This window comes from Pan troglodytes, chromosome 5, assembly GCF_028858775.2.
Source record: "Pan troglodytes isolate AG18354 chromosome 5, NHGRI_mPanTro3-v2.0_pri, whole genome shotgun sequence".
Taxonomy (NCBI): domain Eukaryota; kingdom Metazoa; phylum Chordata; class Mammalia; order Primates; family Hominidae; genus Pan; species Pan troglodytes.
The window spans coordinates 22811785-23354763 of NC_072403.2; the positions used below are offsets into that span (position 1 = coordinate 22811785).

Below are 542979 nucleotides of genomic sequence, written 5' to 3' on the forward strand. Positions count from 1 at the left end.
ACATAGGGAGCAGATAGATACGTTAACACAGACAAATGGATCTTGCCACCCTGGCATGCTCTGTATTCTTTTCCTCCTGCCCTGATTTCTATAATTTGTTTGACTGCAGAAAACTGCAACATCTTCTGGGTCTCCCCATTGATCTACTTGTACCTATCTGATATATTTTTGAGGTAGAGTTCATAATGCTACCAATTTTTTTTATTTGAATCTGTCTCAAAATCATAGTGTATAGACGTTCATTTGCTCCTGCTTATAATTACAGACTAAAAGATATTATTCAAGCCTCTAAGGAGTTGGACGTTTGCAGCCACTCAGACAATTTATAACTGTCAGTCTAAAGTAAGATGGTGAGTTCTTCATTAGTCTGGAGTCAGATCCCAAAGTGGAGGGTGGGCCCAAGTGGTTAGGACTATTTTAGCTTACCAAGATACCTGGGCATTATTGTAATTATTTTGGGAGGAAAACATCCCTTTACTATATTTATGTCTTTAAAAGAAAACACTTTTGGCTGGGCATGGTGGCTCATGCCTGTAATCCCAGCACTTTGAAAGACCGAGGCAGGAGGATCATCTGAAGTCGGGAGTTTGAGACCAGCCTGACCAACATGGGGAAACCTCGTCTCTACTAAAAATACAAAATTAGCCGGGTGTGGGGGCAGATGCCTGTAATCCCAGCTATTTGGGAGGTTGAGGCAGGAGAATCACTTGAACCCGGGAGGCGGAGGTTGCAGTGAGCCAAGATCACGCCATTGCACTCCAGCCTAGGCAACAAGAGTGAAGTTCCATCTCAAAAAAAAAAAAAAAAAAAAAAAGAATTTGCTGAATCATTTATTGGGTTTTACCAAATATTCTTATTTAAAAAAACACTACTTATATATTCTTAAATGATTTCTTGAGTTGGTCAATGCATAGCCACATATAATAGATTAATATAAAGGCATGAATATGTAAAGAGGACAAACTAATCACTCCCAGGCATAAGTCATTTCAAAGAATCAAAGTTGCTAGTTGTGATAATGAGAAGAGTGTCTTTGACTTGAAAACCCTTATAAGTAGGATGCCGTGCTCTTTATGAGTTTTGAGTTTCCCAAAGACCTTTGAGGCTCATGTTGAGTTAGGAGAATGAGGAAGGAATTTTTCTGGACAGAGCTTCCTTCTCACTTTAGTTGAGTATTATTATGAGCTGTCGGAGTGGTAAATAACCTTATAAGGATAAATCTAAATCTGAATTCCTGGGACTTTTGCTGCAATTATTTTATGGTGGCATTAGGAATGCTCAGCAGGCTCTTGTCTAATCTGCCACCTATGAAATAACATTGGTAATCATGTAGTAAAGAAGGGAATTCTGAAAACCTCGTGGAACAAAGAAAATGGTAGTGTTTAGTCTAAACCAGAGCAGCAAGTTGAACTTCCCTTGTTTATCTTCTTCATTCTGTCTCACAATCTCTTCTTTCCCTCCCATCAATCCTCACTCGACAGTTAGGTTCCAGGTCATTTTCCAATTCACTCAAATAGATGCCTCTGATGACCCCGTATCACACTGTCTAGCTGCTCAAATCTCTGAGAATATCTTCTTGTTACTATAAACTACAGATTGTGGGAGATATAAAAATTAGTTAGGCACAGTTCTCATCTATTTAGGAAGACTATCCCTGTGTAAAAATAGAGCCAATGAGACAATCAGACAGTGCAATGCCAGACAATGGTGAATGCCTGGCACTTAGTACACACAATAGGAGCTACATAACTTCAGAAAACAAGTCCCTTTGGATTCAGGCAATCAGGGAAGGTTTCTCAAAGGTGAGAAGTGAAATGAACAATCCCTGGTGCCCATAGTTCTTATGAAACTATACCTGAGTGGCTTCCATATAAGTCTTATTCAAATGTGGCTGTTTAGTTGCAAAATGACTCAACCCAACTGCCACATGCTTAGTTTATTTGTGGCTACTCAACATTCTTTGTTATTTCTCTGTGCCCAAGCACACTTAAATGGACTTGTTTTTATAGTGTTGTGCTATAATTGTAGTTGGATTCAAGATTGGACGCCAGATATAGGTGAGGCAAGGCAAGGTTAACATGGAAGCAGTTTATCTGAAAACAGTTGAGCTGTCAGGAGCACTGCAAAGTCAGAAATCAAGACAAGGGCAAGAGGATAAAACTCAGCAAATAAACTGGAACTGGCTCAAAGTATCAGCACTCACATAGACATGGGCATATGGATATTTCAAAACTGAAGGTACCTTCCACAGATTGTCTTATGGACTTTATGCTAGAATAGAATCAAGGGAAGAACTGGATGGGTAAGGCTCTGTAATAGGGAGTAAGTTAACCACCTAGAAGAGGAAGTAATTAGGTTGTGGTATAGTAAAATATATGGGGCAAAACACAGACTAATCTTTATACTCAAAATTCTTTTTGGGGTATCAAATAGTTTACTTAGCTCAATTAGTAAGTAAACATAGTTTACTTAGCTCAATTTCAGATAATAGAGCATGAAAATATATAATTGATTATGTTGAAACATTGGTTGTGGGGGAAAGTGGTCATACTGGTCCTGAAATATGCTAATTGGAGCTCTCTTAGAGTGCTGAAGTTTGATCTCATCCACACCTAGGAACATCAAAAGACTCCTTGAACTTCCAGGTCAATTTTTCACGTGCCTCTAATGGTAGCACTCATCTTTTCAATGTAGACAAACCTTATGATTTTCAATGAAAGTGCTCATGTAAGACCTTTAAAAACCAAGACCTGTGTGTTCTTCATGAAAATGTAAGAGTCCCTGACATTTAGGGTAACAGAAGGAGTTGCTCTGATATTCATTGCTAAATTTACAAGATTTGGCTGAAACTCCAAACGTCTGTCCTATCACGGTGGAGTATTAGTCAGTCTTTAAAACCTTTAGCTTACTGTACTCTGGTGTGTGAGTGTGTTAAATGCCATGAACTATGTGACTGGTGGGCAGATAAATTGCCCAGATTCAAGCAATTTTTCAAGGCAACTATTGACTACATGGAGTCATTTAGCTTAATCTAGGCATTCAAATCATTTGGGAGAAGAGGAGAATAACAGACGTGAACCATAGTGTCCAGGAGAGTTAGAACAGTCTTTTAAAGATTGTCAAGTGTAGCAGTCTAAAGTAATTTGGTGAGTAAGTATGTTTTTCCACTAATTCTGAGAGATGGCAACGTATTACCAGGAGAAAGTTTCCCAGATAAAATAATTTGTGGACACTGTGTTAAGCAAAGCCAAACAAGTTCCCTTGTGGTTCTTAGAAATTTTAATATGCTAGTATGCATTAGGAATAAACAGGGCCATCAACTTATCTCGCTAAGACTTTTAAAAACTTTCATGGATATAGTATTCTGAGAAATGCCAAAATATTTTCTCTTCAGAATGAAAGCAAGACCCAGAGTGGTTAAGGGCTTTGCCTAAAGTTACAAGCTACCTATGCACAAGGAGCGCTAAAATGATTTACTTGAGTGAGGGATCACCATGGTGGTATAACACTGTGTGAAAAATAGACAAAGGAAAGAATGGCGACCATTTCTGAAACAATTAACGCTACAGATTTGAGGTTTTGAGTTGCATTGGACAAGGAGGCAAGGGAATGGCAGGAAGTAGCCTTACATCAACCAGACTAGATCATACATATGTGTGACCTATTGGCCCTACAGAGCACTTGAGTAAGGCCACAGCCCCTAGCCACCAGAGAAACTCACCATCAGCCATCTTCATTTGACTATCATTTGCACAGACTAGATGGATTTCCAGAGGAATGTGTGGAGACCAATTAAAAGATGGCATTAATTTTTATAATGAGCATTTGCATTAGCTTATAAATCTGAGAAATACATAAGATGCTGCATATTAGTAATACATTTTTGTTGCTTTTAAATTTGCACTCAAATATTTTCCAACCATGTCTAGAAAAACACTATTAGAAAGGGGCTTCACTCTCCATTAATGATTTTAAGAGTAAAATTTTATAGTAGGATTCATGACCCACGGATCCCTAGGTGTTACATAAATAATACAAGAAACTGCAAAATGATCTTATGTAAAGTCACTCCACAAAATGCATGTTTAATTAGCACCTACTAATAAAACAGATGCATATGAAATTATTTAGAGTGACATGTACTATTCTGAACAATACAGTCTCAGCTCAGGTTGCCAAGGGCATGCAACATAACCTGTTTTTAATTGAGCAATTTATCACCAAAGAAAATAAGAGACAGCTTGTGTTTTATAGTTTCTGTAGTACATAATTATCCAACAATAAATGCAAAAATAAATTACAAAAAAAAAACAAACTTTAAACAAGAAAAAATTTAAAGGCACAGATTTTTTTTTTGTGGGGGGATTTAATAATCTAAGAGTTTTATGTGAAAACCAAAAAGTGGATTGACACCATGCTGGTTATTTTAAAAGCAAAATTGTAGTGTTTTCCTTTTAACTTGACCACATTATTTTCAATATGTTGTAAGAACTACCTTTGAAGAATAGCCCAGAGCAGTTTTAAAGGCATGACTCTCAAATTTAGAATCTATTTTGATTTTGTACAAATGCAAAACAGAAGATTTATTTTAGTTGAAATAGGTTGCTTTTCACCACACATACACACACATACACACACACACTCACACACTCATAGAGTCAAAGAAAAAACTGGCAAATAATATGATGAAAACAGTAAAGAAGAACAGGGGTGCCCTTAGGTTTCAGTATTCAGAACTATCCTGGGAACTTCTCAGTGAGGGATTGTTTAATCACTTTTTGACAACAACTCTAACATTTATGATTAAATGAATGTCAAAGGCAGTCTTGAAAGGCAAAAGAAGGAAAGGAAGAAAGAAAGAGAAAAAGAAAGAAAGAGAGAAAGAGAAGGAAAGAAAGAAAGGAAAAGAAAGAGAAAGAGAGGGAGGGAGGGAGGGAGGGAGGAAGGGAGGAAGGAAGGAAGGAAGGAAGGAAAGAAGGAAGGAAGGAAGGAAGGAAAGAAGGAAGGAAGGAAGGAAACCAACACCAGAGCATCGCTGCTTGAGAGATAATTATGGAAAGGTCAAAGGGCAGTCCTCCTACTTGCCATGACACCATCCTTGGCCACGGCAGTGACTAGATAGAGTTTATTGTGCATATCTGACTCTCATATCTTTTTTATCTCAGGACCAGCTGTGTCACCTCATTCTCACCCAGGAACTGTCTCTCCCTCTTGCCCCATCCCCCTGTCCTGTCAACCTAACTCTTGTCCTTTAAAGTCACTGCTGAGTTGCCTGGGGCCTGAGTCCTAACAGCATCGGGCGGGGATCTGAAGTGACCTTATCACTGGGCTAAAATATGAGGAAAATTCTGAATCTCACTCTAACTTATAAGAACTGTGGATTCAGAGGTCATGAATTTCATTTCTTTCTCCATGCAAAATTCGGGAAATATTTTAGATGCCTACTGTATTCAAGGTGCTGAGCTAGGTACTATCAGGTGAAACAGGTCTCTTATCAAAGAGGTGACAAGGAAGCGTCATAAGAGGAGTTTTTAATAGGATGAAGATCAGGAAAAAGCTAGGATTAGAACTGAACAGATGTGTGATTCCCTTCCTTGAGAGCCAGCCTATACCTCTGAAGTTAAACAAGTGCATAGAATCCTGGCCTAATTGGAGAAGAGCTGTTCTCCATCGATCCAAGTTTTTGGATACTATTAAGTATCTCCAAATAGTTTTTGGTGCTATACCTTGCAATGGTTGCTGTGCGCTCACATCGTATGCAATGGAAATTATTTAGCCTATCCTACAGCAGAATAAAGTGCCATACATAGAGAATCGAAAGTTTTGTCTATAATAACATGAATCTATTTTAACAGAAAAAAACCTCACCATTTTACAAAATATAGTGATAAATTGTTTGAAAAATATTTTTGAAATGTAAATATTAGCCTTGTATGGTCTTTGGCTTGAAAGTTTGGATTCGTATACACTTGGTTCTCCAAAAGTAATACATGCCCATGAATGTTCCTTAGGGGAGTAATTCCAGCACTGGCTTAAGCCTTTACATATTGAGTTCTATATAAACTTTATATACTGCCTTCATTTTCTTTTGGCTTCATTTTTCTCACTTATTTTACCTGTTTTCTTTTTCCTCTTCTTGTATTACAAGTCTCTATATAAGTTGCTTTAAATCCTTTCTGTAACTAGATAGGGTATTAATTCATAAATAAAATATCAGCTCTACATCTTCTGTCTAAGACACAAGATGTCCTCATGTTGACATGCCAGGCCCAGGTCAGAGGCAAAATAATCCCCTTCAATCCCATGGTTACTATTAAGAAAGTTCACTCACTGGGCACTAGTAAGGCCCTGTGCGTTTATAATAGCTTAGCAACTACTTTCTGTTAAGGACCAATGCCTTTTGTGGCCCTAAAAAGCAGGGTACACATTTTTGCTCTTGAAGACATGATCAACATGTTCTATTGGAAGGGTGTTTCAGATATAACTTTTGCATGTGAATAAGAAAAAAATTCAGGGCTGCCAGCTCTTTAGACTCCTTGAACATCAGAGGCCGAGAAAACAACATTTTCAAACCTTTTATGTATCAACAGAATAAAATATTTTGAAGACACACTAGTCACATATGGTTATCCCAGAATATCACAATTCATGAATATGGGTGTTATTGTTTTTTTGTTCTGCAAGAAAGCTTCACACACTCTTTCACAGATATGCCAAGTATAGCTTGATTCATAATAGATTCATAATAGACGCTGAAAGATGAACATGTGAACCGCCTGCAAAGTAGTTAACCATGTTTTATTTGTTGTTGACAAAGCTAGCAGCATTTTCTTTGCCTTGGAGTGGGAATCAGGAAATTTAACTATTGGTCTGAAAAGCAAATGAGAATGTGAAACTGAACGTAGCCATGTGATGAGGTGACTTCACTATTCTTTACCTCAGTAAGCCTTCAAAAATAAATAAACCTTTTTTTCTTTAACAATTTCTCCCTACTGGAATGTGAATGGTAAAAGAGAAATCATCTGCAAAATCCTTTATTGTGCTTTGAGGGAAGGTATTATAATAAAATACATATTACTATTGCAAAGCCAATTATTCCCTATATATTTTCTTTTGCAATACAGAAAACCCAAGAAATAGGAAAACCTGAGTTCCAGTCCCCACTTTACCATTGAGTAGTACTCAAGTCCAAGGTCAACTGAAGATACTAATTGACCCTGGACTTGAGTCTGATTATCTAGTTCATTCAGTCCACCAACATTTAGAGGTATGTTCAAGACACCATTCCAGATAGAGAATATATACAATAAAGCCCTTGTTCTCTTGGAATGCACAGTCATGGATGATAAGGAGAGAGGACAGACACTAAAAAACATAGAATGGTAAAACCAAGTATTATGGAAGTTTAGAAATTTGAACTAAGCCATTTTGTAAGGTCTCTCTGAGCTTTGTGATTCTACAGAAACCTTGTCCTGACTAGGAAGACGATTTTACTTTTTCTGATGAGGAGATGTCTTCAGAAATAATCTGCTAATGAATAGATGATCCTGTTAGGAATGGGGCATGACACTTTACAAACTATATGATAGAACTGGTAGGAGTTTAATAGGAGAAGAGCTAGCCTTGGGTCTCCAAGGGAAGGCAGAGAGGAGGGCTGGAAATTGTGGAAATTGTGGCTCACCATCAAGGGGAGTGATTGGGGTAAGGAGTCCAGGATGGCAAAGCATCCTAATGAGTGACGAGCGCAGTGTGAAGAATTCAGAGCAAGAGATGCAGACAAACAGGGCAGAGCAGACAAGCAGCTGACATGGATGAAGGGCATCAGATGGAAATAGGCTTGCAGCCCCCAAGAGGGGGTTCATGGCCATGGCTATTGTTCCTGGGTAAGGAAGAAGCAAACAGCTACAGTCCTGGGGCAAGTATAGTACTAGGCAGTTTCCCACAACAGGAAATTAGGAGCTAGGAACAGTGGAGAAACCAGTTATAAAAACAGCAACAAATGCAAGATGAGAGTGGAAGCAAAGGTCATGTGATGCTAAACACCAGACTGTTTACCAGAAGACTTAAGTCTTGCCACACAAGCAAGGACTGTTCTTGGGAAGTGAAGACAGGGCAGAGTCTGGGTTTGGGGGTGGTCAAGATGGGAAGTAGGGCTGTGGGAAGAAGAGGAATTCAGAGGTGTGGAATCAGGCAAAGGACACTGTTCATAATCTAGGCTTCCTCGGGTATAATGAAGCCTCTCTTCGTAGATGGATCTTCCTAAATGATCCATTTGCTAATAAAGCATATATTCTTCTTATGTAACTGTAGTGGCTTCTGAGATTGTCCCATCAACATTCACACCATCCCTTTGCCATTGTTCAACATATTGATCTCCACCTCCAGGGATGAACCCTAATTGGTCTAAGCTGATCATGGTAACCCCATGCTGCTGACCAGTGATTGACACAGGAACCCAGAGTTAAGCCAGTCAATGCACAGCATTCACTTGGACAGGGCCATTTGTCGGAATAGTTTCATGATGCAATTCAGCCAAAAGATACAAGGGAAGTTTTTTAAGGGTTTCAGGTATGTTTCCTTGCCCTCAACGGAGAGGCACAAGGAGAGATGCTCTTCCTTTCATGTGGGCCTCATAGGGTGCTGATGTGTGGCCTTGTAGTAACATATTGTGGCATTTCTCTGGCAGCTTGAGAATAAAGAACAAGGAAGAGGGCAGGGCCATGGGATCATAAGGAGAAGTCATATGTAATACCTGACCTACCTCTAGACCTTTATTTATGCAAGGCAATACAATTCTTTATTGTCTAAATCAGTTGATTTGGATTTTCTCTCGCTTGCAGCCAAAAGCATCTTATCTGATATAACACCTTAACTATTGCCAAGTTTAACACTTAGGGGCCATTGCATCATTAGCAAGCTAGTCTACAAATCACATCTGATCATAGACAATTCTAAAAGCTAGAATCAACTTATTAAGAGAGAGTCAATTTAATAATATTGAGCCTGCTTCAATCTTTAGGCTCTGTGGCATAAAGCAATAGGCCAGACTTGGCTTCCTGCCCTGGTTCTGCCACTCACGACTTGCCTATCCATGGAAAGTCCACCTTGCTTTCTTGAGGATTGAGTTATATCATCCATACAGCTCTATAATTTTCTTCAGCTCTGTAATTTCAATAAACAACTCAATCAAATTCAACAGTCCTGGAGAAAGAACTTATGTGTCAGGCATGATTATAGGCATTAGAAATAGAACATGGAGACATGGTTCCTGATGTTATGGAGCTTAACATCTTCAATAATTCTACCATGTCCAGTGCAACTAAACTAACTGATAGGTTAAAGAAATGGGGACTAAGCAAGAAGGGTGGTCTTCATGCTTCTCTATGAGACTTGACTAAAATGATCAGGATTTTTTGGTCTGAACAGATGAAGTCAAGGAGAAATATGGTTTATGTGGAGAAAGTAAACATGGACCATTGTTTATCTTTCTTTCCCTAAGAACCATTCTTGAAGCTCAAAATAGGAAAGTTTAGGACAAACAGCAAAGAGTTTTCGCATTTTCCTCTATTCGAGAATTTGAGGGGTAGAGTACTTTTGTGAGGGCTTTGTAATTTGCCCCAGCTTAAAATTACAGCTTCTGACTCTTTGCTTATGAGTTTCCTGAGGGGAAATTCTTGACCTCTCTGCTTTGCACCTTCTCTGAAGAAGATAGCAAGAAAACTGTGGTTACTGACCTCCCTTCCCACATTTTTAAAGGCTTCAGAGTGTAGGGAGGTCTCTGAGCAGCAAAGCATCCTTAACCTGCTTCTAGGGGGGCTCCCAGGGTCTGTGGGTGCTCCCGATCTTTGCCCACAGCAGTGACCAACATGAAGGACTTTCCACAGTTTGTGTCTCCTATGAGTGATAGTTCTCACCAGGGTGCTATGCAGGGCCAGCTTCCAGTTGGAGAGCCCCCTGTGATTTTTCTCTTGAGTTCCTTACAGTTTTTTCTCTGCATCAAAGGTTGCTGTGGGACAAAGCCAAATGTGATAGGAAAAAACACAAACTTGGGGATTAAATAGATTTGAGTTTGAATTTGTTACACATTATGTGACCTTGGGCAAATTATCTGCACTCTGAGCCTCAATTTCCACACCTGCAAATTGGGGATAATGCCTCATACTGTTGTGAGCACTAACCTGACAGCATATGCAAAATATCCAGAAAGTGCCTGGTATTAAGAAAATGGTTAAGAAATGCTTCTTCACTTCTTCCTTCACAGAATCCCTCACCACCTGGTCAGCTGGAAATCGCTGACCTTGTAGAGTGCCAATGTGGGGCCCTGTAATATTGTGGCATCTGTGTCACTGACCACTATCTTGCTCACAGCAAGGTCCCCAGTGAGCACTCCTTTTTTTTTTTTTTTTTTTTTTTGAGACGGAGTCTCGCTCTGTCGCCCAGGCTGGAGTGCAGTCGTGCTATCTCGGCTCACTGCAAGCTTCGTCTCCCGGGTTCACGCCTTTCTCCCACTTCAGCCTCCCGAGTAGCTGGGACTACAGGCACCCGCCACCACGCCTGGCTAATTTTTTTGTATTTTTAGTAGAAACAGGGTTTCACCGTGTTAGCCAGGATGGTCTCAATCTCCTGACCTCATGATCCGCCGGCCTCGGCCTCCCAAAGTGCTGGGATTACAGGCGTGAGCCACCGCGCCCGGCCCCCAGTGAGCGCTCTTGAAGCTAAGCTCATGTCACCCACCTCTTTTAAGACATAGGTCTTCTGGAGAACCCATTAAAGCTTCCTGAAAGCTGCATTTGAAAAGTGAACCTGGGTATCATCTTGTAGTTTTCCATTGCTTTCTTCATCCTCTGCCCTTTTCTTCTTTTTTTCCTTCTTATCCTAGTGTATTAAAGAACCCTTTTCTTTCTTTGTTTTGCCTAAAATGATGGCAACAGCTTCTTTCACAAAGGAAAGATACAGGATAAAATATGAGTGTTAAAGATTTAGTTGGATTCATTAAAGACAAAACCATAATAGGTTTCTAAGAGAACCTACAGCTTCCTACAGAATGTTTTTGAGGCACATCCTCAAGCTTTGAGGTCGAAAGTGTAGAGCACTCTTTTTTCACAATCCCTTTAATTCAATCGGAAATAACATTGACTATTATTTTGTGACAATATGACAAAGCTGATGTTTTCTTGTACTGATTTTTACTCTTGCATTCATCAGAAATACATTACATAACTACAGTGTGTTAGAATCTTCACTTTCTGCTACAAAGACATAAAGATAAATCAGAAATGAATACTATTGTTAAGGAGTTTCAAAGCAATTTGTTTAAAAATAAAGCAGGCTTTCTCGGAACACTGAGATTTGGTCAAGCACTTTGGCAACTTGATATTGGACTGATAATTATGTTATTTAGCTCACCAGAAGTCTACAACCTGTAGGAACTTCTGTCTTTCCACATTTAAAGTGGGAACAAAATAGAGAATTGTTGAGTAGTGGATCTCAGGATAAAATTGATTTTATTGAGAAATAAAAAGCACTTTTTCTGTTATTTAATGATATAAAAGAACATTATCCTCAGCACTTGTGGCTGCATGGGGCATAGAGGAAACCCATAGTGTTTCCCAGCAAAGAAAAATTCTTACACTTGGGGTTGAGAGTTGACAGGTTGGCAGACCTTAAGGTAAAAATACAGGAAGGATTTAATCTTTTGATTTAATAATCAAAAGAAAAAAGAAAATACTAAATTTATCAGTGGGAAGACATCTTTCTAGTAGATTAAGAATATTGTGACGGCCGGGCACGGTGGCTCACGCCTGTAATCCTAGCACTTTGGGAGGCCGAGGTAGGCGGATCACGAGGTCAGGAGATCGAGACCATCCTGGCTAACATGGCGAAACCCCATCTCTACTAAAAATACAAAAAATTAGCTGGGTGTGGTGGCAGGTGCCTGATGTCTCAGCTACTTTGGAGGCTGAGGCAGGAGAATCGCTTGAACCTGGGAGGCAGAGGTTGCAGTAATCCGAGATCCTGCCACCGCACTCCAGCCTGGGTGACAGAGCGAGACTCCATCTCAAAAAAAAAAAAAAAAAAAAAAAATTGAATGTTGGCACTCAATTAGATGCAAAAGCCCCAAAAATGGGCAGGAATTATCCATGCTATTCATATGTGAGACTCCTGACTTTACGGTTAGGAAAAGAGATTGAGAGGAAATGAGAAAAGCCTTTAGAGGATTGAGAGTTGGTTTCACTCTTTCCACATGGAGGAAAACTGTTCTCCCCCTATTATCTATTAAATATTTAATCATCAGTAGAGCACGGACACCAACCAATTAGAGTATTATTTCCTCCCAATGCCTATGTGCCCTGACTACAGCTCTTTCCATTTCCTTTTTCTTAATGTGTTTCCTCTTCTTTGCTCTTTTAATCCTCTTCCTCTTTCTCCTCCTCTTTCTTTCATCAAAAATGAATGATGGTCTGGGAGCAGTGGCTCACGCCTGTAATCCCAGCACTTTGGGAGGTGGAAGCAGGCAGATCGCTTGAGCCCAGGAGTTTGAGCCCAGCCTGGGCAATGTGGTGAAACCCCGTCTCTACAAGAAATACAAAAAGTAGCTGGGCATGGTGGCTTAAGCCTGTAGTCCCAGCTCCAGGACGCTGAGGTAGGAGGATCGCTTGAGCCAAGGAGGTTGAGACTGCAGTGAGCCATGATTGTACCACTGCACTCCAGCCTGGGCGAGACTCTACCTCTTAAAAAGAAGAAAAAAAAAATGATGGTGCCTCTATAGGGCCAAGACAGAGGGAAAAAAATTTTCAGCCCCATTTTCCCTACCTCAAATTATTTTTATGATATACAGTCCTACTACTAGCCATAGGGATTTTGTTTCCTTAATGGATTGACAATACAGCAAAAATATTGATTGAATAATTTTTTTGCAATGAAAATGGCAATTTGCTAGAGCAACAGAAAAACAAAATCATGTTTTAGCTGGAAAAAAAAAATATCCAAAGCCAAAATTATCTTGTGGTCTGTCACAGCCAGAAATGTCAATAGAGGTAAGAGCAACTAGTCATCTCCCAATCGGCAGTGCTGAAGGCAAGAAGGAGAAAATAAACATGGGAGTAGGATGAAGGAAATGAATGAGACCCGCAAGAAACTGGAGCAAAGAGAGCTAAGAGCCACTGTGAACAACCTCTGTCAACCTTTTCAGATGCGCTGCCTTCATCTCTTACCTACTCATTGATCATAAGGAAATAAACCACAACACCTTTATAAATTGTTGCTTAACCACCAACGGCCATAAACAGTGGCATAATGTTAAATTCTGTCCTCCTCCATCTCCATGTCTTTCCCGACAGCCTTCTAAAAATGCTCAGTCAAGATTGGGTTGAAAGATGGGTGATTGGAAATCCACTCTCATACTGTCTCATCCAAACTTGTGGTAGATAACCTCAACCCCTACATGTGACTATCTGGAATCTGCAGGAATGGATGCCCTGGGAACAAGCCTCTAAAGTTTGAGAGCATAGGCGTACTCATGCTCTTGGGGGCTAACGATGGTCTTTGGGAGATATTAGTACCTGAAGCCATGGAATAAACTTGATGGTGCTTGTCTTGTTGATTTTACTCAAAGATTTGGTAGAGAGAATTATTTTTTATTTTAATGCAAACATGGAGTGTGTGTGTGTGTGTGTGTGTGTGAGATAAAAAAATAGCTGCAACGATTTTAAAGATAAAACAAGGAACTTCTAAAAATTTTATGCCTGCCTCTGCCTGCTTCAAGCTCTGACCTCAGAACTTAAGAGGTATTCTTTCACTCTCCTTTGCCACTAGGGAATAATTCAGAAGAAATATGTAAACACTGCTTCATTAAGAACATAATTTGCTTTTCCCCACTATACCAGCGCTCTGTTGTACCTTCCAGCACCCACCCTACCCCAAAATTAATAGGTGGTGAGTCATTGCTGAGTTGTTTTAATTTGGGGGACCAGCAGGCTTGGTGTCTTTTCCAGGATGAATGGGGGAGAGGGAAATGAGATAAGGGAGGGAAGTCTGCCTCTGAGAGCTGAGAATAAAAACTCACATCATTCGAGTGAATAAAATTACATCTTCACTTCTCTGGGAAAAACTTCAGAGGTAGGGGATGGCATTTTCCAATTCTAGGGAATGAAATTAGCTCCTCAAGTTTAAAACTTCCTAGAAACCACTGCAGTGAGTTGAAGATGGGGTTGGGGGAGTGATAGGGAGACTTTTATTCCCCTGACTTATCTATTCTTTGTTTTGGTTCCTAACTGGGTCATTGTATTGGCAGGGGGCCTTCAGCTTCAAACTATGTCTTTTCACAGTTTCCAGTCATTTTCATTGAAGGGGAAACCTTCCTCTTTAATGAAGGCTCTCAACCACCTGTTATCTGGAAGAAATCTTAGTTAAAAATGGGTCATCCTTAGAAGGAATCTGAAGGAGGGGTGGGTGGGAGGAGCGAAGGACCTCCTGAAAGGAGGTCAAATCACGCTGGAAAAAATCAAAATTGCAGTGTTTGTGGAGATGAGCTGTCTCTTAGCATCCTTCTTTGCTCCCTATCACAAGTATCATCATGCTAGAGCCAGCCATTGTCACATGGGGACCTGCAACGCCACCATTTATTTCATCAATTTATACCAGAAACATTTATTAACCACTTGTATATGTTGACATGCATGCTAGAGATTCAAAGATGGATGGCTTGATTTTTCAGAAAGCTCATCATCCATAAATAGGTGATTATAGCCAGGCGCGGTGGCTCACACCTGTAGTCCCAGCACTCTTGGAGGCCAAGGCAGGCAGATCACCTGAGGTCAGGAGTTCAAGACCAGCCTGGCCAATATGGTGAAACCCCATCTCTACTAAAAATACAAAAATTAGCTGGGCATGGTGGCACACATCTGTAATCCTAGCTACTCAGGAGGCTGAGGCATGAAAATCACTTGAACACAGGAGGTGAAGGTTGCAGTGAGCCGAGGTTGCACCACTACACTCCAACTTGGGTGGCAGAGTGAGACTCCATCTCATAAATAAAAATAAAAAAATAGATAATTATAAAATGATGAAAAGGTAATAATAGAATTAGCCTCAGGTTATTATGAGAGCTCCAATAGTGGTCACCATGCTGAACTGTCAGAGATCATGAAAGCTTGAGATGGTGGCTAGGAATGATCTGGCCCCTGTCTACTTCTTCAGCCTTACCTAATTCCACTCTCCACTATGCTGTGGCTGCACAGACTGCTTCTTTTGTTCTTCTCACATGCCATATCCTTTCCTGGTGTAGAGCCTTTACTGCTACTGTCCCCTCTGCCAGGAGTACTCCTGTTCGTGGCTTGGCTGCCTCCCTCATTCTTTATTTGCATTCAGTGCTGTTTTCTGGGAGAGGCCTCTCCCAACCACCCTAGCTAAAGCACCCTATGTTAATTAGGGTAGGTTAAGCTATGGTGCACAATGCCTTAAGGACAATGAGGTTCATTTGTCACTCGGAATAGCCATGGTGGGTGTTCCTGGTTGGCAAGTGACTCTCTTGATGCAAGGATTCAAGGCCCCCTCCTGTGGTCCTGCCTTCTCCTTGGGCTTTCTTGTTGCTGACATCTCACATGCCCATGTATATAAAAGTTTGATCTAGAAATGGTGTATATCACTTCTGCCAACATTCCATTGGGATGAAGATGCAAAAAGAGGCTAGGAAATGTAGTCTAGCAATGTGCTGAGGAAAAGGGCAAGGAGACATTTGTGCATTGTGTGAATTCCCTCATACAGCCCATTAATCCACACAACATCCTCCACTTACCGTCTTTACGGCACTTATTACACACCTGCCATCACCTTGTTTACTGATGTACACTATTGTTAGGTTGGCTCCCTCCACCACAGTCAGTTCTGTGCAGACAGGGATCTCGCCTGCTTAGTTCATACCGTATCCCTTCTCTTAGCAGAGTATTTGATGCCCAGCACAGTCAGCAAAAAATTGCCTACTGAATTAGCAAATGGATGAATGAGCAAAATCTTAAAGATCAACAAGACTTTGGGAGGACAATGTGGGCAGATCACGAGGTCAAGAGATTGAGGCCATTCTGGCCAACATGGTGAAACCCCACCTCTACTAAAAATACAAACATTAGCCGGGTGTGGTGGTGCATGCCTGTAGTCCCAGCTACTCAGGAGGCTGAGGCAGGAGAATTGCTTGAACTCGGGAGGCGGAGATTGCAGTGAACTGAGATCGCGCCACTGCACTCCAGCTTTGCGACACAGGAAGACTCTGTCTCAAAAATAAATAAATAAATAAATACATAAATAAGAGAAGAAAGTGGGAGAAATGCTTCTGAGTGTGTGTGTGTGTGTGTGTGTGTGTAGAAGGGTCTTCCAGGCAGAGGGGACAGTTTTAGCAATGACATGGAGGTAGGAAATAGCACAATGTGTGCAGAGAATTACCAGCACTGGATAATAATATATGAGTCAAGGAACAGCTGCAGATAGTGCCAGAGATCTAGGGAGGAAAATATCTTTTGCTTTTCCATTCTTCAAAGACTTTTAATACTGAACATTAGTTTTATAATTTTCATTGTTCATGAGCCTCAAGAGGTTTCTTTTTTCTGCAATATGCTCCAAAGGCCTTCCATGGTTTCATCCAACTGTATTCCTCCAACACGATTTCTAACTGTTCTTCCATCTTCCTATATTCCCCATGTGAATTTCCATCGCCTTTTCTCCGTTACTCCCCTAGTGCTATTCTCTCACCTGGTATACCATCCTTCTTTTCCCCAAGGGGTTACTTGTGTTCTAGTTAAACTTTATATTTTCTTTAATCACTGCAGCCTGCAGTTATCTCTCCTTTCTCTGAATTTCTTTTATTTAGTATTTAATTAGCTATAAAGTATCTAGTAAGTCTCTCCTATGTTATAGTTTAATTACGTGTGTGGTAGTCTTGTCTCACTGCCACTATATATATATTTTAGAGAGAGAGTCTTCCCCTGTTGCTCAGGTTGGGTGTGATCACGGCTCACTGCAGCCCTGAACTCCTGGGCTCAAGCGATCCTCCCACCTGAGCCTCCTCAGTAGCTGGGACTACAGGCACACCACCACACCTGGCTAATTTTAAAAATTTTTTGTAGACAAGGAGTCTCACTCACTATGTTACCCAGGTTGGTCTCAAACTACTGGCTGCAAACAATCCTCCCACCTTGGCCTCTCAAAATGCTGGGATTACAGGCGTGAGCCATTGTGTCTGACCATCACTGATGATGTTTTTATGTCCTGGGATACAGGGACTATGTCTTAGACTTCTGATCTGACATCATCCATTAATTTAACAAAATGTACTGTGCATCTCACAGCCCCGGACCAGAGATATAATACATTCTGTCATCCACAGTGTTTCCAACAGTGACAAATAATGGAGATGCAAAGTTGCATAAGACCAAGTCCTTATTCTTGAGACACACACAGCCTTATGGCAGAGACAGGTAATTGCAGGGCCAGGAGTAGGGATCGATTTCCTTCTAATCAACATTTAGGGAGTATGTCCCAGTTGTAGAAAGGATCCAGTGGACCATGTTGTCACCTGTCACTGCTGTCAGTCTCTCCTCTAATCCCTTGGGTAGAAAAACAGCTGTTACAAATTCTAGCTAATGACTCCATTCACATTGCCAGAGTGTTGTTTTAAAGCTTTCAAAGGAAACTAAAATTTCAGTTAGTTCAAGGAAAAGGGCATTACTACCAAATGTTACATCTGTTGGTTTATGATCAGGAAGATAAACCCCGCAGTTCACTTGGGTTTTATTGGAGCCACAGGAAACAAGCGTTGGCTATCAGTAAGCATTAACCCCTGGCTGGGGGGAGATGATGACCTAAGGACCGTTTCTGGTCCTGCTGAATTTTTAGAGGCAGCCTATGCTCTGAAAGGAGCTAAAATGGGCAGTGGTGGCACTCTATTTTTTCCTTTTCCCAGCCTCATTTTCCAATGCTGTTATCAGGGACAGTTTTGACATATTATGCTTTCTAAAGGGGAGAGGGAGAAGCTCAGGTCTGTAGCAGGATGAGAACGTCTGCTTTCCTCAATAAAGTCATCTTATATTCCTTATTCAGTGTCACCCTGGGCATCCAACATTTCTTTTGTACTGTTAGTCTATATAAATGCCCCTCTCTTCTGACTTTATATTCTCTCCTTGAAGGAAAATGCAGCTGGACAATCACAGTGAACTATGGGGCAAGAAGAACACACACATATCTGAATCTAGTGCATTTATCTATTCAGTTATTTGCAAGAGTGAGAAACAGGAGGAGGATGGGTGAGTGAACTCCGCCTTCATATTTTTTAGAAATTCCTGTCTCCTGTACTGGACCTTTGACAAACAAAAATATCTCTATCCTTTCACACTTTTACCTCTTGACCTTACCCAATCCATTTTCCAGTGGGCTCACAGGGATGGCTAGAGGGAGAAGGGAGAAATTCAGTGGTCTAGATAATTCCTGAGTTGGATATTTAGAGCTAAAATTGTCAGCCAGCTGTCTTGGCATTTCTTGTGTACCCTCTTCCTTTTATCATCCCCCATTCACCCATCTTGTCTATGCCCCATGATTCCAATGTTATTGGCTTAGTGCCAATCCAAGGCTGAGGTCTCTCCGCCTGTAACCTCAGGCCCTTCATTCCACACGTTTAGCAAGGACAGCTGGTGCTCACTAAGTAATCCAGGAGCTCCCACATATTCCCAGGCCCCTTTGGAGTAGATTGGGGCCACACGACTAGTTCTGACCAATAGTGTCTTAGTCTCTTCGGAATGCTGTAACAAAATACCTCAGAGTGGATGATTTATAAGCAATAGAAATGTATTGTTCACAGTTTCAGAGGCTGGGAAGTTCAAGATCAAGTTATCAGGAGATTCATTGTCTGGTGAGAACTCATTCTTTGGGAATGGCACCTTCTTTTTTTTTTTTTTTGAGATGGAGTCTCCCTTTGTCACCCAGGCTGGAGTGCAGTGGCACAATCTCGGCTCACTGCAAGCTCTGCCTCCCGGGTTCATGCCATTCTCCTGCCTCAGCCTCCCGAGTAGCTGAGACTACAGGCGCCCACCACCATGCCCAGATAATTTTTTTTTTTTTTGTATTTTTAGTAGAGATGGGGTTTCACTGTGTTAGCCAGGATGGTCTTGATCTCCTGACATCGTGATCCGCCCACCTCAGCCTCCCAGAGTGCTGGGATTACAGGCATGAGCCATCTTGCCCAGCCGTGAATGGCACCTTCTATGTGTGCCCACATGGTTGAAAGACACACAAGATCCCATGGGTCTCTGTATAAGAGCACTATTCCCACTTATGAAGGTGGAGCCCTCATGACATAATCAGCTCCCAAAGCCCCTACCTTTAATATTATCACACTGGGGACTAAGTTGCCACATGTGAATTTTGAGAGGAAATAAACATTGAGACCCCAGCAAATGGCCTGGGAACAGAAATGGTAGGTGAAACTTCTGGAATAAGGCCACTAGGAGCCTGATGTCTCTTTTATTCCTCTCTTTCACTGGAGGACACATACTCCAGATGTTGTAGCATCAAGAGGAAATTACATCAGATTTTACATAAGCAAGAAATAAACCTTTATTATATTCAGTCTCTGATATATGGGTATTTGTCTGTTGCTGCAGTTAGCTTTAATTATTTGAACAAACCTCATAGCTCAAAGCAGCATTCCCAGACCTTATGTCTTTCATAGCTTATTTTAAAATACTGTTTTTTGGAAGCACATTTAAAGGACTTTAAAAGCTTAAAACCAGTATCAATAATTACTACACAGCTACAGCAGCAGCAAAATTATGCCATATAGCATTTACAAAAGCATCCATAATCATTGGACTTTCCTTTGAATGCCCTTCACCATAGCTCTTGTTTGAAAAGGGCTATCTTCTATCTGTTCAGGTTGTCATATAGATGTATGGGAAATGTTTTGTGTAATTCAGTAAACATGCAATTTTTAAAAATTGCAGCCATTTCTGCAAGGCTCTATGCTATGTTGCATGAACTGCTCAGCTCAATATTTCTCCCATATGCATTGCTACAATGGCATATTTTTTGGTTAAAGCACACTTTAGTGATAAATAAAGATCAAACATGTGGCAATGTTTGTGGTGTATTCATATGCCACTAACCTGTAGTGTGAAGTTCATGTGCATCACATCAGTACCTTATTCCAATTGTTCCCGAACGTTTGAGTCTCACAACTGTCATGCTCAGACCATGCCTGTCTCTGAAATCTTAATTTCCATTGCTACTACTTTCCCTCACATCTTTGCTCGTGTTGTCTTCTCTGGCATTAACACCCTCCTTCTTTTGTCCTTTTACATTTCCTATTCTCTCTCTCTTTCTTTCCAAGAGGCCAATTTCTACCTATATTTTAGGATCCAGCTCAAGCATCACCTCCTCCACAAAGCTTTTTCTAACCCCCTCATCAGCTCCCAGAGCATCCTGTGCTTATTTCTAGCACAGCAAGTGTCCAAGTACAATTCAATGGGTTTAGTATATTTATGAATATATGCAACCATCACCATAGTCACTTTCAGACCATTTTTATCGCCTCAGAAAGAAACCCCTACATTTAGCCATCATTCCCCTTGTACTCCCACTCCTTCCCGCTAACTAATTAGTAATTAGTAGAATTACTAATCTACCTCCTATCTCTAGAGATTTGCTGCACGTTCCATGTAAATGAAATCATGTAATATTATGAATGGCTTCTTTCACTTAACATAATGTTTTCAAGGTTCATCCGTGTTGTAGCATCTATTAACATTTCATTCCTTTTTATTGCTGAATAATATCTAATTGTATGGATATACCAGTTTGTTTATCCATTCAGAGTTTTTACTTTTTGGCTATTATGTATAATGCTGCCATGCATATTTATGTGCAAGTTTTTGTGCTTACATGTTTTCAGTTCTCTTGGATGTATCAAAGAGGAGTTTCTGGTCCATATAGTAACTCTATGTTTGACCATTTGAAGAACAATTACCCTGTTTTCCAAAGTGCCTGGACCGTCAGTAGTGTATGAGAGTTCAGTTTCTCCACAGCCTTTTTACTCCTTTTTACTATCTGACTAATGATTCTAGACATCTTAACGAGTGTGAAGGGTATCTCATTGTGGCTTTGATTTGCCTTTTTCTGATGACTAATGATGTTGAGCATTTTTCATGAGCTTATTGGCCATTTGTACACCTTCTCTGGAGAAATGTTTATCCAGATACTTTGAACATTTTTAAATTGAGTTGTCTTTTCATTATTGAGTTGTGAGAGTTCTTTAAAAAATTCTGTATATCTCTCATGAGATATATGATTTATAAATATTTTCTCTCATTCTGCGTGTTGTCTTTTTCCTTTTTCTTGATGGTGTCCCACTAAACACACAAAAAATGCATTTTTATGAAATAATATTTATCTTTGTATTTTTCTTTTTTAACCTTTATTTTAGGTTTGGGGGTATATGTGAAGGTTTGTTACATAGGTGAACGCATGTCTTGGGGGCTTTGTTGTACAGATTATCTCATCACCCAAGTATTAAGCCGAGTACCTAATAGTTATCCTTTCTGCTCTTCTCCCTCCTCCCATGTTTCACCATCTAGTAGACCCATGTCTGTTGTTCCCTTCTTTGTGTTCATGTGTTCTTATCATTTAGCTCCCACTTATAAGTGAGAGCATGTGGTATTTGGTTTTCTGTTCCTGCATTAGTTTGCTTAGGATAATGGCCTCCAGCTCCACCTATGTTCCTGCAAAAGACATGATTTCATTCTTTTTTATGGCTGCATAGTATTCCACGATGTATATGCACCACATTTTCTTTATCCAATCTGTCATTGATGGGCATTTAGGTTGATTCCATGTCTTTGCTATTGTGAATAGTGCTACAGTTAACATTTATGTGCATGTATCTTTATGATAGAATGATTTACATTCTTCTGAGCATATACTCAGTAATGGGATTGCTGGGTCAAATGGTAGTTCTGCTTTCAGCTCTTTGAGAAATTGCCATATTGCTTTCCACAATAGTTGAACTAATTTACACCCCCACCAACAGTGTATAAATGTTCCTTTTCTCTGCAACTCTGCCAGCATCTGTTATTTTTTGACTTTTTAGTAATAGTTATTCTGACTGGTGTGAGATGGTATCTCATTGTAGTTTTGATTTTCACTTCTTTAATGATCAGTGATATTGAACTTTTTCATATGCTTGTTGGCTGCATGTATGTCTTCTTTTGAAAAGTATTGGTTCATGTCCTTTGCCGACTTTTTAATAGGGTTGTCTGTTTTTCTCTTGTAATTTTTTTTAAGTTTCTTGTAGATGCTAGATAAACTTTTGTCAGATACATAGTTTACAATTTTTTCCTCCCATTCTATAGGTTGTCTGTTTACTCTGTTGATAGTCTCCTTTGCTGTGCAGAAGCTCTTAAGTTCAATTAGATTCCATTTGTCAATTTTTGCTTTTGTTCGGATTGTTTTCGGTGTCTTTCTCATGAAATCTTTGCCCATTCCTGTGTCCAGGATGGTATTGACTAAGTTGTCTTCCAGGGTTTTTATAGTTTTTGGTTTTACATTTAAGTCTTTAATCCATCTCAAGTTGATTTTTGTATATGGTGTAAAGAAGGGGTCCAGCTCCAATCTTCTGCATATGGCTAGCTTGTTGTCCCAGCACCATTTATTGAAAAGGGAGTCCTTTCCCCATTGCTTTTTTTTTGTTAGCTTTGTCGAAGATCAGACAGTCGTAGGTGTGAAGCCTTATTTCTGGGCTCTCTATTCTGTTTCATTGGTCTATTTGCTTGTTTTTGTACCAGTACTATGCCGTTTTGGTTACTGTAGCCCTGTAGTATAGTTTGAAGTTGGGTAACGTGATGCCTCCAGCTTTTTGCTTAGGATTGCCTTGGCTATTTTTGCTCTTTTTTTGGCTCCACATGAATTTTACAATAGTCTTTTCTAGTTCTGTGAAGAATGTCATTGGTAGTTTGATAGGAATAGCATTGAATCTGTGAATTGCTTTGGGCAATATGTAGCCCTTTTGATGATACTGAGTCTTCCTGTCCATGATCATGGGATGTTTTCCATTTATTTGTGTCTTCTCTGATTTCCTTCCACAGTGTTTTGTAATTCTCACTGTAAAGATCTTTCACCTCCCTGGTTAGATGTATTCCTAGGTATTTTATTCTTTTTGTGGCAATTATGAATGAGATTGCCTTCCTAATTTGGCTCTTGACTTGGCTGTTGTTGGTGTATAGGAAAGCTAGTGATTTTTGTACACTGATTTTGTATCCTGAAACTTTGCTGAAGTTGTCTACCAGCTGAAGGAGCCTTTGGGCCAAGGATATGGGGTACTTTTCTTTTGTTGCTTGTACCATTGGTGTCATATGTAAGAATCCACGATTCCAATCTAAGAATTCAAAGTCATGAAGATGTACTACTGTGTTTTCTTCTAAGAGTTTTACTATATTAGTTCTTAAAATTAGGTTTTATATCTATTTTGAACTAAATTTTATATATAGTGTGAGGTAGGGATCTGACTTCATTCTTTTCTATATGGATATTCTGTTGTCCCACTAGCAATTGTCAAAAAATGATTTTTTTCCTTATTGAAGTTTCTTGGTACTCCTGTTGAAAATCAATTGACCAAAAGCATGAGAGTTTAATTCTATGCTCTCAATTCTATGATTCATGTGATAGACATACAATCCATATGTCTATTCTTTTGCCAGTACCACTTTGTCTTGATTACTGTTGCTTTGTAGTAAGTTTTGAAATCAGGGACTGTGAGTTTTCCAATTTTGTTCTTCTTTTTCAAGACTGTTTTGGCTATTCCTGGTCACTTGCAATTCCATATGTATTTTAGAATCAGCTTGTCAATTTTTACAAAGAAGCCAGCTGGGATTCTGATAGAGATTGCATTAAATATGTAGCTCAATTTTGGGAGCATTGCCATCTTAAAAATATTACATCTTCCTATCCATGAACACGTGGTATTTTTTATTTATTTAGATCTTCTTTAATTCCTTTCAACAATGTTTCATAATTTTTAGCATATAAGTTTTGTGCTTCTTTTGTCAAAAATTTTCTTAAGTAGTTTATTTTTATACAATTATAAATGGAATCGTTTTCTTAATTTTATTTTCAGGTTGCTCATTGCAAGTGTGTAGAAATACAGTTGATTTTTGTATATTTATTTTGTATCCAGAAAACTAGCTGAATTTATTAGTTCTTATAGTGTTTCAGTGTATTACAGAACATATTCTATGTCAAGATCATGTCATCTGTGAATAGAGATAATTTTAATTTTTCCTTTCCAATTTGGATGAATTTTATTTCTTTTTCTTGCTTAATTGACCTAGCTAGAATTTCTAGTACAATGTTGATTGGAAGTGGCAAGACTGAACATTCTTAATTTGGTTCTGATTTTAGGGGGAAAGCATCCAGTCTTTCACCATTAAATATAATGTCAGCTATGGGTTTTTCATAAGTGCCCTCTATCAGGTTAAGAAAGTTTCCCTCCATTTATATTTGTGTTTTTCAAGCTATCATTTTTAGTTTAATTCCACTGTGGTATGAGAACATACATTGGATGATTTCTATTATTTTAAATTTGTTAAGATATGTTTTATGGCCCTGAATGTGGTCTATCTTGGAGAATGTTCTATGTAAACTTGAGAAGAATGTGTATTGTGTTCTTGTTGGAGGAAGTGGTCTATAGATGTCAATTATATTCAATTAATTCACTGTGGTGATGTGTTCAACTGTGTCCTTACTAATTTTCTGCCTGATGGATCTGTCCATTTCTGATAGATGGGTTTTGAAGTCTCCAACTCTGCTGGTGGATTCAAATACTTCTCCTTGCAATTCTATCAGTTTTTGTTCCATGTGTTTTGCCTCTCTGTTGCTAGGTGCATACACATTAAGAATTTTTATGTTGGCTGGGCACGGTGGCTCACGTCTGTAATCCCAGCACTTTGGGAGGCCAAGGCAGGCAGATCATGAGGTCAGGAGATCGAGACCATCCTGGCTAACATGGTGAAACCCTGTCTTTACGAAGAATATGAAAAGTTAGCCAGATGTGGTGGCGGGCGCCTGTAGTCCCAGCTACTCAGGAGGCTGAGGCAGGAGAATGGCGTGAACCCGGGAGGCGGAGCTTGCAGTGAGCCAAGATCACGCCACTGCATTCCAGCCTGGATGACAGAGGACAGAGCGAGACTCTGTCTCAAAAAAAAAAAAGAATTGTTATGTGTTCTGGAGAAATTGGCCGCTTTTTTATTACATAATGCTCCTCTGTGTTCCTCATAATTTTCCTTACTTTGATCTGTCTGAAATTAGTATATTATACTTTAGCTTTCTTATAATTAATGTTAGTATAATTTTCTGTATCCTTTTACTTTTCATCTGTATGTGTCTTTGTATTTAAGGTGGATTTCTTGCAGGCAACATATAGTTGGGTCTTGTTTTTTGCTCTAATCTGACAACTTCTGTTTTCTAAAGGGTGCATTTAGACCATTGATGTTTAAAGTGATTATTGAAATAGTTAGATTAATATCTGCCATATTTGTTACAGTTTTCTATTTGTTCCCCTTTTTCCTTTTCCTAGTTTCATCTTCACTCTTTTTCTGCCTTTGTAGTTGAGCATTTTATATAATTCTACTTTTTCTCATTTCTTAGCATATATATTATACTTCTTTTTTTACTTTTTAAAGTGAGTATCCAAGAGTTTCCAATATACATTTACAACTAATCAAATTCCACTTTTGAGTAACATTATGCTGATTCACACGTAGAGCATACCTCATAATAAGAAAACATTCCCAATTCCTCCCTCCCATTTCTTGTGTCATTTCTGTCATTCATTTCACTTATACATAAGCTATAACCATCAAATACATTGCTGCTAATATTATTTTGCACAAACTGTCATCTGTTAGATCAATTAAAAATAAGCAAAATAAAAGCTTCTATTTTATCTTCACTTATTTCTTTTCCAGAGCTCTTCTTTTCTTTATGTAGATCCAAATCTCTAACTTATACCGTTTTCCTTCTCTCTGAAGGACTTTTTTTTTTTTTTTTAACATTTCTTTCAAGGCAGTTCTACTGGCAACACATTCCCTCAAATTTGTTTGTCTGAGAGTCTTTTTTTCTCCTTTACTTGTGAAGGATCATTTTGCAGGATACATATTTCTAGGTTTGTGGATTTTTTTTTCTCTCGATACTTTAAATATTTCACTCCACTCTCTTCTTGCTTGCATAATTTCTGAGGCTCCATAAGATTTAATTCTCATCTTTGCTATACTGTAGGTAGGGTGTCCCTACCCTCCCCTGGGCATCTTTCAAGATTCTTTTTTTCTCTTTGATTCTCTGAAGTTTAAAAACAACATGCCTAGACGCAGTATTTTGGGCATTTGTCCTGAGCATTATGGATCTGCAGTTTGGCATCTGACATTAACTTGGGGAAAATTATCAGTCATGATTGCTTCAATTATTTCTTCTGTTCCTTTTTCTCTTTGTTTTCCTTCTGATAGTTCCATTATGTTACACCTTTGGTAGTTGTATCACAGTTCTTGAATATTCTGTTCTTTTCTTTAATCAGTCTTTTTTCTTTTTGCTTTTCAGTTTTGGAAGTTTTTACCAACATATCCTCAAGATCAGAGAGTCTTTCTTCAGGTGTTCCAAATCTAATAAAACATCTACCTTCATTTCTGTTTCAGTATTTTTGACCTCTAGCATTAAAAAAAAAATTCTTTCTTAGAATTTCCATCTCTCTACTTATAGTACTCATCAGTTCTTACATGTTGCCTACTTTTTCCATAAGAGGCTTTAGCAATATTAATCATAGTTGTTATTAATTCCCAGTCTGATAATTCCAACATCCCTTCCATATCTGACTCTGGTTCTAATGCTTGCTCTGTCTCATAAACCAAGTTTTTTGCCTTTTAGTATGTCTTGTAATTTTTGTTCCAAGTTGAACATGATGTATGGGCTAAAAGGAACCTTCGTAAATAGGCCTTCAATGATGTGGTGGTAAGTTGTAGGGGCTGAGGGAATAGGAAGTGTTCTAGAGTCCTGTGATTTAGTCTCAGACCTTTGATGAACCTATGCTGGTGGGCTGTGAATTTCACAAGTGCTTTTCAGTTTCCTCCACCCCTCCTTCTTCTGACATGGGACAAGATGTCAACAGTGGGTATTTCCTTTCCCCCACATGGATAGTTTGAGAGGGCTGGAGTTCAGTTTCCCCTTCCCCCAGGTCTTTTGGGTTCTAACAAAATCCTAGCAGATTAGACTCTGGTAAAATAGTTTCTCTTGATGGCAGGTCTTGTTAAGAACAGAATTCTCTGATGTATTTCAAAATGATGGTTTTATCCTCCCCTTATAAGGGGATTTTTCTCCAATATTCACTGTGAGAACCTGGGAGAGCTCCTGAGGGTAAAACTCACAAAAGTGTCAGGGCTACCTTATGACAAGGCTCCCCAGAGGAGTTGTGATTTTTTGTTTGTTTGTTTGTTTGTTTTGAGATGGAGTTTCACTCTTGTTGCCCATGCCAGAGTGCAATGGTGCAATCTCAGCTCACTGCAACCTCCACCTCCCAAGTTCAAGCGATTCTCCTGCCTCAGCCTCCCGAGTAGCTGGGATTACAGGCATGCGCCACCACAACCAGTTAATTTTATATTCTTAGTAGAGATGGGGCTTCCCCGTGTTGGTCAGGCTGGTCTTGAACTGCCAACCTCAGGTGATCCGCTCGCCTTGGCCTCCCAAAGTGCTGGGATTATAGGTGTGAGCCACCGTGCCCAGACTTTTTTGTTTTTTAACTATCAGACTTGTCCACACTGAGCCTCTAGCAATTGTTTGGGTTTTCCTACCCCATTACTGGCTTCTGTGGAGGTTTCTGATTGTGAGTTTCTGCTCCAGTAAGTTTGGATTCCCTGCATCCACTTGTCTTTCTCTCCAGTTTTGAGGACAGTAGTTTTCCCTGGGACCTCACTGCTCTGACAGATCTAAGAAGAGTTGTTGATTTTTTTCAGTTTGTTCAGCTTTTTACTTGTTTATAACAGAGTGATGACTTTAAAGCTCCTTTCATGCTGGGCCAGAAATCAGAAGTCCTGATGAGTGTTTTTTATGGTCAAAAAGTGTTGAATTTTGTCAAATTTTTTTCTGAAATGGTTGAGATAATCATGTAGTTTGGTTTTGTTATTTTTTTAGTATGGTACATTACATTAATTGATTTTTTGGATGTGAAAACAAACCTTTCACTCCTGGGATAAATTCTTCTTTGTGGTTGTGTATAACTCTTTTTATATGTTACTGTGTTTGTTTTGCTAGTGTTTGGTTGAGGATTTTTTAGTCCGTAGTCATAAGAAATACTGGTCTGTAGTTTTTTTTCTTTTTTCATTGTGATGTCTTTGTCTGGCTTCAGTATCAGGGTAATATTGCCCTCATAGAACGAGTTGGGAAGTGTTCCTTCCTCTTACTTTTTGGAGGTGTTAATAAAAAATTGGTATTAATTCTTCTTTAAATATTCATAGAATGCACCAGTGAAGACATCTGGGTCTGGACTTTTCTTTGTGGATATTGTTTTGATTACAAATTCAGATCACTTTTTATGTTTTAAGTCTATTCAGATTATCTATTTCTTCTTGAGTCAGTTTTGATAGTGTATTTCTAGGAATTTGTCCATTTTATCTAAATTATAAAATGTATTGTGGTACAATTTGTTTATAGTAATCCTTTCTCATCTTTTTTTTTATTTTTCGTAATGATGGTGGTAATGCCCACTCTTTCTATTCAGATTCTGTCTTCTCTCATTCTTTTTTGATCAGTCTAACTACATACTTGTCAATTCTGTTTGTGCTGTCAAATATCCAGATTTTGCTTCATTGATTTTCTCTATAGTTTTTATGTTCCTGTTTCATCAGTTTCTGCTCTATTTGCTCTTATTTTCTCCCTTCTGCTTGCTTTAGGTTTTGTTTGTTCTTTTCTTCTTTTTCTACTTTCTTAAGGTGGAAGGTTAGGTTACTGACTTGAGATATTTCTTTATTTTTAATATAGGCATGTACCACTGCCAGCATTGCTTTAGCACTGCAATGCTGGCAGTGGTACATGCCTATATTAAAGTGATATATGTCTACATTAAAATGGTATATGCCTAAGTTTTGGTATGTTGTGTCTTCATTTTCATTTGTCTAAAGGTATTTTTCTTTTTTATAGGAGAAAAGGCCTACACATTTATTTAAAATGTACACAAGGCAGCCTTCAGAGTAAGGACCAAACCCCTAATGAGGTACAGAAGCTTATATACCATCTTGAGGTTATAGAAATGACACAGTCTCAGAGCATGGGCAAAAACAGATTATGTTGGTAAATCTGGTTTTATTGGCAAGACAAGTTATAAGAGGGACAAAGGAAGAGGCTTGGCTAGCATAGGGGGTCTTGTTACGTGGATGAAGCCTCAGAGGCAGTAGCCCTTAGAGACAATAGATGGTAAATGTTTCTTTTCAGACTTTTAAAGATGTCAGACTCTCAATCTCTCCTAGATTCTGGAAAGGCCTGGAAAGGGAAGACCTGGATGCATTAATGGAGATTCTCTACAGAAGCAAATTTCTCCTCAAAAGCCAGCTTTGCTGGGCTATTTCAATGGGCTAGCCCTGTGGCAACTATTTAAAAATCTGTCAAAAAATAAATTTTGAGGTAAAATATTTTGATTTTCTTCAGTCCTCACTTTGAAACTTGAAAAAAGTTTCATATATTAAAAGCCAGCCTGTTAGCTTTGGAGAGATTTGGCTTAGAGGTTATTAGATAGAGACAGACAAAGAAGTGGAAAGACAAATTGGGATAGACAGAAAAGAACACGTTAAAATATATCATCCTGTATCTTCTTTAGTCAGTCTCTTAGCCCTGAGAAGAGAGCAGTTCAATTAAACAGCTATGTCTCACTCCAGGATGTAGCATTGCCGATGGGCTAGGACTCTATAAATGATGCAAGAAAACACATCTCCTATAGGGATTCTCTAATTTACCTTTTGATTTCTTCTTTCACCTTTAGGTCATTTAGGAATGTGTTTTTGATTTTCCATATATCTGGGAATGTTCAGTTTGCCTTCTGTTATTGAATTCTAGTTTCATTCCATTGCAGTTGAAGTAGATACGTTGTATATTTCAAGATTTTTAAATTGTTGAGACTTATGTAAATCAAAACTAAAATTCTAACCCCCATACAACTAAATGGACCCCTCTTCCAGGGCAAGGGCATTCCAAAGTTACCCTGAAAAATTAGTTTAGGTCATGATGGAAAGAAGGAGTCAAACATGACTTGTTATGTCCTCTGCTTGTTGGAATGCAGGCACAGCTGACCAGCATTAACGTTAAAACAGACTGACAAAACAAACTCTCTATAGCAATGAGATACCAACATGACAGATAGCAGGCCCTAAAAGAAATCAAAGTATTTTACCCCAAAATATGTTTCTGAGACATATTTTGAAGTGGCCTTGCAAAGCTGTCTCTTGTGGGGAAAATCTACATCCTATAGAGAATCTCCCTCCCTTTCTGGGTCTTTTTCCTGATCCAAGAGAGAATTAACTAACTAAGAGTCTGGCATCTTCTTAAGTCTGGTAAGAAACATTTACAGTCTTTTCTCTCTGAATCCTGCTTCCTGGAGGCCTCATTTGCATAATAAGAACCTTGGTCTCTGTCAGGCCTCTGAGCCCAAGCTAAGCCATCATATCCCCTGTGACCTGCACGTACACATCCAGATGGCCAGTTCCTGCCTTAACTGATGACATTCCACCACAAAAGAAGTGAAAATGGCCTGTTTCTGCCTTAACTGATGACACTGTCTTGTGAAATTCCTTCTCCTGGCTCATCCTGGCTCAAAAGCTCCCCTACTGAGTACCTTGTGACCCCCACTCCTGCCCACCACAGAACAACTCCCCTTTTTCCTTTACCTACCCAAATCCTATGAAACGGCCCCACCCCTATCTCCCTTCGCTGACTCTTTACGGACTCAGCCCGCCTGCACCCAAGTGAAATAAGCAGCCATGTTGCTCACACAAAGCCTGTTTGGTGGTCTCTTCACATGGACGTGCATGAAATTTGGTGCCGTGACTCGGATCAGGGGACCTCCCTTGGGAGATCAATCCCCTGTCCTCCTGTTCTTTGCTCCATGAGAAAGATCCACCTACAACCTCAGGTCCTCAGACCGACCAGCCCAAGGAACGAACATCTCACCAATTTTAAATCGGGTAAGCGGCCTCTTCTTACTCTCTTCTCCAACCTCTCTCACTGTCCCTCAATCACTTTCTCCTTTCCACTCTTCAATCTCTCCCTTCTCTTAATTTCAATTCCTTTCATTTTCTGGTAGAGACAAAGGAGACACATTTTATCCATGGACCGAAAACTCTGGCGCCGGTCACGGACTAGGGAAGGCAGACTTCCCTTGGTGTTTAATCATTGCAGGGACACCTCTCTTGTTATTCACCCAGGTTTCAGAGGTGTCAGAACATGCAGGGATGCCTGCCTTTGTCCTTCACCCTTAGCGGCAAGTCCCGCTTTTCTGGGAAAGGGGCAAGTACCCCAACCCCTTCTCTCCATGTCTCTACCCCTTCTCCACCTTTCTGGGGGACAAGAAACCCCCAACCCCTTCTCCTTCACCCTGAGCGGCAAGTCCCACTTTTCTAGAGGAGGGGCAAGTACCCTGACCTCGTATCTCTGTGCCCCTATCCCTTATTTCCATGCCCAGACCTCTTATATCTCTGCGCCCCAATCCCTTATTTCCGTGCCCCAACCGCTTATATCTCTGTGCCCCGATCCCTTATTTCCATGCCCCAACCCCTTCTCTGCTTTTCTGGAGGGCAAGAACCCCCCACCCCTTCTCCGTGTCTCTACTCTTTTCTCTGGGCTTGCCTCCTTCACTATGGGCAAGCTCCCACCTTCCATTCCTCCTTCTTCTCCCTTAGCCTGTGTTCTTAAGAACTTAAAACCTCTTCAACTCTCACCTGACCTAAAATCTAAGCATCTTATTTTCTTCTGCAATGCTGCTTCACCCCAATACAAACTCGACAGTAGTTCCAAATAGCCGGAAAACGGCACTTTCAATTTTTCCATCCTACAAGATCTAAATAATTCTTGACGTAAAATGGGCAAATGGTCTGAGCTGCCTGACGTCCAGGCATTCTTTTACACATTGGTCCCCCTCTAGTCTCTGTTCCCAATGCAACTCATCCCAAATCTTCCTTCTTTCCCTCCCACCTGTCCCCTCAGTCCCAACCCCAAGTGTCGCTGAGTCTTTCTAATCTTCCTTTTCTACAGACCAATCTGACCTCTCCCCTCCTCCCCAGGCTGCTCCTCGCCAGGCTGAGCTAGGTCCCAATTCTTCCTCAGCCTCCGCTTCTCCACCCTATAATCCTTTTATCACCTCCCCTCCTCACACCCGGTCCGGCTTACAGTTTCGTTCCGTGACTAGCCCTCCCCACCTGCCCAGCAATTTACTCTTAAAAAGGTGGCTGGAGCTAAAGGCATAGTCAAGGTTAATGTTCCTTTATCTTTATCCCAAATCAGATAGCGTTTAGGCTCTTTTTCATCAAATATAAAGATCCAGCCCAGTTCATGACTCGTTTGGCAGCAACCCTGAGACACTTTACAGCCCTAGACCCTAAAAGGTCAAAAGGCCATCTTATTCTCAATATTCATTTTATTACCCAATCTGCTCCCAACATTAAATAAAACTCCAAAAATTAAATTCCAGCCCTCAAACCCCACAACAGGATTTAATTAACCTCGCCTTCAAGGTGTACAATAATAGAAAAAAGTTGCAATTCCTTGCCTCCACTGTGAGACAAACCGCAGCCACATCTCCAGCACACAAGAACTTCCAAACGCCTGAACCGCCGTGGCCAGGTGTTCCTCCAGAACCTCCTCCCCCAGGAGCTTGCTACAAGTGCCAGAAATCTGGCCACCAGGCCAAGGAATGCCCGTAGCCCGGGATTCCTCCTAAGCCGAGTCCCATCTGTGCGGGACCCCACTGGAAATCGGACAGTCCGACTCACCTGGCAGCCACTCCCAGAGCCCCTGGAACTCTTGCCCAAGGCTGACTCCTTCCCAGATCTTCTTGGCTTAGCGGCTGAAGACTGATGCTGCCTGATCGCCTCGGAAGCCCCCTAGACCATCAGAGACGCCGAGCTTCGGGTAACTCTCACAGTGGAGGGTAAGTCTGTCCCCTTCTTAATCAATACGGAGGCTACCCACTCCACATTACCTTCTTTTCAAGGGCCTGTTTCCCTTGCCTCCATAACTGTTGTGGGTATTTACGGCCAGGCTTCTAAACCTCTTAAAACTCCCCAACTCTAGTGCCAACTTAGACAATACTCTTTTAACCACTCCTTTTAGTTATCCCCACCTGCCCAGTTCCCTTATTAGGCCGAGACACTTTAACTAAATTATCTGCTTCCCTGACTATTCCTGGATTACAGCTGCATCTCATTGCCGCCCTTCTTCCCAATCCAAAGCCTCCTTTGCGTCCTCCTCTTCTATCCCCCCACCTTAACCCACAAGTATAAGATATCTCTACTCCCTCCTTGGTGACCAATCATACACCTCTTACCTTCTCATTAAAACCTAATCACCCTTACCCTGCTCAATGCCAATATCCCATCCCACAACATGCTTTGAAAGGATTAAAGCCTGTTATCACTTGCCTGCTACAGCATGGCCTTTTAAAGCCTATAAAGTCTCCTTATCATTCCTCCATTTTACCTGTCCTAAAACCAGACAAGCCTTACAAGTTAGTTCAGGATCTATGCCTTATCAACCAAATTGTTTTGCCTATCCACCCCATGGTGCCAAACCCATATACTCTCCTATCCTCAATACCTCCCTCCACAGTCCATTATTCTGTTCTGGATCTCAAACATGCTTTCTTTACTATCTTTGCACCCATCATCCCAGCCTCTCTTCGCTTTCACTTGGACTGACCCTGACACCCATTAGGCTCAGCAAATTACCTGGGCTGTACTGTTGCAAAGCTTCACAGACAGCCCCCATTACTTCAGTCAAGCCCAAATTTCATCCTCATCTGTTCCCTATCTTGGCATAATTCTCATAAAAACACACATGCTTTCCCCGTTGATCGTGTCCGATTAATGTCCCAAACCTCAATCCTTTACAAAACAACAACTCCTTTCCTTCCTAGGCGTGGTTAGTGCGGTCAGAATTCTTACACAAGAGCCAGGACCGCACCCTGTAGCCTTTCTGTGCAAACAACTTGACCTTACTGTTTTAGCCTAGCCATCATGTCTCTGTGCAGTGGCTGCTGCTGCCCTAATACTTTTAGAGGCCCTCAAAATCACAAACTATGCTCAACTTACTCTCTGCATTTCTCATAACTTCCAAAATCTATTTTCTTCCTCATACCTGATGCATATACTTTCTGCTCCCCGGCTCCTTCAGCTGCACTCCCTCTTTGTTAAGTCCCACAATTACCATTGCTCCTGGCCCAGACTTCAATCCGGCCTGCCACATTATTCCTGATACCACACCTGACCCCCATGACCGTATCTCTCTGATCCACCTGACAGTCACCCCATTTCCCCATATTTCCTTCTTTCCTGTTCCTCACCATGATCACGCTTGATTTAATGATGGCAGTTCCACCAGGCCTAATCGCCACACACCAGCAAAGGCAGGCTATGCTATAGTACAAGCCACTAGCCCGACTCTTAGAACCTCTCATTTCCTTTCCATTGTGGAAATCTATCCTCAAGGAAATAACTTCTCAGTGTTCCATCTGCTATTCTACTACTCCACAGGGATTATTCAGGCCCCCTCCCTTCCCTACACATCAAGCTCGAGGATTTGCCCCCATCCAGGCCTGGCAAATTAGCGTTACTCAACATGCCCGGAGTCAGATAACTAAAATACCTCTTAGTCTAGGTAGATACTTGCACTGGATAGGTAGAGGCCTTTCCTACAGGGTCTGAGAAGGCCACCGCAGTCATTTCGTCCCTGCTGTCTGACATAATTCCTCAGTTTAGCCTTCCCAACTCTATACAGTCTGATAACGGACCAGCCTTTATTAGTCAAATCAGCCAAGCAGTTTTTCAGGCTTTTAGTATTTAGTTAAACCTTTATATCCCTTACGGTCCTCCGTCTTCAGGAAAAGTAGAAGGGACTAAAGGTCTTTTAAAAACACACCTCACCAAGCTCAGCCACCAACTTAAAAAGGACTGGTCAATACTTTTACCACTTTCGCTTCTCAGAATTCAGGCCTGTCATTGGAATGCTACAAGGTACAGCCCATTTGAGCTCCTGTATAGATGCTCCTTTTTATTAGGCCCCAGTCTCATTCCAGACACCAGACCAATTTAGACTCTGCCCCCAGAAAAACTTGTCATCCCTACTATCTTCTGTCTAGTCATACTCCTATTCACCGTTCTCAACTACTCATACATGCCCTGCTCTTGTTTACACTGCCGGTTTACACTGTTTCTCCAAGCCATCACAGCTGATATCTCCTGGTGCTATCCCCAAACCGCCACTCTTAACTCTTGAAGTAAATAAATAATCTTTGCTGGCAGGACTATGCTGAATCTCCTTAGGAACTCTCTAATTAGATGTCCTGGGTCCTCCCAATTCTTAGACCTTTTATACCTGTTTTTCTCCTTCTCTTATTCCATTTAGTTTTTCAATTCATACAAAACTGTATCCAGGCCATCACCAATAATTCTAAATTACAAATGTTCCTTCTAACAACCCCACAATATCACCCCTTACCACAAAATCTTCCTTCAGCTTAATCTCTCCCACTCTAGGTTCCCACACCACCCCCAATCCCGCTCAAAGCAGCCCTGAGAAACATCGCCCATTATCTCCCCATACCATCCCCCAAAATTTTCACTGTCCCAACACTTTACCACTATTTCATTTTGTTTTTCTTATTAATACAAGAAGACAGGAATGTCAGGCCTCTGCGCCCAAGCTAAGCCATCATATCCCCTGTGACCTGCACGTACACATCCAGATGGCCTGTTCCTGCCTTAACTGATGACACTGTCTTGTGAAATTCCTTCTCCTGGCTCATCCTGGCTCAAAAGCTCCCCCACTGAGTACCTTGTGACCCCCACTCCTGCCCACCACAGAACAACCCCCCTTTTTCCTTTACCTACCCAAATCCTATAAAACGGCCCCACCCCTATCTCCCTTCGCTGACTCTCTTTTCGGACTCAGCCCGCCTGCACCCAGGTGAAATAAACAGCCATGTTGCTCACACAAAGCCTGTTTGGTGGTCTCTTCACACAGACGCACATGAAAGTCTCCACAACCCCTTATCTTAACCCAGACACCCCCTTCTGTTGATTCCAGGTCTTTAGAGAAACTCTTTCAACCAATTGACAATCTGAAAATCTTTTGAATCTACCTGCGACCTGGAAGCCTCACTTTTAGTTGTCCTGTCTTTCTGGACTGAATCAATGTACATCTTACACATATTGATTGATGCCTTATTTCTCCTCAAAATGTATAAATCCAACCCGTAGCTGACCACCTTGGGCACATGCTCTCAGGATCTCGTGGGGCTGTGTCATAGCCCATTGGTTACTCATATTTGGCTCAAAATAAATCTCTTCAAATATCTTACAATGTTTGATTCTTTTTGTTGACACTTGTTTTGTAACCTAAGATATGGTCTATACTGTGGAATGTTCTATATGCACTTGAGATAAATGTGTATTCTGCTGTTCTTGTGTGGAGGACTCTTACTAAGTCTGTTAGGTCTAGTTGGTTATGGTGTTGTTCAAGTGTTTTATCTCCTTATTGATCTTCTCTGTAGTTTTATTCATTATTGAAAGTGGAGTATTGATGTTTCCACCTATTACTGTAGAATTGTATATTTCTCCCTTTAATTCTCTATTTGCTTGATATATATTGGAGCTCTGGTATGAGGTACAAATATGTTTATAATTATGACATTTTCATGATGGATTGACCCGTTTACCAATGTATAATATTCTTTTGTCTCCTGCAACATATCTGACTTAAAGTCTATTTTGTCTGACATTAGTATAGCCAGCTCAGCTCTCTTTTGGTTATTATTTACGTAGAATATCTTTTTATAGCCCCTACTCTCAATCTGTTTGTATCTTTGGATTTAAAGTGTATTTCCCATAAATTGCATGTAGCAAATCTGGTAATTTTCATTCAGTTTAATAATCTCTGCCTTTGAATTGAATTGTTTACTTCATTCCCATTAGATATTATCTTTCCTTTTACTTTTTATTTTCTATATTTTGCATATCTTTTTTGTTTCTCTATTCCTCTTTTACTGCTTTCTTTTGTATTGAGTATTTTCTAATGTAACATTTTAATTCTCTAATGATTGTTTTCACTATACTTTTTGAGTTATTTCCTTGGGGTTGCTCTAGGGCTTACATATACATCTTAACTTATCAGAATCAGCTTCAGATTTATACTAACTTAATTCCAGTGAGATATAGAAATATCATTCTTACATAGCTCTATTCCCTTTCCCCACTTTTTATGGTATTATTATTAAACATATTACATCTATAAATGTTATAAGCCAAGCAATACATTGTTATAATGATTACTTTATATAATTTTATGTCTTTTAAAGAAACTAAGCTAATAAAAGACAGCAATTATATAGTTATAGCTTTTTTAATATCAGCCCTCTTATTTATCATTTCTGATTCTCTTCATTTGTTCTTGTGGAGTCAAGCTACCATCTGGAGTCATTTCCTTAGCCCAGTACAGCTTTGCTCCCACCCACATTCTTGTTGCTGTTATTGGCAAAGATATTACATTTCTATATGTTTTGAGACCAACAATACATTATATGCACATTGTGTTACACAATTGCTTTTAAAATCAGTAGAGAGAAGAAAGGAGAAGAAATTTGCATTTATAGTCTTTTTATAGTTACATAATTACCTTTACCAGTGTTCTGTTTTTTTGTGTGGATTCATATTACTATCTGGGGTCACTTGCTTTCGGCCTGAAGAAATTTCTTTAGTGTTTTTTCCTTTAGTATTAAATAAATACTATAATTCCTTTAGTAGTCTCAGCATTTGTTTATCTGGGAATTTATTCCACGTTCATTTTTGAAAGAGAGCTTTGCTGGATATAGGATACTTGGTTGATTATATTTTTCTTTGGGCACTTTGAATATATTATGTCCCTACCTTCTGGTCTCCATTGTTTCTGATAAGAAGTCAGCTATTAATCTTATTGGAGTTCTCTTGTGAATGACAAGTCATTTTTCTCTTGCTGCTTTCAAGATTTTCTCCTTGTCTTTGGCTTTCAGAAGTTTTACTATAATGTGTCGCTGTGTAGTTCCATTTGAATTTATTCTATTTAGTTCATCAAGCTTCCTGGGTGTATAAATTAATATTTTTCAATAAATTGGGGGTATTTAAGGCCATTATTTCTTCAGATTTTTTCTTCTCTTTCTTCCCCCAACCATAGTCTTATTATATGTATGCTGGTGTACTTCATGGTATCCCACCTTTCCTGAAGGTTCTGTTCATTTTTCTTCAATTTTTCCCTCTCTGTGCTATCACTCTATCTTCAAGTTTGCGAATTCCTCCTTTTGAGAGTTCAAATCTACTATTGAGCCCCCCTAGTGAATTTTTCATCTCAGTATAGTTGACACTTGAATGACATATGTGAACTTTTAAAAATAAATATTTTGGAAATTTTTTTGGAAATGTATGACAATTTCAAAAAACTCACAAATGAATCATATAGCCTAGAAATATAAAACAAAATCTTTTAAGTTAGGTATGTCATGAATGCATAAAATATATATAGATGTCATTCTATTTTATCATTTAGTACCATAAAATATACACAAATCTGTTATAAAAAATTAAAATTTATCAAAACTTACACACACAAACACTTACAGACTGTACACGATGCCATTCACAGTCAAGAGAAATGTAAACAAATGTAAAGGGGCAGTATTAAATCCCAACTGCATAAAATTAACTGTGGTATGTACTTTACTACTGTAATAATTTCATAGCCACCTCCTGTTTCTATTACATGAGCTCAAGTGTTGTGAGAATATGCTGAAAACAACATGTGATACTAATCATCTTCCTGTGAGCAGTTCTTCTCTCTAATAAATTGCATGTTGCAGTAAAAAATGATCTCTCAAGATTCTTATGTATTTTTCACTGTGCTTAGTGTAATATGTAAACCTTGAATAACACCATGGGACCCATGCAAAGTCATGCCAGAAATGTTCCCAAGAAGCAGAGAAAAGTCATGACATTCCTAGAAAAAATTGAATTGTTTAATATATACCATAGATTGAGGTCTGCAACTGTGATTGCCTGCCATTTCAAGATAAATAAATCTAGCATGAACATTGTAGAAAAAGAAAAGGAAGGCCGGGCTAGGTGGCTCATGCTTGTAATCCCAGCACTTTGGGAGGCCAAGGCAGGTGGATCACCTGAGGTCAGGAGTTCGAGACTATCCTGGCCAACATGGTGAAACCCCATCTCTACTAAAAATACAAAAATTGGCCTGGTGACCTATAATTCCAGCTACTTGGGAGGCTGAGGCAGGAGAATGCTTGAACTGGTAGGCAGAGGTTGCAGTGATCCGAGATTGCACCACTGCACTCCAGGCTTGGTGACAGAGTGAGAGTTTGTCTCAAAAAAAAAAAAGAAAAGAAAAGGAAATTCATGAAGCCATCATTGCAGCTATACCAGCAGGTGTGAAGACCTTGCACTTTTTGCAAAATACCTTTTTACGTCATATAGAAAATGCAGCTTTTATGCGGGTGTAGAATTGCTAAAGGAAAGGCATACTTATAACCTCTCATATGATGTGAGAAAAAGCAAAGTCATTATATGACAACCGAAAGCAAAAAGATGTTGAAGGATCTAATGCTGGAGAATTTAATGCCAGCAAAGGATGGTTTGATAATTTTAGAGAAAAGTTTGGCTTTAAAAATGTCAAGATAACAGGAGAAGTATTTTCTGCCAACCCAGAGACAGCAGTGAGTTCCCAGATGCCACTAAGAAAATCGTTGATAAGAAAAGATATCTGCTAAAAAGGTTTTTAATGCAGATGAAAATGCCCTATTCTAGAAAAAAGAAAATGCCCCCAATGGCATTTATTAGTAAGAAAGAGAAGTGAGCATCAGGATTTAAGGCAGGAAGGGATGGGCTAACTCTACTCTTTTGTGCAAATGCAGTTGGGTTTATGATCAGGACTCTTTTGGGGGAGTCAAAAGTTATATGCAAATTTAATGTAAATTTCATGAATTTGCTTTTTTAAAAAATATCTTGAAATGGCAACCAACCACAGCTGCAGACCTCAATCTATGGTACATATTAAACAATTCAACTTTCAATAAATGTTACATGTAATATTTTTGCTGTGTGGGGTGTTGGTGCCCCAAACCTGCATCGTTCAAGGGTCAACTGTATGGTACTTGTCAACTCCATGATTTACATTTTATTTGTAATTCCAATCTCTTTATTAATATTGTATATTTTATATGACATTATCATTATGCCTTCCATTACTTCTTTAATTATGGTTCCCTTTTATTGTTTGACAAATTTGTAATGGCTACTTTGAAGTCATTGTTATACCAATATTTTGTTGTTTTTATAGGCAGTTTATATTACCTGCTTATTTTTCCAGTGCATGGTTCATACTTTCTCTTTGTATGTTTCATAATTTTTTGTTGGGAACTGGGCATTTTAGATAATATATTATAGCAACTCTGAATACAGTCCTTCCACCGCCCAGGCTTTTTATTGCTTATTTGTTTGGTTGCCACTGCACAATTTTAGTGAATTCTGTTCTCCTTACTCCTCTGTGTTAAGTCTCTGATGTTCTTCAGAAGGTACAGCATTGGGTAGGCTTGCAGTCACTCTGGGATGACAATGGTTTTGGCAGAGTGGCACAGCTCTCTTTAGCTATCTCTTTCACTGACTGCACCCAGATGTTGAGCTCCATGAATGTCCAGCAGATTTCTAGGGCTCCTGCTGGTTATCTCTTTCCCTGGCTGTTTTCTCCAGCAAGATAGCTGACCTACAGGTTAGCATATATCTCCAATGAACCCGCCAATGTCTTCTCAGCTGTTTGGGTTTTTTTTTTTTAATTTTTTTTTGTTGTTGTTTTTTAACCACAAGTCCATTGTTTTTGAGAGTGCGCTTAGGTTTGAACTTCTGTACACTTTCTTGTGAATGAAGTAAGTTCTTTTAGGAAGAGACTTGGGGCTCTCTGCTTTATAGTCTGCCTCTCTACTTGGGCAAAATTTCTGGACTGTAGATCTGGGGCTGGAAGTGGGGACAATGGTGTGTTTCTCTCTGAGTGACACCTCACTTTTGGAACTGAATGTTTGATGGAAAGGAGAGGGGCTAGTAGCCTCAAGTGTTTTCAGCTTACTTCCCCTGGCATAGATCCATCACCTTGAGAGATGATACAACAGCAATCAGGGCCTTTGTATAATCAGCAGCACTGCACCCAATACAAAACCATCCCACAAGCGCAGGCTGAATGGAGGAAGGGAGCCTCTATCTCTTGGCTGCACTCACCCAGATTTTAGCCTCAGCAACAGATAGCTGAGGACAAGATGAGAAGTGCTGACATCCTCTGACTGGGAGCTGTCTGGAGAAGGAGCCGTGTGCTCTTAGCTGTCTGGAGTGTAGTTTCCATTTCACTAAGCTTGGAGAGGAGAAGGAGGGAGTGATATTGGTTCAGATACCACAGATTCTCACTGTTCTTACCCAGTTTTAGTAGGTTCTCCTAAATGCTTCTTGATTTGCTGTATTCCCTTAGAACAGTTTCTAGAGACTTTAAATGGTTATTTTGGTTTTGGTTTTAAAAATAATTTTGCTGGGCATGGTGGCTCACCCCTATAATCCCAACAATTTGACAGGCCATGGAGGGAGGATTGTTTGAGGCCAGAGTTCAAGATTACCTTGGGAAACATAGCACAACACCATCTCTACAAAAAAATAAAAAATAAAAAATTAGCCAGGTGTGCCGGTGCATGCCATATTCTTGGGGCTGAGGCAGAAGGATCACTTGAGCCCAGGAGTTTGAGGCTGCAGTGAGCTATGATTGTGCCACCGAACTCTAGCTTGGGTGATCCCATCTCTAAAAGAAAAAAATATATATTTTTAAACCAGTTTCACTGGCTAGCAGGTTTGTGAAGCTCCTCATGCCATCCTGCTAGAAGTCAAACCCACCTTAATTGTTTTGGTGTTCCCAGCTCCTAGCCCCAAAATTTGGCACACAATAGGTGCTCATAATGCAGATCAAGCAAATGAATAAGTGACTGGATGGATGGGTAGATAAGTGATGGTTATCAGGGATGGTTGATTTTATGTATCAACTAGTCTGTGCCATGGGGTTCTCAGACCTTTGGTCAACCATTCTGGGTGTGTCTGTGAGGGTGTTCCTGGATGAGATTAAAATTTGAATCAGTAGACAGAGTACAGCAAATCGCCCTCCTTAATGTGGGTGGGTCTCATCCAATCAGTTGAAGACCTGAATAGAACAAAAAGGCTGACCCTTCTGAGAGTAAGAGGGAGCTCTTCCTGTCCAACTACCTTGAAATCAGGACATCATTTTTTTTTCCATGTTTGTACTTGAGCTGAAACATTGGGTTTTCCTAGGTGTTAAGCCCGCCAGCCTTCAGACTAAAACCGCACCATTGCCTCTCCTTGGTCTCCAGCTGTCTGACTGCAGATCTTGGTATTTATTAGCCTCCATAATTGCATAAGCCAATTCCCTGTAATCCATTTCTTCATAGACAGATAGATATGTATGTATGTACGTATGTATATGTATATATAATTTCTTTTTATATATATGTATATATCTATCCTATCGTTTCTGTTTCTCTGGACAACCCTGATTAATACAAGAAGGAACATATCAAGAATTAACATATGGAATTTCATGACATGGTCCTATTTGGTAATCATAGTACTAAAAGTAGTGTCCTTATCATATGCATTGTATCCTGTGCATCAGACATTTCTCCTTTGGATCATTAAGTTGAGGTATGTAAACATTTTCTATTTCCTTTTTTAAAAGTACCCCCTTTCAAAACAAGTATTCCTTGATTATCCAAATGAAATCAGTGATAATCATATCCACTATTCTTTAAGTATTACCTTCAAATTGTGTGCAATTTTAAAAATACAAATAGCATAGATGAAACACATATTAAGTTTTGTTTCCAGAACTGACTTCTTGAGAGTTAAAGCAGTTTTGTTTTAAAAATAATCGTCCCAAAATCTTTGGAGAAATCACAAGAAAATGGCAGTTGAGATAGTGGCATTTTTATATTATGCGCTTCAGTAAATGAAAGTCTCAGCTGAATAATTTCTAATCTGCATTAGCATGCTTGCCTCCCTCCCCCGCCGCACCTCTCTCTCTCTATTTTGTATTACATTCACACAAACCCTATTATCTGATCCTACAGAGATCTTGTTTAGAGTACACAAAACTTCCCCGGAGGGTTTTCCATTTAAAGCAAAAAAGCAGATCAACAGCACTCTGGTGCAATGCTCTAGAAAGATATAAGCCTACAATTGATTTTCATTGTGGAAGATATATAGCATTTATCTGCTCACCAGCTTCAGTTCAAACTCGGCAGCAAGGCTAAGCCAAGGACTGGGAGCTGGCTTCTGAGAACATCAGGGAAACAACAGCCTTTGCTCGACCATCTATTTTTTGCCCAGTTTTAACACTGAAGGGCTTAGGAAGAGAAATGACAACATTTTCAACATGAAGCTTATTCAATGTTTCTGTGTTGCTACAATTAAGCATTTCAGAAGCATATGTGCTGCCTTTCAGTTCAAACCCAGTCGTCCGCTCTGACAGGTCACAGACAAAAACCAGGATAATGACATTCTATCTTGATCACAGGATCCAGACAGACCAGTCTGCTGTGGATCAAAAAAGAAAACAACAACCCAAGTGCTGATTTAATTTCCTTCTCCTCAAATATTGAGTTCATATTGAAATTGAGCATACCAAGTGTGAATCTTGCTAAGAATAGCACCTCTTAGTGGTGTATGAAATCTGCAAGAGTTTCTCCAGGTAATTGCAAAGTCCTAATATAGTATGACCTATGTTCATTATTTTTTCAACAAGTTCAGATCCTACCTAGGACATTATCCTATCCATCTAGACAAAATGAAAAGGACAATTGAGGAGATTATCTAGATAATTGATATGGTTTGGCTCTGTGTCCCCACCCAAATCTCACCTTGAATTGTAATAATTCCCACATGGCAAGGGCAGGACCAGGTGGAGGTAATTAGATCATGGGGGTGGCTTCCCCCATGCTGTTATTGTGTTAATGAGTGAGTCTCACGAGATCCGATGCCTTTATAAGCATCTGGCATTTTCCCTGCTTGCACTCATTCTCTCTCCTGCCACCCTATGAAGAGGTGCCTTCTGCCATGAGTCCTCCCCAGCCATGTGGAACTGTGAGTCAATTAAACCTCTTTTCTTTATAAATTACCCAGTCTTGGGTATTTCTTAATATCAGCATGTGAACAGACTAATACAATAATTTAGAAATTTTAGGAAAAAGTGGCTTTCAAGTATCAGGAAAATTGAGAGGAGAATGATACAAATCATTTTGACTAGCACACATGCTCAACTTATTTGAGCGTATTCTTCATTCTTCCTTGTCTTTCAGAGCTGTTACCATTTGAGGTTCTCAATGAGCCAGTTTGCAGAGTTCCATTCAAGATACTCAAGATATAGTGAGTCAGGCAACTTTCCCCTGGAGTCATGGGTTGAAAAAGTATTAGGCTTTTCTCAAGCATGGAGGTCTAATTCCTTCCCATTGCTTAGATTTGGCCCCATTTGGTAACTTTCCTGAAGATATAGAAGCTTGGATGTCAATCAAATATGCACCTTCAATTTCTGGCTAACTCTTCTAGCGTGAATGCCAATCTGTTCTCTCAAACAGTGCTGTGCAAAGTGAAAACCTTGAAGCAACCTGTGGTAGGCTGAATCATGGCCCCAAAGATGTCCACATCCTAAATCCCAGAAACTGTGAATATGTTAACTTACATGGGAAAAGAAACTCTGCATAGGTGATTCAGTTAAGAATCTTGAGATGAGGTGATTATTTTGCATAATCCAGGTGGGTCCAATGCAATCCCAGAGGTCCTTATAAAAGGCAGGTGAGAGTCAGAGTCAGAGAACAAGATATAATAATTAAAGCAGAGGTTGGAGTGATGTGGGGCTGTGAATCAAGAAATCAGCTGCTGGGATAGGTAGGGAAACAGATTCTCCCCTAGAGCCTCCAGAAGGAACGCAGCTCTACTGAACCATTTTTAGGCCTCTGACCTCCACAACTGTAAGAAGATTAATTTGTGTTGTTTTAAGGCACTGAATGGGGGTGATTTATTACGACAGCAATAGGAAACTAATATACTCTACTCCATTTTAGCCCTACAGTTTCTATACAAGCCTAATAAGTAGTCCTCCCTTGCTGTCTTTCCCTTAATTCTTCAGAGCAGAGTTCTTAAACAGGGTTTGAGTGGCAATCAACCTTCTAAAATTATATTTACAATTTTGTGTCACATGCATTTTTCTGGAAAGGAGTCCATAGATTTCATCAGACTGGCAAAGTGATCTGTGATCTTAAAATCGAAAATGTTAGTCTTGATTGGACATTCCTAACTTCACATCTTTGTCCCCAGCAGACTGTGAGTGGCATAAAAGTGTGAGAAAGTGAATGTTTCAAATATTTTTATTCCTTCATTACTGGTCCTTCCTTCACTCCTAAAAATGAGGCTGCACAGGGCTTACCTCTAACCTGGTGCTCCCGCATGTCCTTGAGGTACTGCTCTTAATTTTTATACATGCAAAAATCTATTCCTCATGTGGAGTCGTAGTTACCAGTGACTTCACTGAGCATGAGGCCGGGTAACTCCACTGCAGCCATCACTGCTGTGCTAGGCATGGTGGCATTGGTGATGGTGGTGGAGTGGACAGGGGTGTCAGCATGAACCTAGCATCCCTCTATCATTGCACATGAGTCTGGGTTTATGTCCTGGCCATTATATGGAGTCTAAGGGCATCTCTGTGATGTGTAGACTTTTTCCACACTTATAAGGATGGGGGCAGAAGAAAGCAGAAGAAAGACTTCTCTTCTCCAGTCCTCAAATGATGCATAACTAGCATCCTCTCGTAGTTTCAAGGAGGAGAAAAAAGGCAGACTGAAATAGAGACAAGGTATCATTTGAAATCGATTCTATTCGCTGTCAGTGTAAAGCAAAGCAGAGATTAAGCATCTACTCTTCATTGTGTAACAGTTATGACTTTGGCTATGATAAGTGCAACTCTATTTTAGTACGTTTCTTTGGTGCCTACATATACAATAAAGGCTCTACTCACTTCACAGCTGTTACACCTTTAAATGGGTGACATGTGAAAAAAATGCTGTCTTGTTTGTGTCAGACAGCCATTTCCCTCTAAAATACTTCTTGTTATTCCATATTTAATAAGTGCCCACTGAGTGCTGGGCAGTGTCCAAGACACAGCCACAGTCCCCGCCCACACACATGCATGTGCCAAAGCAATTTGGCAATCGGTGCTGTGATGTGCTTCTCTGACCATCGTGGATGGCTTTCTTCTGATACAAAGAGTGTCAACAGCAACCCAGCTGTAGATTTCTTCCAAGAAAGCTATAAAAGAAATTGAATGCATTTTGTTTGCTTAGTGAATTATAAAAGAAACCATAACAATGACTTGACAGTACATATAAAGACATTATAATTGCCAAGTACTTTCACAGCAGCTCTGTGTCATTGACTCTTACATTTTTTTTTTGAGGTATTCAAGGCAGATATTACTATCTCCCTTATCCTCTGAGAGGTGAAGGGACTTTCCAAGAATAAGAAGTAAATGGCAGAGCCAGGAGGAGAATCCCACTATTCTGATATTTCCTCCCACCCCCTAACCCTCAAGATATCACAAAGTCTCTCATTAGCTAGGAAGTTTCCAAGTATAAATTGTGAAATCTTGTATTTTAATCTTACTTTCTTTCATATGGGTAACAGATCCTAGGGAATAGTCCTTTAAATTGTCTTTTCCATCTATAAAAAGTTTACTCTACAAAATCTTTATGTATAGATCAGTCACTATTTACCAAAGTTTTGGAATACATAAACCAACTAGGAAAAGCTTAGTTAAATAGAATTAAAATTATTTTGGGCTGTGATTATCTGAAAAATGGCACCATTTCCTAAAAATAGTGTTTTGCCTTTAGGCATTAATTTGATTTAAACATTTAGAATCACCTTTAATTATACACACACACATACAGAGAGAGAGAGAGGGAGAGAGAGAGAGAGAGTGTGTGTGTGTGTGTGTGTGTGTGTGTATAATCACCAAGTTCCCTAGAGTTCCACAGAACATGAATAAACATATGGACTGTTCTCTTACACCTACTCCACAAGTCTGAGTATTGAGGATTTATATAGTTAGAGACTATGTGGTGTAAATATGTATAAATTTATATTGTGTTAATTTATGGCATGCGGTACAGAAGGCTGTTTGCAAGTTGCAGTGTACTTCTTCCCACGTTTATGCTGAAATATCATTTCTGGGTTCCTTCCCCATGTTTTCCTTTGTCTCCCCACAGATGTTTGGGCAGCTTGTTTTCAGGGGAGTGAATACATCTTGGAAGTATGCTTGCGGAATGCAATTCAGGTGAAGAATGCACTATCTCTATTGGGATTTGGCTGAAGGATATTCCCCCTTCGCCTTATGTCCTGCCCGCTTCTGTTATGAAGACAATTGCTCCAGGGTAGCCACACTCTTGGGGGCTGCCATTTCCTGGCCTGGGTGTCCTCAAGGTCCATAGAGCGGTTCTAAGTAGATGAGTGGCATTTCATTATTTGTAAAAGGAAAAAGAAAAAAACAAAACCCTACACATCAAAATTCCTTTATGGCTGTTTGCCAAAGAAGCTGAGTTTTTACTAGAGGGGCTCCGAGAGAGTCCACCTCTAGTTATTTGTGGCTCTGTTGAAGGGGAAAGAGCGGTCATGGATGAATGAAGTTCACAGAGTGCTTACAAACCACAGCTTATTTAACCTGCTCTTTCACCGGTGTAAATTGTTAAAAAGTACTCATATGACTTATTTGACTTAATCAATCTTCTTTCCTGGTCCTCCCATGGGGAGGTGTGCTAATGGGTAACGGAGATTGAGAAGGAGGCAGTGGGCAGGAAGAGGAAGGAAAACAGAGCCCCAAACTGAGTCGACAGCCCCTGAATGAATAAAAATCTGGCAGCGGATGGAGAGGGGTTTGACTCATCCATGAATGCTCTAGCACGAGGCTACTGCTTTCACAGACGCTGTCTGTTTCTCCAAATTTAGGGGAAATTAGTGAGGAAACTATTTTTAGATTGTTTACTTCTCCTCTGCCCTTACAATGGCGCTGCTTATGAAATTTGAGGACAGACCTATTGAGAGACTAATGGAGTCATCTGCCATAGAGATTAGACAAGGATTTATGGATCAAAAGAATTGCTCTGCAGGTTTCTTTTAAGCACTATGAATTCACCAGCCCTTGCAATGACCCAACAATGGCAAACTAACATTTGTGCAGTCCTTTAATATTTTAACACTTAAAAAATATGTACATGTATATATATATGTATGTGTATATATATACATACTTTGCCACATCAACTCTTTGCAACTGTCTGGTAAGGTTCAAACTTTTCAGCAGAGAAAGAAAGGAAATTATAAGTGAGTGTCCTAAGGTCACATACTTGGAAAATGTCATTGGTGTAATTCAAACCCTAATCATCTTTCCAACATAAAGGTGCTGAGTGGTTGCACTTGAGCATTGTGAGTTGGGTGAAAAACCAAGTCTAAAACATTTACTGAAATCTAAGTTTTGCCAGCTTATCTGGTACTCTTGCCTTTTTCTCCATTGTCTTGCACTTCTCTGGACTTTATTATTCAACTTTGGCCACACCCAGTGAAAATGCAGGTATACACGTTCAGTTGGGAAAGAATTTTCACACCAGGGAGTCATACAAAAATGACAAAAACGTGTTTGGGTGGATTTTGGTCCAAGAGTTGTTTAAATGCCGGAGTAGAGTTTGAAATTTCAGTAGTGAGAAGCCATAGAAAGATTATAGAAATAATGAACACCTTCTAAGAATTTATAATTTACAAAACTCTTCGCCTACAATTTTTTAGTGAGTTCTCCTAACCATCCTTTAAGGAAGAAGTAGTATTTTGATCCCAATGTTACTTTTCAGGAAGTTGCGGCTTGGAGAAGGTGTGATTTTACTAGATTGGGTAGCCAGTCAATGATAAAACTCAATCTGTAAGCCAAGTAGTAAGTAGTGCTTTCAAAGCTTTGATCAGGGAACGGCTTACAGAATGTAGAATGTATTCAAAGGAGGGGAAACATTTAGAAGCTATTGCAGAAACCCATGGTGTGGAATTTTTTAAGTTAGAAATCTGAATGCAAACATCAGCTCTCAGGGCCATGATGCGGATTGTTGTTCTTCTCAGTGTGATGGAAGCAAAGTGATGGTCTCTGGATCTAAAAACAGGTTAAACGCAGGCATGTGTCTTTCTCTTCATCTGACAGATAGATGAGTAATTGATTTCATTTACCAAACAGGCTGAGCACAACGTAAAATCATGCTACTCATCTAAACTGAAAAAATTCTCTATTTTCCAGAATAGTCTCAGAGCACCATGTGTGAGAGAACACGACAGAATAGAAACTGATTATGCAAAATGTGCGAGAGAGAACTGCAGCTCTTGGTGACATGTGGCAGCCTCATTGGGAAGGGAGTGCTGTGTAACTCTGGGTGCTGTCTCTGATGGCCACGTGTCACAAGCTGAATGGCAAAAGGGGGGTTAAAAACTGAGTTTGTGAATTGTTGCATGTAGTCCTCTGAGACATTCACGTGCCATGCACACATGCAAGGAGGTATCCTGAGAGGCCACTCTCAGCAGCAACACTCACCCACACAGAGGTAAGAGGGGAATGCCAGGATTTTTGTCTGTGTTTTTTTTTTTTTTTTTTTTTTTTTTTTTGGTGCTTTGTCCCAGAGTCCTTACTCTGGGCTGTGTAGACCCCTCTAAAGATATGACTACTCTATGAGAACCCCTCCCACCCAATGCGAAGATTGCAAAAGCTCTTAGGAGGATGGAAATGGTTACATGGTTGGATAGAGGGGCAGCAGGAACATGAGAGGCATAGAAGATTTTTTTTTCTTTTTTTTTCTTTTGAGACAGAGAATTCCAGACACAGCAGAGAATCAAAATGGTGTTTGGAAGATTACAAGCCTAGCAAACCTTTTGTGCTCAGGAGCTATCCAGAGTACTAGGCTGCCTCTACCTCCGGTTCACCTGAGCTGAGGCCAGAGTCTTCTGCTCGGTATCTGACATCAAGTCTCTGGCTTGGGCTTGGCTTCAGCTCTAATTCATACCAGCTTCCTTCCCTCTTCTGTGTTCTACTGGACTCCACTATTCTCAGAACCAACCATTTGCAAGCCGTGGGAAAGCCTGGTTTTGATAACCAGCTGCACCCAATGCCACCTTCACTGTGGTTTTAATAAGAGATAGCTTGTTTCCCTGGATGTTTCCCAGCCATAGTGGACACACACACACACACACACACACAGACGCGCGCGCGCATGCACACACACACACATCATTAGATTTTGCAGACATGAGGTTTATATTTTTAGATAGATTTTTGCATAAGCACATTTGAATTTATGTACAATATGTCAGACCTTGCTTTACAGTGACCTGATTTTAAAAAGTTTTTTCTACAGATTTCTCTGTATGTGCATATATACAGAAGCTTGTAGCAATCAGTATACAAAATAATGTCATCAGGGAGGGGTTGAGCAATGTAGAAAGAACTGAGTGCATTGATGTCTAATGCCTATTCTGGCTATGGGCAAATGTACAATGAGAAAATGATGTCAGTTCTAGAACAGGCTGGTGACTTGAGCATAAGCATCTGATTCCCTGCATCTTAATCTTGATGTAAATGAGCAATTAAATGTCTAAAGAGAGTGTCTCAGATTGGAGAGACTCCCACTGGCCAGATCTGGGAAATTCTGAACTAAAATAATTAAGTACAGTAATGACTTTTAAACCATTGGGGAAAAAAAAGTAGGAAATCATGCATCCATGCCGATAACAAATAGATAAATAAATAATTCAGGGAGAAGAGAGGGCTCTTGTTTACAGTTGAGTGCTAGAGACCAACTGGTAAAAACTGTAAAATCATCATCTTGCAAGCATCATGGTAAAGACTGAAATAGGCGAGAAATGTGGTTAAATGCTAAATCACATAGGAGATTTCGAAGAGCAGGATATTTACACATATTAAAGTGTGTATGTGTGTGAGAGAGAGACACACAGAGAGAGAGAGATGGAGAGAGGAAAAGAAAAAGAAAGAAGGAAGGAAAGAAAGAGAAAGAAAGAAAGAATAAAGAAAGAAAGAAAAGGAGGAGGAGAGGAAGGAAGGAAAGAAGGGGAAGGTTTTTGAAATGCAGATATTTTTCCCTGAAATGTTGGTTGGCAGCGATGGAAACTAAGATGGACGTAATGAGCCTCAAAGAAAAATTGAGTTGGCCTCACACAATTTCTCGATAATCTTCAAATACAGTAGATAATGGAAACAACGTCTAAAAAGTTTTGAGAGGATGTCGATTCATGAATTTCACAACAAGCCCAGTGATTGTTCTGAGAAAGACAAAGAAAAATATTGTAAACTAAGCAATGACTGTGAAAACGTAAAATTTATGTATTCTTTTTGACAACTATTCTAGCTAACCAAGTGATTAACCAAAGTAACGTTCAAGAACATAGAAACTCTGGTACAAAAGTACTAAAAGCGAGTCTTAAAACTATTTAAACCAGAGTTATTCTAAATAATATTTATTGTATGATTGAAGAGATAGAATGCAAAATATCATTTATTTTAACATTTCCTAATGTTAAATGTTCAACATAAAATAATGATGATCATATTAATAATAATTTAAACTATGAAATTACATATAAAATTCCATATTAACGGCCGAGTGCAGTGGCTCACGCCTGCAATCCCAGCACTTTGGGAGGCCGAAGCAGGCGTATCATCTGAGATCAGGAGTTCAAGACGGGCCTGACCAACATGGTGAAACCCCATCTCTACTAAAAATACAAAATTAGCCAGGTGTGGTGCCGCATGCCTGTAATCTCAGCTACTCAGGAGGCTGAGGCAGGAGAATCAGTTGAACCCAGGGGGCGGGGGTTGCAGTGAGCTGAGATCGTGCCACTACACTCCAGCCTGAGCGACAGAACAAAACTCTTGTCTCAAAAAAAAAAAAAAAATTCCATATTAACTAACAAAAATTGGGGTTGCAGGGGAAAAGGGATGAGAAAGCATAAGTGTGTTAATTTTGATATTTTACACAGTGGGCACTATGTGAATCAGAAAACTGACATGAAACTGATCATTCATGCCCAAGGTATAACTGAGGAGAGTTTAATGAAGGTTTATCATAACCCTTGTAGGAGGTTATGCGGGACCAGCAAGAGATGGCGAAACACTTGGGGATAGTATGAGCAGGTAGCTGTTACCAACTTCTAGGTCTGCAGAGGTAAGGAAAAGAAAAATAGATAATTATAGAAGCGCTTCCTGCCAGGAGCTGCAGCCTTCAAGAGAAGCACACAGCTGTGCCAATCCATGGCCCTATAGGAAGGGCACCAGGGAAGTAGATAGAGTGGGCTCTTTCCTCCCACACTTCCATCTCCTGCCAGAGCCTCATGGGCTGAACCCAACTGAGACCCAGAGGAAGAGGAAACCCAGCTGAAGCCCATAGAAGACAGTCTCTGAGCCATCAAGCAGAGTGGAGAAAGCTGGAAAATAAACCTCAGGAGGAACCAGAGAATATTTAGGGCAGATGACAGTTGTACTTTTATTTACTAATATTTACATAAAAGGTGCAAAAATGTAAATATCAGCACCACATTTTTCCAATAGTTTTCTATAAGACAATTGTTTCACTAAAGGTTTGTTGGGAAAGGGATTCTGTGTTCAAATAAATTTGGCCTGTTGTGTATTTTCTGCTGTTGTAGCCTAAAATTCATTAACATATTAAAAAGTATAAGAACTACAGTGAGAAGGCTGTTTAACTTTAATTTATCCTGAATTTCCCAAACATATTTAATGGCACAATTTCTTTGTTGTGAGTAACAGCTCTTAATACCCCCATGAAACTTTGGGAAATAATATATGAACTGATTTGAGACTATGATACATACTTTACAAATCACAACTGATGAAAAATTTATAATAAAAAGATTTTAAGGTAGTAATAGCAAGGAGCCCTACAGGAACAGAAAGCTTAATATTAGTAACAGATGTAAGGTGAGGATATCAATTTTGCCAATATATAAAGGACAAAACTCCCTCACAGAAATACAAAGATTCTAAAAATAAAAAAAAGAAAATCCAGAAGAATTATTGTCTTCTATAAGTACATTTAAAACTAAAGAAGGTTAAAAGTAAAAGTTTGGAAATCACATGTAAGGAAGTCTTACTTTGAAATATACAAATGTACTTTTCCTTTGAATTTGCCTCCTGGCTGGGCATAGAGAGGGCAAGGGGAGGATGAAAATATTATGGCTGAAATGCAAGAAGAAAGAGTTGGCTGGGCGCAGTGGCTCATGCCTGTAATCCCAGCACTTTGGGAGGCCAAGGTGGGTGGATTGCTTGAGCTTAGGTGTTCAAGACCAGCCTGGACAACATAGTGAAACCCTGTCTCTACCAAAAATACAAAAAAATTAGCAGGGCATGGTGGCGTACACCTGTGGCCCCAGCTATTTGGGAGGCAGAGGTGGGAGGATGGCTTGATCCCGGAGGTGGAGGCTGCAGTGAGCAAGATCATGCCACTGTACTCCAGCCTGGATGACAGAGGGGGACTCCCATCTTTAAAAAAAAAAAGAGTTAATATTCAATTTCTGAGATGTGAATCTAGAAAGCCAAGCTATAGAGGAAAAATGATTACAATTTTTTAAAAATCCCTCTTCTACATAATAAGAGGTGGACCTGGTGGATCAGTTTTCTTTATGCTTTGGTCCTATAGAAGAAGCACATGACAAAGAAGAGGTGAAAAACCCAAATCCCGTCTCTTTCAGCTCCCCCAGAATAGTGAGAAAATAAGGGAGCCAGAGTAGGAGAAATGGGCAGTCAGATATATTTCCTGATCCCCAGGCTCAGCTTTCAGTTTGAGAAGGGATGTTAGGCAGGTTAAGGAAAATGCTGATTGCAGATCACCTGGACCCACTTCCCTTTCAAAAAGTGGCAAAGGTGACCATTCACTGTTCCCACAAGCTGAAGGTGACACATGAAACTAAATTCAGTGACGTCATATGGTTAGGCAGATAAAGGATCTTCGTTTAGTCCCACGGGGTTGCTCAAGTTGTGGACAGAATAAAGAATTTCTAGTGTGCCTTGCAGAGAGATGTCAAAGGTAGCTAAGAGTGCTGTCTGAAGAGCTTGCCTGTATGGGTTTTTGTGCAGTGGCCCTATACGTGAAGGTTGTGGGGAAGATGGGTCAATCTGGAGGAAGAATGAGTGAGTCTTAGCCAGAACACAGGGTTTCCCTGGGCCACTGACCACTGAGATAAAGCCTGGTCATCAAGAAGAGATAGCCATTGCTCCATAGACCACATTGCTTCAGCTCTAGGAAAATAGCCAGGAATGGGACTATTGAGTCTCTGTTCACTAGTTCTGGCTGGTGGCCAGTAAGAATACATAGGTCACTTGGTTCATACTTAATCATTCCTCTGCAACCACAAGGATGGGGAAGACACACCATTGCCCCCCAAATCAGATATCATCTTGGAGACAAGTTGGAGGAACTTAGTCACTAACTGTCCAAGTTTGTCTGGGACTTAGTGGTTTTCTGGTGTGCAGGACTTGTAATGTGAAAACTGGAAAACTTTTAGGAAAACCAGTATAAATTGGTCACCCTAGGAGGATGGCAGAACTTTGAAATACTTGATGTTATTTTCTCATCTAAGCAGAAATTGTGCTACTTACAGAGACAATTTAAACTGATGCATTGGAATGATTCATCCAAATTGGGATAAAATTTATTCCCTGATCCTCCCTCTCTTCCACAGCTCTTCAGCACTGTGAGATCAGAGCAATTACAGACCAATTTTATTACACATCTGAATGTAATGAGATATATCATGCAAAAGAAAAACCATCACCACAACAAAAAAAACCTAAATAAACAGCACAACACAAAATATAGTAGAACTTCTGCTTCTGCTTCTGCTTATGAAGGAATAACTGCTCTAGAATTAAGCAACTGTTTTCAGACATTAGACAACAGAGGGTGCAGGACTGTGATCTCTAGAGCAGAAAAATAAATCAGCATGTCCTATGATTCCTGCAGTTTCTCACCTGGAGGCAGTTTCCTGGCCATAGCACAGGGAGGGGAAACCCAAACATAAGCCAGCAGTCGTGTTGAGTTAAGAAAGACAGAGACCGACATTCAGGAAGCATAAGGCAGCTAAAATGAATGGTACAAATACTGATGGAGAAGGAGAGAGAGAAAGAGAAAGAGAGATAGGTGTGCAGAAAGATACCCTTGATTTTTTGGCAGAAAAAAAATTTTGGAAAAGAACTTCCAGAATGGAGGCTGAAAAAATTCCCAAGCTCACGTGAGACTGGAAATAGATCACATCGCCACCAGTCAAAGAGGAGAGAGTTTGTAATAAATGGGTATTGGGTATAAAATTCAGAAAGGGCTCTCCCTAGTAGTGGGGCTAAATTAGTCATAGACAAACTGTTTTTCTGGCCTTGTCCTAGCAAAGGTTAAAAGCAAAGCTTTGATAGGATCAAACTGATTTGAAGTTACATAACTGCATTCCAGAATAAAGTCCCATGCTAAATGAATACAGTATAATCCAGCATCCAATAATGTGAAGTTCACAATGTCTAGTATTCAATAAAAATATTAACAGGTATGAAAAGTTGCAGGAAAATATAGAACTTGTAACAAAAGAAACAATCAATAGAAAGAAAACATTTCAGAAATAACAGAGATGCTGAAACTAGCAGACAAAGACCTTAAAGCAGCTATTATAAATATGGTCAATGGTAGCCAGGCGCAGTGGCTCATGCCTGTAATCTCAGCACTTTGGGAGGCCGAGGTGGGTGGATCGCTTGAGCCAAGGAGTTCAAGACCAGCCTGAGCATTGTGACAAAACCCTGTCTCTACAAAAAATACAACAATTAGCTGGGCGTGGTGGCATGCGCCTGTAGTCCCGGCTACTCAGGAAGCTGAGGTGAGAGGACTGCTTGAGCCCAGGAAGTTGAGGCTACAGTGAGCCATGATTGTGCCACTACAATCCAGCCTGGGTGACAAAGTGAGACTCTGTCTCAAAAGAAAGAGAAAACCCCAAAACAAACAACAACAACAACAAACTATGGTCAAGGATATTAACATAATGAGAAAAGAAATGAAAGATTTAAAAAATAAAAAACTAAATTGAACCTCTAGACATGGAAAACACTATACCTGAAATGAAAATTACAGCAAACAGGATCAACAGCAGATTGGACATTGCAATGAACTGGAAAACGTAGCAATATAAATGCCTCAAAATAAAACAAATTATTTTTAAAGCCTGAAAAAAATAGAGTGTCTTGGCTCATTTTTGTTGCTATAATAGAATACCTGCGACTGGGTAATTTATAACAAAAAGAAGTTTAGTTGGCTCACAGTTCTGGAGGCTGAGAAATTCAAGGGCATGTAGGCAGCTTCTGGTGAGGGCTTCACACTATGACATAACATGACGGAAGAGCAGAAGGGCAAGCAAGCACATGCACAAGAGCTCACTAGAGCAATCTGAGCTTGCTTTTACAAAAACCTGTTCTCTTAGAACTAACTCACTCCTGCAAGAACTAACTCACCCTTTTTTGTTTTGAGACGGAGTCTCACTCTGTTGCCCAGACTGGAGTACAGTGGCCTGATCTTGGCTCATTGCAACCTCCGCCTCCCGGATTCAAGCAATTCTCCTGCCCCAGCCTCCTGAGTAGGTGGGATTACAGGCACCTGCCATGACACCCAGCTAATTTTTTGTATTTTTAGTAGTGACGGGGTTTCACCATGTTGGCCAGGCTGGTCTTGAACTCCCGACCTCAAGGCATCCACCCACCTCAGCCTCCTAAAGAGCTGGGATTATAGGCATGAGCCACCACACTGGCCAAGCCACCCTTTCAGTAACCACACTGATCCATTCATAAGGAACGGGTCTGCTCTCATGACTCAATCACCTCTTAAAGGCTCCACTTTGTAATAGTGTTACATTGACAATTAAGTTTTCAACACATAAGCTTTTCAGGAACACATTCAAACCGTAGCACAGAGTACTAGTAACCTGTAGGAAAATATCAAGAATTTTGACATACATGTAATTGGAGTCCCAGAGGAGAAGAAAGAAGGAAAAGCAGAATATTTAAGGAATGTTGGGTAAATCTTTTGAAACTTGATGACAGACATAAACTCATAGATCCTAGAAGCTCAGTGAACCCAACAAGAAATATAAAACCACACCAGGGCACATTATAAACAACTTGTTTAAAACCAGTTATGAAAAGAAAATAATAAAGGCAACCAGAGGAATAAAAACACATTATGTGCAGAAGCAGCAAGATAAGGATGACATCAGCCTTCTTGTTGAAAATAATGCAAGGTAAATGATAGTGAGGCAATATCTTGAAAGTATGGAAAGAAAAATCTGTTGGCCTAGAATTCTGCACTGTGCAAAATATCTTTCAAAAATGAAGACGAAATAAAGGCTTTTTCACAAAAACAACAGCTAAGAGACCTCATTGCCAAAAAAGCTACACTATAGAATTTTAAAGAAAGTTATTTAGGCAGAAGAAAAATAATATTAGATGTAAATTTGGATCTACATGCAAAAACAAAGGAATGAAAAGTGCCGGAAATGAAAAATATGTGGGTAAGTACAAAAGACAAGGTTTTATTATTTTAAAGTCTCTCTAAAAGATAATTGCTTAAAGCAAAATTAATAAAAAATACATATTGGGGCATAACATATGGAAATCAAATGTATGATAACTGTAGTATAAAGGACAGGAGGGTAGAAACGAAAGTGTACCATTGTGAGTACTAGTGCGAGGCTCTTAAATTATACTTAAAGTGGTATATTATTTGAAGATAGACTATGGTAAGTTAAAAATGTATCTTATAAATCTTGGAGTAAGCACTAAAAAATAAAACAAAGGAGAATAGCAATAGTGGAGATTGAGTGGAATCCTGAAAAATACTCACATCAAAAGAAGGCAGGAAAAAGAAAAAAGTAACCAAAACATATGAGACAAAGAGAAAATAAGCAGCAAAATGTAGCTTTAAACCCAATAAAATAAAAAATTACATTAAACTTAAATGACCTAAACATTCCAATTAAAAGGCAGAGATTGTCAGACTAGATGAAAAAGTGAGACACAAATACAGTATATAGATAAGAAATTCATTTAAATATAAAGAAGGGTATTATTTCAGTTACTTAGTAATAAATGCAGTGAGTGGGCTTGACTTTACAGTTAGACTCCATTATTGTCATCATTGTCCTCAAGGAGGTAGTCCTCTGCAACCAAATAGAAATTAATTTTAGTTAATTAATTTTAGTTGGCTACAAACAACTAACTCAGCCAACTCGTGCCAACACAAAAAAAGACACTTTGTCTTTTTTGGAAAGACACAAAGGTACTTCATGAAACTGTGACTCCCCCTGAGAAATAGAACTAGGAGCTGTAATGTCAGGAGTGTCTCTCAGTTTCTTTATGGCCCCTTAGTCCCCACCCCTCCCAAAGTGCTTGGATTATAGGCTGCACCCGGCCTGTATATAGGATTTTATTGTACAAATACACTGTAGTTCTTCGGTTCTACTTTTGACAGACAGATGAGTTGCTTTCAGTTTGGGACACTGCGAACCCTGGGGTTATGAATGGTATTGCACATATATCCTAAAGCACAGGTTTCACGAATTTTTCAAGGGTGTTAAATCTAGAAGTGACTTGCTTGGCCACAGAAAGTATCTTTAATTTTACTAGATACTGCCAAACTGCTTTCCAAAGTGGTTCTACCAAAGTGGTTTACTGGATATTGGCAAACTATTTCCCATCAATATTTCAGGAGATTTACTGTACTAGTAACTCCATATCATCACTAGTACTTAGTCTTGTCAGACTTGTTAAGTTTTGCCAATCCGGTGGATGTGTAGAAGCCTGTGGGCTGAATTTGCATTCCATTATTTTCTAATGAGGTTGAGCACCTTTTCATTGTTTTTCAGCATGTATGTTTCCTCTTTTGTAGAGTGCCTTTTCAAGAGCTCTCTTTCTTTTGGGGCTTTGTAGTGTACCTTTTCAATGTCTCTCTTTCTACTGGAGTTTGTGTCTTTCTTATTGATTTGATGAAATATCCTAGAAACAAGTTATTTATCCAGTATTGCAAATACCTCTTATTCTCTGGCTTTTCTCTTCCCTTTCTTCCTTTTTTTTTTTTTTTTTTTTTTGAGACAGAGTCTCACTCTGTCGCCCAGGCTGGAGCGCAGTGGCACGATCTCGGCTCACTGCAACTTCTGCCTCCCAGGTTCATGCCATTCTCCTGCCTCAGCCTCCCGAGTAGCTGGAACTACAGGCACCCACCACCACACCCAGCTAAATTTTTCTATTTTAGTAGAGACAGAGTTTCAGCATGTTAGCCAGGATGGTCTCCATCTCCTGACCTCATGATCCACCCACCTCGGCCTCCCAAAGTGCTGGGATTACAGGCATGAGCCACTGCGTCTGGCCTCTGTTCCCTTTCTTTATAGAGTTTTTTAATGAACAGTTCTTCATTTAAATATGGATAAGTTTATCAGTTTTTTCCTTTATTAATTCTACTTCATGTATCTGGTTTAAAATATTTTTCTTTTTATTTTATTCTATTCAATTTTTATAAAAAAGAGTCAAGGTATTGCTGTGTTGCCTAGGCTGGTCTCAAACTCTGGGACTCAAGTGACCCTCCTGCCTCAGCCTCCTGAGTGGCTGGTACTACACCCACATGCCACCAAGCCTGGGCAATATTTTTTTCTATATATTCTAAAATATTATCCTAGCCTATCCTGTGTATATTTTCCAATCTATACTGCCATCTTAAAAGATTATACTTTTGGCCAGGTGCGGTGGCTCACGCCTGTAATCCCAGCACTTTGGGAGGCCTAGGTGGGTGGATCATTTGAGGTCAGGAGTTTGAGATCAGCCTGACCAATATGGTGAAAACCCATCTCTAATAAAATACAAAAAATTAGCCGGGCCTGGTGGCGCATGCCTGTAGTTATAGCTACTCCAGAGGCTGAGACAGGAGAATCGCTTGAACCTGAGAGGCGGATGTTGCGGTGAGCCGAGATCACACCACTGTGCTCCAGCCTGGGCAATAGAGCAAGACTCTGTGTCAAAAAAAAAAAAAAAAAAAAGGAGATTATACTTTTGCTTATTTTTAGATCTATAATTCTTTTTGTGTTGATTTTTGTGTAAGAATGTGAGATATGGGTCCAATTCTGTGCAATTAGCATTATTTGTAAAGGGCAATATTTGTAAAGGGATTCAAGACTCTCCTTTCTCACTATTCTCCAGTGTCATTTCTGACATCAGTCAAGTGTCTATATGTGTGGAATCTGTCTCCCGGCTCTCTCTTTTGTTCCACTAGTCTTGCATCGATACCATTTAAATAACACAGCTTCTTAAGTTTAGATATTTTGTAGAGAAAAGAAAGACTCTCATCTTTTTCTTCTCCAGGAGAGTTTTGTTATTCTTGGCCTTTGTTATGTTCCCATAAAAGTTATTTTACTTTTTTGTCCAATATCACACACAAAAACACGTGGGGAGCAAGTGGTCTTTAGAGTTTAATTGGAATTGTATAGCTTTATAGATCAATATGAAGAAAAATGACATTTTTATAATATATAGTTTTCTTACCCATGTACATCATTGTAATATTTCAATTTAACTCTTATTTTTAAAATGTTTTAAAATTTTCTCTGCAGAGTTGTTTTGTTAAATATATTCCTAAGTAACAGATATCCCTGATGATGATATAAACGTTATATATTCATTAATTTTATTACCTGTTTGTTGCTTTTATAGAGAAATACAGTTGCTTTTTCAATTTTGATTTTATATCCTTCAGTATTTCTAAGCTCACTTATTGATTCCAATAATTCATCTAAAGATTCTTTTGAATATTCATACACATTAATATAAAATTAATTATATCATCTGTGAAAAATAATAATTTGCTTATCCCATTCCTATCCTTATAGCATTTGCTTTTCCTTACTGATTGGCAGGACCTCCAGTACAACACTGAATAGCCTTGGTAACAGTGGTCACCTTTGCTTGCTTAATGCCTCTTCCATACTTTAACATTCTACTTTTTTATATCTTTATGTTTTATATTTCTCTTATAATGATTATATCCTTGACTTTGACTTTTTTCCTGTCTGACAATTTCTTAATCTTTTAATTGAAGCATTTAGTCCATTTACTTTTTTTTTTTTTTTTTTTTTTGAGACAGAGTCTTTCTCTGTCACCCTGGCTGGAGGGCAGTGGTGAGAGCTCGGCTCACTGCAACCTCCACTTCCCAGGTTCAAGCGATTCTCCTGCCTTAGCCTCCCAAGTAGCTGGGATTACAGGCATCCGCCACAGTGCTCAGCTAATCTTTGTGTATTTTTAGTAGAGACAAATTTTCACCATGTTGTTCAGGCTAGTTTTGACCTCCTGGCCTCGAGTGATCTGCCTGCCTCGGCCTTCCAAAGTGTTAGGATTACAGGCATGAGCCACCGTGTCCGACCCCATTTACATTTAATGTAATTACTCATGTACTTCGGTTTGAGTTTAATTCACCATTTTATTATGTTCTTTCTACTTGTGTCACCTGTTTTGTTTTCTTTTTTCTTATTTACTTGATTAATTTTATTTTCTGCATTATTTTATTTTCCTCCCAACTATCACTTTCTGTTATTTTAATATTTCCCTAGAAATTACAGTAAGGACCACAATATTCCAAAATCAAATGTTAAATTAGTACATTTCACTTCTTTCTAAAAAGTACAAGAATCTTAGAACACTTCAGTTTCATTTGTTTATCCCCAGCATATACGCTATTGTTGCTGTGTGTATTAATTACATATTTATATGTGTGGGTGAAACTTTCACAAAATAAAGTTCATGGCCATTTCTTCCAGCTCAGCAACTGCCTTCAAAGCTAAAGTATCTTTGAGTATTACACTTATTTTCTATATTTCTGGGGTTTTGCCTTCTTCTGTATTTGGTCTGAAATTTTCTCATTCTGTTTTTAGGTGTTTAAATCTTTTCTGAATGAATAACTAACATTCCATTAGGAGACAATCAAATTAGTCTAAGTGAAAGATTATAAGACCTTGAACAAAAGTAGTGACAATGTGGATGCAATGACAAGGAAATATTTAAGAAAAACTAATGAAGGACTGGTTTTAGTTCCTGAGTTCCTGTGAAAGATGCAAGACAAATGTTCCTTCTATAATCATCTATATCTCAAATACTTCCAAAACTTTAATGCCAGGAAAAATTTCTTTCCATTCTAATTTGTGTGTTTTTCTCCCCTCAGGTTAAAAGGTAAATAATTCTCACTCTCTGTAGGTAGCTAGGGGCACAATTTAATGCTCAATCATAGCACTGACTTAGCTTCTGTGTCTTACTTAGCCACTTTGTATTTCAGAATGGCTTTTAATTGCTTTATGCATGTTTAAGTAATGTTTTATGTATTTTTAACATTTAAACTTTCTTAATCATTTTTGAAAATAAGAAAAATAATAAATTTGGGGGTAGATTGGTTAATAAAATTAAGGTAGTTTCAAATATTTCTCTTATTAAGAGATGTAATTTTATGACTCATTCAAGCAAAATAAATATTATATAAATATAGTTACATGAATTTGGGGGAATCATTATATAATTTTTAATTTAATTTTAATTTTATCCTCAGCTCCACTGCTCTCCACCTCTGAGTTCTAGTCACCTGAGGAGATAATCACATTCAATCCTTTTAACATTCTTTTTTATATTTACAATAACATTTAAAAATAAGTGGTTTATGTGTTTGTCTGTTTTCACGCTGCTGATAAAGACATACCCGAGACTGGGTATTTTACAAAAGAAAGAGGTTTGATGGACTTATAGTTCCACGTGGCTGGGGAAGCCTCACAATCATGACACAAGGCAAGGAGGAGCAAGTGAAGTCTTACAGCAGGCAAAGAGAGAACTTTTGCAGCGAAACTCCCGTTTTTTAAAACCATCAGATCTCGTGAGACTTGCTATCAAGAGAACAGCACAGGAATGACTTGCTTCCATGATTCAATTACCTCCCACCGGGTTCCTCCCATGACACGGGGGAATCGTGGGAGTTACAGTTCAAGATGAGATTTGGCTGGGGACACAGCCAAACCATATCAGTTGATATTACTATTCATAATTTAAAATTTAACTACTAGTTATTTTTTTCTTTTATGGAGATAAAAATTTAACCCTCTTACACCCTGTCCCTTATATACACATACACATAATACTTCCAATTTCTTCAACTTCCCAATATTATTATAATTATGATTATAATTATGTTAAAATTGTTCAACCTAAGGCACAAAAGGTGATATAAGTATATTTACTCTTTTTGAACGACTTTTTGTTTTTTCTAGAATTTATAGTTGCCCTGTTGTTTTCATGCACTTTTTTTATATACCATGTTTTCTTCCCCTAAGCACTTCTGTAAAGATGTAAAATAAATCACTTTCTCATGAGCAAAACACAGGGAACTGAATCTACTCTGTATTTTTCTCATCAGTATCTCTCCTAGAATCCATAACCTCCTGATTTAATCTGAATCTGAATGCAGCTTTCATCCTGAGCCTTCTCTTCATCATAACACTGGAAAATCTCTGATCCTGTTGCCTGGATTTATTGCCCTTCTCTTTATTGCTTTATTCTCTTGCTTAAATGGAATGCATCCTCCTATAGCTTCATGAGAAAGAATATGTGAAAAGTTGATTTTTGAGAACTTGTGTGTTTTCTAATGTCTTTTCTTTTGACACTTGATTAATAATAGCTTTATTATGTAGAATTCTAGGTTGGACTAATTTTTCCTGATAATTTTCAAAGTATCATTGTGTTGTTTTATAGCTTCCAATTTCGCTATTCAAAAAAACAGCTCCATATGATTACTGATTATTGGTGTTTGATCTTCTCTTTTCTCCAACAGCCTTTATGGTTTATTTCTCATTTTAGGTTCTGAAATTTTACAATTATATTTTATTTAATGTTAGTTTTTTCTTCATTCATTTTAGCCATCAATGGAACCTTTCAATCTGCAAATGAATGATCTTCAGTTTTCGACATTTTTCTTGTATAACTTATGCGATAATATCACCCCTTTAATTTTTCTATTTTTCTATTTTACTAGAATTTTATTAATCCATTTAGGCCCCCTAATTTTCTTTTCTTTCATATTTTTCATATTTTTGTGCTTTTATTGTACTTTCTGAGAGATTTCCTCAAATTTACCTTGCATGTTATTATTTTCAAAAAAATCTTATTGATTCAATGCCCACAAACATTTGTGGAGTATTTATTATATTGAAGTTACTATATTTAAGGCTGGTTGTGGGGAGAAAAACAAGTATAAAAAGTCCCTCAATTCAAAAAACTTATAATCTACTAATTTATAAGCAAATACCTATAAAATAAAAGCTATGGTAATTCGAGTTAACAAATCTGAAAGTAAAGAAGGAAGAACTGTCGTAACTATTATTCTCATTTCTCAACCAGAAGTGCAACTAGTGAGAATATTAGCAAGTTAATTTAAAAAAATATTACTAGTGGTGGGGCACAGTGGTTCACGCCTGTAATCCCAGCACTTTGGGAGCAGGAGGCAGGAGGATCCCTTGAGCCCGGGAGTTTGAGACCAGCCTTGGCAACATAGGGAGACCCCATTTTCTACAAAAAATAAAAATAAAAAATTAGACTGGTGTGGTGATACATGCCTGTGGTCCTAGCTATTCAGAAGGCTGAGGTGGGAGGATCGCTTGAGCCCAGGAGGTGGAGGCTATAGTGAGCCATGATCATGCCACTGCACTCCAGCCTGGGCAACAAATCGAGACCCTGTCAAAACACACACACACACACACACACACACCAAATTACTAGTGATTATATTAAGAAAGCAGATGAGTTTTCTATTCAGCTTGACACTACTGAAGATAAAACTTTGATTGACATTATAGTTCAGTAATTCTAATGTATGTCTCAGAGCCCATGCTAGACATAATTAGCATAAGGTTAAATTCTGGAGAAAATACATCCCATCCCATTACAGAATATTTTGAGATCAAATAATAGTGCTTTTAAAAAAGTGTAGGATATTCAACTACTGGCACACTCTACATGAAGAAATCACTCAATTGGTTTTTGTACTGGTTAAAAAAAGAGTCATCTAACCAAGGTCACATATGGGATTATTCACAAGTCTTAAATCTCGTAATAGAATGGATAATGGGGACGCAAGAAGGGATATTTCACAGTTTTGACTCAAAATGTCTGAGCAGCATTTATAATAGAGCAACATAAAAGAATTGCTATTTGACACAAACAGCGGGAGACTCTGATCCACTTTTCTCAGTATTATGGAAGCAAGACAGGGTTGGTTCTAGAAAAGGAAGTTGAAAGACAAAGCTGTTTTGCTGTGAGAAAACCCACTCAAGTAAATAGTGGCTTTTTGTGCCTCAGGGTCTAGAAGGAAATGCTAACTGAAATTGTTGGGTGGATGGGGACAATGTTTTGTCTGCAGATATGAAAGATGCTCCTCTGCGGGATATGCTGGCATTTGACATTGCTAAAGAAAGCTTAACTGTTCTGTGACTACTGTTCTTAACTGGAATCCTTCCATTTCAAGGACCTCTCATCACTGGGCCCCAGTCTTGGGAGTACCTTTGAGAAAGTGGTACGCACATAGCTTTGTTGAGTTTTTGTGGTCACAATCTATAACGTTGTGTCTGTGTCATAGCAAACCCAAGTTTTGTGAAGGGATAAACCTGCACTAGGGCTGTGGACAGCAAAATGAAGCATGTTTCTGCATGTCTAAAATAAGTGGATTAGGCAACTCATTTCATTGATTTAACTGAATCAGACCTCTGTAAAACGGATCCAAACAGCTATGTGGCAATTGGCTGGTTGCAGGCCATAAAAATTGAGTGGTTCATGAGTGGTTTGTATGTTTAATGGATTTCTTTCTTCAAAACATTATTTTTGTATCTTAAAAGCTTAACACAGTGTTTGGCACAGCACAGGTGCTCCATAAACATTTGTTAAATGAGTTAGCTCTAAGAAGTCAGACTAAGCAATTTAGTTCCACTCTTACTACCTGCTGTGCTAAAACTCTCCTTGGCTGATTACATATGACACTTACAAAACCTTTGTTGTTTTTTATATTGCATTTCATCAGTTCCTATTAGGTTTAAGGAAAAGAGGTGGAAATAGTTTTTCAGCAAATATTTATGGAATATCTACCATGTTCAATGCACTGTAGAATTCTGAGACCATCTTTGCCCTACAATAGCTTACATCCTCAAAGAGGAGATAAGAGATATACACACAAGCACAGTCTCAGAATTACAGATCTCTAATTAATAAATTTATTCACATGCAATTGGTATGCTCCAAATATTATATATGGGGTACAAATCCCCTTTTGCTTAATGCTTAATATTGTTTAATGTTGAGACTAAAATGACTCTAGGCCATCCCTGGCTATGAGTAACAGGTTTTATTTTTCAGAGTTCGCTTTGCTAAGTATTTCTAGAAAAGTTCTGGGGGTTGCTGTGGCAGTTTATTTTCATTTGTCCTTTCTTGAGTATATTCTCCTCTTCTATCTGCCAGCTCTGAGCCCCAGGACGTTGACCTCTGCTGGCTGCACTCTTACACCGCTCACGTTCCATGATCCACGGGCTTCTGGTTGGGTTGGGCCAGTAGGAGGCAGTGGCAGGAGATGGGAGAGGGGAGTGTAGAGAGAAAGAATGGAGTTTTCACCCCTCTTCCTCCCTGCCTTGGAGCTGTTCTGAGAGCAGCTGCGTATCTCTCAGCTATAGGTCCTGTCTGGAGACCCACCGCTCAGCTCACTGGAGGCTATGGTAGCATCATTCATCCCTTGCCCCTCGTGACGGTTAATGCTATGTGTCAACTCGACTGGGCCACCTAGTGCCTAGATAATTGGTCAAACATTTTTCTGGATGTGTCTGTGAAGATGTTTCTGGATGAGATTAACATTTGAATTGGTAGACTAAGTAAAGCAGATTGCCCTCCTCAATGTGGGTGGGCTTCATCCAGTCAATTGATGTCACAATAGACAAAAAGATTGAGTAAGAAGGAATTCCTCCCATCTGGGTGCTTGCATTGGGACACCAATCTTCTGCCTCTGGACTCAGACTTGAACTGGAACTTACATCTTCATTCTCCTGGGTCTCCAGCTTGCTAACTACAGATTTTGGGATTTCTCAACCTCCATACTCATGTTAACCAATTCCTTATGATAAATCTCATTCTATAGATGAAGAGGTAGGTAGGTAGGTAGATAGACAGACAGACTGACAGACAGATAGATAGATAGACAGACAGACAGATAGATATAGCTTCCCACTGCTTTCAGCCTCTGGGTGCCTCAACATTCCTTGTTTGTTCTCTGGCTGCATTCTCATCATTGTAAATAGTCCTTCAAAAAAGTTTCTCAAAATCACAGTTGAATGTACCATCTGTTTTCTGCTGGGAGACTCATACAGTTGCTCATGAACATCAGTGAAAATTCACGATGCCAGCTAGGAGGGTACAGGAATTCAGACACCCTGAGCTCAGAGGCACATTAAGGCCCACTTCCAAAACTGCTGGCCTCCAGACACTCCCACCCGCATCTCTAGGTTTTTTCAACAAGGCCCCATCTCCCTCACCTGAGTGAAGGTTTGATGTTGCCTAGAAAATAAATAATTTGGACAGTTCATTTACTATAACAGAATTCCCCAATCTGGAGGTGCTGGAGAATGAAACTGATATGTAAAGATTTGGTTTGACAGTCACGCATCACTTAATGACAGGGATGCATTCCGAGAAATGTGTTGTTAGATGATTTTGTCATTGTGCAAACATCATAGACCTAGATGGTACACAGACCTAGATGGTAGAGCCTACTACATACATAAGCTAGATGGTAGAGCCCATCACTCCCATGCTACAAACTTAGACAGCATATTACTGAACTGAATACTGTAGGCAATTGGAACACAATAGTAAGTATTTGAGTATCTACACATACCTAAACAGAGAAACAGTACACTAAAATACAGTATAAAAGATTAAACAATGGTACACCTGTAAAGGGCACTTACTATGAATGGAGCTTGCAAGACTGGAAGTTGCTCTGGGTGAGTCAGTGAGTGAGTGGTGAGTGAATGGGAAGGCCTGGGACGTCACTGTACACTACGGTAGACTTTATAAATGCTGTACACTTTGGCTACACTAAATTTAGAAAAAATTTTCTTTTTTCAGTAATAAATTAGCCATAGCTTACTATAACATTTTTATGTTATACACTTTTTAATGTTTTTAACTTTTTGACTCTCTTGTAATAACACTTAGCTTAAAACACACATGTTATATAGCTGTACAAAAATGTTTTCTTTATGTCCTTATTCTATACGTTTTTTTCTATTAAAAAATTTTTAAACATACATGTGCATGTGTCTTTGTAGTAGAATGATTTATAATCCTTTGGGTATACACCCAGTAATGGGATTGCTGGGTCAAATGGTATTTCTAGTTCTAGATCCTTGAGGAATCACCACACTGTCTTCCACAGTGGTTGAACTAATTGACACTCCCACCAACAGTGTAAAAGTGTTCCTGTTTCTCCACATCCTCTCCAGAATCTGTTGTTTCCTGACTTTTTAATGATCGCCATTCTAACTGGCATGAGATGGTATCTCTTTGTGGTTTTGATTTGCATTTCTCTGATGACCGGTGATAATGAGCTTTTTTGTGTGTGTTTGTTGGCTGCATAAATATCTTCTTTTGAAAAGTGTCTGTTCATATCCTTCACCCACTTTTTGATGGGGTATGTTTATTGCAGCACTATTCACAATAGCAAAGACTTGGAACCAATTCAAATGCCCATCAATGTTAGACTTTGGATAAAGAAAATGTGGCACATATACATCATGGAATACTATGCAGCCATTAAAAAGAATGAGTTCATGTCCTTTGCAGGGACATGGATAAAGCTGGAAACCATCATTCTCAGCAAACTAACACAGGAACAGAAAACCAAACACCGCATGTTCTCACTCATAAGTGGGAGTTGCACAATGAGAACATATGGCCACACGGAGGGGAACATCACACACCGGGGCCTGTTGGGGGGTGGGGGGCAAGGGGAGGGATAGCATTAGGAGAAATACCTAATGTAGATGACAGGTTGATGGGTGTAGGAAACCACCATGGCACATGTATACCTATGTAATAAACCTGCATGTTCTGCACATTTATCCCAGAACTTGAAGTATAATTTAAAAAAATAAAAAATATAAAATAAAAAAGATTTTTAATTTGTTTTTTACTTTTTAAACTTTTGTTAAAAACTAAGACACAAACACGCGTATTACCCTGGGCTTACACAGGTTCAGGATCATCAATATCACTGTCTTCCACCTTCACATCTTGTTGCACTGGAAGGTCTTCAGGGGCACAAACAGGCATGGAGCTGTCATCTCCTATGATAACAATGCCTTCTTCTGGAATCCCTCCTGAAGGACCTGCCTGAGGCTATTTTACCCAACTTTTTTTTAAATATAAGTAGGAGGATTACAGTCTAAAATAATTATTAAAAATATAGTAAATACATAAACTAGTGATTGTTATTATCAAGTATTACATACTTGATAATCATGTGTTATACTTTTATACAGTGGGCAACACAGTAGGTTTTTTAAACCAGCATCACCACAAACACGCAATGCAGGAGGCAGAAGCTGCAGTGAGCCGAGATCACGCCATTGCATTCCAGCTTGGGCAACAAGAGTGAAATTCCGTCTCAAAAAAATAAATAAATAAAATAAAAACAGAAGAAGAACACAAATGCTTCTTTGAGTAGCTAGCTGACTCAGCCCCAGGAAATGTGGGTACAGGGAATATAATCCCAAATAGAATTCTTTTGTGACTTAGCATGAGACAAGAGGCAGGAATTAAATCTGAAACAAAGAATATAAGGTATCTTCAGACTTCATCCCTTTGGTGTGGACAAGTTTTGATGTTAGTGTTGTTCTCTCTCATTTGAGTAGGAAGCCCAGATGTTCCTCCTCCCAAGGTGTAGAAGATCTGTATTGGAAATACTAGTTGTTCTCTTACCATTACCACACTTCCTCAGAGAACTATCCACTCCTCTCTCCTCTTTCTGATAAAGTCTGATGATGCAGACTCCACTGAGTGGTAATGGGCACCCTGTCTTGCTCCTTCTACTCCTGGTCACAGTTGAATACGACAAGTTTAGACACTAGCCCAAGCTAAGACAATCAGATACTCTGTCCCTGAAATGAGGAATTAGGATTCAACAATATTTAGTTTGTCTCATTTCAGTGCTTAAACTTTCGGGTGAGTTAAAGCTAAAGCTGGCCATCTATATTTCAACTTATGTCGCAGATACTCAGAAAGTTAATCTGGGGGAGAGGGTAGGAGGCCGAGGCAGGTGGATCACCTGAGGTCAGGAGTTTGAGACCAGCCTGGCCAACATGGCGAAAACTTGTCTCTACTAAAAATACAAAAAAATTAGTGTGGCGTGATGGTGGGCGCCTGTAGTTCCAGCTACTCAGGAGGCTGAGGCGGGAGAATTGCTTGAACCTGGGAGGCGAGGTTGAGGTGAGCCGAGATCGCACCACTGCACTCTGGCATTGGAGACACAGTGAGACTCCGCCACAAACAAACAAACAAACAAGCAAACAAAATCCTATATACAAATGAAAAGGAACAAATTGAGGCTACACAGAGGATTATGTGTCAACCTTAAAATCACAATGTTGAATGACAGAAATACAATACAAAGGAATTAGATACTATTATTTCATTTTAAAAGTTCTAAAATAAACAAAAGTAAATCATATTATTTAGAGATGCACAGACAGAGGATAAAATTGCAAAGAAAAGCCAGCAACTGATGCCTTAAAATTAGGATAATTGCTACTTCTGGGGTGAGAGAGGGAATATGACCACAAAGAGGCATGTGGTGGCCTTCTGGGTTATGACAATGTTCTTTTTCTTTTCTTTTCTTTTTTTTTTTTTTGAGATGGAGTCTTGCTCTGTCACCCAGGCTGGAGTGCAGTGGCACAATCTTGGCTCACTACAAGCTCCATCTCCTGGGTTCACGCCATTCTCCTGTCTCAGCCTCCCGAGTAGCTAGGACTACAGGGGTCTGCCACCACGCCCGGCTAATTTTTTGTATTTTCATTAGAGACGGGGTTTCACCGTGTTAGCCAGGATGTTCTTGATCTCCTGACCTTGTGATCCGCCTGCCTCGGCCTCCCAAAGTGCTGGGATTACAGGCGTGAGCCACCGCCCCCGGCTGACAATGTTCTTTTTCTTGACCTGGTTGATAGTTTGATTAGTGTTCTCTTTAAAATTGGTCATTACACTCTACAGTTATGAATGGCACATAAATACGCTTACTGTATTCATATTCTATCTCTCAATTTTTTAAAAGCTCTTGCCATTCCCAAAACAGGGTACATTTCCCTTGCCTGGATTCTTTTCTTCATGTAAGCTGTTAAATATCTATTTGGAAAGAAAGAAAGAAGAAAGAGAGAAAGAAAGAAAGAAAAGTAAGAAAGAAAGAAAGAAAGTTAGTTTACATTTGCTTTTTATTGCTGGGTGTCTCCACTTGGCCTCTTATGGCCCAATGCAGAAAGAAACATGCTGTAATAACATATTCTTTTTGAATTTTAATTTCTTTAGACTTAGGGGGTACAAGTGGTTTTGTTACATGGATATATCGTGTAGTGTTGAAAGCTAAGCTTTTAGTGTACCCATCACTGAAATAGTGAGCATTGTATCCAATAGGTTATTTTTCAACACTCAGTGTTCTCCCACCTTCCAACTTTTTTGAGTTTCCAATGTCTGTTATTCCACTCCGTATGTCCAGGTGTAGCTATTTTTCAGTTCTCACTTACAAGTGAGAATATACAGTATTTGATTTTTTGTTTCTGAGTTGTTTCACTTAGGGTAATGGCCTCCAGGTCCATCCATGTTGCTGCAAAAGGCATGACTTTACTCTTTTTCATGGTTGAGTAGTATCCCATGGTGTGTGTGTGTATATATATATGTGTGTGTGTGTGTGTGTGTGTATATCACATGTATATATCACATTTTCTTTATCTGATCATCCATCCAGTAATGTATTTTAATGATTATTAAGATTACTATTGACCAGGGCTTAAATCTCACTGCATACAATGAATAAATCTCAAAATAACAGTGGTTTGAATAATTTAGAAGTTTATTTCTCACAAGAAAGAAGTTCAGAGAGAGGCAATTGAGGGCTGTAGGGTGGTTCCATACATCTGTGAAGGTCATAGGCTCTTTCTAGCTTTCTGCACCTCTACCTCCGATTTTCAGATGTGATCATCAGACACAGAATTGCAAATGATGCCAAAATAAACTACAAATAAATATGCATTTACCACCATTATAATACGTGTTAGTACAAGACCTTCTGTGGGGGATCATAGACAGTGTCCAGATATGTTGTGTTTGAAATATTTATACACAGAGGGAAAGATTTTAACCTAGGTCGCTAAAGTAATGTGTAGTTAGCATGTCTTGTAGTTTCTCCTTCAGATATCAGATGTTTTTAGTAAGCTTTTGCCAACGGCTGGATCGGAGGCAGGCCTGAAATCTCTGAGGAGTGCCTGAAGAGTCTATGTTTTGTGTTGTTGATTAAAAAGAGAGCCATATGCTTTCAATAACAGGTGTGCAGGTGGCAAAGCCTACATTCTGTTGTGCAAATTTAGTATCCTGACTTGTATACTAGCCCAGATGGGGGCTATCCTATTTGTGCACGGCAGGGTAGGTTTAAGGGGGAACTAATGTCTTTCAATCCAGTTTAAAATATCCATTTCAAGAACAGAGAAAAACAGACATAGCAGGGTATCTGTGCAAAGCCAAATTTTACTGAAAAAAAGAGCTTTGAATTAATTCAAGCAGTTGAAGAAGAATTTGGTGGAAAACCTTGCCCAAAGGGTGAATGAGAGTTCTGGACTAGAAAAGTGCAGGTGAATCAATTTGGCTGTTTCAACCATAAAATAATCTAAACAGAGCCTGGATAGAAAAAGGATTCTTAGAAAGGTGGACCCACATGAATAAGCTGCAAAATATATTCTTTTTTTTTTTTTTTTTTTTTTTTAAGATGGACCGTTGCTCTGTCACCCAGGCTGGAGTGCAGTGGTGCAATCTCGGCTCACTACAACCTCTACCTCATGGGTTCAAGCAATCCTCCTGCCTCAGCCTCCCAAGTAGCTGAAACTACAGGCACGTACCACCACACCCAGCTAATTTTTGTGTTTTTAGTAGAGACAGTTTTCACTATATTACCCAGGCTGATCTCAAACTCCTGACCTCAAGTGATCCGCTCTCCTCAGCCTCCCAAAGGGCTGGGATTACAGGCATGAGCCACTGTGCCTGGCCTATATTCTGAGATTCTGAATATGTCAACTTGAGGCTAAAATTTTTCTGTTTTAATTTTGGAGACCATCTATGGTGAATATAGTTTTTGTTTAATTAACGCACATTAGCTAGATAGCAAATTTCACTCACACTATAGTTGAATGTGTGGTATAAACTCCATTCTTTTTGTTTTGTTTTGTTTTCTGATTTTTCCCCACACCTCCTCGCATTAATTTTGGCCTGGTTGGAAAAGGTAGAAGAAACAGGATTTTCTCTCTAGTTTGAAAATCTCTGTGAACTAGGTCTTTCAAGCTTGGCCATTGATAGGCTAAAGGGCAAGAAAACATTAGGAGACTCTTCTCTCAAGATAATAGCTTGGATTGCTTGGTTTATACTTGGCTGCATAATCCCTTTGAGTGTCAGAAGCTGAATATTAGTTCAGTATTACTTTTTTAAGTTCTTTTATAATATATTATACTATTTCTTTATGGAGGCAAAGTGAAGGTTTATTTGGTAAGGCAAATGAAGAAATGGCATTGAACTTCTATAAAAACATAACCACCCTTTCTGCAAATCTGTCAGAAGGCTACATTCACCTACATGATTGCAGCAGTTCTGTTGATGTTTGCACAATCTTGTATGTCTAGGAGACTGTAAGTCTCCCAAGAGCAGCAATCATGTTTGTTGCTTCCCACTGTACACTAAGCTCCTAGGATACTACTTAAAAGACTCAGTAACCAACTGTAAATATTTTTGAATGAAAAAATAAACCATGAAAAATCTGGAATCTACACCCAGATGGAACAGATTAATCCAGCAATGACTCATACTCATTTAAGTCCAAGAAACTTTGTCTTTCATAATGTTAAGAAGAAAGCTGATGTAGACCATTACAAGGAAGAATAGTAAACCAATGAATATTTAATTTGGGGCAGATGCATAATGTTCCAGTTTAAATGTGGGGTGGATTGCAATTTGAACTACATCTGAGGAGAAAATTAGGGCAAATAATTTGGCAAAAATTGGAAGCCATCAATAAAATGATATAGAACTTAATAAACACACACACACATACAACTAGGGAAATCAGAATAAGATCAGTAGATCATATCAGTTTTGCTATCAGTTTTGCCAGTGTTACCATTGGGGGAAACTGGACAAAGTGTACAAGGAATCTCTATATTATTTCTTACAACTGCATGAGAATCTACAATCATCTCAATAAAATTCCAATAAAAGCAAAAAACAGATAAATAAATAAATATATTATATATAAAAATATAGACAAAATATAGAGATTCCTTGTATACTTTTCCCAATGTGATGTCCGCAATTTGATGACCCTGCAGTTTTGATGAGTACCGTCACAATTATTATGTGTATATATAGTCACAATTATATATACATAATTATATATATATGGAAGAAAATTTCTGCAAACTATGCAGCTGACAAAGGTCTAATATCCAGCATCTATAAGAAGCAAACACATTTACAAGAAAAAAAAACAACCCCATTAAAAAGTGGGCAAAGGACATGAACAATCACTTTTCAAAAGAAGACGTATATGTGGCCAACAATCATATGAAAAAAAGTTCAGTATCACTGATCATTAGAGAAATGCAAATCAAAAACACAATGAGATATCATTTCACACTGGTCAGAATGGCTATTATTAAAAAGTTAAAAAATAACACATGTTGGCAAGGTTGTGGAGAAAAAGGAAAGCTTATATACTGTTGTGGGAGTGTAAATTGGTTTAACCATTGTGGAAGACAGTGTGTCAACTCCTCAAAGTCCTAGAGACAGAAATCCCATTTGACCCAGCAATCCCATTACTGTGTATATGCTCAAAGGAAGATAAATCATTCTATTATAAGGACACATGCATGTGTCAGTTCATTGCAGCACTATTCACAATAGCAAAGGCATGGAATCAATCTAAATATCCATCAATGATAGACTGGATAAAGAAAATGTGGTACATATACACCATGGAATACTATGCAGCCGTAAAAAAGAACAAGATCATGTCCTTTGCAGGGACATGTATGGAGTTGGAGGCCATTATCCTTAGCAAACTAATGCAAGAACAGAAAACCAAATACCACATGTTCTCACTTATAAGTGGGAGCTGAATGATGAGAACACATGTTCACATAGAGGGGAACAACACACACTGGTGCCTTTTGGAGGGAGGAGGATAGGAGGAAGGAGAGGGTCAGGAAGAATAACTAATGGGTACTAGGCTTAATACCTGGGTGATGAAATAATCTGTACAACAAAACCCCATGACACAAGTTTACCTATGTAACAAACCTGCACATGTACCCCTGAACTTAAAAGTGTTTTTAAAAAAGAAAATCTGACACTTCTATTACCCTTGTTGCAGAAGCCACACCAGACGCATCTTCACCTCTCCAGTTACTGTTGGCCCTGACAATTAAACTTTATGCTTACTCTTGAGATCTATATCACACAGTTTTATGAAAGTGTGTTTTTTTCTTTTTAACCTTGCCAATATTTTATTTTTACTTTTTCTTATTAAAAGTTTTTATTAAAATAAAATATAGGATGGTCTGCTTATCCAAAGAGGACAGTTAAGATGGATTTCAGTTTATTTACAATTTTTGGTTAGGTCGATTGAGGTTGATATCTTGAAAGCATACTTTAAATCTTTTGATCATCTCTTGTTATATTATTAGCTTTCTTATCTCATAATCCTCCATATGTAGTTTTATGTGTGATCAGATTCATTCATTTTTAGAATATCATTTTGTTGCAATAAGAATGTTAATTATAACATGAAACATTTTTTGATCTGATTGCATAACAAAATCAATGTTTTCATTTGTCCATGTTATGTTTTAAGGTTGCCCTTATGTGTATTTAACTTTTATACATTGTCAGCAATGTTATAGCTGTAATTTTATTTTATTTTCTTATTTCATTGTATATATTTATTGCATACATTGTGATGTTCTGATATATGTATACATTTGTGGAATGATTAACTCATAGCTATAATTTTAAATTCTACATTTTTACTTAGCATTATACCATGAATATTTTTCCATTTTTATTTCACACATTCATTCATTCATCTTTTATTCACTCAATTAACATTTTAAAGTTATTAGTAAGTGCTTGAGGGTAGGTTTAAGGGGGGAACTAGTGTCTTTCAACCCAGTTTAAAATATCCATTTTAAGTCTGGGCATGGTGGCTCACACCTGTAATTCTAGCCCTTTGGGAGGCCAAAGTAGGCGGCTCACTGGAGCCCAAGAGTTCAAGACCAGCCTGGACAACATGGTGGAACCCTCTTTCTGCAAAAAGAAATGCAAAAATTAGCCAGGCATGGTGGTGTGCGCCAGTAGTCCTAGCTACTTGGGAGGCTGAGGTGGGAGGATCACCTGAGCCCAGGAGGCGGAGGTTGCAGTGAGCTGAGATTGTGCCACTGCTCTCCTATCTAACCTGGGTGACAGAGGAAGATCCTGCCTCAAAAAAAAAAAAAAAGAAAAGAAAAAGAATCCATTTCAAGAATGGAGAAAAACTAAAAGTGAAGATTACTTAGTAGTCAGTAATATTGCTCCTTGGCTAGAGATGTAAGCAAAGTTTATAATAAACTCACTCAAAATACCATTGACAAGTCATCCCGATACTCATTTAGTCCTTATTGATTCATGCAGACACCCATGGTAAAATGACGGATAGGAATACATCTTCCTGTTCTTATTTTTTTGTGGATGAAATCTTAACAGAACCATTGCCAAACCTGTCATTCAATGTTCCTCCAAGTGTTCAGTAAGCTAACATATGCTGAAAACTGTCAAAGTGATTCCAAACATTAAGGGAATCTGCGTGCCTCTTAGTAGTAGGATTTATATGCGCCGATGGACCAGGCTGGTCCCATCAGGAAGCTGGGCAAGAATTAGGAGGAGCACATTCTTGCTATCTGAATGAAAGATATCTTGTTCACTGATATTCCAAAAGCTGACCCTCTAATGACAGTAAAAATCAACCCAGCCAGAGCCTTTGCTTCCACTAGAATTCCCCTACCCTGAAGCTAGAGAAGAATATAAAGAAGAATCAAAAATTAGGATAAGGAAGAATTTTCTGAAATATTGAGCATTCTGTAAATGGGCGATGTTAAAGTACAGAAGAACATCATGCAGTCAGAATGTTTGTATTTGCTCTCTCCCTTTGCCTCATTTAAGGAAAAGATGAGTTGTCACCAGAAGACACATTCTTAGACACTCCCAGTGTCAGAAAGAAAAGCAATGTTTCTCTTTGAGGACATGGCCTTAAACGACTCTATCGTTGCTGACCTGAAGCTGGTCAAGTCTATGTTATCAGGGCCAAGCACAGCGGTGATGGGGAGGATTTGGGTCCTATCAGTCCATCTGAGAAGGAAGAGGCTTGCAAGGCAGGTGAATCAGATGAGGAACAGGCTACTGTTCTGTGACTGCTGAGAAAGAGATTGGCTGAGAGTTGGGGTTAAGCTTCCTGGGGAGAGATGAGCAGATGTGCAATTTGCTGCAGAGTTCTGATGAAAATGCTTTCACACAAGATTCCACCTCATGAGCAGAATCTCGGTGAAAGCCTTGACCCTTTTATTCAGTTCTCTTTCCAGCTGTGTGATAGCCTTTTCCTCCTTCTCAAGAAGACACACAGAAGACTTTAACCTCTTTCCTACCTGGCTCCTTGGCTCAGATTTCTTGGGAATGAGCCTAGCCTTATTTGGATGTGAATTCTGCAGTCCCCTGAGGGGTGCAGAATTCTGTTCAGGTTCTGGTTGTGAAAAGAAGTTATATGTCTTTTGTAAAGAGGGGCATTCCTGAGAAGCCTTGTCTACTCTGCAAGATGCTATGGGGCTGACCACATTCCTAGGCAATTTTTCGATGCTTTACATGGTGAAAGAAGCAAGTAGGGAAGTTAGTATACAAGACTTTTGAAGCCTGGGCTTTGGAAAAAAGGATTCAATTGACTCGGATTTTTGTTTCAAAGTCCGGCAATTGTTAAAGGGATTCTAATAGCTTTGTGAACTACTCTCTTGTTTCTCTGAGACTGAAGACCACAGATTTGTTTCTAAAATAAAATCCATGGAATGCTCATATTCATGAGTGCTTTCTGAGTGGGAATTCTCATGTATTTCTTTCTCAATCCATGACATGGGCTTACTGGGAAATATGAATGATGCCAAAAAACTATCTATCTATCTATCTATCTATATATATATATATATATAGATAGATAGATAGATAGATATACTCTCATATGCATTTTGAGTTTCAGTGTATATTTTCTTCAGGTAAGGGCTGAGACGCCTAAGTTATAAAAGCAATATTTTGCCAAGAGCTCATCTGAGCGACCTTTGCAGCTGGGCACTTGTTCTCCTTGTGGAATTTTTTTGGTGTATAATTTTTCTTGCCAGGAGCTGTGAGTTTAGATGTAGCAGTATTAACCTTCCCTAGGGGACTATCTTTATGATCAAGGGGATCTTTTAGATCTGTTATGAAAGACCTGACTATCTGGAGCTGCCACAACAACCAAACAAGTCCTGTATTCACTAACACAGCGTAAGCAAGTTCTGTTGGATTTAAAATAAATACTCAATCAAACAAACAAACAACCTATAAAGGACAGGTTTAAGCTGAAAGTGGAAGTCTTGGGCCAAGGTGTCCAGTGGAGATCTCTGATGAAACTGGTGCTTTAGCTAATAAACCTGATTAAAAGCTATAATGTAATAAACCTCAAGGTAAAGGTAAGTTACAGCCTGGAGTGAGGTAGAGGCATGGGCAGCTGATCCGGCTAATCTCTCTGTCAGGGCCAGCTACATTAAAAATTTGGATCATGCAAATAGGCATTTTTTTCCTTCTCATTGAAATCCTCATTCCCTTCCCCTCTACTCCACAGGAGCATGAAGTGGTTTATTTTGACTTTCTTTATAGACTCAAGGTTTTGAAGTGAACATTTATTGATCTTACTTCCAACAAAATGTCTTTCATTTTTGTTAAACAATATACCTAAAATCTGTGATGTCTCAAGTAATAAATTTGTACTTTATATGTTTACAATATGCTAAACATGCAGTTAAGAGTGAGACCAACTTCTCAAGCTCCATTAGAGGCTTCATGAATTGCTTGAATTAAACTAGAAGCCAAATTCAGACATTAAAACAAAACAAACCCTCAGAAAATTCACATCTAGGATTCTCAAATCTTCACGAGGCTGAAATGGTTATTTGTCATATTTTTTTCTGATTATAAGAGCATTATGTCTTTATTGTAAATAATTTAGAAATGTGGAAAAGGATGAAAAAGAAAGTAAAATTCAATCCGAATCCATTTACAATCACACCAAACAGGATAAAATACTTAGGAATAAATTTAACAAAAGAAGTATAAGATGTATGTACCGAAAGCTATAAAACATTGTGAAATAAATTAATGGAGATCTAACTAAATTAAAAAGACACCCCCTGTTCATGGGAAATAGTAATACCCCCCCATGTTGATTTACAGATTCAGTGTAATCTGTGACAGAATACAAGCTGCCTTTTGGGGGCCAGAAACTAGAAATTCAAGAGACCTAGAATAGCCAAAGCCATCTTGAAAAAGAAAGAAGTTAAAGAGCTCACATTTTCTAGTTTCAAGACTTGCTACAAAGCTACAATAATCAAGACAGTGAAGTGCTGGTATAAGGCTGGACCTATAGATCAATGGAATAGAATTGAGAGTACAGAATTATAAACCCTTACATTTATGTTCAACTAATTTTCAACAAGGCTCCCAAGACCATTCAATGGAGAAAGAACAGTCTTTTTAACTATGGGGCTTAGATGACCAAAGAGCCACATGAAAAGAATACAATGGGACCTCTGATGCAAATAATGTGCAAAAATTAACTCAAAATGGATCACAGACCTAATTATAAGAGCTAAAACTCTAAAGCTGCTTGAAGAAAACATAGGTCATAAATCTTCATGACCTTCGTTAGGCAATAGATTCTTAGATATGACACTCAAACCACAAGCAACAAAAGAAATACAACTGGACTTAATAAAAATTAAAAAGGTTTGCATGTCAAAGGACACTATCAAGAAAGTGAAGAGACAACTCACAAAATAGAAGAAAGTACTTGCAAATCGTATACCTGATAAGAGATGTGAATCTAGAATATATAAAGAACACTTACAACTCTATAATAAAAAGACAAATTACCTAACTGAAAAATAGGCAAAGGATCTGAATAGACATTTGTCCTAAGAAGATATACAAATGGCTAATAAACATATGAAAAAGAGCTCATTAGTTATCAGGGAAATGTAAATCAAAACCACAATGAGATGCCACTTCATATCCACTAGGATGACTAAAGTCAAAATGACAATAACAGATGTTGGAAAGGATATGGAGAAATTGGAATCCTAATACACTACTGGTAGGATTGTAAAATAGTGTAGTGACTTGCGAACACAGTTAGGCAGTTCCTTAAACTCCTTAAACTTAACATAGTTCATTAAACTTAACATAGAGTTATTATATGATTCAGCAATTCCACTCCTGGGTATACCCAAGAAAATGGAAAGCATATGTCCACGTAAAAACTTGTACATGAATGTTCATAGCAGCATTATTTATAATGGTCCAAAAGTGGAATAGCAAAAATATCTGTCAACTGATGAATAGACAAATAAAATGTGGTGTATCAGGTAATCAGATGTTATTTTACAACAGAAAAGACCGAAATTCTGCAACGTAGACAAATAAAATGTGGTGTATCAGGTAATCAGATGTTATTTTACAACAGAAAAGACCGAAATTCTGCAACGTAGATTAACCTTGAAAACATTATGCTACCAGAAAGAAGCCAGTCACAAAAGGTCATATGTTGTATGATTTTATCTATGTGAAATGCCAGAATAGGCAAATTATAAAGATGGAAAGTAGATTAGTGATTGCTGGGGGCTAGGTTTAGGAAGGAATGGGGAATTTCTGATAAGGGATACAGAGTTTGTTTTGGGTTGATGAAAATTAGATATTGTTGATGGTGTGCAACTCTGTAAATTCACTAAAAACACTGAATTTTATCCTTAAAAAGGTGAATTTTCTGGTATGTGCATTTTTTCCACAAGGGAAAAAGCACATAACTTTTAATATTTACATGCATTGGAGTCAAAGAAAAGTTGGTTAGAATTGAAGAGGTCAGATGCAGGGGCTTATGTACTCTAAAATAAGGGAAAGGGCCTGGACTTAAGGGAGGCCATTGTTTGAGATGATCAAACCAGAATGGTGTTTCTGGAGTGAGGTGCCATATAATCTGTCTTTAAAATGCGCCAGTTTTCCAAAAAACAGGAGATTCACAGCAACCAATCAGAAAGCAGTGCCTAGGCCAGCATAAGGAACTCCCTTCTGTGTTATTGCTATAAGGAAATTAACTTTGCAATGATTCTAGAAAAAGGCAATTATATGTGTATACTAAATTTTTTATAATTTTGTTCATTTTCATCAGGCTTCAATTGTTCAGGAAGTATGAAACATATAGGTGAATGGAAAATAGGAACCATTTTATGAAAGTATTTATGCATGCTTATGTTGGTGTTGACTGTGTATTCAAGGACAACGGTAGCCCTTCCCTCACTGGTATAAGGCAGACTACTTCCTCAAAGGGCAAGCCATACCTTACTTTTAAGCAGATAAAACCTAAAACAGGGTAGATAACTTTTTCTGTATCTGTTGAGTCTCAATTGCCTGTAGCCCAAAATAATCCTTATGTCAATGCGGCATAATTTGGGGGTGGGCCAACCCCAAGCAAGCTTAGATAGGCTATGGAAACAATGTACCTTAAACAAATAGACAACAGTTTTACTAACATCACACAAGTTTGATGATTATTATAAATATACTCTGAAAACGTATTGCCAGTATCAGCATTGGCTACAAGGTTGCTTTCCTCAAGCAGTGATGATATGTGAATTATATCACAAAAAAGCTGTTATTTAAAAAGACAAATGAGTTAATTGTCACTTTGAAGTAAAGGTGCTACTTGTAAAACAAACCAACAAACCGCAACTCAATCTTATACCATATTACGTAGCGCTAACTGTCCTTAACAATACATACATCCAGAACTTTTTCATACACACACACACACACAGATATCATTTCCACAAAATTGTGATCAAACTGCATTCCGAGCCTTTTCTTCAGAGGAGAGCATAGCCTTTCCCCCAGGGATATCAAATACTGTTTCTGGAGAAAGCACAGTTTCTCCAGAAGGTGAGAAGTGTACCACTGGGGATACTCAGGACTATTTTAACTAACACTTAAACATGTTTAATTTTGATAGTTATCTACTTATGTTAATGTGTATTGAAAAAATAGAGTTAGCACCTCAAATTCATGGTGGCATAGATATATCATCACTTAAGACAAAGATAATGTGGGATTCCATAGTTTAAAAACCAAGTCCATTTAAATACAAATATTAAGCACATGATAGTAGAGCTGGACATAGGCAGGGCAAAAACCCTGAAGTGGTACTGAAATAACTACAGTTTGAAAAACACTGTTACGAAATGCATTCTTGAATCACGGCAAAGGATTTTGTTTCATGGTTACACCATCGCTCCATCTCTACTGATGGGCTACTGGGTTGTTCATGGTTCAGAATTGTCCCTCTGGTGAGTCTCTCCATAGCCCAGGTGGAGCCCTCCTGGTCATGGCTGGCCAGGGGTGGTCACTGAAGATGAGGAAGTAGCCAGCTAAAGCTTTTCTAGTGATCCTCTAAGGGATCACTTACATAAGTTCAGAAAGTACATTTACCTGACGGAAGTACTCGAGGATATTTAAAAGCTACCTATTCTCACAGTGATGCAAGAGACAAGAGACCAGGAGCCATCGTGGGTTAAACCACTTCCTTTCCCCTCTGTTCTCCTCGTCCCCATGCTCTGCTCTCTCCAGGATTCATAACACACGGATCCTGGAACAGAGACAAGGAGGACTTGGGGCTCTTCCCACAGGACACCTCTTGCCCTCCTGGCAACCACTTCCTTGCATCTCCTGCCCATGCTCTTCCAAACACACAGGCTCAGAACAGCAAACCCACTAGGAAAAACCAGCTCTGAGAAGGACAAAATGCCTGATCTGTGTTTGAAACGCAACACCATGTATTTAGAAATAACCTGTTTTCAGGAAATTCAGAACAATCTTCTTAAAGTTATGCTGGAGCTAGCCAATTTCTCTTTTAGGGTCACTTGTTTGTATTAATAGAAATCCATCTGCATAAAGTGACAGTCTACGTTCCTGTTCCCCCGTCTGTCACCAGATGGAGACTTGGTCAATGTGGGATGCTGTCTTTCACGCAGATGCCAGCATATATAAAAAGACAAGTTATTGGTGGAAATTATAAGAGATGGAGATTAGGACCATTCTAAAACAGACTTGGATCTCTGCTTTTGACACAGGAAATGTTGTTTACGCCATTTCAGTGGGATTGCCTAAAATATACCAGTTCCACGCGAAAGATAATTACTTACACTACTTACTAACAGATAATGCATTCTTCTGAGTACGTTTAAAAAAAATAAAAAGGAAATTCTTTCAGTTAACACTGATTTATCCTTTTCACTCACCTTTCCTTGACTATGGAGCCTTTTTAAAAAGTGAGCAGGAGAGGTCAGGTCCTTCCAGGAGCATGTTGACTGGAATGCAGCTCTTCCCTTTTTTCTCTCCACTCCCAACCCGGGGCTCTCGGCTCTGCTAAGTCAAACAACTACTGACACCCATGGACAGCTGCATACAAATGGGGCTTGAAGCTCGGGTTAGAGCCCTGGCGGAGAAAGCAAAGAGTATGGTGTACAGATTTCTTCAACATGACCTAGAAGAGCACTTGGAAAACAGCATTAGCCCCACAGGCTGAGGACCTAAAAGTGGCTGATATTGGGAAGACTGTGGAATGTCCTTCCTGTTACATTTTTATATCATAGCCAGAAGTCACCCTGAAGTTTGTTTCCTGCATGATCCTGCCCTACAACCAGACCAATCCTGGGCACCTGAGCACAGGCCAATGTGCAGCCCCTCTGTTTACCCAGGCCATTGCCTGGCAGCTGCAGGAGTTTCCTAGGTCATTTTCCAAACTCTTCCACTCTACAGAATTATAGCTCTCTTGTCTAGAGCCCTTATTACCCCCTCTGGAATCTTGACAGCTCCGCATTTCCTCTATCCCAAATCATGGCTGGCGTGCAGGGTTGGTTAGGATTACCTTTGTCCATAGAAGCCCGATTACACCAGCTTAGCCAAGCAGAAGGCCATTTTTCTCATATAACAGGAGCTCCAGAGAGAGCATCTGTTTATGACTTCGGAAGATGCCTTAGGAGTTCATCAAGAACCGAGGCTTTTCCTAGTTTCTTGTTCTGCCATCTCATTGTGTGATTTTCATCTTTATGGTTACAAGATGACTTTTCCACTCCCAGGCCTCAAATCTATTTCCAGGCAGGTTAAAATACAAAGGGCAATGGGCACAGGCTGGCTAATGCTGTCCCTTTTTATTTCATCAAGAAATAATAATTTTTAGAAAGTGTCACCCAAAAAAACCTTTGCTTTTACCCTGGTGACCAATAGTAGGTAACATGGCCACCTCTAACATCGAGAGTCTAAGGAAGTGTTTTTACCTGGGCACTTTGTAGCCCCAAACAAAATTTGGATTCTGTTACAGGGAAGAAGGGAAAATAGATATTGGGTAATGCTGCAACTAGCTGAGGAGCATGTCGGACTCCTTGAAACGACGATGCTCCCATATGCTTGACTTCCTGTGTCATTCCACCTGGCAGCTCCTAGGCGCACTGCTCTTTAGGACTTTCTTGATATTTTGGGTAGCTGGAATACTTCATCCATCTTAACGCTACTGTTGACCTATCTGCTGTAACCCTCAGCAGTCAACCCCATAGCTAGTGAAGTTCTGTGACATTTACTTTTTTTTCCCCAAACAGCTCATTTCAGTCTCATCAAAGTTCATATCTTATGGCCAGGACTGTATGAGTTATGACAATATGGGATCTCAAACAGGGTGGAAAGCAATGAGGATTGCAAGAATTAAGGAAAGAGTTTAATTCATCAAGGTGAGGCAGACACACTGGGAATTAGAATATGAGTGTCAAGTAAAAGTCCCTATCTCTCCTTAGCCCTCCGCTCTAACCCCAGAGGCAATTTGTTTGTTTGTTTCTGGTATATCTTGCCAGAAACTTTCCAACCCTACACAAAATATATGGTAGAATTTTTATAAGTGTGACACAAATGAGAGTATACTAAACATCTGTTCAGTAACTTGATATTTTTCAGTACATAGAGATATACCTGATTCTGCTTTGTGTTACATTATATAAATGTATCAACATTTCTTAAACTATTCCCCTACTGAGGGGCATTTAACTAGTTTTCAGCTGTTTATCATTACACATAATGCTGCAGGGAACTGCTTTCTACAATAGACTTTAATCAACTATGTGAGTGTATGTGTTGGACGATTCCCCACAAATGAAATAGAAATTCATATTTATTGAAAAGAATGAAATTGGAATTATCCCAGAAAATCTTGGTTGCATAGGCAAAATAATTTAAACTATTTTATGTGGAATTTTCTGGGACTTTTAATAAAAAATTGTAAGATTTCTTAGTATTACACTTATGCAAACTACAGTGTGTAACTGGCATGGAGATGTGAATAATTCAAAAGAGAAAACAAAACAATTTTGCCTTAAAATAGCAGAATTCTAGACGAAGTGTTGTAGATTTTCTTTCTATGTTTTCTACACTGGAGGATGCCATCCTATTAGGATATTTGGGGGAAAATATTATTTTAATATTAAAAGAAACCTATATATATAATGGTATATAACTTGAAATTTACATACATTTTTAGATAAACAGGAGCTTTTGAAGAAATTTTATTCTTGCTATCGACTGGTCTGTGACCCTGATCTCTTATACATTTATCTCTGCAATTTGTGGTATGTCTGTGTCAAGTTTTCACTGGATGAACACAGAAATTTTTCCTTCCACTCCACGTTTGTAAGAATGTGTGTCTGTGTGTGTGCACAGGCAGATGCAAAAGAACACTACAAAGGCAATTATATTGAAGTGCCAAACAGAGGGCTTGTGGAATTGGTAATGTTAACTCTTGTTAGAGTAATGTATTGCTCTGGGTTGAAGTTAATAAATGTTAAAGTCTAGGATAATACAATTAGATGTAAGCTTCTGAAGTTGTGGTTTGCTTGCCTCTGACTGATCTTAGGTCAACACAGAGACTAGACTGTAGGATTTTGAAAATATATATATATTTTTAAAGAATTTAAAAGAAATGATGAACAAAACTTTCTGTCCATATCAAAAGGACTTTCATGATGTCTCCAAGCATTTGTTGAAACCAGAAATACAGCATTTCATAGGATATTTCCTAAAGCTTTAAATTTTTCTGTCATGCTCAAGGCCTGAGGAATTATAGCGATTTCTTTTACCTGTCCTGGTGTTATGTAAAAAGTAAGCCCTTTGCCTTGTTTGTCTTTGTTCCGTGTCTCTTTTTATAAAGATGAATGATGACCTTGTGACTTTTGAACATCAGTGATGGGTTATTTCAGGACTTTTTCCCCCAGTAGAGCTGCCTTCTTTTTTTTTTAACCTTTTATCTATTTTGGAGTTAAGCATTGGCAGCATCACCCTAGCCCTCTTACTTTGGGAATGACTAAGAAAAAAAAATCAACTTCTTAAAAGGATTATCTTTTTCATTCTTGTTTTTCTTTTATACTTAAACCTCTTCATACTTCCCCCAGCTTTTTGTTTCTATTTGCATCGAAAATATGTTTGACTTGGTGGCCAGTTGACATGCATTCCATTTCTGTTTCCAGAGTCATAGGCATCGTCAACATCATTTTCACAAATGGGGACACTGAGGCACCGAAAGCAATGAGGGGTTTTGCAGTGTCCTCAACGTGGTTTTTGACAGAAATGAAATCAGATGCATAGCTTTTATTTCCAACTATGCTCTTCCCCTTGTTTCATAACTGGCTCCTTCTGAAGTCTCTGGTCCTTCAAGTGATGGGTAACCAGCTGGTGACGCAGAAGTGGCTGTTGTATTCAGCCACTGACACACAGGAAGAGCTAGCTGAACGCAGAGGTGACCTTCACAACAGCTCCCTATTCTTGGGGGAGGAGATGACCAGCCTCTTCAGTGATGCTAGCCAACCATCCAGCCTCGCTCAACCAGACTCTGTTCTTCTGTTCTTTCATTACATCTAGACCTTGTAGTACTGAATTAAAGGAAGCATGAGCCTCAGATGGAGAGTTGGGAAGACCTGGATTTTAGTCCAGTTCAATTAGCATAAGATTTGGGGCACCCTCTTAACCTCTCAGTTTTCTACTTTGTAAAATAAGAGCTTGATCTTTTATTTTTAAGTTCTCTTCCAGGCCTGTCGAGAGAATACAATGTCTGCCTGTATTCTCTGATTCTTATGAGCATAGGAAAGGCCAAAGAATTATGAAAAAAATAATTCTAAGAAATATCAATGTTCTTTTTGTCTTCTAATTTTTGTATCATTTGCTAATTATAGTAAAGACAATTGTTTTACCAGGTTATTTTTTTTAAAAAATACGTAAGCAATTCATACTACACTTAATGATGGGTAGTGTTCTAATTGGATTAGAAGGAAAAAAGCTATCCTTCATTTGGTTCATTAAAAATACTTAGCAATGAGTACGTTTAAGTTACAGTGATAGACCCCATTGGTAACACAAAGATGAGTAACATACAACCTCTATCCTCAGAAAATATAGAGTATACAGGTGTATGGCCAACTCTAACAAGAAGTGTGAAACGAGTACAATGAGTTAATCTGAAAACTCAGAGACAGAGAAATTGCTTTCAGTAGGAAGATCTGGGAAGGCTTTATGGAGAAGTTCAGCTCCTGCTACGTAGCTGGTATCCAATAAGTTTTTGTTGCAGGTTAAATGGGGCTGCACGTGAACCAGGTCATCCAGGACTAGTAGGAATTAGTCCGCTTGAGTTGAGACAGTTGGAGATGAAGGCAGAGAGAATTGTGTGGACAAAGGTGAGGCATTTTGGACATGTACAGAAAAGAGTCAATGGCTAGCCAAATCTGACAGCCCCAGGGGACCTCTCTCATTCAGCTGTGGCCATTTGACCTCTGCTTCCAGCTTCATGACAGTCACTTGGACCCTGTATGTAGTGTGTGTGTGTGTGTGTGTGTGTGTGTGTGTGTGTGTGTGTGCGCGCGCGCGCGCGTGTGTCTCGGATCTGACATTCAGGTTAAGCCTTGATTGTTAACCAGGTCTTTTCTTGTTTCTGAGCCTCACTGCAGTTCTAATCTCTAGATTTCTGTGCCATTTTCTGGACCAGAGCCCGCATTTAGTAACCAGCCTGCACTCTAATTTCTCTCAGATATAAAAGTCCTGCCTCATTCTTGGTCTTTCATCACTTTAAAGACATCGATTCACTGTCTTCTAACTGCTGAGGCTTCTGCTGACACATTCACAGCAGAATCATTGTTCCCCTGTATGTAATGTGTCATCTTTTTCTAGCAGCTTTCAAGATGTTTTTGTTTTAATCTTTGGTTTTCAGCAGTTTGATTATGGTGTGTCTGGTGTGGTTTTGTGTTTATTGTTTATCATCTTTGGGATTCATGGAGCCGCTTTAGTCTACAAATTTATGTCCTTCTCCAATAGTGGAAGTTTTTGATGCCAATCTGTTTTATTTTCTTTCTGAAATTCCAATGACATATATATTAGGCCTTTTGATATTGTTGCATGGGTCGTTAAGGTTCTATTTTTACTTTTTTTTCCCCTTTTTTTTTTTTTTTTTTTTTTTTTGAGACAGAGTCTCGCTCTGTTGCCTAGGCTGGAGTACAGTGGCATGATCCTGGCTCACTGCAACCTCTACCTTCCAGGTTCAAGTGATTCTCCTGCCTCAGCCTCCTGAGTAGTTGGGATTACAGGCATGCGCCACCACGCCCGGCTAATTTTTGTATTTTTAGTAGAGACGGAGTTTCACCATGTTGGCCAGGCTGGTCTCGAACTCCTGACCTCAGGTGATCTGCCCAACTCAGCTTCCCAAAGTGTTGGGATTACAGGCATGAGCCACCATGCCCAGCCTCTCTGTTCTCTAGACTGGATAATTTTTTATTGATCTATCTTCAAGTTCATAGACTTTTCTTTCTGTCACTTCTACTCTGTTGTCGAACTTACCCAATGACTTTTAAAGTTTCAGATATTGTATTTTTCAGTTTTGCAATTTTCAATTGGTTTATTTTATAGTTTCTATTTCTCTACAGAGAATGTCTTTTTTTTTTAAGTATTTTCACCTTAGCCTCATGGATCGTAGTTAAAATAGCTGTTTTCAAATCTCTCCTTCAGAATTTCAACCCCTGGGACATCTCAGTGTGTCATATGTTGCTTCTTTTCCTTTGAGAATTGGTCACAGTTTTTCAGTTCAGTGTATGTTTCTGCAATTTTGGATTGTACCTTGGACATTTTGTATATTATGTCTGTGCTATTTTATTAAACAAATGGAAAATGTTGACTTTTTATTTGTTTGATATCAGGCAACCTGGTCAGATTCAGACTGAAAGTTCTGTTTTGCTTCCTGTGGTGGTTCTAATCTCAGGTTAGCTTTTAAAGCCTTTGGTATGCTGCTTTGAGTGTGTCCCATGCACATGCCACTTAGAAATTAATCTGTGATGTGGGCTGCATTTTAATATCAGTGCAACTCTCACAGCCTCTGCTGTGCTGGTTTGTGTCTGATCCATGCATGCAACTTGTGTGGGTTCATAAACAGGATTATGGGATCCCCTTCACTAACTCTCTCCTCTCCACACTTCTGGCCCCTTTTCCCAGATCTTTCATCCAGAATGTTGGGACTATCATCTAAGTTTTAGCACTCAGCCCAGCTGATCCTTCCCAGCTCTGTGTCTGGGGCTGCCCTCAGGGAAAAGACATGAGAAAAGGATAAAAACGCACTTGAGAAATTCATTCTTTTGCAGGTCACCTCTCCAAGTTTCAACCTCCTTCCCCAATCTGCCTGCTTTGGCTTAATTTTCAGGGTCCCTGGGGAGCTGGTTTCTGTATTTTGCCCAGAGTTTTTAGTTATAATCAGTGGGAGAGGTCAACTGTGGCGGACTTGCCCTGTTATGCCAGAAACAAAGCCTAAGTTCACGTGGAAAGTACATTTTCAAGGAGCTTGGAAAGGAAAAGGAAGAAGAGAGCAGGATGCGGTGTGGCTAAGGAGGCAAGGTGGAGACAAAGATGTCTTAGAAAGAGCTGGCGGTCTTGCTTGAAGGCCAGGAGCAGAGACCCAGAGGAGAAGTTAAATAATAACCATCTGCCTCAGTCAGAGAGGAAATGATGCGGGAGAGGACTCTGAAAATTAGGTCAAATCAGGCAAATTGTGGAGGGAAGTTGAAACATGGAGTAGTGACCTGCAAGGGAATGAATTTCCCAGGTGTCTTTTTTTCTTTCTTTCTTTCTTCATGGCTTTGCCCTGCAGGTGGCTTTAAGCACAGAGCTGGGAAAGTGAGTCCAAGACGCAGGCTGCTACAACTCAGATAATAACCATCTTTCTGACCTGAAGAACTAGGTAAAGGGGCACTTGGGGGCCAGAGAGTATGGAATGGAGAAAGCTATGGAAGGAGATCCCATAATTTTGTTTGTGAATTCACACAGGTGCATGCATGGATCACATTGCAGACTCAAGAAGGAAGAGATGGGATTCAGGACATGGTGGGTGTGGCTTAGAGGAGAGGAGGGATACTTTCTTCTCTGAGATGGAGGGAGGGAGGTGAAAATGAGGTTAATCCCCAGAGCTTTGGGGGTGAACAGAAAGGAAGCTGAGTTAGCTGATCTCTAACATCCTACTAAGATCACTCGCCAAGAGTAAGAGGGGCTGGGTTGGGGTCCAGGACTTACGAAGACATCTTTAGCTAATCAAATCCTTGTGAAGTTTAAATGGGCTTCAATCCAGTTGCAGTGCTAGTATCGTTTCATCTGTGACTGAGGCAGGTTATCCTATGTACCTTTTAAACCAGCACCATTCCGCCAGGAGCTAAACGTCAGTGCAGAACTCATCAGAAGAGAACTAGGTCTAAACTTGAGTAACATGTGCATTGCATTGTCCCTCCATTTCCAGAGTTGAAAATGGCTTTGGGGAAAAAAATCATACAATTATAATATGTGGACCACAGAAGAAAGAAGAAAAGTTAGCAATGTTCTGGGAATGGTGCCCAGCTCTTTTATGACTCTGAGTAGTAAAGTTACAGCTTGCCACATGCAAACTTGTTGGCAGAATGCAAACTGAAGCAATGCTCAGTCAAGGCCTCTCACTCATCTATTTCATTTGTTGCCAGCATCACCATTATTAATGAAGAGCGACTGAGCCTCTTGGCAGGTTTGAGTTAGTTCTGATGTAATTGTCCATTATCTCTCTTGTAATCACTTCCATGCAGTTCAAATTCCTCCCCTCTATTTCCTGAAATCTGACTCCCAGCACTTCAGTTCTGGGTGCACCAAAATGCCAAGTCACTTCAGATCGGATTTCTTCTGACTCTCTGAGTACTCCACTCTGTGCCTCTCCCACTTGCTGAGAAAAATCACTTAGAGAGTCAATGGTGATTCCATTTCTATTAACCAAGGTGCAGTCTCAACATTTTCCTCCAGGCAAAGGTACAAATGGCACATTTTTTCCACGTGTGGTTTGCGTGTGTGTGTGTGTGTGTGTGTGTGTGTGTGTAAGTGCTCTAAGACTGTTTTTTATTAAAACAAAGCAAGAGCTACTTCCTGTGAGAATTGATGTTTTGTTGTTCAAGGATGGGTTTTGTGTTTCTATGTTAAAATCCCTTGGCCTGGAGTCAGGATTGGGGGTGGTGGTAACTGACTAAAGATTCACCCCAGAGTGTCAGCTATAGTGATCTCAACTGAAGATGAGGATAAGGAAAACAGAATAATTTATTAGAGGATGGAAATGACTTGGAGATCAACTACCAACCACAAACTACTGAGTTGATTCGTTTAAAATTAACGTACTGAGCGATGATCTCCTCTTGACTTTAGTGAGGTTTTAATAGACATTCTAGTCACCCAGGTAATCTTGATTTTTTAAAAAGTGAATTCCAGTGTCGTATGATCATAGGACACTATTCTCATTCATGAGTTTTTGTTTCATAAGTAAGAATCTCATGGATGGGTTTATGAGCTCAAGAAGGAAGCTAAGCTGTAGACTCCTAGATATTTAAGGCTGAAAAAAGTAGGTTGAAATCCTCTTGTCCAACTCTTTTATTTTATAACCACAAATGGAAACACAAGAGATGTTAAGCAACTTGCCAAAGGTCATACAGCTGGTTACTGATACAGCTGCAACTCAGATGCATATGCGTTTGCTCCCTGTGTATGTGCTTTCCATCCAATGTACCTTCAAGATTCACACTTGTCTTGCTGCCTTTGCTTTTCCTCTTTCAGTTGAAGGGTTGGAGGCAGTGGGACATGGGAAGAAAGAGAATATTCACAGAGAGAAAGTCCTCTGAAAAGCAGTCGATTTCTCTGAAGGAAATGGCTCAAAGATGTTGATGCGAACTTGTTGTAAGATTTCCATTCACTGAAGAGGAAGTCTGTGATCCTCACTCCCAAGAGGGATCCAGGGATCTAGAGACTCCTAAGACCCTCCAATATTTAGCGATGATGTCAGACCAGTGATTTTCTTGAGCTCACAGCACAAACTGTTATTAATGTTTCCTGCCCATGCACCTCCTCCCACAATGTGCCAACACACACAGTTCATCATCATCTGATGATGGACATGCTGCAGATTGAAAGTTCAGATTCTGTAGGTGTCCTTAGACTTGGTTAGCATGAGAATGTCCCCTTGAAAACAATCTCCAAATGAATGAAAAATGCTGGTGACTTCCAGGCAAGTTAGAAAATGAGTTCATTTAGGTTTTCAATGACCATCCTCTCTTGCTCAAATACATTCATTCTCATCCACATGGGCTAGTCTCATGAAGACAGAACCAGGTCAAAATAGTCTCTCAGGGGCTATTTAGGACGTAACACTACACAGTGTTGTTAGAATGGTTAGAATCAGACATTTTCCAAGTCAGGGTTAGGGAAGACAGAGAGTCCAGGTGATATCAGAAATTCAGTCTCGGGGCCTGGCATGATGGAAATTAAACTGGCCTGACCCAAATCACTCATAACCACCAAACAGCTGGCATGAGTTAAAAAAAAAAATCCTGATTCAGGCCTCCAGGAATAATTGTTTGGAAATCTCTGAGCACTGGTTCTCATTTCCCAAATTCCTCTTCTTCCTTCTTCTATTGAAGGAACCAGACATAGGCCATCTGGGCAAGAGATTCCAAGAAAAAAGGTAACTCAGTCCTGCTAAACAAAGACCCAAGACTCATTCATACAGAGGCAACAGCCTAGAACATGCTTCTTGTCTTTGCTGGGAATGCCCTTCTTCCCATCCATAGATATACCAGTGGCGGCTCTTAGACTTCATTTTTTAACCAAATTAGACAATCAATTTGTGGAAGGAAAAGGAGGGTTTAAAAAGGAGCCTCAAGGCCCAATCCCAGTGGGAACAAAACCACAGCTATTTGTAGAGACCGAAGAATGTGCTTTTAATCTCTTATGTCTAAGGATTTCATTCTCCAAAATAATCTCTATAGTCATCCCAGTTTAAAATTCTGTTTTTATTACCCTGTCAGGTCTGTACATTGTAGTCACTGCAGCTCCTTTTACTTGGACTTGGACACAGCTTACATCTGGCACCTCATACTCAACATGTGGTCCATGGACCATGATCAACAGAAGTTTGTAAGAAAGGTGAATCTCAGACCCTGCCCCAGACCTACTGAATTAGGATCTGCATTTTAGCAAGATCCCCCAGGTGACTGGTGTAGGAATTTGAGTTTTAGAAGTGCCACTCAACTGGACTCTCAGAAAACCAGCTATGAACCTGAAAATTTTCATCAATCTTATTGTGTTTTGCGGTCTACATAAGTTAAAAAAAAAAACTAAAAAAATCTGCTTGTTGTTTCTGATATGCACACATATAACAAACAATGTGTGTATGTATAAATATGTGTGTATATATATAAAATACATAAATATAATTCCATTTTTGTATGGAGATCCATCCTCTCAGTAAGGAGCTAAATATGATTAGCTCTGTAATGAATTTCTCATATCTTCCAGTAACTAATCTGGACCACACCCACACAGCACCCATGCCAGTCACTGGTTAAATGGTGATAAGCAAAACATCCACATTTTCTGCCTTCCTGGAATTTACAGTAAGTCCACTAAGAAGTTTTCCCAATATCTGGAAAATAGAGACCATATATTTTACATCGTTATGTCTTCCAAAGGGTCTAGAGCTAGAATGGTGCAGTAAATGTTCAATAAACTTTTCTCAAGTTAAAATGATAATACCAGAATGCCTGGAAATTACCTGACTAATATTTTGCAATTGTTCAAGCTGTTTGGACGACACCCATCAGGAAGCTGAGAAAAATATGGTTAGCTTTTAATTTATTCTGTTTCTTCTCACATTATTAAAGTCTAAACAATTTGTTAGGTTTTGTTTGTAACAAGTAACTTTCTAAATGTAATGTATCCATGTTTTCAATACACGTAAATAATAGTTGGCTATATATGTTGCCTAAGCCTGTGTCTACATGGCAGGAGAAAATAAAGCAAGATGTTCAGCTGGAACTTGTTCTACTTTTTTTTTTTTCCATATTGGTTTCTGCTTTTGTTTCAAGATGTGTGTGTCTGAGAGATTTCCAGACCACAGCTTTTGATTGAGTGACAGTGAGTCAGGTTCCCACCTGTTTTATCTGTAATACTTTCTTTGAAAGTTAAATAGAATGATGGAAAGATAATTTGGCTCCATTACAGAGTGATTTGAAAACAACAGAAAAAAAAATTAGCTGGAAAATAGAAGCATAGGAAAAAATCACAGAGCTGGAAGAAACCTTAGATAAAGTCTAATCATGTTGGAAGAAGAGTAGGGTGAATGGGGACAGTCCCTCCCCCTCACTTTATAGATGAAGGAAAGGAGGTTCAGAAAGGAGAAATGACTTGCCTAAGGTCAATCAAGTTTTAGGGAAACAAATAGAAGTGATTTTTGAAAGATGTCTTCAGTTTTATATAAAAAATTCTCTAATGAATGTACTAGTGGGCTTTTATTTTTATAACCCAGATATATGGAAAAACTTACAAGGTAGGTGATATTTGCCTATGATAGTCCAAGCTTTTTTTTCTATTTCCAGTTTTACTCTGATGCCTTTTCTCCAACTCCACCTTGTTGATTTTCTTATTATATTTGAAATGAGTTTCTTGCAGACATCATATAGTTGGGTCACAGTTTTTGTTTTTTAAGCTAACAATCTCTGTCTTCTAATTGGCATGTTTAGACCATTTGCATTTAAGATAACTATTGATGTACTTGGAATTAGGTCCACATTTTATTATTTGTTTTCTGTTTTATTCCTCTGTTTTCCTCCTTCTGCTTCCCCTTCTCTGCCTTCTTTGGGATTATTTAAACGTGTTTTAGCATTCCATTGTGATTTTTTTATTGTAAGTTTGGCTATATCTCTTTGTATAGTTTTTTTGGTGATTGTTCTAGAGAATGCAATAAACATACATAGATCTTTTTACAGTTGACTAGAGATCAATATTTTATCACTTTAGGTGGAATGGAGAAATCTTATCACTATTAAGAATCCTTTGCCAGCCCAGCCAGGGTGGGATCATGCCTGTAGTCCCAGCACTTTGGGAGGCTGAGGCGAGTGGATCACTTGAGGTCAGAAGTTCAAGACCAGCCTGGCTAACATGGTGAAACCCTGTCTCTACTAAAAATATAAAAATTAGCTGAGCATGGTGGCAGACACCTGTAATCCCAGCCACTTGGGAGGCTGAGGCAGGAGAATTGCTTGCACCTGGGAGGCAGAGGTTACAGTGAGCTGAGATCATGCCACTTCTCTCCACCCTGGGTGACAGAGTAAGACTCTGTCTTGGAAAAAAAAAAAAAAAAAAAAGATCCTTTACCCTCTCCCATTAATGTTGTAGCTATCTAAAGCATTGTATGTATATATTTTGAAAACCTAATCCGATATGTTATAATTTTTTATTTCAATCATCCAATATATTTTAAAGAACTAAAGAGAAAAGTAGTCTACTATGTCTACCTGCATATCTAACATTTCTGTACTTATTTCATCATTCCTGATATTCTAAATTTCCTTCTAGTATCACTTACCTTCTGTCTGTTTGGAAGAAATGTTTAGAAGTTCTTCTCGAAGAGGTCTGCTGGTTAAGAATTCTCTTAGTTTTCCTTCTTCTGAGAATATCTTTATTTCTCCTTCATTTGTCATGCATATTTTCCTGAATATAGAGTTGTGGGTTAATATTCCTTTGCTTTCAGCACTTAAAAAATGTTATGCCACTTCTTTCTGGCTTCATAGTTTTTCATGAGAAATTTATAGTGACTTTTAAAATGTCATACCACTTTGTTCTGTCTTCATGGTTTCTTATGACAGATCTACAGTCAGCTGAAACATTGCTCCCCATAAGTCATGTGCTATTTTTTTCTTTGGCTGTTTTTAATACTTTGTCTTTAGTTTTCAGCAGTTTGATTATTATGTATCTGGGCTTGGGTTTTTTGTGGGTGGGGGAGTTGTTTATTTGTTTTTTTTTTCTGTTTGGAGTTTCCTTAGCTTCTGGAATATGCAAGTTTATGTCTTTCACAAAACTTAAACTTTTCAGCCATTTATTTTCTAACATTTTTTGGAAAATGCACTTCATTTTCTCTTCTCTTTCCGAGACTCCACTGATATAAACGTTACACATTTTGTGATTATCACACAGGTCCCTGAGACTCTATTCATGTTTTTTTGTTTGTTTGTTTGTTTGTTTGTTTCAGTATTCTTTTCTCTCAGTTGCTCAGGTTGGATAATTTCTATTGATCTATCTTCAGTTTACTAACTCTTGCCTTTGACATTTCTATTATATTGAGCTCATCTAATGAGTTTTTATTTCTGTTATTCTACTTTTTGGCTCTAACATTTTTATGTCATTCTTTATAATTTCAATTTTTATGAGACTTTCTATCTTTCCACTCATTTCAAAAATATTTACTCTTACTTCTTGGAGCGTGTCTATAATAGCTGTTGTAAAGTCTTTGTCAGATAATTTCAACATCTATATCATCTCAGCATTGGCATTTGTTAACTGCCTTTTCCATGCAATTTGAGATTTTACTGGTTCTTCATTTGCTGAGTAATTTTTTATTTTATCATGGACATTTTGGATTATGTTTTAAGATGCTGGGTCTTATTCAAATCTATGAAGAATTTTGAAGTTTTTGTTTTACTGGATGAACAGCATGTTTGGATTGACGCCACAAGTTTCAAACAGCCTTCTGTAGTTTCAATGTCTATTCCATTTTCAAAGCTTTGTAGTGGTATTCAGATCAGACCCAGGTTTGCACCATCCAGTGGCCATTCTGAGACCTGGCCAATAATCTGTCCTATAGTTCAATTCTCAAAGTTTATAGGATGCTGGTTGAGGTCAACCTGTATTTGTACAGGTCATAAGACTAGGAGTTCAGAAATACTTTTATGAGTTTACTTTCCTGAACTTTTCCCTCTCTGGTATCTCCGTGATACATTCCAATTCTCTGAGATTCCTTTTTTTAATCCTCTGGTAGAAAGCTGGACTTTATTTGCCCATTCTGCCATGTAATTCCTGCATATCCCATATCCAGAACCAAGCGGTGGGAGGATAGAGAGAGACAACAGCAGGGGCTCTCCCTCACCCTCTTGAAATTCTAGTTCCATCCATCTGAGAGGAAGGTCCATTCCTTCAGAGTTTCATATGTGTATAGGCCACTGGGACCTGGGGAGCAAGAGAATAGGAAAATAAAGAAATAAAAACACTGTCTCTATATGTTGAGACCCCTTCTCTTCTTGTGCTTGAACTAGAGGATTTTTCTGAAGCACTTTCTGTCTATACCAATGGCCACGTCTGGGTTTCCGGATGCCTGAGACCAGGCCAAACAATAACAATTACAACAAAACAAAGGTAAATTCATTGATGGTTTAGTGGTACTTAGAATTCTGGTCTTACCCAATCCACATACTTTTTACTTTTCAGAGCCCTCAAATAACTGCTCCATGCATTCTGTTCAAGTGTTTAACTTCATTGAGTGGGTGAAATATGTTTTTCCATCTTACTGGAAATCAGAACTTTGAAAGCTTTAAAAATTCAAAACAAAACAGATATTTAGGTCTCAGCCCCAGCGATACTAATTCAATTTGTACAGGATGGTATTAGGACAAAAGTTTGGGGTTTTTTGTTGTTGTTGTTTTGTTTTTTAAGATCATCCTTTTGATTTGAATATACACCAAAGTTTAGAATCTCTGTCATAAACAAAGATACCTTCAGGCAGATATTCATTTTAAAATCTATTGCTACCCTTTATTGCTATCTTGCCAGATACTCTGCTAAATATTTTAAGGGTATTTAACTTAATAGATAATGGTTAAGGGTTTATGCTCTGAGATGAGCTGTACCTGGTTTTGCATTCCTACTAGACCACCCATTGGTTGTGTGTTCTTCAATAATTTGCTTAATCGCCAAGCCTTAGTTTTGTATCTGGGAAATGGAGTAATAATAAAACCTACATTAAGGGGTTGTTAGAAGTATTAAGTGAGTTAATGAAAGCATACAGTATAGTGCCTGGAATATAGTAAATATTCAATAAACATTATCAAGTATTACCACTGACGTTGTATAGGTGAGAAATTTGAAGCTCAGATAGGTTAGGTGAATTGACCAAAACTGCTTCATAGAGCTTGTTAAGTTACATCAACCAGACCCTGAAATATATAATATTACCCTCTGTAATTGGACAGTTGGAAACATCTGAGAAGATCTTTTAAGACTGAAATTGTTCAGATATAGTTTTGACTTTATGAAAAAGAAGTCTGTACAATTCATCTTAAATGTTCATGAGTAACAATTAAAAAGGCAGCTTCTTCTAGGAAGCCCGAGTGATGATAATATGTGGGCAGAGTCACCAGTGGAGAGTATTTGTTCTAGAAACCTTCAGTGACTTATTTCCATATATGCGTATGCTTAAGGTTTTGCATGATAATAGAGAATAAGAAAATCTTGTGATTTCCTGGCCACGTAGAGTCCAGAAACAATGTTTTGTTTTTGTTTTTGTTTTTTTTTTAAGCTCTTGGACAGGATACATATAAGCTTAAGACTGTGTACTGGAGCATCCATTAAATGGTTGCTAGACATATAATCTACGCAAATGTATAGTATACATTATGATACAATATTTGTAATTCATGCATAGGGTTTTATTATCTAGGGAATTTTAAATTAACAAGGAACGCCTCCCAGGTTTTCTAAATTAAAGGCTTCACACGATATTTTAACTTATTTGCTTCCCAAAATGAACATTTAATTTTAATTTTCCTTTCTAGTTTTTTCTTTCTCATAATTATTTAAAAAAGAAAAACATGTTTCTTCTAGGCAGAAGAGGTCCCGGTACTCTCCTAGAAGAAGTTCTATCATTGTAATAGGATTCCTTCTTTGAGAATGAAGAATGGTGTCCGACTCTTATATTTCATCTGCCAATGTATTAATAGGAGTAGCTCTTAGGAGATCTTTATACCATCATGTAACATTATCCACGTCAGAAACACAACATCTAGCATAAATTTAATGCACCTTTTAAAACCACAATGTTGAAATATTCACAAGCTGTAAATGTGTTCTTGGTCTGTATGTGTAGGTGGAGGGAGGCAAAGTTGTGGTAATAAAGTGGGAAGGCCCAGGAAGAACAGCTAACTGTATAGGGGTGAAATGACGCTGTTGATACTCAGGTGGTAAATGTCAGTATTTTTCCAAATTCAACTTTGACGTTCAGAACAATTATGTCACATGTTCATGGGGAAATAACGATTTCCTTACATTGTAATTTATCTTCTTTGACCTTCAAACGGCATTTTTCACTGTCTTTGTCAGATGTCCCTTTTAACTCTCAATCTTGAGGACTAAGTTTTGGCAAACAAGGATCTCACATTATCAACTTCATTTTAGTGAAGTCATATATTACAAGGAGTTGTTGGCAGCATGGCCTAATAAATACCTCCCTCTTGTGTAGAAACTAGCACAAGTACACATCACAATACTTGAATAGGGGATCTTAGATATGATACATGACATAGTTGTAATGAGCCAAAGGTTTTCTTGGAAAAGACTGAGTGCTTATGAAGCAAGACAGAGAATCCTTCACTCTGAATTGCACCCAGCCACGTGTACAGTGCACATGAAGTATAAGTGGCTTTTAAAGCGTAGCACCTCTGCTAACAAAGGCTCTTTGAACTGAGGATAGGATAGGATGTGTGGGTTTGTATAAGCATCAGAGTGTTTTAGAAAAAACACAAACATGACAAGTTGGGTGGGGATTTTCATTTTCTAGTAGTATAACATAATAGTCTAGAAGCAGTTGTGTCTGGAAAAGAAAAAACAAACAGATGTGCACAGCTGATTCCAACCATACCCATCGTGGATTTCCTACCGTGTGGCATTTCTCCTGCCAGTTCTTCTCTTTTTAGAAGACAATATGGAGGAGGTGGAAACAGTTGGATTTAACGAGATTCAGTGTTGGGCCTGCCGTTTACCGGCATTGATGGGATACATCTCTTCCCTGAGTCTCAGTTTCTTCATCTGTGAAACGGCAGAAAAACAGTAACGACTCACTAAGTCATTATGACTATTAAGAGAGGTGGCATTTAAAAATAACTTTGAAAACAATAAAGCTTTAAATATATGCTGATAATAACAATGGTAATAATAATAAACATTCATAATGCTAAACATTTACTGAACACTTACAATATATCAGAAACTGCACTGAACATTTTTCATGCATCATCTCACTTGGTCCTCACAGCAACCTAAAGAAACAGGTACCAAACGTGATGCTTATCACCAAGTAAGGACTCAATAAGTCTTTTTTTAGAGGATCTCTATTTTTCAGATGAGAAAACTGAGGTTCTCCAGGCTCGAGGATTCATTCATTCTTTCTTTCCTTCATTCATTTACTGTCCAAATACTTGCGTTTAATTTTCCAACTAAAGACTTCAAGCCCCTTGAAGGGAGAACACATCTCTCTCCAGATCACCAGAACCCCTGGACTGAATGAATGAATTTAGATCAGTAGTTCTCAACCAGGGGTGATTTTGCCACCCAGGGTACATTTGGAAATGTCCAAAAGCATTTTTGCTTGTCATTTTTGCTTGGCCTCTACTGGGTTGAGGCCAGGGTGCTGCTCAGCATCCTACAATGCACAGGACATCTCCTCACACACACACACAAAATGTCAATATGACAAAATGTCAACAATGTTGAGGTTATGAAATCTTGATTTAGATATATGAACAAAATAGGAAAATAAATTAATTCACTTGCTGAACCGTCTTCCAGAACATAACGCGTCATGCAAGCTCTCTCCAGTCATGAGAAGGTGCAAGCTCTCACCTGCCTCTGGTTTGGACCCTCAACATCATCCCTTCATGACCCTCATTCTTCTTTTTTGTGCTTGAGGAGACTTCTCCCAGCAGAGATTAGATGATTGTGCTTAGCTAACTGCCATGATATGACAACTCAATAGAAAATCTGATAGAAATCCAGACCAGCTTTTCTCCAAAGAAAATCGACTCCCCCACCTACCTCTGCAAAAGATATTCTGCTAAAACAATCTCTTAGAATAGATCTGGTCAGTCAAAATGAGAAGAGGGGCTGATTCCAGCAAATTTAATATATGATTTGTTCCTGATTCTTTCAAACTTTCTATCTTTATATTTTCTTTTACTCATTTTCTGACCTATTAATTTATCTTTCTAAATTATTCATATTTTTGTAAGGTATTCTTAATCATTTCTAGCATAAGGCAGGGAATAAACACATGCATCAAATAGCAAAGAGAGGCATACCATTTAAAATTGCTCCAACATTTTCCTTTTCTTCATTGGTGTTTCTTGAGCAGGGCTAGGATTTTTTTTTTCCTGTTAAGAATCACTAACTTAGCATAGAAAACTACAAGTAAATAAAAAAGCAACCAATAACCAAGTTTTTTTTCTTGGGGAGGGGTGGTGTTGAGTGAGCAGTGGCAAGATGGGGAGGATAGGAAAAGAGACCAGGGTGGAAGATATACAAGATATTTGATTCACTTTAAAATTCTGAGTAAAAAATACGCAACATTGATTAATAAATACAAAAATATAAACATGCTTCAGGTATATGCTATGCGAGGAAATGAGATAGTGCATAAGAAAAAGAGGTTGGGTAGGAGAAAGAGAAAGAAGAGGGGAAATACAAAAAGAGGGAAGGAGATGGGCGAAAGGGGAGGCAAGAGAGTGAAGTGGGGTAGAAAGGGAAGCAGGGAGGGAGGACCCGGGTGAGGGGATGGGAGAGGATATAAAGAGAAGAGAGGCCTGAGGATAGATAAAGGCCAACCTCTCCTGCCCACCCAATTACCATTCCCTGCAACACCCTCCCCCTTGTCTTGCCTCCTCAAAGCTTCACTCCTTTCTCATTTCTCCATTAGATAAAAATTCTGCAGAATGTCTGTCTGTACAGATTTTATGGTAGGACTTGAGAAATACAAAATGAGAATAATCATTTTTCAACTCAATGTTTTATTAAATTTTTATTGCCTTCAGGAAGGGCAAAGGCTTTATTCTTTAATTATTTGCTAAGCAGTTCCCTCTCTTCCCACCCTCTCTCCAAAACTGCCAGCAAACCTCTTTCCTTTCACAGAATGAACCAGGACAAAACAGGCCCTGTCCACCTATTACTATTACTTACTTTCTCCAAAATAAATAAACAAAACACATACACACCAGAATTCATCTAAGGTGAAGTCAGAAACATTTGTTCAGGTATAAACAAAAAAAATTTAATTCCATTTTCTGTGCAACATTGTAATTGATTTTCTGCAATTTTCAATTCTGTGGGTAGAAAATGGTTGGCAATTTTACACCCCCCATCTTCATGCACATGTACTAAATCCCATAATTAGTGTTGGCTGAGCTGATCGACACTTGAAATAATAGGTGCATTTTTTTAGACATGAAGGATGGTGCTTGGAGGTTAGTTATCCTCTGTAAAAATTCCTGGCAAATTAATTACTCTGCTGTTGCACTGTTGAACATTAAATATTTGATCTCCCATAATTTCAACATTAAAGGCCTTTTCTAGTTTGTTGTGTTTACATCACCAAATCAAAATGTCTTTGACTAAGCAAAGACATATTTAGCTCTTTCAAGATTCTGATAAACACCTCTAAAAATAAAACACAAATTTATCCTTGTACTGAGTATACAGTTGGCAAAACAATTTTGTTAAAGGATGTTACAGAAATCAGGCGATTCTTCCAGGGAAAAGAATGGTACATGTATCTTATAATCATGGTATGGGAAATCTTGAAGTACTTTGAAAGAATCATTCATTTTCTTGTAAAGGAAATGATTCTTCTTTCCCTAGTTCCTACTCCTTCCTGGTAACTTAAGAAGAATAAACAGTATCACCTAAAATCGTGGAAAAATTTTACAAGCCATAATTATTACATGATTTGCAACTGCAGTTACTACTCAGAAAGCCATTCCTATATGTGACTCTGTCTCTAAAACTGTGTCACTGTGTCATAGACTTGTAGATGGTCCAAGACTATTGCAAAAAGGTTACCCAGCTCCTCAATACTGGATCCAGACTCCATTAGCTGCTGCTTTATTTTCCCATTAGATTTCAATTATAAATCAATGTTTCAGAGAGGACTCTTCTCTCCCAAAGAATTGTCCACTTCTGATTGTTGGGATATTGAAATGTCATTACTAGTAATGTATTCACACACTCCATAAGTGTTTACTGAATACTTTTTGGATACATAAGAAAAGAAATCACAATCCCTTCCCCAAAATGTTTGCAGATTTGGTGTTGGAAGAAAGACAATTGAAGACAATTACAGATTTTAAAAGTCCACTAGTGGGCTGTATGATTTCAACTTGACGTTACGGAAAAGGCAAAGTTATCGTGACAGTGTAAAACATCGGTGGTTGCTAGGGGTCAGGAGAGAGGGAAGGATGAATGGGCAGAGCACAGAGATTTTTAGGGCAGGGAAAGTGCTCTGTATGATATTATCATGGTGGATACTTGTCATTATATACTTATACATCCAAACCTGTAGAATGTATGATAGCAAGAGCGAACCCTAATGTAAACTGCCAATGCTGCGTGAAAATGATGTGCCAATGTAGGTTCATGGATGGTAATATAGGTACCATTCTAGTAGGGATGTTAATTACAGGGGAGGCTGTGGATGGGCCATTTTCCCTTCCTTACTCCTGACATCTTCCTTATTGTCTCAGCATGTACGGTCCTTCATATGCTTTAAAAGGCAATTCCAGTCTCACGTCATTCATTAAAAATTATCTAACTACTCCAGCTCCAGCCCGATTGACTCTCTTAAAAAAAAAAAAATTACTCCAGACACATATTATTTACATAACTAATCTGAGCCCTTAGCCATTGTTAGGTACAGTGAATTGGCTTAGTTAATCTTTATTTCACCCTTTCTGTAGCAGAATTTCTCAACCTCAGCGCCATTGACACTTTGGTCCAGATAATCTTTTATTGTGGGGGCTGTCTTGTGTGTTGTAGGATGTTTAGCAGCATTCCTGGCCTCCACTCGCCAGATGCCAGTAGCACAGACCCCGAGGTGTGTTAGCAAAATCATCCCCAGTTCAAAACCGCTTCTAGGGTACTTCACTGAAACTTGGAGGCTAGAAAGCTGAGAACTATATGTCTCAGGTCCTGTTGCAGCCTTGATCCTGGCCAGGAACTAGGTTCTGAGAATTAGCTGAAGTTGTGCTGGATTTTTAAGGTTAAACTGAAGTGGAGATTATCTTCCTTTACTCTTGGCTGTTCTCAAGTGGCAAAAATGGAGTTGTAGAGATACAAAATATTTCTGCAGCAATATTCCACGTCCCTTCTCCTGAGTGCTGAGGGCGAGTTGTGTGTATGTGAATGGGGAGTCGAGGGGTGGGAGGGTGGTGAGGCATGAGTGGTCTCGGTGTTCCAGGGCCCATTCTATAATCTGATGAGTGCCCCAAGGCAATTTCCATGGCCACACAGTGTTGGCAGCTTCCTGATGTCTGAAGAGCAGCTGTCAGAATGAGCTCTTGAACTTGACCAATCTGGTGGTGGCTTCAGAGGTACTAGTTTCCCTTGCAGTCAGTTCTGTCATGTTCTAGGAGGTGGTCTCCAAGGGTCCGTGGAGAGCAGACTCTTCAGCCCTTCCACAATTTTTTCTGCACCTAGTTTACTAAAGCAATCTTTCCCCAAACTAAACAGTATGGTTTCTCTTTCCTGCACCGAACTCATGTAATGCCTTACTTGGATTATTTGACTCTTAGTAATTTCCTTTCTTTCTGTGTGGTTGAATTCCAGACAGGAAGGAATCATATTTATTTATCTTATCTGCCCCCCATAATTTCTATCCAGTGTTATACTCACAGTGTGAAATCAGGAAAGCAGTTTGATTAGTGTGTATTTGGCACTGAGTAAAAACTTTCCTGATGAATAAAAAGCTTAAAAGAAGGGATAAAAAACAAAATAGAGACAATCCTCTTCTCTGGTTCTCCCTCATCTTCAGTGTGGGTCTGCACATCTGAGCTAGGAGTAAGAAATTGACTCTAGTGGAAGGTCTTGTGAGACTTCCTTATCAGCGAGCTCAATCATACTCCCCATCCCAGGTAAATGGCTACGTAATGTATCCAGAACACCTTCTTGCTGAAATAATCTCAGTCGGGCATTTGGCTCTAGATCCCTATTTGCTGATGACCCTCAGGTTTGCATGTTCAGACCCAGCCCCTCTCTGAACTTCAAATTTGTATAGACAAGTGCCTATGTGATATTTCCATTTGGGTGTCTAATATTCATATTAAATGTATCATGTGCAAAACCAAACCCTCCTTTCCCTAGCCCAGTCTACTTCTTTCATTTTCTTTGCTTCTTAGTAAATGCCACCACCACCCACTCATGTATAAAACCTGCAAAATAACCATTAATTTCTTCCTTTCCTTCAACCTCCACTGTTAGACTATCAGCAATTCTGTGTTTTAACTTGAAAGTTGATCTAAAATCCATCCGCTTCACTCTATCACCTCCATGTCCAGCTTGGTTCAAGCCATTATCATCTCTCATTTCCTAGATGGTTTCACTGTTTCCAGTCTTTCTCCCACATTTTAAAACATAAATTGGATCACGACTCTGCTCTGCATAGATCAAGACCAATAGCTTCTCATCAGGATAAGATCTATACACCTTACCCCAGTGAACAAGGCCCTACGTGATGTGGCCACTGCCTCGTTCTCCAAACTCATGCTATACCATTCTCCTTTTGCTATGGTTGGAATATTTTGTCCCCTCCAAATTCATGTGTTGGAAGCTTAATTCCCAGTACAACAGGGTTAGGAGGTGGGACCTAATGGGAGATGTTGAGGTCATGAGGATTCTGCCCTCACAAATGGATTAATGCCATTATAAAAAAGAGTTTACGGGTTTGCTCTCTTCTGCTCGTCAGCCACATGAAGAACAGTGTTCCTCCTCCCTGAAGGATTCAGTGTTTAAGGAACCATCTTGGAAGCAGAGACATGCTCTCACCAGACACCAAACCTGCTGGTGCCTTCATCTTGGACTTTCCAGCTTTCAGAACTATAAGAAATAAATTTTAGTTCTTTATAAATTATCCAGTCTGTTGAATTCTGTTACAGCAGAATACTACAGGACAAAGACGCCCCTTTTTCGTTATACTCTGTCCCTAGGCCTTCTTTCTGTCCTTGAATTGCCCAAGTTCATTCTCACCCCAGGGTCCCTTCCACTTTCTGTACCTGTGCACTGGCTGTCTGTCTGCATGTCTAGTTCTTGTCATCTTCCAGATCTTAGCTCACATGTCATTTTCCAGACATGTTTTGCTTGATCATCCCATCTTAAGTAAGATTAACAGTGTGGCCCTCCAAGTCACCCTGTTAATTTCCTTTATTGCATCCAACACTATCTGAACTACCTCATCTGCTTCCCTGCTCCTTTTTTGCCTGTGCCCACATACCAGAATGTAACCCTCATTAGGGCAGGACTGAGGATTTGCCTCGCTGCTACATGGCAGCACCTGAAACAATGCTTGGCACGTAACAGGCTCTCAGGAAATATTTGTTGAATTAATGAATCGTTGAATATGTTCTCACCCAAGTTTTTTAGACTTGTTTTAAAGAGTGGGAGGATAAAGTGAAATAAGTAGCTCTAAGACAATTATCAACTTCACTCTATAGGAAAGGAGAGAGCCTTGCTGAACTGAAAGTGACATTGTCGTTGCTTAGGTATGAAATTGACACTATTTCTGAAAAAGTTCTTTGGTGTTCTTTATTTCAGACACAGCCAGGCCTGGAAAATAGGGGATTCACTGTGTGTTTTGTGCAGAATGGATAACAAAATTAATAATAACATTAGTGATAACAGCTTATATTTACGTAAGTGTTTGCTGTGCATTGGGTACTGTTCTAAGCATTTTAATCCTGATAGTAACCCTGTGCTTAGGTACTGTTATTAGTCTCCTTTTAACAGATGTGTAAACTGAGGCTCGGAGAGTTTAAGCCATGGCTAGTCAATGTCAGAACTCTGATTCTCACTTTGGGAGTCCGGCTCCCCAGACGCTGTGCTGCCTCTACTAATAAATACATCTTTTTGATCATGGTGCAAGTGACGGGTGAAATCGATGGGCAAATTCGACTTTCCTTTAAGGTTTGCCAGTAGGTCTGAATGCTCCTTAGAGACCGTCTTGAAACATGTTAGCCAGCCCAGAAAGCCTGTGCTTGGGGCTTTGGAGTCCAGGGCTTCCAGGCAGAGCTCTATGCTACCTTCCTTCCCAGTCTCTGGACACCTATTTGAATCTCTCTGACTGACACATTTCCTTGCTAAACCTTTACAATCACTCAGACTCAACCAGTGTCGGCATTCTGGTCTGCCATGCCAACGTGACACCATGCTGGGTACTTGGGCATGCGTGGTTGGTATTACCTTAGGTACCTACATTTTTTGCTCTCCCACCTTCCTGTGGCATCTATCCCATTTTTGGAATTAGTGTGCTCCCTTCATGTTGCTGCTTTGGATTCATCAAATCTCTGAAATAACACCTGGCCACTACCTCTACTTTAAGGCTGGCTCATTCGAGAAGGCCTGTTTTAAAAGGTCAGTGTTGTTATTAGTGGAGAACAGCAGTAGCAAAAGCAGAACAGAGTCGGAGTATCAGTGCTCTGGTCAGAAACTCCCTGGGGATCGGAGCAGAAGAAAGTGCATGGAACCCTTTCTTGGCACATTGCTGGACCACGGACTTGATGCAATAATCTGTAAAAGCACACCCATAATACACGCAGTAGTCACAGATTTCTTCTCCCTCCTGCTGGAATACTGAGTTGGGAAAATCTTCCGAGCCTGAGCTGGCATGTTGCTAGCGAGGCAGAGATTTCAGGTGAGAAGTAAATGTGCAGAGCGGATGCAGTGACCTTTCTTATTTGCAGTGTTTTCATTCTGCAGCTTGCACGGCAGGGACCCTGACATCAGAGGCTCTGATGGCCCGAGGCTGTGTTGGAGAGGAAATAAATTAGCCTGCCCTACTTCCAGAGGCTCGAGTAATCTACGTGCAGCACGGAACCTGGGCAGGGCAAGATGTGTGTGGATGAGCGACCTCTCGTGGCTGGTAGTGGGAGCTGCATCGCCTGTTCCGACCGGCTGGAGGAAAGTAGAGGGGACCCTGGGGCACACCATGGTCTGTGTACCCAGTCCGGTCCTGGGTGTTAGGGAGGATTCAAAGGAATTACACACAGGCAAATCTAAGGAGCTTATCCTCTGACCTGGGGAAATAAAAGGAACATACGGTTTCTCTATTGACTTGAGGTCATAAGAGTTTCCTAGAAGGGAGAGACCCACACGGATCAGAGTAATCCAGGAAGCTGAGCCTAGAAGGATGATTGGACTTCAGATAAAAAGAGGGAGGGCATTCTGGGATAGGAGAAGAGCACAAACAAATCAGGCAGGAAGAAAAACCTTGATGACATAGAACAAAGATTTTGAATGAAAAAAAAAATGTTGAATAGTTTGGGGTTTATAGATACAACTGAAAACCAAGCGATGTGGTAGGGAAACCAGGAATAGAAGGTCCTGCCCTCATAAGCCTTCGTAAAAGACCTCCTCAGGTCTCCGCTGCAGAAAAATAGCCTCACCACGCAGCCTGGGCTGCTCTTTCTGCCCCAGCGTTTGGTGCGTTGTGGACCTATCATGACAAAATCAGGGGTTGCAAACTCAAATGCCACTGGGGCCTAACAGTTAACGTGAATGCATAAAACAGACTGGGTGGAGGATTCTGGCATTTCCGAGATGTCGACTTCAATTTTAAATTTTTCGGTGACATTTAGACAGCCTAGAGTCATGACTAGGATTGGAAGTAGTGGAGGCTGTAACAAAAATAGGAGGGCTTGGGCCTCTTTACAATAGGCAGCAATGACTCAGCTCTGGCCGGTGCTACCGTCAGGGATATTGCCAAGTATTCCAGGTATTCAGTAGAAGCATATACATTATGTAAAATGTAATGGAAAATCTCCGCATGTTTAAATGTTGGATCGACTTTTTTTTTTTTTTTTTTTTCTTTTTTGAGACAGAGTTTCGCTCCTGTTGCCCAGGCTGGAGTGCAATGGCAACCTCCGCCTCCCAGTTCAAGCAATTCTCCTGCCTCAGCCTTCCAAGTAGCTGGGATTACAGGCGCCCATCACCACATCTGGCTAATTTTTGTATTTTTAGTAGATACGGGGTTTCACCAAGTTGGCCAGGCTGGTCTTGAACTCCTGACCTCAGGTGATCTGCCCACCTCGGCCTCCCAAAGTGCTGGAATTACAGGCATAAGCCACCGCGCCCGGCCTGGATCAACTTTTGAAAACATAGTATGGATCAGAAAAACCATTTGGCCTGCAAATTGTCACTTTATAAATGGGGATTTGGATTAATCAGGTTTATTCTGGAAAAGAAAATTTTAAAACACTGAATTAAGTAGATTCTTATGTTTGGGGGAGAGCTATGGACGCTGGTGGCTGCTTTCATTTCTTTTTGGTGAGAGCCGAAAGTGTTTTTTCTCTGATGGGTTCCTTGAAAAGGGCTCGGGCTGAGGTCAGGAGCCTTTTGCTCCTGTTGTCTCTCTGCCTCTTGTTAGCAAGTTGGGGTAACTTTTCCGAGTTTCTGTTTACTCATCAGTGAAATTGGCAATCTAATTCCAGGTCCTTTTAGCTCAAACATTCTGACTCCTAAGGCACCATCTAGATCTAAAATGCCACAATTCTTATTCCGAGCTGGAAGCACATGTGCTTTCCAGCTGACCTCACCTTACCTTATGCTCAGAGAGAGTTGCATTTTGTGTGCTAGCCTCCTGTGATCCTTCAAGAAAGGCAGTGTAATGTAGCAAAGTCATCGTCAACTTTGGCCACACATTGGAATAAACTGGAGAGTTCTGCAACAAACCCAATGTCAGGCCCCATTCTGAACCACCCAGACAAAGGGAAGTGGCCTCTGGGGATGGGCCCCAGGCATGGAGCTGTTTTCATGACTCCCTCAGTGAGTGTCATGGGCAGCCAGGATTGTGAATCAATGGTGTGGGCAGAAGTAGGCATTTGACCGGGTCTCTGGAATCTGAAAAAGCTGAGCAGCAGCAATGCACATTGGAATCTGAGGCAAAAGGGAAAATGTGGCCTCCTATACACACTTATCAAAACATCCACCCCTATTCTGAACAAAATGGAAAAAGTTAATAAAATCTCTACAATCAGAAATCAATGACTATATATAAAGCCTGTGTTGCCCAATCTGTTCATGCACTATTGTCAACACTCATCAACCTGGCTGGGTACTCCATAGCCATGTGATGCCATGGAGCCGTGGACTCATCAGACAGGCTGATTCCCATTGCACAATAATACAGCGTCATAAATCAAGCCAAGGACAGCAGCCTGTCGTCTTTACTTAAAATGATGAAAGTTTGCTCATTATGGGTATTCTTGCATTCATCTTAATTTTTTCAAATACTGAATTCAGATATTATTTATCTTGATTACTAAATGTTTTGCTGCTCTCTTCAATTTTACACCCACATTGAGTAACTCACTCATCCCACCCTAATCCTGGGTTCAAATGCTGTCTCTGCCTGGGTAAGTTACTTAGCCAGTCTAAGCCTCCACTTACTCTTGCATAAGAGGCAATCTTAACCTCTTTTATAGAGTTGTGAAGATTAAATGAGGTAATGTAGTAAAGAGCTTAGCACCAACTGGGAGCTCTCGAATACACTAATATGTGTTGGCTAATGTTACATACAAAGATTATGTAATACTATGGTTATCATGGGTCTGATTTGTCTGTTTATTCCAAGACAGCTGGCTCACCTGGGGTTTCCCAGTTCTCTGTGGTTATAGAATTGGGGGTGTCTCAACATCATAAACTGTCTCCAGCCAGTGCCATCTAGATTAGTGGCATTCAAGCTCTTCCACACAAACCCCCAAATCCAAAAACAACCAGTTATTATTCATAGCCAAACCATGACTATATAAATTGACTAAAAGGCATAATTATTGTAATCTATTCTATATATTTGGCTCTGTGCAAATTTAATTTTAAAAGAAACGTAATCAATTTGAAGAAAAAGTTACATATACTTAAAATGTTTGAAGACTACACTTCTGGATCGTGTTTTCAAAGTTTAATGTCCCGAAGATTCAGCTGGTGGCCTTGTTACATGTAGATTCTGATTCAGTAGGTGGGTGGTGAGGCCTGAGCCTCTGCTTTTGGAGCAAGCTCTCAAGTAGGACTGGCTACATAATTTGTGGAGCCCAGTGCAAAATACAGGACTCCTTGTTCAAAAATCATTAACAATTCCAAGATGGCGATGACAAAGCACTAAAGCAAGTGGTTAGTGGTTTAGTGGTTTCTCAAATCAACAGGAAAAATACAGAAACGCCAATAGAAATTGGACAAAAAATATAAACTATAATTTTATGAAAACACAGAGCTGGGCAAAGTAGCTCACACCTGTAATCCCAGCACTTTAGGAGGCCAAGACAGGCAGATCGCTTGAGCCCCAGAGTTCAAGACCAGGCTGGGCAACAGTCTCAAACAGTTCCTGAGCTCAAAGCCCTACACCTCTGCTCAGGTCATGTGCCAGGAAGCCAGTGCTGCTCTCAGGCAATGCTGATGTTGCTGGTTCAAGGCATACTTTGAGTAGCGAGAGTCAAAACATCATTGTCCAAGAGAACTTTTTGTGATCACGGAAATATGTTCTATCTGTGCTGTTCAGTACAGTAGCCACTTAACCACATGGGGCTATTGAGCACTTGAAATGAAGCTGGTGTGACTGCAACGAACGTTTTATTGAATTTTAATTAAATTTAAATGGCCCCATGTATCTGGTGGCTGCTGTAGCAGACAGCACTATTTGGACGTCAACTTTGTCCAGCAGGATAGCTTCTTACTTTAGCAAATTGTCAGTTTCCAAATTGACTACAGAGCATTACAGTCAAGGGGGGTCAGACCAGATCCTTTTCTTTATGTTTTAATACATCTATTTAAACTTAAAAAAAAAATCTGACAGGTAGTAAATGCTACTCCAAATAGTCTCATGGAAAAGACATGGCCCAAGCTGGCAGATAATAATTTTTCACATGTACTAAAATATATATATATATATATATATATATATTTCTAATTTACTGTAGAAAATATTGGCAATTCATATGTTAAAAGTTTCTTGTCTCCTCTCATAAGAAATGATTGACAGCCTTTAAGTGCTGTCTGTGTCTCTTAAAACAAAAGTGACTGACATTCTTCAAGCAGACACACTTTTCTGCAGCCTTGGATGTGACTTTCTCTCCCTAATGTGAAGGTGGTTTTCAAGCATCCTTGCTGCTTCTTAGGCTTTTAACCCTCTGTGGTCAGACGCCTTGTGGCTGGTAGTTAGAATGAGCCTGTACAGGGAGGCAAGACCCGCCTGAGTGCCACCAGGCCTGCTATGATGAAACAAAGAGGTACTTCAATTCTGAAGGATTTTTTTTTTTTTAATTTGGGCTGAGTGAAATCTCCAAATTACTAATCTCCAGAGGGGTTTTCTGATTTCCAAACTTTGTTCAGGACTTTAAACTTTCTTTTTGAAACAGGATTAGTGTGGCACTCAGTGAGAGAGATAAAGGGAAGAGGGAGGGAGAAAGGGGGAGAAGAAAGAAAGAAAGAAGAAAAGAAACAGAGAAAGAAAGAAGAAGAAGAAGAAAGAAAGAAAAGAGAGGGGGGAGGGAGAGAGAGAAAGAAAAAGAAAGAAAGAAAAGAGAGGGAGGGAGAGAGAGAGAAAGAAAAGAAAGAAAAGAAAGGGAGGGAGAGAGAAAGAAAGAAAAGAAAAAGAAAGAAAGAAAGGAAAGAAAGAGGGGAAGGAAGGAAGGAAAGAAAGAAAAAAAAGAAAGAAAGAAAAAGAAGGAAGGAGAAAGAAAGGGAGGGAAGGAAGGAGGGAGAGGAAGGAAGGAAGGAAGGGTAGATGGAAGAGAGGGGAAGGTAGATGGAATAGAGGGAAGAGAGAGAGTAGGAGGAGCAGGAAGAGAGAAAGAGGGAGGAGGAGAGAGACAAAGGGAGAAAAAAACAGAGAGAGAAGAGAGAAAAACATCTGACTTCTTGAGTCAAAGAAGATGCTATCAGAAGGCTGGGCAACCAGGAAGGAGGGAAGGAGTGTGAGAAGGGGCTCGTTTAAGAATAACAGCCTAAAACCAAAGTTCTACCCAGCAAGAATGTGTAAGTACCAAGGAAAACAGCCCTTGGTTTCTGTGACAGTTTTTTCTCTGGATCTGTAGTTAGTTCGTGGCTCTTGACATCAAAGCGTAAAACACAGGAAGGATTAAACATTCTCCAAGTGCTCACTGCTTAGCAGCCCCGAGATACAATACTTAGACATCTAACACTTGGACACAGACCCAGGAATCTATGAGAAGTTAGGAGTGACAGGACAGTGGGGGAAAGGAGGTGTTATTCAAAAGTGTTAGGTCAACTGGCCAAACATTTGGAGAAAATAAATATTGCTAAATACTTACACTTTACAACAAAATAAATCCCAGATGGATGAAATATTTGTGTGTTAAAAATAAACAAAAACCCAAACTATGAAAGTGTTGGTAAAAAAGTGGAGTTTCTGGGACAGGAGCATTGTAGGCACTTAATTTCACCAAGCACTGCCAGATTGCTCTCCCGAATGTCTGCCACCCTTCCATTTCAAGTGCAAGAAGGGGTCTGTGCCCCCAAATCCACACCAACATCTGAGATTGTCTAGTTTCTGGTTTCTGCATTCTAATAAGCTCATTAGTGTTTTAAAATGCATTTCTCTGATTACAAGTGAATTTGAACATCTCTTTATACACTTGTTAATTTTGGGAAGTTTCTATTTCATTTTATTTTATTTTATTTTATTTTATTTTATTTTGAGATAGAGTCTCACGCTGTCACTCAGGCTGGAGTGCAGTGGCATAATCTCGGTTGACTGCAAACTCTGCCTCCTGGGCTCAAGCCATCCTCCCACCTCAGCCTCCCAAGTAGCTGAAACTACAGGTGCGAGCCATCACACTGGGCTAATTTTTGTATTTCTTGTAGAGACAGAGTTTCACCATGTTTCCCAGGCTGGTCTCGAACTCTTGGGCTCAAATGATCTGCCCTCCTCGGCCTCCGAAAGTATTGGGATTACAGGCATGAGCCACTTCGCCCAGCCCTGCATTTTTGTAAAATGCCAGTTTATATTTTTTTGCCAAATTTCTATTAGAGTTTCTGTATTTTTCCGGTTGATGTAAGAAAGTTCCTTGTATGTTCTAGATATCGGTCTCTTGTTAGTTTAGGGTCTGCAAAGATCATTTTACTCTTTGTCATCCACTAACTTTGTCTATGTTCATCTTGGTCGAAGTCCTTCATGTTGGTGCAGTGAGTTTCCTCTCACACAGGTCCCTAAGCAAATGCAGTGTTTGTTGTTTACAGTGGTGGAAGATGGAGGTGAGCAGCGCGTCCATTCCTGGGAGGGCTATTGGGTGAAATGTGGGGCATGCATACTACCGAAGGCCAAGCAGAAGTTAGTAGCAATGGACCTGAGGCACACTAACATCAAGGAGGGACCCTAAAAATGTAGTCCTGAGCAAAACATGTAAGACACAGAATAAGATATACAACGCAGTATCACTTATGCCACTTAAAATGTGTGAGCATTATACAATACATATTTAGCAAAAACAAATGCATACAAAAAAGATACATATTTAACACATTGGACTGGTTGTATGGGGGAACTGGAATAGGAAACATGGATAAAAGGGATTTTAAAAAGTAAAGAGGGACCTAGGAAGATTAACTACCGATAATGTCTCAGGAAATGAGGAATATAATTAACTGCACCAACTGCACCTGTGGACCTTACAATTCGACTACAGAAGAAAATATAGGTAAATATTTATATTGTGTTGGTATAAGAAAAGACTTTCTAAGAGCAACACTTATGACAAAAGCTATAAAGGAATAGGATGATACAGCTGTCATATTGTGATATAATAAGAAATATATAGGCTAGGCGCAGTGGGTCACACCTGTAATCCCAGCACTTTGGGAGGCTAAGGCTGGTGGATCGCCTGAGGTCAGGAATTCGAGACCAGCCTGGCCAACATGGTGAAACCCTGTCTCTACTAAAAATACAAAAATTAGCTATGCGTGGTGGTGGGCACCTGTAATCCCAGCTACTCAAGAGGCTGAGGCAGGAGAATCCCTGAAACCCAGGAGGCGGAGGTTGCAGTGAGCCGAGGTCACACCACTGCCCTCCAGCCTGGGAGACAGAGAGAGACTCTGTCAAAGAAAGACAAGAAAGACAGAAAGAAAGACAGAAGGAAAGAAGGAAGGAAGGAAGGAAGGAAGGAAGGAAGGAAGGAAGGAAGGAAGGAAGGAAAAGAAAGAGAAAGAAAGATAAAAATAAAAAATATATTTCTGAAAGTTTATAAAACTAAGTATCATAGAAATTTAAATAATTGAATTTTTCAGGGGTGTGTTTTGCAAGATTTTAGCAAATAGACTTCTGAAGTTATTAAAACTCACAGCTGTGCTGAGCTTCTTGAAACACTTTGCGGATAAGGTTGCCTCTGACTTCAGTTTCACTATAGCTACTCGGCACATGTGTAGGTGGTAGCCTCCCCATTTTCTCTCCTAACCTTCTGCCCTTTTAACTGGTGATCTATATGTGAGGATGGCTGCTAATGTGAACTCATTTCCTGCTCCCCAAAGCCATGTGATTTCCATGAAGTTGCAAGCTAGATATAGTTGCATCAAAGCAAAGGTATAGGGAGAGGGTTTTAAAAAAGTAGGGGCACTGGGGTCACTCGGCCTGGACAACAAGAAACTCAGCAAAGGACAACTGTCTTCAAATACCTGAGGGGCTCAAGAAGCAGAGATGCCATGAGGAAATGCTTTCTACTCATGAAAGCTCTCCATCAAAGAACTGGGCTCCTTTGAGAAGCAGTGAGTTCCCCGTCCCTGGAAATGTTTCCCCTGTAGAGGAGATCCTCTGCTGGGTTGAACCAGATCACTGCCAAGGTCTGATGATGCACTTGCATTTGGGGATTGACTAAGCACACAGCTGCATTATCAAATTGCTTCCTCAAAGGATGAGAAGAAGACCACAAGGGGAATCGGTATCTGAGGAGGAGGCTTTGCTGCACGTGCCTGGTAGCCGGTGGAGAGCAAGATTGCAATGTGAGCTTAATTTCCTTAACGTCCTGCTTCTCAGATTCAACATCAGCTTCAGCCAGACTGCTCTACCCACTGTCTTCCAGTCCCAAAGCAGGCTGACCTCTCCACCTTCTAAACTGCCTTCCTCTCTACCTTTCCCACCCTAACCATTTTCCCACACCTCTCTTCCTCCATGGAGTCATCTCTTATAACTTCATCCTCCATCCTCTCCTGTGGCGCTTAGCGGGGGTCTATTTCAACATCATTGATAGAGCTCACCTTAGTCTACACACTTGCCCATTTACCACAGAGCAGCAAAACATAAAAGTTAAGACACTGGCCTTTGGAGTCAGACCAAAGTTAGAATGCAGGTCCTACCAATAACTACTTATTAGAATTTCCTTACCACCCCTCAACGTTGGTTTCCTCATTTGTCAACTGAGCAAGATGATGCAATTTCCTGCCTATTTCACCAGGCACTAAGTGCATCATATGGATAATCTCTCCTAATCCCTTCACAACCTAAGAGGTAGGTACTCTTTACTATTTTCATTTGATGGACTCAGAGAATTACTGTCAGGCAGATACAATGCCTTACCCAATGCCTGGCGCACTCTCAGCACCATACAAATGCCACCTCTTTTTGTTATAAGGCAGGCTGTGGGAGCAGGCGCTATTCTAGCAATGATAGCCCTAACTCCACTCCTTTCTCCTCATTGACCATGACAACCTATGGGGATGTGATACCGAAGTTGAGAATAGCCAGTCTGCACACTAATTTGGCATTTATTACATTCGATCTTGGACTTACCACGTCACTCACTTGTCTACATGTCTTATCTCTTGAGGACAAGAACTTTCAGTGACACATCTGGACGCTTCCCCCAAAGAACTATGAGCATCCCAAGCTCACACAGTCATGGTGAATGGGGGAGGTGAATCCCAGCTGGGTGGTGCCTCCAAGTCAGGCTCAGGAAGGGAGCTTCCCAGGTGCCAGACAGATGCTTTCGGAAGAAATGACAAGCTGTGGGTGGAGGCTCAGATAACGGAGAGCTCTGGGTCTTCACACTTCCAAGCTTACCTTGGCAACAGCTCTTTTCCCTGTTCTCTTTTGAAAGGGAATTATGTGACTGCTGGCACTAGGCAATTATCATTCATGAACATTTTTTTTCTCGTGTCATGTCAGGAAAAGACACACACAAACCTTGCCTGTGAACAGTACATTCAGGAATTACAGGCATGAGCCAATCTAGTTTTAAAAATGATGTTGCCATCTAAATTCTATTAACTCTACAATGCAATCTCCCTTAGACCAAAATATTGCAATTTCCTTCTCTTTTTACTTTCTTTTTCTCCAATTTAATTTGATTTTTGCTCTCTTTAGAGGATACACAGTAATCAGGTTAAGCCATCCTCTTTTCAGTATTGCCGTTAGAGTTCCTTCTCTTTCTATTTCAGTCCATTCTCTACTTCTTCCTTAATCCACTTTCTGCCCAGTGAATATCCCAAGAAGAACTGGACAGAGATAAATCATTTTGCCTTGGAAACTTATCAGGCTGAAAAAAAAAATAAACAAGCTGCTGCCCTTCGAAAGTCGGAAAATCACGTTAGCCTAAGGTACCAAGTCTGTTTATTTTCCTTTATCTAAGGGATAGATTTCATTATGAAAGCTGGGCCTGACTGAATGGCCAAAGAAGTCCTTAACACTAAGGAAGTGCCAGAAATAATAAATGAATGTGTTTGCTATTGAAATGGTCCAATCTGGATTTCAGAAGGGATTATATATATATATATTTTTTGAGGGTGGCAATCATAGAGGTTTTAAATAATAAATCTGCAACTTCAGCTCTTTTTGAGGGCATACAAAAATAGCTTGCCAACTCCAGAAAGCCCAGAGAGTAATTGATTTAACAAGACTGAAGCAGTATTGCTTTTTAGGCAGTTTAAGCTACAAACAATTTCTTCTTAACACCTTTCCAATGTTTGGGATAATAACATTCATCGAATTAGATGAAAATATACACATCTTTTAAAATATCCAGGCTTTGTTCTTTCTCTTTCTATATCTGAGAAAATGAAGAATAGAATGAAGAAACTAGAATGGAGTAAGTGACGAGACTAAGTGGTTTTGTTTCTTTCTTGTGCGTTTTGTTTACATGTTGACTTGGAAGAAAGGGCTCTCTGCCTACAAGATCTAGTTAAGTGCCTTTTTATTCTTTGGGGAAGGGAAATGAAGAATAACAATATGATAACATTTTCATCCTGGCAAGGCTGGAATGGTTACCCCATCCAAGGTTAGTGCAGTGAAGGAGAACATCCTGGACTGGGATCATTCAAAGAAGCATCCCCAGCGATTGGGAAGCTTCACGGAAACTCCATAACAAAAACTCAGGCACCCTGACTTGTTCACGAGTTCCCATATCCCGGTCAGCCTTGCTACCACCCTCACTCCAGCTTCCTACACTGGTGTCCCAGCCCACTGGGATTCTGCCACCCTGCAGCAAGATGGCTTTGAACTGGGATAACCTTCAAAAACGTCTTCCTGGTTACATGCCCACCAGGTTTTGGACATCCTTGGTTAGAGCCCCGCCAATGTGGCTTGGAAAATTCTCCATCCAGGAAGACTGGACACAAATCAACAGGCAATTCCTGCCATCCAAAGGGAGAATCTATGTTCTTCCAAAGAAGACTATGAGCCATTTAATCTGCAGGGGCAAGAAGGAATATATAAAGGCCTTTTGGTACAATTCTTGTTCTTTTTGTCAAACTTATCACTGACGGTATGATGATATAAATCAACAGAAACCAACATGAATCTATCTCATCTATCTATATCTATCTATCTTCTAATCTGTTTCTAATCTATCTATCTATATCTAATCTATCTTCTAATCTGTTTATCGTAATGTAAATGTAGATCCAATTAATATTTTTGCTAATATTTCTATCATATTTACATGATGTAGCTTGACACAATAATGTCGTGACATTTAATCTCCCTTTTTTAAATGGACAAAATTAAAAGCAATTCAGCCCTAGGCGATGCAGCAGGCAACAGTGTATTATCAAATATTGTCAGTGACTCTATGTGGGCTGTGGAGAAGGCTCCAGAGTATGAAAATTGAGTGGAAGAGTAGGCTTGTACACTTTGTGAAGCACACATGAACACAATTAGAATTTGCCTCAAACTTTGCAGTCAATTTACCTTGAATTGATGTCAAACAGGGAAAATTTCAGCCTGAGGACACGTTCTAAAGGAACTGATCAGTATAGGAGAACAGAGGAAACAGAGCGAACTGGAATGGGCGTGTTAATAGGAACTCTGTCTCAGTCATGCCTGTAGTGTTAATGTGAATACGACAGTGGAATGAGTATCATTGAAGCAGATAATTCCTCTTGTTCCTATTACCCCACCATTCAACCTGCCAACCTGTCATTATTTTAAAGTAGAATTTTTTTCCTCCTTTCTGTTTTTAGCATTTATATCTGAGCACTGAGGTGCTACAATAATGTACCTGTAAAATGTACTGGGAGGGAGCCATATCAGGCCAAAGTCCACAGCCACAAAGAACACTTGAGGATCTTCAGTATAACTAGAGGCACTGCAAAAATATACCTCAAAACAACGTGGTTACGGTGGATGATCTTTATTTATCAAGTGCCTAGCTTATCATGATTGACTGTCTTTATTTGATAAGTATCCGTCTACTCAGCTGCTCAAATGGAAATGATTCTGTCACCAGAGTTATGTGAAACCAATAAAAGTCATTCAAAGGGTCCTTAATGAATCTTCTCTCCATTATCCCTCTCTACAATGTCCAGGAAGGGCCCAGGCCAGGATACCATCTGCTATTTCATCAAATGGGTGAAAGGAAGGGTCTGGGGTTAAATGACATGATATGGTGCTTTAGTAGCCATGCCATGCCGTGGGGCCAGTACTGAGCCTCTATCTCTTTAGATCCTGAAGTAATTGGAAGCAGAATGTACAGGAGCACACTGAGGTCATCTCATCCCTGCTTCCTTTTTTAAGGGAAGAAGTCATGTAGGGTGGGAAGATCCAGTTTGGAAAAGAAAACAAAAGTCAAAATGATAGGGCTGTGGGATTCTACCTGGGGTTCTCATCAACTTTATATCCTTTCTAGGGGACTGTTTCTGGGGTGTGGGTAGATGGCTTTCATCCTGGCTTTCAATGGATTCTAGTCCCATCCAATTCAATCTAATCTCTCAACACATACACCCCTACATGCCTTTGATGCCAGATGGGGAAGAAAGGGCAAAGTAATGGAGGAGAGAGTTGAAGCCAAGAGTTAGGCAAAGGGGAGACTAACAGGATAGCAAAGGAAGCAGATGGGGCAGGAGATCTGGAAAAGTGACTGAGAAATGGTGGTGGTAGGTGAAGCATGGACATGCAATGCACAAAGTCTCATCAAAGCTGTCTTATCTGCCCAGTGTGCGGTCTCACACCACCCCAAGTTTTGTTTTTCTATCTCAGTGGAATTTTGTGCATATGTACTGGGGCCGGGAGGAGTGGAAGGTGGGTTTGGAGTGGTGGGAAGGGAAATATGATGAGAGGAAAGGAATAAGAAGAAAAGAACTGCTAATAATACCCTTGATTCTCCTCTCTTGGCTTCACCTCCATGTTTATCCAGAATGATGTGTGATTACAAGAGCAAGTACTGCAGATTCAGCAGCCGGGGCATGAAAATTGAAATTACTCACCTTTGAAGAAGGACCCATTTGTGATCGGATAAATGGAATGGCTGTGTTCATTCATCAGAGGCTGCTATGCATTGAATTTCCAACTGGTTAACTTCTAAATAACAGGACTTGCTATAATGAAGGCTGAGGGTACTTGAGTTTGGTTCTTATATCATAAAAAAGCATCAGGATTTTCACTTATATTAAACTTGGTGGGGAGCTCTTGATATAAAGAAATAGCAAATTGTGATCTGTGGTTCTTCATCTGTGTGGGAAAATATCTGAGAAATCTATGGCAGGATATGAAAAAGACTATGGTGCAAAAAGAAAGAAAAGTCATAGAGATAAAATTTGTCAACATCTATCCAAGCACTGCCTCAGGGAGAAGATGCTCTCTGGGTGATAGGAAGTATGTCCCCATCTAAGAGGGGGAATGTATACAACTATCAGACTCTATGCCATTAAAAATTCCAATCCAATTCTGATGCCATGCTTAGCAATCCCCCTGCAATGATCTGGCTTCCCAGAGAACTTGCTTAAAAGGGAGAGAAGAGACTTCTCAGGCCAGTGCAAATGTCTGGGCTAGCCAAAGTTTCACTTCCTATTGTCAATTTATACACTTGCACTTTATATATTTGTTTTAATATTCTAATTGCAATTCTCTTGTATTTAACTGAGTCAAAAAATGACATCCGAACAAAGCTCTCCTTCTTCAGAGCCATGAGGAGTAGTCATGATCAAGATCAGCAGTTGTTTCCAAATGTGTAACTCCCTTAATTAATGGAAGCTGATGTCTACAAAAATATCAAATTGTATAAGATGAATCAATTTTGAAGGGATCTTAAGTTAGTCTTCTTACTGGGTTGACTCAGTTGGTTATGTATTGACTTTGAATTTAAATACCACATACTTTACTTTCCATTGCTAAGTTCATCTTGCTCTTTACCCTGCATTTATGCCAATGGCAGAAAACACATGACCTTGTCATCCCTTCTAGCTGAAAGACATCTCTAGGAGAGTTGCCCAGGCTTTCAAGATGTCTCCCCATTTCATTGGTAAGGACATTCTCTGGGTCTTCCCAGTATCTGCAAGGAATAGCTTGACCCACCCATTCTTTTAGGTGCCATGCTGTCACCAGTGCTAATAACTCTGGCTCTGGCAAATGCCTCTAGAATTGAGTTCCCACACTCTATGTCCTCCTTGTCCCATCCCCAGGCTTCCAAATCTCTGAGCTTATCTAGAACTCCCAAGCAGCCTCTAAGGCTTAGCTGTCAGCCCCTGAGCTGTTGGCCTCTTACTCTCCCTAGCATGTTGGTTGCAGAGCCATGCCACTCAATTCAGCTTTTCTTCAGATACATGATCAGAATAATCTTTTTAAAACTCAGATTTTTTTTCATCATCCCTTCTCCCAGAGGATTCAATGACTCACCATTGCTTTTAAGATGAAGCTTCTTACTGAAGCCAATGTGCCCAGGTTGCCCTTGCCCTGTTCCCACTCTCATCTGGCCCCACATTCTCTCCAACCTCTGCCCCAGCCTCACCAGCCCTCCTCTATCTGCATTACTCACCATGCTCCTGCTTGCCACAGGGACTTTGCACATGCTGCTCCCTCCAACTTGAATGCTCTTTCTTCCCTCCTCCCTAGTTAACTCCTATTTGCCCTTCAAATCTCAGTTCGACCTCAATGTAGTCAATAGATGGATGAGCTGTTAAGGTATGTGGACGCCACCTTTTCTATGCCAAGGCTTTGAAACTGTAGTTTGCAGCTGATTTCTTGTTCCCTAGTGAAGCAGGGGTGGTGGATCAAAAGTCTGCCCTTGACTTTCTCCTTGCCTTAGACCCTAGGACTCTGTCAACCACAGCGTGAAAACCACTGCTTTAGGTGATAAAGAATCATTTAAAGCAGAGGAGGGCAAGATGACATCTATGCTTTGGGCAGCTGGCTATTGAAGCAGTCCATCATTGCTGTAGGGAGATCATGCATCTCTCATGTACCACTTCAGATCTTTTCAGTCTCCAGTCTCTTGCTGCAGCTGCTGTCATGGCAGATAGCACTACACGGGCTCTGGCAGACTCAATAAAGGTGCATACTGATGGTTGTCTGCTTCTCCCCAGGGCCAAGTGCCTCTCACTTCCCACCATGGGGTTTCCCTGTTGATATCAAGGCATGGGACATCACAGGATCCTCCCCAGCACTCACAAATGCTCAATCTGTATGTTCAGAAACTTATTACATCACAGGCTTAAGTTCTCCCTTTCTCCCCACCGTAGAAGGATGGTTCTGAGAAGGAACTTCTGTGGCTTTTCAGAAGATTGTTTTCCAGGCTCAAGCAATCGGTCACACTTAGCAATAGCCAATGCAGTAACACACCCTTGTATTGATTCTTCCTCCCTCCGTATCTCTCTCCTTGTCTGCCCCTATGTCTCTCTTTGTGTGTGCCCCCTAATAAAGTAGCAGCCTCTGCCTCTGGCTAAGATAGAGAGACAGGAAAACCAAGGCACAGGGGTTTCCAGCAGGTCCCGGTCAGCAGAAGCCCATTCTTAAGTTTGGATGACTGGCAGCTTTGCCAATAATTCATGAGAGAGATGATCTAGGCCTAGTCACAAAGAGTAGCTACGAGAATAGAAAGAAGAGATAGATCAGAGAGAGATCTGGGGAGAAGAAAAGGTAGAACATAATGACCGATGGGATTTGATCTAGGATGAGTCCCAGGTTTCTAGTTGGTGCACCTGCGTAGGAAGATAGAAGTTCAGTTTTGCAAATGTTGTGCTAAAGCTGCCCATCAGATAATTAAAGAGAGGTGTCCAAGAAGTGGCTGGAGTTATGGATCTGGAGCTTAGGAGAGAGGTCTGAGCTGACCATGAAGGTGTGAGACTCATGGGGGTGCTTGGAGTCAAGGAGAGGGTGAACTGAATCACCCAGAGAAAGTACACAGAATAAGAAGAGGGCTAAGGAAGGAGTGGGGTGGATGAAAAAAGAACAGCTATGGAAGAGGAAGGACAAGTCTGAGACATGTGAGCATATGAGCCAACTGGTGTCCAGCCCAATCACCTGAGAAAATGATCACTGGTACATTTCTACATGAGAAAACAGAAGATTGGAGAAACACAGTCAAAAGAACTTTTGTTTATATGAAACTGACATAGTAGCTCCCAACTTGTCCTAATAGATAGGTAATAGTCAACATAACATGGTCACTAACTCTAAATAACTTCTAAACTTTGAAACTGAAAAGACTGAACCATATGATCTCGGCAGAAGTCATGGTATTTAAGGGAAAAATTCCACACTTAAGAGAGGGGAAAATGTCAACTTACTTGCAAATTGATGAGTGCTTCAGTTTTAGTAACTCTTCAGTTTTAGTAACTCTCAAATAAAGATTCTTTGGCTGTATCCATACTCTAGGTCCAAATGTTCATTTGGGGAATTGGAGAGGGATAAGTTCTCAATCTCTTTCTTAGATTTATATCTATATTCAAACATATAAAATAAACTTTTAAAACCTAACAAACAAAAAAACTTGTAGTTGTGGAATTTTTAATGATCATTTACAAAAGGGGCTCATATAGAACTTTTGAAAAAAACTCATTTTAATTGTGTATTCAGGGGCAAATTCAAAATAAAATTTACCCTTGAACAACACAGGGGTTAGGGGCACTGATGCTGTGTGCAATCAAAAATTCATGTGTAACTTTTGACTCCCCAAATCTTAATTACTAATAGCCTACTGTTGACTGGAAGCCTTACAGATAACAACATCAGTTAATACACATTTTGTATGTTATACATATTTCTACTGGTATATATATAACATATATATATATGTTATATATATATACTTATTCTTATAATAAAGTGAGCTGGAGAAAAGAAAATGTTAAGAAAATAATATAGAAGATAAACTATATTTACTATTCATTAAGTGGAAGTGGATCATCATAAAGGTCTTCATCCTCACTGTCTATACATTGAGTAGGCTGAGGAGGAGGAGGAGGAGGAAGAGGAGGGATTGATCTTGCTGTCTCAGCGTGGCAAAGGCAAAAGAAAATCCGTGTATAAGTGGACCTGCACAATTCACACCCATGCTGTCCAAGGGTCAACAGTATTATAAGGCTGGGAGTGGTAGCTCACACCTGTAATCCCAGCATTTGGGAGGCGAAGCCAGGTGGATAGGTTGAGCCCAGGAGTTTGAGACCAGCCTGGGCAACATGGGGAAACCCTGTCTCTACAAAAAATACAAAAATTAGTTCGGCATGGTGGCTTACAAACAGTTCTTGAACTCATAGTAACAGGCTTAACCATTACTAGCAGCCAAACGGCTATTTAAACATACCAAGATTTCTTAGTTAATTTTCTTTTTTTTGAAATGGAGTCTTTCTCTGTTGCCCAGGCTGGAGTGCAGTGGCACAATCTCAGCTCACTGCAACCTCTGCCTCCCGGGTTCAAGTGATTCTCCTGCTTCAGCCTCCCAAGTAGCTCAGATCACAGGCACCCGCCACCATTCCTGGCTAATTTTTTTATATTTTTAGTAGAGATGGGGTTTCACCATGTTAGCCAGGCTGGTCTCGAACTCCTGACCTCATGATCTGCCCGCCTCGGCCTCCCAAAGTGCTGGGATTACAGGCATGAGCCACCACGCCTGGCCTCCTAGTTAATCTTAACCAACAGGATAACCTGTGTTACATCAGATATTGAAAAATATATGTTTTTTTAAAAAATGAAATTTCAAGCTTAATTTGCTTGCATGGTATATGTTTGGCCATATTTTTCTCTCTGGCTCATTCTATAGTCACAAAGGCTGTTGCACAGTGACTGCATGGTGCTTGGAATAAATGAGATGCATTATACAGCTTTTGATTTTCTAAGGCGGCTGGCTAAGTTACAACAACTTCGTGTATCTGGGGGCTTTTGACATAGGTCCAATTAAAACAAAAACTTCTAACAAACCCTGGAGAAGGTTCCATTCAGCAGGATGAGCTAACCCCCAAAACAGTCACTTCTGGCAACTTATCCTGCTTAGGTTGCAGCTGTCGATTTGGTAAGCAGTCTGGTCTGTTGGTTGGCAAAGTGCTGTGAAAGCAGATGTGAAACTCCAGGACACACACACATACACATGCTATGCACACACACAAGGTTACAATCACTGAACTCAAATAAGAGACTCATCTTTTTACAAATTGAAAATGAGTAAGACTGCTTGTCTCAGTGTCTATTATCCCAATCCAAATGGCATGCAGACATCAATTGGAGCATTTGTTAGCTATTCAACTTCCAAGACTAATTCAAAAATTACAATAAAGAATAGAAATTTTAGGCCAGACATGGTGGCTCACACCTATAATCCCAACACTTTGGGAGGCCAGGGTGAGAGGATCACATGAACCCGGGAGTTCAAGACCAACCTGGGCAACATAATGAGACCCCGTCCCTACAAAAAAAAATTTTTTTTTAATTATCCTGGTATGGTGGCAGGCACCTGTAGTCCCAGCTACTCAGGAGGCTGAGGAAGAAGAATCACTTGAACCCAGGAAGTCAAGACTTCAGTGAGCCATGATCACACCACTGCATTCCGGAGCCTGGTGAATAGGATCAAAAAAAACCAAAAAAAGTAGTAAATCACAGAGTACCCAAAAGGAAAATGCATTCTTAAGGTCTGGTTTCTTAGCAGTAACCTTCCATTCCAGCCCCCTTGCTTACCATATAAAGGCTTAAAGAGACAATGTGACCCTGCCTACCCTGCCAATGCAACTCTAACCAGAGGGCACGCTTCACACCTTCCATAGTATAGCAGGGCTCCAGTAATCTCCAGAACAGGATCCTTGTTAACAGGGCAATGAAATTCACACACTTAAACCAAAGGGCCTTATTTCTCTACGCAGACAGCGGTATATTTGATGCAATTTTGAAATATGCATGTCAGGTCAATTCTCATTCTTCTATTTTTTAGTCCTTACTTTTTAAAATGCAAGCTTTAATAACTTAGTAAGAAATCTTTTACTGGAAAAATAGCTTTTCTTTTTCATGAAACTAAGTCTATACAAGGGAAGAGGACATGAGTGTTAGTTTAGCTATGTGGGAAATGTCCTTCCAATAACCCCTCCCCAAGAACTCCTTTGTATCTACCCCATAATGACACAAATGCTACTTGCATTGCTCTAAGAGATGTTGCTGCTGAGATTCTCACAGTTAGCAATGGAGGCTCCTGATCTGGTTGCATAGACAACAAGGAAATAAGTGACTTCAGGGCCTTGGAAATAAGTTATTGGGTCTATTGAGCCCAAGGATACAATGTTTCTGGGTCTCAATTCTTTCATCTCTAAAATTATTTCCCACTTATTCTACGTATAACTCTCTTTATTCTCATTTATTCTACACACCATTGCCAGATTGATTTTCCTAACATTACCTCTGATCTCAGCTTTGCTCTGTTCAGCGGCCAGTCTTTACCCTTAGCCTGACATAGAAACATTTCATCCACAACTGAGACCTGCTGGTATAAAATGTCAGCCAATTGTTTAGCAATTTTCCTCTCAAATCCCCCTACTTATACTCTGCCCTTTAGCCAAAGTGGACTGTTTCTGTTCTCAGTGTATTTTTACACTGTTCTTTCCCCAATCTCAGTCTTGTAACTCTTTCAAGTCTCGTATAACCCATTTCAACTTTTGCCTCTTTAATCAAACATTTTTCGGGTCCTCCAAGGATGTATGTGGTCCTCCCTCTTTAAATAGGTACCAAACTTTTTACTTCTCTTAACAAGGTCTGTATTACTCCTAGAAGTGTGTGTACTTATTTCAATCCCATCTTCTAGTTAACGGTAAGCTCCTCAAGGGCAGGCAACATGTCTTAACCTTATATTTGTGCCTATAGCCCAACCTCTACAGCACAGCATCTTCCCCAAAAAGGATATCTGTGGGAATAAACTGAATCTATATGTTTTCCATTTATTCATAAACAAGCGAAGGAGTGACAGATATTAGATAGGGCTATGCAAGTGAAGTATTGAATAAGAAGGACCATGGAGAACTGTTGTCTTTGTTCTCTTTAGAGAAGAAAGAATATCTTTCATCCAGTCCTTGTGCTAACCTGTTACTATCCCACACCATACCAGTGAGGTCAAGAAACAACAAAAGAGAAAAAAGGGACTTCAAATTTCAACACCATGTCACCTACAGAGTGAAGGGACTTCACTTGTCCCCAGCAGCATCCTTAGAGAGTTAGTGAATAGTGGGAGAAATGCAGAGAGAGGAGTTTGGAAGGGGTGGGGTGGCTCCTAATCAAGAAAGTGGGGGCTGGGCAGGGGCTGGTAGCATGGGAATGAGAAGAGAAAAGAAAAAATGGGCCACACCAAAACACTGAATTGGGGAGGAAAGACCTTCCTGTGTGCAGCTGAGGGCTGCTGGAAACCTACGACACAGCTCTGCTCTTCTTATAACTTAACCTCTGTCCTCGTCTCCTTTTCCATGAGATTCCATGGAGGCAATGGTAGTCAAAGCACTTGAAGATTCTTGAATTAAAAGGCACTATGTAAAGACAAAGCATTATTATTATTATTATTAATTAAAGGAACTTGTCATAGACAGAAACAGACACCGCAATGCATAATTTTTTTAAAAAATGAATATCATGCTGTCAAATTGGATACTGACTGGCTGTTAGATAATTTGGCAACCATAGCGGAGCAAATGTTCAGGAGAGGTGAGTATTTTTCCACTATTCCAGAAGGCTGGAAGCATAAACAGCAACAATTTTTGCATCAATCTTTCAGTCATGTCCATCAAATTAGGCTTTCAAGTTTAATGCTGAATAAAATACCCTAAACACAGCAGAGAGCAAGCCCAGACAGAACATCTTGAAAGTGGTAAAGCTGAAAGAGAGAGCGTGCACATTCCACGTGAATGTTTCAGCAGTGTCAGAAAATGCAGCACATTAAAAAAAATCAGTCAGTGGATGTCTTCAGTGCATTCCCTTTTCATAGTCCAAAGGGAATTCACGTTTTAACTGTGGGATGCACTGTCATAGCTGCTTAGGCAGAGTGGTTAGTATCAGAAGGGGGAAGAGCAGTTAGCCAAACACCCTGTGCTCTACGATAAACTGGGGCACTCCAAGAGCAGGGAAAACTTACACAATAGGTGCGTGCATCACGTAGCCCAGCTCTTCATGCCAACCATCAGCACAAGGCAACCTCAGCTGTGTTTGTCTGGATTTAGGACCAAGGGCATAGGTCGGGGGAGTGGAGGGTGGCGTGTAGCCACAAACTTGCCCACAAGCAAAGGGATTAGCTAATAATAGTTGTGTTTATACCAGGGAGGATTGAAGCCACAGCAGAAGGGAAACTAAAGACATTAAATTTTAGTGGAGCTAATTTTGGAAGAATGGGGAAAGTGCTGAGGGAAATGAAACAGGATAAAGCTGTTGAGGAGAAAGCCACGGAGGAAATAGAAAGTGTTCGGAGATAAATTAATGCATGACCAAAATCACTACAAGCTACCCAGTCATAAATATTCCAGCAGGGGGAAAGAAGGCCAAGGTGGATTAAAAGTGAGAATCAATGCTAAAAGAAACAGAAGTGCTGTATAATATGAATTTGTGGAAGTAGAAGAAATCAAGGATTGGCTAAAATACAGTGACTGAATGAAAGTCAAATGTAGAGAGGTAAATCTTTTGTTGGACAAACCCCACTGTTTACTTCTCTGTACATTTTGCTTCAAGTTCCCTTCCTGCCATCCTATAAATACTCTTATTTGTATTTTTCTGTCTGGCATCCACTTCAACTCTCTTGATTCACATCATGTTTACTCCCATATGTTCTTGACTGAAGGTAGGGAGTTGTTGTATTTGAAGATGGGTTGGGGGGAACCTACCCCAGAGAAAATACTAAGGCCTTAAGCAATGGCTACCCTGCCTGTTTTTTTGTTTTTTGTTTTTGTTTTTGTTTTTGTTTTTTTTGAGACAGAGTCTCACTCTATCACCCAGGCTAGAGTGCAGTGGCGCGATCTCGGCTCACTGCAACCTCTGCCTCCCAGGTTCACGCCATTCTCCTGCCTCAGCCTCCCGAGTAGCTGGGACTACAAGCGCCCACCACCACACCCGGCTAATTTTTTGTATTTTTGGTAGACAGGAGGTTTCACTGTATTAGCCAGGATGGTCTTGATCTCCTGACCTCGTGATCTGCCTGCCTCGGCCTCCCAAAGTGCTGGGATTACAGGCGTGAGCCACCGTGCCCAGCCTACCCTGCCTGTTAATAATGCCCCCTCAGCATCAGAGCAAGAGCTGAGAGAAAGGTTTGGTAGTTGAGCTGTAGACAATAGACAAGGTCTTGTTATGGAGAATAGAGAGTCACTGAGGAGGGCACATGGGAGTTTGTCTACCTTCCTCTTCCCTTAGGGACACTCCTCGCAGTTCAACACGGAAAAGTCACGTCTATCTGTGTGGTTTTGCACAGGGGTGAGGAAGGCACAAGAGACCTACAGCTTTAAGCCTTAACTTCCTCATAAGTAGGTCAAGTAGAAGTCTGCAAATTAAAAATGGAAATCAGGAAGGTACAAAAATTATACCTCGTGGATAAATTACCAGCAAATGACTCCAACTCAGCATGGCCAAAAAGGAAAACATAGTAAAAGGAAACTTCTGATCTGTAGCAATGAAATATACTTATCAACAAGCGCTCATACTCTATCATCCAAAATAACTTGAGTTTTAATATGTCATTTTAATAGAGTTTTGGGGTCTCAGTTTGGTGGATAGCTTTCTTTTGGTATGAAGATTCTAGAAAATGTTCTAGGTACTAGTAGTTACTACTTCCAGGCAAACCCTTAAGACCGCCGTCTAGAGGCTCTGTGGGGAGTGGCCACAGGTTGGGAATCCCCAGTGTGCTCCACCATCTTTGTGTGAGCTACACTTGGAGGAGCGTAGACATGGCTGGACCTTCCACATCTTTCTTTCACAATAGAGAGAGTGATTTCTTCACTGAGAAATCTGGTGCCTCAGAGTACCAGAAAACAGAGTAGGGCTTGGAGCCAGCTTGAAGACTAAGGACAGCAGGCTGATTCTCAGATTCTGGGGAAGGCTCAGGGAGAACAGACTATGCTTGACTAAACTGATATCCTAGCTCATAGTATGTCAATAACAGGAAATTAGAAGATGACTGTACTGGGTTGAATTGTGTTCCTTTCCTAAAATGGATGTCCATCTAGAACCTCAGAACATGACCTTATTTGGAAAGAAGTTTGTGGCAGATGTAATTAAGATGAGGTCATAAATTCAATGACTGGTGTCCTTATAAGAAGGCCACGTGATCACATCTCTGAGTAGCCACTGCACTCCAGCCTGGGCAACATAGAAAGACCCTGTCTCCAAGGAAAAATAAAGAAGGCCACATGAAAGCATGGTTATGGACCACCACACTCAGAAGAAAGGCAACTATGTGATGACAGAGGGGAAATTGAAATGATGGCTCGGCACAGTGGCTCACACCTGTAATCCCAGCATTTTGGGTGGCCAAGGCAGGCAGATTGCTTGAGCTCAGGAGTTTAAGATCAGCCTGGGCAACATAATGAAACCCCATCTCCATCAAAAAAAAAAAAACAGAAAAAACACATGAAATTAGCCAAGCATGGTGGCATGCACTTGTAGTCCCAGCTACTCGGGAGGCTGAGATAGGAAGATGACTTGAGCCTGGAAAGCAGGGGTTGCACTGAGCCATGATGGTGCCACTGCACTCCAGCCTGGGTCAGACCCTGTCTCAAAAAACAAAGAAAGAAATTGAAACGATGCAGCTACAAGCCAAGGAATGCCAGCAACCAGCAAAGGCTAGAAAGAGGCAAGGAAGGATTTTCCCTAGAGCTTTTAGAGGAGGTATGGCCCTGCTGATTGACACCTTGATTTTGAACAGCTAGCTTCCAGAACTGTAAGAGAATAAGTGCCTATTGTTTTAAGCCAACCAGTTTCTAGTACTTTGTTACGACAGTCTTAGGAATCTAATACATGGGCTATGACAGGCAGATATTCTGATAATAACCATGAAATGGAATGAGGGAACAGTCAGAATAACTACGAAAAGCTCTTCCAAGGACAATAAAAGCACCACTTCCCAGAGCTTTTTGCCACAGAGTAAACAACTCAATGTAACCCCTACAAACAGTTGGTGGTAAAGGGAAAAGTCAGTGGACATTTAAAGTTTTGAGTCTGCAAACAATTTTGATGAGCATGAAAATCATGTTTTAAGGGCCAGGTGTGGTGGCTCACACCTGTAAGCCCAGCACTTTGGGAGGCCAACGCGGGCAGATCATGAGGTCAAGAGACCGAGACCATCCTGGCCAACGTGGTGAAACCCCGTCTCTACTGAAAATACAAAAATTAGCTGGGCCTGGTGTTGTGTGCCTGTAATCCCAGCTACTCGGAAGGCTGAGGCAGGAGAATCGCTGGAATCCAGAAGGCAGAGTTTGCAGTAAGCCTAGATCAGGCCACTGCACTCCAGCCTGGTGACACAGCAAGACTCCGTCTCAAAAAAAAAAAAAAGAAAAGAATGTTTTAATCCCCACTGGCCAGATATACTGCAAAGGGAATGGCAGGCAGGGACAGCAAAGAAAGTGTCTTTTGTTTCCAAGGGGCAGTGTTTTTTTGCAGCCCTCTGCTGGAAGCTATTCCTTCCCATCCAAAAGCACAGGGAGGAAATAAATGGCTCCTCCTAGCAGATTTTGAGTAGAGACCCAAGAGACCAACTGATTCCTGGAACCAGTACAGGAGGGTATTCTGACACTCAGAATAAGCCACAGAATTCCAGCTGGGAAGATGTGTGGGGGTGGGGCAATTGCCTCTAAGGTGTTCTTCTACATGTTCATGACCAATTCCTTCTTCTATTTCTCAACATGTGGTTACAACTCTTCATGACTTTCCTTGAGGTCCCCAGCCTTCTCCTCTGCCCTCATGTTTCTTGGCTTTGTACATCCTTGCGTTTCACTTCACAGAGAAAATGCAGTCCTTCTACCAGGGAGTACCTCCACCTCCTGCCCTGATATGGTTTGGCTCTGTGTTCCCACCCAAATCTCATCTTGAACTGTACTCTCATAATTCCTATGTGTTGTGGGAGGCACCTGGTGGGAGATAATTGAATCATGGGAGCGGTTTCCCCCATGCTGTTCTCATGGTAGTGAACAAGTCTCACGAGATCTGATGGTTTTATCAGGGGTTTCCACTTTTACATCTTCCTCCTTCTCTCTTTGCCTGCTGCCATCCATGTAAGATGTGACTTGCTCCTCCTTGCCTTCTGCCATGATTGTGAGGCTTCCCCAGCCACGTGGAACTGTAAGTCCAATTAAACCTCTTTCTTTTGTAAATTGCCCAGTCTCAGGTATGTCTTTCTTAGCAATGTGAAAATGGACTAATACATGCCGCCTTTACTGCAAGTATTACACATCTTCCTCTTCTGTCTTGGAGTAATAGGTGCCCCCAACATGTATAAAGCCAAATTCTCCACCTGTACTCTGTATCTTCTAATCTTCTCAGGGGCCTACTCTATCAATTACCTCCTCTTTCATGTCCTCAGCCTTTTCTTATTTCCTTCAGTATAAAATATATTAAATCCTTCTCATGTTAGAAAACCTCTCCCTGGCATGATAGCTCCCATTGCCTTTGGCAACCACTCTCTTCTATTCCTTTGCTTCTTAAAGATTCTTACAAGAACATCCTGCTTTCAGCAGGATGGTTTCCCGAACATCCTGCTTCAATCTAGTTTTTTATCCTGTCACTACAATGAAACCATCCTCACCAACATGGTTATCAAATTAAACAAATATTTCCTAGTTCTTATCTTCATTGATAGCTCTGTGGTATTCGGTATTGCCCACAACCCCATCTCCTTGAAATTCTATTCTTTTTTTTTTTTAACTTAAAGAACATTGGAAACTCTCTGCCCAAAGAATATCATTCACATGCACACCTAAATACATCCTGATGACTCTCAAATATATACCTAAGGCTCTGGTCTTTCTTCTTCATTCACATCCCAAAGGCCCTCCTAATTCAACAGGTTCAAAGTTAAACTCATCTGTCAGCTCTATTGTTCTCCTCCTCAGTTCCTTCCATTCCTTACTAATAATTCAGCTAAGGTTTCTTGAAGCGCCAAGTGTGCAGGTGCTTGGTCCTGAGCTTGCAGAGAGAAATAAAATCTCAGAGACCAGCAGGGGAGAAAGACAGGCAAATATCGAAGTCAAAGTTCAACAGTAGAAGCAAAACTAGAAGTAGTGGTATCATGGAAGAGAAAATGATTATTTGAATCAGGACAGGAGTGACATTAGGTCAGAGTGCCAGGGAATGCTCCCAAAGATAGAAGAGATTATCTCTCCCCTCAAAGAGCTGCTGGCTTGTCCCAGTCAATGCCCACCACCACCAATCCATGACACTAGTCTGAATCTCGGGAGTTTTCTTAGAGTCAGCTTCCACATTGGATCAATTCCTATCAGTTCTACATGTAAAAATCTCTTAAAATTTTTATCTTGGACAATTCTATTTATCTCCTAATTGGCTTAAGTCCCATTTCACCCCCAATTCTACCTGCATGAGAGCAAGGAGTCCATCCACTTTTTTTATGCCTGTATTCGATGACTAGATCAATTTCTGCACTCAGTGGGTGCTCAGTAAATAGGTATTAAATGCAAGAATGCTTCAGAGTGATATTCCCATCACTAAAACCTAGACCTGATCATACCACATTACTCTTTATGAATCTTCAGGGCTCCTCAGTGCCTGAAGGAAAAATTAAAACTCGGCTTGGCAAACAAAGCCCTTTACGATCTGGTCTCTGCAGATTTTTATCAGCCTCGTTTTCACCGGTTCTTCTGTTCACCTTCCTTTTAGCCGCACAAAACTACCCACTGACATGTCAGCCAGGGTATCACACCCTTTCAAGCTTCTGTGCCTTTGATTTTACTGCTCCCTCTTCTGAAATACATTTACCTTTCTGGTCCTTAAGATAGACTTCTATTCATCTTTTAAGATGCAGTTCAGGCATCCTTTTATTTTTGCCATTCATTCTGTCTGACCAAATAAGCCCATGACTTGTCCTTGATCCTCTGTGTTAGAGCCTCAAGATGTTTATCACTAATTGTCTCTTTGATATATTTACATATCCTCTTCCCCAATAAAACTATGAGCTCCTTGAAGACAGGAACTGGGAGTCAGAACAATAAAATCGACCTAATTAACACGCAATGGTGTCACTCTTGGGTCAGAGAGAAAACCAGCAATAGAAACAGATGCAGGCCGATGTAAAATGTGCCTTCTACCATACACATGTTGTTGTCTCCCTGGGTGAAGTTATATTATGTTTGTATAAGAAAGCAGTCAAGTGTGTAATATAGTTAGAAAAATTTTGATCAAAATGGCTTGGATTTTTAAAAATATTTGGGAGCTGACAGAAGATAAGCTTTAATTATCTAAAGACTCGTTGGTATGGAACACCTCATTCCTTTCCAAAGCTAGATATGGATATGTACAAACATTGCAAAACATGCAGAACACTTTCAGAGCAAATGCAAGATGACAAACTCCACTGCTATGAGCTGCACTGTGGATCCCCAAAGGAAAAACTAGAAAGACCATGGATAAAAGCCACAAAACCAAGGAGACTACAAAACATTTAGCAGGAGAAGGGAAGGGGAGGTGGCATTATGGAGGGGACAGATTTCTACAGGTCTAAAAGAGAACTTTCTTCTTTTAGACATAAAGGAAGACTGCTGCTTAGAAAGTGTTTTCAGAATCATGATACTTAGCATGCCTTTGACTCTTATAAATTGCAAAGGATGATTATGAATATTAACTAATTGATCAACCTACAGAGCACTCTTTAGAATTCTATAGAACTGGACCCCAATTAAAAAGGGGCAAACATGCCTAGAGAAGTCCCATGAAATCTTGGGGTTGGGTCTGAATTCTCAGGAGCAATGAGGTCTGCCCTTGCAGATGTAAATTGCTCAGGTCTTAGCCTTGGGCCAGTATCTTCCCAGTTCTGGAACCTTTTTGAGATGAGTTTAGTTGGTAAAGGATGGATATTTTTCATTTCAATAGTTGATTATTTATTTTAATATGCATTTAAACAATTATAAATAAAGCATCTTATTCATGACTTTCTATGCTTAACATGAGTAAAAATTTAAAAAGTAAGCCTATTCAAGGAAAAATAGTAATGGTGCTGACAGTTGCCTAGGGAAAAGGCCACCCTGGTTATATATCAATATATTGACATGTCAATAACTGAAGTTTTGAGAAAAGCTGAGAGCAATGCTCACTCTTATTTTCTCAAATGTATGCCTGTCTGTTTAATCCTCATGTCTACAACTAAATGATTTTAAATTTGTGCAGTTTTTATTTCTGATGTGGAGTTAAAGGAAAACAGATAGAAAAGCGGGATGAGATGAGGACACAGGAAGCAAGGAAGGAAAGTTCTAAAACCATGCAAGCTCTGAAAACTGGTTAAAGAAAACTAGCAGAAACAAGTGTTTTGAATGCAGTGTACACAACAGTCTGCATGAAGATGCAGCTCTATTTTATTTAGAATTTGGCTCTCTTGAGTGGCCTGGGGAGACAGGCATCTCATTTTCTGGAGGGGCCTGGAGAAACAGCAGTCACTCGGCATTCTTCTTGCCAACATCTCGCACAAATAGCACACAGCAGTGGCTCATTCTAACAACAGACAACACTACCGAGCACTCAGAGCCCTGTTCTCTCAGCAGAGACAAGGTTCCCGGAGGCAGTGACAAAAAAAAAGGATTTTTTTTGGAACTTCCCTTCTTATTTCCTTTCTTCAAATTACCTCTTCTAATTGCATACATGGAGTTTACAGAAATTTAACAGGAGAAACCAGGATGGGAAATATATGAGAAGAAGTGACATAAAGGCATGTCGTGTCAAATCTGCAGAAGATTGCTGAAGCAGGAACCAGTAATAGATCTGCCAGAATACAGATCTATGACATCGCATTTCAGCCACTAAAGGATGCTGTGTGGTCTTTTCTAGAAGGATCCAACCACCGGCCCTTGGACATCTCTCAGCCTCATCTCTGCCCATTCCAGCTAAAGTGGTTCATTCTCGCAGTCTAGCTGGTATCTTATTTTTCATGACTTAGTCCAACCTCACTTCTTTCATAAGACTTCCCTGGTTCCCATGGTCTGAGTCAGATGCAATGCTCTGGGCTCCCATAGTGCCTTCCTCTTTCTTTCCTTCCTACCTTCCTTCTTACTTCCTTTATTAGATCCTTCAGCAAATATTTATTGAGCACCTACTATGTTTTGATGACTGTTTTAGGTGCTAGAGCTATGATAACAGGCCCCCTCTTCTCATGGAGAATCCATGGAGAGGGGTCAGGTTGGGGAATAAAACACAGCCCCCTCAAAAGCATCCCAAATTATAAACAATGTAATTTTATAATAAAAGTTCTATAATGGCAATAAAGAGAGTTATGTGTCATGATCTAAAGAGGGTCATTTAGTTTAGGTGGGGTAGACAGAGAAGGCCTCTCTGAAAAGATCATTTTAAGCTGAGATCATGATGATACAAAGGAGTCATAAATGAAAAGATCTGGAAGGTTAGCAGCAACAGCATATGCAAAGGTTCTAAGATAAGGAAGAGCTCTCAGGTGTTTCAGGAACAGAAACAAGACCAGTGGGGCTCAAGTGGAGTGGGTCAGGAGGTAAGCAGGGGCCAGGTCCCATGGGGCTTTTTCGACCATGGTAGAGCACAAGGATTTTATTCTAAGAGAAACCACCTACATAAGTGATGAGATGGGAAGAACTTATTAAATTTACTTAGGGAGCCATTTTGAAACTCTCTTGTTTACCAAACATGCTGAGTCCACAGGTCTGGGGAGACCAGGTAGATACATTTGTGTCCCACTGACCAACACGCTCTGTAGACACATCGAACTTGACATGTTCAAAACCAAACTTATTACCTTCCTTTCACTCACCCTTCATTCCCCCAACCCCAGCCCAAGTGGCTTCTGCTGTATCCTATTATTAGCATCCCACAGTCATCCAAGTGGGAATTCAGAGTCATCCTTGATGCCTCCTCCACCTTCCAACTAAATTCAATCAGACTAAGTCCTGTCAGTTTTACCATCAAAATCTCTCTTGAAATGGTCCCTTCTCTCCTTCCTCACTGCCAACTGCATTCATCCAGTCTCCCATCATCTCTCCCCTGATATTCGTGATAGTCTCCCAAACTTGCTCCTGGTCTTCATGTTCAAGAGATTGTCCACATTGCAGCCAGTGTTCTCTTTCAAAAACAGGGAATGCGATCACCGTGGTAGGCCTCTGTCTAGGGGGAAGTACACTGACACTTTCTTTCTAGATATTGCTGACCTTCTTGCCTGTTTGATATCAGGGATACCTCCATGTGCTTACAGGATAAATCTCAAGTCCTTATTATGGGTTTTCAGGACTTTTTGTGTCTGACTCAACTTATGTGCCTGATGCCTCCCTAACATCCTACATCCTACGATCACTTCTTGCTTCTAGAATACTCCCTGCCTTTTCCTGTCTCTCTGTCTTCACCCAAACTCTTTCCTCTGCCCAGAATTCTCTTCTCCCTGAGCAAACTTCACTTGCGTTTTAAGTTCCAGCTGAAATGATTCCTCCCATAGAAGTGTAGGTGGTCCATTATCAGTGCCTCTGCATATAGCACTTAGCACTTTATATTTTTAGGGCTTCTCATCTTGGTTATAAATCTTTGTATCCCCATGAGCTTATCAAGAGCAGAGATTAGGTCATGCTTATCTCTTTATTTCTAGCACTTGATACCGTATCTGGAACAAAATGCATGGAACATATTTGTTGAAAGGATAAACCAATGAATTACTTTTTCTCCCTCTGCCCCATTTGCCATATATTTTGATATCCAAGCCCACCTTTGCAAGTAAACAACAACAACAACAAAACACAAATAATATGCAAAATGTCAAGCCATTTCTGTTCAATGTCCGCTATGGATACTTCCTCAGTCACAGCTTTAAATAATGTGAGGTGATGCTAAACTGGAATTATCTTGGCACGGTAAATGCATCTGAGATTTAACTGAGTTTAGGCCCAAAGATTTCATTTTTCAAGGAGTTTGCCAAAATGGCTAAAACAGAAACAAGCAGACACTGCTTTAAATATGGGTTGCTTCCTCTTTGTTCGAGGAGTTACTGGCCCACTTTAAAATGGGTGAAAGCTCCCCAGAGGAAGAAAGCAATGATCATTCCTTTTTGTTTAACTACAGGTAGAACAGCTACGTGGAGACCCCGAAGCATTTGAACTCTTTGTCCTGGCACTTTTATTCAGGTTTACCTAATGTAGTGCTCTGCTAAGAACGTGCTAATGAAAAAGTGGCATTATTAATGTTTGGCTGTGCTTAGAAATCCAGGCAAGAAGGTCAGCAATATCTGGAAAGAAGATGTCAGTACATTCCCCTTAGGCATGGGTTTACCCACTGTAATCACAAAACAGAACACGGAAAGCAAAGGCTGAGCTGGAAGACTTGATGCATAATGACATTGAAATACAACCAAACCCTACAGAGACAGGGGGTGCCGTTGCACAGAAAAGATCCCTGTGAAGATCTCAAGATCACTTCAATTGTTCAGCTGTGTCCATCTTTGTCTGGACAATAGAAAGGCAGCTTCACCGAGCTGTGCTCTCGTAACTTCTGGATGACTCCAATCCCACACTTGCAGGTTTCCATTTTCTCAGCTATAAAATAGTGGAATTCAAGTCTAGGAGAGTATGCCTCTGAGTTTAGAGGAGCCAAAGATTGCTGACAAGGGGGTGTGTTCCATGTCATGGAAGGCTGCACAGAAGCTATAGGCTTTGAGCAGTACCTGGAAGAATGCACAGGACTTCAAGAGAGGAGTTAAGAGAGGAACAGTGTCAATGTGAAGAGGGCAGAAGATTGTTCTGAGTTCAGTGAGTAAACCTATTTGGAGAAGAGCTAAGTCCTACCATATCTGTTATTTAAATCTTTTATCTGCTAATATTAATCAACATTCTTCTATAGTGCCTTGTACTAGGAGCCTGGGGTGGCAAAAAAAAAAAGAGACATAGTTTATATACCCGAAGGAACTCATAGTCTATGGAGGAGACAGACTTGTGAACAAGTTCAGAGCAGTGTGATTGATGCTACAATAAGAGGTGTAATCAAATGCCTTGGAAGCACATAGAGAGGACAGCCTGACTGCCCAGAAGAATCACAGAAAGTTTTATGGAGGTAGTGACAATTGAAGAGGTCTTGAAGATGAGCTGGAGCTCACTAAGTGAGGCAGAAAGAGAGCTCCAGCTAAGAGCCCCTTGTCATTGCTCAACACAAGCCTTCAGGTACTTAACAGTCTCCTCAATGCTTCTCATATTTGCCAGACTCATTTTCAGCCCACTCATACTGCTCATTGCCCATCGTGTTTGCCAAGCCTGGGATGCCCATTCCAAAATGCCCAGGTCCATCACCTCTCTGAAGCTTGCCATGTGATCTCTTCAACTTTGTTAGCTAGAGAAACGATATGCACGCTGATACACCTGAGTTGTCCAGAGATGAGGCAAAACAGGGTATAGCAGTGTGAGGGCTCATACAACCCATGCAAACGAACTGCTCATTCAGGCCCATCTACTCCTGTTCCCAAAAACATTCCAGGAAAATGCAATGCCAAGTTAACAAATGTCTGCCACTATTCCAGCCCACAGTGTTCTCTCCGTGTTTGGAAATTCTAAAACACCCTTAGTTTGTACTGCCAACTTAGCATACATAAATGTATCCTTTTAAAAATAAATGCATTATTTTTATTGTTTCTTTTGTGTTAGTTATATCTCACTAACTAGACAATAGTTAGTTGGACAGTTAGTTGTATCTCACTAGACAATAATCTCCTTCATGATGGCAACCAAGTCTAACATTCTTCTATAAGTAACATGACGCTATGCCCCCAGGCACCAGTGGCAACCCCAGTTACAACCAGTTATGTGTCCTACTTAGAAGCTTCCCACTAACCAGCCCTGTACTCGAAATATTCATCTACTCAGTTGTAGGCACACTGAAAATATTTGATTAATTGATTTGCTCCAAATGTTCACGAATCCCCTCGTCCTAAAGACAGAATGTCCCAGAGCATTTCCTCATCTGTAACAGCTGCTCAAAAGTGTTCATTGCATCTAATACTATTAATTTTACACGAATGACTTCTAAAGCTACATCTCTATCCCAGACATGTCACGTGAGCTTCAAGACTCCCATTGTCCTCTAATCCCAGGCACTTAATATGTCCAGAATTTATCCTCGCCACTCTGGATCACCCAGATACCTGCTCATTCTCCCTCATTTCCTATCTCAGTGATTGGCATCCATTCTGTTGATCAAGCCAAAACCCTGTGAGATATCTTCCACTTCTAAGTAGAAGGACCTACGATGACTCTGCTTCTTACTTTCTCGTATTACTTCCTTCCTTGATGATCACTCACTCAAAATCCTGTCGATTTCATCCTTTAAATAGCTCTTGAACACGGCTGCTCTATTTCAGATTGCCATCGTCTCCTGTTTAGATTATGGTGAGGGCTTCCAAACACATTTTCCTGTTCACAATCTTTCCAGTTTCTGGTCTATTTTCCACTGAACAGAGGGCTCTTTCTAAAACATACACATAATCATCTCACCCTTAGGCTTAAAAACTCTTTAGCGGGCTCACTTTTTTTCTTGGATAAAGTCCAAACTCCTCAATATGGTTCCCATTTACTTCTTTGACATCATTTCTCATTACCTTTATCTCTTTTTACTCTGGGGATTTATGCTACAGCCAGATTAAATACTCCAGGTTCACTGTGAATGTCTACTCTCATCTCCCAGCCTCTGCACATCCTCTGCCCCTTGCCTGAAACCCTTCCCTTGCCCCCCCATCTTTCATAAGGTGAACTCTTTTTATCCTTCAGCACTCCTCCAATCTTACTCTGAAGGATTACACCCAGCCCCCAACCAGCAACTGGAATGACCTAGCTAAAACGCATATCTAACCACGTCACTTCTTTGATCAAACGATTCAGTGCTTTCTGATCTCCTACAGCATAAAATCCAAGCTCCTTACTACATTGCTGCAGATGTTGACGTCTCACTGTTCTGTCTTTGTGCTTCATGTTTCATGTGCCTAAATGCCCCTCCATTTTTCAGGAGGGTGCTGGATTTGATCTTGGCCTTAACACTTAGTAGCTGGGAATTCGTATCTGTTTATTCTCAGTACAATGCGGATATTCTATCTAAATATTGCATCTATCTTAGACTTATTGTGATGGTATGAATTAGTATTTTATGCATTGCACATAATGAGCTTTCAATGAGTACTGTTCATGATCTTCATTATCTTTATTGTTGTTGATGTTCTAGGGATTGTCTCCTTCAAGACATTTTTCAACCCCAAGATTTCATTCATTCATTCAATAATATGTATACAGCCCCTGCCATGTTCCAGACACTCTGCTAGGCACTTGGGGATAAAGATTAATAAGGTAATCTTTGCTTTCAAGAATATTATAATGTAGTCCTCCTCTTCTGATACTAGTGGTAATCATATCACTTTACCATGGTGTACCAAAATCGTCTATTTATATCACTTGCTCCATGAGTTTGTGTCATCCTCAGAGTCAGAAATGGATTTATTCACTTTTAGTCTCCCAATGCCTAGTATACTTCCTGGCACATGGTACGTTTTCAATTACTGTTTGTTGAACTGAACAAATACCACACTTCATCATTCTAGTCTTACTCAACTCTTGGCAAATATTCTGCAGGCAAGTCTCAAATTCATAAAAACTAGTTTATACCAGTTCCAAAATTTACTTTCTTGTTTCTGCTGTGCTGAAGAAAATAAAAATGTTACTGCACTATTTGTCTATTATTTCTGATTAATTTAGAAGTCTGCAGACTTTAGAGACAAAATATGCTATATAGCACCTTTTAAACTATGGATGGAAGTAAAACAAGATTTATTTTGGCTAGGTTTTCTTAGCAAGCTCCATAAAGTAATCATTGTGTACTTTTCTGGAAGCACCAATAACAGTCCTGCACCATGGACAAATTTCAGCAAAGATCACAGAAACCTTGAGCCACGCATCCATCCACCCTTCTCACCCTCCCTTCTTTTCTTCCTTCATCCATCCATCCAACCAGCCAGCCAGCCAGCCAGCCAACCATTCATCCATCCATCCATCCACCCATCCATCCATCCATCTGTCCATCCATCCATCTGTTCATCCATCCATCCATTCATCCAACCATCTATCCATCTGTCCATCAGTCCAACCATTCATCCATCCTTCTGTCCATCTACTCACCTAGACAACTATTCATTCATCAACTAACTTCAACTAAGCATAAACTCTATGGCCAGAATGCTGTCTGGGCACTGAAGTCTTATGGATTTCAAGTATTTCTTATAGAATTTTCAGCATTTCAGTAGGAGTAGTGGAGAAGATGACATGGATGTCTGTTTTCTTCTTAACACATTTGTTATTGGCATTTTTGTTTGATCACAAACACTTTTATCTGAGTTTATATTAAATATGACATATTTGAGGAAAGTTACCTTTTTAAGAAAGAATTTTTTTTTTTTTTGAGACAGAGTCTTTCTCTGTCTCCCAGGCTGGGGTGCAGTGGCGTGATCTCGGCTCACTGCAAACTCCGCCTCCCGGGTTCAAGTGATTCTCCTGCCTCAGCCTCCAAAGTAGCTGGCATTACAGGCACATGCCACCATACCCAGCTAATTTTTTTTTTAGTAGAGACGGGGTTTCACCATGTTGGCCAGGATGGTCTCGATCTCTTGACCTCGTGATCCGCCCACCTCGGTCTCTCAAAGTGCTAGGATTACAGACATGAGCCACGATTTTTTAAGTTGCTTTGAGAAAGCAAACGTGAGTGAACAGATAAAAGTTCTGAGAACTTAATGGAGCTAGAACCTTGGGACCTAATGAACAAATCAAGAGAAATGATGATGTGGTTCTAAGCTAAACAATGAATTCCCCATTGCTTACTTAGCAAGTTGTAATTATTACCAGTGCCACATGTGCTTATAACATTAACAAATCCAACCCCCTAGATCAAATCTGATTGACCTCAAATGGCAAAGAATAGCCATCATAGTAAAACAGAAAATGTTTACCATTAACTTTTGCTGTGTTTGCACACTTTTCAGAAGCAACACATCAAGAATCACTTCCTTCTGAGAAAATTCCATAAGAACAATTCTACCACCATAGTCCATGGTGTTCAGCTCTCTCAAAGTCTGATCATCTCTTTTGAATTTTTTTTTTAAAAAAGGGTCCCCGCCTAGATATGTCATTTCCTGCATAGTTATAGAGCTCCATCTGCTGAACAAGGCATGGACCAGCACACCCTAAAGTCCCCAAATCTCAAGGGCAATAAAAAGATTGGATCAAATCTGTGATGACAAGGAAATGATCACACACTTAGTCTTGCAAGAGCTTCTTTACAAAAGCCCCAAGCAAGTCAGCCTTCATCTGAGATAGGTTAACATCAACAAGCAAAGGTTGTATTGTTGTCTTGCACAGTCTATTTCTATGGGGAGTATTAGCAATTTGAAGGAATTTAGGGCAATTCCCACACTTACCTATCTTCTTTCTGCTGCACATGGGGATCTTCAGCCCCCAATCCTATATCAAATCAATACAAATATATTTAACTGTGAATTTCTGATGAAATCCTCCCGGAGCTCATTTTCCTTCTCTACTCCATTGCAACATTTTCCAGGTGTTTCCCTTGAGAATGGACCATCAGCACTTCACAGAGTACACTGCCCACCTGCTCTTCCAAAAGCTGCAACCCACAGGCTCAGCAGCAATATCTGATGTAATTATTACATGTGTCTCATCTTGAAATCTGCAGAGGCTGGCAAACAGGACCACCTCAGTGGAGGACCTTAGGGAGACCTTCCACCAAAGAACAGCCTTCAAGTCTTCTGGTCTCACTCATTGACTGAAAGATCTGAATTCCTCATTATTAATTATTCACTATTTCCTAGGAGTCCCTAAGGCTTTCTAGTTATCTGAAGAATGAAAATATTAGAGACATAATATGCTGAGAAAGGAAAAAGAATGAACGAAAACACTGTCTTTTCATTTCTTATCTATGGATTTTACTTCCTCACCCTGAGTTCTACTCTGCGACTTAATTATTGTAGAATAATCTAATGGAATCATCAGCTCAATAGTTGGATGCCTCATGTCCTTTCACCTAGAAGCAGTTATCTGCCTGAAGGTAGTCATCAACAAGGAGACAGACTCCTGGGCAGAGACCCAGTGGGGAACCTCTGAGAGACTGTGCAAATCAGGCCAGCTTTTCCAAGTGCTGAAATGAACCTGCAGCAGCCTTGCAGGCAAAGGTATATTTTAGGACAGCAGCACTGCATATTTAAAAGTTAAATCCCCTGTTACACATTAGTGTTTCTCTCTGTTTCTCAGAGACAGGCAGACACAATCTGTTTCTCATTGTGTCTGATTGTCTCTGTGTGTCTTTTTCTGTTCTCTCTCTCTCTCTCTAGTTCTGTTTATCTCTTTGGGGTTCTCTCTCTCTCTGTCTCTATCCATCTACTTCTCCACTTCCCTCTTACTCTCCATAGTGTAGCCCTTTTATTAAAACAATAAAATTCTATTGCCAAATAACTGCTACTAATTGGGTCACCTGAGCCAGTGTGCCCTACCCCATTCTTAGGTTGTTCTTCTTGTACTACAGAGACCTGAGCGAATACAGGTTTTAAGGGAGGAAGAAATTGATGTTTTTGTATCCTCAAGATTTAGATGCTCAAAAATGGTCTAGCTGTCTGCCAAAAGAAACGTGGAGAAGAAGTATGCCTCTGGGGATATGGAATGCCAGGTCTTCTAACCAAGCCAAGTCAATAATCAGTAAACTGATAATGTCACAAGAAGTGATGTGAAGCTGAACCCCAGGTCACAGGCTCTCAGAAGTCAGATTCAGGCTATTCTGATAATTTTAGAAAATAGATAGTATTCAATCCATGTTATAGGGATGTTTTGAACCAGTCTTCTGGTTCAAACATGAAAACAGCTAAAGGCAACTTCTTGCATCTATCCTTCCCCCACGATCCTATCCAACAGCCACATCAACATCTGGTGGACATTGTAATCAGCCTTCATAATTGGGAGGAGGAAAGTGGAATGTTAGTGTGAAAGAGCAGGAAAGATGATCAGAAATGATTCGCGGGGTGGGGGGCAATTGACAATTGGAGGGAAGTTTTTCTTTTCATGTCTTTTTCAACTAAGAATAAATATATCCTAAGTTGGGAAATGAGCCACTAAAATAAGCAAAAATTAATTGAATTTACTAATTTCTAAATAATAGGTCCAAAGAGAGAGTGTTTTTTACCTATGAAATTGGCAAAGATTCTAAACTGAGAATGCCAAGTGCTGACAAAGGTATAGTGGAAAAGGCAATCTTAGGGCACTCATAAAATGGAAGCTTGGTACAACAGTTTTGGAAACAGTCTGATGGAACATTTGAGCTCCTGGAAGTTTTTCATTTCCATTGACACAGTAATACAACTTCAGAGTAGAAGACTAAAAATACGTTCTGAAATAGATAAAATATTAATGCACACGGATGTTCATCATAGCATGATTCATTATTGAATAAAGAAAGATAAAGTGGAAACAACTTGAATATCCACCAATAGGGAGATAAAGAAAAAAATCATTTGTGGAGAACTTTAGATATAGAGAAATGCTTATATATGATGTTAGGAGAAAAAAGCAATATACAAAATGGTCTAAACTATGATAATATGAGTAAGAAAAATTGAATGTGGAATTGTAAGCAATTTTTTCCTTCTGATTTTGTCATGCTTTAAAAATAAAGCAAGGATTTTTGAAAGCCTTACAAAATCTCAACAATATGCAAATATTGCTTTAATAATCAGGAAAAATGGCATTCTTTTGGCTGTAATCTGAGAGTGAAAGCCTTTCCAATACTTTGATTGAGACCTCAGAATTTAAACTCTTCTCACCAGTGCACAATGCTTGATTAGCTAAAATGTTCATTTATAGCATTAAAATTATCCTCTTAGTTCACCATAGTGCATTCTACTTTCATCCTCAGAAAACTGTGCACTTGAAGGCAGAAATTCACTCATATAAACCTTCCAACTAGACTCACCAATCAATTCTCTGAAGCACAGCTCTCTGAGAAAAGAGACTGTATAAATGTTTCCTTCTGAGATTCTTTGACTCTGATAACTTTCTATAATTATCCTTTATTGAATTAAATTACCACAGCCCTGATTACCCACCCACACATAGGATTTTCAAAAACCTTCTGGAGCAGTTTCCCAAATCCTCCAGGGTTTTCTGCAGTTGCAAAATCAGAGAGTTTAGCTAAACTGGATATTGCATGAAAATACACTGTTACAAGTTGGCTTACAAAAGTTCTCTGGGAAGATTTTACTAACTATATTTTGGTGAATAAATGGAACTGGGAAAGTGTTGCAATCATTTTCTGGGATGTCTGTATCTGGGAAAGGATACTCTTGCTAGAAACCTCCACTGGGGCCCTTGAGCTGGCCTCAGGGTGTCATGGGATGGTCATCATACCTATTTCCAGATAAATTTATCATGTTCTCACAGAACCTGTTGGTCTGATAACTCAACATTGTCTTAACTTTGTGTATCCTGGATGCCTGTATTTGTCAGATATATGTACTAGAAATATCTTCTCCTAGTCTGTGGCTTGCTGATTCATTTTCTTAACAGTGACTTTTAACCATTTTTCTGAAGTCCAATTTATTATTATTTTTTCTGTTAGTTTTAGTGTTTCTTTGTGCTTTCTAAGAAATATATCCCTGTCCCAAGGTCACAACGATACTCTTCTATGTTTTCTTCTAGAATCCTTATGGTTTTAGCTTTTAAATATAGTCTACGATCTATCTCAAGTTAACTTTTGTGAGGTAGAAGGTGTGGTTTAAGTTGATTTTACCCCATGCATTTGTTCAATTGTTTCAGAACTATTTTGTTGAAAAAAAAAAAAAAAGCAAACTTCACTTTCCCTATTGAATTCTCCTGACATACTTGTTGAAAATAATTTCAACATAAATGTATGGGTTTATGAGTGAACTCTATTGTATTCCACTGATCTGTTTGTACATCCTTACACCAATATCACACTGTCTTGATTACAGAACTTAATAATGAGCCTTTAAATTATGTACTTGGTTCCAGCTTGGTTCTTTTATTTTTTCCTCTGAGACAATTTTGACTACCCAAGGCCCTTTACATTCCCAGATAAATTTTAGAATAAGCTCTTCAGTTTCCTTCTTTTTTTTTTGAGACAGAGTCTCGCACTGTCACCCAGACTGGAGTGCAGTGGTGCGATCTCGGCTCACTGCAAGCTCCACCTCCCAGGTTCACCATTCTCCTCCCTCAGCCTCCTGAGTAGCTGGGACTACAGGCACCCGCCACTACGCCCAGCTAATTTTTTGTATTTTTAGTAGAGATGGGATTTCACCATGTTAGCCAGGATGGTCTTGATCTCTTGACCTCGTGATCTGCCTGCCTTGGCCTCCCCAAGTGCTGGGATTAAAGGGTGAGCCACCGCATCCAGTCAAGCATTTAAGTTTCTACAAAATGTCTTAGGATTTTGACAGACTGTATTAAATCCACAGATAAGCTTGAGGATAACTGACCTCTTAAGACTATTGAATCTTATTTATGAACATGGTATATATTTTGATTTCTTTAATTTCTCTTATAAATGTTCTGTAGTTTTCAGGGTGGAGATCTTGTCTTTCACTGACTTTACCCCTTAATATTTTACAGTTTTAGAAATCTGTTTCAAATTACTTTAAAACATTTTTCATTCTTCTAGTGTTTGCTGTTATTAGGTTGGTGCAAAAGTAATTGCATTTTTTTCTGTTAAAAGTAATGGCAAGAATTGCAATTCCTTTTGCAGCAACCTAATATTTTATGTATATGCAGTTAATTCCTGCATATTGATCATGGACCCTGTTATGTCCGGAATTGGTTCCTTCCGGTTGGTTCTTGGTCTCGCTGACTTCAAGAATGAAGCCGTGGACCCTCCTGATGAGTGTTACAGTTCTTAAAGATGGTATGGCCGGAGTTTGTTCCTTCAGATGTTCAGATGTTCCAGCGCTTCTTCCTTCTGACGGGTTCATGGTCTCGCTGACTTCAGGAGTGAAGTGGCAGACCTTCGCAGTGAGTGTTACAGCTCTTAAAAGTCACGTGTCCGAACCCCATCTCTACTAAAAATAGAAAAAATTAGCCAGGCATGGTGGCAGGTGCCCATAGTCCCAGCCACTCGGGAAGCTGAGACAGGAGAATGGCCTGAACCCGGAATGTGGAGCTTGCAGTGAGCCAAGAGCGTGGCACTGCACTCCAGCCTGGGCAACATGAGTGAGACTCCACCTCAAAAAAAAAAAAATTGGCATGTCCGGGGTTCTTTGTTCTTCCCAGTGGGTTCATGGTCTTGCTGACTTGAGGAATGAAGCTGCAGACACTCAGGGTGAGCGTTACAGCTCATAAAGGTAGTGCAGACCCAAAAACAGAGCAGCAGCAAAATTTATTGTAAAGAGCAAAAGAAAAAAGCTTCCACTACATGGAAGGGCACCTGACTGGGTTCCTGCTGCTGGCTCAGGTGGCCAGCCTTTATTCCTTTATTTGGCCCCACCCACATCCTGCTGATTGGTCCATTTTACAGAGTGCTGATTGGTCCGTTTTTACAGAGTGTTGATTGGTGCATTTACAATCCTTTAGCTAGACACAGAGTGCTGATTGGTGCATGTACGATCTTTTAGCTAGACATAAAAGTTCTCCTAGTCCCCACCTGACCCAGAAGCTCAGCTGGCTTCAACTCTCACTGTGACCTTGCTAAATTTACTTATTCTAGTACAGATTATATCCAATTTACAATGATTTGACTTATGATTTTGTGACTTTACAATAGTGCTAAAGCAATATACATTCAGTAGAAATTGTATTTCAAGTACCTATACATCCATTCTATTTTTCATTTTCAGTATAGCATTAAATAAAGTACATGAAGTACTCAACACTTTCTTATAAATAGGCTTTGCGTTAGATGGTTTTGCTCAACTCTAGGTTAATAAGTATTCTTGGCACATTTAAGGTAGGCTAGGCTAAGCTATAATGTTTGGTTGGTTAGATGTATTAAATGCATTTTTGACTGACGGTATTTTCAATTTATGATGGGTTTATCAGGATGTAACCCCACCATAAGTCAAGAAACATCTATAGTTGTTTTGTAAAATTTTTAAGGCATTTTCTTTATAAACCATCATGTTATCTGCAAGTAAAGATCATTTGATTCTTTATTCCCAATATGTGTATCATTTTTTCTTATAGTTTTATTAACATAAAGTTGTACTTATATTTATCTAAAATTTTTGATAAAGACGTTATTCACTACTAATAGTTAGGAAAATGATGGAGACTATGTCTTTGCTTGAGCCACATATCAGACAGTCACATGTCACGCGTAGATAGGAAGATATTCTGAGAAGAAAGTGGGCTTCCTGAATGCAGATTTGAGAGCAGAAACCACTCTCATTTTCTCAAGATGATGATGAAAGGCAGTTTATCTCAGCCCACATAAAGCATTTACAGATTATATTACCAGTTTTGACTAAATAAGTCTTTGAATTTTGACCAGTATTTTAAAAGGTTTTCTGTAAGGAAACCAAAGACTGAATATAAAGCACCAAGAACCAACTTCTTCCACTCCTAAAACTAGCTCTTTGAGAGACACTTTATGAAATAAAAACAATGCTGGTTTAACCAGATCTTATGATAAGTCACCTGGAGAGGTTGACTAAGAAGGAAAGCAGCACAAGCAACCCAGAGCCTAAGCGAATATCAATTACTATAGGCTGAATGGAAGAAATGAAACACTATGGGCATGTGACCCAGAACTCAGTTGACATCAGGGAAAAGGACGGGCGGAGAGTGTTACAGCAGCTTATTATCAACCCCATAGCATGTTTTTAAAGAAGATGAGAGAATGGTAATATTCTAGAAGTGACAACGAAAGACCCCAAATAGCCAAAGAAATCCTGAGCAAAAAGAACAAAGCTGGAGGCATCACACAACCTGACTTCAAAATATACCACAAAGTTATAGTAATCAAAACAGCATGGTATTGGTATAAAAACATACACATCAACCAGTGGAACAGAACAGAGAACCCAGAAACAAATTCAGTATTTACAGCCAACTGATTTTTGACAAAAATGCCAAGAACATACTCTGGGGAAAGTACATCCTCTTCAATAAAGAGTGCTGGAAAAACTGGATATCTATATGCAGAAGAATGAAGCTAGACCCCTGTATCTCACCCTATACAAAAATAATTTCAAAATGGATTAACAACTTAAATGTAAGACCCAAAACTATAATATTACTAGAAAAAATATAGGAGAAGCACTTCAAGACATTGGCCTAGGCAAAGATTTTATGGCTAAAACTTCCAAAGCACAGGCAACGCAACCAAAAATAGATAAATGGGATTATATTAAACTAAAATCTTTTGCACAGCAAAGGAAACAATCAACAGAGTAAAGAGACAAACTGTAGAATGATAAAAAATATTTGCAAACTATTCACCTGACACATGACTAGTATCCAGAATATACAAGAAACTCAGACAACTTAACAGAAAAAAAATCCCATTAAGAAGTAGGTAAAGGATCTGAACAGACATTTATCAAGAGAAAACATACAAATGGCCAACAGGTATAGGAAAAATGCTTAACATTACTAACCATCAGTGAAATGCACATCAAAGCCACAATGAGATATCACCTCAGCCAAATTAAGAATGGCTGTTATCAAAATGACAAAAAAATAACAAATGCTGGCAAGGATAAGGAGAAAAGGGAACTCATACACTGTTGTTATAAATGTAAATTAGTACAGTTATTATGGAAAAACAAAATGAAAGTTTCTCAAAAAAACTGAAAATAGAACTACCATAGATTCCAGCAATCCCACTGCTGGATATTTATTTAAAGGGAAGAAAATCAGTATATCAAAAGGATACCTGCATCCCCCATGTTTATTACAGCAGTATTTAAAGTAGCCAAGATATGAAATCAACTTAAGTGTCCATCAGTGGGTGAATGGATACAAAAATATGGTATAATACACAATGGGATACCATTCAGCCATAAAAACAGAATGAAACCCTGTATTTGCAGCAACATGGATAGAACTGGAGGTCATTATGTTAAGTGAAATAAACCAGGTACAGAAAGACAAATATCACATCTTCTCACTCACATGTGAGAGCTAATTTAAAAAGTGGATCTCGTGGAGGTAGAGAATAGAACAAGAGTTACCAGAGGCTGAAAAGGGTGTGGGGAAGTGGTGGAGGTTGGGGGGATGAAGAGAGTTTGGTTAACAGATACAAACATACAGGTAGATAGAAAGAATAAGTTCTAGTGTTCAATAGCACAGTAGGTTGACTATAGTTAATAATTTATTGTATATTTCAAAATAGCTAGAAAAGAAGATTTGAAATGTTCCCAACAGGCCGGGTGCAGTGGCTCATGCCTGTAATCCCAGCACTTTGGGATGCTGAAGCGGGTGGATCACCTGAGGTCAGAAGTTCAAGACCAGCCTGGCCAACATGGTGAAACCCCGTCTCTACTAAAAATACAAAAATTAGCCTGGCGTGGTGGCGGGTGCCTGTAATCTCAGTTACTCAGGAGGCTGAGGCAGGAGAATCACTTGAACCCGAGAGGCGCAGGTTGCAGTGAGCTGAGATCATGCCATTGCACTCCAGCCTGGGTGACAGAGAGAGACTCCATCTCAAAAAAAAAAAAAAAAAGAAAGAAAAAAGAAAAAGAAGAAAAAGAAATATTCCCAACACAAAGAAATGATAAATGTTTGAGGTGATGGATATGCTAATTACTCTACCTTGATTACTACACATTGTATGTAACAAAATATCACATGTAACCCATAAGTATGTACAAATGTCATAACATATACATATATGTTATGTTGTACATATGATATACATACATATATCAATACAAGAACAATTAGAAAGCAAAATCAAGAATGTTAGATATTTTCATATTACATCTTAACAGAAAGAATTCTTTGAAATGATACTGTCTCATTCTTTTAACACATAATATATTCAAAATTACTAGACCAATTAAAAAACACCTCATAGTTAACTTCATTTTATTTTCTGGCTATTTCAGGCAAAAGAAAGGTTTTATTTAACTTAGCTACATAATTTACTCATGAATCAAATTATTTTGGATATTTAATAGTTGGGAAAAGTATAATCTGAAATTTGTTTAGCTTAGAAATGCCCATTGATTTTTTCAAATTCTAATAGCATTTAGAAATATTCGTTCCTTCCACTTTAAATTATACACCCCACCCCTGCCCTCTGACTCTTGCCTTCTGTTTTCAGCCATACTTCTGGAAAAATCCGTCTCCCCTCACTGATCCCATTTTCTTTCTTTTTTAAAAAAACTTTTATTTTAGGTTGGGGGGGTACATGTAAAGGTTTGTTACATAGGTGAACTCATGTCATGGGAGTTTGTTGTACAGTTTATTTCATCATCCAGGTACTAAATCTAGTACCTAATAGTTATCTTTTCTGCTCCTCTCCCTCCTCCCACTCTCCACCCTCAAGTAGACGCCAGTGTCTGCTGTTCCCTTCTTTGTGTTCATGCGTTCTCGTCATTTAGCTCCCGCTTATAAGTGAGAACATGAGGTATTTGGTTTTCTGTTCCTGCATTAATTTGCTAAGGATAATGGCCTCCAGCTCCATCCATGTTCCCACAGAACCATGATCTTCTTCATTTTTATGGCTGTATAGTATTTCATGGTATATATATGTACCACATTTTCTTTATCCGATTTGTCATTGATGGACATTTAGGTTGATTTCATGTCTCTGCTCTTGTGAAGTGTTGCAATCAATGTTCGCATGCATGTGTCTTTATGGTAGAATGATTTATATTCCTCTGGGTATAGACCCAGTAATAGGTTTGCTGGGTGGAATTTAGTTCTGCTTTTAGCTCCTTGAGGAATCGCCATGCTGCTTATATTGCTTTCCACAACGGTTGCACTAATTTACATTCCCACCAAAAGTGTTTAAGTCTTCCCTTTTCTCCACAACTTCACCAGCATCTGTTTTGTTTGTTTGTTTTTGTTTTGTTTTGAGATGGAGTCTCGTTCTGTTGCCCAGGCTGGAGTGCAGTGAGGCAGTCTTGGCTCACTGCAATGCCTGCCTCCCGGATTCAAGCGATTCTCCTGACTCAGCCTCCCGAGTAACTGCGACTACAGGCATGTGCCATTATGCCTGGCTAATTTTTGTATTTTCAGTAGAGACGGGTTTTCACCACGCTGGCCAGGCTGGTCTCCAACTCCTGACCTCAAGTGATCTGGCCACCTCAGCCTCCCAAAGTGCTGGGATTACAAGGCATGAGCCATCACACCTCACCAGCATCTGTTATTTTTTTACTTTTTAGTAATAGCCATTCTGACTGGTGTGAGATGGTATCTTATTGCGATTTGCATTTCTCTAATGATCAATGATCTCATTTTCTTAAATCCCCTTCAGTTTGTAAACCACTGTGATTTGATTTCTGCCCCACTAAGGTTCTGAAACTGCTTAATAACCTTGCTGGTACATAATATTCTTTCCTTCCTGACTTCTCCACAGCTCTTGTTGTTGTTTACCATACCCATTTAAACGACACAAACACACACACAACACACACACACACACACACATTTTTCCTTACGGTCTGCAACATGCCACTCTCCTGGTTCTCTGCCTACAGTTCCATTTTAGGTTCCCTGGCAGACTTGTTTCCCTCTCTATCTTTAAAATACCAATATTCTTCAAGGTCCTGACTTGGTCCCCTTATATGCCCTCATTTTCAAAATATTTCCCTAAATATTCTCAATCTTGCTCGTAGCTGTAATTATCAGCTTTACCCCGATGAATCCCAAGTCTCTATTTTCAGCCCAAACTTCATTTCTGAGCCCCAGATCTGATATCCAACTGCCTATTTAACTTCTCCACTTGAGTGTCCAGATTCAACACGCCTCAAGCTGGACTCACTCTCTTGGCTCCCCTCCTCCACCCCACCTGCTCATCTTCCCATGTTCCTTGTCTCACATAAATAAGAAGTTCAGTCATTCTCAAGGAATCGCCGGGAAATCATCCTTGACCCCTCTTCTTTCTCCATGTCCCACATTCAACCAGCCACTAAGCTTTGCCCACTGGACTTCCTAAATGTCTCACAAAAGCATCCAGTCCCTTCCAAACCCGCTCTATTATCCCAGTGCAAGCCACGCTCATTTCTCACTTCAAGTATGCATCTGTGTTCTTGCTGCTCTCCGTACCCTGAGTCTTTTCTCTCCTTGTTCTCCACACTGCTACCAAACTGATATTCTAACTTGAAAATCTGATCCTGACACCTCTCTGCTCAAGACCATTAGGTGGCTCTGTACCGCTCTCGCAGCGAAGACCAGCTCTCTTAGCATTCCTTACAAGGCCCTGTGGGATCTGATTGGAGACGGTGCCTCTGGCCCCTTTGCATCCTGAACTTCCCCTGTCATAACAGTAAGCGCCTGATAATATCTCCAAACATCAGCCTTTGTGCTTTGCTTTTCCCAGCATCCTTGTGCTTGCGTGACTTTTCCGTTGTCAGAGGCATCTACTTTGCCTGGAGGAGAAGGAGGATTGTTAAAGCAGGAATTTAAAAAGCAGGAAACAGTCAATGTTCAGTGTTTCTTTTTTAAAAACTTCTAAACAGGATTTTGAATATCTGAAGATATGTCCTGAGGGAATCAGAGAACAGAGTTTAGACCGTAAAAATAACAGAAGAAAGAGGATGAAAGAAAATGAAGCCTCCCCTCCCTACCCTGCCTGTAAGTGGAGATTGGGTGGAGGAGCAGGAACGTGATGGGCGAGGGAAGTGCATGGCCTTAGAGGAGGTGGGAGTGGGAATGAGAGGCCAACCTAGCAGGACAAACACACAGCAGTGGGGCAAGCATCAGAATCGCTAACTGTATGGTGAACAACACCAGGATTCATGTTAAAGCCCAACCAATGCCTGCTAACCATTCATTGCCGTTCTAGGGCATACCACACAGTACCCCAAAAGGGTGCATCTTCTCCTTGACAGTTTCCATTATAATACGTAAATTGTTGCTTTCTCATTGAAATGTGTGGGTTGCTGCTCCCTTCCATTTATCAAGCGCTTGGAATACTCCTAAGTTTTTCCTCCAACAGAAGGTGATGGGACCCTGACACCCAGGAATGAAATGGTGGAATGGAAGGGACAGTGCCCAGCACTAAGACTGGGGTGTAACTGGATGGCAGTGAGAACCATTCCTATCACACGCTTATTGCACAGTGTGCTAATAATTTCCTTGCTTTTCCTATCTCCCACGAGACTGTAAGCTTATAAGGGCGGAAATCATATTGATTTTGGTCAATATTATGCCCAGTGCCCACTGCAGTGCCTGGCACATTGTGAGTGCTCAGTAGACACTGATTGGTTAAATCAACAATTTAATGAAGAATGAGTGGTTTTAAAGACATTGATTTTAAAAGACATGGATTTCCTTTAAGTAGAGAGAATATCAAGATGGTGATGGCTTTTTATCCTAAGTATCTAAGGCCTAACACTTTTAAAAAATTAAGCAAAGGGACTGCACTTTAATAATTTTTAAGTAATTTTAGACTTTTCTGCTCTGTTGTTAAGACTTTCCAGCCTTTGAGGCCTATTTATAGTCTCCTGTTATTCATCATTCGGAATGCCATATATATTTGGTATTTAAAATGATAAAGGCATTTGGAATGACATCTAGCGAGTTAGAATAAGCACTCACACCAGCATGAGCAAATTCCTTTCCTTCTATTGGCAAGAAATAGTTGGCCATACAGGAAATTATTATGTGACACTGTTTCCCTTTGTACTTATGGTACAAACGGAAAGGTGAATGATGACCCTCCGAAGATGTCCATGTCCCAGTCCCCAGAACCTGTGAATGTTACCTTATATCACAAAAGGTACTTTGTGAGTGTGATTAACTTAAAGATCTTGAGATTTTGGGTTCTCCAAGGGCGTAATGAAATCACAAGAGTTCCTCTAAGAGGGCACAGGAGGATCAGAGTCAGAAAAGGAAATGCGAGGATGGAAACAGAGATTTGAAGATGTCATGTTGGTGGCTTAGAAGATGGAGGAAGATGCTTTGGGAGGCCAAGGCAGGCAGATCGTTCAAGCTCAAGAGTTTGAGACCAGCCTGGGCAACATAGTGAAACTCTGTCTCCACCAAAAATACAAAAACTTAGCTGGTTGCGGTGCCACGCACCTATAATCTCAGCTACTTGGGAGTCTGAGGTGGGAGAATTGCTTGAACCCCGAAGGCAGAGATTGCAGTGAGCTGAGATGGTTCCACTCCGCACTCCAACCCAGGCAACAGTGTGACACCCTATCTCAAAAAAAAAAAAAAAAAAAAAAAAAGGCCGTGAAGTGCAGGAAGCTGCTATAAGCCAGCAAAGTAAAGCAAGCAGATTCTCCAGAAGGAACACAACCCTGATGACACCTTTTCATACTTTTTCTTTAATGTCAAAGCTTAAAAAAAAATTGTCAAAAATTGAACATATTTAAGGTGTACAACATAATTATTTGACATACATATGCATTGTGTAAAGATTGCCACAATCAAATGAAGTAACGTATCACCATTCATGCTGTACATCAAACCCTCAGAACTTCACACTTTTTATTTTTTTTTTTGAGACGGAGTCTCACTCTGTTGCCCAGGCTGGAGTGCAGTGGCAATCTCAGCTCACTGCAACCTCCACCTCCCAGCCTCAAGCAATTCACCTGCCTCTAAAGTAGTTGAGACTACAGGCACATACCACTCCACCCAGCTAATTTTTGTATTTTCATTTGACACACGGTTTCACCATATTGACCATGCTGGTCTCAAACTCCTGACCTCATAATCTGCCTGCCATAGTCTCCCACTACACTGCAACTACAGGCATCACAACATCTTTTTTTTCCTTCTGGACAGTCTGGCGCCGTAGCCCGGACTGGAATGCAGTGGCACGATATCTGCTCACTGCAGGTCTGTCCAGAATTGGTGGGCTCTTGGTCTCACTGACTTCAATAATGAAGCCACAGACCCTCATCACGTGTTAAAGGTGGCATGTCCAGAGTTTGTTCCTTCTGTTGTTTGGATGGGTTTAGTTTTCTCCTTCAGACCTTTGTGATAAATGATACAACTCTCAAGGCAGCATGTCTGGAGTTACTCATTACTCCCAGTGAGTTTGTGGTCTCACAGGCCTTGGGAATAAAACTACACATTTTTAAAGTGACAGTTACAGCTCATAAGTGCACTACAGACCCAATCAATCACCCACAGCAAGATTTATTGCACACGCTGAAAAAAAAACACATATCCCTCACAGAACAACACTATCCAGTGAGGTTGTGGCTGCTGACTCCAGCAGCCAGCTTTTATTCCCTTATCCTGCCCCACCCACATCCTGCTGATTGGTCCATTTTACAGAGAGCTGACTGGCTCATTTTACAGCAAGCCGATTGGCCCATTTTACAGAGAGCTGATTGGTCTGTTTTGACATGGTACTGATTGGTGCGTTTACAAACCTTGAGCTAGACACAGAGTGCTGATTGGTGCATTTACAATCCTCCAGCTAGACATAAAAGTTCTCCAAGTCCCCGCTCAACTCAGGAGCCCAGCTGACTTCCCCCAGTGGATCGTTTTGGGGCTGCAGGTGGAACTACCTGCCAGTCCTATACTGTGGCCTAGTGGCGAGGGGCAGGGAGCATCTGTGGGGGAGCCCAAGGCAGGGGGTGTAGGCCTCGGGCATGGCGGGCTATGGGTTGTGAGCCCTGCCCTGTTGGGAGGTGGCTGACACCCGGGAAGGCCTGGCGTGGGCGGGCTGGCAGTGGTGGGGAACTTCTCTGCCCCTCCCAGTGCCGGGCCTGTCGAGGCCCCACCCACCCAGAACTTGCTGGCCCTCGAGCACCACGTGCAGTGCCGGTTCTCGCCTGCGCCTCTCCCTCCAGGCCTCTCCATTCCCGCCCGCCCCTGTTCCTCCACACATTTCTGCAAATAGAGGGAGCCTGGTCTGGTCTTGGCCAATGCAGAGAGTGGTTCCCACGGTGCAGCGGCGGGTTGAAGGGCTCCTCAAGAGCGGCCAGAGTGGGCACTGAAGCTGAGGAGGCGCTGAGAGGGAGGGATGCCTGCACACTGTTACCTCTCACAAGCTCCGCCTCCCGGGTTCAGGCCATTCTCTTGCCTCGGCCTCCGGAGTAGCTGGGACTACAGGCGCCTGCCCCCATGCCTGGCTAATTTCTTGTATTTATAGTAGAGACAGGGTTTCACCGTGTTAGCCAGGATGTTCTCGGTCTCCAGACCTCGTGAATCGCCCGCTTTGTCCTCCCAAGGTGCTGGGATTAGAGGTGTGAGCCACCCTGCCAGGCCCAGAACTTCATCTTACAACTGAGAGTTTGTACTCTTTACCAACATCTTCTCGTTTTCCCCACCCCCAAGCCCCTGGTAACCACCATTTTACTTTCTACTTCTAAAAGTTCAGCTGTTTTTAGATTCTTCTTATAAGTGAGGTGATGCAGTATTTATCTTTCTGTGTCTGGCTTATTTCATTTAATGTAATGTCTTCCAGGCTTATCTATGTTGTCGCAAATAACAGGATTCCCCTCTTTTTTCTTTATCCATTCATCTACTTTTTTTTTCTTCTTTTAGAGACAGGGTCTTGCTCTGTCACTGAGACTAGAGTGCAGTGGCACGGTCATAGCTCACTGCAACCTTGAACTCCTAGTTTCAAGCAATCCTCCTGCCTCAGTCTCATAAGTAGCTAAGACTACAAGCACATACCACCACACCCAGCTAATTTTTAAGTTTTTAGTAGAGGCTGGGTGCAGTGGCTCACACTTGCAATTCCAGCACTTTTGGAGGCCGAGGCAGGAGGATTACTTGAACCCAGGAGTTTGAAACCAGCCTGGGCAACATGGCAAGACCTAGTGCTACAAAGGTTTTTTAAAAACTAGCAGAACATGATGGCTCACGCTTGTAGTACAAGGTATTCAGGAGGCTAAGGCGGTAGGATTGCTTGAGCCCAGGAGTTTGAGACCAAACTAGGTGACAGAGTGAGACACTGACTCAAAAAGAAAAAAAAAAATCAGTGTTGTGTCTGTCAGGCCTCTGAGCCCAAGCCAAGCCATCACATCCCCTGTGACTTGCACGTATACACCCAGATGGCCTGAAGTAACTGAAGAATCACAAAAGAAGTGAATATGCCCTACCCCACGTTAACTGATGACATTCCACCACAAAAGAAGTGTAAATGGCCGGTCCTTGCCTTAAGTGATGACATTACCTTGTGAAAGTCCTTTCCCTGGCTCATCCTGGCTCAGAAAGCACCCCCACTGAGCACCTTGCGACCCCCACTCCTGTCCACCAGAGAACAAACCCTCTTTGACTGTAATTTTCCTTTACCTTCCCCAAATCCTATAAAATGGCCCCACCATTATCTCCCTTCCCTGACTCTCTTTTTGGACTCAGCCCGCCTGCACCCAGGTGAAATAAACAGCTTTATTGCTCACACAAAGCCTGTTTGGTGGTCTCTTCACACGGACGCGCATGAAATTTGGTGCCGTGACTCGGATCGGGGGACCTCCCTTGGGAGATCAATCCCCTGTCCTCCTGCTCTTTGCTCCGTGAGAAAGATCCACCTACAACCTCAGGTCCTCAGACCGACCAGCCCGAGAAACATCTCACCAATTTCAAATCCGGTAAGCGGCCTCTTTTTACTCTCTTCTCCAACCTCCCTCACTATCCCTCAACCTCTTTCTCCTTTCAATCTTGGTGCCACACTTCAATCTCTCCTTTCTCTTAATTTCAATTCCTTTCATTTTCTGGTAGAGACGAAAGAGACATGTTTTATCTGTGAACCCAAAACTCCGGCGCCGGTCACGGACTGGGAAGGCAGCCTTCCCTTGGTGTTTAATCATTGCAGGGACACCGCTGATTATACACTCACGTTTCAAGGGTCTCAGACCACGCAGGGACGCCTGCCTTGGTCCTTCACCCTTAGCGGCAAGTCCCGCTTTCCTAGGGGGCAAGAACCCCCCAATCGCTTATTTCCGCACCCCAACCTCTTATCTCTGTGCTCCAATCCCTTATTTCCACACCCTGACCTCTTATCTCTGTGCCCCAATCCCTTATTTCCATGACCCAACCCCTTCTCTGCTTTTCTGGAGGGCAAGAACCCCCCCACCCCTTCTCCGTGTCTCTACTCTTCTCTCTGGGCTTGCCTCCTGCACTATGGGTAAGCTTCCACCTTCCATTCCTCCTTCTTCTCCCTTAGCCTGTGTTCTCAAAAACTTAAAACCTCTTCAACTCACACCTGACCTAAAACCTAAATGCCTTATTTTCTTCTGCAGTGCCGCTTGACCCCAGTACAAACTCGACAGTAGTTCCAAATAGTCAGAAAATGGCACTTTGAATTTTTCCATCCTGCAAAATCTAAATAATTCTTGTCGTAAAATAGGCAAACGGTCTGAGGTGCCTGATGTCCAGGCATTCTTTTACACATCAGTCCCTTCCTAGTCTCTGTGCCCAGTGCAACTCGTCCCAAATCTTCCTTCTTTCCCTCCCGCCTGTCCCTTCAGTACTAACACCAAGCGTCGCTGAGTCTTTCTAATCTTCCTTTCCTACAGACCCATCTGATCTCTCCCTTCCTCCCCAGGTTGTTCCTCGCCAGGCCGAGCTAGGTCCCAATTCTTCCTCAGCCTCTGCTCCTCCACCCTATAATCTTTTTATCACCTCCCTTCCTCACACCTGGTCCGGCTTACAGTTTCGTTCCGTGACTAGCCCTCCCCCACCTGCCCAGCAATTCACTCTTAAAAAGGTGGCTGGAGCTAAAGGCATAGTCAAGGTTAATGTTCCTTTTTCTTTATCCCAAATCAGATAGCGTTTAGGCTCTTTTTCATCAAATATAAAAATCCAGCCCAGTTCATGACTCGTTTGGCAGCAACCCTGAGACACTTTACAGCCCTAGACCCTAAAAGGTCAAAAGGCCGTCTTATTCTCAATATTCATTTTATTACCCAATCTGCTCCCGACATTAAATAAAACTCCAAAAATTGGAATCTGGCCCTGAAACCCCACAACAGGACTTAATTAACCTCACCTTCAAGGTGTACAATAACAGAAAAAAGTTGCAATTCCTTGCCTCCACTGTGAGACAAACCCCAGCCACATCTCCAGCACACAAGAACTTCCAAACGCCTGAACCGCAGCAGCCAGGCGTTCCTCCAGAACCTCCTCCCCCAGGAGCTTGCTACACGTGCCGGAAATCTGGCCACTGGGCCAAGGAATGCCCGCAGCCCGGGATTCCTCCTAAGCCGTGTCCCATCTGTGTGGGACCCCACTGAAAATCGGACTGTTCAACTCACCTGGCAGCCACTTCCAGAGCCCCTGGAACTCTGGCCCAAGGCTCTCTGACTCCTTCCCAGATCTTCTCGGCTTAGCGGCTGAAGACTGACACTGCCCGATTGCCTCGGAAGCCCCCTAGACCATCACGGACGCCGAGTTTCGGGTAACTCTCACAGTGGAGGGTAAGTCTGTCCCCTTCTTAATCAATACGGAGGCTACCCACTCCACATTACCTTCTTTTCAAGGGCCTGTTTCCCTTGCCTCCATAACTGTTGTGGGTATTTACGGCCAGGCTTCTAAACCTCTTAAAACTCCCCAACTCTAGTGCCAACTTAGACAATACTCTTTTAAGCACTCCTTTTAGTTATCCCCACCTGCCCAGTTCCCTTATTAGGCCGAGACACTTTAAATTATCTGCTTCACTGACTATTCCTGGATTACAGCTGCATCTCATTGCTGCCCTTCTTCCCAATCCAAAGCCTCCTTTGCGTCCTCCTCTTCTATCCCCCCACCTTAACCCACAAGTATAAGATACCTCTACTCCCTCCTTGGCGACCGATCATGCACCCCTTACCATCTCATTAAAACCTAATCACCCTTACCCCACTCAATGCCAATATCCCATCCCGCAGCACGCTTTAAAAAGATTAAAGCCTGTTATCACTCGCCTGCTACAGCATGGCCTTTTAAAGCCTATAAACTCTCCTTACAATTCCCCCATTTTACCTGTCCTAAAACCAGACAAGCTTTACAAGTTAGTTCAGGATCTGCGCCTTATCAACCAAATTGTTTTGCCTATCCACCCCGTGGTGCCAAACCCATATACTCTCCTATCCTCAATACCTGCCTCTACAACCCATTATTCTGTTCTAGATCTCAAACATGCTTTCTTTACTATTCCTTTGCACCCTTAATCCCAGCCTCTCTTCGCTTTCACTTGGACTGACCCTGACACCCATCAAGCTCAGCAAATTACCTGGGCTGTACTGCCGCAAAGCTTCACAGACAGCCCCCATTACTTCAGTCAAGCCCAAATTTCTTCCTCATCTGTTGCCTATCTCGGCATAATTCTCATAAAAACACACGTGCTCTCCCTGCCAATCGTGTCCGACTGATCTCTCAAACCCAAGCACCTTCTGCAAAACAACTCCTTTCCTTCCTAGGCATGGTTAGCGTGGTCAGAATTCTTACACAAGAGCCAGGACCACACCCTGTAGCCTTTCTGTCCAAACAACTTGACCTTACTGTTTTAGCCTAGCCCTCATGTCTGCGTGCAGCGGCTGCCCCTGCTTTAATACTTTTAGAGGCCCTCAAAATCACAAACTATGCTCAACTCACTCTCTACAGTTCTCATAACTTCCAAAATCTATTTTCTTCCTCATACCTGACGCATTTACTTTCTGCTTCCCGGCTCCTTCAGCTGTACTCACTCTTTGGTGAGTCTCCCACAATTACCGTTGTTCCTGGCCCAGACTTCAATCTGGCCTCCCACATTATTCTTGATACCACACCTGACCCCCATGACTGTCTCTCTCTCATCCACCTGACATTCACCCCATTTCCCCATATTTCCTTCTTTCCTGTTCCTCACCCTGATCACGCTTGATTTATCGATGGCAGTTCCACCAGGCCTAATCGCCACACACCAGCAAAGGCAGGCTATGCTATAGTACAAGCCACTAGCCCGCCTCTCAGAACCTCTCATTTCCTTTCCATCGTGGAAATCTATCCTCAAGAAAATAACTTCTCAGTGTTCCATCTGCTATTCTACTATTCCTCAGGGATTATTCAGGCCCCCTCCCTTCCCTACACATCAAGCTCGAGGATTTGCCCCCACCCAGGACTGGCAAATTAGCTTTACTCAACATGTCCCGAGTCAGGAAGCTAAAATCTTAATCTCTCCCACTCTAGGTTCCCATGCCGCCCCTAATCCTGCTTGAAGCAGCCCTGAGAAACATCGTCCATTCTCTCTCCATACCACCCCCCAAAAATTTTCACCGCCCCAACACTTCAACACTATTTTGTTTTATTTTTCTTATTAATATAAGAAGGCAGGAATGTCAGGCCTCTGAGCCCAAGCCAAGCCATCGCATCCCCTGTGACTTGCACTTATATGCCCAGATGGCCTGAAGTAACTGAAGAATCACAAAAGAAGTGAATATGCCCTGCCCCACCTTAACTGATGACATTCCACCACAAAAGAAGTGTAAATGGCCGGTCCTTGCCTTAAGTGATCACATTACCTTGTGAAAGTCCTTTCCCTGGCTCATCCTGGCTCAAAAAGCACCCCCACTGAGCACCTTGCGACCCCCACTCCTGCCCGCCAGAGAACAAACCCTCTTTGACTGTAATTTTCCTTTACCTTCCCCAAATCCTATAAAATGGCCCCACCCTTATTTCCCTTCGCTGACTCTCTTTTTGGACTCAGCCCGCCTGCACCCAGGTGAAATAAACAGCTTTATTGCTCACACAAAGCCTGTTTGGTGGTCTCTTCACACGGACACGCATGAAAGTGTCTATATACTAACACTGAGCTATCTAAAAGAAAACCCCAAAGCATAAAAAAAAAAAAAATCCCATTTGTAATATTATCAAAAAGGATAAAATACTTAGGAATAAATTTAACCAAGAAGATGAAATTTCTGTATACTGAAAACTACAAAACATTGGGGAAAGAAATTGAAGAAGACACAAATAAATGGAAAGATTTCTCATTTTCATGGTTTGGAAGAATTAAGAGTCATGCACCACATAACAGCACTTTGGTGTTGGCCCACATATCTGGTGATCTATAAGACCCTAATGGAACTGAAAAATTCCTATTGACTGGTGACATCATAGCCACTGTTACAGCAAAGTGCAACACATTACTCACGTGTTTGTGGTGATGCTCGTGTAAACAAACCTGCATTGCCAATCATATGAGTATAGGACATAAAGGCCAGGTGCAGTGGCTCATGCCTGTAATTCCAGCACTTAGGGAGGCTGAGGCGGGCGGACCACGAGGTCAAGAGATCGAGACCATCCTGCCCAATACGGTGAAACCCCTGTCTCTACTAAAAATTCAAAAACTAGCTGGGTGTGGTGGCATGCACCAGTAGTCCCAGCTACTCGGGAGGCTGAGGCAGGAGAATCGCTTGAACCCGGGAGACAAAGGCTGTAGTGAGCCGAGATTGTGCCACTGCACTCTAGCCTGGCAACGGAGCAAGACTCTGTCTCAAAAAAAAAAGTATAGCACATAAAATAATGTGCAGTGTGCAATACTTGATGATTATAATAAACAACTATGTGACCAGTTTATGTATTTCCTATACTATAAGTTTTACTGTTATTTTAGAGTGTACTCTTTCTACTTATTTTTAAAAAGTTAACTATAAAACAGCCTCAGGCAGGTCCTTCAGGAGGGATTCCAGAAGAAGGCATTGTTATCATAGGAGATGACAGCTCCATGCCTGTTTGTGCCCGTGAAGACCTCCCAGTGGGACAAGATGTGGAGGTGGAAGACAATAATATTGATGATCCTGACCTGTGTAAAGGTAGGCAAATATGCGTGTTTATGTCTGAGTTTTTAGCAAAAAAGTTTAAAAAGTAAAAAATATATAAAAATTTTAAAAATAGAAGAAAGGTTACAGAATAAGGATATAAGGAAAGAAACTATTTTTGTATAGCTTTAAAATGTGTTTGTGTTTTAAGCTAAGTGTTATTGCAAAACAGTCAAAAAGTTTTAAAAAATTTTAAAGTTTATAAAGTAAAAAAGTTACAGTAAGCTAAGGTTAATTTTTTATTAAAGAAAAAATATTTTTTACAACTCTAGCGCAGCCTATGTGTGCAGTGTTTATACAGTCTATAGTAGTGTACAGTGATGTCCTAAGCCCTCACATTCACCCATCACTCACTCACTGACTCACTCAGAGCAACTTGAGTCCTGCAAGCGCCATTCATGGTAAGTGCCTTATACAGGTGGACCATTTTTTATCTTTTATACAGTGTTTTTACTTTTTCTATGTTTAGATATGTTCAGATGCACAAATACTTACCAGGTGTTACGGTTACCTACAGTATTAAGTACAGTAACATGCTGTACCAGTTTGTAGCCTAGGAGCAACAGGCTATCCCACATAGCCTAGGTGTGTAGTAGCCTATCCCATCTAGGTTTGTGTAAGTACACTCTATGATTTCACACAATTATGAAGTCGCCTAATAATGAACTTCTCAGAACATATTCCTGTCCTTAAGTGACACATGACTGCATTGTTAAGATGACCCCATTACCCAAAGTGATCTACAGAGTCAATGTCATCCCTACTAAAATTCCAATGTCATTTTTACAGTAATAGAACACAAATCCTAACGTTCATATGGATTTTAGTACTTCTGATCTTCAGAATTGTAAGATAATAATCTGTATTGTTTTAAGACTAGGAAATTAATACTATTCTGTAGACTTTATCAGTGGCATTAGACATACTCACCTACTTAACAGAGTGCTAGCTGGGAAAAGGTGTCTGTAAAGAACTTTATGAGGTGATGCTCAACTGGGACAGAAAGAGAATTCTATAAACAGATCGGGTGATGTTAGGGAACTTAAATTATTCATTTATGTATGAATTGCCTTATGAATATTTATAAGCATATGTCTGAATATTATAAACATATCCAGATTTCATATATATAATATACACACACACACATACACACACACATCTCACACAAATACACACATACACACCATCTTGAGAGAGGTGTAAACAGAAGAGTATGATATAAGAGTACTTAATCCATTTTAAAATTACACATGCCTTACGCAGACTTTCCCCATATAGTACTTGAAAAATTAAAGTGTTGCAAGGGTTAGTTTGGGAGAGGGGGAGATGGAGTTCTTGGGAGGTAAACCAATTAATAATTAGAATTATTTAAGTGAAATAATACAAAACATGCACCAGTGTTTCATGGTGGAGTAGTTATTGACTTTATTGATTTTCTCTAAGAATATGAAAAATCTTAAACACGTTGTGGATATATCTGATCTTTGAGCAAAACTGAAAATGTTTTAACTTCTGCTTTAGTATCATTAGGGTCAAAGCCAAGTGTATAAATAGATGCCTTGAGTTATGGTGCCAACTTGTAAACCTAAATTCCACCCCAATTACAATGTTTTGAGGAGCACAAATCACTGAGATTCTCCTAGCCAGAATAACACCCTTTACTCTCATCATGATGACCGAAGTTCAATTAGGAGCCATTTATTTCTGTAAGACCTCTAGTCTTCATCTTCTCTCAAAATGTCAACACCCACAGGCTGGGTAGCTTTCAAGGGGGTTCTCACCAACTACTATAACAGGAGTAACCACTGAAGAATCCTTTTTAGGGCAGTAGGTGGTGAGAAGGGAGGGTAATATTAAAAGGAAGCAGAGGACACCAGAATCTGCTGAACACTGGCCATAGCCACAGTCTAAGAACTCTATTGTGGCCGTGCGCGGTGGCTCACACCTGTAATCCCAGCATTCTGGGGGGCCGAGGTGGGCAGATCACGAGGTCAGGAGATCGAGACGATCCTGGATAACATGGTGAAACCCTGTCTCTACTAAAAGTACAAAAAATTAGCCGGGTGTGGTGGCAGGCACCTGTAGTCCCAGCTACTTAGGGGGCTGAGGCAGGAGAACGGCGTGAACCCGGGAGGCAGTGCTGCAGTGAGCCGAGATTGCGCCACTGCACTCCAGCCTGGGCGACAGAGTGAGACTCTGTCTCAAAAAAAAAAAAAAGAACTCTATTGTTACCAAACTTTGCTGCAAGCAAAATTGTGAAATAATTACTGCTAGTTGCATTAAATGCATTATTTCACCTTATCCCTACAACAGACCCACTTAAAAAGTGCTAATGAGATTCCAAATTTACAGGTGCATAAAATGAGGCATAGAGCTAGAAGTTGAAGAGTCAGTACTAGGTGCCAGGTCCATGGGCCTCATTACTCTGCCTGTATTTATCCTATGAAGATTATCTTGGGCACCGGCCTCTTCCTTCACTGTGCCCTGACTTTCCATCTCAGATGCTCTGTGCTCTCCTGTCACCCTGTTGCTTGCACCCTCTCACTTAAGAGTCTCCATTATGATGGGTTCCAGACCCCTCCCTGAACTCCCTTCCACAGTGGCAAAGCTGGGGTTGGTTTAACTCCAGGTGGGTTGCAGATGGAACTGAGACTCCACAGGGCTAACATGCACTTAGCAGGAAGTCCAAAGAAGGAGAAAGGTAGCACCATGCTGATTTAGTGCTATGCAACAAGCCAAGGCCATACCTGGAATTATTTGGCAGCCATTGAAGGCCTCCCCTGCTCAGGGTACTGTGGTAGGTGCTGGGCAATTGCAGCCAGAGCTGGGAAAGTCTGGGACTGTGCAGTGGGGACACAGCCACATGATGCAAGACTTTAAGGTAAGAGAAATAGAGCACAGAAGAGCCTGTTGTTCTAGGATCCAAAATAGTGATTCTGTCTTAGAATTGGAGTACAAGAAACAAAGCAAGAGCTTAATTACTAGAATAGGACTTAAGGTGAGAGTTGGCCAAGCAGCAACCTTGACCTCAAACTACTCAGCTGTGTTTGAATTTCTGCCGGATTAGTAGGGCTCAGCCCGCAGCGGATGCTCCTGTAGCCCAAACCATTGTTTTTCAAACTACAGGTCATGACCTGTCCAGTGATCATGGAATTGGTTTCATGGGTGGCAGTTAGCACTCTTTAAAATAAATAAAATAGACTAGAAAAGAAAATAACAAAGTGCATTGCATGTCGTAAGGATTTCAGCGTTAGGTACACGTGTCTTATGTTGTGATGTAAAATTTATTTCTTAATGTTACTGTCAAAAAAAGCTTGAAAACTCCTGGTTTGAAACTCATGGATATAGGGCAGAAAGCCAGGTTAGTCATTATGTTTAAAATATTTTCTGCTTTTCCCAGATGACTGTGAGCTAATGTAATGAACCAATCCAGGCTGCGGTGTGGCTAGATATGAATGAATTAAGGTGTACAGCTTCTCTCATGGAGATTTTCCACATATAGCCCTGCTTGAGAAACAGAATTGTGGAATAAAGATGGAATACTTCAAGATTTTATCTTTTCTAGAGCAGTTTTAGGTTTGCAGCGAAAATGAGAAGATACAGAGATATCCTATATGCCCTCTACTCCCCTACATGCACAGCCTCCCCTATTATCAACACCCCCCACCAGACTCACAGCTATGAACCTACATTGACACATCAGGATCACACAAAGTGCAGAGTTTACATTAGGGTTCACTCCTTTTTTTTGAGACAGAGTTTCCCTCTTGTTGCTCAAGCTGGAGTGGCTGGAGTGCAATGGTACAATCTCGGCTCACTGCAACCTCCACCTACCGGCTTTAAGTGATTCTTCTGTCTCAGCCTCCCAAGTAGCTGGGATTATAGGCGCCTGCCTCCATGCTTGGCTAATTTTTTTGTATTTTTAGTAGAGACGAGGTTTCACCATTTTGGCCAGGCTGATCTCGAACTCCTGACTTCAGGCGATCCGCCGGCCTCAGCCTCCCAAAGTGCCGGGATTACAAGCATGAGTCACCCGCACCCAGCCAGGGTTCACTCTTGATGTTGCACCTTCTGGGGGTTTGGTCAAATGCATAATGACATGCATCCACCATTATAGTATCATACAGAGTAGTTTCACTGCCCTCAAAACATCCTCTGTGCTCTACCTGTTCATCCCTCCCTCTCCCAAACACCTGGCAACAACTGATATTTTTATAGTCTCCATAGTTTTGTGTTTTCCAGAATGTCATACAGTTGGAATCACACTGCATGCAGACTTTTCAGATTGGCTTCTTTCATTTAGTAATATGCATTTAAGTTTCCTCTATGTCTTTTCATAGCTTGATCACTCGTATCTTTTCAGTGCTGAATGAATTCCATTGTCTGGATGTACCACAGCTTATTTACCCATTCACCTACTGAAGGACATCTTGATTTCGTCCAAGTTTCAGCAATTATGAGTACAGCTGCTATAAATATCCATGTGAGGTTTTTGTGTAGACATAGCTGTCAACTTCTGTGGGTAAATATGAAGAAGTGAGATTGCTGGATTGCATGGTATGAGTATGATTAGTTTTGTAAGAAACCACCAAACTGTCTTCCAAAGTGGCTACACCATTTTATATTACCACCAACAGTAAGTGAGAATTCCTGTTGTTCCATGTCCTCACCAACATGTGGTGTTGTCAGTGTTCTGGATTTTGGCCATTCTAACAGGTGTGTAGTGGTATTTTACTGTTGTTTTAATTTGATTTCCTGAGGCATATGATGTGGAGCATCTTTTCATATGCTTATGTACCTTATGTGTATCTTCTTTGGTGTCGTGTCTGTTAAGGTCTTTGGACCCTTTTAAAATCAGGCTGTTTTCTTATTGTTGAGTTTGATTTCTTTGTATGTTTTCGATAATGGTCCTTTACCATATATGTCTTTTGCAAATATTTTCTCCCTGCCTGTGGCCTTGTCTTTTCATTCTCTTAATAGTGGCTTTCACAGAGCAGAAATTTTTAATTTTAATGAAGTTCAGCTTATCAATTGTTTCTTTCATGAATTGTACCTTTGGTATATTAAATAAAAGTTACCACCAAATGCAAGACTATTCAGATTTTCCACTACGTTATCTTCTAGGAGTTTTATAGTTTTGTGTTTTATGTTTAGGGCTGTGATCCATTTTGAGTAATTCTTGTGAAGTGTGTAAGATCTGTGCCTAGATTTTTTTCCAGTTGTTCCAACACCATTTATTAAAAAGAATATCTTTTCTCCATTGTATTCCCTTTGCTCCTTTGTCAAAGATCAGTTGACTATGTTTACATGGCTCTATTTCTAGGCTCTCTATCCTATTCATTGATCTATTTGTCTATTATTTTGCCAGTACCACATTGTCTTAATTATTATAGCTTTATTGTAACAGTTGAAGTCAGGTAGCCTCAGTCCTCCAACTTTGTTGTTCTTCAATATTGTGTTGGTTAATTTGAGTCAATTGCCTCTTTGTATAAACTTCAGCATTCATTTGTCAATAGCTACAAAGTAATTGGCTGGGATTTTGAATTGAATTCTATTGAATCTATAGATCAAATTGAGAAGAATGGACATTCTGACAATATTGAGTCTTCCTATTGATGAATATGTAATATCTTTCCATTCATTTAGTTCTTTTTTAATTTCTTTCATCCAAGTTTTATCATTTTTCTCATACTTTTATACATATTTTGACTTATACCTAAGTATTTCATTTTGGGGGATGCTAATGTAAATAGTATTGTATTTTTAATTTCAAATTCCATGTGTTCACTGTTGGCATATAGGAAAGTGATATGGTTGGATGTTTTGTCCCCTCCAAATCTCATGTTGAAATGTGACCTCCAGTGTTGGAAGTGAGCCTAGTGGGAGGTGTTTGAGTGATGGGGATGGATCCTCACGAACAGCTTGGTGCTGTCCTTGCTGTAATGAGTGAGTTCTCGCTCTACGAATTCACACGAGATCTGGTTGTTTAAGAGAGCCTGGCACCTCCCTCTTCTTGCTTCCTCTCTCAACATATGATATGCTGCCTCCCCTGTTTGCCTTCTGCAATGATTGAAAGCTTCCTGAGGCCTCATCAAGAGCAGATGCCAGCACATGCTTCTCCTACAGCCTGTAGGACCATGAGCCAAATAAACCTCTTCTTTATAAATTACCCAGCCTCAGGTATTTCTTTATAGCAATACAAATGAACTAACACAGAAAACTGGTACTGAGGAGAGGGGTGTTGCTGTAAAGATACCTGAAAATGTAGAAGCATCTTTGGAACTGGGTAATGGGCAGAGGTTGAAAGAGTTTGAAGGGATCAGAAAAAGATAGGAAGATACAGGAAAGTTTGGAACTTCTTGGAGACGTATCAAGTGGCTATGGCCAAAATGCTGATGGAAATTTGGACAGTGAGGGCCAAGTTGACAAGGTCTCAGATGGAAATGAGGAATTTATTGGGAACTAGAGCAAAGGTCATCCTTGATACACCTTAGCAAAGAATTTGGCTGCACTGTGTTCATGTCCTAGGGATTTGTAGAAGTTTGAACTTAAGAGTAATGGCCTAGGGTATCTGGCAGAAGAAATTTTTAAACAGCAAAGCATTCAAGATGTGGCATGGCTGCTTTTAACAGCCTATAATCAGATACAGGAGTAAAGAAATGACTTAAAGTTGGAACTTATAATTGAAAGGGAAGCAGAGAGTAAAAGTTTGGAAAATTTGCAGCCTGGTCATGTGGTAAAGAAGGAAATAGTGTTTTTAGGAGAGAAATACAAGCTGGCTGTAGAGTAATCATTTGCTAGTGAGATTTGCATGACTGAAAGGGAGCCAGATGCTAATAGCCAAGACAGTAAGAAAAATGCCTCAAAGGCATTTCAGAAGTCTTTGAGGCTGCCCCTCTCATCATAGGCCCAGAGGCCTAGAGGAAAGAAAGGCTTGGGGGGCCAGACCCAGGGGCCTGCTGCCCTGCACCACCTTGGGACAATGTTTCTTGCATCCTGGCCACCCAGTTTCCAGCCAGAACTCAAAGGGCACCAGGTGCATCTCAAACTGCTGCTCCGGGGGGCACAAGCCATAAGCCTTGCTGGCTTCCATGTGTTGTTAAGTCTTCAGGTGCACAGAATGCAATAATGAAGGAGGCTTGTCAGCTTCTCCATAGATTTCAGAAGATGTATCAGAAAGCCTGGGTGCCCAGCAGAAGGCTGCCGCAGGGGTGGAACACTCGCTGACTCTACTAGGGCAGTGCCAAGGGGAAATAACGGAGTTGAAGGCCCCACATACAGTCCCCACCAGCACAATGCCTCATGGATCTGTGGAAAAGGGCCTGCCACCCTCCAGACTCCAGAATGGTAGAGCTATCAGCAGCTTACACATTGAGCCTGGCAAAGCTGCAGACACTCAACTCCAACACCTGAGAGAAGCCATGGGGGCTACACTCTGCGAAGCCACAGGGGCAGGCAGCTGCCCAAGGCCTTGAGATCCCACTCCTTTAATCAGTGTGCCCAGGATGCAAGACATGGAGTCAAAGGAGATTATTTTGGAGTTTTAAGGTTTAATGACTGCCATGCTGGGTTTCAGACTTGTGTGGAGCCCATTGCCCCTTTTTTTTTTTTTTTTGGCTGATTATCCCCTTTTGGTCTGGGAATTTTTACCCATTGTCTGTACCAGCACTGCGTCTTGGAAGCAAATAGCTTGTTTTTTTATCTTACAGGCTCATAGGTAGGTGGAACCTACCTTGGGTCTCAGACAAGACTTTGGACTTTCGATTGAGTTGATGCTGAGTTTGAATGAGTTAGGACTTTGGGGGACTATTGGGAAGGGATGATTGTATTTACAATGAGAGAAGAACATGAGATTTGGGGGGCCATGTGCTGAATGATATGGTTTGCATGTTTTTTCCCCTTCAAATCTCATGTTGAAATGTGACCTCCAATGTTGGAGGTGAGCCTAGTGGAAAGCGTTTGGTTTAGGGGGTGGATTGCTCATGAATGCCTTGGTTCTGTCCTTGTGGTAATGAGTGAGTTCTCACTCTGTGAATTCACAGGAAATCTGGTTGTTTAAAAGAGCCTGAAACCTCCCCTGCCTCACACCCTCTCTCATTGTGTGACACATACTGGCTCCCCCTTTTGCCATCTACCATGATTGGAAGCTTTCTGAGGCTTCACCAGGAGCAGGTGCCAGCACCATGCTTCTCATACAGCCTGCAGAACCATGAGCCAAAATAAGCCTCCTTTCTTTATAAATTACCCAGCCTCAGGTATTCCTTTATAGCAATGCAAATGGACTAATTTAGAAAGTGACTGATTTTCGTATACTAACCTGGTATCCTGCAATCTTGCTATATTTGTGTATTAGTTCCAGAAGTTTTCTGTTGATTCGTTTGCATTTTCTATGTAGACAGTCATGTCATCTATAGAAAAAGTTTTATTTCTTCTTCCCAATCAGTACACCTTTTATTTCCTTTTTGGTCTTATTGTATTGCTAGAACTTCCAGTATAATGTTGAAAAGGAATGGTGAGTGGGGACATCCTTGCCTTATTCTTGATCTTAGTGAGAAAGCTTCTCGTTTCTCACCGTCAAGAATAGTGTTGGCTATGGATTTTCTGTAGATAATCTTTATCAAATTGAGGAAGTTCACCTCTATTCCTAGTAAGATTGAACACTTTTAAAACTAAATGAGCTCTCAGTTGTTTCAATACTTTCAGGGTTATTTACATGTTAACAAAGGTATCACATTGATCGGTAGTCTGTGAGTCATTGTACTATTTTGCCTTCAGTAGGCAGTAAACTAGAGCTAGTTTTGGGGACTTTGCTCTGGCCAGCATGGCAGTGCTGTTTCATGGCTAAGTCGTGAGCTTTTCACCTCTTGGTTTATCTCAGTAGCTAATGCCAGTGAATCCAAACTCTGGATCCTGAAACCTTTCTTTGTCTTCAATTCCATATCTTCAATTAATCAGTAGACATTGTCACTTCAGATCTCTTTCCCCATCCAATCCTATCCAAAAATTTTGTCTTCTTTCCCCAAACAAGCAAGCATCTCCTCTCTCTTCTGTCTTTATTAATGACACTAACATCCTTTCAATAATCCACATTTTAAAGTTTGGGATCATATTTACTTCTCCTCTTTTATTCATTCCCTTGATACATGTACATATACTCTCAAGATAGAATAAATATTTGTTGAGGTATGGTCTTCTTTGTCTTAGGTTTCCCATTTCTAATTTCTACCTCATATCAGTACCAGAGAAAGCTTTTCTAAAGCCATCTCTATCATGCTATTTCTCCTCTGCAAATAAGTGACTCTCATTTCCTGCTACATTTCCTGCCAGAATGCATTTCCTTGCATTGTTTTCTGGCTTTTTCCATTCTTCACCTCAAACTCCTTCTCTCTGCCTCCCAGATTTAAACTTATTTCCAGTTATTTATTTAACAAACACTTAAGTTGCACTTCCTCTGCTGCAGGAACTGTTCTAAATGCTTTAAAAAATCTTAAATCTTTAACCCACATTAAAAACTCTGTGAAACAGTATTATTACCCACCACGTTACACGTGAGATACCTGAGGCACAAATTGGTCTATTAACCTCAGAATGTCTAGAGTCCTAGAGTTCATCTCACTATTTTCCAGGTATTTTGTATGCCAGGGACTGAATGTTTTGTCCCTCCAAAATTCACATATTGAAATCCTAATCCCCAATGTGATGGTCTTAGGAAGCGGGACCTTTGGTAGGTAATTAGGTCTTTATACATGGAATTAGTGCCCTTTTAAAAGCTCTGGAGAGCTCACCCGCCCTTTCCACTATGTGATGACACAATGAGAAGGCAGAAATCTATGAACCAGGAAGTGGGCCCTCACCAGTCACCGAATCTGCAATGCCTTGATGTTGGACTTCTCAGTCCCTAGAACTGTGAAAAATAAATTTCTGTTGTTTGTAAGCCACACAGTTTATGGTTTTCTGATACAGCAGCCTGACTGGTCTAAGACAGACAGAAAGGGACATAGTTATTCTACCTGCAATGTTGTTTCCCTCACCTGAAATGCCACCCCATCTACCTGGTAGTTATAAAGATCCTCATCTTTCTTTCTTTCTTTTCTTTTCTTTTTTTTTTTTTTTTTTTTTTTTTTTTGAGATTGAGCCCCACTCTGTCACCCAGGCTGGAGTGCAGTGGCACAATCTCTGCTCGCTACAACCTCCGACTCCCAGGTTCAAGCAATTCTCCTGCCTCAGCCTCCCGAGTAGCTGGGACTACAGGAACTCGCCACCACGCCCAGCTAATTTTTTAATATTTTTAGTAGAGACAGGGTTTTGCCATGTTGACCAGGCTGGTCTCAAACTCCTGACCTCAGGTGATCCACCCGCCTCGGCCTCCCAAAGTGCTGAGATTATAGGCATGTGCCATCGTGCCCAGCCCTACCCATCTTTCAAAGCCCAATTTTTGGCATTCACCCATCTCCTTGGTGACTTATCTTTCTTAAAAACTCCAGGTCTCTTATTATTTATCTCCACTTATTCCTATAGTCTTCTACACGTAAGTTGCCACTTTATCATATAGCTATATTATGTCTCCCTTACATTTCATTCATGTGCAATTGTCTTGTCTTGGAAGCAAAGACCATAGCATATAAGTGTTTTCTATTCCTCCCTTTTGCTTCTTTCCTTCTTTGCCCTCTTTATCCTTCCTCCCACCCATCCAATCCTTAAAAATATTGAGTACATAAAAATATTACAGAAATAATGAATTGACATTAGCAGTCATCATTTTATAGGGAGAAAGGGGAAGCCTAGTGCATTGGTTTGGATCCTCTGAGAAGCAGATAACAAGACAGAATTAGCCATGCAAGAGATTTATTGGGGTAAATGTCTGTGATGGAAAAAGAGGAGAGAGTCCATAGAAGTGGGGACGGTATTTAGAACACAATGCTGGAAGACTCTTGTAAAAAAGAGGAGGAAGGGTGGGGCAGGGAGAATCTCAGACTGCAGCAGAGTTCCAAGAAAGTCCCCGTCCAGTGACTGTGGAGTCCTCAAGCTAATGTCAGAAAGAGGAGACTGGCCCTTCTCAGGAAAATGTTGCATCGGGACCCTGCAGAGCCAGAAAAATCACTGGCTGTAGCAGCTTGGGGGAAATGTGGCCTGGGCATGAACACAGAGATAGACTTGGAGTACAGCAGTCATGGCCATCGGTGATATATACTCATGACAGCAGAAGATCTGAGCAGCACATTTTTGTGACCATCCCTTCTGGAACGTTGGAAAGAATGCTAATTCTGAATCCAAAATCTTAACTTTGGATCCCTTACTGACTCTGCACCTTCACTTAAATTCTTACCTACATCTCTTCATTTGTAAATGGAAATGACCAATAGCCTACTGGGTATGATGACTAATTTTGTGTGTCACCTTGACTGGGCTAAGGGATGTCCAGAGAGCTGGTAAAACATTATTTCTGGGTTGTTTGTGATGATGCTTCCAGAAGAGATTAGCACTTGAATCAATAGACTGAGTAAAGATCACTCACTAAGTGATGATGGCTGTGGGCAGCATCCTCCAATCCACGGAGGGCTCACACAGAATGGAAAGGTGGAGGAAGGACAAATACTCTCTCCTGCAGCCTGGACATCCATCTCCTCGTGCCCTCAAACATCAGAGCTCCTATTATAGTTCTTGGGCCTGCAGACTCAACAGGCAGTTACACCATTGGCTACCCCAGTTCGCAGGCCTTCGGATTCAGATGGAATTACACCACCAGTTTTCCTGGTTCTACAGCTTACAGCCAGCAGATCATAGGACTTCTCAGTCTCCATAATCTCATGAGCCAATTACTATAATAAATCGCCCCTTATATCCATCTACTACATATACATCCTGTTGGTTCCACTTCTCTGAAGAACCCTGACTAATGCACTGGGCTATCCTGAGAACCACACGTTGACAAGAATATATAGTGTTCTGTTTATATTGCATATTATGTCATCAGGTCTATCTGATTATAGTAGCACCTAATGTTTGTGAAACATCACACAGGTCACAGCAAGCCTTTGTTCCAGCCAATGAGCCTGTGAAGAAGGCAAGACAACCATTTCTTTCCACATCCACTGCCCTGTTGGCTCTCTGGTAAACAGAAAGGTTCTAGGAGGGGACACTGAAATGCTCAGTAGAGGTGGGATCAAGCCCCAGAGCCTGCTTGCCAGGTAGGATCTGGTTATAACTATGATAATTAAGGAATCAAATTTCCTGAGAAAAAAATGTACATAAAGAATCAGGTAGTCCCTATTGATCTAGGTAGCCTGGAGAGCTGGTCCAGTGGGCAGGCTGGCCAGATGCAGAGTCCAACAGGTAAGAAACAATACCACCTGCAAACCTGAGACTCAGGAAGTGAGTTCTGATCTGGGACACCCACAACAGTGCCGACTCCCCCACCCTTTCTGGTGTGCAGGTGGAAGGAGGGTGCATAGGTGTGAGTGGCAGATCTGGGGAGAAGGGGAAGCTGCCAGTACAATTTGCTTTTGCCTATGTAGGAGCAGAGGGCTCTGCCTTCAGGGCCAGCCAGCTACTGTGGGTCTTTACAGCAAGCACTGGCTGAATAAACCTACCTTCCCTTATGGGCCTTGACCCTCGACACAAATGCCAAGTTAGTAGCCTCAGAATTGTCTTTTCTCTTCAGAGAGAAGCGTGGAAAAGATAAAGCCAGAGGCAAGGAAAACGTCTCACTCTTCTCTGGCATGCCAGGTTCAAAGAATGCCAGTAGCACCCATCATCCCACCCCATGAAGCACAGCAGCAGCCCCGAATTGGGGAAGAGCATCATGACTAATGTGCTAGAGGTTGCACTTGCACAGATGATAGAATTTATAAAAGAAATTCAACATGGGTTCTGTTATGGGTTGAATTGTGTCCTCTCAAAACAGATATGCTGAAGTCCTAACCCCCAGAACCTCCAAATGTGACTTTGTTTGGAAAAGGTCACATTCTGATGACCTTTATAGAGGTTATCAAGTTAGAATGAGGTCATTAAGACAGGCCTAATCCAACATGACCGGTGTCCTTTTAAAAAGAGGAAATTTGGACACAGACACATCCACACACGGAGACCTCCAAGTGGAGATGAAGGCAGATAGTGGGGTGATGCTTCTGCAAGCCAAGGAACGCTGAAGACTGAAGGCAAACCACCAGAAGCCAGGGGCGAAGCCTGGGACAGATTTTCTCTCCCAGTCCTCAGAAGGAACAAGCCCAGATGATACTTCATCTCAGACTTGCAGCCTGCAGAACTGTGAGAGATCCATTTCTGCTGTTTAGCCCTCATCTGTGGCACTTTATTACAGCAGTCCCTTCCCCACAGACACTAGTACTAGTCCTAGGAAAGTTCACTCAAGCTGGCAGTGGTTCAGGAGGAGAATGAAAAGGATACTGAGGCCACTCGTTTGCTTCTACTTGAGGACAAGCGGGTGCCTCTCTTCCCGCTTCTTTCTCCTTACTGCTGCTGCCACCCTCGCAGCCCCCAGGCTTGTCCTAGAGGGCTCTGGAGGTACACGCGAGGCCGGCGAGTTGTCATGGCAGGGAAGTTGTGGGGAGGGTGGAAATGGCGATTTCCATTCCTTTTTTCCTATTTCATGTCCTGCCTGGAACATGAAACAAAACAAAACAAAACAGGACCAAATGCCTTTGGTCAAAACACCTCTGCGTCCAAATAGCCTCTGAGGCAAGGCAGCTTCTGAGGCAAGGCGGGGCATTGCCGCACAGAGGCTTGGAGCCTTTGAGGAACAAAGAGGGCTTCAGAGCGCGCTGGCACTCCTTGGCTCACCCATTGATTTTCATTTGCACAGACGCAGGCCCTCTTTTTGTAATCAGAGGGGGGAAAGCAGATCTGTGGAAGGCAAATCTACCATCGGCTGCCTAAAAATAGACCCGCCGCCTCACCACCGTGCAAAACAGGCACCGGCCCGCTGCTGTGCGCTGGTTGCAGCATGAATTCGCTGGGCAGGGATTTGCAGTATAGACGCAGAGTTGTTCTGGCCTCTGATGCTGCGCCCGGGCCTTAAATGGAATGGCGGTCTGTGATAACTTTTGACAAGAGCTGGCAAGCTGAGCCTTTCTTTGAAATGCACTGGGGGGCTCTTGCACAAGAGCCAGGGCTTTCCAACAGGTGTGAGCTAGGGGGTAGGCCCCACAGATTATTAGGAGGGAAAGTTGCCCATGGTAAATTACCAACTGGGGGAGGTCAGAGTCAAAATCTCCATAGCAGAATTATTACTAATTGTGAAGCGCCAAGATCGTAAGAGAAGAAACCATTCTGACGTGTCATTTTTCCCAGGCCAAGACATCTCTGTTAAACAAAAGAGACTCATATTTGAAGTGATGAAAAAGCCATGAAACATAATTTGAAAATTATGTCATGCCCAGCTTTGCCTTCCCTCAAGGCAAATAAAAGCCTCGGAATAAAAACGTTTCTATTTATTTTCAAATATTTGCATGGGTTGCCCCTTTAATCATCCATTCCCTCTAATATTAGTCACAAGCAGTTTAAATGGAAGCTGTTAGCATGAATGAACACTCCTTAATGGCTGGATCACTGGAGGAAGTGAGCTGTAAAGCCCAAACAGTCAGATGAAGAAAAGCAATTAATAAAATTTGCCTTTATCTCAAAGAAACTAGGATGTTTTAAATGCAATTATGTTTTGAAGGAAACAAATATGATGGTTGATTATCACGGAAAATAGACTGAATCCTGCCCACTCGTAAATTCACAAACTCACTTCAAGTGGAAAACCCAAGTCTGCATCCTCGAGGAATTGTACAAATGTGCATCATGAGACAAGATCTGGCCCAATGCCTAGAAGCTGGTGAGGTCACCAAACTCATTACTCAGAAAATCAGCTGTGAGCCAAGCCCTCATTCCATTGCATTTCACATAGAATGGAGATTCCTCCGTCTTTCCCATGCTCCCACCTCCCATCATTAGAAGAAAAATGGGATTCCCAGGTATTTAACTTTAGGAATCTTACAGAGATCCAACATGGACGCTTTCACGCCACATCCTGATTTTAGCTGTGGCTCTTCTTGCTCTGTCTGGAGGCATCTCAGCAGTTAATGGGAGTGATTCACATGATCCTACTCCAATTCCTGCTATTTTAGGATACTTAGCTTTTCTTAGCCATGGATTTCTTCTGTCTAAATCTGCCCGACTGAATTGGAAGCTGCCCAGAATCTTCTTCTTTGGAAATTACATTTGTGCATCTAGGGTATATTTGTCGTTCCGCCCACGCTCCAGCCACTTTTTGAGAAGTGCAGAGCGAGTCATGTGACAGCCATCAGTGTATTTGCACCCTTTTTTGTTTAAAAACATAATCTGCATTACAAATTGCACCAATTCCTGTATGTAGTAAGTCATCATTCAATAAAAAGCACAAATGTATGCCTGTCACATTCAACATAATAAACTGCAAGTAAATACATCTTTTCTTAGTCCAAATCAGTCAGTAAATGATGTCTTTATTTTCTCTGTTATGCACCAAGTTTGCAATCAGCTTTATTCTTGATTCTCTCAGGCCAAGCCTACACAGCATTAACTGCAGTGGAAGATTGTGCTTTTATCAGAAGCAGCTGAACACCTGAGGACAGGAACATGGCTGAAGCAATTCATTTCTCCAATTCACTTTGTTCTACTTTATCATCATCATTCCAGTATTATCATCATGTTCATCAGATTCTCCATCTAAAAAAGATTTATCACAGTGTCTGCATCTGCAGGCGATACTATAATATAGATAAAACCATTGCTCCCTGCCTGCTCCAGATGAGTTTGCAAAGAGGTATGGTATAGAAGAAACACTTTGTGCTTTGAAGCAAGACAAAACTGAGTTAAAATGGCAATCTCAGCCTGGGCAACATAGTGAGACCCCCATCTCTGCAAAAAATACAAAAATTAGCTGAGCATGGTGGTGCACCTATAGTCCCAGCTACTCGGTAGGCTAAGGCAGGAGAATCGTCTGAACTTGGGAAATTGAGGCTACAGTGAGCCATGATCATGTCACTGCACTCCAGCCTGGGTGACAGAGTGAGACCCTGTCTCAAAAAAATAAAAAATAAAATTGCAGTCTTATTACTTACATTAGATATTTGATTCTGGTAATATTATTCAACCCCTGAGAGCCTTCATTTCCTTATCTATATGATGACAAGAATAGTTACCTTACAAGTTAGATGTGATAACTTCAAATTACATGGCTGTTGTGCTCGCTACACAGTGCCTTTCTGATTAAGCATTGACTAGAACAGGGGCATGTTCTTATGAAAAAAGGCAAGCTGGCCAGGCTTTATTTACTATGGATGTGTTATTAATAACAGTGATTATAATAATGGCTACCATGATCTCTTTTTATTCTATAACAAGAGGGTAAGGTCAAATATGGAACAATTTGAGCTTTAATAAAGATAATAATTGCAAGGGGGAAAGAATCAAGCATTTATCCTGACTTGCCTGTAAGAACTATTCCACTGAGTAACCAAATAGTTGCTGGAGAAACATGTCATCCCTTTGTATAGATGAAGAAACTGATAAGATAGTAAACCAGAATTTTCTCTTTTAAATTTGGATCCCTTTTTCACAAAGATCATGACCACCCCATTTGCCCTCTTTCTGTCCCTGAAACGATTCAGGTTCTTTCTGCCTTAGCATCCTTGGACTAGCTGACTGCACTGCCTGGAAAATTCTACCCTCAGATCTTTGCATGTTCAACAACTTCCCATTACTTCGGTTTCAACTCAAATGTCCCCTGCTCAGAGAGGTCTTCCTTGATCACCCTATTTAAAGCAACCTCTTCAACCCAGACACAGCCTCTTAGCACCCAGCACTTTCTACTTTTTTGCTGGCCTGTTGTCTGTCCTTCAAGCAGTGCAGAAGTTCATGTGATATAATCATTAAGAATGTGGACTCAAGAATCAGATGATCCGTATTTACCTTTTAGTTTTACCACTTATTGACAGTGTGACCTTGGAAAGTGACTTAATCCTTCTTTCTGTGCCTCGGTTTTCTCGTCTATAAAATGGAGATGATAATATTTTCACTTGCAGCATAAAACTTCTGGGAGGATTATGTGAATAACACACAGATCATGTAAATCAACATCTGACAGAGTAAGCACTCAGTAAGTGTTAATTAAGCTTCCACAGTTACAAAGCACACGGCGCTCTGTGACGCCATCTCAACTTTAGTGTGTTTATTGTCTGCCTCCACTGCTATGAAGGCATACAGCCTGCCTGTCTTGTTCAACACTCTATCTCCAGCATGTAGAATGGCACATAGCAGGGACTCAGTAACTATGTTTAGTTAATGAATGAAAGAACATCTGGTGTGTGCATAGCGGAGACTAATGAGCAAGGTACGGAGGGGAAGAGTTGAGGGCAGAGTTGCTGTATATTAAGGTAAGATTGTTTCTGGGAACTTTCTGCTTCTGTTTGGCTGTATATTATGAATTTATTTTCTCAGTGCCTTGCAAAGCCCTCTGTTCTTCTCTGATTTTGACCATTCTCTCAAGCAGAGATATCTAACCAGCACCTCCACATGCACTCATGACCTATGGGTATAACTTCTTAAACTGTTAGGACTCAGGAAGAAAAAGTAGAAGGAATGCAGATTTTATGCCTACTTAAGAAAGGCGGGCAGTGGGCCAACTCTGTAAAACTCAGCATCACTGTAAAAATAGAGCAATATCCAGAAAGTGAGCAAAAAGAAGGGGACTTTGACAAAAGCCGCTTCTGCCACACACCCTCACATGCAGACACTCACACTGCAAACAGAGACACTGTCACCTCCAACACACACACAACCTTGATTGTGCTGTGCTGTTCTATAGGAATCTGTATGTCCACGAGCCATAAAGCACAGGCTCACAGAGGCTGTCCCATTCTACTACACACCCAGTGCGTGCAGTTCACCAAGTGATCACGGCACCTTGTCTCCGTCTCTTTACCTGGGCAAACATCCATGGCACCTGTCACCACTCCTCATCCAGTTTCAGTGCCCATCGCCCTCCTGATTGAGTTTCTCAATGCATTCTTGTTTGGTAATGACTAGGATGACATGTGTCCCTCTTTGTCCAGGATGGCCCTAATTTACATACTTAAGTAATATACCTCAAGTAATCACCAATGACATTTTCAAAAGTGTCCCATCTTGGATACTAAATTATATGCCCACCTAGGTTTTGGTTTTGGTTTTGTTTTAGAGACAGGGTCTTGCTCTGTCACCTAGGCTGGAGTGCAGTGGTGCAATCACAGTTCACTGTATCGTCAAACTCCTGGGTTCAAGTGATCCTCCCACCTCAGCCTCCCAAGTAGCTGGGACTACAGGTGCATGCCACCATGCTGGGCTAACTTTTTAAATTTTTGTAGAGACAGATTCTCACTATGTTGCCCAGGCTGGTCTTAAACTCCTGGTCTCAAGTGATCCTCCTGCTCTAGCCTTCCAAAATGCTGGGATTATAGGCAGGAGCCACTGTGTCCACCATGGCCTGATAGTTATACTCGGCTTCAACTGTGAGACTCAGAAGAGAATGCAGAAATCCCAATGGGAGTCCATTTTGTGAGCCCCAAAAGATCATCAGAGAGCAATCCACTGGATCTTCTGAATCCAATAGTAAGCTAAGAAGCTTTCACTGATCCATTTCTAAAAAGAATGCAGGAAGTAGGAGGATATCAAGGTGCCAAGATTATGGTGGAAAGTTGAAATGCAGGTGAGCTATAATAAAATGGAGTGGATGAAAAAAAAAGGTGGAGTCTTACTTCCTTTAGCTTCTTTATGCTAAATACATAAGTAGGTGTATTTCACCATTTAGAATAGAGCAACCCTAAGAAACTGCCTGTAAAACAAATTTCTGTTTATCATAGCCAATGTGCCTGTTGCACTTCTATTTAAAATATATTGCTCAGTGTTTTTATATTCTGGAACAAATGGACTTAAAAGCCTCATGAAATTTTCCTTACATGTGACTGGGGTGATGTAGGTTGTTTGAGGTGCAGTGATGCTGCGTTAGTTCTTCCCCAGAGTGCACATCTTCGACATACCATATCCCCTTCCTGAAGAGCAGTCTAAAGGTCTCCAAGGCCCCCTCATGTGTGTTCTCATCTCCTGAATAAAATTCTAAATCTTTTATGCAGGAAACAAGCTTTGTATTTTTCTGACTTTTCATTCAACTTTTCATACAAATACATAAATACCTTCTTGATGTAAAATATTCAAATAGTACTTTTCTTATATAACTCAAAAGATCTTGCACATACTTGGCATAACATAGGTGTTTAGGAAAACCTACATTTAATAAATAATATGTAGTCATTTAGCGTATTTGAAAATGCTGCTGGTAATGTGCCATTAGAAGGTTTTTCCACTATGAAATAGATCACACACACAAAGGAGTGTACAAAATGTATGCTAGTGTGTAAAGTCTACTAATAATATGAATGCCCCAATACTTGTCATCCAGCTTAAGAGACAGAGTGTTACCAGTATCTTAGAACTTCTCTGAATTCCCCATCCAGATGTCTCCTTTTTCCTCCCTCTTCAAATTTCATGTTAATCATTTCTGCACTTTTCTTACATTGCTAGACAGTGCAAATTGTTTTCCAAAGTGGTTGTACCAGTTGACATTCACACCAGCAGTAGATGAAAGTTCCTGATGTTGTATAGATATCATTGTCAATACTTGGTATTGTCTTTTCGATTTTTGACAGTCCCTTTAGTGTGCAGTGGCATCTCAATTTCATTCTAATTTGGATTTTCTGGATACTAATCCTGTGTCACTCATCATTTGAGAAAATAATTTCTCCTAATTTATGGACTCTTTTCAGTTGTTTTATGATAGAGTTTGATAAAACAGATGTCCTTAATTTCCATTTACATATTTTTCCTTTTAGACTTTGTGCTTTTTGAAGCTTAAGAAATGCTTTCCTACCTGGAAGTCATAATGATATTCTGTTATATTAAATGTTTATAATTTTCATCTTTTACATTTAAGTTGCTAACCTTACTGGAAATTATATTTGCGTATGGTATGAGGCAGTGAGATTGTTAAAATCTGGATAATCAATTTTTCTAGCACAAGTAATTAAATAATCCATCCTTTCCCTCAACTCTTAAATGTCTGCTCTGTGTTACTGAAGTTGCCACATACGCATGGGTGTGCTTCTCAACTCTCTCTTCTATTCTGTTGCTCAATTAGGTCATGTATCTTCCTAAACTAAAACCACATGTTAATCATCTTAACTTTGTGATAATATTTGATATCTGGGAATGCAATCCCCCATGCTGTTATAGTCATTGTTACTGTTTTTCTTCTTTAGTTTGACACATTCTATGTAAAACCATACTGAAGTTTTTGTTGATTCTTTATTTACTCAATATCTACATAGCTTTTAATTGTTAGATAAACTGTAGATACAGAAAAGCCACTGAAATGTACAGCCTAAGGAATAAGTATTAGGTGAAGAAAAACAGAGCTTTGCTAGCCACCCTAAAAGTTTCCTCCACGTTCCGCAATCCAAACACAACTTCTTCACCTCACCAAAAGCAACCACTATCCTGAATTTTATAGTACGCTCTTTTTTATTTTTTTATCTTTTTAAATTTTTGTAGAGATGGGAGTCTCAGTATGTTGCCCAGGCTGGTCTCAAACTCCTGGGCTCAAATGGATCTTCTTGCCTCAGCCTCCCAAAGTGCTGTAATTATTGGCGTGAGCCACTGCGTCCAGCCATAGTCACTTTCTTGAAGTTCTTTATAATCTAAGCATAGTATTGCCTGTTTTTAACATTTATATACTGTAAAAATAGCTCTTTTGGTTGTACAGTTCAATGAGTTTTAACACATGCACAAATTCATGAAATCACCACCACAATCAGGATACAGAACAGTTCTATCGCCCCTGAAAATTCCCTCATACTACCCTTTTGTAGTCAAACCTTCCCCCACCCTTACCCCGGTCAATTACTGGTAGTCTTTTTCCAGAATGTAATATAAATGAGACAGTGCAGCACATGGCCCTGATCCTGGCTTCTCTTAGTCAGCGTAATGCATTTGAGATTCATCCACATAGTTGGTATCATTTTATCACTGAGTAATATTCCACTGTGTAGATACACCATAGTTTTGTAACTGCATTCATCCGTTGAATGACATTTGGATTGCTTCCTGGTTTGGGTGACTATGAAGAATGCTTCTATAAATATGTGTGTACAGGTTTCTGTGTGAACATGAATTTTTATGTATCTAGGTTAAATACCTAGATTGCCGGATCATACGTTAAGGGTGTATTTTACTTTATAACTGTCAAACTGTTTCCCAGAATGACTGCACCATTCCACAGTCCCACCAGCAGTGTATGAAAGTTCGAGTTGCTTTGTTTCCTCACCATCACTTGGGATTGTAAGTTTTATATACTTATTTTTGTTTTAGCCATTCTAATAGATGCATAGTGGTAGTTCATTGTGCTTTTAATTTGCATTTCCCCACTGAGTAATGGTGTTGAGCATTTTTTCATGTACTTATTTGACAACCTTCTATCTTACTTGGACAGCGTCTATTCAGATTCCATTTTTATTTGTATTATTTTATTATTTTATTTATTTATTTATTTATTTATTTTGAGATGGAGTCTCACTCTGTCACCCAGGCTGGAGTGCAGTGGCGCGATCTCGGCTCACTGCAAGCTCCGCCTCCCGGGTTCACGCCATTCTCCTGCCTCAGCCTCCCAAGTAGCTGGGACTACAGGCACCCGCCACCACACCTGGCTAATTTTTTGTATTTTTAGTTGACACAGGGTTTCACCGTGTTAGCTAGGATGGTCTCGATCTCCTGACCTCGTGATCCCCCCACCTCACCCTCCCAAAGTGCTGAGATTACAGGCATGAGCCACCACGCCCAGCCCAGATTCCATTTTTAAATTGTTCATTGAGTTTTGAGAGTTATTTACACATTCTAGGTAACAGTCCTTTGATGCATATGAGATTTGCAAATATTTTATCCCTGTCTGTCACTTGTTTTTTCATTCTCTTACCATTGTCCTCCAGAGAGCAAAATTTTTTAGTTTTTAAGTCTACTTTATCATTTTTTCTTTTATGGATCGCGTTTTTGGTGACACGATCCCAAAAACTGCCCAATCCAAGACCACAAAGATTTTCTCTTGTTTTCTTCTAAAATTTTTGTAATTAAAAATAAAGTTAGGCTTAAGTATAAAGTCTATTTTAAGTAAAATCTTTTATAAGGTATAAGGTATATAGATGACCAATTGTTCCAAGACCATTTGTTAAAACAACTCTCCTGTCTCCATTTAGTCTTTACACCTTTATCAAAAATAAGTTGACCATGTTTGTGTGGCTCTATTTCTGGATTGTATTTTCTATTCCATTGAGCTATGTGTCTATCCTTATGCAAAAATCACTGTCTAGATTACCAATAAGTCATAAAATCCAGTAATGGGAGTCCTCTGGCTGTTCTTTCACAAAATTGCTTTGGCTATGGTAGTTCCTTTAATATTCACTAAATTTTACAATCAGTTTGTGTATTTCCACAAAATTCTGCTGGGATTATTTTATTGGAATCATTTTGAATCTATAGATCAATTTGACAAGTATTGGCATCTTAACTATATTTAGTGTTCCAATGCATTAACAAAGCATGTTTCTCAATTTTTGGGGTCTACTTTGACTTCTAGCATCAACATTTTGTACTTTTTTTTTTTTTTTTGAAATGGAGTCTCTCTCTGTCACCCAGGCTGGAGTGCAGTGGCGCCATCTCAGCTCACTGCAACCTCCGCCTCCCAGGTTCAAGCAATACCCTGCTTCAGCCTCCTGAGTAGCTGGGATTGCAGGTGCCCACCACCACACCTGGCTAATTTTTGTATTTTTAGTAGAGACAGGATTTCACCATGTTGGCCAGGCTGGTCTTGAACTCCTGACCTCGTGATTCACCCACCTCGGCCTCCCAAAGTGCTGGGATTACAGGCGTGAGCCACCACGCCCGGCCAACCTTTTGTACTTTTTAGCATATAGATCCTACATGTCTTTTGTTATATTTATACCTAAATATTTAGCTTTTGAAGCTATTGTAGATGGTACTTTAAAAAAAATACTGTTTCCAATTGTTCATTGCTAATATGTAGAAGTAAGACTGATTTTTGTATGATCACCTGGCATACTGCAACCTTACTAATTTCACCTGTTGGTTCTAGGAACTTCTAAATAACAGTATTTTCTATATAGTTATCTATTATATATATATCTATATAATATCTATCTATATATCTATATAATATCTATCTATATATATCTATGTAATCCTGTTGTCTCTGAATAGAGACTGTATTATTTCTTCCTCTCTAATATGTATGAGCCTTATTTTTCTTGCCTAATTGCATGAGCAACAACTTCCAGCATGATGTGAAATAGAAACAGTGAAAATTGACATCTTTGTCCTGCTCCTGATCTTCAGACTGAATGGCAACATTCAGTGTTTTACCATTAAGTCTGATATTAGTTGTAGGCTGTTAGTTGAGGTCCTTTATCAGATTAAAGAATTTCCCGGCCAGGCACTGTGGCTCATGCCTATAATCCTAGCACTTTGGGAGGATGAGGCAGGTGGATCACCTGAGGTCAGGAGTTCAAGACCAGCCTGGCCAACCTGGCGAAACCACGTCTCTACTAAAAATACAAAAATTAGCTGGGCATGGTGGCGCGCACCTGTAGTCCCAGCTACTCGGGAGGCTGAGGCAGGAGAATCACTTGAACCTGGGGGGCGGAGGTTGCAGTGAGCTGAGATTGCGCCATTGCACCCCAGCCTGGGTAAGAAGAGCAAAACTCTGTCTAAAAACAAAACAAAACAAAAACAAACAAACAAAAAAAAAACCCCTACTATTTCTAGTTTGCTGAGTGTTTGTATCATTAAGGTGTTTTGGATTTTCTCAAATGCTTGTTTTGCCTCTATTGAGATGATACTCTGTTTTTTGTTCTTTAGTCTTTTAATATGGTGGACCTCATTGATTTTCAAATGTTGGACCACCCTTGCATTCTGAGATAAAATCCATGTGGATGTGGCATATTATTCTTTTTTCACATTGATGAATTTGATATGCTAATATTCTATTGAGAATGTTGGCATCTTTACATGGGAGATATTGTTCTGTAGTTTTCTTTTGTTGTGCTGACATTGTCTCATTATAGTATCAGGGTAATGCTGGTCTCCTAAAATGAATTGGAAAGTGCTCCCTCTTCTGTTTTCTGTTTCCAATCAGATATATCTGGGAGTGGACTTGAGATTTCATGCAGAGATTTATGGGATTCTTTTCTCAGGCTCCCTCCTCTGTGATTTCTCTATGTCCTCCAGCTCTCAGAGTCCCCTTTTCCCGGTCTCTTAGTTAGAAATACAGGATTTTATTCTCCCCATTCTGTTATACACTTCCCATGGCATGGTTCATTTCCAGGGTGAAGCGGCAAGAGAAAAGAAGCAAAAGGCTCTCCCCACCCTTTCAGATAACAGGGATCCTTTTCCTCGTTTCTTTCCTCAGAGAGGATTTTTCTCTCTCTGAGGGATTTAGTTGCCTGTTCACCACTGCTGCCACCAACAGGGCTGCAGTAATACATCGTCAGGACTGGGCATTGCCCCATGGGAGGGGCAGGAGAGGGAGAAAACAGGGGATTTCCCATACTCTCTTTGTCCTGAAGTGCCCCATCCCTTCCTTATCTTCTGCTTAGAAAAACAGGGATTTTTCTGGAGATTTTTCTGCCCGTGTTTGTTATGCAGTTCCAGGATTCAGGCTACCCAGAGACTAATCAGGGAAATACAGAAAGAAAAAATAGGAAAGTTGTATGCCATTCACCAGTTTTCAGTTTTTTAATTCTCTTCCCAATCTACCTGCTATTGTTTATTTTCAGAGTCCTCAGACAGTTGCTTTGTTTATTCTGTCCCTGGGTTTTTAGTTGTGATTAGTGGGACAGAGAGTGTGTGCTTCCTTCACCAACTGAAAACAGAAGTCTGGTCTTTCTCATTTAAACCAAATTCGACATGTGCATTAGATCTCTTTTAATCTACATGTTTCCCTCCATCCTTTCCCCCCTTACAATATATTTGTTAAAGAAGCTGGGCCATTTGAGTTGTAGTATATTTCTCATACTCTAGATTTCATGGATTAAAACTCAGGTTTGATCTCTTTTGCAAGAGTATAGGTGATTATGTGTTCTTCCACTGGGAAGCAAATGATGTTTTGTTGTCTATTTTTCTATAATCTGCAGTCACTATGCTAGATCTCTAGAATCCATTAATTCATTAGCAGGTGCAAAATGACAATGTTAACTTCCATAACTTCTTCTTTACTTATTCATTGGAGTACATTTTAAAAGAGAAACGTTTCTCCACCTACTATTTGGTTACTCAGTGGAATAGTTCTTATGGGCAAGTCAGGATAAATGCTTGTTTCTTTCCCCCCTTCCAATTATTATCTTTATTAAAGCTCATATTGTTCCATATTTGACCAGGGAGCATCTTCAAGCTGGCTCCTGAATCCTTTTGATGTGACTCCAGTCATCTTTGATAACCTCCCTGCTCTCTGATATGACAAGATGTTCCAGGCTCATTTTGTGCATTTCCTACTCCAGACCTGGAATCAACCATTTCTCCAAGAAGCCTTGATATCCTTCAGTGGAAAATCTAGTAGTGTTTCAATACCATCACCTAGGTACTAGGATGCTTGTTGCTACTGGATTAGTCATTGTTTTTAAGGCATTTTTAGTGGATAGAGCTAGAAAAATTATATGTGAGATAAAATAATAATTTTGTATTGACTTTATATTTAAATACAGGGTTACAAATGTTTCACTTACACTTTTCTATATTACAACTGTATTTTCTTTCTTCCACACCAAGAATCCTGACTCTAAAGGATACTGGGGATGATACAATTAGAATATACCATCACTATTTGTTCAAACCACATAGTATACAGAAAAGCAAGCTAATGCTACCACTACCAGTATACATACTAAAAGCGTTTTTTTTTTTAATTTTCACATGTTCTCCCCATTTTTAATTGTTGTCCAGTGTCTATTTGTCAGAACATATATCCATTACATACTGTACTCTCTTTCTTTTGAGCCTCATTAAGTCTTAGTTCTAAAAGTAACAATACACTTAATGTTCACCAGCTCATCTCATGTCATTACATCTCTAGTTATTTTGGTTGTCTGAGATCATTCTGAGTAGATTACTCAGAAGGACCTCAGGTGAACAAAATTCCCTGAGTTTTTGCATCTTTAGTAGTCTGTTCTGGTTATGCTTGGAAGTCAGTTTTGCTGGATATAAAATCCTTGCCTCACATTTTTTTTTCTTTGAATATATAGTACACATTATATTTTTATCTGTTGTTGTTTGAAAGTCTAATGGTAGTATAATTTATTCCCCTGTCTAAATTGCATATCCTTTTTGGTTAGATCCCCCCAAAGTATTTTTCCTATTTTTTAAGGTACAGCAATTTTACTAGAATATATCTTAGTGCTGGTCATTCTACTTTGACATTCTGAGATATGCAGTGTGACTTTTCAATACATAATTTCAAATATTATTTTATTTCAAAATAGTTATCTTGAATTATATGACTTTGAGAGGGGTAATAAAACAATAAAATTTTGAGGGGATTAATAAAATAATACATCCTTTGAGAGGATTAATAAAATAAACAAGATAATAAAGTAAATAAATATAATTCAGATAACTATTCAAAATAGTTATCTGAATTATATTGAGAGGATTAATACATAATAAATCAACATAATAAATTTTATTAATAATATTAATAAAATAAATTATATGATTTGAATAAAATAAATTATATGATTTGGAGAGGATTAATAAAATAAATAAATTCACATTGCCTTTTATATATTAATATTCAATTAACATTAGCTATAATTTAAATATCAAAATTCGGAATTCTCTTCCACCACCCAGGACAGATGAAGGAATATTTGTAGCTTCAGATTTCTAAGACCCTGAATGCACTATTTGATGGCGAGAGGAACAGTGGTCAGGAGCTAGTTATGTTCACCATAGGCTGTTAGGCACTAACGCCTCCCATATGGCACTAGGTAGGAAGCAAGACTGTAAAGATGTGCTGGCTTTGATTCTTGAATTTTGGAGCCAGAAATTCCCTGTAACTCAGCCCTAGTCCTGGAGCACACTTAGAAACCTGGAACTAAGTAGAGTCTTCATGGGTAAAATGTGTTGCCTCATTACCTGACATAGGACTGGCCCTATTTAGATATAGCTGGAAATTGGAATTGATTTAAGAAGTGCTGAAAGTTTTATCTGCCTTATTATATCTCTCACCAAACTGATCCAGTGTCTGAAATCTCCTCTGTAACGTTGCCAAGGACAGCTCAAGTAGCAGATGCATAGCTGGGATTTGAACAGGAATCTTTCTAACTCTAAAGACAAAATTCTCAGCATTCTATTCTCCTTAGTTACTTCCACATAGTTTTAGGCACACATTAGAACTGTGTGCATGAAAACAGGGTATGTTTTCCCAGCCTGCCTTGGAGAAAAGCCATCCATTTGTTCCAAGCACTTTGCTTTCGGTTCCCCATTGCCAATCTTAATAGTCAGCTCTAGCGGTGCTTGACTTTGCAACAACATGTACTTTATTAACTCGAGTTATATTAGAGCTGTAGGAACTGATCCCATAGATGCCAGCAAGATCTTGCCTGTGTTACCACTTCTGCCCTTCATCTTGCTAACCTGCTGCTTTGCTCCAGCACAGAGCCCTCTTGACTGCTTTCCCTGCCAGCATGGCTGGGTGGCAGAGGTTGCTGCCCGGCGTTTCATGGGCAGGCAGCATTGTAACGAGGGACATTCCAGTGTTTACTTAGAAAAAGGGTGGAGACATTTTTCTGTAGAGGTTCACTGATCATGGGAAAAAGATGTCCAGAGGCAACATAAGTAAAAAACATATATATATCAAATATAAGTCTCAGCCACTTTGCATATGAAAAACTGTTAACAGGAAAACAAATTAGAAGAAAACAATTTAAAAATTATTGTGTCATATTGTGGCTGTGTTTAAAAGGGAGATTTGGCGACAAGTAGAAAGAAGAAAGGAAATACTGTTGAAAAAAAAAATTCTGAGGGATGGAGTAAAACCCAAAGGTTTAAAGAGAGCAATTGAATATATATACATATACACACACTTATATACGCATATAGGTATATATGTACATATATGTATACCTATTCAAATGGATACATATATTCAATTGTGTCTATTCAATACATATACTGTCTTCAAATATATATTCCATTGAATACAATATTTAATATGTGTGTATATCCATTCATTGATATTTATAAGTTACACACACACGCACACGAGAAAGGGAGAGAGAATCAGTCAAAGGAGACAAACACACTTCTCTGGCCCCACTTTGTTTTTTCTGTTGCTACCCTCTCTTTCTCCTGCAGCCATCCACCGATGTTCTGCCTTCCTCCTGTAGCTTCATTTTGGCCCAATTCCTGAGCCAGTTGTGAAAGGAAAGTAGAATAGCCACAGCCTCATTGCTACCAATGTGATGGGTCTTGGAGTCAAATCTCAGGACCCACATATGGGTTCCAACTGGCCAGGCTTATTTGCTTGGCAACCCAAGGGGCTCAACAAATCTTAACAAATGACTTCCCAGAAAACCTGGAAGCTGGACAGGTAGGCAGGTGGGTGAGGGTGAGGGGGTGAGGAGGGAGTGGCGGATCACAACAAGTCCTGTATCTCCATGACATGCCTAGACTGAGGCTCATCTTCACCCATTTATTGTTGGGGCTGTTATTTTACTATGACCAGAGCACCTTCTTCTTGGTGGGGGTTGAGTTTATTCCTACAAGAATCACCCTGGGAAGAGATAATGATGGGACAGGAAAAGAGGACTCAGAGGCAGGCCTCAAATTGGTTATGAGGGAATATCTCCTCCTCTGTCTGAGACTTGGAGCTGTTCAGGCCCAAGCTCTGATATCTGGAGCACTTTGGAGCTCTTCTTTTGGGGGCCCAGCAAGGCACCCGGAGGATGGCACAGGAATTAGGCTGTGTCAGTAAATTTCTCTCCGAGTTATGTTTCTTGTCCATCACTTCAGAACTCCAGGAAAACTCTCACCAAGAAATGGGCTGGTGTCTGCCCTGTAGTGGGGAATTAAGAGAACGAATGTATTCCAAGTTGGTGACAGGGTAGACAGGGAGAGCAATGCCCTCTCCCTGGAGGCCACAGGGGTATCAATAGCAGTGGTATTGACAGCAGCAGAAGAGAGCTGGGTGCAGAAGGATAAACGTCCTCCCAGGCGTTGTAGGGGTCAGCAGCAGTATCCTGTGACAACAGGACAGCGGTGGGAGGGTAAGGCCTGAGGGACCTGCACCAACCCCAGAAATTGCATGGACATCTTGAAAGGGATGATTTCGAAAACAAAACTTATGATATCAACAGCATTGGGTTAGCATAACACCAACTGCTGTTTATTGTGTAAAAAATGCTTTCCATAAATCATCCCATTTAATCATCCCCAGAACCTTAGAAGAAAGTTAATATCTCTAGTGCTATTTTGCAAAAGAGGAGCCTTAACTGAAGCTCAGAGACAGTAAATAGCTAATAAATGACCCCTGGGGCTTTGAATCCAGATCTGTGCCTCCAAAACCAGTGCGCTTTGCACCACATCAAACTACCTCGCCCTGCTACCTCATTAATCAGAAGCTTAGGAAATCATGTGAGAACACTGACAACATTGCATTATGTAAATGAAAAGCTGCAGAGAGAATGGGCTGGGCTCAGCCTCCATTCCACACTCGGCGGCTTTTAAAGAAGTTGCCAACGGTCAGTTTTATGTTTTCATTGTGCTTGGGTAACTATAGGCATAAATGAAAATATAGTCTCTTGCTGTTTGTTTCATGCATAGGATTAAATTGAAGCGGAAGATTGGATTTGGCTCCAAGTCCAAAGTTTTCCCAAGCTGGTACAAAATTACTTCTTCTATTAATTCCATTTTTTTGGACACCTGGCTTCCATGTAACATGAGCAACTTTTCTACATTGCTCTATTTTGTTCTCTCACTTGCTTATCTTCTGAATCATTATCACAGCTCTTCCATAGCTCATGCTCAAAGTAAATATCAGTGATTGAAAGAAATTAACATGCCACAGAGGCTTCCTTCAGCAACAAAAGAAATGTAACAGTCACGTTGCAGTACAAGTAAGCCTCTAATTCAGATACATAATGTTTAAACAGCCTTTAGAGATGGACCTTGTAAACCTTTTCTTGGAGAAGAAAACATAACACAAAAATATAGGTTTTAAAGTAGGTTCACATCAGACTCAATATATACCACTATTTTCTCATACATGAACCCTTTCATTTCACATTTCTTTCTGAGCCATTTGCGTCACTTTGATTTGCAATTATTTCATGAGAAACTAGCAGAGAGATATACCTGTTTATCATACTTATATTTGCAGCAGTGTAAGAATATTTAACTACATTAAAACTATGACAATATTTTACACACAGTAAGCAGCTTTAGAAAAAGAAGAAAGCATTCCATTGGCCTAGATTGCAACCTTGTTCTCTGCACGTGATACAGAATATAATCTGGCATTCATCTCTAGACAGTAAGTTTTCCAAGGTTTCAATCCCACGGTGTTTGTGTGGCTATAACTCTCAGACATTTTGCTCTCCCATTTTGTGATTCTATCACACTTGAATGGGAGAAAAATTACATCACACTATAACCATCCAGGTCCCTATTATTAGGACATTTACTAGTGTTTTGCCTGGACATTATGAGGAATGATAGAAATACCTTTTCCTTGTAAGAGGTCCATACTTGGCGAAGGTGGTTTAGATATAGACTAACACAAAAATGGCCTTGATGCAACAAGGGCAAATTTTAAAAGTGTATTAAACTGGCATATAGAAGTTTTCCACTTAAAATTATATTGCCATGATAAAATACTCCCAGATTACAGTTTTCATTGGTTGGTTGCTTTATATTTTCTCTGTCCAGGAAACAATTATGGACATCTGACCATTGCTATTTGTCCAATATGGTAACCCATATATTATTAATAAAAATCCTTCCAGTGACTACTCTAATGGCTTGAGGGTAGGGATGAAGCAAGCATTTTGGAGCTTTCTTAGAGCACCATTAAGATATCACCAAAACTTCATTCTAACTCCAGCTGTCACTTCTAATATTTTAACCCATGATGTATGAATTTTTAAATATAGATGCTACTATTTTTATGTAAGCGGCTAGGAATTTTTCCATGTTCACAAATAATGCAAGACTGAATGAAAGGGCCTGATATTAGTCTGAAAATGGAAAAGTGTTGATGGAGGCAGTCTCAGTAATTCTGTCCCCTGGTCACATTCTCCAGAGGGGAGCATGAAGAAGCTTAGAAATAAGGAAGACTTTTTTTTTTTTTATCCAATTTATCAAGACCAGGACATAGTGACTTACGTTGCACGCTCTTTCGTGATAACAGTAGCACCTCCACTTACTATGTACATACTCCATACCAGACACTGTTATAGGTAGAGGCTGTACATATGTTTGCCCTTTACAATGACCCCCATTGTTATCTGCAACTTACAAGAGAAAACTGAAGCGAGACACATTATGGACCAAATGTAAAGGGGCAGCTATGTCAGGCTTCAAACTCAGGCAAGCCTGGCTCGAGGGCCTCTCCTTTCACCAGGATAAGATTCCGCCTCTGATCTCATGTGATGATAACACACACCTGGCATCACGAGGTCCTCATCTGCTTTAGAGATGGCTGAATGGAGCTAGGTAGATTTCAGTCATACCCATACCACAGTTAACTTAGGCCCTCATCTGGGGATAAATCTGGAGTAATTGCAACTCTCTGTACTCCCCTGGCTTTAATTTGGATTATCAACATTTTCAAACCTCCTAAATAAAGTGATTAGAATGGAAATGTTGTCATGCGAGATATAGTTGGCAAATTCCCTTATAGTTGGGTGATATTGTTATATAGTAAGAAATACATGTTTGGTCTCTGCCCCTGGCTCCTCTGCCTCTGGCACGCAGCCCCTAAAACTCTTGAAATCTCTGGGGTTCTCAGAGTGTCTTCTGTAGGCTACTGAGATGACTGATAGCTGGGGGCTCTTAGGGTAGCTTCCAGATGGGGGCTGGTCACCAGAAAGACCAAGGCAGGATAAGTTTGGGACTTTCAACCCTATCCCCCAACCTACAGGGAGGGGAGACGGGCTGAAGCTTGACTTGATCACCAGTGGCCAACGATGTAATCAGTCATACATTACATGTAATTAGTAATGAAGCCTCCATAACAACCCAAAAGGACAGAGTCTGGAGAGCTTCTGCGTTGCTGAAGATATGCAGGTTCCTGGAGGGTGGTGCACTGGGAAAGTGCGTGGAAGCTCTGTGCCCCTTCCCATATGCCTGACCCTACACATTTGTTCCATCTGGCTGCTCATCCATAGCCTTTATAATATCTTTTGTAATAAATGCACAAATGCAAATAAAGTGTTTCTCTGAGTTCTAGCAAACTAATCAAACTCTGGGAACCCCAAATTATAGCTGGCTGTTCAGAAGCACAGTTTGCAACCTGGGGTTTGTTACTAGTATCTGAAGTGGGGGCAGTCTTCTGGGACTGAGCCCTTAACCCGTGGGATCTGATCCTATCTCCAGGCAGACAATGTCGGAATTGGATTGTGGGACAATCAGCTGGTGTTCATGGAAAATTGGTTGGAGTAGGGAAAAATCCCCACACACATTCTCGTGATCAGAGGTCTGAAGTACTCTGTGTGTTGATTATGTAAGAGTAGGAAAAATACTTTGGTTTCTTCTGTCTCTAACAGTAGTTGCCATTTGTTAAGAAATTAGCAGGATTAGGATTGAAGAGGCCAACACTTGGAATACTTGGTTGAGAAGAGATTTCAGATGACTGTCTGCCATTGTCCACCCCTTTGACTAACCAACCTTTTAATATATTCATATACAGTCATGCACCACCACATAGCCATGTTTCTAATCAATGCTGGACCACATATATGACAGTGGTCCCATAAGATTATAATGGAGCTGACAAAATCCTATCACCTGGTGACATTGTAGCCATCATAAGATCTTAGCACAGTGTGTTTGTGGTGATTCTGGTGAACTCAAACCTACTTACTGTGCTACCAGTCATATAAAAGTAAGGCACATACAATTATGTACAGCACATAATGCTTGAAAAGGATAATGAACGACTATGTTACTGGCTTACGTGTTTACGATATTATACCTTTTATCATTATTTTAGAGTATACTCCTATTTACTAAAAAAAATAAAAGTTAACTGTAAAATAGGTATTCTGGAAGAAGGTGTTGTTATCATAGATGACAGCTTCAGGTGTTCTTGCCCCTGAAGAGCTTCCAGTGGGACAACATGTCTCCACATGATATTAATGTGATGTCAATATCACAGTGATATTGATGATCCTGACCCTGTATAGGCCTAGGCAATGTGTGTGTGTCTTCATCTTTAACAAAAAAGTTGTAAAAGTAACAAATATATTCAACATTTTTAAAATAGAAGAAAAGCTTATAGACTAAGGATATAAAGAAAGAAAATATTTTTGTACAGCTATACAGTGTGTTTATTTATTTATTTATTTATTTTTGAGACAAGGTCTCTCACTCCATTGGCCAGGCTAGAGTGCAGTGGCATGATCATGGCTCACTGCCTCTTGGACCTTCTGGGCTCAAGTAATCCTCCCACCTCAGTCTCCCAGGTAGTTGGGGCCACAGGAGTGCACCACCATATCCAGCCAATTTTTTAATTTTTTGTAGAGACAGGGTCTCCTTATGCTACCCAGGCTGGTCTTGAACTTCTGGGCTCAAGTGATCTTCCCACCTTGGACTCCCAAAGTTCTGGGATTACAAGTGTGAGCCACTGTGCTTGGTCAATGTGTTTGTGTTTTAAGCTAAGTGTTATTACAAAAGAGTCAACAGGTTTTTTTAAATTTAGATGTTTATAAAGTTAAAAAAAGTTAACAGTAAGCTAAGGTTAATTTGTTATTGAAGAAAAAATTTTAAATAAATATAGTGCAGCTTAAGTGTACAGTGTTTATGGAGTCTAAGGTGGTAAAGCGATGTCCTAGGCCTTTACATTCACTCACCACCCACTCACTCACTGACTCACCCAGAGCAACTTCCAGTCCTGCAAGCTCCATTCATGGTAAGTGCCCCATACAAGTGTACCATTTTTTTATCCTTTTTTTTTTTTTTTGGACCAAGTCTCACTCTGTCACCCAAGCTAGAGTGCAGTGGTGCAATCTCGGCTCACTACAACCTCCCCCTCCTGAGTTCAAGCGATTCTCCTGCTTCAGCCTCTCAAGTAGCTGGATTACAGGCACCCATCACCACACCCAGCTAATTTTTGTATTTTAGTAGAGATTAGTTTTTGCCGTGTTGGCCAAGCCGGTCTTGAACTCTTGACCTCAAGTGATCCACCAGCCTCGGCCTCCCAAAGTGTGGGATTACAGGCATGAGCCACCGCACTTGGCCCCATTTTTTATCTTTTATACCATGTTTTTACTGTACCTTTTCTGTTTAGATATGTTTATATGCAGAAATACAATTGTGTTCCAGTTGCCGACAGTATTCAGTACAGTCACATGCCGTACAGGTTAGTAGCATGAGAGCAATAGGCTGTACCATCTAGCCTACGTGTGCAGTAGCTATGCCTCTAGGTTTGTGTAAGTACACACTGATTTTCATGCAATGACAAAATCACCTCATGATGCATCTCTCAGAACTTATCCCTGTCGTTAAGCATGACTGTAGTACACATTCATCCCATCTCCATGAGGATGACCCCAAAGTCTCATCAAATTATAGCAACAGCTATAATTTGCTCTGTTTCTGTAGTAAATGGAAACCTTAGTTCTGTAGAAAATGGAAAAATGGAAAGCTCAGTTTCTGTAGTAAATGGAAAGCTCAGTTTCTGTAGTAAATGGAAACCTTACTTCTGTCCATCCCAATACAATAAAGAGGGATGAGTTGGGGCAGCCATGACATTCCCTTAGAAAGCAGAGCTTTAGGGAAGAAGAGAGAGATGGCTTAGTAAGTTCACATGATTTTAGCAGAGCAAAGAGAGAGATAAGAAAGAGGAGAGAGGGCGGACGAAAGATGAGAGTTGGAGCAGAATGTGCTGAGAGGGCCATTTAGGAGCCAGAGAGGTCTTCAGGAGGAGCCTGGCATTACTTGACTCATTGTAGGCAAAATTGGAGAAGAGGGGTCATTTCTGTTTCTGAAAATGTACTCTGATATCTCAACTCAGCAGAGTGACCGCTTATTCTGAGTTTTATGTTCTTGGACCTTTTCTCCCTGTGCAAACAAGAATGTCCTTTACTTTAAATCCTAAGTCCCTATGAAAGTGTAGGGACTTTCCAGACACTGTGGGCTCTCTGTCCAACCTCCCTTATTAGCAAACCCTTATTTTTGTTTGGGTGCTCAGCCTTCCTCTTTGGGACTCAGGAGTAAATCTTGATTAGCCTCAGACAATCATGGTGGTCCCATTCCTCTTGACAGTAGCAGGTTAAGGTGTGCATGTTGCTCAGTTCTGGCTAAATGAGACATGGGAAGACATCTACTGAGGGGGGCTTCTGGGAAAATCTTTCCTTTCGTAGGAAGAAGCAATCCCTCTTCTTCTGCTCCATTTTGTAGTGTCTGAAAATAGCACCTTGAACAGAAGCAACCATCTTTTGACCATGAGGAGGCTAGCCAGGGACAAGGTAGAGGCTAGCCAAGGGTCAACCTGTGAGGAAGACAGCAGAAAGGAAGAAAGAATCTGGGCTTAAGACATAATTTAGCCACTGAACTGACCACACCTGGATCTGGGCCCTATCCAGTAACTTCTTTTTATGGGAAAGAATGCATCTCATCATGTTTAAGCCCTTTTGAGTGGGTTTCCTGTTCAACGGTACCTAGGATTTGTTTTTTGGTTTTTTTTTTCGTTTTTGTTGTTGTTGTTGAGACGGAGTTTCACTCTTTTTGCCCAGGCTGGAGTGCAATGGCGCGATCTCGGCTCACTGCAACCTCTGCCTCCTGGGTTCAAGCTATTCTCCTGCCTCAGCCTCCCGAGTAGCTGGGATCACAGGCATGTGCCACCCGCCCAGCTTATTTTGTATTTTTAGTAGAGAAAGTGTTTCTCCATGTTGGTCAGGGTGGTCTCAAACTCCCGACCTCTGGTGATCTGCCCACATCAGCCTCCCAAAGTGCTGGGATTACAGGTATGAACCACTGCGCCCGACCAGTACCTGGGATTTGTTTTAATCGGATATGGTAAGACATGCAGACATGGAAATGACTATCATGAAGGAAAAAGTCTTAACTGTAGTCACAGTCCTCTAGAAAGACGAGGCAGAGCATGCCATGTGGGGCCACATGGTAAACACTTAGGCATGATGAGTTGTCAGAGAGTGGGAGGGACTGAAGGTGGCAGGCTTTGCTGTGGTTTTCATGGGAAGGAATGAGCCAGGCAAGGTAAGCAGGCTAAGCAGGTTTAGGATTTGCTAGTTTGAATAATTTCAGCAAACCCAAGGCATAAGAGCAGACCCTAGTCATGTGTTACCAGGCCCTGGAGTGATTAGGGCAGGGTGCTAGTGGCCCAGAGTGTAAGAGCCCACTAAAAGGAGGAGGTTGCAAATATGGGCTCTGGAGTGGTTGGTTTGTATATCAAAAGCACACTCAAAGACAGGTGATTTACTATCTCTAGCTATTAACTAACCCTGGAAAGGGCAATTTCTTCAGGGTCAGTAAGTCCCCGGATGTCAGAGCATCAAGAATACAGGAAATAAAATAGCATAGTTAATTGTTATTTCAGCTGACACAGTTGTTTTCAAAAGTTTTTGAGTTTTAAAATGAACGTGAAACCATTAGGAAAAATATGTGTTGCCAAAACCTTGTCTCTACAAAAAATATAAAAATTAGCCAGGTGTGTACCTGTAGTCCCAGCTACTCAGGAGGCTGAGGTGGGAGGACTGCTTGGGCCCAGGAGGTGGAGGCTGCAGTGAGCCATGATGGCACCACTGCACTCCACCCTGGGCAACAGAGCAAGACCCTGTCTCAAAAAAACAAAAAACAAAAAATGAGATTTATTGTAGTATCTCAGGAATACTCAAGAAAATAGAAGAGATTATTTTGTTTTGCTCAAAGTTATCTGTTAATACTTCCTCAAATGATTCCATATAGACAGCTATACATTCTATCTCAGCTAAAAGGTCTAAAAAATCAAAAGAAAACCAAATTTCCAGTGGTTTAACTAAATATCATATTATGTTCTTATACATCAAATACTCCAGAGGTAAGAGCTCAAGGTTTGTACAGCAGCTCCACAATGATATCAGGGTATTCACAGCCCTATTTTTCTTCTTGGTCATCCCTAAAATGTGACTTTTAGCCTCATTCTTGTTGCTTCATGGTCACAGAAGGCTGCCTCCTCACCTGATAGTGTTTGCATTCCAGGCCACAAGAGGTGAAAGTTGCCTGGAACACATCCAGCAACTTCTACTTATAACTCGTTTGCCAGAACTGTTTCATATGGCTACCTGTCACTCCAAGGGAGGCTGGAGAATGTATATTTTTAGCTGGACCTGCCATTTCAAACACTTAGAATTCTGATATTAGTAATGAAGGAGGCAACGGATATTGGATAGGCAACAATTGCTGTCTGCCATGGTTCTCCCTATTGGCTACCCAATGTTTTTGTTTTTTTTGTTCGTTTGTTTTTGTTTTTGTTTTTTTGAGACGGAGTCTTGCTCTTTTGCCCAGGCTGGAGTGCAGTGGCGCAATCTCAGCTCACTGTAAGCTCCGCCTCCCAGTTTCACGCCATTCTCCTGCCTCAGCCTCCGGAGTAGCTGGGATTACAGGCACCCGCCACCACGCCCAGCTAATTTTTTGTATTTTTTTTTAATAGAGATGGGGTTTCTCCGTGTTAGCCAGGATCGTCTCGATCTCCTGACCTCGTGATCTGCCCACCTCGGCCTCCTAAAGTTCTGGGATTACAGGTGTGAGCCACCGCGCCCAGCCTGGCTACCCAATGTTTTTATAAATTCCTAGAACACATTCATCCCCACCCCATGAAGATTATTCCAAAGTCTCAAATTAGAGCAACACACTCAAAGTCTGGTTTCTGTAGTAAATCAACACCTTCCTCTGTCCCATCCCAGTGCAGAATACATAGTGGCCTAATCTTTCATGTATTCAAACTAAGACCCTTGTCTGATGAATATTAACAAGGTGTTGCCTTCTTTTAGGCAAAACCCACATTCCTATATTTCCTGGTGCGTAAAGGAAAGCAGATTTTCACCACAGTGCTTTCTTTTCAAACTTTCAAAAACTTCCTTGGAAATAGAGCAGTTAGTCCGATGCTTTTCTTCTTCTAAGTCAACCAAAAAATAAAACGTTTCCAATGAAGAATGAGTTCTATGGGGAATTTAGAGGGGAAGAATCTCATGCAAAGAATCTCATGCTCTCTATAAGTAGTTTTGGTTAATAAAGTAATGAGTAGTTATAATTTTCCAGCAATTATAAATAGAGTGGGTTATTTGGAACTCCAGAAAGAACTCTGCTCCATAGACTAACTTAATAAAACCTATATATATATACATATATAGATTTGTGTATAACATTATATTTATATATTTTATATTATATATAATTTATAATATAAATATATAGACTTATTTTTATATACACACACACATATGAGAACACTAGGTATTGTGTAGGTAAGATCATTACAAATATGATGAGCACAGATTGGATTTGTTATTCAAAAATAGGATTTTACATGTAATTATAACGGTTGATAAAACATTACTAGTATTCTAAAATCATGTTTTTCCCCAGTGTCAAGTTTAACTCCTCATTCCCTAGTACTTGTCTCAGCTGCTTTAGGACACAGAGTCAAATGATAATAATCATAAAAACAATAATAGAACCTAACACTTATTAAACACTTAAGATAGGTTAGGCAATGTTCAAAGCCTTTACGTGTATTCACTAATTTAATCCTAATAACAATCCCAAGAGGGTGGGGTGCTATTTTTACTTTTTGCTGAGTCATAGACAAGTCTTAATAAACTTAATTGGGCTCAAAAAACTTGGCAAACTTAACAGGGCTCAGTGCTCCCACGTGAAAGATCTGCTTTTTGGGAAGGAGATGAGTCAAAGGAAGCTGTAGAAGTTGAAGAGGTTTGCAGATAGGTAGGAACAGGCAGAATAATTATGACTGATGGAGAAGATCCACATGTCCCCTCCATGCCCCAGGCCTTCAGTTTGTTACTTCTAATGTACATATCCCAGTGGTAAATATCAATAACACTTTTCATTTTATTTTATTTTATTTTTTTGAGACGGAGTCTTGCTCTGTCGCCCAGGCTGGAATACAGTGGCACAGTCTTGGCTCACTGCAACCTCCTCCTCCTGGGTTCAAGAAATTCTCCTGCTCCAGCACCCCCAGTAGCTGGAATTTCTGGCACACACCACCATGCCCGGCTAATTTTTGTATTTTTAGTAGAGACAGGGTTTTGCCATGTTGACCAGGCTGGTCTCAAACTCCTGACCTCAGGTGATAGGCCCACCTCAGCCTCCCAAAGTGCTGGGATTACAGGCATGAGCCACTGCACCCGGCCTCAATAATACTTTTTAAACACAAGCTAGAAGCTACGAAAATTTGAGTTGATACCTTGATTAAATAACAAGGTAGAGATTCACTGTGAGATGTGTAAAAGATGACATGGCTCTTCTTGCCTCTTCCAGGTGGTTTCTTATGAGAAAATGAGTTTACATTCAGGAATAAAAAGGATTTATTAGAAAGCATTTGGGGACTGTTAGGGATTACACTTGCAAATAAGATGCTTCTATTTAGAAATATTGAGAATTCATATTCATCTAATACCCAGGTACCTCTGGAAGTGGATTACATATAAGCATTTATATTTGCATAATAATATTTATAGAAATAATTTCTACTCTATGCCTTGTTCTTCAGAGGAGAAGTAAATATCTGAAAGGAGAGAAAAACTAAACCCAAAGACAATAGAAAGAATTCAACTGACCTAAAATGTTTATACACTAGCCCATGCATTGTACAGTGCTGAAAATGACATAGTAGGAACTGAAAAGGTACTACCTTTGCACACTAATGAATCACCAAAACTTGGCTATTAATAAGAGGGTGTTAAAAGATCACACGTTCTCCCTTATTTGTGGGAGCTAAAATTTAAAACAATTGAACTCATAGAGATAGAGAGTAGAAAGAAGGTTACTAGGGGTTGGGAAGGGTAGTGGGGTGGGGGAGAGAGGTGGGGATGGTTAACAGATACAAAAAAAGTTGTTAGAATGAATAAGACCTATTATTTGCTAGCACAACAGAATGACTATAGTAAAAAATATCATTTAATTGCACATTTAAAAATAACAGAGTATATCAGATTGTTTGAAATAAAAAGGATTAAATGCTTAAAGGGATGGACACCCCATTTACCCTGACGTGATTATTATACATCGCATGCCTGTATCAAAATAACTCATATATTAATCTCTCAAATATCTCATAATATCTCAAAATAACCCACAAATATATACAGCTACTATGTACCCACAAAAATTAATAATAAAAACAAAAGAGAAATGTAAAAGTAAATAAAATAAAGGGGTACCAAATCTGGGAAAATATATTGGCAGGAATTTCCAGGTCCCACGTGAAGGAAGAGATGGGAAAAGAGAGTCTCAAAATGACAACATGAAGTCTGAAAAAAATTTTGGACAGAGAACTAAGATTGCCCAGAGGACAGAGGAGCATGTGGCTGTGTGATCCTAATGCTCCTACACTCAGGCTGTGGCTATGAATGAGGTCATAGTACTAGAAATAATTCAGACTTTATAGTTTATCTCCACTATTTGGCTAATCCAGCTCTCCACCTCCCACGCTTACTCCCGGGAGTCCCCTGGGTACCACACATTTGCCCACGAAGAACCCCTCATATGTGCCCAGCCCCACCCTCCTCGCTGATGTCCATGGTCCACGTTGCCTCCTGGGGCTGGCATGCCATTTCTGCCACTACAGGTGCCCTCTGGATGGGGATGCAGATTTCATGACCAGGGCACTGATGTCTTATAGATAACTTTTATAGATAGCTTTTAACTATTACAGTTCAAAATACTGACTGTTCCAGGGCTGTGCCACATTATTCACAAAAATGGGAGGCTGGCAACTGGGTGATACTCTGACTTTCTGGCAACAAAGCAGATCTACCCATCTCTCAGGGTCTCTTGTAAAAACAGTTCTAATCAGCTTCTACCTGTAGCCCCTCCTGCCCCCCCCACCCCCGACCCCGACCCTGCCAACACTCTAAGACCTAATTTTTAGGGCCACCCTCTATCTTTGAGAAGCAAATAAAGGTGTAGTTAGAAGTCCCCTCAGTTCTTTGCCATCCCCTCCTCTCCCTCTTCAAGCTGTCTCCATCAGTAGTTGAAAATCTATCCGATTCCCAGTGCAATAATCCCATCTCCTCAGCTATCACTATCTCACAGCCCAAGGACGATAACCAGGGATATCTCATTACAGCACCCTTGCCACTGCACCAACAACATCCTCATTACTACTGAGTAATTTCAGGGCTATTACAAAATAAAGTGAAAATAATGTCTAAACTTGTCTGCTGGGTGTTATGCCAAGTTTGGGATCTCTGTCAAGCCAACACCCTCTATTCATAAAAGTGTTTTCACTGGAAATGCATGGGCTGGCCTTCAGTTGTGTTTGTGGTATTTAAACTTACAGCTCCTGACCATGTCTGATTGGACAAGGGGTGAAAACATGAGTTTAAAGAAATCAATCCACAGGCTAACCATATCAGTTGGGATCCTGGCAAGAAATAGAAGGCATTTACAAACTTGGATAATGAGAAGAGTTTAATAATGTGTAGGCAGACATCAAGAAAACCAGTAAATTTGTACAGTAATCTCAGGCTAGCAAGGGCTAGGAGCTGTTACCACCCCTTGATCTAAAGTGTAAGAGGAGGAAGAAGTTGTTTGAACTCCAAGAGAGTAGTTTCATAGAAAGGGCTACCTGACAGAAAGAACTACTTTTGGTGGAGTGAGGTGGCCAACTCGTGGCAGGCCACCAGAGAATGAGCTTAGAGAATATATAATGCAACCTCATTCTTCTCCACCCTCTCATCCCTTACCAGTGCCTCTCATTGGCTAGGCCCAACCAAAGGACAGAGTGCAAAGAAGCCACCAGCATAGCCCATACAGGCCAGTCTGGTGAAGCACAGAGCAGGATGGAGCGTGGCCTGGGGAAGGAAAGTGGATCTGGAGGGATAAACTGTAATGTCCATCAGAGCCTACTTCTTCCACCATTCAGCCTTCATGCTTGAGCTTTCTCCAGTGAAAAATTCCTCTCTCCAACAGGACAGATGCACAAAATTCCATCAGCAATTCTGTTATGTGAGATATATAATATGATAAAGTTATTTAACAGCAGTGATCTTCAAAGAAGGTAGCAGAAGAAAATGAGAAAGTAATTAGCATAAAATGTAGCTGCTACAGTCCTTGTTTCAATAACTGGTCATGAGGCCCAAGTTGTTATTCATAGTTTCCTTACTCCATGTACATTCTATGTTTCTCTTACTCTTTACCAACATGTCATCCGGTTGGAGTTCTTTACATTGTGAGGTGATCCCAACCGTCATTACTATAGGATCTGAGTCGGTGGTGGTCCTGTCTATACTGGGTTGCTCCGATTTTCCATTGACCAAGACTGAAGTACTAAAAGGCTCTCCAATATATCTACTGGGTTCCGGACATAGTGTTTCTTGCCCACACTGCATAGCAGCAACCCAGTTTCCCTTTAGGAAATCAATACTGGTGATTCTAGAAAGTACAGTGACCCCTAGCTGTCAGTTCTCTGGCATGTGAAGCCCTGAATGATCAGTAAGTAATTTCAGCACCCAATCTAATGGAAACACTACTTTGTTCCCTGGTGGAAGCATTCTTCCATTGGCTAATAATAAGATCTCCAAACCCACTGAGACTAAGATTATAGAGGTGAGTTGCTAAAAGAATGTATCACCATCAGACCTACGCTATAAGAAATATTAGAGGAAGTACCTAGGGAAGAAGAAAAATAATACTAGATGGAAATATGGATCTACACAAAGGAATGTGGAACACCAGAAATGGCAAGTATATGCATTAAATATAAGAGTTTTTAAACATATTTAAACTCTTAAAAAGCTATTTTTAGGCCAGGCTTGGGGGTTCATACCTGTGATCCCAACACTTTGGGAGTCTAAGGCTGCCAGATCACTTGAGGCCAGGAGTTTGAGACCAGCCTGGCCAACATGGCAAAACCTCATCTCTATCAAAAATACAAAAATTAGCTTGACGTTGTGGCACATGCCTGTAATCCCAGCTACTCAGGTCGCTGAAACATGAGAATCACTTGAACCCAAAAGGCAGAGGTTGCAGTGAGCCGAGATTATACACTGCGCTCTGGCCTGGATAACAGAGCAAGGCTTTGTCTCAAAAAAAGAAAAGGCATTTTTTAAGCAAAAATAATAATGTTATATGAAATGCATGACAATAATACTACAAAGGCCAGAGGCAAGAAATTGAAGTAACTGCAGTAAGGTTACTATGGATGGAGTGATACAATATTGCTTGAATGTAGACTGTGATAATTTTAAAATGTAAAACATAAGTCTTAAAACAACCACTAAAACACAAACACAAAATGTTATACCTATTAAGCAACAAAGGAGCTAAACTAAAATAATAAAGGAAGGCTGAAAAAATCCAAAAGAAAACAGAAAATGGAGATAAAAGGATAAAATAGAATAATTTTTAAAACATACAATAAACCCAAAAGAAGGCAGAAAATGAGGAACAGAACAGATTGGGACAAAAATAAAGCAATTAGAAATTTGATATGGTCCATCCATAATAATCATATTAAATATAAATGGTCTAAACACCCCATTTAAAAGGCAAAAATGTTCAGTTTGTATTGAAAAGCAAGACCACCATGTCTATCTTAACATCATGTGAAAGGAGAATTCGGAGTAAAGAATATTATTGGGGATAAAGAGGGTCATTTCATAATGATAGAGGTCAATTAATCAAGAAGATATAACATTTATGCAAATAACAACAGAATTTCAAAATACATGATGCAAAAGTTTGATAGAATTCCAAGGAGAAAGAGAAAAATCCACAATTACAATTAGAGATATCAACCACTGTCAGTAATTAACAGAAAAAGTAGACAGAAAGTCAGCAAGGACAGAGAAGACTTGAACAACACTATCAGCCAACTTGGCCCAACTAGCATTTATGGAACATGCCTCTTCATAATAGCCAAATATACTCTATTTTAAAGAGCACATGGAATATTTACCAAGATGGACCATATTCTGGGTCATAAAACAAGTCACAATAAATTTAAAAGTATTCAAATCACCCAAAGTATATTTTATGGCAATGAAATTAAATTAGAAATAAATAACAAGAAGATATCTGGAAAAACCCCAAATACTTAGAAACTAAATCACACACTTTTAAATAACCAAATAACTCATGGGTCAGAGAGGAAATCAAAAGGAAAATCAGGAAGTATTTTGAACTTCTGCTTATTATAAAACAGAGTTAGCAAAATGAAAAGCAAGCTACAAAATGAATGTTGATAAGACATATATCTGATAAAGGACTGCAATCCAGAACATAAAAATAATTCCTTTAAATCAATAATAAAAGGACAAACAACCCAATTAAAAATAGGCGAGAGACTTCAATGAGGAACTAACCAAAGGAGTTATCTGTATGACTAATAAACACATGAAAAGTTGTTGTACATCATTAAGCATCAGCAAAAAGCAAGCTAAAACTAAGCAAAATGCCACCAAATACCCAATAGAATGGCTAAAAGTAAAAAAGACTAACAATATGAAGTGTTAGCAGGAGATGGAGTAACTGGAACTATTATACATTAATGATAGATGTGTATAATGGCATGCCCATTTGAATAAATGGTCAGAATTTTTTAATAAAGTTAACATGACCTAGCAATATGTACATACCCAAAATAAATGAGTAGTCACCGTCAAAAGTCTTATACAAGAATGTTCATAGTCACTTCATTCATATAGCCCAAATCTGAAAAGAACCCAAATGTTCATGTACAGGTGAATGAATAAACAAATTCTGGATATTCTCCTGAGGGAAAAAAAAAAGGCAAAACTACTGGTGCATGCAACAACATGCATAAGCCTTAGAAACATTATGTTCGGTCATTAAAGACAGATCCAAATGAGCCAAATTGCATAATATCGTTTATATAGAACTCAGAATAGGAAAAACTAATTTAAGTGGATGAAAGTCAGAAGAATTATTTGGTGGAGGGTGGCTTGTTAACTGGAAAGGAGCATGCATGAGGAAACTTACTGGGGTGATGAAAATATTTTATATCTTGATCTGGGAGTAGTTATATTGATGTAAATATATGTAAAAATTCATCAAGCTGTACATTTAAGATTAGTGCATTGTATTTTACATAAATTATGCATCAATTTTAAAAGAACTATAACATATGAACAGATTGCTGGGGCCCTCCCAGGATCTTGGAAGAGACTTGTGCAAGATGATCAATTCCAAAATCGAGTTCAAGGTAAAGTGGTAAGATTAAAACTAAACTAATAAACAAATTCACCAAGGTTTTGGGATACAACATCAATATATAAAAGTCAATTCTATCACTATACAATAACAATGAACAATTTGAAAATAAAATTAAGAAAATAATTTCATGTACAGTTGCATCAAAAAGAATAAAATACTTCAGAATTCATTTAACAAAAGAAGCGCAAGACTTTTATGCTGAAAACTACAAAAACATTGTTGAAAGAAATTAAAGACCTAAATAAATAGAAAAAAGACCTACATTCATGGATAAGAATAATTAATATTGCTAGGGTGGAAATGCTTCTCAAATTAATCTATGGAATCAAGATAATCCCTATCAAAATCCCACTTGATTTCTTTGCAGAAATTGACAAGCTGATTCTAAAATTCCTCTGGAATTGCAAGGCACTGAAAATAGCCAAAAACAATCTTGAAAAAGAAAAAGTTAACGGACTCACATTTTCCAATTTCAAAACTGTAGCTTATTGCAAAGCTACAGTAATCGAGAGAGTCTTGTACTGGCATAATAATAGATGTATAGATCAATAGAATAGAATTGAGAGTCCAGAAACAAACCCTTAATCAGCTGATTTTAGATAGGGGTCCTAAGATCTTTTTCAGTGGACAAAGAATAGTCCCTTTAACAAATGGTGCTAGGGCAATTGGATATCCACATACAAAAAATCAAGTTGGACCTTTTTCTCATACTGTACACAAAAATGAACTACAAACGGGCCACAGACCTAAGTGAAAGAGCTAAAAACCATAAAATTCTTAAAAGAAAATGAGAAACAAATCTTCATGACCTTGGGATAGGGAACATTAGCTTAGATATAATACCAAAAGCATAAGCAACAAGAGAAAAATAGATGAATGACATCATCAAAATTAAAAACTTTTGTACCTCAGAAAACACCATCAAGAAGTGAGAAAACTCACAGAATGGGAGAAAATAATTCCACATCAGTTATCTGATATGGGATGCATATCTGGAATATATTAAAAACACGTACAACTCAATAATAAAAAGACAAATAACCCAATTTAAAAATAGGCAGCAAAGAATCTGAGTAGACATTTCTCCAAAGAAGATAGACAAAAATTTGACAATCACAGGAAAAATACTCAACATTATTAGTATTAGGGAAATATGAAAATACATTAAAACCATTGAATTGTGCACTTTGAACCAATGGATTTTGTGATATCTTAATTTCATCTCAATAAAGGTTTTGAAAAAACCCTTAGAAATAATTCCTGAAATATTTATGGATAAAGCAACATGCTGTCAGGAATCTGCCATAAAATAATCTGGAAGCAATGAGAAAAGAGTAGGTTATAAGTGAAATAAGGTGGGACATGAATTAATCATTATTCTTGAAGCTAGATGATAGATACACCATAGTTATACTATTTCCTCAATTTTCAGATATGCTTGAAATTTCCCATAATAAGAAGTTAAAAATATATACTTAGGAAATCCCAAGGTGTACACAAAAACTTCTGCATGAATGTCCATAGCAGCATTCTTCATAATATCCAAAAAATGGAAACAACCCAAATGTCCATCAACTAATGAAGATAAATAAAATGTGGCATATGCATGTAATGAAATATTATCTGTCCATAAAAAGGAATGAAATTCTAGTAAATCCTACCACATGGATGAACCTTGAAAATATTATAAGTGAAAGAAGTCAGACACAAAAAGCCATATCTTGTATGATTCCATTTATATAAAGTGTCCAGAAGAGGCAAATCCATAGAGATAGAAAGCAGATTAGTGGTTGCTTAGGGATTGGTGGAAATGTTCATGTGTTTACCATTCACTCATTAAATAATTGATGATTAAGACAATGAGTTCCTGAACAATGTTGAGGAACTGCACCTCCTCTGATAAATCCTGGTAGGCTTCCTGGAGGAGTTAGGGGACAAATAATAGACTCTGCTACAACACTGATGCTGGAAATCCTTAAAAAGGTGGGGACATTGTGTTGATGAACAACCCTGGGAGGCCTCTAGGAGGAGGAAGACTAGAATTGCTTGAGATTGTAGGAATCATAGGTTGGCTACAAAGGCAAGTTGATGCCAAGTCAAGGAATTTCCTAGCAAGGTTACCAACCAAGGGCAGAGCATCCTAAGAAAGTGGGCATAGGGCATGTGGAGGCAATTATAATTCCTCCTTTTGACACAAATGTGGACTAATATCATTTATGACACAAACATCACCAACAATCAATCATGAGTCTTGGATGAACATTCCATTTGTTCTAGCACTATGCTACTTTGGCGAGGGAGCAGATGGAGTCATCAGATACAGAGGAAAGAGCTGCCAATGACCAGAGGAAAAGTGAATAATCATAACTGACATTTACCAAGCACTTGGTATGTCCCAGGCACTGCACTGAGGACTAGAAATGTTTTAATTCCTTTAATCCTCACAATGACCCTATGAGGGACATATTACTACTTTTTATACATGAAGCAAATGAGCTTAAAGGGGATAAATGACTTGGCCAAAGGCATGTAGCAGTGGAGCCATGATCTGCAACCAGTGTCCAACACCTGAAATTTTATTTTTAATCCCTACACTCTATGGTCTCAGGGCAACATCAAGAGCAGAGGTGATTAAATATAGAGATCACCTGTTCTAAAAATGCTAATTTCATATGGGAAGGGAAAGTTGAAGTGAAGGTCAACGAGGCAAAATGAGTTACGCAAAAGGGATGTGAAACATAAATGTAAGGTGGGCTTCAGTTCATTATGACCATGGTGGGAAAGGACATTTGGAACTGAATCTGCGCTCTACATTGCAAAACAAGCATATGCCGTCAGATGAAGTAAAACCAAAGTGCAATCTACCACGAATCACTGTAATTGGCCAAATAGAGTATATTCCATATGAATAAATTATTTATGAATCATTAGTGTGAATGAGTAGGTAATGGTGCATGCTGCTGGACCAGTCAGGAGTCAGAAAATAAAGTATAATCATCATTGCTTACATTCATATCCAATTCCAACTGCGTTGAAGCTCATTAGACTAACACTATAGTTTCAAATATAACAGTGCAAGCTTTTCGGAAGATTTAGCTCTAACTTTTATGGAGCCAGAGTGAACTAGGGCAATAAAGCATTCTTTAGCATGGAACACTAAACATTTCTTGGGAGGGAAAACAGATTTCTATTGGCCACAGATTGGCAATGATTATCAGGACAAAGACTCATCAAAGGACAGGTCTGCCCAGTTTGGAAGGAACAGTATTATCGTGGTGGGCTCACTATAAACTCCCATGCTAAAATTTACCAGGGCCCAGAGCTGTTGAAGCTGCATGTGCTTCGTTGATATTGCACCCCAGGAAAAGTCTCCCAACTACTTTTGAGAGTGCCACAGACTGCTGAATTTTCTTCCACTCGTTACCTTCCATATCCCTAAGACCTGTCTCTCAGAGCTCAACATCAGGTGTTTTAGAAGAGGAATGGAAATAACTGTGCAAGATATAGTTCCAAGCCTTAGTAAGTGTTCAATATCCTTGCTGAAATATAACTAATATGCATGAAACAGAGAACCAGAATATCAAGAATATAATTATATAAAGTACATAATTGAGTGATGAATGTGTTATAGGTTTTAGAAAAAGGAGAAATTAATGTGGACTACCATGATTAATGAAGATTTGACAAGAAAGACTGGACCTAGAAGGATTTAAACAAGTGAAGGCAAAAGTGCATGTACCAGGTCTTATATATTTTAGTGCTTCATGTTTTCCCATTTGAAAAATAATGGAGGTTCCACTTACTGTGTCTCACAGCTGTACGTTAGCTAATGGGGGATAATGATCAAGATCCTTGAGATGAAGAGGCTGGGATGCAGAGATATCTGAATAAGAGGATTTATCTTGTCACCCAAATAGAAAAGGCAGCAAAAGTGGGGGAATAGGCATCAAAACTCAATCAATTGCTTCCTTTAATGTAGCCTGGATTTGCCCAATGGCAAAATATCAAATGTGTACTGTATGATGTTTTTCTAGCATTTTCCTGGCCAGAACTTATGTGGTTCCCCTCTCACATAATTCTTATTCTTTGGCAAACCTTGAAATCTTCAACAAGATCAAGAAATTAAATAGTGCTTCCTATGTGCCAGAGACTATTTCAAGAGCTTTAGAAACATATTAATATACTTAATCCTCTCTTTAAAAATTCTATATAATAAGTGCTATTATTATCATTTTACCAATTTTTACTGGTAAGGAAACTGAAGAAAAAGAAGCAGTGATATGGACTGAATGTTTCTGTCCCCCTGTCCTGCCCCCAATGTATATGCTGAAGCCCTAATCTCTTTTTTAAAAAAAATTATTTCCCTAGGTTTTTGGGGAACAGGTGGTGTTTGGATACATGAGTAAGTTCTTTAGTGGGGATTTGTGAGTTTTTGGTGCACTCATAACCGAAGCAGTATACACTGCACCCAATTTGTAGTCCTTTATCCCTCACCCCCTCCCAACAATTTTCCCCTGATTCCCCAAAGTCCATTATGTCATTCTTATGCCTTTGCATTCTCACAGCTTAGCTCCCACTTATGAATGAGAACATACGATGTTTGGTTTTCCATTCCTGAGTTACTTCACTTAGAAATAACTCTCAGTCTCCAATCTCATCTAGGTTACTGCAAATGCCATTAATTCTTCCCTTTTTATGGCAGAGTAGTATTCCATTGATATGTTTTGGCTGTGTCCCCAACCAAATCTTGTCTTGAACTGTACTCCCATAATTCCCATGTGTTGTGGGAGGGACTCAGTGGGAGATAATTTGAATCACGGGGGCAGTTTCTCCCATACTGTTCTTGTGATAGTGAATAAGTCTCATGAGATCTGATGGTTTTATCAGGGGTTTCTGCTTTTGCATCTTTCTCACTTTTTCTTGCCACCACTATGTAAGAAGTGCCTTTTGCATCCCGCCATGATTCTGAGGCCTCCCCAGTCATGTGGAAGTGTAAGTCCAACTAAACCTCTTTTTCTTCCTAGTCTCAGATATGTCTTTATCAGCAGCATGAAAATGGGCTAATACAGTAAATTGATACCAGGAGCAGGGTGCTATTGAAAAGATACCTGAAAATGTGGAAGTGACTTTGGAACTGGGTAACAGGCAGAGGTTGAAACAGTTTGGAGGGCTCAGAAGAAGACAGGAAAATGTGGGGAAGTTTGGAACTTCCTAGAGACTTGTTGAATGGCTTTTGCCAAAAGCCTGATAGTGATATGGACAATAAGGTCCAGGCTGAGGTGGTCTCAGATGGAGATGAGGAACTTGTTGGGAACTGGAGCAAAGACGACTCTTGTTATGTTTTAGCAAAGAGACTGGCAGCATTTTTCCCCTGCCCTGGAGACTTGTGGAGCTTTGAACTTGAGAGAGATGATTTACGGTATCTGGCAGAAGAAATTTCTAAGCAGCAAGGCATTCAAGAGGTGAGTTGGATACTGTTAAAGGTATTCAATGTCATAACAGAAGCAGAGCATAAAAGTTCAGAAATTTTGCAGCCTGACAATGTGATTGAAAAGAAAATCCCATTTTCTTAGGAGAAATTCAAGCCAGTTGCAGAAATTTGCATAAGTAACAAGGAGCCAAATGTTAATCCCCAAGACAATGGGGGAAAATGTCTCCAGGACATGTCAGAGGTCTTCACAGCAGCCCATTCAGTCACAGGCCCAGAGGCCTAGGAGAAAATGGTTTTGTGGGCTGGGCCCAGGGTCCCTGTGCTGTGTGCAGCCTAAGGACTTGGTGCCTTGCATCCCAATTGCTCCAGCCTTGGCTGAAAGGGGCCGATGCAGAGCTTTGGCCGTGGCTTCAGAGGGTGCAAGCCCTAAACCTTGGCAGCTCCCACATGTTGAGCCTGTGAGTGCACAGAAGTCGAGAACTGGAGTTTGGGAACCTCCACATAGATTTCAGAAAATGTATGGAAACACCTGGATGTCCAGGCAGAAGTTTGCTACAGGGGTGGGGCACTCATGGAGAACCTCTGCTAGGGCAGTGCAGAAGGGAAGTGTGGGTTGGAGCCCACACACAGAGTTCATGCTGGAGCACTGGCCAGTGGAGCTGTGAGAAGAGGGCCACCATCATCCAGACCCCAGAATGGTATCTCCACCGACAGCTTGCACCATTCACCTGGAGAAGCTGCAGACATTCAATGTCAGCCTGTGAAAGCAGCTGGGAGGGAGGTTGTACTTTGCAAAGCCACAGGGGTGGAGCTGCCTAAGACCATGGGAACCCATCTCTTGTATCAGCGTGACCTAGATGTGAGACCTGGAGTAAAAGGAGATCATTTTGGAGCTTTAAAATTTGACTGCCCCACTGGATTTTGGACTTGCATGGGCCTTGTAACCCCTTTGTTTTGGCAAATTTCTCCCATTTGGAATGGCTGTATTTACCAAATACCTGTACTCCCGTTGTATCTAGGAAGTAACTAGCTTGCTTTTGATTTTACAGGCTCATAGTCAGAAAGGACTTGGCTTGTCTCAGATGAGACTTTGGACTGTGGACTTTTGGGTTAATGCTGAAATTGGTTGAGACTTTGGGGGACTATTGGGAAGGCATGATTGGTTTTGAAATGTGAGGACATGAGATTTGGAGGTCAGGGGTTGAATGATATGGTTTGGCTGTATCTCCACCCAAATGTTATCTTGAACTGTACTCCCGTAATTCCCAAGTGTTGTGGGAGGGACCCAGTGGGAGATAATTTGAATCATGGGGGCAGTTTCCGCCATACTGTTCTTATGGTAGTGAATAAGCCTCATGAGATCTGATGGTTTTATCAGAGATTTCTGCTTTTGCATCTTCCTCATTTTCTCTTGCTGTCACCACATAAGAAGTGCCTTTTGCCTCCCACCATGATTCTGAGGCCTCCCCAGCCATGTGGAACTGTAAGTCCAATTAAACCTCTTTTTCTTTCCAGTCTCAGGTATTCTTTATCAGCAGTGTGAAAACAGACTAATATATCCATCATGTGTCACAGTTTCTTTATCCACTCCTTGATTGATGGGCATTTGGGTTGGTTCCACATTTTTGCAATTGTGAATTGTGCTGCTATAAACTTGAGTGTGCAAGTATCTTTTTCATGTAATGACTTATTTTCCTCTGGGTAGATACCCAGGAGTGGGATTTCTGGATCAAATGGTAGACATACTTTTAGTTTTTAAAGGAATCTCCACACTATTTTCCACAGCGGTTGTACTAGTTTACATTCCCACCAGCAGTAGAGAACTGTTCCCTGTTCACCATATCTATGCCAACATCTATTATTTTTTTATTATGGCCATTCTTGCAGGAATAAGGTGGTATTGCATTGTGGTTTTGATTTGCATTTCCTTGATCATTAGTGATGTTGAGCATTTTTTTTATGTTTCTTGGCCATTTGTATATCTTCTTTTGAGATTTGTCTATTCACATCCTTAGCCCACTTTTTGATGGTATTGTTTGCTTTTTTTCTTGTGGATTTGTCTAAGTTCATTGTAGATCCTGGATATTAGTCCTTTGTCAGATGTATAGATTGTGAAGATTTTCTCCCACTCTGTAGGTTGTCTGTTTACTCCGCTGACTTTTCCTTTTGCCATGCAAAAGCTCTTCAGTTTAATTAAGTCCCAGCTATTTGTCTTTGTTATTGTTGCATTTGCTTTTGGGTTCTTGGTCATGAAATCCTTGCCTAAGCCAATGTCTAGAAGGGTTTTTCCGATGTTATATTTCAGAATTTTTACAGTTTCAGGTCTTACGTTTAAGTCCTTAATCCATCTTGAGTTGATTTTTGTAAAAGGTGAGAGATGAGGATCCAGTTTCATTCTCTTACATGTGGCTTGCCAATGATCCCAGCACCATTTGTTGAATAGGGTGTCCTTCCCCCATTTTATATTTTTGTTTGCTTTGTCAAAGATCAGTTGGCTGTAAGTATTTGGGTTTATTTCTGGGTTCTCTATTCTGTTCCATTAGTCTATGTCCCATTTTTATATCAGTACCATGCTGTTTCAGTGACTATGGCCTTATAGTATAGTTTGAAATCAGGTAATATGATGCTTCCAGATTTGTTCTTTTTGCTTAGTCTTGCTTTGGCTATGTGGGCTCTTTTTTGGTTCCATGTGAATTTTAGGATTGTTTCTTCTAGTTCTGAGAATGATGATGATATTTTGATGAGAATTGCATTAAATTTGTAGATTGCTTTTGGCAGTATGGTCATTTTCACAATATTGATTCTACAAATCCATCAGCATGGGATGTGTTTCCATTTGTTTGTGTCATCTATGATTTCTTTCAGCAGTGTTTTGTAGTTTTTTCCTTGCAGAGGTCTTTCACCTCTTTGGTTAGGTATATTCCTAAGTATTTTATATATTTTTGCAGCTATTATAAAAGGGGTTGAGTTCTTGATTTGATTCTCAATCTGGTCACTGTTGGTGTATAGGAGAGCTACTGATTTGTGTACGTTAATTTTTTATTTGGAAACTTTGCTGAATTGTTTTATCAGTTCTAGGAGTTTTTTGGAGGAGTCTTTGGGGTTTTTTATGTATACTATCATATCATCAGCAAACAGCAACAGTTTGACTTCCTCTTTACCAATTTGGATGCCCTTTATTTCTTTCTCTTGTCTGATTGCTCTGGCTAGGACTTCCAGTACTATGTTGAAAAGAAGTGGTGAGAGTAGGAGAGTGGGCATCTTGTCTTGTTCCAGTTCTCAGAGGGAATGCTTTCAACTTTTCTCCATTTAATATTATGCTGGCTGTGGGTTTGTCATAGATGGCTTTTATTACATTGAAGTATATCCCTTTTATGCCAATTTTGCTGAGAGTTTTAATCATAAAGGGACGCTGGATTTTGTCAAATGCATTTGGACCTATTGAGATGATCATGTGATTTTTTTTAATTTCGTTTATGTGGTGTATCACATTTATTGACTTGCATAAGTTAAACCTTCCCTGCATCCCTGGTATGAAATCCACTTGATAATGGCAGATTATCTTTTTGATGATATGTTGTTGGATTTAGTTAGCTAGTATTTTGTTAAGGATTTTTGCATCTATGTTCATCTGGGATATTGGTCTGTAGGTCTGTAGTTTTATTTTTTGGTTATGTCCTTTCCTGGGTTTGGTATTAGGGTGATATTGGAAGCCCTAAACTCAAATGTGATGATATTTGGAGGTGGGGCCTTTGGGAAATGATTAGGTCATGAAGATGGAGGCCCTCATGCATCTGATTAGTGCCTTTATAAGAAGAGACACAAGATTCTGGGAAGATGGCCAAATAGGAACAGCTTCAGTCTACAGCTCCCACTGAGACCAATGCAAAAGATGGGTGATTTCTGCATTTCCAACTGAGACCAGGAGACTCCCTTGGGTGCCTACACCACCAGGGCCCTGGGTTTCAAGCACAAAACTGGGCAGCCACTTGAGCAGACACTGAGCAAGCTGCAGGAGTTTTTGGGTTTGTTCGTTTGTTTGTTTTCCCACACTCCAGTGGTGCCTGGAACCCCAGAGAGACAGAACTGTTCACTCTCCTGAAAGGGGGCTGAAGCCAGGGAGCCAAGTGGTCTTGCTCAATGGGTCCCACCCCCACAGAGCCCAGCAAGCTAAGATCTACTGGCTGGAAATTCTTGCTGCCAGCACAGAATCTGAAGTTGACTTGGGACACTTGAGTTTGGTGGGATGGGCATCTGCCATTACTGAGGCTTGAGTAGGTGGTTTTCCCTTCACAGTGTAAACAAAGCCACTGGGAAGGTCAGACTGGGTGTGGAACCTACTGCAACGCAGCAAAGCCACTGTAGCCAGACTGCCTCTCTAGATTCCTCCTCTGAAAGAAAGGCAGCAGCCCCAGTCAGGGGCTTATAGATAAAACTCCCAACTCCCTGGGACAGAGCACCTGGGAGAAGGGGTGACTGTGGGTGCAGCTTCAGCAGACTTAAACATTCCTGCCTGCCAGCTCTGAAGAGAGCAGCAGATCTTTCAGCACAGCGCTTGAGCTCTGCTAAGAGGCAGACTGTCTCCTCAAGTGGGTCCCTGACCCCTGTGCCTCCTGACTGGGAGACACCCCAGCAGGGGTCAACAGACACCTCATACAGCAGACCTCCAGCTGGCATCTATCTGGCAGGTGCCCCTCTGGGACAAAGCTTCCAGAGGAAGGAGCAGGCAGCAATCTTTGCTGTTCTGCAGCCTCTGCTGCTGATACCCAGGCAAACAGAGTCTGGAATGGACCTCCAGCAAACTCCAGCAGACCTGCAGAAGAGGGGCCTGACTGTTAGAAGTAAAACTAATGAATAGAAAGCAATAACATCAACATCAACAAAAAGGACGTCCACACAAAAACCCAGTCCAAAGGTCCTCAGCATCAAAGATCAAAGGTAGATAAATCCATGAAGATGAGGAAAAATCAGCACAAAAATGCTGAAAATTCCAAAAGCCAGAATGCCTCTTCTCCTCCAAAGGATCACAACTTCTCACCAGCAAGGGAACAAAACTGGATGGAGAATGAGTTTGACAAATTGACAGAAGTAGGCTTCAGAAGGTAGGTAATAACAAACTCCTCTGAGCTAAAGAAGCATGTTCTAAGTCAACGCAAGGAAGCTAAGAACCTTGATAAAAGGTTACAGAAACTGCTAACTAGAATAACCAGTTTAGAGAAGAACATAAATGACCTGATGGAACTGAAAAACACAGCATGAGAACTTCGTGAAGCATATACAAGTATCAATAGCCAAATCGATCAAGCAGAAGAAAGGATATCAGAGATTGAAGATCAACTTAATGAAATAAAGCACGAAGACAGGATTAGAGAAAAAAGAATGAAAAGGAATGAACAAAGCCTCCAAGAAATATGGGACTATGTGAAAAGACCAAACCTATGATTGATTGGTGTACCTGAAAGTGACAGGAAGAATGGAACCAAGTTGGAAAACACACTTCAGGATATTATCCAGGAGAACTTCCCCAATCTAGCAAGGCAGGCCAACACTCAGATTCAGGAAACACAGAGAATACCACAAAGATACTCCTCGAGAAGAGCAACTCCAAGACACATAATTTTCAGATTCACCAAAGTTGAAATGAAGGAAAAAATGTTAAGGGCAGCCAGAGAGAAAGGTCGGGTTACCCACAAAGGGGAGCCCATCAGATTAACAGCGGATCTCTCTGAAGAAACCCAACAAGCCAGAAGAGAGTGGGGGCCAATATTCAACATTCCTAAAGAAAAGAATTTTCAACCCAGAATTTCATTTCCAGCCAAACTAAGCTTCATAAGCAAAGGAGAAATAAAATCCTTTACAGACAAGCAAATGCTGAGGGATTTTGTCACCACCAGGCCAGCCTTCCAAGAGCTCCTGAAGGAAGTACTAAATATGGAAAGGAAAAACTGCTACCAGCCACTGCAAAAACATACCAAAATATAAAGACCAATGACACTACAAAGAAACTACATCAACTAATGTGCAAAATAACCAGCTAGCATCATGATGATAGGATCAAATTTACACATAACAATATTAACCTTAAATGTAAATGGGCTAAATGCCCCCAATTAAAAGGCACAGACTGGCAAATTGGATAAAGAGTCAAGACCCATCAGTGTGCTGTATTCAGGAGAACCATCTCACATGCAAAGATGCACATAGGCTCAAAATAAAGGGATGGAGGAATATTTATCAAGCAAATGGAAAGCAAAAAAAAGTAGGAGTTGAAATCCTAGTTTCTGGTAAAATAGACTTTAAATCAACAAAGATCAAAAAAGACAAAGAAGGGCATTACATAATGGTAAAGGGATCCATGCAACAAGAAGAGCTAACTATCCTAAATACACATGCACCCAATATAGGAGCAGCCAGATTCATAAATCAAGCTCTTCAAGACCTACAAAGAGACTAGACTCCCACACAATAATAGTGGGAGACTTTAACACCCCACTGTCAATATTAGACAGATCAATGAGACAGAAAATTAAAAAGGATATTCAGGACTTGAACTCAGCTCTGGACCAAGTGGACCTAATAGACATCTACAGAACTCTTCACCCCAAATCAACAGAATATACATTCTTCACAGCACCACATAGCACTTATTCTAAAATTGACCATAATTCGAAATAAAACACTCCTCAGCAAATGTAAAGGAATGGAAATCATAACAGTCTCTCAGACCACAGTGCAATTAAATTAGAACTCAGAATTAAGAAACTCACTCAAGCTGGGTGTGACAGCTCATGCCTGGAATCCTAGAACTTTGGGAGGCTGAGGCAGGTGGATCACGAGGTCAAGAGATCAAGACCATCCTGGCCAGTATGGTGAAACCCTGTCTCTACTAAAAATACAAAAAAAAAAATTAGCTGGGCATGGTGGCACATGCCTGTAGTCACAGCTACTTGGACTTACAGGAGAATTGCTTGAACCTAGGAGGCTGAGGTTGCAGTGAGTCATGATCATGCCATTGCTCTCCAGCCTGGAGACAGAGTGAGATTCCATCTAAAAAAAAAAAGAAAAAAGAAAAAAAAAAAAGAGAAACTCACTCAAAACCGCACAACTACATGGAACCCGAACAACCTGCTCCTGAATGGGTAAATAACAAAATTAAGGTAGAAATAAGTAAGTTCTTTGAAACCAATGTGAATAAAGACACAATGTACCAGAATCTCTGGGACACAGCTAAAGCAGTGTTTAGAGGGAAATTTATAGCACTAAATGCCCACAGGAGAAAGTGGGAAATATCTAAAATCGACACCTTAACATTACAATTAAAAGAACTAGAGAAGCAAGAGCAAACAAATTCAAAAGCTAGCAGAAGACAAGAAATAACTAAGGTCAGAACAGAACTGAAGGAGACAGAGACGCAAAAAACCCTTCAAAAAAAATCAGTGAATCCAGGAGCTGGTTTTTTGAAAAGATTAACAAAACAGATAGTCCACTAGCCAGACTAATAAAGAAAAGAGAGAAGAACCAAATAGACACAATAAAAAAATGATAAAGGGGATATCACCACTGATCCCACAGAAATACAAACTACCATCAGAGAATATTATAAACACCTCTACACAAATAAACCAGAAAATTTAGAAGAAATGAATAAATTCCTGGACACATATGCTTTCCCAAGACTGAACCAGGAAGTAGTTGAATCCCTGAATAGACCAGTAACAAGTTCTGAAATTGAGGCAGTAATTAATAGCTTACCAATCAAAAAAAGCCAGGTCCAGATGGATTCACAGCCGAATTCTACCAGAGGTACAAAGAGGAGCTGGTACCATTCCTTCTGAAACTATTCCAATAAATAAAAAAAGAGGGATTCCTCCCTAACTCATTTTATGGGGCCAGCATCATCCTGATACCAAAACCTGGCAGAGACACAACAAAAAAAGAAAATTTCAGGCCAATATCCCTGATGAACATTAATGTGAAAATCCTCAATAAAATACTGGCAAACCAAATCCAGCAGCACATAAAAAAGCTTATCCACCACAATCAAGTTGGCTTCATCCCTGGGATGCAAGGCTGGTTCAACATACGCAAATTAATAAACGTAATCCATCACATAAACAGAACCAATGACAAAAACCACATGATTATCTCAATAGATGCAGAAAAGGCCTTCAATAAAATTCAACACCCCTTCATGCTAAAAGCACTCAATAAACTAGGTATTGATGGAACGTATCTCAAAATCATACGAGTTATTTATGACAAACCCACAGCCAATATCATACTGAATGGGCAAAAGGTGGAAGCATTCCCTTTGAAAACCGGCACAAGACAAGGATGTTCTCTCTCACCACTCCTATTGCACGTAGTACTGGAAGTTCTGGCCAGGGCAATCAGGCAAGAGAAAGAAATAAAGGGTATTCAAACAGGAAGAGAGGAAGTCAAATTGCCTCTGTTTGCAGAAGACATGATTGTATATTTAGAAAACCCCATTGTCTTAGCCCAAAAACTCCTTAAGCTGATAAGCAACTTCAGCAAACTCTCAGGATACAAAATCAATATGCAAAAATCACAAGCATTCCTATACACCAATAATAGACAAACAGCCAAATCATGAGTGAACTCCCATTCACAATTGCTACCAAGAGAATAGAATATCTAGGAATACAACTTACAAGGGATGTGACGGACCTCTTCAAGGAGAACTACAAACCACTGCTCAAGGAAGTAAGAGAAGACACAAACAAATGGAAAAACATTCCATGCTCATGAATAGGAAGAATCAATATAATGAAAATAGCCATACTGCCCAAAGTAATTTATAGATTCAATGCTATTCCCATCAAGCTACCATTGACTTTCTTCGCAGAATTAGAAAAAACTACTTTAAATTACATATGGAACCAAAAAAGAGCCCATATAGCTGAGACAATCCTAAGCAAAAGAAACAAAGCTGGAGGCATCATGCTACCTGACTTCAAACTATATTACAAGGATAGAGTAACCAAAACAGCATGGTACTGGTACAAAAACAGATATATAGACCAATGGAAAAGAACAGAGGCCTCAGAAATAACACCACACATCTACAACCATCTGATCTTTGACAAACCTAACAAAAACAAGCAATGGGGAAAGGATTCCCTATTTAATAAATGATGTTGGGAAAACTGGCTAGACATATGCAGAAAACTGAAACTGAACCCCTTCCTTACACCTTATACAAAAATTAACTCAAGATGGATTAAAGACTTAAACGTAAGACCTAAAACCATAAAAACCCTAGAAGAAAACCTAGGCAATACCATTCAGGAAATAGGCATGGCCAAAGACTTCATGACTAAAACACCAAAAGCAATTGCAACAAAAGCCAAAATTGACAAATGGGATCTAATTAAACTAAAGAGCTTCTGCACAGCAAAAGAGACTATCATCAGAGTGAACAGGCAACCTACAGAATGGGAGAAAATTTTTGCAATCTATCCAGCTGACAAAAGTCTAATATCCTGAATCTACAAGGAACTTAAACAAATTTACAAGCAAAAAACAAACAACCCCATCAAAAAGTGGGTGAAGGATATGAAGAGACACTTCTCAAAAGAAGACATTTATGCAACCAACAAACATACGAAAAAAAGCTCATCATCACTGGTCATTAGAGAAATGCAGATCAGAACCACAATGAGATACCATTTCATGCCAGTTAGAATGGTGATCATTAAAAAGTCAGGAAACAACAGATGCTAGAGAGGATGTAGAGAAATAGGAACACTTTTACACTGTTGGTGGGAGTGTAAATTAGTTCAACCATTGTGGAAGACAGTGTGGCGATTCCTCAAGGATCTAGAACCAGAAATACCATTTGACCCAGCAATCCCAGTACTGGGTATATACCCAAAGGATTATAAATCATTCTACTATAAAGACACATGCACACGTTATGTTTATTGCAGTACTATTCACAATAGCAAAGACTTGGAACCAACCCAAATGCTCATTAGTGGTAGACTGGATAAAGAAAATGTGGCACATATACACCATGGAAAACTATGCAGCCATAAAAAATAATGAGTTCATGTCCTTTGCAGCGACATGGATGAGGCTGGAAACCATCATTCTCAGCAAACTAACACAAGAACAGAAAACCAAACACCGCATGTTCTCCCTCATAAGGGGGAGTTGAACAACAAGAACATGTGGACACAGGGAGGGGAACGTCACACACTGGGGCCTGTTGAGGGGTGGGGGGGCAAGGGGAGGGATAGCATTAGGAGAAATACCTAATGTAGATGACGGGTTGATGGGTGCAGCAAACCACCATGGCACATGCATACCTATGTAACAAACCTGCATGTTCTGCACATGTATCCCAGAACTTAAAGTATAACTTAAAAAAAAAGAAGAAGAAGAGACACAAGACAGATGATCTCTCTCTGCCATGTGAGGATACATTGACAGGACAGCTGTCCACAAGCCAGAAAGAGATCTCTCACCAGGAACTAAATCAACTGGCACCTTGATATTGGACTTCCAGACGCCAGAACTGTGGTAAATAAATATCTATTGTTCAAGCCACCCACTTAGGTAGCAGCTAAGTTCAAGCCACTTAGATAGCAACTCTATCTAAGACAATTAGCTTATCCAAGGTATCACAGCTAGTGAATGGAAGTAGTAGATTTAAATAAAGACAGTCTAACTGGAGACCTTACACTTAACCTCCAAGCTATAATACAATCCCCCAGTGCACCACTGGGATACTGTGCAACTGCTTGGCATCGCCAATCAAAGGAAGAGACAGCAAAAGTCTCTCCCAGATAGAAATGTTGCAAAAGGTGCTGTGCAGGAGGTGTCCACAGACGACAATTTCACTGGAATACCAGCAAGGGTAAGGAAGCCACCTTGACTATCTAGAGACCCCAACAGTGATTCCAGAGCCTGCTGTGGAGGCCATGGCTGGAGAGAGTTGAACAACAGAAGAAAGGATAACAATGGTGTGAGGAGAGATGAGGAAGTGGAGCAGCAAGGATGGATGCAAAGTGGGGTAACAGTGTAGGAAGGGTTGCAATGCAGGGCCTTGGAGATTCTGGACTCATTTCTTTTCATTGAAATAAAATTTCCTGGCAACAAATTATCCCAGTTTCTAAGGTCTTTTGTCTATGCTGAAATGCAATGAACCACAATGAGGGTGTTCTCAAAATTGGTAAGGTACCAGCACAAGCTGGGAAATCTTTTGCTTACTTAAATTTTCATGATGAGGTTGACCAGGGTGTGTTTGTAAATCCTTGGCACATCCACAAAGGCATGTCCTGAGTCCTCCTCTTCCAGACACTGTTGACTCCACTGGCAGATATTAATATTGAAACATGTTTGGGTGGAGGCTCTGGGAAAACAGATGAAGAACAGCCCCTGCCCTCAAGGGGTTCACAGTCTAGGGAACAATCAGACACTTACATGATCAATGGCAATACAGTGACCCTGAAAATAGGACAAAAGGTGCCAAAAAAAAAAAAAAAAAAAAGCACTGACAGGAAAAGCCTGACTATTCAAGAAAGTTTCAGGGAGAAAGTGTCATGGCTGACTTTTGCAAGACAAATAAGAGTCGGCCAGTTGGAGAAGGATAAAGGATGGACGTTGGCGACAGAGGAGACGGCTGGATGAAGATGGGGATGCATAAAAGAGCATGCTGAATTCAAGCACTTATAAAGTGAAGATAGATCCTATTCTGAAGATCCTGTTTATTGCTCATTTTCTTTTATTCGCACTTAGGGATAGTTAGTAACAGATCAGTGGTAGGTGATGCGGAGAAGAGTAAATTGGTAACATTCTGCGCATATTCCCTGCATTATAAAATACTCCCCTTCAGTTGAAAAATACAATGTAAAACTCTGGATCTATCTATAACTGTCTCCCAAATTGCTTTTTGTCTTCTGAGTCACTGCAGGGGTTTCGTGCACCTCCTTTGTACCCATGAAATCCAACCCCTTCCTAGGATGGCAATAGCACCAGCTCCAAGTCTCTTATTTCCTGTCAATGGCAAATTCCTCCCTAATCTGATTACTACTTTGTTATTAGACTCTATTTTCATATTACCCTTTTTAGCATATAGATGGAATTTTTAGTTTTTTCTAAATGCTTCAGATAATCTTTATCCCTTTAAACACCCTTTAAATGCTTTTTCAATGAATGTTACTCATTACCATGAGATTCGTTCCCCTCTGGTTCTTTTCAAAGGGCAGAGCATTGAGGAGATAACAGATTTTGACAAGTTATTAAAGAAGGGTTAAGTCCACAGATTTCATTGTATTTTCTCGCACAGAGTCTGGAGTAATATTTTATATTTATTTTGTTACATGGGGCCTTATCGTATAATCCCCCCACCTGCCACCACCACCAAAGGAACCTACTATGTGGGAGTTCCTGTGACAATATGTGGCTTGCGAGTTGCCTGAAAGAGATCAGAGAGTATCTTAGAAACAAAGTAGAATTTGTCTCTCTCTGATCACGATAACCAGAAATGGAAAAGAACACTGAACCAAAAATAGTAGCACCATTTACTCTGACAGAATAGGAAACTAGCAGCTTCTGCTTGTGAGTTTTAGGATCTCGAGCAAGCAACACCTCTGTGACTCCTTTTACTCATCTGTCAAACAGAAAGGATGATATAGATGCAAATGTATTTCCCTAAACAGAATCCAGAATTAGTACAATTTTCAGTCCAATTTGTACAGCTCTGCATTTTACCAAAAGAAAGGACTAAAATAGTGGAGTAGTCCACCAGCCAAATGGTGAGCAGAGATTGCCACGGGCTTTAATAAAATTCTATTTATAGTCAGAATTCCGGAGCCATATTCACCATTGTCTGTTAGATAAAATAAATACCTGATTATTGTATAAACCATTTACAGTGTAGCTTTAATAGAACATTCTAACACAGAAATGAGCAATCTTTAAGAGTTAGATGTTATGTGGGAAGGTAGAAAAATCACATGCTTTGGAGTCCAAAAATGTGGTTCCTATTCTCTGCTTGGTTTCTTTGTGAGTCTCACACCCACCATAGCCTAAGTCATTAGTTCCCAAACTTTGTCACATGGGTATCCCTCTCTGCAAAAAGGAGCAAACAGGTTGCTTGCCCAGGAATTTGGGGGAGATCCTGGAACCACCTCTTGTCATCAGAACATCCCCCATTGAAAATATTCTGATTTACTGTAAAAATCTATTTGACCTTTGTGGTCGAATCCCTTTTATATGTATTCTTGGTTTCTAAATAAAAATGTTTAAAATTCATTATTGTCATCTAAAATTTTTAAAAGTTGTTCAGAGCTGTCCCTCATGTAGCCTCCATTTCCTCACCTCCCTTCACTTTTAAAATTATTTCTGGCCAAGCACAGTGGCTCACGCCTGTAATCCCAGCACTTTGGGAGGCTGAGGAGGAGGATCACTTGAGGCTGAGTTCAAGACCAGCCTGGGCAACAGAGTAAGACCCCATCTCTACAAAAACATTAACAATTAGCCGAGTGTGGTGGTACATACCAATATTCCCAGCTACAAGGAAGTCTGAGGCAGGATAACTTGAGCCCAGGAGTTTCAGTCTGCAGTGAGCTGTGATGGTACCACTGCACTCCAGTCTGGGCAACAGTGAGACCCTGCCTCAAACAATCAAAATATATATATACACACATATATATATATACATATATATACACACATTTGTATTTTAAAAATCCATGTATATATTTTTTAAAATTCAAATATTACTACAAAGTATTTATTGAAAATATAGTCCCCTTACTTACTCTCTAAGTCCAAGTCTGCTGACCAAGGGCAAATACTTTCCATTTTTTTAGCTTTTTCTTTGGATATTTATGGTCATATTTTAAAATAATATTCTTGGACTCTATGGAACTGAACACACAGCATGTAATCTTCTGCACATTGAATTTTTTGTTCAATGTTATATATGTAAGAGGCAGCCATGTGGTTCATTTACTTTAATTACATGTTGTGTTGTTGTGTAACATTTGGTTCAATAATTATACCATAATTTACATATCAATTCTCAAGATTGGTCACTTGAACTCTTTCTACGTTTTTGCCATTCTAAGCAATTTACTATGAACATTCTTATACATGTCTCCAAGGAATACAGGCAAGATTTTCTTTCCATCCTGAGATGTAGAATAGCAGGATCACCAATATACATATTATCAACTTGTGTGTTTCACTTTCTTAATAAAACAGAAATTCTTTCTTTAAAATTTTATTTTTAAATTTTTAATTACTATGGGTACATAATAGTTGTATATATTTATGGGGTACATGTGATATTTTGATCAGGCGTACGACATGTAAGGATCAAATCGAAGTAATTGGGGTATCTGTCTCCTCAAACATTTTTCATTTCTTTGTGTTAGGAATATTCCAATTTTACTCTTTTAGTTATTTTTAAATATAGAGAAGTTATTATTATTATTATTTTGAGACAGGGTCTCACTCTATCATCCAGGCTGGAGTGCAGTAGCATGATCTCAGCTCACTGCAACCACCACCTCCTGGGCTCAAGTGATCCTCCTGCCTCAGTCTCCCAAGTAGCTGGGACTACAGGTGCATGCCACTATGCCCAGGTAATTTTTGCAGTTTTTGTAGAGATGAGGTTTCCCCAGGTGGGCCAGGCTGGTCTCGAACTCCTGACCTCAAGTGATCTGCCCACCTCGGCCTCCCAAAGTGCTGAGATTACACACGAGTCACCACACCCAGCCAAATTATTGTTAACTATAGTCACCCTATTGTGCTACTGAATAGAAACCAAAATTCTTAATATAAAAGTAGGCAAATTCATCAGTCTTAGCTTTATGATTTGTCCTTTTCTTATGTATTCAGAAGTTGTTTCTTACTCTAAAATCATGAAAACATTCTTCCATTTATTTGTAAATAAGTCCTGAATCCACCTGTGATTTATTTTTGAGTACTGTGTGCCTATTTCCTCTTCGAACCCTCTCATCTGGCTCCCACTTCCACCACATAACTGAAAGTGCTCTTGGGAAGGTAACCAATGGCTTCTACATTGCTTTATTCAATTCTCCTTTCCAGGCCTTATCTTAGATAATCACTCAGCAACTTTTGACACAGACGACGACTCCTCCTTTGTGAAAGATCTGTTCTTGGCTTCCATGAAACCACATTCTCCTAGTTTTTCTTTTACACATCAGGCAGCTCCTTCACCTTTGCATGTCTCCGTTCCCTTCTTGACCTCCCAGGTTCAAGCAGTTCTCCTGCCTCAGTCTCCCGAGTAGCTGGCCCTCTCTTCTTCTCTTTCTATGGTGTTTTTCCAGGCAATCTCGTCCATTCTAAGGGCTTTGTGCTGATGATCCTTAACATTGAATCTCTAGCCTACACCTTCCTCCTGAGCTCCAGGCTTATAACCCCTATGGATGTCTCTTGGCATCCAAAATTATTATGCCTAAAACTGAACCCTTGATCTGCCTTTCCCAATTCCATAAATGTCACCCACATCCACCCTGACATATACCAAATATCTGCTGAGGTCTTCCTTGACATCTCCCTCAACATCCAGCACAATAGCGAGTCTTACTGAGTCTCACTAAAAGGCATCTGAAATCTGTACACCTCTCTCTATGCTCACTACCAAGCATTCATTATCACCCAATGACTCCTAATCATTCCCCCTGCTTTAACTCTTGTTGCCTCCAATTTTTTTCCCAGATGAAAGCCAGAATGATCTCACAAAAATATAATTGGATCCATGTCAATCATCCATATAAAACCCTTCAAAACTTATTATTGCAGTTAGGATAAAAATCCCAAATCCTTTATGTGGGCTAGAGGATACCTTACATCAAATGACACCAGCCTCTTTATATATAATCCAGTATACCTTAAGGTCAACTTACAACACTCTTTCCCATTTGTTTTTTTGTTTGTTTGTGTCTCTCTTCCCTCAAGCTTCAGGTTAAGTGTCCTCCCCTCTGTTATATGATCTCGTAGTAACTTGACTTTCCTTTATATCATCTAATATGATTTGTGATTAGATGTTTGTCTGAAAATTAACTTATTTTCTGTATCCCCACTAGATCCTGACTTCCTGAGGGCAAGAACCATGTCTGCATTATTATTATTATTTCTCCCATACACCCTGGGCCTAGCACAGTGCCTACTCATGTTGGGAACCCAATAAGCCCTGTTAAACACCGAGGGCACATGGAGAAGGCAATGCCCCTCTCTTCACTGAGAAGACTCATAATCTCGCAGAGTTCCTAGCAGCTGAGACTCAGAGTCTTGGGGCTGCATTCCTGTTTTCAGGAAGATGATGCTGGGGAATTCACTCCTCATGACTTCATCTTCCTTTTTTTTTTTTCTGAGACAGAGTCTTGCTTTGTCACCCAGGCTGGAGTGCAGTGGCGAGATGTCAGTTCACTGCAGCCTCTGCCTTCTGGGTTCAAGCCATTCTCCTGCCTCAGCCTCCCAAGTAGCTGGGATTACAGGCACGCACCACCACACCCTGCTAATTTTTGTGTTTTTGTAGAGACGGGGTTTCACCGTGTTGGCCAGGGTAGTCTTGAACTCCTGACCTTAGGTGATCCACCCGCCTCAGCCTCCCAATTAAAGTGCTGGGATTACAGGAGTGAGCCACCGCCCCCTGCCTGGGCTTCATCTTCCTTATCCGGAAGCTTCCCCTTTCCCTGCTCCTGTTTACATCCCCTGCCCCATAATTCCCACTACACTCCCTTTTGGGGCTAGGATTTCTTTCTAAGGGAGCAGACAGCAGAAGCGGATAAATTTTCCCCACAGAAGACTGCCTGACTGTACAGGCTGTGTACACTGATTATTATTGTTACTTTAAATCGGAAATGTAATTAGTGTATTAGTACTTAATTGTATAGTAGTCTATTAGTAGCACAAAATCCATTCACCTAAGATTATTCTTCTAGGTGATTTGGACACAATAAAGTCAAGCTTATTACTATTTCATCATCGCTGTGGTATTATTGCCCCCTGGTGGCTATGCTAATTACTTAGCCCTGACCGACTGGGAGCTATTGCTCTTCAAACAGCAGCCGGGATGTTCCCGGAGGATTGTGGTACTTGCTTCTCTCCAAACAAACCTAGAGACAATCCGGGTGCGGTGGCTCACGCCTGTAATCCCAACACTTTGGAAGGCCAAGGTGGGCGAATCACTTGAGGTCAGGAGTTCGAGACCAACCTGGCCAACATGGTGAAACCCTGTCTCCACTCAAAATGCAACAATTAGCCGGGGCACACACCTGTAATCCTGGTTACTTAGGAGCCTGAGGCAAGGGAATCGCTTGAACCGGGAGGGGGAGATTGCAGTGAGCCAAGATCATGCCACTGTACTCCAACCTGGGTGACAGAGTGAGGCTCTATTTCAAGAAGAAGAAGAAAAAAACCAAAAACTAGAGACAAAAAGGGCATGAGAGCATTTTTTTTAATGAAAGTCTCTATGTCAACCCCACCCACACCTTTGTCTTTAGGGTGACCCACTCCAACCCTTTACTCCCCTTCCCCTAGACTTTTCTGTCTCTTCTTAGGCATCATTCAGTCTGGCAAACAGCTAGAGTCATGAAGCCATGTTGTCTCCAAGAGCAACAGTTGGCGACCCCCAGTTTAGAGAACACCTGTAGTTCAACCTGATAGGCAGCATTTCCATGGCCTTAGGCTTTCAGGCAGCAAAAAAGTTTCAAATATATAAAATCATAGAAGCACTGCCAGTCATCAGCCAGGTGAAGTTACCTATGATAATTACTGTGCACTCTTAGGAAGTGTCACCTGAGCACTTTGGTTTCATGTTTCCAAATGCATACTCACTCTTCAAATCAGAAACTTACCCACAAGACACAATTCAGCCACTCACAATTGTACAGCCTGGTTCTAGCCTTTAAGATGAAATAGGAGAAGATGGATATGGGGAATTTTGTGTCTAATCGATAGAAAACGCTTTGGCCAAGTTGAAAATATATATATATAGCAGTTTTTGCTATATGTTCTTTCCAACAGAGAGAAGCATTTCCTAAAAGCCAGAGGTAGTTGCTTTTATCCATAATGAAAGCAATTCAGTTAAATGGTCATTCACAAAGCAGAACTTGGCGTGGAACCCAGGGTTCCTTGCTGCCTGCATTCCCATTTTTTTCTCTCTAGCACTGAATTAAGAATCAGACAGCAACTGGCTCTGATTCTTGATCCCTTCGTTACTAGCTGTGTAAGGCAAGTTATTCAAGGATTTCTGAGCCTCGGGATCTTCCCTTTATATCCATAAAATGGGTATAATAATACCTACCTTATATGTTTGTTGTAAAGAACTTATGCCAGGCACACATTAACCATTCAAGAGGCAGTAGCTGTCATCATTACCATAATTATTCTTACAGTTATTCAAGACCTTATGATTGATCTCAAGGAAGAAATTAACAAAAAGCCAGTCAAAGCTCATTGTTTGCATTGGAGAACAATATTTAGTTACTTAGAAGACATTGTGAGTAACAACTGACAAATGATATCCTTCCCCTGCCCTCCTTTTCTGTCTCTCTGTGGCAGGTGGAATTCTCAAATGGACCCTAAAATTCCAGGCCCCTGGTATACGGCCCTGAATAATCCCTTTTCTTTGGATGTGGGTAGAGCCTGTGATTATGATGGAATGTCACACTCATGAACAGGTTACACTGTATGGTAAAGGGGAAGGCATTCTGCAGATATAATTAGGGTTTCACATCGGTTGATTTTTGAGTTCATTGAAGGAGATATTATCCTGGGTGGGCCTGACCAAATCAGGTGAGCCCTTAATTTTTATTTTATTTATTTATTTATTTATTTATTTATTTATTTAGAGACAGAGTCTAGCTCTGTTGCCCAAGCTAGAGTGCAGTGGTGTGATCTCGGCTCACTGCAGCCTCCACCCTCTGGGTTCAAACAATTATCTTGCCTCAGCCTCCCCAGCCTCCTGTAGTAGCTGGGACTACAGGCACGCACCACCACGCCCAGCTAATTTTTTGTATTTTAGTAGAGACAGAGTTTCACCATCTTGCCCAGGCTGGTCTCAAACTCCTGAGCTCAGGCAGTCTGCCCGCCTCAGCCTTCCAAAGTGCTAAGATTACAGGTGTGAGCCACTGCACCCGGCCTGAGCCCTTTAAAGGAGGCTCTAGAGGTTGGAGACAGGAGAAGCAGAGCTCTCTCTTGCTGGCCTTGAAGAAGCAAGTTGCTGTGAGTTCCACAGCTGCAAGGAAATGAATTCTGCCCATAATCACATGAGCTTGGAAAAGGATCTCAAGTCCCAGATGAGACCCCAGCCAACACCTTGATTGCAGCTCATGAGGCCCTGAGCAGAAGACCCAACGAAGTCATGCCTGGACTCCTGACCATGAAACTGTGAGAAAATAAATATGTGTGGTTTTAAGCCACTGAATTTGTGGAAATTTGTTATGCAGGTATAGAAAACGAATACACTCCAATACCTCGAAAAATATTAACATGGTATTCACTGGTGTTTAATTTCACAAAGAACTAGGAAAAGAGCCCAGATGTCAAGACTCTTATCCCAGTATTTGATTGCTTCTTTGACTTGTGGGTTATTTATAGAATATTTTTAGTTTCCAAATAGTTGGGAGCTTATCCAGAGATCACGTTACTGGTTTTTACATTATACTTCCAGTATGTTTCCATTTCTCCCTTCCTGGCCTCTGTTCTGTCATCATCATCACATATTGTACATTCACATATGTCATGAACTCCACACTGTATTGTTATTATTGTTCTTTAAACAATGAATTCTCTTTAAAGAAAACTAAGAAATAAGAAAAACTCATATTTACACATGTAGTTACCATTTCCAGTGTTTTTCATTCCTTTGTATAAATCCATAGTTCCATTTGGTATCATTTTCCTTCCACTTGAAGGACTTAACATTTCTTATATATGGGTCTGCTGGTGATGAGTTCTTTCAGTTTTTGTATGCCTAAAAACGTATTCATTTAGCCTTTGTTTTGAAGAGATATCTTCACAGGGTATAAAAGTATAGGTTGCCACATTTTTCTTTCAATATTTTACAATGCTTAGTACTTTAAAGTACCTTGGCACATAGCATGTTTTATTTCTCTGTCTGCTTTTAAGATTTTTCTTTTTATCACTGGTTTTGAGAAATTTGATAAAGATGTACCTTGATATAGTTTTTTTTTTTAATGTTTCTTGTGCCAAGGGTTCCTTGGGTATCTTGGATTTGTGATTTTATCATTTTCATCAAATTTGGAATTTGATGCCCATTATTTTTTCAAAATTTTTTCTGTTCCCACCTCCTGCCCCTGCCCCCACCTTATCTTCTCTCCTTTGGGGACTCCAATTACATGTATATTCAGTTGTGTGACGTTTTTCTTCAGTTCATTTTCACTGTGTTCATTTTTGTTCTTAGTCTTTTTTCTCTGTATGTTTGATTTCGGATAGTTTCTCTTGCTATGCCTTCAAGTTCATTAATCTTTTCTTACGCAAAGTCTAACTGATCATTAATTCTACTCAGTGTATTTATTTAAATACATTGTATTTAATATTTCCTGTAGCTCTTTGAACATATGGAATACAGTAATAATAAGTTTTAATGCCCTCATCTGCTAATTTGAACATCAGCTCTGGGTCGATTTTGATCAGTTTATTTTTCTCCTAATTGTGGGTCACATTTTCCTGCTTCTTTGCATGCCTGCTAAGTTTTAGATGTCCGACATTATCAGTTTTACCTTATGGGTGCCACATAGTTTTGTGTTCCTATAAATATTCCTGAACGTTGTTTTGAGAGGCAGTTCCATTAGTTCAGTCCTTGCTTTTGCAATGTGTTAGGTGGGACCATAGCAATGTTTAGTGTAGGGCTAATTTTTCCCCACTAGCAAGGCCAAACCTGTCTGAGTACTCTAATCTATGCCTCGTGAGTTTTCTGGTCTGGTTGGTAAGAACAAGCACTGTGAGAGCTCTGAGTATTATAGCCTCTAGGCCTTTCTGTAGTTATTTCCCCAACCTCAGGCAGCTTTCTCATATGCATGTATTGACCAGTCCTCTATGGAATATTCAAGGGGATCCTCTGCAGCTCTCCGGAATTCTCCCTCTATCTCCTATCAGCTACTTTGCCGTGCAAACTCTAGCCACTTTTTCCTTCCTTGATTCTCAGCTCCTTCTCCTCAATTCAGGCAATCCACAGGGCTCCGCTGGGGTTTCCTCTCCCTGCACTACCATCTATAAACGTCTTCAAGGTAGTTAGCTGGGATTAATCATAGGGCTCACCCTCTCAGCTTTCCATCTCTCAAGGATCACTGTCCTTCATCGCCTGATGTCCAATGTCTTGACAACCATTGTTTTATATATTTTGGATTTTTTATTAATTTTTTTTCCTTGAGAGGGTAAATCTAGTGTTTGTTACTCTATCTTGACTGGAAGCAGAAGTCTATCTGAACCATGTTGCATCAGAAGAAAGGGCAGAAGGTGAGAGTCATCATTCTATTGAATTTCTAGAACTGTCTAGATATATGATAATCATACAATTGAGATAGTTTTTCTGTTTTACTCCCGGTTTTTTTTTACATAATAGACTGAGAAAAGGGAACAGGTCAGATGCATCTATTTTTCTCTTGCAGGAATTTATAAATATTTTTAAACTTGTTTTCCTAACAGAATGAGAAATAAAAGAATTCTAAAATTATTGGTGAATTTAACTCAAAGCAAGCCAAAAGTCTAAGAAGATAACAAGCTGAATTTTTCCCTCTAGTGGTTTGAGGTGATACCACATCTGCTCTGAACCATTGAAAGTACAATCTTACTACATTATGTAGAATCCTTTGAAATTAAGATTCTCCCTGCTAGGCGAACATCCTTGCTAAGATCACTGCAAATATCTATCACTGTTGTCCGTTCTGCATTTATCTGGTAAATATTCAGTCTAATTAATAGTCAGTTGGGATTAACTCTAAAGGGGAACAAGAATAAACTCAGCAGGAAAGTTTTAGGCCCTCCCATTATGGAGAACTCTTCAATTACTCCTTTTAAGTTTTCAGAGACTGCGCTAAAAAGGACTGATGATGCTGTTAGCTATAAAACCTGTCAGGGGAGAAGAATGTTCCCTGCTGCAGTGTTTGCTGAAGTTACATCAATGTCTGAGCAACATCACCATCACTAAGAACACCACCTGGTTGTAAAGTAAACTATATTTGGAAAAAAAAAAAAAATGAAGGCATTTTGTCATGCAATACGGTATCATCCTCTGCTGAGTGCCAGAGAAATTCTACAAATGGAATAAGAACTAGCAGGATCTGGCAGGGCGCAGTAGCTCAGGCCTGTAATCCCAGCACTTTGGGAGGCCAGGGCGGGTGGATCATGAGGTCAGGAGATCGAGACCATCCTGGCTAACATGGTGAAACCCCATCTCTACTAAAAATACAAAAAAAATTAGCCAGGCGTGGTGGCAGGTGCCTGTAGTCCCAGCTACTTGGGAGGCTGAGGCAGGAGAATGGCGTGAACCCGGAAGGCGGAGCTTGCAGTGAGCCGCCATCGCGCCACTGCACTCCAGCCTGGGCGACAGAGCGAGACTCCATCTCAAAAAAAAAAAAAGAAAGAACTAGCAGGAACTGTGCAGGCGTGGTAGACTTAGGGGCAACAGGAGCAACCCATATCCTAGGCTTGTACCTCGATAAATTATCCCCTTTTTGACTCTGTTGTACCTCAAACAAGCAGTATATTAACACGTGACCTCCTCAAGAACAAAAACTAGATGGTACTATTTAATACTTCTTTTGGGGTCCCACCCAGTCCTAACAGCAATGATGCTGACATTGGCTACCTCTCTGACCTTGTCCCTACATCTCCCAAACCCCCATGCAGCCACACTGGCCTTTATGCAGTCCCTCATATGTGCCAAATATGCTTCTACCACAGGGCGCTTTCACTTGCTGTTCCCTCTGCTTGGAGCATTCCACTCACTTCCATCTGTAACAGTCATTTCTTCTCTGCTTTTCCTGACGCTCCAGCCTAAAATCACACCACCCCTCCAGTACTTTCCATCCTTTTCCAAACTTTATTTTCTGCCCAGCCCTTTTTACCACCTCACATGACATATATTCACTTATGTGTTTATTCTGTTGACCCTTAAACAACAAGGCACTTGAAGGCAGGGGTTTTATTTTGATCTTCCTGTCTCCCCAGCACCTGAGACAGCAGCTAGTGCACAGTAGGGGCTCAATAAATACTTGCTGAATGAATAAATAAGCAAGCATGTAGAACAAATTGTGAGCTAAACACATGTGTGTGCATCATAGGAAACTGGCTTGGTTAGATGGAAGTAGCAAATGATGGTTGGTTATAAAGTTAAAATTTAACACAGCACGCGATTGGAGACACTATTGGAGTTTGTTTGAATGGGGTCAGCTGAGATGCGGAGTAGCAATCTAGGAAGGCAATGAAGAAGGATTCATGGGAAAATTGAGGCTGGTTGAGTCTGAGACACTCCCTCAAGAAAGGCTTAGTAAGAAGATCCCAATCATGAATCCTGCAAAACATTTCTCAGCAGGCTGATGTACAGTTGTCCCTCGATCTCCCCAGGTTCCGGGACCCTGCAGACACCAAAATCTATCGATGCTCAAGTCCCTTATATAAACTGACATATCATTTGCATACAAACTACACACATCCTCCCATATGCCTTAAATCCTCTCTAGATTATTTACAATACCTAATACAGTGTAAATGCTATATAAGTACTTGTTATACTGTATTGTTTTTAATTAGCATTATTTTTTATTGTTGTATTCTTATTTTATAAATTTTTAACCTGTGGTGGCTGAATCTGTGGATGCGGAATCTGCAGACACCAGGTACCCAGATACCGAGGGCCAACTGTGTACCCTGTGGAGTGTGAAACAGCATAACCTTTTTTTGACCGACACTCTTACTTAATATTAGCACCTGGAAGTGTGGTGGCAAGGTAGGTAACCACATTTAAAAACTGACCTGAACAGTAGCTGCACAGGACCATTTACAAAATGAGCTAGAGCTTTCCACTGGCACGTTCCCCTTCCAAGATGGCACCGACTTTGTTATTTTATTTTTTTAAAAATAAATGACATTTTCATATTCGCAGTGCATCAGTCTCACCGGGGCTCCTCTACTCCCTTAATGGTTGTCATTACGAGTATTCCATCTGCCGACTCACAGCTGAAAGGTGGGCCAACAGGAGGGCCCAGCTGAGCACTTAATAGGTGCATAATACACGTTTCAGAAATTAAAAGTGGCAGAGCCACTTCTGCAAGCAATGACGCTGGTGCCACCTGGTGTGAGGATGAAGCCCCTTCAGGCAGAGGAAGGTTGAAGAATGGAATTTCTCTTTACCAGTGGAGGCTGGTCCCCAGCACACTCATCTGTTTGGGAAAGGTGTCCCAAACCTTTCTCAATCTCTCTCTCTCTCTCTCTCTCTCTCTCTCTCTCTCTCCCCGCCTCCCCCTGCCCCTTCCTTGCTTCCCCACCCCACTCCCACCCTACTAGGCTTGTACCTGAGTTTCACAGTCCTTGCAGAGAGAATTGGTGGCAGCCTCCCTGTGAGATTGTCCTGGTGAGACTCAGCAGACTTTCTAGGGGAGAAGAGCTGTGATTTTCCTCCATGTAATTTTGACTATCAGGCCCTCACTGCAGCTTGTTCTGAAAAAGAATAGAGAACAGGCAGCTCTCTGTAGCTGCTATAATTGCAGAGCCAAATGAGAGAAGACAGAGGGAAGGAGGGTGTGAGCAAAAGAAGCGAGAATCATGGGACTTATGCAAACCCCATCCGTGCTCAGGAGGGAGCTTCCCTAGAGGAACAGCGGGGACAGCCACTGCAACGACGGTAATGCTTGAGTCTAGTTGGTGATATATGCCACACAGTACTGGCACACTTTTCTGATTTTCTTTTTTTTGTTACTTTTTATTTTTATTTTGAGACAAGGTCTTACTCTGTCACCCAGACTGGAGTACAGGCTACAGTGCAGTGGTGCGATCTCAGCTCACTACAGTCTCAACCTCCCAGGGTCAGGTGATTCTCCCACCTCAGCTGACCAGGTGGCTGGGACTATATGCCACCACGCCCAGCCAATTTTTTGTATTTTTTGTAGAGACAGAGTTTCGCCATGTTGCCCAGGCTGGTCTCGAACTCCTGGGCTCAGTTAATCTGCCTCAGCCTCCCAAAGCGCTATGATGGCAGGCATGAGCCACCACACCCAGCCCTGATTTTCCTAAAGCTTTGTGGCTTGATATATCAGTTGAATTATGTTGGTCTAAAAATGAGATGTAGTCAAACTCATGGTTTAAAAAAAAAATCCTGTTTAAAACCAGATTATTTGGCCAGGCGAGGTGGCTCACTCCTGTAATCCCAGCACTTTGGGAGGCCGAGGCGGGCGGATCACAAGGTCAGGAGATCAAGACCATCCTGGCTAACAAGGTAAAACCCCGTCTCTACTAAAAAATACAAAAAATTAGCTGGGCATGGTGGTGGGCGCCTGTAGTCCCAGCTACTCAGGAGGCTGAGGCAGGAGAATGGCGTGAACCCAGAAGGCAGAGCTTGCAGTGAGCCGAGATTGCGCCACTGCACTCCAGCCTAGGTGAGAGCGAGACTCTGTCTCAAAAAACAAAAAAAAGAAAAACCAGATTATTTGATAAAAAACTTTTTCTTCACTTGCAGTAAAGCTAATTTGATAAATTTGTGAATTTCAGCCAGAATTTATAATTTTATCTCCTTTACAATAAAAAATACATCTACCCTAAATGACAAATTTGTAGATCATCTCAATTGCCATATATTGCATAACTATTGTGCAGGAATATTGTGAAGGAAGCACTTTTCAGGCCTTTTTTTTCTAATTTAATTTTCCCAATAACCCTAGAAAGAAGCTAGGTATTATTACTAGCTTCTTCTTTCTTTTTTCTTTTTTTTTTTTTTTTTGATACAGAGTCTCACTCTGTTGCCCAGGCTGGAGGGCAGTGGCACAATCTCGGCTCACTGCAGCCTCTGCCTCCCAGGTTCAAGCAATTCTCCTGCCTCAGCCTCCCAAGCAGCTGGGACTACAGACACGCGCCACCATGCCCAGCTGATTTTTTGTATTTAGAGTAGAGACGGGGTTTCACCGTGTTGGCCAGAGTGGTCTCGAACTCCTGATCTCAGGTGATCTGCCCGCCTCAGCCTCCCAAAGTGCTGGAATTATAGCCATGAGCCACTGCACCTGGCCTACTATCTCCTTTCTTAAAGAAGAGTAAACTAGGACTTAGGAAGGTGAAATAACGTCCCAAGGTCAAAGGTGAAACCTGGTCAGTCTCCCTCGGACGCCCAAGTTCTTCTCTTCTCTGCTCTGCTCTCTGCAATGTGTCAGTCATCCCTGCGCATGTGAATAACCTGAGGTACTTGTTGAAAACACAGATTCCGAGGCACCAGTCCTGCAGGTTCCAATCCGGCACCCTTGTTCTTGTTGCTGGGAATATGCATTGATGACAAGCAGCAGAGGCTATTCTAAAACAGATGCTGTAGTGCCTCGCTTTGAGAACCAGAGCTCCAGGAACTATTAAACATCCAGTACCTCCTAGTCCAGCCCCCAGAGATTAAATGCCTTCCTCAAGGCTGCTCCATAACAGAACAGGGCTGGGATCAGAAGGGACCCAGCCGGCCCAGCATTCTTTCCACCACATTCCAGTGGAGAAAAAATTCAAGTTTCTGAGAGAGCTTTGTTCTTCCCCTCATTTTTTCAGTTCTTCAAGCAGCCAAACTCCCCTGGAGCGTCAAACAATATGTTCAAGGCCAGCACGGAAAAATGACACCACTAATTCGAAAAGTCTCAGTGCTTTTTGCCCACGTACTGCCAAAATTGGAAGCAGTGAAAATCATTTAAATATTACTTTTCTTTAATTGTGAGAATATCAGTGTGTGAAAATTGCCATGTGTAACCTTAAGAGTTGTTACAGCTTTCTAAAAAGCAAGCTTGCCTTTTCCAACTGCCATTCAGCAAGTATTGTTTCTCATTTTACACATCCCCATTAAATTCTCAGCACAGTATTAGACCTATACAATATCTAAATGCAGTTCAGAACTGCTTCTTAACATAGATGTAAATGGAAGTCTTATAATTCTATGAGATTATTATAGCTAAATTTACTGTTACACTGCCGTTCTCTGAGTTATTACCCTGAGATTGGTGTTTTACTCTCTGTATTTACCCAGTTTGTGTTGAATGAGCAAACATCAAGATTATTGGCTTAATGCCAAGGTTCAACAAACAATTGTTCCCCTGTTTGTGGGCTTATTTATTTATTTCTGGTTGTTCTCTGCAAGAATCTGTCAAACCAACTCTCTTAAAGGGATACCTAAAATATGCCTGGACTCTATTTTGGGGCAACACCATTCATTCATTACTGGTGTTATTGCAAGTATTGGCAAATGAATTGCAAAAATCTTGATTATGCAAATGTGTTGTCGTGTGTGTGTGTTTTTAATGGCAATATTCTGATTCAAATTTCCTTTAGTAATCGCAGTTTTCTTTATCACACAACTGTTCACAGACAGATTTGTGAGCTTCCTAAATGTGCTTGTTACAGTAACTGAGGCTACCTGCCCCAGCAGATTCAGAGCCAGAAACTTCAGAGACCCCTTATAACTGAGCAACACAATGTATATGAGGGATGAGGGGTGACTGTTTTCAAGTAATGGAATGTTTGGGTTGAAATGTCTGGCAAAGGGATGTGAAGAACCAGAACAACATGGGATTTTAAAATTAGATCTTACACCAGGTGCGGTGGCTCATGCCTATAAGCCCAGCACTTTGGGAGGCCAAGGCAGGATCACCTGAGGTCAGGAGTTCGAGACCAGCCTGGTCAACATGGTGAAATCCTGTCTCTACTAAAATACAAAAATTAGCTGGGTGTGGTGGCGGGCGCCTGTGATCCCAGCTACTTGGGAGGCTGAGGCAGGATAATCACTTGGACAAAGGAGGCGGAGGTTGCAGTGAGCCGAGATAGTGCCACTGCACTCCAGCCTGGGCAACAAGAGCAAAACTCCATCTCAAAAAAAATTTTTAATTTAATTTAAAAATAAAATTTGATCTTGAATTCAAGATGACACTCAAAATGCCACCTGTTTCCTACAAGCTGGTGCCCTCTTGTGTTTTTCCAGAAGCCACGGTGCTCCCTGCAGTACATCTCAGATGCAACACAGTGAAGTGTCGTTCCCGCCCTATAGCCCCCCTGTTGAACAGAGTGCTGCAGCGAAGCATGGGAGGGCCTATCAGCTGAATGAAGCCACTTAACATGTTTTAAAGGCCTGGGAATTCTGTTATTTAATGAGATACATTCCCTTGTGTGGCATTTATACCCTCGGAGTTTTTTGCCCTTCTGAAAGTAGCACAAACTCTGGCTGCTCGGGTTCCTTGTAGTGATTTAATAAGTTTGTGGGAGTTACTTTATCATTTTAAATCTGGGATCAGCAAACATGTTCCATAAGAGGCTGGATAATAAAGATTTTAGGCTTTGCAGACCATATGATCTCTGCCATAACTACTCAACTCTGCCAGAAAAGCAGCTGTTGGTGATAATATGTAAACAAATGGGAATGTCTGTGTTCCAATAAAACTTTATTTACAAACACTGACATTTGAATTTCATATAATTTTCACAAATCACTAAATCGTACTCTCCTTCATTTTTTTTTCAGCCACTTAAAACACAAAATTCATTCTTAGCTCATGTGTCCTATAAAGACAGAGTGGGCAAGATTTGGTCGGTGGGTTTTCTAGTCTTTGCTTTAGACTAATAGTAGGCTGTTAAAGTAGAAATGCCAACATTAGCCACTAGCTGCCCTCATTTACCTAATCCTCAACAAGCACTCAAAATATTAGCTATTATTGTAATAATTAGTCCATTGAGACATGTTTGGGAATGAAAATCAGTACATAATTTTTCTATTTATGGAAAGATGCCAGTAAACTCAGTAAATGTGGTACTGGGATTAGAAGTGATTTCTCCATGTGACTTTCTACTTCTTAGAAAAGCTTAGAGCTGGAATTGATATCAGAAAGCTTCCACCATGGAATCTGAAGCCTCTGGGCTGCCTATGACTCACCCTGCCCTAATACCTTGCCCTAATACGCTATTGCTGAGAGTGCTGCAGGGAGACAAGGCTGCTCTCTGGTTTATCCTGCATCCCATGTGGGTTAAGTTTCTACCTGAAGAGAGAGAAAACCAACTCCTAGGTTGGGTGATGGCAGGCGAGGATTTTCTTTTCTCCTTCACCCTGATCCACTAAATACAAAGATCCTTTCTCTACCAGGGAAGAGAAATAAGCAGCTGGTGTAACATCAGGGCTCCTGGTTGTAATTTTATGCATAATGATCTTCCTAGACTGAAAATTCCTTCATAAAATGAGGCCAGTGTTTCTTTTCTTCTATACTTGATTGTCTAATGGACTTTGTCTTGATTCTTCTCCTTCATTTTCCTCCTCACTTCTTTCTCCTGTCTTCCATTTTTCTTTTCTATTTTCTGTTTTTGCAGTAATGATTTAATATTCAGAGGTGTTCTACACCCTTGCTACTCAAAGTCTGGTTGTATTTATTACCTATGGTTTTTTTTTTAACATAGCTAGTTAAATTGTAAGTTTATATAATTTTAATAACAGCTGTATTTAACAACTGGGGCCAAATTTCCTGTTAATCAGCTCTCATCAGCCAGTAAAAACTGGCCCTAACAGACCCCCAGAAAAAGGGCATTTTCACAACTTTGGATATGTTAACTTAAAAAACACACAGTATCTAGAAATGTGGAAAGGAGAGAAAACTTCATTTCTTATAAAGGGTTACAGCCTGCAAGGTGGCCATCCTTCAGGCTGAGAAGCTTGCCTCGTGCAAAGACCAGAGACAGGGGCTTCAAAGGAGTAGGGGTTGGGGTAACAGCTTTATCCTGAACCGGCTGGCTAAACATACATATTCAACAGGTTGTAGGAGGAGCTATGAATATTCATAAAGGTAGTTCGGATGCATATGTATTAAACAAACATGCATGTTAACATATCACCCCATGTTCACTTTGGGGTGATTTAACATTTGAATGTATTACAAGTAAGTCCTATATATCAAAAGGTCTTTTGAGGACATGAAGCATGCAAGTGCATAACCTCTGTCAACTGGCCAGAAACAGTCCATGGTCGCTGGTCTTCTTATCAGGAGAAAGTTACTGAAATTGATCTCTTGTCCAATCAAAGCTGTAGTTAGGGCTGGTGTCGCAGGAGGTCAGTTAGAGCCTGTGAGCTGGATAAGCTGTAATTGTTTCAATATTGCTTATTTCCGGCCAGTGCTTGTTTAGCTGCTAAAGAGAAAGAAAAACTTCACAGCAAGATTAGAACATAGTTTCTTCTTTAAATGTAGAGGTGTATGACTTAACCATTGCCTTAGGTCCTATTTATAATTTGGTATGTTACTGCCACGAAAGTTCTGTCAATCTTCTTTTTTTTTTTTTTTTTTTTTTTGAGATGGAGTCTCGCTCTGTCACCCAGGCTGGAGTGCAATGGTGCCATCTCGGTTCACTGCACTCTCCACCTTCCGGGTTCAAGCAATTCTCCCTGCCTCAGCCTCCCAAGTATCTGGGATTACAGACACCCGCCACCACACCCGCTAATTTTTGTAATTTTAGTAGAGACGGTGATTCGCCAGGTTGGCCAGGTTGGTCTTGAACTCCTGACCTAAGGTGATCCACCTGCCTTGGCCTCCCAAAGGGCTGGGATTACAGGCGTGAGCCACCGCCTGTTCTGCCAATCTTCTGGTCTCTATTTTAACATTAATGCTGATCAGTTGTTGTGTCTAAACCAAGGCGGTATAAAAAAAAAAAAAAAAGGCATGTCTGTCCTCTCATTCCGTCATAACCAGGAACTTGGTTTTTAAGTTGTTCTGGGGTCCCCTTGGCTCAGAAGGGGTCTGTTCAGTCTATGGTGGGCTTAGGATTTTATTTTAGTTTACACACTGTAGTCCTAGGATGCTGCAGACAACACCTGCACAACACACTTGGGTACCACCTACTCCTTCTCAGCAAATCTCTGTTCACAGAGAGCCTTAAAAGAAAAAAAAAAAAGTTGTGTGCAGTGTCTTACCCTTACAGTTATACAAACATCCATTCAACTTGCTCAAGAACATTTTATTGGTGTTCTTTGTGTTGGAATATTCTAATCGAGAATTTCCCCCAGTTTCCAGTTGGGGCATTACATGTGTCTTATGACACCCATGAGTTAATACTATCAGAGCTGTTGCCCCAACACCATTTTAGCTTTGTTTCAACTCTTCATTCAATAAATCTTCAATGTTTCTTGCTCCATAATTATAATACTTTGAGTTGAGTTTCATTTCCTCGTCTTTCCTCTTCCTCAATTTTAGTAGAAGGAAAATTGACAGCAATATCCAATAACAGTGAAATGAGTTTAAATGCTGTAAGTAATCAGCTTCCTGTCACAGAGCTGAGCATTAGTTTCCTTGGAAGGACCCAGGATTTTTACACCTCTAAGAATCCTCAGTTGTACTTTCCTGGTATTGTGGAGACAGAGAGAAACTGAGTCAGGCCACCTAGTTCCTCATCCTACCTTCATTAACTAGCTTCCCGTTGACCTTGGGAAAGTCACTCAACTTCTGTAAAACTAAAAAAAAGAGTTGATAGGAGACCTCTAAGATTCCTTTTAGTTCCTGTTTTAATTCTTTAAAAAAATAAAATAAAAATTAAGATTAAAAGAAAATATCCGGAAAAGACAAACTTGTTCCTCATTGGAGCAGTCTTCCTGGTCTGCCTTTTTGGACGGATAACACCTTCTTGATTTAATTCTCTGCTAGAAAAATGCATAGCCATGCTCTTTCCATACAGCCTAACAGCTCGTAAAATGCACCTGCCATTAAAATGATTTGCGTGACCCATTTGGCGGCTGCTGAGCTGTTTATGGTCCTAAGTATCTGCTTTTCTTCATCGTGTGGGTTTCTGTTCGTGCGACCGTCTTTCTGAGGTCGCTTTGTGCCACTGCCTTCCGGTGCTGTCGGGACCGCCTCCACTCCGTCCTCCGGCCCTCAACAGCCCTCTCTGCGACCGGACACCTGCCTCGCATTCCACACGATCACCTTCACTACAGACAGTGTCTAAAAACAAGGATGTAGTCCAGGCACCAGGGGTAGGGGCGTGTCACACACACCGTGTCTTACAAAGAGGAAAAATAAGAGGTTCCCGCAAGATGCTTGCGACTCTGGTACTTTTCAAAGCAATGCAGCCAGGCAGCGGGCTTTCCCCCGGCCCCTCGCTCTGGATAGGGCTGCCATTTGCATCCTAGCTGTGATTTAGACGCCTCCAACCTTCTAGTTTTCAGTTACCAGAGTCCTATCTCCGCCCAGATCCCAGGTCTGCATGACGTAATTTATTGTGGCAACCATTCCTGGCGACTGCCCAGAAACTCAGTGCGTCCTGCCCGGGGTTTAAGCGCGGGAAGTGGGAGAGGCGGGTGGCGCCCGAGCGCAGTGGCAGGGGCGCAGGGCGCAGGAGCGCGGGACCACCGGCGCCGGAGCGCGGCAGGGAGCGCTCGCGGGGGCGCACAGCAGCCAAGCCCGCGGAGGAGGAGCGCGCGCGCGCAGCATGGGCTGTGGACCTTCCCAACCTGCTGAAGACCGGAGACGTGTACGCGCGCCCAAGAAGGGCTGGAAAGAGGAATTCAAGGTAATAAACAAACAAACAAACAAACAAACAGACATAAAGCCTTTTGCCTGGGAGGTCTCGCGATTCCCACGCTTGGGGACGACAAGAGTTGGCTGGAGCAGGGTCGGTCGAGGCTAGTTAACAGGTGGGAGCAACTTTATTCTGCCGGTGTTTAACTGCTGTCTTAACCGGGACTAGACAGATGGATGGATAAATATCAAAATATATCTATCTATATCGATAGAGAGTATAGATACAGATATATGGCTATAGGATCAATTTTGAGAGCCTTTGGTGTTTAAAGAGATTGCGAAGGTGGTCACACCCCAGGGCAGAGGCAAGGAATAACCGGATGAGCAGCATGTTCTGCACAGAGCTAGTGTTGGCCGTGATTCTCGAGGGAAGGTTAGAGTCCGTAGGAACTGCCATATATTATTGGCTTCTGAAAAATAGGCCCTTTGGTCGTTTCTTAAAGCTGGGAGAGATCTCAGAACCTATCTGGCTGCGTCCTTTCGATTCATAGATGAGAATCATGAGGCCCAGAGAGATAGGCGACTTGTCCGAGGCTGCACAGCTAATTTGGGGGCACAGCGAAGGTAGAATTTAGTTTTCAAGAGTTTCGTTCCAATACTCTTTTCCCTAATTCCTCAAAGTTGCATGCACTGTAATTCTTCTAGAGACATTATGGGGAATTTTTTCCAGAGCGAGACCTAGAGGGATGAGTTGGCTGAGCAGAAATGAGGTCCATGATGTCTTTGCATCCTTACCACCCTCCAGATTCCACAGACAGCGCTAGCAACCCTCAAGGGTCCACCTAAGAGGGGTTACACCGAAAGATAAGGCTACCATATAATTTATCATCAAAATTATGCTTTTAAGAGTGAAAGGAAACCCTATTAATACATTTTCCCAAAGACCCTGGCTGAAGCACAGCAAACTGGGACTTATGGCTACCTTTCCGAAGGGTCATTTTTGGAGCTACTGTTCAAAGAGCACACACTTGGTCTCAGCAGGCACTGTGCAAGACACTATTAAGTGCCAGCTGCAGCACCTACTTCATGTGGGGCACATCTGTTGGGCTCTTGGAGTACATTTTGAAACAACCAAACCAGAATCTAGTGAAGGCTGACTCCACATTTAGTACCTGGTGCCCTGGGGGAAGCCTGTGCCCAAATGGCCACCCATCTTAACACTGTTTTCTGCTTTCCATCCTGAAACTGCCACCGTCTCTGTATAGGGACCCATTACTTTTTTTGTTTGTTTTTTTTTTGAGACGGAGTCTTGCTCTGTCACCCAGGCTGGAGTGCAATGGCACGATCTCAGCTCACTGCAACCTCCATCCCCCGGGTTCAAGCAATTCTCCTGCCTCAGCCTCCTGAGTAGCTGGGATGACAGGCGTGCGCCACCACGCCCAGCTAATTTTTGTATTTTTATTAGAGACAGAGTTTCTTCATGTTGGTCAGGCTGGTCTCGAACTCCAGACCTCGTGATCCACCCGCCCCAGCCTCCCAAAGTGCTGGGATTACAGGTGTAACTCACCGCACCCTGCTATGACCCATTACCTTTTATGGGGTATTTCTGCCTCTCCTGCCAGGATCCTAACAAGTTTCTCCTCCACACTGCCACCTATCTTGCCAAGGGAAAAATTTCTCTTCGTGTGCAAAACCCTTTAGTTTATAATCTATCCTGTCCCTCTAATGTCATCCTCTTCTCTTGTCTTCTGCCAGTGCCTGTCACTCATGGGCTCTTGGGTCTGCTAAACCAAATGACTCTCAGGGCTCAGTTCTTCCAGGCTTCTCACACTTCCATGCCTTTACCTGTGCCATTCCCTCTTCCTGAGATGCCCTCCCTGGGACCCTCTCCTATTGGCCTGGTGAACTCATGATCACTTTGGACTAATACGTAGAAATACTTTTTTCTCCCATTTTTTAAAAATACATTAATGTCACTTAAAAGTGCTAATCCATTGTTCTTGTCCCCCTTTTCATACAAAAATCTTTATTTTTTATTTATTTTGCTGGCCTGATTACATATAAGACTTCAACAGAAAGAAATGGGTTTCTTTTCTCGCCGTTATCATTTGTTCCATCTCATGGTTACTGCTAAAAGTAATTTCGTTGCACAGCATAGGAGGGGATACTAAAAACCAATCCTCTCCAAGCGTCAAATACAAGATGTCTTCTGGGCCAAGGCATTCCAAGGCCCAGGAGGGTTCCTGGGTTTCTGCCTACATTTCTTGGGTAAGATAATTATCACTTCTCGCTTGGATTTTTGTACAAGTCTCCTAATTGCTCTCCCTGGATCCTTTTTCTACTTCCTGCTACACCTGACCTCCTCCTCTAATCATCCACATGACCTCCAGAAGGATCTTTCTCAAATAAAATCTGATTATCTCAGTCCTCTTTTGAAAAGAAGTCACCAACCCATTAAGTAGGACACATAAACCCATGGTCAAGAGTATGACAAGCTAGGTTTGATTTCTAGATTTATTATTTATTTGTTGTGTGGCCTTTTTCAAGTTATTTAACCTCCCTGTGCCCCAGTTTTCTTATTTGTAAAATGAGGGCAGTAATAATACACATAGTGGGGCCTCTCTATCTGTGGGTTCCACATTCAGGGATACAAGAAGCATGGCTGGAAAATATTCTTTTTTAAAAAAAACTGTACTGAACATGTACAGACTTTTTTTTGTTATTGTGCCTTAAACATACAGTACAACAACTATTTACATAGCATTAACATTGTTTTAGGTATTTATGAATAATCTACAGATGTTTAAAGTATACAGAAGGATGTGCATAGATTATTTGCAAATACTACACCATTTTCTATAAAGGACTTGAACATCCATGGGTTTTGGTATCCGAGGGAGGTCCTGGAACCAATCCCCCACTAATGCTGGGGATGACTGTACTTATTTTGTAGAGTTGTTGTGAGGGTTAAATAAACTCAGTATAGGTCAAGTGCTCATACCAATGCCTGACGCAGAATAAGTGCATGATGTAAATTATTTCAATTATTATTATAAGATAAAATCCTGGCCGGGTGTGGTGGCTCCTGCCTGTAATCCCAGCACTTTGGGAGGCCGAAGGGGCGGATCACCTGAGGTCAGGGGTTCAAGACCAACCTGACCAACATGGAGAAACCCTGTCTCTACTAAAAATAAAAAATTAGCCGGGCGTGATGGCACATGCCTGTAATCCCACCTATTTGGGGGGCTGAGGCAGGAGAATAGCTTGAACCTGGGAGGCGGAGATTGCGGGGTGAGCTGAGATCATGCCACTGCACTCCAGGCTGGGCAACAAGAACAAAACCCTGTCTCAAAAAATAAAATAAAATACCTGTAATCCCAGCACTTTGGGAGGCTGAGGCGGGCAGATCACAAGGTCAGGAGTTCGAGACCATCCTGGCTAACACAGGGAAACCCCGTATCTACTAAAAATAGAAAAATTAGCCGGGCGTGATGTCGGGCTTCTGTAGTCCCAGCTACTCCGGAGGCTGAGGCAGGAGAATGGCATGAACCTGGGAGGCGGAACTTGCAGTGAGCCAAGATGGCGCCACTGCACTCCAGCCTGGGCGAAAGAGCCAGACTCTGTCTCAAAAATAAAATAAAGATAAAATCCTAAATCCTTACTTAGCATGCTGTCCTGGCCCATCGTGGAGCTGACCTCTGCTAACTCCTCCAGTCTTGTCTCTCCCCACACTCACAGCGTAGACAAACCTTAGGACTTGTTCCCCAGGCCCATTCTGTCCCTAGCTCCATGCCTTTGCACCTACTGTTTCCTCTCCTTCCAGACTTTTCCTTCTCCCTCTCCTGGGTCACATGATAAATGTGTACCCATTTTACAAGACACTCGAGGTCACTCCTCCTGAAGCTCTTCATGACCTCCCACCCCCAACCTCTGCCACCATGCTGGCAGGGTTGATCTTATACCTTCTACTATCATATTTCAAAGCATTTTATTATATGTGTTTGTTTCTATATTTGCCTTTCATCCTGTGCGGTTACCTCCTTGAGGACAGGCACTGTTTTTTAATCTTTGTATCGCCAATTCTTACTACACTGCCTGATACTGATCAGGCACTAGCGAATCTTTCTTGAGCAAATGCATGTCCCTCCTGGTTCCAAGATTCCTTAATGTCTTCTTGTCTTCTAGTAGCATAACTAGACTAATGACAGTCTGCAAGGAGGAAATTCAATTTTAAAATAACCTGAAAATAGACTGAGAGTCGACTCATGCATATACCTTCTTTCCTAGCCCCAAGCACTTGACTTTGGAAATCTGATCTGGGAAAGGTATGATTATTACTAATTAAACATGCTATAGCTATTGGAATAATAATAATTTCTTTCATAGCTTTCATAAATGCATAAGGCTTAGGGTTCAGCAGTTCAGCAGGATCTTTAAAATGAAATGAACGTGTTTGCTTGCATGAAATATTTACGTTTCTTAGTAACATGGCTTTAAAATATTCTAAATCAAATTTCTTGAGACCTATATACAGACTTTCCCTTCACTTTTACTTTAGTCTATAGTGGTGAGAAGATACAGTAATAAAATAATGCATAATAAGAAAAGCATGGAAAACTTCTTAGTTGCAGAAATGTTATTCTTCTATAAGAATAACTCAAAATTCCTTGCCTGTTATAAAAGAGGAGAGGCTGGATTGGAATAGATGGTCTCCAAGGACCCTGCACAATTTTTTCCTAATACCTGATAAGAAAATTCTAGTTGATTGTCAGTAAAGGGGAGTAAATTACTTCTTAAAAATCAAATTTTGAAGAAATTCTTCTTATATGTCTATAGACAAATATATTCACAAAATATATCTGCTAATAATTTGACTTAAGAAGGTTTTAACTCCAGGATGCCTTGACAAATTATTCCCTTCAAGCTGTTTGGTAAATATGTTTCCCAAAAGCTATAGAACAAATGTAGTATATCCATACCAAAAAACAAATAAACAAAAACACACAACAAACAAACAAACAACACCTGTCCGTAGTTAAAAGCAATACCTTATTTGGAATGCTAATGATTTCTGTGCATAGCTGTTAGCTTATAATTCACAACTTTTAAATTCTACCTAAAATTGATTAAAAAATTTATCCCCAAGACACTGAGGTATAAAAACGTTCATAAAATGTAGAAACACACTGAATCTGTACCCCTCAAGGAAAAAATAGAACATTCTACTCACCATCCCATCCCCTCCCCAAGTATCATTATCTATATAATAATGCAGGTATACTTCTTTTCTTCTTCTTCCTTCTTCCTTCTTTCTTCTTTCCTCTTTCTTCTTCTTCTGAGACAGGGTCTCACTCTGTCACCCAAGTTGAAGTGCAGTGGTACAATCACGGCTTTCTGCAGCCTCAACCTCCCCTGGCTCAAGAGATCCTCTCACCTCAGCCTGCTGAGTAGCTGGGAATACAAGTATGAGTCACCATGCCCGGCTAATTTTTGATATTTTGTAGAGATGAGTTTGGCCATGTTGCCAAGGCTTAATGTAGGTATACTTCCTACTGGTGTGAAAATATAAATTCTTCATGTATATGTAGAATAAGAACACTGCTATATCCCTGAGAGGCATAGATCTAATTAACTTATAAATATGTCTGGTCTTTAAACTATGTCTGTTCTCAAGTCTACACTCATTATGAAATTGGGTTAAAATTTCCAGAATGTGTTACACATGGGTAAGATATTTGAAAGACATTCTGAGTTTTCAAAAGGAAGAACCTTAAATTTCTGCTCTGGTTTATGTTGTTTCATGATAAAAGACTGTGTTTTGTCTGCTACGATTTAGATTTTGGTCACCAGCAGAGCTCAAAGGCAGACTGTCTCTAAGTAAGAACAGATGGGTAGAGATCCTTGCTAAGGCCTGGATTCCAAATCCAAGTAGTTATAGTAGCTTTGATAACACAATTGTGAGGTCACTGAGGTTGTGGTATTTAAATCTATGCCAAGTTGTAATGTACAGAAAGTCTTTGTGAAAAGCCATCGTTTAGACTGAAAATATTCAAATTCGCTCTCAATTCCAACGTGGGCATTTTGCTATTGTTGTTGTTGTTACTATCGTTAAATCATTAAATTTTTCCATTTGGAAAAAGCCCAAGAGTCTTTCAAGAGTCTCCACTTGGAAATGTTAAATGACGCAACTGGACCCTGTTTGTAACTCAGTGCTTCTCTAGGATCAAAAAATGATGGATCTGCAAACCAAAATAAACTTGTGAAAATACTTGTCTTACCGTCACTGTAGATATTGGCTTTTAGTAGTTTGTTTGGAAAGAAGGAAAACGGTGTTCAACATGACTTACGTGATGTGCATCTTTACCTTTAGCATGAACTGTGAGCATCAGATAGGGTCTCCTTCCTGTTCTTTTTCTTTTTCTTTTTTTTTTTTTTTTTTTTTTGAGATGGAGATGGAGTCTTGCTGTGGCCGACTGGAGTGCAGTAGTGTAATCTCGGCTCACTGCAACCTCCACCTCTCGATTTCAAGTGATTCTCCTGCCTCAGCTTCCTGAGTAGCTGGGATTACAGGTGCCTACAGCCACCCCCAGCTAATTTTTGTATTTTTATTGGAGATGGGGTTTTGCCATGTTGGCCAGGCTAATCTCGAATTCCTGACCTCAGGTGATCTGCCTGCCTTGGCCTCCCAATTTCCTTTTCTTTTGTTATATGTTTTATATACATATAAAACACACACACATATATAACATATGCATATGTTATATGCATATAACATATTACATATGTTACGTGTGTTACATATGTTGCATATGCATATAACATATTACATATGTTACATGTAATATGTTGTATGTAAAGACTCCTTTCTTGGTTCTGCTTACTCTACAGGGACAAGATGGGCAGTAACTGTGTCCATGAAGAAGGACAGATGGACGGAGACAGAGAAAAGCACATCGTTGCTTTTAGGCTTTCTCTTTGTGCCAATTCCCATTTCATATCCACTGAGTTTTTGATTACTTTCTTGTTTGTTTGGTTGGTTTTTCATTATTTCCCATGTAGCCCTGAGACACAGAACTAATTAACCCTCAACACGATGAACTGATATTGGTTTAGCTGGAGTTACCATTTTGCATAAACACAGTGATAAGGAGCTATGTAACTCCCACTACAAGCATGCAAGAATCCCTAACTGAATTATGAAAACCTGATCGTGACAGACACCACCATAACCTAGCCATTGTGATCTCTACTTAGCCTCTGAGGAACTTCAAACGTTAGAGTAATTCCAGAAAGTGGTTAACACATGCTTGTATATATTTTTTAAATTTGTATGACTTTTACTGTGAAAGTACCAAGAGTTTCATGACAAGGCCTTATTTTTAATTCATTTTTCTTAAAGAAAATGTTTCCTGCCTAGAGTCATAATTTTAGAGCCAGAGGACCTCCCGTCTTCAGACTGAAGCTCTGAGAGGTTGCTTCTCACAGTACACTTTCTAATATTTCTGGACCCACTTCTTTCCCCCATTCTTGCTGCCACCATCTTTGCTCATGTTTAATCACTTCTCACCTTGACAACTGCAATAATTGCAACTGATCACCATGTTCTGTTCCTTCCGTCCACTCCTGTCACTTGCAGGAACCCAAAAGTGATTTTTCTAGAAAACCCTCCTGATGATTTTCATTTATTTCCATGGATAAAAATCCTACACAGGATTCCTGTTGCATTCAAAATAGAATCAATCTCCTTTGCTTGTCACAAAATACTTCCCTTTTTCACTTCAGTGCCTTCCACTGTCTACCCCAATCTGTTTCTGCTACACTGGAAGAATTCATGTTCCTGGACACACAATATGATTCCATTTCCCTGTCTTGTGTATGCTTTTCCACCTGCCTAGAATGTCCTTTTCTCCTTGTCCACTGGAAGCTCATTTATCAAGAACCAATTCAGGCATTTTTTTCTTCTTTCATACCTTTTGCTCCCTCCAACAAGATACAAACTTTTATCACAGTACAGCAAGGCTTTGCTGCAGAGAGTGGGAGGTTAGGCATGGCGTCACGTGCCTGTAGTCCTAGCTACTGGAGAGACCAAGGCAGGAGGATTGCTTGAATCCATGCACTTTGACTGTGCCTGTGAATAGCCCCTGCTCCCCAGCCTGGGCAACATATGGAGACCCTGTCTCTAAAAAAAACAGTAGCAAGTGGAGGGCAGACTCCTGAGGCCCTTCAAAGACTCGGCAGGAAAGAAAAGTGCCCCTTGGGCCAAAAAGTCAAATCAATAGACATTAAATGAGTCCAGTCGCGGTGGCGCACGTCTGTAATCCCAACACTTTGGGAGGCCGAGGTGGGCAGATCACGAGGTCAAGAATTCGAGACCAGCCTGGCCAACATGGTGAAACCCTGTCTCTACTAAAAATACAAAAATTAGCCGGGCGTGGTGGTGCGCTCCTGTAACCCCAGCTACTCAGAAGGCTGAGGCAGGAAAATCACTTGAACCCGAGAGGCAGAGGTTGCAGTGAGCCGAGATCGCACCACTGCACTCGAGCCTGGGTGACAGAGCAAGACTCTGTCTCAAAAAATAAAAAATAGACATTAAAAGAATCCTGGGAAGACATTACCGAGTGGAAGATGCACGTGTTCTTTGTGTTCTTATCTCTTCTGGAGACACTGAGGAGACTTCCTGTGGCATGTGTGTCTTAGATGGAGAAGACCTTGATAGCATCCATTGAAATGAGAAGTGGGAAACTTGCAATGAAAGAGGGCCAGCACCTGGAGAGAGAAGACATGGTAGTCAGGGGAGATACGATAAAAGTTTTTCTGAACACATTAGCATTTAAAATTTACTTACTCTAAAAATAAATGACAGTTCTTTAAATTGAATTAATTCAGCTTTGTGAAAAACTCATTACATTGTTCTTGTTTTGCTGTGGAACTGTGAAAAATTTAACACGGACCAGCATTTTGTCATCAGTGGTTTACTAAATCACCTAGAGGCCATTTTTATGCTTTGTTTTGACCTATTTACAAGCAATGGAACTGTGGTTTGAAGAAACAGACTCCCTTGAAAGGAGAAGGTGGGATTATAAATTAGTGCAGTATTTATCGAGGGCCTTCTGGAAACACATATTAATATAAAATGTGCATATCCTTAGACCCAGCATATCCACATCCAGGAATGTATTCTCATGGAATGATTGGATGGGTTCACGGGTTCACAGTGATGTATATTCACAGATATTATTCCAACACAGTTTATAATATTGAAAAGTTAGAAACACCTACATGTCCTTCAGTAGGACTTGGTTAAATACATTGTGGCATAGTTACATAATGAGCTCCAATGCCATCATCAGATAAGTAGCTACTCCTTATCACTAAATAGAGCGAGGTAGACCTATGTATGCTGACATAGGTAAATGTTTCTTATATATTGTTAAGCAGGTTACAGAAATATAATATAATTTAGTATGTAATTCTTTTTATTATTTTTAAAACAGCTTTATTAAAATATAATTCACATGATTCACCTACTGTCTTAGTCTGTTTGTGCTGCTACAACAGAATACCATGGAAGGGGTAAATTATAAAATACAGAAATTTCTTTCTCATAGGAAGTCCAAGATCAAGGCAATGGAAGGTTTGATTATCTGGTGAGGGCTGCCCTTCTGTGTCCTCACATGGCAGAAAAGCAGAGCAAGTTAGCTGAAGCTGTGTGAAGCTTCTGTTTATAAACACCTTAATCCCATTAATGAGGGAGTATCCCGCATGGCCTAATCAACTCTCAAAGGTCCTACCTGTTAATATTATCACATTGGTAACACCTGAATTTGAAAGGGACACATTCAAATCATAGCATCCATTTAAAATGTACAATTGACAGCCATTACCACAATGTAATTTTAGAACAATTTTGCCCTCCTCAAAGAAATGGCTACCCATTAATAGTCAATCCTCGTTCCCCCACCCTAAGCAATCAATAAATCTATCTTCTGTTTCTATAAATTTGCCTATTCTCAATATGAATGGCCTTTGTGATTGGCTTTTTTCACTTAGCATAATATTTCCAAGTATCATCTATGTTGCAACGTATGTCAGTGTTTAATTTATTTTTCTTGCCAAATAATATTCCTTTGGATGACTGTACCACATTTTATTTATACATTCATCATCTGATGGACACTTGGATTATTTCCACTTTTGGGGTATTATAAATAATAATTGTGAATATTTGTATGCAGTTTTTTTGCAAGAACAGATGTTTTTATTTTGCTCGGGTACATACTTAGGGGTGAAATTTCTGGGCCAGGCACGATGGCTCACGCCTGTAATCCCAGCACTTTGAGAGGCCGAGGCGGGTGGATCACAAGGTCAGGAGATTGAGACCATCCTGGCTAACACGGTGAAACCCCGTCTCTACTAAAAATACAAAAAATTAGCCAGGCATGGTGGCAGGCGCCTGTAGTCCCAGCTACTCGGGAGGCTGAGGCAGGAGAATGGCATGAACCCGGGAGGCAGAGCTTGCAGTGAGCCGAGATTGCGCCACTGTACTCCAGCCTGGGCGACAGAGGGAGACTCCGTCTCAAAAAAAAAAAAAGAGAAAAAGAAATTTCTGCGTCACATGGTTAACTCTATGTTTAATTTTTGAAGAGCTTTCGAAGTGTTTTCTAAAGTGCTGCACCATTTCACATTTGCCCAGCAATATATGAGGGTTCCAATTTCTCCACATCCTCACCAACACTTGTTATTGTGTGTCGTTTTCATTATAGTTATCGTAGGGGATATGAAGTGGTATCTCGCTGTAGTTTTGATTTGCATTCCCCTACTGATTAATAATATTGAACATCTTCTTGTGTGCTTATTGGCCAGTTCCAATTTACTTTTAAAGGTTATGTGAGCAAACACATCTGGGCAATGATATACTAAAATGTTAGTAGTGCTTCTGTCTAGAAGATATTATTTCTTATTTTCTACTGTGTTTCTCTATCAATCAAGGTTCTACCAGAGGGAAAGAACCAGTAGGATAGACAGATAGATAGATAGGTAGATAGGTAAATTGTAAGGAATTGGCTGATACAGTCATGAAGGCTGGCTAGGAAAATCAAAATCCATAGGATAGGGCAGGCAGTCGAAAAGAACAGACTGGAGTTGAAGCTGCAGTTCACAGGCAAATCTCCTCTTCCTCAGGAAGACCTCAGTTCTACTCTTGAAGCCTTTCAATTGACTGGATGAGACCTACCCAGATTATCAAGGGTAATCTCCTTTACTTAAAGTCAATTCATTATTTATATTAACCATATCTACAAACTACATTTACAGTAACACCAAGATTTGTGTTTGACAGAATAACTGGCTACTATAGCCTAGCCCAGTTGACACATAAAACTGACTATTGCAATTCTCTTTTATATTATGTAATTATTTTTTACAATAAGTCTGCATCACTTTTTTTTTTTTTTTTTTGAGATGGGGTTTCGCCACCTTGCCCAGGCTGGTCTCGAACTCCTGGGCTCCAGAGATCCTCCCTCCCCAGCCTCCCAAAGTGCTGGGGCTACAGGCATGAGCCACCACATCCAGCCTGTATTACTTTTTTAATCAGCAAAAACAATATAGCTTCATTGTTATAAATTGTTTGAATACCATAGTACCTCTACTCTCACACTCAGTGCTGAACTTGTCTATCTTGGTATCCTCCAGAATGCTCAGCGTAGTAGCTTTTACCTGGTAGATGCCTATTAGATGCTATATTAGTTTTCTACTGCTGCTATAGCCAATTCACACAAATTTAGTGGCTTCAAACAGTAGTCACCAACCTTTTTGGCACCAGGGACCAGTTTTGTGGAAGACAGTTTTTCCATGGACTAGGGTTGTGGGGATGGTTTCAGGATGACTCTACAGCATTACATCTATTGTGTACTTTATTTCTATTATTATTACATTGTAATATATAATGAAATAATTATACAACTCATCATAATGTAGAATCAGTGGGAGCCTTGAGCTTGTCTTCCTGCAACTAGACAGTCCTATCTGGGGGTGATGGAAAACAGTGACAGATTATCAGGCATTAGATTCTCTTTTTTGTTTGTTTGTTTTGAGACGGAGTTTCACTCTTGTGGCCCAAGCTGAAGTGCAGTGGCATGATCTCGGCTCACTGCAACCTCTGCCCCCTGGGTTCAAGCGATTCTCCTGCCTCAGCCTCCCGAGTAGCTCAGATTACAGGCACCCGCCACCATGCCTGGCTAATTTTTTGTATTTTTAGTAGAGATGGGGTTTCACCATGTTGGGCAGGCTGGTCTCGAACTCCTGACCTCAGGTGATCCGCCCGCCTCAGCCTCCCAAAGTGCTGGGATTACAGGCATGAGCCACTGCGCCCAGCCACATTAGATTCTTACAAGGAGTACGCAACCTAGATCCCTCGCATGTGCAGTTCACAATAGGTTTTGTGCTCCTATGAGAATCTAATGTCACTGCTGATCTGACAGGAGGCAGCGCTCTGGGGGTAATGTGAGTGATGAGGAGCAGCTGTAAATAAAGATGAAGCTTCGCTGGCTAGCCCGCTCCTCACCTCCCGCTCTGCAGCCCAGTTCCTAACAGGCCACGGACCAGTACTGGTATGTGGCCCAGGGGGTTGGGGACCCCAATCTATGGCTTTCTGGGTACTATACAGCCCACCACAGATACTAGCTGGCTAAATATTCACAAAGCAGACCCTGCAACATTGTTTTTATTTACCAAGAAATCTTGACTCTAACAAAACTGTTCCCTTTTCACAGGCTGATGTTGGTGTGCCTCATACTGGGGAAAACTGCAGCCCCCAGATGGAAGCTGCTCTGACCAAGAATACTGTGGACATTGCAGAAGGCCTGGAACAAGTCCAGGTGGGAAGCTTACCTGGAACCATTTCAGAAAATTCTCCATCTCCTAGTGAAAGAAACAGACGAGTAAATTCAGGTAACCTCCCTCTGCCCCCATTCATGTAGATCTTCACAAAATACTGTTTCTCTAAATACGTTTACGAGGTTTATTTGGTGGTCCTTTTATCATTGCTTTCTGGGCCATGAAGTACATTAAATGGCAGTGTTTTTGTCTCTGAAACATTAGAATTTAGCCTTAGGCCTTCATTATGTGAGTAAATAATGCTAAGCATTAATCTTCTTGTCAATGAAGTAATTAGGACCATCTTTAAAAAAAAAAAAAAAAAAAAAAGAACTAAGAGGCATTATTGGGAGTTAAGGCCAGACTTTAGGAATGGGACTTGCACAGTTCAAAGGAATTTAAACTCCCACGATGATAACATCTTTCCAAGGATAAGTTCTACATTTACAAAAATAAATAAAACCTACAATAAACTGTTTTCCCTGTCTTTTCCCATCCAAAGTATCAGCAAATATACAACAAAAGAATCTTTCAGAAATGTGAAAGAGGTAGTTATGATTTACTTGTGCTATTTAGAAACTATTTGTGGGTTTTCCTATGGTGTGTTTTCCCTTGACTTGAGTTACCGCCTGGTGTCCATTTAAGTCATCTTATTTATATTCGGTCAGCCTTTGAAACATATTGAACTTCACAGCCCTCAAGGAAAAGTACTCTTTTTATTTCAGGGGGGAAGACTTTTGCTCCCCATCACTGTTATTTCTTCTCTAAGTACAAGTTGGGATTGGAAAACAGATGGGTTCATACATGTGATTCTATTTCTTGAACTTTCCTGGCACACTCAGGTTATCACAGATTTTCTATTCGCCCTCCCCTTGCTGTTCTGATGTAGTCAGCGTGACCTCAGAGAATGACTAGGAGGTTGAGGAATGCAGCACAGGAACGGACTCTCCCTCCCTTCTATGTGTTAGGTTGACAAATACATTTTTTTTCTTTCCAATAATTTTGTTGATGCAACTTCCCTCTAGACAGCAACATGAATGCTAAATATCAGTGTTGGTCACAGACTGCAGAGTGTCAGGCAGACAGGGACCTGGTGACCCAGAACAGTCAGTGCTGCCAGCTGTGTGTACAATGTTAAAGGTGGTATGAAGAGGGTGACAGGTAAGCAGAAGGGTGTTGAGAGAGAACAGCTAGGGAGGAAGTCAGCCACCAAAGCAGATGTTTCTAAAATGCAGCGTCAAGGAGTCCTCAGGAAGCATCTTACCACAGAGTGAGTAGGACCTAGTACCCTGAACTTTCTATTTGTCCTCTGCCCAGTTTTCTCTCTATGTCTCAGCCCTTGGCATCCTCCTTTTTGTGTCTCTGCTCTTCAAATCTGCAGAGTATACTTCTTTTTTTTTTGAGACAGAGTTTTGCTCTGTCACCCAGGCTGGAGTGCAATGGTGCAATCTCTGCTCACTGCAACCTCCGCCTCCCAGGTTCAAGCAGTACTCCTGCCTCAGCCTTCTGAGTAGCTGGGATTACAGGCATGCGCCACCATGCCCAGCTAATTTTTGTATTTTTAGTAGAGACGGGGTTTCACCATGTTGGCCAGGCCGGTCTCGAACTCCTGACCTCAAGTGATCCACCCGCCTCAGCCTCCCAAAGTGTTGAGATTACAGGCATGAGTCACTGCACCTGCAGAGTATATTTCTTAAGACTATCAAGTTTCACACTAACATTCCCCAAGTGTTTCCTTGTTTAAAAAACTTTTTATTTTGTATAATTTCAGAGTCAAGAAAAGGTGCAAAAAACAAAGAACACCTATATTCTTTCACTCAGATTCCCCAAATGTTAACCTTCTGCCACATTGCATTATCATATCCCCCCTTATGCAAGTAGATTTTTTTCTGTTAATAAGTTACAGACATAATGCCACTTCGCTTTCACATACTCCAGTGTGTATTTCCTAAAAACAAGGATACTCTTTGCATAATCACTATACAAGGATCAAAACTGGGAAATTACCTTTTTATTGTTTGTTTTTTTTGAGACGGAGTTTTTCTCTTGTTGCCCAGGCTGGAGTGCAATGATGCCATCTCGGCTCACTGCAACCTCTGCCTCCTGGGTTCAAGCAATTCTCCTGCCTCAGCCTCCTGAGTAGCTGGGATTACAGGCGCCCGCCACCATGCCTGGCTAATTTTTGTATTTTTAGCAGAGACGGGGTTTCATCATATTGGTCAGTCTGGCCTCGAACTCCTGACTTCAGGTGCTCCTCCCACCTTGGCCTCTCAAAGTGCTGGGATCACAGGTGTGAGCCACCACGCCCAGCCAGGAAATTACCTCTGATGTAGTACTATTATCTCACCTATAGATCATATTCAAATTTTATCAATTGTCTCACAACTGTTCTTTATAAATGAATTTCTGATTCAGGATCTGTCTAATCCAGGATCACATGTTTAATTTAGTCATCTATGGTCTTTAGTCTTCTTTAATCTGAACAACTCCTCAGCTTTTCTTAGTCTTTTATGACCTTGATGTATTTGGAAAGTATAAAACATTTGTTTTGCAGAACGTTTATCAATCTGGGTTTGTTTGAGCTTTCCTCCTGATTGGATTTGGGTTACGCATTTTTTTTCTTTTTTTTTTTTTTGGAGACAGAGTCTTGTTCTGTCACCCAAGCTGGAGTGCAGTGGTGCAGTCTCAGCTCACTGCAACCTCCGCCTCCCGGATTCAAGCAAGCAATTATGTCTGCCTCAGCCTCTCGACTAGCTGGGATTACAGGTGCCTGCCACCACACTTGGCTTTTTTTTTTTTTTTTTAGTAGAGACGGAGTTTCACCATGTTGGCCAGGCTGGTCTTGAACTCCTGACCTCAGGTGATCCACCTGCCTTGGCCTCCCAAAGTGCTGGGATTATAGGCATGAGCCAGGGTTACACAATTTTAGCAAGAATACCAAAAATTATATTGTGTCTTTCTTAATACATCGAATTAGGAGGTACATTATATCTATATTCAACTCATTATGTTTATGGGGTTTTTGCTATGCAAAAGTTTATTTTTAATCTAGTAAGATTTATAAATGTTTAAAATTCAGTTTGGATTTTGAGTCACAGTTAGAAAGCCTTTCCCTACACCAAGGTTAAAGATAAATTTACCCGTGTTTTCTTGTATAATTTCACTTTTTACACTTATGCTTATGAAGAGTTTCCAATGACATCAGAAAATGCTAACATAAATGTTAGCTAGATAGGTAATGAAACTGTATGTTCAGTATGATGTCGAACTTATAAAAATAAAATTTTGTATATTAACAATGGTAATCTCTGGGTGGTGAAAGCATGGGCATTTTTTAAATCTTTTACTAGTTTCTGTATTTTCTAAATTTACTACAGTAACTATCACTTTTATAATCAAAAAGAAGCACAACATGGTTTTTAAACAATCCCCAATATTCTCCAATGTCCCAAGAAAACATGAAAATTAGTTGAAATGACTGACATATTCCAGGAATCTCTGTATAAGTTAGCTGCTGTAAATATCAAGCCAAACACTTTAGAGAACTCCAAAAAGAATGGATCGGAATGGTTACAATAATTTTATTATGTTAGCGACAGATGTCAAACATGACATTCCTTTTAGAAACATCCTGGGAGAGAAATGAACCACTGACAGTGGAACCGCTTACATGACCTATTTGGGAGGAGAACAGTGGGACAGTTGAGAGCATGAGTGTTGGAGCCAAGCAGACTTGGATGTAGCCCTGGATAACACACATGCTACCTGTGTCATCTTGAGTAAGTTAATTAGCTTCTCTCACATCAGTGTTTATTTCTAAAATAGGGATAATAATAGCATTCTCAGAGTTGATGTTTGCATTTGACGTCATACAGCGTATCAAGTACTCAGTATAGTGCAGGTGCCTAAGTGCTTAGTAAATGATCATTATTATTATTTTGACCCTTCCAGACAAGGCCACCTTCTAACCAAAAAATCACTCCAATTCCTTGAAGGGGATTCACCTCTGACCTTTTCATTGAAATCTTCTCCATTGTTTCAAGTTTCTAGTTGACCTCCCTGTACGACATGTTTTACTACCCCATGCCAAAATCTGTACAGAACACTTTAAAATGAGAAGTGGCTCTATTACGAACACTTGCAAGAGTAGAAAAAACAGCACTGGACAGATACTAAGATAGGAGGAAAACTGTTGGAGTTACTTGCAGTGGCCAATCCTATAAATCTCTTATACTGGAGAGGTTAATATGCTGAAGTGAGAGGCATCTGATTAGAGTGTGTGTGTGCGTCTGTGTGTATGTTTTCTATGTTCCCAGCACAAATTCATGAAAGGTCTCACTGCTAACCATTGAGATTGGAAATTTTCACCAGGCAAGGTGGCTCATGCCTGTAATCCCAGCACTTTGGGAGGCCGAGATGGGCAGATCACCTGAGGTCAGGAGTTCGAGACCAGCCTGTCCAACATGGTGAAATCCCATCTCTACTAAAAATACAAAAATTAGGCATGGTGGCACACACCTGTAATCCCAGCTACTTGGGTGGCTGAGGCAGGAGAATCACTTGAACCTGGGAGGAGGAGGTTGCAGTGAGCTGAGATCTCGCCATTGCACTCCAGCCCGAGTGACAAGAGTGAAACCTCATCTCAAAAAAAAAAAAAGAAAAGAAAATTTTATGGGAAGATGCCATCCATTAAATGGAATGGACTTGGTTACTATCAGGACTTCCTGATGATGTCAGCATAGAAGATAGCTCATTTCTCAGGACTTCCCATTGCGCTGTTACTGACAGGAAAAGCAAAACTGTCTTTGGCCCAACAGGCCAGCGCCGTTTATTTTATAATGTGATGGCATAAACTCGGCTGCTTATTTGTGTATTTATATAATTGGATGATTTGTAATGGGGGAGCCTCTCTCACTAGTGCAGCTTATAAAGACTCCCCCATAAACTGTTTCAGTGCTCATTTTTAGAATCATGAATAAAAATTTAGCTGATATCACTCTAACTGCAATTCTGATTTGGTTCAAAGACTCTTTTCAAAAAGGCGTACTTTTACTTATGTAGACTTAGCAGATGGTGTAATTATAAACTTAGGGTTGCAGAACTAGAAGTCTCTTGGCAACATCACGCTGTTTATCCTTTGTATACAAAGCATGGAAACCAAACCACAACTCAAAGAATCACCAAGAGTATCTGATTCTTAGCTGTGGTTTAGCTTCATAATTAGTCGAGCAAACCAACGTTGTCGTACCCAAGTGTATAAGTGTTGTTACAATAAAAAGGCAGTCCACAGCAGCACACAGAAAGGCTTTTTGTTATCTTAATATGTGATCTGCTAAGTAAACAGTATATTATGTTGATGTGTATCCTCTGTAAGAACATGAAGAATTTGAACTTCAAAGGATCACAAAGACTTATAATAGAAATATATTAAGTGTTGAAACTAAGATCTAATTAAGTAGCATGGTTTAGAAGGCATCCATTTAGCATTTGATTGAAAAAATCTTCATTCTTAAATTTTGCTTTCTTTTTTCTTTTCTTCTTTTTTGGAAGACCTAGTGACCAATGGATTAATCAATAAACCCCAATCCCTAGAGAGTCGAGAGCGACAGAAGTCATCAGATATCCTGGAGGAACTAATTGTTCAAGGAATTATACAAAGCCACAGCAAAGTATTTAGAAATGGAGAATCATATGATGTCACGGCAAGTAATTTTGTAATTAACATTAGCTTATAGTTAAAATTAGCAATAGAATATGATTGATCATGAGTCATTATTTCCAGCATATGCAAGTTACAATACAGATAACAGCATTTATTTAAGTCAGATTTTTCTCCCTTAAATTCCCCCCGCACCTCTGCACACCATCTCATATGGTTTGGTTCTGTGCTCCCACCCAAATCTCACCTTGAATTGTAATCCTCAGGTGTCAAGGGCAGGACCAGGTGGAGGTAATTGAATCATGGAGGTGGTTTCCCCTATGCTGTTCGCGTGATAGTGAGTGAGTCTCACAAAATCTGATGGTTTTATAAGTGTCTGGCATTTTCCCTGCTTGCACTCATTCTCTCTCCTACCACCTTGTGAAGAGGTGCCTTCCACCATGATTGTAAGTTTCCTGAGGCCTTCCCAGCCATGTAGAACTCTGAATCAATTAAACCTCTTTTCTTTATAAATTACCCAGTCTCAGGTATTTCCTTATAGAAATGTGAGAACAGACTAATACACCACCCTTCTTTGTGGACTCAGAAATTGCTCCAATTATTAATGATTAATTGATCCAGTAAAACACGTATTGGGTTTCACTAAATTTGAGAAACAATAGGCCCCACTGAATAACATACTTTCATTCTTTCAACAATTTTTCTTGAGCACTACCTATGTAATAGGCATTGTACAGGGCATTAGAAATGTAAAACTGAATCTGATTTATTCAGTAAGAAAATAGGCCTGACAAGTGTTTGAGGTGATGGATATGCTAATTACCCTGACTTGATCATTACGCATGTATCAAAACATCATACTGCCCTATAAATATATACAATTGTGTCCATTAAAAATAAAGTAAAACTTTAAAAAAGAAAATAAATAGGCCTAAATGCCAAAGCTAAAACAAATATGGCTATACATTTATCCATATGCACACCCCAAAATCAATCATGAGGAATTAAATAGAATTCCAGAAATTGCTGTACTATTATTTTTCTTTGTTAATTTATCCTGATTAATCTGTCATAGTTTTTCTTCAGCATGAATAATATTTTTACTCTGATTTTAACTAGCTTGGCTAAAGTCTAGAGTTCTAAATTTTTTTTTATTTTTATTTTTTTGAGATGGAGTCTTGCTTTGTCACCCAGGCTAGAGTGCAGTGGCACGATCTTGGCTCACTGCAACCTCTGCCTCCTGGGTTCAAGTGATTCTCCTGCCTCAGCCTCCTAGGCAGCTGGGGTTACAGGTGCCCACCATCACGTCCGGCTAATTTTTGTATTTTTAGTAGAGACAGGATTTCACCATCTTGACCAGGATGGTGTTGAACTCCTGACCTCGTGATCCACCTGCCTCAGCCTCCCAAAGTGTTGGGATTACAGGTGTGAGCCACTGCATCTGACCGAGTTCTAAATTTTTAAATAAATTCTGTATAAACCTGTGAAGAAGATAGCAGACTTAGGTGTTGCTGTTATTTTGTTTTGTTTTCTTGTTTGTTTGGGTTTTTTTTTTAAGCCAATGCTCCCAAGCACTACCAGTAGTCCTTGAAGTACAGGGAGAAGAGAGAAAGTGAAAAAAAAGAAATAACAATGAAAAGAAGCCAGAGAATAAATGAATGAAAAAGAAAAGAAAGAAAAGGAAACGGTGGAAATAGAGACCAGAAATTACCCCAAAGGCTACTTAATGGTTGTCTATCCCTGTGTTGTAGGGAAAACAGTCCATTCGGAATTAAAAACTCATTATTTAAATCAAATTTGCCACCTAGACTGAGTCACTTAATGTTTGAATAAAGTTAATTTCCTTCTTTGTGTATGGGGAATGTTGAGAACTCATGAATAAAAGCCAAAGTGGCATTTTCTTTTGAAAAAGGAAAATAAATCCTGCAGAAAGTATTTGGGGGAAAGGAAAGGAGATTGCCAAACCTTGTGAATAACATTATCAGGCTGCCAATAATAAGAGGATGTTGGGGGGCGGGGGGAGGATGGAAAGGAAGGTAAAAATGGATTATATAATGGAAAAGATAATGCCAACATAATGACAATTTACATTTGCACAACGCTATCATGATACAAGGCATTTTGGAGTGCCTTATCTTATTTGAAAGTGCTAGAAGAAGGATGGGTTTTTAATATCAAAGGGGAGAGGAAAGATTTTTTTTCTAGCTGTAGGTGAGTCTGTAGGGGTCAGGAAAAAAGAAGGCATGTCAAAAGAAAAAGGAAAGCAAGTCTGAGAGGAGGCAGATAGATTGTGGAAACATTCAGTAGCTAAGCAATGTCTTCTTAAGGGAAATGCTATAGACACTTCGATGTCTACAGACATACGCCAGTAGGAATCACATTAAAACATTCTCCGCGATTCAATTGCCAGAGATGAATGATTTCTGACTTAGACTTTGCAATGGAGCCTGCAAGGTTAATTAATATAAACTACCTTGTGAAAGAGATGCACCTTTAAAAAAATAATAACTGTGGGCTGGACTTTTAATAACATCATTAAGTGAACCAAAGATGAAGACTATTTTTCATACTATGTAGGCATATAGAATGGTTGTTGGGAACGTTCTCAAAAGGATTTAAATGTGACAGCCTTCAGGAATAGCACAATTTTGTTTTTTTGGCTTTGGTATTAGGCCAAGATATCCCAACATAAGCCAGGCTTGCAACAGACCAGGCAGCAACACACAGCTCTCTTGTTTCATTGCCTAATCCAGTGGTCCTTAACCCGCCGGTACATTGGAGTCACCTGGGGATATTTCAAACATCCCAGTGCCTAGGTACCACTTCCGACCACACAGCCTGGGCGTGTGGCCCTGCTTTCACACTTCTGAAAGCTCCCAGGTGATTCCCATGGGCAGCCCAGGTTGAGAACTACTGCCGTGAAGTTTCACCAAAACTCTACACAATGCTCTCAAATCCATTACCAAAGCTGGGAAGGGTTAAAGCTTTTGAAATCATTCTTGATTCCCTATTCATTGTGAAACAGAATTCTGAAATATTCCTGAAAATATACCATTTCAGGAATAGGAACTAAGATTATACTCAGGAAGCCTAAGGAAATAAAAGAGATGCAGTTTCTGTGTCACGGATAAAACTTCTTTCAATTCAGAGGTAGCTGAGAACATATGTGTGTCAGACACCAGGTGTCTTGCATATTTTGGGAAGAGTTATGAGGCCAATGTAAAAAGATGAGAATGAATATTGAAGGACTGAGAGGGGAACCATATTAAGAATGGAAATATTATTAGATAATATTAATAATTAATAATATTAATACTTTGAATATCTAATATTTAATAAGTTTTTTCAAACCCAGACTGATCAAACTGGCTAAAAACAAAACAAGAAGTCAAGGGAAACAAAAAAGGGATAGTCAAAAAAAGATATTATTATGTCAGCAGTTACTACAATGTGGTAAATCTTAACAGACATGTAAATATTATTTCTTCACTGCTCTAGGGAATAACATTCTTTTAAATAAAATATTATGGGAAAAATAGAATAAATGTGAAAATACTTGGAGTCTCATGCTCTACCAGCAGAACTAGCCAAGCAGCCAAAGAGAATAGTTTAAAAATAAGACTTCTTATGTGGGCCAATAGTATATTTACATACAAGGGCATTTCAGACTTAGATCTGGATGCTTCTTAGCCAGGTCATTATCTTTCATTGAGTTATTTAGAGTGAAATTGAATAAAGGACGTTGAAAATTGAGGGTTCACCTTCATGAAGGTCCCTCATGAAGGTCCCTCTTCCGAATCAGGGGCATCCCCCATAAGCCAGTCTCTCCCTAGAGGTAAGGGGAGGATCTGTGTCCATCACAGAGGCCCCTTTGTCTTTTTTCTTAATTTTCATCATAATCTTGCTGGTGAATACCACAGTAATTCCATAGTACTCTCTGGATAACCAGCTTTCGAGATGTTTATGCGAGAATATTTTATGTTTACTTAAGAGTTAAAATCAGTCTGGGCAAGATGGCTTATGCCTGTAATCCCAGCACTTTGGGAGACCACAAGACAGGCAGATGGCTTGAGCCCAGGAGTTTGAGATCACCCTGGGCAACATGGTAAAACCCCATCTCTACCAAAAAAAAAAAAAAAAAAAAATTAGCTGGGCATGGTGGTGTGCACCTGTAGTTCCAGCTACTTAGGAGGCTGAGGTTGGAGGATCACTTGAGCGTGGAAGTTCGAGGCTGCAATAAGCCTTGATTATACCACTGCACTCCAGCCTGGGTGAAACAGCGAGACCCTGTCAAACAAAAAACCCAATTAAAAAAAAAAAGTTAAATGTGCTAGGCATGGTGGCTCACATTTGTAATCCTAGGGCTTTACGAGGCTCAGCTGGGAGCATCCCTTGAGGCCAGGTGTTCAAGACCAGCCTGGGCAACATGGTAAGATGCCATTTCTACAAAAAAAAAAAAAATTAAGAGTTAAAATGATATGTAAGAAATATAAGATTAAGAAGCTAAGTATCAGATTGTTGAGTGAATCTTTCAGTGTATTTTTAAACATTCTAATTAGACTTAACTGACTATATTGTAAACAAACATTGGTTTTATGTACACATGTCAATATGTATATGGATAGGTATAGACCTCTTTAGAGAGATGTGATTGGCTCTCATTTATCCACATAGGTATTATCGAGGTCGTCTTTTATCCCAAATTCATTTCTCCCCGCCACTTAGCACATCCTGGGTCTCCCTACCTGAGGCTCTGTGAATTCACTATTGACCTCTGTGTCTGGTCAAAGTTTATTCCCTTCTCTGTGTGACTTCTATACTTGGGAACCTGAAGTGTACTTGGAGAGTTTGTTCACATTGCATAAGAGTCTCTAACATTATTTGTTGAACCTCATGGAGAATTTTTTAAGGAGGAGGAAGTTGACTGAGTTAGGACTCAATAACGCCAGCTAATGATCAGAGTGACCTTCCCCAGGAGGTCTAACAGTGATAAAACAAGAATGAAGGGCTGTTTTGCAGGATTGGCCTATTCTATCCACAAGACTCCTTTAAGGAAACAAAATGAAGACAGGTTCATCCGTAGGTCAATAGTTAATTAAGAAAGCTCTGAGGAATACACAGTGTATGTAAGAAGTAAAATATACAAGTTAGTAGCTAGAAACAGGACTCTAATCTAATTGCAGCATTTTGAACTTGGCAGTCCTCTGAAAGTATTCTGTAAGAAAATGATTGAACTGGTAACTTCTGTAGGTTGATTTTGTTGTTGTCAATGTGTTGTTGTTTCCACTGGTAACACCTCTCTAAGCATAAGGTGATCATTGTTTTATATATATATATATATATATATATATATATATATATATATTTTTTTTTTTTTTTTTTTTTTTTTTTTTAAAGAGACAGGGTCTGACTACATTGCCCAGGCTGGTCTTGAATTCCTGAACTCAAGTGATCCGCCTGCCTCGGCCTCCCAAAGTGCTGGGATTACAGCGTGAGCCAATGTGCCCAGCTCATTGTTAACATTTTTAAGTGCCAACATTTGATAAATTCTGACTTCATAAAATTCAGTTGTAAAGAATATAGATATCTTTCTACAGGTTTTTTATTTTTTTACTTAAAATGTGGAACTCAAGAAAGAACATGGCTTGCACAGGTAGGATTAACTTCCTCTGTGGGGAGGATCATTTTAGGATTAAGCCACGGGAAGAGGTGACCAAAACAGAAAAATCCAAGTTCTCTCAGAACTACTGATCTCGGAATTTTAGTCAAGGTTCAGGCTCCTATGTATAGCCTAATCTGGCATTTCTTTAGTGGATCTTGGATTACTACTTAATTTTCTTTTAGCCTTCTACGCATGAACATCCCTAAAAAATCATTTTCTTGCTAATTTCACAGTATCTCTAGTTGAGCCACCATAGCAAGTATTTCCCTCTTTTCAGCGGGTGGTCTTTGCCAGCAGGAAACTTAGGAGCCAATTGTCATAAAAATAATACAAAATGATGATGGGAGAGGGAACTTCCTTTGACAAACATTCCACGGTTTTCAAGCAGTGAAAAACTTTTCACCCCATAAACCGTCTGATGGTTCTAAAGGAGCCAAAACGTCAATACATGTTTTTTCTTTAGGAGACTTCCTGAGAATCATAGATTTTAAAGCTGAAAGGAAGCTTCACAGACCTCTTCCCCCTTGCTGCTTCACAGTTGAGAAAATTGAGTCCAAAGAGAAGAGCTGCCTGGATCTCCACTATGTGCTGGGCATTCCTGCCGCCCCAGAGTTGAAGCTCATGCCTGCTGCCTGATGATCCCCCCAGCTGTAGGCTCTCCTTCCTCCCCTCTGTGCTTTCGCCCCTTTCTGCTTTGTCCTGGTTATGAGTTTGTGTTCTGCCTTTGGAAGAAGTCACTGCTTTGACTGAATGAAAAGTAGCTATCATTTGCAGAGTGGCTACTTTATCCTTTTCTTTCTTTTTTAAAACCAATCCCAAAATATATGTTATCAAACTTATTTTACAAATGAGGAAACCATAGCTTGCAGAGTTTAAGGAATCATAGAGAGTCAATGCACACGCTGGGCGTGGAGGCTCACGCCTGTACTCCCAGCACTTTGGGAGGCTGAGGCAGGTGGAACACCTGAGGTCAGGAGTTCAAGACCAGCCTGGCCAACATGGTGAAACCCCGTCTCTACTAAAAATACAAAAATTAGCTGGGTGTGGTGGCACACACCTGTAATCCCAGCTACTTGGGAGGCTGAGGCAGGAGAATCGCTTGAACCCGGGAGGCGGAGGTTGCAGTGAGCCGAGATCGTGTCAATGCACTCCAGCCTGGGTGACAGGGCAAGACTAGGTCTCAAAAACAAAAACAAAAACAAAAAAAATCGTCATTCCATAGCCCAGCCAGGATTCAAACCCAGGGCTGACTAAGTCTCGGTCTGGTGCCTTGTTTTACTCTGCTAAACTGCCTCTCTTTGATTTATTTTCTTGGTACCTATAGCATTATAGTCTGGAGAAACAGTCTTTTAGAAATTACAATGAATATTAATAGCTCCTTTGTCTTTAAAAAAAAGTCTTTAGAGAAATTATCTGGAACAATATTCAGTTCATTTTGTAATGCAGCCTTGGAGTTAACTACCCCCACCCAGTTGTAATAAATCTATATTTATATAGAAAGATGTCCATATTAAGTTAATTGAAGAAAGTTAATTGCAGAGCAATATATATAGTATAACTCCATTTAGGTTTTGTTTAACATTACAGATATCCTTAACATATATATGTGCGTATATATATATATGTGCAGAGTAGATATCTGGGAAGACACACACTAAACTCTTTACAAAGGTTCATGCTAAGGACTGGGATTGGGGGCCAGGTGGTTAAATAGAGGATAAGGAGATGATTTATGTATCAGTTATATTTTTTATAATCAATCTATATTATCTTAAAACTAATTTTTAAAACAAAAACACCTTAAAACTTTCTTCATAAATACTTTATGACAATTTTACTTATTTTGGAACTAGAAATTATAATTAGAAAGTCATCATTATTGCTTTGAACTGTTGAAAGGGTAGTTGATCATATGAAGTGGGATTTTTCCCCCGCTGTCATGAAAATGTTTGTCAAGTTCCTCCAGCAAAGCCCAGCACAGAGTTGTTGTTCAGTAATCGTTAATTATCTCTTTCTACCACAAAACCAGAAGCAATGAGAACTAATCTCTATCCCAGATGAAAGTAACTTGTAGCTTGTGGAATATTATAAAATCATCAGGTTTTATCAATCAGGTGAACGCTTCACCTTAAACTACAAATTCACCCCCATTCTCCACTGCTTTTCATCTTATATTCATTCTCAAGATTTTTTCCTTCTAAGGGGTCGTCTTCTATTCAGTCTTAGAACACCTGCATTCATAGGGCCTTTTTGTAATAGCCTGGTGCTTTTAAGGCATCTAAAAGATCTTATCGTTATAATTCTGTTGTTATCAACTTTCACGTTGGTTTTTTTAATCTGCGCCTGGAAAGTTAGATTTTTAGAATTTACTTTATTCATTTATTTATTTATTTATTTATTTAGAGACGGGGTCTCGCTCTGTTGCCAAGGCTGGAGTGCAGTGGAACGATCTTGGCTCACTGCAACCTCCACCTCCTGGGCTCAAGCGATCCTCCACCCTCAGCCTCCCAAGTAGCTGGGACTACCGGCACACACCACCACGCCTGGCTAATTTTTTTGTATTTTTGTAGAGACAAGGTTTCACTATGTTGCCCAGGCTGGCCTCGAACTCCGGGGCTCAAGCAGTCTTCCCACCTCGGCCTCCCAAAGTGCCGGGATTACGGGCATGAGCCACTGCACCCAGCCTAGAATTTACATTTTAAACTGTTTATTCTAACTCTTTTGCCCTTCTCTTCTGCCAGTGAATATGATTGTTTCTTCATGTAAAAAGATGTTTTATTCCAGTTGACTACGACTGAGAAGCCATTGAGAAAGCCACCTTCCAGACTAAAAAAACTCAAGATCAAAAAGGAAGTGAAGGATTTCACAATGAAGGACATCGAGGAGAAGATGGAGGCTGCCGAGGAGCGCAGGAAGGTAGTGAGCTCTCAGATGCTCTAGGCTTGAGGAGTTCGCTCTCTGTTAAAATGATCTCACCCCAGAGCTTTCCTATCAGCAGTTTTAAGACAAACTGCATGGATCTATAATAAGTATTTTTTTTATTATTTTACTAATTTTTTTAAGAGACAAAGTCTCACTATGTTGCCCAGGCTGGAGTACAGTGGCATGCTCAGAGCTCACTGCAATCTTGAACTTTTGGGCTCAAGCGGTCCCCCTGTCTCAGCCTCCTGAGTAGCTAGGACTACAGGCCCATACCACTACATGAGGCTGATTAAAAAAAAAAAAAAAATTGTTGGCCAGGCGCGGTGGCTCACGCCTGTAATCCCAGCGCTTTGGGAGGCCGAGGCAGGCGGATCACAAGGTCAGGAGATCGAGACCATCCTGGCTAACACGGTGAAACCCCGTCTCTACTAAAAATACAAAAAATTAGCCGGGCGTAGTGGCAGGCACCTGTAGTCCCAGCTACTCGGGAGGCTGAGGCAGGAGAATGGTGTGAACCCAGTAGGCAGAGCTTGTCATGAGCCAAGATTGTGCCACTGCACCCCAGCCTGGGTGACAGAACGAGACCCCGTCTCCAAAAAAAAGAAAAAAAAAATTGTTTAGAGATGGAGTCTCACTATGTAGCCCAGGCTGGTCTTAAATTTCTGGCCTCAAATGATTCTCCTGCCTTGGTCTCCCGAAGTGTTGGGATTACAGACATCAGCCTCTGTGCCTGGCCTATAGCTAGGATTTTAATGATCTTTATGCTTTTTATTATATGCTATATGTTTCGTGGTTTTTCTTAAAAACTTCCTTTCTGTTGTAAAGGAATAAAGCAGGTTGGGTGAAAATTACAGTTTCATCCATATAGCCTAAGTAAGCAACATCCAATTCTTGGAATTAAATGAAGTATGGAGTGTTCTTCATATGGAAAAAGAGAAACTTCAGTTGAGGCTGGGGGCAGGAGGAGAGGCAGGGTTGGGGTGTGGTGTTGAACTGAGAGAAGCTGCTGCAGAGCATCAGGCTGCATTACTCCTGCTGCATTTTCACCAAGGGCCCCCACAGCCCTCCACAGGCCCTTGGCCAGACCCAGCCTTCACAGCTGGGTCTGACAGCCTTCATTTCCCAGCTCTCTAATTGGCCTATCAGAGAGCAAGGACCAGACTCCAAGCTCCATGAGGGCAGGCCCCATGTCTGCCTTCTTCAACAAGAGTTTCTCAACAAATGTTTGTTATTTGACTGAATAATGACATAGAGAAGCCATGAATGTTCAATACAAGCAACATTAATCACAACTTGTAGAAAGTTATTTAGGCTCTTTTTCATTCTTTAATACTGCATTTCAGACTAAAGAAGAAGAGATAAGAAAAAGGCTATGGAGTGACCGACTTTTGCCTTCAGCCAATCATTCAGATTCAGCTGAATTAGGAGGGGCCGAGGTTGCATTTGCCAAAGGACTTCAAAGAGTGAGGTCTGCTGGATTTGAACCATCTGACCTGCAGGGAGGAAAACCATTGAAGAGGAAGAAGAGTAAAAGTGATGCAACCTTGAATGACATAAACGAAAGTGATGAAAGTTTTGGGGTCGTGGAGTCAGACATGTCCTACAACCAAGCAGATGACATAGTCTACTAAGCCATTTTTTGTGAATTTCATAAGAAAGCATTCATTCTCCCCGTTTGTGAAATTTGTAGTATGTCTCATAATCTTTGACTGACCTCATTCCACTGGGATTTCTGCCTTGGGCTTAAGAATGATTGTGTGGGCTGCACAGGCTGAAGGTTAGCTGAGTAAATTAAGTAGCTATGCTAGTTTTTAAAAAAAGAGCGAGGGGGAGACTTGACCAGCATAGATATTTGGCACTCTCCTTTGTGTGGCTTCAAACATTATGGAGATGTCTTTAATTTATAAGTGCCTTCAGTTCACATTAATAAGTTCGTGCCAAATGAAATCCTTCCTGTTTACTCCTGCCTTGTGGCGGGGTCCATCCTCTGCTGGTCCTTTAAAACAAATTGCATGGATTTGTATTAAGTATTTTAATGGTTTATATGTTTTTTATGCTGTATGTCTATGGTTTTATAAATTTTTTTCTCTGTGTTGTGAAGGAATAAAGCAATGTCTTGAAGTTGGATGAATTACAGTTTTATCCATGTAGTTTAAGTTAGCAATATCTAATTCTCAGAATTACATAAAGAATAGAGTTTTCTTCTTGTGAAAACAGAAGAACTTCAGTTGAGGCTAGGGATGGAAGGAAGTTGTGAGGGTGCAGGTAGACTGGGAGTCAGCCCTGCTACCAGTGTCTGTCCTCCCTGCAGACATGCTGAGCTGAGAAGCTGCTGGTCCTCATCTTATTGAATTATACCTTGGTTCTTCCCTCCCTTACCACTCATATCCAATCAATTATCTGGTCTTATGATTCTAGAAGCTTTTTTTTTTTTTTGGAGACAGGGTCTCATTTTGTCACCCAGGCTGGAGTACAGTGACATGATCTTGGCTCACTGCAGCCTTGACCTCCTGGGGCTCAAGCAATCCTCCCACCTCAGACCCTCAAATAGCTAGGACTACAGGCATGCATCACCACACCTGGCTAATTTTTTCTAGAGACGGGGTTTCGTCATGTTGCCCAGGCTGGTCTCAAACTTCTGAGCTCAAACAATCCACCCACCTCATTTGCTTGCAAACACATATCAAAAATCAGTGAGTGGCAAGTGACAGTGAAGCTGCATCTGGTGGCAGGCTTTACAGTGGCAAGTGAGTTGATGTACTTCAATTGTACAGCCACATCTGGTGGCCTTAAAAGTATGTTTGAGGCAACTTCAAATCTCCGTATGTTCTGAATTAAAGTCCAGGCGGAATATCCTGACATTGCCACAAAAGCACTGAAAAGCCTGCTTCCATTTCTAGCATCCTATCTTTGTGCAGCAGGGTTTTCTGCAGTGACAGCAAACAAAATGAGATTATGGAGTAGACTGGACATAAGCAACACATTTCGGATGTCACTGTCCCCCATCACCTCAGATGGGACCATCTAGTTGCAGGAAAACAAGCTCAGGGCTCCCACTGATTCTACATTATGGTGAGTTGTATAATTATCTCATTATATATAACAGTGTAATAAGAATAGAAATAAAGTGCACAATAAATGTAATGCACTTGAATCATCTTGAAACTATCCACACCCCCTCCCCCCACGTTCATGGGAAAATTGTCTTCCACGAAACCAGACCCTGCTGCCAAAAAGGTTGGAGACCTCTGTTGTATATGTTTGTATAGCCTGTAGGACTTCAGACACCTACAGCCAGTGAGGTATGATGGTGGTGGCAGAAGGGGGTAGAGGGGCTTCTTCAAAACTCATTGGAGAGCCGAAACCTTTAGAGTCAGTCTACTTCTTACAATGTGACCCTGAGGCATGCAGGCTCTCTGTGTCTCAATTACCTTACATGTTAATTTGGGATAGCCACAGTCACAGAGTTGAATCAGATGAAATAATGTGTTTAAAGATACTGTGTAACTGCTTGCCTGGTTCAGCAGACTGAGTTGTCCCACCCCTTCTATGCAGGTATCTTGATTCAGGGGTGCCCTGTCCACTCCATGCCCAGACAGTTCTCCAGGCATTCGGAACATCCACTCACCTGGAACAGCAGCCTGAATCACCCCACCCTTCCTGTGCAGAGATCTTGGTGCAGAGGGGCCCTCTCTGCTCTACTCCCAGGCAGATCTTCAGGCATCTGGAGCACCTAATCTCCTGCATTAGGAATTTGGGCCAACTCCCATCCCTGTGCAGAAAACTTAGGACTGAGGAGGTTTCCCAGCTCCACACCTATGCACAACTCTGGATGCTTGGTGGCCACCCACTAGATTATCCCTCAGAGCTTGCGCTTGTGTCTGCCACTAGGGAATGTGCAGGCAAACCTGCCTGGTCTGGCGCCACCCATGATGGCCCCTGCCCCTGCCCCCTCCAGGGCTGCATAGGGGAGCTCAGACCACTGTGAATTCCACAAATCACCCCATTGCCTAAGGCAACAGAGAGCTTCTGCAACAAACAAAGATCAAGTATATACACAGCCATATTGGCTGGCTCCTACCTATAAGTGCCATCTAAGGGCTTGTAGGTCAAACTGCACAGCCCAATATAAAACCTGCTGAAAGAAATGCATAGGGCTATATAGAAGCAAAGCCAAAAGACCCTACCCTGTTGGGGTACAGTGCAGTTCCTCTACAGTAACAGGAACTGTACAGGGAGAAGGGGGGAAGGAAATAGAAAGAAAAAAAAAATACTATAGGAAAACAAAGAAAAAGAAAAAACCCTATCTTCAGGAAAATAATAACACAAATTAGAAGTGCCAGTATCTCCAGATGAGAAGGAACCAGCACAAAGATTCTGCACCATGAAAAATCTGAATATAGTGACAAACCAAAGGATTGCACTAGCTCTCCAGCAATGGTTTCTAAATAAAATGGAAACTCAGAAATGACAGATAAAGAATTCAAAGCATGGATTGCAAGGAAGCTCAATGAGATACAGGACAAGATTGAAAAGCGGTACAAAGAAACTTCTAAAGCAATCCAGAAAATAAAGGAAGTGATGAACATCTTAAAAAGAAATCAATCAGAGCTTCTGAAATTGAAAAACTCAAGGAATTTCAAATACAACTGAAAGCTTTATCAATAAACTGAACAAAGCAAAAGAAAGAATTTCAGAGCTTAAACGTTGGTCTTTCAAATCAACCCAGTCAGACTAAAATAAAGAAAAAATAAATTTTAAAAATGAACAAAGTATTTGAGAAATACGGGATTATGTAAAATGGCAAAACCTATGAATTACTGGTATTCCTGAGAGAAAAAGAGAAACAGCAAAAAACCTGGAAAACAAATGTAAGGGAATAATTCAAGAAATTTTCTCTAATCTTGCTAGATAGGTAAACATCCAGATACAAGAAATCCAGAGAACACCTGCATAATACTATACAAAATGATCACCAACGCATACAGTCACCAGATTGTCCAAGCCAACATTTAAAAAACCAAAAAAACAAAAAAACTTAAAGGCAGCTAGAGAAAAATGTCAGATCATGTTCAAAGGGAACCCCATGAGGCTAATAGCAGACTTCTCAGCAGAAATATTACAAGCCAGGAGAAATTGGGGGCCTATTTTCAGAATTCTGAAAGAGAAGAAAATCCAAATAAGAATTCCATATCCTGCCAAACTAAGCTTCATACGCATAAGAGAAATAAAATCTTTTCCAGATGAGCAAGCACTAAGGGAATCTGTTACCACTAGACCAGCCTTACAAGAGATTTGTACTGGAATTCTAAACATGGAAATAAAAGGACAATACCTACTACCACAAAAATGCACTTAAGTTGACATAGACCTTATAACTACACAATAGAAACTGCAAAGCAACCAGCTAACAATTTCATGATAGAATCAAAACCTCACATATCAATATTAACCTTAAATGTAAATGGTTTAAATGCTCCATTTAAATGGCACAGAGAAGCAAATGGATAAAATAACAAGACACAAGACCCATCTATCTGCTGTCTCAAGAGACCCATCTCATACATAATGACACCCACAGGCTCAAAGTAAAGAGTTGGAGAAAGATCTACCACAAAAACAGAAGATAAAAAAAAGAGCAGGGGTCACTATTCTTATATCAGATAAAATAGACTTTAAACCAACAATAGTAAAAAAGGACATAGAAGGACATTACATAATGACATAGGGTTTAATTCAATAAGAAGACTTAACTATCCTAAATGCATATGCACCCAATATTGGAGCATCCAAATTTATAAAGCAAGTACTTCTAGGCCAATGAAAAGAGTTAGACAGCCACACAATAATAGTAGGGGATTTCAACACCCCACTGACAGCATTAGACACGTTATTGAGGCAAAACACTAACAAAGAAATTCTGGACTTACATTCAACACTTAATCAATTGGACCTAATAGATATCTACAGAATGAATACATCACCCATTAACCACAGAATATACATTCTTCTCCTCTGCACATAGAACAGACTCCACAATTGACCACATTATCAACCATAAAGCAAGTCTCAATACATCTTAAAAAAATTGAAATTATACCAACCATACTCTTGGACTACAGTGGCATAAAAATAGAAATAGATATCAAGAATACCTCTCAAAATCACACAATTACATGGAAATTAAACAACTTGTTCCTTAATTGCTTTTGGGTAAACACAAAATTAATGCAGAAATCAAGAAATTATTTGAAATAAATGAAAACAGAGACAAAACATACCAAAATCTGTGGGACTGCAGCAAAAGCAGTGTTAAGAGGAAAATTTAAAGCATTAAATGCCTATCTCAAAAAGTTAGAAATATCTCAAAAATGATCCCACATCACACCTAGTAGAACTAGAGAAACAAGAACCAACTAACCCCAAAGCTAGCAGAAGAAAAGAAATAACTAAAATCAGAATGGAACTGAACAAAATTGAGACCCAAAAATCCATACAAAGAATCAATGAAACCAAAAGGTAATTTTCTGAAAGAATAAGCAAGATCAATATATGGATAGCTACATTAACAAAGAAGAAAAGATCCAAATAAGCAAACTCAGAAACAACAAAGGTGACATTACAACTGATCCCACAGAAATACAAAAGATCCTCAGAGACTATTACGAACAACGCTATGCCCACAAACTAGAAAATCTAGAGGAAATGGATAAATTCCTAGAAACACACGATCTCCCAAAACTGAATCAGGAAGAAATTGAAACCTTGAACAGACCAATATCTAGTTCCAAAATTGAATCGATAATAATAATTTTAAAAACCTACCAATGAAATAAAGCCCCAGACTAGCTGGATTCACAGTAGAATTCTCCAGATATACAAAGAAGAGCTGGCACCAATTCCACTGAAACTATTCCAAAAAAATGAGGAGGAGGGACTGCTTCCTAACTCATTCTACAAAGCCAGCAAAAATCTAACTCATTCTACAAAGTCAACAATTAAAAAAGAAAACTACAGGCCAATATTCCTGATGAAAATAGACACGAAAATCCTCAACAAAATACTAGAAAACCAAATCCAACAGCATATCAAAAAGTTAACTCATCAAGATCAAGTAGGCTTCATACCTAGGATGCAAGATTGCTTCAACATATGCAAATCAATAACAGTTATTCACCACATTAACAGATTAAAAACAAAAACCATATGATCATCTCAACAGGCATGGAAAAAGCTTTTCATAAATCTAACATCTTTTCATGATAAAAACCCTCAAGAAACTAAGCATCAAAGGAACATACCTCAAATTAATAAGAGCCATCTATGACAAACCCACAGTGAACATCATACTGAATGGGCAAAAACTGGAAGCATTTCCCCCTGAGAACTGGAACAAGGCAAGGATGCCCACTCTCACCACTCCTATCCAATATAGTACTGGAAGTGCTAGCAGAGCAAGCAGGCAAGAGAAGGAAATAAAAGGCATCTAAATAGAAAAAAAAAAAAAGAAGTCAAACCATCTCTCTTCACAGATGATAAGATTCTACATCTAGAAAAGCCTAAAAAGATTCCAGCAACAAGCTACTGGAACTAATAAATGACTTCAGTAAGGTTTCAGGATACAAAATCAATGTATAAAAATCAGTGGCATTTTGGCTGGGTGCGGTGGCTCATGCCTGTAATCCCAGCATTTTGGGAGGCCGAGGCAGGCAGATCACAAGGTCAGGAGATCGAGACCATCCTGGCTAACATGGTGAAACCCCATCTCCACTAAAAATACAAAAACTTCTCTGGGCATTGTGGCAGGCGCTTGTAGTCCCAGCTACTCTAGAGGCTGAGGCAGGAGAATGGCATGAGCCCGGGAGGCAGAGCTTGCAGCGAGCCACGATTGCGCCACTGCACTCCAGCCTGGGTGACAGAGCGAGACTCCATTTCAAAAAAAAAAAAAAAAAAAGATCAGTGGCATTTCTATACACCAATAACGTTCATGCTGAGAGCCACATCAAGAACACAATCCCATTTACAATTGCCATTCACAAAAACAAAATACCTAGGAATACATCTAACCAAGGAGGTGAAAGATTTCTACAAGGAGAACTATAAAACACTCCTGAAAGAAATTATAGATGACACAAACAAAAGGAAAAACATTCCATGCTCATGGATTGGAAGAATCAATATTGTTAAAAGAGCAATACTGCCGTAAGCAATTTATGGATTCAACCCTATTTCTATCACAACTATCAACTAGAAAAAAGTATCCTAAAATCCATAGAACTAGAAAAAAACTATTCTAAAATTCATATGGAACCAAAACAGAGCCTAAATAGCCAAAGCAATCCCAAGCAAGAAGAACAAAGCAGAAGGCATCACATTACCTGACTTCAAACTAGAGGCTACAATAACCAGAACAGCATGGGACGGGTAGAAAAATAGAGACATAGACCAATAGAACAGAATACAGAACCCAGAAATAAAGCTGCACACTTAACAACCATCTGATCTTTGACAAAGTTGACAAAAATAACCAAGGAGGGAAAGGACTCCCTATTTAATAAATGGTGCTGGGATAGCTGGCTATCCATATGAAGAAGAATGAAACTGAACTAACTTTCACCATCAACAAAAATTAACTCAAGATGGATCAAAGAGTTAAAGATAAGACTTCAAGCTATAAGAATTCTAGAAGAAAATCTAGGAAACACCATGCTGGACATCAGCCTTGGGAAACAATTTATGACAAAATCCTCAAAAGCAATTGCAACAAAAGCAAAAATTGACAAGTGGCAGCTAAGTAAATTAAAGAACTTTTACACTGCAAAATAACTATAATCAAAGTAAACAGACAACTTACAAATTGAGAGAAAATATTTATGCATCTGACAAAAATCTAATCTCCAGAATCTATAAGGAATTTAAACAATAGAACAAGCAAAAAACAAACAACTCCATTAAAAATGGGCAAAACACATGAACAGACACTTCTCAAATGAGGACACATAAGTGGTCAACACGAAAAAAAAAGTGCTCCACATCACTAATCATTAGAGAAATGCAAATCCTAACCACAATGAGATACCATCTCACACTAGGCAGAATAGCTACGATCAAAAAGTCATAAAACAACAGATGCTGGCAAGGTTTGTGCAGAAGAACGTTTATACACTTGGTGGAATGCAAATTAGTTCAGCCACTATGGAAAGCAGTTTGGAGATTTCTCAAAGAACTGAAAACAGAACTACCATTTGACCCAGCAATCTCATCACTGAGTGTATGTCCAAAAGAAACAAATCTTTCTACCAAAATGACACATGGACTCATATGTTCATTGCAGCACTCTTCACAATAGAAAAGACATGGAGTCAACCTAGGTGCCCATCAATGGTGGACTGGATAAAGAAAATATGGTACGTATACACCGTGGAATACTATGTAGCCATAAAAAAGAATGAAATCATGTCCTTTGCAGCAACATGGAGGGAACTGGAGGCCATTATCCTAAGTGAGTTAACACAGGAACAGAACACCAAATACCACATGTTCTCACTTATAAGTGGGAGCTAAACATTGGGTAGTCAGGGACATAAAGATGGCAATAGAAACTAAGACCACTAGATGGGGGGAAGAAGGGAAGGAAGCAAGGATGGAAAAACTAACTATTGGGTACTCTTCTCAGTACCTAGGTGATGAAATCACTCATAGCCCAAACCTCAGCATCACGCGATATACCCATGTAACAAACCTGTGCATGTGCCCCCTAAATCTAAAATAAAAGTTGAAAAAAATAAGTAAAATTTAAAACTTAAAAAAAACTATGTCAGATTTAAAGCATAAATAAATAATAAAACTATCATATAAACTAGAATATGCCACTATTTTTATGTCATGTAAGTTATCTAAAATTCTATGTAAGCAACATGATGTTTTCCGTCCATCCTGAGGTTTTTCTATGGAAGGGTTCATATGGTGGCATTTGTCAATCTTATAAAATATTAGAGTTGCTAAAATAATTGTACAAGGACAATTTTAAAAAGATTTGGGTATCATTCACATCTCTGCAAATAATAAAATTTAAATGACCATAAAATATGTTCAACACAAATTTATAGTACTTCCAAATTAAATTCCCAAATTTGACAAATACTGAAATAATATTTTCTCTTGAAATCTTATGCTCTTGCCTATGTTATTTATAGTGGCTCAGATGACATGTTCATTGCATTAAAATCTATATGGTAGGCCAGGCGCAGTGGCTCACACCTGTAATCCCAGCACTTTGGGAGGCCAAGGCAGGCAGACCATGATGTCAGGAGATCGAGACCATCCTGGCTAACACAGTGAAACCCCGTCTCTACTAAAGATACAAAAAATTAGCCGGGCATGGTGGCGGGCACCTGTAGTCCCAGCTACTCAGGAGGCTGAGGCAGGAGAATGGCATGAACCCAGGAGGCAGAGGTTGCAGTGAGCCAAGATCGCACCACTGCACTCCAGCCTGGGTGATAGAGTAAGACTCTGCCAAAAAAAAAAAAAAACCTATATGGTATAAATGTGAACATTATCATTGATATCCTGACTTGAAAACCTCTCTACATATGTAGAGTTACATATGCAAAAGACAAACACATCCTAAATGATAATCTGTATATTTTCTTAGTGACTTATATATATAAATGATGTATATCATCATTTATATGATGATATCATTTATATAATTATATCACTAGGAAAATATACAGATTATCATTTGTTATATATTTATAAAATAGAAATTACTTTGTATTACTTTGTATATTTACTTAGTGATATCATTTTCACAGGATGGGAAGAGTGATTATTAGACTGCAGAATGCCTGGATCCCAGAAACGTCTCTAAAGTTCCAAGTGCATTACTACTTACAAAAACCATCTCAGGATTTGGAGATGAGGAAACAGAGATCAGAGACTCTGAGCAACTTCCCACCCTCACAGAGCCATTACCATCAACCAGGGAGGGAGTTTGTATTTGAATACTACTCTGCCTTCAAAATGCTATCAATTCTGTTACTCCAATATTTTTTTAAAACTTCAAATGTATATGTGGCTTTTTCCATGATCATCTTTCTTTCCTTTCTTCTTAAAGGAAGATTTGTACTGCTGAGTAATCTAAAAGAAAGATTTAGATATCTAAAATAGAGCCTCTGGAATAACGTCAATTTTTTGTATCAAAATAATGTTGGTTTTCTAATGCTTAAAAGCTAAATATTTGAACAGCCACCAGGGTATTTCAACTAAAATCAAACCACAACCTTCAGGTAGTTATGAGGCAGGGAACACATCATTAGGTAAATCTTTATAATCATCTGAATTGGTAGCAACTGAAAAATGCCTGTATAGTTTTCCTTGTGTAAGGGGACCTTGCTGTGTCTAACAGAATGTACTTTGATACTTAGCAATTCTTTAATTTTAGGTGGGAAAAAATACTTATGGATAACTCATATTTAAGGTAATATATTTAAAATAATATTTGAGGTGTATTTTTAAATATTTCACATATATTCGAAATAACTCACATTGTGAGATACTTGGTTTGCAAAAGTAATTTTGTAATCACAGGGATAAAATCAGATTTATCACAGTGTTGCTATAGTGACTACCAGAAATGTATGACTGTGCCTATTTCTGTGTTTGTTATTTCATTATCAGTAAATAGCTAGTATTTGAAGAAGTGTTTATACAGTAAGTACTATATTCTAAAGATGTGTAATGCTCAGTTGTGTCAGTGTATACATCACTTTTGCATCCACATAATCTGTATACACAAAACCTTCATGTAGGGCAGAGAGGAGCCTATATCTGAGACAGCTCAGTAAAGGGCATTATTGTAAAATAAGCTGTGAGACATGACAGTTATATTCTCTTTGTGTCACTTGTATCTGCTTTTTAAAAATAATAGCTGCCTCTTTGGTTTTTAAAAATTACATGAATAATATGTAATAGGAAATATTAAAAACCGTGGCAGGGCTCGGTGGCTCACACCTGTAATCCCAGCACTTTGGGAGGCTGAGGCGGGTGGATCACAAGGTCAAGAGATCGACACCATCCTGGCTAACACAGTGAAACCCCGTCTCTACTAAAAATACAAAAAATTAGCCAGGCGTGGTGGCGGGTGCCTGTAGTCCCAGCTGCTTGGGAGGCTGAGGCAGGAGAATGGCATGAACCTGGGAGGCGGAGCTTGCAGTGAGCCGAGGTCGCACCACTGCACTCCAGCCTGGGTGACAGAGCGAGACTCCATCCAAAAACAAAAAAAAACCATCAGAAGCAAACGACACCAAGAATCAAACACTTTCCCCTCCCCTTAAAATAACTGCAGCAACATTTTTGTATTTCAATAGTTTTTGGGGAACAGGCGGTATTTGGTTTCATGGATAAGTTTCTTTAGTGGCAATTTCTGAGGTTTTTGTGCACTCACCACCCAAGCCAGTGTACACTGCACCCAATATGTACTCTTTTATCCCTCACCCACCTCCCACCCTTTCCCTTGAGACCCCAAAGTCCATTCTGTCATTCTTATACTTTTGTGTCTTCATGGCTTAGCTCCGACTTATGAGTGAGAACATATGACGTTTGGTTATCCGTTCCTGAGTTACTTCACTTAGAATAATGGTCTCCAAATTGACCCAGGTTGCTGTGAATGCCATTCTTTCATTCCTTTTTATGGCTGTGTATATATCTCTCTCTCTCACATTTTTCCTTATCCATTCATTGATTAATTGGCATTTGGGCTGATTCCATATTTTTGCAATTGTGAATTGCTATTAATTCAAGTATCTTTTACGTATAATGACTTCTTTTCTCTGGGTAGATACTCAGGAGTGGGATTGCTGGATCAAATGGTAGATCTACTTTTAGTTATTTAAGGAATCTCCACACTGTTTTCCATAGTGGTTGTACTAGTTTACAGTCTCACCAGCAGTCTAAAATTGTTCCTTTTCACCTTATCCACACCAACATCTATTTTCATTTTTTGATTATGGCCATTCTTGGAGGAGTAAGGTGGTATCACGTTGTGGTTTTGATTTACACTTCCATGATAATTAGTTATGTGAAGCATTTTTTCATTGGTTGACCATTTGTATATCTTCTTTTGAGAATTGTCTATTCATCTCCTTAGCCCACTTTCTGATGGGACTGTTTGGTTTTTTCCTGCTGATTTGTTTCAGTTACTTGTAGATTCTGGATATTAGTCCTTCATTGGATACATAGTTTGCAAAGATTTTCTCCCACTCTGTGGGTTGTCTGTTTACTCTGCTGATTATTTCTTTTGCTGTGCAGAAGTTTTTTAGTTTAATCAGGTCCCATCTGTTTATCTTTGTTTTTGTTGCATTTGCTTTTAGGTTCTTGGTCATGAAGTCTTTGCCTAAGCCAATGTCCAGGAGAGTTTTTCTGATATTATCTTCTAGAATTTTTATGGTTTCAGATCTTAGATTTAAGTCTTTGATCCATCTTGAGTTGATTTTTGCATAAGGTGAGAGATGAGGATCCAGTTTTATTCTTCTTCATTCCTGTTGGACTAGTCCTTTTATCATATAATGATAAGGGGCATTATCATATAGTGTCCCTCTTTGTCTTTTTTAAAGTCTGGGTTTTTTTGTTTGTTTTTTTGTTTTGTTTTGTTTTGTTTTGTTTTGTTTTGTTTTGAGATGGAGTCTCGCTCTGTTGCCCAGGCTGGAGTGCAGTGGTGCGGTCTTGTCTCACTGCAACCTCCGCCTCCTGAGTTCAAGTGATTCTCTTGCGTCAGACTCCCAGGTAGCTGGGATTACAGGTGCCCGCCACAAGGCCTGGCTAATTTTTTGTATTTTTAGTAGAGACGGGGTTTCACAATGTTGGCCAGGCTGGTCTCGAACTCCTGACCTCGTGATCCGCCTGCCTTGGCCTCCCAAAGCTCTAGGATTACAGGCATGAGCCACTGCACCCAGCCCTAAATTCTGTTTCATCTGAAATAAAAATAGTTACCCCTGCTCCTTCTTTGGTGTCCATTTGCATGGAACATCTTTTTCCACCCCTTTACCTTATGTGAGTCCTTATGTGTTAGGTGAGTCTCTTGAAGACAACAGATATTTGGTTGGTAAATTCTTGTCCATTCTGCCATTGTATTTTTTAAGTAGAGCATTTAGGCCATTTACATTCAACATTAGTATTGAGATGTGAGGTATTATTCCATTCATCATACTAGTTGTTGCCTGAATACCTTGGTTTTTTTTTTTCATTGTGTTATTGTTTTATAGGTCCTGTGAGATTTGTGCTTTAAGAAGATTCTATTTTGGTGTATTTCAAGGATTTGTTTCAAGATTTAGAGCTCCTGTTAGCAGATCTTGTAGTGTTGGCTAGGTAGTGGCAAATTCTCTCAGCATTTGTTTGTCTGAAAAAGACTGTATCTTTCCTTCATTTATGAAGCTTAGTTTCACTGGATAAAAAATTCTTGGCTGATATATATTTTGTTTAAGGAGGCTAAATATTGGATCCGCATCTGTTCTGGCTTGTAGGGTTTCTGCTGAGAGATCTGCTGTTAATCTGATAGGTTTTCCTTTATAAGTTACCTGGTGCTTTTGCCTCACAGCTCTTAAGATTCTTTCCTTTGTCTTGACTTTAGATAACCTGATGACTATGTACCAAGGCAATGATCTTTTTGCAGTGAATTTCCCAGGTGTCCTTTTAGCTTCTTGTATTTGGGTGTCTAAATTTCTAGCAAGGCCAGGGAAGTTTTCATTGATTATTCCCTCAAACATGTTTTCCAAACTTTTAGATTTCTCTTCCTCAGGAACACCAATAATTCTTAGGTTTGGTCATTTAACATAATCTCAACCTTCTTGGAGGCTTTCTTCTTTTTTTTATTCTCTTTTCTTTGTCTTTGTTGGATTGGGTTAATTTGAAAACCTTGTCTTCAAGCTCTGAAATTCTGTCTTCTGCTTGTTTGATTCTGTTGTTGAGACTTTCTAGTGTATTTTGCATTTCTTTAAGTGTGTCCTTCATTTCCAGAAGTTGTGATTGCTTATTATTTATGCTATGTATTTCTCTGGAAATGTTTTCATCCATATTCTCTAACTTTTTAAAAAATTTCTTTAAGTCAGTATTCACCTTTCTGTGGTGCCTCCTTGAATAGCTTAATAATTGACCTTCTGAATTCTTCTTCTGGCAATTCAGAGATTTCTTCTTGGTTTGGATCCATTGCTGGTGAGCTAGTGCGATCTTTGGGGGTGTTAAAGAACCTTGTTTTGTCGTATTACCAGAATTGTTTTTCTGGTTCCTTCTCATTTAGGTAGACTATGTCAGAGGGAAGATCTGGAACTCAAGGGCTGTTGTTCAGATTCTTTTGTCCCACAGGGTGCTCCCTTGATGTGGTGTTCTCCCTCCTTCCTCTAGGGATGGGGCTTCCTGAGAGCCAAACTGCACTGATTGTTGTTTCTCTTCTGGGTCTAGCTACCCAGCAGAGTTACCAGGCTCCGGGCTGGTACTGGGGAGCATCCATAAAGAGTACTGTATCTGTCTTTAGGTCTCTCAGCCATGAATATCAGCATCTGCTCCAGTGGAGGTAGCAGGGGAGTGAAGTGGACTCTGTGAGAGTCCTTGGTTGTAGTTTTGTTTAGTGTGTTGCCTTAGTGTTGGTTGACCTCCAGCCAAGAGGTGGCACTTTTAAGAGAGCATCAGCTGCAGTAGTGTAAGGAGGATAAAGCTTGCCCTAAAGTTGCCTGGATAAGTATTGAGGTTTCTCAGGTGGTGGGCGGGGCCACAGAGCTCCCAAGAGATTATGACCTTTGTCTTTGGCTACCAGGGTGGGTAGAGAAAGACCATCATGTTGGGGCAGGGCTAGGCATGTCTGAGCTCAGACTCTTCTCGGGCTGCTGTAGGGGTTGGGTTGTGGTTCTCAGGCTGATGGAGTTATGTTTCCAGTGGGGTTATGGCTGCCTCTACTGCATCATGCAGGTCTCCCAGGGAGTGGGGAAAAGCTGGTAGTGACAGGCCTCACCCAGCTTCCACGCAGCCAGCAAGGCCATTCTCACTCCAACCGTGTCCCCTCGACAGCACTAAGTTTATTCCCAGGCAGCCAGTGAGCAGGGCTGAGATCTTGCCCCAGGCTACAAGCCTCCCCACTGAGAAAGCAGGCAGGGCTTTCAGGTTTCAACCCTCCACACCCGCCATGGCTTCTGTGCTCCTATCTGCACTCCCAGATTTCCTCCTCCCCCCCGATTCTGTCCAGGAAACTTTGTGTTTGGTCAAAATAGTTACAAAGTTTAGCTGGAAGTTTCCTTCTCCCTGTGATCCCAGTTCCACTGGCAGCCCTTCCCAAGGACCCCTGTGAGACAAAGTCAGAAATGGCTTCCCTGGGGACCAAGAGTGCCCACAAGGCTCTTCCCACTGCTTCCTCTACCCCTATATTCACTTGGCTCTCTAAATTTATCTCAGCTCCAGGTAAGGTCAAATCCTTCTCCCAGGTTCCCCAGTGAGGATGTACATTTGGGGGCAGACATTTCCTCTTTCACACTTTGGACACTCACAGTTTTTCAGCTGTCTTACGGAGCCTGCAGTGGCAGGCCGCTTCCTTCAGAGGATCTGTGGATTCTCTTGGCTTTCCTGGTATGCTCCTATGGTAGTTCTTGGAGCAAAAGTTCACAGTGTGAGTCCCCACACACTGCTCTGTCTGTCCAAGTGGGAGCTGCAAGTTAGTCTTGCCTCCATCTGCCATTTCTCTTGATCTTGCCACATTGTATTATACCTACTTCAATACTTTCTCCTTGCAAAAATAGACTTATCCTACATAAGCTGCTTGGTATCTTGCTTTTTTCACTAAAGAATACAACATCTCCCCATATAAATAAATCTGCTTCCACAGTACCATTCTTAATGAACTGTCTGTTCGTGTCTCTCCTATTACGGTCTCTCTTAACATTGATTAGTCTCTCCCATTGTGTTTCTAAGGGTTCCCATAGTTAATGATAGTCAAAAACGTATGTTTCCATTTCTGTTTTGAGAATAGGTGAAAAGTAAAATAATTTGAACATTTCCCCCATCAAAGCAGAAGGGAGCAGAAGCTGCTATTCTCACTTTGCCCAATTACCCCTTTCCATTGTTTTTGTTCCTGATCAGGGCTCTTAGCTCAAAGACTACGAATGCAAACGAACACTGAAGCTTGATGCAACCAGTTTTGCAAATTCACCTCCAGACTCTTCTCCTGTTCAGGAAGTTGAATTCATCTCATGACAATTTTAGTTCAGCACACTGAGACTTCAAGTATGCTTGATTTTTAGAAGTCCATGTGATAAAGAGAAAAAAAATGAGTGTTATTTATATATATCCGAGTTGGCTTTTCATTGATAGTAATAAAGACTAGCCACATTTTCAAAGTGTTATTGGCAGAGAAGTGTTTGCAGATAAGGGTCTGAAACTTTTTCTCTTGTCATTTATAAACAATAAGTGAGTCATGAAAATCAAATGATTGGCTATTTTTAAGCACAAAATGAAATCATTCTAAACATCCAGGTCATGAAAGCAGTAATTCACTTCCTAGTAATTTCCAGTAATTAATATATAAACTTTCTGTCTATATTAATGCAGTTCAATCTCTAAGCCAAACACAACGTATCATCGAAAAATGTATATGATAACAATTTATGCTTTTTCTTGCTTAATTTAAAATAAACAGCAATGCTCATTTGTTAAATGAGAGAAAGACTACAGAGGTTATCACTTAACTGACCTCCACTTACCAGTTTGCTCGATCAGCCTACGCCAGTGGATCTCTTTTTTTTTTTCTTAATTTTTAAGTTCAGGGGTAGGTACACGTGTAGGTTTGTTACATAGGTAAGCTTGTGTCATGGGGGTTTGTTGTACAGATTATTTCATTACCCAGGTATTAAGCTTATTACCCATTAGTTATTTTTCTGGATCCTCTACCTTTTCCCAGTCTCTGCCCTCCAGTAGGCCCCAGTGTCTGTTGTTACCCTCTGCGTGTCCATGTGTTCTCATCATTTAGCTCCCACTTATAAGTGAGAACATGCAGTATTTGGTTTTCTGTTCATGCATTAGTTTGCTCAGGATAATGGCCTTCAGTTCCATCCATGTTCCTGCAAAGGACATTATCTCATTCCTTTTTATGGCTGCATAATATTCAATGATGTATACGTACCACGTTTTTTTAATCCAGTCTATCATTGATGGGCATTTGGGTTGATTCCATGTCTTTGCTATTGTGAATAGTGATACAATGAACATATGTGTGCGTGTGTCTTTATAATAGAATGATTTATATTCCTTTGAATATAACCCAGTAATGGAATTGCTGGGTCAAATGGTCTCTAGGTGTTTGGAATCACCACACCATCTTCCACAATGGTAGAACTAATTATACTCCCACCAACAGTGTAAAAGTGTTTCTTTTTCTCCAAAACTTCACTAGCATCTGTTTTTTGTTGTTTGTTTGTTTTTACTTTTTAATAATAGTCATTCTCACTGGTGTGAGATGGTATTTCATGTTGGTTTGGATTTGCATTTCTCTAGTGATCAGTGATGTTGAGCTTTTTTTTCATATGATTGTTGGCTGCATGTATGTCTTCTTTTGAAAACTGTCTGTTCACGTATTTTGCCCACTTTTTAATGGGGTTGCTTGTGTTCTTCTTATAAAGTTGTTTGCATTCCTTACAGATGCTGGATATTAGACCTTTGTCAGATGTATAGTTTGCAAAAATTTTTTTCCATTCTATAGGTTGCCTGTTTACTCTGTTGCTAGTTTATCTTGCCATACAGAAGCTGTTTGGTTTAATTAGGTCTCATTTGTTAATTTTTGATTTAGCAGCAATTGCTTTTGGCATCTTCATCATGAAATCTTTGCCCGTGCCTGTGTCCAGAATGGTATTACCTAGGTTGTCTTAAAGGGTTTTTATAGTTTCGGTTTTTTTACATTTAAGTCTTTAATCCGTGTTGAGTTAATTTTTGTATAAAGTGTAAGGAAGGGGTCTAGTTTTAATCTTTTGCATATGTGGCCTATGCCAGTTGATCGCAAAATGTGATTCCTAACCAGCTGCATCAGCATCACCCGGGAAGTTGTTATAAATGCAAGTTCTCAGGCCCCACCCCAGGCCATCTGTATCAGATCATGGGGCCCAGCAATCTGGATTTTAACCAGGCCTCCAGGTGATTTTTATTTTTTGAGATGGGGTCTCACTCTCTTGCCCAGGCTGGAGTGCAGTGGCAAAATCTTGGCTCACTGCCACCTCTGCCTTCTGGACTCAAGCAATCCTCCCACCTTAGCCTCCCAAGTAGCTGGGACCACAGGTGCATGCTACCACACCTGACTAATTTTTTGTATTTTTGGTAGAGACGGGGTTTCACTATGTTGCCCAGGGGGGTTTTGAACTCCTGAGCTCAAGCGATCCACCTGCCTCAGCCTCCCAAAGTGCTGGGATTACAGGCATGAGCCACTGCACCCGGCCCCTCCCAGTGATTTTGAGGCACGCTCGAGTTTGCTCTATGCTTGCCATTTAGTCTGTAAACACACTGAGCAATGCCCACAATAAGATGCACATTCCAGACTAGGAGACAACTTTCCACCATGCCTGAGTATACCCTGTCCACAAGAGTCAAGTTGAATACTTACCAAGAGCCACTTACAACTATTCTAGGGCCTATTAATGCTATTTTTACCAGCTGTTATATTTAATTTTGAATAGCTTCTTTTACAATGGAGTTAGGGCCGGGCGCAGTGGCTCACCCATGTAATCCCAGGGAGTTAGGGAGGCCGAGGCGGGCAGATCACGAGGTCAAGAGATCGAGACCATCCTGGCCAACATGGTGAAACCCCGTCTCTATTAAAAATATAAAAATTAGCTGGGCGTGGTGGCGGGCGCCTATAGTCCCAGCTACTCAGGAGGCTGAGGCAGGAGAATCGCTTGAACCCGGGAGGCGGAGTTTGCAGTGAGCCAAGATCACGCCATTGCACTCCAGCCTGGGCGACAGAGCGCGACGCCATCTCCAAAAAAAAAAAAATGAGTTAGAAAAGGAATAGCAAATTTGCCAAAAAATCTTCAAAGGATGATTCTACACTCACATCATACTGTAAATTTCCAAACTTCATCCTCTAAGCTGACTAAAATTATAACTATAGGTAATACATTATGGATATGGTTTATATTATACAAGAATTGTAATCATACATTGATGTCACATCAAAGTGTTTTCAAATGAAAGTATATATAAATGTTTTAAGTTAAAATATTTAAGATTTATATGCATTGCTTCTTAAGAGTCCTTAATCAACTTTTATTAGGAAAAACCAAAGTGCTTTTCCTACTCTCATGCACTCAATACAACACAGAACACTTCAACGCTGGTCACCAAAATGGGTGAGGTTTTCTCTCCACCAACAATCAAGCAGGTCTCTAGCAGACACCAGCTGTGTGTTCTCTAATCCAATTCAATTAGGACACAATCTACCTGGAGAAAGCGTCAGATCCCACAGGCTAAGGGCTCAGTCCCACAAGACTGCCTCCCACTTCAGCTGCCAATCACAAGCCGTAGGTTGTTAAGTATTCCCAACCTTCTGGCTATAAATCAGGGATCCCACAGCCCCCTTCTCAGGTTCAATTAATTTGCTAGAGTGGTTCACAAAATCCAGGGAAACACTTTCCTTACATTTACCCATTTATTATAAAGGAAATTACAAAGGCTACAGATGAATAGCCAGATGGAAGAGATGCATAGGGCAAGGTGTGAAAGAAAGGTCCCAACGGCAGGAGCTTCTGTCCCTGTGGAGTTGGGGGAGGGCCACGCTCACAACATGGGGATGTGTTTGCCAACCCAGAAGCTCTCTGAACCTCATAGTTGAGGGATTTTTATGGCACTGTCCTCACACAGGCATGACGGATTATTAATTCCATTTCCAGCCCTTTTCCCCTCTCCAGAGAATAAGAGACGGTGCTGAAAGCTCCAAGCTTCTAATCCTGGCTTGGTCTATCTGGTGACCAGCCCCGAGCCAGGAGCCCATCAAGAGTCACCTCATTAGGACAAAAGACACTGCTATCACCCAGGAAATCTCAACAGATGGAAGACCACTCTGTCAGAAACTGGGGCAGAGACCAAACATTAGAACAAAAGATTTTCCTAGCACCCCATCACTCAGGAAATTACAAGGGTTGTAGAAGCTGTGTGCCCAGGACTGGGAGCAGAGACCAACATGTATATAGCTTACTATTTCATAACTATTTGTATTAACTAATAACTTCTCAAACCCAATTGCAGCTATTGTATTTTAAGGAAACTTTATAACACAATCTTTAATATATTGATCAAAATTTAAAATATATATATATACTTTTTTTTTTTTTGAGACGGAGTCTCGCTCTGCCGCCCAGGCTGGAGTGCAGTGGTGCAATCTCCGTTCACTGCAAGTTCCACCTCCCGGGTTCATGCCATTCTCCTGCCTCAGCCTTCCGAGTAGCTGGGACTACAGGAACCCACCACCATGCCTGGCTAATTTTTTGTATTTTTAGTAGAGATGGGGTTTCACCGTGTTAGCCAGGATGGTCTCGATCTCCTGACCTCATGATCCACCTGCCTCAGCCTCCCAAAGTGCTGGGATTACAGGCATGAGCCACTGCACCTGGCCAAAAATATTTTTATTGAATAATCCGTTCTTATCCGGGCACTGTGGCTCACACCCGTAATCCCAGCACTTTGGGAGGCCAAGGCAGGTGGATCACTTGAGGTCAGGAGTTCAAGACCAGCCAGGCTAACATGACGAAACCCCATCTCTACTAATAATACAAAAATTAGCCGGGCATTGTGGCACGCACCTATAGTCCCAGCTACTCAGGAGGCTGAGACACGAGAATCGCTTGAACCGGGGAGGCGGGAGTTGCAGTGAGCCAAGATTGCATCATTGCACTCCAGCCTGGGAGACAGAGTGAGACTCTGTGTGAAAAAAGAAAAGAAAAACTGTTTGGTGGTCTGCAAACAGTTGCTAGAAAAACTAACATCTCCAGCACAACACAATGTACAGCAAAGGAAGAAGTAATGTTCTTGGAAGATGGCCTTAGACTATTGGCTTGGTTAAATATTACATTACACAATTGTTGGTAATTTCATTTCATTCAGTCTCATAAAACCTGCTATTTCAGGTATGATATAGGAGCATTGTGGGTTCTACATGGCCAGCACCCCCTGTCCCCTGTTGCCATTCAAAATTGGTGATATTTTTAAAACCACTTCAGGGGTTTGCAATTCTAAAAAAGTTAGAAGACATTGCTATTATTTATTTAGCTGATCCCTGTTGTTGGAAGTTTATTTATTTTTAATTTATTAGTATTAGGAGTTATTGTAAATAATTCTATTGTCCACATAAATAGGCTGGTTTATTAAGTTAGTCTTAAATTTAATCTCACAAGTTAAATAAAATGAAAAATTCCATTTTGGATCTTGTATGTAACATTACAAGGAAGTTGGCAAATGCCAGGGAATTGCCATTTCCACAGAAATATTGTGACATCCAGCGACTGCTTAATTAGTCCAAACAACTTGGAACCATTTGTTTTAATGTTCCAAGGAGGGTCTGTTTAGTCCTTTGTCCCTCCAAGCTTGCTAAAATCTGTGCAGCTTGAATGCTGGAAATTTACAAACAAACAAACAAAAGAAACAAACAAGTAATCCCAGTTGCAGCTGATATAGAGAAATTCATTTTGACTTGCGTCCTCAGTCCAAGGTGAACAATTGCTGGTCTGCAAACAGCTGCTAGAAAAACTAACATCTCTAGCACAACACAATGTACAGCAAAGGAAAAAAGTAACGTTCTTGGAAGATGGCCTTGGACTATTGGCTTAGTTAAATATTACATTACACAATTGTTGGTAATTTCATTTCATTTAGTCTCATAAAAACCTGCTATTTCAGGTATGATATAGGAGCATTGTGGGTTCTGCATGGCCAGCACACGCTGTCCCCTCAGACAAGGGTGAGGACAGTAGGGAGAGGAAGAAAAGCTTGGGCTGCCAATGAGGGACACCAGGACACTTGAGGTGCCCTCTGAAATCTAACAATCAACCAACTTGAGCCCTTCCAGAGTTGGCTGCCAATTAACTGTTTTCCCCTATCCCCACATCATCTCAACAAGATCAGTGAATATTTTCAATACATTTTTGTCTTCTTCTTCCCATGGTCTGAAGTCAAAGTTTGGGAATGATTTTAGTTACCACTTCTTCACTCCAGTTCCTAGTTTTTCTGAGATAACTTAGTATTTTTGTTTTCAAATTGTTAAATTACCTATAAAGTATGCCGTTTTATTTCTAGAGTCTATATTTGCACTTATATTACAGATTCATTGACAGTCTACCTTTAGTCATTTAGGTAGATATATAGATATGAATAGATGATGAATATAAGTATCTCAAGTTTCATTGCTCATGCTCATTTCTTCTCATCTTCTTACACTATCATAATGTCTGCTTGTATTTGCTTGTAGTTTGGTTAGAGTATGTGCTCAAGAAAATCCCTCATTTGGGAACACTTAGGTTTATAATCTCTGAATTCTTATATACTCTCAAATTTCTTTCATTACCACATGAGATGTGATATCTTGGCTGGGTATAGAATTATGGCTTTCAGTTCTTATCTCTCAGAAGTCTACAGCTCTCAGAAGTCTGCAGATTCAATTCCACTAGCTTCTGTCTTTGCATGTGATGGAATGTAACAATGCCAGTCAGAATCTTTTTCTTTGAGAAGTGATTTTTCCTTTTTGCCTAAAGATTTTATGATTTTCTCTTTATTTTTTGTATTCAGGAATTCTATTGGGATTTGCCTGGATATGAGTCTTTTCTCATCAATGTGGCCTGGAAATCAGTATACTGTTTCTGTCTACAGGCCACCAATATCGATTCAACTTTTCTTTTATTATTTTTAAAGGACTGCCTCTTTTCCTTCAGAAACTTTATTATAAGTCTAATTTATTATAAGTCTAATTCTATAATTAGACTTTCAGGCCTATTCTCCAAGTTTCATCATCTCTCTTGATATACTTTTTTTCCCCTCAGGTCATTGGGATATTTTTTGGACTTGCTCTTCCTGGCAACTAAGTTGTGTCTTGACAGTACATTTCTCTTCTACTTATTTTTGACATTGCTTAATTGGAAAATTATGATTTTTAACTTCAGAAATTCTGTTCTGTGCTGCCAGTGACCCTCCTTATTTGATCTTTTTTTCCTCACTAAATTGTTGTCTGTCTCCTCCAGCAGCTTCATTCTACTGATTATATATTCTGTTTGTTATAACTCATCATCCTGCCTTTGACTGCTGAATGTCATTAGGTGGGATTTGTTGTTGCTGTTCAATGTTTGGGTAGAGGATCCAGATAAGATTACTTAAATACTCCAGGAGGAGGGTGCTAAATCAATCTCCATGCCAGAGAGTTAACATGTGGAAGAAGTCAGGCTGCGAATCTCTGCTGATGTACGTGGAGGAAGGCTCCCTGACCCCTGTCTCCATGTGCTTTACCCATCTCAAGGGCAGAGAGGTCTTAGCTGGCCCATTTAGCTGCTTCTTGCCTTCCTAGAAGCCCAGTAACCAGGCCCGTTTGTCAGGGCAGGTAGTGATTTTCCCCAGGGGCTCCTTTTGTTTCTGAATACTACATTCTTCCCAATATCCACCATTGTCAGCCCTGAGCTCCCTGAAACTCGTCTCCAGGCACTCATATAACCCCTGGGAGAGAAAGTCCTATGCTGGTTCAATTAAACCTAGGACGTGGCTTTCATCCAGCTTTCTATAGACCTCAGCAGCTTTTTGGCTCAAGAGATCCATATGGATTGGACGTGGAGTAAAGGAGAGGAGAGGGCCCCATTCAGATAGATGGCTACATCCCCCAAATGCTTCTGCTTTCTCTGAGAGGACTTAAAAATACTCTTCTATTCATCGTTTAATAAGAGAAAAACTGTAACCTACGAATTATCTTGGGTTTTTCCATATCTGAATGGCCGTATTGCTTTTTTTCCTCCAACCTATTGATGGAATGAATTGTATCGGCATTTTTGCTGATACAGAACAATACTGCCACTCCTGGAATAAACCCCAACCAAGTCATTTTATCAGTCAGAATGCTTTCACCTAAAAATAATGAAAAGCCCAACTCACATCAATTGAAACAATAAAGAAATATATCGATGTATTTAGCTAGAACACAAAAAGTAAGGCAGGTTCATGACTGGTTGTTCCAGGGCTTAACAGGCTCCTGTGACCTCAACATCAGCTTTGTCCTAAGGTGCAAATTCCTTGTGGTCATAGGATGGCTTTCAGTAGCAGCTGGAGCTATATGGTTCCTCCCTTACTTCTAGCAGAAGAGGGTCATTTCAGGAAGCTTTCCCATCAAAGCAAAAAGGACATTTCCTAAGGGACTATGAAAGTGGCTCCTTGCATTCCTTATGCCCAGATTGTGTCCATGCCAATTCCTAAACCAGTCACTATCTAGGGAGTGGAAATTATCCATAGGCCAATCAAATCTCCCTTTGGATGAGGGACCGGAAGGCTTTCCCTGAAGCAAGCGGGTAAGGGGTGGATTCTGGAATCCCCTCCACTCAGAAGGGAGAAAGGCAAAGGAATGATGAACAGGCAAGCACCAATGTAAACCACAATCACCATCCTGGATTCACTTTGCTAACGTGTGTGTGTGTGTGTGTATTTAGTAGAGATGGGGTTTTTCCATGTTGGTCAGACTGGTCTTGAACTCCTGACCTCAGGACATCCACACACCTCGGCCTCCCAAAGTGCTGGGATTACAGGTGTGAGCCACCGTACCTGGCTTTTTTTTTTTTTTTTGAGATGGAGTTTCACCCTTGTCACCCAGGCTGGAGTGCAATGGCGCCATCTCGGCTCACTGCAACCTCCGCCTCCCGGGTTCAAGCCATTCTCTTACCTCAGCCTCCTGAGTAGCTGGGATTACAGACATCTGCCACCATGCCCAGCTAAGTTTTGTATTTTTAGTAGACACCACGCCACACTGCTAACCTCTTATTTTGAATTTTGCATCACTGGTATATGGTTTTCTTCATGATGATCATTTCTCATAAGAAAGATCTCGCAGGAATTTTCTACCAGAAACTTAAAAGTATGCAGCCCATCCTTCTCCCAAGCTGCTAGATTTGGGTCTGAGAGTCTCCTGATATTGCTCTTGCCAACTCTTAATTTACAGGGGATTCAAATAATTTGTTTTCAACTTTGCTGAATTTGAGAAAGCTTTACTGATGAGCTTTAGATCGTCTTTTCAATTCTACCAATATTATTTATTCATGCTTCCAGTCTTTGATCCGCTTATTTTTAATATCAAGTGATATTTTATTATATCTGTATTCCTTTCCATAAATTTGATTTTGCAATCATAAGAAATAAAAACGAGAGATCTCATGTTTCCTTCACCCACTTTCCCCCAGTGGTAACATTTGCAAAACTGTATTAACAAAAATCACAAGGATATTGACCTTGACTCAGTCAAGAGATAGAACATTTCCATCACCACAAGGATCACTCGTGTTGCCCTTTTAAAATTATTTTTTATCTTTTATTGTGCTTTAAAAACACATAAAATTTACCATTTTACCATTTGTAAGTGTACGGTTCAGTAGTGTTAAGTATATTCACATTGCTGTGAAACTATCTTTACTCTTAATTGCTCCAATCTTTGGTAAATACACCGCATTTACTCTTCATCTTGCCCTGTATACAAGATACAGTGGTAGGGTGGGCAGAACACAAGTAATGTTTAAGGTGGGAGGGGAAAAACATATGTACATGTGAAAAAATAACGAAATTGACAGTATATTTCTCAAAAGATAAATGACGGAATAGACAATTCTGCCATCTCATTCCTCCTTCCTTTTCTTTCATCCCCTCTTCTTCTTTTTTTTTGTAAAATTGATTACCTCTGATGAAATTCCACGGTGAGTTTTCTAATTAATCACAGTTCACTAGGAACTATTTTTCCCCACCTGCCATGAAATTTATTAAAACCAGGAGAAAGATTTTTCCTTAAGAGCCTTCATCCATCTTACGGTATTGCTTTGGTCTGTGTCCAGCAGGTGGCACCAAAGGATAGTGAATAGAAATCAGTAAGCATCTTGATGGTGAATAGACTCAAAATTTGTGGGGGTTTATGGCACTTTGAGTCTTTCTACTTGATTGCATAATGATCAAAACTTTGCTTAGTCTATCCACTGAATATTTTAGCTCCTGGATCACTGTTACATTCTTCAACACATCTCTCATCTTAATTTTTGGTGATGTTAATATCCATGTGGGTAATGCTTCCCAAGTCCTTCTCTGAGTTCCTTGACATCTTCTCCTCTAGTGATCTCTAAAGTGCCACCCTGTGCAACTGATCTCACAGTAAATTCATGGTTACTAATATCCAGGCAGGGGCTCTTAATGAGGCCAGGAATCCGCACCTGCCTTCTTGGATGTGGACGACCTATCCATGCCCCCAGCTAAAGCCCATCCTATCTCAGCTACTCAAGGATGTCAGTCCTACAGGTCTCCCATGTTATCAACGTCTCCTCTACAGAAACTTTCCCAGCTTCATGTAATTGTGCTCTTCTTTCTTTGTGAATACCTGGAGGCCCCTTAACACCTGGTTTCCTTCTTATCCACACTTCCCACTCCAGGAACCACCCCTCCTCCTCCCCATTTCTTTCCTTCCTTTTACAGTCAAGTAAAAGGAAGAAAAAAGTTGTCTATGCTCATTTTTTTTTCTCCTGCTTATTCTCCTTTTAACCCATTTTAGTAATAGCATCACCCCCACCATTCCACTCAAACTGTTCTTGTTAAGGTCAAGGCTCACTGACTCTATTGGACAACTCTCAAGTCTTATTGTACTTGATCTGTCACAGGATTTGACATCGTTGATTGTTCCCTCCTCCTCACACACTCCCTTCACCTGCCCTCCAGAACGCCACGGTCTCCTGGGCTTCCTCCCGCCTCATTGGCTGCTCCTTCTGTTTCCCTCGTGAGTTCCTCCTCATTGCTCCGATCTCTACACATCGGAGAGCATAGAACATTTTCCTTTGGATGTCATCTCTTTTCTAACTACATATTCATCTTCGATGGTCACATTCAGTCTGATGGATAAAACACCATTCATATGCAGATAACCCCCAAATTTTACATCCAATGAAAACATCTTCCTTAAGTCCAGGCTCCACTTGGATGTATCATCAGCCTCCAAACTCATTTTTTACAATTACACACACACACACACACACTTTTTTATTTCAATAGCTTTAGGGGTACAAGTGGTTTTTCATTACATAGATGAATTGTATACTGGTGAAATCTGAGATTTTCATACTTCCAGCACCAGTGCACATTGTACCCAATATGTCATTTTTCATTCCTCACCCCCCTCCTGTCTTCCTGCTTCTGAGTCTTCAGAGTCCACAATACCATTCTGTATGCTTTGCGTATCCATAGGTTAGCTCCTGCTTAAAACTGAGAACATGTGGTATTTGGTTTTCTACTCCTGAGTTATTTCACTTAGAACAATACCCTTCAGCTCCATCCAAGTTGCTACAAAACACATTACTTTGCTCTTTTTTATGGCTGAGTAGTATTCCACAGCATCCCAACTCATTATGTCCCAGATGGAGCTTTCTCTGCTTCTCTTAGAGCCTTTTTTATCTCCGTGAATGCCAACTGCATCCTCCCCATAGTTCAGGCCAGAAACCTTAAAGCCATCCTTGACTCCTCTCTTTCATACGTTTTACCCAGTCTCTTAATAGATCCTGTCAGCCCTTCTTTCAAAATATATCAGAGTCCAACCACTTCTCACTACCTAAGCACTAAAATCTTGTCCAAACCACATCCGTCTCTCACTGGATTATTGAAACAGCCTTCTAGTTCATCTTTCAACTCTGCCCTTGTCTCTTTTCTGTCTACTCTGAAGACAGTAGCGAGGGAGGTCCTGTTATAACATGATGTCGACCTAATCACTTGTCTAATCAACATCACAAAGGTCTCCCACCTCACACCAAGTAAGACAGAATCATAACAACAGCCTTCGGTTCTGGGCTTCATCTTCAACTACTCTTCCCCCCACTCACTCACTCCAGCACACCAGCCCACTCTGTTCCTCAAATATGGCAGGCATGTGTCCCACCTCAGAGCTTTCGTCCCTCTCATTTGCTCTGCCCAATGACTGCCTGGATCACTCTTCCTCCTCTTTCAGTCCAGTGAGCTCTTCTCTGATCACCTGGCTTATTCAAGTATTGTTTCATTTCATTTTACTTTACTTTATTTATTATTTATTATTATTTTTTTTTCTGAGACAGAGTCTTGCTCTGTCGCCCAGGCTGGAGTACAGTGGCACTATCTTGGCTCACTGCAACCTCCGCCTCCCAGGTTCAAGCAATTCTTCTGTCTCAGCCTCCCGAGTAGCTGGGATTACAGTCATGTGCCCCCATGCCCGGCTAATTTTTTGTATTTTTAGTAGGGATGGGGTTTCACCATGTTGGCCAGGCTGGTCTTGAACTCCTGACCTCGTGATCCACCTGCCTCGGCCTCCCAAAGTGCTGGGATTACAGGCATGAGCCATTGCACCCAGCCATTTTATTTTATTTTAGACAGGGTCCTCCCTCTTTCACTCAGGTTGGAGTGCAGTGGCATCATCATAGTTCACTGCAACCTTGAACTCCTAAGCTCAAGTGATCCTCCTGCCTCAGTCTCCCAAGCATCTGGGACTACAGCTGCGTGCCATCATGCCTGGCTAATTTTTTTATTTTTTGTAGAGATGGAGTCTCACTGTGTTGCCCCTGTTGGTCTCAAACTCTTGGCCTCAAGGAATCCTTTCACCTCAGCCTCCCAAAGTGCTGGGATTACAGGTGTGAGGCACCATTCCTGTTCCTAGACCACCTGTTTAAAACCACATTCTCACCCCACCCATCATTCTGTAACCTGCTTCTAGCTTTACTTTTCTCCATAGTGATGTGTATTGGTTTATTGCCTATCTTTCCCCAGCTAGAGCATAAGATCTACGTGGGCAGCAACCTGTGTTGTTTTGTTCCCTGCTGTGTCCTCAGAGACAAGGAGGGTGCCTGGTACATGATTGATCCTCGATACAGACTTGTCGAGTGAATGAATAAATGAATGATTCCTCTGCATTGGATCAGCAGTTGACTTGCACAATATTTATTGTGCACAAACATAACCTTTCATTCCTGACATACAGTGTGTTGCCCTTCCTAAATACAAGCACAGGCAGAGCTCCAAGTCCTTGGTCGATGTTTTATTGAAAGGGAAGTCTAAAACTCAGAACAAACCGGCTCTCATGCTTTTGTAAATCATTTACCAAAATATGTTCTGCCAACAATTTCCTTTCCTTGGGCCAGCTTTTATCTGAATGTACAACACTTAATGGCATAAATTCTACAAGGCTGAACACAATGGCATGTTTTATAAAAATACCCAGCTGAGGATATAAAAACACCCTTACCTCCAGAATTATCTATAAATGTAGGTATTCCCCAGCCTACCCAGTGTTTTAGATACCTGAGAATGGGCGACTGTAATTTATTTTTTGGAACTATGCTAAATTTCTCCTTTGACCACTTAAATGTAAATACTTGCATTCATCTTAATAAAAAGGAAGGACCTTGGGTCTCCATCCTCCAGATGACAGCATGTCCTACATTTTAAATGTAAAGAGTTTAAGTCATGTTTTGCTTTTTGTCAGGTGATATGGCTATGCCTTGTGTCCCCACCCAAATCTCATCTTGAATTGTAAGGCCTAGGTATCAAGGGAGAGATCTGGTGGGAGGTGATTGGATCATGGGAGGCTTTCCCCCATGCTGTTTCTGTGATAGTGAGTTCTCACGAGATTTGATGGTTTCTCAAGGCAGTTTTCCCTGCTCTCTCCTGCATGTTCTTCTCTCTCCTGCCACCTTGTGAAGAACGGGCCTTCCACCATGACTGTAAGTTTCCTGAGGCCTCTCCAGCCATGCAGAACTGTGAGTCAGTTAAACCTCCTTTGTCTTTAGTTACCCAGTCTCAGGCAATTTGTTATAGCAGTGTGAGAACGGACTAATACATCAGGTGAAATAATTTGCAGTTTATTTGTTCAGAATAATGAGACCACAGCCAAACTTTTTTTGTACCAATGGGATTTAAAATGCTAAACCCTGCTTGTGGGGTTTTGTAGGGAATGTGGAAAATGGCATTAATTCCTGTGTAGAGAGCATAGTGGTGTAGGAAAATTCCTTTTGGAAATCTGCATCTTTTCCATAGTGTGCAGCTTTGAAACCAGTTTCCAGGTCCAGCTAAATGAATAGGCTTAACCCCCATCTAAAGAGTTATGCTATCTTTTCACTCTAAGTATTTTATGCTTTAAGGAAAAAGTCAAGCAACTCTTGCTTATAGAGTTGGTTCTTGACCATCCTGTCTTTCATGCGATAAATGTTTCTTTTGCACATATTCTGTGCTGGACACCATGCTAGGTCTTAAGGATGCAGAGAATACAGGGAAAACATGAGTAAAACTTAGCTTTATTTATAAGGGATCAGATCTATTAGGGAAGGAGAGAAATGTGCAAACAAGTCATCAAAATGCATTGAAATGTGTTCTAAATTAGTGTACAGAGGAGAGGAGAAAGAAACTATATTGCTGAAAGGTTCTGTGAAGGTTTCATGGAGAAAGTGACATTTTAGCAGAATCTTGACTGATGCGTGGGAGTCTACCCAACATAGAAATAGGAGAAGAAGACTCCAGGAGGAGAATTGTATATGCAAAGACTGAAGGTGTGAACAAACATGGTATGGTGATAGGACAGGGAAATGTCTGTGTGCCTGAACCAGAGGTGTGGAGTGAAGGAGATGTGGCTGCCTGAGCTCAAGCGCCTGTGTACCTGGCTCAGTGAGTGGGAATTAATCTGAAACATTCAAGGGTGTTCAGCAATGGACGAATGCACTGATCTGTTTTGGGATGATCCCTCTAGTCCAGTTCCTCTGAAAGTGTGGCTGTGGGCCAGCAGCAGCAGCATCACCAAAGAGCTTGATAGAAATTTAAATTCTTGGCCCCAACCCCAGTCTTCAGAGTTTAAAATTCTAGGCATGGGGTCTGGAAATCTGTTTGTAACAAGGCATCTGGATGATTCTGATGCACACTCAAGCTTGAGAACCACTACTCCAGTAACTGCTCAAAGATGAGACGGGTTAAAGGCAGATTGAAGCTCTGTAGATTGTTCCAAATAGCTCAGACCTAGAGGGCAGGGAGAGCCAGGCACATGATTTTGGTCAGGACAGGGTGGATTAGAGCGACCTTTCTGAAAGCTCATGTTTGGCAGGAGACAAGCAAAAAATATCTAGAGCATCAGTTCTGAAATCTCATTGGGTACCAAAATTATCCAGGTGATTGTTTAAAAATATAACTTCTGGGTCCCACCAAGAAGTTACGAAGCTTACTAAGCAGTATCAGCACATCTGTTTGGGATTCCTCTTCCTCAGCTGTTCGTATGTCTTCTTTGAATTTTGTGGCTTTTGTGCATGGAATCTTTCTTCTTGCTAAAGTTGTTCACCCCGTTGCTCTTTTTGGTGATTTCTGGTGACTCCCACCTGCCTTCTTTATAGAAGGATACAACCTGGGAGCCTCAGATCAGGGAGCAGCTGTCACTACACAGAGGCCCGTGGCTCTTCATTGTGGACACTCACTAAATCCCATGGAGAGTTTAAAAAAAATAAATACTGGTGCTCAGGCTCAACCTCAAACTGAAGAAATTAGAATTCCTGGGAGTGAAGTGCTTCTAAACCGCTCTCTAGGTGATTCTAGCATGCAACTAGCACTGAGAACTGCAAACCAGTCCAACATCTTCATTTTAGTGAGACGAAGAAGTCAGAAAAAGAGAGATGCCAGGGGCAAGGAGGAGGAGTGTATCATGTAATTTGGGTCAAATAAGGGCACAGTCAACTGTATTAAAATGCTTAAGAAGTGGAGAAGGAAGAGTACCAAGAAAAGGTCATTAAATTTAGTAATGAGGATGATACTGTTGGACTTCCAGGCACAAACAACAGAACAAAGCCAGCTCATAGACTCTCTCACCACTAGCCAAGACAACGAACAAAATACCGTGAACAAACACAAAAGCCAAAAGGAAACAATAAAAATTTCCCAGTTGCAATTTAACAAGGAAAAAGGAACAACTTCTTATTATATACTTTGAAAAAGAAGCATCGGCCAGGTGCAGTGGCTCATGCCTGTAATCCCAGCACTTTGGGAGGCCAAGGTGGGTGGATCACCTGAGGTCAGGAGCTGGAGACCATCCTGGCCAACATGGCGAAACCCCATCTCTACTAAAAATACAAAAAATAGCTGGATGTGGTGGCACGTGTCTGTAATCCCAGCTACACGGGAGGCTAAGGCAGGAGAATTGCTTGAACCCAGGAGGTGGAGTTTGCAGTGAGCTGAGATCGTACCACTGCACTCAGCCTGGGTGACAGAGCGAGACAAAAAAAAAAAAAAAAAGGAAGGAAGGAAGGAAAGAAAGAAAGAAAAGAAAGGAGGGAGGGAGGAAGGAAGGAACAGAGAAGCATCAAGGGAGAGTGAGACAAAAAAGAAAGAAAGCGAGAGAGAGAGAAAGGGAGGAAGGAAGGGAGGGAGGGAGAAAGAGAGAAAGAAAAGAAAGAGAGAGAAGCATCAAGGGAAAAACCGAAAGATTCTGAAGTGGTACAATATGGTGTGGCTTCTGCCTGCTTTCTCCTCCCCAGAAACACCACGATGGAAGAAGGTTAGTCAATAAAATCTTGAGCCATCTCACTCATAATACCTGCCAATTTCTGGAGAAGTAGACCAAGGGAGGATTGGCATCTCATATGGTTTGAGATGTTTTGCCATTCTGCTTGAACCCAGGAGGCAGAGGTTGCAGTGAGCCAAGAACAGCCACTACATTCCAGCCTGGGTAACACAGTGAGACTCTCTCAACAAATGCAAAAGAAAAAGAAAGAAAGAAAAGAGCCTGGTGTCTCTCTTGCCCCGTCTCTTGCCACGTGACACACTGGCTCTCCTTTCCTTCTGCCATAACTAAAAGCTTCCTGAGGCCTCATCAGAATCTGAGATTTGAGTGCCATGCTTATACAGCCTGTAGAACCATGAGCCAAATAAACCTCTTTTTTTTTAATAAATTACCCAGTCTCAGGTGTTCCTTTATAGCAACACAAATGGACAAACACAGCATCCCTGTGAAAAAATATAGATAGGCCCCTCAGATTAGAAGCCCTTCTCTCCCTAGGGAACTTTGAAAAATGCTAGAAAGGCCACCAAGGTTTCCCACCCTCCAAGACACCATGCTGGGCTGGGGTAATGAGCCTAACCTCACGCAAGTTGCTGAATCAAGTGGGCCCTTTGAATTTGACATAATTTCCAAGAACTTTCTTTTCCTTATTTATGTATGTATTTTTTTGTAGAGATGGGGTCTCACTATTTGCCCAGGCTGGTCTCATATTCCTGGCCTCAAGTGGTCCTCCTCTGCCTTGTCCTTCCAAAGTACTGGGATTATAGGCATGAGCTACTGTGCCTGGCCTCAAAGATCTTTCAGAACTCACATCCTCCAGGCTCAGACATTAGCCCCAGCTTGGCTTCACATAAAAATAAACTAAAAGCAACACCTAGCCTTAAAACTGGAAACACACAATAAACTAACCAGTCTCAAAATACAGTAGGGAATATGTCAAGAAGAATGCATTACGCTACATGACAGCAATTAGACATCTGAGCAGAGCTGTCTATTTATGAGTAATTTCTGTCTGCTCTACAGGGATTCTAAGGCCAAAAAGAAAACTAAGCGAAAAGAAAATTAAAGGTGAAAAGAAGAGAGCATGCAAAAGGTAGACAAAGAACCACATCTGGAAGAAAACATAATCAAGAAATAATTTCCTGTGCATGCATCATGCAACAGGGGCACTTTATTTCACAAAATAATTGTTTTATTCCAGAAGAGTCTAACACTCTTGGAGGAAAGAGATTTGGAGGGGTGGTGAGACAGAAACCAGATCCCAGGCTAGGCATGGTAGCTCACACCTGTAATCTCAGCACTTTGGGAGGCCAAGGTGGGCAGATCACATGAGGCCAGGAGTACAAGACCAGCCTGGCCAACATGATGAAACCCCATCTCCACCAGAAATACAAAAAATTAGCTGGGCATGGTGATGCACACCTGTGGTCCCAGCTACTTGGGAGGCTGAAGTGGGAGAATCGCTTAAGCCCAGGAAATGGAGGCTACAGTGAGCCAAGATCATGCCACTGCACTCCAGCCTGGGTGACAGCACAAGACTCTGCCTCAATTTCAAAAAAAAAAAAAAAAAGAAAGAAAGAAAGAAAAGAAAAAGAAAAACAGATGCCAAAGAGTAAAGGTAGGGCTTATGCAGGATGAATAAAAAGGAAAACAGAAGTTGGAGAGCTGCTTGTCTGAGAAAAAGAGGGGATTATTATTATTTTTGTTATTTTTTTAATCACAAGACAGAATCATTGAGCATATTTGTAGGAGAGAGAAAATAAGTGTCAGAAACAGTCTTATGTCTATTATTCTTAAAAAAAAAAAAAAAAAAGGAAATTCTGACACATGTCACTACCTGGATGAACCTTGAAGACATTGTGCTAAGTGAAACAAGTCAGTCACAAAAAGACAAACATCGTATGACTCCACTGATCTAAAGTACCCTGAGTAGTCAAATTAATAGAGACAGAAAGTAGAAGGAGGATTGCCAGGGGCTGGGGAGGGGGAAATGGGGAGTTGTTTAATGGTACAAAGTTTCATTTTGCAAGATGAAAAGGGTTCTGGAGATCCTTTGCACAGCAATGTGAACATACTGAACACGACCGTACACTTAAAATGGCTAAGATGGTAAATTTTATGTTATATGCTTTTTACCATAATTAAAAATAAATATGTAAATAAATAAAATAGAAAGTCTTAAGGTTCAAATAGCCACTTTTGTCACCTCACTCTGATGGTGGCGACTCATCTGTTCAAGGTGATTTCCATCCTCTCTGATGGAAAGGAATCCTATTGGATCCAGCCTGACTTTGACCATATGCTGAGGCCACATTGTAGGAGATAACTTGGACTACATCATTTAAAAATAATGGTTTAATAACTTTTCATCATAAGTTACTAATAGATGACAAGTACTATACCACAACTTAATCCGTATTTATATCACTCAGTGTTAATTATCTGGTTGTGGCACAGCTCGCTGTAGAATCTAAAAGCATTGCCTATGTTCACTAGCAGGAAAATGAACCACAGCCTCTGTATTGAGCAACAGATTTGCTTTCTCATGCATAACTGTTTGGAAGAAACCCCAAAGCTCCAGTATCCATACAAGTCCTGGAATTCTCACAGATGAATTTTCAAGATAATTCTTATTCATTTTGTAGCAATTCCCCCTCTGTACACCCATTTCCTGTTTGATTATTTTTAGCATTACTCAAGCTGGAGATTCTGGTCTGTCGGTAACAAGCTCTACCCTCAACTTGCTCGTTAAGGTAGTCAGCAAGGCTCTTTAAGAACATCCAGAAATCTCAAATTAAGGGGATGAAACCCCAGGAATAGATCACCTAAAAGATGAATGGAATGGGCTTCTCATTTCTCCTGTGTGCAATATACAGAAAGAATTTTCACTGTATTTAATTGCCTTTCCCTCTCATTGATATCTGGCTCTTTAAAGGCGTGCAAGATAGTTAGTTAAAAAAGAAAAAATGCCTGTACCCATGGCAACCTCTGATGAAAAGGACCAGCAGCTATTTCCAAGGATAGGTGCTTTAGATGAAAGACCTGAAGCTATGATAGGCCAGCCAACATAGAAAGCAAATGTGTGGTGCACCGTAACAGCATTCCTTCCAGGAGAGGAGTACTTTGGGATTGAAGATATCTCAAGTGGCCTTTTCAAAAACCCAATTGAAGTAATAGTTTACAAACAGCACTGTATCATAATGAGCATAAACATTTCTGTGAATAACACAATTATCATTTCTATCTATTGTCATAATTGCTGCATAATACTCCACCCAATTGATATAATGTATATTTTTAGGCTGGGTGTGATGGCTCATGCCTGTAATCCCAACACTTTGGGAGGCTGAGGCAGGCGGATCACTGGAGCCCAGGAGTTCAAGATCAGCCTGGGAAGCATGGAGAAACCCCATCTGTACAAAAAAAATACAAAAATTAGCCGGGCATGGTGGCACACACCTGTAGTTCCGGTTACTTGGGAGGCTGAGGCAGGAGGATTGCTTGAGTCTGGGAGGCAGAGGTTGCAGTGAGCCAAGAATGCACCACTGCACTTCCAGCCTGGGTGACAGAGCAAGACTCTGTCTCAAAATACGTGTGTGTGTGTATATGTATGTATATATATATATATATATATATATATATATATACACATACACATATACATATATATATACATATACACATATAAATAATTTTTTTAATTTTCTCATGTTGTTTAATACTTTGACTGCTTCTGATATTGCACTGTTAGCAATAACCATGATGAACATCTTTTTCCAAGTAGGTTTTCCCATGTTGTGAATTGTTTCCTTATAATAGACTCTCAGAAAGGAATTATGGAGTCAAAGGATAAGAACATTTTTGTAGTTCTTGATCCATGCTGCCCAATGGATTCTGTCAATTGAAGACCAATTTCACTCTATCCCTGTGAACCCTCAATATCATTAAAATAATTTTAATGTTGATTTGCACTGATATGATTACTACTAAAGCTAAACATTTTCCATATATTCCTTATTCATTTATGTCTCTTTTTGTGAATTATTTATGTGATAGTTTGGAAACCAATGGCAGAGAAGAAGTTAAGTTCTGAAGCTTTCTAATACCTTCAAACACTTCCTTTCACACATCTCAACTACCTGTGACTAGCAGGCCAGAAAAATTCCCATGACACTATTATCACACCAGGCCGCTCTGCTGTGAGTGAGCACGTCCCATGTGGTTTCAGGCCAATCCAGAAGTGCCTTTGTATTACCCACTGCCTTCTTCTGGCTGCCTGCCTGCCCTCTGGCGTCTCAGAGAGGTGATGCTGCCACTTCTGCGGCTGGATACTTGATTCCTGAAATCCGTGGTTCCCGACATTGATTGCATATTAGAATCATCTGGGGAACTCTTAAAATTCCCAATACCCAGAACTTTCTATACACCAATTAAACCAGCTTTCTGGGCATCAGTGTTTGTGAAAGCTCGATTGAGGATTCCAAGGTGCAGCCAAGGTTGAGAACCACAGCTTTAAATCCACAGTCATAAGGAGCACCCAACTAGGCATTCAGGATACAAAGCCCTGTGCAAGGTCACTGCTGCCCTCGGGCAGCTCACAGCCCCTGTGGTGGGGACAGAAAAAGGTTTGAATGACAAAGCACACTCTGAATGTTATAAAAGGGAGTAATCATAAATAAATAAGTATATAAACATATATATTTATAATTAAATAGTATATATATTTATAAAAAGTAAAATATAGTTATTTAAATAAATATATGTATACATTTACTTTTATTAACTATAACTTGATCAACCAGTACCATCAACTTAAGGAAACTTTTGTGCACGCAGTTTTTATCATTAAGGGGTAAGCTATATAAAAACAGAGACTTGTTAAAAACACACAGGTAACAAAGGCTGAGTTTGTGAATATCTCTGAACTTTCAGCCACTACTAACCTACAAGGTTGATTTTCCACATACGGGCGCTGATTTTTTTTAAAGGATGACCTTAAAACACTTTCAGATTCTGGCTTGCCTAAGAAATGGTTGCTTATGTTCACTATGCTATATTTACTAAGGCACAAAATATATATATATATATATGCATGCAGATTAGAAAAACCATTTAAAAACTAGAGATAAAAAGGGTTTTCGCTTGACTTCTCTTAAGAAATTTAACTCATTGCATTATTTCTCCCTGGGGTACTGGAGCAGTATTTACCTATTCACCACGTGGTGCTTTGGACAAATTCGTAAATTACAGGCTTTGCCACAGTCAATGTCCCTACAACATCTCTTCTGACAAACCCAAGCCCCATTCTGTGGAAGACAAGTCTCTTCATTCAAGATCTGGATCAAAAGCATTAGAAATTGTTTTCTTACGTTTTGCTAATTGAGAAATAAACTTAGGCCTGCTTGAATGGTATTTATAACTATAAATCCAAATACTGTCTTTAGAATTTTAAAAATCTATCTCATTATTTTATTGAATCTTAATGCATTTCCCCCCAAATTATCAAGATAATTATAGGTTTTAAAATGAAGCTGGGTGCCGTGGCTCATGCCTGTAAATCCCAGCGCTTTGGGAGGTGGAGGTGGGAGGATTGCTTGAGTCTGGGAGTTTGAGACCAGCCTGGGCAACACAAGGGGGCCCTGCCTCTACTAAAATTAAAAATAAAAATTAGCCAGGCATGGTGGTGCACCCCTGTAGTCCTAGCTACTAGAGAAGCTAAAGTGGGAAATGGCTTGAGTCCAGGAGTTTGAGGCTGCAGTGAGCTATGATCACGCTACTGCACTCCAGCCTGGGTCACAGAGCAAGACTGACCCTGTCTCTAAAAAAAAAAAAAAAGTGAAAATAAATAAATGAGTAAAACGGCTTTATAGGCTTCATCTTACAGACATTTAGCCCTTGCTTTTTCTACTAAGGCCAATAATGAAATATAGCTCCAATTGTCTATATATAAACACACAGACACACATTAGACCTCAAAGAATTGAATTTATTTTTATGGGTTAAAGCATTTGAATGTTATCTGAGACAGGATTAAAGGCAAAATGTTCCTGACTCTTCCTAACAGAAATAGGATCATCACTGGCCCTGGGCCTGGTGGTTGAGTCCTCAGCTAGAATCATATACTGTATTCAGAAAAAAGACAGTTGAGCTCAGAAGCGTGTCCCAGGGTAAAATTGCTGCCCTAGCGGCTGTGCAAATTCTCAGGAAGCTAGATCAGAATTTCCAAGAGGCAGCTGGTCACGGCCATTCCTTCAGCTATCCTGGAAAGGGCAGGATTCTTGACCATGCTGGAGGCCCAGATGCCAAATAGGACCCAGTGTTCATGCTCACCTAACCGCAGGCCCTGACTCATGAATTTTTGTTTCTGGCATCTATGTTGATATAGATACTCTATTAGAATAACTCTGGGCTCTTCTGTTGTAAAACCAAGCTTGATATGAAGCGCCAGAGAAGGCCAAAGACATATTTATTTCCCTCGATCACTAAGACAAATGTCACCTCAGAAAAACCGGATGTTAATGAGCAGGGGAAACAACAGTCTTATTTCATCCTTCCACTGGCATGGCCTAGAGTTTGGCTGGTCTCTGATCCTGCCTCAGCAAATATGATGCACTTGACATTCATAGCAGTTTCTTGGATGAGGCGATTGGCACCTGAGTGTTTACATGATTCCAGCTGATTCTCTTTCCTGCCACCCTCTAGGGGCTGAGCCAGCCATGGATGGGATTAGCCAGCCCCTCATTCCAAAGAGTAGTGCCCCCAATCTGTGCTGGTGCTCTGACATGAACACTCTTTCCTCTTCCTGAGAAACATTCGCCAAAGAAAATAAGGTACTTGGAATGAACACACAATTAAATATGGAAGGTGAGAGAAAGGAGAAATGGACTCCTACCAAGTCCTAGCTCTTAAAGGAGAATATAATGCTCAAGACCAGCACCTCTCCTTGAAGGATAATCTGGGCACATAAGACAGGTAGACTCTCCCTGTCTCATAGCTCTCCCTGCATGAGGTCAGCCAAGCTAAAAGGACTTCCTATTTCCCTAAGAACAACAGAGAGAAGGGAAGCTGCAGGTTAAGTGGCATTAGCCTTACTTTTAGTAGCTAACATGGGTGTGGGGTGTCTCTCCCTGTGCTGAGGGAGTGAAGGGAACCAAGAAGAGAAACTTGGATGACCCAGAAAAGGGAATGAGGTCAGACTATAGTTGGACCTCAATAGGACCCTCAGCAAGTAATGCCCTGCCAAACACCTTACATGGCTGATCTCCTTTAATACTCAGACAATTCCATGTGATATTATCATCCCAATTTTGCAAATGAAAAAATTAAAACTTTACATTGTTGAGTGTTGTATTCAGCATCTCACATTAAGTAGCCAAGTCTCATTTGAATCCAGGCCTGTCTGCCTCTAAGCCTCACACACTGCCCTGTAGCCCAGCAAGAGATCTAGGTTTCCTGCTTAATTTACCTGCTTTTGTCTTTGTCCTTCAAAGGAGGCAAATAAATATTCTTGAATGAAGTGTTAGCTCCCTTAGGGAACCAGGAATGGAGAATGAGAAGGATAAGGAAATAATTTTGATCTATTAAATGATGATTAAGAGCAACAAAGCTAAACTTGATGGTAGAATTTGATCCGATTTTCTGTTGCAACCAACATTTGTGTTCTTGAAGGAGGACACAGGCTTCGATGCTCATGTGTTACACCGTTCTTGAACTGCTATAAAGAAACACTCGAGACTGGGTAATTTATAAAGAAAAGAGGTTTAGGCCGGGCGCGGTGGCTCACGCTTGTAATCTCAACACTTTGGGAGGCCAAGGTGGGTGGATCACCTGAGATCAGGAGTTTGAGACCAGCCTGGTGAACACGGTGAAACCCCATCTCTACTAAAAATACAAAAATTACCTAGCATGATGGTGGGTACCTGTAATCCCAGCTACTTGGGAGGCTGAGGCAGGAGAATCACTTGAACCCAGGAGGCAGAGGTTGCGGTGAGCCAAGATCACACCACCACACTCCAGCCTAGACAACAGAGCGAGACTCCGTCTCAAAAAAAAAAAAAAAAAGAAAGAAAGAAAGAAAAGAAAAGAGATTTAATTGGTTCATGGCTTTGTGGGCCGTACAAACATGGCAATGGCCTCTGCTCAGCTTCTGGAGAGGCCTCAGGGAGCTTTTACTCATGGTGGAAGGTGAAGAGGGAGCAGGCATGAACTCACTCCCTATCACACGCACAGCAGCACCAAACCATGAGGGAACCTCCCCCATGACCTAAACACCTCCCACTAGGCCCCTCCTCCAATACTGGGGACAACAATTCAACATGAGATTTAGAGGGGACAACATCCAAACTCTATCAGCTTACTCTTATTTTTTACAATATGAGGGTATAGCCCAGAGCTACTTTTATCAACTTTCCTCCCTAAAACCTTAGCTGTAGCTCCTCAACAAATAAAAGGTATATTTACAATAGAATAGTTCTTCATGCTAGACACAATATTATAGTTTTTACTAAATCTATAGATTATCTCTAACACCAACTATGTTCTACAAATAGCACTTATCACAGGATTTTAAGCAGAATATGTGACCCATTTTAACAAACTTGGAATAGAAGACTTTTTTTGCTGAGATGGTTCTATCAAAGGAAGCCAACATCACATTCAAAGCATCGATCTTCTCAAAAAAGACATAGGCTGTGCACAGTGATTCACTCCTGTAATCTCAGCATTTTGAGAAGCTGAGGTAGGCGGATCACTTGAGGTCAGGAGTTTCACCAATATGGTGAAATCCTGTCTATACCAAAAAATACAAAAATTAGCCGGGCATGGTGGTGCACACCTGTAGTCCCAGCTACTCAGGAGGCTGAGATGGGAAAATAACTTGAACATGGGAGGCAGAGGTTGTAGTGAGCCCAGATCGTGCCACTCCACTCCAGCCTGGGTGACAGAGTGAGACTCCAACTCAAAAAAAAAAAAAAAAGAAAAGAAAAAGAAAGAAAAAAGAAAAAAAAAGACATGTACATAGCAAAATCATCAAGATTTGCATTAGACAAAAGAGGTTATAACTTAGACTCAAAGATCTCAAAATAATTTGATAAATGTTCAAAAGAAACAACTTCTCCTGATATGTGAGGGTGTTTGGATCAAGAAGTGTAATTCCTTGACTGGGTTGAACCAATCACACCCCTTCCTGGCATTTTATTTTACCTTGGGACCAGAGGGAGAGTGAGTCAGTCCTGTTTCGACTGTGGGAACAGCAAGATGTAAAAACTGGGCCAGTCTGTAGTGACAATGGGGTCCTCAGGTGGAGAAAAGCAAAACAAAGCTTTTCCTTATGACGTTCATCTCTCATTAAAGTCTTTCCTTGATAGAGCCGCATCCTCATCCTTCTTGGTATCTGGTTGTTTGTTCAACCCCTCCTTTGATTATATAAGAAAATCCAGTATCCTATTAAATCCCTTCATATGCTTAAGCTAATTTGAGTTGATCTTTTATCACATTCAAAGAAAAAAAAAGCAACTCATGATTAATGCACCATTGAACTGAAAATATATGAACTATTTGTCTCAAGGAATTTCAGGGCTATGTCAGGATTTTTCATTCTTGATATAAGGAGGCCAAATCCTTTGATGGAACTGCCAAATGATCCCTACCTTAAAAGGACTCTGCAAGATCTGAGGGAGATGAAAGCAGTCAGAGGATAGCCCTGTTGTGGATCAGACATTTACATAAAAGGAAAGCACCCAGAACATCTGCATAGGAGCACACTGCCTGGCTGAGGACAGATGCTAATAAGAATCTCATACCCTGCCCCTGGGCTTGCTGAGCTACCCATAAAGGGGATGCACTAATGTGCCCATGAGACCTGAGCCTTTGAATATCGAGATAGAATCCTCAAGATAGTATTCAGTAGAGAGGTCGTATATGAGCCAATCACATACAAGTCATGTCAGTGATTCACAATAACTTTTAGACAATTCAAGAATGCCATTTACATGAGTGAATCCCACTAGTAATTTTTTTCCTAGACAGAAGCTTCAAACACCAGGCTGTCACATTCAAAACATTCTATGGCCCAATTCCTATGAAGCCTTCACAAGCTCCTTAGAATCAGGTGCCTCTGCAGGGGAAGCAAGCAGGCAAGGGAGAAGGGGAAGGGGCAGGGGAGAAGGGGAAGGGGCAGGGGAGGGGGAGAAGGGGAAGGGGCAGGGGAGGGGGCCAGGAGGAGAGCCTGCTCGCTGGTTCCAGCTCCACGCAATGAAAGGGAGCTTAGCTCCCTAGGTCAACATCTGCGGGTGCCAGTCCTGCCCCCTGAAGCCTGATATTCTGAAAGGAGGAGCCACACCCTACCTGGCAAGAGAAGAGGAGAAAGACCAGTTCTAGAGAAAACCTTTAACTTGATGGCATGTTCCATCCCCCATTCAGCACCACTTCCCAGGTCCTCCTGATAGTGGGTTGAATCATGTCCCACCCCCCATTCATGTCCAACCAGAGCCTCAGAAGTGCCCTTGTTTGGAAATAGGGTCTTTGCAGATGCATTTGCTAGAACCTCGAGATTAAATTATCCTGGATTTAGGGTAGGCTGTAAATCTAATGACTGATGTGCTTATTACAAGAGAAGAAGACACAGACAGGCATGGACAGCGAAGGAAGCCATGCGAAGAGAAAGGCAGAGATCAGAGGGAGGCTGCCACAAGTTGTGGAGTGCTGGGGCCACCAGAAGCTAGGAAGAGGCAAAGAAGCATTCTTCTCTAAAGCCTTCATGGGGAGCTTGGCTCTGCTGACACCTTAATTTTGGAGTTCTAGCCTCCAGAACTGTGAGAGAATAAACGTCTGCTTTGTTTCTGTTTTTGTTTTTGTTTTTTTGAGACGGAGTCTCGCTCTGTCGCCCAGGCTGGAGTGCAATGGTGCGATCTCGGCTCACTACAATCTCTGCCTCCCGGGTTCAAGCGATTCTCCTGCCTCAGCCTCCCGAGCAGCTGGGATCACAGGTGCCTGCCACCACACCTGGCTAATTTTTGTAGTTTTAGTAGAGACGGGGTTTCACCATGTTGGCCAGGCTGGTCTGGAACTCCTGACCTCAGGTGATCTGCCCATCTTGGCTTCCCAAAGTACTGAGATTACAGGCATGAGCCACGGCGCCTGACCAATGTCTGTTGTTTTAAGCCATCAAGTTTGTGGTAATTTATTTATTTATTTTTTTACAGTAGCCTGTTTTGAATGAAACTTTTTCAGTTTCTCTATCAACTTAGCTGGTAGCTACTATTCTCAGGTACCACTTCAGTGATACAACAACAACCTGAAAGTTTAAGAGTGTTTAGTACTTACAGACACTGTAGGGTACACACATACCTGGAGGCCACAAACACACACACAGAAGTCAGGGGACACACACAGGCAGGGAGAGAGAAGAGGAGTGGCAACTGACTACATACTGGGGAATAGGATGTGGGTCACTTTAAGTTAGAGGGCAAATGCCTGAATGGTCCTTTAAAGAAACAGAGGGCAAGCAGGGAGCCCTGTCTGCGAAGCGAGAGGAATGTCTCTAAGTTCTTATCTTTGGCCACTGGCTTGAGCCACTTGGGTGTGGTATAGAACCGGAAACTGTGTCAAGGGTGACTGAGCCCTGCCTCTGGCATGAGAAAGCTAGACCTGAATTTTAAATGGATGCTGAGGCCACATAAAATGATACGCATCTACTACATAACCACAAGGCACCAACATAGGCTGGAGGCCCCTTAGGCTTCCCTTCTCCACCCAGAACCATGTACCCCTGGCGGACCTACTTCCTCCCACACATCTTCTCTCGCCCCAGCGCCTCTCATCTTTGCCCTCCACTTTCCCATCCCAATATCAAAGCACTCATTTTCTAAATGGGAGTCACGTCAATTGAAGCTCCAAGGAAAATCTGTTTGATTGAACCAGTTTTTTGTTGTTGTTGTTTGTTTTGTTTTGTTTTGTTTTTTGAGACAGGAGTCTTGCTCTGTCACCCAGGCTGGAGTGCAGTGGCCTTGGCTTACTGCAAGCTCCGCCTCCCGGGTTCAAGCAACTCTATTGCCTCAGCCTCCTGACTAGCTGGGACTACAGGCGCCTGCCACCACGCCCGGCTAATTTTTGTATTTTTAGTAGAGACTAGTTTTCGCCATGTTAGCCAGGCTGATCTCAAACTCCTGACCTGGTGATCCACCCACCACAGCCTTCCAAAGTGCTGGGATTACAGGCGTGAGCCACTGCGTCCAGCCTGAACCAGTTCTTATTAGAAAAGATGATAGTGACCGGGTGCGGTAGCTCACATCTGTAATCCCAGCACTCTGGGAGGCTGAGGCAGGCGGATCACCTGAGGTCGGGAGTTCGAGACCAGCCTGACCAACGTGGAGAAATCCCGGCTCTACTGAAAATACAAAATTAGCCAGGCGTGGTGACACGTGCTTGTAATCCCAGCTACTCGGGAGGCTGAGGCACGAGAATCACTTGAACCCGGGAAGCGGAGACTGCAGTGAGCTGAGATCTGCCACTGCACTCCAGCCTAGGCAACAAGAGCAAAACTCCATCTCAAAAAAAAAAAAAAAAAAAAAAAAAAAAAAAAAAAAAAACGCCAGCGGGGTGGCTTACGCCTGTAATTCCAGCACTTTGGGAGGCCAAGGCGGGCAGATCATGAGGTCAGGAGACCAAGACCATCCTGGCCAACATGGTGAAACCTCATCTCTACTAAAAATACAAAAATTACCTGGGCGTAGTAGTGCATGCCTGTAATCCCAGCTACTCAGGTGGCCAAGGCAAAAAAAAAAAAAGGATGATACCACCATTTCCCCAAAACATTTCCATTTTTAAAGAGGATCCTTAAAAACAAATCCTCAGTTGGTAGAATGTCCTATATGGGGGGAATATTTGAGGACTAGACACAGCTTCCCTTCTGAACAAGAAGAAACATTCACCCTGGGATTCTCCAGGTTAGGATTTGGGTGCCTTTAGAGGGACTTCAGAGCAAGAACTCAGTTCCCCCGAGAGCTCCTGCCACCAACCCACCCAATTGATTCCCATCAGGCAAGATCATGTCAAAAATGCTTTCCTCATCTTGGCTGTATATATTCCCCCACCATCTTCCTAGCCCTGCATCCCAATCACACAAAGCCATGAGAGCTAAAACAGACCTTAGAGATCCCCTCACTCAAAGTCCTCAGTATACAGGTAAGGAAACAAAGGCCCAGATAAGCATTGAGGCCATGTAGTTCACAGGACTGAGATGAGAACCATGATCTCTTCCACTCCAGATACAGTAACTTAGCTGGGCGTGGTGTCACGTGCTTGTAATTCCAGCTACTCGGGAGGCTGAGGCACGAGAATCGCTTGAACCCAGGAGGCAGAAGCTGCAGTGAATCGAGATTGTGCTACTGCACTCCAGCCTGGGTGACAGGGGGAGAATCTGCCTCAAAAAAAGAAAGAAAGAAACAAAGAAATACAGTAACTGACACTTGTTGGTTGCTCACCATGTGCCAGGCACTGTGCTTAGTGCTTTGGATACATTAGCTCATTCAGTTCCCTCTGAGATATGCAAACTCTTCGTTAAATTCACAAACATATGCAAGAATGTACAAGAATAGTCCACTACCAAAAAAGAAAAAAGATGGCAAGAAGATGATGCGAAACATTTCTTTTCCTATTGAGAACCTTTCAGCTTGTCGGCTAAGATGCATCTGAGTGATCCTTCTCTTTCTGGTCTCATCCTCTGGCCCCCTCACTCAGGATCCTTCTGGCCCTTTCTGCCCTATGTTCTTCCCCCATGGGAGTTGGTTGCCCCTTGTAGACAGGAGGGGCACCGTGAGATCCTCAGTGTTCTGAGTGTCAGTTCAGTATGTCCTGGGAAGGCCTTGCCAAGCCTTTATTGGGTCCAAGAAGAAGCATCCCCAGCATGGAGCATCTACAGGAAAAAACCTCCTCTTGCTAACATAACCACCGTTCACAGCAAAACTTCAATCAGTTATCCAAACAAAGCTTTGGTCTTTTCTCTGTCTTCTTGTGCACCCATTCAGCACCTAGACTGAAGATGGTCAAGGAGAGGGGAGAAGAATTGGGAGGGCAAAAGAAAACCCCGTCCTGCCACAAAGAGGTGCTCCTCTGAAGTGGAGTGAGGTTAAGTAACTTGACCAAAGAACTAAGGAACCAAAGGGCCAGCTTCAAACTGGGCTCTGTTTTTGTCTGCTATGTCTCATCTGCTCAGGGAGTTGAACTGTAACAGTCCAGAGAGTTTGGCCCTAGGCCTCTGCTTCCTTAGCTATCTTCTAGTGACCAGGGAAATCATCTCAGCCTCAGCCACGCCCTTGTCAGGACCCCTCTAAGAATTGGGGTTAATTTTGGAAGTAGGGTGAGCTCAGAGCAGCTGGAAAGTTGACAGTGCTCATGTCTTTCACTACCTCTTTGTGTTCCTGTCCTCATTCCTCCATCTTTATCATTCATTTTTTGAGACAGGGTCTCACTCTGTTGCCCAGGCTGGAGTGCAGTGGCGTGATATTAGCTCACTGAAACCTCTGCCTCCTGGGTTCAAGTGATTCTCATGCCTCAACCTCCCCAGTAGCTGGGATTACAGGTGCACACTACCAGGCTAATTTTTGTATTTTTAGTAGAGAAGGGTTTTGACATCTTGGCTAGGCTGGTATTGAACTCCTGACCTCAACTGATCCACCCGCCTCAGCCTCCCAAAGTGCTGGGATTACAGGCATGAGCGACCATGCCTGGCCTGGTCTTTATCAATTATAACTCAGACCACACAGTTGCGTGGCCTCCATTTCCCAGTTCATGCTGACCTGGAGGCATAAAGAAGCCACACTGATGATCGTGATTCTGTAGTCGCTTCCCTCTGGGGCCTCCTGCTCCCCTTTCCCACATCAAGCCTCCACCCTAGGGTATTTCACCAGCACTTATTCACATCCCCACTCTACTGACCCTGCTTGTATGAGAAATGAGGGGACTGAGCTTCTTGCTGTGGCTCCCACCACGTACCAACCTGGCACCAGCCCTGCCAGGCAGACACTGCCTCTGGTCAGTACTCCCAAAAGGACACACCATGGGTGCCTCTGAAGTGGGGAGAACCTCCTTCAATACCTTATGCAGAAACCTGTAGATACACCAGATATCTGGGTCTGATCCCTGAAGACCTTTATTTCTTGGACATGTTGACATAAGCCACATGCCTGTGCCCCTTGTTCCCTTTGTTCCTTCTTGATGAATGAAAAAAAAGATGGTGGCTAGAACTGGAGCAACCAACATAGACTACAGGTGACCTTGGAGAAAGAGGCCACGGGCTGCTGATTAACAAGCTAGAATGAGCATTTGATGACTACATCAACTGGATTTGCTTCCAGACTCTCATATAAGAGAGAAACAAACTTCTATCTCCTTTGACACACTGCTGTTTTGGGATTTCTGTACATCATGGTTGAACCTAATCCTACTAACATCCTTTAGTTCTGTTTGTACTTAATGTGCTCAGTTAAGCATGTTTAGTTGCAAGTAACAGAATACCAGGCCAGTGGAGATTTGAGCCATAAGACGTTTCATTGTCCTCCATTATAAGATGTCTTGAGGTAGGGAGTTTCAGAATGTGTTCCGTGGTTCAGCAGCACCAGGACACAAGGACAGCACCTCTGGGGTTCTCCAGAACTGCCACTCCTGGTCACAATCTGGCTGCAGCAGCACACTCTCACACAACAGCATCCAGAGCAGGAACAAACTCTGTTATTAGTAAGAAAATCTTTCCCATCAGTCTCTGAGCAGGTTTCCCCTTACAACTCACTGCCCACCCCTAGTCCAGTCACTGCCAATGGACAGCAGGATTGCTCAAACTGGTGAAGCCCATAGTAATTTATCCCCTCTTTGGTGAGGCACATTGTCATTCAATCAAAACCACCGCTCCATTAGCAAACAAGCAGAAAGAATAGTTGGGAAGTGGGCATGGGGGTGGGCAACCAGCATGTCTGCCTCACAAATCAAAATGCTCGCTCTGCAGGGATAAAGGCATTTGGGTCCTTTATTTGATTTTGTTCTCTATTTGGGTTGACATGGTTCTAAAAGTCCAAAACTAATTCATTCACTTAAGACATGTAGCTTTTCTACTTAAAATAGACTACCTGATTATTTGGAGCTAAGGAAGAACTAAGTGGGAACAATATTTAACCAATCTAACAATTAGGAAAGATGATTTTATCTTTTATGCTCTCGGAGAGAAACAAGAGTTGCTTATTTTAAGAAACACCCATCTCAGAGGCTCTGGAGCCATTCTCTCCCAGCCTGCCTCCCTGGATTGTTGGTTCTATTCTTGAATCTTGTGTCTGCTCTTTCTCCATGGAGCTCGCTGGATCTCCTTCCTCATGCAATTCCCTCCCTTTTCTTCCAGGCTGGCCCTGAGCCTCCTCTTTTGTTATTGTTCCTTTTCTCTTTATTTCTTTTGTCTTTCTTGCCCCTTTCCTCCTCCCCCTGCCTTTCAACTGCTCCCAATGTTGAAGCATTCCTGCTAGAATCTGCTCTTTCATTAGATTTGTTTCCATGTTTATTTTTGTCACTTTTAAAAGCAGGTGAGTTAAATGTTTGTACACTGCCTTCATAGAAAAAGCTTTTACAAAATTAAACTAAACTAAATGACACACACACAAAAACAATCTTCCCCATTTCTGTCATGTGACTGATTAATTGCACTCAGTATTTGGTCTTGTGATGGAAAGGACTAGCAAAATGCAATATCCTATCAGGCTCTCTTCTTTGATTTGATCTAATTAATTCAGCCAAGCTCTGGCAGACAGTGCAAAGCCATATGGGCTGTCATGAAGCCCAGCAAATATTCATGTAGCTGGAACCTCTCAGGTACTTGGCTATCGACACAGAGATCTGGCTTGGACCCAGCACTGAGCTGGAGTGTCCTGCATGGGGGCTGCTGTGGACTGAATTGCATTTCTCCAAAATCCATATGTTGAAGCCCTAACCCTCAATGTGACTATATTTGGAGATAGGGTTTTTAGGAGATAATTAAGGTTAAATGATGTCATCAGGGTGGGGCTGTAATTTGGTAGTACTGTGGCCTTATAAAAAGAGGAAGAAAAAGATCTCTCTCTCTCTCCTCTGCCATGTGAGAGCACCACAAGAAGGTAGCCATCTGCAAGCCAGCAAAAAGAGCCCTCAAAAGAGACTGAGTCTGCTGGCACCTTGATCTTGGACTTCTCAGCCCCCATAATAGTGTGGAAATTAGTTTCTATTGGCTAAGTCATGCAGCCTATGGTATTTTGTTATTGCTGACCAAGCTGACTCATACAGGGCATGATGTGAGCACAAAGTGATGACTAAAACAACATGGAACAATTCCCTACCCAGCCTCCTCCCAGCTTTTGTAGTTGAAGCTCCATCCACCTAAGTGGGCTCAGCTTGTTCATCTGTGAATCAATAGAGTAAACTCTGGCTTCTGGGTGGGGTGGTGGTGGGGATGGGGAGTATAGTCACCTGGTGGGTTCATCTTGTCCACTGCACAGAGAAAACCAATTCACTGAGACACGGGCATTGCTGTAGAGAAAGAGCTTAATTATCGCAAGGCTAAACAAGTAGAAGATGGGAGTAATTAGTCAAACCACCCTCCCTGAAATCTTGGAGGCTAGAGTTTTACAAGGATAGTTTGGTAGGCAGGGGGCTATGGCATGGTGAGCGCTGATTGGTTGGGGATGCAATCATAGGGTGTGAAAAACAGTCCTTGTGCAGAGTCAGCCTCTGGGTGGAAGCCACGGGAATAGCAGTTGACTCATGAGTCATGAGTCCAGGTAGTCAGTCAGTCACCAGAATGCAAAAGTCTGAAAAACATCTGAAAAGACCAATCTTAGGTTCTACAAGAGCAATGTTATCTATAGGGTCAATTAGGGAAGTTATGAATCTTGTGACCACCCCTACACAACTCCTGAACAGTAAACAATGACTAGTTACCATTCAGCTATGCATAGATCTTAACAGAAATTAGGCCTCTATCATAATCCTAATCTCATGGCCTTTCATTAGTTTTACAAAGGCAGTTTCAGTCCCTAAACAAGGAGGGAGTCAGTATTAGGGAGGGACTATTATCCTCCTTGCTTCAAAGTTAAACTATAAACTAAATTCCTCCCATGGTTAACTTGGCCTATGCCCAGGAATGAGCAGAGAGCCAGACTGTGAGGCTAGATGCAAGATGGAGTCAGTTAGGTTACATTTTTCTCACTGTTATAATTTTTGCAAAGGCAGTTTCAGGAGGGAACAAAATTTTGCTGAAATAAATGATACCTCTTTCATATTTGTGGTGATTTATTTATTTCTAGGATGATTTTCTCTTTACATTTTATCCATAAAATTTTTAGTATGTATCTCTTAACAATACTCTTAAAAATAACCATTATTATAACATCGTTCAAAACTGAATTCCACAATATCATCAACTATCTAGTATGTGTTCCTACTTCTAATTATTTCATAATGCATTAATGTGTGCATTTTCATTTTTACACATTGTTTATTTGAATCAGGTTCCAAATAAGGCTCACCAATGCCAATTGGTTATGATGTCTCTAAGTCTCTTATAATCTATAGGATTCTCTTTCATCATTTTATTTCATTGAATTTTTGTTGTTGTTGATGAAGAAAACAGGGTGATGTACCATATAGAGTTTCCCAGTTTGGATGTTCTCATTATATCCCCATGGTGTTTTTTGTTTGTTTGCTTGTTTTTGTTTTCTGTTTGTTTGTTTTTGAGACAGAGTTTCACTCTTGTCGCCCAGGCTGGAGTGCAGTGGCACGATCTCTGCCCACTGCAACCTCCGCCTCCCAGGTTCAAGTGATTCTCCTGCCTCAGCCTCTCAAGTAGCTGGAATTACAGGCATGTGCCACCACGCCTGGCTAATTTTTGTATTTTTAGTAGAGACGGGGTTTCACCATATTGGCCAGGATGGTCTCAAACTCCTGACCTCAGACGATCCACCCTCCTTGGCCTCCCAAAGTGCTGGGATTACAGGCATGAGCCACCGCGCCCGGCTCTCCATGGTGTTTTAACATGTTACTCTTTATTTATTTATTTATTTTTGTAATTTCTTGTGAAGGATAGGTTGGATCTAGGGGCTTGATCACAAAGAGGATGAATTTCTTCAAGAGTGCTTCGTAAGTGGTGATATGTGCTTCCATCAGAAGAATATAACATCAAGTCATTTCTCTTTGTGTGATGTTGGCAGGCACTGATGATAAATACACAGACCCTTTAATGCATTAAGAGATGCAAAGTGATAATATTGTATCAATTATTTCCATGTATTAGCTGGAGTAATTCTATAAAGAGAAATTTGTCTGTCTTAGCTTGGGCTATTAAAACAAAAATACCACCGATTGGGTGGCTTATCAACAAGAGAAACTTATTTCTTACAGTTCTGGAAGCTGGAAATTCATAGATCAAGGTGCCAGCGATTCAATGACTGATGAGGGCCCACTTTCTAGCTTATAGATGGCCTTCATCTCAGTGAGTCCTCACATGACACAGGTGGGTGAATGAGCTCTCTAGAGCTTCTTTTATAAGGACGCTAATCCCACTCATGACCCTCTTCCAGACCAAATCCCCTACCAAGGGCCATTTCACTGGGGGTTAGGATTTCAACATAAGAATTTTGGGGGAACACAAATATTTGGTCTATAGAATTCCCCTCAACTACCATTTAGTTACCCAGTGGTACAGCTCATATAGGACCATCAGATAAATTCTTGATTATTTTCCTTTGTTTATTGGTTTTTACATTAATGAGCTGGTTCACTAGCATTCTCTAAGGGAGACCAATGGACAATAGTTCAAGTTGCCTTTTTTCTGTATTATTATGAACTTGTGGATTTTAACATATTTTATGTGTTTCAATCCATTGCAGTTACTATCCTTAATAATTTCTTTTCTTTTTTTTTTTGAGATGGTGTCTCACTCTGTCACCCAGGCTGGAGTGCAGTGGTGCGATCTCGGCTCACTGCAACCTCCGCCTCCCGGGTTCATGCGATTCTCCTGCCTCAGCCTCCTGAGTAGCTGGGATTACAGGTGCACGCCACCATGCCCGGCTAATTTTTGTATTTTTAGTAGAGATGGGGTTTTGCCATGTTGGCCAGGCTGGTCTTGAACTCCTGATCTCAGGTGATCCGCCCACCTGGGCCTCCCAAAGTGCTGGGATTACAGGCGTGAGCCATTGCACCCAGCCTCTTAATAATGTTAAAATTGTCTAAACTTTAGCCAAGGGAAGCTTCTTCAGGTTGTTTCCTGGGGTCCTTTTAACATGACTTGGTAATCTTTGATCTCTTCCTTTCATCTTTGCTCTCTGATCCAGAAAGACATTCAGGCTCTTCCAGTACAGTTCCTGACCCAGACCTGGAATCAGTCATTTCTTCAAGTAACTTTGTTTCCTTTTAGTGGGAAATGAAATTGCACTATCACAGTTTAGTTGCTGGGGATATTTATTGCTGAGCTTGATCATTATTTTCTCAGTATTTCCACAGACAGAACTAGAAAACTGTTTTTTTTTTTTTTTACGTAAAATGTCATGAGAACATATTGATACTTCCAATTCAAATTCAGAAGTGAAGGGTTTATTTAAACTTTTCTATCTTAAATATGTCCTTTCTCCCATACCAGTAAAACTGACTGTCAGTGACAGAGAAAAATACAACTAGTGAAAACACCTTTGCAAAACTATGACACTAAGAGAAATCTGACATGGTTGACTCCATCTTGCTTCTAATCTCCAAATTGTCCTTGGTCATTCCTGGGGGTAGGCCAAGTTAATTTGGGGAAAAATGTAGTTTATAGTTTAAGTTTGAAAGCAAGGAAGATAATAGTCCCTTCCTAAAACTAACCCCTACCTTGCTCAGGGATTAAAAACTACTTTGTAAGACTAATGAAAGGTCACAAGATTAGGATCATGGGAGGGGCCTGAATTCTGCTAAAATATAGGCATAATTTCTATAATCGCTTAGTGCTCAGGGCTCAGGAGTCATGTGGTCAGAGATCACAAGATTTCTGACTTCCCTACTTGCTCCCTATGAATAACATCACTATTGAAGAACCTAAGATTGGTCTTTTGAGATGTATTTTAGACGTTTGCATTCTGGCAACCAACTAACCCCACCTGGACTTGTGACTCATGACTCTACTGTGGGGTCCTGTGGCCCCCATCTAGAGGCAGACACAGCACACGAGGACCATTTTCCGCAGCCCTAAGATGGCATCCCCAACCAATCAGCAGCACCCATCCCCTGTCCCACCAAACTACCCTTGACAAATTCTAACCTCCCAGCCTTCAAGGAGATTGATTTGAGTAATAACTCTGTCTCCCTCGTGGCTGGCCTCAGGTCAGTTAAACTCTTTGCTGCAATGCCACAGTCTCGGTGGATTGATTTTGTCTGTGCAGCAGGCAGGAGGAACCCACTGGACAATTAACATTAGAATAGCACAGCTGTCTTAGAGAAGGAATGCCAGCACTCGCCAATGATATGAATACTATAACCATTTTAAATTTCCTCCCATGATATTTGTCCTTAAGATCTATCCCACTAGAATGTATAATCAAATTATTGTTTTTAAAGTCTCTTAGAATAGTTTTCTGTCATGTGAACTATTCTTCACATCTTCCAGAATGTACAGAGTGTAGATCTGAGAGGTCTGAGGAAGGCCAAGCCAGAACGGAGGTAAAGGACCTGTCTAAAGAAGGACCATATTCCTTCCAGGAGAATCAGATGCACTCACATCCAACTTAAAATCCTGCCGCTTCCTTCATTTACACCCTCTAACTCCTCATTTCCCTATCATCTCACCCCATGTTCAGCTATGCCAATGCTGCCTCTCAGATTTATTAAAAATGTTTCTATACCTTTGATGCAGTAATTTCATTTCTGATCATTTATAAGTAAATTACGCAAAGAAGGAAAAAACACTTATGCCACAAATATTTTAACAATTCATGGACTGAAAGTTCTTAAACTTTAAAATGAAAAAAATTTTTCCTAAAGAACTTATGTAGAATGTAGATTCTGGCCAGGCACAATGGCTCATGTCTGTAATCCTAGCATTTTGGGAGACATAGGCCAGTGGATCACTTGAGTTCAGAAGTTCCAAACCAACCTGGGGAACATGGTGAAACCCCATCTCTACCAAAAATACAAAAAATTAGCTGGGTGTGATGGCACACACTTGTGGTCTCAGCTACTTGGGAGGCTGAGGCAGGAGGACTGCTTGAGCCTGGGAGGGGAAGGTTGCAGTGAGCTGAGATCACACTGCTACACTCCAGTCTGGGCGACAGAGTGAGACCCTGTCTCGAAATAAAATAAAATTAAATAAAATTAAAAATAAAAATAAAATAAATCAAATAGAATTGTCAATGAAAAGAGTCGAACTCTGTGAAATATTTGAAGAGATTTATTCTGTGCCAAATATAAGTGACCATGGCCCATGACACAGCTCTCAGGTCGTCCTGAGAACATGTGCCCAAGGTGGTCGGGGGGCAGCTTGGTTTAATATATTTTGGAGAGGCACAAGACATCAATCAAACACATGAAGAAATACTTTGGTTGGCTGGGCATGGTGGCTCATGCCTGTAATCCCTGCACTTTGTGAGGCCAAGGCAGGTGGATCACCTTAGGTCAGCAGTTTAAGACCAGCCTGGTCAACATAATGAAACCCTGTCTCTATTAAAAATACAAAAAAATTAGCCGGGCATGGTGACAGGTGCCTGTAATCCCAGCTACTCGGGAGGCTGAGGCAGAAGAATGACTTGAACCCAGGAGGTAGAGGTTGCAGTGAGCCAAGATCGTGCCACCGCACTGCAACCTGGGCGACAAGAGTGAAACTCCATCTCAAAAAAAAAGAAAAAGAAAATACATACATTGGTTTGGTCTAGAAAGGCAGGACAACTCAAAGCAGGGTGGGGCGGGGGTGGGGCACCTCCAGGCTATAGGTGAATTTAAACATTTTCTGGTTGACAAGTGGTTGAGTTTGTCTAAAGACCTGGGATTCTTAGAAAGGGAACGTTCAGGTTAAGATAAAGATTGTGGAGAACCAAAGTTCTTCTGAAGTCTTATATGGCTGCCCTTAGAGGCAATAGATGACAAATGTTGCCTATTCAGATCTTAGTTAATCTCTTTAGGATTGGGAGGGTCTAGAAGAAAAAGATCTAGCTATATTAATAAAGATTCTTTACAGATGCAACTTTTCCCCCACAAAGAACAGCTTTGCAGGGCCATTTCAAAATATAGCAAAGAAACATGTTTTGGGGTAAAATATTTTGATTTTTTTCCTTGCCTCATAATGTATGCCAAAGTCAGGTTGGAAAGTAAGTCAATATATAGGGTTAAATAAAACCCATCTGATGAGAATTTATGATTTGTAGGGCATGACTTCCCAGACACCTTAGATAGGAATTTGGGCAAGACAAAAAAAAAAAAAAAAAAAATCAGAGTTTAGTCCTCACAATGTAGATTCTATTTGCGGCTTTTAAGCACATTCCCTTGACCACTGAGAAACAAAAATAAAATTCTGAGCCCCCCAACTTACTGAATGGATCCACTCTTGGCCAAGGATACCCGCAGAGAAATTTTGGAGGCTAAATTCACAGTCATGATGGCATGGGAAATCGAACGTGCTTCATTATATCCCCTCCCTTGATAACAGTCATGGGTTTTCTTCTCTAAGGGCTAAATAAAAACCAGCTTTTTCAAAAGACTACTAACTTATTTTCCCAGATAAAGAACAAAGATTAGATTAATCATTCCTTCACCTCTCCCTGAGATAGATGAGATTAATCGTTCTTTTACTCCTCCCTGAGCCATCTGCTTCTTCTATTCCCTTTTTCTTCAAATGTTCACCTTATGTTATGTAAAATGTAGATTTTCTGGACACTAATCGAAGTTTCACAAGTATGCAATCAGTTGTCTCACTGCCATCCCCCCCACCCTTTTTAAGGAAAATGAATAAATATTGAACCTCTTAAGAATCTTTTTGGAAGAAACAGCCACAGACACTTCAATGACTTGTGTTTTTCCAGGGGACACCATCAAGCTGGCTTAATAACCCTCGATGATTTGAAACTTATGCCTCAATTGCTCATTTTGGTTGTCACCACCAATTAAGTTGAGCACTTTTTCATGTGTCTATTGACATTTTTATTTCCTTTTGTGTGAAGTGCCTCATTTATGTAGGGGTTTTCTCATTTTTTTCTATGGATTCTCAGTTCTTGCCTTATTGATTTGTAGGAATTTTTAACATAGTCAAGATACTAGCCTTTTGTGGTAATACATGTTGCAACTATTTTCTTCTACTCTGTGTTTTGCCTTTTTACTCTCTTTATGATGCTGTTTCATAAACAAAGTTTTTCATTTTATTATAATGTTATGTTTGTCAACTTTTTTCCTACATGATTAAGAAATTCTTCCCTGCTCTTGGGTCATTGAAGTCTTTGTATCTTCTATGGGACGTATAATTTTACTTTTCACATTTAGCTCTCTTAGCATCCTAGAATTGATTTTTATGTATGATATGAGGTAAGCCTCAACTTTTACCTTTTTCCATATGGATATCTGCTAGTCCCAGAACTATCATTCAAAAAGCCCATTTTCCCCCACTGATATACAAAGTGACCCTCATCACAAAAATTTTCTAAATAAGCATATTTATTTCTGGGGTCTCCATTCCATCAGTCTGTTTATCTCTCCCTGTATCAATGCCATGCTATGTAAATGCCACAGTTTATATCATACACTTTTCTTATACTTTTCTTCAGAACTATAACAGCAAATGCTATACTTAATGTTTTTAGTGGGGTTTTTTTGCATTTTCATTTGTATTTTCATATATTTTAGAAGTAGTGAATCAATTTCAATACATAATCTGCTGTAACTTATATCAGGATTGAAAGGAACGTGTAGTTCAATTTAGAGAAAATTCATATGCTTAAGTAATACTAAATCTTCTAATCCATGAACATGGTATATCTCTTCATTTCTTTATTTTCTTAGATGCTCAATAAAGTTTTATTATTTTCTCTATAAAGGTCTCCTACACATTTTTAAAAACCATTAATTTCTAGGTATGTTTAAATGTTCATGTTAAAAATATCCTTTTTCTTTCATTTTCTCATTGTTTGTAGCTACCACACAAAATGTAAATATTGCTCATTAAATTTGTATTCAGCAAAATTGCTAAACTCTTTAATTCATTCTAATAACTTCTCTATAAGTCATTTGCATTTTCTATGTAAATTATTATATTATTTACAAAGAGCTACAGTTTTGTTTCTTCCTTACCAATCTTAATACTTTTTATTTATTTTTCCTGTCCTAATGTTCCAGCTTGAACCTCTGGTACAACAGAAGTGGTGATAGTAGGTGTCCTTGTCTCATTCTGACTAAAGGGAAAGTTTTTATTTTTCATTGCTAAGTATAACATTTGCTGTAGATTTGTTAGATGTCCTGATTAACATAAGAAAGTTTCATTTATTATTAGCTTGCTGAAAGTATTTTCTAAATTCTTATAAATTGATGTGGAATTTCATCAAACATGTCGTTTGTTTTAATCTATCAAGAAAATAATGTGGTGTACCTTCTGTAAAGATTGAATGTCACTTTGGGAGGCCAAGGCAGGTGGATCACGAGGTCAGGAGTTCAAGACCAGCCTGGCCAACATGGTAAAACCCCGTCTCTACTAAAAATACAAAAATTAGTCGGGTGTGGTGGCACTCACTTGTAGTCCCAGCTACTCGGGAGGCTGAGGCAGAGAATTGCTTGAACCTGGGAGGCGGAGGTTGCAATGAGCCGAGACTGCGCCACTGCACTCCATCCTGGGCAACAGAGCAAGACTCCGTCTCAAAGAAAAAAAAAAAAAAGATTGAATGTGGTGGATTACATCCATTGATTTTTCTGATGTTAAACCATCTTGCATTCCTAGAACAAACCTAACTTGGTCATGATGTGTTGCCCTTTATAAAATACATATGGTCTTGATTTTGTAAGGATTTGTATATTTCATTCATTCATCCTCTTAACAAATGTTTATTCATCACATACAGTGTGCTAGGCACATTTCCACATCAACAAAACAAACCAGAGTCCTTGCCATTGTGGAGATAAAATTCTGTCAACAAGAGACAGAAAGTATAATTAAATACAATTCACAAGTCTTATTCCAGGTATTAGAAAGTGAAAAGTACTATGGAATTTTTTAAATGGAACAGAAAGGGGGATAGGGAGATCCAGGGATAATTTGGGAAGGTACAGTGGAATAATGTGGTAAGAGAAGGTCTTATCGAAAAGTAACAGCTAAGAAAATATTTTAAAGAGATAAGGGCGGCCGGGTACAGTGGCTCAGGCCTGTAATCCAGCACTTTGGGAGGGCGAGGCAGGCGGATCACGAGGTCAGGAGATCAAGACCATCCTGGCTAACACGGTGAAACCCTGCCTCTACTAAAAAATACAAAAAATTAGCTGGGCGTGGTGGTGGGCGCCTGTAGTCCCAGCTATTCGGGAGGCTGAGGCAGGAGAATGGCGTGAACCTGGGAGACGGAGCTTGCAGTGAGCGAAGATCGTGCCACTGCACTCCTGCCTGGGCGACAGAGCGAGACTCCGTCTCAAAGAAAAAAAAAAAGAGAGATAAGGGCATTAGCCATGTGGATAACAAGAATATGTGCAAAGAGGCCAGTGTAGCTAGTGTGGAGTGAGCAATGAGAGGACCAATAGGTGAGGTGGTCAGAGGAGCTAAAGGGCTAGATCATATGGGGACTTGTAGACCACTGAAGGAATTGTGAAATGGGGTACTGCAGGGTTTTGAGCAGAAGTATGGCATGACATGATTTTCACCTTAAAGGGACCACTCTTAAAGCCTTGTTGAGAATAGATTATAGGAAGGCAGACATGAAAAGAGCAGGACCAATTACGAAGCTATTACAATTATCCAGGTGCAAGATAATAGTGGTTCAGGTAAGGTAAACAGTGGAAGTGGTGAGTAATGGTTAAATTCTGGATATATTTGAAGACTAAGACAACAGAATTTCCTGATGAATTGGATGTGTGGTGTGAGGAGGAAATAAAAGAGGAATTAAAACCAACTCTATTTTTGTTTTACATGTGTGGCTAGAAGAATGGTTTGGCAGATGAAATCCAAAGTTCCTTTTGGTATGTGTTGAGCTTGAGGTTTCTGTCATGAAGCCAGGTAGAGCTATCAACTAGGCAGTTGAATCTGGAAATTGGGAGAAAAGTGCAGACTAGAGGTAGAAATTTGGGAGTTCTTGGCATATAGATGGTATTTTTAAATTAATGGTAATGATGATATTGCCAAGAAAGTATGTGTACATAGAAATAAGAAGAGGAGGCCAGGTGCTGTGGCTCACGCCTTTAATCCCAGCACTTTAGGAGGCCGAGGCAGGTGGATCATGAGGTCAGGAGATCAAGACCATCCTGGCTAACCCGGTGAAACCCCGTCTCTACTAAAAATACAAAAAATTGTCCAGGCGTGGTGGCGGGCGCCTGTAGTCCCAGCTACTTGTGAGGCTGAGGCAGGAGAATGGCGTGAATCCGGGAGGGGGAGCTTGCAGTGAGCCAAGATCGCACCACTGCACTCCAGCCTGGGCAACAGAACAAGACTCCACCTCAAAAAAAAAAAAAAAAAAAAGAAATAAGAAGAGGCAAACCAAGTGTTCACCTTGTTGAACTCCAACATTAAGAGTTTGGGGAGAAGAGGAAAAATCAACAAAAGGGACAAAGAATAAGCAGACAATGAGATAGGTGGGGAATCCGGCAACTACCCTATTTTGGAAGCCAAAGAAAAGTGTATTTCTAGAAAACAGAAAAAACTTACCCTTATTCTGTCAAATGCTGTTGATAGGTTAGGTAAGATGGTGATAGAGGTTGACCTTAGATTTAGCAAGGTTATTCGTGCCCATAAAAAGAACTATTTTGATAGAGTAGTAGGAGAAAAGGCATGAGTGCATGGAGACAGAATGGAAGGAGAGAACATAGTCGGGGAATATAGACAAACATTTGAAGAAATATGGAAATGAGTAACTGGAGGTAGAAGTTTGAATGTTGATGGAAATAACTTGGTAAAAGAGTAAAATACTGACTATGTAGCAAAGAGGGGAGAACTAGTAAACAAATGTCCTTAACTGGAAGAGAAGGATAGGATGCAGTGCAAAAATAGAAGGATTATGTTTTGGGGGGGCATTGTTTATTTGTTTTTGAGACAGGGTCTCGCTGTGTCACCCCGACTGGAATGCAGTGGCACAAACATGGCTCACTGCAGGCTGGACCTTCCAGGTTCAAGCAATCCTCCCACCTCAGCCTCCCAAGTAGCTGGGACTGCAGTTGCATGCCACTACATCTAGCTAATTTTTAAATTTTGGGGGAGATGGGGGTCTCACTATATTGCCCAGGCTGTTCTTGAACTCCTGGGCTCAAGTGATCCTCGTGCCTCATCCTCCCAAAATGTTGGGATTACAAGCATGAGTCACTCCCCTGGCTGGGACTGGGTTTAGATAGGAGCATGGAAAAATCTATTATATTTAACAGGCAGGAAATACATGGGTGTAGATGAGAATACTTGCACGGGAGTAGGTTCTGTAGTAGAGGACTGGAAGTTCTGATTATTTCAAGTTTCTCAGCAAAGTAAGAAACAAGGGCACTAGCTTAAGGTCTAGAGGTTTAGATATTTTAGAAAAAAGTTGCTCATATTATCATCTTTTTACTTGTAAAATAACTACAGCATCAGAAGTGGAAACTCATTTTCATCCCTGTCATTGGTTATTTATACCTTATTTTTCTGTTCTTATGTCTTCATTTGTTGTCTACTTTATTTATTTCTTTACTTTATTTCCTGTCTCTAACTTCTGGGGGCAGGGGTATTTTGCTGATTGTATTCTGATTTGTGATAGATGCTTAGCTCATTCATTTTCGGCCACTCTTCTTGTCTAATATATTTTTAAGATTTAAAATTTTTTATTATGAAATGTGTTAGCTACCTTCTATAAGCAATTAAATACGTACTAGTTTTCAGTTCAAAATATTATCTAATTTCTAATACAGTTCCTTCTTTGACCTGTGTTTTATGTTGAAGTATATTTTTTAATTTCTAAAACTATGAGCTTTTCTACTTATTTTTATTATTTATTTTTAGCTTACTTGCATTGCAATTGAGCCAAGCTTTGTAAAATTTCAGTTCTTCTCAATTTATTAGGACTCACTGTATGACCTTGTTTTTTTTCCTTTGCTATAAATCTTCTGTGTATGCTAGGGAAAAATGGGTAAGTGGGTGCAGTTTTCTAGCTATGTTTATTAGGTCAAGTTTATTAATCATGCTATTAAAAGATTCTATAGCTTATCTAATTCTTATATGCCAAATTTATCACTCAGGGGTGTATGCTAAAACCTTCTGCTGTGGCTGTGGATTTCTCTCTTTTTTTCCCCTTACATTTCAGTTAATATATGTTTACTGTATGTTTAGATTAGGTAATTAAGTTATACTGCTTAAATGTATTATCTTTTAATTTGAACATTTAGTTCATTTACATTTAATGTAATTGGTAACATATTTTGACTTATATCAACCATATTATTTTTTGCTTTGTATTTTTTCAACCCATTCTACATTTTTAAAAAATCCTGGCATACCTACTTAATAAAGCCTGATGTTAATCAATAGGCATCCTCCTCTGGACAGTAACAAAAACAAAGAAACTTAGAACACTATTAACTCTATTAACTCTGCTTCCAACTTGCATATTGTGGTGAATATATATTAACTGTATCATATTTGTAACCCCTTAATATATTTCTTTATTATTTCACATGCTTTTTGTTCCATCTTGCATCTCAGATTTTCCATCTGGAATTACTTTCCATCTGCCTGAAGCTTATTCTTTACAATTTCCTTTAGTGAGCATCTGCTTGTGGCAAACTTTCTCAGCTTTACTCGTCTAAAAATGCATTTATGTTGTCCTCATTCTTGATAGATATTTTCATCCGGTCTACAATCCTAGGTTGGCTGTTTTTTGTATTTTTTTAATGCACTGACAATATCATTTTACTTCCCACTGGCTTCTCCTGTTACTACTGAAAAGGCTGCTATGAGTAATGCTGGTCCTTTAAAGGTGAGGGTAGATGGCTCCCAATGAATCCCAGCTCCTGGTATTCCTCCCAGATGGAAAGAGAGCCCCCTCTGTCCCAGGGATCAGAGATGAGCCTAGCTTTCAGCCCACTCCCTTGAATAACCAAACAAGTGAGCTCAGGTGAAACTAGCAGAGGAATCTTTCAGCCAACCTACAGAATCATTTTAAAAAATAATAAATCATTGTTGATTTAAGTCACTAAGATTTGGGGTGACTAGTTATATGGCAACATATAACCTAAAAAGAAATTGCCACCTAGAACTGCAATGTTGCAGTAACAAAATCCTAAAGGTAGGCAAACAAACAACAAAAATCTTAAATGTATGATATTGGCTTTGGAACCGGACAGTGGGCAAAGGCTGAAAACCTGGCTGGAAAATTGTTAATGAAGCCTGGACGGGCTGCAAACAAACTATGAGTGGAGGCTGGAAAAGCAGGGAGGAACTCCTTATTGGAAGCTGTTAAGTGGGTAGTCATTGTTTTGTACAGTGAAACAATTATGTCTTATCCCATTCAGGCTGCTATAACAAAATATAGTAAACTAGGTGGCTTATCAACAACAGAAATTTACTTCCCACAGTTCTGGAGGCTGGGGAGTCCAGGATAAAAGCTGACAGATTCAGTGTCTGGTGAGAGCCCACTTTGTGGTTCATAGACAGCTATCTTCTCACTCAGTCCTCACATGGTGAAGAGGTAAGAGGGTCTGTAGTCTCTTTTTAAGGGCACTAATCCCTTTCCTGAGGGAAGAACCCTCTTGACCTAATCACCTCCAAAAGCCCTACCTCCTAATACCATCATTTTGGGGACCGGGATTTCAACATATACATTTGAGGGGAACACAAACATTCAGATGATAGCAAATTGGCAACACTCCTGCCTGCAGTAACTTGGAAGAGGGGAAAATGGACCTCACTTAGATACAGTTGTAGCTGTAGCTAAAATGTCTAGCAGAATGCTGAAAGTATTATTTGGCCTCCTTTAGCTGCATATGATAAGACACATGGTATACATGATAAGAGAGAGGAACTAGAAAGAACTTTTCAGTCCGCAAGTAGAATTTAGAGGAAATCTAGAGTGCCCAGGACTTACTGGATTGTGAAATAAAATTGTTTCTCATCCTCAGTCTCTTCAGCCAGTAAAAAATTCTCTAAGTAAAACATGCCTACGATAAAGAGGAAATCCATGTGTGGCAGTAAATTCCTTTATTAAGACCCCACAAAGAGTTAAGGCAGTACTTAGTAGATCCCATTAGCTAGACAAATGGACTTCTATGAATCATAAGGGTAGTGACCCACAATAGCTTGATGTGCCCAGTGTAGACAGAGGTCTGTTTTGGCCTCTTGGGGCCTCATGGCTTTTGGAACATGGAATAAATTCCATCTAGAGTCATAAGAAACCAAACATATTTTTAAGGAAATTGTGCCTGCTTGGACTCAAAGCAATAAGGAATAGCTCAAAAGAAAGGCTGTTTCTGAGCCCCCAATCATCTACAGGCAGAAAAAGGCTGAGAATGTCACTCAGCTGCAAACATGGGCCATTTTCTATCAAAAAGGAGAGATGTCCGAGGTTAGACCCAAGGGTCCAGAGGGTGTCACCAAGAACTTAAAAGAACAACGCTATGATATTATGATATAAGAAATATATATTTGGTCTCTGCCCCTAGTTCTTGGCACACAGCTCCTAAAACTCTTGTAATCTCCCAAATAGTAAAAGTCTTTTGTATGCTAATGAGGTGACTGGCTGGCAGCTGCTAGCTAGCTTTAGAATGAGGTTGGTCACCAGAAAGATCAAGGCAGGATTAAAAGGTTGGGACTTTCAGCCCCATCTCACCCCCAAACTCTGGAGAGGAAGAAGAGGATGAAGGTTCTGTTCATCACCAGTGGCCAAGGATTTCATCAGTCATGCCTATGTAATGAAGCCTCCATACAAACCAAAATGGGCAGCGTTCACAGAAGCTTCCAGACAGCTGAACATGTTAAGGTTCCTCTAGTGTGGTGCCCAAGGAAGGGCATGGAAGCTCCACATCTCTTCTCATACCTTACACTATGTATCTCTTCCATCTGGCTGTTCATTTGTATTTTTTATAATAAATGAGTAAACATAAGTGTTTCCCTGAGTTCTAATTGAACCTGAGGAGGGGGTCATAGGAACCCTGATTTAGAGCCAGTCAATCAGGAGCACAGGTCATAACATGGGGCTTATGATTGGCATCTGAAGTGGGGGCAGTCCTCTGGAACTGCACCTTTAACCTACGGGAGCTGATGCTATCTCCAGGTAGCTAGCGTCCGAATGAATTAGATTATTAGACACCCAAATGGTATCTGCTGGAGAATTTCTTGGTGTGTAGGGAAAACCCCCACACACATCTGATGTCAGAAGTGTTGAGTAGTGTATGAGAGTAGGAAAAATAAGTTTTTGTTTATTTTTTTAGACAGGGTCTCACTCTGTCACCCAGGCTGGAGTGCAGTGGCACAATCATAGCTCACTTCAGCCTCAAATTCCTGAACTCAAGCAACTCTCCCACGTCAGCCTCCTGAGTAGCTGGGGCTACAGATGCACACCACCATGCCTAATTTGCTTTTTTTTTCTTTTCTTTGAGATGGAGTTTCACTCTGTCACCCAGGCTGGAGTGCAATGGCACGATCTCGGCTCACTGCAACCTCTGCCTGCCGGGTTCGAGCAATTCTCCTGCCTCAGCCTCCTGAGTAGCTGGGACTACAGGCACGCGCCACCATGCCCACCTAATTTTTTGTATTTTTAGTAGCGATGGGGGGTGAGGGGGTGGGGTTCACCATGCTGGCCAGGCTGGGCTTGAACTTCTGACCTCGTGATCCACCCACCTCGGCCTCCCAAAAAACTGGGATTACAGACGTGAGCCACTGCACCCAGCCGGTTTCATTTTCATATTGTAGAGTTGGGGTCTTGCTATGTTAGCCAGGCCGGTCTCAAACTCCTGGCCTCAAGTGTTCCTCCTGCCCCAGCCTCCCAAAGTGCTGGGATTACAGGAGTGAGCCATTGCACTTGGCGTAAAATGTTTTTTTGTTTTTTTTCTATAATTTGAAAATGCTCTAGGGATCAACTCCTAGAGAGTAGAACCAATTCCTGATCATCAAGAAATATTCCAGGCCGGGCACGGTGACTCATGCCTGTAATCCCAGCACTTTGGGAAGCCAAGGTGGGTGGATCACCTGAGGTCAGGAGTTCATGACCAGCCTGGCCAACATGGTGAAACCCTGTCTCTACTAAAAATACAAAAACTAGCTGGGTGTGGTGGCACATGCCTGTAGTCCCAGCTACTCCTACTAGGGAAGCTGAAGGAGGAGAATCGCTTGAACCCAGGAGGCAGAGGTTGCAGTGAGCCAAGATCATGCCACTGCACTTCAGCCTGGGTGACACAGCGAGACTCCATCAAAAAAAAAAAAAAAAGAAAAGAAAAAAAGAAAAAGATATATCCCGTGCCCTTGGAATAGGAAAACCTGACCCCTGACATTAGAGCAGCTGAATTTCAGAATTGCTATGAAAGAGTGACTGGCAGACACCTCTTTCCCTTTTTTTTTTTTTTTTTTTTTGATATGGTGTCTTACTTTGTTGCCCAGGCTGGAGTGTGGTGGCATAATCTCAGCTCACTACAACCTCCGCCTCCTAGGTTCCAGCGATCCTCCCACCTCAGCCTCCCAAGTAGCTGGGACTACAGACGTGTGCCACAATGCCCAGCTAATTTTTGTATTTTTAGTAGAGATGGGGTTTCACTATGTTGACCAGGCTGGTCTCGAACTCCTGAACTCAGGTGATCTGCCCGCCTGTGCCTCCCAAAGTGCTGGGATTACCAGTGTGAGCCACTGCACCCGGCCTTTTCCTCCCTTTTTAATGAGAGTAAATACTGACTCATCTCACCATTTTATATTTGGTGTGAAAGAGGCAGATGATTTTTCGTTCACAAGCCTCTAAATCAAGAGGAGTTACATCTGAGGATCTGCACCCAAAGGAGTCTCCTCTGCATCCAGACCTAATACAGATCACAAGATGATGGACTTTGAGTCTGATACTATTATTCGGGTGATACTTTGAGTCCTGGCAAAAGGTGAATTTATTTTCCATGAGGGAGGGAATTGAATCATGGAGGCCAGAAAACAGAATGTGGTTGATTGAAATACACTTGACCCTGAAACAACACAGGTTTGAATTGTGCTGGTTCATTTATATGCATATTTTTTTCTTTTCTTTCTTGCTTGCTTTCTTGTTTTGTTTTTTTTTTTTTTTTTGGAAATGGAGTTTCGCTCTTGTCGCCCAGGCTGGAGTGCAGTGGCACAATCTCCACTCACTGCAACCTCCGTCTCCTGGGTTCAAACGATTCTCCTGCCTCATCCTCCCAAGTAGCTGGGATTACAGGCAACTGCCACCACGCCTGGCTAATTTTTTGTATTTTTAGGAGAGACAGGGTTTCACCATGTTGGCCAGGTTGGTCTGGAACTCCTGACCTCAGATGATCCACCCGCCTCGGCCTCCCACAATGCTGGGATTACAGACGTGAGCCACCACGACCAGCCTGCATTTTTTTTTTTCAATAAAAATTATACCAAGTGTGCCTGCCTCTCCTACCTCCCCTTTGACCTCCACCTATTCCACTCTGCCACCCGTGAGACAGCAAGACCAACTCCTTTTCTTCCTCTTTCTCTTCAGCCTACTCAATGGAAGACCATGAGGAAAAAGACCTTTACAGTGATCCACTTCCATTTAATGAATAGTAAATATATTTTCTCATTCTTATGAATTTCTTAATAACAATTTTTAAAATTTTCTTTTCTCTAAGTTACTTTATTGTAAGAATACAGTATATAATACACATAGCATACAAGATATGTGCCAATCAACTGTTTATGTTATCGGTAAGGCTTCTGGTCAACAGCAGGCTATTAGTAGTTAAGTTTTGTGGGAGTCAATTTTCAACTGCACAGAGTGGGTCAATGCCCCTAACCCTCGAATTTTTCAAAAAGCAACTGTATTTGCGGCTCCCAATGAATCACACTTCCTAATATTCATACCGTAGCGTAGTTCTCTCCCATATTGACTCTGGGCTTGGGCAGGTAACTTACTTTGGGCAATAAGGCATCCACACATACGACGCAAACAGAGGCTATATAAGTATCTGTGTTTTGGGGTTTTCCCTCCTGGAATGCTTTTTTTTTTTTTTTGACGGAGTCTCACTCTGTCTCCCAGGCTAAAGTACATTTGTGCGATCTCAGCTCACTGCAACCTCCACCTACTGGGTTCAAGCAATTCTCCTGCCTCAGCCTCCCAAGTAGATGGGATTACAGGCGCCGCAACCACACCCGGATAATTTTTGCATTTTTAGTAGAGACGAGGCTTCACTATGTTGGTCAGGCTGGTCTCCAACTTCTGACCTCAGGTGATCCGCCTGCCTCGGCCTCTCAGAATGCTAGGATTACTGGCGTGAGCCACTGCTCCCAGCCTGGAATGCTATTTTTGTCATGTGAAGAAACTCAGTCTGTTGTCTTTGATGATGAAACATCTTATGGTAAGGGAGAGATCAAGCCATCCCAGGCATCCCAGTTAAACCCAGCTCCTGTGTAACCCACTAGGGGATACAGAATACAGCTGTATGAATGAGCCCACATAAGACCAGTAGAATTGCCTCACCAAACCAGAGAATTGTGATAAATAATAAATCATCAGTCTTTTAAGCAACTAAGTTTTGAAGTAATTTGTTACATAATAGATAACTGAAACAAAGGTACTCTATCCTTTTTCTCTGGCTACTTTAAAATTTTCCTTTACTTTTGATGTTCTGAAATTTTATTATAATGTCTCTGGCTGTTGATTTCTATTTGTTCCATGTTATATTCATCCAACTCCTCAAATTTATGGATTTGTGCCTATAATCATTTCTGGAAAATTTTTAGCCATTATCTCCTCTAGTATTGTCTGTGCTCCATTCTTGCTCTGCTCTCCTTACAGAACTCTGACTAGACATAGGGTGGACCTTCTCACCCTATCCTTTATGGGTCTTCTCTTAGCATCTCTTTTGTCTTTTTGCAACTCTTTGTCTCTTGCCTCTATGTTGGATCATTTTTTCTATCTTCCAGTTCAGTAATAGGCTATATTAAACTTGCTTTTTTATCTTTTTTTTTTTTTTTTAGAGACGCACTCTCACTCTGTTGTCCAGGCTGGAGTGCAGTGGTGCCATCTTGGCTCACTGCAACCTCTGCCTCCTGGTTTCCAGCGATTCTCCTGCCTCAGTAGGAAGCAGGAGAGTAGCTGGGATTACAGGCGCCCGCCACCACCCCTGGCTAATTTTTGTGATTTTTAGTAGAGACAGGGTTTCACCATATTGGTCAGGCTGGTCTCGAACTCCTGGCCTCAGTTGATCCACCTGCCTCGGCCTCCCAAAGTGCTGGGGTTACAGGCGTGAGCCACTGCGCCCGGCCTAAACTTGCTTTTAGATCTGTCCTTTGAGTGCTTTATTTTAATTACTATGTTTTATTTATGGAATATCTGTTTGGTCCCTTCTCAAATATACTGTATCATTTTTATAGTCTAAGCTTATTTTCAGATTCAATCTTGCTTTTTTTATATATAATAAGCAGAGGGTTTATTCAAAAGATGAGTATTCTTTCATTTCTTATGCACAATGTCTCATTTATTTATAACTGCTTTCATTGTTCTTTAGATATTATATTTGAGAATTTTAAAATCTCTGGTTTTTTATTATGATACAGTATATATAATATTTATTGTTTTAACCATTCATAATTTTATGCGGCATTAAATACATCCACAATGTTGTATGATCTTCATCACTACATTTATCCCAAACATTTTTATCATTCCCACTTAAAACTCTATACCCATTAAACAATAACTCGCCTTCCTTTCTCTTCCATCCCTGGTAACCTCTATTCTACTTTCTATATCTATGAATTTGCCTATTCTAGGTACCTTGTATACATGGAATCATAGAATATTTGTCCTGTGCCTGGATTATTTCAATAAGCATAATGTTTCAAGGCCCATTCGTGTAGCATACATTTTGGGAATTTGTTGATGTGTAAGATGAAGGCATATTCCTCCTAAGAAGATTTGTATTTGCATATTCTGGGTGCCTAGAAGCAGTAACACTGTGGGACCACTTTTAAATTAAATTCAGAATTTCAATTTTTTAACCACTCAGATAATATCAAATTGACCTGCAGATACTCAGAAGGGCTCATCTGCTAGGTACAAGTTCTCAGAGACTTTTTCTTATTCCTCTTGCTCTGCTGAGCCCCAGAATCTTTATGAAAGGTGTATTACTTTGCTAGGGCTGCCATAACAAAATACCACAGACTAGAAATCTTAACAACAGAAAATTTTCTTACAGTTCCGAAGGCTGGAAGTCCCAGATCAAGGTGCTGGCAGGGTTGGGTCCTCTGAGGCCTCTCTCTTTGGTTTGCAGAGGGTCACCCACCTGCTACCTCCTCACACAGTCATCGCTCTGTGCACTGGTGTCTGTCCTGGTGTCTTTGTGTGTTCCAATCTCTTCTTAGGACACCGGTCATATTGGATTAGAACACACCCTAACAGCCTCATTTTAACTTAATCATCTCTTTAAAGAGACTATTTTCAAATAAGACCTCCAGGTATCAGAGATTTTGGCACATAGCTTTCCATTTAGACTTCTTGGTTCCCATATCCATTTATATTTTAATCTATTAACTTCTTATTATCTTGTCAGCTTTTCTATGTTTGAGTAATGTATCCTTGCACAGTATCAGTATCATAAACAATATTCTACTGAATTTTATATAGTAAGCAACATGTGAACATTTTGTTACTTTTGTAAAAGTATTTTCCCACTATACTTATGTTTTTCTTTCTTCTTTTTTTTTTTTTAGAGACGGAGTCTCGCTCTGTCGCCCAGGCTGGGGTGCGATGGCGCGATCTCGGCTCACTGCAACCTCCGCCTCCCGGGTTCAGGTGATGCGCCTGCCTCAGCCTCCCAAGTAGCTGGAATCACAGGCGTCCACCACCAGCTAAATTTTTTTGTATTTTTAGTAGAGACGAGGTTTCAGCAGGTTGGCCAGGCTGGTCTCAAACTCCTGACCTCGGGTGATCCTGAGAGGTGACAACATGCTAGCAGCCCTCGGGCGCCTCCTCGGCCTCGGTGTCTGCTCTGGCCACGCTCAAGGAGCCCTTCAGCCCGCAGCTGCACTGTGAGGGCCCCTCTCTGGGGCTGGCCGAGGCCAAAGCCGGCTCCCTCTACTGGCGGGAAAGTGTGACGAGAGAGACGCGGGCTGGAGCTGGGGCTGCGCGCACCGCTCACGGACCGGCACGGGTTCTGGGTGGGCGCAGGCTCGGCGGGCTCCGCGAGCCCTGCACTCGGCGCCGCCGGCCGGCGCCTGCTGGGCTTGATTGGAGGCTGGGTCCCGTGCATGAATCGCCCTTCCTTCTTCGCGCGGTCGTTGGCCAAGATGGCGGGTCTCCGTCTTTCTCGCTTTCTCTCTTTTCCTCTTGGTTGTCTAGGAGGAGCTCCCTCTGGGCTGCCGGACTGCCCGGGCTGGGTGCCCCAAAGTCCCTGCAGCAAGTTCCAGCGAGAGGTGAAGCTCGCTGGGCTTCTGAGAAAGGTGCGGAGTTGGAGAACTTTTCTGTCTCTCTAAAGAATTGTAAATGCACCAATCAGCACTCTGTGTCTAGCTAAAGGTTTGTAAATGCACCAATCAGCACTCCGTGTCTAGCTAATGGGGTGGGGACTTGGAGAACTTTTGTGTCTAGCTAAAGGATTCTAAACGCACCAATCAGCACTCTGTGGCTAGCTAAAGGTTTGTAAACTCACCAATCAGCACTCTGTCAAAATGGACCAATCAGCTCTCTGTCAAATGGACCAATCAGCAGGATGTGGGTGGGGCCAGATAAGGGAATAAAAGCAAGCCACCTGACCCAGCAGCAGCAACCTACTGTAGTTCCCTTCCATACTCTGGCAGGTTTGTTCTTTTGCTTTTTACAATGAATCTTATTATTGGTCAGTTTCCATTCATATTTCCTTCATGAACTGTAACACTCACAGGGAAAGTCAGCAGCTTCACTTCTAGAGTCAGCAAGACTGTGAACCCACTGGGAGGGATGAACAATTTTGCCACCTTTATGAACTGTAACACTCATTGCAAAGGTTTGCAGCCTTGCTTCTGAGACCTGCAAGACCACAAACCCACTAGAAGGTATGAACAACTCCAGACGTGCTGCATTTGAGAGCTGTAACACTCAATGCTGAAGGTCTGCAGTTTCATTCCTGAAGTCAGTGAGACTGTGAACCCACCAGAGGGAAGAAACTAGACACATCTGAACATCTGAAGGAACAAACTCTAGGCACACCACGTTTAAGAACTGTGACACCACCAGGGTCTGCAGCTTCATTCTTGAGGTCAACATAAACCAAGAATCCACCAATTCCAGATACAGTCCACCCATCTCGGCCTCCCAAAGTGATGGGATTACAGGTGTGAGTAACCACACCTGGCCTACTTCTGTTTTTCTTTAGTTTTTCAACACAGATGGAATGATGAAGACTAGCAACGCTTTGAGCACTGAGTGCAGAGATGGTCACAAAGTGGGAGTTCATTCAAATTTGTTGAATAAATATAAGTTCTTTGTTGTTATATGGTCAGATATGCTGTTGCTTTCCCTTGTGAATCGTCCTGTTTTTGGCATCCAAAAATTGACGGTTATTCCTGTCATTTATACATTAAATGGAAGATATGCTGGAGTAAACAAGTCAGTATTTCTAAAATGTATGGTATTACAAATGTAGGTAAAGTTAATACCAACCTTAATTTTATTTATTTTTTGTGGAGATGGAGTCCAGCTATGTTGCCCAGGCTAGTCTCGAACTCCTGGCCTCCCACCTCAGCCTCCCAAAGTGCTGGGATTACAGGCATGAGCCACTGCACCTGGTAAAACCTTAACTTTATTCAGTCAACCTGATTAAATTATGCTCCAGACCTCTGATGATATTCTGACCTCATGAAATGTGATTAACACCTTGGATTATGTTTTTCTGTGTTTCTAAAGTAAGTTAATCATATTGAGAGACATGCCTGTATTCTCCCCGAAGGCAATTTGCTTATTAAAAACATTTTTCTGAGCCATTTCCAAGAACTTGAACCTTGGAGACATCAAACCAGTCTCAGGACATAACTTGACAAAGGAATTCGCTTCTCAGGGTCCTCTGCCTCCCTTCAATTTCTGTAATTCTTTTCACGATTTCCATTTGTAATGCCTAGGGATCGAGGGGGAACAGGAAATCTCCGTCTTCCTAACAATGGCAGCACTCACAGGATGAGGTCCTTCTCTTCCAAAGGTCCCGGGAGCACACTCCTCATTTGGTGAGGTGCCTATTTATATCAATGACCTTCCCCACTTGCAGAACTTGAACAGCTGCACAATATATATAACGAAATGGAAAGTAACATGACACGTGTTTCAAAGAGAACACAGGGAAAGGGATATGTATCCAACGTTCCTTCCAGCTCTCAAAGCCTGTGCTTCCTTGAGTCAATATCATAAAAATAACAAGGGAGCCACCCTGGAGCATGACTGAGAAGGCTGTTTTAGAGAACATAATTTTGACTCCCTAAAGGCCAAGGCTGAAAGAAAGAAGAAAATGTTTAAGAAAGGAGAGGGGGGCTGCTAATAGCTCTTAATGAGTGATAGAGTTATGCTCTTTTAAAATCTGAAACAGGCCATCTTCAAAGGCACCAATCGTTTCACTCAATGTATTTGAAAATAATTATAGATTTATTTCTTGGTACCCTTGAGATACAGAATCATGTTTGTATGACTTTGTATCTGCAGGGCCTATCTAAGGCAGGGCCTATCTAAGGCAGGGCCTTATACACAATAGTCACTCAATTCATGTGTCTTAATGAATTAGGACAATCTCAAGAGTGACGGAGGCTCTGTGTGTGTGTGTGTGTGTGTGTATGTGCACGCACATGCATATACCACTAATTCTAAGGAATCAACATCTATGGTACCTGCTGTATACCATATAATCCACATTTATGGTATACCACATTGCTCAAAGAATTGAGGCTTTTGAGGAGATGCCACAGGTGGAGTATAAAACTATTCTAAACTGTAATTTTTTTTTTTGAGACGGAGTCTCGCTTTTGTTGCCCAGGCTGGGGTGCAATAGCGCGATCTCGGCTCACTGCAGCCTCCGCCTCCTGGGTTCAAGAGATTCTCCTTCCTCAGCCTCCCAAGTAGCTGGGATTACAGGCATACGCCACCACGCCTAATTTTTCTATTTTTAGTAGAGACAGGGTTTCTCCAGGTTGGCCAGTCTGGTCTCAAACTCCCAACCTCAGGTGATCCACCTTCCTCAGCATCCCAAAGTGCTGGGATTACAGGCATGAGCCACTGCGCCCAGCCTAAAGTTTAATTTTTTTTTTTTTTTTTTTTTTTTTTTAGACAGAGTCTTGCTCTGTCGCCCGGGCTGGAGTGCAGCGGCGTGATCTCGGCTCACTGTGAGCTTCGCCTCCTGGGTTCATGCCATTTTCCTGCCTCAGCCTCCTGAGTAGCTGGGACTACAGGCGCCCACCACCACACCCGGCTAATTTTTTGTATTTTTTTAGTAGAGACAGGGTTTCACCATGTTAGCCAGGATGGTCTCGATCTCCCGACCTCGTGATCCACCTGCCTGGGCTTCCCAGAGTGCTGGGATTACGGGCGTGAGCCACCGCGCCCAGCCTTAAGTACTATTTTAAAATATTTTTGTGATGACTAACAACTACATTTATGACTTCTTGTAGAACAATGGATTCGGCAGCTTATCTCAGAGGTAATTATGCCCTCTTTTGCAATATTCACCATAGCTGAGCAATGGAGATTATTCCTAGCTAAATGATGGAATGGTTGTTGACACTGCTTCCATTTGATGTTTTGTTTTGTTTTTCTTGTAACTGAGTCTCGCTCTGTAGTCCAGGCTGGAGTGCAGTGGTGCGATCTCCACTCACTGCAAGCTCTGCCTCCCAGGTTCACGCCATTCTCCTGCCTCAGCCTCCTTAGTAGCTGGGACTACAGGCTCCTGCCACCACGCCTGGCTAATTTTTTGTATTTTTTAGTAGAGATGGGGTTTCACCGTGTTAGCCAGGATGGTCTTGATCTCCTGACCTAATGATGCGCCCGCCTCGGCCTCCCAAAGTGCTGGGATTACAGGCGTGAGCCACCGCGCCCGGCCTAAAGTATAATTTTTTTGAAAGTCAAATTAACTCTCCTTCCACATCCACAAAAGACCAAAAAGCAGAGGCCCTGTCAGCCTAAGGAGCCTTCATCTTCTTACTCACCCTCATCTTCCCCATTGTGCATCTCCATTAATTTGGAAGCAAGTATTGTGCTGCTTACTCAGATTGCTACAGTTGCTAGCTGCAGCCCTGGAAGCCACAGTCCTACGCTTGCATTATCCTTGTCTCAGAAGCACACTTCCTCTTTCTAACAGCATAGTGGGAAAACAGCAATGTTGTTTTCCAGTTACTCACTTGTCAAGGCTGCTCAATAGAAAGCACAAGGAGCATACAAACACATGAATGTGTTCAAATAATTTGGAAACAGGTTTTTCTTTTACTATAGGGAGAACATGGAGACTTCTTTCTGTCACACCCCACCCAATTTTACCCACTAGCTATTTTCAGGGATATAAAGTTAGCTTTACTACTACTTTTTTCCCTGAAAAAAAGAGGTTTTGAATGGGAGAATAGGAAAGTCGTTTTACTAAGATTAAGTGAAATCCTGGTCCCAAATCAAAGGGCATCAAGGTGGCAATATGAGGGAAGGAACACAGATGTGCTTATCTGTAAAACTCGAGGTTGCGTAGGTTGTGTTCTAGATAGTCTGAGACCCCTTCCCGCTCTGGAATTCTAAGATTCTGTGATTTAAATTTAGAAAAGTGATAAGGAGGAAAGACAGGTATGTGAAAAGATTGGAGCTACCGCAGAGATAACCCGTATGTTCTACCTGGCTACAGTGGTACAAAGCTGGCCCGGAGGCATCAGGACCTAAAGATAGTTTCAACAATTCCGCCTCCTCTTTGTTGAATGGGTAAAGGTAACAGAAGAATAAACCTAGCTCCGGAAGCTAGGAGGAAGTACAGAGACAAGCAGAGATTGAATTCTGATTGATGAGACAACGCAAAGTAGATACTGGGGAGCTCTACAACCCAGAATCAGTGAACCCAAATGGCAGGCAAAGAACAGACTGGAAATCAAAGGGTGTCCGGAATTGGTGGGTTCTTGGTCTTGCTGACTTAAAGATTGAAGCCACGGACCCTTGCGGCAAGTGTTACAGTTCTTAAAGATGGTTTGTCCAGAGTTTGTTCCTTCAGACGTTCATATGTGTCTGGAGTTTTTTCCTTCTGGTGGGCTCATGGTCTCGCTGGCTTCAAGGAGTGAAGCTGCAGACCATCACAGTGAGTATTACAGTTCTTAAAAGGTGGCACGCTTGGAGTTCTTCATCTCTTCCAGTGGGTTTGTGGTCTTGCTGGCTTCAGGAATGAAGCTGCAGACCTCTGTGGTGAATGTTACAGCTCATAAAGGCACCACAGACCCAAACAGTGAGCAGTAAAAACATTTAGCAAAGAGCAAAAGAATAAAGCTTCCACATTGTGGAAGGGGACTCACTTGGGTTGCAGCTGCAGGCTCAGGCAGCCTGCTTTTATTCCTATATCTGGCCCCACCCACATCCTGCTGATTGGTCCATTTTACAGAGAGCTGATTGGTCCATTTTGCAGAGAGCTGATTGGTCTGTTTTACAGACCAATTTTTTTGGTCTCCTGGGTTCAAGCAATTTTGCAGAGAGCTGACTGGTCTGTTTTGACAGGGTGCTGACTGGTGTGTTTACAATCCCTGAGCTAGACACAGAGTGCTGATTGGTGCATTTATAATCCTCTAGCTAGACATAAAAGTTCTCCACGTCCCCAGTAGATTAGCTAGACACAGCACTGATTGGTGTGTTTACAAACCTTTAGCTAGACAGAGTGCTGATTGGTGCATTGACAATCCTCTAGCTAGACCTAAAAGTTCTCCAAGTCCCCACCCAACTGAGGAGTGCAGCTGGCTTCGCCTACTGGATCCTGCGCCTGGGCCGTGGGGGGAGGGGGGAGGGGGAGGGAGGGTGCAGGGGGAGGGGGAGGGGAGGGGCAAGGGGGCGGGGAAGGAGGGGGTGGGGCAGGAGGAGGTGGGGAGGGGACTGGGGGAAGGGAGAGGGGGAAGGGGCAGGGGGGAATGGGGGGCTAGGGTGGGCATGGCGGGCTGCAGATCCTGAGCCCTGCCCTGTGGGGAGGAGGCTGAGGCCTGCGGCTGTCAGTGCTGGGGGACCTGGCACACCCTCCGCAGCTGCTGGCCCGGGTGCTAAGCCCCTCACTGCACAGGGTCAGTGGCACTGGCAGGCCGCTCCGAGTGCGGGGCCCGCCGAGCCCGTGCCCACCCGGAACTCACGCTGGCCCCCAAGCACCGCGTGCAGCCCCGGTTCCCGCCTGAGCCGGCTTCAGCCTTGGCCAGCCCAGAGAGGGGCTCCCACAGTGCAGTGGCAGGCTGAAGGGCTCCTCAAGTGTGGCCAGAGTGGACGCTGAGGCCAAGGAGGCGCTGAGAGTGAGCGAGGGCTGCTAGCATGTTGTCATCTCTCAAAAGGACTGTTAATTTTCAGAGATCCAAACAAAACAGGGGAGAGGTGGCCTCAAGGAAGTTGACTGGGACTTAAATAAATGCAAAAAGATGGAATCTGCTTGCAGAATTGGGTTCAAGGCAGACCTTCTGGCCTCAGGTATAGGAAAAGGCCAATGTACAAAAGTAGATGTAAGTAAAGCTAGGTGATGGATTAATGATGGCCACAAATCTGACACTTCTTCCAACAAGAGATAGGATCTATTTCCTACACTGTTGAATCTGGGCAGCTTTTTTGATTGATTTGATCAATAGAATCTGAAGGAAATTACGCTATGCTAGTTTCTTGGGTCAGGACTCAAACAAGTGGCAGCTGCCACTACTTTCTGCCTCTTGGCACACTCACTCTTGGAAATTAGCTGCCATGTCGTGCGGAAGCCCAAGCAGTCTTCTAAAGAGAACTAAGCTGAGAGAAAACAAGATCCCCATCCAGCCCTGCCAGCTGACTTTCAGCCAATAACCAGCATTAACTTGTCTGTTTATTATGAGTGAGTGAACCATCTTGGAAGTGGATCTTCCAGGCCCATTTGAGCTACCCCAGCTGATGACAGATGGAGCAAGGACCAGCTGTCCTTGCTAACTCTTCCCTAAATTACAGATTCATGAGCAAACTAAATGATTGTCTTAAACAACTGAATTTTAAAGTGATTTGTTATGTAGCAATAGATGACCAGAACAGTCATTATACTATTATCTCTACTTTTATGTATGTTTGAAAATTCCGGCCAGGCACAGTGGCTCACACATTCAATCCTAGTACTTTGGGAGGCAGAAGTGGAAAGATCATGTGACCCTAGGAGTTCAAGACCAGCCTGGACAACACAGTGAGACCCAGATCTCTAAAAAAAGAAAAAAGAAGAAAATTTCTATGCTATTAATTTAAAAATATTTTAAATGCTTATGGAAACAGCAGCATGGTGTGACTTAGCATTTGAGCCCTCGAAAAGTGATGTTTCTCAAAGGGTGGTCTGGAAACCGTTTGCATCAGTATTCCCAGAAGGTGCTTATAAAATAGACTACTGAACCTAACCTCACACTCGGTGAGTTAGAATCTCTCAGAAGAAAAAAGAACCTACATTTTTCACAGGCACTGCCAGGGAATTGATACCCTTTAAAGTTTAAGAGACACTGGGCTACCTTCGCCTCCTGAGTTCAAGCAATTCTAGTGCCTCAGCCTCCTAAGTAGCTGGAACTACAGGCACACACCATCACACCCAGATAATTTTTGTATTTTTAGTAGAGACAGGTTTTCACCATGTTGGCCAGGCTGGTCTCTGTCTCAAAAAAAAAAAAAAAAAAAGAGACACTGGGCTAGAGCTGTGGTTTTCAACCTTGGCTTCACATCTCAATCAGCTAGGGAACTGTACAAAATACAGGTGGCTGGGTCCCATGCTCATAGTTAATAGTTTGAGGTGCACCTGGGCCCTAGGATTTTTCAAAGCTCTCCAGATGACTGCAATATGCAGCCAGGGTTGAGTGCTACTGAACAGAAGGGTTAGGATCGGAGAGCTGCGGAGGAGCCAGTTGTCACCATCTATGTGAAGGAGAGGGCTACAGAGACTGGGAGCTGCTGCAGAGTCTGCTGGAGCAGGCCACCTGTGAGGATGCATAACCCGAAAGAGCAGTGGGGATTCTTTGTGAGACTAAGTGACATACGCCATGTGGGGTGGAAAATACAAAAACATGAAAGGAAACTCTGCATCATCATTTTGAACTAATGGGAAATGAAGGTCCCAAAACACAAACTCAAGTTCCCCTTCATGACTGGGTAGAAAATAGATGTTTTTCTACTGAGGAATTCTGATTTTTATTTCCTTTTCAAAGTTATTTCTACCTCCACTTTAACTTTTTCATTTCTCTCTTGCGATCTCAAAGGCATTCCTAAGCATAACTTCATATCTGGGCCTCTGATTACGAGGGGTGTGGTAAGTTATTAAAGAAGTAGGCGTGGCCGGGCGTGGTGGCTCACGTGTGTAATCTCAGAACTTTGGGAGGCCAAGGCAGGCAGATCACGAGGTCAGGAGATCGAGACCATCCTGGCTAATGCGGTGAAACCCCGTCTCTACTAAAAGTAGAAAAAAAATAGCAGGCCATGGTGGTACGTGCCTGTGGTCCCAGCTACTCGGGAGGCTTGAGACAGGAGAATAACTTGAACCTGGGAGGCGGAGGTTGCAGTGAGCTGAGATGGCACCACTGCACTTCAGCCTGGGCGACAACAGAGTGAGACTCCATCTCAGAAAAAAAAAAAGAAGTAGGCCTGTGGGAAGAGTCGTTAAGTACAAGGAATATGCAAGATGCTTCGAAGGGATTGCTGGATCTGCAAATGTGACGGGCCACGAATTATTTATTTTTCTTATTTTTTAATTGTTTTTGGCAACAGGGTCTCACTTTATCGCCTAGGCTGGAGTACAGGGGCATGATCACAATTCATTGCAACCTTGACCTCCTGGGGCTCAAGTGATCCTCCCACCTTAGCCTCCCAAGTAGCTAGGACCACAGGTGTGGACCACCATGCCCAGCTAATTTGTTTTAGTTTTTTTAGAGATGAGATCTCAGTATGTTGCCCAGGCTGCTCTTGAATTCCTGGCCTCAAGTGATCCTCCCACCTCCACCTCCCAAAGTGTTGAGATTACCCATGTGAGCCGCTGTGCCTGGCCTGGGGGCACAAATTATTAACATATGAGTATTCAGAGCTCCCCCTCTTTCCCCATTGCTAAAGGGAATTTTGTATTTGTCTACTTGATTTTAATCCTCTTCCTCCTGGCTTTCCCCAGATGGAAGAGAATTTAGATGGATCCACTGGGAAGACAGAAGTGATACTAGAAAGCTGCACTGGCTGTTTATTAAAGAGTTTTATTCTGGTATGAGTAAAACAGTTTTACCATGGCATGTGAGAAGATTAGAGAGGAGAGAAAAAGGGAACAAATAAGTGATGCTGTGGATTATGAAAAGAATCTGTTTTTGATAGTCTCTGAGAAATTCAAAAGGAGAATTGAGTTGCTTTTTAAATACTTTCACTTTTTCCTTGATGGCATCACCCACCCTGAGTCTGGTCCTAGATACGTGAGCATTGCATAAACACGAACCTAGTGTTGGAAGCTGCAATGCTATTCCGGGGACTGACTGCTGTCCTTGTAAATTAGATGCAGTGTTCTTGGGCTAACATTCCACCTTTTTATGATTTATATATATTTTTATTAACAAGCATCCAAGAATTACCATATATATTTGACTAGTCAATTTTTTAGCACTACAAGAGGAAAAAAATGAATTCTTGTTACTCTGTTGCAGATGGAATCTCAAATCAAAATATTTTATGGACAGCTATATGAGAGGAGCAAGAAAAAATGTATTCCTGGTCAGTAGTAATGCCAACCACCGTCTGTATTGTATGAACCCAGTCTTTTGTGAGGAAGAACCAGTTCTTGTTTGCATGAAAATTACCAGACCAGGGTGTTAGTGGGGAATGGTTCTGAGTAGAGTCCTTGGGGGCAGAAATGGTTAATGTTTCCCAGATAGTGGCGGACTTCCCTACATTTCTCTACCTCCTTGCGGTTGGGTTGGGGACACATGATCAGACCTGGACAATGAGCTTCAAGCAGCAGGGATGCTTTTGTCACTCACTTCTAAGCCTGTGCATTTGAAAGCTAATATGTTTCCTCTCGTCCTCTCTTTCCCTTTCCAAAGTGACCTTGAAGGTACAGAATGCAGATGCCATCATCACTGCCCATATCAGGTTGGTGCAAAAGTAATTGCGGTTTTGCATTAAAAGTGCTCTGATTTCACTGTTTAGAGAGCTGCCAAGAGAAGCCTGCCTCAGGCTGTGATATGAGTGAGAAGTACACTTTTGTTAGGTTAAGCTGCTGAGAACTTGAGGTTTATTTGTTACCGAAGCATAACCTAGCATTAGCCTGACTAACCTTGTCCCTGGGGAAAATGAGAAAAGATTATGTTACCCTTCTTACTGCAACACTGTGCAGAGAGAAGAAAGCCTATGGCTACGACTTTAGAAATCAATGCAGGAAGGCTACATTCCCATTTGCTGGGAGCTGCAAGGACACATTTGATATAAACATCTTGAGGCAGAATAATTTTGCATCTACTTGTCCAGATTCTCTGAGGTTCCCACTCATTGCTTGTCTCATACATTTTGTGACAAACTTTTCAGTAAACTTTACTATGTTGACCTGGGGTGGAGCTCTGGGCAGAAATCTGTGTTCAATTTGAGGAAGATGTAGCAATACCTTTGAAAAAGCCAAGAGTCTTAATCTGCTTAATGATTTCAACACTGCCTTCTCACTTACCTGATGCCAAAGACTTTCTATAGCAGTGGGCTGCTGGGAGATGGCCGCTGTCCTCAGAGATCTTTTGGTCAAGGCTGGCTGACTTAAAAGAAGACTGATCTCTTGGCTTTAGGCTCTCAGAACTTTAAAATAGTGCCACCTCAGCTGGGCGCGCTGGCTCACGCCTGTAATCCCAGCACTTTGGGAGGCCGAGGCGGGCAGATTATGACGTCAGGAGATCGAGACCATCCTGGCTAACACGGTGAAACCCCGTCTCTACTAAAAATACAAAAAATTAGCCAGGTGTGGTGGTGGGTGCCTGTAGTCCCAGCTACTCGAGAGGCTGAGGCAGGAGAATGGCATGAACCCAGGAGGCGGACCTTGCAGTGAGATCGGGCCACTGCACTCCAACCTGGGTAACAGAGTGAGACTCTGTCTAAAAAAAAAAAAAAAAAAATTGTGCCACCTTGCTTTAGATGAAAGGACTTTTAGTTTCATTTTGATATAAGTCATAACTAGCGGCAAATTAAACCAAAGTGGGATTTCAGAAATCAAGTCTTTATTACTTAAAACTAAGAACTTGCCTTAAAGATTCAACAAGATCATGTTTTTTGTTTTATTTTGTTTTGTTTATTTGAGACAGAGTCTCACTCTGTCGCCCAGGCTGGAGTGCAGTGGCGCAATCTGGGCTCACTGCAACCCAGCTCACCGCAACCTCCTTCTCCCAGGTTCAAGCAATTGTTGTGCCTCAGCCTCCCGAGTAGTTGGGACTACAGGTGCACACCATCACACTCAGCTAATTTTTGAGACAGGGTTTCACCATGTTGGCCAGGCTGGTCTCAAACTCCTGACCTCAGGTGATCCACCCACCTCGGCCTCCTAAAGTGCTGGGATTACAGGTGTGAGCCACCGCGCCCAGCCAAGATAATGTTTTGGATAATGTATATGAAAGTGCTTTATAAATCATTTGTTGTTGGCACTATCCATAGCTATGTTCACTCATTTGGTTTTAGACAAAAGAGAATCATCATCATATTTTTTAAAGACGATTTAACACCAATAAAAATGTAGACTTATGCTCATGTAGACAGCTGCCTTGTGGCGTGTCTTTGTCCTTGACTAATGAATGTCCTCTCATAACCTATGTCTGTTTCAATAGTGTGCAATCTGGTTATATGAGTCTTTTTTTTTTTTTTTTAAGCACCAAAACCCAGCATTTAGGCCACGGGTTTCTTTATTACCATCTAAGGAGTCCTGGCAGACTGGAGCCATTTTTCCCTCTGACAGACCTTTAAATGATTCTTCATGCATTTGTCACATAATTAAAATTAGATTACTTCAACTCCCTGCTGGCTGGCCTGAGTGGGGGCCCTTGTAAAGCCTCCAGCTGGCCCGGGGGCCTTTGAAAGGGGGAATACGGTCCAAACACACTCAGCCGCTGCTTTGCCCCACCCCCAGCCTGGAAGTCATTGTGCTCCTTGCCAGTTAGACAAGATTTACCCGGAGTTTATCAATGGCTGCTTATTTTCTAAGGGCCAGATTTTCCATTCTAAAGAACGTGGAGTCAGAGATCAGTATGTTTGTTCCTAAGGAGCTGCAGCCGGTCTGGTCCTCCGTTGCTCAGCACCCAGAGAGCTCACCTTTTAGAGGTTTGCCTGGTAGGTCAGCTGAAATGGATAGCCAGGGACAGCAGAATGATTGAGCAGCTGAGAGCATATATTGTAGTAAATATTTGCTGCCAAATAATTGTTTGTTTTCTCAGCCAAGGCAGAATTCAAAATCCCTTCTCTCTTCCCAAGGCCCTTCTCCTATAAACCTCTCCATCCTTCTGCCAACAGGACACTCTCTGGCTGGGTTTCTCTGGACAGCCTAAATTAGGGCTTCACACTGAGAGCTCCCATCACTGCAGACAGCACAAAGTGACACCTCGAAATATCTTCTCCAGCTGAATTTCCAACATCTGCCTTTTCTCTCTCTTTCTCAATTTCCTTAAAAATTTAAAGAAAGGACAGCCAGGCGCGGTGGCTCACACCTGTAATCCGAGTACTTTGGGAGGCCGAGGTGGGCGCATCACGAGGTCAGGAGATCAAGATCATCCTGGCTAACATGGTGAAACCCCGTCTCTACTAAAAATACACACACAAAAAAAAAATTAGCCGGGCGTGGTGGTGGGTGCCTGTAGTCCCAGCTATTCGGGAGGCTGAGGCAGGAGAATGGCATGAACCTGGGAAGTGGAGGTTGTAGTGAGCCGAGATCACATCATTGCACTCCAGCCTGGGTGATAGAGCGAGACTCTGTCTCAAAAAAAAAAAAAAAAAAAAAAAAAAAAAATTTAAAGAAAGGACAAGTGAAGATTAGTGTTACTATCTGTCAAGGAATCTCAGCTCCCTCTGCTAAAAGAACAGCTCTCATCTTTCACTCTTGGCATTTTCTCTCTCTGGCCAAGTGCCTCCTTTACAATCTTTCCCTGGGTCATTTCAGTTCATCTTCCCTCTGCCTGCCTTTTACTCGTCCACTTTCTATTATATTGCACAGCCGCAAAAGAAAGGGTTTGAATTCAATCCGATGTGAGCTAGACTCCCCTGTTAGCAATTTATTAGTGCCGTGACCTTGAGCTAGTGACTTAACCTCTCTGAACTTTATTTCTTTATCCTAAAATTGGGCATAATAATGGCCACCTTACGTGACTGTAAGGAGGATCAGGAATAATATAATTAATGCCTAGCCAATAATAAGTGCTTTAACCTGGCTTCTCAGCAGAGCAGAGGAATTACGCCCTTACGCTTAGTTATTAAACACTGCCTTCCCTATTTCTGTAAAGGCAGTTAATTTCTGTAACTTATTTATTATTAAATCCTTCACAATATGATGGATCTCCTTTAATCCACCATACAAAATATAGCTATCACCATAATTACTTACAAAAGATAGCCATCACCGTAATTTCTGCGAAAATGCCTTAATTGCAACTGCTCTGGGGTGTGTGTGTGTGTGTGTGTGTGTGTGTGTGCGCGTGCCTAACACTATTTGCAACGTGCCAGGCCTCTGATCGGTGATAAGCGCTTAGTATGGATTCTCTTATGTGAGGTGGCTTCTATCGTATCCCCATTTCACAATGAGGAAATCAGGCTTAGGGATCAAAACTTGCCTGAAGCCCCCTAGTTAGCAACTGGCAAAGCGAGGATTTGAGTCTGAGCAGTCTGGCTCTGGAGCCTGCACTCTATGCCTGTGTCTCAGCAATGCAGGGGGGTCAGTGAAGAAATTAGGACTTCCAGGGTTTTCAGGAAAAAAAATGTGCAAAAGTTCCTACAAACCTGGAGACATCCTTTATAGTCCTAGTCTCACAATCCTTTCTCTGCCTCTCTGGATCCTCTGAGCCAGTGGAGCTCAACCAAGATAAATGATGTCCTCCGGAAGACATTTAGCCATGTCTGGAGACATTTTTGATTGTCACAGCTGGTAGGGTGGGTCAGGGGTGCTACTGGCATCTAGTGGGTAAAAGCCAGGGATACTACCAAACATCCTACAATGCACCAGACAGCTCCCCCTGCCCCTCCCAAAAAAAGAATTATCCATCCCAAAGTGTCAATAGTGTTGAGATTGAGAAAACTGGCTCTGCATCTAGGAGCTTTCTTCCAATTCCTTCCCACAAAAGGGTGTGAGGTTGGGATAAGGAAATCCATGCACTTGTTTTTCTTATGCTACTATCTGGCATGGATATTTAAGGTCAATGCCAAAGCAACCCAACTTACACAATGTTGTCTATTGCAGGTTAGGATCATTCCAGGGCAATACATATTAAGATTTTATTAGGGCCAGTGCGGTGGCTTACGCCTGTAATCCCAGCACTTTGGGAGGCCGAGGTGGGTGGATCACGAGGCCAGGAGATCGAGACCATCCTGGCTAACATGGTGAAACCCTGTCTCTACTAAACATACAAAAAAATTAGCCAGGCGTGGTGGCGGGTGCCTTTAGTCCCAGCTACTTGGGAGGCTGAGGCAGGAGAATGGCATGAACCTGGGAGGCAGAGCTTGCAGTGAGCCAAGATCGCACCACTGCACTCCAGCCTGGGCGACAGAGTGAGACTCTGTCTCAAAAAAAAAAAAAAAAAAAAAAAAAAAAAATTTATTTAACACATTTAGAGAAAGGTGCTCAAGTGTTTAAAAATTAGAAAAATAAGAATGACAGTATTTGAGGTGGAATTCATATTAAGCACAACTTAACATTTTAGGGCCTTTTAAAAACATTTAGGAACTACTATTACTAGTGTCAAATGACAAATTATTAAATGCAAGTAAAGGTTTATTTTATTTATTTATTTTTAATAATTTCAACTTTTATTTTAGATTCAGGGGTACATGTGCAGGTTTGTTACATGGGTATGTTGTATGATGCTGAGGTTTGGGGTATGAATGATTCCATCATCCAAGTAGTGAGCATGGTACCCAATAGGTAGCTTTTCAAGCTTTTCAGCTTCTCTGCCTCCCTTTCTTCTCCACTAGTCCCCAGTGTCTATTGTTCCCATCTTTATGTCCACATGTACCCAGTACTTAGCTCCCACTTATAAGTGAGAACATGCAGTATTTGGTTTTCTATTCCTGCATTAATTTGGTTAGGAGAATGGCCTCCGGTTATAACCATGTTGCTGCAAAAGACTTGATTTCATTCTTTTTATGGCTGCGTAGTATTCCATAGTATAAATGTACCACATTTTCTTTATCTAGTCCACTGTTAATGGGCATCTAGGCTGATTCCTTGTCTTTGCTATTATGAATAGTGCTGTGATAAACATACAAGTACATGTGTCTTTTTGGTAGAATGATTTATTTGGGTATATACCCAAAAGAAAATAAATCAAACCCAGTAATGGGATTGCTGGGTTGAATGGTAGTTCTGTTTTAAGTTTTTTGAGAAACCTCCAAACTACTTTCCATAGTGGCTGAACTAATTTATATCCTCACCAACAGCGTATAAGTATTCCCTTTTTCTCTGCAGCCTCACCAGCATCTGTTATTTTTTTGGATTTTTAATAATGGCCATTCTGACTGGTATAAGATGGTATCTCACTGTGGTTTTGATTCCCATTTCTCTGATGATTACTGATGTGGAACATTTTTTCAGGTATTTGCTGGCCACTTGTATGTCTTGTTTTGAAAAGTGTCTGTTCATGTCTTTTGCCCACTTTTTAATGGGGTTATTTGTCTTTTGCCTGTTGAATTGTTTGAGTTCTTTATAGTTTCTAAATATCAGATCTTTGTCAGATTCATAGTTTTTGAATATTTTCTCCCATTCTGTAGATGGTCTGTTTACTCTGTTGATAGTTTCTTTTGCTGTGCAGAAGCTCTTAGTTTAATTAGGTCCGCAAGCAAAGATCCAAGTGCAAAAAAAGATTTGTACCAGCAGCTTAGAGAAAAGATTGCTAATTGTATTTTGATACAAATCTTGATGTAATGTGTCACTGAGCATTGAAACTGTGTGATTTAAAAAGGAAGGGCTGGGCATGGTGGCTCACGCCTGTAATCCCAGCACTTTGGGAGGCCGAGGCGGGCGGATCATGAGGTCAGGAGATCGAGACCATCCTGGCTAACATGGTAAAACCCCGTCTCTACTAAAAATACAAAAAATTAGTCAGGCATGGTGGCAGGTGCCTGTAGTTCCTGGCTACTTGGGAGTCTGAGGCAGGAGAATGGCATGAACCTGGGAGGCGGAGCTGGCAGTGAGCTGAGATAGTGCCACTGCACTGCACTCCAGCTGGGGTGACAGAGCGAGACTCCGTCTCAAAATAAATAAATAAATAAAAAGGAAGGAAGACGAGAGGAAACCAAGTGAAGGGTATACAGGATCTCTGTGTCTGTGTTATTTCTTACAACTGCATGTGATTCAACAATGGTTTCAAAATTCTATTTTATTTATTTATTTATTTTGAGACAGAGTTATTTATTTATTTATTTATTCATTTATTTATTTATTTATTTTGAGATGTAGTCTTGCTCTGTTGCCCAGGCTGGAGTGCAGTAGCGTGATCTTGGCTCACTGCAACCTCCGCCTCCTGGGTTCAAGTGATTCTCCTGCCTGGGCCTCCCAAGTAGCTGGGATTACAGGCGTCCACTACCAGGCCCAGCGAGTTTTTGTATTTTTAGTAAAGACGGAGTTTCACCATGTTGGCCAGGCTGGTCTTGAACTCCTGACCGCATGTGATCTGCCCACCTCGGCCTCCCAAAGTGCTGGGATTACAGGTGTGAGCCACCACACCCAGCCTTGGTCTCAAAATTTTAAAAGCTTAATTTCAATAACAGAAGAGAGGAAGGATAAAGGAAAGGAAAGAAAGAACATGACATTTGTCTTTTGCTTTTTTAAATTAATTTCTATTTGTAGCAAATTACTACCAGTCACATTTGTTTTTAGTACTTATTTTCAAGAAGTAGTTATGATGTGTGCTAAGCCTTTGGGAGGAACGTGGACATTAACAACGGGTCAACACCTCTGGGCTGGACAGGGCCAATTTACCCATCAGGCACGGTAGGTACAGGCTCTAGGGCCAACAGAAATGTCTTAATCTTAATTTCTCTTAAAAATCAGAAAAAAAAATGAATCTAATAATTAAAAATAATAAAATAATATTACAAATACTATATTTCGATATGTTCTTGAATATGAATGATAGTCATTATAATAAATTATAGTCAGAAATTCAGCCTAGATTATATTCGTTTTTATACCAACAGTCATCAAAAAGTATTAAAGTCATTAAAATATTATTTTAAAAAAATTTTTTAATGGAGGGAGAGACCCATGAAGTGGTTCGACACTGAACTGGGTATTAAGGGGATTTTTATAGACAGTTGTTGCTGTCCTTAATTACACCAGGATGTTTTTGGCATAGATATGTTTATATATGTATGCACCTATGTATATAAGGAAATGATTTGAGGTCACTGGGGAAAGTGTTTGTGAAATGATGCTGACCACGTGCCAAAGGCTGTAGTAACACCTTATGGCTATAAAACCAACTTTGTGATGTGCATGTTGTTCTAGCGCCAGTGCACGACAGTTGGGTGAGTTTTGCAGGTTCCCACTGCAGCATTAGCCATGTTCCTGACAATAGCAGCTAATCAGAAACACTGCAGCACTTATATCCCTCCCCTGTTGACGTTTCTTTTATTAGCACTCAGGGCTTCCAGGTGTGAGCAAGTAGAAACGGTCTGTGGCATTACAGAAGTCCAAGGACACTTCCTGAGTGGACAAGGTGGGTGGGTGATCTGGTTGTCCACTAAGAAAGTGCCCTTGGGCTTCTGAGCTGGTTGGGTGATCTGCCTGCCATATGTGGCTTCCCATGGGACTCTGCAAAGGTAGCACCAGGTCACCAAGAGGTGTGAACACAAGGAACAGTCCACTGCCACTCACTGTCTTACTGTGGCTATCTTGAAATGTGGCATTCATATCTATCCCCAAATTCAATGCCAGAAGCTGCTGATAAAGCACAGTCAGAAGCTGATTATATTTAGAAATATGTTTCCTGGTGTGTAGGTAGAAATATGTTTCCTGGTGTGTAGGTGCGGGGGGCATCTTTCAGTGTGCCTTGTGCTTTGCCCATTGCTGCAGCAGCCAGGGGCTTACAGGTGTGTCCTGGCGCACTGGCCTCAGCAGAGCAGCCTTTCTCTTGCTCACTGCCCTGAACTCTCTGTCACTGCTCAGTGGGAGGCCTGCGGACACCATCCAGCCACCCTGCCACATTTGTAGGCCTGGGACTGGGACAGGAGGGAGTCAACACCTTTGGGACAATCCTTGAGCAAGGAAAGTTGAGCCTGGGAATAAATACTACTCCTTCTCTTGTGAATAATCTTCAAGTACACTTGAGAAGGTTTCTCAGAGGATCTGCAGTGGGCTAGGTCCCTAACTGACAGTGAGAGAAACCAGCTCAATTGCACTCTGTTGAGTTGGCTTCCCTTCTTCCCCACGTCGCTCTCCCAAACACCTCCTCCCCTACTGCTACTCCTTGGGTGCATTTTCCTAAGTGCACTGGCTGCACCAGGCCCTAGTCTCAGGCCATGCTTTTCCAGCTAAGACGGTAGGCATGACTGTGAAAGCAGTATGGTGCATAAGCGGTCCACGGCCCAAAGCCAAAGCCACAGCCACATTACCACACAGAGCCCCCAAAGAGGGAAATTGATTTCAACACTGTATATTTTGCTAATATGTGCCTGCTACTTACAGTATCAGCCACAACTGAATGTCCACAAATTGCAGGCTTGCAAAATTCAAGTGAGTTTGGCAAAAGGAGGAAAGCACTTACAAGTGTTCCAAAATGGGTAAGAGGAAAATTACCATGATTAGGAAAGAGATTTAGCATATCCCTCTTTTAATTGAGTTTAATGGAGTTTCTCCTTCCAAACTAAAATGTTATTTTAAAATGTGTTGGTGCCCTTAAGAAGGAATCCTCAGTTTAATTCCCTGAATTTCATTTCTCAGTGGAAAATTGCCTATGTTTCACACAAAGACATCTGCAAACATTCACACAAATGTGTTCATAGGAACATCCTGAGACCAACAAGGAGCCAGCCTTGTTCTGGTCATAACATGTCCTCATTTAATGTCATCGGAAAAAATAGCTCTATCACAATGAAAAGGAATATCACAAGAACATCTGGAAAAAAACTATATTCCTAAGTGATATATTTGAGTTCCAATTTTTGTTTTTAATTGTTTTGAGGGTTGGCCCACAATTTAAAAAAAAAGGGGGGGGATGATAAAAGGACTCTGTCAAAAACCTATTTTAAATACTTTTAAGTGTTGATCCAAGGAGAAAAGAAATGAACGAACCAGAGATGAGAAGGCAATAAAGATGCTGATATAACAACAGAAAAATTGCTAGATAATCAATGAATAGGTCCAAAAACTAAAACAAAGAGAGGCGGGAAGGAGGTGGAGAAAGGGAGAGGAGACTTTAGATCTAATTTCCTAACTCCCTAGTTCCTAGGACTGTTATTGGAAAGGAGTCCCAATCCACACCCTAAGAGAGGGTTCTTGGACTTCACACAAGAAAGAATTCAGGGTGAGTCCATACAGCAAAGTGAAAGCAAGTTTATTAGGAAAGTAAAGGAATAAAAGAATGGCTACTCCACAGGCAGAGCAGTGGCATGGGCTGCTAAACTGAGAATACTTATGGTTATTTCTTGACTTATGCTAAGCAAGGGGTGGATTATGCATGAGTTTTCTGGGAAAGGGGCTGGGATTTCTGGAACTGAGGGTTTCTCCCCACTTTAAACCACTTAGGGTAACTTCCAGATGTTGCCATGGCATTTGTAAACTGCCAAGGTACTGGTGGGAGTGTCTTTTAGCATGCTAATGCATTATAATTAACGTGTAATGAGCAGAGAGGACGCCCAGAGATCACTTTTGTCGCCATCTTGGATTTGGTGGGTTTGGCAGGCTTCTTTATCACATCCTGTTTTATCAGCAAGGTCGTTGTCACCTGTACCTTGTGTCGACTTCCTATCTCATCTTGTGACTAAGAACGTCTAACCTCCTGGGAATGCAGCCCAGTAGGTCTCCACCTCATTTTACCCAGCCCCCATTCAAGATGGAGTCGCTCTGGTTCAAACGTCTCTGGCAGGACTAGGAAGGCAAAATAAGCTGCTGCTTTCTGTGGTATAAAATAATAAATTCTAAAAATCCAATCTATTCTAGAATGTCTTTTGTTTTAAGGCATTATTAAAAAAAACCCAGCACCTCCAGATTCAGATAAGCTGTTTGTCTGTATTAAGGAAATAAATACAGGTTAGTTGTCACCTACAGGAACTGCAAGAGAATGGGACACAAGGCATGTAAATTTTGATCATTTTGATTATCACCTAGAAGGCAAGAGCACGGACCTAGGAAAGGACATTCAATAGTTCAGTAGAGAATCCTGGTTAATCAAAAGGTGGCATGATATCATAAGTGACTGATAGAGAGCTCACATATGGAAATTTAGTATATGAAAAAGGTGACATTTCAAATAAATGGGGAAAAGATAAATTATTCAATACACGGTATTAGAACAAAGAGGTAGCCACCTGGAAAACATTAAAATAAACCCACATCACCTTCCTTGAACCCAAATAAATTTCAGAGAGAAAACATATTTCAATGTAAATAATAAGACCATAAAGTATTAAAAGGAAACGAAAAAATTTAAATAGTTATGGAGTGGGCAAAGATCTTTCCATGACTCAGAACACAGAAATATAACAAAGATAAATTTAAGTGTATAAAAGTAATAAATTGGGCACAACAAAGAAAAAACATTAAAAATGGAAAACAATCAACAAAAATATTTGCAACTCATACCACAGATATTAAGGTAATCTCCTAAATATATAAAGACTTACAAATGGTTCTCAGATACATAAAAAGATGCTCAACCTCTCTCATATTAAAAGAAACACAAAATAAAACCATCAAAAGAAATAGCTTGGCAGCTAAGGATAAAGCAATTACAGGACTTCTCAAACCTAACATCTTAAAAACCACCTGGAGATATTATTAACAGTCAGATTCTGAAGGAGGTCAGTGTGGGGCCTGAGAATTATATTTCTAACAAGCTCCCTGCTGATGCTTATGCTGAGGGCCCACCAACACTCTGTGGAGCGTGCATTGCTGGAGGGCATATAAATTTGGACAATCTGTTTGGAGGGCAATTTGGTAATATCTTTCAAAATAAAAAGTATACATCTTTGTCAGCAATTCCACTTTAGTAATTATCCTATGATAGATTCATATATGCAAAATTATATGTGAAAAAGAAAATTTACTGCAGCATTTATTAATAATAGCAAAAAATTAGAATCAATATAAATATCCTTCGACAGGGGAGTATTTAAATACATAATCTATTGAGAAAAGAACTTTTATCTGAGGAATGCAAGTCTTTTTAATTATCAGGCCCAGAGAGACATTAAAATAAAACCAAAATCACACCCTGATATGGTTTGGCTCTGTGTCCTCACTCAAGTCTCATCTCAAATTGTAATCCCCACATGTCGAGGGAGGGAGGTGATTGGATCATGGGGGTGCTTTCTCCCATGCTGTTCTTGTAATAGTGAGTGAGTTCTCATGAGATCTGATGGTTTTGTAAGTATTTGGAAGTTCCTCCTTCACTCTTTTCTCCATCCTGCCGCCTTGTGAAGAAGGTGCCTGCTTCCCCCTCCACCCTGGTTGTAAGTTTCCTGAGGCCTCCCCACCCATGTGGAACTGTGAGTTAATTAAACCTTTCCTTTATAAATTACCCACTCTCAGGGAAGTTCTTTACAACAGTGTGAAAATGGACTAATACACACCCTATTCCTTCCTTTGAGCTATGTATTCATCTGTTGAAACTGCTTGCTATTGACACAAGTAGCTATAAATTAACCTAATAATGCCACACTGGACACAATAACCATCACTCTATAGCAGGGGTGTCCAATCTTTTGTGTTCCCTGGGCCATGTTGGAAGAAGAATTGTCTTGGGCCACACATAAAATACACTAACACTAATGATAGCTGATGAGAAAAAAAATCACAAAAAAAATCTGATAATGTTTTAAGAAAGTATGAATTTGTATTAGGCCTCATTCAAAACCATCCTGGGCTGCATGCAGCCCATGGGCCACGGGTTGGACAAGCTTGCTCTATAGCTTAACAATGTATAGCCAATCATTAGCCAATGTTATTTCTGTAAGCCAATGAGAATTCCTGACAAACAACTTCGTATCAGCCCACTCACTCCCTGCACCTCCTTTTTGCCTTTAAAAATCCACACGTGGCCAGGCACAGTGGCTCATGCCTGTAATCCCAACACTTTGGGTGGCCGAGGTGGGTAGATCACCTGAGGTCAGGAGTTCGAGACTGCCCTGGCCAACTTGGTGAAACCCTGTCTCTACTAATAATACAAAAATTAGCCAGGCTTGGTGGCACACGCCTGTAATCCCAGCTACTCAGGAGGCTGAGGCAGGAGAATCGCTTGAAACTGGGAGGCAGAAGTTGTGGTGAGCCGAGATCATGCCACTGCACTCCAGCCTGGGCAACAAGAGTGAAACTCCATCTCAAACAAAAAAAAATACACATGTAACTACTGCTGATCTGAATGTACATTCAGGACAGCTTGAATTCATGCTCCCAGGTTGCAATCCTCAAGCTTGGCCTCAGTCAACTGTCTGCTTACATTAATTTTGCCTCAACTTCATTCTTTCAGGTCAACACCATACAATTGAATATGCAGATGAGAGAAATAATAAGGCTAATGCTGATGTGGAAAAATCTCCAAGATAGTTTAATTATGTAAAAAAGATTCAAAATAGGTGTGTAAAGAAAATCTACATTTGTGTGTGTGTGTGTGTGTGTCTGTGTTTCATTGAATGGGCTTCATGAAGTTAACTCTTCTCTCTCCATTACCTATTTAAACTTGCTATATGATCTTGTCCTTTCTCTGCTCATAGACAAAATCTCAGACAAACTCCATAACTTTTCCAGACACACATCTGCATGTGTGCACATACATACACACACACACACACACAGTGAAGTGCTGTTTGCCTCAACTTCTTCATTTCAGGTGGCACCACACAATTAAACATGCAGATAGGAGAAATAATAAGGCTAATGCTGACGCAGAAAAATTGCCCTCTTTCTGTCTGCTCTGCCACTGCAGGAAGATACCACAGCTTCCTATCCCTCAACTGCTTACACACCAACCCTCAGGTATCATCCACTTGTCTCTCAAACTCTAGGAGACACATCAAGCTCTCCAAGTGTACTGTTTGAAGCTCCTCTCAGGTAAGGCAGAAACTTTTATCTTGTTTAAGCTACTACCTCTGGAGTCTCTGCTACTTGCTTCATTGCAATAGATGTAGGTCTAGATCCTGTAACCATAACAGTTCAGTTGCCTGATGTGTGTCGCAAGTCAACACACTGAGACACCGCATTACAGCAGAGAAAGAGGTTTAATTGCAGGGATGCCAAATGAGGCCATGGGAGGAAACCACAAATCTGTCTCCCTGTGGAGTTTGGGGCCAGTGTTTTCAAGGGTTTCGGAATGGGTGGAATCATGGAGACTGTTGATTGGTCAAAGAGTATAGAGTGAAGTCATGGGACAGGGAGATGAAGAAACTGTTGTATTAATCCATTTCCATGCTGCTGATAAAGACATACCTGAGACTGGGCAATTTACAAAAGAAAGAGGTTTAATTGGACGTACAGTTCCATGTGGCTGGGGAAGCCTCACAATCATGGCGGAAGGCAAGAAGAAGCAAGTCACATCTTACATGGATGGCAGCAGGCAAAGAGAGAGAGCTTGTGCAGGGGAACTCCTCTTTTTAAAACCATCAGATCTTGTGAGACTTATTCACTATCATGAGAACAGCATAGGAAAGACTTGCCCACGTGATTCAATTCTCTCTCCCACCAGGTCCGTCCCACAACACATGGGAATTCAAGATGAGATTTGGGTTATACAGCCAAACTATATCAACTATATTCTCATGCTGATCCCATTCCTCTGTGGGGGTCTTCAAGCTGGCTGGTGTCAGCCTGTCAGCTATTTCATTGGAATTCGAGATCTGAAAAACATCTTAAGCAATTCTCAAACAAAAGCCTTATGATTCTGTCAGAAATCCTATCTGTAGGAATAATGGGGATGCAAATAGTCAATATCTAGTGCTACCTGACTTTTGGTTACAAGGAAGTGAGTCAAAGTGCAGCCTGATTTTTTTTTTTAAGAGACAGGTTCTCACTATGTTGCCCAGGCTGGAGTGCAGCAGCTATTCACAGACACAATCCCAGTATTGATCAGCGTGGGAGTTTTGACCTCCTCCAAAAATACAGTCTGATTAACGCTTAATTAGAATCATATTTCTGTCCAGAATTCTTGTTAACCCTGTAAGGATGGCTTCTATCCTACTGACATAGACCCTAATATTTGGCAGTACAGATATTTTGTTTCACCCTCAAAGTATTGGTCAATAGTCCCAAACTTGAAGATTTTACATAAATCTTCAGATTTCCAAAAATCTAAAAGATCTGCCAATACAGGGCCTTTGGGATATTTGGCTGAAGCAGAGCCGTGGTTGCCTTTTTAGTGGAAGCCTCCAGATTCCAATGCTCCCAGCACTCCCCCATTGTCCTGGGTCCATTTATTATATCATCACTGTAGTTTTTCTTCTACCCTCCTATTTCTTTCACTGGTGTCCATTTGAGTTTGTGACTTTTGTCCTGGCCATAGACAGCATTAACAATGAAGCAGAGCAAACAGGTAAAGCTTCGGGCTATCCTACTACTTCTTTCAAAAGTTTTCCCCTGATTTTAACTCCTCTCCCTTCTCTTCAAATCCAGAAAGTTAGTGTTTTCTTACTGTCCCAAGTTTTCTTTGCCTGGAAGAAAGAAATGTGGTCATCCTATTCACACTAAATTGTTAGTGATTTCATATGTCCTTTTGGGGAAAAAATAGCCAGGATTTGCTTAACCTTTCCAAATTGTAAAATTCCAGCTATTTTGGCATTTGGATGAGTGACACATTTTGGGGCGGTACACTTCTCTATGACCCTTCAAACCACAACTTGTGGACAATTACTCCTTCTCCATTTTATGTCAGCCAGCAAAAATCTTTGCCAAAATGATCAGAACAGCTGTTCATTTTTGCTTGTCAGGGTAGTGGCTTGCCAGGGAATCCCTGTCCCAGTTGGGTTCTTCCTGGGAGAAATATTTACATAATTTGTTCCTATTCTGGGATGGGGTGCCCTGTGTGTTTTAGCCTACCAGAAGTTTACTATGTGCTAATGGTGTGGTGTGGCTATTAAAAAAAAAGGGGTGTGGGGTGGGGAAAGAAAAGAAAATTTGAACATAAACTTAGCCAAATCCATAGATAGAAAAAGCACAGAAAGTTGTTTCACTGTGCTCTGAAATCTTAACTCACATCTGGGGATTTGTACAGATTATTCGGGGCATCCACATTTAGAGAAGAATGCTGACAAGTCAAGGGCATCCTGAGAGGGGAGAGGTGAAAACCAAACCAAGAGTAAGAGAAGACTAAAGAAGCACTTGGTGGCTGCTTGCAAAGGTTGGAAAGGCTGTCAACAAGAGGAGGAACCACATGGATTAGTTCTTTGTTGTGCCAAAGAACAAACTAAGACCAATGGATACGAGTTAAAGGATGAGAGTGGGAGGAGATTTTGGCTCGGGAAATAAATCTAACAGCTACTAGATAGAGATTGGAGAAAAATGACTTTCCCTTTCACTAAAAATATCCTGAGAGAGGCTGTTTGACCATCTGTTTGGAATGCTATAGAAAGAATCCTTACCCTGGTTGGTGGCCTGATTTGATTTTTGTTGGGACTCTTCAGAGCAAATTCTACGTTTGTATGAATTCTGCTTGCATATCCTAGAGAACATGTAAATCCACAAATGCAGAATAATGTCTCTACCTACTCCATTTGAACTTCAGTATCATCACTTAGGTGCAATTACATCAATGTTCTCTTTCAGACCTAGTATCTGTATTACTGAAGTCAGTGATTTCTGCAGTTTTCTCTTCATGCCCCTTGGGTGAGCATACTTTGTATTCTTTGTTGTCAGTAAGCATGTGAAATAGATTTTCACTCAGCAGGGTTTTTCCTAATTGCTCTTGCAAAGAAAATGATGTGGCCAATTGTTTATTCCATTGATAGCCTTTTTCTGTCCCCAGAATGTGGCCAACATATGTATGACTCACATTCACAGGACAGAAGGATTGTTCTGGCTTGTGCTTCTACTTCTTTTAGCCAATTGGAGAGTTATTTATAAACATTTATTGATTTGGATTCATAAACCAAAGTGAAAAAAAAAATCTTGCAGCACTGGTTGCTATGGTAACTAGCATTTCACACATGTATTCGCCAGCAGCGATGGCTCAGAACAGAAACCCAAAGCCTACCTGTAGCTTCTAACTGCATTTTCACTCCTATCGCATTTTTAACTGAAAATCGGTGACTTCCTCCATCAGTGTCAAGTGGGAGCCTGGTATGGAGGCAGGAAAACAACAGCTTTTTCCATTTATTCTTGAGGTGATTTCTGTAGTTTTCTTGGGGTTATTTTCTAGACAGATGTGACTTCTAATCAATGTCGATTGTCAAGAATTAAACAGATTCCATCACAAGTTCAGCTCTCTGCCACGTGTTGACGGTGATATGGAAGAAACCTGGGTTCCATTCTTTATCTTCAAGGGAACTTATACTATAGCTAGAATCCAGGAGCACAAATACAAAGCAGCAGGCAGGCTACACAAGAAAAAAAATGTAGTTCAGTGCTAAAATACACAACGTACATGATAATAGACGCAAAGCATGCTGGGAGGAGCACAGGTTGCAGAAAGAGACAGAACTACTTTGAACTGTGTGGCCTCCTGTAAATTACATCACTTTCTTGTAAATTTTTACATTTTTTATAACTCATTGAAATGAGAACCATATCAGCTCCTAGGGTACTCCTGTTTTGTTTTGTTTTGTTTTGTTTTTTGAGACGGAGTTTTGCTCTTGTTGCCCAGGCAGGAATGCAATGGTGTAATCTCGGCTCACTGCAACCTCCGCCTCCCAGGTTCAAGTGATTCTCCTGCCTCAGCCCCCCAAGTACCTGGGATTACAGGCATGTGCCACCACACCCGGCTAATTTTGTATTTTTAATAGAAATGGGGTTTCTCCACGTTTGTCAGGCTGGTCTCGAATTCCCGACCTCACGTGATCTGCCTGCCTCGGCATCCCAAACTGCTGGGATTACAGGCGTGAGCTACCACGCCCGGCCCCTAGGGTAGTTGTAAGGATTAAATAAGATAATTATATAAAGTACCTAGAATAATATCAGACCCATAGCAGCACTCAATTAATGGAAATTATTATGTGTGTTGGGATAATTTTTTGAGATAATAAATATGTCTTGTCTTTGCCAGAAGAAGATCCTGATTGTATGGGGAACTAAAGCTTACACAATTTTTTGCCTCTATTTTAAAAATGCAATAAAAACATAAATAGGCCAGGCACAGTGGCTCATGCCTGTAATCCCGGCAACTTGGGAGAACTATGTAGGAAGACTGAGGCCAGGAGTTAAAGGCCAGCCTTGCCAACACAGCAAGATCCAGTGTGTACAAAAAATAATTTCAAAAAAATTAGCCGGGTGTGGTGTCTTGCTTCTGTAGTCCCAGCTATAGGAGAGGCTGAGGTGAGAGAATTGCTTCAGCCCAGGTGTGTGAGGCTGCAGTGAGCTATGATCACACACTGCACTCCAGCCTGGACGACAGAGTAAGGCCGTGTCTCTAAACAAAATAAAAACTAAACACAAAAATGTATGAATATAAAACCAGCATAAAGAAACATTACAAATTCAAAACTTAAAAAGCTGACAAAACCTAAAAATATAACATTATCTTATTATTTAATTGCATAACACATCTCTCTATTTCTTCCTACACATTCTGACTGTATACTCTTTGACTGCCTCTTCGTATGACATTAATTTTGTAACATTTTCTACAGAACCGGTAGAAAGAAAATTCAGTCATTCTTCTAGCACAGTTCATTGAAGTTTGCTTTTCATTATTGATAGTGGGGATGTATAAGACATGTGACTTCACTTACAGATATACTTGCTATTTATAGTACTCTTCAGGCTTATGACTTACAAACATGGAATTCTGATAAATTCTATTTCATGTAATTGCCATAAAGTAGGAAAAAATATATAGTGCATGTATAATTTTATACACTGCATCATAGAGTGTATTCCAGAGAGAACTTCTTTTTTGACTAGGCACCCATAAGAATCAAATACTCGGCTTACATTTTTCTACATTTGGTGATTGGAAGACTTTTCCACAAGAAACCTTCCGGCTCCATGCATTTCAAACCTTCTCTTCCACCACCCATGTATTTCTGGTTCCAGGAGGGGGACATGTATACCTTAACTGATCCCTGACCCTGCCCAAAGTGTCAGTAGAGCAGGCAAAAGGAGGATTCCTAGCAGCCATTCCTAAACCAAATGGCCAGCGATAACCTAGCAATATACAGAAGTGACTGCCTACCACATAAATATATTCTACCGAATTTAAACTAAATGTTTTCCCAATGTAACTTCCCTTAACCTGGATCTCCAAAATTCCCATGGTCACCTATCACCACCTAACACTAAAAGAAACAGAGAGTTTTCTTGTTAGTTGTGGTTAGAATATCTTATTTTTGCTAATTTTGCACTGACCACACAAATACATTGCTAGGGCCCTTTCCAGGGCCTTGGGAAGAGCCAATGCATGTGAAGGCCCTAAAGATTAAGTTTCGTTACCTTCATGGGAATGCTTTCTTTCTGCTTTTTAGGCAAAGGGACTTTATTCCACATGTGAGACAGAACACAAGCAAGGGCTTTGAAGAAGCGTAGATATATAGAGAACTGATGGGACCCTTGTCTGTAAGGCTCCTAAAGATCTGACTCTGGAGGACGTTAGAAAGCAGGCAGAGAAAGGGCAATGGGTGAGGGGTGAGAGCTTTTGCCAGGGAAGAGTCAAAATGAAAGTAGTTCAGGCCAGGCAAGGTGGCTCGTGGCCGTAATCCCAGCACTTCGGGAGGCTGAGGCAAGAGGATCACTTGGGCCCAGGAGTTCGAGACCAGCCTGGGCAAAATGGCGAAACCCCATCTCTACAAAAAATACAAAATATTAGCCAGGCAAGGTGGCGCATGACTGTAGTCCTAGCTACTCGAGAGGCTGAGGTGGGAGGATTGCTTGAGCCCAGGAGGTTGAGGCTACAGTGAGCTGTGATCGTGCCACTGCACTCCAGCCTGGGTGACAGAGTGAGACCCTATCTCCAAAGAAAAAAAATAAAAGTAGTTTAAAATATGAGTTTCAGTGAATGCCTACTGAGCCTTAGGTATTTGCAAAGGCCTAAAGAAAAACATATAGATTTCAGCAAGAGGCAAAACTCAATATGGCAAAAGAACCATAATAGGTATTAGTTATCTATTATGATAATTATCTAGATAGTAAGATTAGGGAAGTCCCATCTTCTGAGAATATGCTGTTTAAGGTGGACTATGGATCTAAAGACCATTCTATTGAAACACCCTGACAGTGTTGCACTAGAGAACAATCTGTGAGGACTCAAATACAGGAGTGATATGAAAAAATAATTGTAACTGGTGGTCCTGTCAGGACACCAACTCCACTGGAATTTTAAATCAACATCTTGACTTGTCCTAGGAGGTCAAGATGTGAATGACAGAGGCCAGAGAGAAATCCTGCTCTCATAGCCAATTCAGTTCACATTCATTAATGTCTCCCAACCATCATCAAGAATATTCCAGCTTGGGCTGGGCACGGTGGCTCACGCCTGTAATCCCAGCACTTTGGGAGGCCAAGGCAGGCAGATTACAAGGTCAGGAGTTCGAGACCAGCCTGACCAACATGGTGAAACCCTGTCTGTACTGAAAATACAAAAATTAACTGGGCATGGTGGTGCGTGCCTGTAATCCCACCTACTCAGGAGGCTGAAGAAGGAGAATCGCTTGAACCCAGAAGGCAGAGGTTGCAGTGAGCCAAGATCATGCACTGCACTCCAGCCTGGGTGACAGAGCGAGACTCTGTCTCAAAAAAAAAAAAGAATACAACAACAAAAAAGAATATCCCAGCTTGAAAAGAGCTAATGCATGCTGGGCTTAATACCTAAGTGATGGGTTAAGAGATGCAGCAGACCATGATGGCACATGTTTACCTATGTAACAAACCTGCACATCCTGCACATGTACCCCAAAACTTAAAAAATGAAATAAAAAAATAAAGAATATTCAGCTTTTCTGATGGACCATTGCATTGTTTCCTGAGGGTTACTAGACAGCGACCAAAGGAGAAACAGGATTAGCCAAAGAGTGCCTAGTTACAACAGGCAAAGGGGAGAGAAATAAGAAATTATCCACAAACAAAGGAAAGAATTAACCAGAATAGTTGGCTGTAAAGGCCTTCTAATGAGAAGGAGAGAGCAGCAAGGGCCTAGATTCATGTTCTTTTGAATATTGAAAGAGAGACGGGCATATTTTGTGCCCTAAGTCAGTGAGGCAGAGTATATTAATTTTATGTGTTGGCCAATATGCTTGGATTTTAAATTGCTTACTTATTTATTCAGTAGCTATTGACTGAGTATCTATGTGCGCATGTCTATAAGCACTATTGTTGGTGAGGGAGAAAGCAATGTTCAAGACAGACAAGGTTCCTGTTTCCATAGAGCTCACATTTCCGTCAGAAAAAGAAGGGAAATAAAAAATGTTAAAGCATAATAATTTCAAATACTAAGTTGCTATAAAACTATAAAAGGGGGCCGGGTGTGGTGGTTCACACCTGTAACCCCAGCACTTTGGGAGGCTGAGACAGGCAGTGGATCACCTGAGGTCAGGAGTTGGAGACCAGCCTGGCCAACATGGTGAAACCCCGTCTCTACTAAACATACAAAAATGAGCCGGGGATGGTGGCATGCCCCTGTAATCCCAGCTACTTAGGAGGCTAAGGCAGGAGAATCACTGGAACCTGGGAGTCAGAGGCTGTAGCGAGCCGAGATCGTGACACAATACTCCAGCCTGGGCAACAGAGCCATCTCAAAAAATAAATTAATTAATTTAATTTAATTAAACTATAGAAGAGGTAATCAAATAGAGTTTGTGCCATGGGAGGAAAGGACTCAGCTATTTCCCCTTGGATGATCAGAAAAGGTCTCCGTGAGAATAGGATGAATGAGCTGAAAGATAGGAAAGAGTCAGCCATCCAAACGTTTGAAGTAAAGCATGTTTGACAGAGAGAGCAGCAAGGACAAGGGCCCGGGCCCTGAAGCTGGAGGATCAGAAAGAAGAACAGGGGGGCCAAGTAGAGTGTAGAGAGTGCAAGGGAAGGAGTGCTCATGGGATGAGGGTGCAGAGGGTAGGCAGGGGCCATCAGGTGATTTACAACCTGGTAGCCATGGTAAAGAATTTGGGTTTCCCACTTTTCATCTAGGGACTTAAAAAAATCTGGATTTTAGTCTAAGTGCAATGGGGAACCAATGCACGTTCTGAGCAAGGGAGTCACATGGTCTGACTGATGTTTTCTTTTTCTTTTTTTTTTTTTTTTTTGAGATGGAGTCTCGCTGTGTCGCCCAGGCTGGAGTGCAGTGGCGTGATCTCAGCTCACTGCAAGCTCCTCCTCCTGGGTTCACACCATTCTCCTGCCTCAGCCTCCTGAGTAGCTGGGACTACAGGTGCCCACCACCACGCCTGGCTAATTTTTTGTATTTTTTAGCAGAGACAGGGTTTCACCATGTTAGCCAGGATGGTCTTGATCTTCTGACCTCATGATCCGCCTGGCTCGGCCTCCCAAAGTGCTGGGATTACAGGTGTGAACCACCGCGCCCGGCCTTTTTTTTTTTTTTTTTTGACAGAGTCTTGCTGTCTTGCAAGGCTGGAGTGCAGTGGTGTGATCTCGCCTCACTGCAACCTCTGCCTCCCAGGTTCAAGCGATTCCCCTGCCTTGGCTTCTTGAGTAGCTGGGACTACAAGCGCACGCCACCACACCCGGCTAATTTTTTGTATTTTAGTAGAGACAGGGTTTCACCATGTTGGCCAGGATGGTCTCGATCTCCTGACCTCGTGATCCGCCCACCTCAGCCTCCCAAAGTGCTGGGATTACAGTCGTGAGACCTCATCTTTACAAAAAAAAAAAAAAAGAAATTAGCCAGGCATGGTGGTGCACGCCTGTGGTTCCAGCCACTTGGGAGGCTGAGGTGGGAGGATTGCTTGAGCCTGGGAGGTTGAGGCTACAGTGAACCAAGATTGCATCACTGTATTCCAGCCTTGGTGACACAGCAAGACCCTGTATCAAAACACACACACACACACACACACACACACACACACACACACACGAAACAAGAAGAAGAACAACAACAACAACTAGCTGGCAATACACAAAGGAAAAATAAAACAAAAACCAAAAAGTGATTCTGACTATTGGGAATAGACTATAGAGGTCAAGAGAGGACACAAGGCAACAGTAATATAGTGGAAGCCACTGGAGTCATCCAGTCAAGACATGATAGTGTTGTGGCCTAGGGTGGTGTAGTAGGGTGGTTGCATGAATGGCCCCAATTCATGGCCTTCTGGTATCCAAACCCTTTGGTCTATAATTTATAGTTCCCTTCCATTCCGACTCTGGGCTTTGAGCAATGTAATACAGGTACAAGCGGGGGTGTGCAAAGGGCCTGTGCATTGGGGATCAATCTCTTGCAAATCACTCCAGCTTGCCCTTGGAGTTCGGCTATGCCATGAGAACAGGCCCAGGCTAGCTGCCTGCTGGAGGAGGAGAGACCACATGGAGCAGAGCTGAGTCATCCCAGCTGAGGCATCCTAGACCAGCCAGCCTCTAAGCAACTCTCTAGGTGAGTGTGGATGCATGAGCAAGCCCAGCCAAGACCAACGTAGAGTGCTTGTTACTCAGCTTTAGACAACTGATATAAATTATAGAAAAGATATGAAGAAAAACTTTGGGTCTGGAATATATTTTGGAATTAGAAGATGGAACTGCTGACAATTAGGATAGTTATCCATCCTCTGGCACATGTAATTCAACATATCAAAATGATTTGAATCTAGCAAAAAAACATATATTCTGTAATCTTGATAAACAACCCTTTTTTTTTTTTTTTGAGACAGGTTCTCACTATGTCACCCAGGCTGGAGTGCAGTGGCGCAATCATAGCTCACTGCAGCCTCAACCTCCTGGGCTCAAGTGATCTTCCTGAGTAAATAGGACTACAGGCATGTGTCCCTATGCCTAGCTATTTTTTTAAATTTATTTTTTATAGTGATCAAGTTTCACTGTTTCCTAGGCTGGCCTCAAACTCCTAGGCTCAAGCAATCCTCCTACCTCAGCCTCTCAAAGCACTGAGATTACAGGCATAAGCCACCACACCCAAACAGCACATTTTTAATCACTAGTATTTCCATCCATTCTGGAAATCCAGATCCAAGTAAAATCGAGAGTTCCATTTAATTCTGTGATGCTCAACTGTAGTAGTGCAAAGACTTGGAGCAAGCTAAAACTTTGATAATGGGGTAAATCTCTGGGGACTTGGGAGGGCGGGAACTAAAAAGAGGAGGATTATAGAGGAGGGCACAGCTTCTCTAACTGAGAGAACATCATTGTGATGGAAGCACCATTAAAAATTCAATTCATAGAAATTCAGCTATGGTTCCAAGGAAGAGGTGTTGAAACAGTATTATCCCAAATAAAAGTTATTCAAGAAAATAAAGAAATTGAACAAAAGACCTAGAAATTGGCACTTGACTTCATTTGTTGCTCTGAAAGCCCAGGCAAAATTATATTTCTGGATTCAGCCTGATCAAATCTTCCTGGATCAGTATGTGCCAGCAAAGGAGACTAATATATAGAGGTGGGATTAAAAGTAAGAAATTCCTAGCCCTATTACCAGTTTCTCCAGGGAAATAATTAGTTTCGCCTGTGTCTCATATGAGTTTCCCCAGAAAACACTCAGAGATAGATGTGTGCTTGCAAGAAGTTTATTGAAACATGCTCTCAGGAACAACATCCCTTGAACTGAAATCTCAGAAAACACCACTAAAGAACTTATCCATGTAACCAAAAACCACCAGAACCCCCAAAACTACTGAAATAAAAAATTTTTAAAAAAGAAACAGCACCCTTGGGAAAGGAAAGAAAGCCAGATTGGGCAGCGGAGAAATTGCACTTGCGGTGAAGTTGTAATAAAGCCTTCAGTCAATCTCAGGGAAAGGCTTGAAGCTTGGATGGTCCTTCTAAGATGCCCTCACTGAGGCAAGGGGTCTTGTACTCACTCCAAAACAACAAGGCAGCAGATACAGGCTGACTTTGGAGAGAAGAGTAATCTTGGTGACATGGCTCCCTTCTGCCAAGAGCAATAACGGAGGAAACACTCAGGTATAATCCCTTAGCAGGCAACACTCCCAGCAGCTGGAGAACACATGCTTTGGTCCTGGAGGGCGAATCTAGGAGCTAACAACAGTGTCCACTACAATCCATCAAGCAAGGACACTCATGTTTTCATCCCACCTCACTGAGAGGGAAGATACAGAAATTCGCTCAGAGGGGACCATTAACAATGCCTTTCCATGACCTTGATGAGGTCAATGTCATGCCACAATGAGTTGAGAAACTGAGAGATGAGGAAGCAAAGGCAGAAAATATAAGCTTAGTTATGGGGGAGGGGGCGGAGAGAAGGAGAAAAGCTGGCAGTGACTGCAGAAGAAAGAAGAGATGCAGAGAAAATTTTTATTGTTATTTTTTGAATGTTGGAGAGATTTGATCATGTTAATGGAATGAGGGAAGAGTTAAATAAAAGTACTGAAAATACAGGAGAGAAAAAATAATTGAGAAAACAAGTGTCAAAAAAACAGAGACGATTTAGAATGGAGGATTCCTGTAGAGATGAGCTTTCTGAGAGGAAAGAGGAGAGATGGCTGCAGAGACTCTGGAGAGAGAAAAGGTGAAGGAATTCAGGGTGGCCAGGTAGTGGGCTTTATTATTCTCATGGAAGCAGGGGTCTAAGTCTCCTGCTAAAAGTGACAGGCTCAGGGTAGATTCAGGATTTGAGGTAAGGAATGATATTCTGAAGTTGTGGCCTTGGGAAATGGGTAAGTTTGTTGGACAACAATGAGAAAACCAGAGAGGCTAGAAATTATATGATGGTCATGGAGACAGTCCTGACTCAGTTTTTGGCTTAGGTTTTGCTTTTGATTGGGATTTTTTCCCCGCTGTGGCATATTTCACCTCAGGGACAGGAATGGAAGACATGTGCCGATGCTGGATTGGCTGATGTGGTAGCATCACAGGGAAGAGCAAACTATGGGTGGTGATGAGCACTTGCTTAAAATAACTGAAGACAGCTAAGAAGGAAAGCCCGGCCAGGAGTGGGGTTTGTCAACTTGGATAACTGGCTGGGACCAGGATAAGGAGAGGTTTAGTGGAAGTAAAAGACAGCACGTTGGGGCCGGGTGCGGTGACTCACACCTGTAATCCCAGCACTTTGGAAGGCTGAGCCAGGTGGATCACCTGAGGTCAGGAGTTTGAGACCAGCCTGACCAACATGGAGAAACCCCATCTCTACTAAATATAAAAATTTAGCCAGGCATGGGGGCACATGCCTGTAATCCCAGCTACTTGGGAGGCTGAGGCAGGAGAAGCACTTGAACCCGGGAGGTGGAGGTTGCAGTGAGCCGACATTGTGCCATTGCACTCCAGCCTGGGCAACAAGAGCAAAACTCCATCTCAAAAAAAAAAAAAAAGTCAGCACTTTGGTATGGTGGCCAGACAGGCGGTGCTGCTGAAGTGAACTGAAGGTAACCCCCCTCGCCCATCAGGAATTTTATCTCCAGCCTTGTCAACAAACAATCATCTTGGACTTTAAATCTTCCTGGTCTTGGTGCCTAAAAAGCCAGTAGCCACCTAGCTCATCAGTCCTGTACCTGAGAGTCACACCTCTATTACCCTCTGACTCTCAGATCTCAGTGATCCTTTGATCTCTCCTTCATGTTGCACCCCAATATTCTCCGTTGTCAGAACCATGAGAAGATGACTTATCATACCTTTGTAGATTGTGATGGAAAACCATGGCTTCCTAGTAAAGTGCCACTGGGAAGACTAGCCTTTCCTCTGCAGGATTTTCTTCCATCTCCTCTCAAAACCAGAACCTTTCTTCCCAGGTGCAGGACAAGGAAAAAATGCTCGATGGCAGAACTGATTTTATACCAACACAAAAGTTGTGTGTGTTGAATAAGTGCTTTCCATATGGAATGTGCCCATATGCAACAACAATGAGTTTGTGTTTAAATAAACTTAGAGACACAGATATACAATAACAAGACATATGTTTCATACTGCATATAGGCATATACATAAATACCCTATTAAGAATTCATTTGAGGTGGTGAAATACTTCTGTTCTATGGGATTGCATCAGACTCAAAGTAATCTTTATTTAAATGATATGAAACAAGGTAACATGAGAACTGCTGTGGTTTTTTTGGACACAGCAGTAGAAACCAGAGATGGACAAGGTCATTTAGGTCATTTGACACCTTAAGTTTCTTGGCAGAGAGGTTCTGCCCAATGCCCTGTGCTCACTTACACCTTCCCCAGGTGGGTTTTAACAGACACAAGAAAACAGGCTGCCAACACTTCCTCACTGTTAGTTAGATTCAAAATGCCTCCAAGAAAAGAGAAAGAGGGAGCACACTTCCTTGTAAGGAAGTTTTGGGCCAAATGACCCCAACAACCAGCTCACCATTGACCTAAAAACCACAAGCCATCATGAAGGACTCCCCACTTGCCTTAAAGACCAATAAAGAGAGCATCCCAGGCCTCATAAAAGAGTAGGTAGTTCAACAAGGAGATGCCATAAATAAGTAATTCACTCTCAGGTCCAATTTCTTTTGTTGAGTTCAAGTGTTCAAATACCACCTTGTTTTATTAATGCGGGTGTCTCATTTCTATTCTCAGTTTCAAACCTGATGGAATCAAAAAAACAAAACACAAAAAAACTCTGCATCTGTGAATAGGCCAAAATCCATCAATTTCCCCAATCTCCCCAAAAGTTTATTAATTCAAAATATTAAAGAAGAAAGTTCTCAGGCCAGGCACAGTGGCTCACGCCTGTAATCCCAGCACTTTGGGAAGCCGAGGTGGGTGGATCACAAGGTCAGGAGATCGAGACCATCCTGTCCAACATGGTGAAACCCCGTCTCTAGTAAAAATACAAAAATTAGCTGGGTGTGGTGGTGGGTGCCTGTAATCCCAGCTACTTGGGAGGCTGAGGCAGGAGAATGGCTTGAACCTGGGAGATGGAGGTTGCAGTGAGCCAAGATCGCGCCACTGCATTCCAGCCTGGTGACAGAGCAAGATTCTGTCACAAAAAAAAAAAAAAAGAAAGAAAAAGAAAAAGAAAAAGAGAAAGGTTCTGTTGGTATTCTCTCTAATTTGATTATTTAGGATACACACCTTCCTAGCCTATCTTATTGTTGCTGCTTTGTATTGTCTTATTATGGGAAACCGTATCTGGTTGTATGTAAAGTAGACTCTACCAATCTACGTGATCCACTCTAAGGGAAAATTGACTCTCATCCTTAAGGATGGATCATTCAAATGAGCCCCAGATATGCCTGAGTGATGATAGAGGGGCTCAAGGAGAATGCCTCTTCAAAAGTGAATACCAAGGTTGAATTTAGTTAGCAAATACCAAGGTTGAACTTAGTTAGCAAATACCAAGGTTGAACTTAGTTAGCAAATACCAAGGTTGAACTTAGTTAGCTGGAAGAGAGTCGTGGAGGCTCAAACTGGAAGGAATATTAGAAATGGTCCAGTCCAATCTCCTGCTAAAGGCAAGGAAACTGAGGTCTTGGCCATTCAGACTGCTCCAGCACCAGCATAAACTAGTGGCAAAGACAAGAATAAAACCCAGTCCCCCTGGCCCCAAGGCCAACACTTTACAACCTGATGGTCTTAAACAGAAGCCCCCAACCCTAGGGGATATACATTTATGTGCCAGAAAATACTCCAAGCCGTAGCAGAAATATGCCACTTTTTCCTAAATCTTGAATATTATCTCAAGGTGAGGACGTTAAACAAATGCTTTATTAAAAACTAGACATGTTAGACCAGGCTCAGGGACTCATGCCTTTAATCCCAGCACTTTGGGAGGCTGAGGTGGGAGGATTACTTGGGGCCAGGAGTTTGAGACCAGTCTGGGCAACAAAGCAAGGCCCCTTCTCTTCAAACTAATAACAAATAAAGCCAGCTGGGCCTTTAGTTCTAGCTACTTGGAAGCCTGTGGTAGAAGGATTGCTTTAGCTTAGGAGTTTGAGGCTGCAGTGACCTATAATCTTGCCACTGCATTCCAGTCTGGGTGACAGAGCAAGACTATTTCAAAAAAAAAAAAAGAAAGAAAGAAAGAAAGAAGAAGAAGAGGAGGAGGAAATAAAAATGCATTTATTATTCATTATTGCAGAAGAAAATCAAATTCACATGACTTTTGAAAGAGAACACAAATCTCACTGGAAGTTTATGCTTGGGGTAGCCAGCTTCGATGCTCCAGGTACGGTATGTGCTGCTGCGTGTTCACTTCACTGCCAAGGGCACATCATAGACCAGTTTGACAAGCACAGCTTTATCCCACGCTGCCTCCAATGCCCAAGAAATCCCTTCAAGGATCACTTCGGCTAATTTCTTTTTGTCCTGACCCTTTTCTCTTGCCTATCCCTACATAAGTAAGTACAAGTGATTCAAACTCATATGTACTGGAATGTACTTTGTTTCCTCCTTCTTGCACAGAGGGGAGAAATGGTCTCAATGTCTTAACACGTGAAATTTGAATCATATTTATGCCTTCTCTGCCCTATTCTTTTTGGACAATAGGCTCATTATAGCAATACTAACTTTTTCAGTTTAATAATACTAAACCTGAAAAGGAATAATGTAGGTATTTTTTAAGAAAACTCTTTTCACTTAATTCTACAGTGCTTTTTTTTTTCTTTTGAGACAGAGTTTTGTTCTTGTTGCCCAGGCTGGCGTGCAGTCGTGCAATCTCAGCTCACTGCAACCTCTGCCTCCCAGGTTCAAGCGATTCTCCTGCCTCAGCCTCCCGAGTAGCTGGAACTATAGGTGCACGCCACCACGCCTGGCTAAATTTTTGTATTTTTAGTAGAGACAGGGTTTCACTGTGTTGACCAGGCTGGTCTCGAACTCCTGACTTCAAGTGATCGGCCTCTCAAAGTGCTGGGATTATAGGCATGAGCCACTGTGCCTGGCCTACAGTGCTTTAATTTTTTTTTTTTAAACTTTCCTTTTTCTTTTTGAGATGGAGTCTTGCCCCGTCGGCCAGGCTGGAGTACAGTGGCACAATCTTGGCTCACTGCAACCTCCGCCTCCCAGCATCAAGCCAATCTCCTGATTTAGCCTCTTGAGTAGCTGGGACTACAGGCATGTGCCACCATGCCTGGCTAATTTTCGTATTTTTACTGGAGACAGTGTTTCCCCATGTTGGCCAGACTGGTCTCAAACTCCCGACCTCAGGTGATCCACCCACCTCGGGTCACCCAGTCTGGAGTGCAGTGTTGCAATCATAGCTCACTGCAGCCTCAAACACTCCTCCTGCCTCAGCCTCCCGAGTAGTTGGACCTACAGGTGTGCACCACACCTGGCTACATAGTGCTTTTTCTCAGTTTGCATAACAAAGATGTTACCAAATTTCATATTTACAATCTCAATTTACTATCACTCCCATATTTTAAAGAGGAAATACAGGCCCCTAGAGCCCTTAATTTACCCCCTGTCCTGCAAAAGGAGATGCTCTTAGAGTTTAGTAAAAGCACCCGTGGTATGAGGCATGTGCTTCTGAAAGTATAAACCGAGTGTTTAAACACTTTTTATGCCCTTTGCCAAATCTCTTTAGATTTTGTCAGAACAGCTAGAATTATTTAGATAATTCTGATTGCATTTCTGTCCAGAGAAACAGGCTACAAAAATTGATCTGTAGAGTTCCTTTTCACTAGTTAATTTGTGATGCACTATACTGGTGGCTCCAATTCTTCACCTTTCTTCTTACCATGCATTTATCTACATGACCTCACAGCCCTTCTTGTCAAATGGCAGAACATACTTCCTTATCCTTGATTAGGAATTTAGTCATGTGACTTGCTTTGGCAAATGAGATCTTAACAGATGAGCAGAGGCTTAAAAGGTGCTTGCATCTATCTGCTTGCTCTCCTGTGTCTCTGCCATTACCATAAGAAGAATATGCTCAAGCTAGCCTGCTGGACCTAGGAGCAGGATGAAAGACAGATGGAGCAGAGCTACCCCCAGTCAGCCCAAGATAAGTGGGTGTGTCCTGCCAAAAGCAGAAGTTGGTTATTTTATGTAAGAACTTTGAATGTTTCATTCTACTGCTCCTGGCTTCCACTGTTCTATTAAAAAAATCAACTGTTACTCTTATTGTGTTCTCTCTGGCTGCTTGAAATATTGTTTTCTTTCTCCTTTTTTTCAGCAGTTTCACTGTGATATGTTTAGCTATGGTTTTAGGTTCTGAATGTTTCTTACATCTATGGCTTGATATCTTTTTGGGATTTTTAAAATTTATTAAAAAAAATTCTCAGCCATTATCTCTTCATATATTGCTTCTGCCCCATCATCTCTCTCCTCTTCGAAGACTTCAATAACACATATGTTGACCTTCTCACTGTATGCTCTATGTCTCTTACACACTTTTTAGTGTTTTCTACTTTTTGTTTACTGCTGTTCCTCTAAGATTCAGAATAGATATTATCTTCCACTTATAAATTCTCTTTTCTTCTGAGTCAAATCTGCTAATAAACTCATCCACTGAGTTCTTAATTTCAGCTCTTGTATTTTTTTACTTCTAAAATACAATTTGGTTCTTTTCATGTTTTCCATTCATCTGTCAAAATTCTCATCTGCTTTTTAAAAATTTACTGAACTTTTAAATCTTATTTAACATTCCATTATCTGTAGGTTTTTTTTTTTTTTTGATTATTTCTCTTGGGTTTTTGTGTTTTTTTTTGACCATGTTATGTTGTTTCCTCCAGTGATTGGTTAATTTTTGTCATACATGGCACATTAGATGTGAAAAATGGTAAAGATTATTTTAGGTTGTGAATGATGTTACCTTCCTCCAGAGGGTTTTATATTTGCTTGTAACAGGCTAGGCTAAGGCATTAGCAATCCCAAATCACCTTAATCCAATCAAAGATTGAGACTATTCAAAACTGATGTATATTTGGTTTACTCTTTCTTCTAAGATATAGTTCTTTATTCTTTAGGGTCCCAAACCAAGGCTTAGGGAAGAGTTTCCAGGGTATTCTCCACCCTTGGCAGCCCATAACCTCTATATTTTGTCCTCCAAGGTTTATGAGTTAGTGGAGAGCTTTTCTCAGATGCTTAGCTGCCTCTTCTGAAACCAACAGCTATTTGCAAAAGAAAGCAGGCACAAATACCAAGCCCAGCTCTCCAAGTTCCCTCTTTCTTTTGTATTTTAGCCCTATAATCATTTATTGCCTCGGTAGCTATTTTATGTCATCAAACAGGATTTTCCCCCCATGTTCTCTGTTTGTTCTCTGTGGGAAAGAGAAAGAAAAGTTATCTGAGAAAGAATTAAATGCATCAGAAATGTTGGAAAGCAAAAGACAGTGGGATGACATTTTTCAAGTAATAAAAGAAAATGACTGCTAACCTAGTTTTACATCTGGCACCAAAAAATTTCAAAAGAAAAGGTAAAATTAACTTACTTCTAGATAAACACAAATGGAGATAATTTGTCATAAGTAAACCCATAATAAAAGACATACGAAAAACGAAAGGAATTTCTTCAAGTGGAAGGAAAATGATCACATATATGTGATCTACATAAATGAAAGAAGAAATGAAAAGCAACAGGAATGGGAAAATGTGGGTAAAGCTATATAAAAATTGACTGTATAAAACGAATAACATTTTATAAGGCTAATTTATAGAGAGAGAATTAAAATGCATGATAGTAATAACACAAAAGGGATGCGGGGACAGGTAGAGTTAAACTGTTCTGAAGTGTTGTTTTTTTGTTTTTGTTTTGTTTTGCTTTGTTTTTTTTCCTGAGATGGAATTTTGCTCTTGTTGCCTAGGCTGGAGTGCAGTGACATGGTGTCGGCTCACTGCAACCTCTGCCTCCTGGGTTCAAGCAATTCTCCTGCCTCAGCCTCCTGAGTAGCTAGGATTACAGGTGCGTGCCACCAAACCCGGCTAATTTTTGTATTTTTGGTAGAGACGGGGTTTCACCATGTTGGTCAGGCTGGTCTCGAACTCCTGACCTCAGGTGATCCACCTGCCTCGGCCTCCCGTGAGCCACCATGCCTGGCCCTGAAGTTTTATCATTTTCTATGAAGAGGTAAAAATATGATTCTATATTAGACTTAAATGAATCAAGGGTACATTCTGTAATCTCAAGGATAACCCCTAGTAAAAGAATATAGAACTAACATACCTATGGGTGGTGGACGTGGTGGTGGTGGTGGCAAAGAGTACAAAGAAAAAAGTAATATTTGATGAGTACAAATGAATGAAAGAAAGGAGAGTGAGGAACATAGAACAGATAGAGGAGAAATAGAAATCATTAATAAAATGGTAAATATAACCCAAATGTATCCATATCTAGAATCACATTAAATGTAAACAGGCTAAATACTCAACTTACAATATTGTCAAATTGAATTAAAATAAATGCAATCCAACTATATGCTACTTTTAAGAAACACACTTTAAATATAAGAACAAAGTTGAATAGAAAAGATGGAAAAAGAAATACCATAAAAACACTAAGCAAAAGAAAGCTAGTGTTCTAGCATACCAATATCTTGCAAAGTAGACTTTAAGGTAAGAAACATTAGTAGAGATAAAAAGGAACAAAATGATACATAATAATTGTAGATTTTAATACACTTAACATGAATTGAGAATACATAAAGATAATTTTGACAGATATAAAGGAAAAATAAGCAAATCTACAATCATAGTGGGAGAACTTAACTGTCTGTCTCAGTAACTGAAAGATCAAGCAGGAAAAATATCAGTAAGGATATAGAAGATCTGAACAACATGATTGACAAACTTGGATCATTTGGGATACATAGAACACTTACCTACAACAGCAGAGTATATATTTAAATGTATAGAAAACATCTATCAAAATTGACCATGTAGTGGTCCATAAAGCAGGTCTCACCAAAATTCAGAGATTTTAGTTATTCAGGATATGTTTTCTGACCACAGTGGAATGAAACTAGAAATTAATAATACAAATATAACTTTAAAACCCAAATATTTGGAACTTACACAATAAATTTCTATTTCAGGAATACAAGCTTTCAAAAAAAGCCCAGGACCACATGGAGTCAAAGCTGAATTCTACTAGATGTACAAAGAAGAGCTGATACCATTACTGCTGAAACTATTCCAAAAAACGGAGAAGGGACTCCTCCCTAACTCATTCCATGAGGCTAGTATCACCCTGATGTCAAAACCAGACAGAGACACAACAAGAAAAGAAAACTTCAGACCAATATCCTTGATGAACATCAATGCAAAAATCCTCAACAAAATACGGGCAAACTGAATCCAGCAGCACATCAAAAAGCTTATCTACAATGATCAAGTAGGCTTTATCCCTGGAATGCAAGGTTGATTCAACACATGCAAATCAGTAAACGTTATTCATCACATAAACAGAACTAAAGACAAAAACACATGATTATCTCAATAGATGCAGAAAAGGCTTTTGATAAAATTCAGCATCATTTTATGTTAAAAATTCTCAATAAACTAGGTATTGAAGGAACATACCTCAAAATAATAAGAACCATCTATGACAAATCCACAGCCAACATCATACTGAATGGGCAAAAGCTGGAAGCATTCCCCTTGAAAACTAGCACAAGACAACGATGCCCTATGTCACCACTCCTATTCAACATAGTATTGGAAATCCTGGCCAGAGCAATTAGGCAAGAGAAAGAAATAAAGTGCATCCAAATAGGAAGACAGGAAGTCAAACTGTCCCTGTTTGCAGGCAACATGATCCTATATGTAGAAAACTCCATAGTCTCAGCCCAAGAGCTCCTTAAGCTGATAAACAACTTCAGCAAATTCTCAGGATACAAAATCAATGTAAAAAAATCACTAGCATTCCTGTACACCAACAACAATCAAGCCAAGAGTCAAATCAGGAATGCAATCCCATTCATCACAATTCACACACACACACACACACACTAAGAATACAGCTAACTGGAGAGGTTAAAAGTCTCTACAAGAAGAACTACAAAAAACTGTTCAAAGAAATCAGAGATGACACAAACAAATGAAAAAACATTCCATGCTCATGGATAGGAAGAATCAATATTGTTAAAATGGCCATACTGCCCAAAGCAATTTATAGATTCAATGCTACTCCTAATAAACTACCAATTACATTCTTCACTGAACTAGAAAAAAACTATTTTAAAATTCATATGGAACCAAAAAAAGAGCCCGAATAGCCAAGGCAATCCTAAGCAAAGAGAACAAAAATGGAGGCATCAAGCTACCCAACTTCAAACTACACTACAAGGCTAAAGTAACCAAAACAGCATGGTACTGGTCCAAAAGCAGAACACATAGACCAATGGAACAGAATAGAAAACCCAGAAATAAGGCTTCATACCTTCAACTATCTGATCTTCTACAAAGCTGACAAAAACAAGCAATAGGAAAAGGATTCCCCAGGCTGGGATAACTGGCTAGCCATATGCAGAAGATTGAAACTGGACCCCTTCCTTACAACATATATAAAAATTAACTCAAGATGGATTAAAGCCTTAAATATAAAACCCAAAACTATAAAAACCCTGGAAGACAACCATTTTGGAATGGAAGGCAATACCATTTTGGACACAGGAATGGGCAAAGATTTCATGATGAAGACACAAACAGCAATTGCAACAAAAGCAAAAATTGACAAATGGGATCTAATTAAACTAAAGAGCTTCTTCACAGAAGAAAAAAAAACCTGTTAACAGAATGAACAGACAAACTACAGAATGGGAGAAAATTTTTGCAAACTGTGCATCTGATGAAAGTCTAATATCCAGCATCTTTAAGGAACTTAAACAAATTTACACACACACAAAACAAACAACCCCGTTAAAAAGTGGGCAAATGGCCAGGCATGGTGGCTCACACCTTAATCCCAGCACTTTGAGAGGTCAAAGTGAGTGGATCATCTGAGGTCAGGAGGTTGAAACCAGCCTGGCCAACATGGTGAAACTTAATCTCTACTAAAAATACAAAACTTATCCAGGCATAGTGGCATGCACCTGTAATCCCAGCTACTTGAGAGGCTGAGGCAGCAGAATCGCTTGGACCTGGGAGGTGGAGACTGCAGTGACCAAGATTGTGCCACTGCACTCCAGCCTGGGCAACAGAGTGAAACTCCACCTCAAGAAAAAAAAGTGGGCAAAGCACATGAACAAACACTTTTCAAAAGAAGACATACATGTGGCCAAACAATCATGAAAAAATGCTCTATATCACCTATCATTAGAAAAATGCAATCCAAAATCACAATGAGATACTATCTTATACCAGTCAGAATGACCATTATTAAAAAGTTAAAAAATAGCAGATGCTGGCAAGGTTGCAGAGAAAAAGAAATGCATATACGTTGTTGGTGGGAGTGTAAATTAGTTCAACCATTGTGGAAGACAGTGTGGCAATTCCTCAAAGACCTAAAGACCATTCAACCCAGCAAGCCTATTAATGAGTATGTACCCAAAGGAATATAAATCATTCTACCATAAAGAAACATGCATGTGTATGTTCATTGCAGCACTATTCATAATAGCAAAGACATGGAATCAATCTAAATGCCCATTGATGGGAGACTGGATAAAGAAAGTGTGGTACATATACATGATGGAATACTATGCAGTCATAAGAAAGAACAAGATCATGTCCTTTGCAGGAACATGGATAGAGCTGGAGGTCATTATCCTTAGCAAACTAACGCAGGAACAAAACCAACACTGCTTGTTCTCACTTATAAGTGGGAGCTAAACGATGAGAACATATGGACACATAGAGGGAAAAAACACACACTGGGGCCTACTTGAGGGTGAAGGGTGAGAGGAAGCAGAGGATCAGGAAAAATAACTAATGGGTGCTAGCTTAACACCTGGGTGAGAAAATAATCTGTACAGCAAACCCCCACGACACAAGTTTACCTATATAACGAACATGCACATGTACCCCATAAACTTAAAACAAAAGTTAAATTAAAAAAAAAAGAATACAAGGTTGGTTTAAAATTGGAAAATCCACCAATATAATTTACCACATTAATAGAAATAAAAGAGAAAAATTGTACAGTTATGTTGATAGATGCAGAAAGAAGACCTCTGAAAAAATTCGGTGGTGTCAGAGTTCAGGACGTGGGCTATTTTAATAAGTGGTTAGTGGCATCTCATTATTGCTTTAAATTGCATTTTCCTGATATGATGTGAAACATCTTTTCATATGCTTCATATTCTTATCTGCCATCACTATCTCATCTTTGGTAAGATATCTGTTAAGGTCTTTAGGTCTTTTGCCCCCCCCCCTTTTTTTTTTTTTTTTTTTTTTTTTGAGACAGGCTCTCACTCTGTCACCCAGGATGGAGTGCAGTGGTGTGATCATGGCTCAGTGCAGCCTGAACTTCCCGGTCTCAGGCAATTCTCAGCCTCCTGAGTAGCTGGGAGTACTGGCGCATGCCATCATGCCCAGCTAATTTTTGTATTTTACGTAGAGATGAGGTTTCACCATGTTGCCCAGACTGGTCTCGAACTCCTGCACTCAAGCAATACACCCACCTTGACCTCCCAAAGTGCTCCGATTACAGGTGTGAGCCACCACGCCCAGCTGGCCTGTTTTCTAATTGGGTTGTTTGCTTTCTGAGTTTTAACAGTTCTTTTTATATTTTATCTAACAGTCCTTTATGAGATGTGTCTTTTGCAAGTATTTTCTCTTGGTCTATGGCTTGTTCTTATTCTCTTGACACCGTCTTTCACATAGAAGTTTTAAATTTTAATAAAGTCCAGCTTATCAATTATTTCTTTCATGGATCATACCTTTGGTGTTATATCTAAAAAGTCATCACCATTCCCAAAACCACCTAGGTTTTTCTCCTATATTATCTTCTAAGAGTTTTACAGTTTTACATTTCTACATTTAGGTCCATGATCTATTTTAGTTTTTACAAAGAGTGTAAGGTCTGTGTCTACATTCTTTTTTTTTTTTTTTTAATACAGGGTCTCACTTTGTCACCCAGGCTGGAGTGCAGTGGTGCAATCATGGCTCATTGCAGCCTTGACCTCCCAGGCTCAAGTGATCCTTCCACCTCAGTCCCCCAAACAATTGGGTCTACAAGCGCACGCCACCAAGCCTGGCTAATTTATATATTTTTTGTAGAGATTGGGGCTTACCATTTTGCCCAGGTTGGTTCTTGAACTCCTAAGCTCAAGCAATCCTCCTGCCTCAGCCTCCCAAAATCCTGGGATTATAGGCATGAGCCACTGCACTTGGCTTAGATTCTTTTTTTTTTTTTTTTAATGTATGGATATCTAGTAGTTCCAGCACCATTTGTTGAAAAGACTATCTTTGCTCCATTTTATTGTCTTTGCTTCATCAAAGATCAGTTGACTATATTTATGTGGTTCTATTTCCTTTTGTTTGTTTGTTTGAGATGGAGTCTCGCATGGTTGCCCGGGCTGGAGTGCAGTGGCATGATCTTGGCTCACTGCAACCTCTGCCTCCCTGGTTCAAGCAGTTCTCCTGTATTAGCCTCCCAAGTAGCTGGGATTACAGGCACCCACCACCACGCCCAGTCAATTTTTTGTATTTTTAGTAGAGACAGAGTTTCACTATGTTGCCCAGGCTGGTCTCAAACTCCTGACCTCGTGATCCACCTGCATTGGCCTCCCAAAGTGCTGGGATTACAGGTGTGAGCCACCATGCCCAGCCTATGTGGTTCTATTTCTAAGATCACTACTCTGTCCCATCAATCTATTTATCTATTCTTTCACCAATACCATATTGTCACGATTACTGTAGTTTCATAGTAAGTCAAAGTCAGGTAATGTCAGCCTTCCAATTTTGTTCTTCTTCAATATTGTGTTGTTTATTCTGGGTCTCTGGCCTGTCCATTGTAATTTTAGAGTCAGTTTGTGGACTGATATACACTAAATAGTTTGCTGGATTTTTTGCTAAGATTGCAATTGCTTTGAGTCTATAGATCAAGTTGGAAAGAATAGACATCTTGACAATATTGAGTCTTCCTATCCATGAACATGGAATATCTCTCCACTTATTTAATTCTTCTTTGACATCTTTAATCAGAATCTTGTAGTTTTCCTCATATTCCTCATATGTTTTGTTAGATTTATACCTAAGTATTTCATTTGTGGAGGAACTAATGTAAATGGTATTGTGTTTTTAATTTCGAGTTCCACTTGTTCATTACTTGCATATAGAAAAGTGATTGACTTTTGTGTATTAACCTTGTATCATGCAATCTTGCTACAATCTATTTTTAGTTCCAAGAGGGTTTTTTGTCAATTCTTTCATATTTTCTAAATAGACAGTCATGTCATCTGTGGAGAAAGTTTAATTCTTCCTTCCCAATCTGTATACCTTTTATTTTCTTTTCTTGTTTTATAGCTAGGGCTTCAGTATGATGTTTGAAAAGCTGTCTGGTTATTTTTAATTAATAAAATAGAAAAAAATAGAAAGTCTCTTTTTTTTTTTTTTTTTTTTGAGACAGAGTCTTGCTCTGTCACCCTGGCTAGAGTGCAGTGGCGTGATCTCAGCTCACTGCAAGCTCCGCCTCCCGGGTTGACGCCATTCTCCTGCCTCAGCCTCCCGAGTAGCTGAGACTACAGGTGCCCACCACCTCGCCCGGCTAATTTTTTGTATTTTTAGTAGAGACGGGGTTTCACCTTGTTAGCCAGGATGGTCTCGATCTCCTGACCTCGTGATCCGCCCACCTCGGCCTCCCAAAGTGCTCTTGGCCAGGCATGGTGGCTCACACCTGTAATCCCAGCACTTTGGGAGGCCGAGGCGGGCGGATCATGAGGTCAGGAGATCGAGACAATCCTGGCTAACACGGTGAAACCCCGTCTCTACTAAAAATACAAAAAATTAGCTGGGCGTGGTGGCGGGCACCTGTAGTCCCAGCTACTTGGGAGGCTGAGGCAGGAGAATGGTGTGAACCTGGGAGGTGGAGCTTGCAGTGAGCTGAGATCGTGCCACTGCACTCCAGCCTGGGCGACAGAGCGAGACTCTGTCAAAAACAAACAAACAAAAAACAGCTCTCAACTTTTTTTTTTAACCAGAAGTGCTGCAATATATTTTCTTTTTAATCCCAAAACACTATTACTGCCATCTGTGACACTAAACAAGCCTCCCTCCCCACCAGCTCATATAAACTTACAAGATAAAAATCAACTTTATATTTAGTCTGTGTAAACTATAATTAGGAAGAGTGAAATGTTTCAAGGTGAGTTTATATATTTCTGAACTAATTATAAATAATTTGTATTGCCTTCTCTTTTTTTTTAATTATTTGAATCATAGTGTCCCTACATCAGGGCAAATGACTGAGAGAAGGCAGTTGCATATTAGCGATAGCACCAATGGCTCGACTATCAAAGACAGGCTATTTGAGTTGAATACTCTGTTTGTGAATCCCCTGGAGAAAGAGGTCCTCAGAAGTGAGGCCTTAGCGAGAATGAACGAAGTGGAGCATAATGAGGGAGGCTTTGTAGTAGAGTCTAATGAATAACTCCTTGACATTCTCTGATCTCTGACATGACAGGCATATGGTGTTTATCAATAAATAAAAAGGATATAATTATGCTGAGGCTGAAGCATTCAGGGATTGGTAACATTTGGTAAGCTGGCAAGCTGTCTGCCCCACTCTTTATCCTAACAGGTGGAATAAAATAAAACGTCTCCATAAAAATCTATTTATAGTACATGATAGTCTTTGGTTGTCTTTAGTTTCCCCAAAGAAGGAGTAGGTCATGCTCTAATTTGCATCCATGGATGTATGTTAGTGTATTATCTAAATGACACTTCAATGTAATCACAAACAGCCCTTAGAACTTTCAATGCACAGATTCTTTTTTAAAATTTCAACTCTTATTTTAGATTCAGGGGATACATGTGCAGGTGCGTCACATGAGAACACGATATAACACTGAGGTTTGGGGTACGGATGATCCCGTCACCCAGGCAGTGAGCACAGTACCCAAAAGGCAATCCCTCAACCCTCACCCACTCTTTCCCACCCGCCTCCAGCAGTTGCCAGTGTCCATCGTTCCCATCTTTATGTGCACGTATACTTAATGTTTAGCTCCCACTTAGAAGTGAGAACATGCAGTATTTGGTTTTCTGTTCCTGCATTCATTCGCTTAAGATAATGTCCTCCAGCTGCATCCATGTTGCTGCAAAGGATGTAATTTCATTCGTTTTTATGGCTGCATAGTATTCCATGGTGTATATGTACCACATTTCCTTTATCCAGTCCACTGTTGATGGGCACCTAGGTTGATTCCATGTCTTTGCTATTGCAATACACAGCTTCTTTAAAATATCTCCAGACAGAAGGTTGACATGTTTCATAAGACTAATAATTATATGGTGTCTGACAAAACTAGTACACTGTTTTTGGTTTTGTGTACTCTACAAAAATGTTAATAATAGGCACAGCTTTGTGCTCTTCAACCTGTGGCAGAAAGTGAGAGACACATTGACAAGGAAACTCCAGTGGGAAAGGTAGACAGGACAGGCTTTCTGTCTGCTTCTTTTCTACATGTAGGCTGTGTTTATATAACAGCAAACATTCTGTCAGAAAACAAATGGTTCAACTCAATAAATCACACCAAATGAACCTTTAACTTCTTTGTAATCCACAAATTTGCCACAGCTTCTTAGAAAGAAGCCATTGCAACGGTGCCATGCATAAAGCACTTGCTTGGATAGAATCCTTGACATCACCCTTAAATCCTTTCTTTCTCTCACACTCCATTTTTAACCTTTAGGAAATTCTATTGGTTCAAGCTTCAATATACTCCCAAATCTCACCACTCCACATGACTTCTACTGCCACTACCATAGCCTGAGCCCCATCACCTCTCCCTTTGAGAGCTGTGAAAACTTTCTAATGGTCTCTCTGCTTCTATACTTTAATGTATTCCACACAGCAGGTAGAGAGATTCTTATTGTTTATTGTCTTGTCCAACTCTCTCCTGTAAAATATAAGCTCTGTAAGAGCATGAAACTTCTGTTCAGTGAAGTACCCTAAGTACCTAGGTTAGGGTTGACAGATAAAATGAAGTGCACCCAGCAAAATCTGAATTTCAGATAAACAATGAATACTTCATTTTAGAATAAGTATGGCCTATACCATCATTGGTTTATTTATTGTTATCTGAAATTCAAATTTACCTGGGAATACTATTTTTTTTTTTTTTTTGCTAAATCTGGCAATTCTAATCTAGAATAATGCCTGGCATCATCATCACAAGAAATATTATATGTGGTCTACTTTTTAAATTAAAATAAATTGGTTTTGTTTAAAAAAAAACTCTAGGAATATATTTAACCAATGAGGTGAAAGATCTCTACAAGGAAAACCACAAAACACTGATGAAAGAAATTGTAGATGACACAAACAAATGGAAAAACATCCTATGCTCGTGGATCAGAAGAAATAATATCATTAAAATGACCATACTGTTCAAAGCAATTTACAGATTCAATGTAATTCCTATCAAAATTTCACATCGTTTTTCACATAATTAGGGGGAAAATCCTAAAATTCATATAGAACCAAAAAAGAGTCAAAATAGTTAAAGCAAGCCTAAGCAAAAAGAACAAAGCTGAAGGTATCACATTACCTGAGTTCAAATTATACTACAAGGCTACAGTAACCAAAACAGCCTGATACTGATATAAAAATAGACACATAGATCGATGGAACAGAATAGAGAACCCAGAAATAAAGCCACATATTTACAGCCAACTGATCTTTGTCAAAGTCAACAAGAACATACACTGGGGAAAGGACACCCTATTCAATAAATGGTCCCAGGAAAATTGAATTTGTCACACACAGAGGAATGACACTGGACACCATCTCTCACCACATATAAAAATAAACTCGAGATAGATTAAATACTTAAATGTAAGACCTGAAACTATAAAAATACTAGAAGAAGATTTAGGAAAAACTCTTCTGGACATTGGTCTAGGCAAATAATGCATGACTCAAACCTGAAGAGTACAAGCCACAAAAACAAAAATTGGACAAATAGGACTTAATTAAACTAAAAAACTTCTGCACAGCAAAATAAATAATTAATTGAGTGAACAGATAACCTGAATGAGAGGAAATATTTGCAAACTATGCATCTGACAAGGGACTAACAGCCAGCATTTGCAAAGAATTCAAACAACTCAACAACAAAAAAAACCCACAAATAATCTCATTAAAAAGTGGGCAATGGACACGAATAAACATTTCTCAAAAGAAGAGAAACAAATGGTCAATGGTCAGCATCACTAATTGGTAAGGTGCATTGGCTCATGCCTGTAATCCTAGCATTTTGGGAGACCAAGGCAGGAGGATACTTGAGGCCAAGAGTTCAAGACCAGCCTGCATAACATAGCAAGAACCCATATCTACAAAAAATAAAAATAAAAATTAGCCAGGTGTGGTGGCACACACCTGTAGTCCCGGCTCCTTGAGAGGCTGAGATGGGAGGATTGCTTGAGCCCAGGGGTTCAAGGCTGCAGTGAGCCATCATTACACCACTGCACTCCACTGTGGGCAACAGAGTGATACTCTGTCTCAAAAAAAAAAAAAATCACTAATCATCAGATAAATGCAAATCAAAACCTCAATGAGATAGCATCTTATCCAGTCAGAATGGCTATTATTAAAAAGAGAAAAAAAATAACAGATGTTGGCAAGGATGCAGAGAAAAGGGAAAGCTTATATACTGTGAGTGAGAATGTAAAATAATACAGCCTCTACGGAAAACAGCATGGAGATTTCTCAAAGAACTAAAAATAGAACTACCATTCAAACCAGTAATCCTACTACTGGGTATCTATCCAAAAGAAAAGAAATCATTATATGAAAAAGATACCTGCACTTGTATGTTTATCACAGCACTATTCACAATGGCAAGGATATGGAATCAGCCTAACAAATAATAGTCCAACGAATGGACATAGTCTATATATACAATGGAATACTGTTCAGCCATTAAAAAAGAATGAAGCATGTCTTCTGCAGCAACATGGATTGAAATGGAGACCATTATCTTAAGTGAAACAACTCAGACACAGAAAGACAAATACCACATGGTCTCATTTATAAGTGGGAACTAAATAATGCGCACACATGGACATAGAGTATAGAATGATAGCAAAGAATTGGAAGCCGGGGAAGGAGGATGATGAGAAATTATTTAATGGGAAGAGTGTACGTTATTTGGGTGATGGATACTCTAAAAGCGCTGACTTCACAACTATGCAATCTATCCATGTAACAGAATTACACTTGTACCCCATAAATTTAAACTAATTTAAAAAAAGTAAAATTAATTTGCTTTTGAAATTTTAACGGTATTTTGAGCTAACTGAAGATACCCTGGACTGTCACAAGAAAAGTTTTATATCATTGTAGTAAATAACTTTAGGAAAAGTTCATGGCCAAAAACAAAAACAATCAAATGAAAAAAGCTAAGTACACCATCTACAATGCAATAGCACAAATATATATTAACGAATATTAAGCATTATGCCTTATGATATTGGGCAAAACGAAAATGGAATGTTCCAAAACCAAAAGTTGAAAAATATGTTGGAGAAATCTTATTGCAGTGGAAAGCTAGAGATTGAGTTGAAGTATAATCTAGCATATTATTGAAGAACACATGGATAATGAGAACAAGATCCAGATTACCTCCATATCCAACTTGTAGTTGTCCTTTCCAATTAACTGTTGCCACTCACTACTTATGTGCTCTTGGGAGAGTCAAAGTCAAATAACTCAATTTTATAATAAGTGAGTTATCTTTTTATGTAAAAAGTCAGATAACTCACTTTTGTATTAAAATTTGTAACATCCATTCCATCCCTAAAAATCTGATTCTGTACAAAAGTATGATCAGAAAGTGAAGAGTCTATTTTTACAAACCTACTAGGAGTTATATATGATAATAAATATTATCAGAGTAGTTACCATAATAAGCTGTTCACTTATTCCAAAGGTGATACCAATGCTCAAAACATTTTTGGTACTTCTATTTTGCATTTTCCTTTTAAGAAATACTAACAAATGTTTTCATCCCAGCCAGTAAGAGGCAGAGCTAGGATCTGAACCATGCACTGTGGCAGCACCGTCTGTGATCTTAACATCTGGGCTTAACATCTATTGCTTTGCCCATTTCACCACATGAAGACACAGCAAAAACACAGCCATTTGTGAACTGGTAAGCAGGCCTTCACCAGACGCTGAATCTGCTGCTGTCTTGAGCCTGGATTTCCCAGCCTCCAGAACTGTGAGAAATAAATTTCGGTTATTTATAAGCCACTAGTCTATGGTTATTTTTGTTATAGCAACATGAACAGACTAAGACACCACCTCAGGCAGCTACAGCATTAAACAATTACCACTGAAAGTTTTTGACAAGTGCCCCAGGAAAAAGGCTGTTTGCACAAAGTTCTGCATGAGGTCAAATAAAGACAAGTTCTGCAAATGGAGGTTTTCAGGGAGCTGCCAGAGAGATAAGTAATAAAAAAATCTCTGCAAATCGTGCTTTCTTGGGATGCTCCAACACCATTTCGCCCCCTCCAGTGACTGCCGGGCTGCTTTTTTCACGCCTACCATGGCTGCAAGACTATTTGTTTTCAAGGCTTCTATGGAGCTGGGTAGAAGATGAAAATAGGGTAAGATAAAATATCACAAAGCATACTCTTGTTATCAAGATTCACTTATTTTTCTTTTTTAACTTTTTTGTTTATATTTTTATTTATTTACTTATTTTTGAGACAGGGTCTCGCTCTGTCACCTAGGCTGGAGTGCAGTGGCGCAATCATGGCTCACTGCAGCCTTGACCTCCTGGGCTCAAGCGATTCTCTCACCTCAGCCTCTTGAGTAGCTGGGACTATAGGCATGCATCACCACATTCAGCTAATTTTTGTATTTTTTATGGAGATGGGTTTTTGCCATGTTTCCCAGACTAGTCTCAAACTCCTGGGCTCAAGCAATCCACCCGCCTTGGCCTCCAAAAGTGCTAGGATTACAGGCGTGAGCCACTGTGCCTGGCCACTGTTTTTATTCAATAAACACTCCTCAAATTGTGGTAAGCCTTTGATTAATTTCCAGAGTTCTGAAGAAGTTTATTTTGACAATTTTTGCCAATGTTCTCCTTGCTTTTATGGAAGAACAGATTTTCAAAGGTCCTTATTCTGCCATTCCTGAAGTGCTTCTCCGCTTACAGTATGTTTTTAAACTGGCCAATTTAGACTCTTTGATTCTTCTTGACAAAGAAAGACAGATCATGTTTTGGAACTATTGTCCACTCCTTTGATTATTATTATTATTATTGAGACAGAGTCTCACTCGGTCACCCAGGCTGGAGTGCAGTGGCACAGTCTTGGCTCACTGCAACCTCCACCTTCTGGGCTCAAGAAATCCTTTTTTTTTTTTTTTTTTTTCCGAGATGGAGTCTTGCAATGTCACCCGGGCTGGAGTGCAGTGGCGTGATTTCGGCTCGCTGAAACCTCCGCCTCCCAAGTTCAAGCGATTCTCCTGCCTCAGCCTCCCAAGTAGCTGGGATTACAGGCGCCCACTACCACACCCGGCTAATTTTCTGTATTTTTAGTAGAGACGGGTTTTCATTATGTTGGCCAGGCTAGTCTTCAACAAATTCTTGGGCCTCAGCCTCCCAAGTAGCTGGGACTACAGGTGTGAGCCACCACACCCAGCTAATTCTTATATTTTTAGTAGAGATAGGGTTTCACCATGTTGGCAAGGCTGGTCTCAAACTCCCGACCTCAAGTGATCCGCCAAACTCACACTCCTTTTAATACATTGCACATTTTACACTATCACAGACAACTTCTCCAACTAGAATACTTTTCTGTTGGCACCCACCCTTTGGTTTTGACATGTGCAAATGGATAATACTAAACAGCTAATTGATTTCCATGTGAGAAGAAAAATCAGTCCTTTCTTCCTACATTTTAGCAGCTATTTATAGTTTAACACATATTTCTCACATAGTTTTTCTGAAATCTTCATTTTCTATCCCTTTCTTCCTGAGCTGAGCCTTTGCTGTGCTAAAATATAAAAGAGCACAAGTATAGCCACCTAATATTAGTAAAAGTGTAGCAGAGAAATCAGGATACATAAGACACCAATCACTTCAGAAAAGTTCTTCTTTGCCTTAAAGCAGTAAGACATAAAGTAAGGTCAAGCAATCTATCTTTTTAAACCCATCTTGTCTATGGATGAATATGATTAGAAGATACTGCAAACCTTAACCAATGTATTTTGGCATTTAGAAAAGAGCATTTTTACACACACGGGATGGTTCCAGGAAAATGAAGAGGTAGATTCAAGTTTCTAACATTTCAAAAATTCTTCAAACCTGTGATATTTTACTAGTCAGAAGTATTTTATTCTTCCCAAACTTACCTTGGGAATTTAGCTGAGATGATGACATCTCAATGTCAACAGGTTAAAAAAAATACATAGGCCACAGATATAAAATATATACTCTCTTCTTACCAAGATTCACCTATTTTTCTTCATTAAACACTCCTCAAATTATTGTAAGACTTTAATTAATTTCCAGAGTTCTGAAAAAGTTTGACAATTTTTGCCAATGAACGTTCTCCTTGCTTTTATGGGAGAATACATTTTCAAAGGTCTTTACTCTGCCATTCCTGAAGTGTTTCTCCCCTTACAATATGTTCATATATATACCTATATATATATATATATATACACACACACACACACACATACATATATATACACATACATATGTATATGTATATTAACATATATATGTTCATATATAAGTATATATATATTTAAATCAGTGTATATTTATAATCAACAGGTTAAAAACAGATTCTTAGAAGTGTAAATATTTAATTCCCATAAATGTGTATATTTGGGCCTAGGCTAATTTGTTTTGATATATAGAATTACATTATTTCTTGCAAAGTATAAGGCAGCCTAAGAAAATATTTATTTGCTTTTTCTATGTGAAATTACTTGTTGTCCTTTATTTGGTAAAACAGAAAAAATAAAAATGATAGTTTTTCACCCATTAAGTATGAAAGACAAAGGAAAAGAAAAGTTGAAATTAGAATTAAAATTAGACTAAAAAATCATTTTTCAAGCTGTGAGGGAAAACATCTCAGTAAACATCTCCCAAAGATTAGAAAAATATCCAACTGTGCAGTTAGTTACTTAGCTTAAATAACTTTTATACCACTGATTCATCACTTGAATTGTCCTTTTAAGTTAGAAGAAACACTGCTTTAATTAACATATCCTATACTGAGATGAGTTCTCAGTGTAAGTTGAAAATGACACTGTTCCATATACAAAGGGGGCCAAGTATTTTCATTCAGTGTAGTATAAATAGAAACAGAACAGATAAACCAAAATAATTTCCATAACATGTTTGGGTTATTTCACTATGTTTTGTGAGAATAATCAGATGAATTACTTTACTTTGTAAACAGAAAGAAATAGATATTATATCTTAATCCTAAGTATACATATATACATGTGTATACATTGCTTTCACTGTTCAGCAGATTTAAAACATAGTACAGAAAGATTCCTTGCTTTGCACAAGAGCCCTTCGGAATCACTGCAAGAAAATGACAGAAACCCTGATTGTGTTTTGACTCTTCGGTATGCTTTTTAGTTAATTTATTGGCACTTGTCTCTTTGGCAGAGCCTGCTGAATTGCTTTCTAAATGGAGTACTTGAAGCATATAGATAGACTGCCTGCTTTCCTTAATTGACACTCCTGCACTTCATCAACTGGTCGCTACGCTGTCTCTTCTGTTTCTCCCTTCTAGGTTCGGTTCCAGATTTCTGGCATGCCTCTCACAACAAGCATATATACCTGTAGTTATGCAGGAATATTGCTCGGTGAGGAAAGAGAAATATTCAAATGTCAGAGAAAAAACATCTGGAACATTTTCAAGGCCTAGAAAGTTTCATGTGGAAAGAGCGTGAAGCCATGCCAAGGTAAAGCACTGTGGAGTATTCTGACAAAGCCACCCATCTAGAAACTGATATACTCCCATTTTCATGCCCCATCTCAGTCCAGTCTTGGTGTAGACAGAGCGAGAGGATGTGCATGGCCTTATGAAACACTTCTGGTTCCTCCTTCCCATCTGTCCTTAAAAAATTCACATATGTACACCAAGGCCATAGTTGCAAGTGCATAAAATCACTCGCGAGGCTTATCAATAAGCGTAAAATTTCCGTGCTTGGAGCCCAAGAACTACATTTGCAGAGAACAAACCTACACATCTTTGAAGAAGGGAAAAAGAATTCAGAGGCAGTGAAGATTTATACATTGAGCCTACAGATCTCCTGAGAGATACATTTGCATTATAATTTGGCCTCCTAATGTTGACTTAAGCTCATTTAAACTGTTCCTGAGCATTGTGATTAATACAAATATGCTGTTGGCTGAAACTGTGAGATATTACAAGCGACTTCATACAAACTTTCCCAGAAACTGATGGGTAAGGGAGTAGATGTGGAAGCTGACTTCAAGGAGTCCATGATTTTTTTAACTGCCTCTGCATTCCAAACTCTCATTAAAACTGACAGTTTCTTCATCTTTTGGCCTTAGCAAAAGTTTAGTGTGAAGAAGATATTTATTTATTCTGATATATTTTTTCTGCATAAATATGTAACTTACACACAGAGAGATATCACCTGCATTTTTGGCAAAAGTTTACATGAAAATCCAACATAATAAGTACACTAATTGGTACACTGCAGGTCTCAAGACATGTTTATTTGATTAAAAACAGGTTAATATTTATTTTATTTTATTTATTTTATTTTATTTTTTTTGAGACAGGGTCTCGCTCTGTCACTCAGGCTAGAGGGCAGTGGCGCAATCTCGGCTCACTGCAACCTCCGCCTCCTAAGTTCAAGTGATTCTCATGCCTCAGCCTCCCGAGTAGCTGGGATTACAGGTGTACATCACCACGCCCAGGTAATCTTTTGTATTTTTAGTAGAGACGGGGTTTCATCATGTTGACCACGATGGTCTCGATTTCCTGACCTCATGATCCACCCACCTCAACCTCCCGAAGTGCTGAGATTACAGGAGTGAGCCACTGTGCCCAGCCCTACAAACATTACATTTTTAAAAATAAAAGAAAACAGATAAAATAGATAAAATATGAAATATTTTAGTGGAGGATTATAATTCATAGAAGTGTTACATGAACATTCTAGAACTGCAAAATATAATATCTAAAATTAGAAGTCACTTGATGTGTGTAACAGAACACAACAGAAAACAGCCTTGGGGAACTCAAAGACAGGTGAACCAAATGATAGAGTGAAAAAAGTAAAAAAAGCACAAAGAATAAAAGAGATCGGGGATGTAATTAAAAGATCTAACATACATGCCATTTGAGGGGAAATGCAGTATTTCCTCTCAACAGAGAAGAAACAGAGAATAAAATATGAAAATTTTTAAGGAAATAATACATCATTTTACAAATAAAAGTCATAAATTCCAGAAGTTCAAAAAAATCCAACAGGAGAAGCACAAAACCCCAAGTAGGCACTTCGTGGTCGAACTGCTGAAAACTAAATATAAATAAACAAAAAGAAAAATCTCAAAAGCAGTTTAAAATATATATACACACACACACACACACACACACACACACACACATATGACTCTCAAGGAAAAATAAATAAGGACAGATGATTTCTTGATATAAACCATTGAAGCCAGAAGACATCATTGAAGTGCCAAAGGAAAAAATTAACTACTAACCTTGAATTCCAGGTTGTATCAGAGAAAATATCCCTAATAAATGAAAATGACATAAGACTTTTAAGAAAACAAAGTTTAAGCAAATATATCATGGGCACACTAGTCCTACAAAAAACAGTTAAAGAAAGTCTTCAAAATAAAATAAATTGTTACAAATGAGAGCACAGAAGTGCAAAAAAAAAAAAAAAAGAAAAACACCAGAGAGTATAAACATAAAAGGCTCATAACCATTTAAAATGATAATAATAAAGTTTTATGTAGTTTGAAGTATATATCTAAGTAAAATATATTTTTAAAAACAGCAAAACATGTAGGAGATAAATGTAGTTAAGGATTTCTACATTTTGCAAGATGTGATATAGTACCATTTTAAGGTAGACTGCAATAAATTATAAATGCATTTTATAATTTCATTTTTTTTTTTTTGAGACAGAGTCTTACTCTGTCGCCCAGGCTGGAGTGTAGTGGCGCAATCTCAGCTCACTGCAATCTCCACCTCCTGGGTTCAAGCGATTCTCCTGCCTCAGCTTCCCAAGTAGCTGGGATTACAGGTGCCCGCCACCATGCCCGGCTAATTTTTGTATTTTTAGTAGAGACGAGGTTTCACCATGTTGGCCAGGCTGGTCTGGAACTCCTGACCTGAGGTGATCCACCTGCCTCGGCCTCCCAAAGTGCTGGGATTACAGGCGTGAGCCACTGCGCCCAGCCACATTTTATAATTTCTACAGTAACCATCAGAAGAAAAATGTTATAATAAAAAAAAGTTAATAGAGGAAATATAATGGAATAAGAAAAGAAAAGAAGAAATAAAAGAATAGAAATCAGATACAACAAATAGAAGACAAGTTGGTAGATTTAAATCCAACTATATCAATAATAAATTTAAATAGACTAAATACTCCACTAACTCAACTAAATACTCTACTAAAGCACTAAATTAAAGCACTGAACACTAAAGATTAAACACTAAACACTAAATTAAAACACTAAAATATCAGACTGGATATAAAAGAGTAAAAGAGATGAAAAGCTATTTGCAAGAAATATCCAGTAAATATCAAGACAGATTCAGAATAAAAATGGAAAAAGATGTTTCATGCAAACTGACTTAAAGCTGCTGTGGCTCTATTAATGTCATACAAAGTAGATTTTAAGGTAAACATTATTATGAGCAATAGAGACAGTTCAAAAAAATGAAAAGATCAGTTCAACAGAAAAGAATCATAAATATATATGTACTTCATAACATAGCTTCAGGTTGGACACGATGTCTCACATCTGTAACCCCAGCACTTTGGGAGGCTGAAGCAGGCAAATTGGCTGAGCTCAGGAGTTCAAGATGAGCCTGGGCAATGTGGCAAAACTCTCATCTCTACAAAAAGTACAAAAGTTAGCCAGGTGTGGTGGCACACTCCTGTAGTCCCAGCTACTTGGAGGGCTGAGGTGGGAGGATCACTTGAGCTCAGGAGGTTGAGGCTGAAGTGAGCAGTGTTCACCCCACTGTACTCCAATGGGTGGCAAAGCGAGATCTTCTCTCAAAAAATATATATAAAAGAAAAACTGACAGGAATAAAAGGAGAGACAGACAAATCCATAGTAATAATTGGAGATTTTAACAAACCTTTCTTAGTAACTGACAGAATAAGCAAACACACACACAAAAATCAATAAAGCTATAGATGTTTTCGACAACAATTAACAATTTGACCTAATTAACATATGTAGAACATGCTACAGTAATTGTAAGATATGTCCCACTTTCAAGTGCTCATAAAATTTTTATTAAAATAGAACATACTCTGGGCAATAGATAAGTTTAAACAAATTTCAGATGGTCAACGGATTTAAATCATACAATGTATGTCTCTCACCACTGTGTGGAATCAAATAAAACCCAAAATAGAAAGATAACTAGAAAATTTCCAAATGTTTGAAAATCAAGCAACATACTTCTCAATAAACCACAGGTTAAAAAAAATCACATGAAAAATAGAAAACATTTAACGATGAACGACAATGAAAATACAACATATCAAAATGTATAAGATGCATAAGTTTGGCAGTTTCCTAAAAAGTTAAAAGTATGCCTACCTTATGACACAGCCATTCTACTCCTAGATGTTTATCAAAGAGTAGTGAACACATATGTCCTTGCTAAGACCTGTACATAAATGTTTCCAGCAGACTTATTTTGAATAGGCCAAACTAGAAACAATCCAAAGGTCCATTGACAGGTGAGTGGATAAATAAATTGTGCTACATGCATACAAGAGAATACTACTTAGAAATTAAGTTATAAACTATTAATATACACAACATAAATAAATTTCAAAATTATTGTGTTGAAAGGAATCAGACAATAAAAGAGGACATACCCTATTATTCCTTTTCTGTAAAATTCTAGAAATCAAACTAATAGTGACAGCAAGCAGATCATTGGTCACCTGGGGATAGGGAGGGACAGAAGCTAGGGATTACTAAGAGGCACGAGGTAACTTTTGGGGTACTGGAAATATTAATCGTCTTGATGGTGGTGATAACTTCACATGTGTATGTGGGTTGTGTGTGCACTTATATGCCAAAATGCATCAAACTGTACATTTTAAATGTGTGTGGTTATGATTGACTATAAATCAACTTTATCACCATATAGCTGCAAAATTTTTAAAATAAACTTATAGTATATAGACTTTTGCTTCTGCCATGGAAAGTTAATTGTAATGGAGTAGCCCTCCCTCTGTAAACAATTATTAATATAGGCCGGGCGCGGTGGCTCATGCCTGTAATCCCAGCACTTTGGGAGGCCAAGGCGGGCGGATCACGAGGTCAGGAGATCGAGACCATCCTAGCTAACACAGTGAAACCCCGTCTCTACTAAAAATACAAAAAATTAGCCGGGTGTGGTGGCGGGCGCCTGTAGTCCCAGCTACTAGGGAGGCTGAGGCAGGAGAATGGCATGATCCCAGGAGGCGGAGCTTGCAGTGAGCCGAGATCGCACCACCTGGACGACAGAGCAAGACTCCGTCTCAAAAAAAAAAATTAATATAATACTAGGCAAAATATATGAAGTCGCTGTGTTCAGGCATTTGGCAATGGACAGCACAAGACAAAAATTCCTGAAGGAAGAAAAACTCTGAGCTGACTATTTTGATTGCCCTAGCTTTCTATTTGCGAACTAATTCCTGACCGTGGCACAGTGAATTGGAGTCTCAGCAGAGCTTGGCGGTCTTGCTGAGATGAGGAGTCGGGAAGTTTGGGGAAGATGAAGTGCCTAAAATTTGTGAGGCAGGGCGCCAGGGAGAAGGGATCCTTGAGAGGCAGGAGTTGGGGAGAAACGTGGGGGTTCCCCCTAGAAGTCCTTGGCTAAGGGATACAGGGCAAGACTACCTGAGACTTGCCAAAGAGTGGCTGTTTTGGAAAAAAGATACAAGAGGACAAACAAGTGCTGCAGAACACTGAAATTTCAGTCCAGCTAATAACTCATCGATACCTCATGCCAGGATTCAACAGATTAAGTTCTTTTCTAGACCCATCCCAAAAAAGCCTAAAACCATGTCCAGACAAGATCTTCAGGGAAGAGAGAGTTTGTATGTTTAGTCTTACCAAATTATTGAGGCTTGGAAAATACCTCCATGGTTCTATCTAAACAAAATGTAAAACCAAACCCTCATACAGCTCAGGTAGTAACTTAACTCCACACAGTACTAAAGTCAACACTCTTTAGAGAAACAAAACAATGTCCAAATTATCTCTAATGTATAATTGTCAAAGGCCATTATTGTTTTGTGTGTGTTTTCTTTTTCTTTTTTTTTAAAGCCACAGATCTCTTAACTTTGTCCAAAGAACATTTTTAATTTAAAAAAATTACTATACATGGCAAAAAATAAGTAATAGGAAAAAAAAAGCAGTTTATACAAACCAACCCTGAGATGGCCCAGATATTGGTTTAACAGAAAATAACTAAGCAGTCTTATAAATATGGTCAAAAAATACAAGAAAAATATGTTTTTGGTTTGTTTGTTTGTTCATTTGTTTTGACAGACTCTCACTCTGCCACCCAGGCTGGAGTGCAGTGGCGTGATCTTTGCTCACTGCTTCACCTCCGGGTTTCTAGCAATTCTCCTGCCTCAGCCTCCCGAGTAGCTGGGACTATAGGCACACACCGCCATGCCCGGCTAATTTTTTTGTATTTTTTAGTAAAGACTGGATTTCACCATGTTGCCCAGGCTGGTCTCGAACTCCTGAGAGCTCAGGCAATCCACCCACCTCAGCCTCCCAAAGTGCTAGGATTACAGGCGTGAGCCACCGTGCCCAGTCAAATATGGTCTTAATGAGTAAACAGACAGAAAATCTAAGCAGAGAAATTAAAACTTTTACAGAATGATTCTATTGTAGAAAATATAATAAATTGAAATTTAAAAATTGCTCGTTTGGTTTAATAGCAGATTGGAGATAGCAGAATAAATAATTAGTGAACTTTAAGATAGATCAATAAAAATCGTTAACTTGAAAAACAGAGAAAAAAATTCCAAAGAAAAAAAGAACATAGCCTCTGAGATTTGTGGGATAATATTTAAGATAATGTAACATACATATAATCAAATTCCCAGAAGGGGAATTAAATGAAAATGAGGCCCCCCAAAATTGTTTCTGACAAAATAATGGCCAAAGAGAACATCCCATTTATCCAGTATATTGATGACATCATGCTAATTGGACCAACTGAGGAAGAAGTGGAGACCTTGGTATTACACATGGGCTTCAGAAGGTAGGACATAAAACCTATGAATATTCAGGGTCCACCCACATCAGTAAAATTTTTAAGTATCCCCTCCAAAGTAAGGATGAATTATTGCATCTCCCACCTCCTACAACTAAGAAGAAACCATAATGCCTGGTGGGCCTCTTTGGGTCATAGAGGCAGATATTCTATGCCTAGGAATATTTCTCCCACCCATTTAACAGGTAAGATGAAAGCAACAAGCTTTCAGTGGGGTTGAAAGCAGGAAAGGACACAACATCAAGTCCAGGCTGTGATGCAAACAGTCTTATCACTTGGGCCATAGAGGCAGATATTCTATGCCTAGGAATATTTCTCCCACCCATTTAACAGGTAAGATGAAAGCAACAAGCTTTCAGTGGGGTTGAAAGCAGGAAAGGACACAACATCAAGTCCAGGCTGTGATGCAAACAGTCTTATCACTTGGGCCATACACCCTGACAGCCCCTGTGTTATTACATTAGAGCTATCAGTGGTGGGAAAAGATACTATGTGGGGTTTATGGGAAGTCCTCCTAAGAGGACTTAGAGGATTACAACATACTGTAACCCTAGGGTTCCAGAGCACACTGATGCCAGTTGCAGCAGATATTAACACACCTTTCAGAAAAAGGCTCTTGGCACGCTGTTGGGTTCTGGTAGAGACAGAGGGCCTGGCCGTGGGACACTAAATGACCAGGCAACCGTAATTCCACATCATGAGCTGGACTCTGTCAGAGCTACCAAGTTCTAAAGGTGAACAAGCCCAACAATTCATCACAAAGTGGAAGTGTTCCACCCAGAAGTGCACAAGCAGAACCAGAGGGCAAAAGCAAGCTGTCCACACAGCTGCTGCAGACTCTATGTCCCCCTCCACTATGGAACGAGCACTTCCCCTTCAGCACACGGTGTCCAGTGGCTTAATCCTTTAGAACCAGCTGCCAGAAAAGGAAGAAGCCCCAGCCTCGTTCATAGTAGGCCAGCCTATTACATGGGGAAGCAAAAAATAGATGATATCTCCACTACAACCCCATTCGGAGGCAGCCTTGAAAGACAGCAGTGGCCAGGTGCGGTGGCTCACGCCTGTAATCCCAGCACTTTGGGAGGCCGAGGCGGGCGGATCACGAGGTCAGGAGATCGAGACCATCCTGGCCAACATGGTGAAACCCCGTCTCTACTAAAAATACAAAAAATTAGCCGGGCGTAGTGGTGGGCGCCCGTAGTCCCAGCTACTTGGGAGGCTGAGGCAGGAGAATGGCGTGAGCCCAGGAGGCGGAGCTTGCAGTGAGCCGAGATCACGCCACTGCACTCCAGCCTGGGCGACAGAGTGAGACTCCGTCTCAAAAAAAAAAAAAAAAAAAAGACAGCAGTGGAGCGAAATCCTCCCATTGTATACAGCTCAGGCAGTGGACTAGGCTATCCACCTTTGTGCAGAAAAATAAGTGGTGCAAGGTAAGAATATATGTAGATAGGTGGCTGGCATCATTTGGTCATCTGGTCAGAGACTAGGAAGAAGAAAGACAGGAAGATCAGGAACCAACAAGTCGAGAGAAGAAGCATAAGGATAGAGATATAACACTGGGCACAAAGTGTGAAGATCTTTATAGCACATGTTAATGCCAATCAGAATATAACTGCCCCAAAATAGCTTGAATAGTTGATATTGACAGCTTCTGTCATCAGCCACACCAAGGCTGGCACAATGGGTACATAAACATGGTCACCGTATTAGTATGTTCTCACACTGCTATAAACAACGACCTGAGACTGGGTAGTTTACAAAGAAAAGAGGTTTAATTGACTCACAGTTCCACAGACTGTACAGGAGGCATGACTGGGGAGGCCTCAGGAAACTTAACAATCATGGCAGAAAGTGAAGGAGAAGCAAGAACATTTTTACATGGCTGGCAGGAGAGAAAGAGAGAGAGGAGGAGGAGGTGCTACACACTTTCAGATAACCAGATCTCATGAGAACTCTACAACAAGAACAGCAAGGGGGAAGTCCATACCCATGATTCAGTCACCTCCCACCAGGGAATTTAATCACCTCCAAAATTGGGAATTACAATTTGACATGAGATTTGGGTGGAGACACAGAGCCAAACCATATCAGTCACCATAGTAGCAGGGGTGGAGGCTACACACAGGCCTTACAGCTCTGACCAAGGCTGATATGATGACTAACCTGCCGGCAGCAAAGGCCACTGCTGGTTCCACAATCAATCCCCACTCCTCGATGGGACCAACCAGTCCCTAGGTAGCAAGTTGTCTACATTCTATATTGGCCTCCTTTTACTCAGGAAGGAGCAGAGACTTCGACAAGTATAAATATCTTTTGGGGAGAGAGTTGGCCTTTTCTGCCCATAGGGAGCAGTACTGGCACCAGCACAGAACCTCGTATAACATTGCAATAAGCCAGGGGATCCACTTTATAATAAAGGGAGTATGAGATTGAACACGTGACCATAGAATCTACTGGTCATGTCATATACCTCACTACACAGAAGCTACTGGCCTGAGGACACAATCATCTGTTGAACGCACAGCCCCCTTGCTGTTATTGTGGTAGAGCTCTCACAAGATCTGGTTGTTTGAAAATATGTAGCTTCTCCCCCTTCTCTCTCTCTCTCTCTCCTGGTGCTCTCAGAGGTGATGCCTGGCAAAACTGAGTCATCAACCTACAGAACACGGTGTATGCTTTCAGTCAATGACCCTTATGCCGTGATTTATAGCTCCACGTTTTTTTCTGATACCAAATGTGTGATGTCTTTTCCAAGACCAACAAGCAATTCTCCAACTCTGACACCAACTAGGTGTCCAATAATTTAATTAAATTCTGACACTAACTACCCACAGTTAGTGCAGACCCCACAGATTAAGGGCTCAGAGTCACAAGACTGGCCCTACTTCGGACACCAGCCTCAAGCAGGAGCCCCAGGCACCCCACACTGCTGCCCAGTTGACAACAAATTCAGAGGTTCCCCTTGGATTCAATAATTCACAAGAATGACTCATAGAACTCAGGAAAGTGTTTTATTTATGATTACTAGATTATTATAAAGGATATAACTCAGAGGCCAGCAAATGAAACACTTGTATATGAATAGGGCAAAGCATGGAGGGGCTGGGGTGGGGTTGCCGTCTCCATGTGTGCCACCCTGCCAGCACAATAATGTGTTCACCAACCCTGAAGCTCCCTGAACCTGTCACTTAGGGGTTTTTATGGAGGTTTCATTATGTAAGCATAATTGATTAAATCATTGGCCACTGGTGATTGAACTCAATCTCCAGTCCTCCCCTCCCAGGTTGGAAGGTGGGGCTGAAAGTTCTAACCCTCCCACACTGTGGTTGGTTTTTCAGGTAACCAGCCCCATCCTGAAGCTATCTCATTAGCACACAAAAGACAGTAAATTCCAAGAGTTTTAGGAGCACCTTGCCACAAAGTAAGGACAAAGACCAAATATTTATTATTTAGTATACCACAGCTCTCAATAGGTGGAAGGAATATGTCTAAGAACCAATGAGTGAAATTAAGAGTGCCCCTTCTTCCATCACCCCCCCAGTGACTCTGGCCAGTCTGTGCCTTCTGCACCTGCAATTCTGGGCTCAGTAAGTTTAGAGGTCCTAGTCCCCAAAAGATAATTATTTTGCCAGAAGACACAGCAAGAGTCAAATGGAACTGTAAGGTACAACTGCCACCTGGGCACTTCAAGCTCCTTATGTCCAGGGACCAGCAGGCAAGAGTCACCATCCTGACAGAGGTAATTACCCCAGTCATCAGAAGAACCTTGGGGTGCTTTATACTGTGAGGCAGGAATAGATTTGACACTCCCATGATCCACATGGATGCTTCTTGGTATTCCCTCATCTTATTTTGACAATGAAAGCAGAAGTGCAGCAGCTCCATCATGAGAAGGGCATGGCAAGCAGGGGTCCATACCTCTCAGGATTGAGGGTCTAGGTTACATCCTGTGATGGTTAATTTTTTGTGTCAACTTGGCTTAGGCCATGGTGCTCATTTGTTTGGTCAAACACCATTCTAGATGTTGCCATGAAGGCATTTTGTAGATGTGATTCACATTTACAATCAGTCGACTTTCAGTAAAGGAGCTTATTCTCAATAATAGAGGTGGACCTCGTCTAATCATTTGAAGGCCTTGACAGCAAATCTGAGATTTCCCAGAAAAGAAGGAATTCTGCCTCAATATTACAATGGAAAAAATCCTGCCTGAGTTTCCTGCTTGCTGGCCTCCCCTATAGATTTCAGACTTGCCAGCTCCCAATTCCATGAGTCAATTCCTTAAAATAAATCAGTCTCCTCCCCGACCCTTCTCTCTGAAGAGGGAAAGAGAGAGAAAGAGATCTCCTATTGGTTCTGTTTCTCTGAAGAATCTTGACTGATACATACACATGACTAAGCAAATCACTGAGACCAGGAGGTATGCTAGCTAAGGCTGACAGGAATTTAGAACGGATCGTGAGGATGAGTACCAGTTGCAGGCCCAAAACCACCTGGAGCAGTAGAGGTTACAGTTTATTCCACTATCCTTCTATTTCTAAGTTCCCTCAAGAAAAGGAGCACAAGAGCCCTGGAAGGGTTGCTCCCATAACTTATATGAAGAAGTAAATCCAAGAGGCACAAAGAGTAGTGTGTGATGGAAACTGTGATGCATTGCCCAGATTCCCCTTCAGGAATGGACTTTTTTCCCCAGGTGCTGGAAGAGCTACCAGCAGGAAGCCTTCTGCTGTCAGCCTCACATGGAGAATAAACTGGCTGAAGAGAGCTGCATTGTCCAAGGTCATGCCTCCTTCCTGTGTTGGCCCACTTCAATGACTGATGAATGAGAGCAGGAAAAAGGCACAGCTCTCTCCACTCCCAAGGGTCATCCCAGCTTCAAAACTCCCCATAGTAACTGGCTGAAGACTCTATTGAGACTGCATTGCAGATAGTTTTCCCTGTGCTTAATCTTATTTCCTTCAATTGCTGAGAAAGAGATGTTAACATCTCCCAACTATGATTGTGAGTTGAGCAAAAAAAGACAAACAAAATAGAGTAACTACTCTATTATTTCATTTATATGGAAGTCAAGAACAGGTAAAAACTAACCTATGATGATGGAAGTCAGAACAGTGTGTGTGTGTGTGTGTGTGTGTGTGTGTAAGGAAGGTGGTTATTGATTGGGAAGGGGCACAGAAGAATCTTCTGGTTGATGGAATGGTCTGCAACTTGATCTGGTAGTGGTTACGTGGTGAACATCTGTGTAAAAACACCAAGCTATATATTTAAATTTGTGCAACTGAATATATCTAAGTTACATCTACATTTAACAAATGGTGCTTTAAAAGGTAAGCCAAGCTCATCTGAATCCCTGTTGAGTCCTTTGCCAGATGCATCACCTTTTGGAAGCCATTTATCTCTAGGCTTCAGTTTTCTCAATTCCAAAATGAGGGATTGGACTGGATATTTGAGTTACATGCCATGCGTCTATCAAAACAGCTCTTTAAAGTATTTTTGCAAATTGAAGAAAAAAACATTTTTAAAGGGCAGCTCGCAAAAGGAAAACAAATGGTTTCAGAGACATGTTAAAAAAAAACAAAAAGAGAGCATTTTAAATCTAGATTTTATATATATACATATAAATATATTTAAAAATTAAATGCAAATATTTAGTGTAGCTTTTTATTGTTTCCAAAGCTTTTCCTCTACCGTTTCTTCTTCCCCAAAAAACTCAGAATCTCACAACCACAGGGTTTGGTGGGGTTCATCTCACCCTCAGTTCCAGGGATGGGTCATCATGGGTCGACCAGTGTCATTTCAACCCCTGTGCCCATGGAATTTATCCCATGATGACAAAACAGAATAGAACCCAGTCCCAAGCCAATCAGCTATCACATTCCCTTGGCCTTTTAGATTGGCTCAAGAGTGAGCTAGCAACATAAATTGATACCATCCAAAGGAACATCAGACTTTTGTCTAATAATTGAACAAAAAGAACATCTGACCACCATCCCCACCACCCTCATGGAAGCTCGTGGTCCTGGGAGCTTCTGGGAGCCTCTTGCTACCTTGACGGAGTTGGCTTAGGAGCAAAATCAACAATGAGAAGCCAGAGCATCCCAGCAAACAGAGCCACGGTCTTAACAACATGACCCTTGTGCTCAAACCACACCTAAAACCTGCCCTTCCTCTGGACTTTGCAATTACAACAGATGTGTTAGTCTGTCTTTTTGCATTGCTATAAAGAAATACCTGAGACTACATAATTTCTAAAAAAAATAATAATAATAACCAAAAACTGCCGTGCTGTACAGGCATGGCACCAACATCTGCCTGGCTTCTGGCGAGGCCTCAGGAAGCTTATGATCATGGCAGAAGGTGAAGGGGAGCCAGGGTATCACACGGCAAGAATGGGAGCAAGAGAGAGAGAGGGGCGAGGTCCCAGACTCTTTTAAACAACTAGATCTGGCATGAACTAACTGAGCAAGAACTCACTGATCACCAAGGAGATGGTGCTAAGCCATTCATGAAGGCTCTGCCTCCATGATCCAATCATCTCCCACCAGGCTCCACCTCCAACATTGGAAATCACATTTCAACGTGAGATCTGGAGGGGGAACATATCCAAACCATATCAGGAGATGATAAATTCCTTTTATTATTTAAGTCAGTGCGAGTTAGGATTTTTCGCAACTGCAACCAAAATTATTTTATCTTTTTTATTTATTTATTGTTTTTGAGATGGAGTCTCGTTCTGTTGCCCAGGCTGGAGTGCAGTGGCACAATCTCAGCTCACTGCAAGCTCTGCCTTCCGGGTTCACGCAATTCTCCTGCCTCACCCTCCCTTGTAGCTGGGATTACAGGCGCCCGCCACCGTGCCCAGCTAATTTTTTGTATTTTTAGTAGAGACGGGGTTTCACCGTGATCTCAATCTCCTGACCTTGTGATCCGCCCGCCTCAGCCTCCCAAAGTGCTGGGATTACAGGCGTGAGCCATGGCGCCCGGCCCAATTATTTTATCTTATACAGAGGTGTCAGTGAGGATTCTGGAAAACTGACATCAACATGCAGCTGGTAGAAATAAAACCTGATGCTATCTTTTGGAGGACAATTTGGCAACACGCATCAAAAGATCTAAATATGGGCATATCCTTCAACCTACTGCATAAACTTGTAAAATTTATTCATTCGTTCAACAAATATTTAAGCCCTGACTATGTGCCAAGCACCATTCTAGGAATCAGGGGTTTAGCAGTGAACAAAACAAAGTCCCTTATGGAACCTGCCTTAGGAAACAATCAAGGCTGTGTAAAAATTATAGAGAAGTTAAGAAGAAATTATTTAGGCAGATAGTAAGTGTAAGGGAGAACGCAGTAAGGCTTTTCTTTTTAATGAAAAGCAGCCCCAAATCATTTTCTAACAAAGAGCAGCCTGTAAAGTCAAGTTGTAGACATAAACAAGCAAGCTGGGAGCTTGCACAGGTGAATGCCAGCAGGACCTAGGGACTAGACATGTTCAAGATGGCGGCTCCATCTTCCCTTCTCTTTGTCAGCCACGTGTACAGTAAGGAGCAGATAAGATGGCTCCGATCAACTAGAAAGCCCATTTGCATAATAAGATTAGTGTGGGAGACCAGGCTTATTACCTATGCAGTATGTAAAAGTCATACCTGATGGAACCAATCTATGAGCCCTGTGTAAATCAGACACCACCTCCTCAAACTGGACTATAAAATCTGGCACATTCACCACCAGCTGGTCTTTTCTGCTTGGAGACCCCTTTCTTTATAGAGAGAGCTGTTTCTCCTTCTCTTCTCTTCTCTTCTGCCTATTGAACCTCCACCTTGTGTGTGTCCATGTCTTAAATTTTCCTGGCCCATGACAATGAACCCCAGGGTATATACCCCAGACAACACAGTCGCTTCAAAAAGATTTATCTATTCTGTTCCTAGAAAATCTCATAGTTTCTGCCCAAAAGCTCCTAGATGTGATAAACAACTTTAGCAAAGTTTCAAGATATTAATACAAAATCAATGTACAAAAATCAGTAGCATTTCTATACACCAACCGTGTCCAAGCTGAGAGCCAAATCAAGAATGCAATCCCATTCACAACAGTCACAAAATGAATAAAATACCTAGGAATACAACTAACAAGAAAGGTGAAGGATCTCTACTATGAGATTTATAAAACACTGCTCAAAAAATCAGAGATGACACAAACAAATGGAACAACATTCCGTGCTCATGGATAGGAAGAATCAATATTGTTAAAATGGCCATACTGCCCAAACTAATTTACAGATTCAATGTTATTCCTATGAAACTACCAATGACATTCTTCACAAAATAGTGTTTTAGAAAAAAACTATTTTAAAATCCATATGCAACAAAAAAAGGGCTCAAATAGCCAAGGCAATGCTAAGCAAAAAGAACAAAGCTGGAGACATCACATTACTTGACTTCAAACTGTACTACAAGGCTACAAGTAACCAAAACATGATACTGGTACAAAAACAGACACATAGGCCAATGGAATAGAATAGAGAGCCCAGAAATAATGTCACACACACATCCACAAGTCTGATCTTTGAAAAAGTTGACAAAAACAAACAATGGGGAAAGGACTTTCTATTCAATAAATGATGCTGGGATAACTGGCTAGCCATATGCAAAAGGTTGAAACTGGACCCCTTCCTTATAACCATAAAGGAAAATCTATTCAAGATGAATAAACAAGTTCAGCAAAGACTTAAATGTAAAACCTAAAGCCCAAAAACCCTGGAAGATAACCTAGGAAATACCCTTCTGGACATAGGCCCTGGCAAGGATTTCATAACAAAGATGCCAAAAGCAATTACAACAAAAACGAAAATTGACAAATGGGATCTAGTTAAACTAAAGAGCTTCTGCACAGCAAAAGACACTATCAACGGATTAAATAACCTACAGAATGGGAGAAAAATTTTGCAAACTATACATCCAACAAAAGTCTAATATCCAGAATCTGTAGGGAACTTAAACAAATTAACAAGCAAACGTCAAACAACCCCCTATTAAAAAGTGGTCAAAGGGGTGGGAGCGGTAGCTCACGCCTCTAGTCCCTGCACTTTGGGAGGCCGAGGTGGGCGGATCACTTGAAGTCAGGAGTACCAGACCAGCCTGGCCAACATGGCAAAACCCTGTCTCTATTAAAAATACAAAAAATTAGCCAGGTATGGTGGCACGTGCCTGTAATCCCAGCTACTCGGGAGGCTGAGGTGGGAGAATCACTGGAACCCAGGAGACGGAGGTTGCAGTGAGCCGAGATCACGCCACTGCTCTCCAGTCTGGGTTACAGAGCAAGAATCCGTCTCAAAAAAAAAAAAAAAAGTGGTCAAAGGACAGGAACAGACACTTTTCAGAAGACATACACACAGCCAACAAGCATATGAAAAAAAAACTCTCAACATCACTAATTAGAGAAATGCAATTCCAAACCACAATGTGATACCATCTTACACTAGTCAGAATGGCTATGATTAAAAAGTCAAAAAATGACAGATGCTGACAAGGTTGCAGAGAAAAGGAAACCCTTATACACTGCTGATGGGAATGTAAATTAGTTCAGCCATTGTGGAAAGCAGTCTGGCAATTTCTCAAAGAACTTAAAACAGAACTACCATTTGACCCCACAATCCCATTATTGGGTACATACCCAGAAGAATAAAAATCATTCTACCATAAAGACACACGCACACATGTGTTCACTGCAGCAATATTCACAATAGCAAAGACACGGAATCAACCTAAATGCCCAGTAGACTGGGTAAAGAAAATGTGGTACATATACACCATAGAACACTACACAGTCATAAAAAAAGAATGAGATCATGTCCTTTGCAGCGACATGGGTGGAGCTGGAAGCCATTATGCTAAACGAATTAACTCAGGAATAGAAAACCAAATACTGCATGTTCTCACTTATAAGTGAGAGCTAAACACTGAGTACACATGGACACAAAGGAGGGAACAATAGACACTGGGGCCAACCTGACGGTGGTGGGAATATAAATTAGTTCAACCACTGTGGATAGCAGTGTGGCTATTTCTCCCTAGGAGGAGGGAGAGGACCAAAAAACTACCTATCATGTGCTGTGCTTATTACTTGGTGATAACCTGTACACCAGACACCCATGACAAGCAATTAACCTCTATAACAAAGCTGCACATGTACCCCTGAACCTAAAATAAAAGTTTCTTAAAAAAAGATTTATTGGCCGGGCACAGTGGCTGACGCCTGTAATCCCAGCACTTTGGGAGGCCGAGGCGGGCAGGTCACCTAAGATCAGGAGTTTGAGACCAGCCTGGCCAACATGGTGAAACCCCGTCTCTACTAAAAATACAAAAATTAGCTGGGCGTGGTGGCAGGGGCCTGTAATCCCTACTACTAGGGAGGCTGAAGCAGGAGAATCGCTTGAACCCAGGAGGTGGAGGTTGCAGTGAGCCCAGATCGCACCATTACACTCCAGCCTGGGCAACAAGAGCAAACTTCTGTCTTAAAAAAAAAAAAAAATATATATATATATATCTGCAAAGGTATTAATTTCAGAGCCCTTTATAACTGCGAAAACTTGGAAAAATATAAATATCCAACAAAAAGAGACTGCATAAATAAACTTGGGGACAATGACATGTTAAAATGCTATTCAAATTGTAGAAACAATTTAAAACAAGGAAAAATATTCACTATATATACTAGTAGTTTTTTTAAAAAGCTGATAAAAGCTGTACTTTCCTTTTGTAACACTTACGTGTGTATATTTATGTATAAGAAAAGCCTGGAATTAGATACTCTAAAATGTCAACAGTTATTTTAAGGAGTAGAAAGAATTGTGGGTAATTTTTATTTTCTTCCTTGTATATCTTTATGTTTTCATAATTTTCTATCATGAATATGCCTTTCCTTTGTTATCAGGGAAAATATCAATCTTACAAAATGATCTCAAATGGCTTAAATTAAAAAGTTAATAAGCAACACTCAAATATTAACATTAAGCCATCTTCGAAGTCAGAGGTCACCCTCTATAGACATCTTTAAATAAAGGGTCACGCTAGTATCCTCCATTCTAGGATAAGATCATGAGTACTTTTTCTAACCACATTTGTCCTTTTTAATGAAATAAACCAAACAAGGTCTTGGGGCTGGTTAATAACTGCCTGGACTAGACTCTAGGTCTCCTGTCTTGAGATCCAGGACTATTTCCATCACCCGGTGCCCTCTGCCCAGCCCACAAGCAACAGCATTAGAATGTATCTGTCATCCAGAGAGAGGTCATTCAATACATTTGGAGAGTATCATCAGTTCCCTAAAAATAACTTGGCAGCTCAGAAGCTCACTGTTTAAAGACTTAAAACCAAAGGACACCCTGAGTTTAAAATGTGAACAAGCACACGGTGGGTTTAAAATGTTTGCATTCTCTTTCTTGCCTTTCGGGTTTACATAATAGAAATTAAAGTGTGCATACACTTAAAGCTACTTCTACACAGGCAGGGTGAAATTACTGGCACGGTGACACTGGCAATGAACTTTTTTGTCCCTCGACACTTTGATTTTTGCCCTTGCCTGTCCCTCAAATAATCCTGCTCTGCTTTCTGTTTTTTGTATTTTCAGTGTAAAAGAGACATTATGACTTTAATGACTGAATAACAGGCACAAATTTGCATTTCACTTTATTTACCAGCTTAGCTGTGGTTTAATGCAACATGAATAGAATTCCCCCAGAGGTGAGTCTGAGCTGAACTGACTAGGTTTTTGACTGCCAATTCTTCTGCACACTAAAATAGCAGCATAACCTATCACACACATTTGTTATCTGTTACTAAGAGAGAATTAGCAACCCACCCAAAGAAACAGAAATATGGCTGATGACGGGATTTCTCAAAAGGCCAGAAAACCTGTTGGTTTTACATCAAAATGCTCACACAGATACTCAAAAGAAGATAAAATATGTCCAAACAACCAAAACAAAAGACTTCACTGAAGCCATATTTTTGTTTAAAAAAGAAAAAAACAAAAAAGTGCCCAGCCTCAAAAAAAAAAAAAAAAGTTCCCACTTTATAGGTCGTCAATTCTAATCAAGAATGCATTTCTTCCCATCAAGCTTGAAGGTAGGCATCTTTAAAACATCAATTTTTTTCAGTAAATATTTCTTTAGTGCCAAGTATATGTAGAACCCTCTGAAGGGTTTTAATAACCAGCAGGAGATCCAGTGACACCTAAGAGTGTCGCCCTGCTCTCAGGTGGCTTATTGTCCAAAGCAATATTATCTCTGGGGTACAAAGCCCAAAAGAGTGCTTCTCAATCTTCATGAAATATTTCTCTCTTTTCTCAAAATTATTCTAAAAGGCTGTGAGCCTGAAGTTGATTTCCATGATTAATTTAAGAGGCAAGGGGAAAAGAGAAGACAGTTATACATGAATGTGAAACTTGTGAGTTTGGTTCTGGCCTTTATAGTCAGATAAAGATTTTGAACAAAGTGGACAATAATTTACTGTAAGTAATAAAATAATATTGATCTTGCCATGGAGTAGGAACCAAAACTTCAGGGCCATCCATATGTACTAATTTGGAGATGACAACCTTGTGGAACCTATTTATAACTTTTACAGTATTTTATGGTTCTTTCTTTCCAAAGAAGCACACATTATATTGCACAAGGCCTGTGAATATACAAGTATTCTCTGCCAAAAGCAGCTGAGAAAGCAAAAGGATTATCCAAGCATTGTTTTTCAAACCTGAATTTGTAATGGGTAATTGTACAGAAATATTCGGTACTTAACCTTGAAACCTTGAATTCAGAAAAATTTTATGGCCCCAAGGCTACATGATTTGATGGCTCAGATTCGTAAATCCACCAAGAATGAGGATCTGGCCATTTTAACTGTGTCCACCTTGGTGCAAATGTAAAACAAAACCCACAGTGGGCAGCAATGATGCCTACCACTGTGCTTGCCTCGGCGAAGGGAAGGGGGTCTTGATGAAAGTTTGTTGAGATGAACTGGGTATGAATTCTGGCTTCCGTTTAAATACGTTTGGAAAATAAGGAATCTCCATCCCTCTTAACCTTTGTTCTCAGTGACTCACGTAATACCAGTGTATTAGTAATGTTTTAATTATCCCTGGAATTCAAAATTAGGGACCGTCCAAGCAAAGTTTCAGGCAAAGTGATCAAGTATTTACTGTTCCCTTGAAAGAATAAAAACACTGCAGTCAGGGGTTGCACGGGATGGGAGGGACAATGACAAGGAGGCGTCTTATTTCCAGAAGCTGAGTTCTAGGACACAAGTATTCCAACCCGGGATCAGAATTTCCTTGTAGATCTCACCACTTTACCTAGTGAACATCCTAGCTGCTGGCTACACTCCCAGACACCCTCCTTCCCTGATATTATCACAGTCCTCTCCAGGGTGGGCTCCCAATCCAGGTAGGAAGAAAGGCGAGACAGCCAAAGGCGCCCTTCTAAGGCTTCTCTCTAAGCAGCTTCCCTTCACAAAAGGGTTTTGCCTGAGCCTCATCTACGTACAGTAATTCTTAAATGACACAAGATGGATGTTGAATATTAAAAAACACGCCTCTTCTCTTTCCCCGCCTGCTTTGTTTTTCTAACTTTTAAAAATTATCTTTCATCATACCAGCACAGAGAGTCGTTTTTGAACCTGCCCTTTAACTTAAGCAATGAAGAGAGGGTGTTTACAATTTCACTTTCTGGCTCTCATCTGTCTGTAAAATTCTTTATTATTTTTTTAATTGGGTGAAAAAAATGTTTTTAACTTTAATAGATTTCTGATTTCTCTATATCTCCCACTGGGGGTTCAAACTTAAAGAAACCAGTGACGTCAAAAAGTCAACCTCATGAGGAAGTCAGCAAGATGAAAAACGGAATTTAATGTTTTGCGCAAGAATATTTGCATTCCCATTAGCCTTTGCAAATGCAACATTTCTCACCCTCTTGGGTTGACTGCAAAGGTGTCCTGGAGAGAAACAGAGTATGCACCTCTCTAATGGTTAACATATTGAATTGTTTTAATGGAATAAATGGTGCGGCTCAGGGGCGATTAATGTAGGGACTGTAGACTCGCGTAGAAAGGACTTAAAAGGCAATTGGGCACCAACAATGGTGGATGAAACCTTCTGCTCACATTAAATATTTTCATCCAAACCTCAAGTATGACTGATTGATTTTAAGGCCTAATTGAATGAATTCTCAATTAAAAGAAGTTGCAAAAAGCTGATGTAAAGTAATAAATATATATGGAGTGCCCTATGTTCTACAAATGTTTTCAGGTCTGCTGGTAGAAACCACTGGTTATGCAATAAGTTGATTTCAAAAATTATACCTTTTACATTTACATCCAGATAAAAACAGATGAGGTCAAGCCACTAAACATTCTTGTAATTCAAAGAGAAAGAAATAGATTAATTCTTTGTTTAGGGAAAAAAAAAAAAACAAGAACGACTTATGCTAAGACATCTGTACCAATCTTCCTGAATAACTAAGTTAGGGAGGAAAGACAAATTTGGTGACTGTGGGGGCTAAAGTACTAACTTATGGTCCTCTGAAATAGAAGGCGGTGCCTGATGGACATAGGTATCTCCGGTTACTTGGTTTGGCTGGGCGGTAGCAATTAAAGCTAATGGTTTTCCCAACTACACCCAAGCGCTAGATCTTTCTTTTCCTTCTGGCTCTACCTCTCTGATACTCCCCCGCACCGGCTTTTTGGGGCCAAAGAAAGTTGGGGCCCTCCTTCTCACTCTTCAGACCCCAGGGTGTCCAGCTTGGGTTTCGTTCGGCCGAGCTCCTTGACCCCCCGCGCCCGGGAGGGGATTGGCCTCTCAGCGAATCGCCCCAGGTCTCTGGGGACCCCAGTTCGCCAGTCCAGGTCGCCGGCCCTGTCACCGAGGCCTAACCCAAAAAGCTCGCGTCGTCCCCTCTGGAAAGCAACGCAGCTTCCTCCTTGGGCACAGTCCCCGCACCCTGGGTCCCGGCTGGTGCTGCGCCGGGTCCCTAAGACTTTGACTGGTTAGAGCAGGCGACGCCGAGAGCCAGGCCGCCTACAGGCGTTTCCAGCCCTACCCCATCGCCGGCTACAGAGCGGGAGCCCCGAGCCCCAGCGCCGCGCCGCGCGGGGAGAGAAGCAGCTGTTCCCAACAGCTGGGGGGCGGCGGCGCCCGGCGCCCCAGGTGCTGCCGCGGCCAATCGCAGGCGTCCGGCCCGCCCCCCTCCCCAGCCGGGCGTCGACCCCCGGCCCGCGGGGGAAGGGAGCAGAGAGGTGGAGAGCCGTCCTCGGCACTCGTCTTCCAGATCCCACGGCGGGAGGGACAGACCAGAGCCGAAGCTGCGCGGAGTTCCTCGCCCCTGGCCCCGCCGCCGCGCCCCCCGCCCGCTTCGGCGCTCGGACGCTCTTCCCGCGGACCCTCCCCACACCCCACCCAAGGCACCTGATTCCTAAGGAAGAAAAATCTACCTCTAAAGCACCCCCTTCTTCGCTTGAGGACTACCCTCTCTTTTCATTTTTTGCCTCCCCGCTGGGTGAGTGGAAACCGCTTGCACATTCTATAGAACCCGATTCTAATCCAGACGATCCGGAGAATTTGTACGGTGACCGGCAGGGGGGGCGGGAGGAGAGAGCGAAGTCAAGTCTCCAGGGCCGCTGGCGACTTCGGAAGCCGCGCGCCCGGCGCTCTCGGCCGCCCCCGGCCGCTCGCCCCCGCCGCGCCGCCGCCCTCGCCCCCGGGCTCGCCCTTGGCCCCCGGCGGCCGCGAAAGGGTGCGGGAGACGCGGAGCCGGAGGAGGAGGCGCAGCCGCTGCCCGAGCCGCAGCCGCAGCCGGAGCCGGAGCCCGAGCCGCGGGGCGGGCGCGAAGATGCACACGACCCAGAAGGACACGACGTACACCAAGATCTTCGTCGGGGGGCTGCCCTACCACACCACCGACGCCAGCCTGCGCAAGTACTTCGAGGTCTTCGGCGAGATCGAGGAGGCGGTGGTCATCACCGACCGGCAGACGGGCAAGTCCCGGGGCTATGGATTTGTAAGTTGCACGGACTGGGGGTGAGGGGGAGGGACGGAGTGGCGGCTGACCCCGGGGATCGGGAGCTTGGAGTGAGGGGCTCGGCGTGACCCGTGAGGAGCCCCGCGGGTAGAGCGGCGCTGCCCCTTCGCTCCGGGGTGAACTGAAACTTTGCTAGGGGAGAGGGCCGACGCCAGCCTCGCTGGGTTCGGAGAAGACCCAGCGCTGTGCGAGGTCGAGGGCCGGGCAGGGCAGAGCAGGGGTGGAAGGAGAGACCTGTAATGACGGCGGGATTTGGGGTGCGGAGGGTTGCGAGGGAGGGGCCGCAACCCCGAACAATTGCATTCCCGGGCTGGATGCCGGTTGTTAAGCGCGCTGTTGCTTTGTAAAAATGCGTGTGTTCTGGTGTTTTGGCTGGGGCAGGGAGGGGACACCCCACGAGGTCTGGGGCTGTTCCCCTTGTGTCATCCCCCCGCCTTTTAATTGCAAAGGTAGGTTCTTTTAAATCATGATCCTAGGGCTCTTTGCCGAACTGAAACAGAGCATATTAAGCTTCCTTCCTAGAGATTTAAGCGTGCAAATTCAGCTGCCGAAGAGCAGGGAGCCCCAGAGTAGGACAATAGCTATTGTCGTTGGGGAGTGTTTTCGAGGTTGGGAGCGTTGGGCGGATGTAAGGCTGGACTTTCTTTAAAGCAAACGGTGCCTCTGAGGCTGAGTAGGGACCTGGGGGGCGGGGGATTCGGGGGAAGGAGGATCTAGAGTTCCAAGAATTTAGGCTTCCAAATCTCAGCTAGGCCCTACTAACACCCTTAAGATTTCGGCGGTGGGGTTGGGGGAGGCAGGGTTAGAGGGTTTCTTTCTTTTTTCCTTCATCTACCCGCCCCCCCCCCACGCCCCCGCCCGCCTGTTAAAAATGGGAGATCAAGGAGGAGGGTCCAGCCAAAAGAAGCAAAGAATAGAAAGAAAGTTTGATCTCAGTTTTCTCATGAATGACTTCTCCATTGTGATTCTTGATTTCCTTCAGGGGTTAATTTAGAGGTTATGTATGTATCTCTGTGTGTGTCTGTTGCTAAGGTCACCATGGCTGACCGGGCTGCTGCCGAAAGGGCCTGCAAGGATCCCAATCCCATCATTGATGGCAGAAAGGCCAACGTGAACCTGGCATACTTAGGAGCAAAACCAAGGATCATGCAACCAGGTGAGAAATGTCTGTCTCCCCTACCCCCCTCTCCAAGAACCCCTCATTTATGGGTGGGATGATTCTCTAATTTAGAAGACATTGTCTCTTTCTGTAGATGTGTTTAGTAAACTTGAACCATGGCTTGTTATTCTACCAAGGCATTAAACATAAATGAGAGTTGTAAATACTCCTCTCAAGGCTTGAAATGTACCTGTGTGCAAAAATGGATCTTGGGGGTCGTGCAGGAAGAAGAGTTAGTTATGTCTCACCTGTTTCCTATGTGGCATACATTTGTAGTCTGCTCTCAATTTTCCAATTTTTAGCCACCTGTAGATAATTCACATGTGGATTATATAGGCCAAATTTGTCGACTTCAGCTAATATACTTCCCTACTTAGTGGTGTCTCTCCTTTTAGCACCAGTTGCACTGTGCTCAGAGCAGGCAATCTGACTTGAACACAGACCCAAGGGAAGCATTAAGGGGTAGGGGCGATGTCCAAATGGTAAAGGTTTTGTTTTTTTTTTGAGGTGGAGTTTCGTTCTTGTTGCCCAGGCTGGAGTGCAATGGCGTGATCTAGGCTCACTGCAACCTCCGCCTCCTGGGTTCAAGTGATTCTCCTGCCTCAGCCTCCCAAGTAGCTGGGATTACAGGAATGTGTCACCACACCCAGCTAATTTTGTATTTTTAGTAGAGACGGGGTTTCACTGTGTTGGTCAAGCTGGTCTTGAACTCCTGACCTCAGGTGATCCACCCGCCTTGGCCTCCCAAAGTGCTGGGATTACAGGCGTGAGCCACCGCGCCTGGCCCAAAATGGTAAACCTTCAACATAAAATCACAGAGTATTAGCAATCAAAGAAAATAGAAATTGCACCTACTCAAGAACCCTATGCTACAGACAAAGAAACTGATGCTTAGAGATGAGAAATATTTTACTTAAGTCATGTAGCTATTAGTTGCCAAAAGGGAGCAGCTTTTTGTCTATGGGAAAACAATACCTCTTGGATTATTTACAACACTGCCCTTTGCATTAGCACAAATAGTTGAGAGTTGATTTTTAAGCAAATATAATATTTTCTTTGGTCAGGCAACTTTACTTGTAAAGTTTGATTAAATCATATACTCTTCACTCCTAAGCCTCTCCATCTGAAATTTTGGGAAGAGGTTGACACTTCCATCCAAACGGGTTTAAAAGGAAACTAGGTTGTCAGGAAAATGAGTGTTTGTGCAAATATTCATGGGCATTAAAAAAATTTGTCTAATACATTGTGGGTATGTAGTATCCAGAAAAAAAACGTTTTTTTTGTGAATTTTTAATACTGGAAAGTGTAAAACCCATAATCTTCCAAAGCATTGTCTGAAGCATCCCAGAACATTCCAAATTACAAAGACTTTTCATAGATTCTGGTTCAAAACTGTGAGAATATTTGAGATGTAACTTCATTGTCAAATCCTGCTGTACTTAATTTTATTTCATGAACATTTTCCCAAGGTCTGATTCTGTGTCTGTCAACTAAAATTTGCAGATTTTTTTAAAGTTTTCACCTTTTCCCTGTTAAAACCTTTATTTTGAATCAACGATAGCATTTATAAAACTGACTTTAAAAAATATACATACATATAGTTTCTTTAAAGTGGCAAAAGAATGTTTATCTTTTATAAGTGAAAGTTGTGATTGCATTTTACATGTAGGAATAATAAATGCCTAACCATGCACAAATAAAGAATGTGGTATATTTTGTTGTTAGGTTTTGCCTTTGGTGTTCAACAACTTCATCCAGCCCTTATACAAAGACCTTTCGGGTAAGTTGATTAATCAGGCTTTCTTAAGTTTCAGTATGACTATCATTTGTTAACGTGCCTCTTTGTTATATACAGATAAGATCATGATGTCACAGAATGGTCCTGGTTATACAATTTTATATATATTTGTGCATTTTTAATGCTGATACTATAAATATTTTTAGATGAGTCAAGTTATCTGACCAAGTATGCAGCCTCCAAACGAGACAAATTTTGAGCTTATGATTAGCAAAACAAAACAAAAATACCAGGTATGACTTGTGTACAAGACGATTGTGTCCCATCACCATTACTACTGTTCGACTTGACTCAATTTTATTTATCTCTTTCTAACCTGACAGGGCTCGTATACAGTTAAGCTAACTGATCAGAAGGATACCATGATAAGAGGTGGAATAGTTCTGTTTGGAATTAAACTCTGTAACCAGTAGACTCAGACACACAAGCTCAGATGGTGATTAACGATGCATGGATGTTGGTGGTGTTGTTTTTATTTTTCACAATAGTCAATAGCCCTTCGTGTGCTTTATTTTATTTATTACAGTAATGAAGTGGTGTTGATAGCTAAACTGTGTGCTTTTTACTTAATTGAAAAGAGCTGTAGTGAAAGTGTTTTCTTTTCCTCGGGGAAGGGGCTCTTTGCGTTTTGGTTTTGGTGGTGGTGTTGAGGGGTGTTGACTTTTGACTTTGCCATGGGAAGCAAAGGGCCTTTTTTTTTTCTTGCTTTTAAGCTGTAGCCTGTGACTTCCATTTAACCACATTTTTGTAGTGAGTGCTAAATTGTGTGATTTCTCTTTGTCAGAATACAGATTCATTGCTTGCATGTCCTAAGTTTCTGTTTTATGGGAAATTTTCTGGGAATGGGGTTCTTTCTTTTGCAATGTGTATCCACTTTTAGGCCATCTCATTTAAAGGTTCAACAACTCTCATCAGATTTTATTAACACAAGCCAGTATTTTTGAGTAGCGTCGCACTAACTTTCACCTTTCAGATCTAACTCAGGTGAACACCTGTTCATATTTGTGTTGTCTTTGGGTCTTGTGATTACCAGTTTTCCTGTTCCAAGGTCCTCATTTCTCTTCCTTTCAGAGGTTATATGGGTGGGAGATCACCCCTCGCCTCAATTTATCCTGGACACTAGATTCTGTTTTGGCTCTGTTCTACCTGATCAACATGCCTGTAACTCTAACGCAGGATACTTAAATTTTCTTTTTAAATGTTCATGTTGTTGAAAGAGTGTTTTATCCTCAATAATAATTTCTCCTCTAGCTTAGGACCTAAAACATCTACCTGTGTAACCTGGAAGGCTGGAATCTGTCTACATAGATAGATGTCTACCGTATGTATCTCTAAGAATAGATTTTAAAAAGAAAGTAATAATAACTTGACTTGGAAGAGTAAAGTTATATTTCCCATGACCACCTCCTTACAACTCTAACATATCGGTACCTCACTGTTATTGCCAACCATTACTATTTTTTTTTCTTTTTTTTTTTTTTTAGCTGTGGAAGAGTCTTCTGTTCAATATGATCAGAAAGGGCCTTCCTATATCCATAGCTACTTAGCAAATCCCCATCCAAGCCAACCCAGATACTGAAAACAAATGGTGGGTTGATGGATTCAGCTATTTCTGTGGGTAATTCATTTAGACTTAACTGTTTAAGGTGGGATTAGGGAGGAGAGCATATATCTGAAGGTGTGATGTGAGCTTAGTGGTGAGCTCACACTAATAATCTTGAAACAGTTATAAAATTGAATCAATCAACAGGTAGTTGCATGTGTTTATTTTTTCACTGTGCCAGTGGGTGATGCAAAACGAGGGAATTGCACATTAGTTTGGGAAGCAAAAGTCATGCAAAAACCAGTCAAGAATTACTAATTGCTAAATGACTTGGTATTGTTTCAAGTACAAAAGGAATTGAGAGTAGCAAGAAAATAGATGAAGTGGAGGAGTTGAATAAGGCTGTGGTGTGCGTGGCAGGTAGACTGGCACTAGACTTGCACCACTGGGTATGTCTTAGGCAGGTAAAAGGAAGACTGGATATGTCTGGAGAGTATAGGATGGAGTGAGCCGAAGCAGAGGCATAGAGGAGAAGACTCAGTGCGTGGAGAAACCAAACTGTCTAAGGTGGGTCTTGAGAGCTGGGCATAGGAATTTGGACTGATTGTGGAAGTCCTTATAGATCAGTTCTTAAGAAAGAAGGTAACACAAGGAAAATTAAAACCACCAGTGTAAAATGTGTCATGGAAATTTGAAAGCAAGTGTGTTTTGATAGCAACCTTTTGTTTTTCACCTCTTCTAATATTAACTGTCTTTATAAAGGATGGTGATTATTAGTGTGTGCATAAAATGTTTGAACTTGAGATTCTTATTAGAAATAGATAGCATTCCAGGCGGACCAAGTGAGCTTTCTCTTTCTTTTTTAAGAGGTTCTCAACACTGCTCTAATTTCAGAGTCTGTACCTAACAAATCACACCTGGTCATCCTAAATTCTGTTTGAATGCTACCTGTTCCTGTTTTAGGCCTGGAAAGAAACTTGAGAATTTCAAATTTGATTTGACTTACTTGAAATTCTAGTAATTGAACTGTTCCTTTGAATGTGGTCCTTACATGGCCCCCAGGTTACTTTGGGCCTCTGTAGACAAAACCTTGGCCTAAAAGGAATTTCTGATGTAGCACAGTGGGCAGATGTAGAAAAACTTATAAACTTGCTGAACAATATTTTATAGTTTATGGTTGAAAGAAGCATTTCCTTATTGAAACCTTGGAAAGGGGAGGCTACAGATCTGTGAGTAGAAATTTCTGGGCTAGTGGCCAGGTGCAGTGGCTCATGCCTGTAATCCCAGCACTTTGGGAGGCCGAGGTGGGTGGATCATGAGGTCAGGAGGTTGAGAGGGCGAGACCATCCTGGCTAACACAGTGAAACCCCATCTCTAATAAAAATACAAAAAATTAGCTGGGCGTGGTGGCGGGCGCCTGTAGTCCAGCTACTCGGGAGGCTGAGGCAGGAGAACGGCGTGAACCCAGAAGGCGGAGCTTGCAGTGAGCCGAGATTGTGCCACTGCACTCCAGCCTGGGCGACAGAGCGAGACTCCATCTCAAAAAAAAAAAAAACAAATTTCTGGGCTAGTTTAGATGAGGTTGAACATACACTTAAACATTGACTCAGTACCCGTTTAAGTGCTCAGTTTTATGCTGGGTGTGGTAACACTGTGCTTAGTTTTTATAGTGTCCACTAAGGAGGGCAGGAGGGACTGTAACTAACACTAACCAAACATCTGCCATATGGATTGTAATGATAAGGGATTTACATAAATTACATAATTTAATTCTCACAGTAAGTGTTTGTTGAAGGCATTGTTAATATCTTTTCCAAAACTAAGACACAGAGAGGTTAATTAACTTCCCCCTGATCACAGGACTGCTAAGTGTTAGAGTCTGATTCTAGATTCAGAATCATGGTCTGCCTGACCTCAGAAGCTGCAGTCTTTTCTCTTTGTCAAGCTGTAGCCCCAAAAGACAAAACTCTATTCTCTCATAATCCAGTAAGAAAGCCGATAAGCACCAAGAAGGGCTGTCCATGTGGCTTCAGATAAGAGAGACGAACATCAGGACAATGAGTGGGATTCAGAAGTCTTCGTGAAGGAAGTAGAAGTTGACCTAGGTTTTAAAGAATGGTGGAGGGTAGGGAACACTTTTATTGAGTGCCTACTATATTTGTCATTGTAGACTCTCTCCACAGATAATTTTATTTAATGCACAGCAATCCAGGGTTGTGAGATTATTAGTCCATTTCACATATGCAAAATAGGAGGCTATGTTAAGACAACATAGCATAAAAAAAGAAAAACATAAGACTAAAAGATAAAGCAAATTTCTGAAACCTCTACACGTAGTGAGTGCTAGAGCTAGGGTGAGTGGGATTTGGATTTCAGCAGGTAGAGACAGTGTGAGGATTAGCATCTGGGTGAGGGATGAATGACATGAATAAAGGGCAAGAATCTGGGAATGTGAAGCTTGTCCAGGAAACATAAAGGAGCCCAGTTGACCTGGGTTCGAGGAAAGGTGGAAGGAAATACTAGAAAGGTGTTTTGGAGCCAGGGGCAGTCTGGATGTTTTGGCCTAGAATGCCAAGGCTTAAGAAATTTGCACTGAGTTTGGTTTTTTAGGGGCCAAGGATTACTTTGAGCAAATGAATGAGATGGAGTCTTTGTCATCAGTTGCTGTGAGATAGATTGGAAAAAGAAAGCAATTAGGATATTGCTTCAAAACCAGTTAGGATGTTGCTTTAAAAGTCACATAGAGATGTCAGTGGAACCTGAAGAGATGGGAAGAAAAGGAAAATGTAGTAAATTTTCTTTGAAAATTACCAAAAGTATCTTCTTTGCACTTGTGCTTTTTGTAACTGCTAGGCATGCACATTTTATGGTTAAGGAAACGACATTGGTAAATGTCTAATAGGAGGGAGGTTCCCAGATCACCTTAATGGGTCTCAGACTGTTAAAAAGAACTCCTAATTCAGGATTTCATTCCAAAGTGCCACTTGAACCTTCAGTCCAATTCTGCCTTCCTTCCTGACCCAGGATATTTTAGGCTCTCCGAGGTCTTTTGGGTTCTCCTTTTCCCTCTAAGCCTTAAAATGTTGTAGGTTTTCATTTGCCTTCCAGACGTCTCTTTAACCCTTGCCAAACTTCATGTAGGAGTCTGATAATCCAGTGAACTTTCTTTATATTCTCATTGTTTGACATTGTGAAATCAAAACTATTTCCTAATGCAAAGTAAACACAGAGCTAAAGCCCCCTGAGCAACCTTGCCTGTCTTTTAATGCGTTCTTCACAACACTTTCTCCTGCCTTTTTGTAGGATAAACATTTTCACTTAACACCTTAATTCAGAGATACCAACCTAGCACCCACAGTGTTGTTCTTGGAACTTTGAGAGTACAAGGGGTTAAGGTTTCGGTGTCAGTGAGATCCGCACTGGCTGGCCTTTGCAGCTGATAGATGTTTTACTTTGGCCTTATAAAGACATTTTACCCGCTGGAAACCCTTGTCGCATGACAGGATCAAAAATAGCCCGGCTGCAGCCCCTGCTGTCCATCACCACATGTAAACTGGCATAAGAGTAGGCTCTCTTAGCGGTGTCTACACGTTGTAGACACGGCAGCCGCCGGGGACAGTGTTTCATAAAGCCACACCTGTTGTTGCGAGTGAGCCAGTCACCTGACCTGCAGCAAAGTTCTGAGTGTGTGCATGACCACGCGCCTGGTTTCTGACAAGCAGTTAAGAACATCTCTGAGTGTCCTCAGAAACACTTGATGACGTCGTTTCTCCTGGCACTGGGAAACATCTACAAGTCTGGTAAAATTGAGTGTATTTTTATCATTGGGGCCAAAGTCCACTACCCTCTGAGATAAATTCATCTTTTCCATGGATGTTCGTTAATGAGTGCTTTCAGTAAAACTCTGAAAAGGCAAAGCAAAATCTATGTTTCTGAAAAATCTACATGTGCTGTTCTCTGTTTTGAGTTCTTTGAAATTGGAAGATTGTTACTTGTCCTTGTACTTCTTATAAGTTGGCTTTGCCAACAACCACATAGCATTATAGTGTCATGTTTTTAGATATAAATATAGGGGGCTTTAATGGAGATTATTTTAAAGAAGAAGATAAATCAGATATTCATGGTAGTGTTTCAGATGGGCAGTAATAAATTGCAAGAGTGAGAATGGAGATGCATGGAATTTTTGTTTAAATACCTCTTGTGATTTATTTTTTTAACCACATTAACTTTTAAGTAACGTCATTGGAGTCTGTCTTGTATTATCTGTGAATGTATAATTTTAAAAGATACTTGGTTTTGTTTGACTTTCTTGAACTTTTGCAGGATAACACATGATTATACAATTGATATGATTTGTACAAAATATCAACGAATAGGGCAGATTTCAAACATAACACTAACGTATTTCTGCTAATTTGGAGGATGAAATGAGAGTTAGTAGATGTGCAAAAAAAGTTTCCTTGTTATGTAAACCTTTTAAATTTCTATTAATTTTAGAAATATTTAGTTGTACTTCCCTGTCCTGCCTTTTCCCTCAACCTCATCATTTCCCCAAAACCCCTTCTGTCTGTCTTGCATAGAGATAAACAAGCTGGCTGACCCTCAGGTGCCTGATAGTCAAACAGGTTTGGTTGACCGTTGTGTCCTTATGAATTTTATGGGGGAAAAAAAAGAGAAAGAAAGAAAATAAGTGTGCTGCACATCTCTTTGGGAATCACTGCCATGAATGTTAATAGCATTTTTGTAGCTTCCCACGACAGCCTCTTGTGACAGAGTGAGCTGCACTACAGTTCGTTTGAGAAGTGTGATTCTGCTGTGTTTACCACACTTGTGAACTTTTAAACTCCTTTTTTTATTTTGTCGCCTGCTTCCTTTTTTAATTATTATTTTTAATAAGGGTGACTGAGGTTGCAGAGAGATTAATGTGTGCTGAGTCTGCATAGCAATTTCAAGTAGGGTTGCCATGATAATAAACATACGGATTTTGTTAACGTTTATGTTAATTTCGACAAACTGGTGATCACCCCACAGAAGTGAATAATTATGGACTACCTTTTGAGTCCTATATTCTTGGCTAAGAATTTTTCTATTTTCTTAATTAAACATTCTTATTTTATGAACTCATTACAAAATTTTCCAAAGTCTTCATCAACTGAGCACTTGTTAAATATCTCTTATGTGTGTAGCCCTCATGAATCTTGATTTATTTTCCAAACTCTTGATAAACTGTACCTAACAGCTTCAAATAATCATACGTGACAATTCTAGCAGGGAGGGTGTCATCATATTTTTGGGGTCCAGTTCTTCTGGGGGCACTCTGTGACTTTGGCTACTGCCTGAGTATTCTCAGTGGACCACTAGAAAGTAGATATTGTGGCAACCCTATGCTCATAATAACCACTAAATTTGAGTTTGTTTTATCTTTGAACAACATGCCACAGTTAGGAGGTGACTACCGCCTGACTTTGTTTTCCATTTCTCAACAGGATACCTGCCCACTATGTCTATCCGCAGGCTTTTGTGCAGCCGGGAGTGGTCATTCCACATGTCCAGCCGACAGCAGCTGCCGCCTCCACCACCCCTTACATTGATTACACTGGAGCTGCATACGCACAATACTCAGCAGCTGCTGCTGCTGCCGCCGCCGCTGCTGCCTATGACCAGTACCCCTATGCAGCCTCTCCAGCTGCTGCAGGATATGTTACTGCTGGGGGCTATGGCTACGCAGTCCAGCAGCCAATCACCGCAGCGGCACCTGGGACAGCTGCCGCCGCCGCTGCAGCAGCTGCTGCCGCTGCAGCATTTGGCCAGTACCAGCCTCAGCAGCTGCAGACAGACCGAATGCAATAGACCAGCCATCTGATCAAAGTTGAATTGTTTTCTCTTTCCCTCCCAATTTTCCAATTTTTAGTAGCTAATAAGAGAGTTAACATTGACTTAACAGCTTTAAAAAAAAAAAAAAAACAGCCATGCTATTGTGAAGCAGAGTTATTATTTTTTTTATACTCCAGGTAGTGTTCTAGATGAGAAAGAGGTAAGAATGAGGGGAATGGGCACAATTTTGGAAATCAATCCCAAAGAGCCTGAGTAAATGAAAGGCCACTACGAAATGACGCCAGGAGTAACAACGGAACTTCACTTTTGTAACGGGATTTTTATTTTTGCTCTTTTTATAGTATCAGGGAAGCAAACTGCCTTTTACAAGTTAGAAAATGCTGTTTGAATCTAGTTGAACCAGGGAATACAGAGCGAGCAATATGTAGCTTGAATTACATTTAAAAGCAGATTTTTTACAAACAAAATGGCGAAAGCACTGATTGTCATTTTTAGCAGTCACTTAAGGCCTATAGAACTTTTTTCAAGTCGGAAGGTCCTGTTCTTACTATCTCAAAAATGGGCATCGAACAGTCAATCTAGGAGCGTGGCAGTGGGTAAAATGGTGGACAGGCACCAAAGCTATTTTCTCATCTGTCCTGTGGATGAGTGGAACTGTGGAACAAGTGATGTGGAATTAATGGGTGCAACAGCTGTACAGACAATCAATAACACACACAGTTCTGGAAAGAACACATCACTTGTGCTTGTTTGATGAGCTTGTCACATTCTAATCCCTCTCCCCATCCTGTTTCAATTTTGGGAAACTTGTATCTGCTGGTGTCAGCAATTCTGATTCTGAAATAGGATCAGGCTTTTACTACAACAGCCTTCTCTTTCTATTTATTGTGTCGACTCGTGGCTTATGAATAAAGGCAGGCAAAGTTTGCAGAACTGTCTTAAGGACATTTATTTTTTTTCCCTTTTTAAGTAATTTTACACTTTTTAGTATCTATTTCAGAGTCATATTTAAAACTATTTATTAGTGACTACAGTACATGAGACAACAAGGTTACTGAGATTACAATTCTTCAAAGGTTAATGATAATGTGGTTTATACTGTGCCTTAATAGTAATGCTATTTAAGATATTTATTTTTAAGTTTTACTATGCTGCACTCTAAAGAAAGGAACTTTAGATGTGACACTGTAAAATTATGTATTCATCTCATGGCATAAATTATTTAGTAGGTCTAGATGTAGCGTATTAAATATTAACCTATTCAACTAAAGATGTTGACTTGGATTTATTTAAATTCATATGTGCACTGTATAAGAGAGTACTCTTACATTAACACATTTTAGTTTAGTTTTTAGATTTTTTTTAAACAAGATATATTGCTAGTTTCATGCTTCCTCCTCTGATTTTGCCTGTGTAGATTTCATTTATTGGTAATTCATTAGTTTAACACTATTCTTATGTAGTTTTTAAATGCTGCTTTACATTTTTCTTCTGAAACTGCAATACTTGCAATTTTTATTCTTAAACTAAATTGAATACTATTTTACACTGTATTGGATTTTTATACTTGAACAATTTCATACAAGGGAAGACAGGTTAGCATTTTTATGGACTTTCTCCATTATCACTGGATTTACTTTAAGTATTCCCATACTAGACAGTGTTATGTAATGTAGACATGACTCTCCTGTGCAAATTATTTATTCGTTGTGTATATTGCTTTATAACATTTCAGATCTTCTAATCTATTCACTTGTATTAAATATAATTTTTAAAAACTTCTGTTGCATTGGCTGTTTCTAATTCTGTAGTAAAGGTCAATGATTTCTCTTTTGAACTTGAATCAATAGCCATGATTGATAACGTAACATTTTCAGTGAGCATAATACTCTCTTGGATGTCCTGGTTTTGTGCCTTTAAAGTAAGTTTCACTAACTGAATATCTACCTTATACTTAGCAAATGATATAGGTCATCCCCTGTCCCACCAGGGGAGCCCTAAAGGACTTCGTATCACTGAAAACTGGTTAGCTGAAAGATGGCTTGGAAGGCGTGGGCCAGTAGTAGAGAGGACTAGTCAGAAGTGGGACCAGCCCAGTGGTGCTTGGGTCAGCTAAACTCAGGTTTGAGCTGGACTCCCCACTTTTCAGCAATGTTAGTGAAGCCAATTGCTCTTTGTAATTCACCTTTTTTTTTTTTTTTTTTTTTTTTGAGACAGAGTCTTGCTCTGTCGCCCAGTCTGGAGTGCAGTGGCGCGATCTCGGCTCACTGCAAGCTCCGCCTCCCAGGTTCACGCCATTCTCCTGCCTTAGCCTCCCGAGTAGCTGGGACTGCAGGCACCCGCCACCTCGCCTGGCTAATTTTTTGTATTTTTAGTAGAGACGGGGTTTCATCGTGTTAGCCAGGATGGTCTAGATCTCCTGACCTCATGATCTGCCCGCCTCAGCCTCCCAAAGTGCTGGGATTACAGGTGTGAGCCACGGCACCTGGTCTGTAATTCACTTTTTTAATGCATTCCTCATCTATAATATTGTGATAATAATACTTGTCTCGCATGGTTATTTAAATAATTAAATTTAAAAAGCACACCAACTACTTGCCACAGAGCCAGATACATAGTAAATATGTAGTAGTGGCCAGGCACGGTGGCTCACACCTGTAATCCCAGCACTTTGGGAGGCCAAGGCAGGCGGATCATGGGAGATTGAGACCATCCTGGCTAACAGTGAAACCCCTTCTCCACTAAAAATATAAAAAATTAGCCGGGCATGGTAGCACGCGCCTGTAGTCCCAGCTGCTCAGGAGGCTGGGGCAGGAGAATCGGGTAGGAGAATTGCTTGAACCCAGGAGGTGGAGGTGCAGTGAGCGGAGATCATACCACTGCACTCCAGCCTGGGCGACAGAGCAAGACTCTGTCTCAAAAAAAAGAATATATATATATATATGGGTGTGTGTGTGTGTATGTATATATATATAGTAGCAATTGTTGTAAGGCCCAATAGTGGTAGCTAACCAGAGGAAGTCACCTATTGGGATGTTTTAATTTATATCCACAATGATGTGGTAATATCTAATACGGTATGTGTTAGAATATCAAATGAGTGTCATATTGACAGTCTAGAAGTGTATGTTATGCTAATTATGGAGTGGATTGGGGTTGGTTTTTTTGGGTTTTGTTTTTTTTTTTTTTTTGGTTTGGTTTGTTTGTTTTAAGATGGAGTCTCACTCTGTTGCCCCAGCTGGAGTGCAGTAGCATGATCTCGGCTCACTGCAAGCTCTGCCTCCCGGGTTCAAGTGATTCTCATGCCTCAGCCTCTCGAGTAGCTGGGATTACAGGCACCTGCCACGCACGCCTGGCTAATTTTTGTGTTTTGAGTAGAGACAGGATTTCACCATGTTAGCCAGGCTGGTCTCAAACTCCTGACCTCAGGGATCTGCCTGCCTTGGCCTCCCAAAGTGTTGGGATTACAGGCGTGAGCCACTGCACCCATCCTGGAATGGATTGTTTATTGATTTCTTGGTCCTGATATTTCCCAAATCCATGACATCTTTTCTTGAACTCCATTAGTTTTCAATAATTATAAGCAACAGAAAGCAGTAATAACAGATTCCATGTAATAGTTTCCATTCCATATCATAACTGTTAGCCTATTTAGACCTATCAACAACCTTAAACTTTAATTTTCCAAGGAAAAATAGTTACCAGCCTGTCCCCAGGGAGAGAGATTACTGTACCCCAAGGTATTATCTAGGACCACTAAAATAATTTCTAAGCTACTGAATTCAGTCAATGCATCAATGGTTATTTCATTCCAAAAGATGTGCTTTAATTTTTCAGATTTATGGAAGGTCACTTTTGTCCTCAATGAGCTGTCTATTGCTGAACTTTAAAATGAAGCAGTTTTGATTTATTGATAAAAAATAGGTCAGGCAGTTCTGGGAAAAGCTTGTCAAAAATAGGCGTACTCAGGAAAGCCAAAAGTCCACCTACCCCAGGCTGTACCTTTCTTCCTGATCTGCAGCAGTAGCAATATTAGCAGTTATAGAGAACAAGATTCTTACTTCATAATGCTAAAGCATAAATTTTCTTTCTGTTCTTTTTTTCTCTTTTTGAGATGGTCTCGCTTTGTTGCCCAGGCTGGAGTGCAGTGTCATGATTGTGGCTCTCTGCAGCCTCAACCTCTCAGGCTCAAGGAATCCTCCTACCTCAGCCTCCCAAGTAGCTGGGAGTACAGGTGTGCACCCACATGCCCAGCTCATTTAGTCTTGCTCTGTCCTCCAGGCTGGAGTGCAATGGTGTGATCTCGGCTCACTGCAACCTCCACCTCCTGGGTTCAAGCAATTCTCCTGCCTCAGCCTTCTGAGTAGCTGGGACTACAGGCACACACCACCAAGCCCGACTAATTTTTATATTTTTAGTAGAGACGGGGTTTCACCGTGTTGGTCAGGCTTGTCTTGAACTCCTGACCTCGTGATCCGCCCGCCTTGTCCTCCCAAAGCACTGGGATTACAGGCATGAGCCACTGCACCTGGCCCATTTTTTATTTTTTGTAGAGACAGATTCTCACGATACTGTCCAGGCTGGTCTCGAACTCCTGGACTCAAGCAATCCTCCCACTTTAGAAACCTTCCAAAGTCCTGGGATTATATGCCCAGCCACAAATACATTTCTAAAAAGAAACAAATAGAAGTTTTTAATATCTAATAGGAAGGAGAGAATAGCCGTGACATAATGATTGGTCAGGCACGCTACTTGTAGAGTTAGAGAGAGTAATGGGGCTGAGATCCAAAGTGCTGGGTGAGTCCTGGCTTCATTACTTATCAGGGTGATCTTAAACCCTTCTAAACGGATAAAATGTGGGTTGATAGTAGTCAGCATAGTTATTCCATCTACTTCTCAGGTTGTACTCATTGAATAAATTAAGGGAGATGAGAGCATTTTAGAAGTTGTAAAGCATTGAGCAAGGAAATTATCATACCGAGGAAATATGTACAATATTAATTTGGTAACTGATCTCAGTTGTCTCATTAAATGACCCTTCCAAAAGAGGACAAAATCTTATCTCATGCTATCTTTATTCTATCCCAACCAAGGAACAGCTAAACTGGCTGTACAATAAAAGCAGCACAAAAATAACGTTGAAAGATGGAGAGATTACCCAGATAAGGGAAAGAGAAGTAGATGAGATTATGGAATACATTTCTCTCACAAGGGAACTATATTTAGTTCTTTCCTCACTCCTGTCAAATATTGTTCTTCTTAATTCCCTCTGAGGCTTGAAAGCGTTCATTAAGATGACAGCTTGAGGTTTGGAGGGGCAGAGGTGAAGAGGAACCAAAAAATAAATAAATGCGTTTTCATGCTTACTTTTGTCCTCTCTTCTACTTCCAGAGTTCCAGGCTGTTTCCATGGAAATTCTAACTTTGTTTTGCTTAAGCACTTGGTACAGAAGAGGTTTCATTTTGAGTATTTGTTCTGAGTTGAATTTTAGAAGTTCAATCATGATTTTAGCTAAATCATTTCCATTTCAAGCTTTGAAGTCCCAATTGTAAATCAGACTAAGAAATGAGACAATGCCTATATGAGCCCTTTAGAATTTGTAGATAATAAAAACGATACAGATTCATAGCTTTGATATAAAATAATTCTATCTTATTGCACAATATTTGGTCCTTCTTGACCAACTTGTTCAGAAAGAAAGTCTATAAGGTCCCTGTGTCTTCTGTCATTTGTCCCCTGGAAGACAAATACCATTCCTTTTTTATATACAAGAGGCTACCACTAAGCTATTAATATATTTTAAGTGAGTTGGAGGGTACACATTGTTTTCCATTCCGCCACTATTAGAGGTAATTCCAATTACATTATAACATGGATTGAGTACAGATCGTTACTTCTTTTCATTTAATACCTCAGATAATGTGTTCATAAAAGGGCAAATATCAAACTGACTTCCAAAATGAGTTCTAAATGCAAAAACGTAGTTTTGCCAAGTAGAAAATTACCTTTTAGCTCTATTTTTAAATGATGGTTATCTGACAGTCCCAACCAGGTATGAACTTATTTACTTTTTATATACTCCTGGCTCTGCCGCCTGTCCTGCAGATGCCTCAAGGTGAGGCAAAACAGATACGGTGGGTGCTGTGTGGAGAGTCTTAGGACAGGCATTTTTCATTCTGCATTCACTTGTGTTCATGTTGAAATTTGAGGAAAAGGGAGTGTGAAAAGCATGTAGAGGAAAATCATTTATAAAGGGAGAGCAAAAATCAAAAGCATCTCCTAAAAATAGGCAACAGAAGGTGAGAAGAAGGAGTGGGAGTCACGTGGGCTGGATCATGTGAGACCAGGGCTTGCCACTTAGGGGATCATGGAGGGTAGAAAGGGGTGGTCATTTGTTGAGTGACAGGAGACTTCATCTGATGATAGGGAGTGGAGGATCACTCAAAGGACAGTAAACAGATACATTGTTTCCTTCTGTTTTCTAATAAAATAGGAAGGTAACAACTGAGTTCTTTTTTTAATTTTATTTTTAATTGACAAATAATAATTGCATATATTTATGGGGTACAATGTGATGTTTCTGTACATGTATACATTGTGGTATGATCAAATCAGGCTAATGAACATAGCCCTCACCTCACATACTTATCATTTCTTTGTGGTGAGAACGTTTCATTTATTTTTGTTTTTATTTTCTTTTTGAGACAGGGCCTTGCTCTGTCACCCAGGCTGGACTGCCATGGCGCCATTATGGCTCACTGCAGCCTCAGCTTCCTGGGCTCAAGCGATCTCACCTTAGCCTTCAGACTAGCTGGGACTACAGGCACACACCACCATGCCCGGATAATTTTTGTGTGTGTGTGTGTTTTGTAAAGACAGGATTTCACCATGCTGCCCAGGCTGGTCTTGAACTCCTGGGCTCAAGTAATCCACCTGTCTTGGCCTCCCAAAGTGCTAGGATTACAGGTGGCGTTCGCCACCATGCCCGGCCAGGTGAGAACATTAAACATCCACCCTTAGCAATTTAGAAATATACAACACATTACTATTAATCGTAACCATGTTGCTATGCAGTAGATCACCAGAACGTATTCCTCCTATTCAACTGCAACTTTGTACTCTTTGACCAGCATTTTCTATTTTTCCATCCAATCCCCTCCCACCCTACCCCCCAGCATCTGGTAACCACTATTCTACTTTCTACTTCTATAAGTAGTTAGAGGCGCAGGACTCTTTTCTCACATCCCATTGCACTTTCCAAGTGAGTGGACAGTGAGTGGAAAGAGAGGGGAAAGATCCAAATATAGGTAAGATCATGTGATATCTTTCTGTACCTGACTTATTTTACTGAGCATAATATCCTCTATATTCATCCATGTTGCTGCAAAAGACATAATTTCCCCTTTTTAAAGGCTGAATAGTATTCTTGTGTGTGTGTATGTGTGTGTGTGTGTGTGTGTGTGTGTGTATACACACACTATTTTTTTAATCCACTCGTCCACTGATGGGCACTTAGGTTGTTTCCATGTCCTGGCTATTGTGAATAATGCAATGAACATGAAGTCACAAGATATCTTTTCAACATTTCAATTCTTTTGGCTATATATCCAGAAGTGGGATTGCTGGATCATATGGTAGTTCTATTTTTAGTTACCAGCTGAGTTCTTGAACCATGCTTATAAAGGTTTAGGCTTTTTTTTTAATGGAGTGTATTCTTTGTAACTGAAAACTTTTAGAAACCATTATGGCACCTCTAGTAGGTTTAGCTAGAGCTCAGTAATGGACATTGGGCCTCCAGGGACAGGGAACATTGGCATTCTTTTATCTATTGTCACTTCCTATTTCAAGCAGGCAAGTGAGTGGAAAGAGAGGGGAAAGATTAAAGAAAATGTGTGTACCGTGCTCTCCAGTATACTTTGAATCAATGCATGAAGCCATTTGTGGCTGGGAAACTCAAGCTCTTCACATCTGTATTTGCCCTGCAGTGCTGCCTCTGACTTGACACTGGCCTACTCCTGTCAGTGGGCTTTGGGAGAAATGGAAAGTGCAATGGGATGTGAGAAAAGAGTCCTGCGCCTCTAACCACCTACCATGTGCCAGGTACTTGTATTTAATCCTCACAACAGTGATTGGTAGGTAATAGTATCCCCCATTTTTCAAAGAAAAAAGCCTGCCCACAGTCACGGTGTCAGTATGGTGCAGAACCCGGATTTCAAGATGGTATGCTGTCAGTCCTTTTGTGTGGTTATAAAGGGATACCTGAGACTCAGTAATTTATAAAGAAAAGAGGTTTACGGCCGGGCACGGTGGCTCATGCCTGTAATCCCAGCACTTTGGGAGGCCGAGGCAGGCGGATCACAAGGTCAGGAGATCGAGAACATCCTGGCTAACACGGTGAAACCCCGTCTCTACTAAAAATACAAAAACAAAATAAGCCGGGCGTGGTGGCAGGTGCCTGTAGTCCCAGCTAGTCAGGAGGCTGAGGGAGGAGAATCGCTTGAACCTGGGAGGCAGAGCTTGCAGTGAGCTGAGATTGCGCCACTGCACTCCAGCCTGGGCGACAAAGTGAGACTTCGTCTCAAAAAAAAAAAAAAAAAACAGACAAGAAAAGAGGTTTATTTGTCTCGTGGTTCTGCAAGCTGTACACGAAGCACAGTGCAGATATCTGCTTCCAGTGAGGGCATCAGGAAGCTTCCAACTGTGGCGGACAATGCAGGGGGAGCCAGTGCATCCCATGGCAAGAGTGGGAGTGAGAGGAGTGTGGGGAGGTGCCAGGCCCTTATAAACAACCTGATCTCACCTGAGCTCATAGAGTGAGAACTCACTCATTACCATGAAGACAGCACCACCATTCATGAGGGACCAGCCCCTATGACCTAATCACCTCCCACTAGGCCCACATCCAACAATGGAGGTCATATTTCAACATGAGATTTGGAGGGGACAAGCATCCAAACCATATCATGTGGCCTGAAACCAAATCCCAAATGCACACCACCTCACTGCACTGCTTTTCACCACTCCTTTTTCTAGTGAATTCTATGAGTTTCCATTGCTCTTCCTTAAGTAGAGCCATTGGTTCTCTGTCTTGAGCCTCCTGTTACACATGAGCAGGCAACACTGACTTAGTGGAGAGAAAATGCCTACCTGTAGATTTGAATTTTGGGGGAGGATGGAGACAGAAGATTCCAGGGGAGCTGAAGCAGCCTTCAGGATTGCCCTGAACACATTTGATTTATTCTCAACCACAGTTGAATCTATCCTTCTGACCTTCAGCCTAACTTCTAACTACTTTTGTGCCCGCTTATCACTGGAAGATCATATAAAAAAAAAAAATTCTTCCAATGCAAATTTTCCACACCGTGTCTACTTCATCAATACTATTTTCTTTTTTGTTGTTTTGTTTTTTGAGACAGTCTCGCTCTGTCGCCCAGGCTGGAGTGCAGTGGCGCGATCTCAGCTCACTGCAAGCTCCGCCTCCCAGGTTCACGCCATTCTCCTGCCTCAGCCTTCTGAGTAGCTGGGATTGCAGGCTCCCACCACCATGCCAGGCTAATTTTGTTGTGTTTTTTAGTAGAGACGGGGTTTCACCGTGTTAGCCAGGATGGTCTCGATCTCCTGACCTCGTGATCCGCTTGCCTCGGCCTCCCAAAGTGCTGGGATTACAGGCATGAGCCACCACGCCCGGCCTCATCAATAGTATTTTCAAAGCACTCTATATGCTTTGTCGTCTACCACGTTTCGCAATGTGCTTGGCATAAACCAATGCCCCCATGGAAAGATAATACATTGGAAGAGTGCAACTGGGCAAATGTGAAGTTAAAGGAAGTATCTGAAATTCCAGGAGGACTCAGGGTAGTTGTCGGTATAAAACCCTGCCTCACAGATCGTTTGGCTTGGGGCTCTCTCTGCAGCTATTGCTTCCTTTCTGTTTCTCAAATTTGTTTTTTTTTTTTTTTTTTAGAGACAGGGTCTCACTATATTGCCCAGGCTGGTCTCAAACTCCTGGGCTCAAGCTATCTTCCTGCCTTGGCCTCCCAAAATCCTGGGATTACAGGTGTGAGCCACCACACCCAGCCTTGCTTTCATTTTTAAAGAGTCATTCTGTGTTATAGATCAATATTTGAGAAGGAATATTGGTTGTAATAACATCAGTTGAACACCCTTTTCTTTTTCATTTTTTTTTTAACCATTGTTACTCCTTTACTTTAAATATCCTGACTTTTGGCTACCATTTACTGAGCATCCATTTGTGCCAGACGCTGAATGCACTGGCTTACGTCCTCACAACCTCACAGCAGGCCTGGAATTGTCATCTTCATTTTACAGAGTGAATGTAATTTGCCCAAAGTCACAACTCAAGATGGTAGAACTGTGAGTTGAAATGGGGATCTGTCCGATGGCAAAGAGTAACTGCCCCTGGATTATTTTAGCATCTTTTTCTACGTCACTAGGAATTGTCTTAGAAATTCTAAGGAAAGCTAAATAAACATGACTTCAATTTTGGGGTCAAGACCAAATCTAAGGACTCTGAGGCGAGTTGTAGACATGATCAAAACCGTTAATAAGGATCATAGAACATAAACATCTCTATGCTCATTTTCTCTCATTTCTGTTGGCAACATTTGTTCAGTGATAATACTAAGGATTATTATGAGTAGTCATCTTGGCCTCCATCCACTTGTGCCTTTGTGGGGAAAACATACTAATGCTGTGACTTACTGTGACAAACTCCTATAAAATTGAATAAGAGTATATCTCAGTTTATGTCAAAGAATATCAAGTAATCATAACCTTTTAATAAACATTGCCTCTTTTAATAATAACAACTTTGGATTTAAATAGACAATATAGTTACTAAAGGTGTATGGTTCAAGTCATCTACCACTAATTGCTTGCTTGACTCCTTTAAAACTCAGAGGAAAAGAAAATGTACATACACACAATGAAATGCTATTCAGGCCGGGCACGGAGGCTCCTGCCTGAAATCAGCGTGAGCTGATCTGGGAGGCCGAGGCGGCTGATCATGAGGTCAAGAGCTGGAGACCATCCTAAAAATTAGCTGGGCGTGGTGGTACATGCCAGTAGTCCCAGCTACTTGGGAGGCTGAGGCAGGAGAATTGCTTGAACCTGGGAGGCAGAGGTTGCAGTGAGCTGAGATCGCACCAATGCACTTCAGCCTCGCAACAGAGTGAGACTTTGTCTCAAAAAAAAAAAAAAAATTAGCTGGGAGTGGGGGCATGTGCCTGGAGTCCCAGCTACTTGGGAGGCTGAGGTGAGAGGATCACTTGAGCCCTAGAGGCAGAGGTTGCAGTGAGCCAAGATCATGCCACTGAACTCCAGCCTGGGCAACAGAGCCAGATCCTGTCTCAAAAAGGGAAATAAAAGGAGAAGAAAGAAGAGGAAAAGACAGAGGAGGGGGGGGAGGGGGGAGGGGAGGGCAGGGGAGAAAGGAGAAGGTAAGGAGAAAATAAAGGGAAAGGGAAACGGAAGGGAAAAGGAAAAAGGGAAAGGGAAGGGAAAAGGGAAGGAGAAGGGAAGGAGAAGGGAAGGAGAAGGGAAAAGGGAAGGCGAAGGGAAAAGGGAAGGAAAGGAATGCTACTCAGCCATAACAAAAATGAAAGCCTGTCATTTGCAGCAACATGGATGGAACTGGAGATCACTATGTTAACTGAAATAAGCCAAGCAAAGAAAGACAAATATCGCCTGTTCTCATTCATATATGGGAACTTAAAAAGTTGATTTCATGGAGGTGGAGCATAAAATGATAGTTATCCGAGGCTGGGAAGAGTGTAGGGGGATGAAAAGAAGTTGATTAATGGGTACAAACATATAGTTAGATAGAAGGAATAAGTCCCAGCGTTCGATAGCACAGTAGGGTGACTATCATTAACAACAATTTATTGTATATTTCAAAATAGCTAGAAAAGAAGATTTGAGGCCAGGCGCGGTGGCTCACACCTGTAATCCCAGCACTTTGGGAGGCTGAGGCAGGCAGATCACGAGGTCAGGAGATGGAGACCGTCCTGGCTAACACGGTGAAACCCTGTCTCTACTAAAAATACAAAAAATTAGCCAGGTGTGGTGGCGGGCGCCTGTAGTCCCAGCTACTCGGGAGGCTGAGGCAGGAGAATGGCGTGAACCCGGGAGGCAGAGCTTGCAGTGAGCCGAGATCGCGCCACTGCACTCCAGCCTGGGAAACAGAGCGAGACTCCGTCTCAAAAAAAAAAAAAAAAGAAGATTTGAAATGTTCCCAATGCAAAGAAATGATGAATGTTCCAGGTGATGAATATGCTGAGAAGCCACCATAGAAAAATACCCTGATTTGATCATTACACATTGTATGCAAGTATCAAAATATCACATGTACCCCATAGGTAGGTATAATTATTATATAGCAATACAAAAAATTTAGTCTGGGCATGGTGGCTCACCCTTATAATCCCAGCACTTTAGGAGGCCAAGGTGGGAGGATTGCTTGAGCCCAGGAGTTAAAGACCAGTCTGGGCAACATGGGAGGCCTTGTCTACAAAACATTTGAAAAATTAGCCAGCCATGGTGACACCCAGCTGCAGTCCCAGCTACTCAGGAGGCTGAGGCGAGAGGATCTCTTGAGCTTGGGAAGTCAAGGCTGCAGTGAACTGTGATTGTGCCACTGCACTCCAGCCTGGGCAACAGAGCAAGACCTTGTCTTAAAATTAAATTAAGTTAAAAACAAATTTTTAATAATTTTTTTTTTTGAGACGGAGTCTTGCTCTGTCACCAGGCTGGAGTGCAGTGGCGTGATCTCGGCTCACTGCAACCTCCACCTCCTGGGTTCAAGCAATTCCCCTGCCTCAGACTCCCTAGTAGCTGGAACTACAGGCGTGCACCACCACACCCAGCTAATTTTTTTTATTTTACTAGAGATGGGGTTTCACCATGTTGTCCAGGATGGTCTTGATCTTCTGACCTCGTGATCCGCCCGCCTTGGCCTCCCAAAAGTGCTGGGATTGCAGGCATGAGCCACTGCACCTGGCCAGAAATTGTTTTTAAACCGAGAGAAGATGAAGGAGAAAAGGAGATTTGAAGTCATAATGGCAGAAGCAGGACCCATCGCAGTTTAGGAATGGCCAAGTGAGAGCCTGGCACAGTATCGTAACTCCTGAGAGTTTGAGGAGTAAAACTGCCTGGTAAAAGGAGTCATTTTACCAGGACTCGTCCTTTAAGTGCACATGTTGAATGTCTATGTCTGGGGCATACCGAGAATCTTGATCATTCACACTTTCATAACAGCTGCATTTCTTATCATGTTTGGCATAGTTCTTCAGCGTGCACAAAGCCTCTTATCTCGCCCACAGTCCCTCTCTAGACCATTGTCTCTTTCAGCTGCTTAGAGGCCACGTCCCTTAAATCTCCCAGCTGTCTTTCTTACCTCTCAGCCCTTGCTTCCTTTATCTGTATTTAAAAAAAAAAAAAAATCTTTCCCAGCTGCCACTTTTGGCACAGTGGTGGTCTCTCAGTTCTCTCAGAATGAGACATTTCAGCAAGATGATGTGGGGAAGAAACATAACCATTATAACAATGCATTTTCAAAATTAGCCCTGAAGTTCTATCAAGAAAAAAATTTCATCCCAGCTTTCTTACAACCTGTGCATGAATCAACCTCGTGCATTTCTGAAAGGATGAGACATCCCGGAGGCTTGTGCACAGAAATGCAAGCAAGAACCACAGGGCACTGAATTGTCCAAAATAAGAGATTTTTTCTCCTTAGAAATGCAGATTCTCTGTGGCTGCAGCCTTACTGAGTTTCTGTAACGCTCTCAGTTGGATACAATGCTAACCAGCATCCCCACTGTGCACAGATACGTAAATGCTAGAAGCTGCAGAAAAAATTCATTTTATTGGAAACTATTTGGCTTCACTTGGCTACTGCCAATACCGCTGGTTGATTCCAAGCTTCTGTACTCAATGTGATTGTCAGTGCACAGGATAATTCTTACAAGAGAATTTTGGTGGTTCTGTGGAGTTACCAGATTTTCTTTTTTTTTTTTTTTTTTTTTGAGACAGAGTCTCGCTCTGTCACTCAGGCTGGAGTGCAGTGGTGCGATCTCGGCTCACTGCAAGCTCCGCCTCCCAGGTTCACGCCATTCTCCTGCCTCAGCCTCCCGAGTAGCTGGGACCACTACAGGTGCCCGCCACCATGCCTGGCTAATTTTTTGTATTTTTAGTAGAGACGGGGTTTCACCGTGTTAGCCAGGATGGTCTCGATCTCCTGACCTTGTGATCCGCCTGCCTCAGCCTCCCAAAGTGCTAAGATTACAGGCGTGCGCCACTGCCCCCGGCCTAGATTTTCTTAATGTGATGAGTTCTGAGTGATTAAGAGATATAGTATATCAGTATTTGAGGATTTTTATAACTATGCAATAAGTCTTGAGGATCTCTGCACAGCAGAGAGGGGGGATTTGGAATGGCACACTGCCAGGCACTGCTAAGAGTTTTTGGCTCGGCAATTGTCACTCCTTCATTCCCATTCAAGAAAATGCTCAAAAAAATACAAGTGTCTTGGGTAATATACTTGCTCCCTTTGGGGTTGACCAATCTTGCACTTTCCATGTTAACCCAGGAAATTTGAACAAATTTGTTGAAATATCTTTGTGTTGCCAGTACACCATTAAGACAAATTATTCTCCCAAAGAGTGATATCAACCAATGTTGAAGGTAAATCTCTTAATTGTACAGAAATACATAGCCACCATGCTACAAAGTAAGTTCAAACTTTTTTTTTTTTTTTTTTTTTGAGATAGAGTTTCACTCTTGTTGCCCAGGCTAAAGTGCAACGGCGCCATCTCCGCTCACTACAACTTCTGCCCTCCGGGTTCAAGCAATTATCCTGTCTCAGCCTCCCAAGTAGCTGGGACTACAGGCGCCCGCCACCATGCCTGGCTAATTTTTGTATTTTTTAGTAGAGATGGGGTTTCATGATGTTGGCCAGGCTGGTCCTGAACTCCTGACCTCACGTAATCCATCCGCCTTGGCCTCCCAAAGTGCTGGGATTACAGGTGTGAGCCACCGCGCCTGGCAGAAACTTTTTATATATTCAATGAAGTCCAGGTTCTTGGGGTAAAGGGAAAATCAGCAGCTAAGGTCTATCTAAGCTGTATTTACTCATTGGGAGCATCTTCTCAAGCAAAATCAATCAACATATCTGAACTTATTCTGAAGAAATCTGCATTGATTATAGTCTACCTAAAGGAGCAGCTGAACTGATACACAGCATATGCATCTCCAAGCTGAAACGGGAAAATTCAAATCTTAGTATTGCTAATTAGATAACAGTTCAGATCCTGATAGAAATAGCTTGTATTAGAAGGCTAGAGGTTCTGTAACTGTAAAAGATAAACTGATGTTGGGCCGGGCATGGTGGCTCATGCCTGTAATCCCAACACTTTGGGAGGCTGAGGCGGGCGGATCACCTGAGGTCAGGAGTTCGAGACCAGCCTGACCAACATGGAGAAACCCCGTCTCTACTAAAAATAGAAAATTAGCTGGGCGTGGTGGCACATGCCTGTAATCCCAGCTACTCTCGAGGCTGAGGCAGGAGAATCGCTTGAATCCGGGAGGCAGAGGTTGCAGTGAGCCGAGATCGCGCCATTGCACTCCAGCCTGGGCAACAGGAGTGAAACTCCGTCTCAAAAAAACAAAAAAAGATAAACTGGTGTCATATTTGAGATCCTCCGATTCCAGAAGTTTGTAATCTGAGTTGGCTCAGACCTTCATAGCCCTGGGGCAGACAAATGATACAGGGAGTACAGTCTACAGATTAAAATTTTAAAATGAAAATTGCTATAATTTTTCGTTTCTAGAATCATGCTTTGTCTTTTTGTTGTAATAGTGTTCTCCCTTCCTGTTCTAATACAAAGATATCAATACTAAAATCTAACCTTCACTGGGCACTGCTGGGCATTTCCTCTGTATAAAAAGCTCAGTACACATTGCTGGGATTTTGCTTCTGTGGAATAGCCAGTCTGCGACTCCTAACACGTCCTTGATGTTCTTAATTTTTACTAGGTCTTTGAATAACTGACTTTTTCAAATCTCTATTAGAATAAAGTAGGAGTAACTAAAATGGTGGAAGCTGGTTTTTTTTTTTTTGAGACAGAGTCTTGTTCTGTCCCCCAGGCTGGAGTGCAGTGGCACAATCTCAGCTCACTGCAAGCTCCGCCTCCCGGGTTCATGGCATTCTTCTGCCTCAGCCTCCCAAGTAGCTGGGACTACAGACACCCGCCACCACGCCCGGCTAATTTTTTTTTTTTGCATTTTTAGTAGAGACGGGGTTTCACTTTGTTAGGCAGGATGGTCTCGATCTCCTGACCTCGTGATCCACCCGCCTCAGCCTCCCAAAGTACTGGGATTACAGCCGTGAGCCACTGCACCCAGCTGAAGATGGTTTCTTAAAATTAACATTTTCACGATTTTATAGATCACTTATCTTTCTTATAATCATCCCAGAGGAATTATTTGCAATGGTAATGGTAAAATTTTAATCATTTTCATGAACTCAGTTCGAGTGAGATACACCCAGTATATGTTTATAGATTCTTCTTTTTTCAGACATAGAAGAGATGTTAGTTAACACTGATATGGATGCAAGCATAAAAACTGTAGAAAGGCTACAGGAACATGCAAGTGCATCAGAGAGTGAGGCAAGGTATTCGCTAAAGGCAGCAAAATAAAAATAGCATGCAACATGGTATAAAGAATCATAAATTTAAGCAAAGAGAAGCGTTGAACTATTTAACTGTTCCAGTTACTTACTGAGGTATCATAAACCACCCCCAAACTTGGTAGTGTAAAAATAAAAACAGGCTGGGCATGGTGGTTCACGCCTGTAATCCCAGCACTTTGGGAGGCCGAGGCAGGTGGATCACTTGAGGTCAGGAGTTTGAGACCAGCCTGGCCAACGTGGCAAAATCCCATCTCTACTGAAAATACAAAATGTAGCTGGGCGTGGTGGCACACGCCTGTAATTCCAACTACTCAGGAGGCTAAGGCAGGAGAATCACTTGAACCCAGGAGGCTGAGGCTGCAGTGAGCTGAGATTGCTCCACTGCACTCCAGCCTGGGCGACAGAGTGAGACTTCATTTCAAAAAAAATTTAAAAATAAATAAACAAAAATAGAAACAGCAATTCTCTTTTCCTTTTTTTTTTTTTTTTTTTTTTTTTTTTTGAGACAGAGTTTCGCTCTTGCTGCCCAGGCTGGAGTGCAATGGCGCGATCTTGGCTCACTGAAGCCTCCGCCTCCTGAATTCAAACGATTCTCCTGCCTCAGCCTCCCGAGTAGCTGGGATTACAGGCATGCACCACTACACCCGGCTAATTTTTGTGTTTTTAGTAGAGATGGGGGTTTCACCATGTTGGCCAGGCTGGTCTCGAACTCCTGACCTCAGGTGATCCGCACGCCTTGGCCTCCCAAAGTGTTGGGATTACAAGCATGAGCCACCACACCCAGTTCTCTTCTCTTTTCTCTCTGTTCTTCTCTTCTCTTCTCTCTGTTCTTCTCTTCTCTTCTCTCTGTTCTTCTCTTCTCTTCTTTTCTTTCGATGGAGTCTCGCTCTGATGCCCAGGCTGGAGTGTAGTGGTGTGATCTCAGCTCACTACAACCTCCACCTCCCAGGTTCAAGTGATTCTCGTGCCTCAGCCTCCCCAGTAGCTGGGAATATAGGCCTGTGCCACCAGACCCGGCTAATTTTTTGTATTTTTAGTAGAGACCATATTGGCCAGGCTGGTCTCAAACTCCTGAACTCAGGTGATCCACCCACCTCAGCCTCCCAAAAGTGCTGGGATTACAGGCATGAGCCACGGCGCCTGGCCAGAAACAGCAGTTTTCTTGTGCTTGCTGCCTGTGGGTCAGAAATTCAGAAAGGGCATAGTGGGGACAGATCTTCTGTGCTCTTTAGAGTCTACTCTGCAATCAGTCGGATGATTAGAATGGCGGCCTGAACTGCTGTGGCTGGAAGATCACTTCCACAATAGCGTCTCAGCATGGTTGCCCCAGGGCTGTTAGACGACTTTTCACAGAACAGTCCAGAACTCCAAAAGCAAATGTTTCCCATCAACAAGGTGGAGGCTGCACATCCTCTCCGGGCCTGGCCTGAGAAGTTACATAGCATCACTTCCATCACATTCTATCAATTCCAAGTGAGTCCCAACCCAAACTCAATGGCAGAGACTTTGACCCCACCTTCTGGTAAAAAGAATAAGAGGTATTTGATATCATCTTAAAACTGCCGTATTAACAAAGCTTTCTTCCCCCCCAATATAAATTCATTTATCTTTAATGCTTTTCTTCATCCCAATGTCTAATTTATACAATATAAGTTCTCTTCCTCTTTCTGTGGCTGTTGCTTATTTGTGAATAATAGGAATTGGTGTGTTAAGTTATGAGTGACAGAGCCCCTGGATGTATCTGCACAAGAGGTTACTTCTTAGTATCAGACGTATTACAGATTTGTTTTTTTTATTTTGGTTTTTTTTTGAGATGGAGTCTTGCTCTGTTGCCCAGGCTGGAGTGCAGTGGTGTGATGTTGGCTCACGGCAATCTTTGCCTCCCAAATTCAAGCGATTCTCCTGCCTCAGCCTCCCGAGTAGCTGGGATTACAGGTGCCCGCCACCATGCCCAGATAATGTTTGTGTTTTTAGTAGAGACGGGGTTTCACTATCTTGGCCAGGCTGGTCTTGAACTCCTGACCTCAGGTGATCCGCCCGCCTCGGCCTCCCAAAGTGCTGGGATTACAGGCGTGAGCCACTGCGCTTGGCCTACAGATTAGTTTTAATAATAAAACAGAAATGCAAATGTGAGTAGGATATGTTAAATAGTTATGATATGTGACTCATCACCCAACTTTTTAGGAGACTGATGCTTTTTCTAAACCTAATAATCAACTTGCCAGATACTAGGATGGGAGTCCAAATTCCTAGAGTTGTGATATACACCAGAGGAAAAATAGCCAGATCTAAGGAGCACAGAAGAAATCCTAACAATACAAGGTAGGAGCCCAGGCTCAGAGGAAGCCAGCAGGCTGTATGATGAGAAGAGCATGGGACTGGGAAGCTAGAGGCTCCAAGTTCAATTCGTGCTCCACCAGTATTCATCATTATGTGCTGGGGCAAGTCTATTTCTTCATCTTAAGTTTCTTCCAAGAGTTTGGGCTAGGTAACCTCAGGAGTCCCTTCCTTCAGTTATAATAACACTACAATTTTAGTTCAAGTCCCTCCTACTACACTCCTATCAGAGGAGCTTTTAAAGTATACATGAAAAGAAGACAGGAAAAATAATTAAACAAGCATTTCTTTGGTAACCTACTTTATCTTACAATAGACCTGGTGCTTTGTGCATTTCAGTGCATTTTTGCATGTAATAAAATGCCTAAATGAAGAAAGACATGAGAAAGAGCTTGAAGAGAAGGTATTTTAATGCAACCAGATTACAATCAGGATTTGGGGTCCAGCGAGAGCTTCCCGGCCAACCTGAGGGACATCCAGCAATGATGTCTATCTAGAACAATGACAATAATTGCCAGTGTCCCTCCCCTCCCTTTTCAAGCTCACCTGATACCTCTGCTATTCACTCAGCCTGAGAAAAGGCGCTCTGCCTTTGAGCAGCAGCTTGAACGACAGCCACCCTCACATTGCCTTGGGCGAGCACGCACGTGGGCTGCTATACGGAGACATCTGTGCCCGCTGAAGTGAGGCTGAAGAGCTGTGTTGTCTAGGGTGACAGGAGGCCTTGCCTAACAGTGAGCTCCATCAATAATCTATGGCCCTGTGGAGAAAGAACCCTATTAATAAGACATGTTGCTGTTTGGAGAAGACAGAGCCAATGAGGCCCTCGTTCCAGGGAAACAGAATATGCTCAGCATGACGCAGCACTCCCTGAACTTTCCGGTTACATCACCCAGTAGCTGAGATCAGAAGCAATTTTAGAAGATACATTCAACATACTAATGCCCTTTCAGCCAGCCTAGTTCAGTAAGGTCAAAGTCTGGTCAAAAACACACTTTGACCTGAGGTTTGCTTGTTTGTTTGTCTTTAAGACTGATCAAGAGCACTGAGTTATTTTGGCACACTGGGCTTGTTATCAGGTCACTGTTTAAGTATAGAAATGTTTATCTGGGTGGTTTTAGATCCAATATGGAAGACTGAAAATCATCCGAATTCCCAAATATATTTTCCATTCCATTTAAAGCTCACAATCTTCTAGGTCCGCCCAGTTCTTCTTTATGGCAACAGTTAATTATTAATCCTTCCTTACTTTTAGGTTCTAATTTAAGAGTGCATTAATAGATTGCTCACTCGGCATTTTGCCAAAATCATGGCAGGACAAATTCGCTAGCGTATGATGGCTAGAAGCATGAACTTGGAGGCAGACTGACCTGGGACTGGGTCTAGGCTCTACCACTTGCCAGCTGTGTGATCTCAGGAGAGTTACACACCCTCTCTGAGTCTCCATTCCTTCTGTGTCGTGGGGGAAATGTCTCATAAAGTATGATAATGTAAAGCATAGAGCAAAGCAAGTAATAAGCATTCAATAAAGAGTAGGTTTTTGTTGTTATTGTTTTTGAGATGAAGTTTCACTCTTGTCGCCCAGGTGGGAGTGCAATGGCGTGATCCCAGCCCACTGCAACCTCTGCTCCCCAGGTTCAGGCAATTCTTCTGCCTCAGCCTCCCAAGTAGCTGGGATTACAGGCATGTGCCACCATGCCCGGCTAATTTTGTACTTTTAGTAGAGATGGCGTTTCTCCATACTGGTCAGGCTGGTCTCAAACTCCCGACCTCAGGTGATCCACCCACCTCGGCCTCCCAAAGTGCTGGGATTATAGGCGTGAGCCACTGCACCCGGCCGCATTGCTTATTAAGTATCTAAGAGAAGATGCCAAGCAGGCAGTTTGATCCACCGGTGTAGAGTTTAGCAGAGATGTCAGGGTCTAAGACAAAACTATGAGAACTGTTGTAATCATTAAAGCTATTCACCAATTATTTTTTTTTTTTGAGTTGGAATCTTGCTCTTATTGTCCAGGCTAGAGTGCAGTCACAAGATGTCAGCTCACTGCAACCTCCGCCTCCAGGTTCAAGTGATTCTCCTGCCTCAGCCTCTCGTGTAGCTGGGATTACAGGTGTGCACCACCATGCCCAGCTAATTTTTGTATTTTTAGTAGAGACAGGGTTTCGCCATGTTGGTCAAAGTGGTCTCGAACTCCTGACCTCAGGTGATCCACCCACCTCACCCTCCCAAAGTGCTGCGATTACAGGCATAAGCCACCGCGCCTGGCCCACCAATATTTTTAGTTCACTCCTTCCATTATGGTAGGACCCTCTTGTCTACCCCCTTAAAGTTAGGCACAGCCATGTGACTTGCCATAGCCAATGAAATGAAGGTGGAAGGGGCTGTCTCACTTCAGGCAGAATCCTTAAGCTTTAAGAGTATGGGCCGGTCACGGTGGCTTATGCCTGTAATCCCAGCACTTTGGGAGGCCAAGGGGGAGTGGATCACCTCAGGTCGGGAGTTCGAGACCAGCCTGACCAACATGGAGAAACACCATCTCTACTAAAAATACAAAATTAGCCAGGTGTGGTGGTGGGCGCCTGTAATGCCAACTACTTGGGAGACTGAGGCAGGAGAATCGCTTGAACCCTGGAGGTGGAGGTTGTGGTGAGCTGAGATCATGCCATTGTACTCCAGCCTGGGCAACAAGAGTGAAACTCCGTCTCAAAAAAAAAAAAGGAGTATGATTCTCGGCCAGGCACAGTGGCTCACGCCTGTAATCCCAGCACTTTGGGAGGCCGAGGTGGGTGGATCACAAAGTCAAGAGTTTAACACCAGCCTGGCCAAGATGGTGAAACCCTTTCTCTACTAAAAATGCAAAAAATTAGCCAGTCATGGGAGCGGGCGCCTGTAATCCCAGCTACTCAGGAGGCTGAGGCAGAAAATTGCTTGAACCAAGGAGGCCAAGGTTGCCAAGACTGCACCACGCACTCCAGCCTGGGCAACAGAACCATACTCCATCTCAAAAAAAAAAAAAAGAGTATGATTCACCATGTCCCTGAGCGACCATGATGAACAGATACCCCTGTTGATTCATGATGGACATTTTACAGTGAAAGAGAAACATCTTTGTTGTTCTAAATGACTGAGATTTGAGGGTGGTGTGCAGAAAAATCTAGCCTATTGTGTATGAGCCCTAAAGATAGGACAGTATTTAAATGCTTCGAACTGGATGAGATCCCCTTCAGCATGAGTGTTAATGACAATGAGAAGGAACTGAGTCCTTAGCATTTCAGATGTCAACACTGAAAGGTAAGGAAGAAAGGGGAATTCCAGGGAAGGAAATTGCTGTGGAACGAAATGTTTGTGTCCCTGCAAGTTCGTATGCTGACAACCTAATCCCCAATGTGATGGAATTAGGAGATGGGCCTTTGGGAGGTGATTAGATCACAAGGGTGGACCTCTTATGAATGGGATTAGTGCCCTTATAAAAACAGGCTCCAGAGGCAGGTACGGTGACTCATGTTTGTAATCCCAGCACTTTGGGAAGCTGAGGTAGAAGGATCACTTGAGGCCAGGAGTTCGAGACCAGCCTGGGCAACATAGGGACATTTATCTCTACAAAAAATAAAATAATTAGCCAGGCGTGGTGGCATGCACCTGTAGTCCCAGCTACTTGGGAGGCTGAAGTAGGTGGATCACTTGAGCTCAGAAGATCCAAGCTGCAGAGAGCTATGATCACGCCACCACACTCTAGCTTGGCAGACAAAGTCTCTGTCTCAAAGAGAGAGACAGAGGCTCCAGAAAGCTGCCTCACGATAGAAGGCGCTATCTATGAGGAACTGGACACCAAGTCTGCCAGTGTCTTTATCTGGGACATCCCAGCCTCCTGTGAGAAATAAACTTCTGTTGTTTCTAAGCTACAAGGCAATTCTCATGCCTCAGCCACCCGAGTAGCTGGGATTACAGGCATGCGCTACCACACCAGGCTAATTTTTGTATTTTTAGTAGAAAAGGGGCTTCACCATGTTGGCCATGCATTATGGCATTTTGTTACAGAAGCCCGAACAGACTAAGACAGACACTGAGGAGTCGCTAAGGAAAAGTGAGAGGTCAAGTGAAGAAGTTGCCTCAAGAAGAAGGAAATAGTCAACTGTGTCAAATGCTACAATAGGCTAAGAAAGATGAGAACGGGGAAATAAACACGGGATTTGGCAATACGGTGTTAGTGTGACTTTGACAAGAAAGATTTTGTGAAGATATGGGAGCAAAAGTCGGCTTATGTTGGGTTCATGAATGAATGAGATAAAGAGAAAGGAGATGGCAAGCACAGACAAGACAGACAAAGGGAAATTTTCCATTAAGGGAAGCAGGGGGTGGAGGGGATCAAAGGAGGGCAATTTATGATAGATGATTGTAGTGTGTTTATAAAAGAAGAAGAATTAGCCAGTAGAGTGAGAATACTGATGATGCAGGAGCATAGACAACTGCAGGAGCAATGTCATTGACAGGCAGAGGGGATGATCTAGGGTTCACCTGGAGAGGCTGGAATGTGGGCAGTCATCCAGGTAAGAAGAGAGAAGACAAACTGTAAGGGCACACATGTAGGTAGGTTGGTAGGTATGACTGGGAGGTACAAGTTCTCTTTTGATTCATTCATTTATTTTTTCTTTGAAATGGAGTCTTGCTCTATTGCCCAGGCTGGAGTGCAGTGGCACACGGCTTACTGCAACCTCTGCCTCTCGTGTCCAAGCAATTCTCATGCCTCAGCCACCTGAGTAGCTGGGATTACAGGCATGCACTACCACGCCAGGCTAATTTTTGTGTTTTTAGTAGAAATGGGGTTTCACCGTGTTGGCCACGCTGGTCTCGAACTCCTGACCTCAGGTGATCTGCCCACCTTTGCCTCCCAAAGTGCTAGGATTACAAGCGTGAGCCACAGAACTTGGCCAAGTTCAATGTTTTTTTTGTTTGTTTTTGTTTTTGTTTTGTTTTGTTTTTTTGAGACAGAATCTCGCTCTGTCACCCAGGCTGGAGTGCAGTGGCGCGATCTTGGCTCACTGCAAGCTCTGCCTCCTGGGTTCAAGCCATTCTCCTGCCTCAGCCTCCCAAGTAGCTGGGACTACGGGCGCCCGCCACCAAGCCCAGCTAATTTTTTTTGTATTTTCTAGTAGAGACGGGCTTTCACCTTGTTAGCCAGGATGGTCTCGATCTCCTGACCTTGTGATCTGCCCGCCTTGGCCTCCCAAAGTGCTGAGATTACAGGCGTGAGCCACCGTGCCAGGACTTTTTTTTTTTTTTTTTTTTTTTTGGAGACATATTTTCACTCTTTCGCCCAGGCTGGAGTGCAGTGGAGCAATCTCAGCTCACTACAGCCTCCACCTCCCGGGTTGCAGCGATTCTCATGCCTCAGCCTCTGAAGTATAGGCATGTGTCACCATGGCGGCTAATTTTTGTATATATATATATTTTTTAAGTAGAGATGGGGTTTCACCATGTTGGCCAGGCTGGTCTTGGTCTCCTGACCTCGTGATCTGCCCGCCTTGGCCTCCCAAAGAGCTGGGATTACAGGCGTGAGCCACCACTGCCGGCCTTGTTTCAATTTTTAAATGAAATCAGTAGTCATTAAGCAAGAGTGAGGATGGCAAAGGTAAGGAAGGTTCTGCAAGTTCTGCAAGGTTTTGCATGTTCTGGCTTCTCCCTGCCACCTCCCTGAGCTCATGTCCTACCACTCTCCCATTTATTTTCTCCACATTAGCTGTACTTTCTTCCTTGCACTTCCTTGATCATATCAAGCACACTTCTGCCTCGGGACCTTTTTGCACATGCAGTTCCCTCTGCCCAGGATGATCTTCCTTCAAATGTCCACATGGCATATTCCCTTACATCCTCTTGTTCTCATTCAAATGCCATCTTATCAAAGAAACCTCCCAGACTGGCCCATCAAAAATACTGCCCTCTCCTTCTCACCTCTGTCACTATCTCTTTTTCTACTGTATTCTATGTCATTATATTTATCACCTATCTGAAAAGTATATTTACTTGCTTATTTATTTTCAACTGCACCCAGAATTTAAACTTCAAGAATACCAGAAATACGTGTTTTGAAGAGGGAGAACGAGATCTAAAATAAAAGTCTTGGAGTATGGGAGCAAAAAGGGAAATGGAGCAGGAATACCAGGCAGCTCTTAAGGCCCTACCAAGGCCAGAGACTTAAAATGCTGTATCATTTTTAAATAAGCCAATATTTAGATTTATTTATTTTTATTTTTATTTTTTAATTTTTTTTTTAGACGGAGTCTCACTCTGTCGCCCAGGCTGGAGTGCAGTGGTGCAATCTCGGCTCACTGCAAGCTCTGCCTCCCGGGTTCACGCCATTCTCCTGCCTCAGCCTCCTGAGTAGCTGGGACTACAGGCGCCCGCCACCATGCCCGGCTAATTTTTTGTATTTTTAGTAGAGACAGGGTTTCACCATGTTAGCCAGGATGGTCTCGATCTCCTGACCCCAGAGTGCTGGGATTACAGGCGTGAGCCACCGCGCCTGGCCCTAGAATTATTTTTTTTACCTGGAAAAAAGAAAATCAGCTTTATAAACAAAGAGGAGAGGTTTTCTTAGGAAAAAAAAGCTATAAGATGCCTAATGAAATGCTTTAGGTTGTCACCCAAATGGAGTTGCGGAATGTGTCCCGAAAGCCCCAAAGCCTGATATCTCAGCTAACTTCTTTGCTCCCAAGATACCTTTTCACACCCATCTCATTCACCTCCTATTAGACGCTGGTGTTTTCTTTTTAAGAAATTCAAAGGAGCAGTCTGGAACAAGGAAGAGACTTTTCTACTCTCACCGCAAAAAGCTAAACAACCTTAAAAATGTTTTTAAAGCTGCCATTACTTATAGCTTTTTGGGTCTGTCTACGTAAAGCTGAGGGTTTGCTTTATCTTTTTTAGAATGGGACACTCTTTGCTTATAATATGTCTTATTATATATAAGTTTAGTTCTATCATAGTTGTAACTAGCCTAAAAGGGTAACAAGACAGAAATGGTCTCACTTGCTGAGGGAGAAAATGTATTCTCTGGAACAAAGAGTCCCTGGTCTAGTTGGGGTGACAGTCATCTAAACAATTATAATATCTTCTGTTATAATAGCAGCTTGCAAAAAGTTCCAGAGGTGTAAGGTAATGTTCCCTTCTTCCCAGGACCTATCTTGAGTTTCCTTGCTCATGAAAGATATGCTTTTGGTGATCGTGGCCAACCCCCCTCTAATATTTTATTAAATTAAGGCCTTGCATTTCTTTGTATGGAAGATTCAGCCTAACATTACTGATCAGCCCTCAAAGGTATACAATGTGAACAGGTTCCCAAATCTCAGGGGCCTGTAACAGCTTGAATTTTGCTCATACTATAAGTCCAGCATGGCTGGCCGCCACTCTGCTTCATGTCATCTTCTTAGAGTCTCAGGATAAGCCAGCACAAACTTCCTGGGATGGGGCTGGTCAGTGACAGGGGGAAAGCAATTCAGCAAAGCACAAACTGCCCTTCAACTCTTGCGTAGATGTGATCCACATCACTTCTCATATTCCACTGGCAAAAGCAATTCTCATGCCAAGCCTGACTTGAATGGACTGGGAAAGTAGACTCTTCTCCCAGGGAGGACAAACAAGCAGACATTGGTAAACAGTAATACAGCCTACCAAAGAAACTTCCCCTGCTCTCCCCAGAAAGTTCATCACTGCTTTTTTTTACATTTCTATAACTTTTGCATGACTCTATGATAACAGAGGATACTATAATTGTTTACATCACTATTGTAAGGGATAATTGGAAGGACAGTCGAGAAAGGAATGAGGCCAATAGACCCAAGTTCAGGCAAGCTGATTTATTGTCAGTCCTGCCAGGCTACCTTTGACAAAAGCAGAGGAGGCAGCCCCACTTACAGGCTATAGCAGGGTTTTATAGGGCATAGAACTGGGTCAGGGTGAAGAAAAAATTAAAAAAGTGGAGGGGGGTCCTATGTGCCAGGTGTCTGGCCGCTTCCTGGAGATGTTTTCCTTGCCAGTTCTGTTATGCAAGGTAGACGTCTTAACTGCGTCCTGAAACAGCTGGCCTCTGGTCAAACAGTTACAGGCGGATTTGGGATGGGGGTTTTACTTTTTGGCCTTTGGGGCTTAGGTCTATGGGAGGGGTAAACAGTTCATCTGGGTAGACCCTAACATTCCAGCCTTTTAATAGATGATAGAGAAGGGGCGTTGATTTCATCAGACTGCTTCAAGCTGAGAGGGGGCGGTGGCTAGGGGAAAGGCTGGAAGGTAGGGGTTGGCTTTGGTTTTGAAATTGTTGATACTCCTGGAGTAACATCATGCCCTGTATGGTTCCGTGGGCAAAAGCTCAGATACAGTTCTGTAAAAACTGGGTGAGGAGGCGTATTAAGCAAGGCCCGAAGATTAGGAGAAGAAAAAGGATTATATCAGGTACAAGGAGAGGGAGTAGCCAGGGGGCCCAGGTGCTGAGAGACCAAGAGGCCCAAGAGGGCCAGGTAGAGGGGCTGCTTTCCCTGATCTTTTGGGCTCGATCTTTGAGTTTTTTAGTGCATGTTGAACTAAGCCTAACTGATTAAAATAAAAGTAGCATTCTTTGTCTAGGAAAATAGAGTCCTCCTTTGTCGGCGGTCAGTAGGTCGAGACCTCTGTGATTTTGTAAGGCGACTGCCACTAGAGAGTCTAGCTGAGCTTGTAAGGTGGATATGGAAGTTGCAAGGTCATCTATACCATCTGAAAGGCCTTTTGATAAGGTTTTATGGTAATAAGAGGAAGTTGTGACTCCTGCTACTCCAGTGCCCGTGGCTGCTGTGATGCCCAGGCCTACGAGTAGTGGGATAGGCCGTATTGCCTGGCGCCTGCGGTGTGGGATTTGTGTATTTAGGGTTTGGAGGGGCAGGTTTTCTCCTGGAGCTATGCCCATTTTAGGGCTGAGGAAGACCAGTGTACTGGGGCCTGTCCGGTTGGTGGGAAGACAGAGGTAGGTGGAGGTGCCGCATAGAAAGAATGCACCTTGTCTAGGGAGGCAGAATTGGAAATGTATGGCAAAAAGGAAGTGTAAAATGTTGTTCTCTGAGCGCCAGGCGTGGAGGGAGGAGGCTAGAGCCGCTCCGATTAGGGGTTGAAGGGGGTGTGTTGAGTTGACCTGGCTAGCTCCTACTGTTGAGTTTTCTAAGTGTAGAATGAAGCGTTTTGTATCAATAAGTAGTCTGTTTGAGGGTGTGTTAGGCAGTGGGATTTCCATGCATTCGGAAGCGGGGACGGGGTCTAGACAAGTGCTCCACCCTGCGATTTCTATGCAGGGCCTGTGTCAGTTATTGCAGAATCCTGATGTTTCTCCCGTGACTCAGGTCTGAGGGGGGTTGGAGATTTTGAGAGTTTGTGTGGGGTTTGTTACTGTTACTGTTTGGATGCCTGTCAGGGGAGTGAGTGTCAGGGTATAGTTGCATAAGCTAGAGGAGAGGGTGCCTAGGGGGGACTCCTGAGGAAAGTTCACGCTTTATGCATAGGGATGCTTGTTGGCTTAGTTTTGAGTCTGAGGTAAGTGCTCCTAAGATAACCTTGTGTCGTGAAGTACGTGCGCTAAGATTAAGTTTGTAAATTTTGAGAGCATTTACTCCTCCGAAACTTTGGTAGTGGGGGTGGAGGGTTATACTGGTGAGAACCCAGTCTTTGAGGGGAACTGGGAAGGCATCCTTTGATATGGTTTCTGAGGGGTGTACACAGAACCAGCAGGCCTTGGCCAGGGAGGGGTTAGTTTGAGTATCGTATGTGCCTGTTGAATGGTGCGCTGAAGGTGAAGCGGTAGTGAGGATGAGGAAGAGGAGGAAAGAAGAAGTAAATAGATAGACAGCAAGTGTAAAGGTAAAGAATTCGGCTTCATCTGGAGTGAATTCCTGTAAATCCCCTTGAAATATAAGATCAGTGATCCAGTCAAGGAATGCCGTGAGGGTGGGATGTTCTGGGTAGGACCATGAAATGTTTTCTGTGATGCAGTGAAGGAAGAGGGTGAAACAGCAGGACGGGCAAAGACAGGACATTAAGGAGGGGCAACTACTTGTTGGTGGCTGTTATACCTGCTATAAGGAGGATTATGAGGCAAAAGTTTGCAGATACTGAGATTTTTTGTTTGAAATCCCACCCAGGAAGTGAGACAGTATATAGTCCTATGGCAAAGAGTAGAGTAAGTAGGCTGATTCCTGCAAGGGCAGCGTAATAGATGATTTCCATTAATAAGGGTTTGGATACTTAATGGTAGGGGGTGACAACTTATCTGTTACGGTTCATGGGGGAAGAGTGAGGTCTTCTGGGATGGGTGTTAGGCGGAATCAAGTTGGTCCGAGAAGAGTGCTGGAGTATTTGCAGGGAACAGCTGGTTGGTTAGTTGGTGGCGGGTCAGCTGCAGGGGCCCTTTTTAACCTGGAAAGATGGTATCAACAGTTGTGTCCTGAAAGTTTGGCTGTGGTGGGGGTAGTGAGAAGGACTTGGAAAGGGCCTTGTCACTTTGGTTTGAGACTCGTTGGAGTAAGGGTTTTTAGAAAGACATATTCTCCAGGAAGGAGTGCCTGGTCGGTGGGGCCTTGGTGGGGTTTTGGGAGGGCCTAGTCAGCTTGTTCGCGGAGAATATGACACATGAGGGAGAGTGTTGGAAGGTACTCTCCTAATTGAGAGTTAGGAGGGGGTCTGTTTTGTAAGAGGAAAGGGCGTCCATACATTAACTCAAATGGACTGAGGAAGGAGGGGGCTTTTGGACTGGCTCCGATGCAAGCCAGTGCTATGGGTAAAAGGGAGGTCCAAGGTTTTTTGACCTCAAGTGTGAGTTGGGTTAACTGAGTTTGAGAATTCCGTTTGCCTGCTCGATTTCTGCGGATGACTGGGGCTGGTATGGGATATGGAGGCACCACTGAACACCAAGGGATGGGGACACCTGTTGGGTAATTTGGGAGATGAAACTAGGCCCATTGTCTGATTATATGGAGAGAGGGAGACCAAATCTAGGGAAGATTTCTGATATGAGAATTTGAGAGACTTCTGCAGCTTTTTTTGAAGGGGTAGGAAATGCTTCTACCTAACCTGAAAAAGTGTCTACAGGGGTAAGAAGATATTTAGTTTTTTTTGATGGGAGGCATGTGGGTGAAGTTTACTTGCCAGTGCTCCCTGGGAGTGTTCCTCTGAGCTGGTGTGTAGGGATGAGGAGAGGGCAAAGAGCCCCTTGGGAGGAAGTAACGAGCATATACGACAGTTTGAGGTTATGTCCTTTAGTGAGGCGAATAGATTGGGGGACGAGAAACAAGGGCGAAGGAGTAGGTACTGCGGGAGTGCATCAATATGGAAGGATTGGTGAAGAGGTGTTAGAATTTCCTTGGTTTGCTCTTGGGGAAGAATGAGCTTTTGATCTTTTATTATCCAGTCCCCTTGAAGGGAGATTCCTTGCTGTAGTAGCAAAGCCTTTTTGGTGGGAGGGTATCTGGGTGGGACTGCTGGGGTGACAAGGACGACGGGGGCAAGGAGAGGAGAAAGGGAGGCCGTTTTCCTGCCTCATCGGCCTTTTTATTTCCTCTTGAGATTTTATCTGATCCTGTTTGATGTTCTCAACAGCGTATGACTCCTGCTTCAGTTGGGAGGTGTGTGGCCTGAAAGAGTTGGTAAGTAAGGGGGCCATTAGTAATGGGGGTTCTTTTGGTGATAAGGAATCCTCTCTTGCCAGATGGTAGCATGGGAATGAAAAATGTGATAGGCATACTTGGAGTCTGTGTATGTGTTGACCCGTTTGTCTTTGGAGAGGGTTAGGGCTCTGGTGAGAGCTATGAGTTCTGCATTCTGGGAGGAGGTTCCTGGGGGTAGGGTTTAGCCTCAATTACATGGTTTAAGGTAACTACTACGTACCCAGCAATTTTGGGAGAGCCGGGGGCTCCAGAAGAGGAGCCATCTATGAATAGTGGCCATCTGGGTTAGTGAGAGGCTCGAAGGAGATGTTAGGGAAGTGTGGCTGCAGGTGATCCAGAATGTCAGTGCAAGAATGAGTAGGAGGGGAAGAGGATATGGGGAGTAGGGATGCTGGGTTGAGGGGGGCGCTTTTGGCGAGGCTGAATTCGGGATTTTCGATAAAGAGGGCATGCAGTGACTGAATTCGGGAAGGAGAGAGGGAGCTTAACGCCTGAGAGGAGAGGAGATCCTGTAAGTTGTGAGGGCTGTGGACGGTGGTGCTTTGGCCAAATGTTACTTTCCAGAGCCAAAACGGCCGCTGCTGCTAATGCTCTAAGACAGGTTGGCCACGCTCTGACAGTGTTGTTTAATTGTTTAGAGAGGTATGCCACAGGGGCAAAGGAAGGAGGATTTCCCTTTTGTTGCCCTAAGACCCTGAGAGCTATTCCTTGGTTTTCGGTGGTATAAAAAACGAAGGGTTGGGAGATGTCAGGTAAGGACAGGGCAGGTGCAGTGATGAGAGCAGTTTGGAGTTTACAGAAACCGGGAAGTATGTTGTGTGTGGGGCTTAGGGGTTCACTGAGGGGGCCTTTGGCTGCTTCGTAGAGGGGCCGAGCCAGGAGGGCAAAGTTGGGAATCCATATTCTAAAGAAACCTGCTAGTCCTAAGAAAGAGAGAATTTCATTTTTTGAGGAAGACGGAGGCAAGCTGTTTATTAAGGTTGCTCATGCCGGGGTCATGGCTTGGGCACCAGGGGGAGAGTTGGCCTCCTAAGTATGTTACTGTTGGGGCGGATAGTTGGGCTTTGGAGGGGGAGACCCTATATTCTTTGCTAGCAAGAAAGTTTAGAAGGGTGATGGTGTGAGTTTGAGAGTCCTCTAGGGAGGGGCTGCAAAGAAGGAGATCGTCAATGTATTAGAGAAGGTGGCTGGGGGAACGGTTTAAGGAGGTGAGGTCTTGGGCTAGAGCTTGTCCAGAGAAGTGAGGGCTGTCTCTGAAGCCTTGAGGGAGGACAGTCCATGTGAGTTGTTGTGACTGAAAAGTGTCAGAATCAGTCCAGGTGAAGGCGAAGAGGTCTTGGGAATCAGAGTGTAAGGGAATGGTGTAAGGGAATGGTGTAAGAAAGCATCCTTTAGTATAGTGGGAGTGTTGGAGGGGATGAGGGTGAGAAGTGTATAGGGGTTAGGGACCACAGGGTAAATAGGGAGGACAGCCTGAATGATGGCTCAGAGGTCCTGAACGAGTCGGTATGAGCCGTCAGATTTTCTAACGGGAAGGATGGGGGTGTTATATGGAGAATGTGTTGGTCTAAGAAGACCACATGAGTAGAGCTTGTTTATAATAGGTTGGAGGCCCTTTTGGTGGGTTAGGGAGACAGGGTATTGGGGAATGTTAGGAAATTTGAAGGGGTCCTTTAACAGGATTTTGATGGGGTTATGGTGCGCAGCTTCAGAAGGGGTGGTGGTATCCTACACCACTGGGTTAACGAGGGAGGAGGGAAGCAGGTACTAGGGAGAAGGGTCAGGGGCTGGACTAGTGGAGAAGAGCAGAAGGGACTCTGGTTGAGAGAGGCAGGAAAAAGTGATGGAAGCTTTGAATTTAGTTAAAAGGTCTTGGCCTAGAATGGGGGTGGGACAACGAGGCATCGTAAGGAAGGAGTGTGTAAAAACAGTATTAAACTAGAAACAAGTAAGGGACTCAGTGGTGTGTGGATGTGAGATGAATCCATCAACCCCCACGACAGAGACCTGGGAGGGATGAGTGGGTCCTGAAAATTCAGGCAAAGCCAAGTAGGTGACCCCAGTATCGATTAAAAAGGAGACTGGCTTTTACCTGCTACTAGCAGAGTTACCTGCTACTAGCAGAGTTACCCTTGGCTCTGATGCAGTGATGGCAGATAGGGCCAGGGGCCCTGGGCTCCATCAGTCTTCAGTGGCCAGGCCAAGGAGCTGCAGGAAGGTGAGTGGTTTTTCACTCTCTGCCTTGCCAGGGCTTTGAGGAGTTGGTCTGTTAGCCTGGTTGTTAAGTGGACAATCAGACTTCCAGTGGCCAGTCTGTTGGCAGACTGGGCAAGGAGTTTTTGGTGTCCTTGGGTGAAGACATGCCCGTGCCCAGTGACCTTCTTTGCCGCACTTAAAACAAGGACTGGGGAGGTACTGCCATTGGGTTTTTTGTGCCCTTGGGTACTATGGCTAGGCTGACAGATAGCTGCTGCCAGAAGCTGGTATTTAGCACGATCTCTTTGGGTCTTGTCTAATTTAATCTGCTCATCCCTGTTTATTGAAGACTTTGAAAACCAGGGTAAGGAGGTCTTATTGTGGGGTTTGGGGGCCATCTTCAGCTGTTTTAAGTTTGCATTGTATGTCAGGAGCAGACTGAGAGATGAAATGGGTATTAACAACAATAGTTCCTTCCTGGGAGGTGGGGTCAATGTGGGTATATATTTGGAGGGCCTCTGTAAGGCAGGAAAGAAATTCGGCAGGGTTTTTGTTGGCTCTTTGGGAGATTTCTTTGAGCTTTTCAAAATTTACAGCTTTATGGGCTGCTTTGTTAAGGCCTATGATGAGGCAAATAATCATATGGTTACAAGATGCCCGGTCGGGGTCTGTGGGTTGGTACTTCCAGGGGGGTTCCTCCTGGGGAGCTGCAGCAGCCCCTATGGACTTAGTAGGGTCTTGCCGATGAAGATCATCTGCATGCGCCTGTGCTGCAAGCCACACTCTTTCCTTCTCTTCTGAAAGGAGAGTAGAAGAGAGGATAATGTAGAGATCATGCCAAGTAAGTTCATAAGATTGGGTGAGATATTTAAATTCTTTGATGTAAGTGTTGGGATCAGAGGAAAAGAACCCGAGACATTTTTCAATTTGGGAGAGGTCAGAGAGGGAGAAAGGAACGTGGACGCAAATGATGCCTTCGGCTCTGGCCACCTCTTGGAGGGGAAGTATGGGGGCTGGTTGTTGGGCATGCTGAGTTTGAGAGCGGGTATGACGTGGAGATGGGGATGAATCAGAGTCAGAAGCTGGGTGGTTGGAGCCGGGGGGAAAGACAGAGGGCAGGAGCATGGGGTGGAAGGTCATGATGATGGGGCGGAGGATTATTATGTTGAAGGGGCAGGGGGAAGTCGGCAGGGTCAAAGAAGAAGGAATTGTCAGAAGGAAGGGAAGCTGAGGATGAGTCTGGCCTGGAGTGAGCAAGGAGGATTTGGAAAGCAGAACAGGACTGACAAAGGGAGGGGAGGCTACAGAGGGCAAAAATGGCCTGAACATAAGGGATTTCAGACCACTTTCCATTCTGATGGCAAAAGTTGTCTAGGTCCCTGAGGAGGTTAAAATCGAATGTGCCATTTTCAGGCCATTGAGAGCCATCGTCCAATTTTTACTGAGACCAGGCTGTGTTACAATAAAAGATAAGCCTTTTTGGCCAAATTTCAGAATGGAGGCCAAGGGCATTAAGGTTGTGGAGGAGACATCCGAGGGGGCCTGTCTTTGAGGGTGTGGACTCAGAGGCTCCCATGGTAGAATGAGTGAGGGAGAGGTGGAGATGGGTGACTTCGCCAGAGACTAGAACGATGGGAGAACATGTCCTCTGTCCCACAGTTCAAGTCGGAGAGGTGCGATAATCTCCCGTTCAGACGTCCCTGAAAGGGAGATACTGAGGGCCTGGAGGCCAGGAGGAGGAAACCCTTGGCCTAGCACTGGGTCTTTCAGGAAAGGAGAAGCAGACAAGGGTTCCGATGGAAGGCAGAAGTCTCCTTTACTCACCCCTGAGGCAGTCTTGGTGTTGGATGTGTTTGCCAGCAATGGAGAAGAGTAGAAGATCCCATGGATCTTTGGGCAGGTTCAGGGAGGGGGAGTTCGACTGGGGGAAGGGAGGGAAAGAAAGGGAGGTCAAATTCTACCACCTTCCCAGGTTTCGGCACCAAGATGTAAGGGATAATTGGAAGGACAGCCGAAAAAGGAATGAGGCCAATAGACCCAAGTTCAGGCAAGCTGATTTATTGTCAGTCCTGCTGGGCTACCTCTTGACAAAAGCAGAGGAGGCAGCCCCACTTACAGGCTATAGCAGGGTTTTATAGGGCATAGAACTGGGTCAGGGTGAAGGAAAAAGAAAAAGGTGGGGGGTCCTTTGTGCCAGGTGTCTGACTGCTTCCTGGAGATGTTTTTCTTGCCAGTTCTGTTATGCAAGGTAGACGTCTTAACTGCATCCTGGAACAGCTGGTCTCCAGTCAAAGAGTTACAGGCAGATTTGGGGTAGGGGATTTTACTTTTTGGCCTTTGGGGCTTAGGTCTATGGGATAGGGAAACAGTCCAGTTGGGTGGACCCTAATAACTATCACCCCAACTACACCAGGGACACACTTTAAGGATGAGGACTGCCTTTTATTGTTTTGTCACTTACACCGTACCTAGGACATAGCAGATGCACTGTTGAATTAAATAGGATTGGATGGATTGATTAGGACTGGATGAATTGAATAGGATTAGGTGGATTGTATTGGACTGGACTGGAGTAAAACAGAGAATCTGGGCTGGGTGTGGTGGTTCATGCCTGTAATCCTAGCACTTTGGGAGGCCAAGGCAGGCAGATCACTTGAAGCCAGGAGTTCGAGACCAGCCTGGTCAACATGGCAAAACCCTGTCTCTACTAAAAATACAAAAATTAGCTGGGCGTGGTGGCACATGCTTGCAATCCCAGCTACTTGGGAGGCTGAGGTGGGAGAATTGCTTGAGCCCAGGAGGCAGAGATTGCAGTGAGACAAGATTGCACCACTGCACTCCAGCCTGGCGACAGAGTGAGCCTCCATCTCAAAAACAAAAACAAAAACAAAACAACAGGGCTGGGCATGGTGGCTCACGCCTGTAATCCCAGCACTTTGGGAAGCTGAGGTGGGTGGATCACGAGGTCAGGTGGTCAAGACCAGCCTGGCCAACATGGCAAAACCCTGTCTCTACTAAAAATACAAAAATTAGCTGGGCATGGTGGTGCATGCCTGTAATCCCACCTACTTGGGAGGCTGAGAGAGAATTGCTTGAGCCCAGGAGGCGGAAGTTGTAGTGAGCCAAGATCACGCCACCGCACTCCAGCCTGGGAGACAGATCGAGATTCCATCTCAAAAAATAAAAAATAAAAAATAAACAGAGTATCTTAATCCATCTGTTGGCGTGCTGTATGAATATAAGCCTGGATAGAATATAGCATAAGGCAAAATTAGTCTAGATGGGACTTAGAATGTAGAGATCTGCTTGTCCAATGATGATGCTTTACTGATGAGAAAATTAAAGCCTAGATAGAAGTGATGGCTGGTCTGACACCACATGCGGAGTCAGTAAAGAACCAGGCCTCCAGTTCCCTGGTTTCATTCTCTTTCCATCATAGCCTGAAGCCTCTTTTGTAACAACAACAACACAATCACCACCTGATGTTTATTTACTTATCCACTTATAAAATATATATTCTAAGTAAAAATATAAATTTTAAAAAATGATAAGCAAAAGCCACCCTCCCCATATCTTGCCTCCACACCAGCTCTGGACAAATAACCACTGCTGGGCCGGGCACCGTGGCTCACGCCTATAATCCCAGCACTTTGGGAGGCTGAGACAGGCAGATCACCTGAGGTCAGGAGTTCAAGACCAGCCTGACCAACATGGAGAAATCCCCATCTCTACTAAAAATACAAATTAGCCGGGTGTGGTGGCGCATGCCTGTAATCCTAGCTACTCAGGAGGCTGAGGCAGGAGAATTGCTTGAATCCGGGAGGCGGAGGTTGTGGTGAGCTGAGATCACGCCACTGCACTCCAGCCTGGGCAAAAAGAGCAAAACTCTGTCTCAAAAAAAACAAAAGAAAAAAAAAACAACCATTATTGGCACCTGCTCGTGTGTCTTACAGGAATTTTCCATTCATGCACAGCATATATATATATATATATACATATATATATATACATGTTGTTATTATTATTATTTTTGAGACAGTCTCACTCTGTCCCCCAGGCTGGAGTGCAGCGGCACAATCTCGGCTCACTACAACCTCCGCCTCCTGGGTTCAAGCAATTCTCCTGCCTCAGCCTCCCGAGTAGCTGGGATTACAGGTGCGAGTCACCACGCCTGGCTAATTTTTGTATTTGTAGTAGAGATGGAGTTTCACCATGTTGGTCAGGCTGGTCTCGAACTCCTGACTTCGTGATCCACCTGCCTCGGCCTCCCAAAGTACTGGGATTACAGGCATGAGTCACCACGCCCGACCTGTGGTTATTTTTCAAACAAATCATATAATACATGTGGTTATGCCCTTTGATTTTTTTACCCAGCAATATATCCTGAACACTTTTAATAGAATCCAGAGTCTACACCCTTGTTTAATGGCTGCATGATATTCCATTATAAGCACCATAATTTATATAGCTAGTTATTAGTATACATTTAAACATTTCTTGTCTTTTAATATCACAAAGGAGGCTGGGCACAGTGACTCAAGCCTATAATCCCAACACTTTGGGAGGCCAAGGTGGGCAGATCACTTGAGCCCAGGAAATCAGCCTGGGCAATATAGTGAAACCCCATTACAAAATACAAAAAAAAAAAAAAAAAAAAAAAGCCAGGTGTGGTGACTCGAACCTGTAGTCCCTGCTACAAGGGAAACAGGTGAGAAGATTGCTTGAGCCCCGGGAGGTCGAGGCTGCAGTGAGCCGTCATTGCACCATTGCACTCCAGCCTGGGCAACAGACTCAGTCCCTGTTTTAGAAAAATACATATCACAAAGGATGGAAATATGTCACCAATGTATTCGAGACTCCCTCATTTACATCTCAAGCCTTCACCTCTCCCCTAGATTCTTATAGGCCCTAACTACTTGGTATCTTCACTTTTAATATCTAATAGACATCAAAAACTTACCCAGAAGAGTAGAAGATAATTCTTTTTTTTTATTATTTTTATTTTTGAGACAGAATCTCGCTCTGTCACCCAGGCTGGAGTGCAGTGGCATGATCTCGGCTCACTGCAACCTCTGCATCCCAGGTTCAAGCAACTCTCCTACCCTCAACCTCCTGAGTTAGCTGGGACTACAGGCGCGTGCCACCGCACCCAGCTAATTTTTGTATTTTTAGTAGAGACAGGGTTTCGCCATGTTGGCCAGGCTGGTCTCGAACTCCTGACTTCAGGTGATCCACCCACCTCGGCCTCCCAAAGTGCTGAGATTACAGGTGTGAGTCACTGCACTTGGCCCAGAAGAGAATTCTTGTCTATCCCCATCAAATCTTTCCTTTCTTAATATCCCTCTTTTCAATTAATGGCACCTCCATCCATCCAGTAATACAGACTAAAATATTAATATTAGCAGTCATTATTATTGCCTATCTTTTCCTCTACTCACATATCCAATTTCTCATTGGCTTCACAGTATGTCCTAAATTCCCCTACTTTCTCTGATCTGCACTGCTCTCTCCCTAGGCTAAGCTCTTCCCATGCTTCCCCTGGTCTACTGCTATCATCTCCTGGCTGGTTTGTTTCTCTGCTTCTGCTTTTAACCCTGTAGCTCCATTCACTACCCAGTAGCTAGAGTGCTCTGTTGCTTCTTTATCCTATGTACACAAGTGTATCCAATGTATAAATTCTAGGTTAAGAAATTATAAAAACAAACACCAAACACCCATCATCCAGTTTAGCAAAGAGACTATCACCAATACATAATCTTTTTTTTTTTTTTTTTTTTTGAGATGGAGTCTGTCGCCAGGCTGGAGTGCAATGGCGTGGTCTTAGCTCACTGCAACCTCCACCTCCAAGGTTCAAGTGATTCTCCTGCCTCAGTTTCCTGAGTATCTGGGATGACAGGCGCCCGCCACCATGCCTGGCTAATTTTTGTAGTTTTAGTAGAGATGGGGGTTTCATCATGTTGGCCAAGCTGGTCTTGAACTCCTGACCTTGTGATCCACCCGACTTGGCCTCCCAAAGTGCTGGGATTACAGGCGTGAGCCACTGTGCCTGGTCACCAATACATAATCTTGAAGCTCCCCTACCCCTTCACGAATGCCCTTCTTCAATCATATACCCACCCTCCCCACAAAGGTAGCCACTTTATTGACTTTTATGCTCCTAACTCACTGTGTTTTTTACTGTTTTTACCACCTGTGTAATTTTCCCTACAACAGTAAAGTAACTAATCCTTAGTAAGATTTCTGGTTCTCAGCTCCTTCTGGACACCCACAAATTTGCTATCAGGCATAATCATCTGAATTAAGTAATGAAATGTAAGGAGAAGTGACACATATGAAAATGTAGGCTGGGCATGGTGGCTCACACCTGTAATCCCAACACTTTGGGAGGCCGAGGTGGGAGAATTGTTACTGAAACATCATAAGTTTGGTCTGGGTCCTGCTGTTGGCTGCACAGTAAGGCAGTCACTGAGATGACGAATAGTGCCAAGGAAGAAGGCTTTAATCAGGTGCAGCAGAGGCGATGGGAGCTCATCTCAAATCCACCTCCCTTAGCTACTAAAACTAGGGATTTACATAGCAGGGAAGAAATGTAACAATGTATAAGAAAACAGGAACTAGGGAGAGGCAAGGAAGCAATCATGATGAATGAGGGGTCTGGCATCTCATTGTCTGGATGTGGTCGTCTGGTGAGTTTCAGTTCTATACTTTTTGGAAAGGCCTGAAGGTCCTTTCCTGAGGAAGGAACTCAGATAAAACAAATGTAAGCTTCAAGCTTTAAGACCAGAGTCAATATCTATCTTTGTCCAAAAAACAAACAAAAAACAAAAACAAACAAAAAAACTGTTTTGGGACTATTGGGTCGGTTTCAGAATCACTTGAGGCCAAGAGTTAAAGACCAGCCTGGGCAACATAGCAATACCCTCTCTCTACAAAAAAAGACAAAAAAAAAAAAAAAAAAATCAGTGGTGGTGTTTGTTTGCCTGTAATCCCAGCTACTGAGGAGGCTGAGGCAGGAGGATCACCTGAGCTCAGGAGATTGAGGCTGCAGTGAGCTGTGATTGTGCCACTGCACTACAGCCTGGGACACAGAGCCACACTCTGTCTCAAAAACAGAAAATAAAAATAAAATGTAATGATTTTAAATTAAGTCTTGAATATAGTTTCATAAAGTATATTATTCTAAATTTACAATTGAGCTTTTCTAAAAACATTCACGATACTTTTCTTTTTTCTTTTTTTTTGAGACAGAGTCTTGCTCTGTTGTCCAGGCTGGAGTGCGGTGGCACAATCTCAGCTCACTGCAAGCTTCGCCTCCTGGGTTCACGCCATTCTCCTGCCTCAGCCTCCTGATTAGCTGGGACTGCGGGAGCCCACCACCACACCCGGCTAATCTTTTGTGTTTTTAGTAGAGACGGGGTTTCATCGTGTTAGCCAGGATGGTCTCGATCTCCTGACCTTGTGATCTGCCCGCCTCGGCATCCCAAAGTGCTGGGATTGCAGGCTTGAGCCACCGCACCTGGCCACATTCAAGATACTTTTCTCTTGTCTCCTGGCTTCTAATGTTGCAGTGAAGAAGTCAGCTACAAATCTAATTGCCGTTTCTTTATGGTGAGTCATCTTTTCTCTCTGGCTGCTTTTAAAATATTCTCTTATTTTTGGTTCCCTGCAGTTTTACTTAGTTATAGTGAGGTGTGTTTTTTTTTTTTTTTTTTTTTTTTGAGACGGAGTCTCGCTCTGTTGCCCAAGCTGGAGTGCAATGGCTCAATCTCTGCGCACTGCAAGCTCCGCTTCCCGGGTTCACGCCATTCTCCTGCCTCAGCCTCCCGAGTAGCTGGGACTACAGGCACCTGCCACCACGCCCGGCTATTTTTGTGTGTGTGTGTGTGTGTGTGTTTTTTAGTGGAGACGTGGTTTCACCATGTTAATCAGGATGGTCTCCATCTCCTGACCTGGTGATCTGCCCGCCTAGGCCTCCCAAAGTGCTGGGATTACAGGCGTAAGCTACCGCACCCGGCCCTTCTTCCTTGACTCTTAACCTCTTCCTATGGTATCTATCTCAGCCTCTCTGAGCTTCAGTTTGAATATCTTCTAGTTAACTAATAACTCTCTTCAGTTTCTAATCTGCTCATCATCGACTGAGTTTTAAACTTATATTACTCTATTATGCTTATTATTTATTTATTCATTCAATATTTATTTACTGATTTATTTACTTTTAGAGACAAGGTCTTACTCTCGTCTCCCAGGCTGGAGAGCAGTGGCATGATCAAAGCTCACTGTAACTTCGAACTTCTGACCTCAAGCAATTCTCCTGCCTCAGCCTCTGGAGTAGCCAGTACTACAGGCATGCAACACCATGCCTGGTTAATTTTTGAATTTTTTGTAGAGGTGAGATCTCACCGTGTTGCCCAGGCTGGTCTCGAACTCCTGGCTTCAAGCCATCCACCCACCCTGGCCTCACTAAGTGCTGGGGTTACAGATGTGAGCCACAGCTCCTGGCCATAAAATTTTTAATTCTAGATGACTTTTTAATCTAATCTGCTTGATAAAATTTTAGTCTTTTATTTCTTAGGATGATAAGTATTTCATATTTATTTAAACACATTAAACATATGCTGTCTGATGATTCAAATACCTGAGGTCAGCCAGGCGTGTTACTCACGCCTGTAATCCCAGGATTTTGGAGGCCGAAGTGGGTGGATCGCTTGGGGTCAGGAGTTCGAGACCAGCCTGGCCGACATGGTAGAACCCCGTCTCTTACTAAAAATACAAACAAAAAATTAGCCAGGAGTCATACCACACACCTGTAATCAGAGCTACTTGGGAGGGGGAGGCAGGAGAATCGCTTGAACCCAGGAAGTGGAGGTTGTGGTGAGTGAAGATTGTGCCACTGCACTCCAGCCTGGGTGAGAGTGAGACTCTGTCTCAAAAAACAAAACAACAACAAAACAAAAAAGCAAAACAAAACAAAACCTGAGGTCTTTGTGTGTTTTTTCAATTCATTGTTTCCGCTGGCTCCCATTTATGGCCACTTTTTTCCTTATGTTCTGAGGGATTTGTGCTTGTGAGCTCCTTCTCCTCTGAGAATCCTTTAAGAGGATCCTTTGGGCCTTGGGTTGAACCAGCATTCTTCTTGCACTTGTTTCTCCCAGTTGCCTTATAGGCGCTAATAACCGAGGACGATTTAAATTAAATGTTTCCTTTGGGGTAATATGAATTAGTTTTTGCCTTCCATTGACTTCTATCAAAATTAAGACTGGCACATTTCCATACCTTATTTTCTTCCATTAATTTATCATGAAAACTTTTATTTTTTCTCACCTATGTATTCATCCCTCTATTCATCCATCACTCCATTATGTTTTTTGGTGCATTTGAAAACACAAGTCACCCCTAAGCCCTTCAGCATACATATAATTAATCGAGTTAATATTTGTTTACAGTTTTTTTCTTTTGGGCGTATAAAATGTAAATGCAATGAAATGCAAAGTCTCTTTTTTTTTTTTTTTTGATACAGTGTCTCACTCTGTCACCCAGGCTAGAGTGCAATGCCATGATCTCCGCTCACTGCAACCTCCACCTCCTGGGTTCAAGCAATTCTCCTGCCTAAGCTTCCAGAGTAGCTGGAATTACAAGTGCCCAGCACCATGCCCAGCTAATTTTTGTATTTTGCATTTTTCGTCATGTTGGCCAGGTGGGTCTCAAACTCCTGACCTCAGGTGATCTGCCCGCCTCAGCCTCCAAAGTGCTGAGATTACAGGCCTAAGCCACTGTGCCCAGACTGTTTTTTTTTTTCTTGAGACAGAGTTTTATTCTGTCACCCAGGTTGAAGTGTAGTGGCATGATCTCAGCTCATTGCCACCTCCGCCTCCCAGGTTCAAGCGATTCTCCTGCCTCAGCTTCCCAAGTAGTTGGGACTACAGGTGTGCGCCACCATGCTCGGCTAATTTTTGTATTTTTTTTAGCAGAGACAGGGTTTCACCATGTTGGCCAGGCTGGTCTCAAACTCCTGACCTCAAGTGATCCGTCCACCTCAGCCTCCCGAAGTGTTGGAATTACAAGTGTAAGCCACAGCGCCCAGCCAGAATGCACAAATCTTTTTACCTTGTAAAAGTTTGTCCTATGAAGATATAGAACATCGACATAACCCCAGAAAGTCTTCTCATGCCCCCTCCCAGAGTCAGTCCCATGTCCCCTGCCTCCAACAACTAGAGGCATCAATTGTTCTGATGTTTTTTGTGTTTTTTTTTTTTTTGAGACGGAGTCTCTCTCTGTCGCCCAGGCTGGAGTGCAGTGGTGCAATCTCGGCTCACTGCAAGCTCCGCCTCCCGGGTTCACGCCATTCTTCTGTCTCAGCCTCCCAAGTAGCTGAGACTGCAGGCACCTGCCACCATGCCTGGCTAATTTTTTTTTTTTTTTTTTTTTGGTATTTTTAGTAGAGATGGGGTTTCACCGTTTTAGCCAGGATGGTCTCAGTCTCCTCACCTCGTCACCCGCCTGCCTCAGCCTCCCAAAGTGCTGGGATTACAGGCGTGAGCCACCGTGCCTGGCAGCCTGTTCTGATTTTTTTTCCTTCTTACTTTAGCTTGTTCTAGAATTTCATATAAATACAATCATACAGTCTGTGTTCTTTTGTGTGAGGTTTCTTTCATTCAGCATAATTTTTAAAAATTTGTCCATGTTGTTGTATGTATCAGTATCTCATTCCTTTTTATTGCTGGCTAGTATTCTATTGTGTATATATATACCACAGTTTGTTTATCCATTCTTGTGTTGATGAACACTTGGGCCCACTTCCAGTTTAGGGTTATTATAAACAAAGCGGCTGTGAACATTTCCATACAAGTCATTTTTTGAACATATGTTTTCATTTTTCTTGGGTAAAGACCTCAGGGTAGAGTTGCTGGGTCATAGGGTAGGATTATGTTTAATTTTATGGGAAACTGCCAGACCATCTTCCAAAGTGGTTATACTATTTTATACTTTCGTCAACACTGTATGGGAACGTCTGCTTTCTCTTTCTGCACTGTAGCTGTATTTCTCATTCACTCCTTCAGATGCATGCCTTTGAGAGCTGAGCTTTATATGGGGAGTTTCTAATCGACTCCCACATTGGGTGGGCCTGAGACTTCATTCCCTTCTTGTGTGCCCTAGGTGTCAATCAACATTTTGCTACAGTTCACTGTAATTGAGAAAATACCCTTAGGATAAAAGCCAGTTTCAGGAATATGCCTCCTAGGATTCCTGTTTTTATTTCATTTTGGCATTTGCAAATTCTTCACGTGTTTGCCAGATCTTTGAAATGTTAAAAATATATAATTATTCATAATTTTTCGTTGTTTTCCATGAAAGAGTCATTTGAGAAATCTAGTCTGCCATGCTGTCATAATGGGAAGTCTGAAGAATATACTTTTGAAAAGTAGATCAGGCCAGGCACAGTGGCCCATGCCTGCAATCCCAGCACTTTGGGAGGCTGAGGTGGGCAGATCACTTGAGGCCAGGAGTTCGAGACCAGCCTGGCCAACATGGCGAAACCCCATCTCCACTAAAATACAAAAATTAGTGGGCATGGTGGCGGGCACCTGTAATCCCAGCTACTCGGGAGGCTGAGGCAGGAGGATCACCTGAACCAGGGAGGTGGAGGTTGCAGTGAGCTGAGATCACTCCACTGCACTTCAGCCTGAGCAACAGAGCAAGACTCCGTCTCAAAAAAAAAAAAAAATAGATAAGATCATCTCGTACCTCTGATTAAAGTTTTCTGATGGTTTCATCTGGCACTTAGAACAAAACTTCAGCTTCCTGGCTGGGTGTGGTGGCTGACACCTGTAATCCCAGCACTTTGGGAAGCCTGGGGGGGGTGGATCACCCGAGATCGGGAGTTCGAGACCAGCCTGACCAACATGGTGAAACCGCATCTCTACTAAAGATACAAAAAATTAGCCAGGAGTGGGGGCACGCGCCTCTATTCCCAGCTACTTGGGAGGCTGAGGCAGGAGAATTGCTTGAACCCAAGAGGCAGAGATTGCAGTGAGCCGAGATCATGCCATTGCACTCTAGCCTGGGTGATAGGGTGAGACTCCATCTCAAGAAAAAAACAAAACAAACAAAAAAAACACAAAAAAACAAAAAAACCTCAGCTTCCTATTTTGACCTTTATGATATGACTTATGCTTACTTCTAGGTCATCTTAAAACATTGCCCTCTTGCTACGTTCTTCTTGCTGATCCGCAAACACACTTACCTTCTCTCCATCTTGGGGCAATAATTCCTCCATGAAGCTGCCTCTGTTTCATCTTTAATGCTTCAGAGAGACTTTTACTGACTTTGCCACCAAAAGTAGACCTCCCCCGATACCACTCCTTATCCCAATAGTCTGTATTCTCATAGCTCTTATGACCATAAGAAATTGTGTTATTATTTACCTATTTATTTGTTTGTTGTCTGTCTTGCTCTCTAAGAGAATGTAAATTCTATGAGAGCAGACACTGTTTCTTTCATTTCACTGCTGTTTCCCCAGTACCTAAAATTGCACTTGTAACTTAGAAGGGACTCGATGAACAGTTGTTAAATGAATGAATTCTGTAGCGACTAACCTTGCACACATATATTTATGAACTGTAAGTGTAGTCATGCCTGAATATGTAAATATTAATTTTTTTTTTTTTTTGAGACAGTCTTGCTCTGTCACCCAGGCTGGAGTGCAGTGGTGCAATCTCAGCTCACTGCGAGCTCTGCCTCCTGGGTTCACGCCATTCTCCTGCCTCAGCCTCCCAAGTAGCTGGGACTACAGGTGCCTGCCACCACGGCTGGCTAATTTTTTTTTCTTTTTTTAAGTAGAGATGGGGTTTCACCGTGTTAGCCAGGATGGTCTTGATCTCCTGATCTCATGATCCGCCTGCCTCGGCCTCCCAAAGTGCTGGGATTACAGGCATGAGCCACCGCGCCCAGCCTAAATTTTTATTTTAAAGAATAAATTGCTCTGTGTTTATGTGTCCTTTACATGGTATTATTGGAATTCTTAAAGAATTTATATGTGTATAGGCATACCTCGAAGGTGTTGCAGGCTCAGTTCCAGACCTCTGCAATAAAGATACCGCAATAAAGGGAATATTGCAATAAAGCAAGAGTCACACACATTTTTTCTTTTCCAATGCATATAAGAGTTATGTTTACACTATACCATAGTCTATTAAGTGTGTAATAGTATTATGTCTAAAAAAAACCAATATGGGCCAGGCACGGTGGCTCACGCCTGTAATCTCAGCACTCTGGGAGGCCGAGGCCTGTGGATCACCTGAGGTCAGAAGTTCAAGACCAGCCTGGTCAAACGGTGAAACCCCGTCTGTACTAAATGTGCAAAAATTAGCCAGGCGTGGTGCTGGGCACCTGTAATCCCAGCTACTTGGGAGGCTGAGGCAGGAAAATGGTGTGAACCCGGGAGGCAGAGGTTGCAGTGAGCCGAGATTGCACCATTTGCGCTTCAGCCTGGGCAACAAAACCGAAACTTCATCTCAAAAAAACAAAACAAAGAACAATGTACAAACCTTAATTTAATAATGCTTTGTTGCTAGAAAAAATTCTGGCACAGAGACATAAAATGAGCACATGCTGTTGGAAAAATAGCATTGATAGGCTTGCTCAACACAGGTTTTCCACAGTCCTTCAATTTGTAAAAAGTGCAGTATCGCAAAGCACAATAAAGCGAAGAGCAATAAAACAAAGGTGTGGCTGCATATTACCTATGCATTGCAGAAGTTATACTAAGTATTTATTTTAAAAGGAAATGCTGGTTTTCAAAGGGTTGAGAACCACTGTCCTAAGTGTTGATGATTCTCTATCCTCCAAGCACCAACCCATATTTGTCTGACATTCTACTGGACAGCCTACCCTCAGCTATTGCATGGCATTCTAAGTTCAACATCTCCAAAACAAAACTCATGATCTGACTCCACAAAACTTCCTCCTTGTGCTTGGCTCCCAGGTGTTATGCTTTTGCCTACTATCCTCATGCCCACCATCATTTAATCAGTTGTCAAATACTATCCTTATACCTGCTTGACACCGCTTGCAATTGTCTATTCCTTTTCTTCCCCATTACCATGTTGTAGTTCACATGCTCATCATCTTGCCCCTGGTACCTTGCAACATTTTCCTCTGGAGTCTTCTGCTGCCCTTATGCCACTCTTATTTACTCTCTAAATAGCATTTATAGTATGTATATCAAATAACGCACAGCCTGTTGTGGGACTTTTCAGCCTCAATAGTCGCATGAGCCAATTCCCCTAATAAATCTGTCATCTATCTATCTATCTATCTATCATTTCTCTCTCCATCCATCTTTCTATTTATGTCCTACTAGTTCCGTCTCTCGAAAGGCCCATTACTAATACAGGTTTTGTTACCAGGAGTGGTACTAGATGAACAGAATTTTCTTTTTTTTGAGATGGAGTTTCACTCTTCCTGCCCAGGCTGGAGTGCAATGGCGCAATCTCTGCTCACTGCAACCTCCGCCTCCCAGCTTCAAGCGATTCTCCTGCCTCAGCCTCCCAGCTAGCTGGGATTACAGACTGCACCACTGCACCTGACTAATTTTGTATTTTTAGTGGAGATGGGGTTTCTCCACGTTGGTCAGGCTGGTCTCAAACTCTCGACCTCAGGTGATCCACTCGCCTTGACCTCCCAAAGTGCTGGGATTAAAAGCGTGAGCCACTGTGCCCCGCCGAGGAACAGAATTTTAAGGATAAGTTTCCTTAATTGGTCCGGGGGTTTCTGGAAGTGGCTCTTTAGTTTGAGTAGACCCTAAAAATGCTAGAGACTCTACTTCTACTTGTACAGAGGGCACTGATAGTCCATGGCATGAACAGTTTTAGAGATACGCAAAATAAATGCATTTGATACTCATAATTTACTACTTATAAGAGGCAAAGAATTTAATGACTCTATACATAATATTCTCAAACATTTGTGGAAACACCAAGGAATATAATTGTGTCCGGAATTGGTTCCTGCCAGTGGGTTCTTGGTCTTGCTGACTTCAAGAATGAAGCTGCGGACCCTCGCTGTGAGTTTTACAGTTCTTAAAGATGGGTGTCCAGAGTTTTTTCCTTCAGATGTTCAGATGTGTCTGGAGTTTCTTCCTTTTGGTGGGTTCATGGTCTTGCTGACTTCAGGAGTGAAGCTGCAGACCTTCACAGTGAGCGTTACAATTCTTAAAAAGGGCGCATCAGAAGTTGTTCGTTCCTCCTGGTTGGTTTGTGGTCTCACCAGCTTCAGGAGTGAAGCTGCAGAGCTTTGTGGTGAGTGTTACAGCTCGTAAAGGTAGTGTGGACCCAAAGAGTGAGCCGCAACCAGATTTATTGTTAAGAGCGAAAGAACAAAGAGCAAAAGAACAATGCATCCCAAGCACGGAAGGGGAGCAAAGCAGGAGCAGGTTGCTACTGTTGGCGCAAGTGGCCAGCTTTTATTACCTTATTTGGCCCCACCCACATCCTGCTGATTGGTCCATTTTACAGAGTGCTGGTTGGTCCGTTTTTACAGAGTGCTGATTGGTGCGTTTACAAACCTTTAGCTAGACACGGAGTGCTGATTGGTGCGTTTTTACAGAGTGCTGATTGGTGTGTTTACAAACCTTTAGCTAGACACAGAGCACTAATTGGTGCATTTACAATCCTTTAGCTAGACAGAAAAGTTCTCCAAGTCACAACCCCACCCAGAAGCCCAGCCGGCTTCACCTCTCATAATGATGTTGGTTGGTTGCTCCTAGTGTCACTGGATAGAATGATGAAGGAATTGGATGATCTCCTGGAATGGATTTCCTGACTCCCAGTCCACGTAAGTGACTTAAGAGTTTCTAGGTGTGTCCTGAGTCAGAATCTTCTCTCCTGTGACTACAGGTCTGAAATTGCCAAAAATCAAACACAAACCCTCATCACATGACTGGTTGAATTGCAAGGAAAGCTGAACTCTGAGCCTCACAGACTACCTACTGTTAAAGTGAGGGCATTGATTAGGAAACAGTGGAATTCTGCAAATTGTGATGAAGACCTGTAGGAAGACCCTGATGAACCTCATGAGTCTCATTGGCCAGAAGTGACCTCCCCATTTCTACTCCCACCCTCAGAGGCAGCAGTGTCCCCACACACAGTGGTATCAACCTTTCTGCTCCCTTTGAGGGGATTAACCGGAAATAGCAATGGCTTCCCCTGAAGCAGTAGCCATACAAGATAATGCTGATTCTCCTCAGGACCCAACCCCACCACCCTTTTTTGCTTCTAGAACTGTAACTAGACTCAAGTTTCATCAGGACCCTAAAGGCGAAATACCAAGTGTGAGTCAGGAGGAGGTGTGATACACTCCAAAAGGGCTACTTGAGTTTTCTAATTTATAAAGCAGAAATATGGAGAACACGTGTGGGAATGGATATTAAGGGTGTGGGATAATGGTGGAGGGAACCCACAGTTGGATCAGTCTGAAATTTATTAATATGAACCCACTAAGTAGAGATTCTGCATTTAATGTTGCAGCTCAGGAGTAAGAAAGGTGCTAACAGTTTGTTTGGCTGAAACATGGATCAAAAGACGTCCCATCAACAGCAAGTTAGAAATGGCTGATGTCCTGTGGTTTACCGTAGAGGAAAGGATTCAAAGGTTGATAATGCTAGAGTGAATTTGCCACGTGAAACCTCACCCACACTAGGAGCGCCCAGAAGACATACCTTTCACCAATGCCTTGAGAAATAGATTTGTAAGGAGAGCCCCCGAATCCCTGAAGAGCTCTGTGACTGCTCTTCTCTGTAGACCATACCTTACAGTGGGAACCGTAGTCACTTACTTGAAAAACATAAATGCAATGGTAATAATTAAATTCCAAGATGGTAGGTCCCAAGTGCTGGCACTCAATGGTCAAAGGCAATGTAGGGGTAGTTACTGTAAAAACAACAGAGGCAAGGCAACAATTGCCACCCTACCTACCTTTCTCTCTTAGATGGGCAGAGATGACTCATGTAGTTCCTTTTATAAAAGAATCCACAGCCGGGCGTGGTGGCTCATGCCTGTAATCCCAGCACTTTGGGAGGCCGAGGCAGGCGGATCACGAGGTCAGGAGATCGAGACCATCCTGGTTAACTGGGTGAAACTCCATCTCTACTAAAAATACAAAAAAAATTAGCCGAGCATGGTGGCAGGCGCCTACAGTCCCAGCTACTTGGGAGGCTGAGGCAGGAGAATGATGTAAACCTGGGAGGCAGAGCTTGCAGTGAGCCAAGATCAAGCACTGCACTCCAGCCTGGGCGACAGAGCGAGACTCCGTCTCCAAAAAAAAACAAAAAGGAATCCACGATCCCACTTCACTCTACCATCATAAACTAATCACCCTCTCATTAGGCCCTACCTCCCAACACTGTTGCATTGGAGATTAAGTTTCCAACACATGCTTTTGGAGGGACATTCAAACCTTAGCTCAGACTTAATGGAATTACTGAATATCTGTCATGGGCCGAGTAATTTAAGCTTGGAAAACCCCCCAAAACACTACAATCCCTACTTAGTGTTGTGAAGCTTACAATCTTGTGAGAAAATGATGGTATCACAGAACGTTAGAGGTGGAAGAGACTTTTGAACTTTAATCCAGTCCATCATTTTACAGAAGAGGAAACAGAGTAGAGGACAACACCCTGAAGGCAAGTTGTAGTAGAACGGGACTGGAACCTAAATTCCCTGGTAGGAACACTAGAACACACACAAACACACACACTTGTGCCTGCACACACACAGAGAGTAAGAGAGTGCAATAAGTGCATGCAGCCTTACTGGTTAGCCAGTAAATGAAACCCTATTTAAAACCTGGGAAATACAGCTGGGTGCAGTGGCTCACGCCTGTAATCCCAGCACATCGGGAGGCTGAGGCGGGCAGATCTCTTGAGGTCAGGAGTTCGAGACCAGCCTGGCCAACATGGTGAAACCCCATCTCTACTAAAAATACAAAAGTTAGCTGGGTGTGGTGGTGCGCACCTGTGGTCCCAGCTAATCGGGAGGGTGATGCAGGCTAATTGCTTGAACCCAGGAAGCGGAGGCTGTGGTGAGGTGAGATTGCACTCCAGCCTGGGTGACACAGTGAGACTTCGTCTCAAGACAAATAAATAAATAAATAAAATAATAAAAACTGGGAAATACCAGTGAAGTGATTGAGATCAATGTGCAACCTTGGATAAGTAACTTAAATTCTTTCTGCCTCTGTTTCCTCACTTATAGGGATGATAATGGCTACCTTTCAGGGTGTTCTGGGAAAGATCAATGATGTATGTAAAACACCCTATCAGCTAGGGATGCTTTTGGCTGCAAGGAACACAAAATCCAACTGATAGTGTTCTAAACAAATAAGGGTTGATTTTTGTCCTATTAAGAGCATGGAGGGGCTAGGCATGGTGGCTCACGCCTGTAATCCCAGCACTTTGGGAGGCCGAGTCGGGCGGATCATGAGGTCAGGAGATCGAGACCAGCCTGGCTAACACAGTGAAACCTGGTCTCTACTAAAAATACAAAAAAATTAGCCAGGCATGGTGGCAGGCGCCTGTAGTCCCAGCTATTCAGGAGGCTGAGGCAGAAGAATGGCGTGAACCTGGGAGGCAGAGCTTGTAGTGAGCTGAGATCGCGCCACTGCACTCCAGCCTAGGCGACAAAGTGAGACTCTGTCTCAAAAAAAAAAAAAAAAGAGCATGGAGGTAGGTGGCTGCTGGCATTTATTAGTCCAGTGGCATGGGTCCCTGAAAGTTTCTTGGCCTTTCCTTTATGCTTGTGGCTTCATGATGTCCAAATAATGTAAAAGTTCCAGATGTCATGTTTGCATTCAAAGTAGGAGTAAGAGGAAATGAAGAAAGACTCTCCTACGCACATCTATCCCTTGTCCTGGGGACAGTAGTTTCACCTAGACATGCCCCAGCAGGATTCTGCTTACGTCTCATGGACCCAGTGTCATCGTGTCATTTCCCCTAGCTAGATGAAAAGCTATAGGAAGCTAAATATTTGGCTGTTAAGCCTCCGGAGTGGGGATGGCAAGGGAAAGGGGGTTGGGAATAGCTTTTTAGTAGCCAATGAATGGGACCTGCCATAAGAAACTATAATGTAAGAGACCTATTAAAGGGCAGTTTTTGGAATTTTAAGTAAACCTTTGAGGCTTGCCATGAACCTATCCAGGCATTTTGACTTTCAACAATGAACTTTCATTGCAAAGAGTTAATAAGAAAGCATGAGCTTGTTTTGGTGTGCAGTTCTTAGCTCTATCTCATCACTTACTTTTCACATTTTATGGATTTCTTGAAATTGCCCTGGGATTATGAGAATTTGGTGACTCAGGTCATGAACTCCATTATTTTGGCTTTAGCCTTCAAGGTAAAGATCTGATACTAAGCTGGTCTTTACATCTATTTTTAACATCTTGGATTTGGAGGTAAAGGCGATTGTATGGAACCCCAAAACACATTCAAGATTGTGAAATAATGAAAATGTAAGTGGAGACATGAAGATTCAATGTGTTCTTTATCATCCTTCGCAGCTTAAGTAAATGACTGACTATTCTCAGAGTCAAAAATAATTCAGGATTTAATTGGCAAAGGTATTTTAAGGTTCTGTCTTTTTCTATTTTTCTCCTGCCTTGGTAAAGCTATGAGTTATGTTGTAAGCACTGAGCATCTTGAAATAGTAGTTACTAAGACAACGTATTAAATTAAGAATTAATTGGATTTTAAAAAATTCTCCTGTGTGTACATACAAACATATTGGTATTATGGTTCTCATTTTACCTTGGCATAATATCCTCCTAAAGAGAAGCCCATATATCTTTGGATTCTGAAAATTATCATTTTCACACCTCCATAAGCAAATAGAATCCTTTTAACATATAAAGGATCTCCTTCCTAGGGAAAAGTTGCTTATTATATACTCGTTAGTAGGTCTCCAGGCTGGCTTCCACCAAATTTTAATAAATCATTGCATTTTCTATAAGTTGATTCCCCAGTTCCCATGATTATTTGCCAATAATGCCCAGGCATGTTTTCCGTATGCTTTCCTTAATTCATTGTGAGCACATGAGATTCCTCTAAAGTGGTAAATTACGCATCTCAAATCTGAGCTCTGTAAGGGCTGGCAAGTGCTACTGATGATATGAACTACATAGTCCAGTATATTGTTGCAGTTGTCTATGGAAACAAATGTAAGCTTTCCTGTCAATGCAGAAGGTTAGGGTCAGAAGGCATCTTAAAGAGCACACAACACATCCTATTTATATTACAAAGAATCAAAAGCATAGATTTTTGTGGGGTTTTTGTTTTGTTTTTTGTTTGTTTGGGGGACAAGGTCTCACTCCATCACCCAGGCTGGAGTGTATGATCTCAGCTCATTGCAGTCTCAACCTCCCCAGCTCAAGCAATCCTCCTACCTCAGCCTCTGGAGTAGCTGGGACCACAGGCACAGGCTACTACACCTGACTAATTTTTGTACTTTTTGTAGACATGGAGTTTCACCTTGTTGCCCAGGCTGGTCTTGAACTCCTGGGCTCAAGCAATCTGCCCACCTTGGCCTCCCAAAGTGCTGGGATTACAGGCATAAGCCACCGTGCGCCCAGCCTGCATATCTTTCAGTAGAGATAGTATGGAAATATGCTTTTCCCCATAGGCTTCATTCCCTACCTCTGCTGGATGTGAGGCACTATGCTAGATCTTAGGGATACAAAAAGGACTCCGATACGACCTTTCCCTAAAGAGCTCATGATCTTAGGAACCTGCAAGAGGAATGAGAAAGGTGAAGGGCCCTGATTTAGGTAGATGTCAACTCTGCCCATCTAAGGGAGAGAAAGGTAGGGAGGGTGGTGATTTAAATTAAATGAAGCCTCTCCTCTTGTTCATTCTGTCTTCTCTAAACAATCTTTAGCAGAAGGCAAAGTGATAGCTTTATGTTCAGAAGACTGAGAAAACAAATTTTGACTCAGCTATTTACCCCTTTGCATCTCAATTTCTTTATCTGTAAAAAGGATGATAGTAATACCCATCCTCTAGAATTATGACAAGGTACATAGTAAAATAGAGCCCCTAACATGTGCGTTTTAGGGGGAGGAGAATGTACTGTTCTCCAGGTGGACTTCAGTGAATTTGATTTTCCTTATGTTTATCCAGCCTAGTTTTTCTCCCTCAAACAATTTGGCCTTCAAGGCTAAGATAAAACTTCCATCAACACCCTTCCTCTTGTGCCTCTCAGATCTGGTGGCTTCCAGGGCTGCTGGCAACACAAACCCCTTAGAAATCACAAGAGTGAAGCATAGGTTAGGGGAGTGGGGTTGGGGTGGCTCAGTAGGGTGTGTGGAGTAGGGAGATGGAAAGAAGGTTGTATCTGCAATCACTGCAGGCTCCTCAGCTGTGATTGGGATGTGGCTTCCAGCTCTTCTGTCTATAAAACAGACGACTAATACAGAGCCTTCAGACTCAGCACTCGGTTTTCACTCCATCCTCACTTCTCATCTCCCACTATGAGGGCACAAACCAGGGCTTCTTTAGCATGGTTTAAGCAAGTGCCATGCCCTCCACTTAGAATAATTGGACACTTCATAATTCTTTTTTATTATAAATAATGATGATTCTCTTCATTATAGAAAGAATACATGTTATTTTTAATCAAAAAAATTGAAATACACTTTTTATTATTTTGAAGCTTCACCATCTTCTAAAGGCAAGCACGTAAGTGAATTGTTGAAAGAAGTTTTGATTTTTTTTTTTTTTTGAGACGGAGTCTCGCTCTGTTGCCAGGCTGGAGTGCAGTGGTGCAATCTCGGCTCACTGCAACCCCCACCTCCCAGGTTCAAGCAATTCTCCTGTCTCAACCTCCTGGGTAGCTAGGACTACAGGTGCCTGCCACCACACCCAGCTAACTTTTTGTATTTTTAGTAGAGACGGGGTTTTACCATGTTGGCCAGGATGGCCTTGATCTCTTGACCTCGTGATCAGCCTGCTTTGGCCTCCCAAAGTGCTGGGATTACAGGCATGAGCCAACGCGCCTGGCCGAAATATATATTTTTTAAATTAGCTTAGTGCAGTGGTGCGTGCCTGTAGTCCCAGCTACTTGGGAGCCTGAGGCAGGAGGATTGCTTGAGCCCAGTCGTTCGAGGCTACAATGAACTATGTTCATGCCACTGTACTCTAGACTGGACAACAAACTGAGACCCTGTCTCTGAAAATAAAACATAAAAATAAATAAAGAAAAAATTAACAAAAAAGCAAAAAGTTTCTAGTTTAATGATTTGCTAAAATTAAATCGATAAATATCAATATTTCATCACCACTGTCTCATGAAAACTTTTTTTTTTTGGCTTAAGCTTTTAAGCATCACAATAATAATAGTTGTATTCGGAAGATTCATTTGCATCATGTCAGGTATGTTGGTTGGATATATATATTGTGTATATTTAGTGTGACATTATTTTTAATACCCACAAAGTTGGGAAACAGTGAATAAACATTATGTCAAGAACATTTTTTTTTTTTTTGAGACGGAGTCTCCCTCTGTTGCCCAGGCTAGAGTGCAGTGGTGGGATCTCGGCTCACTGCAACCTCCACCTCCCGGATTCAAGGGATTCTACTGCTTCAGCCTCCCGAGTAGCTGGGAATGTAGGTGCTTGCTACCATGCCTGGCTAATATTTTATATTTTTAGTAGAGACGGGGTTTCACCGTGTTAGCCAGGATGGTCTCAATCTCCTGACGTTGTGATCCACCCGCCTTGGCCTCCCATAGTGCTGGGATAACAGGCGTGAGCAACCATGCCGGGCAGGTCCAAGATTATTTTTAAAAGACATCTTGGGCCAGGTGCAGTGGCTCATGCCTATAATCCCAGCACTTTGAGAGGCCGAGGTAAGCGGATGACGAGGTCAGGAGTTCAAGACCAGCCTGGTCAACATAGTGAAACCCCATCTCTACTAAAAATACAAAAATTAGCTGGGCATTGTGGCACATGCCTGTAGTCCCAGCTACTTGGGAGGCTGAGGCGGGAGAATGGCGTGAACCCGGGAGGCAGAGCTTACAGTGAGTGGAGATCGTGCCACTGCACTCCAGCCTGGGTGACAGAGCGAGACTCTGTCTCAAAAAAAAAAGACATCTTGGCCTGGCACAGGGGCTCATGCCTCTAATCTCAGCACTTTGGGAGGCCGAGGCAGGAGGATTGCTTGAAGCCAGGAGTTTGAGACCAGCCTAGGCAACACAGTGAGACTCAGTCTCTAAAAAAATTAAAAAATTAGCTGGGCATGCTGGCACACACCCATGGCCCCAGCGACTCAGGAGGCTGAGGAGGGAGGATCGCTTTAGCCTGGGAGGTCAAAGCTGCAGTAAGCTATGATCACACCAGTGCACTCCAGCGGGGGTGACAGAGTGAGACTCGTCTCAAAAAAAAAAAAAAAAAAAAAAAGATATCTGAACTCACAAATCAACTCCATTGTGGAGGTGATCAAATTATAGAAGAAACATTTGCACACTTACCACTAGTTCTGTGGTCTTCTTTGTCTGTCTCTGGTGCTCCACCATATATCACTTTCCCAAGGATAAATGTGCACAGCTGAGACTTTGTCCTGCTCACACACTGAGATGTAGAATAGAGGAAATTATTCACGTGGGTCAGCTATTTGGGGCTTTTAAATGATCAGATTACTTATCTATAGAAAATTTTACCCTGAATTACCTAAATATCTGCCTTGGTGCTTTGATTCATTTTATAAGTGTACCCACAGGGGAAGATTGAGTCATAGTTAAAAGAATGTTTGTTTATCTGCTTATGTGGTACACTAAAACAGGGTGGCATCTTTATCCAAATCTGAGTTGCTTGGCAACTGAATCAGCTTTCCATTTCTAGTTAATCAGCTGTGAATGGAACCTTACAGAGTCCAAGAATCACACTAATACTCACGTATTCATGGGAGGCCTAGAACCAAGGTCAGTAACTGAGCTACAATCTCAATAGAATCTATATTTCCCGCATTTATTATTTATAATTCATAGGCTCCCAGATTTGAAAGAGGTCTTACATGTATTGGAAGAGGCCTTACTTTTTTTTGAGACGGAGTATTGCTCTTTCGCCCAGGCTGGAGTGCGGTTGCGCGATCTCGGCTCACTGCAACCTCCGCCTCCCGCGTTCAAGTGATTTTCCTGCCTCAGCCTCCCAAGTAGCTGAGATTACAGGTGCCCTCTACCACGCCTGGCTAATTTTTGTATATTTAGTAAAGACGGGGTTTCACCGTGTTGATCAGGCTGGTCTCGAACTCCTGACCTCGTGATCTGCCCGCTTTGGCCTCCCAAAGTGCTGGGATTACAGGAGTGAGCCACCGTGCCTGGCCAGAAGAGGCCTTACATATTAATCTAAGTGCCATCCTGTAGTTAACTTCACTGTGGAGTTATGGGCCAACCTCGGCATGGACATCTGCCAATTTTAGTTCTAGCATACTCGAATTTTAACAGATGATGAGGTTTCAAACTATTAACCATGTGCCTATTTCAACATTTTTTTGTTTTCTGATTTTTTAAAAGGACATCCATTATGTTTTCAGTGAAGAAAATCACTATTGCTTATTCCATCTTTGGACAGTTTTTACTCATAACAATTATTCTTATAATGGGACAAAATCTGTCTATTAATTCTCCCAGACAATCATAGTTTATCTCTTGGTGCCTTGTAGATCAAATGTAATACCCTTCCCATAAGACAGGTTAGCAATATGTTATCTTCATCTGAGTTTTTCATTCAGGCTAAATTTTCCCAATTTCTTCAATCAAACCTCATACATAGTGTCAAGTCCCTTCACTACTCTGATCAGTCATCTCTCAACTCAAATTCATTTTTGTGTATTGTTTTTGAACCAGGACTCTGGAAGTAGAATGCAACCTTCCAGAAATGACAGAGTGAATTGGGACCATGCCCTAACTTGAATAATACCATTCTCTTATGAATGCAACTCAAGATGGCATGACCTGCTTGATACAAACAATCTCTAAAGTTGATAGGTATTGGGTTTATTGAAGATGAAAACCTCTGTCACTTAAACATAGTCTCCTCCACCATGTTCATACACTTTGGGATTTTTTTGGACCCAAAACAAGACCTTAAATTTATCCTGCTAAATTCCATTCTATTAAATTCTGTCCCTCGTATCAATATATCAAAATCTCTAGATTCTTTCCTACATATATGCTTTCTTTCAGCTCGGTGTCTTGCAAATATATGAATGTGCCACACCTTTTATACATTTACCCAAGTAGATGACAAAAAAATTTAAGTAGATAACAAGGATAGAGTCTTATGCTAAGCCTTGAAACTCAATGCTAGTGATCCATTAATCTACCCCTTGATTATTGCCATTGAATCGGTTACTCATCCTTATGTCTAGCCCATAATCCTCTATCTTCATGAGGAACAAACTACCAACAAATACCCTGCAGGAACCAGAAAAAGAGAAATAAAATAAAAAGAGAAATAAAATATATTGGCTACCTCTTGCATTCAGTTATCTTTATATCACCTCATTTAATTAATTTGTGTTTTTTTAAACAAAGATCTAGTGAGTACTTATTATATGTCAGGTGCTATTCTAGGCTCTGGGTATATGCAGCAAAACTTCTTTTTTTTTCATATTATCATACATTCAAGTATTATCCTCATTTTGCAGAGTAAGAAAATGAGACTCAGAAATGTGAACTACCTCACAAAGTGAATATATACTGTAATAGCATCAGAGCCAGGATCCACACTTAACCATGTAAATTTCTTTTTCACTGATGGATTTCATCTCTGAGGTACACGCCCACTGTAGCTACCTAATCCTCAACCACTTCAGTTTTTCAGCTTTTGCCTTCTATGCATAATACTTTTTTCTTTTTTCTTTTTTTTTTGAGACGGAGTCTCGCTCTGTCACCCAGGCTGGAGTGCAGTGGTGCGATCTCGGCTCGCTGCAAGCTCCACCTCCTGGGTTCAAGCAATTCTCCTGCCTCAGCCTCCCAAGTAGCTGGGACTATAGGTGCATGCCACTGCGCCCAGCTAATTTTTGTATCTTTAGTGGAGACGGGGTTTCACCATGTTGGCCAGGCTGGGTCTCGAACTCCTGACCTCGTGATCTGTCTGCCTGGGCCTCCCAAAGTGCTGGGATTACAGGCATGAGCCACCGCGCTCGACCCAATTTTTTCTTTATTATAATCTTTGTCCACAAAGTTTACATCTTAACCCTAAGTAGTGAATAATGATGGGAATTACATGCATCACAGTAAATTGATAGGAAAAATATTTGGGACAACCAGGCTACTAGTTTATAAGGAATCACTAGTCTTCCGTGTTTTCCTTGATGCAACTCATTTTCTGGTTCTATTGTTATCCCCTTACCGTGCATCCACCTCCCTCAAAATGAAGAAAATCTCCCAAGGGGGGGACAGGTAAGGCGAAGCATATTCAATTTCATATCTGTAAGTAATAAAATGTGCCTCAATTATAGTGAGTTATTGTCTATATCATAATCCAAAGTCATGCCTTGGAGAAGAGGATGAAGGTTAAGGATTTCCAGGGCTAGCTTTTAGTTCCCAAAGAAACATTAAAGTTGTGTTTAATGCAAAAGATACCAGCAAAGCAGTTCAGAATCTCATATATCTCTTTATTCTTTTATAAAAAATTGCTGAGACAGGATCTCACTCTGTTGTCCAGACTGGAATGCAGTGGTGTCATCATGACTCACTGCAGCTTCGAACTCCTGGGCTCGAGTGATCTGCCCACCTCAGCCTCCCTGGGACTGCAGGCACATGCCACCAAGTCCAGCTAATTTTATTTATTTAAACTTTTTCTAGAGATGGTGGTCTCAATAGGTTGTTCAGGCTATTCTCATACTCTTGATCTCAAGCAATCCTCCTGCCTCAGCCTCCCAAAGTGCTGGGATTATAGGTGTGAGCCACCGTGTGTAACCTTATTTGTCTTTATTCTTTTAGCGGTCAAAATTCAGTTTATGTCCTTCATCTTTCTCAATTATTCTTTTTTCCCTAACAAAAATCATAATTAACTGGATTTTTTTTTTTTTTGCTGGAGTCTTGCTGTGTCACCAGGCTGGAGTGCAATGGTGCGATCTTGGCTCACTGCAACCTCCGCCTCCCGGGTTCAAGCGATTCTCCTGCCTCAGCCTCCCGAGTAGCTGGGACTACAGGCGCCCACCACCACACCCAGCTAATTTTTGTATTTTTAGTAGAGACAGAGGCTCTTGACCTCGTGATCCGCCTACCTCGGCCTCCCTAAGTGCTGGGATTACAGGTGCCCAGCCTAACTGGATTTTTTAAAAGTAACTAAAATTTGGGTCATTTTTTTTTTTTTTTAGTAAAAGTCAAAGGCATAAAAAGGGAGCCTCCCGACCTTTCAAGTCTCTTTGTGCCTCTCAGAAACAATTGTAGATAATAGTTACCTGCATGCTCTCCACACCTAATTCTCTAGGCACATACGTATATGTATGTGTATATTTTTTGGACAACTTTACATATTAGGGCAACTTGTCACATTCTTTTTAATATGTGCATTATATACTCCTGTACAAATGTAGTACTATATTTGATTTAACCAGATTCCTACTGATGGATATTTAGCTCTTTTCCAAATGTTCACAATGAAAAGCAATTATTTTAACTTAACTGATCAATTCAAAGTATACTTATAAGGCACATACTAAATGCCACGCTGTGTTCTAAGCACTTTATAAAAGTGCGCTCATTTAATCTCTAAAATAACCCATTGAGGTAGGTTTTAATATTATCATCCCTGTTATACAGATGAGAACACCGAGGATAGAGTGAAGTAACTTGTCACTGGTCACACTGCTAGTAAAAGTCAGAATCCAACCTTGTTGTGGCTCAAGACTCCATTGCCAACCTTTGGTGGGCTTTGATGCCTCTCTGTTGCTGCAACTCAGTTGTCTATTCCCAAAGCAGATCAGCTGCTAGGCAAAAGGAATGAAAGATGCTTTTAGAAGCCAGCATTAGCAATGCTGTGAAAAAAACTAGGAAAGAAGATTTAAAAATTGGCAGAATGGATCAAGACAGCCACTCCTATTCCACCCTACCACACCCATTCCAACAACCTCTGCAAAGATTTTTAAAAGTTAGACAGACCAAATTCCCCTGCAAATGTGACAAACTTCCCTGCAAACATGAAATTGCTTCTACCAGACACATTGAGGGAGTGGAGGTGGCAGCTCAAAGAGCTCTGGTTTTTAAATTGTGCAGAAAGACAGTACAGACACGAATGCAATTTTGTACAAAGCTTCACTGGAGTCCATGATTTTAAGTTAAGGGTAAACACAATCTAATCAAAGCCTTTTAAAATAATTTGTCTCAAGAAACCTTTTTATCAGAGCTATTTTCAGTCAGAGGAGAAACAGTTTTGTTGCTGAAAAGCTCAAAAGCCAAATGCATTAAATCCTTTTTCCCAGATGCAAAGCAATTGGTTCTCTGGTGCCAATTTTTATGTTTCTTAAGAACGGTGGCCGGGCGCAGTGGCTCATGCTTGTAATCCCAGCACTTTGGGAGGCCGAGGCGGGCAGATCACGAGGTCAGGAGATCGAGACCATCCTGGCTAACACGGTGAAACCGCGTCTCTACTGAAAATACAAAAAATTAGCCGGGCGTGGTGGCGGACGCCTGTAGTCCCAGCTACTCGGGAGGCTGAGACAGGAGAATGGCATGAACCCGGGAGGCGGAGTTTGCAGTGAGCTGAGATTGCGCCACTGCACTCCAGCCTGGGTGACAGAGCCAGACTCTGTCTCAAAAACAAAAACAAACAAACAAACAAACAAAAAACAAGAATGGCATTGCATGCTGCCAGTGGTAACACTGAATACTGTTTGAATCTCAATACTGGCAATACTGTTTGAATCTCGAAAGACTTGAGAACCCTGCCAATGTTTTGGGTTTTAAACTTGAGAAAGCCCACCCTCCCATTCCCAAGGGTAAATATGAAACATAACTTTCAGTTCCTCTTTGTACATTCAATGCTAATTAGCTCAGTGCTCTAATTTTATTTCTGGCCTTTGGTACAGCTGAAGCTTTGCTGGTGTATTAGTAACGACATAAATGTTTGCACATTTCTAAGAGTCTGCGGATATGAATCACCTTGAGAGAAATAGCTTTGATCACAGCATGAGAGCTACATTTCAACAATTTCTTTACTGTGTTGATGTTATTGGTGGTAAAAAGGGAATTTGAACTTTAGAATGAAAAAAATAGAAGATAAATAAAAGAGAGGGAGCTCCTGCAAAGTATATGTAACTCTTAGATCAGGCAGTCCAAAGAGAAAAAAATCAGAAAATTAATGGCTCATTTGGGAGACACAAATTAATTTGATGATCTGATAAAAGAAAAAAATAACATTTTCCTAGGTTTAGAAGAATTTACAAATAAATTTTCAGAAATGTCGAAAATCTTTGAAACGTTTCTTGACATTTCATTTGACAACCCCAGAAGTCAGACCCACTGAGGGTTCAAAGGCTGTTGGCCTCCCACTTCCATCTGATGGTCCCTCATATCTGATATGTCCCTTCCCATCTAGTGTGCTCTCATTATACCACATGAGACACACACTCCAGGAGGGGATTTGAGCTCTCAATAGCCATTTTGTTCTGCTCTTGCAAGTGAAAGATGAATCTTCACATCCAAAAATTAAATATACATCATTGCTCTGTTTGGAATGACATTTCATAAGTCTACATCTACATCACAAATACAAACTAAGAGAATAATTACCAAGGCCTGGGAAGAGTGGTGGGGTGGAGATGAAGAGAGTTTGATTAATGGGTACAAACATACAGTTAGATAGAAAGAATAAGTTCCAGTGTTCGACAGCACAGTAGGATGACTATAGTTAATAATTCATTGTGTATTTCAAAATAGCTAGAAGAGAAGATGTGAAATGTTTTCCACACAAAGAAATGATAAATGTTTCAGGCAAGATATCCTGAATACTCTGATTTGATCATTACACATTGTATGCATGTATCAAAATATCACATTTACCCATAAATATGCACAATTATATATCAATGAAAATTTTTTTTGCCTGGGGGTAGTGGTTCACACCTGTAAGCCCAGCACTTTGTAAGCCAAGGTGGGAGGATCCCTTGAGCTTAGGAGTTCGAGACCACCCTGGGCAAAATGGCAAAATCCCATCTCTACAAAAAATAAGAAAATTAACCAGGCTTGGTGGCATGTGCCTGTAGTTTGAGCTAATCAAGAGGTTGATGTGGGAGGATCATGGGTCACCTGAGCCCAGGAGGTCGAGGCTGGAGTGAGCCATGGTGACGCCACTGCAGCCAAGCGTGGGTGACAGAGCCAGACCCGGTCTTAAAAAAAAGACAAAAGAAGCATTTGTTTTTTCTTGGTTTTATATCATCTATGTAGAAAACATGTGTGAAAGACTTTGAAATGTACCAAAAGATTACTGAGTGACTTCAATGGAAAACAGTGTTCTGCTTATGGTGTGCCCTTGGGTTATCTGGTTCTATGGAGCATGTGTCTTTCATTGTCTTTGAGCTATCTTACAACTCTGCAAGTTATAGCTAAAAGATTTTGCAAACATTTTTGTCAATAGACCTGCAAATAAGTTCCACCTGGTGGAGACACAATTGATTTATCCACCCTGCAGAAATAGCCAGTTTTGCATCTATTTGCAAATTTGTTTCATGGCTTATGTATATATCTCCTCTTTTCAAATTCCCCTTGGAATCAGTTATAAAAAAATCTTATTTTTCATTGAATTGATTTCATTTTGAGGGTTCTTTTAAAATTTCCATCAGTACATCCTTGAAGTAAGCGGAAACATTTGTGTCATCATTGTAATATTTGAATATCCAGAACAGACAGAAGACCAGAAGTTTATAGGAATAGAATTTGTTAACTTCTTACAGAACCTACAGCTAATGGAAATAGAAGGGAGAGACTCAGGGAGAAGGATGAAGGTTTGTTCAGTCTAATGGTGAACCACAGCATACCCTGCCTCCACAGCAATCTCTTTACCTCTGACTTTTATAACAGAAAAAAAAAAAAGACATTTCATTAAATTTTCAAACAACGTGCAGCTAGAAAAAAATAGTTAATTGTTTGGATGATAAAACTGGGCATTCAAAAATATTTTGACTGTCTGGAAACATTGAATCACATCTCAAAGAATGAATATCACTTGGCATAGATGTAAAGTCCTACCTTTATGTTTAAAAATCCAATTACATGAGTAAAAAATGGGGGAAAATACAGTTTTTTTGCTTGTTTATTTTTTGTTTTGTGTTTTTGCTTTTTTTTTTTTTTTTGAGACCAAGTCTTGCTCTGTTGCCAGGCTGGAGTGCAGGGACGCGATCTTGGCTCACTGCAACCTCTAACTCCTGGGTTCAAGCGATTCTCCTGCCTCAGGCTCCTGAGTAGCTGGGACTACAGGTGCGCGCCAGCACGCCCAGCTAATTTTTGTATTTTTAGTAGAGACAGGGTTTCACCATGTTGGCCAGGATGGTCTCGATCTCTTGACCTCGTGATCTGCCCGCCTCAGCCTCCCAAAGTGCTGGGATTACAGGCATGAGCCACTGCGTCCGGCCGAAAATATGGCTTAATAAAATCCCTGACACTCCAAATGATCTAATAATATAATTTGGTTGCCATAGACTTTTTTTTTTTTTTTATGGAAACGGAGTATCACTCTTGCCCAGTCTTGCCCAGGCTAGTCTCGAACTCCTGAGCTCAGGCAATCCGCTGGCCTCGGCTTCCCAAAGTGCTAGGATTACAGGTGTGAGCCACCACGCCCAAACTTTTTTTTTTTTTTTTTCTGAGACGGAGTCTCTCTGTTGCCCAGGCTGCAGTGCAGTGGTGCCATCTTCGCTCACTGCAACCTCTACCTCCCGGGTTCAAGCAATTCTCCTGCCTCAGCCTCCTACAGGCGCCTGCTACCATGCCTGACTAATTTTTATGTTTTTAGTAGAGACGGGGTTTCGTCATGTTGGCCAGGCTGGTCTCGAACTCCTGATCTCACATGATCCGCCCGCCTCGGCCTCCCAAAGTGCTAGGATTACAAGCGTGAGCCACCGCGCCCAGCCACTGTAGATATTTGATGACAAACTCCATCCAAGCACAGCATTAGCTCCTGGTCAATCGAAACCCATGTGTTTTGTTGCATTCTGTACTGAACAATTTAAGGATATACTGGCAAATACAGAACATCCAGATAAGTGCAACCAAGATATGGAAAGGGTTTTATAAACCATATCATATGAGAGTCATTGTGGAAGAAATTTTGAGTTACTGGGTTGCAAGAGATTTAGGGGAGAGAGGTAGGATGCCAGTTGAAAGAAGATTCCTACAGATCTAAACTAGGACCAAACAGTGGAATTTGCATAAAAACAAATTTTAGGTCAATATAAGGAAAAATATGGAGTTGGAGCCCCTGCAGAGAGTCCCCACCAGGGCACTGCATAGTAGAGCTGTGGGAACAGGGATAGTGCTCTCCATACCCCAGAATTATAGAGCAACCAGCAGCGTTTAATCTCCGCCTGTAAAAAACACAGGCATTGGACTCTAATCATGAGAGCAGCCAATGGGCTGTGCCCAGCAAAACCATGGGAACTGGGCTGCCCAAAACCTTGGGAGCCTACCTCTCGTACAAGTGTGCCCAGGATGTGGAGTGTGGAGTCAAGCTAGATCATCTTGCAGCTTTAAGATTTAATGTCTACCCTGCTGAGTTTCAGACTTGCATGGGGCCTGTGTTACCTCTTTCTTTTGGCTGATTTCTCCCTTTGGAATAGGAATGGTTACCCAATGCCTGTATAATCATTGTATCTTAGAAGTAAATAACTTGTTTTTTATTTTACAGGCTCACAGCTGTAAGAAACTTGGCCTTGAGTCTCAAATGAGACTTTGGACTTCAGACTTTGGGTTGATGCTGGAACAAGTTGACTTTTGGGGACTATCAAGATGGAATGATTGTATTTTGCAATGAGAGAAGAGTATGAGTTTTGGGATGGCCAGGGGTGAAATGCTATGGTTTGAGGCTTCCAAATCTCATGTTGAAATTTGATCTCCAGTGTTGGAGGTGGGGCCTAATAGGGTGTGTTTGGGTCATGGGGGCAGATATCTCTGAATGGCTTGGTGCAGTCCTTGTGGTAATGAGTTGAGTTCTTGCTCTATCAGTTCCCATGGGAGCTGATTGTTAAAAAGTCCATCAATTCCCTCTCTTTCTCTCTCACCATGTGATCTCTGCACACATGCCAGCTCCCCTTCTCCTTCCACCATGAGTGGAACCAGTCTGAGGTCCTCACCAGAAGCTGATGCTGGTGCCATGCTTCTTGTACAGCCTGCAGAACCGTAGGCCAAATAAACCTCTTTTCTTATAAATTACCAGCCTCAGATATTCCTTTATAGCAACACAAATGGACTAAGACAAAGCCAATACTGGGATCCTAAATATGTACATTTGTATAACATGAAATCATAATTTACTTGTGATTTTTAATGTTTAAAACCCATATATGATATCATTTCTTTAATAAATTATTTTAGTTATTTGAATAATTCAACCAAGAATGATAGTCTTTTGTTAGGCACAGGAGGTAGGATAGGTGGCCCAAGGGTTTTCTGCCTCACTGAACATGGTACATGTATCTTTATTAAAGGTACCTCCCCAAATTCCAAACCTGAAAAAGATGAACTTCTAGTCAAGAATAATCTGATTGAAGATAAAATAGAATTGTATACCTGAAGAGGATCGGATTCTTGTGTCCAACCTCACTCTCAATCTAATGGGGACTCATTCTACTCAATCTACTCTGCACTCGTTCACATTTCTACCTTTGCCACAATTATTCTAGGGTACCTAGTGTCAGGATGACTGATACCATTTGGGATACTGATAATAGTGGTGTAGCAATTCCTCTACAACACTTATATACCCTGACAGTAATTTTTGGTACTGTTCAGGAAATAAAAGTCCTCACCTCCTAGGCAGTAAGGACTGGAGCTGTAGAAACATTTTCTGCCCTGGACCTTACCCCACAGTGAAGGCCTTTACTTTGCCCTATACCAGCCACTAATGTCAATGGGAGCTTTCCTGCCAAAGAGTTTCTTCTATGTAGCCCTGGCTCCAAAGTACTGTGCCAAGAATTTATTCTTGTTTTGTTTTGTTTTGTTTTGTTTTTGAGACAGAGTTTCACTCTCACCCAGACTGAAGTGCAGTGGTGTGATCTTGTCTCACTGCAACCTCCGCCTCTCAGGTTCAAGTGATTCTCCTGCCTCAACCTCCTAAGTAGCTGGGACTACAGGTGCCCGCCACCACGCCCGGCTAATTTTTTGTACTTTTTAGTAGAGACGGGGTTTCAATGTGTTAGCCACGATGGTCTTGATCTCCTGACCTCGTGATCCGCCTGCATTGGCCTCCCATAGTGCTGAGATTACAGGCGTGAGCCACTGTGCACAGCCAAGTATATTCTTAACCCCTCCATCAGATTACTCATGCCAATATTTTCACAGCTTTATTTTTTTAAGCCATAAAAATTGCTACTGGCTACCTTGATTTTGTTGTTGTTGTTGGTGGTGGTGGTGGTTGTGGTGGTGTTAAGTTAGGGAGAAAAATGACATGCAAGTGAAAAAGCAAATGGATCCATTGCAGCCTTCATGTTGAGTATGAAATGGGGGAAATTTGTTTCTAGGTGTGTAATGTAGTCAACTCTAAAAATTAATGCAAGTGGTCAGAAGTATGCTAGTAGTTATTTAAGTACTCTCCAGAAAAAAAAAAATAACTGATTTGCAACCTAGGTGCCCATCAACAGAGGATTAGATAAAGAAAATGTAGATATACATCATGGAATACTAAGCAACCATAAGCAACAATGAAATCATGTCCTTTACAGCAATATGGATGCAGCTGGAGGCCATTACCCTAAGCAAATTAACAGAGGAACAGAAACCAAATACCACATGTTCTCACTCATAAGTGAGAGTTGAACACTGGGCACACACAGACACAAAGGTGGGAACAACAGACACTGGGGACTACTAGACAGAGAGGGAGGGAAGTGGGGACTGAAAAACTACCTATTGGGTACTATGCTCACTCCCTAGGTGATGGGATCAGTCATGCCTCAAACATCAGCATCACTCAATATACCAGTGTAACAAACATGCACATGTACCACTTGAATCTAAAATAAAATTTGACGTTTTTAAAAACTAAGAAAATAAGTGATTTGTAACATTTTCCAATTTCTGTGGTAAAAATACTTCCACGGTGGTCAATTTCAAGCTACTAAAATGAACATCGTTGATCTTGGGGTTGAGAAGAGACATGCTAATAGGCCCTTATGAGTCAAGTGAGCCCCCTCAATTGGAAGTGAGGGCACCAATTTTGGCCGGTACTTAGAGGAAAAAATGCCTATGACATTTGACTCCTGGAGTGAATCATTTTTCATAAAAGATTTTGTAGAGTTATTTAAGGCTGGTTTAGACCTGGCACATTAAAATAAAGCAGTATTTGTTTATTTTTCCTGTCTTCTTGCCAACTATTTTGATCAGCTGTCCAAATTTACTTTCTTTCTAAAAAGTATTTTAAGAATGAGAATTGCATCTATTCTAATATTTATCTTGAAGTGCTTCCCATCATTGTGAAGTTTAATCTGTATTTTTATATCAGGAAGAAACTTTAATAACAATTAAAGCCATGTGTTGTAAAAAGAAATATAATTTTATATCTTTTTTTTTATTTTTTGAGACGGAGTCTTGCTCTTTCACCCAGGCTGGAGTGCAAAATGGCATGATCTAGGCTCACTGCAACCTCCACCTCCCAGGTTCATGCCATTCTCCTGCCTCAGCCTCCCGAGTAGCTGGGATTACAGGCCTGTGCCACCATGTCCCACTAGTTTTTGTCTTTTTAGTAGAGACAGGGTTTCACCATGTTGGTCAGGCTGGTCTCAAACTCCTAACCTCAGGTGATCTGCCCGCCTCAGCCTCCCAAAGTGCTGGGATTACAGGTGTGAGCCACCGTGCCCGGCCAATTTTGACTTTAGAATTATTCAAATACCAGTGATACTCCTTCCTCCGTAAATACACACATAGTTTGATCCCATTTAATATAATGACATCTGTTGTTTAAGGTTGATAATAATTTGGAGGTAAAGAAAAGAGTGGCAAAATCTCTTGGCTCAATATTCCATTCCCAACCCCTTCTTCCTTGCCTTCCTGAAAAGAAGCTGGAAAATTAAACTTTCCAAGAATCCTCTGTAGCTAGACTGGACAATTCCATGTTTAACAGGCCTGTCCAATACCATGCAAGTTGACGCCTACCTAGGGATTATGAGAATGTTTTCCTGGCAAAAAGGAACCGATACAACTGTCAGCATCTTCTCTTTACCTTCTCCTTTTTTTCTGAGTTCAATGTGAGGATAATGCCTAGATCAGTGTCAGCTTAGATCATGGGGCAACTAGCATGATGATAAAAGCTAACACCATAAGATGGCAAATTAGAAAGAGATTAGTTGAATCCCGATAACACTGTCAAATCATTGACCATAATAGAGTATCTACATCTAGACATTTCATTATGTGAAAAAACACCCCTCTTTCCCCTGTGTTTTAAACTTTCATCGAAGTATAATTTTTATTTATTTATTTATTTATTTTGAGACAGACTCTTGCTCTGTTGTCCAGGCTGGAGTGCAATGGCGGGATCTCGGCTTAACTGCAACCTCCACCTCCCGGGTTCACGCCATTCTCCTGCCTCAGCCTCTCGATTAGCTGGGACTACAGGGGCTCGCCACCAGGCCCAACTAATTTTTCGTATTTTTAGTAGAGACGGGGTTTCACCGTGTTAACCAGGATGGTCTCAATTTCCTGACCTGCTGATCCGCCCTCCTCAGCCTCCCAAAGTGCTGGGATTACAGGCGTGAGCCACCGCGCCCGACCAATTTACATTTCATAAAATTCACCTATTGTTAAGTATACAAAGTCAATGAGGTTTTTTGTTGTGGTGGTGGTTTTTTCTTTTTCTTTTTCTTTTTTGAGAGAGTCTTGCTCTGCCGCCCAGGCTGGAGTGCAGTGGCTCAATCTCGGCTCACTGCAAGCTCCACCTCCCGGATTCACGCCATTCTCCTACCTCAGCCTCCCGAGTAGCTGGGATTATAGGCGCCCGCCACCACGCCCGGCTAATTTTTTTGTATTTTTTTGGTAAAGACGGGGTTTCACCGTGTTAACCAGGATGGTCGCGATCTCCTGACCTCGTGATCCACCCGCCTCGGCCTCCCAAAGTGCTGGGATTACAAGCATGAGCCACCACGCCCGACCACAAAGTCAATGAGATTTATAATGTTTTTGTTTGTTTGTTTGTTTGTTTTTGAGATGCAGTCTCACTCTGTCGCCCGGGCTGGAGTGCAGTGACATGATCTTGGCGCACTGCAACGTCTGCCTCCCGGGCTCAAATTGTCCCACCTCAGCCTTCCGAGTAGCTAAGACCACAGGCTTGAGCCACCACACCCGGCTAACTTTTGCATTTTTTGTAGAGACAAGGTTTCGCCATGTTGGCCAGGCTGGTCTTGGACTCCTGGCCTCAAGTGATCCGCCCACCTTGGCCTCCCAAAGTGCTGGGATTACAGGTGTAAGCCGCCGTGCCTGGTTAAGTTGCATAAATTTATAAAGTTGTGCAACCATCATAATCCACTTTTTCCTTCAAGTTAATTTTCAGTCAAGCCCCGTTACCACCACTGGCCCTTGGCAAACACTGATCAGCTTTGTGTCTCTAAACTTGCCTTTTCTGGAGATTCCATATAAATAGAATCATACAGCATTTAGTCTCACATCTGGTTTCTTTCATTTACAGTAATGCTTTTGAGGTTTACCTATGCTGTGACATGTACCAGTATTTTACTCCTTTTTAATATGGAATACTATTTTATTTGTATAGATATGGCTTAATATTTTTTATCCATTTGTCTATTAATTGATAATTGTGTTGTTTTCAGCTTGAGTCTATTACCAAAAATGCTGATATAAACATTCATGTATAAGTCTTGATGTGAACTTATGTTTGCATTTCTCTTGGAGAGATTCCTAGGAGTAAAATAGGGGGATCACGTGGTACATTTATGTCTAACTTTTACAGAAATTGACAAACTTTTCCAAAATGACTGTAGTATTTTATATTCCCACCAGCAATGTATGAGAGTTGCAGTCTTTCTACATATTTGCCAATATTTCATATTATTTGTCTTTTTAAATATAGCCATTCTTAGTAACTATATAGTGGCTTTTTTTTTTTCTTTTTTTTTGAGACAGAGTCTCTATCGCCCAGGTTGGAGTGCAGTGGCACAATCTTGGCTCACTGCAACCTCCGCCTCCTGGGTTCAAGTGATCCTCCCAACTCAGCCTCCCAAGTATCTGGGGCCACAGATGTGCACCACCACACCTGACTAATTTTTTGTGTTTTTGGTAAAGAGGGGCATCTGCCACGTTGCCCAGGCTGGTCCTAAGCTCCTGAGGTCAAGCGATCCGCCTGCCTTGGCCTCCCAAAGTGCTAAGATTACAGGCATGAGCCATGGCCCCAGCCTAGTGGCATCTTACTATACTTTCCATTTTAATTTCCCTAATAACTAATGATGTTAAACACTTTTCCATGTGCTTATTAGCCATTCAAATGTCTTCTTTGGTAAAATGTCTGTTCAAGTCTTTTGTCCATTTTTACTTTAAAAATTTTGTATTGATTTTTATTTTTTGAGATTGGGTATCACTCTATCACCCAGACTGGAGTCTAGTGGCGTGATCACTGCTCACCTCAGCCCTGACCTTCCAGACTCAAGTGATCTTCCCACCCTCAGCCTCCCGAGTATCTGCAACTACAGGCATGGACCACACATGCCCAGCTAATTTTTTTAAAAATGTTTTGTAGAGACAGGGTTTCCCTATGATGCCCAGGATGGTCTCAGACACTCTTGGACTCGTGCACTCCTCCTGCCTTGGACTCCCAAAGTGTTGGGATTACAGATGTGAGCCACCATGCCTTGCCCAGTCCATTTTTAATTGAGTTGTTTGTCGTATTTTTGAGCTGTAAGAGGTTTTTGTTTGTTTTTGACACAAAGTCTTGCACTGTCGCCCAGGCTGGAGTGCCATGGCGCAATCTCTGCTCACTGCAACCTGTGCCTCTTGGGTGATTCTCCTGCTTCAGCCTCCCAAGAGGCTGGGATTACAGGTGCCCGCCACCACGCCTGGCTAATTTTTTGTATTTTTAGTAGAGACGGGGTTTCACTATGTTGGCCAGGCTGGTCTTGAACTCCTGACCTCGTGATCCGCCCACCTCAGCCTCCCAAAGTGTTGGGATTACAGGTGTGAGCCACTGTGCCTGGCCACTGTATGAGTTTTTATAGATTGTAGGTACATGTCCATGAGATATATGATTTACAAATGTTTCTCTGTGGCTTATCTTTTTATTTTCTTAATGTTGTTTTGGAGGCACAAGTTTTTTATTTTAATGAAATCCAATTTATTGACTTATTATTTTATGGCTTGGGCTCTGTGTCATATCTGAACTCTTTGCTAACCCAAGGACATGGAGATTTACCCCCCTTTTTTTTTTTTTTTTTTGAGATGGAGTTTACTCTGTCACCTAGGCTGGAGTGCAGTGGTATGATCTTGGCTCACTGCAACCTCTGCCTCCCAGGTTCAAGAGATTCTCCTGCCTCAGCCTCCTGAGTAGCTGGGATTACTGGTGCCCACCACCACGCCTGGCTAATTTTTGGATTTTTAGTAGAGACGGGGTTTTGCTATGTTGGCCAGGATGGTCTCGAACTCCTGACCTCAAGAGATCCACCCACCTCAGCCTCCCAAAGTGCTGGGAATACAGGCGTGAGCCACCACGCCTGGCCCCCTAGGTGTTTTCATAAAGGTTGTACCACATCAATTCTTTTAAGGCTATGATGTCTTTTGAGCTCATTTTTGAGTATAGTGTGAGATAAGATTCCATGTTTGTTGATTTATATGTATATATATAATCTATTGAGGTATTGCTATTTTTTTGTAGTGGATATCCAGTAAGCCTCATCACTATTTGACAAAAAGACTTTCCTTTCTCCATTTGTCGTGACACCTTTGTTGACACCTTCATTTCTGCATTCTCAATTCTATTTCACTGGTCTATGGCAGAGATCACAAAATATGGCCAGTGGCCTAAATCCAGCCTACTACCTTTTTTTTTTTTGTAACGTTTTACTAACATAGCCATTCCCATGTGTTTCCATGTGTCTGGGCTGCTTTTGCACTCTAATGGCAGAGTTAAGAAATTGTAGCAGAGACCACAATGCCTCAAATATTTACTCTACAGCCCTTTATAAAAACAGTGTGCCAACTCCTGATTTATGAACTTATCATTATGTCAATACCATACTGTCTTTATTACTGTAGTTTTATAAGTCATGACATCAGATAATGTAAATCCTCCAACTTTGTTTTTAATCAAAAGTGTTTTGGCCATCCTAGATAATACTTTGTATTGCCACATAAATTTTAAGATCAGCCTGTCAGTGTCTACAAAATAGCATGCTAGGATTTTGATAGGGATTGTGTAGAATCTATAGATTAATTAGAGGAGAATGACTATCTTGACAATACTGCTGCCCCTCTGTATTCATGGGGGATTGGTTCCACAACAACACCCACCCCCCACTTGGCAACCTCTGAAACCCCCACATCCCCCAGCTTTTTTCCCCTGCTACCAAAATCCATGGATGCTCAAGTCCATATAAAATGCCATACTATTTGCATATAACCTCTGCAATCCTCCCCTATAGTTTAGATCATCTCTAGATTACTTATAATACCTAATAAAATCTAAATGCTATGTAAATATTTGCTATACTGTGTTGAGGGTTTTTTGTTTTGTTTTATTTGTTTGTTTGTTTGTATTTTAAGAGATGGTGTCTTGCTCTGTTGCCCAGGCTGGAGTGCAGTGGTGAGATCATAGATTACTGCAGCCTCAAACTCCTGGACTCAAACAGTCCTCCCACCTCAGCCTCCCAAAGTGCTGGGATACAGGCGTGACCCACTGTGCCCAGTTATTATTTTTTATTTGTATTATTTTATTGTTGTATTATTTTTAATTATTTTTTCTGAATATTTTCCATCTATAGTTGGTTGAATCATGGATGTGGAACAGGCAAATATGGAGGGCTAACTGTATTGCATCTTCCAGTTCATGAGTATGCAGTCTCTCTGTTTATTTAAAGTTTTAGTTTTTCTCAACCATGTTTACTTTTCAGTATACAAGACTTTGACGTTTTTTGTTAAATGTATTTGTAAGTATTTTATTATTTGTGATGTTATTTAAAAAGAAATTGTTGACTGGGCGCAGTGGCTCACGCCTGTAATCCCAGCACTTTGGGAGGCTGAGGTGGGCAGATCACGAGGTCAGGAGATCAAGACCATCCTGGCTAACATGGTAAAACCCCGTCTCTACTAAAAATAGAAAAAAATTAGCCGGGCGTGGTGGCGAGTGCCTGTAGTCCCAGCTACTCGGGAGGCTGAGGCAGGAGAATGGTGTGAACCTGGGAGGCGGAGCTTGCAGTGAGCTGAGATCGTGCCACTGCATTCCAGCCTGCGTGACAGAGCAAGACTCTGTCAAAAAAATAAATAAAATTTAAAAAAAGAAGAAATTAGTTTCTTAATTTCATTTTCAGGTTTTTTATTTATTTCTACTATATGGATACATGATTGATTTTTGTATATTGATCGTGTATCCTGCAAACTAGCTAACATAGTTTATTATTTCTCTTTTTTTGTGGATTTTAAAGGATTTTCTACAGAGAGAAATAAACACAAATAAACAGTTTTACTTCTTTCTTTTCAACCTAGACTGGATGCATTTTTTGTTTTTGTTTGTTTGTTTGCTTTTTAACTTGCTGCAGTGACTAGAGAATGTATTGAAGAATATATTGTTGAACAAAAGCAGTGAGAGTGGACATCCCTGCTTTCCCCCTGATTTTAGGGGGAATGTTTTCAGTCTTTCACTATTTAATATGATTTTAGCTATAGGTTTATCCTAGATCCCTGTTATCATGTTGAGGAAATTCCCTTCTATTTCTAGTTTGTTGAGATTTTTAAATTCATATGTGGGTATTGGATATTTTTCACATGTTTTTCTTCATCAGTTGAGATAGTCATGTGATTTTTGCTACTTACTATTCTATTAATATGGTATATTACATCAATTGATTTTTTTAGGTGTTGAACCAACCTTGCATTCCTGAAATACATCACACTTGTTCATGATGTATAATCTTTTTAATACACTTGAATTCTGTTCTTGAATTCATTTTTCTAATATTTTGTGAATTTTTTGTGTGTGTATGTACATGATACTGGCTATCATCTTTTCCTGTGATTGCACTATCTGGCTTTGCTCTCAGGGTAATATTGGTCTCCTGGCATGAGTTTAAAGGTGTTCCCTCCCCTCTATTTTCTAATAGTTTGGTGAAAATTGGTATTACTTTAAGTATTTAATAAAATTCACCAATAAAGCCACTTGGACCTGAGCATTTTTTTGTAGTAATACAGTATTTCTAATTGCTAATTAGATTTCTACTAGAAATTACTGGCACAATTTCTCTTTTTGTTTTAGGTATATTCAGATTTTCTATTTCTTCCTCAATTAGTTTTTAGAATTTGTGTCTTTCTGCAACTCTCTCCCCACCTGCCCAATTTCAAAGTTTGTCTTATTAGTTAGCATAATATTGCTTATAATATTCTTTATACCCTTTCAAATTTTGATAGAATCATTAGTGATAGCCTCTCTTTTGTTCTTAATTTTGGTAATTTGTGTTTTCTCTCTTATTTTCTTTGTCAATCTACCTAAGGGTTTGTTAGTTTTATTGTATTTTTGATTTTATCTATTTTCTCTATTTTGTAGGGGGTGGTTTCTCTGTCAGTGATTTTCATTCTAATCTTTATTATTTCCTTCTTACGCTTGCTCTGGGTTTAGTTTTCTCTTATTTTTCTAGTTTTTTAAGTTGGAATCTTAAGTTATAGATTTGTGAACTTTCTTCTTTCCTGATACTAGCTTTGCTGCAGATTTGATGATATTTCTTAATGAATTCAATTTAAAACTACCAGGTAAAACAGTACTTATATGTAAAGTTTATACCATGGTAAGATCATTTTGACAGCTAATGTTTAAATTACAAATAATATCAAAATGCTTTGCATATCTTCTGTGCTGGCAAAAGCTAAAATAAGAAGGAAGATCTGCATTAATATGCTAATTTTCAGCAGATGTATTTTCTGATCTTAAACTTTGAGATAAGACTCTGATAGGATTCTAAAAATGCCTTTCAAGCAATGAATATGGTCTGTGTTTGTTATTTGATACCAATATTTGGCAGTACCTGTCTGTGTAAAAAGCCATTTTCAAACATGAAATACAGAAAGTCTCATTACAGATCAGCATAAACATAAGAACATTTGCAGTTGACTGATGTTAGGGAATACTAAATTTGAACCCTAATTAAGCAAAATGTCATCTCAGAAAAAGAATTGCATTCTTGTGATTAGACCTGTATTACAAAAAGTTCTTAATTATTATGATTATATTTTGAATTTCATCAATGAAAAATGCATGAAAATTTATTTTCTCATGTTATATAGATAACACCATACATAAGATCCTTGATTGCTTCTTGACCTATAAAACCTAAAATATTTATGATTTGGCACCTGACAACAAGAGTTTGCCAGCCCCTGTCTAAGATAATATCTGCCTAACAAATTAAAGGGTTACCTGATCTGGGAAATGATAACATCTCTAGCACCTCTAGAATTTTTCATACACAATGTCTGGCATTCAAAGAAAAATTACTAAGTATTTTTAGCAATAAAATCAAATTACTAAAAGCCAAGAGAAAAAAATAGACAATAGAAACAGAAAGATATGTATTATAGATACTGGAGTTATCCAATAAAAATTTTATTCAGGCAAGTATATATATATTACATATAACATATTTATACTAATATATATTATATAATAACATATAATATAACATTTATAATACTACTTATTAATTTATAATATAATTTATATTTATTAATTTATAATATAATTTATATTTATTAATTTATAATATAATTTATATTTATTAATTTATAATACAATACAAATTATATCCCAATTTATACAATAATTTATAATGTAACTTATTAATATAAATATAACAATCATATCATAATATAATAATATATAATGTATATTATATATATTAGCAGAATCTTTTAAAGTTTATTTCAATAATTTTGGAGAACAAGTGGTTTTTGGTTACATAAATAAATTCTTTGGTGGTGATTTCTGAGAGATTTTAGTGCACCCATCATGCAAGCAGTGTACACTGTACCTACTATGTAGTCTTTTTTTTTTTGAGACAGAGTCTCCTTCTGTTGCCCAGGCTGGAGTGCAGTGGCGCAATCTCGGCTCACTGCAATCTCCGCCTCCCGGGTTCAAGCGATTCTCCTGCCTCAGCCTCCTGAGTAGCTGGGACTACAGGTGCCCGCCACCATGCCCAGCTAATTTTTTTGTATGTTTAGTAGAGGTGGGGTTTCACCGTGTTAGCCAGGCTGGTCTCGATCTCCTGACCTCATGATCCACCTGCCTCAGCCTCCCAAAGTGCTGGGATTACAGGCGTGAGCCACCGTGCCTGGCATATGTAGTCTTTTATTCCTCATCCCCATCCCACCCTTCCTCCTGAGTCCCCAAAGTCCATTATATCATTCTTATGCCTTTGCTTTTTCATAGCTTAGCTCCCACTTACAAGTGAGAACGTATGATATTTGGTTTTCCATTCCTGAGTTATTACACTTAGAATAATGGGCTCCAGCTCCATCCAATTTGCTATGAATGTCATTATTTCATTCCTTTTCATGGTTGAGTAGTATTCCATGGTGTATATATACCACATTTTTTTTTCTTTTTTGAGACAGAGTTTTGCTCTTGTTGCCCAGGCTGGAGTGCAATGGCATGATCTTGGCTCACTGCAACATCCACCTCCCAGGTTCAAGCAATTCTCCTGCCTCTGCCTCCCAAGTAGCTAGGATTACAGGCACCTGCCACCATGCCTGGCTAATTTTTGTATTTTTAGTAGAGGTGGGATTTCACCACTTTGGCCAGGCTGGTCTTGAACTTCTGACTTCAGGTGACCTGCCCACCTTGGCCTCCCAAAGTGCTGGGATTATAGGTGTGAACCACCGCCCCTGGCCTATACCACATTTTTTAAATCCCCTCGTTGGTTAATGGGCATTAGGCTGGTTCCATATTTTTGTAATTTTGAATTGTGCTGCTATAAACATGCATGTGCAAGTGTCTTTTTCAAACAAGTCATATAATGACTTGTTTCCTGTGGGTGGATACCCAGTGGTGGGATTGCTGAATCGAACGGTAGTTCTACTTTAAGTTCTTTAAGGAATCTTCATACTATTTTTCATAGTGGTTGTACTAGTTCACAGTGCCACCAGCAGGGTAAAAATGTTCCCTTTTCACCCCATCCATGCCAACATCTATTATTTTTTTAATTTCTTGATTATAGCCATTGCTGAAGGAGTAAGGTGCTATCTCATTGTGGTTTTAATTTGCATTTCCCTGATAATTGGTGATGTTGAGCATTTTTTCTTATGTTTGTTGGCCTTCTGTGTACCTTCTTTTGAGAATTGTCTGTTCATGTCCTTTGCCTACTTTTTGATGGGATTATTTGTTTTTTTCTTGCTGATCTGTTTGAGTTCCTTGTAGATTCTGGATATTAGTTCTTTGCTGAATGCATAGTTAGTGAATATTTTTTCTCATAAGAATATATTTTTGAAAAACAGTCAAAAATAGAGAATTTTTTTCAGATAATTGGAATATATGAGAAAATTTCCCAGCCACCACAAAATCTAGAAGAAAGAATAATACTTCTGTTAGTAATTTGTGAAATAACACCATAATGCTCTTTTCCAACTTTTTGGTCTGCTTACCCTTTCATTATTTCTTTGCATGAGAATAATTGATAATATTATTATATATGTAGACAATAGTTGGATTATTCAGTATTTCCTCTAACATGATTGTTCATTTCCCGCATTAATAGTAATTTTGGGTGCCATTTCCTCAGAAAGCATCAGACTTTGTCAGGGTAAACTGTGTAAAATACATTAAGATACAATTGAGTACAGGGGCCGGGTGCAGTGGCTCACACCTGTAATCCCAGCACTTTGGGAGGCCAAGACGGGCGGACCACCTGAGGTCAGGAGTTCGAGACCAGCCTGACCAAGGTGGTGAAACCCCGTCTCTACTAAAAATACAAAAATTAGTCGGCCGTGGTTGTACGTGCCTGTAGTCCCCGCTACTCAGGAGGCTGAGGCAGGAGAATTGCTTGAACCCAGGAGGAGGAGGAGGTTGCAGTGAGCCAAGATTGCACCATTGCCCTCCAGCCTGGGCGGCAGAGCAAGACTCTGTCTCAACAAAAACAAAAAAAAAGAAAAGAAAAAAGAAAAAAAGAAAAAAATACAGTTGAGTACATTGGGATACATAAAAATTTGTGACTTCTTACACAGACATACTCGCTCTTTATGGCACTGCTATTGGTTTGTGTTCTACAAATGCAGAAATTCTTGATAAATTTTATTTTACACAATTTCCGTCAGAGAAAAAAATCCATAGTTGTATGCACTGTGTAACTGAGTATATGCATGACAGGAGAGAACTTTAGTATGGATTAGATGTTCATGGGAACCAAATCTTCCATTTATAATTTTTATTTTATTTATTTTATTTAATTTTATTTTGAGACAGGGTCTCACTCTATCACCAGGCTGGAGTACAGTGGCATGATCATGGCTCACTGCAGCCTTGACCTCCTGGGCTCAGGTGATGCTCCCACCTCAGCCTCCCACGTAGCTGAGACTACAGGTGCACACCCCCACACCCAGCTAATTTTTTTTTTTCATTTTTTGTAAAGACAAGCTTTCGCCATGTTGCCTAGTCCAGCGTCGAACACCTGAACTCAAGCAGTCTACCCACCTTGACATCCCAAAGTGTTAGGACTACAGGAGTGAGCCACCATGCCTGGCCTCATTTATAATTTTTAAATGTTTGATATTTGGAAGAATTTTCCACAGACTGTTTTTGCCTCTCTACATTTCAATCTTTATTTTTCCTCCACTATACATTTGCTCCCAGTGTTGTCTAAACTATGATATGTTCATGTAGTGATACAGTCTCTGGCTCCGCACCTATGTATCATGAGGAAGGATGATTTAGCACAGTGAACAGTAGAAATACTCCTAAAATCTATTCCCACATCAGAACAGCTACCAATAATTTATATATAAATGAAAGTGACTATAAATCACATAAATATATCCTTCTAAACCTAAATTTAATGTATCCGTAGGTCAACTTCTTCTTGGCTAGATCCCAAAATTGAATATCACCACCCTTCCTTCCTTGATAAAGCTGGCACAGGTGTGTCAAGTGATGATTTCATCAGTCCTACAAACTAGAAAAGTAGAGGAAATGTGCCTTTAGAGCAGCATTGTCAAAGAGAAATGTAATGTGAGCCATGTCAAAGGGAAATGTAATGTGAGCCATGTATGTACATTTAATTTTGAAGTAGTCACATTTTAAATAAAACAGGAGAAAGACAGAAATTAATTTTAATATGCTTTATTTAGCTTAGTACATTCTAAATATTATTTCAACATGTAATCAAATTAATTTTTTGTGAAATTGATTTTTGAGATGACTTTGTTGTACAAAACCTTTGAAGGAAGTTGTAATGGAGAGAAAGTTGGAATGGAAAGAGACAATGGCCTTAACTTGTTGTTGAAAATATCTTATTTTTAAAAGGTTACAAAAATATATTTCTTTGTGAGTACATTGCCTGGAACCCCAGCCAGGGACTTGGAAGGAACTGAGGCAAATGAAATATCCTGAAGCTTAAGCTTCATTAGCTAGAAGGATAAAGGAGAAACAAATATTATTGGCAAAACCGTAATTACTTTTGCACCAACCTAATAATAATCGGTATGCACTGGAGACTAGGGAGCTGAGAAGACAGAGGACAAGGATCAAAAAGAAACACTCTACCATTTGCATTTTATCTTTCTGATGTTTGTGTCGCCTATTAAAAATTAAATTTGGGCTGGGTGCGGTGGCTCATATTTGGGAGGCTGAGGCAGGTGGATCATCTGAGGTCAAAAGTTCGAGACCAGTCTGGCCAACGTGGTGAAACTCCATCTCTACTAAAATACAATGATTAGCTGGGCATGGTGGTGGGTGCCCGTAACCCCAGCTACTTGGGAGGCTGAGGCAGGAGAATCACTTGAACCCGGGATGCAGAAGTTGCAGTGAGTGGAGATTGTGCCATTGCACCCCAGCCTGGGTGACAAGAGCGAAACTCAGTCTCAAAAGATAAAAAATATAGGCCGGGCGTGGTGGCTCACTACTGTAATCCCAGCACTTAAGAAGGTCAAGGTGAGTGGATCACGAGGTCGGGAGTTCGAGACCAGTCTGGCCAGCATGGTGAAACCTCACCTGTACTAAAAATTTAAAAAAAGAAATTAGCCGGGCATGGTGGGGTGCGCCTGTAATCCCTGCTACTCAGGAGGCTGAGGCAGTAGAATTGTTTGAACCCAGGAGGCGGAGGTTGCAGTGAGCAGAGATCACGCCACTGCACTCCAGCCTGGGCGACAGAGCAAGACTCTGTCTCAAAAATAATAATAATAATAATAATAATAATAATAATAAAAGTAAACGTTTTAATTGAGGCCAAATATTACAAATTGGAAATGAGTGGCGAATACATTAGGCACTAAGTGAACACTGCTAGAAGCCTAACTAAAAAAAAAAGTTGACAACCAGTGAATAAAGCATCTATCCAAGAATTCTGAGGGCTATCCATAGACCCTAAATACCAAACAAGTAGTAGGATAATCATTCCATTGATCATCAACCGTCAGTCTCTCTCTCCTTCACAAATATTACACTGAAATATATCTAAGTATTGCATAATTCAATTCTTAATTACATGGATACAAAAATTCTGCTAATATTAATTCAGAAAGTGGAGAACTTTAAAGTTGCGCTATGGCCCTAGCCTCATTTGTCTACTAAGCACGTAAAACGTGCCTAGTACAAATTGAGATGTGCTATAGGTGTAAAATACCTACCATATTCAAAGATTTTGTAAAAAATTGATCTCAAAAATTAATTTCACAAAAAATTAATTTGACTACACGTTGATATAATGTTTAGAATGTACTAGGCTAAATAAAGTATATTAAAATTAATTTTATTCTTTTTCCTGGGTTTTTTTTTTTTTTTTTGGAGACAGAGTCTCGCTCTGTCGCCAGACTAGAGTACAGTGGTGCAATCTCGGCTCACTACAACCTCCGTCTCCCTAGTTCAAGTAATCAAGTAATTCTCCTGCCTCACCCACCCGAGTAGCTGGGACTACAGGTGCACGCCACCACGCCCAGCTAATTTTTGTATTTTTAGTAGAGATGGGGTTTCGCCATATTGGCGAGGCTGGTCTCAAACTCCTGACCTCAGCTAATCTGCCCTTCTCGGCCTCCCAAAGTGCTGGGATTGCAGGCGTGAGCCACCGCGCTCAGCCTCTTTTTCCTGTTTAATTTAAAACGTGGCTACTTCAAAAATTAAAGGTACATGCATGGCTCACGTTACATTTCTACTTGACAATGCTGCTCTAAAGGCACTTTCCTCTGCTTTTCTAGTTTGTAGGACTGATGAAGACATCACTTGACACACCTGTGCAAGCTTTATCACTTTTCAAGAGAAAGTTAAATTCCAAAATACCAAGAGCAAAAAAACCTCCCAGAATGAGAAAATTACATATCTATCACTATAATTGAATAGATCTATTAAAGTGTTATATAATTACATTATTTCACAAGTTTGAAATCATCTCAAGAATTCTCTTTAAAGTAATAAGTAGTTTCTCCAAATAGTTCATTCTAGTTTTTTTATTACCAACACATTTTATGCCTCTCTTAAATATCTTAAATTATATAAAATGAGAATGATGAATTTTTATAATCTTTAGAAAATAATCTTATAAGGAAAAATTTATAAGCAAGCAAAAAACAGACATACAAAACCTGATTTTTTTTAAGGAGTCCAATTCATTTATAACAGTAAGTAGTGTACTGGCTTACCCTTCAATATCAGTCTACAGATAAAAAACTTGGGCCGGGCGCGGTGGCTCACGCCTGTAATCCCAGCACTTTGGGAGGCCGAGGCGGGCGGATCACGAGGTCAGGAGATCGAGACCATCCTGGCTAACACGGTGAAACCCCGTCTCTACTAAAAATACAAAAAATTAGCCGGGCGTGGTAGCGGGCGCCTGTAGTCCCAGCTACTCGGGAGGCTGAGGCAGGAGAATGGCGTGAACCCGGGAGGCGGAGCTTGCAGTGAGCCGAGATCGCGCCACTGCACTCCAGCCTGGGCGACAGAGCGAGACTCCGTCTCAAAAAAAAAAAAAAAAAAAAAAAAACTTGGCTGGGTGCGGTGGCTCCCACCTGTAATCCCAGCACTTTGGGAGGCCGAGGCGGGTGGATCACAAGGTCAGGAGTTCGAAACCAGACTGACCAACATGGTGAAACTCCGTCTCTACTAAAAATACAAAAATTAGCCGGGCGTGATGGCGTGTGCCTGAATTCCAGCTACTCAGGAGGCTGAGGCAGGAGAATTGCTTGAACCTGGGAGTTGGAGATTGCAGTGAGCTGAGATCGCACCACTGCACTCCAGCCTGGGTGACAAAGCGAGACTCCATCTCAAAAACAAACAAACCCTTAAGGCAAGGTTTGTTTCAACATATAAAAATTATGATAGTATACTACATTAACAGAATGAAGGAAAAAAAGCTACATGGTCATCTCAATTGATGTAGCAAAAGAATTCTCGACAAATTCAGCACCCTTTCATGACAAAAATACACTCAACAAATTAGAAGTAGAAGAAAATGGCCAAGCGCGTTGGCTCACGCCTGTAATCCCAGCACTTTAGGAGGCCAAGGCGGGCAGATCACGAGGTCAGGTGATCAAGACTATCCTGGCTAACACGGTGAAACCCTGTCTCTACTAAAAATACAAAAAAAAATTAGCTGGGCCTGGTGGCGGGCGCCTGTAGTCCCAGTTACTCAGGAGGCTGAGGCAGGAGAATGGTGGGAACCCGGGAGGCAGAGATTGCAGTGAGCCGAGATCGTGCCACTGCACTCTAGCCTGGGTGACAGAGCGAGACTCCGTTTCAAAAAAAATAAAATAACATAAAATAAAAAAATAAATAAATAAGTAGAAGAAAACTAGATGCTGGGCATGGAGACTTATACCTGTAATCGTAGCACTTTGGGAGGCTAATGAGGGAGGGTCACTTGAGCCCAGGAGTCTGAGACCAGCCTAGGCAACACAGTGAGACCCCATCTCTACAAAAAGTACAAAAAAAAAAAAAAAAATCAACCCCATTTGGTGATGTGCACCTGTAGTCCCAGCTACTTGGAAAGCTGAAGCGGGAGGATCTCTTGAGCCTGGGAGGTCGAGGGTGCAGTGAGCGATGATGTTGCCACTGCACTCCAGCCTGGGCGACAGCTAGACCCTGTTTCAAAAACCAACCAACCAAACAAAAAAAAAAAACAAAGAAAACTACCTCAAAATAATAAAGCCTATATATAAAAAACCAACAGCCAACATCACACTCAATGGGGAAAGTCTGAAAACTTTAAGATCAGGAAAAAGACAAGTTATTTCACATCTTCTCCAGCAGTTACTATTTTCAGTTTTTTATTTATTTTTATTTTTTATTTTATTTATTTATTTATTTATTTATTTATTTATTTATTTGTTTTGAGACGGAGTCTCGCTCTGTCGCCCAGGCTGGAGTGCAGTGGCGCGATCTTTGCTCACTGCAAGCTCCGCCTCCCAGGTTCACGCCATTCTCCTGCCTCAAACTCCCGAGTAGCTGGGACTACAGGCGCCCGCAACCACGCCCGGCTAATTTTTTGTATTTTTAGTTTCACGGGGTTTCACCGTGTTAGCCAGGATGGTCTCCATCTCCTGACCTCGTGATCTGCCCACCTCGGCCTCCCAAAGTGCTGGGATTACAGGCGTGAGCCACCGTGCCCGGGCTTTTTTTTTTTTTTTTTAATTTCAGCCATTCTAAAGGGTGACGTCACACTGTGGTTGTAATTTACATTTCCCTAATGGCAGATGTGGAGCATCTTTACTTGTGCTTCATTTATGCATAGGCATCCTTAAGACACACACACACACACACACACACACACACACACACAAAATTATGATTGTGTACAGTGTCACCATGGGAAGTATTTGCAGTAGCTGGGGATGGAAGACTTTTACATTGTACCTTCTACTCTTCTTTATGTGCCATTGAAATTTTGTCAAAAGCATGTTAATTTTAAATTTTTAAAACAAGTTAACTTAAAAAAAAATTTCCTCCTATAGATAAAACCATCTCTATGCTTTATGAATTCTCTAATAGGGCTTCATATGCAAAATATAAGTAGAGTAGATTACTCCGATAACCACAGGGTAATCTAGGATTCAAAGGCCATTGTGTTCAATTCTAGAAAAAGTTCTCTCCTATCCATCTCTTCTTTGTAACTCCCCTAGTCCAGACGTCATCATAAGATAAGACAATGTTATTTATTTCACCTATTTCAAAACTCCATAACCCACCACTTTGATCACTTTAATAAGAAAAATGTCTGGGCACGGTGGCTCACGCCTGTAATCCCAGCACTTTGGGAGGCCAAGGTGGGCAGATCTCCTGAAGTCAGGAGTTCCAGACCAGCTTGGCCAACAAGGCAAAACCTCTTCTCTACTAAAGATACAAAAATTATCCGGGTATGGTGGCACGTGCCTGTGGTTCCAGCCACTTGGGAGGGTGAAGCAGGAGAATTGGTTGGACCTGGGAGGTGGAGGTTGCAGTGAGACAAGATGGTGCTACTGCACTCCAGCCTAGGTAACAGCACAAGATTCTGTCTCAAAAGATAAAAAAAAAAAAAAAAACCTTAGAAGGGGAGCAATATAAACTTTTAATTTTAATTTCAAAATTCAACCCTCACCACAAAGAGATACCATAACACACCTATTAGAATGCCTGACATTGGAACACTTGAACATACCAAGCGTGGGTGAGGATACAGAACAACTGGAACTCACATACAAGACTGGTGGGAATCCAAAATTGTACAACCAATTTGGAAAGCTTTTTGGCAGTTTCTTTAAAAGTTTCAGCCAGGTGCAGTGTCTCACACCTGTAATCACAGCTACTCAGGAGGCTAAGACAGGAGGATCACTTGAACCTGGGAGGTGGAAGTTGCAGTGAGCCGAGATCACACCATTGCACTCCAGCCTGGGTGACAGAGTGAGATTCTGTCTCGAAGAAAAAAAAAAAACAGTTTCGAAATACTGCTACCATACGACCCAGTTATTCCACTCCTAGGTATTTACTTGAGCGAAAGAAAAGCATACGTGCAAATACTTGTACACAAAAGTTGATAGCAGCCTTATTTGTAGTAGCTCCAGACTGGAACAATTCGCCATCAACATGTGGATGAATAAACAATATGAGATACAGCCATAAAATGGAATACTACTCAGCAACTTAAAATAATGAATACAGATAAATCTCGAAATAATAATGTGGAGTGAAAGAAGTCAGCCAAAATATGAATACAAACAGTATGGTTCCCCATATATAAAATTAGAGAATGTGAAAACTAATCTATAATGACAGAAAGTGCATCAGTGGGTGCCTGGGGATGGGAGAGGGGCCACAAAGGGCATGGGAACAGGATTACAAAGAGGCTCCAGGAAATTTTGGGGACAATGGATGTATTCATTATCATGATGCTGGTGATGGTTTCCTAGGTGCATACAGATGTCAACACTTAAATTATCTAATTTAAATATGTACAGGTTATTATATGACAATTGTGCTTTAATAAAACCTGCTATCAAATTATGCTTTACTCATGCCTGTAATCCCAGCACTTTGGGAGGCCGAGACGGGCGGATCATGAGGTCAGGTGATCGAGACCATCCTATCTAACATGGTGAAACCCCATCTCTACTAAAAATAAAAAAAATTAGCTGGGCGTGGTGGCGGGCACCTGTGGTCCCAGGTACTCGTGAGGCTGAGGCAGGAGAATGGCGTGAACCCGGGAGGCGGAGCTTGCAGTGAGCCAAGATTGCGCCACCGCACTCCAGCCTGGGCGACAGAGTGAGACTCTGTCTCAAAAAAGAAAAAAATTATGCTTTAATAAAACCTGAACCTTAACAATATCTGCCAAGTGTTTGACTTCCTTATATAAAATTAAGAAACAAGAAGCCCTCCTAATGGCTTTAGACTATAGGACTGTGGGGTTTTTTTGTTGCTTTTGTTGTCTGAGACAGAATCTTGCCCTGTCACCCAGGCTAAAGTGCAGTGGCATGAACATGGCTTACTGCAGCCTTGACCTCCCAGACTCAAGGGCTCCTCCCACCACCGCCTCCCAGGTAGCTGGGACTACAGGCGTGTGCCACCACTCCTGGCTCATTTTTATATTTTTTGTAGAAAAAGTTTTTCTCCATATTGTCCAGGCTAGTCTCAAACTCCTAGGCTCAAGTGATCTACCTGCTTTGGTCTCCCAAAGTGCTGGGATTATAGGCATGAGCCACTGTGCCTGGAGCAGGCCTGTGTTTTTTAAAATCTCTGAAGCATGAGATAATGGTGATGAGGAAGAAGTGCTGGAGATGCATGGACTGGCAGAACCCTTTTCTCCTCTCAACTGTTTCTCCTACAACCTATTGGTCAGCTAAATGCTGTAGTGTCCAAAACAGAAGCCATTAGCCACATGTGTCCACTGAGCACTTGGAATGTGGCTAGTGAGGAGTTAAAGATTTTATTTTATTTTACTTAGTTCATTAATTGAACTAATTTAAAATTTAATGATAATAGCAACATGTCTAGTGGCTGCCACGTTGAACAGAACGACTATAAAGCACTTCTTGCGAGAAGTTTCTTTATCATTGTTCTGTCCCTGTCCAATTGCTATTTTATTTTATTTATTTATTTTTGGGGGCAGGGTCTGGCTGTGTTGACAGACTGAAGTGCAGTGGTGCAATCATAGCTCACTACAGTCTCAACCTCCCAGGCGCAAGCAATCCTCCTCCCTCAGCCTCCCAAGTAGCTGGGATTACAGGTGCATGCTACCACACTCAGCTAATTTTTGTATTTTTTGTAGAGACAGGGTCTCACCATGTCTCCCAGGTTGATCTCAAACTTCTAACATCAAGCGATCCATCCACCTCAGCCTCCCAAAGTGCCTAGATTACAGGTGTGAGCCACGCACCTGGCCCTGCTATTTTAGTTTTTTGTGTCCTCACAAAGATATAGAGGAGACTTCTTCTATGAGGGACAAAGTGGGGGGACAGAGGGAAAAGCACACCTGAACTCCTCCACCAACTTGGACATAAACACCTCCATCATCACGAAAGTTCTTTTGGTGGCTGGGCGCGGTAGCTCACACCTGTAATCCCAGCACTTTGGGAGGCCGAGGCGGGTGGATCACCTGAGGTCAGGAGTTCCAGACCAGCCTGGCCAACATGGCGAAACCCCATCTCTACTAAAAATACAAAAATTAGCCAGGTGTGGTGGCTCACTCTTGTGATCCCAGCTACGTGGGAGGCTGAGGCAGGAGAATCACTTGAACCTGGGAGGCGGAAGTTGCAGTGAGCCGAGATTGCACCTCTGCACTCCAGCTTGGGTGACAGAGCAAGACTCCGTCTCAAAAAAAGAAGAAGAAGAAAAAAGAAAGTTATCTTGGCCCCTGCTGCTCTCGGTTTGCTGACCATGTTTGAACATGATAGATTTGAACCAATGTGAGAAATGAAATTTGCTGTCTGCTTACTTCCAAAGCCAAGAACTGAAGAGTGATTGAACTGCACTGACTGCCTGTCTTAAAATACACAAAGCAAATGCTACCATGAGTCAGCCAAGATCAAGCCCCGCTCCAGAATGCAGACTGTTCATCACTGCTCCAGAAACCAGGGAAAGACATCTGGGACTTCAGGCACTAGGGCTGGATTGTATGTGGAGAGTTGAAAAACTACAGAATGTACTCTTACGTAATGGCTAAGGTTCCTCCACCGATAAATGCCAACTTTCCAGTGGACCACGGGAAATTGTCTATTTTGGGCCACTCCGTGGGAGGTCATGGAGCTCTTACTCATGTTGTGAAGAATCCTGGAAAGTGCAAATCTATGGCAGCATTTGCTCCAATTTGCAACCAGTTCTCTCTTTTTGAAGGGTGGAGGCGGGGATGGGGCAAAAATCTCTCAATGGATATTTGAAATCAGATCACAAAAATAAAAGGCTTATGATGCTGCCATTCTTAGAAAGTTCTATTCAGGTTCTGGTTAGACGTAATCAAGGAAATGATGATGAAACATTTCAGCAAGATAGCTACTTCCTTACACCAACTGTTTTTAGATTTCAAGAGGCTTATAATTACAGTTACTTTTCTTTGCAATCTTCATTAACGACCACATCAGACTTCATGCAAAATACCTGAACGCAGGAAATATCAGACACTGAAGTCTCTTCTGAATTATATGTTAGAATAAAGGAAAATGCAGTTATTATATTTCAAAATATGAGTTTTTATGACCCTAAAAGATCTTCATTCATAATAGAATCATCGTCAAAATAAATGTACATCATACAAACAACACAAAAAGTTCAAATGTATACTCATGGTTTTAGAAAGTGTATCAACCTTCAAAATGTTTGAATGGTCCCATCCAGTTACTTAGACTTTTCCATAGTTCCTTTATTCGTTTATTTATTTATTTATTATTTATTGAGGTGGAATTTTGCTCTTGTTGCCCAGGCTGGAGTGCAATGGTGCGATCTTAGCTCACTGTAACCTCTGTCTCCCAGGTTCAAGTGATTCTCCAGCCTCAGTCTCCCAAGTAGCTGGGATTACAGGCATATGCCACCACACCCAGCTAATTTTTAAAAATATTTTTAGTAGAGATGGGTTTTCACCATGTTGGCCAGGCTGGTTTCAAACTCTGGACCTCAAGTGATCCGCCCACCTTGGCCTCCCAAAGTGCTAGGATTATAGGCATGAGCCACCTCACCCGGCCTGCTTGCTTTCTTTTCTTTTTTCTTTTCTTTTCTTTTCTTTTCTTTTCTTTCTTTCTTTCTCTCTCTCTCTTTCTTTCTTTCTTTATTTTTAGATACAGAGTCTCTCTCTGCCACCCAGGTTGGAGTGCAGTGGTGCGATCATAGCTCACTGCAGCCTCAACCTATAGGGCATAAGTGATCCTCCCACCTCAGCCTCCTGAGTAGCCGGGGCGACAGACATTGTGCCATTGCACCTTGCTATTTTTTTTTTTTTTTAATTTTCTGTGGGGACAGAATCTCCCTCTGTTGCCCAGGCCAGTCTTGAACTCCTGGGTCCAAGCAATCCTCCCTCTTGGCCTCCCAAAGTGCTGGGATTATAGGGATGAGCCAACTCGCCCAGCCAATTGCTTTTTTAAAAATGTGGAGCAGATAGGTCTTACTTTACAGATTTCTTTGACGCTTTTTATAAAGTTGTAGTAAATTATTCAAGATTTGGCTGAAGATGAGTTTTGTTGCATAAAGAATGAATTTTCACTGCTGCATATGTGAGAAGTAAGAAATTAATCACTTTTTTTTTTTTTTTTTTTTTGAGACAGGGTCTAGCTCTGTCACCAGGCTGGAGTGCAGTGGCATGATCTTGGCTCACTAAAACCTCCGCCTCCCAGGTTCAAGTGATTCTCCTGCCTCAGCCTCCTGAGTGGCTGGGACTACAGGCGTGCCACCACACCCAGCTAATTTTTGTATTTTTAGTAGAAACGGGGTTTCACTGTGTTGGCCAGGATAGTCTCGAGCTCCTGACCTCTTGATCTGCCCGCCTCAGCCTCCCAAAGTGCTGGGATTACAGGCGTGAGCCACCGTGCCCTGCCCATCACTCTTTTTTTTTTTTTTTTTAGAATCAACTTAGATTCAAGACCCTGGAATTTTTCTTCTTCATTAGGTCAGAAACCGGAAATGCCAACTTTATTCCATTCTGTGCCATAGAATTATCTCTTCCCAGATACTGCCCCTCTTCCCAGGCATTTTGCAGAGGTGCCATTGAATTTGTTTCGTCACTACTAGGAGAAATCCACAGAATTGTAGTTAGGTGGCTACTGAAGTTTCAAAAATGCAGAATTTCACCCATTAATGTTTTTATTATTCTTAAAACGTGAAATTGAAAAGGTAGCCTCACCAGACTCTTTCAATTTCAATTCAAGATTACTTTCAGTGAGACCCGCCATGCGGTCATGGAAAGTCGACTTGAAAGATTTTGTTCCGGCCAGGCCCTGGTTCCATGGGCCAGTGATGCCCGCAGCCCAGACAGCCATGCTCGCCATCCCGGCACCGTGGGCTGTCTTGGTTCTGTCTGTCCTCACTGGCCGCATAGTGCATTCTGCCTTTCCTGCTGCCTGCTCCTGGGCCTGCCTGCATGTGCACATTGCTGTGGGGCCCCCATGGGAATCCTCACCTCTTTTGTCTCAGTCACTGCGCCTCCAGTTTGCCGAGTGTCCAGCTCTTATGAATCCCTGGGAAGTAGAAGCCTGGGGAAACAGCCAACACCAAGGAGGCCCCCAGCTCCCTTCTTCACACCACCGTTCCACTCACTATTAACAGATTTGATGGGGCCCATAGAACTTCTGAAATGCTATGAGTGAACATATGCTGTCTCTAAAGCATAGAAAACCCAGCTGCTTCTAGTACCACATGAAATCTTATTCAAAAGAACAGAAGTGGCTGGGCATGGTGGCTCATGCCTGTAATTCCAACACTTTGGGAGGTTGAGGCAGCAGGATCACTTGAGGCCAGGAGTTTGAGACCAGCCTGGGCAAAAGAGTGAGACCTCATCACTACAAAAATTAAAAAATTAGCATAGTGCATGCCAGTAGTCCTAGCTACTTGGGAGGCTGAAGTAAGAGGATTGCTTGGGCCCAGGAGTTCGAGGCTACTGTGAGCTATGATCCCACCACTGCACTCTACCCTGGGTTACGGCATGAAACCCCATTTAAAAAAAAAAAAAGAAAAGGAAGAAAGGGAGGAAGAGAAGGAAGGAAGGAAGGAAGGAAGGCCAGGTGTGGTGGCTCATGCTTGTAATCCCAGCACTTTGAGAAGCCAAGACAGGTGGATCACTTGAGCCCAGCAGTTTGAGACTAGCCTGGCCAACATGGCAAAACTCCATCTCTACAAAAAATACAAAATTTAGCTGGGAGTGATGGCACACACTTGTAGTCCCAGTTACTCGGGAGGCTGAGGAAGGAGGATTGCTTGAGCCTAGGAGGTAGAAGCTGCAGTGAGCAAAGATTGCACCACTGCACTCCAGCCTGGGTGACAGAGTGAGACCTCATCTCAAAAATAAAATAAAATAAAAATTTAAAGGCTTTAATAAATTTTAAGAGAAAGAAAGAGAAAGGAAGGGAGGAAGGAGGGAGGGAGGGAAGGAGAGAAGAAAGGAAGGGAAGGAAGGAAGAAAGGGAAGGAAGGAAGCAAGGAAGGAAGGAAGGAAGGAGGGAAGGGAGGGAAGGAGGGAGGGGGGAAGGAGGGAGGGCAAGATGGCAGAAGCTAATTAAGATATAGTTGACAAATAAAAATTGTATACAGACGCTCCTTGACTTACAGTGGGGCTATGTCCCAATAAACCCATGGTAAGTTGAAAATATTGTGAATGGAAAATGCACTTAATACCCCAGATAAACCCATGGTGAAGTCAAACATCCTAAGTCAGGACTGTCTGTGTATTTACCCAAGGTGTACAATGTGATGTTTCTATATACGTATACACTGTGAAATGGTTACATCAAGCTGGTGAACATACCCATACCTCACATACTTACTTTTTGTTGTGGGGACATTGAAGATCCAGCCTCTCAGCAATTTGCAAGTACATAATACATTATTATTAACTGTGGTCACCATGCTACACAACAGATCTCCAGAACTTGCTCCTCCTCTCTAACTGAAACTTTGTACCCTTTGACCAACATCTCTCCATGCCCCACCCTAGCCCCTGGCAACCACCATTCTACTCTCTGCTTCCCAGTTCAACCTTTTGAGATTCCATAAGCTGAGTCTTTATTGTAGACTCAGATATTCTTGTGCGAGCACTGATGAGATGACTACCCCAAAGCCGACATGGTGTAATCAAAGTGTGCATGCTGATACATTTCCTTAGTTCAGGAATTTCCCCGGTGTGATCAAGTTCTCATGTCGGCAGCTGAGAAAGCCACTGACAGCTGGGGAGCTATTTTCTCCTTTAGTCACATGATGATAGAGATAATCCTGGATGGGAAGTTTGGGGGAGAGAAGGAGGAGAATGTTCGTTGTTCTGTCCAGAATTGGTAAGGGGGCTCCTAGAGCTTCCTTTCCTGTAGACTCAGCATCTAAATAACTCGTGATGTTATCCTGTACGTTCAATGAGAAACAACTGGATCAGATCAACAAAACACTTGAGGTATCAGAAAGAAGGCTCAGGTTTTAAAAAATCAGCCTTATTTTTCTTTTGTTGTTTTTTTGTTTTTTTTGAGACGGAGTCTCGCTCTGTCACCCAGGCTGGAGTGCAGTGGCACGATCTCGGCTCACTGCAACCTCCGCCTCCCGGGTTCACGCCATTCTCCTGCCTCAGCCTCCCGAGTAGCTGGGACTACAGGCGCCCGCCACCACGCCCGGCTAATTTTTTGTATTTTTAGTAGAGACAGGGTTTCACCATGTTAGCCAGGATGGTCTCGACCGCCTGACCTCGTGATCCGCCTGCCTCGGCCTCCCAAAGTGCTGGGATTACAGGTGTGAGCCACCGCGCCCAGCCAGCCTTATTGTTATTTTTAAGGATCATTGCAAAAATATTTCATCCAGATTGCATTGTTGCCAAAAACTGAGGAACCCATAACACTCAATAGAATATTGTTTTCCAAGCGTGAGGTCTGGCCAGGACAATTATTCAAAGTTAATCCCTCTTGTTTTGGTCATTAACAAAACAATGATGATGGAACTAAAACAGGCAGAAACTTGGATATCTAGAGCTGGTCTTTGTAAAACGTTTGTATGTACCCTGACTAGGAATCTCCCTGACTGGAGGGAGAGTTACTGTTTTGGAGTTTTCCACTGGCTGTCTTAGAGATTCCACGGAATTTACAGGTTAATCCACTCTTTATTTTGTATATATTAAACATTATAAATATTCTGTATTTAATGCTGCTAGGTATATAATATGCACAGTATATACAATATTAAATTCATAATACACCACTGGCTTTCATTTATTGTTTAAGATTGCTTTTGGACAATCAAAGTTTCTTCTAGGCAATGCATATTTTCCCTATTTTGTCCTAAGTGTTATGTGTCACAATATTCACTTCAAGTGATATTTGTTGAGAGCCGTCTATGTGCCAGGTGTGTGATATTTGGGCATTTGTTTCACTTCAAAGGGGGTTGTTAATTTCGGCTAAGTTCTGGGTAGACTTCTCCACACCTCTCAGTTTTCTTTCTTTGCCCTTGCCTGATGCCCCATTTCTAGCAATAGTGTAAAAACTTACTTCTGCCATGATTAAATGAGAGGGGCAGGATTCTACTCAATACTCACAATTTTATCTTTAAAACTGAAATCTAATGCTTTTTTTTTTTTTTAACGGAGTCTTGCTCTGTAGCCCAGGCCCAGGCCAGAGTGCAATGGCATGATCTCTGCTCACTGCAACCTCTGCCTCCTGGGATCATGGAATTCTCCTGCCTCAGCCTCCCAAGTAGCTGTGATTACAGGCACCCGCCACCACGCCTAGCTAATTTTTGTATTTTTAGTAGAGACAGGGTTTAGCCATGTTGGCCAGGCTGGTCTCGAACTCCTGGCCTCAGGTGATCCACCCGCCTCGGCCTCCCAAAGTGCTGGGATTACAGGCACGAGCCACCACGCCCGGCCTGAAATCTAATTCTTGATTTCAACTATAGATTATGGCTTCTCTTTTAACTTACAACTAGAAAATATACCACATAGAAGAGATATGAAGAGAAATGAAAGAATACACAAATACATGCTGTTAGGATGATGTGATATTTTTATCTGTTCTATATTTTCATTACTTTTAAGATTCTATATTAAAATGGAAAATAAATAAACTTGCTTTCTTACTAATAAAACCTAACCATTGGCCTCAGGCAATTTCACCCTCTGAAGCCTTCTTTACACTCAGAGTACAAGTGTTAAATATCATATTGGTAGCTTTTTCTGGATTCAAATTGGCCTACAGGTCTCTTACATTCTCTCGAATAATTTCTCTTCCTCAGACTGTCTCTAAATTTTGATGTCTGGCTTTTCTCTTATTAATTTTGCTATCAAAACCATTACCGTATTTCTTCTCAATAATTGGAATTTTTATAAAAACATGTTAAATGCTTTTGGCAATCGTTTTATTTCCTACATTGTTTAAGATAAACTTGCCGGCTGGGCACGGTAGTTCACGTCTGTAATCCCAGCACTTTGGGAGGCCAAGGCGGGCAGATCATGAAGTCAGGAGATCGAGACCGTCCTGGCTAGCACGGTGAAACCCCGTCTCTACTAAAAATACAAAAAATTAGCAGGGCGTGGTGGCGGGTGCCTGTAGTTCCAGCTACTCGGGAGGCTGAGGCAGGAGAATGGTGTGAACCCGGGAGGCAGAGCTTGCAGTGAGCTGAGATCGTGCCACTGCACTCCAGCCTGGGCGACAGAGAAAGACTCTGTCTCAAAACAAAACAAAACAAAAAGATAAACTTGCCTATTTCTCTATAAGTCCCGACTTTACATCTGGATTTGTTTCATTAAGCAAACTAATAAAACTATAGACTCACCACTGATTGCATATCATGAACTGTCCTTGTTCAGGAACACTATGTATAGCTGTGCGGGTGGCTTACGGATGAATGGAGGATATTTGCTAACAGGTGACAAGAGGAAGAGACACCACATGGGCTGGTAGCAGCTCTTTCCTTAGGATTGTGAAATAACATAAAAGACATTTGAGATATCTATGGCCTTGCTTTTAGGCACTTATGGGTTGATAGGGGACACTTAAAAAACAGAAAACAGAAGAAGTTTAAGATAGTACTTTCTTTCTAATTTAATGAATAAACTATAAATTTCAAAGGTATTTAAGGAAGGAAGAGATGCAAGTGGACTGAAGCATTCAGGTACAGTTCTAAAAGTCAGTGACATTTAAAATAGATGATTACGTTAGTTAAGATCAGTGGTCTTATCTATTTTTAGTTACATAAATTTTATGTGGGGACAATTTTATCCACAAGGTAGATTATTAGAGACACACACAGTGGTTTGAGTGGTGTCAGGCACCTCCTTCCTCTTCTCAAATACCTTCTTCTAACCCACCCCGACTTCAATACCTGGAATCTGAGTTAAGGTATGGCCATCATAAGATGGTCTTTTAAAAAAGAAGATATTTCCAAAAGGCTAAACCTACCAAACATGATCTACCCAGATGATTCTGATGAATGAGGCTGTTTGTGCCTCAGGTCAAACAGGCCCTCAGGAGAAGATCTGGAGAAGAGACCATAGAAGCCGGGATGCCATCTGATACAGCAGCCTGTGGTTTTGTTTAGTTTGGTTCAGTTATCCGTGGTCATCTGTAGCCTGAAGATATTATATGGAACATTCCATAAATACACAATTTTAAATTTCAAACTGTGCTCCATTCTGAGTAGGGTGATGAAATCTCAAGCCATCCTGTTCCATCCTGTCCATTTGTGAATCATCCCTTTGCCCAGTATATTTATGCTGTCTAACAAGCTTGTCCAACTTGGGGCCTGTGAGCCACACATGGCCTAGGATGCCTTTGAATGTGGCCCAACACAAATTCGTAAACTTTCTTAAAGTATTATAATATATATATATATAATTTTTTTCAGCTCATCAGCTGTCATTAGTATTTTATGTGTGGCCCAAGACAATTCTCCTTCTTCCACTGTGGCCCAGGGAAACCAAAAGATTGGATACCCCTGCAGTCCAAGCTATCTGCGTGTTGACATCATCGGCTCCTGCGTCCAACCATAGCCATGGTAATGACTCCATGATCCAGTGTCACTGATATGGTTTGGATCTGTGTCCCTACCCAAATCTCACGTTGAATTGTTATCCCCAGTGCTGGAGGTGGGGTTTGGTGGGAGGTAATTGGAGCATGAGGGCAGTTTCACATGGTTTGGCACCATCCTCCCTTGGTGCTGTCCTGCGATAGTGAGTTTTCGTGAGATCTGGTTGTTTAAAAGTGTGTGGCCCCTCCCTCCTCCCCTTGCTCCTGCCACTTAAGATGCCTCACTCTCCCTTTGCCTTCCACCATGATTGAAAGCTCCCTGAGGCCTCACTGGAAGCAGAAGCCGCTATGCTTCCTGTACAGCCTCCAGAACCATGAGACAATTAAACCTCATTTCTTTATAAATTACCCAGTCTTGGGCATTTGTTTATAGCAATGCAAGAACAAACTGATAAAATCACTCAAAGCAGGTGACTCGTCTTCTGACATAATCATCAGAAGATGAATAGTAGCCTGACGCGCCATCACAATGCCTACGTCATTCACCTCAGCTCATTAAATCCCACAGGCATTTCATCATCTCACATCACCACAAGAAGAAGAAGGGCAAGTATACTACAATGAGATATTTTAAGAGAGGGAGAAGGACTACATTTACATAACTTTTACAACAGTATATTGTTATAATTGTTCTATTTTATTATTAATTGTTATCACTGATCTCTTACTGTACTTAATTTATAAATTAAACATAATAGGTACATATGTATAGGAAAAAAAATACTGTATAGAAGCCTCAATATGAATCTGTGGTTTCAGGAATCCATTGGGGGTCTTCGAACGTATCCCTCGTGGATACGGGGGGACTACTGTACTGTATAAGCTTTATAGAATGTTGAGGTCCTGGGTCACCTCCTCTGTTGAGATTCTAGCAAAGCCCCTTACATAAAAGAGTTCATAAAAAGTTTTATTTCATATAAACAAAGGTAAAAGAGCAGTAGAATCATTCTAACCATAGGTTAAATAGGGAAAAAAGGATTTTTCCCCTGAGTCTACTGTGTTATCAGCCCTTGAGTTCAGCCTTGGCTGTTGCAATTGGAGTGTAATCCATGGGGACAAACTCAGTGCAGAGGAGGTGGCTCAGAATGCAAGGACAAGGGCACAAGGTGGAAGAAGAGACCAGAATACTTTTAGCATTGACAAGGAAGGAGACATCAACTCAAAAGAAATATGCAGGACAAAGGAGATGATGGGAGAAATTTTGAGGTAGAGGGGAGAAAAGTTGAAGGAGTAGAAGTTAACACAGTTATCAGCCTCTTTGTCTGGCACATCATGAGATCATGGGCTAAGGAGAAAGGCAGGTTTGGGCTGGAATCTCAAGGGGAACTGAAAAGATTTAGAAAAGCCCAGCTGCTGTCCTCTTCTTTCCAATTCCACTATTTTCTGACCTAATCCTGTACAAGAAAATGTTATCAACAAATACGTAGTCAGTGATCTTCATGTGTCTGGCCTGAGAAAATAGCGATTAACCAAACAGACCTAATCCCCATTTTCCTGGAATGTATAGGTCCAGTTGGAAAATATGGACAATAAGTATCAAAGAGTTGTGAGGAAGAAGTGTTCACTGGGGGCTAGCCCTTTTGGGGAGACATCATATAGCAGACAGATGCTATGACAGGGCTAGTTAAGGGAAGAGTTCAGGCTTCAAGTTGAGGCTCGTTACTTTCCCCTCCAGACTAGCTAGTTATTTCTTAGTGGATTTCCCTGCCTCCTATCTCTTTCCAGTCCTATATACCACCACCAAATTAACCATTGCTATCATGATTATGCTCAAAAATGGTCAATAGTCCCCCAGTGCCTACTACTTAGGCTTCAAACATTTTAGGCTGAGATTGAAGGCCTCTACCAGCCAGGGCCCAACCTTCCTTCCATACCTGGCTTCCACAACCCTCCAATCCAGCTAAACTCACAGACTGTCCTTCATACATGCCATCCTTTATTACCTCTCCACTTTTGTCCCTGCCCATCATCTTGAGGGTTTTTCCTCCACAATCCACTCTTGATGTCTCATTTCCGCATGAAGACTCAACTTTCATGTCCATCAGAAAGTGTTCTCTGATCCCCAGTCTAGAAGCAACCTTCCTTTCTTCTGAACATCCATGGAAATTTGTTCATACTTCTTTTAGAATATTTTTTACGACATTCCTAGAACTGTGGTTATTTTTATACTCTTCACATCTTCCTACTATATTATCAACCTAAAGACAGGATTTGTGGCTCATCCACTCTTAGACTCCATAATACTTTATACTCCAATAAAAAACAGATTTAGCTAAGGAAATACTCTGCTAATGTTTGTTGAAGTTAGTGCTAAAAAAATGTCATATGAATGGATGCTTGGAACTTCCCTGTGATCCTGCACACATTGATTCTTATGGATATTTATTTTTTCTGCATTTCTGGAACACAAATGTTCTAAATGCATACGTACTTCATCCATCCATCCATTCATTCATTATTTAATACAAACATGTTGAATGCCCACCATATGCAAGGTATCCACAGGATAGGGAGGGTGCTGGCTCTGGCTTTATGCAATGTACGCACTCATTGATCAATGTTTATGTCATTTTGTTTCCCTCCTTTCCAGACAAAGGGAAGCAAAGACTCACTGCCCCTCATTACGGTCAGCAGAGAGCAATGTGTAATTGGAATGACCTTTGTATAAGTGCTGACCTATGGGGTCAGAATAAGCCTTATAATGTACAGAACCAACTTACGTGCAATTTTAACATCGACAGAGAATATTGGCCTTTAAGAAATTCATCTCATATTTATTGTTTGGAGATTTTACTTTCAGAAGATATCAGTTACATTTCCCCTCTTTTTTTCTCTTCTCTGCAATTATTTTCCTGCCATTCGTTCAATAAAGAGCTTCAAGTCACTTTTTTAGACTGAAATAAACTTTGATGAAAATTGAAAATCAATGCTTTCCTTCTAATGACGTTAAGAGAAAAGCCTCCAATTTTGCAATTATAATCAATATATAAAGGGGAAGTGGCCACAAATATGCTGCACATCTTAAGAAGCCGAGTGGGTTTGGTTACTTTAATTTTTAAATATTCAGGACATTTTAAAAGTTGTTGTTTATAAAATACTTTTTAAAAATGTCATCACACGCACTCTGAGTGCACTCAGTCTTGATGCCTCGCTAAAGCATTAGCTGTCTGGCTCCTTCTCCTCTCAGAGCCTTTATCCTCATATTGGGTCTGGGGACACACATGCCGTCTCTTGATTCCTAAGGATCCATTACCCATTTCTCCTCACAAATCTTCTGGGATCCAACCTATCTGTGCCTCCTTCAGCCAGGAGCCTCCGGATCTTTCCAGACTTCTTTGCAATACTGCCTCATGCACTGAATCCATTTCTCGCATAGCCTGGGGCTCGGCAGGCAGGCT

General features: G+C 41.1%; 2 protein-coding genes and 1 long non-coding RNA gene across 5 annotated transcripts; 2 read left to right on the top strand and 1 right to left on the bottom strand.

The window, feature by feature from the left end:
- Positions 1-82703: 82703 nt before the first annotated feature.
- LOC107975075 (uncharacterized) lies at positions 82704-351293 on the bottom strand. The gene is made up of 6 exons (XR_008548429.2): positions 349888-351293; positions 260087-260237; positions 243333-243477; positions 101525-101673; positions 97187-98823; positions 82704-84697 (listed from the first exon to the last, which is right to left on the bottom strand). It is a non-coding gene; the product is annotated as an uncharacterized LOC107975075 (long non-coding RNA).
- STMND1 (stathmin domain containing 1) lies at positions 162101-280708 on the top strand. 2 transcript variants are annotated; one of them, XM_054685612.2, is made up of 6 exons: positions 162101-162404; positions 167432-167585; positions 264242-264419; positions 269895-270046; positions 278450-278581; positions 279931-280708. In XM_054685612.2, exons 2-6 carry the CDS (start codon positions 167487-167489, stop codon positions 280216-280218), a joined length of 849 nt encoding a protein of 282 aa, XP_054541587.1. In that variant the 5' UTR covers positions 162101-162404; positions 167432-167486; the 3' UTR covers positions 280219-280708. The 2 variants fall into 2 exon arrangements, with proteins under 2 accessions (XP_054541587.1, XP_001170195.3); XM_001170195.8 differs by lacking the exons at positions 162101-162404; positions 167432-167585 and adding an exon at positions 250922-251520.
- Positions 351294-431663: 80370 nt separating the features above from the next.
- On the top strand, positions 431664-444192 carry RBM24 (RNA binding motif protein 24). Of its 2 annotated transcripts, none has more exons than XM_001175216.8 (4): positions 431664-432058; positions 433112-433235; positions 434964-435018; positions 442066-444192. In XM_001175216.8, exons 1-4 carry the CDS (start codon positions 431891-431893, stop codon positions 442427-442429), a joined length of 711 nt encoding a protein of 236 aa, XP_001175216.2. In that variant the 5' UTR covers positions 431664-431890; the 3' UTR covers positions 442430-444192. The 2 variants fall into 2 exon arrangements, with proteins under 2 accessions (XP_001175216.2, XP_003311078.1); XM_003311030.6 differs by lacking the exon at positions 431664-432058 and adding an exon at positions 432126-432528.
- The last annotated feature ends 98787 nt before the right edge of the window (positions 444193-542979 follow it).

Bases quoted from the DNA above. Each gene is read 5' to 3' on its own strand.
- RBM24 (XM_001175216.8), top strand. From the start codon at position 431,891: ATGCACACGACCCAGAAGGACACGACGTACACCAAGATCTTCGTCGGG. The intron at 433,236-434,963 runs GTGAGAAATGTC...TTTTGTTGTTAG, and splicing joins ACCAAGGATCATGCAACCAG to GTTTTGCCTTTGGTGTTCAA. The intron at 435,019-442,065 runs GTAAGTTGATTA...ATTTCTCAACAG, and splicing joins CTTATACAAAGACCTTTCGG to GATACCTGCCCACTATGTCT.
- STMND1 (XM_054685612.2), top strand. From the start codon at position 167,487: ATGACAGCTCCATGCCTGTTTGTGCCCGTGAAGACCTCCCAGTGGGAC. The intron at 167,586-264,241 runs GTAGGCAAATAT...CCCTTTTCACAG, and splicing joins TGATCCTGACCTGTGTAAAG to GCTGATGTTGGTGTGCCTCA. The intron at 264,420-269,894 runs GTAACCTCCCTC...CTTTTTTGGAAG, and splicing joins AAACAGACGAGTAAATTCAG to ACCTAGTGACCAATGGATTA.